This window comes from Abramis brama (assembly GCF_963993115.1).
Source record: "Abramis brama genome assembly, chromosome: 10".
Classification (NCBI taxonomy): Eukaryota; Metazoa; Chordata; class Actinopteri; order Cypriniformes; family Leuciscidae; genus Abramis; species Abramis brama.
The window spans coordinates 22115994-22607287 of record NC_139972.1 but is presented as its reverse complement, the minus strand read 5'-3'; the positions used below and the strand labels follow the sequence as shown (position 1 = coordinate 22607287).

Below are 491294 nucleotides of genomic sequence, written 5' to 3'. Positions count from 1 at the left end.
CCCCGGGCTTTAAATCAGTTAATGACTTGCATGATCAAATGTAACCAGCACAGGGTAGGTGCACACATGACTCTCACAATTGCATAAAGTAAAGTTCTATCTATCTATCTATCTATCTATCTATCTATCTATCTATCTATCTATCTATCTATCTATCTATCTATCTATCTATCTATCTATCTATCTTAATTTCTTCATACATTTTATTGGTAATGTTATTATAATAAGAAATATAGTTTAAAATCTAATTTTGTTTGCTAGTAAAAATGAAAGCAAAAACATTAAACTTTAAAAATCGACTTGCCTGTAGTTCGGCCTTTCTATGCTTTAAGAAGTCTCAGGTTTTACACCAAGTTCACACCTCTTAAGACCCCATATGACCGTTCTGGCTGGAGTAAACATGCCCCGCTGAGGTTACAGATGGGCTATATCCTGATGGGACAGTATCAGCCATCAAGTTTTTCACAGCTTTCTCTTGCATACAAAGAGATGTTAACATCCCAGCTGCCCCTCCTTACTACAGTAGATTCTCTCTCCCTCCCAAGATAGTCACATGTTTGTGTGACAAGCTGTGAGGAAAACCTTTTGCTCGTGTGTGATGTTTACACATTTCACAGTTTTTCAGGGCTCTGACTAGATATGTGACCCTGGACCACAAAACCAGTCACATTTTTGAAATTGAGATTTATACATCATCTGAAAGCTGAATAAATAAGCTTTCCATTGATGTATGGTCTGATAGGATATGATAATATTTGGCCGAGATACAACTATTTGAAAATCTGGAATCTGAGGGTGCAAAAAAAATCTAAACATTGAGAAAAACACCTTTAAAGTTGTCCATTTATGTTCGCGATTGTGCTGCATCCACTCACAAAAATAAATGTTTTATATATTTACGGTAGGAAATGTACAAAATATCTTCTTGGAACATGATCTTTACTTAATATCATAATGATTTTTGGCATAAAAGAAAAATTGATAATTTTGACCCATACAATGTATTGTTGGCTATTGCCACAAATATACCCATGCTACTTGTGACTGGTTTTGTGATCCATATGGTTAAAGACAAGTTTAAAGTGAAATGTTCAATTACCCTCCAAATCATGTCATCAAATTTATTTGTATCGCTTTTCACAATGTACATTGTTTCAAAGCAGCTTTACAGAAAACCATGATGTTAACATTAACAATATCTTAATATATTTATAGTCACATAGCAGATTGGAGCTGGAAGATTGTGCAATTTTGTAATGAATCAAGCAATCAAGCACTTGAGATTTGCAATATAAGTATAATTCGCCCTACACGAGTATGAATGCAGATAAAGTTATATAACAAATTTATATGAAAATCTGGCTAACATAGTTATAGTTTGCGATGAACTAAAATCAGTCCGCTGAGATTTGCTATATAACCTACATTGCTATGAAGGTAAGTAGAAAGCACTATTACATTTTTCAGCAAAAAAAAAAGAAAAGTAAAATACTATTGTGCACTAATGTGTAAAATCCGTAGTATTATTGGTTTAGAAAAATTAAATGAGATGCTCAATGCACAAGCCCCAAATTGTCAGGAATATTATGCTATTTGAAAAATAATTGGTTGTACTTCTGTTGTGTATTTATAGAATAATGCACCATCACTCAGATACAAAAAAAACCCCAAAAAAAACATTTTTTATCACAGTGAAATCAAAGTCAAGCAATTAAAGTATAATCATAGGTTTAAATAGCACATCTTTTTCCTCTGTGTGCCTAGAAACGGATAGCAGTTCAAACATTGAACCCAGATCAGAGAGCAGAGGCAAAAAACAAAGGGACTTTGGCCTCAGCATGTGATGGTCACAAAGGGAAACATTAGGTCTGCCAGGAGACAAAGACCTTTGATTCCACTGATTTCCCTTGAACCTTCAATGACCAGGAAGAGCAAAGGCTCTCTGGGCAGGCAGGTGCAAACAAGGATATGGGGTGAGAAGCGCAAACTGCCATCTCCCCTTTGGACTCAAATACAAAGGTTATTGGTCTTGCCAAAGAGGCCACCATAGAGAGGAAAATTACTGTTTAACACAATATTGACACCGTCACTGAAAATAGGCATTGTGAAGTCAGAGCGAGATGAACGTTGACTATGTAGCTGCATAAAAATATAAATATATGATTGTAGTAGCTAACAAAATAATGTAATTGAATACAGTGTGTGCATAATTATTAGCTGATTTTCTGATCATATTATTTTCCAAGAACATTTTACCAATTCAAAGTCACATCATTCTTAAAGGGGTGGTTGATTATGATTTCACTTTTCTAACTTAAGTTAATGTGTAATGTTGCTGTTTGAGCATAAACAACATCTGCAAAGTTACAACGCTCAAAGTTCAAAGCAAAGGGAGATATTTTCTTAAATAAAGAAATCACTTTTTAAGGACTACAACAAACGGCTGGTAGGGATTACATGACATTCCTTACGGGTTAGGGACATCACAAACCCAAAAATTTACATAAACCCCGCCCCCGAAACACGATTTATAGATTATCAAATATGCTAATCATTGACTAGAAGATAACTACACATAAGCTACATAAATTCATCAACTAACCATTCAGAAATGTTGTCTACATGTTGTCACTTCTTCTTGAGTCTCTATCTTTATCTGACTCCGGTTTGAACATGAAAGGCTAAAAGGTTTTGAAATTTTCAGTGCATGTCTGTGTGAGTGGAAGCTGTTAAAGCTCCGCCCTCTGTGCCGGGAGCAGCAGCTCATTTGCATTTAAAGGGACACACACAAAAACGGTGCGTTTTTGCTCACCCTCAAAAAGTGACAATTTTAACATGCCATATTAAAATATCTGTGGGGTATTTTGAGCTAAAACTTCACATACACACAATATTTCACACTTATTTTACATCTTGTAAAAGGGCATTATACCACCCCTTTAATAACTAGCCTATTCATTTTGTATATAATCATTTCTAAGTGATATATAATTGTTAACAAGAGCTGGACGTGAAAAAAACTGCCTTATATTCAGATGGGCATAATTATTAAGCAAGCTTTCTTTTTTGCTACACTGAAAAGTCAAAAAGAAATGCCCATGAGAAGGATGCAATACTACAGAAACTGCAAAATTAAGGTGTGACCATTGGATAAGAAATGCTATTTGTAGCAGCAGGGACACAAAAACAGGTTGAGAAGAAAATATATTGACTGCAAAAGACTTTAAGAATTAAGGTGAAGAATTAGGTGTGAAACCATCAGTAAAGCTTTAGTCTCCAGTGCCACCATTTTCCAGAACTGCAAGTCTCCAGATGTACAAGATGTGTCAGGTCCTCAGAGACTTTGCTAAGATAAAGAATCCCGAAACATGATAATACAGACCTAATAAGAATTACAAGCGGAAGTGTTGTGAAATACATGAAGACTTTATATAAAGACAGGAGAGCCTGACAGCTGTCAGTCAATAAATGGGAAAACAAAGTAACTTGCGATACTTGTTTGAAAAAGTAACGCAGATATTTGTTGGTAAAAAAAAAAAAAAAAATGCATTACTTTACTCGTTACTTGAAAAAAGTAATACTGATTATGTAACTCACGTTCCTTGAAATGCGTCACCCCCAACACTGCATAGATTATATATATATAATATACAAAATTAAAAGTTATTAAGGTTGGTGTGGTTTGGAATTGGTAAAATGTGCTTGGGGAAAAATATTGTCAAAATATCGACTTGTCTAATAATAACTATACACATGTGGTATTGTTAACATAGCACAGCACCCTAACCCTAACCCTAAGCTATATATATATAATTTTTGAAATAAATATCATCTGTGGAAGGCGTAGGACCATAAAATGTTCGTTCAATCATTTTATTCCGTCCGAATGAAATGAAAGCATGTGTTTCCCGTCAGTCAGTGTGTGTTTGCATACCACCATCATATGTCATCAGCGTGTTCACGTACGCTTTGCAGACAAAACGAGAATGGCAGGCAAACAGCGTTCGTTATTGTAGTACTGTTACTCACTGTACTGTACATTTTTCCTCACTTGTGAATGACACATGATGTAATCCAATAACGTTGTCTCTGGTCGTCTCGCTTCATATGCTTTCAATGCTAGCAGGCTAAAGTTAGCATTTCCCAGATCACCTACTGCACCTTTAATTGATGCTCAGAACCAAGCTGTGAGTCTAGGGTTGTGTTGAACTGCTGCTGCTGTCACTTTATGTTCATATGACAATGTACATTTCCTCAAGCAATATGTTCAAAGGTCTCGGAGCATAACTGTGAAAAACAATTAGGTAAAGCTGTCAAAAAGTTTTTCAGCAGCATGTTACTGTCTGTCACAGATGTTTTGCTAAGCTTTTTTAATGAACTATAACTGGGTCAAACAAAGGCTATTTGAGACTGTGGCTAGTTGACACAATGTTAGTAGTGTAACACAAAGAGTACAATTACACAAATCTTTGTTTTCTCTAGCAGTTTTTTTTTTTTTTTACGTTGGTTTCAGACACTTAAACTGGTCTACTCTAACGAGAGTTAGTTGGCATGCAGGTGCAACGTTACTAATAGTCAACAGAATGTCTAAAGGGGACCTTCAAAATAAAGTGTTACCACAATTCTTTTGTGAATTCTCAAAATTCCAATATCAGCATATTTTTATTAGCTTTTTGGTAAGCAAATGAACACGATAAAACCGAAACATATGTGCTACCATTTATATTTTTGCTGTTTCATTAATTATTTTGTGTTTCATGATTATCTTACTGTTTAAATTATTTCAGAAAAGTCTATAATAGGGTTTTTACCCCATATATCAGTACAACAAGCCTGGCTATTGATCAACAAGTTTTTAATTCATTATTCATCAACAATAACGATGTAAATGTTCAATAACCTTATTATAGCCAATTGACTTTAAGGTTTGTGCCTAAATGTTACTTACTTTTTGAAACTAGGAGAAACCTAAGAAATATTCAGTGGAGTAAAAGGTGTGAACTTGCCCATGTCTCCCCTTTTCTTGTTGTGTACTTTTAAAGTGAGAGGATGTTGCATTTAAACTAATTTGGCAAAGCATTCAGAGGGGTTAATTGCTTGTTTTGGCCTGTGGTTGGTGTTCATGTATACTGGAGCGTTTCCTGTCCATTAATGTGTCAATTTTTTTGTTTTTGCTTAGAGTATATCAATATCCTCACTGGTTGGTTAATGGGACATAATGCTTAGTCAGTGGCTTTTAGTTGGTTTCACCATCTTTGGCGGGTGAAGCGCTGTGTCTTTTTGAATGAATGCTTGTTTGAGGTGAGACACTCTGTGGATTTAGGTCTTGTATCATAATGTAACCCTCGTTATTTCCCTGAGCGATGCAGATCAATAACTCCTGTTTATGCATGCAGCCCGCATATACGGCACTACATTTCAGAGAAAGTAAAGTTGCAATTATGGCTGCTTAAAATCTGGCATGGTTTCAGTGTCCAAAGAAGCAGCACTGAAAATAAAAGACAAACGTCATACCAAAAAGGTCTCAGTGGATATGAATCCATTATGTTGTATCTCCTTTGTGCAAAAGATAAATTATCAAATAATAGTTCAAATAAAACCATTTATTATTCATAACAAAGAACCATAATCAGATGTTTACAAGACCTCACATATGCAACGGCTAAATGCGGCAGAGGTTACAGTAGCTGCATTCAGGGACTGGCAATGTGGTTAAAGATCTCAAGAGAGCAAATGAGAGGGAAGTGGAGGAGAAAGAGACTCAGAAAAACGGAAATAACCCCATGAGTGTATTATGTGGAGGGTTGTGACACACTGTGGCTCTCTGCACTTATGTGGCAGAGCGGAGAGCGGGGGCGTAAGACTTGGCATTTTACAGAGGAAAGGCCTCACTGTGTGCACATTGTGCAGCCATGTGTGGCATTACCACAGTTCACATCTTACCCATGTACAGTCTCCCAAATTTTCCCAAAGGGACTTCCAATTCTCATTGGCCTTGTTCCCTTTTTATCCAAATGCTTAAGCATGGAAAATCACTGACCTAGCTTCAGGGAATCTAAAGGTTTAGGGATGTATGAGCTGTGCCTAACCTGCTTTATAGTTTATCCAATGCACAGAATAGTGAAACTATGAAATCAAAAATGCATTTTTAAAAATGTTGATGTTGAATTTATTAATCAGTATTCCATACCACTTAGAAAGGATGCTTTGACTCCTCCTAGCAATAAAATGTAATTTGAGTAAATTTTCCTTGAATCTCAGTGGCATAAATAGTTCATATTTCTCCTTTGTACCGAGGAAGGCATGTCATAATCCTACATTTGAATGGGGAAACCCTATCAAAAGCTGGACTGTTCCGTGACAAATTGCTTATGTTAATCTCTACATGAGCATACCTCTTATCAATGTGCTGAGGTCCCACATTTATTTTGCCTTGGGCGACTGTCTCTTCCATGTGAAAGATCTCACATTATAATCCACAGATCACATTGAAAGGGGCAAGTATCTCATTTCTCATTGTGCGCTCCTTCCATTTAGGGTACATGCTAAAGGAAAGCCGACTGAATGAGGCTTTGAGTTGAATAGGACCGCAGGGTGAGGTGCTCAGAGCCAGGGCTAAGTCATCAGGTGGAGGGTCATCTTAGCCCATTGTGTGATTTAACGCTGGGTAAATGTCACCGCCGAACATTACAGATCTAGGTATTCACTCTTAGCTTTCACTATAGTCAGTTCTTATAACAATGTTAAAGGGCTTTGCAGCATTGAATGTTTTCCTCTCAAATGTCAGATAAGTATTACCCTCTAAGCATTTAATTAAGTCTGCCAATCAATTAAAAAAATATCAAATTACCTAAATATGTGCTGATTAAATAAAATAATAATAATAATAATTGCATGAATTCATATTTGTTTAAGGTCCCCCTGTGGTGAAAATCAAGTTTTTAATGTTGTTTATATGTCTGTGTTGTGTTTTTAATATGCTTTAAGACAAACCATGAGCCAATTCATAAGTCAACACCATTGCTGAGTATTTTCTCCTTAAACCTGCGGTGAACCAAAGACAGTCTCAAAAATGCGGTTTGAAATCGCTAGTGTTTCTGGCATTACAGACTACCTTGTAACCAATCACGTCAACGTGTGATCGTCAACAAGTGGATCTCTGAGCTGGTGTGAGTGAGTGGAGGCGAGGCTAATTTGAATAATCATAGAACCACGTATACTAAATGATGCAAGGGTGAAGAGTTACATTCAAGCTATTTTAAGGCATGAAGAATTTAAAGGGGAAAAAAAAAGTTTAAATATGTCATTTTGGTGATCAAAGATGAGTTTTATGGGATAATATGATTGACTACAGGGGGACTTTAAAAAAACAAAACAAATAAATGTAAATGTAAATACAAATAAAACATTCCATTATTATTTTGGCAGAATTTTTTTTTTTTACTTACACAGTCCACAGCAATCGATTTTGTAATTTAGTTTGTCATTCCGAAACTGAAACTGTTTGTTTGCTGCTATGTCTCGCGCTCAGACGTACATTTCAATTGGGTCTGCTACCAATAAAAATACCAATAAAAACTACAGAAGTTTGTGGAGCAAGTCGTAACGGCGAGTGGAAAAATGAAGCATTCCCAAGGCATGGTTTGGCATGAGGTGATGACGCGGACAGTAATAGCAGACTTATACAAATATGCTTTGTATTTAGCATCAGATATTTTCTTCCATATTGTGACGTACACACCAGAGTTTAACTGATTATCAAAAAAAAAGAAAAAAAGAAAAAATAGGGTAATGTTGTATCAGTTGATGTTTGGATTTTGGCGTTGCACTCAAAAGTGAAGGCAGATGAACGTGAGCTTGCAGGGGTGGAGTTTAAGAAGACTAAATTATTGGAGAAGTCTTGCATACATCACCAGAGATATAATACATTAAATTGACAGCTCTGTATTTAGTATTTTATATGTCCCAAATACCTAAAAGGCAAGTGAAAATCAGTGATTTTTACTAGTCAACAACACAAAATGCAAATGACTTAGGCTTTGTGTCCCAGAGATTACTAACCCAGTTGGCTCATTTTATGTTATTATTTTTTAATGAGTTTCTTTTTCTGGCATGTCCTATATTCTTACAAAAACATGTCAGAATTGTCCGTCTATATGACTCGCTCGCGCAGACGGGGAGCTGAGAAGCAGGTCAGGCGCTGATCCACATGTGTCGTGGTGGATGTGTGGCTGAGGGGGAGTGAAGCCCCACCAAAGCGCTGCGGCGATGTGTCAGACCTGCTCGCTCTTTTGTGGCTTGCCATTCATTCTGCTTGCATGCTTTGTTTTCACATCTTGTTGACCTACTTTGCGCTCTTGGAGTAATCCTCCAGGATCGTTCCACGGGTGGTTGGGGTGGAGCACTTTGCTATGCCTTTCCCTCATTAGAATATCAGATAGCAGGAGAAGGTCTCTAAAAAAAAAGAAAAAGAAATAAAAAACAGGAAAAACATCAAGGACTGTCTGGAAGTAGAGCACATGGGCGTTATGTGCATTGTCTCAAGGGCCTGGGCTTGAACTCATTTACCAGGGCCTTGGCCTGTAATCGCAAAGACTATTCTGAGTCAGTGCATTGTGCTTTTGAGTAAGGCTATCTATTCTTAGAGGAAAGACTTCAAGTTGGTCCCCTGTGTTGGAGGGTTCAATAAAATATGACCCTGTTTGAAGCGGGGCTAGTTTTATTCATCTGTCAGACTCGCTTAATAGATCATGAAGTCATTGTAATCTTATGCTAATCAAATAATGTAACGTTCATTATGTTTCAGCTGCAAAGAATGTTTTAACTTTGAGTCATGCCTAAATGCAAGCTTAATGTTAGTCTATTTTTATGTAAAACTTCCTAACAGATCAGAGCTACTTCTTGATTATGTGCATTTTGAAGTTTCATCGCTCTGATTTTTATGATCCCTCTTAGATTGCCAGAGTCCCTGGTTAATAAACTGGATCTTGCCCAGGCCCTTCCCACTCCACAGCAACCAGCATAATTACAGAAAGGATCTTTAATTAGGGCAAAGAGAAGAATTATCCAGCTGTGGCCAATGCAGTCTTCTCCTACATCATTTTCTCTTTCAGTGAGCCAAAAAATCAAAGGAGGGAGAGGACTAACATCGAGGACGGGGAGGGCACCTTGGTGGAATTTACCCAGCAATGTTGTTTTTGCTTCCTCATACTGTTTTCTGGGACTTTACCCTCTGTCCTTCACCACAGACTGGAGATCAGACTGTTTTACACAGCACTGTATTACAACAATGTATTGCACAAGAAAAACAATTGCTGGAAATAATGGGTTTATGATATATTTTGATAAAATTGCTTTAACTCTTGTGAGTCAGTGGAGATCTTTGGCTGATGTATCACATCTCTCTGTGTTTTCAGTGTCTTGCGTCATGAATGTCATGTTTTTAAGACAGATATATATACACACAGAAGGCCAGAGCAGGCCATGTTTGGGGGATGGGAGTGGGTGGTCAAGCTGCTTACCGACTCATGCTGCCGAGCTGCCAGGGAGAAAACGCAAGCAGGGTCAGTCCAGTTCACAGCAAGCTATTGACAAGCTTTTGCCCTGATTACTCATTACCAGAACAGCGGGAGGTAGTCTGGGGCACAGAGTGCTCCCGTGCCCTGGCATACAGGACAGGCCCCACCATTCATAACTAAAAACCTATTACTCTCTATTACAGGACCAAAGGTTAACAGCCAATGACCCTCTGCCCACTGCTAGCAAGACACTGGGGTGATACTGACACTGCTAACAAAGGAACACAGGGCTGAATATTCATCTATCTGTGATTCTCAGTGTTAAGGGCAACGCTGCTGATGACTCATCTTAAGAAGAATATGTTTTGTGGGGAATAGCTTGTGTGCCTGTGGCCACCTGGGAAATTGTGCCAGTGAGTGTGTGACCACGTTGGCGCGAAAATGGTCTTGAGTGAAAGGGACAAGCTTCATAAAGTTGCTTTATGAGCTGGAAATAATGGAAGTAGATGTCTTGAGTCCAAATGATTCCAATTATGAAACTATAAGATTGGATTAGAAAATCCTGAAAACAACAATGAAATTAGAAACTGGGTGTTTCTTCAACTACGGGCCTGTGGACTTTTAGAAAATAAACTCCCTTGCAACCCATTTTTCACACTCTCACTAGATAGTTGCTAATTTAATACTGTGGACCAGATTTACTAAACAGGGCACATTTGTGTGAAAGCGCAATTCCAATAAAGCGCCGATGGGATCTACTAGCGTGCAAATTAAAGAACACAGACGGAGCCGGATCATCTCCATAATGACAAATGCAATGTACCAAGAGCAGAGCAAATTAGCGTCTGGTTTAAGACATTAATAATAAGACATTATATAATGTCGCAAATACCAGTAAATTGACGTGTGCAAGCCTTAGTAAATTACCGTGCATGATTCATTTAAATACTCTCCTCCCATAAAATTTTCATCTGAAAGGGAAGCTCCTACCAATGCAATAGGATCAGCCTCAAAAATAACCCTGTCCACACCTTTTCAGCACTATTTTTTCACTACGTGTCTTTAGTAAATCCTGACAGTATTTTTTTAACAGCAAAAGCTGTTAGTAAATCTGGCCCTAACAGTATAGAATAGAGAATTTATCAGGTTTTTAATTTTTAATTTAATTTTGACACATTTTTTACACCACTTTTCAAATGAGTTATTGTGTTTAATAACATTTTGTGTTAGAAATTACATTTTACTTGTGTATATGTATGTATATGTAACAATGAATCCACTGAAGGCAAGTTTGTACAGAACCCAAGTGCAGTTTATTTACAAAATGTGTTCAAACATTAAATAAAGGCATGAACTCAAAACATAAACATGGACATGGACATGACGCTTACCACAGTGGTTACAGAAAAAATAATACTTGACCAGGAGACGTGGCAAACAGGAGGGCTTAAATACACACAAGACTAATGACTTGTCAAGGGACATCTGTGAACAATGAAACAATGAACCAATGACAACATGACAACACAGAACACATGGCAGGATCACATGACCAGAACAGGGGATCACATGACAGACATAAAACAAGAACATAAAACAAAAACAAAACGTGACAGTCTAGCTCCTTTATTCTTTATCCAAGAAAATTTGAAAGTGACCTTCATATAACAAAAAGAAATCGTGATGTATACCCATTTTTCTTGAGTTTGTCTATTGGGAATTGATCAGATCGTTGTCATGTGCCATTGCTGCTATCTCATGTGAGTGACAGGTTGCTGGATAGGATATATATACCCAAATTATATTCATATTCAGTATATTAAATGAAAGACAGCAAAAAATGATACTGGGAACTTGGGAAGGTTCTATATATGAATCAAGCACCTGAAAGAACCCTTTAAAGTTCTGTATAGAACCTTTTCTTCTAAGAATGTGCACTGCTTTGCCTTTCATCACAGAGAAAAGAAATGATGCCATTTGGGTCGGATGCTCTATAATGTCTATTTAAGGGTATCTCCGAATTTGTTTGTGATACTAAATAAAACACAGATGATGAAACCACAGTGGTAAACTAAGGAGGCTGACCTTGTCCTGCCTCTGTAACACAACCCTAGAATGATCTGCAGGTCAGCAACCTTCCCCTGCCCTCCATTATCAGACCACACTCTCTCCTTCTCGCTCTCTTTTCTCATGCTTCTCTCCCACACTTCTCTCTCTTGCTCTCTTTGTCTCTCTCGCCCCTCATGGGGGTTTATATCTCCTTATCTTGGTCTATGCAAAATGTACACGGGTCAGCTATTATACTCAAGCAGCGGCCTTTTTAAGCTGTCATCACTTTTCTCACTATTACAAAATAATGCAACATTATAATGTCAACAGAGGTCATGTAGTATTATGTTCCGCTTCTCCTCCGCATTGATCAATACACAGCAGAAGCACGTGAAAAGTTTGCTAGTATGTGTTGTTGTGCAGGGAGGGACTCACATTTTCCAGGTGACTGAATGATTGTGACGCAGAGCGATGTGGAAAGCGCTCTGTTATTGCTGAAAAACGAGACGGCGTCAGCAGCTTCTTGATGTCCCCCATTCAATGAGTAATTACTGCAAATCGCAAAGGCGAGTGCCAGAGAGCCTGAAGACGCCTCATCCATTTTGACGCTCATCTTTGCAATTTAAACCACCGGTGATCTCTCAAAAGGGCCTCCGAAATTGCGGCGCATTTGCACGGCATGATTTTCACTTGTCCTTGTCTGCCGAGCTCCTTATCTACGACGCCCTTCGTTATTATTCTCTGAAAATAACTCTGTGCTCAAGGTGAAAGAAGCCTTGTGAAAGCTAGCTCACTTTTTAATTCTCTTTACAAGTCACCAGCTTTTTAAGAGTAGTTTCATATACCTGCTGCACATGTATGCTAGTGGGAAAGGAAGTCAAGGCTCCATGATATCAAAATTGAGGTTTGTGGCTTCTGTTTATGCATTTAGCAGACGCTTTTATCTAAAGCAACTTTCTGCATTTGAGCCTACAACCTTGGGCCCTGTTATAGCTCCATGCGCTACCAGCTAAAATACATGAATGGGTCTTTTTAGTCTGTTAGGTTCAAGTTCATCTATACGCTAAAATTTACAAAATTATACTGACAAAAATTTGGGGGGGAAATACACATTTATAATGTAGTTGTCTTCTGGGAAAAACAGATCAACAATAGTAATGACCCATCTCGTACTCACAGGTGTTTACATATTTTTGTCCAAATAAAATGGTTTCTTGATATAGTAAAAAAAATAAAAATAAAATGTATTATTGTTTTTCCTTAATGTAAACCTGCCTATAGCATTATGAAGTATCAAATCTTGGTGCATGACATTATGTCTAAGGCTACTGGCTATTTAAATAAAGGACAGAACCATTAGATATTTCCGCCCTAACCTGTTTATCCTCATCACAGGATTAAATGGCTTTTTTTTTTTTTTTTTTACGTTTTCATGTACTGTTACAGTTCAGAGGTCAGATACAAAAAGATCCTGTAGGGGTTTGAAAACATGTCAGTCGAACATTAGTAGTGTCAGAGAATTTATGTGAAATCCATCATCCTTCAGCAAATTAAACCATAATCCATGTTACTTTAGCATTTACTGGACACCATTTGCCCAGGCATGTACTCTTGGCTCATATCTCTCTGTCAATCACAGATGGCATTTACTGGCTAAAACAGGGACTAAAGCAATCTTGTGCCAACAAGGACATTCATCTGCCAAAGACAAATTGGTGCATTGAAAGTCGTTTAATAGATAGGCTTATGTGAAATATGGAAAAAGAGGGTGTGTTCTGGTGTTCGACAGCACTCAGAAATGAACATTTGCTTGGTTTACGACCTGTGTTGTCTCATTAAATATTCCTTATTAACATAGAGCAGTAAATATCTAGTTTTTTCAGTGTACTGCAAAATAAGACAACGTAGGCCTTCAGGTATTTATGAAGCTAACACTGAAGTCAAACGATATCTTACAGGGACAGTTCACCCAAAAATGAAGATTCTGACATAATTTACTTACTCTCATGTCGTGAATTTCTTTTGTGGAAAACAAAAGGAGATATTTTGAAAAATGTTTTTTTAATGACAATGAAAATCAGTAACACCAAATGTTCTTTTAGACCAGATTGACCTTTTATTCTATGGACAAAAACAGTCGAAATACAGATCTGAAACAGCACAAGGGTGAGTAAATGATGACAGAATTTGCATTTTTAGGTGCACTAACCTTCTAAGCAATGGGAAAAAACACACATTCACAATAGGTCTAAATGGCTATGTGGTGAAGAACCACACCAGCCTCAGGTCACTGGAGACTTGAGGATTGACCCATTGATAGACAAAGACAAAGGTCTCAGTGGTCAAGCTCGTTATCCATGGCCACTCTGTTAGCGCCCTTATTTCCAACAAGACAGAAGATTGGAGAACCAAATACAACAATATTGATTTTGCAATTGATAGTTGCATGCCTGCTATTGATCAGGATCAAGCATCTGCCATTTGCAGAGGTGTGCATTTTCCATTGGTAGTGGGTTTGCAATTAAGACCCGTTTAGTATTCCAAGCCCATGTGTGATTTGTTGTAATGGATGTTCATTAACTTGCTACTTTGCTTTTGGAGGTCAAAAGACAGATCCCAGAATCCCAAGGGCTTTAGCCTTCTGCACCTCATTTTGTGACGTTTTATTTGTCCGGAACAGTTTTTCAGTAATTTTGAGTAGTTGAGTTGTTGAATTTTGAAGTTGCAAACAGAATGTTAGAGCAGTATGAAGTATGAGAAGTATGAATAAATTATTATTATCATTATAATTAAAAATGCAAGAGGAATGTGGTTAAAGCAGTAGTTGTCAGACTCTCAGACAACCCAAAGACCCCCTAGGATGAAAATAACAGATTTTCTTGGAAACACTGTACATTAACTTTGATTAATGACATCAACAAACATTATTATATTATGCTAAACTAGTATTTTCTTGATTAACAACCTTTAATTTGGCATATCACAGAGAGAAATTTCCATTTATTTAATGATGGTTTCACTCAATAGAAGCAATCAAATCAACCAAAGATGATGTAAAAGGTGATGTTTACTATTTATTTTAAGATATATATTTGTGTGTGTGTGTGTGTGTGTGCGTGCGTGCGTGCGTGCGTGCGTGTGTGTGTGTGTTTTATGTAAAAATGCAGAAAGTTTTCTGTGATGGGTAGGTTTAGATGTAGGGTTAGTGTAGGGGATATAATATATAGTTTGTACAGTATAAAAATCATTGCGTCTATGGAAAGTCCCCATAAAACAACAACGCACAATTTATCACACCTGATCCTTTTTAACCTGCTGGGTTCCTTTATTAAGTTCTTAATTAGAGAATTTGTGTAATGTTTTCTGGATTGTAAACATGTCTGTGTCTGAATTACAGGACTTACAAACTCAAGGCCAGCTTTACCTCTACCCCCACTTCCATCTCTTGCTGCAAAATCAATGGAGTGATGTAGGTATATGGAGGAGGACATGGGGACAGGCTTAAGCAGACTGCTTGTCTGAGTTCCATTTCATGCATCAGCGGCTACAAGCTCAAACACCATGATCAGCCTTTGCTGTTCAACACTGCACTTGCTCACACTAATATATGCACCATATGCAAGCACGCACACACATAGCCATGCAGACACAAGGCGCGTTGAGAAGGCAACACAACATGTTATTGGACGCCACATTGATCTACTGAATATGAAGTCTTGCTGCACCAGCGCTTCCGTGGAAACATTGTGGCATTCCTCTCTGGAAGAATAATTCAGCCTTTGTCAGTTCATACTCTGACAACAGTTTGACATAGGGAGTAGAGAACAAGGGTTTTTTCCAGAAAGCAGGTTATCCGACTTACCTGGGTAAGTTTACTCAGAGTAAGCGGATAAAATCAACTTTCTGTTCCAAAACCTGAGGTAACTTTCAGGGTATGTAAGTAGCCACAGCAACTTATTTTCTGAACATAACCTTATGTTCCAGGGTTAGTTTACTTTTGAGGTCTTCAGCGCATGCATGTCCTATTGATGAGGCTCCAGTGGGCTTGACAGATTTCACGACGATATGTACTATGAATGTAAATCGCCTCTAAACAAAAGAAGAAGAAATAAGTATAGGTGCGTTCACGGCACGCCATGTTGCAATTACCATAATTACAAGATTTCAACTTCACATTCTTGAAGAGCTTGTAATTACAGCTTGTAAGATGGGAATTTTCTGAGAGCTCCTACTTATACCACGTGAATGCTGGAATACCTGTAACTCTGAGTATCATACTCCGGGTTGACTGAACTTACTCCACACTGCAGTTTTTTACCTCAGATGTGACCCTGGACCACAAAACCAGGCTTATGGGTAATTTTTTTTTAAATTGAGATTTATACATCAAAACTGAATACATAATCTTTCCATTGATGTATGGTTTGTTAGGATAGGACAATATTTGGCCAAGATACAACTATTTGAAAATCTGGAATCTGAGGGTGCAGAAAAATCAAAATATTGAGAAAATCACCTTTAAAGTTGTCCATTTCTATTGGCGATTGTGCTGCATCCACTCACAAAAATAAATGTTTTATATATTTAAGGTGGGACATTTACAAAATATCTTCAGGGAACATGATCTTTACTTAATATCCTAATGATTTTTGGCATAAAAGAAAAATCTATAATTTTGACCCATACAATGTTTTGTTGGCTATTGCCACAAATATACCCGTGCGACTTAAGACTGGTTTTGTGATTTAGGGTCACAAATAAGCAAAGTTTGGGTTAATCAACCAAGAGTTCAGGGTATGTGCTGGACTGGTAAGTTAATCTTGCTTTCCGGAATACCCCCATGACACAGGTATAGATTGAATTAATAGTTCTTTTTTTAAAAGAGAAATTGGTGTTGAGTCAAGTGTAAAATCTGGGTCCTAAAGCAAACCTAGTTGACAACCACTGATGGCTAAAGGTTATATAGGGTTGGATCCAAGTAACCCAGAAACTGAAAGGTCACTCATCTCCGTACCCTTGGGCAAGGTGTTTACCAAATGTACTGTCCAAATGTACTGCTACAATGGACGAGTAAAATGACAGTAAACACAATGGCAGCCATTTTAATGATCTAAATCAGAGAACAAACAAAATAACCTTGTGATATCTCTGATTCTATTTCTGACTGCACACATCCAAATATAAGCTACTGTGTCCTCTATGTTCCAGCTTAATTCTCTGTTTATAGACAGTGAGTCACTAAAAGAACATGCATCCGAAGACCTTTCTCTTTACTGTGGCCATAACAAATCAAGGAACTCTGGCTCCTGACCTGTAGGTGTATTATAAGAAAGCCAGCTGCCTATAGCTGAAGCTAATTCATCATGACATGGTCAATGAGGATCACACTGGTATGGCCTGCAGGGAAACTTCCATTAGTTTGCTGTCCACTGCACAACGTGTCTTATTCAGGGGGTAGGATTGACTGAAGAGAAACAGATCCATAAATAAAACCGCATAGATCCACTCAGTGACTTCTTCATCTCACCATCTTCCGAAAATAAAAGTCACCTTGTGGTAAGGGTTAAATAAATTGAGGGGAAAACATACCTCTTCTGAGCTACAAAACAGTGACCATAGATGGATGGACATTTTTTGGGGGAACTGTCCCTTTATATTCCAAGAGCCATCCCTTCAGTTTTGCAAGGAAGAGGTATCCCTCATTGCTTTAAAGTACCCAATTAACACAAGGAGAGATCTGGTGATGAAGTATTTGGGGAAATCAAATTCCTTTTCAACAGGCCCCTTGCAGGAAAGCCAGCAATAGGCCCCTTTATCTAATATGTGCCAAGAATAATTAGGTTATTGCAGCACTGCCTGTTGTTGCTCAGTAATTAGGCTAGTCTCTTATGGATTCACTCCAGGTCACAATGACCTTGAGGAAGAGGGAAAAATTGCCCACTATTGACATCTAAACTGAGGATAGCGGGTCAATTCCCACAGCCGGCAGGTTCACCCTGATCACGTACTGTGCCTTCCAGCGGCGGTGATGCGGAAAACCGTTGGAAGTTGAGGACGGGGAGATGAAAAGGAATGTATGATGAAGTGTAGCAAGGTCCTCAAGGAGACAATGAAGGCTCTGCCCCTCCCATGCCTCGTCCTGCATCTCTAGTCCGTGTTCTTGGCCTTGCTTTTGAGGTAACTTAAAAAACGGTGAGAGTTTCAGATACACGTTTTGTTGTGGTCATGCATTTAGGAGCTGTTCATCTTTCACAAAGCGCATTATGGAATAACAAAATTAGGCTACATTTACAGTATGCAAACTCAAATCTAAAACTCAGGTAAATTATGATTTCTTTTGCACTTTTTTTATAGCAACATGTTTTGTTGTTGTTGTTGTTGTTAAACAATGCTTTCTCTGAAATACATTATAAATTATATTTTAGACTAGACGGCCACCTTGTAAATTGTCTCCGTAATTTTCCAGTAAGACAATGCTGTCTGCCAAGTAATCCATGCTTTTAAACTCGTTTTGTGGTGATAAATGTGCATCTTGTATTTTAATATGGTGATAACAGATTTTGTTCATCCATGCTGTTATGCAATGTACAAGCCATTAAAGATCTTCTGTCATCTACATTCTGCCAACATGGCTAGTTACAGTGTGGTAATTGGTCATATTGGATCCTTAATCAAAAAGCTCATTGTTTCTGCTGCCTGAAAAGCAACGATTACAGTCCCATATGCTGAGATGAAATGAAACAATTACATGTGATGGAAGCCAAAAAATCTTTAAAAATAATCTTTTAGTTGTATTCAGCACCCATAATGGGGCTAATATGTGTCACTTAAAACTAAACCACATATTTATCTTATTCTTATTTTGAATTTCAATGTTTTTTGTCATTTATAAAAGGAAATCTATTTGCAATTAAAATGCTCATGCATTACACAAACATTATTAAACTCTGTCATGATGACATATTTATGAGTTGCGGGAGGCGGGGTCATGATTGTACATCTCTTTTTTTTTTTTCTTTTTTTGTTTTTGCAGTTTTGTCTCACTTGCTGCTTCAGGCAAGATAATACATGACCAATGGGGGAAACGAACACATTCCAACAACTATGTGGATCTTTTTATTTGTAAATAAGTGCTAGTTTTCAGTTTAGAACACATTTTCAAATATACATATATGTACTGTGTGTGTGTGTGTGTGTGTGTGTGTGTGTGTGTGTGTGTGTGTGTGTGTGTGTGTGTGTGTGTGTGTGTGTGTGTGTGTGTGAATACATATATATTTGTTTGTGAGTAAGTTGCATTAAAAATCCACTTAGCTAAACAAATTAGTTTGAACAGACATGATGCTTCTGACTGGCCGTTCTGACAAGATGCATTGAAGCATAAACTGAATATGTGTTAAAAAACAAAATCAACAAGAGGTCACCCACTAGGGTCATCCAATCATCAGCAGGAAACAGAAGAGGTCATGAAAGGTCAGACTGATAAACACCTTCGTTGATGGGTGTGAGTCACCAGCAGGGCAGGAAATGAAGAGCTCCACCCCTCAGGGGTCACGAGAAGTTAAAGGTCCCAGTGAGGACACTGTTCTATAACGCAGGAGAGCACAGGCTGTGCAGGGATAGCGCAGATGAGTAGGCAGTATTGGTGCAATAAAAGTTCTGAGTCACCTCCTCCTGGACAGGACAGGCTGAGCTGTTAGTATAATGTGAAGTCATATGTCTATTGAAGGACTGTGGCATTTTACAGCCTCCAAAATCTGCATAAATTAATACGTGAATTAATATATAAATATGCATACATGAATGAAATGAATAATTGATTGACTTGAATAAATTAAACATCTTTAATTTTTCTAATGTTAATGCAGCTTTTGTCAACATAAAATTAATCAATAGTGCAAGTCATTATCATGAGGATGGAGTGTATTTCATATAGAAAGGCGATCAATATTGATGGCCTGTGGACGGCCCATAGCAGCTGAAAACTGGTGAGGAACCAAAAAAAAAAAACAAGGCTATATTGCTTATTTGAAATAGCAATTAGAAGTGGTGTGACTGACCGTTCTGAATAAAAAAATGACAATCCTGACTATCTCTGTGGAGTCAAGGAGAATTTTGCAGCCCGTTCCAGGACATCAGAGAGTAGTTTTCATTTATTCATAGCTATTAATTAACACACGTGTGTGTTTAAGTATAAATTTGTAATGTACAGTTTGGGGGAAATCTACTATTTCGTACTGTAGCATGGCCCTGTTAGCCAACTACAAGTCTCTTCTGCTCACCAAGGCTGCATTTATTTGATAAAAAAATAACGTAAAAAACATTATAAATAGCTGTTTTCCATGTGAACATATTTTAAATTGTAGTTTATTCCTGTGAAGGCAAAGCTGAATTTGCTGAATCAGCTTCAGAAATAATTCTAATATGCTGATTTGGTGCTGTCAGGGAATATGGGAGGTGACGATAGGGAACGCTGGAGCAAGGAGAGTTGAAGGAACTTCGCTAGGAGTCATCGTAGGAATCGCTGAAGGTAAGTATACAGGTAGTAGTCTGAAGTCCTAGTTGTAGACCAGACAATGATGTGCTTTTATGCCAGAGGTGATGAGCATGCTGATCAAGTGCAGGTGATTGTAGTTTTGAGTGATATGGCTGTACTACGTGTGTGTGAATGAAGTATGGAGTGTATGAGGGAACTGCGGACAGAGGAACTGTGACAGCTACTCAAGAATGTTTTTTTTATTACCAACATTGAAAACAGTTGTGCTGCTATATATATATATATACATGTGATAAAGTGTGATGCATGATGTGATACATATATAATATTAAATTATTTTATTAAAGATGCATTAAATTAATCAAAAATGACAGTTTAGATTTTATGACATTACCAAAGATTTCAAATGTTTTTATTCATTAAAGAATCCTAAAAAAAACGTATCACGTTTTCCACAAAAATATTAAGCAGTACTGTTTGCATTGATAATAATAATAATAATAATAAATGTTTCTTGAGCAGCAAATCAGCATATTAGAAAGATTTCAGAAGGATCATGTGACACTGAACACTGGGGTACATTATCACTGTTTTAACTGTATTTTTTATCAAATAAATGCAGCCTTGGTGAGCAAAGAGACTTTCAAAAACATCAAACACTTTTCCCAACCCCAAACTTTTGGAAAGCAGTAAATAAAAAATAATAATTATTGTAACAGTATTACCACAGTGTTTAGCCTTAAATTGTGGCCTGTCACGTCATACCTCAAAATAGTCACTACTGAAGACTTTTGGAACTGTGTGGTTCCTTGATCTTGTGCCATCCTGAGAAAGTGCCATTGAGATGAATGGGAATGCTAATGATTAGCTTTCTCCAGGTGTTATGGACCTCCTCAGTCCAAAACATAATGAGACAGCCATAACTACACTCCATTTCATGCAAGCATAATCGGTGTAGTATTTACTCAGCGTTCTAAATCTAACCGACCCTGAGATGTATTTAGGGACCGTGACTTACTCTCCCGAGAACAAACACAGGCAAACACGAACACACAGGCAATATATTAAGACTTTCACAGGGAGGTCTCTGTTCCAAGAAGACCTTAAATAAACTGGCACATACTGACCAAGAGGATGCAGCTGGACCATCTATCTGACTCCTGGCGCTCGAGCTGAATAGACAGAGAAGGGAAAGGGGGGAGAAAGAGAACGAATGAGTGAAAGAGACGGATGAGGGCAGAATAGAGTGCTAGACTCAAGAGCACAATGTGTGCACCTGGATAAAGCTCCCCCACATTACTCAGCTCTCATCCGGGCCCAGTCCGGATACGCTCATCAAAGACCCCTGCTGTGTGAACCCTCCACTCTTGTGCAACTTTCCTTTCGGTTTAATAACTCCTCTTCCTGCTCTTTGAATTATTTTTACAGCATCACGTCTGAGCTTTAAATACTTCCTGGGACTCCGAGAGTACTTGGAACGGCGTTGAGAGCCTCTTACAGAGGACACTGTACCTTACTTAAACTTTAGCAACATAAGCATCGCTGTAAAGTTAGCAAAGTCTTAGATTTCAGAGAGACCGTTTAGACTGATATCAACACACATTTTGTGTGTGTGTGTGTGTGTGTGTGTACCTACTTAACTATAGTTTGGGGAAAAATGTGTACCCAGAACCTTTTTTTACCAAAACCTGAAAAAATACCAAAAGTATTTTTTTAAATGCACAAAGTTTTGTGTGATAGGTAGGTTTAGCTGTAGGGTTGGTTTAAGGGGATAGAATATACAGTTCGTACAGTATAAAAACCATTATGTCTATGCAATGTCCCCATTTAGATAGCTAAGTAAACGTGTGTGTGCGTGCATGCGTGCGTGTGTGTACACACTAATCCACCTTACACCCATTTTCTATGTCATACTTGTTGATTTAACTATTCTGAAGAAAAAATGCAAGGCCATTTGTCTCTGTTTGTCTCCCAGCGTGTGCTGCTGGGCCAGGCTGCTCTATAAAAGGCAGCTTTAACACTGAAACAGAGAGGCCAATGGCCCTGCATAGCTCTGAGGGACAGGAGTACAGAGGGTCATCTACAGCATGGCTGATGAGGCACTGTCTGTAACCCAACTCACTGAGGGAACAAAAGGCCACAGAGGTCACAACCTCTCAGTCTCTCAGCCGAATGCAAAGATAGGAGTTCAGAGAGACAAAGAAAGGGATGTGGATTTAGTGAACCATTAGCCACTATTCAGCACTGCAAGTGTCAAATATCTAAAAAAAAAAATCTGTAAAATATATAATTTTATATAGGCTAATAATACAAGTTTTAACAAATTAAATTTTTTTCAATTATATTATTAAATATAAATAAAGCATAATAAATGTTAATAATAATAAATGTTATTATTGTAAATGTATACATATTTTATATAATTTATTAAATTACATTTATTATTTTTATTACAAATTTCTTTGGTTCTAAGTTTAAAATAAAAATAAAAATGTTCTATAAATGCAACAATAATAAAATATTGTTTCTAGATTTTAAAAAAAAAGCTCTTCTGAGACCCTTTTTTGGGTCTCAGACTTTTTGACCCCACTGTATATATAAATGTGCATTTTTAAAAAGCCAAGTTTGATCGAGTGTATTGCCACAGAGGGTTCCGGTTTATTTTTCCGGTTAATTTATTTTTCTGGTTTAAGGTTTATTTTCCCTTAATTATTTCAATTTTTTCAAATCAACGTTATTTTCTTCCTTGACCAAATTCAGCTGCTACAATATACCTTCAGGTGTGACATTCCCTGTAAATAAAAGCTTCTGGCATTGTTATTTTATAAAACCTCTACCACGAGGTGATATTTCAACAGATGAGCACCTGATGGGTCTTGGAGAGCTACTTTGCACTTCTGTCGTACCGCCCACAATCTCAGTAATACCTCTCTCCTAATCGCTGTAGCACAAGGCCCTCTGGAAGACTCCGACTCCATCACTTAATCCCGTGTCCTGTTTGATTCTGCAAGGCACTCATCGCAAGGCTACGTGAACAGAGTGGAATATGTTTTCACGCCCGGGTGGTTATTTGATTAGGTATACCGAAGGTTTATGTGATAAAGCGCTAGCCAGGTCTCGCTGTAGTAAGCTCTGTTCCAATTCAGAGACAAGGACAAGAGGAACACATGTACTGTATGGGACAAGCCGAGAGTTTAATGTCATCTTGCAGCAGTCGCTCCACACACCTTCCTAAGAGGGTAAAGCGCGACTCCCAAGTTTATAAGAAGTTCTTGTTCTTATAAAACAGAGCCACTTACATAATAAAACATAATTTCGAAATGGACTCATTGTTCTTTTTCAAAGGTTCTGGTTTGGCATATTTAGCTTGAGGATAAATGGGATCATTACCGAGTCTTCTTTCATTAAACTTGTCGGGTGTTGTATTATTGATTTCTGTAAATGCTAGCAACTTTCAGCAGAAATTTAGCAAAGCCTTCACTCACGTATAGCATTATTGACATACGTGATGCAGTTGTCTGGCTCTGGGAATAAATGTTTGTGTGTTTAGCTTTGTTCGGGAATCTGTTAACCATTCCTGCATTTGAAAACAGGCCTGTCTGCAGTGTGACATGAGGGGGCCGTGGGCAGGCCGATTAGAAAGCTGCTTCATTACCCTTTGTCACATCAGCTCAGATTTATGGAGCCTAATGGAGGACACTCTGTTTCTGCCATTTACAGAGGGAGATGGGAAATCAGAAGTTTTCTGCTATCCATTACAGTCACTACATTGCGCTTTGGAAGAGAGAATGACTTTTTTTAAGCAGCAAGACCGGACTAGGCTACTCGACTGTTTCACTTTGCAAATGGTGTCATTTATTTCAGAGATGTTGTTGGGTTGTTTAAATTAGAATTGTGGGTTATTTTGACCAACTGCATTCTGAGGAGATTGTTAGCTACTTAGCCGTGAAATGCAAACAAAATAAGTCATGCACTTACACATATGATTGGCTCAATGGTAGCATCTGCTGGCCGTCAATGGTACTGCAGTGCTTGCTTATTTAGGGCTGTTTCCATAAATTACTTTTAAGTAATATGAATTCTAATAAACTGCTATGTATTAGCCTTTACATTTTCAGATTCAATTATTTTATTCATTTTCTTACTGTGCTTGTTTTATTTATATTCTTGCAAGTTGCTTGTTGCAAGACAGAATGATATGTTCTAGACATCTTCCTCGGATGTCATTGGCACGGGTGAAGGAATTATGAGATATCACTGCAGAACCCCTTCAGAAGGTCACATGGCCAACACACAGTTCAAAACCATAAACCACTCAGCTTTGTTTGCTTGAAAAGCCCGTGAAGTTTGTAAATTGTGCTATTCTAAAGTTCAACCATAAACCCTGACAACCCTAAATCACAAGTCATGATCACTGTCACCTGTATTCTTAGAAGCAAAATGAAATCCCAGATGTTTTATTGAAGTGATTATTTATACAGAAATTAAACTGCTTACAAAATGGAACTTTTAGCAATTCATTTAATGCATCAAATTACATTAGAAGATTTCATTTTGTTAAGTGGTATAGGCCTACTAAAGAACTGTAAGCTTTCCAATAAATTGCTTTTATTAAAAAATGAATTAATGGATCGATAGATGTATGGTTGAGTGATTTATGAATAAATAGATGGATGGATAACTAAAGAGAAGAGAGAGACAGATGGATATGGATGTTTAGGCTGAGGAATGCTACCAAACATGCTACCATGTTCTTCTACCAAAGTCATAATTATCTTAAGCATTCATTTTGCATATTAAACTGAAATATTTTCAATACTTTCAATTAAGACAATGTTTTGTCTTAAGCGCACTGCATGAAATCTGGTTCTTATTCTACTTGTGCATTGCAGTCAAAAAAATAGCCCTTAATACTGCATATATGCAATGATAAATTTGAAGTATAAAAAACATACATCTTTTTACAAAATATTAAAAGGATAGTTCACCCAAGAAAGGAAATTCTGTCATTTACTCACCCTCAAGTTGTGCTAAACCTGAATGAGTTTCTTTGTTCTGTTGAACACAAAAGAAGATATTTTGAAGAATGTGGGTAACCAATGTAATGCAGTATTATTTGTACCTTCTTTTTTTTTATGAAGGCCATGCAGGCCACATATTTGCTAAATGTTTGTCTAATTACTTTTGATCTTTGTTGCCCCCTGCTGTCTGTGTTAGTTAGACCCTTGTGTTTTTTAATCTCCACATTACAGCATTTACCTAATGATTTCAAGATCATTATGGCTTTTTTAGGTATTCTTTGTTTTCACAGATACCTCATCCTAGATAACACATCTTCATTTACTAAAATTACATATTTAAATTACTAATCACATATAATGTTATCATCAAGATATGCAGTGCATTTTTTTTTAATCAAAATTGTGATTACTAGCAATGAAATAAAACTGTTTAATGAACACTACTTGCTCTAACTAAGTAATTAATCCATTGTCTTATCCACATTCATGACAACTTTGTGTTAAGCTGTGAAATTTCTTGTCTGATATGGTTTCTCAAGTGGAAAATATTCTTCATATTTGGCAACCTGACTTTAGTCTAGAGAGCTGAACATTGGCAATGGCCTCCAATCCCCTAAGATCTCTCCTCAAAGCAATAACCTCAAACGTCTATGGAAATGCCAATGCCTAAAAACAATACAATACTAATCTTCAGAAAGATTACCCATAAGGCCTGTCCGTGCCCCAGCTGTAATAAGCACTGAATTCACTTGGCCTTAAGGCCCCAAGGTCCATGCTATTAGAGATCATTTTGCCAGCTGGCCTGTAATTTCTATTTTGAGATGAGATTTGCATTCTTAATAAGAGGTAAAAGGCCATGAGAGGTTATGAAATAACTGAGTGATTTAGTAAAGAATGAGAAGTGGTCCAAGTACAGATCCCTGTGGAACACCAGAGGATTGTTGGTGGGGAGATTAATTGGATGGTTTTCTATGGTACCTGACAGGCTTAGAAATGCAGGTGGAATTTGAATTAAAGGGCTCTGCACTAAATGGCGCTTTTCCACTACACAGTACATGCTCGCCCCGGCTTTGTTTAGTTTTCCACTGTGTAAAAGTTGTACCTGTACCTGCTTCCAGGTACTTTTTTCACCTCTGGGGAGGTTCTAAGCGAGCTGAGGCGATACTAAAATGTGACGTGAAAACACGACAGACTGCTGATTGGTCAGAGAGAATCGTCACTATTCACTTTGTCATCATTGCACGCGCCAGACGGAGTATCCTGAATAAAAAAACAGCAAAAACAAAAACATCCAAAAACAGCATACACTCGATTTCCTCCATTGTCCTGTGTGTGTGGGTAGCGGGTGTGTGTCGCGTAGAAGATTAAGTCACGGCAGTTTCCTGCGGCGTCGCTATGACGACCAGGTATTGTGGAGGTACTATCTGCAATGGAAAACGGAGCGAAAAGCGAACCGAGCCGAGACCATAGGCCGAGATGAGGCGAGTCGAGTCGAGTTGAGCTGGTACTGGTAATGGAAAAGCGCCATTAGCACTGGCGGAGCTTGGGGGTGGCCAGGGGTGGCCGTGGACACCCTTGGTCTAAGCTTGGCCACCCCTTTGGCCACCCCTCTCACAACTGCTGTTTCTGTCTCTTTTTTTATTGACAAAAATTGCGTTTCTTAAAACGCTGAACCGTCTCTTTAAGACCACAAAAAACATGAGACTTTTCAGACGCACACTCCAATTTCACCTCAGCGCCAGGCGCAAGCCAAACGAGTGCGGAAATGAGCAAGTGCCGAATGAGCTTCAGCAGAACATCAGACAGTGATATGCACATAGTAAATATAGAGTTAATCTTTCTCAACTGGTGGGTTGCAAGACCGTTTTGAGGAAGTCGAATAGTGTGCAGTTAACAACAAATGTAATTCTCTTTTTTTCTGATGCTACTTTTATTTTAGAAGATGTGTGTGAAAGCTTGTGACACTTCTGTCAGATGCTGAGAAAAGCCCGTTGTCCTTATTCAGTTGGCTATCTTCGGTAAGATGAGATGTTGTCAGGTCAAATGTCAGCAAAACTAACTTTCCTGTCATACGGCTGACGGCCGTTGTACTGTGCTTGCGGTACGCACATCGCGCGCAAATGCGGCGTGCTGTAGCCGTAGTTCTGTCGTCAATTAACTCATGTAAGAATCAAAAAGGCGATTAAAGCTGTCAAAACTGCATGCATGTATTTGTTATATGCGTCACATGTGTCTGGATTAAAATATTCTGCTATGTGAGATCACAATATAAGGCACAAACTGATATGTAATGTTTTAATGTCCCAAATAAATGTGAGCACTGTGCATTTGTACTAGAAGATATGCATTCATTTTGCGTTAATTTGTAAAGGACAAACAAAAATGGATAATTTTTAAATCCATAAAATAACTACTTTTACATTCTGACAACATTACATTATGAAAAACATAACATTTTACATTATGTGCTGTTGACTTCCGCCTTGTTCACATTCTTGCACATGGGGATTCAAAAGAGAACTTTTGTTTTCCTTTTTAATTTCGGTATGATAGAACTGTTGCAATTATTTATTTTGACAACTAATATAGAAAGTTAAACCTTTTTTTGACAAACTCAGAATTGGTTGAATTATATTGGTTAATTGATTATAAAAAACGCATTGAAGGTTGAATAATCTTTGGATTACAGTATTTATCTGCATGTTATCTCATCCATGAAGTTGCAACAATGTAGAACAAGCTATTGGAGATTTTGAGAACCAGAACCAAGCTAACTGAGCAAGTTGAACTTTAGTGCGTGCCCTTTTATTACTATTTAATTCATTTTAATATGAGGTGGTGGGTAATAATACAAAAATATAAAATTCACTCAGTATTCCATGATTCCTAATCTCAATTACAATTAAGTACAAATTAACTTTATTCAGTTGTGTAGACACTAAAACGGTCCAATGCATAAATCATTTTTTATGATAAAATAATTAATATTTCTGTGCCACCCCAGACTGGTTGCTGGCCCTTGCCTGGCCACCCCTATGAAAAAATCCTGGCTCCGCCACTGGCCATTAGATGCCCATCTCACAAAAATATGGTGGTTTATGGTTTCAGTCAGTGTTGGGGAAAGTTACTTTTAAAAGTAATGCATTACAATATTGTGTTACTCCCTAAAAAGTAACTAATGTAATATTTTGTGTTTTTGTGAAAGTGAGATGAGTAAATGCATGTTTACATTTAGTCTAGAACTACAATAAGCATCACGTGCATCAATAGGCATTATAATGTTTTAAAAGTAGTTACTTTACTAGTTAAGTAATCTAAGTAAACTAAAAAAGTAATCTGATAATGAAACTTTTGTTACTTGTTATGCATTACCCCCAACACTGGTTTCAATAACTGTACTAAAGAATATAATAAAATAGAAGCACAGTAAAAACAGTTCAGAGTTATTTGAAAAAAAGTGGCATCAAATGGTTTATTCCTGAGTAAAATTAAAATAACTAAATTATCAGATGGCAGAGGATGGATAAAAGAGTTGAAAAGGTTAGAAAAAGATGTCCTAGAGTTACAGGCTTGATAGAAGTTCTTGGATCTTGCATCAAGGACAGACAGTCCTTTTTTATTTTAAGATTTTACTTCCTTGTCAAGGAACAGAGCTGACATCTATATCTAGTTACATGAAACCTGTCATGCTGCATTACTGTTCTGTGTAAGAAAGAATGTATTTACGGTAAAAGGTGTAACCAAGGTATATAAAGAATCAAGTTCCTCTGCGTGACCAGACCAGTTTTCATCATGAAGGCCCTAGTGTGTGCTTTTATTGTGGTGCTCCTCTGCAGCGCATCAGGTAAGAAAAAAGATCTATCTATCTATCTATCTATCTATCTATCTATCTATCTATCTATCTATCTATCTATCTATCTATCTATCTATCTATCTATCTATCTATCTATCTATCTATCTATCTATCTATCTATCTATCATCTAATATAACGAACTGGACATTGCTAGCTATCATGTCTCGGAGTAAAAATTTAAAATACTCTGATAAAGTGCAGAAAAAGGTCACCATTATCATCTATTTGTCTAATATGTAATCTCTCATCAGTGCACTCGCTGACATGCTACACCTGTGTGGATGGGGACTGCAAGACCCCAACTGAATGCCCAACCTCAAGCAATTTCTGCAAAACGGTTGCAACACGTAAGCAAACAATATTATTTTAGTTATTTACTGAATTTTCAATAGTCGGTAATAGTGAGTATAATTTTGATAGGCTATCATTGATATACTATTATAGTTTTTGTTCATATTTTTATATAATTTTTATTTAAATTTGATCTATATAGTTTTTGTATGTTTTAGTTTTTTTATTAGTTTTTATTTAACTTTTTTATTTTAGTTTTATGTGTTTTAGCACTTCAACTAACTAAATGTAAATGTTGGCAGCTAACTAAAATAAAATAAGTTTAATGTTTTTTTTTGTTTTTTTTTATGGTTTTAATTCTAGTTCATGATAATGACCCTAAACAGCTTTATATTTATTACCACTCCACTGGTGATTAAAAAAGGAAAATGTAATTTTTTAAATTCTGTATTCTAGAAATGATTGACCTGTTTTTCTTGATATGTTTTTAACCGCAGCCACTGTGTTCTCCCGGACATGTGAGGAGTTCTGTGTGCCTGGAGTGAATACCTACTGCTGCACTTCTGATCTGTGTGACTGATCTCTCAATGTCACCAATCCTGTTGATTTACTGTCCTTGAGTCAGGCACTAATGCTCATTGTAATGGTGTAGTAGCACTGGGTTACTATAGGTGTATGTTTTCCTTTTCCATCTGATTCAACATGGATTGTTTTACATATCACTGCTTAAATGAATTTCTAATAACCATGATTTCTGTCCCAGCTCTGTATGATTTGATTTATGAATGAAATAAAATCTACTCAGTAAAAAGCTGTGTATGTGTTGAAGTCAAAGCAGTATCAGAGAGATGTAGGTCATTCGAGAGAGATGTTACGATGCCATTTGTCTGGATTAACCGCTGCTTTTAACAGATGAGAAGACTGGAAGCTAAACATGCACTCCTCTCATGAGATGCAAAACTGCATATCAAATGTTTATCAAGGGTGATTTAAAACATAATAACCTTGTTTCCAAACAAGCTTAACTCGATGAGATTCTCTGTGCATTTTTATAAACCCTTCAGAAGTTTTAGTCAACAATATTGTGAGGTTATTGAACTTTATTGTTCCATCTGTGAGTCTTATGACAAAAGTAACTTTTACTTTTGCACAGATAACTGTTGTGCTGCTCGTTATTATATTTATAATAATACTAATTATAATAACATTTAAAAAAAATACATTGCAGTCTTACATACTACATGCTTCTTGTACACAAATATGTTGGGCAGCTTCTAATAATCTTAATTCAAACAAGGAAATATGGGTCAGCTGTGAATTAAGCCTCCCTTCTTTATTTTCCCTGACCGCAGGGTTTGTGATTAAAGAGATTGAGGATTTTCTTCTTTTGAAATAACCAGCTGGGAACCTGCGCACCTTCTTTCACACAGCGTCCGTGACAGCAATTTATCTTGTCATGTTCTCTAATGGACAGCAAAAGATTAAGAGCCGGAGGCCTAGGTGACATTTTTGTCAATTTACAAGTTCTAAGAAATGAGCAAGCCAATGAGCTGTCGTTTCTCAGAATCTGAGCTCTTTTGCTGATTAAGAGAGAGAGAGAGATCAAGATTTGTCAAGAAAGAGGAAGAACATTGGAAACAGGACACATTGCAGTGATGAATTAACTTAAACTGAATTGAGACTGTAAAAAAGGTCTTGCCATCTTGGCTTAGCTACGATCAACTGGATATTATTGAATAAGAAAAAAATTTTTGGGTGGTGGGTTAATTCTGAATATTGCAAACTGATTGGACAGTGAGAAGTGGGTGTTACCCACCGAAAAGAGCCAGAACAGAAATGCAAGTTTGTTCAAATGATGCCCAAATACTTAATTTGCATTATGTGAAGACATGAAAAAAGCAAAGTCATTTAGGATGAAGGTACATTTCATTCATACTATAAAGATTATTTTTTTTCCAATTTGCAATAACATGCACTAATGAATGATGCAAAATAAAACCAGGAACATGCATTCAGAAATTAAATAGGCTTCATTTTGATTTCTTGTTGACTTTCAAATGGAATCTGCTACTTGAATTACCTTAATAAAATATGCTTTCGTAAGTATGCAGGACTAATCATTAAATTTATGTGAGCACATTAATTATCTGAGTGCATTAGTTGTGCTTTCTCTGTCAGACCAGCCATCACCTCAAACTGCCCTTTTCATTGCAACATAAAGGAAATGAACAGATTGCATAATTTGGCACAATTCCAAAAAATAAAAACAAGCAGATTATCACTGAAGCAAATCAAATATCTGGTGACCTTCACAATCATCTGTTTGCACAGCCAGAGAGAACCCATGAACACCTTGCTTTCATTCTGACCCACTTTCTGCAACAGCTTACACATTCTTATACCAGATTCAGCTCCTTTCCTGATATCTGACGCCTGTGCATGCACCATAATCCTCTGGGCCTATTTTTGAGACAGTTCCAGATATAAACGACCTAAGGGTTGTTGACAAGACATCACATACACTTTGGCTAAAAAAACACTCGCTGTGCTAGCAGGTAATGTCATATGCCAAGGCGGTGAATCCTCAGCTGGGTATATTTTCTCTAGCTGAGAATGGATGAAGAGATTTTCCCTAGGATTAGGAGATTTACCCAAGTGACTATTACAACACTCCTTGGGTTATACAATGTAAAAAGTGAAACTCTGCACTTAATTTCTGTGTGCCTGGAGCCTTATACAATTGACTTTCGATGGTCATACCTTACCTAATGAGGTTGATTCAGGCATATAAAATAATATTTTTAACTTAAAACTATAGATAATCCAGATGGCCCCACACAGTGCAGTCAAGGTACTTAAATGATAGATTTTCCTAAAAGCTATGCATTAATGTCACCTTCATTTTCCCTGTGGATGGAGAACATGGTGCTTGGTTAATAAAATATCACTGCCTTTAAGTATATTTTTATGTCACCAGCTAGAAAAAGAGGTCAACATTCCCTGTGTAGAGACGGCTGGTGTTGTGTTCCTATAGCTTAATTGTCTTCAGTCTACTTACAGTCTACTTACAGTTTTAAGAGATGCACCGATGCAAACAAATGCAGTAGAAAAAAAGAGAGATTTTAAATAAAAGTTTTTCAGGTGGGTCTAACAGTAGCCTATTCAGGTAAGAAATACTACAGAAATGAATGTAATCAAATGTAAAATAACACTGGATAGTCTTCATTGTAAAAAAAAAATGTAATACAGATTAATTTCTTACAATTAGTTTTTCAGTGAAGAGTGTATTTGAAATATTTTCCCTTTTTCAATAGTACATTGCAAGTATAGGCTACTAACAAAAAATGTTACTATCTTTAAATATATTAAAAGTATATTAGCATCATGCTTTAACTTATTTTCACAATACAACTTTTAACACACTTTAAAATAATTGACTTTAGTAGGCTATATTTTCAAAAAAAATATTTTAGAAAAATAGACTTGAAGTGAAAATTCTGTTTATTTGCACTTAAAAATATTTTAGGTATATTTTAACTGTGTGCTGGAAATGATCATTGTAACAATACATTGAAGAATACTTTCAAAATACATTATAGTATATAGTATATTGTACAAAGCTAAGTAATATTTGTTTATTAATGTGCCTGTGTTATTAAAGACAAAGAGCAATTTGTAGTATTTGGAATAAGCCAAAGGTATTACTGAGCATATACTTTTTACTCAAATATAATACACTTGGCTAAGTTGGCTTGTATGTTTCGAAGACACTCGTAATGAATTTGTAATGTACTTGTAACACAAATAAAGTACTACATTTTAATATCAGTATAGCCTATGTAGCTTCTTTTTTTTTTTTCACCAGGGATTCGTTGCATCAATAACTTCAATACCCTGCATTTATAGTATTCATTGTAAAGTGTACAAAGAACTAAGCACAGTATTAATTTTGCAAGTTGACTTACGCCAAAAGAGTAACCCTTGACGATGTAGCTATGTATGATGTAGGATCGGATGCATAGACAGTATAAGATCGGATGTAGGAGTAGCGTAAGCTTTGACGCCTCTTGCGGTTCAAACCATAGATATCATATAAACGCTAGATGTCTCGTGCGCGCTGCTGGCCAATGGAGGTCGACGTCCGCACGTGGCGGCCATCTTGCCACAGACAGCTCGCTCACTCGTTTAATGGTGCATGTACTTTTAAATAACCATAACTTGCTCAATTTTCTACCGATTTTCAAACGGTTTGGTTTGTTATAAACGTCAGAGATGTAGTTATGACACTGCATACATATGAATAATTATAACATAGCCTACATGTTCAAGCATTCGGAATTATAGCCACGTTAATAACGTTTGTAAGAAACCAAACCGTTTGCAAATCCGTCAAGATTTCAGCGAGATAAGAGGATTTGTTTGCGTGCTGATCACTCACCTTACATTAAGCCTGCCTGTGACAAGATGGCCGAGATGCCGGAAGTGACTGCGCCATAAGACATCTAGCGTTTATATATGATATCTATGGTTCAAACCATTACGTTGTGCGTCAAGTTCAAGGGTTACTCTTTTGGCGTAAGTCGACTTGCGTACGGCCGTCTGCCGGAAGCTAGTTATTTTAGTCGATAAAGTTTTAAATATGGATATTTTTCTTACACGAACGCATCGCTTCACTTCAGAAGACCTTTATTAACCCCGCCGGTGCTAAGCAAATTCTCAAGCCCTGGTCTAGCGCCGCCACTGTCCACTTATATAGTTCAGTGGTGCCGGTGTACACGCTTTTGATGTGAGAGCGAAACTTGTGGGAATTAGTAAAATTATGCGCGATACAAATACTATTTAACCAGAGTGAATGAGATGAGTGAGTGAGAGGAAGAGAGCAAGAACGCGCAGCTGACGTTATTGTTTGGGCCGCTGCCTATTGTTTCCGATTTCGATGCTGTCCGTTTTGTTGCCAGCGGGCCGGCAACAAAACGGACAGCATCGAAATCGGAAATGCGTGAGAGATTGACCGGTCGATCGGTGCATCTGTATAGTAACCTATACTATTATAGTTATATGCGATCACCGGCCACTTAAATACCCCTGTTTAACTGCTCGTTGACGCAAATATCTAATCAGCCAATCACATATGGCACCAACTCAATGCATTTAGGCATGTAGTCATGGTCAATACGATCTGCTGAAGTTCAAACTGAGCATCAGAATGGGGAAGACGTGATTTAAGTCTTAGTATTTCAGAAACTGCTGATTTACTGGGATTTTCATGCACAACCATCTCTAGGGTTTACAGAGAATGGTCCGAAAATATCCGGTGAGCAGCAGTTTTGTGGGTGAAAATGCCTTGTTGATGTCAGAGGTCAAAGGAGAATGGCCAGACTGGTTAGAGTTGATCTAAGGCAACAATAACTCAAATAGCCACTCATTACAGCCGAGGCATGCAGAAAAGCATCATCTGAATGCAAAACATTTAGAACCTTGAAGCTGATGGGCTACAGCATTTGGCATGGGCTCAACAAAATTGGACAATAGAGGATTGGAAAAACGTTGCCTGGTCTGATGAGTCTTGATTTCTGTTGCGCCATCCAGATGGTAGGGTCAGAATTTGGCATAAACTACATGAAAGCATGGATCCATCCTGCCTTGTATCAACGGTTCAGGCTGCTGGTGGAGGTGTAATGGTGTGGGGGATATTTACTTGGGCCTCATAGTACCAAATGAGCATTTAAATGCTACAGCCCACCTGAGTGTTGTTGTTGACCATGTCCATCCCTTTATGACCACAGTGACCCATCTGATGGATACTTCAGGATAACGCACGTCACAAAGGTACAATGAGTTCACTATTCTCAAATGGCCTTCAGTCACCAGATCTCAATCCAATAGAGTACCTTTGGGATGTGAACAGGAGATTTACATCATGAATGCGACAGCTGACAAATCTGCAGCGATTGCGTGATGCTATCACGTCAATATGTAATCTCTGAGGAATCAAAAATCTCTGAGGAATGTTTCCAACGCCTTGTTAAATCAATGTCTTGAAGAATTTAAGCAGTTCTGAAGGTAAAAGGGGGTCCATCCTGGTACTAGAAAGGTGTACTTAATAAAGTGGCCGTACAAACACACACACACATACACATACATTTACGTTTACATTGTCTACATAGTTTAATAAACAAGTTACTTACATTTTAGGGAACATAATGGCTAAATAAAATATTTCTAAAATATTTTATGTTAAATACAGTAATGAAATATATTAAATATAATAAAGTTTTTTTTAGTTACAAGAATTGGCCTGAAGTATGTGAATGGAGCATCCACAAATAATAATTTAAGAAATAATGTTAATTAATGTGAAAACTATAAATGAAAATATGACATTTTAATTCACACAGAACCAAATCAGAATCAGAGATGCTCCGAGCTTTAGTCTTTTACATGCCTGTGTAAAGACAGGATGCCTCTGGATCACATTTTTAAATTAGACTAGTGACTGGAATCTACAGTAAATTACTCAAGCAACTGTTCTGACTATGACTCCATCATAGCCCGAACAAAAGCTCTCAACCCACTTCTCTAGTAAGTAAACAACATCAGCATTAACAAGCTCAGCACTTGATAGAGGGGTTGCCTGGAGTGGTAATGGTCCTCCACATCTATTGGATTAGAGAAAGGATGTCATTCAGTATTAATCTGTGGAGCAGTAGGCAGCCTGGAACACTAAGCACTCTGCTCGCTGTCTGCCTGCCTCATCCCATTGTTCATCCTATGCTGTGGCCACTGGAAAGAAACCATACTTCCCAGAATGAATCTCTTCTGCTTCTCTCTGGTAAGATGTGATTCTGCTTTTCTTCTCTGTGGTGTATTGATCGACAGTGTGTGGATGAAACATGAACTGCTGGAGGGTTCAAAGGCAACATGTGACAGTGCATGAAGATCAGGAACCATGCTTTAGCTGCTTTCGGAGGGCCTTTATTTTGCTTCCTTATAGTGAAGAAGTCAAGTCAGTGTGTTGTGTATTATGGCTTACATTGGTAGCTCTTGCATTAAAGATAAACTATTTATAACAATATCTCATTCAATTTCATTTTAATTTCATTCTAAAAAACATTCACTGTAGAAAATTATATGATCAGAAGTTAGAACAACTTATGTTTTTACATTGCTTTAACTCATCAAAATAAGTTAAGCAATTTTCAAACTGATTTTCTTTCAGTTTAATGCAATTTAGGTTGAAATGACTTAAACATTAAAAAATTTAAGGCAGCAACTTTTTTTTTTTTACAGTGTTGGTGAAAAATCTCTGCCAGATGTTGTTTTGTGCAATATAGGATTAATGGTGGTCTCGCGTCACTGAATTTACGCTGCTCAGATTTTCCGTAAGCAATATAATACTTCTGGTTATTTGTTATTCTGCTTCTTATCTTTTGCACAAATGGATTTGCACTCGAATGCACTATAAAATAATAAAATGATAAACCATTCTACCATTCTACCAGAATTCTACAGCCATTCTACAGAATTGGTTCAAAGTCAGAGTTGGAAACGTTTTGAAAAAAATTTTGTATGTGTGCAAATTGTATAATATCCAAGGTACACATTTCTGTATACATTGTGCAGTTAATGATCATATTGTATTTTCAGAAAGTTTTGGAATATTTTTCCTCTCCCCAAATTTGTTGCTACCGAAACACAATAATAAATAATTTAATAAGAAGGCTTATATTGACCTATTAATATTTTGTTTACATCTACCTTGTAAATATATTTTTTGCTAATTTAAAAAAAAAGTTTTTACAGGTACATCAATAACATTTACAATTTTAACAATATTTCAAGTGTAATTTATAAGATTTGTTGTATTTTGAACCCAATCTTTCTTTGTAAAAAGTTAATCATACTGATTTCAAAGTTAAGGATTCATTAGTTTGAATATACATTGAAACAAACACTATAATAACATCTTAGTTGATAATTCAGTATACTTTATTTATTTTAGACAAAACATCAATGCTTCGGTCGCGACGGCACATTTTCTGTAGTGACAGTAATGTTTTGGTAGCGACCACATCACATTACAGAATTTTTACTTGCATACTAAAACACACTAATATACTAATGATTTGCATAACTGTACAAAATTTAGTTTATTTCCCCCAAATAAATGATTATGTGTTGTGTTCCCTTTTGTCACTACCAAAACAATGATGGCATGTTTCGGTCATGACTGTTTCAGTAGTGACAATTTAAGATACTTCTGAGCCTAGTTCAAAGATGATAACCAGCACATGGTTACCTAGCACAGTTCTGAACAGTTGTACACACACAAAAACTAAATTTTATCGAATAACACTAAAAAAAACATGATGTCACAACCGAAACTTCACCATGTTTTGGTAGTGACTGTTTCGGTAGTGACAATTTAAGATACTTTTGAGCCTAGTTCAGAGATGATAGCAATGTTTTTATGCGTTTTGGCCAATCATTTACTTGACATTGCCGTTTTGTGGGCCTGAAAACGCAAACTTTTGAAAACTGACAAAAATGCGAATTTGTGAAAACTGTGACGTCATGCCCATGCATATTATGTGTTCAGTCGTATACGTTCAGTCTATAAACCTTATTCAAAGCAGGGCCATTACAGGTTTGAAAGCGAGGCTGTGAGGGAAATACTAAAGCCGCGGACACATTTAACGACTATAAGGCCGATTATGAATGTAATTTGATAGCCTACTTACGACTGATCATGCCCAAACGTGCCGAGTTGCGTTCAGTCGGTGTTCGCAGTCGGTGTTTAAAATCTGCTCCAGTTGTTGGAAACAGTCTGTAAGTGTGTTCAGTTCAGTCATGGAATATTTCAGCTAGTCATTAAGTGTGTCCCCGGCATTATTGTGTTTTCAATGGCATCCGCTGTATAAAGCTCCTAGATCAATCAGAATTCTTTTCAAATTTTTTTGTTCTACTAAAATTTCTTGGAAATATATTTTTGCAGTGTTTCGTCAGCAGAACAATTCAAAAACACATTACATAACTGTACAACCCACTGAAGAGATCCACACAGCCTCCCTTTTATTCCCGTTAATAATTAAAGATGGCACTGCTGTGAAAAAGGTCTACATGAGTGTAATGTTTCTTTACAAAGTGGCATCTCCAACTACTGGCCTGGCATGCATAATACAGCATTTTTAGTCATTTTCGCAGATCCATGTGTACGTTGTCGTGTAAACGTACCCTTATAAATCAGGGGCTTCAATGGGGTCTGTGACTCTTAGTGGAATTGGTGGTTGTACTGCATTACTTATTTGATCTCAAATTTTTGTAAAAAAAAAATGGCTTTAAACTAAAATACAGCATGAATTTCATTTAAACCAAGGTTAAAGCTGAGAATCTTAAATTTAAGTAAAATTTTTCACATTTGAGAAAGTGAAATTAAAGTGTACCTATATATGGATTTTTTTTAATATAACAATATATACAAATACATAAATATATTACTTATATTAATAAAATACTATAGTCTTGTTCATAAAGGCTAGGCTTAAAATGCAACACACAGACATGGCTTAGATTAAGCCAGGATTATAGGCCTTAGTTCAATAAATACATTTAAGTAGCTGTTATAAACAAGCCTTAGAAAAAACATTACTTGTTTGCATCTTGAGACAAAACAATGGGACTGACATATTTTAAGACTAGCTTAAGCCTTGTCTGTGAAACCAGGGGTTCATTTTATATAAGGTTTTTTGTAACTAACAAGGTCCGTCTCTCTGTCCACCAAGGGGATAAAGACCCGTGTAATAAGTACACTGTACTTAACGTTATTAGCTTATTAGCAGCACAGATTGTAAGTGACATGTTTGTTGTTGTTTTTTGTAGGAGGGCTCGATGGACAGCCTGTACGAGGCCGTGCAGGAGTCCTGTGAGGCTCAGGTGTACACCATCCCCAGCAGGTCCCACAGTCCAGCTGTTCTCTTAGATGACACCACCAACGGGAAGAGCGCAGGGCGTTCCATCTCCATGGTAACTATACAAATGACTGCTGGAATGTTGCATGCATACTGCACTGTCATGGGAAATGTATCAGCCATCTGGATCCATGCTATAACCGTGCTGTGGACATCATGAGCTTCCATTAAAAGAAAAGCTGCTGCTAACTGATTATACTGAAACCATATGGAAATATATTAACATCTATTTCAGGTCTGTTTGTGAAAGAGAAACCTGAAATGTTAGGCTTGCGTATTCTTGAGAACACGTTAACATATGCATGCATGTGATTTCATATTAATACATTTCACATAAATATATACAATAATTTATCACTATACTGCCTCATACTGTATTTATTTTCAGGAAATTTCTCAAATCAATTCAGACAACACTAGAAAAAAGAAACCAAGGTGAGATCAGTCTGTGTTTTTTTAGTGAACAAAAAAAAAAAAACCAGTTGAACTTCCAGTCAAAGTAAAAGTGAAAGGACCCGTGTGGCTTCCATATAGCGACATATTGCAAAATGTAAACTCTCTCTGAATATTTGTATTTTATTAAATGTTTTCTTGTGTCAACTTTCAGGTCACTACCAAAGTCTGTTTCTGAAAATGATGCTTTAGGTATGTGATATATTTTGTCTTTCTTCTGCATCACATGACCAAGCTGCAATAATACACCCTTGTTGTCCTTGACCTTTCACGCTCATAATAAAGAAACTAGCTTGACTGACAGGCAAACAAAGAAAAAGGTTTGTACAGTGTTTATCAGATCATTATATACATGAATGACAGGACAAACAAGATTGTCTAAATTCCCCCCCCCCAAGTCAAGATTTCCAGAGTGAAAAAAAGTAAAAGCATGGAACACTGGTGGACCTTAAATGAATAAATCTCTAATTGTTTTGGTTTCCCTCCTGCAGATAATACCATTTGCACTAATTCTGGCTGGCCGGCTGCCAAAAAGCAGGAAGATTTAGTCCCCCTGAGGAACAATCAGAATGAAGGTAAAACCACTGTGAGGATTTGTAGGTTAAGCCCGACTAGATTTCATTTAGAAGACACACACAGGCAAGCAACAGCCGCTTAACATTGGCCAATCAGAAACCCTTATTGCGTCAAATCCCATTCACAGTGAATGGAGAGTGGGTACAACACACCCACAGTGTTGTGCAGTATTCAGTGCACTTAAAGCACTTGCTTCTCCTGCGTGGGATTAATTAAGAATCAGCAGGGTCTTAATTGTAAATAGGGCACTGGACTTTAGGGCACTGAAGACTTTCAATAACAAAGTACTTGGGTAGTTGACAAAATGTGTCATGGACTTTTTAAATCAACATTCAAGATTTTAGATTAAAGCTAGGATAGGCAATGTTTTTCATAAACACTTTTTCTTATACTGGTTGAAATTTTACAAAATGTACATATATATCTTCTGTGGAAGTCTCAGGACCAACATAATTTTCATCCAATCATTGCATTTGGTCTAGTGCAATTTGCAATTATGCAAGCAATCAGCAAGTTATACCTACAATATCGAACACATTTTTTAAGTCAGTTTAATGCAATTTAAGTTGAGTGACTTAAACATCCAAGTTGATTGTACTTAAAAAATGTAAGGCCGCAACTTTTTTTTTAGTGCACCTTTTACAGTTCCTCCTGCACCAAAACGAGCTCATGCTGCATTCACGTCATGTCGTAATTACCGTAATTGACAAATGGCAACCCGTTGCATTCTACTTAGAGCAGTTCACATCCTCAGACTCGGATTTATGCGTTTCTATATTAGCACATAAATGAATCTAGCAGTCAGGTACAAGTAAGGGCTCTGTTTACGTTCATTATTATTGTAGGTCATTTAACGCCATCTCTCGGCTTGTGGCGCTTTGCAGACTCGGCTCTGGCTGTACGTGTCCATGTGTTTTGGACGAGGTGTGACTTTGGAGACGGTCCGAAGGGAGGGTGGGATCTTATGCTTTCAAAGCTAGCTTGCTATTGCTAGCCTCTCTGAAATTGCCTACCCTACCTTTAAATGTATATAGGAGAAAAGTGTATAGCTGGTCATCATTTCTTTGTCATTTTACTGTCGAAGAATCATCCTTTTGCCTTTTGAATGTTCCTGTGGTGTGACACAGAAATTAACAGAAAGTAAAAGTACAAACATTCCATGTTTTTAGGTTCATAAAAGATGCATAATGATGATTAAAGAATAAGCCAATTCCTAAATGGTTTTAGCTGGAGTATAGCAGGACATGTCAACAACTTCCCACATGTATTTTATGTCAACTACCCATTTGTTATATACATTCTGTCCACTTCTTCCTGATTAGTGTAACATAATCTAACTAGTGTTAAATGTAATTTATCTTAGTAGGGTTTTTTAATGAAAGACTATGTTCAAATATTTTAATCACTAGGCCTATTATTTTTAATAGATGATGAAAAGATTGTAAGCCTACACTAATCTGAATTTCAAATGGTTGTGCAACTTCATTTTAGGTTAATAATGTTGTTGAACCTGTCTGTATGGATGCACCACATTTCCTTGACTAAGCACAGTAAAATATCCTGCGGGTATTTCCCCCCGTCAAAATACGTGAAGAAGCAAAACAGGAAATGAGGTGCAAAGCCACATAACTTTTCTCATACGGAATGTGCTATTTTGAGCTCTGCTTTGGTTAAATTTTTTTTAAATCTTATCAGAGATTCTGTAATGTCGTGGTTTTATTTACTGAAGTCGTCTGCTAATAAAATAAATGATTAAATAAAAAGCAAAATATTCACAGTGACTTTGTTGCTACTATTGCTTACTAATTCAATTAATGTGTTTAAATTTCAGATATAGTGAGAGCTGTAAGAAGGGCTGAAAGCCAGAAAATGGCAGACAGAAAGGCCAATTCAAGAAACATACAGCAAGAGATGCCTGTCCAGGTCAGAAACCGATGTTTCGTTTTAAACATTATGATCGATAATCATGAAATGGAATCATGGAAACAATATATTTTAATGAAGCATTTTCTGCTTTTCTCTAACAATCAACATACATACACACACACATACATGTTTGCATTACTTTTTCTATTTAAATTTTTCATTCTTTTACTGGTAGATTGTCTATTATGAGGGGTGTAATCCAAACCTAAGCAGCAGACAGAATGACATGGTGAGTTCAAACCCTGTCCACCCAGGTGGTTTTGTGCCAGCTGGAATGTAACTGATCGTCATGTATTTCATAGCTGCCGGAACAACAGTTGTCCCCAAAAAGGGTATTGTGGTTGATTGTGTCTGTACAGATGGTTGGGTGTGGGGCACGTTCTACCCATGTAATCCCTTTGCCTACAGTGCATTAAATTCAGTCGAGACTGCTAAATTTGTTTTGTGTTCACCAGCATAAGGGCCAGTGACAGCTGTAAAATGGCCAAAAATTAAGACTGTGGAGAATATTGTTAGCATAATGAGGTTGTGGAATAAAATGCATAAAATTATTATATTTATCTTATATGTTTAAAAAAAAATATATATATATTGTATTTTATTTTATAATTTAAGGTATAAATTAAATTACCTTCAAAATTTAAATGTAACAATGTCATTTAACTATTTTGTCTGTTAACAGCCAGAGACAGAAAATGCAGAGATGACAAGAGGGACAAGGGTGAAAAAAGTAGAGAGGAAAAGCAGTCAAAGAGGAACTCCAACACAAGAGACAACAGGTAAATTAACATATTAAATTACTTTTGTGGTGCAACAAAGATTTTTATTTAAAGCTCTGTGTCAATGTCACTGACAGACAATGATTTGTTTTTAACGTCTATTGCAAAGCTCACATTAAAGGTGCCAAAGGAATGAAGCATGACATTGGGCAACAGTCACATAAACAGGAGACTTACTGTATTTTTGCTGACGGGTCAAGGGTCATGGAGACAGCCCGCTCTAGTAGGCATCGCTGGAGTAACCCCACTGGAACAGCTGTAAACTGGTACCAAGCCTACAACACCTGTCAACCTCCCCACAATGAACATCGTGTCCACACCTGTGACTGCGCTACATCCAGAATCCCAAGTCAAGGAGATAAAGTCAATGTTCAAAACATGAAGAGAGACACCTTGCCCAAAGGAGTGGTGCATTCCACAACCAATGTGGATTTCTGTGCCCCCAATGTAAGTCATTTTTGACATAAACTACCATGCAGGGCTGGATTTATTTGATTAAAATACTGTAACAACAGTAATATTGTGAAATATTATTTAAATTTTAAATAACTGTTTTCTATTTAAACATATTTTCACATGTAATTTATTTCTGTGGTGGCAAAGGTGAATGTTCAGCATCGTTACCTCAGTATTCAGTGTCACATGATCCTTCAGAAATCAGTTTAATATGCTGATTTGGTGCTCAAGAAACATTTTTACCAAAGCTGAAAACAGCTGTGCTGCTGCGTAATATTTTTTGTGTAAACCGTAACACATTTTTTTAGGAAGTTAAAAAGAACAGCATTCATTTTAAATAGAAATCATTGTAATCTTAATATCTTGTTTAACCACTATCTACATAAGAGCCAGAGGCAAATTTCTGAATGACTGGGCAAGGTGAAGCTGTTCTCTGTGGGTACATGAGCGCTGAACGGCCACCGATGGCCTGGAGTTTGCATCTGAGAAAGCGTCTAAACAAATTGTGAAATAGGTGCTATGTTTATATGAGTCACATATTTGAGGTCTAAATAACTACATCCTCGCCTAAAAAAAACTCTTAAACCTACATTCTGTGACACAACAAGAATGTTGTTGAGTTACATTAAAGTTATAAAAAAATTATATTTTTGAGTACTATCATATATTTTTGAGTATTTCTCAAAAGTATTTCACTAGAGTATTTCTGAGTCCACAGAAAGAAGACGCGAATCAAATGATATGATTTGAAGATGAATGACGATGTGCTCATGAGCCGGCTTTCAATATCCGAGCTGCAAGTTTTTATCATGTTTTATCCATGGTTACAGTGGCAATGACAGGATTTTGTGAGTAGCAAGTAAACACAACAGTGTTCCTTGTGCTGCTGTAAAAATCTGACAGAAACGGATGCGGCAGTCACTTACAGCTCCCCCTACTGTGTGGATCAGTTTCTTCATTGTTACATTTTGAATTCTGCCTTCGTCATTTGCAGTGTTTCCAGATGCATCTGTAGTGGTTTTGCAACTGTTTCATTTGTCTTGATGTCCAAAGAGGTGGACTTAGAGGTTTTTGCAAAAAAGCACACGCATGAACTTAGCTGATTTTGCAGAAAAAGACAGTCAAATTTTGTTAAATACCAATGAATTGACTAAAGTGACATTTTTGAAAATAAGACATTTCAATAAGGGACTAATAATCTTTTCATTGCCATTAAAGTGAAATGACTGAACCGAAACATAGGAGCCTGTTAAAAAAATGCTAATTTAAATGAAAACATGTTAGATGGATCTGAACTCTTCTCGTATATACACTCACCTAAAGGATTATTAGGAACACCTGTTCAATTTCTCATTAATGCAATTATCTAATCAACCAATCACATGGCAGTTGCTTCAGTGCATTTAGGGGTGTGGTCCTGGTCAAGACAATCTCCTGAACTCCAAACTGAATGTCAGAATGGGAAAGAAAGGTGATTTAAGCAATTTTGAGCGTGGCATGGTTGTTGGTGCCAGACGGGCCGGTCTGAGTATTTCACAATCTGCTCAGTTACTGGGATTTTCACGCACAACCATTTCTAGGGTTTACAAAGAATGGTGTGAAAAGGGAAAAAAAACCAGTATGCGGCAGTCCTGTGGGCGAAAATGCCTTGTTGATGCTAGAGGTCAGAGGAGAATGGGCCGACTGATTCAAGCTGATAGAAGAGCAACTTTGACTGAAATAGCCACTCGTTACAACCGAGGTATGCAGCAAAGCATTTGTGAAGCCACAACATGCACAACCTTGAGGCGGATGGGCTACAACAGCAGAAGACCCCACCGAGTACCACTTATCTCCACTACAAATAGGAAAAAGAGGCTACAATTTGCACGAGCTCACCAAAATTGGACAGTTGAAGACTGGAAAAATGTTGCCTGGTCTGATGAGTCTCGATTTCTGTTGAGACATTCAGATGGTAGAGTCAGAATTTGGCGTAAACAGCATGAGAACATGGATCCATCATGCCTTGTTACCACTGTGCAGGCTGGTGGTGGTGGTGTAATGGTGTGGGGGATGTTTTCTTGGCACACTTTAGGCCCCTTAGTGCCAATTGGGCATCGTTTAAATGCCACGGCCTACCTGAGCATTGTTTCTGACCATGTCCATCCCTTTATGACCACCATGTACCCATCCTCTGATGGCTACTTCCAGCAGGATAATGCACCATGTCACAAAGCTCGAATCATTTCAAATTGGTTTCTTGAACATGACAATGAGTTCACTGTACTAAAATGGCCCCCACAGTCACCAGATCTCAACCCAATAGAGCATCTTTGGGATGTGGTGGAACGGGAGCTTCGTGCCCTGGATGTGCATCCCACAAATCTCCATCAACTGCAAGATGCTATCCTATCAATATGGGCCAACATTTCTAAAGAATGCTTTCAGCACCTTGTTGAATCAATGCCATGTAGAATTAAGGCAGTTCTGAAGGCGAAAGGGGGTCAAACACAGTATTAGTATGGTGTTCCTAATAATCCTTTAGGTGAGTGTATATATATATATATATATATATATATATATATATATATGCAGCAATATATGTTGGTTCCATATCTCAAAGTCTCATAGCCTTTGCAAAGCGCTTAAATAAATTGAATTTCTATATATAGTATACACAATCCATTCAAGCTTAATTCATGTGATAAACTCAAGCTGTTAACCTCCCATCAAGTGCTGAATGCCGATGTTGTTATTGCAATATAAGACTCTCAAAGATTGTCCTGGCCTGCCAACCAGTGACGTTTCCACACGCTTAAAACAATTCAGGGTAATGACTTCTAGTGTTTTCTAAAGGTATATACATAGACAGTGTTGATAATCCGTTCCTGTTTCCTGGATTCTCATATGGCTATCTTGTAAGGGTGAACTACTACACTGTATCACTCTCAGATAAACTGAAGCTCTCATAAAAGGTTAGGAAGGGCTGTTTGTTTCCAAAGGCTTGTGGATCTGGAAGAAATAGATTATAATGCTGTAATCCTGGATTTGGATTTTACTGCGGCCGATTGCACACGGCTGGATTATGCTGTTATTGTCTGTAAGGTTTTCTTGAACACTATTGGTCAGTTCATGCCTCGCACAGCAATCCACATTAAGGTTTTGTTCATATAAAAGAGAAGTTTTCAATTTCAGTGCCTCCAGCGATGCCAACTTGTCAAGCGTAATTGCAAAAATAATTATTATTTTCAAACGGGTTTCCGGAACACTCTCGTCGTCTTTCATTGGCCGCTCAAACAAACATTCACACCCCCAAACTCACGCCATTGGTAGACCAAATGTTGCTGGTTTTGGCTTACTTATATTTGTATAAAGAGCCTGTGACCTACATGCTTTGCATATACAAAATACGTAAGACGGATGTCAGATAAAACTCGTGCAGTTTTGCAAAAATTCCTTACTAAAAGTTGTGAAAGCAGACGGGAAGTATTTCAAAAGCTTGGGTCCACTTCCTTTGCGTGCAGTGGAGCTTACTTCCCCTATACAGAAACCAGATTTAGCAATTTGGGCAAAGGAATATTGATTAATAAGCTTTCACTTGACTATATTTATAGGTTTTCCTATAATGTGAAATGATGAACGTGACAATAAACATAAAAGTTATATAAAAGACAGTAGAAGCACAGAATCTTGCATTTATTCTACAATCTGAGGGCCTTCATGAAATCGATATGATGCGAGGAGGGTTTGATTATGTAAAAAGCACCTCTTTGGAAATTCTTTTTTTCTGTGTGTACACTTATGAATTTGTGTTACTCGAAATGACTATGAAGTGGTAAACCACAAAATGCAGACTCAAGCATTCAGTGTTTTTTCCCCTGTAAAACTGATGCCTTGATAATAGACAGAACACGCATTGGCTCACATCCTGTGTGCTTTAAGGAAGTTCTTGTGCTCGGTTGTTCTGCTGAGGCATTGCAATTTCTACACTTGTGGAGCTGAGAGAAGTAAAACCGCTAGTTTCAGATCAGAGTTTCATTTTAAGAAAAAACTGAACGCACATCAAGGCGATGCTTCAAAGGGCTGCTTCAAATGCATCAGACAAACCAAAAAGTCTTAAACCTAAGGTAGGTTTTATTAATGTATCTTAACAATGGTACTAATTTGAAGGTGATCATATTCAGTGTTGCCATATCCCAGTAGATCTGACACTGGAGCAAAAAAAAAAAAAAAACCAACAACATCTTGACACCACATAACATTACTGAACAATTATGAATGGCTTCATCTAGGTCGGATCTAATGTTAACTCAGTTTGCTATTTGTATGAGATTACATGGATTTTTTATTTAGATAATTATTTGTAATTTTCTTGTGGAAGAGCTGACAGCTTCTGAGCGGATTAGGAATCTATCAGTGTTTTTATCAAATTGAAAACATTACATTAAAATGATCAAGTGCAAGCACGTCAAGTGCTGTTTAATGACCTGAAGTGCTTAATGACAAGGACAGTATAATGACCATTTTTGTTTTATACAAAGTAATGTACATACATGTGCTTTGATGTTATATCTATTCACTGTAAAAAATAAAAATAAACAGTTGCTGGCTTAAATTTTTAAGTACAATCAACTTGGATGTTTATGTCATTTCAACTTAAATTATGTTAAACTGACTTAATTTTTTAAAATTCTATTATACAACATACGAAAAAAGTTGAAAATTGCTTAACTTATTTTGAAAAGTTAAAGCAATGCAAAAACATACGTTGTCATAACTTATTGATCATATCATTTTTTACAGTGTTGTAAATGTGCTCTGTTTTATTTACCTGACACAGCGTTCCACCAGTTTTGGGAGATTTGACACGTTCAGAAATCAACACTCCCCTTCCAGACTTGAGGAAAATGGAACGCCTGAGGTAAGAAGAATTTGGATGAATAAGACACTTTAATCTGCTCTTAAAGAGTTTATGCCCCGTTATGATGCTATGTTTCCTCGTAAGACACTTCTCACTATACCCTTAACTGCAAAACAATCAGTTACAATTGTCTAATTGACCACTGGACAGATATACTTTTTTATACAGACGGATTAATAAAACATATTGTGTTTATTTGTGTACAAAACAGGAATCGACAGCAGAGAACTGTGAGAAACCAGGAAGTCTGGGAAAAAAGATGAAGGCCATCTCGATGACTATGCGTAAAAGGATGGCCAAGAAACACGTCAAATCCTACTCTGAGGACATGGTGAGTCACAATGCAAGTTCCTCATATAATTACTGACACTGATTAGGCAACTCCGTTTTTCATTATCCAAAATATCAGCAGTTTGTTCAACCATAGGGGAGACTGGGGGTTGGTTGACACATTGAAATGTATAAAGTATGTATTATCCCCCTCATTAGCCTCGTTATAAGGCTTATAAGTCTTATATAAATATAGAACTGGTTTCTATCTCTATTAGCTAACATTTATAGGCCTATATATTTAAATTTCAATCTCTTAACTTTTTTTTATTTTATATTTATAACTTTTGTTTTTACCCAGATTTTTTTTTAAAGTACCTCATTACCCAGAAAATTACCCCAAAATTATGACCCCCCCCCCCCCCCCCCCAAAAAAAAACTAACCCATGTAGCCAAACAACCCCAGTCATCCCTATCATTCAATCTGCAGAATAGTTCATAGGAATATCCAGACTGATATTTTGATTGGTGCAGGGTGATGACACTGAAGGAGAAACGGAGAATGGGACTCCAGCAGAGAAGAGCTCAGACCACACCAGCAACTCATTAGAAAGCCTCTACAGTGGACAGAGTTCGTCCAGTAAGTATCCACACACATGTGACTGAATTAGAAAGTGTTTTGACATTGTAATCATACTCTTATTGTTTATATATTTATTGGCTCAGGTGGTGTGACCAGCAATTCAGATGTATCCAGTAACAGAGACAGCCTGAAACTGGAGGAGGAAATGCCCTACACGGGACAGTTCTGTGGACGAGCAAAAGTTCATACAGATTTTGTCCCCAGCCCATATGATACAGACTCCCTCAAACTGAAGGTGAGCTGAATTAATCACCACAAATTTATCAGTTGTAAATTGCCAACAGGAAGTTAATGATGTCGGCGGTCTTTTTTAGGTGGGAGACATCATCAGCATCATAAGTAAACCACCTATGGGCATATGGACTGGAATGCTCAATAATAAAGTGGGAAATTTCAAGTTTATTTATGTGGATGTTTTGCCCGAGAAAGAGAAGGAGGAAGAGGATGAGGCTCCGGAATTAAGACCTGTAAAAGTATGCAAGAATCCACGACCGAATACACTTCTGGAGTTATTAGAGAGACTGCATTTAGAGGTATAACCAGACTGGACATACACATGAACATACACAGAAACATAGAAACATCAAGGCCTGTCGCGAACAGACCGAGGGGGAAGCTTAAAGGGATAGTTCACCCAAAAATGAAAATGCTGTCATAATTTACTCACCCTCAAGTTGTTCCAAACCTGTATAAACGTCTTTGTTCAACTGAACACAAAGGAAGAATGTTTGTAACCAAACAGTTGATGGGCACCATTGACTTCCATAGTATTTTTTTTTCCCCCATACTATGGAAGTCAATGGTGCCCCACAACAGGTTTGGAACAAATTGAGGGTGAGTAAACGATGACATTTTAATTATTGTATTTTGTATTTCAAAGTTTTTTGTTTTAACTTGAAATTTTGGATTTTGTTTGTTTTAACAATTTTTTTTTGCATATGTATATTCACAACATTTTGAGACTCTCACCCTTTGTACACACCACTATATATCAGTCCTACAAAAAAAATCACTCAGCTCCCATAGAGAATGATTTGAAAATGCCTGCTCATACAGTATCTACTCCAATGGACACAGTTTAGAATCAACTGCACACTTTTTTTGGCCAGATGTAATGTAATGTAATTTATATATTTCCATGATATATGTCCATGAGTTTGTCCTCAAATGGACAGTTTATAGCTGTATTGCAACTTTTTAATGTTTAAAATCTCTTTTGTCACAGGAATATGCATCTTCATTACTCTTGAATGGCTACCAGACAGTTGATGACCTCAAACATCTGAAAGAGAGGCATTTGATTGAGCTGAATGTGACTGATCCGGAACACAGACACAAGTTGCTTGCTGCGTCAGACTGCCTCTATGTCACAAGCAGTAAGTGTCAATACAACCAATTTGATTGACAGCTGTGGGCAAAACCATATTTTGGTTTTCTCTGTGTCCATCCCAGGAAACATTATGTCAGCAAGCCTCAGGAAGGGCATAGATTCTGCCATCTTTGCATTGTCTATTTTTGTGTTTGGATGAAATTCTGCCTTTTTGAAATACTAGAGTTAGACTGTAAGTCCTGTAATATTGAATGTCACAACCTTATCTGTTTTAATTTAATCCATGGCGCTCTGTGCGGTCAGGAACAGACCTTTCCAGGATTAATTGCTGTTTGGATGTGGGCTCACTGTGTGAGCAGGTGGCACATGGCTGGGCTGCTCTGGCTGATATGAGTGTGGGATAATAACCAGGAAGACATACTGCCATTTAATTAACATTAATTTCATTTGGGTTTTTGCGCAAACCTGATTTGACTGGCAGAGATTAAATTAACGAGCAGGAGTTTGTATGAGAGATTTAACCTTTCTGTGCTTTGACCTACAGAAGACGGAGAGGGAGAGATGAAGGGCGATCAAGAGGAAGACAAAGATAATGACTGTCCCAGAGACTCGGGTTGTTTTATTCCAGCAGAGTGTCCTGACTGTTGAGAGGCACTCACTAGTTATTAACTATACTCTCTCTATACTGATATAATTATTGGTAAACCTACAAACAGACACAGAACTATGTTTTCTTTTGTTATACGTGTTAGTCTTTCATTTAGATACTTGTGCTTTGTATTTACACATTTTTGTTCAGCTTTGTGTTGATGTAACCTTTTTCTGTTCAATGTAGATGTCATTTAAACTTTCGTGCCACTATACTTGTGTGTGAGGAACTTTTACAAATGTTTATCATGACTGATTTGTATATAATGATATTATAAAATTATAAAAAATAAATTATTTATTCTGCAGCTTTCTCTTGTTTCTAATTTTGGAATAGGTACACAATGATACTGCTGCTAAAATTCAGAGCATTAACTATGTTTCTCAAAATAACTTTTTGGTTTTGGTGGGTGTTTGGATAAGTTTCCAGATGACTAGAAGTCCTGTGCTTTAAAAGGAGGTTTGGTTTCAAAGCACTTTCCATAATATGCACCTCCCCTCTCTGAGCTGCTGTCTAATATTTAGGCTACTGATATTATTGGATTCCATCTAAAATGTGCTTATTTTTGGAAAATAAAAACAAGTCTGTAAGAACTGAGATTAGGACAGGCACAGAGATCTTAATTATCTTTAATTATAATAATGCATAGGTGCGTCATAATTTGAATGACAGGGCACTGTGGCAAGTCAGTTTAAAAAAATGTTCCCAATGTTTCCATGTTAGCAATTTTACTACGATCTTGCAGCAGGAAATATGTAAGTTTGTGACCACATTTATTTATTTTCCTTCTCTGCTCTGAAAAATATAGTATCAGATCAGATACATATTATAATAGAGTGGACAAATATTTTTTATTTGATTAATAATACTACACTTTTTGTAAATGTAGGTTTGCCAAGAATTCAATATTTTAAAATGTTACAACTTAATTTTGAGATTGGATTTAAATGTATTATTATTGTTATTGTTGTTATTATTATAACCATTATTTGTTTGTTTGTACCATGCACACTTAAAAACGCACTTATTTTCTTATTTATTTCTATTTATAATTAAACGCACCGACTTCCTTCAAATTCCCTTGGTTCGAACAGGAAATTGTGCAAAAGTCCGCTTGCGTTTTAAAGTGCATTTTGGGAAATGTAGTTTACTACATAGATAATTCCACTCACTTTGTAACCATGACGCTGATGACTAAAACTACAACTCCCAAAAGCCCAACAGCTCGTCTTAGGTTGACGTGTATGTGTTCGTACTGTCGGCGCAGAAACTGAATGAACATCTCTTGTACAGTTATCCATAACATATTGTGTTGGAGACATGGCGGGAGAAATGTCCATAATAGGTAAGTGTTAGTTTGAACTAATGTACCCGGCAAGATACATGTCAAATTTAACCGAAGAAACCTTCGTGTACGTTAGCCGTTAGCTAGAAACCGAACTGACGCATCTGGCATGAAAGTCCCAAATAACTGACTGTACGTGGATAACTAGACTGATTTCAACCAAATCAGACAGTTAGCTATCTTTTCTAGCGTGAGACAAAGCAGTCAGACTCAAACATAAGCGGATTTTATACGCAATTTATAGATACAGCTGACTTTCGTTCTTTACAGTTGTTACAGCGGCTGTCTCAAAACCTAACGTTAGCTAGACAGCATTTTGGGCTTCAGGGATATGGTTTAATTAACGTTAGATAGGCACCCTACCAAACGGCATCGTGGTCTTTGCCATGTTTTATTTTTCTACATACCATGTTTTTGGACATATAGCTGCTACCATGTTATCCTTTGAAATGCTTATGAATGGCAAATACATATGGTAACCAATAGGTTCTATGGTATAACAAAATTATCATGCTGTTGCCAAATGATACTGTAACGTTACCACAATACGTTTTAGTAAGGGAGCTCATTGCCTGATTTCACCATTCTTTTCTTTTCACCAGTCAAATATATTTGTATGTCCCTACAGGTTCTGTCATCCTGGCCTTATTCCTAGCAGGATATCTGGGACAGCAATACCTGCCTCCTCCGAAGCCCAGGGTCATTGGGTTAGATCTTGGGACTACGTTCTGCTCAGTGGGAGTGTTTCACCCCGGCACAGGCGATATTGAGGTTATTGAAGATGACAAAGGTCGCAAAAGCATCCCGAGTGTGGTGTCGTTCACCCCTACCGGCGTGTTTTCTGGACATGAGGCCCAGGAATTGTCTGACACAAATCCTCAAAACACAATCTATGATGCCAAGAGATTTATAGGGAAGATTTTTGACCAAGAGACTTTAGAGAGAGAGAGTGCACGATACCCGTTTAAGGTACGCATTTCATGCGTTACATTCATTCATTACTCTTGCAGTATCTCTGACACTTTCTTTTTACTATTTTACAGGTGATATTCAACAATGGGAGTGCAGAATTCTTAGTCTCTACAAACAGCACCTTTACAGTTACTCCTGAATTCATCGGATCCCGTCTCCTCCTCAAAATGAGAAAGATGGCGGAGAAGCAACTGGGAGTTCCTATTAATAAAGCCATCATATCAGTACCGGCAGAGTTTGATGAGAGGCAAAGAAACTACACCATCAGAGCTGCTAACCTAGCTGGTCAGTTTACTACTCGCTTCTTAAAGTGTCATGAAACTAAAAATAATGAAAATAAATAAATTGCGGCATTCCACACAAAAAACGCTCTCGTGTGCTCCACGTATTGTTACCCATGTATTTGCAGTCAAACTCCAGCTCTAAACGCGGGGAAAATGCAAACAGCACTTTTGTGTTACTGAGGGAACATGCACGTACGACACGTGCCTGAATTTATTTGAATTAGGGGTGTGCGATATCACGATTTTTGATCGTGGATGATTAAAATGTCTCCACGATCTGCTTTTGGAGAAATTTCGTAGTATCGTGTTACAGTGTATTCTGTCAGTTCAGTTCTGGCGCCTCTGTCTCAACATACTGTACAATGCGACGTACATTCACATGACATTAACATCAAGTTACACTCACGGGTTACTGCAATTCACAAAATGTCATTATTTGCATGTGCTTTAAAGGTCCCGTTCTTCGTGATCCCATGTTTCAAACTTTAGTTAGTGTGTAATGTTGTTGTTAGAGTATAAATAATATCTGTAAAATTATAAAGCTCAAAGTTCAATGCCAAGCGAGATATTTTATTTAACAGAAGTCGCCTACATCGAACGGCCCGTTTGGACTACATCCCTCTACTTCCTTCTTTAATGACGTCACTAGAACCGTTTTTTGACTAACCTCCGCCCACAGGAATGCTCCCTCAACTCTACCGAAATTCGTTTATGTACTTGCGCACTTCTTATAACTTACTGTGTTTACTCAGCTCTTACGGTGATTTTCTGAAGTAAAACTGATGCTTCATCTTTTGTGTGATGTACAATAAACTTTATTAAACTCATCAGTATATGTTTGATCATCATTCAGACAGCAGACTTGTAGGCTATTAATAATGGATACATACAAGCAGATGACAAATACGTTATAATAACCGTAATTAAACTACTAAACTATACCTGTTCCATCTCTATACAGCACTCTGACTCTGTAGGCATTATTGTCCGACTCGAAATGAACACAGTTACTGAGAGTTTCTGATATTATCATCATTCCGTGAGATGAAATTGTCCTCAGACTGAGCGCGAGCTCATGAAGCTCCGCCCCCTGGGTCGTCCAGCAGCAGCTTATTTGCATTTAAAGGGCACACACTAAAACAGCGCGTTTTTCTGAGCCCCAAAAAATGACAGTTTAAACATGCTGTAAAAAATGATCTGTTGGGTATTTTGAGCTGAAACTTCACATACACACTCTGGGGACATCAGAGACTTATTTTACATCTTGTGAAAAGGGCATAATACAGGACCTTTAAAGCCTTGCTGGTTAAACACTTAATTCGCGTGCTGATGCGCTGTTCTAACATGCTCTTTTCTGAGCTCGTACACCCAAGGCCCACAGGCACTAAATTATGTTTTATTAACAAGGTTCGGGAGGAACATGTTCTAATGATCAAACAATCAAGTCATTCCAACCAGCTGTCAGCAATCAGTAATCAACAGGTCCACTCAATCAGCATGATTAAAGGCCTATAAATACACACAGTCGACTCACCCATATTCCTCGACAGTTTCCAGCATCCCTCCACCACCCCATCTCCTCACACTTGCCTGGTTATCTTCCTAACCAAGAGATACGGGGGGAGTACTCTGGGTTCGGGCCCAATTTCCGAGCTCGGAGCCCTCCCCCCGGACAGCACGCCAAATACGCATAACTATTTATTCTCTGATCATTTGTAAGTGTGAACTCGTGAAAAGCCTGTCAAACAACACCTGGTTACTGGACTAAGTTATTTTTCGAATCTTATTGGGTTAATACTGTCAAACACACACAAGGTTTACATAAACGCAGTTGGTTATATCTAAAGTGAAAGCAAACATTTGAGAGAAAATCGGCTGCGTGACATATATTAGATGCGTACCGGTCTTAAAGTGATAGTTGTATCCGTGCCACTGATAGCAGTGCCAACGAGCTCAGCAGCTTGATTAAAAAAAAAAAAACCTTTCAGCACTAGAACGCCTCTTATTTGAAAGAAACGAAATGAATGCCCTGCTAGTTAACTGGAGATATTTTATTTAGGTGTATAATGTACAACCCATATTGCTCCGCGACGTGTCACTGTCAACGAATGGTCGTTTTGGCCAGGTGGTATTTATAGGGTAGACGCTTTACATTCTAGAGAGCATTTGATTGGACAGAAGATGTGATGAGAAGCTGAATCCGCGGTGACGTCATAAAAATCCGTGATCCATTTTAGCGGAAGTGAGGGACTGTAAGTTTTGAATGCTTATATCTCCTAAATGCAAATTTTGTCATTGGTTTGGAACACACCAGCTTATTCATAACCTTAATCCTAACATATTCATACTAAAAGCTAAAACACTTATATTTTGGGCCTTTAACATCTCAAAAAATGTGTTTTAGGGTTTCATGATCCTTTCAGGTGCGGTCACATTTAATATTGTTCTCCAATTTCTTCCATACATCTCTACGCTATTGACAATGGATCTTTTTTTTACACACAGAATTTTGCTGAAATTTCTTTAATGTCACCACACCTTGCTTAGTTAGGTCTTTCTATTGAAATTATTGAAAATAGCCTGTTGATAATGTTCTGGTTAAAATCTATAACAGTTCAATGATCAATCACTGTGCATCTCTTCTTTTATCCAGGGCTGGACATTCTGCGGGTGATCAACGAGCCCACGGCAGCAGCAATGGCTTATGGACTGCACAAGGCAGAAGTGTTTAATGTGCTAGTGGTGGATCTTGGAGGAGGAACACTAGATGTGTCACTTCTCAATAAGCAGGGTGGCATGTTCCTCACCAGAGCAATGGCAGGTGAGTCTGATTGTGATTGACATTATAAATGTGTCAGCACAGAGATTTTACTTTGGTAGATATATATATTTGTGACTATTAATGGGCAGGATTACTTTTTGTTACTTGCTTAACTGTGTATGTAAAGTTGTTTATGGTTGTCAGGGCGCAACTGGGGGAAGCTTAATTATTTTATTTTATTTTAACTTTAATGTTTTTTTGCACTTATACCACACTTATTCATTTAATTATGAATTATACACGTGAGGATTTTTTTGTTGTTGTTGGGTGGGGGTGTTTATATGAATGTATGTCTGTCTCAGAAAACTTTCCATGGCATTTTAATAAAGATTTTTTGTGTCACGCTATTTCCCTCATATTAAATATAAAATGCATGTGTGTATATTTTTCTAATGTCTGGACTCCTTTATTAAGGGAGTAGCCTATGGATGTATAAACAGACGTTTCAATATATTGGTATTAAATGCATTTTCTGAGAATTTATATTTCAAGTTTTTACTGCAAATGTCACGTCCATAACGCTGGAATTGCCCAATTTTAAATAATTTATTCTCAACTAGTTTTGTGGTGTAGGTCTACGTATTTTATAATGTTAATTTCAAATAATACTAATAGTAATTTAAAGATGTGGTAGCTTTGGATCTGGACGTGTGGGGTGTGTCGTGATTCATGAAACCAGAACACTCAGATTCATGAGTGTCGCGGTTTCATATCGCATATCTTTACAGCCCTAGTCATTTTAGAATGTTAAGTTCTACTTCTGTAGTTATTTTGGTTAAAGTAACTCAAAAGTAATACAGGAGTAATGTAACGCATTACAATTCTGAAACAGTAATATTGTAAGGTAAAGAATTACTTTTTAATAACAGTAACAAGTAATGTATAATGTATTACAGTTTGGAAGTAACTTGCACAACACTGGTACTTAATGTCAGAATTAAATTAAAAAGGTCATGGAAGTTTCTAGTCAATATAAGTTTTTTCTAGTTCTGCTCAGTTCTACAATATTTTTTGCCTGGTTATTATGTTTTGTGAGTGTTATCTCTATAAAGTTAAAATGACTGGAAAATCATTGAAATTCATTGTCTAGAATATGGAGGTTGGTACCCTGTTATGAACTTTATTTTACATACACATTTTTCCCCAGGCTCAGTGGCTTGACCTCAATGGGTATTTAGGTTGCAAGGTTTTGGGTAATACTCTCACTGAAACCTCACTGACATTTAACACACATGGAAATTATGCCACATCAGGTGCACAAGCCTCATTCTGTTTCAGCACGTGATTAACACATGTCTTTATCTCCATAGGTAATAACAAGCTTGGAGGGCAGGACTTCACCCAGCGTTTGTTGCAGTTCTCCATGGAGCGAGTGCGGCAGCAGTACGGCGTGCCCCCTACTCTTAAAGAAGACATCCACCTTCTCCGACAGACTGTCGAGGCCGCCAAACTCAACCTCACCCAGGACTCTCAAGTTCATCTCCGAGTTCCTCTTCACCTGCAGACAACAGGAGAGAACGGAGCACGAGAGGAAAAAGTCCTGTTTCAGGAGAAGCTGACGCGGGAACTCTTCGAGGAGCTCAATGCGGATCTCTTCCAGAAGATTCTGGCACCCATTGAGACCGTCCTCATAGAGGGCCATCTAGAGAAAGAGGAGGTGGATGAGATTGTCCTGGTCGGAGGATCTACAAGGATCCCCCGCATTAGACAGCTCATCAGTCAGTACTTTGGGAAGGACCCGAACACCTCCGTGGACCCTGACCTGGCCGTGGTGACCGGGGTGGCCATTCAGGCAGGCATCATGGGCGGCTCTTGGCCTCTCCAGGTCAGCGCAATTGAAATTCCCAACAGGCACCTTCGCAAGACCAACTTCAGCTGATTGGTCGAGAGACTTGAACTGCTGCTTGGGCATTTGTCACATGACTGAAAGCCAAAAACTTGTTAAACGACATGTTTAATGTCTTTGCTTCCTCAAATGCATTAGCTTTGCAATGAATCGGGCCAAACGCAATGGTTACTAGAGCATTTGTTCTTAATGTCTGGAGTTTTTTTGCCCAAATCACAATTTGTATGTTTATCTTCTGAACAGATGCAGAGTATTTATTTAGATCTTCATTATATAAATAGAATTGAGAGAATGTTTTTCTCCTGTTATCCTGAGCAAGTGTCCGCTTGGGACAATATCGGTTAGTTTGTTGCCATCTGTGTGCCTAACTGGTACTAACTGTGCAATAAGTCTTTTACAACTGGTTTTGGCAGGTTTAATGATGTTGTAATCAGGGAAGCAGCTGTTTGTATATAACTGAATAATCATTCCAGTCTCAGCTATTTATTTATTTATTTTGCAGAGGCTAGCTATCTTAACAGATAGCTGTTTCTGTCTACTGGAGTTTTGCTTGTGCCTTTTTATTATTTCCACATTTAAATGTGTTTGATAGACATAGCATAGTCTGATAATTTTATTTTAAAAGACTTGTCTTTTTATGCAAGTTTTAGTTTTTCTAATAGAGTTAAATATTAGTCTTGTAGTAAACAATAACTGCCAACTGTTAAATATAAAACATCTAAAATGTACCAGCATGACCAATGTAGGATTACGTTCAAGAAATATTCAAACTGAAACTTTTTACAATATAAGTGAATTTAAAGATTTAGATTAAAATATATATTTCATGCTTAAAGTTTCACATTCTATTTTTCTGTCCATATATGAAGTATATTTAAGCTTATGGACAAACAAAAAATGCTAAACAATTTTTTTTTTTTTTTTTTTGCCTGTTCTGTTTACGTAATGCTCAATATTGGAGGTGAAAATCAATTGTGCAAAGTGTGAACTTAAGTTTATTGCACTTTATTTAACAGTAAATAAGTCAAAAGGGAAATGTTATGATACATTTATCAGCGTAAATGCATATCCAAACATTTCCTGTAACTGTTCAAAATATTGAATTATTATAATTCTATTTTTGTAAAAGTCCTGTACCATTTCATGTGTGTCATTAAAATCCTTTAACTTTTGCTACTGTGCAAAGAAATACAAACACTGTAAAATCTGCAGAGTTTTTTTTTTTATTGACTGACCTCTGAAACACATCATAAAAACATCAACCAGCACAATCGTCCAGCCCCGTCCTCTGTGACGGCACAACATCTGTAAACAATGTCACATCTCACATTTACAATATTAAGTCTGGGGTCAGGGCACCTCAGCAACAGGAAACCCTGTACAAAGTATTCAATACATGAAAAGATACTTAAACAAGAGGGTTGACGCTAAAATTATAATTTAATAGTTTAAAAAATAAAAGTCACTGAACAACATTCAAACACTTTTATTATAGGACAGCGTCCAAGTAATATTGCACTGCATCGAAACTCCAAGCCAGCTTTCCTTTTAAACAGTGTTCAACTACAGCCTAAACTAAACTAAACTTTTGGTTTCTGTAATCCCCCATTCCAAACTAATTAGGGGATTTAGTTTTTCTTAAATCAAACCACAGGTATGTATGCAGAACATGTGCCTAAATGTTCCACGTATTCTGGCATCATACCGACCAAGATGATAAGGCTGGGTGATTTCCTCTCAAAATGACAACTGAACCACATGCTAAATAGGTGGAATATCAAACACGGTAAATATCACTGGAGGGCTAAAGGCAGGCACTCTGTAAACACCTGTTAGTTCTACAAAATTTACAACCGTTTGAACAGAAGGCATCATTAGACTGTGAATATCACATCAAATCAAGGTCTAGAAATTAAAAAAAAAAGCTGGCATTATATACGTTATACTCCACGTTGGCTGGCTATGGAAGATTAGAAAAAAATAAAATCCCCAAAAACCGATAGATAAAATCCACTATATTATCACAGGCATGCTTGCAATACGAAGCAAGTAACAGGCATTCCAGCATCCTCAAGCGTTACGTGGGGGAAGAGGCCACAGATTTGGTAATAGTCAGAAAAACCACACTTCATACTTCTCTTTATTGTCCAGAATTTAGAACAAGCAACTTAGCGGAAGGAAAAACAAAACTGTACAAGAGTCCATCATCACCAGTAGACTAAGAGTTAAGTCAGTAGTCGGGTCAGAGGATACACCACAAGTCGGTTCAGGATGTGATGCATGTTTTTCGCTCCATGAGTCAATGAGCAACGCCTTAATTGGTGTAGTAGTTAAATCCATTTTCCATGTATGGTTCATCGCTGCTGACTCCGTTGCTCACCTCTGTGGAAAAAGATGAAAGAAGGCAATAAAAAGAAAGTTTAACATATATGCAAATCGCGAACCGAGGATGTTTAAACACACTTGAGACACACCGGCTCTGTTCCAAACCTTAGTGAGCTGCCTTCATAGTGTGTGCTTCTTTTTCAACCTTACGTCAGTTGGTATTACGAAGACGTTTTTCACTCAAAATAACATTTATTCACTTTTAGTCAAGGTTAGATGTTATTACTTTTATTCAACAATATCAATATAACTAAAATTGAACATTTTACTCAATATTGTGTTTTTGTGCTGATTTGTTTATTAGCTTAGCTGGATGCTAACATCAGAAGTCTCTCATATTCAGACAAAATTGAGGGAAACAAGTTTTCATTCAGTACGTTTACTCAGTAAATCAATAGAAACTGATCAAATTAAAAGACATTTATAATGTTACAAGAGATTTCTATTTTAAATAATTGATGTTCTTTTGAACTTTCTATTCATCAAAGAATCCTGAAAAAGATCTATCAAAGTTTCCACAAAAATTATAATATCACAGCGATTTCTGAAACACGGTTGATATTTAAAATCGACACCCAAACAAACACATACACAAACAAATATTCACAAAATTGTTTAGTTGTTGATTCAAATTTTCAACAGCATTTTGCAGAAATTGCCTACTACACCTTTAAGCAGCACAACTGTTTTCAACACTGATATTAAGAAGAATTTCTAATGGTTCATGTGAGGTTCAACATAATAATGCTTTATTAGAAGGTATAGCTGCCTATGTAGTTTGCACACTTGGAACAGAGCTGCTGGTGATTGTAGATGTTCTTTTTGAATTCCACACATCTGAATGATCCTCCCCCTCATACTCACCATACGCAGGCCACAGTTACCCTGGCCAGTGATGCTACAGATCATTCAGTCTGTGGGATGTCAGCCGAGTATGGATTGATTGATGGATGGATGAATGGATGCAGGAAGAGACGGGACGGTGGCAGCAGGCAGTAAGAGACAGGAGGGAGAGGGGAAGGATTCGGGAATGAGATGAAATGGGATGAAGGGATGCGGAGACATACAGTAGTGGAAGACTCAAACCCAGGAGGTGGACAGCTACTGTGGCTGACCTTAAAAACACACAGAGGCATGCGAACACCGTTGGGACACATGCACACACAAAGCTAATCCAAAAATACAAATGCATGCAACATGTGTACAGTTAACCGGACATTAACCCTGTGTAAAGGCTGACATTTGATTTTTTTGTTGTTTATGGAACATTATTTATTGAATATTTACACAAAAGATTGCAAGTGTTTTTTGATTGAGTATCTTATTTCATGCACCAGGCTGTTATGGCTCATATAGTATGATACAGGATAATAGGGGAAAATCACCTCAGTTTTATTCAGAGGCCCAAACTGAGCAAAAATAAGCATTTTCGTGCAGTTGCTTATGTTTATATGGTCTAAACGTAAGATGAAATTCTGACAGCTTGTAATGTAAATCAATGAGATCTTTTATAACAGTATCCACGATTATAAGCGATTTTCAAACTGCTAAAATAACTGGAAGTGGATGACACTGGAAGCCTCACACATTCAACATGGCTACTCTTGCGTTAAACATAAGATGGATAGTAGATTACCTACATAAAATGAATATAAATATCAGCTGTCACTGTAGTTTTGTTATGAGGGGCAAAACATATAATGCAATGCAATACTAAGATGACAGAGATGTACAACTGAACATTCCTCCTTAAAAGCCTGATGTATTTGATACTCACTTAACATGATTTTTCTAAAACTTTAGTTTTTATTGCTAAAGTAAGAGTGTTATTCAGAATGGCAGCAGCTGAAAGGTTTTTTTGAGATGCGCCCTCTACTGTACAGACGTGAATTTGCATTTCCTTCAGCCTGAGGCTTATTCACGTCACTTTTGGTGTGAAAGGGCGCAATACTTTAAAACACATTACTTTAAAAAGCAACTTTCCCCAACACTGTTTATTTATATATTTTTAATCTGCAATTCAATTTACTTTATCTATGGACAAGTCAACTAACACTGACTACTGTATTTAACTACAATGTAACTTCTTCAGGTTTAAGTTCTTTCTCATTCAGCTCTTTAGACTTTCTCCTGATTCGTTCCTAGCGTTCCTGGCGACGTTATAGTTTTCTTGCTGTAACTTGGGCCTCAACATGAGTTTCTAGCCATTTATCAAATGTTTTACTCACTCTATATTATAATTAATAGTGAATCCCTTCAGTTTTGAGTCACAAGATGGTGCTAATGAGCTTGGTGTTATGAAAAGCAAGACATTGAGAAGTAATAAATGAGACATTAAATAAAAGTAAATGTTGCACCAGTATTTTGCCATGTACAATAGTGAAATATCTAGTTAAACAGTCATTATTACACATTTTGTTTGCCCAATAAGCTCTTTCTCACACACAACAGGAGGTGTTTTGGTGGCTCTTACCAGAGAAGATGAGCTTCTCCTTCATGATGTTGACATCTCTGCTGGATCTCCTGACAGCTGCGCTCAGCATGATCTGCTCTGGGTTGTAGCTACGCATCCCACTCATTCTCCACCTGTGATCACGTGCGCACACAAACACACACGTACACAAACCGCCCTTAGTGACCATAGCCAAACAGAGAATGCGTTGTTACAGCTGACTCTGCTAATAAAACATTCATTTTTGATTTATAATCCCAGTGTTGACAATCAAATTAACACATGAATCTCACAGTGATTTATTAACGTAATTGGTAGACACTAAGATATGGTACAACGTATTTACATTACCGTTCAAATGTTTGGGGTCAGTAAAAAATTAATACTTTTATTCAGCAATGTTGCATTAAATCGATCAAAATAAAGCCATTGTTAATGTTATATAGATTTTATATTTTCAAAGAGTCCTGAAAAAACTGGTTTCCACAAAAATATTTAGTTGTTGTTTTCAACACTGATAATAATAAGAAATGTTCCTTGAGAAGAAAATAATCATATTAGAATGATTTCTAAAGGATCATGTGACACTGAAAACTGGAGTAACGATGCTGAAAATTCAGCTTTACCATCACAGGAAGAAATTACATTATACAGTGAGGAAAATAAGTATTTGAACACCCTGCTATTTTGCAAGTTCTCCCACTTAGAAATCATGGAGGGGTCTGAAATTGTCATCGTAGGTGCATGTCCACTGTGAGAGACATAATCTAAAAAAAAAATCCAGAAATCACAATGTATGATTTTTTAACTATTTATTTGTATGATACAGCTGCAAATAAGTATTTGAACACCTGAGAAAATCTATGTTAATATTTGGTACAGTAGCCTTTGTTTGCAATTACAGAGGTCAAACGTTTCCTGTAGTTTTTCACCAGGTTTGCACACACTGCAGGAGGGATTTTGGCCCACTCCTCCACACAGATCTTCTCTAGATCAGTCAGGTTTCTGGGCTGTCGCTGAGAAACACGGAGTTTGAGCTCCCTCCAAAGATTCTCTATTGGGTTAAGGTCTGGAGACCACGCCAGAACCTTGATATGCTTCTTACAGAGCCACTCCTTGGTTATCCTGGCTGTGTGCTTTGGGTCATTGTCATGTTGGAAGACCCAGCCTTGACCCATCTTCAATGCTCTAACTGAGGGAAGGAGGTTGTTCCCCAAAATCTCGCAATACATGGCCCCGGTCATCCTCTCCTTAATACAGTGCAGTCGCCCTGTCCCATGTGCAGAAAAACACCCCCAAAGCATGATGCTACCACCCCCATGCTTCACAGTAGGGATGGTGTTCTTGGGATGGTATTCATCATTCTTCTTCCTCCAAACACGTTTAGTGGAATTATGACAAAAAAGTTCTATTTTGGTCTCATCTGACCACATGACTTTCTCCCATGACTCCTCTGGATCATCCAAATGGTCATTGGCAAACTTAAGACGGGCCTTGACATGTGCTGGTTTAAGCAGGGGAACCTTCCGTGCCATGCATGATTTCAAACCATGACGTCTTAGTGTATTACCAACAGTAACCTTGGAAACGGTGGTCCCAGCTCTTTTCAGGTCATTGACCAGCTCCTCCCGTGTAGTTCTGGGCTGATTTCTCACCTTTCTTAGGATCATTGAGACCCCACGAGGTGAGATCTTGCATGGAGCCCCAGTCCGAGGGAGATTGACAGTCATGTTTAGCTTCTTCCATTTTCTAATGATTGCTCCAACAGTGGACCTTTTTTCACCAAGCTGCTTGGCAATTTCCCCGTAGCCCTTTCCAGCCTTGTGGAGGTGTACAATTTTGTCTCTAGTGTCTTTGGACAGCTCTTTGGTCTTGGCCATGTTAGTAGTTGGATTCTTACTGATTGTATGGGGTGGACAGGTGTCTTTATGCAGCTAACGACCTCAAATAGGTGCATCTAATTTAGGATAATAAATGGAGTGGAAGTGGACATTTTAAAGGCAGACTAACAGGTCTTTGAGGGTCAGAATTCTAGCTGATATACAGGTGTTCAAATACTTATTTGCAGCTGTATCATACAAATAAATAGTTAAAAAATCATATATTGTGATTTCTGGATTTTTTTTTTAGATTATGTCTCTCACAGTGGACATGCACCTACGATGACAATTTCAGACCCCTCCATGATTTCCAAGTGGGAGAACTTGCAAAATAGCTGGGTGTTCAAATACTTATTTTCCTCACTGTAATTATATTAAAATAGAAAACGGTTCTTTTAAATTGCAATAACATTGAACAATATTACTATTTTTACTGTATATTTGATCAAATTAATGCAGACCTGGTGAGCATAAGAGACTTCTATCAAAAACATTTTGAAAAAAATCTTACCGACCCCCAAATATTTGAATGCAAGTGTATGAATAATTTACTAAACTCTTACGCCTTAGATTTTTGCATGAACCAAAAACAAGCATGTTAATCTATAATGACCATCTGTTATACAAAGTATGTTTTTTTTCCCTGATAATATCCAACACCATCTGTCACAACTGACATTTTGGAGTGTTGTTGGCTCAAAAACAAGACAATCAGATTTAAACCATATGACTGGTAAGAAAGCCTATAGATGACCTTAAAATATAAAAGTAATTTTTTGGGGGGAAAATACTTCTCTGCAACAGAAGAAAATGACTCTTGCAGAAACAAAAGCAGCTAAACGTAACTGTCAGTCAATTGTGATTGTTGCTCATTCCGTACTCATCCAGTATAGGGGGTGACTGAGCATCATAGCACAAACCTAAAGTGTATTTCCTGTGTAAACCTGAATTAAATATGAATTATATGTTAAGTGATAAACAGTGATATTAAAGTGTAATCATGTGGGCTGAGGTTTAGTAAGAAGAGTTAGTAGTAGCATTGACAAAATCCAGGTCAAACAAAAGATCCAGGCAGATAGATTGAAACAGAGAAAGAAGGGCAAGAAAGGGAGATATACACTGGCAGCATGGGCCAACAGTGCTGACCCAATTACCTGATTATGTGATAGCTGAGAGATGCCAGAATGCAGCAGAGAAGAGGAGCATGCACATCAGGCAGAGAGCAAGAAGAAGAGGAGGAGAGGTGGAAGAAAGGGGTAAAAGAAAGGGAGAGAATCAAGAGGTCAGTTCAGAAAAGCAGATGCAAATGTCACAATGGCAAGCGCAGCAAACGTGGAGGATCCAGAACCCCACAAAACACTGAGTTCTCATTTCACACATTAAAGGCAGGGTAGGTAGAAATGGTCTAAAAATTTTATTTTTCAAATTTGTTTAAACTTTATGTACATATCAATACATAATTAAAATGTAAGTACTCTGAAAAAGAAAGTATCAAAATCGAGTGTCTGTAGACCTCTCACGACTGTTTTAAAGACATCTCATTATTTCCATTCACTCCAACCCCTCATTTCTGTGCTTCTTCCAAAGCCACGCCCCCAAAACACATGAACGCGCGACTCCGACCGCTGAGCTAGAGGACGCATTATTTACCTGAGACAAGCGGAGGGGAAGGGGCATTTTTTTGCCTGGTTTGCCTTCACTAACTGCATATGCCGGTACTGTAAATTTAGATTGCTCTTTCTCTGCCATTGTTTTGGTATTCCTAGGTTCAGTGCCTTCTTCTTCTTCTTCGATAGATTTTATTGGCAGCTTGCAAACATAGTGCATTACCGCCATCTACTGGACGGAGGTGTGATCAGGTTCCGTGCCTCTCGCACTCCTCAAATCAAACGGTCGCGCGCAAGTGGGCAGGTGCTGTGTGGCAAAAGGGTGGTTGCCATGGTTGCGAGAGAGTGACAGTCGCCTAAGCCAATCCTTTGATTCGTCCCGAATCGAAATAATGAGCTGTGTTTAATACAGATTAAACGGTCTAGAGTCACTTGATTTTTATACTCTTTTTTTCAGAGTTCTTACATTTTAATTATGTATTGATATATATAGAAAGTTTTAACAAATTTGGATCTTTAATTTTTAATAAATCCTACCTACCCTGCCTTTAACCAGTGATGCTGATCTGGAACATTAAATATTATAATGAAAATAACTGGTGAGTATGCTAAACATCCAATACAACATCAATGCAAACACATGTTCTTATTTATTCTTCTTTCCTTCTCTCTAACCATGGTTCAGGATGCATTCATATTTCAAAGTCATATTTCAAAGTCAACATTCAAAGTCATATTTTCTTTTAGACTAAAACTGTACTGTTTGGGTGAATTTAAGCAGTAAAAAACAGCAAGTTCATAAAGAACATAAATTTGAAAATATCTCTTTAGTAGTAAAAACTCAATATTTATATACAGGATACTCTAACTTTCCATAAACATTAATATTTCTATTTGCTAATATTGTATTGCTCGTAATGTAGATGAGATTGAAAGGATTTAAATTGAGATGAATATTTAATATTTTATTAAAGTATGTTAGTGTATGTGTTGGAAATTTGGAAAGAAGACCTAAGATATTGTTAGTGTTAACTAAAACTAAATATAAAACTTAAAAAAAAAAAATGTTTTCATTAGTTGGAAAAAAGTGAAATAAAATAAATATATAAATATGTGATAAATAAAACCTAAATGAAAATGAGAAATGTTGCCTTGACAACTAACTGAAATTATTTATTTCTAAATACTAAAGCTAAATACAAATACACATGCGCACACGCACACACACACACACACACACACACACATATATAAACTTGACTAAAAAAGACAAATAAAAATGACAAAAGCACAAAACATGATTATTAAAACTTCAACAAAATTAAAATGAAAACTGAAAATATAAAAAATAAAACCCAATTCAGTGTATTAATAAATACCTTAACAGGATATAAATAATACTAAAATAATTATTTTCAATAGAACATAATTCCTATAATCTACAGCATACCATGTCAAACAAGTGGACACTTACTTCTGGAATATAAATATTCCCAGAACTACAGCAAAGGAAATGAGATCAGTGGAGATCCATATCAAGCAGTACTCATCTGGAGTCTGGAAAGACACAAATGCTAGTGAGGCACACACACACACACACACACACACACACACCACTAGATGGTGCAAGAGAAATTGTACAATGCATATAAAACATGCTCCTGAATATTATATTGCATGAGATAATTTTATAAATAAATATTATACACAAAATATGTCATTAACTCAATTAACATATTTAGTAAAAAAAAAATAAAAAAAGCAAAATAAATTGAATAAAGCCGTATGCTTTTATTTTGAATAAAGGCCAGAGCAGCAGATGTTGACCAATTATATTTCTAATCCATTGCCTAATGAGGAATCTACAAGCAGATGAGGGTTTGTACCATGAGCCAGAGCGGATAGTGCACCTTCCTCAGCACCTGAGGGGCTTCAGAGGAGACGGACGACACCCCACTGCACCACAGCAGAGAATACAGCCACGGGGCGTTCACCGAATACAGAGTCAGACTGATGTTGTTCTCATTATACAGCCTATTCAAATAAACACAGATATGGGACGAGATTTTACACACTTGACTGGGGACTAAAAGCCTATTCACACCAACTGCAATCTCTTATTTTTGCTGTGCTTGTTTGTTGTTGCAATGGCTTTTTATGTTGAATTAAGATGTGAGCAACAAGCTTACAAGCTAAATTGTGGCCTGGAAAAGCAACATTGGCTATAATATAGTAAGTTTGGCTGAACAACTGCATTTCCGTTACATTACACTAGTGCAGCAGACACTGCAGCTTTTGTTCCCAAACTGTCCCTTATCGTGTACTGTGGATGTTGTAAGTGAGACCAGGTGTTTGTAAGTAGGGCAGAGGCCTACCGGACGTCCTGCACAGAGGCCTGGTTGTAGCGCAGCAGGACCCTGCTGATGTCTTTATGATGGAGTGTGTTGAGGGGCAGCTTCTGTACTGAGGTCTGCTGTAAACCTGGAGCAACCTGCCTCACCATCTCCCTGTTACTGTCCACCGTCCACATCACCTACACAAACGCACACACAAAACAGTTACTGTATTAACTCTGTGAAGCCTGACATATAAAGTAATAGTCAGAAAAATCTAATTATAAATGAAAAAAGTATCATGAACAAGATTTAATATGATATAAATTATGATATAGGACAATATGGAACTTGTATTCAAGGAGGGAAAAAAATATATTCAGAGGCCCAAATTGAGCAAAAAATATTTTGCTGATATTTTTATGCACAAAAAGTAAGATGAATTTCTAATAGATTTTAATGTAAATCAATGAGATCTTTATAACAGTATAGCAGACTACATACAAAAGTTGCATATAAATAATAGTCGTCACTCTATATTTCCCAATAAAATGACAGACAATATTGACAATAAAATGATGATATTTAAATGCTTCCTTTTTTATGATCAAAGCTCTGTAGATTTTATTGTATGGGGCAAAACATATAATGCATTGCAATACTATGAAGACTGAGAGATGTACACATGTTCCTCAAAATCCAGATGTATCATATTTGATACTCGTATTTTAAGATTTTTCAAAACATTCTGTATGGATAATCATCTTGAATCATCAGTGTTCATCTTAAAATATTACTTACAATATAAAAGTTATTATTACGTTAACTTTATAAAAATCGGTTAAGATTTCACAGCAAAAAGTTTTTTCACAGCAAAAACATTTTTACAATTATATTAAAAGGCTTTTTGCTTGCTGACAAAAATGTAAAAACTATCAATCAGATGACAGCAGGCATGTAGTGGATTGTGTAAAACAGGTGTTTCCGCAAAGTTATGATCATGTTGATAATTTAGGCCTTAGAAATTTGCTTATCAAATATGATACAGTAGGCTTTTATAAGGTTTAATATACAATATAACAATATAACAATACCATAATGTAATTAGTTTTACTCGCAGCTAGGGGGCGCGACTATACAACCATAAAAAACAAGGACAAACGGATCCTAAAGGTATCCATTTCAACCCCAGGCCAAGGATGAATGAGATTTCCAGTAGCATATCAAAGGTGAGCATCACTCCCTCAAGACTAACCTGCCGTTGTGGTATTCCTGACCTCAGAACAGTGTCCAGGGTGAGGTTGACCCAGTCGTGGTGGTGGGGGTGATTGGGCGGTGGTCTACGCAGAGTGAATACAGCCGAGCTCTTGGATTTAGCCGCTAGTTCCAGCATCTGCTCCAGGCTGCACAATGTCTGGTTCCCCACCGACCAGCGCTCGGACACTGACATGTACTGTACAGTCCAGAAAGGATCATCCTGCGTTCAGTGAAATCAGTTAGTCAAGCTATATGCAGATATACATACTTATACATTCCTAATGTAAAAAATTGAAACTTAAAAGTCAAAAGAAAACAAGGACATTTAGCATAAATTATGAAGCTATGACACTGTGCTTAATTACATTGAAGTCCACTTATAACTGGAGTAAAAGTCAAAATTTTAATTTACATAACCCTTAGAGATCAACAGACCCTTTTTGTTACTGTACCTTTAAGATTTCTATATGCAAATTATATCTGTTATAACTGGCTAATCACTTTGCATGAAATGCAGTATAGTTATTGTTCATTAGTTTGGGCTGATTGCACAAAACTAACAGTGGTCGATGTATAAATTTGGGCGAACATATACTAATGTGCTGACATCATAACTGTGAAATGTTTCATCCAAATGACCTGTTTTGCAATATAATTTCCATTAATGGTCAAGAGAGAGGCTTAGTGTGAGTATTAAAGTACATCTACATATTAGACTGAACTCATATTTTATAGTCCCCAATCCCCATTTAAATTTAAAAACACTCTTCAGTGTTGCCATAAATAAATGCAAATTACTAACACTACTACATCTCTATTTAAGCTGTATTGTAGACATTGTTCAGAGCCAAAATGGCCCATACCTTCAGAAACCACTGGCCAGCGTTCAGTGAGCTCAGATCAGTCCAGTTGAAGAGTGAAGCATCCTCATACTGTCTCTCTGGGAACACTCTCCTCACGTTTGTGGTTCTCCTCAATGTCCGGTCTCTCATGAGGAACGGCACACCATCTAGACTACAGCCAAAGACAGAGTTACTCAGCAGTGTGTGATTAGACAGCACTTAGATGCAACTGAGAAAGAAGTGCTTCCATTAGGGCTGAACCTGCCAGCACTGCTGGGTAATATTCAATGATAAGAGAGTGAATAAAAGAGGTGAGTGGACTTACTGTATGCTGTGACTGGCAGAAGAACATCTGTATGGACTTATTGCAATAGTGGGATTGTTGTACAATTGAAGTAGTATTATTTTTTTCATTTGGCAGATGCCTCTTTACAAAGGGGAACCAATAAACTGAGGTTTAATGACTTGAAAGAGCACAATGGTGGTAGCTTGTGATTGAACCTTTGGGTTACCAGACAAGATAATTTAACCTCTAAGCCACATCAATCCATTTGATTTGAATATGGTTTTATACCAGTGCCACCACCTCTCAATGAAATTAAACCAGATGTTCCCAACCAGAGCAAAACGTTGCCTGAAACAACCAATCCCAAAGCAGTAACGGTCCACAAGACTACATTTTCAATTGCATTTATTTTTATAGTGTTTCTTAGAATATAAATTGTTCTTTTAACTGACTCAACCGTTTAAAAATTGCAGCTGTATCATTGCAACACAATGGTCAAGATGCTATCAGGACAAAACATTTAATATTTCAATGATGAATTTAAAAAATGTACTAATAGATTTTAAAAAATGGAAAAAAAAATGTTTTTAAAAATGAGGTCAAAATTATTTTTGTGGTAATCAACATTATGCCAGAGATTCTGTCCATATAGAGCTTCACTTGTATTTGAGATATCTCAATCAAAAAAGCTTGAATGATGACTCTCTTTAACCAAGATAAATTACAACACAACAGATGGACAATTTCTGCTCCATTATCTAAAGATGTGCAGGCAGAGTAGATTATAGCTTAAATGGGCTTCTTTATAAAGTCTTCCTGTCTGTCCCAGTGTTCAATTACTGTGCACTCCCTGGGTTAAAGAGACGTCACCACTCATGCCAACCTCTCATTATAGCAGTCTCGCTCTGCCACACAAGGATTCACACTTTGAAACACACACTGTGGCCTTGTGCCTTCAGACACACACTGCTCTGTATAATCTATTGATTGAACTGTACCAAGAGAAGAACCAGACAGACAGAATGAATGTATGAATACCTGATGGTCACATCCGCCTCCAACCCACTAACATTTCTCTGCAGAGCTCGGTTGAAGGATAGTAGAGTGTTCTCTGGAGCGAGCTGAACAAGAGAGAAAGAAAAAAAACTCTTAAAAAATTAAGAAGTGAAAATGATACAAAGATTAAAGTACTGCATACGTGAACCCTATGGAAGCAGCAAAGGAAAGAGCATTGTTAAACCAAAATGTGAGACTCTTTTCACCCTGGAGCTAGGCAATAGCAAAACATCTTCCTTGTTGTTTGGATATAAATCAATAACTCCTCAGAGGTTCACTGAGTGCTTGAGGGCCAGACAGATGCACAATCTACGGCTCCTCTGTGGTTCATGCTTATGCAACGGCATGCAAGCAGCAACTTGAGATCATCTGAACACAGCGGGTCTACATGTGACAAATGCAGAATGAGGGTGAGATGCTTCCTTTTAAGCACAAGAGAATGAGGAGAGGAATATATTAAGGATCAACAGAATGTGCCTTTGGAGAAGACTTATGGTTATGACCCTCATCTCAGAATTCTGGCTTTTAAAGCCATGGTGGTCAGTTCCACACCTATGATCTCAAACCAGCACCCTCAATGTGTTTTCAACCCAGGTTTGGGTGTTTATAGCTGTAGCTAGGAGTGGCAGAAGACAATTACTTGAAGTTCCTCCAAAGAAAATTGTTCACTAATAAGGTAGCAGAAATCTTACATAACACTGCTACTAGAAAGACACATAAGAACGCTGAGATGTTATTACTTATTATATTTCTCATTTATTTTTCTGTAGCCATATTCAGAAGCGGACCAATTTTTCCGAGGGGAAATTAGGTAGATTTGTGTTTTTCACAGATGATTGTAATCCAGAGCAATTAAACATCTCTTTTTTTCATACAAACCCCAAAAATCTACATAGAAAGTTACACACACAACCTGTCAAAAGTTTGTAATAATTAGGATTTTTTTTATGTTTATGAAAGAACTATCTCTCACCACCAAGGCTGTATTAATTTGAAGAAAATACAGTAAAAATAGTAATATTGTGAAATAATCTAAATATTAAAAAATAACTTTTTTATTTTAATATACAGTATATTAAAAAATGTGATGGCAGCCATTCCTTCTGTGTCACATGATCCTTCAGAAATCATTATAATATGCTGATTAGGTGCTCAATTAGTGACAATTATAATATATCTATTATATCTATGTTAATATTATATATATATATACACACACACACACACATATACATATACATACACGTATATTGTATAATAATTAGTGACGTACACATCTAGACACAGACACAAAAAGTCCAATTCCAGCTGAATCAGTACATGAAATAATGGATGTCCTATATTCATACCTTCAAGTAGTTCATAAAACTAATCCTGTCCAAATACTGCATTTCACTACAAATGTACAACATCATTTGCAATTTTTTCTGTGCCACTATCAAACAAAAATAACATCCACGAATATAAAAGCGCATTTGCCATTACAGAGCACAATACACCACTGATACACACGAGCGTATTGAAAACCCTTCATAACCACCAAACCTTGAACAACGCCTACACAGAGATTCTCACTGGCTCTTACCAGAGTTATATTTAGCTATGACAAGCCAGGGAAAAGAAATATGAGAAAGATAAATGAAGAGAGAGAAAGAAAAAGAGAGGGAAAGTGAGGGATGGAAAAAGACACAGGAAAGAGATAGAGGCCTAGAAAGAGAGAGAGCAAGGACCAAACTGCCTCCAGCAATCCGTGATGTAGCCTGAGCTTGATGTAGCATCTAGGGAAGACAGGAAGTGCACAGAACAATGTTGACAATTTGACAGCTTACCATTGGAGCTCCTTGATGGCCGATGATGGTGGGTGCTGCTTTGAGACTCCCACGCTCCATAATGCAGGGTGAGGTGATTGACAGCGGAATGAAGTACAGTGTGAGGAGAACACTCAGGTAGATGAGGAGAACCATCATCTGGAACCCTAAAGAATCAACAACTTAGTTATCTGAAATTACAACTATGGTACAGCTTTAAAAAAAAAGAAGCATTTTTTTAGGAATAAAATGGCTTTAAATGAGATGTTTTTAAACAATTTGAATTGTGATTACATGTGGTATGTCATAATCTTTGCAGTAGCTAAGAGGAAATGCCTAAATTAAATTTAACTGTGAATGTTTAGCCAGCACATTTAAAGTGTGCGGTTTCCTTGTACATTATGTGCTTTCTAATATTAGTGCTACAGTAAGTAAATTTATGTTTTACAGTTGAGGAGCCATGACAGCAGCTGTCCTGAAGAAGAAAACTCTAGAAGTTTAGGCTAAAATGTGCAATATCTTCCCTTGCAGCAATGCTGAATATACACATTCTTGTGTTGCACTATGAATGAGCACATGATGTGTGGAATTGAGCTTACACAGCTATTTTAATTCACATGCGAAGTTAATCCACATGAATAGTTTTCTAAATCTTACAAATGAAGACAAAATACACTTCCATTCAAAAGCTTGGGGTCTTCTATTTCATAATAATTTTTATTTAGCAAGGACACATTAAATTAAGTGACAGTGAAGACATTTATAATGTTACAAAATATTTCTATTTTAAAAAAATAGCCATTCTTTTGAACTTTCTATTTATCAAAAATATATTCATCTGTTTCAAAATTGATATTAATAATAAATGTTTCCTTGAGTACTAAATCATCATATTAGAATGATTTCTGAAGGATCATGTGACACTAAAGACTGATGAGTAATGATGCTGAAAATTCAGCTTTGCATCTGAGGAATAAATCCCAGTTTAAAATATATCCAAATAAAACAGTTATTTTAAATTATAATACAATTTTGACAATATTACAGTTTTATTGTATTTTTGATTTAATAAATACAGCTTTGGTGAGCATTAGGCTTTGCTGCGATAGTCGGTGTTACCAGAGTTACACAGTGTTCAGCCACACACCGATTACATCACTTGCCCACAGCGGTATTCTAATTTACACACACACCTTCATGGTGTATGCAGTGCCTATTAATTTTGTTAATAAAGCTCATGTTAATGAAGTGTAATTAATGTTAATAAAGGCTCTGTGTACTGTACGTCCCTGAGGAAGGAAGAGGCATTTTGTTCTGATTAACTAAATGAGCTAAACCAGTTAAATCTGTGCGTAGTTGAATCAGATGAGCTTGGGTAAACAGAAATGAAGAATCAATAGCAGTTTATTAATTTCGCCCCAAATGCTGTAACATGAAACACTAGAGCATTGAGCTAGTGGAGATAGTAATGTGTCTGTGTGATGACAGGAATGTATCAATAGGGATGGAGGACTTCTCTGTGTATCGCTTTAATAATTAACATCTGGTTAATAATGATGTCTAACTGAGAGCCTGATCTTTGAGCGAGGAAGTGAATTCGGCTTACTGGTTTTCTCTCCTCGTGCCACCTGTCCCGCCACCAGCCAGGCCAAAGCGGTTGTAGCAGCTAAAGCGCCGATTTGAAGGAAGGGACCAGTAGCCTGAACAAAAATGGAGACATTAATTTGTCCTAAATACACAAACATAGACAGAATGAGAGAAATGTCTAGAAAACTGAGGAACCTTATTTAAATGGATAGTTCACCCAAAAATGAATCTTTTGTCATCATTTACTCACCCTCATGTCATTCGAAACCTGTAAGAATTATGTTTATCTTTGAAACACAAATAAAGACATTTTAATGAAATCAGAGAGATTTCCATCCCCCAATTGACAGCTACGCAACTACCATTTTGACGCTTCAAAAAGTTCATAAAGAGATCGTAAAACGAATCCATATGAATTGAATGGTTTAGTCCAAATTAAGGCTTTTATTCACATAAACATTCACCAACTCACACATCAGTTGTGGTAAACGGAAGCTCAAGCATGTTCGCTTGACTTTCGAGAACCAATGAGGTTCATTCTTGTGTGTTACGCAGCACGTTTGAGCTTCAGCAAGAACCAATGAGGTTCATTCTCGTGTGTTACGCATCATGTTTGAGCTTCAGCAAGAACCAATGAGGTTCATTCTTGTGTTACGCATCATGTTTGAGCTTCAGCAAGAACCAATGAGGTTCATTCTTGTGTGTTAGAGGTTCATTCTCATGTGTTACGCATCATGTTTGAGTTTCAGCAAGAACCAATGAGGTTCATTCTCGTGTGTTATGCATCATGTTTGAGCTTCAGCAAGAACCAATGAGGTTTATTCTTGTGTTACGCATCATGTTTGAGCTTCAGCAAGAACCAATGAGGTTCATTCTTGTGTGTTAGAGGTTCATTCTCGTGTGTTACGCATCATGTTTGAGCTTCAGCAAGAACCAATGAGGTTCATTCTCGTGTGTTACGCATCATGTTTGAGCTTCAGCAAGAACCAATGAGGTTCATTCTCGTGTGTTACGCATCATGTTTGAGCTTCAGCAAGAACAAACTAAACGAACTAAATTCAATCTGTTCATCATATAAAGCGATCGTGTCTCTACAGAAAATGTTGGACTAAACCGCTCAATTCATATGGATTAGTTTTAGTTGTATGTAACTTTTTGAAGCGTCAAAGTGGTAGTTTCGTTGCTGTCTATGGAGGGACAGAAAGCTCTCAGATTTCATCAAAAATATCTTCATTTGTGTTCCAAAGATAAACGAAAGTCTTAAAAGTTTGCAACGACATGAGGGTGAGTAAATAATGACATCGTTTTAATTTTTGGGTGAACTAAGCCTTTAAAGTGTCTGTAGAAAAATCAGTTTACAGAGAGAGATAGCACACTCAAGACAAACTTCTAGCCTGAAGCATACACTATCATTCAAAGGTTTGGGGTCTGTAAGATGTTTTAATGTTTTTGAAAGAAATCTCTTACACTCACCAAAGCTGCATTTATTTAATCAAAAGTACAGCAAAAAAAACAGTAATACTGTGAAATATTATTGCCTGTGATGGCAAAGCTGAATTTTCAGCATCATTACTTCAGTCTTCAGTGTCACATGATTCTTCAGAAATCATTTTAAAATGCTACTTTGCTGCTCAAGAAGCATTTCTTATTATTATCAATGTTGAAAACAGTTGAGCCGTTTAATATTTTTGTGAAAACAGATTTTTTTTTTTTATGAATAGATTGCTCAAATGAACAGCATTTATTTGAATGATAAATCTTTTGTAACATTACATATGTATTTACTGTTACTTTTGATCAATTTAATGCAACCTTGCTGAATAAAAGTGTTCATTTCTTTCAACAACAAAAATCGGACTGACCCCAATCTTTTGAAGGGTAGTCTAACTAGAAAAACGTACAAGGAAACGTCCCTGACATTTATTATCAGGCTTTTCAGGACTATCTGAAACCCGGAGATCAGATTTCTAAAAGAACATACCTGAAGAGAAATCCAAACTACATCCCATTCCTCTCCCCACATCTGAGTGACAGATATCACGCCAATTGTTGTAGCGAGCAAAGCGACTGTCACACCAATCTAGTGAGAAAAACCAGTTAATTCAGTTAAAAGTCATATTACACAATTCTACTTAATTTATTCCCAGCAAACCAAACTATGCTTCCTTCTCTGTTCATAAACAAACAGGAAATACAACTTATACTATCTCAATGTGGCTAGAAAGCCTCAGGGCATGAGGTGTTTGTGACACTGTGTCAAGGTTAATTTTGTTTGTCTCACATAAACGGACTAGGTTTTCTATTTCTATTCTGGGGAAAAACATTTCAATGGTTGACAGGTACCTTGTGGAGCCAGTGAAGGTTTAACTGCTGTCCGACAGCTACATGACACAGGGCTAAAATCTGGACCAAAAAAGGACAAATATTAAGTTTAACAAAAAAACGGGTGACAGCAACTGTTAAGATAAAGTGATAACTAAAATAAGCCAAAATAATGCTGAATGGTGACATGTACACATGTGTGAGAGAGATATTTAAAGCGTTAGTGGTTCTGGAGAGGTTTTGGTATGCAAACCCACAGTGCCGTATCAGTGCTACAGAGCAGTTACAACTCACCATTAAAAATGCAATATAGGTGAAGCCAGCTGCCGTTGTGGCCAATATGGGAATGGTTCCATCGCTCCACTCCCCTGAACGGTTATATAAAAACCTGTGGGAGCACAATACCGGAAAACTGTTAGAAGTTGATTATTCAGCATTAGAATTCGTGGGTGTCCTCCATAATGTTCAGACCTAACCAAATAACCAAGCCCCTGAAAAACAAATAGAAGCTAACTAATCTTTTGACAGGCTCCACATTTCTCTTGCTCGCTCTCATGAGAGCTCTGGATTATGTAAGTATACTTTTACCAAAGAGGTGAATCAGAGAAGCATCTGTTTTACAAAAAGCATCATCTGCCTTGTGCGTATCTTTGAAACAAAGGGAGATAAAGCATATGAGACCATGAGGCACAGTATCAGGGTCAATATTAGCTTTCTTCAACATCTAGGCACAACGGCTTTGATCAGAATTGAATACCGGCCTATGTTTACCCAATGTGTAGTATATCCTTTATATCCTGAAAAAGTGCATATTATTCCACAGTATGCTTCAAACTGTAGTATGCTGTAGACATCTTTATGCTATTTTTAATTCAGAGAGTCGTATAAAGTTAACATCTTGTTTTTATATAACCACCAGTTGTTTTTCTATAATGCTGTGGGAAAAAAATGGCAAATGTTACACTGCGTTCACGCCATGTCGTAATTACCGCTCAGTACACTTTCGAAACACTCTCGCGGTACTTTGGTGTCATTCACCGATCAGTCAGTGCAGCTTCAAGTCGAACACACTTTAAATCTGCAGTGGTCAGGTGATACAGCGGCCACGGGGTACAAGTCATAGCTCTCAGAAAATTCAACAAGCACATGAAGGCTTTTTACATGGCGTGAAAGCACCTTTAAAAGAATGTTAAATGAATGTTTTCAACATAATGTTTCATATAATATAAGAAATGTTTCTTGAGTGTTAGAATGATTTCTAAAGGAATGAAGACTGTCTGCTAAAGTAATGAAGTAACGGCTGCTAAAAATTCAGCTTTGCCATCACAGGAATCAATGACATTAGAAGACAGCCGTTTTAAATTGTAATAATATTTCCACAATATTACTGTTTTTACTGTATTCAAATGTAGCCTGGGAGAGCATGAGAGACTTCTTTCAAAAACATAAAAAAATCTTACTGACATAGTATATACTGCAGCAATAGCAATATGTTAGTATGTTTATCTGAGCCTAGAATCAGAATGGAAAAGGGGTGGGCATGTCATAGATCACCCTTCTGAACTGACAGGCTAAACTGCAGCTTTGTGGGCGGAGCCAGATTGAGGGTTTGATGCCTCTCCTGCCTGATCACAGATTCTACATGCTTGCACGGTCCCTCTGGGCATTAACTGGAGTTCGCTGTGAATCAACCCCTTTTGTCCTCTACAGTAAAATCAAGGACAATGTACCTCCCATGAGACTGTGTGGGAGAAGGTGGAGGCCACAAAGAAGGAGAGAAGTGACATTGAAAAGGAAAAGAAAACAGAATTAAAAAGGAGATCAGGAGGATCAGGAGAAAACGACCTTGAGGAAAAAAGCAAACAATGGCTTTTACTGTCACGTTGTTTTTAATGTCCTCAACCCGTTTTACGGAGTATGTGGCTCCTGGGAAATGGAAGATTATGTAGTATTGTTTCGTCACACCTCGATTACTGTAATGCTTTATATATAGGCGTTTGTCAATATTCATTGGTACGCCTACAGCTTGATCAAAATGCAACTGCCCCCTCACTTGTTTTCTTGAACCAATACTGTCCAATAGTAATATACTGTATGTGGCTGCAGTCTTCTGTTGTCTTGTTATTTGTTTGTGCATATGGCAATTGTTTTGCTGAAAAAAACTGCTGAAAAAAATGAAACCGCTTTATAAACAAATTTGATTTGACTAAAATGTATTTAATAGCTAAACCATGACTGAATGTAAATGCAAGTATTTTTGTGTGTGTTAATATTATACAGCATTATGCAGATATACTATATTATATATAATGTAATAAAATACATTTTATATATAAATAAATATTCGATTAATCGCAATTAATTCCACCTAACATAAAAGTTTGTTTACCTAATAAATGTGTGTACATATAAATATAATATACTGTATATACACACATATATTATGTAAACACAAACTTTTATGTTAGATGCGATTAATCGCAATTGATCGATTTGACTACTAATTACTATATATGTATATATGCATGTATGTGTATATATATATATACATTTTATTTCTGTATTTTATGTAAACATTTAGTTCACATAAATGAGCAACACACAACAAAGAACACTGCCCTTGGTCCTATATCCCAAAATGCACTCTGCTCGACTTGCCCTTCCGTTTAATGTTTGACAAATTAACTGGAAATAATAGCAGCCTCGATTATCAGCATAAGTTTCTTGACTCAATGATTAATTGGACTGACAAAAGCAAACACATTTTTTTCATACAACCTTGCATTAAAAATACAAAATAACTGCATTTATTCAAGATGATAATTAGCTGGATTAAATATGTAACCAGTATGCAATGCAATGTAGCATACTACTCTAATTCATTGCATAATGCATACTGTTTTAAATACTAAAAGTAGTATTTGTATATACTGCACAGTATGTGCAATCAGCAATTCCATTCTAAATCCTAGCCAAAAACAGTCCAGCCTATCTATTAAAGTTGCAATCTGTTCCATCAGAGCCTTTTCCATGATCTCTGGATTACTTTAAGCGTAGGATTATACCAAATTTGTTTCGGGAAAGCTCATGAGTTTCTTAGATGTATCTGTGCAGAGAAACAGAGATTGTGGGATCGCTGATGAAAGTGTATGATTTTAAAAGGCCTACTCACCAGTTAAACTCGCTGTAGTCATTGTGGGCCTCCCACCAGAAGTAAAACCACACCAATAACAAGGAGAAAGTGCAGAAGAGAATGAAGGTCCATAAACACTCCCACTGGAACAGAAAAACACACACACACACAAAATAGGAGTAAATAAGAGTTTAAAATAAATCTGTTCCATAATTTTATGTCGATCAACAAGTATTATTAAACAGGTTGGTATCAGCATGCAACAATACAGTCACTGTGAGAAACTGTGCCAAAAGATAATTTCGAGACCTAGAAGGAGAACAAAATTTCAAAATACTGTCAACACTGTTTAAAAATTTAGTGAAATTTAATATGGAGTTCTCATAATGCCTCAGGAAATGACTGCATACTCATATGAAACTCAATTAATCTGAATAGAGCTGGTTCAATAGTGAGAACTGCCTTCATCACAGATTCATTATTAAAACATTAGTTCTGCTCTCAGCAGGATACAACAGAGGGCCTTCTTGTTGCCTGAATTCAGCTCACTTTCTAAGACATCAAGAGATGCAAACACTAAATTCATTGCAAAATCTGCAATAATTGAATATAAATTTCCCCATACTTCACTCGCATAATGTAACAAATTATGCTTTCTAAGCCGATGGTCTTCGCATCAATGTTTATTTAAAAACTGGAAGTGCCTTGTTAAATATCCTATATTGATTTGTTTTATTATAGATAAATTATGGACTGAAATGAAAATATCATTGATTTGGTAAGCTATTTTAGTACCATGTTAGCCACTCGGGTATTTCTTCTCCAGTTTACATCTTCCAGTGGATGGAATTGGTATTTAGCATTTTATATTAGCATTTCTCAAACATATACAAACAAGTAGCCTATTCAACAACACCTTCTTTGAGACAGAGTTTAATTTTCAGCATATCACCAGCACTTCCCACACATTTTTTTTTGTTTGCACATACACCCCTGACACAGCCAACCTCTTAACAATAACCAATGTACTGTGAATAAAGTCCGAAGCTAAAAATATCATCATTTATTTGGCTCACAGAGTAGTGCGTTGTCTACAGCACACAAGAAAATTGGGTTTGTGGATTAATTAAATGGCTAGTGTGCAATTACATACACCATGAAAAACAATAAAAACATTCATTTATTTAGACATAAATAATGCTTTTAATGTTCGAATGGACTAACGTTACTATAATTTTCAAATCGGAGTAATTTTCCTTAATGGTTATCCTCTTTAATCCACCCTGGTGATTCAGTGTCAGTTCTGTATATGGCAGACAACTTCTAATTCCTTCACATTATGAACTGAAAGGAGACAAAAATACAGGTATAAACCACCCAGTATAATGAAAACCTGATTTTTTTAGAACAGCATGCTCAAATATATATATTTTTTTAAATGAAATAAAAGTGAAAAATAAAATAAAACATGGTTACATAAAGAAATTCACTCTGTTCTCATTGCAAAACAAAGACAATGCAGAATGACAGCACCTACTTCAATAAAAAAATAGCAGGGACACAAAGTACTCAACTGTCAATCTTCTTCCTCATCACTACACAAAGAATGAAAATATAGTCTGCCATGAGGGAGCAGAGCAATGAAAATATTTGAAATGTTCACAAAAAGCAGTTAGAAAGCATGTATTAATTCCTAAGCTCCATCATCCAAAAACACCTAAATATAGATGGATAAAGAGGATTATGGGTAGTTTCTAAGCAGAAAAATAATTCAAACAAATAAATGCTGCTAAACCTGAGATCTCACACCAACATCACAGGCTGTCTGAATGCGCCAAATCAATAGCACACCATAAAACGGGTCAAATGTCAAATGTGGTTTTGTTTTTCCAAATGATTTTTCCATCGAATTTAAGAATGACACCAGAACAACAGAAATCTTTAACACTGACATGGGATGTGGGTGGATGCAGGGTGTTGCTATACGGTTTAACATTATAATATACAGTATAAAACAATGATATTCATTTTTATTAGCTAAATATTAAATGTTGTTTTTGAAGATTAACTTTGAGTGAGCATTTGATGACAGCAAAGGTAATTTACATATGAAAAAGGGGAAAATGAGCATGCACAATTAAATATACAATACTACCATGTTTTTTAAGCATAAGATTTATTATGAAGTCAGATCATAATCATAAGTCAGATCACTTCGAAAACCAAAAGCCCATTTCTCCTGAACATGCTGCATAATTTGAAGAATAATTCATTGTGGGAAAGTTTAATAGTTTAAGTTAAGGATTTATTCACCACATAGCAAGACCCTGCATCCACCCACATCCCATGTCAGTGTTAAACATTTCTGTTGTTCTCAGTCTGGTGTCATTTTTAAACTCGATGGAAAAATCATTTGGAAAAACAAAACCACATTTGACATTTTATGGTGTGCTATTGATTTGGCGCATTCAGACAGCCTGTGATGTTTTTTAAGCATAAGATTTATCATTATTAAGTCAGATCATAAACAATGATCAGATCACTTCGAAAACACGCTGCATAATTTGATATAATTCGCTGTGGCCTTGTGGGACAAGTTTTGCGCCAAAGTTTAATAATGGCCTGAATGACTCATCCCTCATGACCTTGAACACACAATCTTAAGATGAAGATAGTTCAGCATATGAATTGATAAACTCAGCTGTGTTTTTGGCACTGTCGTGGTTGTAGCAAATTGCCATGACATCATCAGGGTCAATAAGAAGAGACAACTCGACAGAAGGGATTCAGAGGAAACTGTGTTTCCTCTAAACGAGAATATCATCTTATCATTAAGCCTCAAAGTTTGATTATGTCCTGCTGATCTGAGATGGCAGCGCCACTTCACTACTTAGTACCAAAGTAAACTCACTTTTTTTTCCACTATTTCCTGAGGGGAGTGTTGAATTTGTATTGTGCAAGTCAACTGTCTAGACTTTAAATGTCTTATTGTTACAAATCACAGAGTTATGCCAGGCACAGACATGGGCGTCAGTTTGGTTTGAAATGTGCTGGGGAGTGGGACAGAGACGCATTCGGAAGTGCATTTTCAGAAGTGCTGGGTACAATGACGCATTCATTTTTTTTTCTTTCGCGCAGTTCATGTTTTGAAAGATGATGTCCTGTAGCTTACTAATGTAAATAAAAAAATATGATGATGTCCGACTCGTTTTATGAAGAAGAAAGCCTTAAGTTTTCAAAAAGCATTAGACTATGACCCACTATTCTGCTTCATAAGTACCATGTTGACAATATGACATGACGTGATTTAATGTACCTAAACAATGATTACCAAATTTCTCTCTCACATTGCTCCTCATAACCACTGAAAACGGTCAAAAAACCGAACCAAAAGTCCAATTATTATGGACGTTATCTGACACTAAGCGTTTCTGCTTCATTAGAGCCTAAGGAAAAAAGCTGAACGTGGTTTAAAGGTCCCGTATTATGCCCCTTTTCACAAGATGTAAAATAAGTCTCTGATGTCCCCAGAGTGTGTATGTGAAGTTTCAGCTCAAAATACCCAACAGATCATTTTTTACAGCATGTTTAAATTGTCATTTTTTGGGGCTCAGAAAAACTCGCTGTTTTAGTGTGTGCCCTTTAAATGCAAATAAGCTGCTGCTGGACGACCCAGGGGGCGGAGCTTCATGAGCTCGGGCTCAGTCTCTCAGGACAATTTCATCTCACGGAATGATGATAATATCAGAAACTCTCAGTAACTGTGTTCATTTCGAGTCGGACAATAATGCCTACAGAGTCAGAGTGCTGTATAGAGATGAAACAGGTATAGTTTAGTAGTTTAATTAGTTATTATAACGTATTTGTCATCTGCTTGTATGTATCCATTATTTTATTAATTTATTAAAGTCTGCTGTCTGAATGATGATCAAACATATACTGATGAGTTTAATAGAGTTTATTGTACATCACACAAAAGATGAAGCGTCAGTTTTACTTCAGAAAATCACCGTAAGAGCTGAGTAAACACAGTAAGTTATAAGAAGTGCGCAAGTACATAAACGAATTTCGGTAGAGTTGAGGGAGCATTCCTGTGGGCGGAGGTTAGTCAAAAAACGGTTCTACTGACGTCATTAAAGAAGGAAGTAGAGGGATGTAGTCCAAACCGGCCGTTCGATGTAGGCGACTTCTGTTAAATAAAATATCTCGCGTGGCATTGAACTTTGAGCTTTATAATTTTACAGATATTATTTATGCTCTAACAGCAACATTACACACTAACTAAAGTTTGAAACATGGGATCACGAAGAACGGGACCTTTAATGTACCTAAACAGCGATCAATGATCCCCAAATTTCTCTCATATTGCTCCTCATAACCGCTGAAAACTGTCAAAAAAATCTAACCCAATGTCCAATTATTATGGACGTTATCTGACATTAAGCGTTTCTGCTTCACATGGGTTGACTCCCCACGGTTCTCATGGGCTTTATATATAAGTCCTAACGTGAAAAAGCTTTACGTGGTTTAATGTACCTAAACAACGATCACCAAATTTCTCTCTCATATTGCTCCTCATAACCACTGAAAACTGTAAAAAAAAACTGTAAACCCAAAGTCCAATTATTATGGACGTTAATTTAAAAGAGGTGGGTACAAAATGACTCATGACGAAATCTGGTGGGTACGCCGTTCCCACCGAAATTGACGCCTATGGGCACAGAAACACTTCTAAGAACAAATCTAAAGGTAAAATCAAAGTAACAATTCCCTTCAAAACGATCCCAGCAAAGCTTTGCGTGGCACATTAGTTTTAATGCTGTAAAGTAAACGGCTTGGACTATCGCTAATTGGTTAAGGTGGGGTGAAATGGCATGGTTACAGTGGTTGCCTTTAATTATCTTCATTAAGTTAAACAGGCTTATCTGATGCTGAAATATGGGCATAATAACAATATCTCAAACTAAGATCTGCCAAGCACTGGCAGCAATTATGAAAATTAGCTTCTTTAGCATTTCCTGAGCAAAGAAACGAGCTGAACCACTGTCCAAAAACATGACAGATAGAGGCATACAAACAGCAAAAAACAACAACAAAAAACAGCTTTTCCTTGGAGTGCTTTAACTTTGATGCCCCATAATCATATTATTTATTCATACAGTATTTACCGCACACATCTGCCAACTGTAGACAATATCTAGTCCACATAGGCAAAGGGCAAAGAACACGGGGAGGCCAGCTGCCCGATGTGAGAGTAAAGGAGAGGCAGTGGGTGGAAATGAGCGGAGAGAGAAAAGGTAGGGGGAGCAGCGGAACAACGTCCTTTCATAACAGTCCCTCAGCTGTAAGTCTCATTGGTGAGTGAGTTGCAAAATCAAGTCCCTTTTTTACAGACTGACCCATTCTGGAACAGATGTCACACAATCCATTAACAGAACCGTTAAAAAAAAAAAAACGATATGCGTTCTATTCATAGAGTGGTTATTTTACTGGTGTACAGAAGCACCTTTCAAATACGGGTCTCAAAAACAGACTAGACAACTGAAAAGAAATGTCATTGGAGGTAAAATTGAGGTCAGATGGAATTAAAAGTGTCAGTATAACAAAGACTATGCTAAATGACTTTACTAAACCACATGGATTCAATATAGCACTACTAGGTTAGTTGGATCATTCTACTGAATAGACCAGCAGTAACAGTGGGAAAGGTGCTATGTAAATTCTCACTATAGTTTTGGCATTTACATAATGGTATTTTTGGTCCTGAAAGTAGTTTCACTACAGCTCGACAGTGTCTGCCTGAAGGTTACAGTCAGACATGCTAGATGTCTAAATGTAAATGCTGTGATCCGGACTAATTTCCACTTGAAATTACACTGCTTATTTCTATTCAAAGAGTTTCCATTGATGTTAATTGTTATGTAAAAATCACTGTGGGTCAATAATGTGTAATGTTGTGGCGGCAGTTTTATAAGCTGCCTTTTCAAATGTGCAAAAGGAACAAAATGGAATATGTACTTTAAACATGGAAAAACATCTTCATCAAAGAACTAAAGGTCAGATGAAGCATATATCTCGATTTAAAAGCACAGAATAGCCAAGATCTTTGTAAATCCATACTTCAAATCCATAGTTAACCCAAACATTTTAATTCTGTCATCAATTAGTCACCAACCCATTGAAAAGCTCCCGAGGAACATAAGCAGATTGAAGATGTCACTGGGGAAAATGTTTTTTTTTTTTTGTTTTTTTTTTCCATACAATGATATTCAATGGAATCCAAAACAACAGAATTTAGAACTATCCCTTTAACATCTTTCTCTCTTCTCCAATGAAAAATATAACCGTAACCTAATAATCTCCATGTTGATGGACCGGAAAGATTAAATCTGACAAGAGCATGCATTGTAGGTCACCTTGTAGGAAATACTGGCACTAGAATACACACATAGATCAATTCATCAAAGCCATTTAAAAATGCTGCTCTCTTCTGTAAACGTGAGCCCTGAATGACAGCAACAGCACTGGCAGAAGAGTGGAGAGAATCTGAAAGCAAAGTCTTCCTACATGTGAATCCAAGAACATTGTAGTGAAACGGATTACTACGTGCAAAACAGCGTCTGGGGAACAGAAAGCAATCACAAATATAATCTGTATTCCTGAGGGATGGCAAGAGTTTAAGAGCCTCAGTTCGTTGCTGTGGGTTTTGTTGGTCTGTGGGTTTCTTCCAATCCACTGGAAATGACAGTCTTCACCCTGAGGGAAAACACAGATTTTTGGTGGCAGTTCTGAACCTGCTGTAGGCTGAAGTCACAGTCTTGTCACTGTGTATAATGCCTATGGTGACACCCTGCCCTCAGTACTGACTGGAAAAGGAGAATGTTTATACTTAAGTGTTTTCACCAGACCAAAAGGTATTTGAACTCCATTTAAAAAGATGTTGAAAGGGATATTTCACCCCACCTCCCCCTAAATATAGTTAAATATGGTTAGCATAAAGCCAAATTTGTTATGAAAGACACTGACAAATACATTCTATAACCAAAGTGACATTTCAGTTGATGAGTGCTGTATGAATGAAAGCAAAGTAAACAACTAGCTGTCTGTCGTGTCATTGACACATGTATGCCACACATTGCGAGTTAATCTTTACTGTCAATCACTAATGTTAGAGCTGTCAACCTCTCTCAGATTAAAAATGATAGAAAAGAGGAGAACTGTGTGGAGTGGGTAGATCCTGAGAGGTTTTGGCAGCAAATCTGAGAGGATGAAAGCAGGCTGGCGTAATGATGCTGAAAATTCAGCTTTGTAAATAAATATATTTTAAAATATATTAAAATAGAAAACAGTTATTTTACATTGGAATAATATTTCACAATTACATTTTTTTTTTCTGTATCTTTGATCATATAAATCCAGCCTTGGTGAGCATAAGAGGAGCTGTTAAAAAAAAATACTGTACAAATCCTACACTTTTGAATGGTAGTGTATGTAACTGATCACAGTTGATTCACTACATGCCAGTCGCTGCTGTTATTGTGTATGTTGGCTTGTACAGACCATGCAGGGGCCCATGGGAGAAAAGGACACTTCTATTCATGTGTCCTTTGTGTTGGGATGCGTAAATGGAAAAACTCTCAATTATTACTGAGGAGGGATCTCTTTTCAGTGGAGCACAGCTGACAGCTTAAACAGGAGACAATCACACATTTCTCTGTCAAACTCACACTACCCAGACACAAATACAGGCTTCATATAAAATAATTAAACAGAACATATTATACGTATTAGATCCCTGTATGCCATGCTGTTTCTGGGGTTAAATAACAAAGCTTTTGTAGTGAGTTTGAAATGCCACATGGAATCTCACCGCTCCAGTGATTCCACAGATTTGAGTCTGGAATCATGAAATATGGATGCGCTTTGTATAATCCCAGACCTCACACCCCAGAGTTTAGTGTGTCATATGAGGATGAGAGCTGGGCTCTGAAACGATCAACTGTGGCAAGATGGGACAAAGGTCAAATTGTTGTGTATGAGTAAAATATCATATCCTGTTTCATTTAAAAGTGACAGGAAATGACATTAGCTGCATTCATTGAGAACTGACACCATTCTATCTGTCTCTCTCACTTACAGACAGCTGAACTGGCTGTTTCTGTGGACAGGGTCAGGCCTCCCGCAATGGACAGTCAAGACTGAGCCGAAACTGCTGACAGCACAGTACAAGCATCTGAGAGCCAGAGAACAACAGGAAACCAGGGCAATGGCTTAGTCTCCTTTTGTGGAATTAAAATGGAAATGTATATCTGCTCCCTTTTCGCTCATTTTATTGTATTAGGCATTGATCCAACTGCACACTGATAGGAGATATGCGATGCACATCTTCATCTGGTTCCCACATTATGTTCTGAATCCAAAAAAGCAAGCTCATGCCCCTACCATGAAGGTGGTAAGGCAATGTTTTTGGATGGAAATAGTATTACACTGATATACCACAAAAATATTACCAAAGTACATTTCCCAAAACCCCAAAAAAGCAAATATAAACGAAAACATTATTTCATTATATAATGATATATAATATTATTTATAAAAGAATATTAATATATATAATAAGTATCTTCTGCTCACCAAGGCTGCATTTATTTGATCCAAAATACAGCAAAAACAGTAATATTGTAAAATACTTTTCAGCAAGGATGCATTAAAGTTGTTGTATTTTGGATGGGACACAGCCTTGGTGAACAGAAGAGACTTCTTTTAAAAACATAAAAAAATCTTACTGATCTAAAATGCTTGAACGGTATAGTGTATATATAACAGGTCTCAAGTCCTTCATTGTAAGTCTATGGGATTTGTTCACAAGTTTTATTATCAAAATTTTACCACTGGAGTTTGTCCTGCATTATTTGATGAATCAGTCATGTCTATAATATAAGGACCAATAACAAATTATACATTATGTCTACTGTAATTTTACAGTATATGTATACAGCAGTGTGCTGTTTTACTGTACATTTTTTACAATGATTATCAAACTTGCTCTCAGACAGATTCCTTAGACAAATTTAGATTCCCTGGTGCCATGTGATGCTCCTCCTTTCACTATTAACATGCATCTGTACTGATAAGATTCCAACTTTATCTTGGTTTCTCTGACAACCATCTCTCCTGCTTCTCTCAGCAACATGACCACGGTCAAAAATCTGTGTCACTGATTTTCAACACAAAGTCTTCTCCTTTTGCTCCCGTCTCATCTTACAGCCCGATTCTCTGACAAGCAATTGTGTCCCAACTCTCTTCTCCCACAGGGACCTTTACAGAGTACACAACTGAAAACAATAATGCTCAAAGGCAAAACTCTCTCTGAAGGAAAGCAAACATTTATTAAATGCACCTCCAGGGAGTTTTGGATACTTTATTTGCTTGCTTAAAAAAACATGCATGAAAAGGAAGGGTTATAGTTTTTCCACTAACACATGTGTGTTTTTGAGCTACTGAAAGTCCTTAGAGAGATCATGGAAAAGGAAAAAAAATAGAGGATGTTTATTAGCGTAACACTTTCTGTGGCAAATCAAAGGGTACGTACAACATGAAAGGCCTCATGTTCCCTTGACGCTGTCCCTATTCCACTAACGTAAAATTTATACAGACCTGCAATGTTTTGATTAAAGTCTTCTTTTACTAAAGCACCCTCGTGGACTCTTGGCCTCGCTCACTGCATTAGACAACGAGGATAATACCATTTGTTGGCAGTCTGGAGGCAGCTCTTTCAACACACATATATAACATCACAATTCCCCTGATGCTCAGCACATGTCCTTTAATTAACTTCATGGAAGCGGCATCCTAGACAAAAAGTGCTTTGACGCATAAGATACTGATCGTTACTTACATATACTTGACTCTATTGAAGCAGACGTAAGCAAACCCCAGTCAAAAGACCCTCAAATAAAAAGATTATGATTAATGTGATTCCTAAGTAAATGATTTTATCCTCTATTACTAATATTTGCTTGCTGAAGTAAATCAATTTCTAGAACATAATTAAAATCTGTCATTAAAACACATTAAAATCAAGTCTTAAGAAATCTAATGGCAGGCTCCATTTGTTTTTTCTCTTTTTTTAATGAATAAAGCCCCGTTCACACCGCCAGCGACACGCAGCGACAAAGCGACATGATCCCATTCATTTCAATGGAGTGCTGGCGACTTCCGGCGACACGAGCGACAGTGACCGTTGGCGACAGAATGTGGGCGTGTCAAGCGACACGAGACGCGCGACAAAAGTTCAGAAATTTCAACTTTATGCAAATGAGAAGCGATTTTCGCGAGCGACAACCAATAGGAAAGAAGACTTTCAGTGGAGTTCAGCTCACGTCACCGTCTCGAGTGCAGGCAAGAAGAGTTCGAGGGCGATTTCACTGCTTTATATGATTTGACTGTATGGATATAATAAAATGATGCATGGAAAAGAAACTGTCGACATTCTCAGTGAGTTTAATTCACACATTCAGTTCGAGTGTTGTAATTTTATGATGCAAGTTGCTGCAGACAGTTCATTTTACAGTTTCCCCTGCATTATGTGGATTATAAGGGACAAGAAATTGATTATTTGTCAAATTCGAATGACGTTTTAGTAACTATTGACAGTATGAGTGAGTTTAATTTGTTGATTGATCGATCGATCGTTAATGTAGTTAAATATTTAATGCACTGCACTGCTGTGGTTAATATAACAACACTCTCCCAACAGCATAATATTGCTTTTAAATCTTTTAAGACCAAATCCTAGTCAAATTAGAATTATATCTCAGTTTTATATAACACTTGTGATGGTATATGCTCAGACGTGCAGTCTACCAATAACATTAGAGCGACAACACTAGGAACGCCCACAAGCGACTCCACAGTACAGAGACTAGCGACATGCAGCAACAAAATCGCTGGCGGTGTGAACGGGGCTTTAGGCTCATTAGTCTGGTTATTTCACATGTATACTATTACAGTACAAATGTTGGTTCACTACACTGAGAATTCTTTTTTAAACGACTGACCTCTAAGTGACCTATAGTTCCTTAATAAGCTTGTGTTCTCATATTGACACTACATCACCTATGTCTATGCACAAAACAAAGATAGACGCAGATAAAGAACACAAGGGAAAACAGAGTTTGCAATCAGCCAATGAATTTCTGACCTGAGTGCACAGTGACCCTTGACTAATCTGAACTTTGATCTTCTCAAAAAGGTTTTCTTGGAAACTATGACTCATCATGTGACCTTATTAATTTCCAATCCCAGTTAACCTATTACACTTTCAAAACAATCTGTATATGTTTAGGTTGTTACTTAAACATTATGAACCTAAACTGTTTTCTGGGACGCAAGATAAAGTTTCGAGGAGTTTGCAGTCAAAGAAACAACAACAAACATAATTCTATGTTTTTTTAATGCAAGACTTTTATTTTGAAAGACGTGTGTGAACGCTGTTGACTCTTCTGTCAGATGCAGTTTAAGTAAAGAGCGCCTGAGAAAAACGTGTTGCCTGATTTAGATTCTGCAGTCAGATGAGATGTCAGGTTACATGTCAGTATTACTATTTTAACGTTATTTTCATTGCTTGTTACAAAATATAAAGTATCTTTCCTGTCCTGTTAGCATGTGATTTATATCACTTCATAAAGTGCAAAAATAAATTACGAGCATGCAACGTTTTTTTTTACATAAATTTATTATAATTATATAGGCTAATTAAATAGGAATTAGGTCAAATTCCTAAAAAAAAAAAAAAAAAAAAAAAAAAGGTAGCGACCATGGAAAATGTGGGTCCTATGGCCAAGTCAGTTGACTTCCACTGTTCCACTGGACACCACACAACAACAAACATGTCACGATCAGTGTAGTCTGATTCGCGAATGAACCACTGATGTGATTCTTAATATTTTCGGTTGGTTCTTTTAAATGAATTGGTTAAACAGACTCTTTATTTGTTTTGAGTCTTTAAGTAGTAACAGAATGAAATGACTAAGAATCAGAAAAAACAACGTTAGCTTCTTTGAAATGATGCCGCTTGTTGGGGCAGTGTGAACTGGATTTAATCACTGTTGAAATCTGATCCAAAAAACTTCACCACAGCAAAACTGTTTGTAAAAACACTCAGGTAAAAGGTGTGTGCGATGAATTAAAATGAGACATCTTCCATTTTAGCTTGTGGAAGATTTGAGCTTTAATAAAGTCTTCGAGTCACAGCCAGATGGCTTAGAGACAGGGTAACTCACCTTGGTGGTGTCATCATGTGACCGCTGGTAGCGTTTCCACCGGCAGCCGTATATTCCGGTTAGACATGACAAACACAGCTGTCTCTCATAGACCTGTAAGGGTTGGTGCTTCACCATGCTCCGTCAATCCAGACTCCAACCCACCTCACTATCATCCCACTGACCGCCAATGACCCTGCAGAAAGACACACACAGAGCACTGCATAAAACAAACAGTAGATTAGCATTAGAACCATGTGACGCTTCAAATGGCTGACACATCCATAAATCATAAGAGGGGAGGAGTGGAGAACTGAGAGTGTTTTTCCAATTCAAACATTGTCACTGATCAATGCCATTCCAGGTCCTCTAAATACTGTAGGTGCATAATTCTTAAAACTGACCATTACAGCTCAATTTGTGCTTGTTAAAGATGTTGAAATTTACAGTTCAAAAGTTTGAAGTCAGTAAGATGTTTTTTTATTACTACTTTTACTCAGCAAGAATGAATTTAAAGTCATTTATACTGTTACAAAAGATTCTATTTCAAATAAATGCTGCTTTTGAACTTTATATTCATCAAAGAATCCTAAAAAAAAAAAAAAAAATTTAAGCAGCCAACTTTTTAACATAGATGATACTAATATTAATATGAAATGTGCACCAAATAAACTATTAATTAGAATGATTTCTGAAGAATCATGTGACACTGAAGACTGGAATAATGGCTGCTGGAAATTCAGCTTTGCATCACTGGAATAAACAACATTTTATAATATTAAATAAGAAAGCTGTCATTTGAAATGGGAATAATATTTCACAATATTTCTCTTTTTACTGTATTTTTGATCAAGTAAATGCAGCCTTGGTGAGCATAAGAGACTGCTTTCAGACTACTTTCTGTCTGTGGATCGATCTTTTGCGGACCCTCAACTGCTCTCGTGTTCATGTGGGTCAGGCACCAGATCGGCGCTGTGCCCATAGTAATCATCACTGTATTACCCAAGAGAATAAATTCACATTCTTGCAGCTTCAGCCCAGAGATTTTCCACTGCTTATCAGTCTCTATGAGGTACTAAGCCCCTGGAACCCTTATCAGGGAAGGCAGTGAAGCACTGGCATCAGCCAAAACACTGTCATCTAATGACATCTTTTTCATTTACACAAATCCAAGCACTGCGGAAAAGCTGACAGAGAAGTGCTTTCAATGTTGTTCATTTTTAGATTTCCGCTACAAATCTGCTTAAACGTTTTACGTTTTTACCCATCAAAAGCTTGGGGTCAGTACGATTTTTAATGTTTTTGAATGAAATAAATTATTTTATTCAGCAAAAATGCATAAAACAGACAGTACAGACTTTTAAGTTACAAATTTTTGTAAAATTTGTAATTTGTTACAAATTTTCTCTTTCAAACAAATGCTGTCCCTTTTGAATTTTTTTCTGAGAAAAATTCTGAGCGCAACTGTTTTCAACATTGATAATGTTTCCTATGTCCAAAATCATCATACTGGAATGATTTCTGAAGGATCATGTGACACTGAAGACTGGAGTAATGATGCTGAAAATTCAGCTTTGCATCACAGGAATAAACTACATTTTAAAACTGATTAAAATAGAAAACAGTTATTTTAAATTGTTAAATTATTCAACAATATTACTGTTTTTTCTGTATTCTCGAGCAGAGCAGAGATTTAAAAATCTTACCAACCGCCACCATATTTATAAGCATGACTATCATAACTCTGAGCACCTCCTCTTCTTATCTGCTAAATGATTCATTGCAGAGTTCACCCAAACAGTAATCAGGGACATCAGGCAGAGAATAGAGACCACCAGCAGCCTTTCATGTGCACTGTATTGGTGGGAGGTGTATCCGGTAATTAGAGGACCCAACAGAGCAAAGGGAGTTAGTTGCGTCACCAAGATGAGATGTCACCAAAGTTCATGTGAATGTGCATGAACCCTCAATCCAAATGCACACTGAAACATGATAGCAAAGACTGAACATTACAGGTAACATCAGAGGTCAAATCCCCTCATTTTGACATCATGAACCTGCATAATGCTACGATGAATGTTAGAGGCCACGCTGTTGAACTAGCGTCCGCTAATTTGCTTTGCCATGTCCTTGGAGTGAAATATTTTAAATGATATTAAAAAGCTCCGCTTGTACAAGGCAGACTGAAATATGCTTTTCCAAGGGTGTGTTATATAACAAAAAGAATTTCTTTCATAACAAAAATGAGCTTCAAATGCTTCTCTTGTGTTCATTACTGTAAATTAGCTGTCCGTGTTAGTTCATTAAAAAGAAAGCAATTATTCTTGCATTCCCATGCAGAGAAGAGAAGCCATTTTGGAGAACTGTTGAATAATTAAGCATCTCCTGTATTTACTGCTGGGTGTGTGAAAAATTTAGAAGGGGAACGGTAATCTAACAGGTGGGATAATTATAGGGTTAATTCGATCTGGTAATGCCAGACATGGCTGAAAGGCTTTTTACATCAATATTTTACATGTTTAATATTTGCGTGCCAGGATACATCTAGAATGAACCATTTAATAAACTAAATTAGAATAAATCATCATGTATTTATTCATTAATATCATCCAGGAATTAGATGGCTCAATAAATAAGTATGAAGGTTAAAATAATTAGGATTAGTCACTGTTGTCAGGAACTGGAGATGAAATGCAGCCGTCAGCTGTTCCGTGTCTCAACAGATCCCTCAGAGAGATAGAAAACATGCTATTACACAAGACCACGGTGAAGCAACGCAAAAACTCTGCTGTCTCTTTAAATATATCAACTTTCTGCCTGGTCACCAGTTCACTTAATTATCAGTTGGAAGGGAGAAGGTAAGCACTTGGGAAGAACTAATGATTCACTTTTAGACTTTGTCAGTGGAATTGTGTATTTCCTCTATGATGTCTATCGTATTTCCCGGAAGTCGTACAAGGTAAAAATTGCATTGTTGAGAGGGAAAAAAACATAGATAAGTCACATTATATGCTTTGGAATAGAAGACACAGTACATTTAAGATGATTAAAAAAATAAAAATAAAAACACCTTACTTGTATTCTGGAAATACGGTATCTATATACTATGATGTCACCCCAGCAGCACTAATGATGTCAGCATAAAATGTCTGAGTAAGTCACACACTCAGCTTTCTCGTAATATACCGCTATACCGCGGGAATTTCTTGCTTTTCAACCGCGGTAAGAAAAAATCCATACCGTCCCAGCCCTAATATATATATATATATATATATATATATATATATATATATATATATATATATATATATGGAAAAATATTGTGTCAATATTTATTAATATCTATATTGTGGAAAAAATTAAAACTTCAACACTGATGTTTAGATTTGCTCTCTGACTGATATTTTCAAGACTGTCATTCTTGTATTTTTAATCAAATTTCATCTGCATCCGCCAGCTAAATAATTTTAGCATAATGACATGTTGAAATCAACAGAATTCACACCAGCAAATGTTTACTTGTGCAATACATAAACATACACCCAAATAAGGCAAGAGTCAGTTTCTGTCAACTATGTGAAACTTTTACATCGGGCAATCGTTGTTGTTCAGCACTGAAAGCTCTAGTTGACTCTGGCGCCATACTTTTAGGGTTCTGACATGGGTGAGAGAGTTTAGGAACAATATTCTCCTTTTTTGCTGCTTCATTTCCTATTGCCAGAAAACAGCCTCCATTAAGGGAAACGGTTCAGCAGTTTGAATCTCAGTTTAGAGTTAGAAGGGAAAGGCTGAGTTAGGAGGAACCTCCCACGGCAAAAAGAGCCAGTATCATTGACAGTCTCAAGAGCCTTAAGGTGCAGTCACATTAGTGAAATTTTGGCAAAAGTTTGTGGGCAAAAAAGGTCCATTGTTTATTGTCAATAGTTTAGAGATGCATGAAGCACAGCTCACAGAAAAGACACTTTCAAGCAGATTTTTGTTGGTCCGTGTGGCAAATCCATGAACATGAACCTGTTGGAAAGTCTGCATTGAACTTTTTCACCCTGATGCAAATTTCTCAATCATGAGGATTCATATTAAAATGCCTGGATTTTGCCTGCGAAAGTCGCCGAACAACGGTAAATTTGACTGCACCTTTAGGCAGAAATGTCCACTGTAAGTCAGTCTACTATTAATATCTTAAACATGTTTGTATACTTAGGTTAAAGTACTGGTCACACTGAGCAAAAGATAAGCAGGTTAAACGGTTTACAGCCTAGTGACAAACTTATCAAGCCACTGAGTCATTTTTAAGATGACACTGTACCACGGTCAATTTGGTGAGACATTTAAAGTAACCGCAGACAATCAAGGGCTCCTCAAACTGATGCGCTACAAATGACTACCATCGGTCCTCGACAAGTGAAGAGACAATTGAAGAAAATGATAACAATCACCCCTTTGCCTTAGGGAAAGGTTGCAGATATTTCATTTTTATTCAGGCGTAAGATGTCAAATCTGATCGATTTAAAGGACAAAGGTGTTGCATTTTCCACAGGAGGAGACAAATTGCTTTCTTAAGCTTCTCTTCATGTGTATCAGGTAAATTATTCTTTAAGGAGCAATTTGTTCCAGTTCAGATGTTCAGAGTAACCGGTGCTTAAAGGAAATAAAAACTATTCACAGACACCCTTTGTGTCTTACTGTTACCACAGAAAATAATACTGATTAACATGAGGATTCAGTTTGAAAACAGTAACAAAAAAAACGTTACACTAGACTGGCATCTAACTAGTCTAAATCATGTTGTTTTTACTAAATGGAGGGGTGGTGATTAAGATGATACAGGCTCTGCCATGGCCTGACTCATATTAGCAGGTTGTTTATGTCTGACTCCCTCCGAAATGGAAGCGTTCCAATGCTGTGTCAGCAGCCCGCCCCCTACTCGCCCTCTCTATAACAACTAAAAGATATTCCAGTAACCATCTGTTTGCTCAAAACTGCCAAATACCTTGCGCAAAGCCCGAGTTAAAATACTCCCTTACAACGAGGGAGTGAATGTGACCTCACAGATCAGATGCCCCTTTTTAAAACACTTCAGACTGGAATTTACAAAGACCACAAACAGTTTGGACTTGACCTCTTCCACAGCACACCTAAATAAACACAGACAGGGTCTGAGCGGCGGAGGACCAGCAGAGCTGGTGCGGCTGGAGGTGAAATAATATTTGGGGTGGTGGAGGTTGTTTCTTAGAATATTGTTTGAGAAACTGAGCCTATCGAACAAACTGAAAATTATGCATAAACCTTTAGTGGTTGTGCAATGTACCCTACGTTTGCCTATCAAAAAGTTTGGCTTTAACTTTTATAACAACAACCTTATTTCTCAAGAACTAGTAGATAAAACTTCCCTCAAGAGATTGAAATTCATCCAGTATAGTATAATCTCCAAACATAATAAGACCAAGAGTTTTGCAACTTCACAAGATTTTTATTTAAAGGGGTCATCGGATGAAAAATTCACTTTTATATGGTGTCTTTGCAGCGTGTGGACACAACCACCATACAATGAAAGAAATCCATTCACTCCTTTTTTTTTTAATCCTCAAAAAGTCTAAACACTCTCAATAATCAAGCCGTTTGGATTTTCTGAGCAATATGATGTCATATTGCTCATGCTCCGCCCCCGACCACTGACGGACTGTCCCGTATTAGCATATTTCCTGTATCAGCATAACCAAAATGTGTTCAAAATATGTTACAAACTTTACATGAAGACCCTAAAGAATCATACCAACTTGTGGAAAATGGGCATCCGATGACCCCTTTAAAAAAAAAAAGCAAGATAAATCAAGAATATCCAGGACATTAAACCTGTGTATTGTGTAACACATTAAAAATTCAACAACCAGCATATCTGATGCCCAATGTGGGGCATATCTTTTGTGAATTAAGGAAATGGTGAACAAAATAAGTGTTGCTTTCATGTCATCTGCCTTTTGGTAGAAAAACAATGGAAAAGTAGCACAGTCGAATGGAAAACGTGTTCTGTGTGAACGGCCCCTAATGCCAATGAATGCTTTAATCAAGACCTCTATATTATTTCGTTTTTCACCGATGTCAACAGTGTCATTATTACAGTGTCAAATGAGTTCTGAGACATGCTGATCCTCAACTCCATGCGAGAATGGCTTTTGAAACGGCCTAAATTCATAAGTCATAAAACCATATTCGACAACATATAAAAACGAAATAATCTTTAGAGTAATTTTATGAATAGCCTACATTTTATGAATTTATGGGTACTTCTCACAGCAATGTGCACTGGCCGCAAGAGCTTTTTTGAAAATATTCTTGGATGCTATATTATTTATGGAAAAACCACTCAAGTCCAATTAGGCTTATTCTTGGTGACAGAAATTGACGAAAAGGTCTGTGTTTGATTGATTCCATACATCAATCTTTTTGTTGAAGAATTCTGTTGTGAAGAAAGACGTGCCAACTTCGCAGTCCACAGCTCGCTCAGAATTCTAATGAGCATGGCAAAATTCTGATGTGGAAATCTGTTCATTCAGAGGGTCCAAAATGCCAACATAGCACAACATTAAAAATGCGTATTAATGCAGTTTTTTTTTTTATCTTTTAGGGCAGCTCATGACACAAATATTGCAATGGAAAATGTTTATGTGACAGCAAAATATGTTGCTTGTGACACATTGGAGCACTATTTAAGTGACACAAATGATACATAAATCCTCAAGTCATTACCTCAAGTCAAGATATGAAATGAAGCCGAAGAGAATGCATGAGGATTGCAATCTACACTGGCAGAAAACTTTAATGTCACCACAATCAGATTGTACAGAGGAGAGACCATAATTCTTCATACTGTCGAGAAAACAATGGACCTCTCTGTCATAATGTCATATGGTGAGGTCCAACGTAATTTGTGAGTACTGTAAAATAGGGGTAAGCATGAAGCTACGGCACATTCCAAATCAAATGCTTTATTTTTGACATGCTTATTTATTATGCAAAATGCTAGTCTAGGTAAAAATCGATATATTATTTATTGACTGTCTTTGCACAAAAATGGGACTTAAGCAAATAAATAAACTGTCTGATTCTCTATTAAATATATATATATTTTTTATATTAATTACACAGATCTTTGGAATACTTTATTCCTATTATTCAAATGTGGAACAAAGTGTCAAAGCATCACTCTGCAATGTCTCTATTTTTTAGTAGCTAAGCCAACTGATTGTTTTATATGTTGCAATGGACTATGGGAGGAAAACCTGTCACTCACATGAGATCGCTATGGAAGCTTGTTTCCGCCACAGAATAAAACATTTTAAAATATAATTGCGACTTTTTATCTCACAATTGCGAGTTTACATCTCGCAATTCTGACTTTATATCTCCCAATTGCGAGATATAAAGTCAGAATTGCGAGATATAAAGTCGCAATTGCGTGTTATAAAGTCAGAATTGCGAGATATAAAGTCAGAATTCTGACTTTTTTTCTCACAATTGCGACTTTATATCACGCAATTCTGACTTTATATCTCGCAATTGGGAGATATAAAGTCAGAATTGCATGATATAAAGTCGCAATTGCGTGTTATAAAGTCAGAATTTTGAGATATAAACTATTCTGAGGTAAAAAAAAAAAAAAGTCCGTCTTTTTTTTCCCCTTAGAATTGGACTTTATATCTCACAATTGTGAGTTTATATCTCACAATTCTGAGAAAAGATGTCAGAATTGCAAGATATAAACTCGCAATTATGTGTTATAAAGTCAGAATTGCGTGATATAAAGTCGCAATTCTGAGAAAAAAAGTCAGAATTCTGACTTTATAAGACGCAATTGCGACTTTATATCACGCAATTCTGACTTTATATCTCAGAATTCTGACTTTATATCTCAGAATTCTGACTTTATATCACGCAATTCTGACTTTTTTTCTCAGAATTCGGACTTTATATCTCGCAATTGCGACTTTATTTCTCAGAATTGCGACTTTATATCTCACAATTCTGACTTCATATCTCGCAATTCTGAGAAAAAAAGTCAGAATTGTGAGATAAAAAATAATAAAAAAAAATAAAAAAAAAATTCTGTGGCAGAAACAAGCTTCCATAGATCGCAGCAATAGTAAACCAACAGTTTCCCCCTCAGAAAGTCTCTGTTTGCGAGGTAGTACTTTTTTCAAAGTTCAGGAACTTTCGGGGGTGGGACTTAGGCACCGAAGATGCTGATTGGTTGGGTTCATGTTGCATTTTGATTGGTTGACTCCACGCAGCATTTCATTTATTAACCACCATTTTTAAAAATCTGTTAAAAAAAAAAAAGTTCCTGGGACAAATTGTTCTAGGTAATTTCGGTGGAAAGTCGGCAGTATGTCGAAAGAGGGAAAGACTATAACAACTTCCGTTTCATACAAACTTTAAGCTAATCAAGTGCAAATAACAAGATAAACCATCTGGCTGTACCTGATCCCTTACATGACATATCCATTTATTCCTTATATAAGAGTTTAACAATGTATTTTAAAAGTGGAAAAAACTAATTAAATCAGCAGTTTTTTTAAATCAGTCTCTGCCATCTAAATTAATCAAAGGCTAGTTTAGGGACACATGGCAATCAAAAACAAATAAGCAAGTCCCTCATTTCCTACTAGTAGCCTATAATAATCATGATAAAACGCTCAAGAATTGGTGAGGGTATATGAACTAGGCCACATGTCCGATGAGTTTCCTTATTCATTTCTCATTCACTGAGAACTCTGTCCTCTTGGATGGAGAGTTCAAGCAAACAGTTTTCGTCATGTCTCCCAGGACAAGGAGAGGACATCTTCAGTGGACAAAAAAACAAAACACCCAGTCAGCAGAACGTTGAGCAATGAGCATCTAGGAAGACCTTGTTCTGATTGACCGAAGACACTGTAATAGATTTGAGTTAAATATAGTTCCCTTCCTCTACTGTATAAGCTGCTGTTGTCTTGAACACGGATGCTAGATGCTGTCATTTTTCCACTTGACGTCCATTTAGAAGAAACATTCACTGTCAGGAGTGACTTTGTGACTCAGTGACTTTTCATTTTAAAAAACAAAGAAAATTATTCACTGGCCCTAATTAAAATGTCATAATAAACGGAAAAAAATAAGAAAAAAAAGAAAAAAACTAGCCATTATGAATCCAACTAATTTATCTGACCCTGACTAACCCAACTAACCCTAACCCTTCAGAAAGCAAAATTAAAATTAATATGGTATATTTGAAGGCATTATTTAGAAGTTGTGACAAGTGACACAAAGCACTTTTCACAGACTAACTACCGACAGTGCTAAATGCCCATCAGTGTAATTATAAGGGTAGCAATATAGTGTTACAGACGCCTCCTTCCTCCCTGACTGGAGACAGTCTATGATTTAAAATGCCACAGATGAGAGCTGGGCCGAGTCTGTGTACTCAGGATATTTTAGTTACTCACTGGCACTAATTAAAAGCAGCAGGTGGTGCCATTTGGGGGAAAAAAGTGAGACAAAAGGAACAAAAGGCAAAATCCTCACTGACCTGCTAAGTCTAAGCAACAATAGCCAATAACACATTTGCTCAAAAATGAGAGGAGACTCAACTTGCAATTGATTTAAATCTAGTTATGTTACCATGTTGCTAAGATAATGGAATGATACTCTAACAAGCATACAATGTATACACACAAATATTAGGTAAAATAATACATTTCCACTGCCAAAACTCAAAAGTTTGGGGTCAGTACAGTTTATTCAGTAAAGGTCCCGATATACTCACGGCGAAGTTCTTTTTTGTTCTTCGCTTAGGGGTAAAAAGAAGTTTGAAATACGTGAGCAGCGATATACTGTAAGCGAACATCCCGACGCCGCCCACACTGCTGAGATGAATATGTAAATCTGTGCTGCACTCTTTCCTCTCAATAACAAAACAAACACAACAAAAATTAGAATACAGCAAGCATTTTTTTTAAAGAAAGCACAAGAAAAGCATCTGATCATAGCAACGTGGATATGTTTGCACGCGCTCTGCAATTCAGCGCTCAGTAAATTCACATCACGTTTATTTATAGAGCACTTTATACAATAGATTGCTTAAAAGCACGCAGCTTTACAGTATTAAATATGAAAAACAGTGTCTCGTTTCATCAGAAGTACAACTTCATTTTCTACTCTCCAGTGTGTTTCGTGTTTTTACCTGCGGACGTCTGACATCGACGGACTCAACAGAAGAAATAAACCCGATAAGAGTTGTATGTGAAAGAAGGTGGAGCCTCAGCGCACACCTACCTATTACTTAATCGCCATGGACCAATGGGAGTTTGAAGGTGTTTACCAGCCAGAGTGGACTTTTCCAGTAAGTTTGCTTTGGCATGCCATTTTGAAATCCTGAAGCGAAACTTAATTTTGGCCTGATTTTGTTCAAAATTACATCATATCAGTTGATTTCGCTTGAAGTATATCAGGGCCTTAAGAATGCATTAAATTGCTCAAAAGTGACATTAAAGACATTCATAATGTTATAAAAGATTTCAATATAAATGAAATGCTGTTCTTAACATTGATAATAAGAAATGTTTCTTAAGCAGCAAAACAGAATAATTTCTGAAGGATCATGTGACTGAGGACTAAAGAAATGGCTGCTGAAAATTCAACTTTACTATCACAGGAATAAATAGCACTTTAAAAACTATTTTATAGATTTTTCAGTACTGAACGAAATATAAACAGGATTAATTTATAATTAGATTTTTTCACCTCAGGTTTTGGAACTGCAACAGAGTGCATACAACAGCTGACAAAATAAATCTCTCTCTCTCTCTCTCTCTCTCTCTCTCTCTCTCTCTCTTTCTCTGACATCTTTAACCCAAGCTTGTCTATGCACATCAGAGACAATATAGTTTTAATTACGAGCAGAAAGCTTAAAGATGACAGGGCATCAATTCTAACCCTTACATCATTGTGCTAATGTGGAACAGCGCCATTTTTGAAAGATCAAATGTGGTTAATTTAATGCCCCATCATTTATTCAGGAGAGTGGTAATGGAGCTAAAGACATAACACCGCTTAGTGGTGCTCTTTAAGTAATCATTCCTCCTTAGCCAACTAATTGACTGCCTGCAATCAACCATATTTGGTTAGAATTTACTCTTGTGTCAAGCTTTCTCTAGTTGCGTTTTGAGAGCCTTTTAAGGATTTGTTCAGACTGCCAGCAAAAATCTAGCATGTTTTTTTGGCATATTGGCAAACTCTAACTCTAAACAGGGTGCATTAGTGTGGAATATCAAAACATGGAATTCAAACAGGATATTTATCGTTTTATCCCTAAAGCAATTCTCAATGCAAATTAAATCAAATACAAAAACAGTGGCCAACCTTCCATAAAAAGCGGGCTTTGCCATAAAAATGTTTTCGAATAAAATATCTTAAAAGAGTGAAACAAAATGAAGGACTTAACACTTCCTACACACGAAGGACAGATCAAAACGAACAACAAACCAGCACAAACATACTGTGTTCAGATGGCTTCACTCACTCCAAACAGAGGGATGCTGAGCTTGGCACGTTCTCCATTCAGCTGAACCCGCTGCCCTCCAAAATGCTAATGCAGAAAGCACAAGAATGGCCTAATGGAGCCGTTTGCAACAACCCCTGGAGATTAAGTCCAGTGTGAGAAAAAAAGTAATTCTGGATCAGACCTTAATCATACAGTAGGTGCTGAAACGTTTCCCTGGAAAACCAGCACCTGACAAAGGCATTTGAGGCATGCGGAAACAGTAGGAACATTGTTCTGGCAGAAACGAAGGCCATCAAATCCTTAACCCTTCCGGTGCCATATGAAATCTCAGAGGCAGTAAACACAGGTGCCATCTGTCTGAAATGGCAACATGGGATACGTGGCTAATTCATAGTATCAGTCATGTGACTGCCGCGGAGAACTGGAGGGCAAAAAAACCCTTGAATTACAGCACAAGCCTGTTCATTTTTCCATTTGTTTCAAGCAGCAAATTTTTAGATCACCACTCAAAAGAAGAAAAACAAAGATATGTGAACAAACTACAAGTTTTGGGCACCTGTGTTGCAATCAATATACAGCACCCGCAGCAGTATTCTGCTGCACGTTATAAAACAATTTAAGTAACGAAGAAACAAATTGTGAAGCAAATCCAAGTGTATTACTGAAAAAAATAAAATAAAAAGAGAGGATTCTTAATTTTAAGCATAGTTTGTTGTTGGATGTTGAGATGATAAGTGGTATCTTTTTCTTTCATGTTTTTCTATAGGAAAATGCTTAGTGTGAAACGTCATCTACTTGCCGGTACATAGTATGTTATATTAATAAGGTTGAATTTGGTCCCCCAATATCACTGTCTAAATTAAATAAGCCATATTAAGCATTTTCTGGTTTTCAAAGGGAAAATGCTTACATGAAATTGAATGTGTTGCATTAATATTCTGGGCATTGCTGCTTGCCGCAATACACAGTAGTATGCATCATTAATAAGATGTATACTGAATTTGCCCTTTAATAGCACCATCTTAGTACATTAGTTGGTAAAAGCTTAGTACATTAGCTGGTAAAAATAACTAGAGGGCAGTGGAGGAAAGGAGCCTTGTTTTGCCCTCCAGGTTTAACATCACGTGAAAACTATGTGCAGCAGTAAGCTTCAATTTGTTCGCTGATGATATGATACAGGCTATACTTAATCATCAAACACTACACCTCTGCTTTGCCTTAACCTGTGCTCCAAAATTAACTAAATTTGGCAAGCTAAAGTCATCACAACATATCAACTCCATCTTATCCCAATGCAACTTTTCAGTGCACCGAAGACAAAACGTAAGTGAGGGCTCACAATCGATTTAAACTAACCACAGATTTCTGCTGTGAGTACCAAGTTAAAAATTATCCACCATCAAGCACAATGAATATTAAAGGTGCAATAGGTGATCTGGGAAATGCTAACTTTAGCCTGCTAGCATTGAAAGCATATGATCCCGCCCTCCCTGCAAATCGCCGTCCAAAGCCACGCCTCTTCCAAAACACACGAAAGAAGTGGGAAGTTCGGATCATTTTACTGACTCGGATCTTTGAATCTCGTTCATCAAAATGTACAAATCTTTTTTCGAGTCATTTTGTTCATTTCAGCAAAATGCATTTAAAATGTTATAGGTTAGCCAAATTCCCCAAACACATAAAATGTTGATCGCATTTAGAATAAGAAAAAAGATGCAATGCAACGAAAAGGCCTAATTATGAGAAACAGAAACGATTAATTAATTTATCTTGGTCTTCAGGCTGTTAGTTTACCTCACCTCCCGATCTGAGTCGTTCATTCATCCCGCAAAATCCTCATAAACTGAGCTATGCAGTCTGTAGTACCGGATACAGAATTTATTATAGATCACGTTTCGAGTCTTTCGACTTCGGGTTCGAGTCATTCGTTCATCACGTGACAGCCACATAAGCTGAGATATGCAGTCGGTACCGGATAAAGAATTGATTAGTTCATCTTTTGAGTCTTCAGGGTCGAGTCATTCGTTCATCACGTGACAGAAGAACAAAAGACTCAGAAGAATCAGACCCGAAGACTCAAGAGATGAACAATCATTTCTCTTTCTGGTACTGACAGCATAGCCTCTATGGGACTGACAGGAAGAACGAAAGACTCGGACCCGAACCCAAAGACTCGAGAGATGAACTAATCATTTCCGTTTCCAGTACAGAACCTATTGGATGTTGCGCATGCGCGGTCAACACAAAATGAACGAATCACTCTATGAGACAACTCGGTAGTCCCGAGTCATATTAAAGATTCGTTCAAAATTAACGAATCGTTCATGACCGACCCATCACTAGAACACGCACAGACCAGAAGCGAGAACGAGTCATTCGTTCATCACGTGACAGAAGAACAAAAGACTCAGACTCACGTGACAGAAGAACAAAAGACTCAGAAGAATCAGACCCGAAGACTCAAGAGATGAACAATCATTTCTCTTTCTGGTACTGACAGCATAGCCTCTATGGGACTGACAGGAAGAACGAAAGACTCGGACCCGAACCCAAAGACTCGAGAGATGAACTAATCATTTCCGTTTCCAGTACAGAACCTATTGGATGTTGCGCATGCGCGGTCAACACAAAATGAACGAATCACTCTATGAGACAACTCGGTAGTCCCGAGTCATATTAAAGATTCGTTCAAAATTAACGAATCGTTCATGACCGACCCATCACTAGAACACGCACAGACCAGAAGCGAGACGATCAGGGACAGCGTTATTGGATTATATCCTGTGTCATTCACCGGTGAGGAAACTTTACAATACAGTGAGTAACTAGCCTGGCAAGCCAGACCTACATCAAGATGTTAGGTCTGGAAACTCACCATAGACGCGGTTTAATCCGAGGGGCGGGATAAACGGCTGTCTTTCAAATTCCCTCTGCACGCAATAGAACAGCGCTTAACCCAACCAGAGCGTTTTCCAAACAGCGGAGCTAGTTGATAGATTCAACTTTTGCCATATCTGGCCGGCAAAACTACAAACACATCTTCCTTTTTTTAAGAATGACTTAATTGCCGTTCTTTGCTCTTTTCTCAAAGAAAAACGTAACTCCAAGTCCTCCAGAGTCGCGGCCAAAGCCGATTCGAAAGACCGTTGTTCTCCATCAGCAGCCGTCATTCTTTGTTTTCAAGTGGCAGCCGTCGCAACTCTGTCATCATATGTTAAGCCTGCCCCCGCCTACTCTATACACGACGTGATTGGCCTGACCCAATTTAGGTTTTTGCAGCTAGAAGGTCTATTGAGAGTTGCTAGACCCACCTGGCTGCGAAATACATTTTGCTGCCGCTAGGGTGCGTCTAGATTTCTAGGCTAGTGAGTAACAGTACTACAATAACGAACGTAAACAACTGTGTGCCTGCCATTCTCGCTCTGTCTACACAGCGTATGTGAACACGGTGATTATGTATGATGTCTGCGTGAACAGGCTGTGCAGTGATATGCAAACACACGTTGACTTACAGGGAACACATCCCTTCATTTCACTCGGACCGACCATTTTATGGTCCTACGCCTTCCACAGACGATATATATTTATTATTACGATATATACACTTAACAGTGTTTGCTATCAGAATATGAGGAGATTTTCAACCAGCATAACAAAAAAAATTCTGTGGAGAATCTCCTATTTAAGACCCCCAAAATACACCTCTCATCAGATGCGGTTTCTTAAGAGGGTAGATGTCCTTTGGTCCACTAATGATGCAACGCTGTGCTTTGAGTGTCTCGTCCATTATTCCTTGACATGTGGGAGGGGGGTGTGAGAACTAATCAAAGACAGCACATGGCTCAGCTCCCACAGGACTGACAATAATAATAGGTCATCTCACAGCATCACCCGGCTCACTTACGATAAGGAGGGATAATTCAATGTTAAACCTGTCATGCTAGATAAATGAAGACTGTTTCCTTAGAGATGGGCGGCAGTGGTGTTTTTACTCAGCTAACTGATGTTTGAAGAGATCTTTATTCTTCCCAAACTAACACTAATAAAAAATTCAAGTGCATGTCGCAAGATACAACAGCAATGGGTTTAATTTCAGATTTTGGTCTGGTTTTGTTTCTAATGGCATTTTAGATGTGTCAAATGGAATTTAAAATCTAAAAGTTTTCATGCTAATATTCCAAAATAAATAACTTAATTTTAAAACGTACAAATGTGACTCAGTCAGAATTAACTTTTAAAGCTGCATTTATATCAGTCATTAAGATACAGATTACAAGATTACACGGAGCAAGATTAACAACCAGTGACATAGAGATATAGGTTATGATTGTAGGTTAGATCATCTAAAGTACCTAAAGTGATCCACCTGATTAAAACATGTTCCTGGCAACATTCCTATTAATGACTGAGTGTGTTGACTTTCCATGCGTAAGAATATTTCAATGTTTATCAGAATTTTGTCATATTTTCTGACAATCTATAGTGTAAAATAATGAAAGTGAACTCAAATTTGAGGAGATTCAAGAGCTTAAAATTACGAGTAAACATAAATTTTGCTCCAGGAATAACAAATGAATGTTGAGGGGGAAACCAGACGCGACCGTGTCACCTGGCGTCAACAGAAACGACGTATCGGCGTGCCAAGCAAGGGTAATTCCAAACAATACAGTTTGTTTACAGAACAATCCGTTGATGTTTTTTGCGACATAAAATGTCTTTTGGTGTTCCTTGTGCTAAACTTAAATGTAAACATCGATCTTAATAGCATTCAAACAAACACTGAAGTTGTGGTAACATATTTGCAATATGTAAATCTAAATGAACAGGACAAGGTTTATAGTTGCGTCCCAAATGACACACTATACACAGCACTCATGCACTATGTATTGTACTATGTGTGATGTACTATGTATATCCTATGTACTGATTCTCTATATAGATCAGTGGTGTGAACTCGCACACGCAGTATTTATACTAAAAAACGTCATAGAATAGTGCGTAAGTATGCAAATTGGAACGCACATCATGTTTTATCTGATGATGTTCCTAACGAAGTAATTTGGGTGTAATGGGTGGAGCTAGAAGGTCCAACCACACCATAACCCTACCCATAACTGTTTCCCTCCACCCATTAGATCCATTAGATAGGTGAAACTGGACTAAGGCTGCGTCCGAAATCACATAGTCTCTTGAGAAGATACTTATTTTGAACAATTACTTCACAACCGCTAAAATGTTCAGTATGAATGTGTAATATGGATGTAATCCGGGCATGCTACATTCGCCATGCTGTCATTATCATGTGACCTGACAGTAAAGTATGCAAAGTAGTAGATCAGCCGGTATACTTTTTTTGCCTACTCATTTATGAATACTGTGATTTCAGACAAACTTATTTTTTAACATACTGTTTTTGGCCTACTAGTATGGAGCTAAAAAAGAATGTTATATATCATATGAGTCTGTAGTATGAATGTAATCTGGATGTGCTACATTTGTCATGTTGTCATTATCATGTGACCTAACAGTGTCATTGGCTTCACTTCACTGCTGTTTACAAATCCTCTGCCATTCACAAAGTGTAGGCTACATCATATGCACACTTCAGAATCTCATCAGAAGTAGTAGGTCATCCGGGTACATTTGCCAACTCTTTAATGAGTAGTGTGAATTCAGACAAACTTATTTTGTCACATACTGTTTTTCACCTACTATATAGAAGGAAAGTATGGCATTTCGGATGCAGCCTAGGTCAAGCTTAACCAATGACGTTCAGAGAGGGAAAGCTGGACGTCATCTGGCGCTGCAGTGAGCACCACTTGGATAAGTGCGAGAACGCCATACTGTTGCTATGGCTACAACGCGATTTCGGTTAAAGAGCTTGTAATCTAACTTTTGTGGTTACTGAAATATTTTAAAGTCCAACATATATATATGTTTAAAATGTATACATACTTTCAAGATCAATCCACTCAACTTTTTGTTTTGACTTTCATTGGTGGGGATTTTTAAGACTCCCCCACCGCACCCTGGCAACATTGAATACCATCTGCGTCCTAACACCTGATTGCCTTTTAATTTTAATATTACATTAAATATTACATTACACGAATAGCCTTGCATTAATTTAACACAATACATGTAGGGCTAAACAGTTTTTTTCCACCATTTAATGGTGGTCAGCGATTAAACAAATCATTTAAAGTGCGGATGATAAAATTAAAATAAAAAAAAACACGTTTATAGCGAGTTTCTTACCTTATCTCGACGCGTTTGCCCTGTAGTTTTTTAGCTGGTGAACTCTGGAGGAACGTTTCCTGTGTGCGTTCCTTCCTTCCGTCTTTCCTTCAACACCTAACGGGACAGGTAGCCAACAACTGACACAGCAACTCAATCGAAGGATATTAAAAGAATATGAGACTAACGTAAATTAAAAGTGCGAGTGCAACGGCAGACACAAGAAGCAATTTGAAAGACACTAAAAAGTGTCTGAACTAAAAGGGGCAAGAGGGCATGCTGTTTGTTTTCGGGCTCCGGGCGGTCTTTGTGTGTACCTGCGCTCGTGCTTCTGGGAGACAGTGAAGACAGCACAGAGCAGTCCTGCCGCTAGCTTATGGGCGGGGCCTATGCGCTGAGGGCGGGGCCAAATGCTGCTCTGTCTTATTGTGCTCCCTACTGTCCAGTTGAAGGAGTCAAATTTTCAATGCAATGCCGTGAGCTAAAAATACAACATTTGTTATGTTCTATTTAGTGTATTTATCATTCATTTGTAAATTACTTTCTTAATCGTAAACTGTCAAAGAAAAAAACATTATTTGCATAGTTTAAAAAAGAATTTGACCAATATAGAGGAAGGAACTCAAGTGCAGGAGTGAATTATTACAAAAAGTCCTTATTCTGTTTTGTTCAAACAAAGGCTTTTAATGTAATACCGGTAGCACTTTATTTTACAGTGTCCTTGTAACATATGTTACATATAGTTACTATAGTGATAACAGTAAATTATGCATAATTACATGCAACTAACCCTCAACCAAACCCTAATCCTACCTTAACCCTATAAGTACATGTAGTTAATAAATATTACTCAGTACTTAAATATAAAATTACACTGTAACAATGACACCTTAAAATGTGTACACTTATTTCATTATCTTTTTTATATTCTTACTTTGTTTTTATTTAAAAGGCATTTAACCCACTGCTCTTTGCATGTCGGTCAAAAAAGTATTTCAATGAAATTAATGTACTATATTTTAGTTTTATGGTACTAAATTATATTTACACTGTATTTATAATCCATTTATTCACTTTTTGAGCATAGACCTGAAAATTAAATGTCGTAAATCTTGAATGCTCTAGAGCACAGATTTAATTTTGATCTCTTTTCAAAGATGACACTTGGCAGATTATTGCTGAAGTGAAAAAAAGTTTGAAAAAGTGAACTTAAAAAAAGTTACAGAATTGTATGTTTATTGTCATGAAAAATGCACAAAAATACTATTTTAAATTTGTATATGAAATATATATTTTCAAGAAAACATTTTACTGTAAAACTGCAAGGAAATCCAAACCATGAATCTAAACAATTTGTGTTCCAAATTTGAGCTTGATATCTAAAAAAAATTGCTTTCAGTAAGAGTTTGTTTGGCCGCAGTACCAAAAGTTTTCATTCGATGAAATTCGTCTCCCATTAATTTCCAATGCAGTCTTTTTTTGACTGCAAGGAGCACAAGTGTGACGACTTTTGTTCAGGGCCATTTAACCTGTTTGAATCATGTCCATGATTGTGTGTGTGTGTGTGTGTGTGTGTGTGTGTGTGTGTGTGTGTGTGTGTGTGTGTGTGTGTGTGTGTGTGTGTGTGTGTGTGTGTGTGTGTGTGTGTGTGTGTGTGTGTGTGTGTGTGTGTGTGTTCACATAGCAAGTGACAAAACCTAAAAAAAACAATTCTTCTAACTGTGGAAAAATGTTTTCAAATAAATAGCTAAGTTAGTACTAGTACATAATGCATTAAATAGTGGAAGTGAAGAACCAAGACTAAAAACTAGTCTGTTGTTTAGGTTGCAGTATGTAATTGCTTACCCTGTCATTTTAGGACCAGTTCGAATAAACTGGACACCTATCCTCTAATCAACTCATTCATCTCCAAACTCCTCTATTTGTCTGTTGTAGGCTACATGTGGATAACCATGCAGGCATCTTTATTTTCTATGAATCTGGAGTCAAAAAGGTCTGATAAAAGGATAGTAGCTAAACAAAAGTTTTAAAATACCAAACCCCAAATGGAAAAGGAAAGGAACAGACTACCCATGCATTTGAGAAAGCCAGCACTGTATTATTCAACGGCTTTCTTTTATCGCCATCTAGTGATCAACATGGTGTAGGGTGAAAAAATCAGTTTTGAGTTATGCAACTGTCCCTATTTCAAAGGCAAGGTTATCTGAATAATTACCTCAAAACCTAAAACATACCAAGCCACATTTTGGGATTAACACCTTAAGAACTAATCATTGTGACTTCAATTTGTAAAAGTGACTAAGGTCACAGCCAATTAGCCTACTCCTTATCCTTGATGACTAAGAGCCTGTTCATTAAAGGCCCAGACAATGAAGGGAATTACTCCTCATCAGTCTGGGCAAAGATTGTGTTCCATTTAGTCATGACAGAGCCAAAATCATACTTAATAACTCTCACTTAACCTAACGCAAAAAACTGTGTGGGCTTCTTACTGAGGAGGTTTGCCTACATTTTGCTTTTATTTTCCAACGACATACATCTTACGTTACAGTGGTATAAAAAGATGAAAGATCTATGAATAAAGGCCCGTTCATACAATAAACGATAACTAGCCTATATAAAGATAACTTCAACGATAATAAACATTAGCGTGCACGCGGACGATAACGTTCTGTTTATTCTAAGCGCGTGCCTGCCTACGTTTGTCATCTGCCACTAATGCTCGTGCTCTTTAAAGCAGAGTGGATTTTGATTGGCTGTCAATGTTTTTACCGTTAATCAGCTGGGGGGAAAATCGTTCTGAAAGTAATTTCAACGATATCGTTTCTCTGTGAAGTTTTCATTATAGTTGTGGTGTGGATTCTGCTATTTTTTAAATATTATTTTATATTAGCCTAGATCTTCATTATTATAGTTATAGTTATCGTGCTACGTGCTTTGTGTGAACAGCCTTAAATAAATAATTTTGACTTGCAAAAAAATTGTGCCTCTTAAAAAAGACACAAAACAAAAAACAAATAGGGGTTCCAGATCAGTCTAACTACATGATGAAAACGTTTGATTGCTCCAATGCTAAAGCAACACAATTCCATTTGAGGTAGCCTATTTTGTATGATTTGCATGAATTCAGGTAGGAAATTAATGAATCTGTTTTGCACATAAACCAAATGTGCATATTTTTTCTGTTTCTCTTACTGAAATCTCTTTTCCTACTTATTTAATAAGACATTAAAGACGTGCAACGCTGCAATAAGTTACATCAGCTTTTGAGAAGTAACTTAGCTCACATCTTACATCATACATGTTTGGCACAGCCCCCAGTTCAGCCCATAACTCAATGACTGCTTTGTGCAGATTTTTCTGAGATTTAAACAGATAACTAACATGCAAGCGTTGTGCTACTGTAGCAAGCAAGGCATCTGATTCATGCGAGACTGAAAATGTAGGCTACCTAATAAAAATCGGACAATATTCAAGCTTTTTTTAAATATCTTTAATGTATTTCTGATGCACATTCAATTCATGGATTGCTCATTTACACAAAGAAAGAAAGAAAGAAAGAAAATAGCTTTTTTAAGTGGACTGTATGCCTTTTCAGGAATTTATGGTTTAACCCAGCAGCATGGGTGTGTGTGTATCATTAGGGGTCAGAAAAAAGGTAATAAAGTGGGTAAATTAGGTAAATGTGTTGTAAATGCATTTGACGAAAAATGTAAAAGTTGCATAAAGAAAAAGTGATTAGGATAGCAAAAGAGCTCAGACCAATAAGCTCAACAAAACAAAAAAATGTAAAAAAGATTGATTACCACAACATTCAGAAAAAGCTCAGTAAAATAATAAAAGTTAGTTTCAAATAGTAGCCATTCCTGCACCACACCCACGGCCTGAAAAAGAATTCACGGTTTGACGTGGCAGTGTTGGGGGAGGATGTGAGCATGTCTCTCTGCATCCCCCGACAGAAGAATCTAGAAGGAATGTTGACAAAGATGGAAACCTCTGTAATTAAACCAGTTATTTTACATATCCTGAAGTTATTTGTGTCGTTTTTTCGACAAACAGTCTATTTAACTTTTATGCTCTAGCATAAAATGCACATTCTGTTCTGCAAAACATTGCCAACTCAGCAGAGCAAATCTGGGCTCAGTGGTAAAATGCAACACATTATCATCTTCCATTACACACTTGATGCCAATATATAAGATTTTTCGTAGGTTTTAATAAAGAAGACACTTGTTTAGTTGCAGAGTTTAGCTAAACAATTTTTTTGCCGATTTCAGAAGGCTTTAGGACCATGCAGTGGTGGGATGTCAGAGTTGAGGTCATTGGATCCAGAGGGAGGGCTCTCCCAACTTCTCCAGGAAAGCCAGACATCCTCATTTGAATAGCCCAGCTCCAGCTTCTAGAAGTTTCTTTCCCGGACTATAAAGGCCTCTGCTTCAAACACTCTGCAAAGCAGCATCGGTGAAAAGAAGAGGAGCACATCTGAGAAAACAAGAGGAGCACATCCAAGAAAAGAAGAGAAACACATCCAAACAGCTGTCCAAGGTAATTATTGGGGAATGCAAATACATTCCAAATATTTATTTGGAATGGCTTTATTTAAAAAACTTTATATAGTTTTTTTTTTTTTTACTTCTTTTACATTTTTAAAATGTATTTACATGCAACTTAATCCATAATCAACTAAGGTTGGTAATGATTTAGGGGAAACAAATGTCTTTACTTTTGTCATCTTATGCAAAACAAGTCAAAACTAGTTTATATGCATGCACAGTTAAAGGATGTGTAATATTAATAGTTGTTTTATATATATATGTTTAGTTTCTTCTTAGTGATGTAAATTTGTGCAGTTGTTTTTCTTTTTTTATTTACACTAAACTGTAAAGAGTGATCAAATTTTTCCATTGGGAATGGTTTTATGCTATCACTCAATCAGTGCATTTCACATGCGGGTCTACTGTGGAAGTTCTGATTGGTTGAAAGTTTCTCCCTAAGATCCTCTAACCAATAAGAAGAGTCTACGTGTCTTTCTTTCTCTGTGTGCATGAAGTGGCAGCAGTGCAGATTTCTCAAATTTCTGCTTCAAATCGAACCTTAATTAGGATGAGAAGCAAGGAGTTAAAGTCACTGATTTTGCATGTGACTTTGTTTTGCACTATAACCAATGTACATAAATATATTTTTGTGTAGATTACCCAAATGCACCTCTTGTCTTTCAGAGTGAAAATCGCAATCGTTGACAACTATGAATATGAAAACGTATCAAGGTATCAGATGATAAAAAGCAACATACAAAGAAGAAAACAATATGTGAATAATCAACCACGCTGACTTACATCTTGTGCTTGATAGTGAATAAGGACACATAACATCTTACAACCAACTTTACCCTCAAGCATAGTTTTAAATCGTAATTTCAACATGCAACGTAATCTCTATATGCAGTAAACTGTTCTGATATTTAATTAAAAGTGATTTGTCACATTTCAGAACTTTATCAAATAAGCAGGCTCATGTTAAGCCACGCATTCCTGTCTGATTAGTCATTGCCGTTGCTTTTGTTTAACTCGCTTGACCTAGAAATCATGGCCTACAAGCATCATTTCTGTAGGTTTACCAATTTAGGGTACATATAAAACTTAAATTAAAAGACAAAATTATTTCAAACTGATATACAACTCTTGAACAAACTATTTACTATGCAGCCTTTTGTTCCTAAAACAAACACATAGACTTTTTAAAATTAGCATTGGTGAAGAATTGGTGAATTTGCACTCAGTATCACTGATCTCCCCTCTTTTCCTCTAGGCTTTCGTTGCTACCCAAAAATACAGCAAGCATGTGGGCGTCCAACCTCATTACTCTATGCCTTTTGGCTGTGGCTGTGTCCGGTGAGGACAAAAAGCTGAGTACCCATGCAACCTCCATGGCAGACACCAGCGCAAACCTGGCCTTCAATCTCTACCACAACGTCGCCAAAGAAAAGGGACTTGACAACATCCTCATCTCTCCTGTGGTGGTGGCCTCCTCTCTGGGCATGGTAGCCATGGGAGGCAAATCCTCCACTGCGTCCCAAGTGAAGAGCCTATTGAAGGCTGACGCCCTGAAGGACGAACATCTGCATACAGGCCTGTCCGAGCTTCTGAGTGAGGTGAGCGACCCCCAGGCCCGCAACGTCACGTGGAAGATCAGCAACAGGCTGTACGGCCCCAGCTCTGTCAGCTTCGCGGAGGACTTCGTCAAGAATAGCAAGAAGCACTACAACTACGAACACTCGAAGATCAACTTCCGTGATAAGAGAAGCGCCATCAACTCCATCAATGAGTGGGCTGCCACGTCCACTGCCGGAAAGCTGCCAGAAATTACCAAGGATGTGAAAAACACAGACGGTGCTATGATCGTCAATGCTATGTTCTTTAAACGTGAGCATTTATGTTGGTTCTTTAAAATTAAGATATTTGTATAGTTTTAGGAATGTATTTAATTATTCAATTATATTTATTATTGACCTGGGAAAAGCCCCATTTGTTATTTTCTTAGGATGGATTTTTATTTGAATAATTCCAGGATAGTCTATTTCATATATTGTCAAATTTAATTAATTATTAAATTATTGCTAATTATAGATCTGGAACTAGCCCCAAATTGTAACGTCCTTTTTTTAAATATTTTTTTTTTAAGTTGGAATGGACATTAACTCTGATAGTTCCAGGAATGTCCATAAAATTATATTATAATTATTACTTAATAAATTATATTTAGAGAGAGCCAGGCAAAAATAACAAGAAAACACAGTACTGACTAAAAATGTTAATGTTTGTTTCTGTTTCCACAGCCCACTGGGATGAGAAGTTCCACCAAAAGATGGTTGATAACCGTGGTTTCCTGGTTTCCCGCTCTCACACGATCTCTGTTCCAATGATGCATCGCACAGGTAAAACCAGCAGCTTATCTTAAGGTTTCTTACCCTAAATCTACTACCTACAAAAGAACTCAACAGTATTTAACTTGGCCTTTTGCAGGCATCTACGGCTTCCATGAAGACACACAAAACAAGCTGTTTGTGGTCAGCATGCCTTTGGCACATAAGAAGTCCAGCATGATTTTCATCATGCCCTACCACGTGGAGCCTCTGGAGAGACTGGAGAAACTGCTCACTCGCCAGCAGCTGGACACCTGGGTCAGCAAGCTCGAGGAGAGAGCCGTCGCCATCTCACTGCCTAAAGTTAGCATAGAAGTCAGCCACGACCTTCAGGTGAATCATTTTTGCTATATAGCTGGTTGCAAACCACAACTAACATTTTAAGCATGATGTATGAACTTCTTTTTCCTTGCTTTGCAGAAACACCTGGGAGAACTTGGTCTCACTGAGGCTGTGGACAAGTCTAAAGCTGACCTGTCCAACATTTCTGGCAAGAAAGATCTTTACCTCGCCAATGTCTTCCATGCCTCTGCCTTCGAGTGGGACACAGAGGGAAACCCATTTGACACCAGTATTTATGGTAGTGAGAAGATCAGGAACCCCAAGCTCTTCTACGCCGACCATCCCTTCATTTTCCTTGTGAAAGACAACAAGACCAACTCCATCCTTTTTATTGGCAGGCTTGTTCGGCCAAAGGGTGACAAAATGAGAGATGAATTGTAACTTTTATGCTATTTGAATTCTATTTTACGGGGTTTTAAAATAGTATTATTGTTGTTAAAGGTGTGACTATTACCTCATGAGCCCATTCCAATGTATTATCTGTGTTTAGACAATCTAAGTCAACCTGTCAGTACAAAAACATTGTTTTAAGGAGATTGGTGATATACATCAGGAGCAATGCAGTCCTATAGGTGAGGAATTGGAACCCTACAAATGTATACAAAGGTTTGACATCAATTAGTTAATGTGCATTATTCAATCAGACACTATGCTTACATTAAGTGTAGTGTAATTGATGTTAAGCTGTAGTATTGTGGTATTTATGATTGTGTTTGTAGAAGCCCTCTTTATGAGCATGTGAGATCTGTGTAGGGTTTGCCTTATCTTTAATGTTTAAAGGGAAAAGGTATAGTCCTATGCAAGTGTTCCTCAAGCACAATTGTAGGTAATCTGATTTCACTTCCATCAAGATTTTTTGACTCCTGCACTGATGCCTGTCTTCTAAATTCTCCAGTTTGTTAGATGTCATGTTTCATTGTCTTTATCTATATCTTTTGAGAAAGTGTGCTGATTTTTTTAAAAATCAATTTTCCTTCTGTTTATGTTTTTTCAATAAACTGAAATGAAAAATATATATTTTGTCCTGGATTTTTTTTTTTAATTATATTTTTTAAGTAATGCTTCAAATAAATAAGTACATAAAATATAATAATAAAATAAAAGTCACACTGTCATGAATGACTGAAAATCAATAATGACAGATAAAGGCACAGCACATTGTCATTGCTCTGTCAAGCCTTATAGTTTAATCCCAGTCATTCCGCCTGGTTTGATGTGACAAATTCCTCTGTGTGCTGGAATGTGGAGCTTCATCTGTGTTTATTCCACTGAGGGCTTAAATTGTTGTCTCACCTCCTCACCTGTTAGGAGACATATAGGTTTTCCAGACAGCCTGCTGTCTTTATGGCACCACCATAAACCCCAAAACCACAAAGAGCACATTTGATGTGGGAAATCAGTTACTTCCTTTCACACTAGCAGACCTATCCTGTAGGCTGAATGTGTTAATGAGAGGACGTATACAAAGGACGGGTTAGGCTGGAGTGAAGGGCTCTCATGGTGATATGGCCAATCGGGAAAGGTTAAAGAAATAGCCAAAGATGACATTTGGTCAAGATAATTAACCAATGCGTAAACATTAGGATAACCCTGCAGACTTAATGTAATATGCTGTTCATAAATGAAAGCAACTTGTTTAAGGGATATGATTAAAGAGAATATCCAGCCTACTAAATGTACGGGACCTACTGAAGGACTACAGTGCAAAAACCTATATAAGAGGGCCATCTTGTGGTAAGCAACAAAACTGCATGCAGACATGACGTCCTGATGTTCTCGAACATTTTGTTTGTTAGTCCTACCCTACTTTGAGAAATGTTTTTCATCAAAATATGATGGAACGACAGACGCTCGATTACATTATAACTATAGTATAGTAACATAAAACAAATTCAACTTTTATGTATCAGGGGGTGTTAGACACAATTCATATAGCATAGCCTACTCTTTATGGCACATGTCGCACATTTCGTGCTTACCTATAGGCCTATCGGTGAGAAAAAATCGGTTGGGGAGCTGTCACTGCTTAAAATGAAGGCTAACAAGTCACTAATTATCGTTTCAAAGTTACCACATTTATTATTCCTTCTTATGGAGCCAGATTGTTTCAGTTTACCCCTAATTGTTAATGCATGAACTATCAAACATGCTACTAACATGTAGTAGCATGTAGTCGTAGTTAAGGATAGCTCTTCATTGGTTCATGATTAGTTTATATCTTCACTAATCATGAGTTCATGTTGAAGTAACTATAATTCAGATATTAGTAGGCTACATGAATATTCATGGTTTGAAAATAAATTGTCATTCTAAAAATACAAATATTTTCCTTAAATAGCATGTAGCCTACTCCCTAACTACATGCCTTACTATTCTCATATCATAACTGTGATGTTCTGCAAAACAACAAGCTTTAAAACACTTTTGGGTAGAGTTGGGGTAAAACACCCCTATACTGTTTTTTCCCCCAAAATAACCTATAGATAAAGTCAATATACGTTTTTGTTGTTGCTATAGACTAAGTTGAAAAAAAGTGATGTAAAAGTATTCACTGTGAAGCTTACACTGGCGACGTACCTTAGAGAAAACTGATTTCAGGGTAGGCGCCTAAGTGATAATTTTCAGTCTGTGGGGTAAAACGCCCCCCAGGGGGCAACGCTTTCCACTATCTGTAGTTATCATGGTCTGAACATCACATCCTTTGTTTTTCCATCAAGTGTAATCTAGCTAAGTGGTTGAATAAAAAATTGTGAACTTTATATTTTAAAATGACCTCAGGTTAGCATCAGCTAGCTAGCTAGCTAGTTAGCTAGCCAGTTAGTATCAGATAACAATATTTTTCAAATAGACTGATTTTCAGCATGGTTCATTAATAAATAGGCCTATTCATATTTATCTACTGTTTCCCCACTGATGACATCACAGCAGCATTCTGAGCAGAAGCTAGAGCTGATGCGCCTCAGACGCTCTTAACAGCAGTAGTTGAGAAAGGATATCTGTGTTCCCTGAGTACTACTGATCAAATACCGGTTTGTATTTCAGTAAATTAGTGTCCAGTTCAGATGCCTAACAAATTCATATTCACTTTTCAGTTAACTAATGGCAATGATATTTTTATTGTATCATTTGCAAATGAGCATGTCCGGAGGGACCTTCCAGAAATGCACACACCACAAAATGGTGTGTATCGAGTGTTGCTTTGAGAAACTCTCCAACAACTTGGTCAGTATCCCTTGACACCTGGTCCTGAAAGCAATCCACTGCTCTCCATGCTGGCCTGGGATGCAGATTCTTGGAACTTTACTTTGCATGCATCAGGTGACTTCGAAATGGAAGAAGGTAACATTGCGTTTTATCCTGTGTATAATAATCCACCGGCAGAACGTGTGGAGACTGACAGAACGTGAAAGAGAAGATCAGCACCGCTCTGATTCTGACTGAAGCAGTTTTTAGAGACTGCTCAATTTTGTAAGTGTCATTGAAAGCAAGCATGGATCATGACTTTCCATTCACGCTCTCTGTGAAATCATCTTGTCTATTTGGTCTATTTGGTGTTTGTCTGTCACAAGCATATACATTTCATTGTAGACATGAGTTATATAGAAAGATTGTAAAATGGTGAGCAAACAGCAATTTAGATCATGCGTTCCTCCCTGCCCTCGCTACATCACGGGTGGGGATACACACGATTTGTGTGTTGTTTGTCTTGGAGCAGAGCATGCACTGCCAGCTCTCGAGGGGTCTGACTGTGTAGCCTACACTGCGAGCTGCTAACGTCAAGGGCGCTCTGCTCCCGCCGGGCACTCTTTGAGGAGAGTGCATAGGCTGGTGTTCCTTGTGATATGCATTGCATATAATGTGTGCTGGTCAACTAGTCTAAAATTAAGAAACCCCTAGAACAGTAAAAAAAAAACAACAACATAGGAACCATTGTGTGTACATTTAAGACAGGCTACTTAATTTATTATTCCAATATCCAATTATGATACTAAATCCCACAGAAAAAAGGGCTTCTATTTGTGACGTGCTGTCTTTGCATTTGAACATTGTACCTTTTAAACAGGACACGCATTATCTGAATAAATATTAGCCAATTACAAACATATTTATAGAAAACAGTTGACAATGAATAGACAGGAGTCCAATAATAGCAAAACGAATCACTTATTCTAAAAACAATATCAAGTATAAGTTAGACGAATCCGATAATGAGGGCTGTTTTAACAGTAAAATGTCCGTCATTTAACGAATTTTAAAAACCCAGTGTTATGATTGGTCGAACTCTTCTTCTTTTGCTGTTGCTTGATTTGAGGACTGCGCGTGCACAGAGTGCACCTGCGTAGTTTAGAGTAACAAATCGTACCAGCGTACTTTGAGGTCAAAATGCTTATCCGCTACGCAAAATGCGTACAGGTTGGCAGGTCTGCACCGGTGATGTTGTTAGCATCTAGGTAGATGTTGAGGACACTCCTGCTTATGAGGAGCTTATGGGGGTTGTGACTCGTGCCGTGGCTACATTAAACATCGACTGGCCGGCAGAGAAGCAGGAAGTTCGTCATAAAAGTAAGCTAGACAAACACTTCCCGCCCTCTAGATCACAACCTCCTCGTCGGGGCCTGCCTTTTTCCCCCCGTTCTCCACACTGAGGTGGGCTGAGGTCTTTATTTCCCAGACGGTCAGACCTCAAATTATTCCTTAATCCTAGGGCTGAAGGAACATTGCTATGGGCTGATGCCTACGGTAGCTATCTATCTAGCAATCTCTCCCTTGAGTCAGCATCATTCCTGAAGGCCCAGACGTTACCCACCAAGTCGGTCAGAACAACTTCGGCTTTGGTGTGTAAAGCATGATGACCTGCTAAGAGACCTTGATGATGAGGGCAAGGGTGTGGGCCAGGATGCATTTAGAAAGCTGTGCCGGGCCACAGATATATTTCTCCGGGCCACCAAGGAGATGGCCAAGTCAGTCAGCCGGTCTATGGCAGACCTGTCGGCTACGGAGAGATATTTATGGCTAAACTTGTCTGTTACGGAAGACAAGTTTTCTCATGGATGCCCTGCTTGCCCCTCTGGCTCTTCGGCGATGCTGTCAACTAAGTTGTTGAGAGGTTTCAGGAGGCAAAAAAAGCTGGTGGCGGTGTTCGAGAGACATCTCCCTGCCGCTCTCAGATCTCTGGCCATCTACCAGCTCCTCACATCGAGAGCAACAGAAGCAGAGCCTCGCTACCCTTCCTTTTGGCTTAGCCTTGTCACCCTCGCACTTTCACAAAATGCGTGGATGCAGCACTGGCTCCGTTGCGACTCCATGGGCATTCGCGTGTTGAAAATCAATTGTGCTTTCGCGCTTCGGATAGACCCGAACATAATATATGACATAATATATAATATATTAAATAAACATAAGTGCTTGCAAAAATACATTTAAAGTTTTTTAAATACACACTGATGTCTATGGAAGCGGCAATAATAATTCTTTCAATAATAATTTGACAAACTGTTTTATTCATATCAGATACACATTGTATAGGTGACTATAGTTTACTCTATTCTCCTCCCAGTTTATCGTTCACTTTTAATGTATTTTGGGAGAAGTGATTGAATTTATGTGTTGTAAATCCGACTGTTGTAAGATCCGATTCTCTGAACTGTGGTGCAAACTAACATGGCGGTTCCCATCAGGCATTATAGATCAACTAACAGGGTCATTATAAAGGTGTTTAAATGACAAAACACATTTACTTACACATATTTGAGAATCAGAATATCAGATAGTTCATGATATAGTTAACAAATTTGTGAATATTTTGAATAAAAAAAGGAAAAACTAAATAAAACCGTTTGATTAACAGAAAATGTAAGTTAGCATTTTAAACAGCTTATAAGGCAGTCAATCCCTCTCCGATAAACCCAGCCTACATGTTTAATACAACTTAAACTGCAAAGAAACTTAAACATTTCATTTTATATCCAGTACAAGCACAAGTGCTTCATCAGAGAGAGAGATAGGACCCTTTATTAAACTGATTTAACATGTCAAATAAAAGCAGTTGCCCTGTTTACTAAATGTATGGCAACTAATATGAATTATTCTGCATAGTATAAATAATTATTTTTGCATAAATTAACAGAACTCACAGAATTATTACATTCCATTTTGTAATTTCTCTTAAGCAACTTCTTAATCAGCAAACACAAAGTCACGTTTCACAATTTTCATGAGTCCAGAGACAGCTTACAGCAGCCTTACATTTGTAATTGCTTGGTATCAACCAACCTCAGTCAATTTGGCTTTTGCATAAACATTGCTAGAATATCGCATTTGGTCTTAGCAACAGATGTCCACTAAGCTTCGTCAAATCTGATTATGTCACTACACTGTTTTTTGGTTAGAGAAGATCAAAGAAAAGTAATTAAAGCTCCCCCATGAGTAACATATGGATGAAAACACAACATGTGAATCCTCTGTGAAAAAAAACCCCAAAACGTGGACTCGCCTTTGGTACGGGATGCACATGGGGCGGCTCTGGGGCCAAAACAGATCAAGTGTTAGACATTGGGAAAGAAACACACTTTCACTGACTACCTGTTCCTCAGCTGCCATTTCATTAGCACTGTTGTTTCTGCTGTGCTGGGCAGAGTCGGATTAGACAGACGACAATCAATCCTATTAAAGTAGTCTTTGTAAGCTGCACTGAAACACACATGCTCGAATTGTCCTTTGTGTCTCTCCCATGCAACTTGTCATGTGTCTTTCCTTCTTCGTCAGTTTTAACATCCTTGCGCTTCTCAGATTTTGGGATTGTCCACTTGTCTGTTGGCCTTGCGAAATATTGACTTGACCTCCTCCGTAACCATGTCTTGCCAGTTATCTCTAAAAGATGAAAATTGATGTAGAAAGTTATAAATGATAACGACAGACAGAACTGAAGATTCCTTTTAGGACTTTGGTAAGTAATGCACTTCATAACAACTGAAAAAAAATAAAATAAATACACAGCATGCACGAATAAACGGACATGCAATTAGTCCAGCACAATTAATGAACACCATCACGGCACAAACCCACCAGAAGTAAACCTAACCACATGACAAATACAACACAACATGCAAGATACTACCTCCTTGCAATTAGCTATGGGTTCATGCCTTTTTCTCAGCTTTCCTTCTCTTGTAAGCCTCAATGTCCTCAGGTCTCAAACCATGGTTGTCTTCCCTGATGCATAAATCCAATTATCCCATTTGTAAATAGTATCCCATTCATAAGTACAACGAGAATTATTCTAAAGCACATAAATTAATCTGAAAGTACAATTTATTCGGAGAGAGTCAAATAAAGGGCAATATAATGAAAAGGTCAAACTGCTTTACATAAATGTAAATATGTTTACAATATTTTAAATGCTAAGTTTATTTAAAATATTGTAGAAAAAAATTATATGTAAATAAATGGTTAAATATTATTCAAATCTTACCCTGGTTTGATCTCTGGTGGTTTTGGCAAAGGATTAGTAAAATTAGATTTTCCAACAAGCCAGTATGTCTCTTCAATGCCTTTCCCCTAAAAAAATCCATGAAAATTAATTAAAAAAGCTAAAAATATCCACAGTAAGTTAGTGCTTACACTACCATTTAAAAGTTTGGAGTCAGTTTAATGTTCCTGAAAGCAATTTAAAATATTATTTTTGCAATTTAAAAATAACATTTTGATAAAAATGTAATTCCTGTGATGCCAAAGCTGAATTTTCAGCATCATTACTCCAGTCTTCAGTGTCACATGATCCTTCAGAAATCATTTTAATTTACTGATTTGCTGCTCAAGAAACATTTCTTATTATTATGAATGTTGAAAATAGTTTCTTTAAAAACAGCATTTATTTGAAATAGAAATATTTTGTAAGATTATAAATGTCTTTACAGTCACTTTTTCACAATTTAATGCATCCTTGCTGAATAAAAAAATCAAACTGACCCCGTACTTATTAACAGTAGTGCATATTAAGAAATTATTTTGTTCAAATATAATTGAATTAATTATGATTATTAAAAGCGTTTGTTTTAGTACCTTCAGCTCAGTCTTTCCTCGAAGTTCTATTTTGTAGCCGTCGTTCAGTGAGTGGAGAATATTCACTGTACTAATGTTCACATGAATTCTGTAAGCTGATGGAAATGATGTTTATTGACCGATCTTCTCATTACAGTACAGGGTTAGTATATCACATCTCTAAAGAAAAATATCTGAATGGAACATACGCAACCCTGTAGATTCCATACGAGAGGCGGTGTTGACTGTGTCTCCAAAAAGGCAGTATCTAGGCATAGTTAGACCCACGACTCCAGCAACACACGGCCCTGGATAGAGAAGAAACATGATAAGATAAAGGATGCAATATTTTATAACTACATATTTGACCAATGAAATTGAATCTGTCAAAAAGATTACATGAGAATTACAAGAGCTTTTTCATAACATTGCCACTAAGCGGATAAAAACAGCTGGAGATTGAGAGGCTAACCTGAGTGAATGCCGATCCGTATCCTGACTGGAACTTCTGGCATGTGCCGCATCTTGAAGGATCCCACGGAGCTGAGAATATTCAGGGACATGTTGGCGATCTCGGCTGCGTGCTTGTTGCCGTTCCTCTTCGGCAGCCCGGAGGCCACCATGTAGGCATCTCCAATGGTTTCAACCTGTGATGAAGATGAGTTAAATTGCTTTTCATGGAAATCGATCGGCATGTTGTCCTGGACATCCAAGCCAGTGTTATTTTAGTATCATTGAGATACTATTAAAGTATCGAAGGCATTTGTCGCCAATTTCCAAAAATAACTGTAATAACATTGTAATAACCCTGTAATAACCCTGAACCAAGCTTACCTTGTAGACATCGTGGCTGCCCAGCACAGCATCAAATAGGGAGTAAAGGTCATTGAGCAGATCTACAACCTCAATTGGATCACTAAGGGATGAGATGGTTGTGAAGCCTACAATGTCACTGAAGTAGATGGTGACTTGATCGAAGTACTCTGGCTCCACAGAGGCACCGGTTTTCAGAGCTTCTGCCACAGAACTGAATGAAAATTTAAAAGAAGTTTAATCTGACATAGAAAGATTGTTGATCCAGGAACATGTCTTACTTGAGAAGTGTGCTAGAGAATGAAAACACTCACGGAGGAAGCATCTCAGCCAGAAGCTTCTCAGTCCTCTGTTTCTCTACCTCCAGCTCTTCTGTTCTTTCCCTGATCAGGTCCTCCAGGTTAGAGGAGTACTGCTCCAGCATACGCAACATGGAGTCAATAATATTGGTCTTTTTGCCCTTGTTGATGAGCTTGAACTGAGAACAGACCATTAAGATGCATTATGAGTGAATTTTAAAAAAATGTCTTTTACACATATGCCAAGAAACTTTAATTAAAGTGTCTTTATTTGTAATGTTCCTGAAATCTGGAAATACTGCTATCCATGCATGTTGTCATATTAGAAATAGAATATATAAATACACTATACCATTCAAAAGTTTGGGGTCTGTAAGATTTTTTTCAAAATGTTTTTGAAAGAAGTCACCAAGGGTTTATTTCATCAAAAATACAGCAAAAACTGCAATATTGTGAGATATTATTACAATTTTAAATAACTGTTTTCTATTTTAATATATTCCTGTGATGCAAAGCTGAATCTTCAGCATCATTACTGCAGTCTTCACATGATCCTTCAGAAATCATTCTGATATGATGATTGGGTGCTGAAGACACATTTCTTATTATGTTTTTGTGGAAACCTGTGCATTTTTTTTTTATTTTTATTTTTTTTTAAAACATTTTTTATGATGAATAGTTCGCAAGAACTACATTTAGTTTATGATCCACTGAATGCATCCTTACTGACCCCAACATTTTAAATATGAAAATAAAAATAATAATAAAATATAACAAATATAAAAGCAATAATTATTACAATAAAATAATAAATTAAAATAAAATGGCTGGCCTAATATTTTGTAGAATCATTATAGAAAAGTAAGCCAGCATTTTAAAATCTACGTTCCTTAGATCCTAAGGCTTTTAATTCTGTTAGCCAATGCACTCAAAGCTCACCTGGTCAAAGATCTGATCAAAAGCAGGCCTTCTATCAGGCTGTTCACACCAGCACTGCTTCATTAACTGGATGCATTCCAGTGGAGCTTGATCTGGAGCTACAGTGGGCCTGCACATAGGCGGAGGTTTCTTCACCTTCCTTATTATCTCTGTTGATGCAATAAACATGTCACTGATAATCCCTGCCCAGTTCCTGTTATCACAGCCTGTTTACCAGTTCATCAAACTAATACTGTAAGAACAGTTTATTTACAACCAACCTTCAGGAGTCAAGCCCAGCATACAGTACGGCGCTCCTCTGACGACTACTTCTTGAAGTATAATCGCGAAGCTGTACACATCTCCTTTACATGTTCCTTTCCGTGGACTTTCCGGATCTCTGAGAAATTCAGGAGCTGTCCAGAATAGATCTGAAAGACAAAGAATTGCCTTATTATGTCTTTTTTTCAATATCAGGAAATTAGATGGAATAAAAGTGAGATTTGCATTGTAAATAAGTCATTTATTTTTTTAAATAAATACCCATACCCTCTGGAGGTGGGGTCTCCTTCGGAGCTTTCTGGGACTCAAGGATCTCATTGTAACCATAATCAGTGATCTTTAAGACAAAACGTCCATCAACTACACAATTACGAGACTTCAGGTGTCCGTGAGGAAATTCCCTGTGGTGAAGATATTTCATGCCCTATTGGATGGGTAACAGAAACCATCAGATTATAATGCCGACAAATACAGATATTATATTGAAAGTGCAGAATGGATCTGAAAATGATCTGAAGGTTATTAGAAGTTCACATTTTCATAATATCATAACATTCGAAAGTACCTTGATGAGATCCAGCAATAAAGAGGATTTAAACATCCAGTCCAGTTTGACATCTTCATTTCGAAGGAGGTCATGTAGACTCCCCCGAGAACAGTGTTCAGTGACGATGGCAAACATCTCACAATCAGTGAAGAACCCCAAAAACGGATTGACATTTTCATTCCGTAGGTCCCTCATCTGGGAATTATAAATATGATAGGAACCGTCACTCAAAGAACAAGCTCATACCAAACTGTTAGCTTTAAATGAAAGGTTTAGAGCCAATACCTTGGTGAAAATATTAGTGGTGCTCTGTTTAACCTCCTTGAAATGTCCTTCCTTAAACTTTTTTAGCCATACCCAGTCGCCCTGCAAAGATCAAAACGGCTTACATTTACATTTGGCAGACACTTTTATCCAAAGCAACTTTCATTGCATTTAAAGAGAGAGTTTGCCTAAAAATAAAAAATTCATCATTTTTATTTTCTCACCCTCAAGTTGTTCTAAACCTGTATGAGTTTATTTCTTCTGTTGAACACAAAAGTAGATATTTTGAAGAATGTGGGTAATCAAACAGATGCTGGTCCCCATTGACTTCCATAGTATGGAAAAAAATACTATAGAAGTCAATGGGGACCCACATTCTTCAAATATCTTTGAGAAACTTTGCTAGCGTACTGTTTGAGCTACAGGAAAGTTAAAAAATTTGGTCAAGATAAAAAGACATGGTGTGTTCAATAAATAAAATTAAATGACACATAAAGTCACCTCATAGACGGCCACGTTTGAATTTTCATGTGTTGCCGTTGCCGTGCTGTTCACAGAGCGGGACCGGTCACCATTGCTCTTCTCCTCAATGTAACTTTTTGAATCGCTAAGATCCTCAAGGGTGATTTTCTGTGAGCAAAGAGTGCATAATAAATGTAGAAAATATAGTATAACATTTTCAGAAAAACGCGCTTAATGCTTAATGATGAGGTGACGCCGCATACCCTCTTGCTCAGCTGCGGGTTGATGAAGGTCAGGTCCTCAAGCGTAAGCAGGATTCTGTTGGGCCCTTTGATCAGCTGGATTTGTTGGATTCGCCTCCTACAAAGATCAGACAAGATCAGGTACAACTTCTTGTACCTTCTATATATTCATAAAATGAAATAAATCATAGGTTCTATTACAATCACAGCAAAATTACCTTATGAATAGAGTTAGGACAATACAACCAAGAACTATAATGAAGACCGTCACAAACGCTATGATGACGTATATTAATTCCACACCTAAAACACAAGAGAATGAATTAGCTGACAAACACAGAGCATACAAGTTTCATATTACATATAAATCAATATGCATCAGTTAACAGTGGACATATAAAAATAACAATGTCATTGATTACAAGTGAAAAGGAGACTGTTTTATTTTTTTTATTTATCTTTTAATAATAATAATAAAAGTTACACATAATACATAAAATTATATGCACCAGTTAACAATAATAATGTAAAACAGCAATAACATATTTGTTAGCAAGATTAAAATAAAATATTACTGTTTAATTTGAATTATTAATTTTAATTAATCATTCCTTAAAATTAATTTAAAACATTTATCATTTACTAAACGACATTGAGCATATTTGCATTTTGCTATTTTTAGCATAAAATACTTATTTATATTTCTTAAAATGATTTGACTTTGAATAATAATAATAGTTTTTAATATTGATCATTTACTAAAAATATTGAGCATAAAAATACCAATTTGCTTAAAAAGCATTATACACAACTGCTAATGTAATTATGACACATATATAGAAGCTGAGAGAAATGAGTGTGACTTTTAAGTGTCGAACAAATAAAAGTCAAATATCTGTTTCTCATTGAACAACATTGTGTGGGTCTGTCGTACCTCCTGTGCAGATGGCATCGGGATCAAACCAGCAGCTGGAGTCTGAAGGTGGAGGTGAACCTCCAGGGAAATGAATGGATTTGCCAGCAGACAGCACCATGTCCGAAGTCAGGTCTACTTGAAAACAACGATACAGTTGAGTTCCCCAGCCATCAGTATCCAGGATCACGAAGTTTGTCTGCCCGTTCCCTTGGGCGTCCGTGCGGATGTTCTGGTTGAACCCCGGAAATGTGATGTTCCTTGTGAAGAAGGCCAGGTTGGACCCGGAGAACCACTTACCTTCTCTTCTGGCATTGTGCATGGACTTGGCAAACAGGTACAAACTGTTGTAGATTGTACCAAAGAGAGGAGAGACCTGAAATGTAGCAGAATATTTTAATCGAACACTTTATGCGAGTGTACAAATAAGATTCATAATGTGTCAAAGTGCACCACCCACACCTGCTCTGGCTCTTGTGACACTATCAGCTCTCCAAGTCGTTTGGCCATATTGAACGCTTCGTTGAATGACATCAGATCTGACTCCACGGTGACGGTGAGCACAGCGTCATAGGCTTTGCGCAGTTTGGTGTTGTTCTGCAGTGGGAAGTAGGTTGTGTTGGTGTAGGGTAGGCTGTACAGGAGTGTGTCGTACGGTATAAACACATATCGACCATTTGTCAATCCCATGTCATAGGCCTTCATCAGGAAAGAAGATTGTTGCTCTCCTCCAATGAGCGCTGAATGCATGCACATAATGATGACTGAAACAGACATGAAAACTGAGTTAATTCATGTTGAATTTTAAATAACTAATATACGGTCTAAGCAGTAGTTTTTATCTTAATATAACATGCTTTATTTAAATTCTAAAAGGGCCATGATCCGAAACTTTTAGTTTGACAATTGAAGACAAACCTTCAGTCAGTGTGCACTGGAAAATTTCACATACATTCGTATCACATAAATATCTTTAATTGAGTAACAAATGTAGAGCATGCTATGGAAGCTTGTTTCCGCCACTGAATAATAAATAAATAATAATAATTGTGACTTTTTATCTCACAATTCTGACTTTTTTTCTCCGAATTGTGAGATATGAAGTCAGAATTGTGAGAAATAAAGTCGCAATTCTGAGAAAAAAAGTCGCAATTGCGAGATATAAAGTCGCAATTGCGAGATATAAAGTCGCAATTCTAAGAAATAAAGTCGCAGATGGGAGATATAAAGTCAGAATTGCATGATATAAAGTCGCAATTGCGTGTTATAAAGTCAGAATTGCATGATATAAAGTCGCAATTGCGAGAAAAAAAGTCAGAATTCTGACTTCATAAGACGCAATTGCGACTTTATTTCACGCAATTCTGACTTTATAACACACAATTGCGACTTTATTTCACGCAATTCTGAATTTATATCTCACAATTCTGAGAAATAAAGTCAGAATTGCGAGATGTAAACTCGCAATTGTGAGATAAAAAGTAAGCAGTGATATTGTATGTTAGTTTTAAACACCTAATTCTCTCTCTCTTCCTAAAATAGCTTTTGTTCCAATTACCTGTACATATACAAAAATGCTTAAAGTAGACAACAAAACCACAGTAAAGTTATAATATTAATAGCATAGTTATATTTATATATATTTTATATAGTATTTATATGTATTATAAAGATATTTAAAAAATAATAATAATGAAAGGTTGACCAGAAAGAGTTGTCATGTGTTTTAAATGATAAAAGGTTCCTATTTATTAATCACAATATTTATTGGTTAAAACAATGGTTTGTAAAACAATTACATTTATTGTTTTAGTGTTTAAACATGTCATCTTAAAAAGTCTTTCAGGTTTATGTCTACACACCCACACAAAACTCTGAGAAATCACTGTAAAATGTGTGGCAAATAGCCTTGTCCTCTCCTCCCCTAAAATGAATGTTTATGCTAGCAATGCAAATCTATGAGTCCAAAACACTTTACCTTTTATCTCCCCTGCGTTCTGAATGCTCATCAACGTGTTCTCCAACATAGTGTCATTATTCCCCATGGACGCAACAATGCCAACAGGAAGGCCCTGGTTTCTGAGAGCACTAGCCAATTTGGCAGCCGTGTCGATCCATATATCCTCATTAGAAGACACGATGCCTATGTTAGCCCAGCTGAAATACTTAAGCACCTTGTAAAGCACCCGCGTCGGAGATGGTAAAGTCCGGGCAAATGTTGGGTAGCCCTGGACCCGGTCTAACTCATAGTTAATGCACGCCCACGAAAATATAGACTTGTCCCAATTCTTACCAATGAGCAAAGCGGCATTGCAGTATCCTGGATTTGTAGGGCCTACAAACGCATCAACTACGTTCTCATATTGTACAAATGAGGTCAATGCTTTTGATGTCTCGCAAGCTTCCTGAAGGATGACAAAGTCCATTGTACAGCCCAGGTCTAAACTAAAATCCTCGTTTATGCGGTTAACAGCCAGTCTGGATGCAATAGAAGGAAGTGCTTTAGAGTAATAAGGGTCACAGTTCCAAGGCCCCAGGACTCCTACTTTGAAAATCAGGCATTGGACACAGCATGGGAACGTCAACACACCAAGAATGATCCATAGTGTAATGCTGTAAAATGGAAGTGTTGAGAGGCTGTGCCTGCTCCTGAGGACAGGGCAGCAGGGGTAACTGGATAACTCCCATAAAGCACCTCCAAATGGGAGGTGAATATGTCGCATTGTCCTCCTTTAGAAGCCGTTATGAGAGATGGACGTCACAAAGAGACACCTGGAAAACAGCAGATTAGATATGAACTGGAGTCACGGCACACTTTTCAAGGCTAAACATTCAATATATAGACTTATCTGTTACATAATAGCTAGGCTGTATATTTTCTACACAATGTAAACATTTCAACTCACTAAAATTGAAAACTTAAGTTAAAGTTTTTATTTATTTTATAAAATCAAAGCCAAATACCACCAGAAGTGATACGATCATTTGTCCTCTCTAAATGTAATTACTGATGAAGAAAATCAAGTTGAAACTAAACGTTTAGAACATAGTGGATTTATAATGTTTTTGACAGGGAACATTTTTTGTTTTGGCATCACTGAAAAAAATGATTTTTGCTGCTTGTTCAAATTGCTTAATTAAAATGAGCTTAAGCAACACAATTGCTATACATTTTGTGCTAACCTAACTTGATTGTGTTCAATCTGCTTAAATATATGCTAAATTTAAGTTTACTTAATCCGTTTATGTTTGATTACATGAATGATTTGTGTTGCATTAACTGAAACTGGGCGGTGCTTGTTAGTTCCCCAGCATGCTTTGCATATGGCTGAATTAAGAGAGAATAAATGTTGAAATTAAGTTTTATTGTATGTGTTTTTGAGAAAATGAGAAAAAGGGAAGACTTGATAGAATGTTCAATTACATTGGAATTATTAGAACCATGTAGTTACATTGTGGAAAAGAGTGGAGCATTTGGTTAGGCTGTGGACTTACTACTCTGGCTAAAGGAGCATGTAAATCTCAGCATTTAAGATGCTAATAAGTGCTATTGCTAACTATAGTCTATCGACTCAATTGTGTTACACTAAAACAAATGATGTCTTATTGAATGAATGAATATATGAATTTGAATACCTGAATCATATCAGGGAGCCTTTTAAAATTCACTTTAAAACTACTTAATTGGGTCATTTTAAATGACTTAATTCCATGATGTTGAAGTTACATGAACAAATTATGTTTGTTTAACTTAATTGATTCACGTGGAACCGATGTACACTATTAAATCATGTAAATCCAACACACTATTTTTTTTTTCAGTAGTATTATCATATTTTATTAGGTTATTGTTGTATTGTTTTGTTAAAAGCTTCATACACTAGAAATGCAACAAAACAAAAAATGTAATTCCAAATGTGTATCCACTTACAGTTATGCTAGTGCACAAAATAAAACACATTGCTAAATAAAATATAATTTAGAAATTGAACTTACCATTATTCACATGGGCCTCTTGATGCATGGAAACATTTCCACAAAGTATTAACTTTTTCTTCCAGTGGGTTCTTTCATAAAGTAGATTTATATCCTTCATAGAGTTACACGGTCAACTTTCACGACGGTTTTCCAGCATCAGTCGTTCCGTGGGCATAAATAAAAGTGAGCAGATCTCAGCTCACAAACAACAGTTTGCTGAGGCTTGTCAGTGGCGTTGAGAGATTCAATTTAAGCACCCTGGAGAGCTACTTAATGCCTGCAGTCATCAATAAAGGTGTTCTTTTGCACCTTCACAATTCACAACTAACGTTCAGCGACATTTTCCAGCTTTACTGTTATAAATATTGCTGTACAGAAATTCTCGATAGTGTTGTCAATTTGGGCTAAATTATTTACCTTAGTTTCGTTATATCGCAGGTTCCTCGAATCCTTGACGATTTTAAAAACCAACAAATACATTTTATAGTAAAATAAAATGGAAAGCGATATTCGATATAAATCTCCTTGAAAGTATCAAAAGGCCTCGATGTTTCTCTGTTCAATGAAAGTCCTTTGAAAGTGACCCGTGGATGAATCTAATCCATACTTGGTCAGGGACAAAATAAGAGGATTGCAGACATACGTTAACGCTTCAGTCCCGCCACCTTTACTGACTGAGCTAGCCATGAAATCAATTAGTTACCTTTATAAGAAAAATGTAGGAAATATAAAATATTGTTGTCAATGCCATCACAAGCGTTAAAGAAGACGAAGACAATTTGATGCGCTGAAAAGAATAATTAGTGCACTGAACCAATCATAACGCCATACTAAGTGATTTTCAACATATAGGCCTACATTTTATTTTAGGCTACATTAATTTATATTTTATATTCGTGGTAAAAGGTAGAACTCGTTAAAAAAAAACTTGTGTAAGTGTAAGAATTTGGAATATATATATAGATCAGATCATTATGCAGGTTAAGATGTAAGATTTGTGTGTGTGTGTGTGTGTTTATATATATATAAGATATCAGATCATTATGCAGGTAAGATGTGTACACACACACACACACACTTGACAGAGACTTGTTGAGGGTCTGAATGATTTTTCTTCATGTTTATTTTGGGGTTACGTGACAAGCATGACAATGGCTTGATTTGGCAGACAAAAGCTTCAAATATTCATGTTATACACCTTCATTGCTAATTTAAAGAAACAAAAATAAAACTTTATGCCAAACTACTATTTTTTAGCATTTTATTTAAGTTTTTGAGCTCTCGTCTTTCATATTTAAAGTTCATATTTAAGGTTGAGCAAGGTCTCAGCAGCCCATTTCCACCTCTCTCCATGGAAACCCCCTGGCGTATGAGCGTTTATGCAGTGTAATTAGGCATTTGTTTGGTGTAGTTGTGATAGGCCCACTTCAGTTGAATTTGCACAAGGTGTATTGGGTAATTAAAGTTAACGAAGGGCGCTCCCTTGGACGATCCCTAGAGTTCTCTTCCATTTGCCTGCATCAGTTAAACCTTGTGTTTTGAGAACACATCTGAGGTCTCTCTGAGCTCATTTAGCATAATATTAGCATAATGTTTATGGTTTACAGAGATATACGAGCACAGGTAAGGACAAACATTTACAGGACGAATGCTGTTTTACTGTGTGATCAGTATTACATCGTTGTTTCACATTGGAGAAACGTTTGCTGTGAAAAGCTTGCGTAAGTCTTGACTTTCTGATTGATCATGTGACTTTTTGGGATTTCTGATTTGCTTGAGGAGCTTAATGCACCTGGGCATCGATGTAGGCCTGTGTACGTTTGCCGTCAGGTTACTGTAGAGATTTTCTGGTGATTTGTGCAGTGAGAGTGAGAGAGAGTGAGAGGGAGGAGGACGAGAGAGATGTGCTGACCCATATCCAATAAGCCTCTGAGCTTCTTAAAAGTTACACCTTGACACCTCTGCCCTACAACCAGAAACAGATGATGCAAACTCAGCAACCACAGCCCAAAGCACTTACAGGTAATAATACAGCAATCTGCAGCACTCAGTAAAGGAAACAAACCTAAGTGTTTTGGCCTTTCAAACATTTACTGGGTTTGTATTGATATATCTATATAGATTTGAATAGGGTTGGCTAGGGAGCCATAATTGATTAACCACTGTTGAAGATGCACTTCACATACTGTACTTTCTAATATTTGTGTTCCAATTTATAATACTGTTTTACTCTCATGACAATTGTTTTTGTTTTATTGTACTGCCATCTAGTGGAGGAAAAAACTTGTAGATTACAAGTTGATTTTAAGTTCATGTTTTATAAAATATAAAACTATACTACAGATCCTGTATTATCACTGTTGTCCTCTTCATTTGCTTCTTGCACTCATTCTCTTTATTTCACTTCTTCTTCATCAATCTGTTTAGACACTCTGCAGAGAGCAGACAAAATATAAGAGGCTTTGTTAAGAGTTCCAACAAGAAAGTCATGAACAAGTAATGTCAGTACAAATAATATTACATGCATCTTTTAAGCTTTTTTATTCCTTAAATACAGTAGTTTTTCACATCAATGCCATAGAAGAACCATTTTTGGGATTTTCAAAGAGCCATAGTAAACAGTTCCTAAAATACCTTTTTTTTTTTTCTTTCTTTTTTTTGTGAACTTTTTGTGCAATGGAAAGGTTCAACAGATGTTAAAGGTTCCATCCATCAATGCTGATAAAGAACCTTTATTTTTATGTGTGTAATTTAATCTCAAGTTGTATAATAGTAACCTTCAACATGAGGTTATATGTTCATCTGAATGTATCAATAATAAATTAGACTGAATTGTGTTTTATTTGATACTTTACATTTAAAAAAAAAAAAAAAAAAAAAAATTAAAACAATGTGAAAGAGCTGTCAAAGTACATGTTAACTCAGGAATTTTTAAACATTTATTGAATTTAATATTATTACTGATGGGAAAATCTTAATCATGATTGTTGTTGGCTACCCTCATTTTTAACCGTGAAAAATAAAACCCCAATGTGCATTAAGTGTTCTTGGGAGTTTTTCCTTAAAGGAGTGTGTCAGGGATATACATGTAGGCTACACACTCTTGTCCTTAGGCATGTGTTTCCCTTGATATAAAGGGATATATATAACATATTATAATTATTTGCTTTGGCTTCAGTACAGTGACGGAGTAAACGCCTTTATTTATTTATTTTAATTTAAGAATAAAACTAAAAAAAAATAAAAAAAAACATTCAGAAGTATCCGGAATCAGAAAAGATTTCACCCCCTAGTATTTAATGGTGTGTGGTTGTAGTAGTCGCTATTCGCCGCTAGAGGGCGCTGTTGAAGCTCGCCGCGTTCAGACGTTGGTGGGCGCGGATTATCATCATCAGTGAGTGAAACTCTAGACGAGACTCTGCTTGCGGTGGCTTTTTATTGCTTCATCTTCTGTGGCGAGACTGTACTCTATAGCAGAAAGATCGACAAAGTCACAACATAGACAATACCGCAGGCGTGTTCATTTGCCACTTTACAAAAAGCTCTGGATATGACAATGACTAAAACTAAAGTATTTTCCGATGTTGGCCTGGAAAAGTAAAAGCTCTCCGACAGACGAGTCTCGCGGCACATGGTAAGTTTTACGAAAAAGAAAAAAGTTTTCTCCTGTGTCTCACAAGCGTGTTTATATGGTCCTTTTTACATATCAAAATCGAAAAGTACGCAGATTCCTTAATCTCCGATAGTTCGCGGGATGAAGAGTAAAGACATGGACAATGAAAAAGCCTAGATAGCCTAACGTTATATTTGTGCATTCTGGTATCGTGACAAGCACAGTTTTGTTGAGCATTGTCAAGCTGTTACAAAGTTTGTATTTTTAACTGAGCACAGATGTGAGTCCAACCATCAAAGCAGAGATTTTGGCTGCGTCTCAAAACTTAGTGAGCTGGCTTCCTAGACAGCATATTATACCCAAAATGCTGTCAAGGTAGGCAGTCACTAGACTTTGAATCAAACCCAATCCGTTAAATTATTAACAGAAGGGTGTGTTTTATTAGAAATTAACCAATATTGTTTTTAACGGAAGATTTTATACTTTTTATACAACAATAACTAAAAATTGATTAAACTACAACAATAAAACATGATATTCACGGTTAATAAATGATGATGATGGCGAACATTTATGTAAAAATGTCGAGTTTATTTGCAATTGAGCTTAAATTGCTCTGTTTCTCTCTTGAATGAATGTCTACAAACTGAGTAATTATGTTGTTTCCTGTTGAAGGAAGTGGCATTAGCATGATTAAGTAGGCCTACTACTCTTTAGAGAGCCACCAAATGGTGCCATTTGTCAGTAGACCTGAATAAGCAGTCCAACTTTACCTGTTCATTATTGCAACCCATTAATAATGGTACAAGAAATCCACATATTCTATTTAGATATTGTTTTAAATTTGAGTTGCGAGAAATTACGAGTGCTACAGTATATTGCATAAAATTGAGATAATGCTGTGCTGTGTGCATGAGCTTTCTAGGATATGGGTGGCAACCTGCATTAGTGTCAACTGTACTGCTGTCAACAACCATAAAAATGTTGAACACTTTGATGCATATCTCTAATTCATAGGTTACGTGCTGCTGTTGGCATCACAAAAAGTACCTGGCATACAAAAGTTGTATTACTGAGCTGTTTGAGACACTAAGCTCCCATTAAATCTCCCCCCCTAAAGAATGCAGTAAAGTACTGCATTCTTTCAGCTTTATTGGATTAGGATGTCTGCTGTCTGCTAATTAAATTGGTTTAGAACCAACTTTAGTTCTTTTGTACTGTAGTTTTCTTTTGGCTATGTGAACTCCAGGAAAGATAAATTACATTTAAAGTGCCCCATTATGATTTTTCGCATTATTTCCTTTCATGTACCTATTACGCATACATTTTCATATAGCTGTCTGTGAATGTAAAGGGTCTGCAAAGTTGTAAAGTTGGAAGTGCACGACAAATAAAGTTATTGTCTCCCAAAAGAAAGAATTGACTCTGAACCGCCGCCTAACTGTACGTTCACACCGCCACCGGCGAGAGCAGCAAAATTCGCTCTCGCCGCCCTGCCAACGACACCAGAGAAACTCCTCGCCAGAGCTCGCCGCCGGCTCTCATTGAAAATGAATGACTTCCGGCCACTTTGACGCTCTCGCCGGCGGCGGTGTGAACGCACAGTAAACGAGTTGTCAGAAATTCCAGCCTCACTTTTGTGACCTGCATATGTAACAAGGTAACACATTTGCATAATTCCTGCCTATGGTCTTCATTGGCTGCCCGAGAACAACGTCTACTTTGACCAGCCCTCAAACGTGCTCGGATTGATTGGTAAAATCAACGCCATTGTTACTATCTTGACAGTGTAAACAATCTCTCAGCTTTAAGGAAGCCTCCGGAGTGGAAGTTCAGTAATGGGAATGGGCGTTTTTGTTTAGACACGGGCTGCAAGCTGTAGACCAATCACAACAGACTAGGCCGTCTGGCCAATCAGAGCAGAGCAAGAAAAGCGGAAAGGCGGGATTTAGAGAGACTGAATCCTCGGATGGTTTTGGACATTTGATGCTTGTAAACCTGTTGTAGGAGACCTTCAAATCAAAACCTTTAAAATAGCATAATAGGCGCACTTTAAAATGATCAGTGTTTTAATACTAGACCGTTTTCATGCAGACTCGATGGGTGAGCCTCACAGTCTCACTAAAAGGGGAGAAAGATAAATGGTTTAAATGTGTAGCTGTTAACCACTGACAGTGATTGCTCTTAAAATACACTCCACTTAGACTTCAGGAGGGACTTAACAGTGTACCACACCTGGAGAGTTCATAACCCCTGGAACACAGGCAGGAACACAGTGTCTCTTCACTGACAGAAGAATTCCATGTCTCCAAATTCCATTCATTTTGAATGTTCTAAAGTTAGTGTTACATATGTGTAATCATTACCAAATACAAAATTAATAAATAAAGGGGTTGAAAATGGTTTTCAGTGCTTTCACCTCATGTCCTAACTCCTAACCAGATTTTGACCAGAGCGAAAGGGAAAGACATGGCTGAGGTAACAAGTCTGTGTCTATCCTAACAGATACTCCCATTTAAAGGGATAGATCACCATAAAATGAAAATTTTATCATCATTGCCAATCGTTCTTTTTCGGACCACAAAAGGAGAAATCTTTTTAAAAATCTCACGCTCACACTCATCCATATAATGGCAGTAAATAGCAACCACACTCGATCAATGAAGAAAAAGACAAAAAAAATTCAGATAAAACCACTGCTTTAATGGCAAATGTTTCGGTCTCATGTGAGCTTTCTTAATGCCAAGTTGACCACTGAAAAAGGTCACATGTGACCGAAACGTTTGTAGGCTGAAACCCTTTTGTATACCACCAGAACACTTGGAATATGTGGCACTTGTCACATGGGACCATTCAGTGATACTTTTGTGTCTTTTTTTTTAAAAGCTTGACGCTGGTCTCTATTCACTGCCATTATATGGATAAGCATGAGTGGGATTTTTTTATTTTTTATTCTCCTTTTGTGGCTAGAAAAATAAAGAATGGCATACAGCATTAGGTTAGTAAATGATGACTTAATTTTCATTTTAGGGTGAACCAACCCTTTAAGCAGATTCATCAATTATAAGCAGCACTTTACAGTGTTTACAGTTACATGGTCAAAAAGACTTTTTTTCTTTTATGGTACCACTTTCTCATAGCATGTCTGCTATTGTTATAGTAAAAAGATTAAAAAACATTTATAACTTATTAAATAGTTGTAAGTGTGCACTGCACTGTTTTCATTGTACCTATTATGCAGTCAATTACATAAGAGGTAGCCTAATTGTTTACCTAGCGTGCTGGTTCTGTTAATCGTTATCTATAGCAGTACACACAATCTTACAGACTAATTATTGTTCATTTTTGCTGCTTCATTCTCAAGTCTCTTTCGACCTGGTTTGTAATCAGGTTAACCCATGCCCAGGTTCAGCGGTAACTTTGTAGAGTGTTGAAACAGGGTTTAAGTTCATGTCAAATAGTTAAACAAAGAGCACATGGTAGGGTAATCAGGCAACAAAAGTCATAAGTAGAGCGTGGCAAAGCGTTTATGGATTTTAGCTGGAGTCATAGAGAACATCTCCACCTTTTAGACACATAGACCTTTTGTCTGAGAGTTTTTGAGAGTCTTCTGCATACTTCATGAAAACACGTAAGCAAGATTCAGATATTTATGTGTAGAATGATGGTGTAATCTTATTTTGCACTTTTTTTTTAGTAATCAGTTGAAATATTTACATGTGTAATTCAAATTATTCAATATATATAGGTTTACTGGAGTTGTTCAAACTCTACTGGAGACATTTCAAAGTAAAATAACTGGCTGTAGAAGTGTTTTTCAGAGAAACGAGTATGTGAACATAGCATGTTTCCTCGATATATGCAAACATATTATAAGTGAAAAAGTTACATACAGCACCTTTAAATATTAAGACCGTTTTCAACATTGATAATAATAAACAATGTCTCTTGATTAGCAAATCAGCATATCAGAATGATTTCTGAAGGATCATGTGACTGAAGAATGGAGTAATGATGCTGAAAATTCAGCTTTGCATCACATATAATATATTAAAATAGAAAACAGTTATTTTGAATTGTAATAATATTTAACATATTGCCATTTTTTTCTGTGAGTATGAGAGACTACTTTCATAAACATTAATATTTTTTATATTCTTATTTTACTTTCAAACTGAATTACATTAGGACGGTAAATTATTATTATATTTAGACATACGTTTAGAGTTCTTTCCATTTTAAAAAATGTATTTCACAGGTAAACCGGGCGATATACAATAATTATTTGGACTTAATCATTGCTAATAATACTGGTTTGCATATATTAAAGCATCAAAGTCTGAGTTTCATTTATATTCTTTTACTAAATGATGTACTAACAGCTCTTAAATTCTCCATGAAAAAAAGCCTTGCACCCTTTAATCATGACAAGTTGTCACTGTAATTGAAAAAGTCCAATTTAATAGGCTCTTTGATCATAAGAATTAGGTCAAATCCTTTGAGAAGGTGCAGAAAAATTAGGGCTTACTAAGTTGCACTAGAAGAGAAGAAGCTTGAATATTTATGAATAAACACAGACCCAGAGTGTACCCAGCATGTACGTACAGCTGTAAATGATTGGCTACGTCGGTTTACAGAATTAACACATGTAAATGAGTGACTTCTGATTTCTTCAAACCTCTCAAAGGCCCCTGTGAAGTGGATTCTAGTTCAGTTTTGATGATAACATATGCCATGCAAGACCCTTTTTTACATTCAGTCGATTTTCTTGAGAATGATTTTTGGTGTTGAAGTTAATGTGATTTGATTGGTTCTGTTTTGGGACGTTCATGGCTATTTAACCCTTTAATGTGTGTTTTTTGGTTTGTAGCTCACCATGGCCACATTGCTGTGTCTCTTCTTCTCTGTGCTTGGCCTGGCTGTCATGGGAGCAGTGAAGAACTGCCATCCGCAGTGCCGTTGTGAGGTGGAGAGCTTCGGCCTCTTCGACAGTTTCAGCCTGACCAAAGTGGACTGCAGCGGGATCGGCCCCGGGAACGCTCCTGTCCCCATCCCTCTGGACACCTCCCATCTCGACCTGTCCTTAAACTCCATCACATCCATCAGTGATTCGATGCTCTCTGGACCGGGTTACACCACCTTGGTCAGTCTGGACCTAAGCAGCAATGTCATAGCACAAGTCAGTCCCAAAGCGTTCTCTAAACTTCGTTATCTAGAGACGTTGGACTTGAGCAACAACGCTCTTGAGGGTCTTGGCGATGGCTGCTTCACTGGACTCCCTCTCGTTGAGCTGGACCTGAGTGAAAACCAATTCAAAGAGTTCAGCCTTGATCTCTTCACCACCAGGGCACAGGATATACCAATCATGGTAGACCTGTCGCGAAACCTTCTGACCTCCATTACCAGGAGGACGCCTGGCCATCCGCTATACATCAAGAGTCTTATGCTTGCAGGGAACAGATTGAAGACGGTCCCAACGCTTAACGGAATCCCACTTCAGTATCTCAACCTGGACGGGAACCTCATCTCCAGCATTGACGCAGACGCCTTTGATTCGATGACAGAACTGGTTCACCTGTCTCTCAGCGGCCTGTCTGACCTGACCTTGATTCAACCAGGTGCTTTCAGGGGTTTGAGGAACCTGCAGGTCTTAGACTTATCAAACAACAGCCGGCTCAAGACGTTGAGCCCAGATGTATTTAGCGGACTCGTCTCTTTACAAGAGCTCCATTTGTCCAATACTGCTGTCACACCATTATCAAGGACCGTCTTTACCCAGATGCCAAGCATAAAGAGTATAACTCTAGGGTCAAACGTGCATTGCTGGAAGACACACAAGCAAGGACAGTTTCACAGACAGATTGGACAGGCAAAACCCAATGATATACTAACCTGTGACAATGCAGGAATGATCTTATGAGCCTGAAGTGCCAGGAAAGACTCGTTTTCTCATCTCTGTGCCTTATTAGTATCTCTTAAGATCTTTTATATTTTCTAATTCAAGATTGCATCGTATTTGCACATACTATGCCAGCTAAGGTCCGCTATTTTACAGGTGTTCATCATATTTTAACACAGAGACAGTACATAACAATGGCCTTTGCACTTTATTTATCACATTTCTGTTCTTCTACTTAATGTCACCTGAGATTTGAAGTGTGATGTCAGCTCTAATGTGATGTTTATTTAGTTTTTTTTAACACAAACAGTCTTAGTGACATAAGTTGTGTATTCAAACAACAGTGTAGTAGGTCAATTTAGAAGTCATGGTGCCTTACAGTGTCCTTCATTTAACAGTATTCTGGAACAAAACATTTTTAATGTTTTGATGCCCCATATATGATACACTTTAAATGACCATAGAAGCCGTACAGTTTACACTAATGCATACATAAATTCTCAGAAGGTGTATTGGAATTATTTTTCAGTGGACCTTAAACACAGAGGGCAAGCAAATTTGGTTCATTTAGATGTTTTTACTTGTTTTAAAGTGGGGCATTTCTTTTTCGATAGAAGCACAACGGATAAAATACAATATGTGGAATTTAAGAATTTAAATTATTTTAGCAGTGAAATGTTTTCCTAATACTGAACCTAAAATATGATTTACAAACTACAAAATTTTCTACACATCACTCAGTCTGACGTTTGAGGGAAATGTAACGTTAATGAATTCTCTTTATCATTCCTGAGTCGTCATCACAGACGTTTACATGATGTTGCGCTGAAATTTTGCACTTTTGATGTTTTAAGATGGCTCATCATGCGAGTTGAGGTATGTTTTATGTTTGTTCAAAACTATACTCCTAATAAAAGTTAATCAACTTTAGAAATCTATTATCTTGTGATTTAATGCTCACTTCCCCAAACAGTATAGCAACTTCCCAAGTTAAGCCAGGGCTCTTTCTGAGTCACGTAGTGCATTGGTCATAATACAGGCCTCACTAATGTGGTTCTCTAAAGTCTGACGCAATGATTTGTTTATAAGAAACACCCAGTGTTTTATCCCACACTTTTTCTTTTTATTAATATATATATTATACAATAATTAAGCATTAACCATTCACTCAGACTAACCATGGACAGCAGTTTTAGGTGGGTCATTGCTGAATTGGACCAGATGAATTTAGCCTGTCATGCTTTAGGTTTGTAGTCTTCATATATCCCCTTAGCTACTCTGAATTGTTGCCAAGATCCAGCTCTTTGAAATTCTAGGAGACTAATGCCAGAGACGCATCCCCCTCTCCTTTTCTACACAAAAGCTTAATGGAAAAAAAGGTTTACTTAACGGCTAAACTTTCACTTCATCACTTTGCACTTTCTGCCATGCTCTGGATAAATAAGTAATGTAAATAAATGTGGGCCAATGAGGAACAACAGTCAAGAGCAAACAGTCAGTCAGTGTTATAACATTCTCTACATGTTTCTGAGATTTCTCTTTGGAGAACACAAGAACACCATTTTATGAGGATAAATCCTTTAAAAGACCTTTAAATGCAAATTAGAGTTGCATTTCCTGAAGAAAATACTAGCACTACAGTAAAATAATAGCTTTAGTTTTCTTTGCCATTCTGCTACACTATAGCACAAATGTTTTAATTAACATTCTACTAAATTAATATTAATAATATTATTTAATATTTTGTATCAAATTATTGATTTATTTGGTAGGTAGCCATGTAATAAGCATCCATCCTCCGCTTCGCATCGGGGTCCTGATCAGCCTGTCGGGGTTGTATTCGCTATAACAACCGCCTCGCTCTACATTAGCCCTTACATAATATTAAATGTTTATCTAGAGATATTCAAAGCTTATTCTTCTTTTTTTAAATAAATTGTAGTTGTATTTGATTTTTCATTTGACACTGGTAAGCCAACTTCACTGTTGTGACCTATCTAACAAATCAAAATAAATGAGCATTAACCTTTACCATTCTTTTACAGAACATTGCAAATGTCTCAATGAATTGCTAAATTTCATTTAGGACAGACACTGCTTATCTTCCTTGTCTTTCATGTGCCTCAACTTGCCTTACTATGTGAGAGGTTGTACTAGATATGATGATGTAAGCAGTATATGGTACAGAGTTGAATGGGTTAGGGTTATGAACTTACTCTGAATTTTATTTCTCCTCCTTCTACTTCTGTAGATAATAATCAAAAGCCACAGTCCACTTGCAAAATACAAATGTTGACATATAAAGCCCTGGTGCATGGAGAGTTCATTTAAAAAAAATGTTTTTAACTTGTAAACACCAACCATGTAAAATCCTCTAGTTTGTTAAAGCCTCTCGACCCCAGATTCCCAATGTCCAGTTAATTCAAGGCTGAACTGCCAGAGAAAAGACAATGGCCCACTGCCAAACACCTGACACAAACTCAAAGCACAAGAGAATCGATATGGAACAAACAATCAACTTTAAGTCAGATTAAAAGGCTTCAATGTCTGGAACCAGAACACAAACAATAAATGGAATGAAGCCTAGAAAAAAATGCAGCCATGGTCACATTTCGCCCATGAAAATCTCATGAATTTTTCATTGGAGAAGCATTCTTACAAAGTGTCATGCAAATGCTTGTTTCAGACAGCATGCTGCTATTGATTTCCAAATCGGATTCATAGCACGAGAAAAAAGATATGAAATATTTGTCATAGTTGTACTTTTAAAATGACAAAGTCTTACACAGAAAAACTTCACTATACATGCTCATAAAACATTACACATGATGCAGTCTCATTGCAATTTGTATATCTGTTTTACATTTTGGCGAATTGGTGGCTAATTTGTGTAAATTCGTATCTCATTCGTAAGTTTTCGTATCTGTTTACACCCCTGTGACAGGTATATTTAGGGGTGGGGTTAGGGGAGAAGCTTAATTTTTTCTATAAACTGTACGTTTTCCCATGATTCACATTGTATAAAAAAATTACCACCTCGCAAAATAGTTAGTTTCCCATGAGATTGGGTTGGGTGCACAGTACAAACAAATTAAAAGTTCTCATGTGCTCCCTTGAATAAACAAAGACAGGATGGTAACATGGCTATCTAGTTCGAAATACCTTTTAAAAAAACACATAAGTAAATAACAACCTTCTCTAGATTGCACAACCTTGAACCTCTAGATTGCATGAACCAGTTGCTCTACATATTTTCTAAAAGTGTGCTGAAGTTTCATTTTCAAGCTGTTGTTGACATCACAAGCAGTACAGTAATTTTCATTCCCTTTGTGCCTAATGTTAAAGACTCAGCGTGAGTCTCACAGTATCAGAAAACCAGCACAATAGAGCCTTTCTCGCTGTAACACTGCGTGCAAAAGAAAAGCTTTATTGTGCACCAGAATAGACACATCAGGCTCTGTGTCCGTACGTCACGCTCAACTGGGTTAGTTTTTTGTGTCAGAACAGGCCTTTGTATCTAAAATCTCTTGCAGAGGTGCTGACCACATAATGATGTTTGCATTCCATGTAATGCATTAGCGCAATACCATCTTGCACTTTTTTATTTTTTTATTTTTTGCCTAGGCCTACTTCTGCAATGTGGGTTCAAGAAACCTCAGAGAGCCTCAAGCTAGGGAAAAAAAGAGCCTTGTTGTAGATTCAATGAAGGCTGAGGACGTAATCTGATCATGAAGCAAACTGTTTTGCCAAGAAATCTTTCTTTCTTGGGACTGTACCACTCAGAGGACACTAATCTGTCTTTTCATGTGTGAACAAAAATGATTTGTACATGGCTCTAAGCATTAGCTAACTCCTTTGTCCTGCAAGGCACTGTATACACAGAAAATATGGAAGAAATTAGTGCTTTATTGTTGGTTTAGTCAATTGTACACTATTATTTGCTCCTGAGCATAGACCTGTGAGTGTTTGCTTTTACTTTAAAGCTCGTGGGTTGGCCAGCTCTTGCTTATTCCTGCCCATTCCTGAGTGGTCATTCCAGGTTTCCTGTTTTGATTGATAACAATGAGGATTGGAGATCAGGTTCACTTTCAGATCTGTAAAAAGGGACGGCAACAAAGTTTACAAAAGTTCTTCTGCAGCTCGTACGAGCATATGAATAAGCTAAACGATTAAATTATTGTGTTAGACATTGTGTAACTTTTGGTTGGTGTTGTACTGCGGGCGTTCCAAGAAAAACAGACGTATCCTGATTGTTAACCCACACTGCATCTGGTTGTCATTAAGGTTCGCTGACTCAAGTTACTCGCGGCAGGAAACAATCGCACAGCTCAAAGGAACCTTAGGGAGCTTCTCTTCGATGAAATGCTGCATTTGTTGTTTAAAGGGATAATTTCACCCCAAAAATGTATATTCTCATATTATTGTCTAACCCTCATGTTGTTAAACCTGTGGATGAATATCATGTCATAGGATGCCATAAGTCACTTTCAAATTAGTGTTAGTGTTAATACATTTTCTGGCTTAACTGACTGGTAAACAGTTTACAACTGATCCTAATTCCAGAGCATGCGTTTTTCCACACAACCTGACTTCCTGTTGGGCTGACGTATGACTATGAGGGCGAAAGTTTTTGGTGATAAGATCTATAAGTGTATCAGTTTGGTTACTTTATGTGAAAAGCGATGCGCTATACAGAGGACTAAAATAATAATATAATAAAAATCTAAAATTATAAAAATATATATATATTTGAAGAATCATTCCACATTGCAACTATTAAGTTCTACTTATTAACAAAAAAAAAACAAAAAACTTTTTTAACTTTCAAGGCTTGTCTTTATCTTATGAATTTGACCATTTTTCAATTCAGATTTCAAGCTTTATCAAGTGTAATCTAGTGTATATCAAGACATTGTGAACGTCGTTCATCTTAAAGCAACAGAGCAGCAGCAGGTTGTGTTTAAGCTCAGCTTTTATCTCCAGCAGCAGCAGCTGTGTAATTGCCCGCACATGCCTTTTTATGCCTCAGCAATATCCAGATTTCCCAGCTGACTGCTGTGAAACTATTTAGCTTTGAGCACCACCATGTGGCTGCAAAAAATAGAACAAACTATTGTTCTTCAAGGAATTTCAGTGACAGAAAGTGATATACAGTATCTGGCAGCATATATATATATATATATATATATATATATATATATATATATATATATATATATATATATACAGGGTGCGATTTGTGAAAAAAACAGAGGGGGGGATGTTTTGAAACATTTTTATTCATAAAAATAAATCATGAGAACATGAACTTCATTCACTGCATTTGCTGCTCTGGACCCTTTTCATTGTTCCCAGCTAGCTAGCTAGAGTTTTCGCACTGAAAAATTACATAAATATTTGTACTTGGTGACATTCTGAAAAGCCGTACATGGATCAAAGCTAATGGACAGGATCAGATAAATCAGAGCTTAGATTCTCTGCCCGAGCCCGAAATTGACCCGACCCGGGCCGGGCCCTTGATCGAGCACTTGTGTTACAAAATGCAACACGTCACGTGTCATGCACAGCGTCTCCTCCACTCGCACGCATAACACCGGGCCCGGGATAATAAACTTTAAAAATATTTATTTTGTTTAAAAACTATTCTATATTCTAAAACCTTGTTGAATTAAATTAGAATTGTAGCCTAGTTCATTCTTGTTCATTTTCTCTGTTCATCATTGTTCACGTTTTTTTTTTTTTTTTTTTACGTTTCTTCATTCGGATCCATGATCCATTTCATTCTGAATAAACAAACAAGGCAGTTTACATGATTTGTCCTTGTTGCATTATTCATTTTGATAATAGGCCTAATTAATAAATGCACGCACAATTATCCGTGAACTTGATAAATGTTGCAGATATGTTTTACTATGCACAAACAAATGCCTTTCAACTTATGTGTGCAAAATTCAGCAGCAGTAAATGAATGTGCAGCATTTAGCCATTAAATAAGCTCATTTAGTTTCATATTTGTTAAAATATTATAATGTTATTTTTTTCCATCTGTTGATTTATGAAAAGTGAACAGCACGAGTAAGATAGGATGTGCAGTATATGAGACTTGGAGTGGGTCAGACATGATTTTGACCACTTCATTAAGTTTTGTTTTGTAGAAAACCTTTCTTTAAAGTGAATTTCGTTTTGTATAAATTGTATCTTAATTTTAATAAATTTTTGTATTTAATAAATAAGAAGCAAATATAGCAGCAGGCCCGTCGCCAGAAGGGGGGCAGTGCACCTCCAAATAACTTATTGTGCCCCCCTAAATATAATGCACAGGGCAAGTCAATAAAACCAACTTACATTAAACGTTCGATATTAAGCCCACCGGCAACTATAGTTGCCACAGTGCATAGTTGTCATTTTCCTTTTGTAAATATTTTTCTAGATGTTGTCCATGTTTTATTTCTCAACGCAAGCAAACAACCAAATAAAGGATTTCAAGGGAAAAAAAAAGGTATTCACTTCCTCCCTGTCACATGAGGCTGTCAACTTCCTACCCCTACTTCCAGAAAGCAGGGCCAAGGCGAACCCTCCCAAAGAAAAGTCATTTTCATGTTACTAATAAGTATTTTTTGTTGACATATATATATCTACATAATCATGAAGGTCTCTAGAATCATCCAAACAAAACAAATCTTACAAGAGATCTATAGTTTTTTGTATACTTAGTCAAAAGTCCAAGTGGCAACTATAGTTGCCGGTGGGCAAATGCCTTGTAAGTACATATATCATGGGAAAATGGGGTATACTGTGTTAATAGGTTAATAAATCAAGTTTATCTTGTTTAGTCTTGTTTAGTGCATAAACATAACTTAACCCTTTAAATTACATCTCTATATAGATATATTTTTTTCTTCATTCTATTTATTTGTATTTATTTATTTTCATTTAACTTTTTGATATACAATGCCCTGTTATGGCTGCACTTTGTTCTGCACTATGTTCCACAACTTTAACCCTTGTGCGCTGTTCGTTTGCGGTTTACAGTCAGGCTGTTTGGGGTCTGAGAGACCCCAGGCAACAACATGTAATTTTGTAACAGTATATATATTTTAAACAAATGTAATTTTACTCAGTTTATTAATGTTTTTACTCTACATTTGGACATTTTTACTCCATAACTTATTATATATATAACATGATAATAACATGGATAATTTGACATATCTTGGAAAATGCAGTTTTAAAAGTAAAAAAACAAAAAAACAAAAACAGTAGATGGCCAAAACCTGTTACTCAAGAAAGCCACTAGATGGCACTGTGTTGTGTATGTGACGAACAATGCAGATTAACAAAAAATATAGGCTACTAGCTAAATGTGGAAATGTTAAGAGAAAATAAACAGACGTTGAGATCATAAGGTAAAGCATTTTATTTGAATAATTGAACAAAACAAGACTATTGTGGACTATTTTATTTATGGGTTGTTGTTTTGGTCTGTCTCAGATCATTAAAAAAAGTGTGCCCCCCTATGAAAATTAAATGCCCCCCCATTTGGTTTGTTCTGGCGACGGCCCTGTATAGCCTGTATAGCAGACATAGGCTATAATCATAGAGGCGCGCCGCGGTCACTTGCACTGCACGTTAACTGCAGCGGATCTCATCATAAATTAACCGAAACTAAGTGTATGCCTCAAAGAGAATATTAAGAAATTATCTAAAGAAAGCTTGAAATGTCTTTAAACGAAACAATTCAAAACGAAAAGAAATAGGCATCACACTGATGTAATCCATGCATTTCTCCATGCGCATTCACTACGGAGATGGCAATTACCAACTTCATCTTTGCTTCATCTCAACTTCCCTGGCGCCACCCCTGGGTTTAAATCGGGCTCGGGCTCATAATTACAGTTAATGTGTCGGGCCGGGCCGACAAAGTCAATTCGCCTCATTCGGGCTTCGCGTCTACCGCGCCGCGCGAAACGCCTTCGCGCCGCAGGACCTCTAGACGCGCGTAAACGCGTCTTTACCAAGCGGCAACCTCCCCGTCTCTCTCTTGAAACCAACACGGAAGTGAGTTAAACTGCAATTCGTTGACTGGCCGCTTGAGGCTGTTGTCAGAAGTGAGTCAAATCTGTATCTCCCCCATGTTAAAATGCCAAATTTTACAGCAGAAAAAAACGTGTTTAAAGCCTGGTGTCTGTATGTGGATTTGGTCTATACAGCTAATTTTGCCCTTCATAACAACTGTGAGGGGGGTGAATTATTTTATAACTCGTCCGTTTAGTTGATTAATATTTAAATTTAAGGGTGTGGCCAAGCCACTTGAGTGACAGATGGATTGCCGCTGTCAGTGCTAGCCGGCCCGTTTGTCTGCTGTTACTAGCCGTCACTTCACCTCAGCAATGTTAGCTGCTGAACTTGCCATCTCTGCAGTGTTTGTGCTTTTTTTCGGGATTATTATTTCATACAATTTAATACTTGGGTAACGTTACAAAGCCCACGTCTTTGGATTCCGTCGTTATCGTTTGAGAGAACAACCAGCGCTGTATTTCAGTTGTTTTCCTCTGTGAACAGGCACTAATGGATGTCTGACAATTTCGTTGCTTTTTGGGGTTTTCAAATTTAAAACGTCAATAAATGCTCGTTCGTTCTGCTCCCATGGAACAGATGGATTATAATATGCTTATGTACCGTCAGATGAAATCATGCAGGCGTCGGCGCTTTCTCCGTCCGTGCAATAAATGCACATGAATGAGCGCGGATTTTCTAGCGCATTTATTTGCACTTCAAAGGCAATATATCTATGGTTTAACGGTTAAACCATAACCCATTTGAGAGACGGCCAACATCAGAATTTAAAATGGACTGAATAAGCTCTCTACGAACTTGAGCGATGCCGCGCTGACGGACCATGAAAGAGTGACGGACATGTATGCACATAAATCACTGTCATACACAAACACTCTCGAAGTAATACACAGTCTCACTTGTAGCCGTGTCTTTTAACTATTATAATATTTCGAAGGGCAAAAATAGGAACGTTTAATTGGCTTTACATCATCAGCTAACTCGATCACGTCGAGCTAGGTGATTTCAGATAGCCAGGCTCCTCAGCTCCACTCACGCCCCGCCTGTTTGTCTATTTTCTGTTATCCGGGAGTGACGCAAGGCCAAGATGGCGACGGCCGGCTCCGCCCACTTTAGGCTTCAAAAATGCTCTTCAGAAACCTACGGGTGACGTCACGGACACTACGTCCATATTTTTTTTACAGTCTATGGTCTTTACATTGACTCAACATTGAAATCACTCGCGCCAGACACTCAAGAGTGAGTGAGTAATCAAAAAACCTTTGCGTTTAGCCTCAATTGAGTAAAACACCGTAGCCTATGTGTAACTTCGGCCATTCTCAGTGGTGTGACTGGGACACTAACTCTGCTTGTCATCATAGAAACATAATCAGATTGTGATGTTTATTCCCGCTTCAGTAATATGCTAAATATGCGGCGTAAAAAAAAAGACCTGCAACCGTCTCGCAAGTGTTGATAGGCTATTACTCGTGAGGTGTAACCAAACCAATCATATAGCGCTGTGGGCGGGACATTAAGCAAGTCTGCAGAGTGGTGATTACAAAGAGGCTGCGGAGCCAGTCAAAGCAGCGCATTTTAAAATAAAATGGATTTTAATCAAACCACGGATCCGTGATAAGTTTTGTGATCCGCCTCGCCACTAGTGTAGTAGCACTGATCACTTTGAGGGGGGGAGTGATATATATATATATATAGGCCTAGGCTATTCCCCCCCCCCCCCTTTTTTCCAGTAAGGTATCTGGAAATCATTGGCACGTTTTTATGTTTAAGCATAAATCTAACAATGTATAATAATTTCCCAGTGGTGTAAGAAAATTATATTCTCTATTCACTCTTTGTAATGCAGTTTTTAAAGATATCTTATTTTAAGGATGTTTGGATATTTTTTACTAGAAAATGACAAAATGCTAAGCAAATTATTATTGTTATTTGCATTATGGGAAGAAACTCTAAACAGCAACAACACAAAGAAAATATCGACTGCATTTTAAAACTGAAGGAAACCCTTCCTTATCTGTAGTTTAATTTCCTGCCCAGTGCAAAATTACCACAGCTGGACAGCCACACATAGGCTATTGCATTCACAAAGTAGCAATGTTAGTCTATCTAGATTCCATCATTCGTCTTCTAGTTTCAGTCCAGTTATAATGGGATGTCAACAGTGATGGAGATTCCCTGCTCCAACAGGAAGGATATGATCTAGGTTTCCCTCTAGCGTGTGGCAAACTTGCCTTTCCTTCCTTAAACTGCACATTAACAATTCGGCTGAAGCTGCCAAGCGTAATTAAACTGAAACAGTAGATTTCCCCGAAGTGAATAAAGAGAGGGGGTGTTTTACGGAGCTAGAAAGAGTTTAGAAAGTAACTAGGAAGCCTACTGCGGAGACGCGACAGAAGAATCATCCGAACTGGACAGAGGACAGTCGTCAGATAGTATGGACAAATTGTAAATGATGAAAAGCGCTTACAGGTGTTCCTTGACGTTTCTGGCATTTTTGAGTATGTTAAAAGGTAAGCCACTTCTCAAAATCATAGTTAAAACTGCGGTAGCCTACTTTCAAAAGTAGGCTACTTGAAACTGTTTTTCTTAGTAAAAAATGTTTTAGTAGTGTAAACATGTCGTTCTCAGACTTTTCTTTTTAATGTTTTTGCACCCAAAAATGAAAATTCTGTCAACGTTTACTCACCCTCGTGTTGTTTTAGACCTGAATGAGTTTCTTGCTCTGTTGAACACAAAAGAAGATATTTTAAAGAATATGGGTAACCAAACAGTTGTGGGGAACCATTAAAGTCCATAGTATGGGGGGGAATTAAAGTCAATGGTGCCCACAACTATTTGGCTACAAACATTCTTCAAAATATCTTCATTTGCGTTTAACAGAACAAAAAACCCCTCACAGGTCTAAAACAACACAAGGGTGAGTTAATGGTGACAGAATTTTCATTTTTTGTAAACTATCCCTTTAATAGTAGCCTAGCCTACAATCGGAACACAGTAAAAGTGCTTTTGTGTAACTAAAATCTCAACTCGCTTGTTATACTCTGATTTCAGCATGTGAACTGTGCTTATCTGTTCGAGCAAGTCGTGCTTCCAAGTTTGTTCCAGAGGGAAGCAGTCTCAAGTTGAGCTGTGAAGTGCAACACTGTGGGGTTGGCTGGACTGGAGGATGGGTTTTCCAGGAAATGCAGAGCACAGGATTTACTCTCCTCACTCCTTCCGAAAGAATCGAGCTGTCTAATTACAGCTCAACAGCCAATAGCACACATCTGTTAGTCCACATTCACAACATCAACCAGTCAGATGCTGGACCATACAAGTGCATGATAACCTGGCCTCAGGATAATAGTGCCAGCAGTGGGCATGTGACATATGTTAATGTGACTGCAGGTATGTGTATTCTGGACATGCTATTGTTTTGAAATTTGCATACAGTATAAAAAAATAAAATGAGAAAGTATGAAGGGGATCATCAACCTTTAGCTGAATCAAATCCATTTAATGTCTTTATTTCTGGACAGCATCAGTAGACTCATCGGGAAGAAACCTCTCTCATAGAGTTCTGCTGTGCCTTAGTGCCTCGATGTGCTTTCCTCTTGTTCTGGGATTAGTTTGGTGTCTGACCCGGGATCATCCACCACCACCCCCTGTCCCGCCTCGCTCCTACACTTCCTGTAAGAGCCAACTCTCTATTCTGCAGATGTGTCATATCAACTCATCTATATATGTGTCATGTCAGATCTCTATCTATTTATCTATCTATCTATCTATCTATCTATCTATCTATCTATCTATCTATCTATCTATCTATCTATCTATGTGTGTATTGTTGTTTATCTGCCTAGTGTTTAATTTTTTTTCTTTTTCTAGTTGCAGCTAGAGTGAAACCAAATAAGGAAGTAAGTACCTCAGTTTCTTGTGCTTTCTGGTTTGTTTAAAGCAGTCATGGACATCTTTTTTTTAAATTTTTTTAAAATAATGTTCTAGGTCCAATGTTATCAAGATTTTTACATTTAAAAAACATTTTTATTAAAATAATTTTCAACGTCCCAGTGCCAATACATCTCGAAAACTTCCGATGTCGAAAAATATTTTGTTAAATAGTTGAAACATTTTCCAACAATGTGAAACATTCATGCTTATTACATATGCTTTATAAGTCTTGGTTGTGGCAAATAAAGTGTACTGTCCTGTTTTTAAATAAAATAAAAAGGATAGAATAGCATATCACAACTATTCAGTTTGACTGCGGCGCTACAGTATAAATACTTAAAAGATCTCATATCAAAAGATCTGTATCAGACAAAGCAATAGTGACACATGGTAAAAACACTGCAACACACACTTGTGTTTTGCGACATTACTGTCGGATCCAATGTAGTTGGCACTGCATCATCTGTTATTTTCAGTCTCTCTGAAAAGCCTGCAACTGTGTCTCGTTTAAAAATGAATCCACAGTAAAATTAAGTGAACAACTGAATAGTCTTACTGACACCATTTTAATGGAACTATGATACAAATAAAATTAATCCACGCTTTCTTAAAGGGATAGTTCACCCAAAAATGAAAATTAGCCCATGATTGACTCACCCCTGAAGCCATCCTTGGTGTCCAGTATATGACATTCTTCTTTCAGACGAATACAATCTGAGTTTTATTAAAAAATGTCCTGGCTCTTCCAAGCTTTATAATGGGAGTGAATGGGTGTCTGTCTTTGGAAGTCCATCAAAGTGCATCTATTCATGATAAAAGTGCTTGACACGGCTCTCCGGCGGTTAATAAAGCTCTTCTGAAGTGAAGCGTAAGTTCGTGTAAGAAAAATATCCATATTTAAAACTTAATCGACTAAAATAACTAGCTTCTAGCAGACGGCCGTATGCACCGATTTACGCCAAAAGAGTAAAGGTTCTTGCACACTGAGTCTGAAATTTTCGTATGTGTTTTTTCATATTCGTCATTCGGTGTCTCAAAATGCTTGCTACGAATGCGAAAAACAGAAAATCGAACCCTTTCAAAAAAAAAAAATTTTTTATGACGGATGAAAGTTTCGGAGGCAGTGTGAAAGTGTGATTGACATAACGTGAGGTCGTATTTATTTTTTAACATGCGAAAATTTCGGACGAGAATTTCGGACTCGTGTGCAAGGACCTTAATCCTTGAACATGACACACAACATAATGACGAACGTGGTTACCCAGCCCTGTTTGTTTAAACCGCGAAAGGCGTCAATTGCCGTCATTACGTTGTGAGTCAAGTTCAACGGTTACTCTTTTGGCGTAAATCGATGCGTACGGCCGTCTGCTGGAAGCTAGTTATTTTAGTCAATAAAGTTTTAAATAAGGATATTTTTCTTACACGAACGCATCGCTTCACTTCAGAAGGCCTTTATTAACCCTCGCAGAGCCGTGTCAAGCACTTTAATAATGAATAGATGCGCTTTGATGGACTTCCAAAAACATACAGCCATTCACTCCCATTATCAAGCTTGGAAGAGCCAGGACATTTTTTAAAACAACTCTGATTGTATTCTTCTGAAAGAAGAATGTCATATACACCTAGGATGGCTTCAAGGTGAGTAAATCATGGGCTAATTTTCATTTTTGGGTGAACTATCCCTTTAAATGTTAGGATCTAGGGCTGCACAATATATCGAAATTATCGAAATATCGCAAATGCATATATCGCGATATGCTTATCGCAACGGCTTGCAATAACTGGGGTCATGAACAAAAGACAAAGAGAAAATCACTCACTGATCTTGGCTGAATAACTTTTGTAGCTTTAATAAGAATCAGTATAGATATTTAATTCATAGAGTGAAAACTAAGCCGTGTTTTATTTTTACATTTGATTATTCAGTTTCTGTTGTTAAACCTAATGTAGGCTTTCCTGAAACCCTAAACCTTCTGGTTTACACTGATGTAAAAATAACACTTACTTATGTTACAGTAAAACACTGCTGTTCACTTTCAGAAGTTGTAGGGATGTTTTCTTGTTACAAAAAGAATGTGAAACATGTATGTAGGTTATATAATAGATAATTTAAGTTTATTTTACACACTTTAAGCATTATCGTATAGCATATCGCATTATTTAATGAGTTATCGCATATCGCATTTTTCTTCAGCCCTATTAGGATCACGAGGTTGGTAATGCAAAGACGTCTTGTAATCCCCAGAGACATCTCTATGGTTTTATTGCTGGAGTAATCCTGTTTTTGGGTCTATCTCGTATTTACTAGCACATGACATGTTTGAATCGGTGGGCGGTGCTAAAGAGGCAATGATGTAGAAGTAGGCGTTGATCTTCTTCTGTAGAGGCGGTCTTTTATCGCATTATAATGTCATAATGAGACAAAATCCGAAACGAGTCGTTTTCTGAGCTTGATTTAAATAAAAGCTGGTTTTGGACTGGAAGTTTTCAGTTCTGAAACTTACAGGATATTTTTATAGTACAATGAATTCTTATATGTCAAAAGATCAAGGGAAATTAGATTTCTCTATCCATGACCTTTGAATATGACTGATTTCTTGTCATCATTTATGCAGTTGGTGTATGCAGAAGTTGCAGTGAAAAATTCAAGGCGGCAGAATGATTGTCCAAAACAAGTGCCGGAGCCAACTGTTTACTCCTCTGTGCATTTCTCCTGAACAGAAAGACATCTTGCATTTCTATCTTGCATGTGGCTGTGGGTATTTTTGAATACCAGAACAAACATGACTGTAAACATAGTGGCTGTACAGTTGCAATGTTAGACACAACAAGATTGAGAATATATCACACTTGTGATCCTTTGAAATGTGAATGCTACACTTTGATTTCATGTAGTTGTAATGCTGTATCTGATGGTGTTGATCTTCCAGGGATGCCTGTAAGATGTGCTTATGTATATGGATTGTGTGATTGTACCTGAAATAAAAGGAGGCATATTTGAGCAAATGGCATTGGAGACATTTTTCAAATGATTTAGACAACAGACCGCTATTTGACACAAAATACATTTTATTTTATAATAAATTCTTAATGGCACATGCCATAACCAAATATACATATACATCATCTTTTAAATTATCTTTTAAATAGTTTTTGACTCTGTATTTTTTTTTTAACGTAACATCAACAACTTTTAAAAGCAATAAATTATGGCAGTACAAACATATATGCCATCACATTTTATGTGAATGCTCTTACTATTGTACAAGAATATTTAACTCGCTCTCTGCAGTCTAATGCCCTCACCAATAAGTACCGCTGAAAACTAACAACTGATTCATGAGGAATGAGAAGAAACACATATTTGTAAATAACACAATTTCCCAAAAAAAAAAAAAGTCCTTCAAAACATTATTCTGCCAGCCATGGTTGAATAACGGTGCATTTACATTACACCATTACATTACATTACATCGAATAACGTTATTACATCCACAAGTCCACAAACCATGTTGATGTGTCTCTGCTTTCTGGCCTGGTTTCACAGACAGTGCTTAGATTAAGCCAGGATTAAGCCTGGCTTTCACACTGCAAGCGGATGCAGACTGTATTTCACAGTCAACATACAGCTTTTTGCCCAGGGTAAAGCAAGGAAAACTACACCTTACCTCAACAAGGCCAAAATGGATGGCACTCGTTTTCATTTAAAATGCAGCATACGTACAGCAAACAGAGCATGTGTGAAACAGGCGTTATTCAATTAGGGCATTTAAGTAGCTTTTTTAAACGTGATTTGAAAAAAAAAAAAACATTACTGGTGTGCATTCAGAGGTAAAACAATAGCACTGAAATTTTTAAGATATGCCAGTGCAAGTTATTTCAGTTAAAACAGCTCAAACATGCATTTTAGTCTGGGACTAGCTTAAGCCTTTTCTGTGAAACCAGGGTTAGTGAATAATTTAAATATATATAAATATATATATATATGGAAAGTCTTTTTTTGTTTACTCAATTGTGCTAATATACCTGTTCAATAAAGTCAGCAGTAGCTGCCAACCCAGTGTTGAACAAATTTACTGTAGTCTTTATTCAAAAAACTAAATGTATACTGAAAAGATTTTGCTTTAAAATATAATAAAATGTGTCTTTGTCAATCACACAATGGCATGTTTTTTGTTGTTGTTGTTAAAACCTTTACCTTTCTACCAACAATAACCCCTGGTAAATCTTCCTCTTTGGTTTCCCTCAGGAAAGAATTCGACCTCTTCTCACGTCACTCGAAAATAACAGAACCAACTCATTTCTCAGCAGTGCACGGTTCTCTAAAGTGAAGAGTATTTTAAGGCTTACACTGATGGGCGATGCGTTACAAGACTCAAAATGACCCGTAATCTCTGCAACAAACAGGGTATAGTAGCTGTACAGGAGCTGATAATGCAGTTTTGTAGTCCTTCTCTCTTGTAACATTTAATGACTGTACTGTTCAAGTATTTCAAGTGGCTGTGTTAATATTGAGCATCTGTCTAGAAAGCAATCGCAGCTAGGCAAGGACAGTTTTCAACACTTGTTGGAGCACTACATTTAAAATGTTGGACTAACAGAGACATTTGTTGCTTTTTCTACTAAGACTGGTGTCCTCTAAACCATTTTTGTGCGAGACTGTAGGATCAGTTCTTAACATAGTGTTCAGTTGTGTAATATGTTGAACAGTAATAACTGTTGCATCGGCTAGAGAAAATGGTCCCTTTTTTCTTCCAATCTATAAAAATCCATTCATAGCCACTGCCTAGAAAGACAAAGAACAGACACACTGGGTAAATTATGTACGTTAAAAGTGCACAGATTCATTAAAGTACATACAAAACTAAGATAGAGAGATATAGTAAATGGAAATATCTATAGTAAACCTCTTTTAAATGGAAATCAGTGTTATTATTTATATAGAATTATATTATTTTTAATATTTTGAATTATCTTTTATCTTTTTTATTTCTATTTATTTTTATTTCAGTTTTAGTCATTTTAGTACTTCAACAAACTTTTTTCAGTTAGATGCCAAGGCAACATTTCTAATTTTTCTAATCTAAATTTTTAATTTATTTTATTTCAGCAATTATCAAAAATTCTAGTTTTAGTTTTTGTTAACCTTCTGGTGCTCCTCATGTGGGAGTCGCACTCGTGTTCTTCGCGGTCAAAAGTGCTTGAACGACTGAAATGTAACTTTTTTTCAGTGCTTCACTTTCACTTCACTTTATTTATGTAACTGCACGCGCAGACCAAAGTGCCGTACAATCAGCAGCATAAAAAAAACTAATACAGATACTAGCCCAACATCTTAAAGGCTAAAGAAAATAAGTCATTTTTAACACAAGCTTTAAAGATGTGATCTCTCTAAGTTTAAGAAGCAGACTATTCCAAAGCCTCAGACCCGCAACGGCAAAGGCCTGATCGCCTTTTAACTTTAAATGAGATCGAGGGACAGAAAGCAATGACTTATTATTTGATCTTAAAGACCTAAGTGCTTGGTGAAGAGCAATAAGCTCAGATACATAAGAAGGAGCCTTTTGCAGAACAGCAGAATTTTGTATTTTATCCTGAAATTCACTGGTAGCCACCTCAGAGAAGCTAAAATGGGTAACTAAAACTATTTAACAATCCATTAGAAAGGCCTAAATGGAAAATGACCAGACTCCTTTTTTGTTGTTCATTTGTTAACAACAATTATAGAACATGTTTCAGCATTCATTTAATTATGCTGTACTTTCTAACAAAATTTGTTTTTTCACCTCAAAGCTTATGATATCCATTCATTTTCATTCTAAATAAATAAAATGTAATAAAACAACTTTATTTCTATTTCTATGCAAGTATCAGTATCGAAAGTTTTGATATTTCAATATGCATCTGCTCATCCCTACTAGCTTAAAGATGTGTGCATACAGTAACATGCAAAGTACCTTTTGTCCATGCAGTGGCTTCTGTCTGACCTAATGACCCTGAAAGAAAGGATTGTTTCTCAGTGAATGTATTTTCATTATTCACTTTGCAAATGGAAACAAATGCGCTGTTATAGATCTAAGATAACAAATGCACTTTCACCATAAAACCCAAAGTAACACACGTGCCGTTATCATTTCAACATCACCGTTGTTATCAATCTGATCTACCATAAAACAATCGACTTTGAAACCAATATCAAAATACACACACACCCTCAATATTAAAGGTTATTCGAGGACAGGGTACTTACTGTGGAGTGGCTCAGCTTGTCGAAGCGGAATTTCAAGTTTGACCTTGGTGAAGTTTTGCTCTTTACATCTGAGGAAAACAGAGGGAGTTCTTGTTTTTTGTTACAGTGCCAACGTGCAAGAACTTGTGTGTGCATGCAAGTATGTGCGTTTGTGCATCTCATGGCCAAAAGTACAGTATGTGAACACCACCCTTATTCTAACTGATGATTCAGACTATTTAAAGGGATCCTATTATGCTTTTTTACATTTATTATTTTTTACATCTTTCTAATCTGTTTGTGCATGAAAAAGTTGAAGCCTAAATTCAACCTGTTCATCAAATTTGGACTAAACCGCTCAATTCATATGGATTAGTTTTACGATCTCTTCATGCACATTTTGAAGCATAAATGTGGTAGTTGCGTAGCTGTCAATGGAGGGACAGAAAACTCTCAGATTTCATCGAAAAGATCTTAATTTCTTTGATCTTTAAAAGTCTTGCGGGTTTGGAACGACGTGAGGGTGAGTAATTCATGACAGAATTTTCATTTGCGGGTGAACTATCCCTTTAATTGCGAGTGTGACTATTTCAACTATTACCGATTGCCTATTAATACTTAATGGTTTTGACGTGAAATGTTCATCAAGCACCTATGGGTGTGGTTTTCGGGTGTCCGTCCACTAACTTTTAGCCGTGTAGTGTATGATTGCTTTTTTCACCTGTGGGACTGCGGCACATGATTAGTGGCGTTCCGGAGTTCTGGCTTTCCACGCTGAGAGACGGACTGTACACAGATGAAGCCGTGGACGGGTGACTGCTCTACAGGACACAACACACACCAAATGACAGTCTGAGTGAACTGCAGTGGCACTGTTAATACTACTGCATTTGTTATAGATTGTCCTAGAACTAGTCCTGGTGCAGTAATTAGGCACATTGACAGGCGTCAGGCTGAGTGGATCAATGCAAAGGGCCATTTAGAAAGTGTGCGATGGTTATCTGCAAATCAATTGTGTACTGGAAGCTTCTAGATGTGACAGAAGCGTAATTGAATTGTTTTCATAGCGAGCTTTTCTGAAGCGATTGTCCGCAGGAGCTTTGCTAGAGAAAGAAACATATGGCAAAAAGTTTATTCTTGATCATTTTGTCTCAGTTTAAAAAATATCCAAAAATCCTAGATGTGGCTGAAGCATAATGCAATTGTTTTCAGTGAGCTTATCTGAGGTAATTATCTGCTAGAGCTTTGCTAGAACCAGACACACTGCAAAAATGAATAATTTTGTTGTTTTCCCGCTGTAAAAAAAACATCCTTAAAACTTTTTATTACTCAATTGATTTGACTGTATTTGCTTTAAGCATAAACCTAACAAAATTTTGTTAGACTTAGATTAAAACAAGAAAAATATTTATTTTTCAAGGTAGATTATGCATTTTATATAAAACAACAAAATAAATCATATGTATCATTGTGTATATGCAGTATTTATATATATATATATATATATATATATATATATATATATATATATATATATATATATATATATATATCACATGAGTAGCAGTGCGATATAGCTGTATATCAGCACGGCTGTGATTCGGCCGTAGGTAATCGAATCACAATTACGAGTGTGATATTGTGTTTATACAACACTGTAAACCCTAACACCCAAAATAATTAATTGGTTTGAGTAGGACAAACTTAAATTAAACTAATTAGTTCAGTCAAATTAACTTTTATGAGTATTTAGCACTTTCTTTTTCTTTCAAGTTCACAGAACTGATATATTTTAAGTAAACTGAACTGTTTCATTGTTTTGAGTTTTATGAAATGATTTATTTTAATTTAAACAAACTTAAGTTTAACTGAAACGGCTGGGATGTCTATTCCCCAGCATGCTTTGCCGATGGCACTTGAATGGGAGAGTAAATGCTAAAATGAATAAGTAAACAGAGTGTCTTTAAAAACCCTCTTTTGTTCAGAGCTACTTCCTTCCACCATGGATTCAAATCTCAAGTTGACAGTAAAGTCCCTTTAAGACTTAAAGCAAAACAATTCAGTCAAACATAAAAGCAGCACACTAGTACAGGATTTAAGTGAAATATAGCCTAAATATAAAGTTATGAAACTTAATTTTCCCCTTAACCAAAATCAATTTGTTCTGGAACAAGTAATAGATTAATAAGACCAAAGATTGCTTGTTTGATATACCCAAAATGAATTATATCTCATGTTTAAACAGTATCTATATAAGAGCCAGCAGCAAATTCCTGAAGGACTGGGCAAGGTGAAGCTGTTCTCTGTGGCTACATGAATGCTGAATATATATATATATATATATATATATATATGTGTGTGTGTGTGTGTGTGTGTGTGTGTGTGTGTGTGTGTGTGAGTGTGTGTGTGTCTGTGTGTGTGTGTGTGTGTGCGTACATCTTTTGAATCTCCTGAAAGGTCAACAGAACTGTTTTTGACTGTGTGTGTGCGTGTGTGTGTGTGTGTGTGTGTGTGTGTGTGTGTGTGTGTGTGTGTGTCACCATTTCCAGCTCCTCCAGTCCATCTCCATCCCCCGCTGTGCTGCTAAAGCTGCTGGTGCTGGAGGAGGATCGGGAGATATTAGCTCTGCCGCTACACTCTTTCAGCTTCACGAATGGCCTGCAGGACCAAACCAGCAGGACAGAGATCACACAAAAGAAATCCACAATTCTTTATTTTGCTGAAGAACTATGAAATAAACAGGATTTTGCTAAAGAAAATGTGCTGGAAAAGCATTTAAAACTGCATTTCGGAGTCATCAAAAGGCCAAAACATCCCAACATTGCGTTTAAATCGGCTGTGGCTACATGAGGAACTGGAACTCAGAAACAGCACAAAGACCCACCTTTCTTTGTTTGGGCAGATCTCTGGTGAACTCGGATTGGACGACGTCTCTGACCTCACTTCCTGTGAGTGAGGGAATACTTCTGTTTTTTGGTCACTGAAAACAGAGAAAACTGTTTATGTAGTGTTTTTCAGAAATACTAATGTACAAACATTGCATACACAGACACACACAAATGTAACATTGTGAGCTACATTTGCTGCATCTCAATTTGCATACTATCCATCCTAGATAGTATTAAAAATTGTAGGCTACCTAGTATCCCAAAGGTACTAAGATGGTCTACTATTTGTGTACAGAGTACGGATCCGTGCACACTCTGACGACTAATATTATCATGCGCTGGCCGAAGATTCGATTAGAACTACAAAAACTACAAACTAGAAAAAAAGTGTTAAAACCCAAAACACACATGAGAAGAGTTCTCCGCATGAAAGTCCCACGACTGGCAAATCAACATGCTACTACATTTCTATTCAATATGAAATGAAATAACATGTGGAGGATGTTAACTGTGACAATATGATTGACAGGGCAGTTTAAACGGTGACAGGATACATGTAACAAACTGACAGAGCGGTCAGTTTAAGACAATTATGATGAGGTAGTACGTCTCAAAGCTTGCCCACTCTTCTGCTACACACTCAAAAGTATGTACTTTTTCTCCACAAAAACAGTACTTACTTTTAGGGCATAGTATAAGTAGGCTTATTGGGATGCAGTGATCATCTTTGTATATAGTCAGATTTTTGCACATCAGTGTGTGTGTATTATATATAAAATGATGTGTTTTTTGAGTACCCGCGAGTTGGATGTTTCTCAGTTGGACTTTCTGTGCTGGAGTGCAGTCTGGGGAACAAACCAGAGCGCCGCTTTACAGGACTCTTTAACGGAGACTTTGCAGACAGCACTGGAGGCTGACAAACACAAACACACAAATAAAGCATCAAGATAATGCACTGCTGCACCCCAATAATAATAATAAGTGACTTATCAGCAAACACTTGATAATATAAGAATTTCATCTGAATAAATGAATGTAGGAGAATATAAGTACAGTGAAGGTGCTCTTGGTGCACTCCATGCTGTTCTGCTGGAGTCCTCCACCGCTGACGCTGGACGGGACCCCCGCCACGGCTCCTGGACTCTTGTGTTTATGAGTCACCATCGTCTCCATGGAGTGGCTCCTCACACGCATGGCCCTCTGACAGAGAGAGAAAGAGACAGAAGAAGATGGTAAGAGAAGGACTGAGAACGAACCTAAATGTAGAACCCGTATTGAGTAAAAGTACAATACTTTTTTGTACTTTTTTGTCAGAAGCAAATGATGAGGAAGTGAAGTTGTCAGAGATTATCTCATCACAGAATATTCTTAAGGCTTATATGTGCATTGTTTATATTAACTGGTTAATAATGCATTTAATTTAAATTATTTATTTGTTTATATCAGCCCTAATAATTATAATGACGTTTGGAAAACGGAATTGTATTTCCATGAAAAGCCAGTAGGTGGCGCTAAACACTAATTTATACTAAAGCCAAAAGCCAAAGAAGGGCAGAAAACACAGTCTACTCTAATCTTTAGTTTCATTTATATATGTATTTTTTATGTTTATATACTTTTTTGAGACTTTACAAACTTTCCACAACAAACATCTCTAAAAATATATTTTATTTATATTTTATATTTGTATATTTTATTTTGTGACATACAATTATATTACACCTACAAAATATATAATTGACTTAATATTATAATATATATATATATATATATAAAATATATTCATACTACATTCAACATTTATAACTTACATATATATAAATATAACATTTTATATTGTATTATAATATATTCATGTTATAAATGTTATATATTATATATATTAAAACTACTAAAATCAAATATCAATAAAAAAATCTAATAAAAATGTATACAAATAATTAAAAAATGTAATATGTAAAAACTTAACTTGCACAAAAGTACAAACAACCTACAGAGAAATCTAAGAGTCTTGTGTTGTTGTATACATGTTTAATGTATTGATGTATTGTTTAATGTGAACTGGTCATCTGCACCAGTTCGGCTTGGTAATGATACACAGTCACAGCTGCTACGCAGATCAGAACTGCTGGATATGTGTGTGTCTGCAAACTGCCCCACACACACCTCCACCCTGCCTGTAAACACCCACACACGGCAAAATCATGCATATGGTCACTAACACACAAACAGGCCTTATAATGAGAGCTTAGTAGTTCAAAACAGCCCAGATTCATGCATTTTAATATCTAGACAGACAGAATGACATGCAGACAGACCGATCAAGACAGACAAGTACATTGGTCTCATATAAAAATGACATTCAGTGGCAGACATTATAACTGTGGGTATACATATACTACCGTTTGAAAGTTTAGGGTCGGTAATGTTTAAAAAAAAAAAAAAAAGTTCACCAAGGCTGATCAACAATACAGTAAACCAGTAATAATGTGAAATATATTATTACAACTTCATTTATTTAAAAATGTAATTTATTCCTGTAATCGCAAAGCTGAATTTTCAGCATCCTGTCTTCAGTCACATGATTCTTCAGAAATCATTCTAATATGCTGATTTGGTGCACAAGGAACATTTCTTTTTATAATAAATGATGAAAACAGTTGCTGTTTAATATTTTTGTGGAAACCGTGCTATTTTTTAAGGATCATTTGATGAATAGAAAGTAAAACACAAACAGCATTTATACATATAAATCTTTTGTAACATTATAAATGTCTTTACTGAATTTAATGCATCCTTGCTGAATAAAAGTAAAATCTTACTGACCCCAAAATATTAAATGGCAGTGTACATATTTGAGAATATATGATATATTTTTTAGAAGCAATTGACAATTTTCTCTATACAGAAAAAAAAATCAAAGTGCAACATCTTTCAGTAAACCGAATCTTTAGGTTCTCTGAGATTTTAAGAGGGTCAAGTGGAAGTCAGGATAAGACATCTCACCTTAAAAGACTCCAGCAGCCCACCATGACCTCCATTTTCTAGCTTTTCTTCATCTGAAGCTGAGCCCAGTCCTACTGTGGCCTGTGTCTGTCTGTGCAATTCATCGTGAAGGTTATCTAACAGTGCTGCTCGTGTCCTCTCCTATAAAACACACACACACACAAATAGGCAATGAAGCAGATCGACTAATTAAAGAGATAGTTCCGGAAATGAAAACTCAATGACAGCATTAGTAAATAATGACAGAATGTCTGAGAAAACAAATCTGAACTGTGAAATATAAACTCGCTAAAAAGTTGAGATTTTACTCCGTGGTGGAAACAAGCTTGTGATATGTTTATCTCTGGATTTTTTTCCCCCTCACCTCTAGCTTGGCGAACTTGTCTGACTTGTAGCATGCATTTTCTGCATTGATCAATTTTGCCAGGAGAAATTCCCGGAACTCTGGACCCTGGGGAAGAATTGATCTCCATCATCATATGATACAAATCATCATCTTTTGATGCAATATTTAATTGACGCAATCTTCTACATTACCTTCTTAAAGACTGAAGGGTTTGGAAGAGGGGGGCCGAACGAAGGGACATCCTCTCGCGCTGTGACGGACACCTGTGAACACAGATCAATATCTCAGATCAGTGTTGGTTAAGGGATTGATGGCTATCTGGAGTAAATCAGTGAGGTGTTTGGCAAACCTTGTACATGGTATGATCAGTACAGGGGTTTTCTGCCTGCACTAACACGTAGGCATGCAGGAAGTTGGAAGCGATCATATCGGGTACGAATGGCGTGGGCCCTTCCTGGAAGACGGCTGCGACGATGTCATTGCCAATATGTCTCTTCCTCTGGAGCTGAGAGAACATGACACAAGAGAAAAATGTTTAGAAAAAAACAACAAAAAAACTAACAAATTCTGGATTTGTGTAGCCCACCTGCTGAATGTCTCCTTCTGTAAAGGGAAGTTTTGTGGAAACGTGAAACATGATTTCTCTCTGACGGAACGTAGTATAGACGGACTCGGATCCCGTCTGTCCATGAGACACATCCAGACCGCCTCTGAAGCTAAGCAGCACAATATCACCAGACAAATTAGTTCTGCGGAAGCTTAGGCAGATCAGTCTGATTACCCTGTGCAGACTTACAGTCAAAATCACGCACATTATGAACTAAATTATTCACATATTAACTCTGATTATTGTTTAATATTAAAATGGGCCTTTTGTGTGTGTGTAGGTGACCCCTGGCGGCAGTTTTCAGAGTTTAATCTCCGTCTCTCACCCTTTAAAATCCTGCAGTTCAATATTGTCTCCTAAAACACTGAGGAATTCAGCAAAGGCAGGCGTCTCCTCGTTGTTGCCGAACAGCTCTTCCTCTGATGTCTGATGCGGAAAGGACAATAGCAATGAAAAAAAACGGAAAACATTCAGTGAAAACAGGCCTTAATAAACTACTCAAGACGACTCTCACCTGACCAAACTTCTGATAGATGACTCCAAACTTGAAAGTGTTGTTCACTTCGTGCTCATCAAAACTGACGATCAGTTGCGAGGCCTTGGGCGAGAGAGAACGAAAAAGTGAGCAAAAGCGCCAGCAGGGGTAAATATGTGTGTCAGTGTCTTTCCATAATTCAGGAGTTTGTGTTTGCCATGCAAAGCCTTGAGATGATAAAGGCTTCTCTCAAACACTCTATGTGGTTCAGGCACGCCGGGCAGTTTAAAGCAGATGGATCTGAGTCCCCTGGAGCATGGGAACATTTTAATTCAGATGACTTGGGTACTAGGGTGAGACGGAGCAAAGCATAGCCCTATTTCACCCTGACGCCTGGAGTAGGTAAGTCACAGATGGAGTGAGAAACAGAGAAACGCTCACCCTAGGGTAGAGGACGGGGTTGAACTTCAGACCTGTGACATCATCGCAGAGCAGCTGAAACACACAGGACACATCTGATGTGAGCATCTCACATCTTTTGAGTGGATTGAGGGAAGTTCAAAGGAGGTCTGCTAAGTATGTGGTCTTGAGAAACTTTTTTGAGAATTTGTGTCCTCATGCACTTTAAAAGTTTGATTACAGTTGGACTAGAACAATAACTCTAAAATCTTTTTTCATTGGTTGGTTGAAATCATTAAAATATACACTGTATATGATCAATAAGTTATGTCAACATATGTTTTTACATTGCTCTTACTCATCAAAATAAGTTAAGTTATACAAGATAATGTAATTTAAGTTGAAATGACTTAAACATCCAAGTTGATTGTACTTAAAAAATTTAGTTTTTTTACAGTGTATAAACTACCATTCAAAAGTTTGGGGTCAGTATGTTTTTAATAGTAATATTATTATTAATATTAATATTATTATTCTGCAAGGATGCATTAAATTGATCAAAAGTGACAGTAATATCTGTTACATTGTTAACATTGTTTACAAATACATGCTGTTCTTTCATCAAAAAATCCTGAAAAAAGTATCATGTTTTTGGCAAAAAAATATTAAGCAGCCCAACTGTTTTCAATATTGATAATAATAATAAAAATTTCTTTAGCATCAAGTTCTGAAGGATCATGTGACACTGAAGACGAGTAATGGCTGCTGAAAATTAGGCTTTGCTAAATTTTAAAATATATTGACAAAGAAAAATGTTCTACTGTTCAAAAGTCTGGGGTCAGTAAGATAATGTAATATAAATGTTTTTGAAAAAAAGTCTCTTATTTTCAAAAAGGCTGCATTTGTTTGATCAAAAATACAGTAAAAATCAATATTGTGAAATGTTAATACAACTGAACAAACTGTTTTTCACGTTTCTCATGATGCTAAAGAATGTTCAATTGAAATCTCGTGCTTGACCACTCAAAATGAGTTTTTGTAGAAAAATATATTGTGTGCCTATTTATTAAATATAGAATAATTCCTTTATTTATTTTTGTTTTTAAATGGCCAGATTGTGAAGCAAAAACAGCCAACAAGCACTCAGGAACTTCTTCAAAGCATTCCAGGTGGCCCCCCATACAATTATTTAGAGAATGCCAAAAGTCTGCAATGCTGTTATGAAGGCAATGGGACAATCTAAAAGACAGTTTTCATTTGTTTGGACTGCATATTTTCATTTATGTTATTTAATGATGAATTTTGCCTGGTACTGCACATCTTGCCAATACACACCTTGGCTATCTGTGGTACACTTGGTAACTGGAGGAGTCCTTCAAGTGGGATCCGCTCATGAAGGGTCTTTGTTTTTGACCTAAAAAATGACACTTGAGAATAAATGCTCAGCTATTTATTATGACAATACAGGCCTACCTAGCTATGACTATACCAGAGTTTCAATATGGTGGATGTGGCACCTGAGCATGATGCGGAGTGACTCCTGTCCGTCTACTTCTTCATACTTCAGAGACATGATGAGGTGTCCCATACTACTGGCTGTGCAGTAATAGTTCATGTGCTCCTGAGAAAGGTGTTTACACAGGCGTCATTACACAAGTTGCTTCCTCACAAATTTTAATATGGTTCATTTTCCAATAGACTGATTTTTCATCTATAGCACTCAAGCGTGGCTCGTTCAAGTCGAGCTCTCTGTGAAACAGAACTGATACCAAAATGTAGTGCACAAAATGTTCGTGTCATCACACCTCATGTCCAGTGTTATGAAAAACTGTGAGTGAATAAGCTATGGGCACATGAAATATTACCTCAGACGGGACACTTACTTTCAACTGAAAGGGCATATAGTGAAATTGTGTGGCTGTGGTAAGAATAACCCATTATAAATAATGTGTACATGGGTGTTTCTTTAACTATGGGTACTTCTGACCTTGTGGACTTACAGTATAGAAAATAAACATACTGTCTGCAATAACAAATGAATCCTGACCTTGCCAAGAAAGTGTTTGCGGTAAGCGCGTGAGGTGTTGTTACACTCCAGCCTGTAGCTGGAGCCTCCTCCTCCACCAGGACTAAGACCATCATCCTCCTCCTCACAGAAGCTGCCGTCTGAGGACGTGGGCGTCCCGACTGGAGCCTCGGGATCCTCAATCCAGTATCCGCCAAACTGAGGTAAAATGACCTGAGGGTAGGGACCACCCTTCTCCAGGACCTACACAGCCAATATGAAGAAAAACATCAAAGTCATTTTGATTTCCGTTATATAACTTAATAACTTTATAATAACCTTTATTATTAAAAAAAAAGATTAGCAGATTAGCAATTCAGGTACTTATAATGATTATATAGATATATCTTACTATTATATAAATAAACATACACTACTGTTCAAACGTTTGTGGTCTCTTATGCTCACCAAGGCTGTATTTATTTGATCAACAATACAGTAAAAACAGCCATATTGTGAAATTTTAGGTAACACTTTATTTTACTATAAGTAACTTTGCAACTACATGCCAACTAACTCTCAGAGTATTAGTAGACTGTCCTGCTTATCTGCTAACACTTTATTTTAATGGTCCCCCAACAGACACTCTACTGACTAAAAGTAACTTTGCAACTGCGTATCTATCATATTATTCTACTTACCTGAACCCTAACACCTAGCCCTAACCTAACAGCCTATTACAGTCTACTATACTCTAATTGTGTATTATTTTAAACTGTAATTTATTCCTGTGCTGGCCAAGTTGAATTTTCAGCATCATTACTCCAGTCTTCAGTGTCACATGATCCTTCAGAAAGCATTATAATATACTGATTAGGTGCTCAAGAAACATTTTTGATTATTATCAATGTTTTTAAAAAAAAGTTGTGCTGCTTTTTTTTTGAATTTTCAGAATTCTTTGATGAGTAGAAAGTTCAAAAAGATTTTTTAATAAAAATATTTTGTAACAAATGTTTTTACTGTCACTTTTGATCAATTTCATGTGTAATTTTAAACGATTAATAGTAATGTTGACGTTATTAATGAACGTTATTATCATAGTGTAAGTTGGTTATCTTTCATGTTCCTGTTTCATGTTTGTCATGTGATCCCTGTTCAAGTCAAGTGATCCTGCCATGTGTTTCCTTGTCCGATGTGTCATGTTGTCATTGGTTCATTGTTTCATTGTTCACAGGTGTCCCTTGTCTTGACATTAGTCTTGTGTGTATTTAAGCCCTCATGTTTGCCATGTGTCTTTGTCAAGTTTTGTTTGTGTAACCATTGATGGGAAGCTCCATGTCCACGTTTATGTTTTGTTCTAAGTTCATGCCACGCCATGCTTTTATTTTATGTTTGATCTTAGATCTTGTTATGTGTGAATAAACTGCACATGGGTTCTCTACAACTTGCCTTCAGTGGATCTATTACAATGTTATTGTATTGATTATCTTTGAATTGATTAAGTAATTGGCATGATACATTTACCTGACTAATAATAAATTGTTACATTTGGATTTATCCTGATTTACTCTGAAATTATTAACTCTAGTAGATTACGTTAGATCCATAACATCACAATTCTACACTCAGGTTAGTAAACGGACTGAAATTCAGCTTAGGTGGAGCATAGAAGCACACCGACTGAAGTTTTAGAGATCCGACTAACACATTGGCATTAGTCATGTATACTTAGACTGTAGAGGCTAATAATGGGTTTTCCGTTTAGAACAACAGAGTGTTGTTAGATCAATCTAAATAGGGGTGAGCCTCAACCTCTGATTATTGTTTAGTATTATTCTAACTAAGTGTACATGGGAAACCACGGCATGATTATACAAAGTTACCATTAGAAGTAGTTAAGTTGGTCAGCTTGATATACAGCCATCTAGGATATTAGTCAATCGCCTCTGTCTAATGACCGAGACTGACGAGCTTGTGATTATGTATACCCGGCCGGTGCGTGTTATAGTGTTATAGGAATCTGGATGAACGAGTGTAATTTCAACAAAGAGTTCACCTAAATTTAATGATTAACAAACATCAATTAAACCTTTTTAATTTTTGGAGTCAGATGAAACAAAGAGGTAATTAAAATACTTTGCCACACTGAAAAGACAATAACACGCATAAACCTTCACCCGCTTATCGGAAACTGTCGTTGGACCAATTGAGCGGCCCTTACAATAGCTACCTATGAAAACTATGGAAAAATAAAAACAAAAATTGTTAACTTAAAGAGCGATTTCTACCTGCTTTAAAAAATAAAATAAAATCTATCACTTTATTGGAATAAATGAATGTACTTAAGTTAATTCAGAAATATTAAATTATATTTTTGACTTCAATAAAAACCAGTTAATTTAGATTATATAATTTAAGGTTACCATTTTTTTCTGTGTAGCAGAGTATATTAGATTTGTTGTCAGGGACAACAGCTTGAGCTTAGCAATCATTTTGCAAACCTATCAAAATGCAGAACACACAGTGATTGACCAATCAGTATTAGTAATCCAGAGAGCTGTATAATAAATAGAGACAATCTGTTCCTTTCGGTCCTAAAACACTTGAGCATAATGAAAACTCTCTTGAGCTGATTTGCTAAAACAAGAACATAATAATATACAGTACATATAACTATAGGCTTGATTTGTGTGTGTGTGTGTGTGTGTGTGTGTGTGTGTGTGCAAGGACTCACATCCTCAATCCGGGGGTAAGGGATGTAGTCATCCTGTAGGAGAGAAAAATAAATTTGATCTTAGGATAACACCGTAGAGCCAACTGCACAAATTACAGTCTGTTTATTGCATCCCAAGAGCAGGATAGAGAAATAATATCTACAACACAATATGACTGATAAAAAACAACAACAACAAAAAAAACAGCAGCTGCAACAAAAAAGGCATCTGATTATTCTCTGCTTGCATTCCTATAATCATATATGAGATATAAAGGTTTTTAAGTCTGCATTTGGACTCTCTGGTAACGTCTGATGGCCATCAACACTGACCTTTACTAAATGTACAAAAATACTTCAAAATGATTGATGTGGATTGATGTTGTGAAACTCCAGACTGTGGCTGATATTTATCAGAATATTTATAGAGAAGAAAAGACTGAAGAAGAAGATATTATACACACACAACTCTCCCACTCACACGCATGCACTTACAGACACAAAATACACAAACACATTCAGAATACCAGCCCAACCTTGATTCTCTTAGTCTCCTCAGTTTTGGGAATCTGCCGTGTCCAGGTAAGCAGAAGAGAGTGGAAGAGGAAGAATGCATGACACACTAAAACAGCTACGTTTATAGTCAATGGAGTCTTCCAAACCTTTTTGTCCTTTTTACCCCCATTTTAAATTGTTTTAATAACACTATGGTGGCTAATATCAAGATATTTGGTCAAAAACTGTGGTTCCCCTGGTAAACGGTTTCCTGTTAGTCTAGGAAAAACAGTTGCCTAGATGAATAAAGGCAGAATCTCTTGTTCAGTTTGAAACCTTTATAATGTTTGGCTCTTAGCTGTGGTGAGGCTAAAGCTGTATCTAAATTTGCTTCTTAGTTCCCTTTATTGCAAATCTGAATATTGGGACATCGATGGCAATTATTTTGATGATTACGAGGTGACTCATTAAAGGTAACTGATATATTCCCAATGGGGCTGTATAACACACCATTGACAATCTTCATTTTAGCTGTAACACAGTTAAAGGGGTACTTCAGTGCTGGCAAAATGGGCTTTAAAAAAAAACTTGGCTGCCTATATAGTAGAAAGGTACAAATGTTTTGAAATCGGTGCTACTTGAGAAGAGAGGAAAAAAAGGCTGCTGTTTTCCCTTTTGACAAATAGGAAAACTTCAACACCCATAATGCACTGGGCATGTTTTTGTCCAAGGCCACTCCCACCCAGTCTGCTACAGATACGCTTACCAGAGTAAAATACCGCCTTGCTTTAGTAGGAAATACTTCTTAGCAAACTTTTAGTTATAATGGTGTTGAATGGTGTTCCCGGGTGCAAGAATTCAAAGAGTAAATTTTAAAGAGTTACTTTCAGTTTCCAGCGAATGATCCAGCGTGTGTAGGAAGAAAGAATTGTATTCATTAAAATTACATAATATTTATTTTGATTAATTTAAATATAAATTTTAATGAATTAACTTTATTTAGAAATTAAAACATTAAAAGTCAAAATTTTAAAGTTAAATAAAATTAAACAAAAATAATAAAATTTTATTCCCGTTCAGTTCTTAAAAGTTTGTGGCATTGTTTCCCTTTCATAGACATTAGGGGCCAGATTTACTAACAGCTTGCTCCAGCGCAAACCCTCTTTTGGCGTTAAAAAACTACTGTCAGGATTTGCTAAAGACACGCAGTAAAAAGGCTTGGACAGGGTTATTTTTGTGGCTGACCTTATTGCATATGCATTTGTAGGAGTATCCCTTTCAGACAATGAACCATGTATTTAAATGAATCATGCAGGGGGATTTACTAAGGTCTGCGCACATCAATATACTGGTATGTGCGCCATTATTTACCGCCCCAAAGATGCTAATTTGCTCTGCTCTTGGTAGATTGCGTTGGTCATTTTGGAAATGATTCTTTGATTTGCGCGTCGTCAGTAGATCACGCGAAGAACTTTCCACTCCCATCGGCACTTTATTGGGATTGCGCTCTCACGCTAATGTGCCCTGTTTAGTAAATCTGGCCCTAGGAATGTAATTAAAAACCTAAAATCTCTTTTAGAAAAAGAAAGTACTCTGTACATGCTACAGAATGGAGCTGACTAAGACACACCTAAACACCTTCGTATTTGATTGAGAACATCACAAGTGCATGTGATGGAGAGAGACATCAGCCCTTCAGACAAACCATCGATCTGTCACTCATACAGAGATCTGTTCAAGAAGACCGAGGGCTTTAATAACACCCGACTTCAACATACCACGCTTCTGTCTCAGCATATTGATCGGCTGATCTTTAGCTGCCTGCTGCCCATCATCTACACACCCTCACACACATACACACAATGACACTACAACTGTTATATAACAGGTCAGTGTGTCCTGTTCCCAGTCTCTCACCCTGTGGGGCTCCTACAAAACCCCCACCCAAAGACTGACCACAGAGAAAAGTTCTGGCCAAATCACTGCGTTGTCAAATGAGCCGAAATGTGTAATTATTCATTCAGAATAACTGATGATTGGTGGTCCACTGGAGAGAGAACACTTAGCCAGCACTCAAGGTCAAAAATATGCAGTGATTGTTATATTATTATACAGTAAAATGCTCTTCAGCCTAATTACAAAGTTAGTGGAGGAATACTGTTATTACAGGAATCTTAAAGAGCGACATGCACTTATAAGATCATCTGAATAATGGAAGGAGTCTTACCTGCATTCTTTCCAGCATGTCGAAGAACTCCGCCGACTGGGAAAGAAATATAAATTGAGATAAGTCAGTATTTGAATGTCTAAATTTACATAGTTTTGTGGTGATATTTACATCAAACCCATATGTTATTTATTTTTTTATCTGGAAGGAAATTGTAGACTCAAGAAAGAAATATTCCTAAGAACAGGTTCATTTTGACACCACTTATTTTTTATTATTACTTTTTCCATTTTAGCAGTAAAGACAATAAAACTTGGGATGCACCATTATTAAGTCTGTCCAATAAAATTCCGATAATTATTTTCATGTAATGGATGATAAAAGATAAAATGTCAGATATTACATTTCTAGACTCTTTTTTTTTTTTTTTAAATTAAACAAAACACTAAAAACCAATATCAATAGTTTTAGATTCTACAGATGAATGTGAGCATCAAAACATTTGGAAAAAAATTTGGATATTTTGAGATTTTAAATAATACATTTAACAGTATTAAAAATTAGTAGTGCTTTTAAAGATTAAAGTTAAGTCATTATTAAATGATGGCAAAGACAATCTACATGTAAATAAATACGTAAAATGAGCATTCTCAATTAAATATAAGATAAAATAAAATAAACCTGGAACTGATTTATTGTGCATCCCTAATCAAAAAAATAAAATAAATAAATACTATGAAAAAATAATTTCTTACAGTAATTTACAAAAAAATAACTAAATAACTTTCAAATACTCAAAATAAAAATATTTTTTTCCATTTTACAAATAAAATAATTAAATAAATGAAACAAAAAAACATTTTACATTTTAAAAGTAACATGTAATGGTCACGAAATAATTTCTGAAAAGCTCTGCTCACTTTGGATATTCTCTCAATCAACATGAGGTGCATCCTAGGATGGTTTTTAAATCGTACAAAAAAAGTTCCCATGCTCTCAATCTTACACACCCAACTTACACAGTCTTAGGGCAAAATATACAAGCCTGATCATATCTAAAATCAAATCAACAACTACAGTCTGGAATCCACTGCACATTTGTAGTGCTATATCATAAACACTGGAATGTGATATGGGTTGAGATATGTTTAATGCATGTTGAATGACAGTAAATGACTCTTTCTCCATAAAGACTTAAACCATAATACATCTTCAATCTAAATCAAACTTACTGAACCTTTACAGCCTCATTTAATCAATGGGCTGTGCAACCATTATGGATTAAATATTAGAAATGCACCAGATATTTAAAGTATAATTTTTAGTCTAGACCTGAAGGGCTTATAATAAACGACCTCAACTATTCTTGATAAACTTGCACAATACGTCAACTGAACCCAGAGTCTCTTACCTCAACAGAGCACCCCTGCTAGTTAAGAGGCAGACCACCCCAAAGAAATCGGATTTTTGTTCAAAAGAAATTCCTTTGGTATGAGGATATTCGTATCATCAGACAGAGTAACAGATGTAGGAGGGTGGGACAGAGCAAATGTAGATCGGTTAATGTTTAACCTGCCATGGATCCAAGGGCAACTCGGCTTCACAAAGTCAACAAAGTTCAGCCCAGCTGAAGCATTTTTGCCCAAATAACCTTGAAGGATTGAGACCACAACATCAATAGGACACATACTGTAAGGGCAACACCTAAATTTTAAGGCACAACGCAAGGCCAAAGAAGGAAACCAGTAAAAGATGTGTAGATTTTTGGAAAGGCTTTAAACGTTTTGTAATGCAATGGCCTGTTGACCTTTTTGATTATTGAATATTGAGATTTTTGAGTGAGAAATTCACATGAGTCAGCGGTCCAATGCAGTAGCAGCTCCTGACATTACATTTAGGTAGGGCAGATTCTAGGTCTTAGCGCATGTTTGTGTTAAACATTTTGTAAGCTTTATAATCGAATATCCTTGCGTTATTCAACCTGAGGGTGGCGCTCAAATGTTGATTGACAGGCACACATAGAAAGCTAGTATTACCTTAATATGTATTGCCTTATTAGGTTGAGGAGGAATTCCAATAAGGAAAAGAAAGTCATGTCTGTTTTCAGAACATAAAATAAAATAAAATGAAAAAACAGAACTATATAAAGGCTATTCACAAGAGCACATTTAAACTAAAGGATTTACACTTTCATTAATTAGGAAAACCAGACATTCCAACTGTAGTTGATAGCACACGTACATCACAGAGGCGTCTACTTGATGTGCGTTTACATCTGGAAGACGTATTTTTTAGAGTGTACGGCTCATACGTTTCCCGTCAGATGTCAAATAGACGTTTAGAAAATGTCTTTAAGATGTCTATGATTTAGAATGTATGTAAAACTGACATATTAAAGACGTCTATCAGATGTTAGTAAACAGCAGATGCTTTCCAGATGAAGTGATCTTTAACAGACCGTCTTTCACGATCTTGCAGATGTATACGTGTGCTATCTTACTGACCTGAAGCAGACTAACGTACACTGAAGCGAGTGTACATTCATACCATCTTGATTTGGAGCGAGATTTACGCAAGGTAACGCAAAAAGCGGGGCAGTTTGAAATCTACCCAAATGGCTCTAAATTAGAGCGTGCTGCAGTTTTACATTGGAAACAGTGTATATAGAGGTCTATGTTTTGGATGAATATTTTGGTGGGACACTGCCCCACCTGCCCTTACAGATGACGAGTACATCAAATCAAATATAAACACATCTGCATGATAAAAAATTCATATAGTCTTAAATGATGCCTGTGGCGTCATAGTAAGGTTATTAAGAGACAAAGCTTATCTGCCATGACAACCCGTTAGTTTCACTGTTGTCTCAGGCAAGATTAACAGGATCTTTGAAGCTTCACCCAAAATACAATGAACTGAGGGACAAAAGTATTCTCGAGCAGACATAAAAAGTTATTGATAGTTGATAAAACACATTTAAACCTGGTTTATAATGACTCAAAGGGTTTGTTAACACTTTACAGTGAGGTAATACAATACTTTAACTTTTATCTAAATTATTGTTTCTACATGTATGAATACATTTTTAACATTTCAAATGTAAAATGTGTGTGTGTGTGTGTGTGTGTGTGTGTATATATATATTGACTTTTAAAAGACCCCCTAAAGCGTGTGGTGGGTTTGGTGGGGGGTAATTTAAAATGAATGGGGGAAAGTCACATGAGATGTCTCCACCGCGCTATGATGGGATGCGATTGGTTTGTGCGATAAATCCCGCCTTTTGATACATGTTCCGTGTTCACGAATCAGTCTGAATGAACAAAATGATGGAGTTAATGATCGACTAAAGTAAACAGCCCCCCCCCCACTTTAGATATCACCGCTTTAGGTCACGTCAAAATCAAACTTGAAATGGCCTGAAAACATGATGACGTGGGGGGTTTTTAGTGAGCAATTAGCTTGGTGAAATTAAAGATAAATGTTCGTTTCTGATATATTATATTGTTTAAATTGTTATTGTTTAAATATAATGTTTAAATTGTTACTGCCTTTAGTTATTATTTTGGAATAAATGTAAAAATGCTTAAAAAATGTTGATGAGGTTAATACTTGGTTTTAATAAACAGAACATTAATTACATAGTCAATGTAAAACTACAATATAGAATTGTGTTTGCTTTCTTTATTTTTTTTATGTAATGTTTAACCAGTAAAATGTGACAACATTAAGTGTAACTGGGACATGAATTTACATTTGATTTATTTAAATAAAAAAAATAAAAACTGTGAGGACTTTGCTTCCTTGTTTCAGAACACTGCACGCCACTGATATTAATATGTAACATTTCAGGTTGTATGAGTTAACATTAGATAAATCCTCCATTTATTGGCCCCATTCATTTTCATTGTAAAGTGCCTAACTGCAACCTAGATTTTTGCAGGACAAGTCAGATCTATTTTTAGAGGTAATCAATATAACGCAACAAATGCTGTCAAACTTAATCCCGGAATATTCTTTTAACATGCATTAGATTAATAAATGCAAAAAAAAATTATAATGATACCAAATGCACTAGCAAATGTTAACAAATTGAACCTTACTGTAAAATGTTACCTTTTATATATATATATATATATATATATATATATATATATATATATATATATATATATATATATATATAAGGTAACATTTTACAGTAAGGTTCAATTTGTTAACATTTGCTAGTGCATTTTGGTATCATTATAATAGTGTTTATATATATATATATATAAACACTATATTTACTTGAATATGCCAAGATATGTTTTGACCAAGAAGTTATAGGTAGACGCACAAATATAAATAGATGCACAAATAAAGACATTGAGGTAATATGTGCATCTGACACTCTTGTCCAATACTGGCTAATAAACAGATATTACATAAAGATCTTCACAAAGACGCACTAGAATGAATGAATAAAGCTTCATCAATAATAAACACGCATCCAGGCTAATACCTCTCACATTCTGTTTCCCCCGTCACAGTGTGTAATACAGGCGATCATACCTCCCTCCGACTAGCTGTGTTCCTCTTTGCAAACGCTTTCAGTAGCACAAAACAGGAAGAGGATGGCCAAGTCCGCACCCTAAAACTGGTCCTACCAGTGTGTCTTTACTTATGAGTTAAGTTCCCTCCTTCTCTCTGCGTCTTTTGGTCTTTTGTAGTTAGTTCTGCTTTGAATATGACCAACAGCTGAGCCACAGTTCAAGAGAGCTTATCACATCCACACACTCGCTGTCCTCCCTTTCCTCTTTTCTTCTTTAGGCTCTGGGTTTACATTGAGAGTGGCCACTAACTGTGTGAACAAAACATAATTACAGATCTTAAAAAGACACGTACACATACAGATTAATATGTCCTTACTAACTGTATTGTGTTTACACCCAAACACAGGTGTTAATGGAGTCTTTGCACATTGTGGGAGTGTTTTTAGTGTGTGTGTGTGTGTGTGTGTGTGTCAGGTAGTTTTGGCTACATTGTGTGGACCAAATGTCCCTACAAGGATAGCTAAACCTAAAAAGAGGTACAGTACATTGTGTTGTGTTAATGTGTGTTCTGCAAACATTTCCCTGTAATGTGTAAAGTGACTCAGTAGTCTAAGGACAAGGTTAGAACAGGAAAAAAACTGGCTATGTGAGTTTTATATGACAAATATACTTTAGGATTAGTGCAGTACAAACTAAAACTAGATTTCGGGAAGGGTTGGTAAGATTTTATAATGATTTATAATGATGAGTCCCTTATGCTCAACAAGGCATATTTCATTTATATGATCAAAAGAACAATAAAATAGTAATATTGTGAAATATTATTTCAATTTATAAGAACTTTTAAAATGCAAAGCTGAATTTTCAGCATCATTACTCCAGTCTTCAGTGTTACATGATCCTTCAGAAATCATTCTAATATGACGAAAATTATTACTGACCCCAAACTTTTAACCAGTACCTTCATGTAATTTCATATTTTCATGACTTATTTTCTTCTGTGGGACATAAAAGAAGATTGAAGAACGTTTGATTTCAACAATTTTTGTCCATACAATGAAAATCAATGGTGTCAAAATAACATTGGACCCCATTGACTGTCATAGTATAGGGAAACCACTTAAGTAAATGATGACAGAATTTACCAGATGCTCAGAAGAGAGGCAAAGAAATTTAAGTTCTTTAAAAAAACAAGAAAAAAAAAGCAATATTTAAATAAAATAAAAATAGCAGGTGATAATGAAACACCTGATGGAGACCTTTATAAATTTCAAGTATAATGTTCAACTGTGTGCTTCAGACATTTAATCAGTCCGTATGAGAAATTATCTACATAATTAAAGCACTGGCTAACAGGATCATGACCTCTGAGTTCGACTTCATGTCTTCTCATCTTAATACAGTATCACGCCTGACACCTCGGCCTTTCGCCTTGCCTTCCCGCATAAACACCCACCTCTCTTCCTCCTCTTCTGATTTTTCAGCAATTGTGTCTCATTTCAAGGTGACACCGACTGTGCTCCGCTCACTCCACACAATCCATCTCTGAACTCTGTACCACTTTTAAACAAGACAGAAAATCTTTCCAGACCCTCTTGAGGCTGTTGCACATATAAGAGATAGCGATACTGTGCGATCTCAATGGGACCTTAATGCTCCAAAGAAAATGGATTTCTCAGTCCAAATGAATTAGAATTACATTTAGAGGTAACCTTGAATGAAAAGCTTTACCTCAAACACACCGCATGTACCTTCACAGACAGCACCGCAGGTTAATGTGCATGTCTAAGTCGGTTAGAGACATTATGTAATGAGCATGTTGACATTTCTGTAGAGAAATGAGGGTCATTTTATATAGCATGCTACAAAGGGCATTCTCACTTTCTCATGCTATTACGCTAATAGAGGTTAATTTAGTAAAAAGGTGTGACTGAGAGATGAATGCACCAGTTTTCAGCTAGCAGCAGCTATTAGAGCGACGCTTGTGTTGTGTGTGAATGTAGGACCACAGCACTCACCTTCATGGTGGGTGGTGCAGTGCGGGGAGGTGAGGGTGGACATTCTCCCAGAGGCACACTGGAGATGGTCAGCAGCTCTTGTTTCCTGCAAAACACACACATAGTTAGACTGGAAAACGGTCAGCAGCACGCTATGAAGAAGACTAACTTAAAATGCAGCAGTTTTGCACAGAAGACTGGCCCTCAAACACATATGCAGAGGATATTTAGTTTAGCATATTTGAGTGGAAACCAGTATAAAACAGGATTTTTTTAAAAGAAGGAAGGAAAAAACGGAAGGAATAATATAGTTTAAAACACATGTGCAAAGTCCTTAGAAATGCACCCTTTACATCCATGTTTTTGAAAAACATTGATACCATTTTTCTTTATGTTGGTTGCACCACTTAGCTGTAATTTTGCAGGCAAAATATTTATTTTAAATATTAATGCAGTGTATGGGAAATATTTCCCATAAATGAATAAATAAATCTACATTTTGAGATTGCTTAATAAACATACTATATAATTAATGAAAATGTAAATGAGTTGCGTGATGCGAATCTTTAGTAGTTTTTTAGCTGATATATTCAAATATTTTAAAATGCTGTTCATCCATACAAAGACTTGACCTCTTCTATGATGAGCATGTTTTTTTTTTTCTATGTTAAAATTAATTTTGATATTTTTTTTCGGGGAAGTTAAAGTCAGAAATGTCAGGGTGACACCATCATGAAGAAAAAAATCCTAAATGAAAACAACAATAACAATATTAATATTACAATTAATAATAATAAAGTAATAATTGTATTACTATGATTATCATTATAATAATGAATGGATGTTCAAATAAAAATAAAAATTGTGCCACGTGACCCATTTACATGAATTATTTAATATTAATTATTAAACATATCTCAAAATGTAGATGATTTTATGTTTTAGTGTCCTTTTGGGTGAAATTTGCTTTTGTCATTACAGGCAATTCTGATCCTGAGATTTGGTAGTTTTGCACTAAAACAAAACCCTGGCCCTCAGACGTACAGTAGATGTGTGTGCGCACACACACACACACACACACACACACACACACACACACAGTCAATGCAGTACCCTTTGAAAGAGTTAACTGAAAAGAACATGGTTTTGCCTCTAGAGACTAAGGTAAAAGACTGCAGGATAGAAAAACCCAATAACATCAATTCTTCTGTTTGCCTTGGTATCTGCACAGAGACATAACAAGAACAACTAAGAGCAGCCAGCCCTGCAGACAAACTGCTGTAGGTCAAAAAAGAAGAGGGATAAAGAAGAGGGATAAGGAGGGGGGACAAGGAATAAGGAAAGGCGTAAGTCTCCAAGCAGGAACATGATCGCATTTTAAAAGCAGTTCTTTCAGCCAAAGACAAATGACAGAGGGTCTACTTGGAATCAGAGGTTAAAATTAGTCAGGCAGACCAACTCTGGTCTAGAAATGCAGCTCCTTGCAGACGGTCTCAAGTGAGGGTCCATTAAAATCTTCCCTTACATTACACCTCTGAGGGTCATTAAACTCCAAAAACATTGACCACATGAAGAGCTGTAGCTGGAAAATGCCACATTGATGCATACAAGAGGCTGTGAAAGTTTCAATGGAAGATGTAGGAGAGTCATTTCAATCAGAGTGGATGGAACCAATAACATAAACACAATTTATACATAATATTTAGTATCATAATACCACAATAACCACAAAGGTCATATGCATTTGCAGAGATTTTGACTGTGGAACTAGATTTAGTCCAACAAAAAAGTTGTAGGACTAAAATTAAGACGAAATGTATAAGATTCAGCACTATTAAAAATCAAATAACCAAATTTGTGACATTGATCAGAAAAAAAAAATAACTATGGTAACACTTTCCAATAAGGTCCAATTAGTTAATGTTATTTATTGCACCAAGGACGATAACTATAACGATAATGATAAAAATAAAGATATAGTTCTAAAATAGTAATAAATATAAAAAAAATAAAATGTGTTGCAGAGTCTACACCACAACTATAAAAACAGCACAGAGAAACAATATCATTGGAATCCCTTTCAGAACGATTTTTTTCCAGCTGACGAACAATAAAAACATTGGCAGCCAATCAGAATCCATCCTGGTTGAAAGAGCTCAAGCATTTAAAGTGGCAGATGACAAAAACTACAGCACGCGCTTAGAATAAACAGAGCGTTAGCGTTCGCTGGTGTGGACACTAATATAGTTATTGTTATCCTTATAGTTATCGTTCTTGGTGTGAACAGGCCTTAACAAATGAGCAATGCATTTGTTACCATATTTATAAATATTTTGTAACATTAATACATGACGTTAATAATAAAAATATTCATTGTTAGTTCATGTTAAAAGATACAACTTTTAATATGAATAATTTATTAGTAAATATTGAAAATAACACTAACTAAGATTATTAAATGCTTTAGAAGTATTTTTCATTGTTGTTAACTAATGCAGTCAACTATTGTTAAAACAAAAATGGAACCTAATTGTAAAGTCTAACCAAAGTTATTAAATCAGAAAATGATGTAAAATAAAATAATTTATGAATGAAACATCCAGCAGTCTAACGCAGTGACAAAGCAAATTTGCTGTTTTGTTGCCTAGAAGGTTTCAGCATGGGTAGCTGTCCTGGACATTACTAAAATATCACATTAAGTGGAGGGACACAGTCAATGTTAATGTACTTCGTTGATGCGTATATTCCCCTTTTCCCTTTCTAAAATACATCCAGCACACAGAAACCATTCACTTAGACTCAAAAGCCGCGTCTGGATGCCAGCCTTTCAATTGTTAACGGGAAACTGAGTCTACCCATGACTGCAGCTGCTTGAGGGGACATGCTCCAGAACACCAGGACTCTTGTTAAAAATGACCAGTTGTGCTCCAGATTCATGTCTATACTGCACTGCACCTTTCTCCCAGCTGGGTCACCAGAACAATGCCAGCTGCTGCTATGGATCTAAAGTCAAGAGGACAAACAGATGGGAAACAGCAGAGGCTGATGTCAAAGTTTGTGGGACCAATCCCAGTCTACTGTGTTTTGACACAGTTCCCTCAAATTAGGCAGATGCCAACATGTGCTGCGTAGCATACAAGTTTTCTTGCAACAAAAGATAAACACGGTTTGTATACGACAGACCACACTATGTGTTTTGTGAGGTGAACTGAGAAACCATTGAAATTCAAGACACATTTAAAAACCAAATACTAAAACCATAAAAGACAAGCATGTTGAGGTTTTTTTTTTTAAAGCAATGGAATAATATAACAGGAAATCATCCTCACACAAAAAAAGTTCACACACACACAATGTTGTAACGTTACAATCAGAAATACATATGCGCTGCTTTTACATGCAGTCTGAAACTGGTGTAGCTTAGAGGCAATGTATTGTTGATCAGCATTTCTAATGACACTCATTGCTGATGTAACTGTCACTGACTAGGCCTACATCACTCTCACTTTGCATGAGTGGACAGGACCACAAACACCACTAAATGCCCAGTGTTCGATCATTACTCATCAGTGGGAGATTTTCAGTCGTTAATGATCTTAAACATACAGTTTACCAAAACAAAAAGAGATAAAACACTTAAGACTGAAATTATCTACAAAACAATGTTTGATGACAACAATTTTAGAGTAGAAAGGCTTTTTTTATGTATTCCAATAATCTGTTTAATGTTTTAATTACAATTTCGAAAAAGTCATTTTTAACAGTGTAGCAAAAGTGTTGTAAAATTACAAAACAATACACTCAAACTAGACTTAAAAACACTATTTCAGTCTTTCTACTTCAAAATGTTATGTTTAATTCAATGTGTTACTTGCAGTTTCTTTGCTCACTGTAAAAAGTGATCAGTTGATTTGTTGACTAGGTGGGGTATGTGATTCTCTTTTTTGTACATTTTTTCAAAATCACTTGAAATCCTATTCCTAACCCACTTACAGCCACTGAGTTAGAAGCACTGAAATTAAAATTAAGCAATTTAATCATCTGTGGAAGGGGCAGGACTCAAAAAACTCCAGCCAATCATTTCCAAGACCACCTAGAATCATTGGACAGTAAGTTCGTCAATCAAACGGTCGTACCATCCCCCCTCCCCCCATCCCCCTCGCGTGCGTGACCGCGAGAGACAGAGAGAGAGTAATGGGTGGAGTCAGGGCCAGCGTTGGAAGAAAGAAGGTAGGACCATTTGAGTTGTGTATTTTCAAAATCTGCCGGCCGTTTTGCAAATCCCATACCCTACCTTTAACATAAAAAAGTAAGGAAACCCGTTGCCTTAAAATTATTAAGTAAATAAGCTTCATGCGTAATTTAATAAAATAAGTTGTGTGAACATAACACGTAAGTTAATTATTTCAATTATGCATGAAGTTTATTTACTTAATGATTTTAAGTTATGTGAACATAACTTAATTTGTTCAATTACGCATAAAGTTTATTTACTTAACCTTACGGGTTTCCTCACTTTTTTAAGTTAAGTCAACTGATTACTTCTTACAGTGTAATAATTTGTGAAATTTACTATCAATATCTGGGGGGAAATCCAACACAATTGTTTTGTGTGTGTGTGTGTGTGTGTGTGTTCACTGTTATAAAGATTACATTTGATTAAGTTCATAAAATGTACATGGGGGATGTGGAAAGAGGCTGAGAGGTTTGCTGTGCTGGGCACAATGGAAAGATGAAGACTTAAAGATAGATAAACAGATAAACAGGCAGATAAACAGGCTTATATGAAAGTTACATGAAACTTTTTCCTGGAACTCTACTGCAGAGTGCGTTTATGATGCTGACTTATGAATAAAGCCTTACAGCAGCCCTGGAACACAATTAACAATCACAGTAATTCACCGCTATGGCTTTATTAGAATCTTATCAGCTCATAGGGAGAACCGGGAAGTTGTGATATCTCTAGTTGTCCTGCACATGCTCTCTTCCCTCATTTCCAGTCCATAGTTTCATCACGAGGCTATCTGCCTCTTTAATTAGGCCTGATTCAATACTAATCACATCTGCCCAGTGATTATGATTATCTGTTCCGGCAACATGCCTCATGCTTTGATTGCACTCCAGAGAAACAAAGACAACATATACATGCTGAGTAAATATATAAGCGGTCTTGATATTGGTCAAAATAGGTATAGGTATAATATTTTTGTAAAAAAACTCCAGGCAACCAATTTTCTAAAATAATCAGGATCTTGTATCACTCTGTGACTTCTTTCTTCTCGCATAATAAAATTATTTAAATGCGTTTAAACATAAAAAAAGAAAAAAAAGAGAGAGAAAAAAAGAAATATGCACTAGTGTTAAAATATTTTAAGTACATTTTATGTAAACATTTATAATGTTACAGAAGATTTCTATTTTTAAAAAATGCTGTTATTTTAAGCTTTCTGTTCATCAAAGAATCCTTTAAAAAATATATCACGGTTTCTACAAAATTATTAAGCAGCACAATTGTCTGTTTTCAAAATTGATAATAATAAGAAATGTTTCTTGAGCATCAAATCAGCATGTGAAGGATCATGTGACACTGAAGACTGGAGTAATGATGCTAAAAATTCAGCTTTGCCATTACAGGAATTAATTATATCTTAAAATATATTAAAATAAAAAAAATTTTCAAATCACAAGCCTTGGTGAACATTTCATGAAACTATAATGGAATGGAATAGAATGGAATAGAATGGAATAGAATAGAATGGAATGGAATGGAATAGAATAGAATAGAATAGTTTGTCCATTTATTCAATGATTTATCAGGAAAGTTCTGATACCCGTCCTGATATATTAGTTTTGTTTGTGTGTGATTTTCACATACTGACTATACATTATCACTTACAAATTAAATATGACAAGGGAGAAGACCAGACTAGAGGAAAGGAGATATTGCCTGACGGCTGACAATTAAATCCTAATTATAAATGTTATTTTTGACCTTGATAAATACTTATGAAAACCGAAAATGAACTTGATCAGTCCCCCTTTGATGATTGCAAATGGCAAATCACTGTAGTAATGGACATAATATTCAGCAAATTAGAAAGAGAAAAAAACAATGACAAGCAGAAGCAATTTATTGTTTACCTACCAAAGGCACTGTGTATTTATTCTGCTCTTATCAACTAATTTAATATGATCCGGGCAGGTTCATTCTTTTACAGATACAGTCCGCAGCCTAAACATTATCTACGAGCTATACGATTATGCAATTACTATGACAGTGTCAAAGCTCTGCTCGTCAACGGAACTGACAGTTCACGTCTCTTTTATCATTCTTCTCCCAGCAAGGGATTATGGGAAGCAATACCAGTGTTGTTTAAATGGATAATGTTTTAGTCCTTAGATAACTCTCAGAGTGGTCAGAGGCCGGCTTCCTGTTGTACGTTGATATGTTGAGGCTATTTATAGAAAGTGTTAAATGTGGACTGCAGCCAGTGTCCCAACATGGTATACATACCACATAGACATTCAGTCTCACACACACTGACACACAAACAAAGGAAAATGCCTTGTAATACAAATGTAATTTTGACAAACTCAATATGGAAATTTAATTAAGAATGAATTGCTGCTGAAACAGAGCGTTTTAACACATAAAAGGAACAATCGATACTGAGTGCTGCTAAAACTCTCTCTGCTTTTAGACCCTGCTGTGCTAACAAGAATTAGAAAGTCGCTCAATAGGGCTCAATTAAGGCATTCAGTCTTTTTTCTTTGTTTACGAAAGTTAAACAAGAAAAAAATCAAAGTGTTAAAGTACTAGAGGAATATGGCATTGTGCCATGAGGACAAAGTGTTACAACTTTTATTTGATCAAATTCAATCTTATTCCTTCTTAACAGACTATACGAAAATGAACGTTCAAAAATAACATTATAAAAAGAGCCCAAAAAGGTCATTCAAGTTCACTGACTGGTTCCTACAACTCCAAAGACTAGCAGTTACCAACCTTGTTAGGATCAATTAATGATGCAATATACACAGCAGGCTAAATTATGAACCTCTAGAAAATCTTTTCTTAATAGGAAGCTGGCTGGCTCCTGACTCTTTGCACCTGTTCTCCATTTTACTCTACTGAGATTTTGCCCACCACCTGTAGAAAATCAATAACTCACTTAATAAAGCAATTCAGTCACCATTACACATTAGCAAGACTAGCCTCGCTACTATGGCAACTGCTCAGAGGTTGACATCCTATATGGCTAATAACTCTCAGCAGGATGAGAGTAACAATAAAGAGCTCAGGAGAAAATGTTATACATTTACACATTATTTCATTCCTTTTCCACAGAACAATGGCAAAATAAAATAGTTGTTCAGCTTTTCTTAAAGAAGAAGTTCTGAGGATCAAACAAACCATCTAGATGTCACAGTCCGTGGATCAAAATCAAACTCTCTTATACACGTTCATTTTTAAGTTGTATTCTCTACCAAGTTCATAAAACAGTACTGTGCTGGTTCCATTTCATTCCATACCAAAAAATAAATAAATATATATATATATATAAAAATAAGTATGCTGTAAAAAATTTCAAAATTGTAAATAGAACAGATTATTTGAGTAGGCTATGTTTTAATGGGGTCATGAATTGAGAAATAAAATTTTCCTTGAACTTTTGACATATAAGAGGTCATTGAACTATAAAAATATCCTGTAAGTTTCAGACCCCAAACTTCCTCATTAGTCCAAAAACAGCTTTTATTTAAAACCAAGCTCAGAATTTCGTCATAGTGTGACGAAAGACCGCCTCTACAGACTGCCTCTATCAACGCCTACTTCTACATCGTTGCCTCTTTAGCTCCGCCCACTGATTCACATGTCATGTGGTAGTAAATACGAGACAGGCGCAACTGCAGTGCCAACTACATTGGATCCGACAGTAATGTCGCAACACACAAGCGTAAGTACAATTGTCACTATTGCTTTGTCTGATACAGATTGCTTGATATTTAGCGCCGCAGTCAAACTGAATAGTTGTGATATGCTGTTCTTTCCTTTGCTTCAGCATTTATGGGGTTAATGCGTTGGATTAATATCGGATACGGAAGAAAACACATAGAGAATGCTGATATACTGTAGTTGCTTTTATCTAAGCCATTTACTGTAATCCTGAATAAAAGCTTCAGGGGCCGACATCTTATGTTTTATCATCAGTAAGACATTACAACACATTTCATTTTATTTAAAACACGACACTGCAAAATGACAATGTATATGTTTGAAAAGGATGAACTAATGGCCTATAAGAACAACAGTGTGACAAACAATGGCACATTCATTCATAATTCCATTTACACAAAACACCGTAAATCATCCTTTGTCCATTATAACTGTGGTAACTCCAAGTACTTATTTTAATATGCACAACTGTGACCCAATCATAGCAGTCTCCAAAAACAGGGTAGAAAATGGCCAATTACTTCTAAATTTTGATGTAAAATTCTTTAAAACGTTATAAGTGGACCTCAGAGAACAATTAAAAAATGCAGTTCATGACCCCTTTAAAACTAAATCATATTTCAGTCTTTCAAAATTGTTTAATTCAATGTTATGTGCCGTTTCCATTGTATGTCATTTGAGTGAAATGTGTTTCAAAGTAAATCCTACACCATTTTTCCCCCCCAATGTAGCTGTTGTATATTTCAGAAACTTCAGAAAGTTTGGTGGTGCGTGATTTTTGTTTCTACAGATTGATATTACGAATCAGATTATAAAAAAAAGCTAAATAAGAAAACAAGTAGGCTACTGGCAAGGGAACAGACACAAACCTGTTGATATGCATTCCCTCTTTCCAACTGTCTGAATAAATCCAATTCATTCTCACATCAACAATATCTTCCCTCACCTGTTTGACAGTATTCAGTCTGATGTATGGTTTTGCCTCCAGCGTGACTCTGGGAGCAGCTCGTGTTTATTTGCCTTTAGACAAATTGGACAGTTGTTAGTTTTTGGAGGCTTTCCACATTCAAAAAGTCAAAAAGAGTCTCATCAGACCAGCACAGGGGCCTTGAGGGGGGCTGGTGAGACGCTGCCATTGAGCAGGGCTTTTGATATCACTCCCTCTATTAAAGCAACCTGTGCTCCTCTGGGGTTTTTAAATGCATTAACCCTTTGTCCATATCTCTAAATCAACAGTCTAACAGGAGACAAAGAGGACGCCACAGGGTTTTGAGAGAGCGAGAATGGGAGAGAGAAAGGGGGAAAGAAAAGTGACTTCTAAAAATACCCTCCTCAGTTCAACTGCTCTGTAAATAGGCTCTATACAACCTGTCAGTGAAACCGTTTCGGAAGCACTTGTTAAGAGAGACGTGGTCACCTCATCCATTCCACTTATACAGATACAGTTCAATGGACCACTATACACACACACACACCAGAAGAGACACTTTTATTTTGATAATGAGTGGCAGCTATACTATCGCCCTATAAAAGGTAAAATGCAGAAACTATGGCAACAGTGAAGCTGGGGAAAATGGCTTCAGTGTGTTTTGATTGAATTTTGATTGATTTGATATCACTTTTCACACTCTGTCTTCTCTGAATCTGTGCTTAGTTGAGCTAAACTAATCTGTCACAGAACAGATCATATTCTGAAAGATCTGATTTTGTTCACAAATCGATTCGGAGGTTGACATTTGTCCATATCTATTTTTTTATTTAATAAAAATACATAAAAAGCAACGCATTTCTTACAGTGACTTGAATACACAACTTACAGCATCTGGTCAACATGTATTTTGTATGTACATTTATGTATTCAAACTGGAGGTATAATGTCTGAAATATAAACAGAGAAAAAGAAAAAAAAGCCTCTTTCATTAAAAGGATGAAAGAGAAAACCATATTGAGTAGTTTGGCATAATTGTGCAGACATCCAGAATGTGCAGGCGGAAAAAAATGGAAATTACATCACAGAAAGGAAGACCGAAGACCATCATAATAACTGCGTCAAGGTCAGTAAGTCTCTTAAAATATTAGTTAATTTGACTTTATGACATGGTAAGGACATTCAGGTTGTGGTACAAAAAGCATAATGATATTTATTTATGAATTAATCATAAATACTCGGAATAATTCATGATATTTGTAATAATGATTAATATGTGGATATATTCAAGGTGCATCGAATTTACTTAATACAACACATGACCTGCTTAGAGTCATTAAAATGAAATGTTGATACAAAATCAAATGTATTTTCAGATTGTTAAAATCACTTTATCACTGATTTGTTATTGACTCGTTGACAAAATGACTGTGTTTTGTTTTCGCACGGCAGTACAAATCAAACAAAAAGTTCAGGGACATTCAGAAGGAATATTCCACTCCCTCTCATTTAATGTTTACCTTTAGTAGGACTGATAAGGAACATTAGAGCGTAATCCATCACTTGCTCAATATGCTTTGTTGCCATTTGACCCCTTACTTTGAGTTTTTACTGTGTGTATTTTACTGAGTGATCTTCGCCATTGTGCTGGCAGCTAGAGGACTGTTTTACAGCCTCTTCTGGATGAATGAGCTGCATGGTTTTTTCCAGGTACTCAAAGATGACTCGCTCTTACAGTTGCAGACTATGATTCAGCTGTGATACCGAATGAGAAACTGAACTGGAATCTTATGCTGGGAATCTTATCCTCGGACCTAGAGGACATTGAGTCTGTGTATGTTTATATGAGAGGCAGAGGGCAAAAGGTGACCTAGTTTAGTTTAATTTCATGCAGCTGCTAATCAAAAACGCTTTCTCAACAACAGAGAGAGAGAGAGAGGGGGGGGGGGGGCAAAACAACTGAGCGAAGAGGAAGTAAAGGTGGGAGGAGGGCACAGCGGAGGTACATAAGGAAAAAAAAATTACACATGGAGAAAAGTGAAAAAAGCTGAAGGAAAATAAAGTGTGATGGAAACAGAATGAGTCAGGAGGTAGAGGCAGTTCATGTGAACTGCAGGAGACAGGATCATGGGAGAAATGAGTGATGAAGGTGGAGAAAATTAGATTTCAGTGAATGAAACAGGAAACCAGAAAAACATTTGCTTTGGTGCTTAATGAGCTTATGAAGAAATGCTTTCGCTGCTGCTCTCATCTTACAGCACTTGCCAAGATAAATGGAAGAGGAGCATCATGTAAAATAAAGAATCATTAAGCAAAATAAAACATGAAACTAGTCAAGGTGGTAGAGAGACTGAAAAAAAATAAAAAAATAAAAAAATCTAAAAAAGTATTTGTCTTGTTTTCCAGTAATAAAAATATCAAATGTTGTTTTTGTTTTTTTTAAGAAATAAATTGAATTGAGGAGCAAAATTGCATTAGATAAAGACTTTTAAAGTCTTTTTTTTTATTTGTTTTTAGATGTATGCTACAAAAAAAAATATTCTTAAATGCTTAAAATAAAATCTTCCAATCAGGTAAAAAATAAATGTTGTTTTTTTTTATAAATGTATTATTATATTATATTATATTATATTATATTATATTATATTATATTATATTATATTATATTATATTATATTATATTATATATTAATTATACAGCTAAGGTGCAGAATTTCTCTTCTTGTAAATATGTCTTAATTAAATTCAACAATGGATAATTTTTTATTTAATAACTTCACCTTGTTTTATGGATTTTTTTATATTTATACTGGAAATCAGGACAAAAGCACTGGTAAAGAAGGCTCTTTTTTAAAGAGCTTTTTATCAACTCAAAGAGCGTCATTAACTCATCAACATCATTAAATTACACTCTCGAACCTTGTACCAAACCTTTCAGTTTAAGATAAAACAATGCAATTACTACAGCATTCAACCATTTGATTAAGACAAGAGGGAGCAATAACTTTCCTGACCAAACTTGAAACAACCAGCCTTCAAGGTGATTCACATTATAATGTTGATAGATATGCCCTGCTTATCACTCATTCAAACACAGCAGACCTGTAAAGCCTGTCAGATGTAGACTTTCTTCACACGGAGTGCCCATCTGAGCTGAAGAACGGGACAGAACGGATCTAGAGGGAATAAACAGGGCGACTCCAGCTGGGCCGTCTCGCAGTGATGTCAGTAACCATGCCAGTTATCGATGACATCTATGCAAATGGAGCCGCACACGCGGCGCCTCCGAACACAAATCGCATTGTGTGCAGGGTTCAGAGACACGACACCTGCGTAAAAGAGTTTGTTTGGACGTGCCTATGCGGTCAAATCGGTTTTAATTAATGATTAGACAAAGTATACACTAGGGCCACTGTTAGTGATAATCATGCCAGTTGATATAGAGCAACACGGCTACTGACCAGACAGCCACTGGAGAAGCCTTTAGTAAATGATAGCTGAGAAATAGTTTTGCGGTTTCTTCCTCTGAGATTTACTTCTACAAACGATCTGACCTGGATGACCCTGACAAGGGGAGTTTGGTGAAAACTATCTGCCCCCCTCTCTCTCTCTCTCTCTCTCTCTCTCTGTCTCTCTCTGTCTCTCTCTCTGTTTACTCTCTCTCTGTTTAACAGAGCTGTATTTGCTTTTGAACTCTTTGTACATGGACTGTTACAAAGGAAAGAGAAAATACACGCAATCTTCTTAATATCTTAACTGATTCTCCTAGACAGCGATGAGATCTGATAAGAGAGCAAGGGAGCTTTTGCTTGTCCTGAAAAAAAAGACCCCCAACAACCTCACATTGAGTTTCAGAAGATTAGAGTTATTATGGTTAACTAAAATTATTTAAAGTATTCATTCATTAAAATATAAATATTAGATTAAACTTAAAGTAAATGAAAATTAGAAATTTATAGCTAAAATTTAAGCACTACAATTGCTGGGGAAAAAAACTTAAACTGAAATAAAACTTAATTTAACCTAAATTACAAAAGAAAATTCAATAAAATTAAACCTAAAAATATGAAAAATAAAAGTTAATTTAAAATAATCCAAATTACAACATTATATAAAAAAATCTAGAATAACACTGCTCTCAACAATGTCTCAAACTGTCCTCAGATTTGTACCAAATTTACACCAAAGTCTGTGATTAAAATGTCTCAACATTTATCATCATATTCTTGCGAGACCAGAAATGTAATCCATGATAATTCTATAGCCATACAGTACATTGACTGTACAGTATATCAGCAATTGACTAATTTATGTGTTAAGTCATTTCTCCATCAGAAACAGTTGAGATACTTTAATGGTACATATAATTGAGAACTCCATCAAGTGTCCTGAGTTATGAATGAGCAATACATAAGAAATGAAATTTTTCTTTGGGGCATATGAGGACGGAAGCTGGGAAGTTGGAAACGAGAACATCCTCAAAAGAGCCACAAAAAATGATCCTTTACTATATACTGACCCAATTACAACACACTCTGGGATGACAATAAATGTATTAAGTGTACATAAAGACCTATACATAGCCATAAACGCAGGTCAACTAGAGCACGGCGGCCGAAAACAACACCAGAACCGAGCCAGATCTGAAATCACAGGTCAAATTAGTGGGTGGGAAAAAATAAAGTTCACCCACCGCTCCTTCTCTCTCTCTTTCTCCTTCTGCCGTCTGGACTTGTGCAGTAGTCCGATCAGAATGACAGCAGCCCGAATGCCGGCTTTTTTTGAGTTCACTCTGGCTTCAGGATCCGACATGCTGTCTGGCCCACACTCCGAAACACACTTTGGACCAGGACCGTCCTGTGCTATTCTGGTATGACCAAGCTCTCTGCCTCTGGCTGAGGGACTGAGAATATACATCTCCGTCTACCTCTCTCCTTCTCATGCTCTCTCTCTCTCTCTCTCTCTCTCTCTCTCTCTTTCTTTCTCTCACTCGCTCCTACACCAGTTGTCATTGCCTGCCCCTGTCTGGATCTGATAGGCTGAACAGAACGCAGGCCCCGCCCCCTTCTCACCAGTCCCTCCCTCTCAATCCCTCTCTCTGCTGTGTTCCTGGACTGCTTGCCTTTCTCTTGCCAGACCTTTCTGCACTCGTTCAGTCTAAAAAAAATCTGTTCTCTTCTGCCCTCTTCGCGCAACTACGAAACACGGTCAGACTTAATTGCATCTTGCATCTTTTGTTTAGCAACATCACAACATCCTTGACCCCTTTTTGTATGTTCTATGGCATTTCTTACCATCACAAAAAGGCTTTCAGAACATTAAAGTGTATAACAATAAGGTGGTCAAATATTTGTGATCTTCCTCCTCTGCCAAAACAAGAATTTCCATTACGTTTCAGTACATTTGCATCTGCATGTTTGCGCGTTCCACAGTCCAGCTCAAGGTGCGTATCGCGGTATGCTCCCTTCTGCATCTTGTCTGACCTGTTCTTCGTTTTTCTCTCCTGTCTCTGTTTGTCTTTCATCTTCTCTTTTTGTTTGCCTTTTCCCACTGCAGGAAGTTACTCCCTCTTCTGCTGTCTGCCTAGTGTGCTGGGTCGGACTCTTTCCATGCATATCTCGCTCAATGACGGATTAATGCATGGGCCTGCTGAGCAATTGCCCCAAGGAGGTCTATAATACCTGGAGAAGGCTATCCGTTAGCATTTCCATTCATCTCAGTGGCAGCTGCTCAGCTGGTGCAGAAAACTACTGGTTAGAAATCTACCCTTGTTTTGCTCATGCCACACTGAATAAAAATAACATATAATATGTATGATGCTGGTTGGTCTTTAACACCAAACATCAACACTGAAAGTATGCAGTGTGTCATGGTACAAATTCACAATCCTTCCCTAGTCTCACTGGTTGCCCAAAGCTTGTAGTCAGATTGTGTTTAATAATGGCAATAACCCATCCAGGTTTTTTGTTTCTGTTTAAAAAAGATTAGCTACCCATATCTGCAAAAACAGATGGTTCTCTGACAACTAAAATGAAAGCTAAAACAGAAACATTGGCCAGCTGGTCCTTAATCAATAAGGATTAAAGAAGACATGAAATCAAAATTGACTTTCCTTTTTACTTTCTTAAAAGGCATTCCTTGTCTTGGTCACACACTGCTCAAATAAAAATATTTTTATTCATATTCTTTCATTATAGAATTGCTACACCTCTAAAACATCTGTATGTATCGACTGACGTCACCAAACCCACGCAATTTTCAACTCGGCTCCTTTAACCGTCATGGTCCAATCAGTTCCACATAAATACAATTAAGTTCCACCCTAACTTTTTCTTATTCTAATTGAATATCCCGTTTCTCTCAGAAATACAGTTCAAAAGTTCTTCAAACATTCTTTTTTATATATAGAAATACTTCTGAATGTGAATGCATTTGAGTTTAATATTTTGTAAATAAAGGGGTAAATTGTTTTTTGCACAAACAAAGTACTCGCGTTACTTCATAAAATTGAGGTTAAATCACATGGATTGCTTTTATGATGCCTTTACTACCTTTCTGGGTCTTGAAAGTGGTAGTTGTGTAGGCTGTCAATGGAGGGACAGAAAGCTCTCAGATATCATCAAAAATATCTTAATTTGTGTTCAGAGTCTTACAGGTTTGGAACGACATGAGGGTGAGTAATTAATGACATAATTTTTGAATGAACTAACCCTTTAAGTAAACTGGGTTGTTAAAATTAGACGTGAACTTGGTTCCTTGACATATATTGAAAACACTGAACTTCAATCCTTACCAGACCCGTTTCAGTTCAAATGTGCTACTTACTTAGTAAAAAGTCTATTTGGTAAGATATTGAAGAATCTGTTACTTTGTCATATGTAGTGCTCCCTCATAAGTGTAAAATATTAATAAGTTAAGAATGAGACAAAAACAAGCAGGGAGCTGCAACAACAAGTGCTTCAAAAAGCCCATGTGCCCCTTCCCCAGACTCAGGCTCTGCCATGGTAACGTTGCTTCGGATTCTCCAAATCTGCCACCAGGATCCTCATCCCCACGGCAACCCTGAGCTTCCTCTGGGGAAGGGGAAGGTTGACAAGCAAACCGAGTCATGTGATCATTGGAAGAGACTTGGTATCTTGTATCTGAGGAGAGGTACTGGGAAATGAATATGTGAGGTGTCTGGAAGGGAAGGTGAACATTTTCCTCTCGGCTGAGCTGTTAAGAGAGATGGAGAGCGAGAGACTCAGAATGGACACAAACTGAGCAGTCTTTCAACAAAGATCCATGAAGCTCCAGGCTGAACCCCTCAGAGAGACACAAACACAAATGCATGAGCAAACACATCCCCCTCTCCCACTCCCTCATCTCCTTACACACACAAACATTACTCCCACTGTCCCTCAGTACATCACACACACACACACACACACGCACACACACACACACACACACACACACACACACACACACACACACGGTGTAAATACCTTATAGGAAATATTACACAAATTCTTGTCTTCCAAACATCTGTAGCTCACAGCAACACACATCCCTCACACATTTCACTGCACTTCACATGACATCCCAGTGGTCTTCTTCATTCAGGTGCAAAAACACACTTTGGCCACTCATGAGGGGATGCATGGCCCGAGAAACACCGCCAGTGACTAAATAATGCTGGCAAGTTACATCACATAACCTGCAGAGCGTCGGTCATATGAAAACTCGACACCTGTGAAGGCTAGACACACGCATGCTAACACGAAGATCAAACACAAAATCAAACCCTACAACTCAGTCAGAGTTGAAATCTTCACTGTTTCTTAAGTAAAAGCTTCTGTTAGTGCTGAGGTGAAAAAACTCAAAGTAAGATCATACTGCTCAGGGTAGTTACATAGCTATATGTATGTAACATATTTCAACTGTTTGCTAAGCAATGTTAGTTTAATTTAATATTGAAACTTTTTTCCAGTAAAAACTTGCTCCACTGAAGTAAACAAGACCATGGAGATGGAGAAAAACAATGTTACAAATAGGCTTACATTAGACAATAAAATCCGAGCATAAAGATTGTTAGACAGAATTAACTTATCCTGAAATAATATTAGACAATAGTACATAAATATATTAGCCGATTACATCCTAGCATAATTAGCATTAGCTAATAATATTGTAGCATGAATACAATTGGCAAATAATATTCTAGCTTTACTATTAGCCAATATCCTACAGCATACACAACATTTGCCAATAATTTCCTTGCCTAAACAATGTTAGCCAATAATATCTTAACATATGTAATTAGCCAATATCCTAGCATAAAACAACTTTATCCAATATTGTAGCATAAATAACATTAGCCAAGATATTAGTCAATTGTCGCATAAATAGTATTAGTCAATATCCTGGCATAAAAAATGTTAGCAAATAATATCCTAGCACATAACGTTTGCAAACATGGGTTATCCAATCAAATCCCAAATGATAAAAGCAATTCTCGTCTACGCTATTTCCCACTCAACATTGTTTCATTCAGAATTATTATTATTATTATATGTGTTAAAAAAACAAAACAGCTGTGTTAAAGAGAAAATGAAGGTGACTAACACTGAACCAGACTACTGGAACACAAGGTTTTAAGGTTGCCATCAATCCGGTTTCTGCCTCAAGCTCACACATACTAAATTCATCAAAATGAAAGTACAGTAGATAGGTCTATTAGCCAGCCAAGATAGAAATGCATTGACGTTGTGTGAAGAATGAGACTAGACAAGACAAGGTGACTGAGAGAGCAGCTGAGTATAAATCCAAGCCAAACACTACAGACAGAAATAGCAGAGCACCACACAGGAGAAACATGTGGCCCTGGAGCCAAGCCCAGCCAAGCCAGAGCTCCTTAATGAGCACTATATCAGTGTGTGTTTATACACTTTCACACAAACACACAAGCTCTCATACAAAAAGATAGGGTCATTCACAATCTCTGAAACACACACACACACACACACACACACATACTGGCAGCCACTTACACACACACGTTTGGACCACAGTATCTTACTAATATAATTAGCTTTACGGGAACAAAAACATCTGTATGACACTGATGTAGAGTTAGAGCCCACCAATAAAAAAATAAAAAAATAAATGAAATGCTTAATGCAAAGGGGACAGGTAAGAGTGAGCTGGTAATTGGATAGGTACTGAGAACTCTTTTACCATGGTGTCTTGTCTTTAAATGGGTCATCTTAACCTCATGTTGCTCCAGGGAGACAACACTTGCACAGAGTACATAGTAAATTGCTTTGGAAGGGACCAATTAGCCCTGTTAAATAGCAGCAATATTTAAACTGTGGAAAACATAATAAAGTGGAAATGATGTTGAATTATTTTTGTCAGTGCTAAAAGTAAGTAAAGGGAAAAAGTCAGCTCATTATCGCAAAATAAACCTGGGCAGGGTGGCAGGTCTTGTGAAGGGGTATATTTTTGTGATAATGGCCTGCTGACTGTACAATAACTTATTAAAACTTATTACTTATTAAATAAATACTAAATAAATGGACATGAAATATCGATTTGAACCGAAATAATTTTCTTTTACGCAAGATGAAAGCGAAACATGAACATAAATATGAATCTGGTAACGTTTTATATATAATGGTTGTTGTACAGTTGTAATCGAAATTGTTCAACCTCATTGCAAATCAGGTTTATTGGCAAAATTTACAGACTTTCAGCTGTTTGCAATGAACAAATCAAACAAAAGTAATTGTAATAGCTCAACAAATGTTTTGAGTGGTTTTCCCAAATTCAACTAAAATGCAACTTTTAATGACTTCTGCAGTCTCAAAATTATTCAACCCCTTCATGGCAAGCATCTTTAGTACTTAAATACTTCTTCTGCAACCAAGTCTTGGTGAAATTTGAGGTCCACACACACACAAGCTTCAGGTTCCTCGCTGACGGCATGACGTTTTCTCCTAGGATTTCCTGATACTTCAATGAATCCATCTTGCCTTCCACACGCAGCAGGTTTCCATTGCCAGAGGATGCAAAGCAGCCCCAGAGCATCACAAGGCACCACCAAGCTTACCTGTAGACAGAGTTTTCTTTTCAGCATATGCTTCATTCTTCTTCCTCCATATATACAGCTGATCCATAGGGCCAAAAAGTTCCAGTTTTGTTTCATCGCTCCACAGAACAGAATCCCAAATCCTCTGTGGCTTATATGATTTTAAGTACTTTTCTAGTGCTTTTGGGTCAGTAGTGGTGTAGTTTGAGTTCTGGCATTGGTTTGCCACCAAGTCTTGCTGCAGGTCTTTTGCAGTCACTCGAGGGTTTTTCTGAACCTGCCTTCTCAGAAATCTGGTTGCAGTCGTTAATAGCTTCCTTTTTCTGCCCCGTCCAGGTAGTGTCACCACTGTTCCTTTAACTTTGAACTTGAAAACTATGCTTCCAATGGTGTCTCTTGGAATATTTAGTGCTATGTTTTTGTATCCTGTACCTTGTTTGTGAAGGGCGATGATATCTTCTCTTAACTTTTTGGACCATTCTTTTGATTCTTTCTATATTTCTAACATGCAGTCAAACATGACACTCAACAAACCTAGCCAGTTCAGATATTTCATGTGTTCTAGCTCAAGCACACCTGCTGCAACTAATTAAGCCCTTGATTAGTTGCTTCAGGTGTGCTTGAGACAACACTTGCAGATTTGTGCTGATGTGAAGGATTCTATTCAGGGGGTTGAATACTTTTGAGAAAGCAGAAGTCATTAAAAGTTGCATTTTCAGTTGAATTTTGGGAAACCACTTGAAACAATTGTTGTGTTGAGCTATTTCAATTACTTTCGTTTGGTTTGTTTATTGCAAACAGCTGAAAGTCTGTACATTTTGCCAATAAACCTGATTTGCAACAGGGATTGAATAATTTCGATTACAACTGTATATATCACAGCAGTTCAAAAATTACATGTTTGGTTAATGGCATTAAAAGGTTAAACTATCACATTTGAAATAACATATCACCTACACTAAATCCTACCCTAGGATTCACGGGACTCGTACCCGAGCGCTCCGCATCACAAGTGCACTACTACCAGGTGATCTACTAAAACAAGTTTACTACATTAGAAAAGCCAAACATATGGAGCTGGTTATCTGATGCAAATTTCAAAATGTATAAGTTTACAAATAGGTAAAAACAATCTGAGGTCATAACATAGTTTTGTGCAAGGAACCGTGTGAAAATAAGTCCTTATTAATAAACAATATGCCTCCATAATAAAAATTTGGGTGAAAAGGAATAAAGGTTGTTGGCACTGTACTGCCTCTAGTGTTCATTTCAGCTGGAAACTGAAACTTATGGAAAGATAGTAACATGTTTCTTATTGGCCAAGGTGAGGTATGTCATTCTGCGATGATGACAACCCTCTATCATAATGTGTGTCCAAGGCCAGGCACTCAATTTACGACTGTGTTTTTAGTTTTTTTTTTCAAACATGATTTAGGATCAAGCTGTCATCACTTAAATCTTCTCGGATCATGTCCCAATGAATGAATGTATTTTAAGACTGATTTTAATAAAATATAGACTACAGAGCACTCATAATCACATACATTAAAGAGATTAGGTCTAATGTTTTCACTGTACATGTTTGTGTTAAAAGATTGTAATGCTATTATTACCAGTCAAGGTTATTTCAAAGTGTATGTGCTCTTGGCATTGCATATAACAATGTTCAGACAAGTCTGAATGAAATGAGAGAGTAAAGTCCTGACATGTGCTCAAATTTACTGTAATGACATTTGAAAGACAAAAAAAAAACAAATAAAGAGGGCATGAATATTAATTTTTAAGTTAATTTGAGTATATAAACTGTTCTATTATGTCTATAATGCATCATATGTTATGTTGGGTTGCCCTAGAGTACTGTTATGGCACTGCACTTGTGTTTCTGTTATTACTTTGAAGGTTAATAAAGGTAATTTTCCTCTGTTCTAAGAACAGCGGGTCCAAAGGTAATATCCGAATGAAGGTCTTCTTCATTCTCTACGGCTTTGCCTCAATATGCTTTCTGTACTTGTTACACCAGTCGACTGTTTGCACAGTCACTTTGGTCCAAAAGTATCTGCAAATTGAGAAAATGCTAATTTTATGGAAATTAAAGCTCGATTTGAGGGTGACCTTTGCAAATGTCATTGATATGTGGCACGATAACTTCTACAGAGAAATTTTGAGACAGAATTAGTGTCAAAAAGGTGTCAAAGGCTTCATTTACATCTAGGTAATTGGTCGCCTATTTTAAGTCTCAATCTACAGTATCAGATGTCAAAAGCAATGCTGCAAGCCAACGTTGGTAAGCAGAATAGCAACTGTGTGATAACAAAGAGCTCTTTTATTGTTTCTTGATCTCTTAAAAACACATTTATAACAACTTCCTTCCACTTTACAGAATAACCGCATTCCCACTGGGCAGAGTGTAGGATTGGTCACCTGAGGTACGCTGAGTAACATCATGAAACCGATCCCTCCTGGCTCATGCCACAATGACAGAGATTAAAACCTGGGGAATAAAAAGCTCTCATCTGACGTCTATCAGCTTCCAGGCAAACCCCCGAGGAGCTGTGTTTTTCACACACCGCTATGCTCTGAACTCAGGAGCGCAAGAATCTCATCGTCACACCTGATCATTTTATGGGAGTTTCTAACTGAATCTCTGAAAAAGAAATCGTCACTATAATTATTATGACCTCTCTGCTCCGACACAGGGCATCCGGGACACTGGCCGACAGATCATCTATCATTTGCAAATGTCTGCACCCTGTAGATAGGCAATATGACAGGCTGTCTGGAGGTTAACGTGACAAATCTTTCACTTATAGAAGTACTGAATCCCTGAGAAGAGATAGATCTGTGACAGGGAACTTGGTTAATGTATTATCCCATAAATGAGCATCCAATCGAGGATTATGACAGGTATATGATGATGAAGGTATGTGGAATCAAGTTATTAGAAACTTTTTTCGGTGTTCTTTTTTTCCAAGCTCGTTTTTTTTACTTCTGGATGACCTCTGTCATCATCAAACACTTTAATAGCACTAATATTTTAATAATATAAGAAATATTTTGCAGATTTCAAAGGGAAAATCCATCTTTCACGTTTTCAATTCCATTTTCAATTTCAATATACACTACCGTTCAAAAGTTTGAGTCAGCAATGATGTACTGTACTAAATTTAATCAGTTGTGACAGTAAGGACTTTTACACAGTTACAAAAGATTTATATTCCAAATAAACACTGTTCTTTTGAAGTTTCTATAAATCAAAGTAATCTGAAAAAAAATTATCACAGCTTCCGCAAACCAATTTGGGCAGCACAATTCTGTTCAACATTGATAATAATAATAAATAAAAAGTTTCTTGACCACCAAATCAGAATAATTTGAGAGTGAATGCAGCTTTTGAGAGCACAAGACTTCAAAAACATTAACAAAAATCTTACCGGCCCCAAACTTTAGAAAGGTACTAAGTCTAAATTTAAAACTATTCATTTTGTATTTGTGTATTCCACTTTTTTTTTTTTTACACAAACTATAATATAAACATAATTACCATAAAAAAATACATAATTATCGGTACATCCCTATAGTTAACATCATCCATTATTAGTGACATCTACGGTGGCCAAGAGAGCTCAATGCGCTGCAACTGAAGAAAATGCATGCAAATTAAGAAAACATCTTCATCAGTTGTGCAACACATGTGTGCTCCAAATACTCACAACACAACCAAATACAGAACCGCGCTACAAAAGTTCACAACACAACCAAATACAGAAACACGCTGCAAATAGCACAGAACACAACATAAATGTTTTCAGGGGACCCCAATAAGTGACGAACCTGGCTGGGACATGCTTATAGCTCAAAGTCTACTTTTTTATTTTATTTTGTAAACTTTTTTTTTGCAAAACATACAGATATGACATGTTTATGACTTATAACTTTGTATACAGTATACAAAATGTATTAACAATATGTTCAATTTGAAGGGAGTAGGGCATAGGGATGCTCACGGGCTATAAGCATGTCCCAGCCGGGTTCGTCACTTATTGGGGTCCCCTGAAAACATGTCTGTTGTGTTCTGTGCTATTTGCAGCACGTTTCTGTATTTGGTTGCGTTGTGAGTATTTGGAGCACACACACATGTTGTGAAATTGATGTTTTCTTAATTGCGGGTGTTTTTCTTCAGTTGCAGCACGTTGAGCTCTCTCGGCCACCGTAGACATCAGTGGAAAGAGAGAGACATTTCAGAGGACGTGTACTACTTATAGAAAGACTAATCCAGTTTGGTTTAACGAAATCAATGTGCTGTGAATTCCTTATCAAAAAATTTGGAGCAGATATAAAAGATGGTCTCTGAAATGCGCTACGACTGACGTTTCTCATCTTTATGCAGCTACTAATTGCTTAGCTGCCCTTCCGTGCTGGAAAAGCAGGTTATCATCTCCAATTAATTTGGCTCAAGAGACACGGAGTGCACCATTGTTCCCGGCAGCTCTATCAAAATAAGATTCTTTGAGTGAATGCACAGCTTTGCCTGAGTATTAAAAAGACTTCTGCATCTAATCTCAGTCCAATATTTCTCCCTTCTCTTTTCCTGTCTGTTTTTCTCTTGGCCAGACAGACAGAACGTTCCTCTTTTTTTTGCTCCGCCGTGATGCGTCCAGTCAACCAGACCCAGACTGATCCCCCCCTCTCCTCCTCCTCCTCCCAAACCCTTTCTTCCTCTTCTGCTGCAAATGTCATTTATTTAATTTAAGTCATAAATCAATTTGGTCCCATCCTTCTGTTTGTGGAGAGGGTTGACAAAGCTTGGTCTGACAATTGTTTAGCCCCTGCCCCGATTCCCCTCAGAGAAGGGCGGATGCTTGCTAAAAGAGAGGAAGAACAACAGGATAGACTGATAGGAGATGAGTAAATACCCGGCGATCGATATGATATACAGCGCAATATACCAGTCCCACAGCCGTGAGGTTCCTATGTTGAAAAGTAACAGGTAAAATGGCAATAATAGCTACAAGCAAGAAATTCACAAGCAAGCCAACTGATTTTCTCTCTCTCTGATCTGTGACGCAGTCAGAAAGCAGATTGCAGATAGGAGGCACACTGAATCTTCTTTCATGCATATCTTATGTAAAAAGACAGAGTGAGAGAGATCGAAAAAGCAGGAACAAAGAAAAAAGGAAGAAGAGGACAACAGAGGTCAAAGTCAATTTAGCGAATATGATCGAAATTTTGGGCATATCCTGTGTGGCTTGTGTCTCATTGAAAGGAGGCACGTTTTAGCCTTTATGCAACCTGGTCTTGCCTTCTCAGCCCTTCTGCTGTTCATGGCACCTTGCTTGTGCTTCTGATCCCGATATTTGGTATCGGCTCCAATAGTGCAAATTTTACTGAATCGTAGGACTGTGCTATTAATCGTAATTGATTTTTTGTTTTTGATTTTGGCTTCCAACGATTATGAAAACAAGACAATCGACGTGAAACAATTATTTTGCTGCCGCATACTGTCCCGTGCACCTTCCTTTCCTTTACAGCGGTACGCTTTCGTTTCTCCCTAAAAGCCCAAACTTGACATCCAAATCCGCCAAATAAGTCAGTGGCCGCGTTTCCATTAAAGATTCGCGCAAAACTTTTGCGATTTTTTCTAAATATCGATAAAAAACTATTGCGAAATGACGGCGTTTCCATTAACCGATGTTATGCGACTAAAACGTCATTTTTTCCTCTCGCGATAAGTCATTCCAAAAATCATGCAACGGACGTTGGTAAGTTTATATATATATCACAGCCACGTACCGCACTAGACGTTATTATTATTAATGGAAGGAAACGTTGGCGTGTTATCCAAGCATTAATGGCAAGGAAAGACCCATACTGTGTCTGTGAGCGGCACATATGAAGTGTTTCTGGGTTTTTCTCACTCATTTCTGCTCCGAGGTCTTGATTGTGGCATTTCTTTGAGGTTTAGAATCCAGTATTTCTGTCATTCTTTTGTCTTTTATGAATTCAATAAAGGACTCCGTCTCGTATTCTGTCCAAACACACCGCGCGCCTTCTAAGTCAGGTGACCTGTAAATGTGCAAAAACTGTTTCCGTTGCAGTTTTGCGAAATATTTCTTTTTCGAATTGCCTGAAAAACCACCTCATACGAGCGTAAAAACTTTTTTGCGATAAATGGGAGTTTTTGCGAAACTGACATGTTTCCATTGACCGTATTTTCAATTCGCAATTTCAATTTGCGCAATTTGAAGGGTAATGGAAACGCGCCTAGTGTTGTCAAATGCAGTCTACGGTTTCTAAATTGCGGGACGTGCTTGATATTAAACAGCATTATTAAAAGCGTATTAAGCCACACAAGAGATCCTGTGCGAGCGCTCCGAGACGGGGTGGAACGTGCATTACCAAAGTATATTGTGGGCTTCAGATACACACAAATATGTCAAAAAGCGAATGTTGTCTTAAGTGAATGTAAACACTGAGAAAGAAAGCATGTGTAACAGTATATTGGATCCGTGCATTAGCTGTTAAAGTGACAGCAGCCTAATAAATCTGATGCAGTCATTATTGTTAATCAAAAGACAAAGATAAAGATAAAATCACTCACTGCTCTTGAATGAATAAACTGTAGTTTTAATAAGGATTAGTCTATATTTAAAGGTGCAATAGGTGATCTGGAAAATGTTAACTTTAGCCTGCTAGCATTGAAAGCATATGATCCCTTCTCCCTGCAATTTGCCGTCCAAAGCCACGCCTCTTCCAAAACACACGAACACGCAGAGACCAGAAACGAGACGACCAGAGACAGCGTTATTGGATTATATCATGTGTCATTCACTAGTGAGAAAACTCTACAGTACAGTGAGTAACAGTACTACAATAACGAACGTAAACAACTGTTTGCCTGCCTTTCTCGCTCTGTCTCGCTTAGACCGCTTAACATAGTGATTGCAATCAGGATATGAGACTTTCAACCAGGATAACAAAAAAAATGTCTGTGGAGAATCACCTACTGCACCTTTAATTTATACAGAAGTGTTATTTTACATTTGATTACTTTATTCAATTTCAGTTGTAGGGTATTACTTATCTGAATACCACTGTTAGTACAGCTTCCTGAAAAACCTAAAGCACTATTTATTTAATTTGTATTTTTCTTCTGTTGTAGCCTATTTTTTGTCAGTTTTGTTTGTAATTTAGTTTCTTTGTTCTTATTGTATTGCTGACTGTTTACTTGTCTTCTGTTACTATTTTGAGGACTTTTACTTGCATTAATTAACCTATTCGTTTTTGCTGAAGTATTGATCATTGTGAAATTTCACTGACATTTAAAATTACTCATATCATGAAATATGACTTATGAAATATTACTCATATCAATTTTAAAAAATAGCTCCATTCAATAGCTTAATGTGAAGGACAGATGAATATTTACTTTGCAAAATTAAAGTTCATAGAAAATCTTCCTTCGCTGCGGCTGTCAGTCATTCTCCGTATTCAAACAGTGTGTTGCGTTCAGTTACGACAGTCAGCACGGTAAAAATCTCTACGAGATGATTCAATATCCCCATTATTATACTTGATCTGTAGGTAAAGGTCTGTGGATTTGCAAAAAAATACTTTAACTGGCTGGAGTTTATTGCTGTTCATTAAATGATGTGGTACTCGCTATACCAGTCTTTTAGATCACAACGCTGGAGTAGAGAGGACTATGAATTGGCATTGTGCGCACTGTGACTGGAATTTAATACTATGAATAAACAAATGCTCAATAAACTGCTGAATAGATATAATATATAATATACTAGGACATCTCTTCTCTTCGTGCCCTGAACTTTTGAATATGGAGAACAAAGCGTTGTGAATCCATAAAACACATTTTAAACACATTTTAAACACACTTTAAACACATTATTCTGCACCCAAGAGGCGCATAATCATAAGTGGTTTGTGCAGCTCTATGGAGTCTTTAATATTATTAGCCTATAGTTTTGTGCACTGAAAGATTATTGAAAGCCTATATATATTGTTCTGTTGTATCTATAATATCTTGTTTCTGCATTAGCTGCGCAACACAATTGAAATAAACTTTTAATTTTATATTATTTATTTTCTTAAATATAATATTTCACATTTTTAGATTTATATATACACATCTTGTGAATTGTTTAGATGTATAAATATAAATCTAATAAATTGTTTTTCACAAATGTATTTTATAATTCAAGTAGTAATTTGTCATTTATTTTTTATTTAGATTTTACCATATTTAGCTATTTTTATTTTTTCCCTCTAAATTATGTTTCACTAAATGCTTAGATTAGAAGTCTAAGTATAGAAGTATAGAAGTACTTTTGCTGCTGAATTATTCACTCACCTACTTGATAATATATTTTTGTGTTGTAGATTGATTTTTTATTTGTTTGTTGTTTTTCGCTATAATAAAGTAGTGTGTATTTAGTGGAATGTGTTTAACACATAAAAGATTGATCATCAGTTCCACACACACAGAGGTAGATTTAGATATATTCTACAGTGATCAAGAAAATACAGCACTGGTATCGGATCGGTATCGGCCGATATTCAGTATTCAGATATTCAGAATCAGACCGGTTATGAAAAAATAGTATCGGTGTATAATCTCCGATAGAAATACATAAATGTGTTTCAAGTAGATGCACAATATAACGGTTATCATAACGGTTATCTGTCAATATTACATATTTTTCTCATTTGTCAGCAGGGACAGACTTTATCGACGAGCGAGGTAAGCGGCTGCTTAGGGCCCTGGGGAATCTGGGGGCCTTGACAAATACCCAGAAGTCTATATAAATAATATATATATCGTATAAATTTTGTCACATTTTATATTCAGGATATCATCATCAAAGTTTTAACATTATTATTATATCTGCAAGAATTATTACAGGCCATTAATTCCTAGAGAAATCAAATGGATTTCCTGCATTCTCCAAAGCAGAATAATCTCTAGGGGCTCCTAGATGAAGATAAGACTTGGTGAAGGGCATCAAACCTGCTGTGGAAGGGACACAGCAGTTCTCATTTGCTTGAAATAAGAGCAAAATCTTTTCATGAGAAGAGAGCTGGTGTTGAGACCACCAGCTCTCTTCTCATGAAAAGATTTTGCTCTTATTTCAAGCAAATGAGAACTGCTGTGTCCCTAAGTAAAAGTAAAAGTTATTTATATTATAGTATTTACTATACATTATATATATAATGATGTTAAAGATGCATGATATATCATATATATATATATTTATATATATATATATATATCACATAGAAGTTATTATATGTTTAGCATAATATAAATTGGATAAGTATGTCAAACTTTATCTGCATACATACTGTACAGTATACTCATGTATGGTAAATTGTAATTTATGGCAAATCTCTTTATTGCTTATATGTTTACAAAATAAAAATGTATGCCCAGCTCTAATCTGCTAAATGTGACTATAAGATAAGATTTTAAGATTTTATGAACATTAACATCATGATTTGAAGCTGCTTTGATACAAAAGGCGATATACAAAATGATTTGACTTGACAATGTATATAAAACATTTATACAGATATTTATCTATTGCAGATATTTCTATAGCATTCTGTACAAATCGATATTTTAGATGTAATAATGTATACATATAATTTAAGTAACTATATATACAGTATATTAGCTCATACCAATGAATAAAAATCTCCAATATTGACATCAACAACCAATTTGGTACTGATATATCATGCATCTTTAATATGCATCACAAATATTCATTACATTATATATTATCTTTGCATGGGAACAACTAAAGATGTAAACTCCATTGAGATAAATGGGAATGCTAACAGATAGTCATCTCTCTCTCCAGGTATCATAGACCTCCTTGGTTGGTCACATGACCGGCATACACCTTGGGGGGCTTTAAGTGTGAATCCAGAGCACAGACAAATGAAGCGAAAACAACCTTACTACACCATCCTCCACCTTCCCTTCTCCATATCTTTATCCTTCTTTCTCACCCTGATCCCTTTCGGAAACTCATCCTGTCCAGCACACGCTCATCAAAATTCATTTTTCCAAGCTGCCTGACACCACTTCAACCAATAAAATGAGTCCTTGACACTCTTATCTTTCATGTCACCGAGGTGGTTTTTAATTTTCTACACACTGTACATGCACTCCAGGCTTTGAGACGTCAGCGGATTTTCGACGGATACGTGGAAAAAGGACAGACTTAGGGCTATGAGATGAATTCAAATCAAAAGCTGACTGACAGTTCACCCGGTGAGTGTCACATCCCAGAAGGGCTATGTGGGATTTATTCATCCAATATCGCAGTAACCCCTCACATCTCAAGGACGTTCAGCCCTTAAGTGAAATCAATCAAGGCAAAAAAAAAAAACATAAAAGGACTAAATCTAAACGCTCCTTTAAGATCTCCGCTCAGGCCCGCCGGAGGTCTCTCTGTTAGCCCTCCTATTCAGACAGGAGAGAACCATGAGCTATCCTCCCAGTGGGCTCTAGGCTTCTTTATGACCCTTAAAAGCCCCATTAAAATCAAGCTGCCAGATGGTGCCCTTATCAGAGCCGTCAGAACGTTGCAATGGGGGCAGCGTAGTAAATATTTGTCAGGAGAGGAGGGCAGATTTGTGGAGGAGTCATCGTTGTACACGAGTCCGCAACACTGCACGCCTTCTCGGACAGATTTTGGCACTCGACGTGTGTTTGTGTGAACGGGAGAAAGCGAGAAATGGAAAGGTCTGTAGCATCTGTAGCTGCGGGTCTAATAACAATAACACAAGCTGTCTCGGTCGAAGCGATGCCAAATGCCACTGCCATCCAAAACAGCTAAGCAGGGAATAGCCAAAATATTCCACACAGTCAAATTTCAGCGCTGTCAATCAGCACCAGATGTTTTCAAAGCTAAAGAACACTGTAGCTTTCATTATGTTTGTCTTTCTCATGGCAACAAGGCCTCTCGTAGCCTGGAATGCTCTACTGTCTGTCTCTGATGTACTGCCACTCCATTGTCATGGCCGTAGCCCACGAGAGACTGTTTCGCATTGTCAACATGCTGAGCCCTATTCTTCACCGCCTACAAATGATGCGACCCTCTTTCATTAAGTCACTAATTCAAAAATAAAGACATTGAAATGATACTATTATGTTATATTATATACATAACCACATTTTGAATGCGTCAGCTGCGGTCTTACTTCAGTTTCTACTGAAAGCCTTCACACCCAACACCTGATAAATGAGTTTTGTTTCATTGTTTAATTTGAAATTCAACATAAAATCTATTACTGCATATATTAAAATGGGTTGCAAACAACAAGTCAAACCACAGTAATTCACTTTGTAAATTGAAATGACATTATTATTGAACCGAAACGAGTTGCAAACAGCAATTCAAACAGCAGTAATTTACTTTGTAAGTTCATAAGACAATAAAAGTAATGATATTATTAATTTTATTTCAATTTAAATATTATTAGGCCTACTATTAAGCGTAGTGTATGAATAAATATAAACACTGTCCTCTTGACAGAAGCAAACATTCAAGAACACTGCCCTCTGGAGGACAATTACTGAAAAAAACATGGATCTCTGCTGCCCTCTAGTGCCAAACAAGTGTTAGAGCTCACTGAAACATATAAAGATATTATGCAAGTGTATGCAAATTATTCTCATAAATCCTTACAAAAAAGGTCTAAATTGGCCCCAAGGCACAAAGCAGGTTATTTTAATGAATAAACCGATTTTTAGTGTATAGAAAATTCACAGAGTTTTGGGGGAAACAAGTGAGATTCATGTACATATCCGTGAATGAATGACAGATGGATTAATTTATTAACATGTTACATTAAAAGTGCAAAGAAAAATATTGCAGAAGGTCAGAGCAGAGATAAATGTATGCTCCTTGACATTTAACATTTTGGTAAGAAAGCAAACTCATCTCCATATACCGTCTGGAGTCATGTGTGTTGTTGCTCTCAGTCTCTGTTCAGTGTAATGGGTAATTGTGGGTTTATGCCTCTAATTGTCTCCTGAAGGACTACAGGCATAATTGAGACAGCTGCAGATGTGGCTGGAGACACAGCGCCGTCTCAGAAGACACTGCATTGAGCAGTCGTACCCTACATACTCCCCTGATATGCAGCAATGACTCAGTCTGAGCGCTCTCAGTGGTCTTCTCAGTCTAAACAGCCCATTTCAAGTCTCACACAGCAGAAGGTTTCAGGGGCAGATCGCTGACCCAGGACCAAATTAGTTTATAGATAAAGGACAACAGTCTTTCAGAGTCGCTTAATGTCACCGCCGTCAGCCATTCACAGCACCCTGTAGAACAGGCTGTTGGGTCCAATATTAGATCGTTATGGGGGAGATAATTAAATCACAGTACTGGGGATGGGATCAATTGTGACAGCTGTAACAGCTCTTCAGGCGTTGTCTCATTTAGGTGTCAGATGTTTCACCTCCAGTCCTGCATCAAGACAGCAATCTGACTTAATTCCCTGTTAAACTGGACATTTATGGTTTATGTAAACACGTGTTTTAAGCATTTTTTAAGAAAGAAAGGAAGAGCCAAATTGAAATATACCATAAATATACCATTCCCACATATGAAAAAACACAATTGAGAACCCTTTAATATCTTTTGCTTTGTTAAATTGTTTCGCCTAGGTAGAAGATTAAAAAGAGGTCAGTTGGAGACTATTACTTGAACTAAGATATTTAGAGTCTGCTCTAGAGTTTCAGAAGAGATGTCAAGAACGTCACATGCTGTGCCAAGATAATCAGCAAAAGATCTCAATATGAACTCAAAACATTTCTCATTAAATTCTTAAACTATCTATCCTATGCAATCCACATTCATTTTTTAGCTCTTACTGTGTCAATAGTCTGAGGAGAAGCATCTGAAGTAAAACTGACACTTAAATGAGACCTAACTGAGATCCGTTAGGTCTCCCAAAGGCATCAAAATGCAACCTATTAACATTTTGTTTTTCTGTGATCTCTCTTAAATCAGAAATGGATACTCTCATTTACATCTTTTATATAATTTACTATATTATAACGTTTTTATAATATAAATACAAAGCATTTATTTTCATTAAAAAAACAGATTACACTACCATGCACTATAGGGATCAGTAAAATGTTTTTAATGTTATTGAAAAACGTCTCTAATGCTCAACAAGGCTCCATTTTGATTAAAAAATACATAACAGAATATGCAAACGCAACATAAAATACTCAAAACTCAAGCAGAAACCAGAAAAACTCACCAGATTTTGCGAGGCATCTTACACGTTGAGAGGTGCACGCAAAATACACGGCTCTCTCCTCTCAGGCTCTCTATTTCAGCCTCTCCCTCTCTGTCCTTCCATTTCTAAAGCATATTCACATAACACTAAGCTTTATTGAATAAACAAAAGCACCTGCATAAACAGGCAGACACACAGGCCCTAATTATGCTGTTCCTCTAATGTGGCCCTGTCCTTCAGGTGGAGAGAGCCGACCATTCACTTTGTAGTTGCAGATGCGATGTGGGGAAATCATTGGTTAGATTCTGCCCGACAAAAGCACAGCCCCACATAGACAACGCGCCCAGACACACCAACCTGTTCTAATACACACACATTTTTTTTTAAGTCCTTGCATTGTTAACTCATTTCCATGGAGACCAAAATAAATAGTAAGCAGCGACATCAGGAATTGTTATTCGTGACAGAAACACACACAGAGACACACAAGAAGAAATGTGACATGACCAAATCTGGAGGAATATAGTATACTGATAAAATTGAGCATGCTGTCCTTCTCACACGCAAATACAAGCTCAAAGACCACCTGTGCTAATCCACAGCGTGGGGGCTTTGATGTCGGTCCGTTTCTGTCTGTACCGAGCTCACGATTATTGCCTCCACTCCTCCACTCGCCTCTCTTTCATCCCCGTCTCTCGATAGACACTTGAAGATAGACACTTATAGGTTGAGACGTTGATACAGAACATGCATGTGTGAAGATCTCACACCAAAGACTTCACACAAAGTAAGATTAGCATGGGCACGGGGAGCGAAATGATTGCTGGATAGATGTATTGACTGAGTATTCATGCGTGTCATTAAGACAGAGATTTAGATGGATCGAGTTTATTCCAGACACACACACACACACACACACACACACACACACACACATACACACACACAGAGAGACTCACCGGGTTCTCAGGGCGGCAATGCCGGACTTGTCAATCCTGTAGAGCAGGAGAGAAAGACAAAGAGAGAAAAAAATGACTCAATTAAAAAAATAAAAGACCAAAATCATCAATACACCCTTTGAGACAATAAGATACACCTGCTTTTTAACCTAAAAATAGGCCTACATTGTATATTCCCGAAAAACAGGAATGCACTCATTATTTATAATTAATAAGCCATAAATGCTGTCAATATGTAATTTGTCATATTCGTCCAACACAAAATTTTAATGCTAATTCTAATAATGAAAAAAGTCACAAAATTTATTTTTGATCATTTGGCCCTAATTCTGTCATCTTTTATTCAACTACATGTCATTTCAAACGTGTGATGGTCCAAAAAGGACAAAAACACCATAAGAGTATCATAAAAGTGGTCTGTACGACTTCCCATATACAAAAGTTTATTCAAGTGTGATATTAGTATACTTCTTTTAAATTAAAAAACAATAAAGTATACTTTCAGTACACCATTTATGTACTTCTCGTACTTCACAGAAATATACTTAAAATTTTTTGACAGAAGTAAGTATATTTGTGGGAATGGTCTAAGTATATTTGGCTTATACTTGTACTCAGTCTTTTGATCGAGATATACTTAAGTATTCTATTTCACATAGATTTACATACTGTCTTATAAACTTACATGTTCAAGTTTATATAACAAGTCAGCTTTGGGTTGCAAAGTGCAAAAATAATACATAAATAGTCAACTATATGATGTTAAGTTCATTTAAAGAGTACTTACAAATATACTTGCAGTATAAAACTACTAAACTAGTAGTTTACTGAGAGTACACTTCAAAGTATACTTTCATAAACTAAGTAATATGTTTTAAGTATTTATATCAGTATAAATATGTTCACTTGTTGTAGGCTATAGTTGTAGAACAAACGAAAAACGTAATTGTAAACTAGTTAAGTATCTCAAAGTTTACTACTTAAATGTATACTTTTATACACTAAAAAGTGTGCCAATTTATTCCAAAGCACACTAAAAAAAGTTCCTGCCATAAATGTTTAAGTACAAACAACTTGGATGTTTAAGCCATTTCAACTTAAATAACATTAAACTGGAAAAAAGTTCCAAAACTTATTTAAAAAGTTGAAAATTGCTTAACTTATTTTGATGAGTTAAAGCGATGTAAAAACATGTTGTCAGAACTTATTGATCATTGAATTTTGTACAGTGTAGTATTGAAATAGTACACTTACAAGTATACTACTAGTACATTGATACTAGAATGTTACTACATAAAGTATACTTAAAATATACTTATAACTTGACTTAAGTATACTTAATAAAATTACAAAAATTTAAGTCATATTTTACTAAACATCTTGCCCTTTGGTGCAGCAGGATAAACATCTTTCAAAATCGGTTTTGTGTTTCACAAAAGAAAGACAGTCATATGAGTTAAGAATGATTTAGCAAATATCCTCTAAACAAGCTGTTGTGCAAGGTGGGAGATGCAGGTTTGAATCGGGCTTCTCCATGTCAACTGGTACAGTAAATAAATTGATGCTAAATCGGATGAAATGGTCTGTCTATGACCTTGGATGAGTATTTACTCCTATTTAATTTGTTTCTCTGTTCAAATCTATTTTTTGTGTAATTCTACTGAGGCCGAATTACTGCCATTAGGCCTGATGTGGAGAGCAGCATGAGGTTTATCATTTCAGCTAAATGAGTGATGAGCCAAACACACGCTGGTAATTTGCCGGCACGGAGAAAGTTTATAATTCTGTTTCACATGCAAAAAACAAAACAAACAAAAAAACCTTGCAGACATGCATCAACATTTCCCTAAGGAGTTTCGGAGAACCGTTTAAGGACATTTCAAACATTTTGTCCATTTGAACGTGTGAACATTTACAGCCCAGTGACGAAAGAGAGATGTTCCATTCCATTCAGAGAGTCAACCATCAATCATTCACCTTTACCTGCAGCACACACAACTGGATACATTAGAATACAAAAGAAGAGTTGACTTATTAATTTTCTCTAAGAAACAAGTCCACTGTGCCTTACGTTAGCTTCCCTATTTATCAACCCGAAACTGAAGCGACTAAATGTAGATAAACGTGTATTTATAAAGAAAGTCAGCGACCTTCACAGCAGCAGGCAAAAAGAAACCAGTTTTGCAAGTCAGATTTTTTATTTGATTGTATTTTGATTATCTGTCTCACTGAAACATGCTCTCTACAATGAAATTCATAATACTCAGAGCAGCCAGTGACACTCACGTAAGCAAAGGTGTGAGATATGAAAGCTGGTATCGTCACGGTGCCCAGTTGTGACGCAGTCATCTAATCAGTGTGTATTGTTGTCAGAGACGACAAGCTTTGTCACTGTGCGTCACTATCATTACATCAGCACTGGCCCACCACAAAGCACAGAGGTAGACCACCATTAAAACCGCAAGTCTGCATGCTCATTGTGCACTGTATAACATGAAAAGAGGTCACGCTAAAAGGTTGGCATCACTTTTGTTCTCTTAGCTTTAACTTAAGATACACCACGGAGTTCTTGAATGGCATGGAACACTCATTCTCCCACTAGAATTACATGTGGTCACATACAAACATCTCTAGACATGTGCCGGTATACGGTAGCCTAATACGAATTATCACGATAATAAACATGCACAATATTGTTATCGTGGGCACTTCAAAGCACCGTGAATAACTGTTTATTATGAATTATTCCGATTTTTAGAATACTTTTCCCACCAACTGGTAAACACCGCTGTATGCTAGGTCAAAGAGGACACACTGATGTAAATAAGCCCAACACGGATGAGAAGCGCATGGCGAAACAAGTGAAGGATATGCGCTGAATGAAAATGCACATTCACTCTCTGACAGCAGGTGGCGCTTATGGAACAGCAGAAATGCAGCCGTTACCCTGGTAACCCCGTAAACAAAGCAGCTGTGCTACTTTCTGTTTCTGAACAATATTTAAATGTTTTAAACAGCCATTCAGATTTTTGTATTCGCAATGGTGTTCATTGCAGCACCGAATACTTAAATACTTAGACTTAATAGGCTATTTATTATCAAATGTAAAGATTTTTTACATTTTAATCTGGAGTCTAGATGACTAAAACATGCCCTATATTGTTTGAAAATGTTCAGATTCTTTATTGTTTGGTCACGTTTTACAATAAGGCTCCATTAGTTAACAAACGGACAATGAAAAATACTTCTAAAGCATTTATTAATCGCAATTAATGTTAATTTCAACATTTAATTACACATTATTAAAATTTAAAGTTGTAACTGTATTATATAATGGACCTGAGCTAACATGAACTAACAGCTGTATTTTTTAACTAACTTTAACAAATAATAATAACTTTGTAACAAATGTAGCTATTGCTCATTGTTAATGTGTTAATGCATTAACTAATGTTAACTAATGAGACATTATTGTAAAGTGTTCCCTATTACTCTTTATAATTCTTTTGCACTTTAATCTGTTTGAAACATGTTTACTTATTTTTTTTTGTATTGCTTTATTGTTGTAATGATTTATAATGAACACATTTTAAATCATTACAATTGTATTTAAATGTTCAGTGCTTTTTGTATAAGAATAGTATGACTATAGTATGTACTATCTATATGTACCTAACTGTGTATAGTATGACATCACTTTTTTTGCAACTTATTTCAATATCGTGATAATACCGTAAACCGTGATAAAAGCTTAACATTTTTATATAGTCACACGCCTAATCATCTCCTTCATCAAAGCAGTATTTTCACTTGCGTCGCATTGCCCAGTTCTGTCCCTTCATTAGCATCAAAGATGCCAAAACAGTCTCTTGTTTTGAAACAAAATTTGTTTCATGGCGCCTTGAATACTGTAATGCCTTTTTCATTGGCTTACCAGCTAGCCATTACCAGGTTGCAATATATTCAAAACCCCGCTGCAAAGATTCTCACCCACACTAAGCATTCTGCCAACATCACATGCACCTATTCTGTTCGAACTCCACTGGTGACAGGTGTCCTATCGTATCAAGCAATTACTGCTCACTTTTCAATCTTTACATGACTTGGCTCCCCGCTATCTTTGAAATCTGAAATCTCCTACACTCCGACCCGATAATTTCGGTCTTCTGAATGTGGCCTTCTCTCTGTCCCTAGGTATAGCCTCTCTTCTTGGGTAGATCATTTAGCGTTGTCACACCCTAACTCTGAAATTCTGTCCTCCGGTCACTGCATTAAAAATAATAATATTTCTATATTCAAATCGCAACTCAAAACCTATTTGTTTTCTGAATGTTATCATTTCTTAAATAATGTTCTGTATTTGTGCTTGGTTCTTTGTTTCTGTGCACTACCTTGTTTATGCAATGCCCCTTTTACTGTCTTTGTATTATCTTTGCTCAATTCTGTTTGTAATATTCTACTCCACTGCTTGTGCTGTTATTATTGTCTATCATATTGCTGTAATCTTTTCTTTATTGTATCTACATTATAAAGCATCCTTGAGCAATGGAAATGTGCTACATAAATAAAACGTATTATTACTCCTCCTTTCCCTCGCCATTCCCATTTTTATTTCCTTACACTCAAAGAGAATATCTGTGAACTATTTAGCTCCATGCATACAGATTTTTTCCTCGGATTCTGTGTTCAACAGAGTTCATTCCTCAAAGTGTCAGGGGTACGTGTAGAAAATCCAATCCTTCTCCATCCTTTAACCATATAACCTTAATGCTTAACTGAACGAAAGAAACAGAGGGCTCAAATACACAGATGGGCAGTCAAGGAAACAAGGAACAGGTGATCCAACGAATCAGAAACCATGGTAACAAATGAATGAATGAGAACAGGCAAAACAGGGACAAGGAAAACCATGACAAAGAAACTAAACAATGAAACTGTGAAACTATAAACTTAAGACATAAACGTGACACAAAGACGTTGTAAATATCTCATACTACACCCGTTTGAAGAGCCGAAGCAGAAAGCACATTTCATAGATAGACTGTGAAAAAAATTACTAAATCAGTATATTATATGAAAATACCATGTGACGATGATTTCCATCAAGATGTAATTCCGATCTCTATGAGGATGTGAATGCTTTTTGCAAGTTGAAATCTCGTAATTACGGTAATTACAACATGGCGTGTACGCACCTTAAATTGCAGCTTTGCCATCACAGGAATAAATTACATTTCAAAATATATTAAAATAGAACAGTTATTTTAAAATGTGTAATCATTTTTCACAATATTACTGTTTACTGCGTTTTTGATCAAATAACTGCAGCCTTGGTGAACATAAAAGACTTCTTTCAAAAACATTAAGCAGTATTTGAACTGTAGTGTATGTATATGCACACGTCTATCATTTTTACAATCATACAGTCTTTCTTTTATAAGAATAAATCTAAGTAGCCTGCACAAAAAAAAAGCTTGGAAGCAACTGAAATCAATTTCAATATACTGTCTTTTTGGGGTTTTGCCCTTGTAAAGAAAGCATGAGCCTTAAGGTCAATACCAGTTGATTTTCACCTTTTATAAGGCTGTTAAAAATTACTTTTCTTTGCAACATTTTCTTGTAAAGTGTCTAAAAGATACTTTCAAAAATCTAAAGAATACAAATCTAAAACACAGAATTATTTACTAGATGGACAGTTTTACATAGCTTGATGATGTACTCTCCCAAAATAACTTATCTAAATTTAAAAAAATATCTAAATGGAAATCTATAAAGTGTATTATGAAAAAGTAAATTTAGCCATAGGCTTATACAGTTTGCCATCTTTCTCACTAAAAAGCAAGTGATTATATGCAGGGATTTTTATTAGCAAATAAAAAAGCAGATTTATATTATTCTACCATAAACTCAAATGCACTGAGCTTAACTGTACTTTACTGAAGCGCAACTTTCGAGTCACAGTTTGAGGCTAGAGAGAAACAAAAAAGTATCCTACCATCCAAAGCCCCCAAATGACACACTTCTTTTCCTCCTGTACATGCTGACCACAGTGATTTCTCTCTCTGTCTTTCTCTATCTTCAGTGACAGACAGAAGACTTCACCTCTCTTTCCACCCTTTTAGGGGAGGCCACCAGGGGGAAGAGTAAGGGACAAAAGGGAAGGAAAGCTGACGCCTCCTCCTACCTCTTTTCCCACCCCTAACCCCCCTCTTCACTTCACCTCCCTCTTTATAAATGTGTCTGTATGGCTTTTTAGGTCACACCAGCTACTCATTATATCCAGCACAGGTAGTACAGCACCATTTATGTAATGACTTTTAATCAATAGATACCAATGTGATTTTTAGTGGATGCCTAATACCATTTTCCATCAAGTTTTAAAGGGGTGGTATAATGCCCTTTTCACAAGATGTAAAATAAGTCTTTGATGTCCCCAGAGTGTGTATGTGAAGTTGTAGCTCAAAATACTCCACAGATATTTTTATATAGCATGTTAAAATTGTACATTTTTGAGGGTGAGCAAAAACGCACCATTTTGTGTCTGTTCCTTTAAATGCAAATGAGCTGCTGCTCCCAGCACAGAGGGCAGAGCTTCAACCGCTTGCACTCACACAGACATGCACTGAAAATTTCAAAAACTTTTAGCCTTTTCTGTTCAAACCGAATTCAGATAATGATGGAGAGACTCAAGAAGAGGTGACAACATGTAGAATGCAACAGGATGTTTCTGAATGGTTAGCTGATGAATTTATGTAGCTTATGTGTAGTTATCTTCTAGTCATTGATTAGCATATTCTGTCTTGATGATCTATAAATCGTGTTCCCGGGTCTGGGTTTATGTAAATTTTAGGGTTGGAATGTTGTATAGTCCCTACCAGCCGTTTGTTGTAGTCCTTAAATAGTGATTTCTTTAAAAGCAAATATCTCCCTTTGCTTTGAACTTTGAACATTGTAACTTTGCAGATGTTGTTTATGCTCAAACAGCAACATTACAAACTAACTAAAGTTAAAAAAGTGAAATCATAATCAACCACCCCTTTAACTCACAATAGCAGACTTGTGTGTGAAATTTCTTAAATAAAATCAGTGCCATTTGTTTTGATCTTTTGTAATGTGATGCACTGATATTTAGACAAAATAATTTAATATTTTAATTTCTAAATGAGTGGCCGAACATTATTCAAAGACAAAACAATAACAAACCATGACTGAAAGGAACAGAAGAACTTAAATACACAAGGTGACAAATTCAAATACAAACAGGTATGCTCTAATTAGGAACATAATGAATCACCATGACAACTGATTAATGTAAACAGGAAAATAGGCAGACGGCAACAAAGAGGAACATAATAAGAGTCCATGAAAACTAAACTAAATCTAATCTGAACATAATGGTGACATAACGCCCCCCTCCGGAAAGGCCGTAACACATCGACAGGGGGATAGGGAGGGTGGAGGCTCTGGAGGCAGACGAGGGGCTGGCAAAGAACCAGAACTAGGCAGGAGGAACCAGGGTGGAGCAGACGGCGGAAGGACCCCTGGAGGAGCTGATGGTGGACACAGCCATGGAGAATCTGAAGCTGGAAGGAACCAGGAAGGAGGCGATGACAGAATGGAAAAGGTGGACATCCAGAGCACATGTACCAATGCCCATGGCGGAATTGATGGTGGGAGGAGCCAAGGCAGAGTAAGCAGTCCGACAACCAACGGTGTAGCCGAGAGGTCTGTAGACCCTGGTGGAGCCAAGAGCCTGAAGGGACCGGGTGACAACAGAGGTCCTGGAGGGCAGTGCGGAGCCGCAGCGACAAGCTGCTGAGGCATAACCTGGGTGCCGGAGGAACAAGGCGGAGGCGGTGTGACTGAGGACCATGGTGTTGCCGCAGGGAAGGCAGAGCCAGATGGAGCTGAAGGGCTGGAAAGCTGAAGTGCAGCGGAAGGATCGAAAGTACACAGCGCAGGCAGGGTGATGTCCGACCAAGGTGGACCAGGTGGAATGAGGAAGCATGGTGGAGCAGAGGGGATGATGGTCCCGGGTGGAGCCGAGAGAGGGAAGAGCCAAGGCAGAGTTGACTGCTCGACGGGCTGAGTTGGAGATACGGGCCTGGAGATCTGAGGAAGAACACAGGAGTCAACACACCATGGCTAAGCTGGTGAACTAGAAGTCCATGGCGGATCAGACCAGGTAAGAGCCAATAGAGGAGCCGAGGAACTGAAGGGTGCCAGCGAAGGCGGTGCAGAGTGACTGACTAGCCTGGGCAGAGGAGGTGGGAGAGGGAGGTAGGGTGTGCGTTTTATCAATAGTAATGAAGTATTTAAGCTGGGCAAGACAAGCGGTGAAAAAGTCTCTGAGGCTGGGCAGGACTAGCGGTAATGAAGGCTCAGAACTGGGTGGAATCAATGGAGGGAGGCTGTCTTCCTCTTCCAGCTCTTCTCTATTTCCCACTGGCTCGTATGTAGATGCCGGCACACACACCTGATCAGACTGGGCATGCTACATGGTACATGCTGGGCAGGGATGTTGGCTCAGGGTCCGTTGCGTGCATCAGCTTGGTTTCCTGCTCTGTGGTGGGCTCTGCCTCCTTTCCTGCCGTGGGCGAGTGCTCTGGTTCTGCAGTGCCCATTAAAGCTGGCATCAGCTGAGGGTATGCACACTGCAGACATTGGAGGATCGCCTCTCTCCAGGTTCCTTCTTCCATGTCTGGTAGATCTAGGGGACTATAATAATTCACCCCAGTCCAATAAAGAGATTTTTGTGTCTCACTGTTAAATCGTCGTAATCATCGTAAAATCGTAAAGTCACATTTTAGTCCAATGATGATAAAGAAGATTCAGGTAGATCCGCGTTTATTAAAACAAACTAAACTCAGTTAATCCACATAAATGCGAGACAGTGTGCCATGCACAAACGATAACGAACCATGACTGAAAGGAACAGAGGACCTTATACACAAGGTGACAAACTCAAATAAAAACAGGTATGCTCTAATTAGGACCATAATGAATCACCATGACAACTGATTAATGCAAACAGGAACATAGGCAGACGGCAACAAAGAGGAACATAATAAGAGTCCATTAAAAAATTAAACTAAAGCTAAACTGAACATAATAGTGACATCTAAACTCAAAGCACACCTCCCTATATTTCTGTGATGTTTATTGAGCACAGTATATTTTGTTCAGGTATACAGTAGTGATGCACTTTGATAATTAACGTTGATGTAACAGCTTGAAATTATCACAAATAATTATTTTTTCATTTCCTCATTCTCAGAAAGCTAGAGAGCTTTTTAAAATGAAGAGAGGACAATTCATGATCGCTGTGGACATGTACTTCTCTCCCGCACCCTTGCATTAACATCCGCTTCGATAATGATTAACGCTGGCCATGGCGGAACATCAATATATGTGGTAATCAGAAGAGTATCACTTGAACTTTTCTCACCGGCTTTGTTATTCATAACGAATAGAAAGGGTTGAGATGTTTCATGACAGGTCACAGGCATTGATTAAAAAGGATTTGATCACATACACACAAATACAGGCACCCACACACACAGAGATATGACAGACATCATCTATCTAAGTGCATTAGATTTGGCAGACAGAATGCAGTCTGTCAAATAAGGCGCTCCCCACGGCATGAAGTCAGAAGCTCATAAAGAGATGACTCAGCGTTGGTTGAAATAGCCTGATCTACCGAACCCCCGACTGTCTCGTTATTTACACCTTTATGTAACAGAGAGCAACAAAAGAGTTTGTGCATGAAAGTAAATGAAAATAGTTAATGTTAAAAAATGTTGAATGAACGTCTTTATTTAAAGTTCAAACTAATGTTTTTATTGTAATGTTCAGCCATTTAGATATTTAAATTCTATATTATTTTGTCTAAATTATAAAATAAAACACTATGAAACTAAAATCAGCTGTTTAAAATGTTCACAACATTATATGAAAAGTAAACATAAGATTTGCTTAAGTTTACATTTTACAGAGTTATTAAATGTTTTTTAAGATTAATTTTAAGTGAGCGTTAGATGAAAAAATAAGGGGATACGAGCATGAACAATTAAATATACAATTTCAACAGAACTAAAAAAAATCTCTGATATCAGCCAATAACCAATATGGTACCAATATATAGTGCATCCTTTGCCAGAATAACATATTTTGCGCTGTATTTTAACGGACACAGATAAATTAGTGTGAATTCAGGTTAATGGGCCATTTTGCCTCAATTTACCTTACGTCTGCATTTATAGATCGTGTACGGCTGATAAAAATCTGATGACTTAAAAAAATTAACTATGTACTGTGTCTACTAACTGTATCCTGAACAATGACACCCTATTGGACAGTTTGCCTTTTCCTCTCTAGTTACACAGCAGTTATTCCTTCTCTGATAAAGAAGAGTGAAGGGCGTACATGTTGTGAATGAGTTATGAGAGAGAGAGAAAAGGAAAGAGTGAAAGCTGCATAGGCTTTGAACCAGTGCTGCAACAAACTTAAGGTTAATCATACCTTATAAAAAGAGTGAAAGAGGGAGGCAGGAAATGGAAAAGGCCCCTTTCTCTTACACATTTATCTGACTTGGAAACCACTTGTTTCCTGAATCTCAATTTCAAATGTCCTTTGAACTTCTTTTGGCATACATGCACCTCAGCTCAGTCCAATAAGAGTAAATGTAAAACTTAATGCAAAATACAATGGTGCTAAATTTTACATGTTGGAATAGCACTCTTTGGTTTGTAATGCTTTATTTAACAACTGACATAACAAATGGAATACTCAGTCAGATACACAAATGATGACATTTTGACGTCACTGCCGGGAAATAATCTGACTTTTTATTAAAGTCTTTGCCGGGTTATTGGTTTGCATGTAAACAATGGGTTATTTCATTTAGCTGCTTTTTGAGCGTTTTCAGCGTAAGTGCAAGTAAACAGTGATTGGATAATAGGAATATTGTTCAAGTTCTTAAGCCATTTTAAGGTTAGGTATAAGGTAAGAAATGCAGTTACCTAACCTTAAAATGTGATTGGTTGATAAGAATTGTGCTCCAGGACCAAAAAGTACAAGTCCTACTTGGGAAGGACAAGCATGACAACTCATGATTCATACATTTCCAACTTGTTGACCATGAAGGTCCATAAGTCCCAAATTTAACTCTAACCTTAACCCTAACCATTAACATTAACCATTGTTCCACCCACACTGAAATCTCACTGGTCTTTAGTCCTGTTTCTGATTAGCTGTTGTTGTGTCAAGTTGTGAAGCAGTTTTGGATTCAATCTGAAAATTTGTTGCTTCACACCTGGTTGGGACTCCAGGTCTAACTCTATGCCAAATATCGAAATGCTTCAAGAGGCACAAGGATGGTGATCCAGCCCAGATCTTTGACCATTTCACCAAAAGACATTAGACTCAGATTAATCAGTCATTGGAGTGTGCAGCATATGTTCCATATGTTAGAAAAGTCTAAGCAAGGCGCTTGGCATGATTGTGCTCTACCTAATGGACTGAAGACAGTGTTTTGTGGGCTCCAGCAGCCCTGAGCCAAGACTGACTGATGGGGCTGTTTTCCAGCGCTCCCGTTAAATGAACGCCATGCTCTCTCATTAGATTAGTAGGTAGAGAGGGGGTCGTATCACTCGCACACAGCCCTCACACGATCTGGCTCATTAGATCCACTGTCTGGGCTTCCCCTTATCTGTCGCTGGAATCAAGCCACCAAAACCTGAAAACAGGATGACAATACTGCTTTGCTTTTATTTCACCTCATTATTTTTTTTCCCCTTATTTCTCCACAAAACCTTCAGGGTTCTAATTTACAATTCTACTTTATTCTCTCACCTTCCTCTATTCATTGGATATGCTGTCCTCTCATCGACCTCATCCTTAACTCCTCTCTCTCATAAGGCCTTCTCACATTTTGACTTCCCGTGCTTGACTTCTACTCTGATCCACTCATTAGTGATGAACACCGCTCTCTCTCACCCGTCTCTGTGCTGCGCGTATGGATTTCGATAGCCGTGACAGAGCTCAGCTAGTACACCCACTCACAGCCTGAAACCCGTTTACACCCACCCAACCCGCAAATCAAACACATCCACATATGTGTGTGCGCATACACCGACACTCACAGAAACAAATGCTGGTCTCTGCAGTGCTTCTAGCTCATCTGCAGTCCCTTATGTTTTTGAGTTTACAAAGAGAGATGGACAGCACAGCTCTGTGGTACAGAATGTGGTTTATGAGCCTCGTTCATGCTGTCATTAGTCAACTGATGAGGAGAGGAGAGGAGAGGAGAGGAGAGGAGAGGAGAGGAGAGGAGAGGAGAGGAGAGGAGAGGAGAGGAGAGGAGAGGAGAGGAGAGGAGAGGAGAGGAGAGGAGAGGAGAGGAGAGAAGTCGCCCTTTACTCTTGCCATTACAGTGACTCATTCTCCATTTAAGTTTCTGCTCATCACTCATTCCCTTCAGCGAATCAAGAGAGGGCAGGTACAGAACAGAGGTACAGAGGGGGAGGAAAGAGAGAAAATTAGCAGTGGAACGACTACGCCGCAAACTAATGAAAGACCACAGGGGGGAAGAGAAGGAAAGACACTTGAGATAAAGTGAGAAAATGAGCAATGGGGAAATGACCGGATGAGTATCACAACAATGGAAGGATGAAGAGAGAATGGAGGACAATAGAGAGAGCCAATGAGGCTGATGCACATGGCAGGACCCACAATAGACTTTAAGAGACCATTAATTATGCCGTAATGGTGAACTGTGCACACTCTTGAGAGCACACACTGGAGAGGACGGCAACATACAGTTCACTTATCACTCTAATATACATGCATACAAGTAATCGCACTAGCTCAGCAGAAGCGCAAGCTACAGGTTGCAATAATAACTGCAGTTGTTCGACATAATGTTCTGTAATATTAAACCTAAGATCATATATCATTTCCTGCTACAACCACAAGGAAATGTGCTTGTGTATATATTTAAACTCTGTAAACTTCATGGAAAAACTGTTTTGCATCTTTGATGCTTAAAGTCTCTTTCATTTTATCATTACGCAAGGCTCTTTATGATTGCTCTCTGTTTGCCAAATCCCGCACAGCCCGTGCAGAATGACTCATATGCATCATCCACATACTTTATTTTTTTCTAAAAATTGAGCCATCGTGCTGAAAATGTCCCCTGGCAGCCACAAACAATGGCATACACTGAGGGAATGAGTCACTAACGCAACACACACAAGCCAAAAACAAGCTATAACTATTAATTTAAATAGTCACGTAGGTTTTAATATCACTCGGTTGCATTTTAGACTTTTTTGTAAGAAAAATATGCAAGTTTAAAACTCCATATCAGTTTAGAAACCCTGATGCAACTCATGGGCATGACGTAAGAAAACAGACACAAATACAAACACACCCTAATATATACAGTAGCAGTTTAGTCAGGTCCCATTCAAACCCAAACGCTGCAGTCCATTAGTGTGACAAAATCCCCCGGAAATAAGCTCTTGAATTCATTGTGCACTTAAATAACCATTAAAACATCACCTTACCTTGAATCTGCCATCAGAGGCTCTCAGAACTGAGTAAACACAGCAGTGCTGCATGAAACGACTGGTTCAACACGAGTGAGGAGAAACAGAGGGAGAGAGAGAGGGAGGGAGAACAAAACCGTGGAGGGAGGGAAAAGGATGAGAGAATGAGAGCGAATCGTGAGGAGAGAGAGATGTGTATAAGAATGCAGGTAGTAGTTGTAGTAGTTGCTATGGCATTTAATATGCTCTGGCCCTCTATGATGGGCTTGTGAGGGAGTGCGGATTATTCCTCTGATGTAAAATTAAACTGATCCACAAAAGTCAACCTTACAGAAGATTTATGGCACAGGCGTACTCATATACAAGGCTAGAAAGGCATAAGCTTAATAACTCGGGGGCAGAAAGCACCTCTATTTAATTTTTTGATTTAAACGCATTTAAATTTCAACAGATTTATGGCAGCTTATAAGGCCCTTGTATCTGATGCTACTACTTTGGTTCTGTGTTAATTAGGGATGCACTGGTATTAGAAATCTGGTCGTTACCAAAAAGGTAACAATTATTTTAGTCATGCTATGGCCAATGGTAAATGCCTGATATAAAAATTCTGCATTATTTTGTATTATTAAATTAAAACACTAAACATTTAAATCAATCATTTTAAATGCTACAAGTGAATTTAGGCATAAGAAAATTATAACAGTACAGTACAGTATGTAAATGGTTAAAAATTTTGAGATTGGCTAGAGATTTCATTTAATAGTGTTACCAAATAAGTTTTTTTAAAGATTAACTTTAAATGAGTGTGCATAATGAAATATCCAATGTTGGACGATATTATATATGTAATATAAAACAGATATCGATGAATTAAAAGGAAAGAATTATAATATCAGCTGATGGTGCCATTATATTATGCATCCCAAGAGTTAATAACATGCAGCATCATAGCAGCCAGTCATGGCAGAATATGCTATACATTTATATTTTCTATTTTTATTTATAATTTCATATTTAAAACATTAATTTTATAACATTATTTTGGCAATTGCAATTTTTGTATTAATGCATTTTCTTTTTTTAAATGTATTTATATAGTGTTTTTCACAATACATTCACTCATACACATCAATCATGATGTTGTTTATAATGTTTATAATATGTTAATAAAAAATATTAAATTTTTAAGTACAATCAACTTGGATGTTTAAAGGGTAACTAAACCCCTGGTCAGAGCCTGACTCCACCCACTGGCAATATTTGAAAAATGCTGGAAAAGTGGGCAGAGCCCTGCGGAGGGGGGGCGTGCATCTGAGGCCTTGTCCACACGAAGCCGGTGCGTTCCCTATCCGATCATTTTTTTCCTCATTCTAAAAAAAAATTCCGTAAACACGGCGTCGTCTCAAGAAATATCTGCGTACACACGAAACCACTGAAACCGACTGAAAACGGTGTAGTATATATGCCAGACCAGTATGGGGCGCTGTAATTCTGCCACAGAGATACACTATACACGGAGAAGAAGACTTTGAGCATGCGCATAACCTTGCGCGCTGTATTCGAACCAAGAAGAAGAAGACGAAGATTATCGCTTGTTGCTCACCACAGTTGCAGAGAAGCAATAGATTCTGCTGTAATAAAGCTAGTAGGCTTAGTAGCTTCTGCAGCACGAACACAATCATGTAAGTCCGCCATTATTGTTGTTGCTGTTACGCGTGACACAGACGGCACGTGATGTGATGACATCATCGTTTCACAAAATATACGGATTGGCTGTACACACGAAACCGCAAGGGTGTCGTTTTCAGATTTATCCACTTTGGGACCCGGTTTCAAAAAATAGCGGTTTCAGTCTCCCAAAACGCCGGATCCGTGTGGACGAAAAGCCAATACGATAAAAAATGTATACGTATACAGCGAAACGCGTCTCCGTGTGGACGGGCCCTGAGATGGTCTCTCTGTAGGCAAGGGCGTGGTTAGCTGGTACCCTCTGACATCACAGGGTACCACAACTTCCAATAGGAAAATTCAACTGCAGTAGCCACCGTTCAACCTGAAGAGGGCAGCACTCAGACGTTTTTACGTATATATTGTAGAATTAAAACACTTTAAACCCAAATGTCAAAATTACTTGAATCAATGAACAACATTAATAAAGCCCCAGTCTTACAGATCATTAACTAAAAAAAGTTGTTTTAGGGTTTAGTTACCCTTTAATAGCCTAGAGATCTAGACACACCCTAGCGGCAGCAAAAATTATTTTGCAGCCAGGGTAGTCTAGCAACTCTCCGTTGACTTTCGAGCTGGAAAAACCAAACTCAGGTCAGGCCAATCACATCGTGTATAGAGTAGGCGGGGCGGGCTTAACATAATGACGACAGAGTTGCAACGGTTCCCTGCTACTTGAAAACAAAGAATGGCGGCTGCTGCTGGCGAACAGCGGTCTTTCGAATCGGCTTTGGCCGCGACTCTGGAGGACTTGGAGTTACGTTTTTCTTTGAGAAAAGAGCAAAGAACGCAAAGAATTTTTAAAAAAGGAAGATGTGTTCGGAGTTTTGCCGACTGGATACAGCAAAAGTTTAATATACCAACTAGCCTTCTTCGTTGCTCTGATTGGCTGTAGCACTATCCTATTGCGTGCAGAGGGATTTTGAGAGACAACCGTTTATCCCACCCCTCGGATTGAGCCGTGCCAATGGCGAGTTGCCAGACCTAACATCTTGATGTAGGCTAACCCTTTAAGTCATTTTTACTTAAAATTACATTAAACTTGAAATGAGTCTTAAAATGAGTTGACTTATAAAAAAGTTGAAAATTGCTTAACTTATTTTGAGTTAAAGCAATGTAAAAACACATGCTGTCATAACTTATTGATTTTTTTTTACAGTGCAATCGAGCAAATTAAATATGAAATATAGTATATATCACGCATATATACTGTATGTGTTATATCCAAGTAAGTATACATAAGTATATATCCAACTTTCTATAACGAGTTGGGCGATATTAGTTACACTTAGAAAATAGAAAAAAAATTATGTCGCCTCTCTGCAGCATCAAACAGTCTGTGTAAATTCATCTTCAGCAAAGGAAACAAACAGTTCAGAGCTCAAGTTCTCACAGTAAGCCATGTAATACAATGAGAACATGGATCTGTTCAAAGAGGAAGATTCCACTCAGATGTTCCACAGTAGTTTCTTCACATGCAGACACATGTGCCTCACTGGCCAGCATTATAACAGCATGTGGTCAATGCAGTCCGCCACCACTGGGGTCCAGTCAGATCAATGTCCACAGTCCACTCACACACACACACACACACACACTCTCTCTCTCATCCGCACGTACTGGAGGAACATCAATAATCTGGATTCACGAGCAGTGCGTCATAAATATGAACCATAACTGATGAGTTTTCTAGAAACGCTACAACCTAGGCAAGAAAATTGAATCAACCCCGATCCTTGCTCACCCTGCAATCTTCCACTAAAAGAGCCTGTTGATCATTACCTGGTTCTTTCATTTGTCAGTTTGTTTAGAGCTGTTGTCTCCATCTCCTTTAATCTCTTGGCAGTTTAGTGTTTGAGAGCCATTGCGCCTTCTAATTGGTTCACTTTCTGGGGTTGCCTTGGTAACCCTCTTTGGAAATGTTCTTTGGAGTTCTGCCATAAGGTTTGGATGGATGAACATATGTATATATAGCATTAACTCGAAAATGCCAGCAATTTCACATAAGGTTTCACATCTTATCAACCTGTTCTTTTCCCTGCAATGATATAACCAGATTTTATAGGACTTAAAAATTAGCATATGGCACTGCAATGTTTGACAGCCAGCTAGAGGTGTGACTTCCCTCTGAAAAGAGATCCATCAGCTTGTAGTTTAATTCAAGTGTATATGCCAACAAACCCAATGTAAGATGGGCTGTAGACATGTTAGCAAAGAAAAAAAAAAGTGTTTGTTTAATCAATAAAATATATATTTTACAATATACTATATTATATATTGTATGCTATCTATTATACCATTAGTATATTATACAATATATTTAATATACTATAACATCTACATTACAATATACTAAATATTTTTAAAAGAAAGCATATCTATTTACTTTAGCTTTTAACTCACAAGTGATGTTATGAAGTATTCTATGTATTATTTTTTCTTATTTTAAATGTATGTACACTTGTGTTGTGTATTTTATGTATACTAATTTTATTCATGTTATATAAAAATTGTTTTTTTGTTTATTCATTTGTATTTGCATTAATGTGAATACAAATATATTAATAAATTGTTTGAATTATAAATGTAAATGTATGTTTGTTTATGAATATTTAATATGTAAATATATATCATTCAATATAATATTGATATATTTATTTCATATATTATTAATTCAAAAGTAAATATTAATTTTTAAATAAAAAATGCATTATTTTGATGTATATTATAAATAAATAAATAATAATAAATAGGTTACTTTAATTATATATTATAAATTAAAATGTATAAATTATAACAGTAAATGAATACAATTAAATTAATGTGCTTATTGAAATGGATTTATTTTGTAAATTAACTGAATTTCTTGTATGAAAGGTGCTATACAAATAAAGTTTGTTATTATCATTATTATTATTAAAATAGGATAAATGAAAGGTGATAAAGGTGCATAAAATGCATCTTAATAACCGTCACCAAATAACTTAGTAAACAATCCTAAGGTCACTTTATTGTGAAATTGTTGTAACACTGGTCTCCGATGCATTAAAACAATATTTAGTTTCATGCATTCTTTTTTGGACTCTGAGATCAGATGTCCCCGATATGCTCATAAAAGCAATCTGATCTACAGCAGTGATCAGAAACTGATAATATAAATCACCAAGGAAAAGAGAGCTTACCTATGTAAGACCAGAACTCCACTCTCTGTAAATGTTGAATTGATGTTAAAACAACCCTGCTATTTGCTTTGAACTGTGCTGCTGGTCTGACTGGTGCAGCAAAGACTTATGAACTTTAATATTATATAACGAGAGGACACGCACACACACACACACACACACACACACACACACAAACATACAAGAAAAACAGGCCTGCAGCGTACAATCCTACCCTAAAATAATTTGCTTGTTTATGTAAAGCAACATCAGGACAGATTACCCTGGTGGCACCTCTAATGTTGATCACAATTCTGATCAGACATTGCAAGCGACAGCTGACCCACTCAGGCGGAATTAGGGAATGAACCAGTCCGTGTTAAGTCCTCTGTCCACACCCATCTGCGGTGATAGCGAAAACGCGAAACTCAATACCGTAATTACTGTGATTCCCCTGGCGTGACACAGCTGTCCGCTCCTGCGCTGTTTCTGCTGACAAACATCCATTAGCTGCTGATGTCTGATGTCTCCGAGGCCTTGATACAAAAGCCTTGTTCAATTATTTTGAGAACATTTTTTTAAAACTAACAGCTCAATAAAATCTTGAACTACAGAGTCAACATAAGTGATCTGCTAATGGGGCCAACAAGGGACATCAATCCAGCAGTCTGTCAGACTCCTAATGTTTCACTAAAGTGACAGTATACGTGAGTTGAGCAATAATCATCCAGAGAAATACAAAGCTGAACACCATGAACTCATCCATATTAATGCATACACATTGTAAATGAGTAAACTATAGGCTACTTCACTCTGGAGGGTAACATCTATAGCTTGGAGGCAGGCAAACAGAAGTCTGAAGTTTTCCTTTCTCATGGAAACAGGCTGGCTAAAAACAACAAAGGTTAAAATTTGAAATCATTTATGTGTATTTTGGGTGCACTACAAAATCTTACAACTGACCACAAAACAACGCATTCAAATATCTTGTTCAGGGATAGCCATATATGAAACATACCCTCATACAGTTGTAATCAAAATTATTCAACCCCTGTTGCAAATCATGTTTAATGGCAAACTTTACAGACGTTCAGCTGTTTGCAATAAACAAATCAAACAAAAGTAATTGAAATAGCTCAACACAACAAATATTTCAAGTGGTTTCCGCAAATTCAACTGAAAATGCAACTTTTAATGACTTGTGCAGTCTCAAAATTATTCAACCCCTGAAAAGAATCCTTCACATCAGCACAAATCTGCAAAACAGGTGTTGTCTCAAGCACACCTGATGCAGCTAATCAAGGGCTTAATTAGTTGCACCAGGTGTGCTTGAGCCAGAACACATTAAAGGGACAGTTCACCCAAAAATGAAAATTACCCCATGATTTACTCACCCTCAAGCCATAGGTGTATATGACATTCTTCTTTCAGAAGAATACAATCCCTTGGAAGAGTTTCAAGCTTTATAATGGTAGTGAATGGCCGTTTCTGTTTTTTGAAGTCCATCAACGTGCACCCATCCATGATAAAAGTGCTCCACACGGCTCTGGGGGGTTAATAAAGGCCTTCTGAAGAAAGTGTAAGGCCATTCGTGTAAGAAAAATATCCATATTTAAAACTTTATCGACTAAAATAACTAGCTTCTGGCTGACAGCCGTACGCATCGATTTACAACGAAAGAGTAACCCTTGAGCTGACGCAAAACGTAATGACGAACGCGGAAGTGCAGAGGATGGAGCAAAATAAAACACCAGTCACTAATTATCTTCGTATGCTTAATTACGAATTAAGTCTAAAACGTAAATTTTTAAAGAGAAATGTTGGAGAAGCTTGAGTTTGTTGCCCAGCCCTGTTTGTTTGAACCGCGAGAGGCGTCTAAACTTACGATACTCCTACATCCTACGTCATACATGCGCCACTGGTTACTCTTGTGGCGCAAGTCGACTTGCAGCAGTGTGAACATGACAGTTATTTTTCATGAAAGTCTAAATCCAACAGCCTTCAAGCACACCTGAAGCAACTAATCAAGGGCTTCACTAGTTGTACCAGGTGTGCGTGAGCTAGAACACATGAAATATCTGAACTGGCTAGGTTTGTTGAGTGCCACGTTTGACTGTGTGTTAGAAATATGGCTAAGTCAAAAGAATGGTCCAAAAAGTTAAGAGAAGATATCATCGCCCTTCACAAACAAGGAACAGGATACAAAAAGATAGTGAAGGAACTAAATGTTATAGTGAAGGAACTAGAGACACCATTGGAGGCATAGTTCGCAAGTTCAAAGTTAAAGGAACAGTGGTTACACTTCCTGGACGGGGCAGAAAAAGGAAGCTATCAATGGCTGCAACCAGATTTCTGAGAAGGCAGGTTCAGAAAAACCCTCGAGTGACTGCAAAAGACCTGCAGCAAGACTTGGTGGCAACAGGCACTGAGGTTTCAGCTTCCACAGTAAGGCACGTACTAAACGCATGGCAGAACTCCAACTACACCACTACTGACCCAAAAGCACAAGAAAAGTCTATAAAATCATATAAATAAGCCACATAAGTTTTGGGATTCTGTTCTGTGGAGCGATGAAACAAAACTGGAACTTTTCAGCCCTATATGGATCAGCTGTATATATGGAGGAAGAAGAATGAAGAATGAAGCTGAAAAGAAAACTCTGTCTACAGGTAAGCATGGTTGTGATGCTCTGGAGCTGATTTGCATCCTCTGGCAATGGAAACCTGCAGCGTGTGGAAGGCAAGATGGATTCATTGAAGTATCAGGAAATCCTAGGAGAAAACGTCATGCCATCAGTGAGGAACATGAAGCTTGTGTGTGTGTGGACCTTCCAACAAGACAATGATCCCAAGCATACCTCAAATTCCACCAAGGCTTGGTTGCAGAAGAAGTCCTGGAAGATTATATAGTGGCCATCACAGTCACCTGACTTGAACCCCATAGAAAATCTGTGGTGGGATTTGAAGAAGGCGGTTGCAGCACGCAAACACAATAATATTACTGTACTGGAGGCCATTGCTCATGAGGAATGGGCTAAGATTCCTCAGAAACGCTGCCAGAAGCTGGTGTCTGGTTATACATCTTGTTTCCAGCAGGTCATAACAGCAAATGGGTGTTCTACTAAGTAGTAAAGATGCTTGCCATGAAGGGGTTACATTTTTTTGAGACTGGTCATTAAAAGTTGCATTTTCAATTGAATTTGGGGAAACCTCTTGAAACATTTGTTCTGTTGAGCTATTTCAAGTAATTTTGTTTGATTTGTTCATTGCAAACAGCTGAAAGTCTGTACATTTTGTCATTAAACCTGATTTGCAATGGGGGTTGAATAATTTCGATTGCAAAATAAACTACCGTTCAAAAGTTTGGATCAGTACGTTTTTTAAATGTTTTTGAAAGTCTCTCATGGTCACCAAGGATGCAAGGTTTCATTTGATCAAAAATAACATTAAAAGTAATATTGTGCAATATTATTACAATTTAAAATAACTGTTTTCTATTTTAATACATTTCAAAATGAAGTTTATTCTTGTGATGGCAAAGCTGAATTTTCAGCATCATTACTCCAGTCTTCAGTGTCACATGATCCGTCAAAAATCATTCTAACATGCTGGTTTTGGTGCAACCAAACGAAAAACATTTCGTATCATTATCAATTTTGAAGACATTTGTGCTGCTTAATATTTTGTGAAAACCGTTATACTTTTTTTACATGATTTTTTGATGAATAGAAAGTTCAAAAGTGCATTATTTATTTCAAATAGAAATCTTTAGTAGCCTAACATTATAAATGACTCTAATGTCACTTTTGATTAGTTTAATGTAGCCTTGCTAAATAAACGTGGGCTAATCATTTCTTTAAAAATATCTCCTATTGCAATACAATATAGTAAACAATGATCATAATTGCCATTGTAAAGAATAGGGATAGGGTACGTGTTTAATTGCACTGATCCGGTCAAAGGTTTGGAAACATTACTATTTTCAATGTTTTTGAAAGAAGTATCTTATGCTCACCAGGACTGTATTATCAAAAAATACAGAAAAAACGTTTTATTGTGAAATATTATTACAATTTAAAATAATGGTTTTCTATTTTAATATACTTTAAAATATAATTTATTTCTGTGATGCAAAGCTGAATTTTCATCAGCCATTACTCCAGTCTGATCCTTCAGAAATCATTCTAATATGCCGATTTATGCAACAATCACAGGACTTTGCAGGTGTTATGGCTACAAGATGAGACATACATTGCAACTAGATGTCAAGTGAAGTGTTGACTGTTTTTCACCACAACAACACAAGGCAATATGAAAGTTGTACTGTTAGAAAACAAGAGCATCTAAGCGAGAAGATGTTATTTACGACACCTGTTAAGTTTCGGTTCTAGTTTCGATTCAGAGTAAATGAAATCAACAGCCCCGACACATTAACTCAGTCAACTCTCTCTAGTAGCCTATAGTCTAACTATGGACACTGAAGAACTGATTCTGTGTACTCACTGGTGAGTGTTTTACAATGTATTGTAAACATATAGCATAGAGATTTAAGATCGTCTATTTATGTTCATTGCCAATGCAAACAAATGATATAACATGTTCGTCGAGTTTTAGACGATATTATCACGACATATTTCTCTCTGTCAACAGTAGCAACAGCATTAAAAACAAAACAAAAAACCCAAAAAAACAAAACATTCTACTTATTTAGTACACAACAATGACTTTTTCTTTATGGCGTTAATAACTGTGGCCTAACTTTAACAAAGTGAAACTATTATTTCCATGGGGGCCAGCTATGGCTGATAGCTGAGAGAAACTTAATTTAGCCTGTTAGCTAACTTGATATAGTTCACCCAAAAATGCTGGCATGATACTCACCCTCACCCTCATGTCCTTCTTAAACCGTATGACTTTCTTTCTTCCGTGGATCACAACATTTGGATTTTGGAAAGGTATCCAACGTGACTGGAGCTTTTATGAAAAAAATAACACAAACGCATAATATGCTACGTATTATAGAAGTAGGCTATGCCTCATGCTCCATTCAAATCACATGAAGCTATATGATAGTTTTATGCGAGAAAAGAGCCGATTTAAGTTATTTACAACTCTAAACCTCTAATGAGCTCTTAAAGCTGTGACTGGTTCATTGAGTCAGTGTTGAACTAAAGAATCGGATCTGATTCGCGAACAAATCATTCAGATCCGTTCTCTTTTTATTGAAATTACAATTTTATATCAAAAGTCAATCATACATCACATCAATTATACTTTTCCATTCAGTCCCGTTCAGACCTGGTTCAGACATCTATGATTCAGACCCTTTTTTTATGAACTCGATCAACCGATTCATTCATCTGACTCAAAAGTATGATTCATGCACGAATTGCATAGTTGTGAATTATTTTATTTATTTATTTGACATCCCACGTCGCTATTCACTTTCATTATATATATAAAAAAGAGTGCTTAGGATATTCTTTTAAAAAGTATTTTGTGTTCCTCAGAAGGAAGTCATACAGGGTTGGAACAACATGCTGGTGTGTAAATAATGGCAGGATTTTTGGGTAAACTGTTCCTTTAACTCTAGAAAATTGACCCAGCTTGCTTCAGTTGATTAAACATTTGATCAATGAAAACATTTGTTTGTTTGATATTCCATGAATTCTTCTAAAAACTTGTTTCTGACCATCATCAATGTAATTTTCATATATCTTGGTCATATGGGGAACTCCGAACTTTGACTCAATACAGTATATTTGGATACATTTTTGTCAATAATAATATACTCAAACAGTATGCGATTTAAGATGCAGTAGATGAGTAGAGAAAAGCTACAGGAAAGGACAGCTGATGGTCCAAACAAATGAAGAGATGCAAACTCTGTCTAAAAGTTATGCTTAGAAAGGTGCGAATCTTATGTGAAATGTTCTGCCTTTGTCAGCTAATTTAATATACTTTACAGTAGATCTTTATTAGTTTAGAGTTTGTTTTAAAAAAAAAATGAATTTTTTTTAATCATCTTTAGTAATGTAGGCCTATATTTACAAGGAACAAAGTGGACAAATAAGCATGCTTGATATATTAAAACATTTGAGTATCATCAATTATTTTAATTCATTCATTAATAAGACACTTATTTTTGAATAAAACCATTCATTCCAATACGGGTCATTTTGACCCACTTTATGCACATTTTTTTTGGTTCATGCATTCTAGAGTTAAGAAAACATGTACAATCCCAGCGTTTCCATCCTCCAGTTTCTGTAAAGTGTCTCTTTTAATGTTTTTATTCAGCAATAAAGAGGTGGCAAAGGCAAACTATGACCTCCACGAACCACACTGTAAGAGGTTTCTGTGTAAATGCCCTGACTGCAATGACACTATCCCTCGAGATCAACTGGAGGAGCATAAAACCGAACAGCACGCACAGGTCACAACCACACCACTCAACACATGGTTAACATTCTGATCTATGCTCATTTTTACAAGATCTTAGCCCTGTTTGTCACACACACACACAAAACAAGATTTTTGATGCATTTTCGTACTGAACGTTTTCCACTTGACTTGCTTTTTACTCATCATTGCAATCTCCCACCTCTGTTGGTGGTCTCATTTTCATCATGTCTCACAGGTAAAATGTAAGATGTGCAATAAAAAGATGGAGCGAAGGCATTTGTTGGACCACGAGGTGAATATTTCATCCGACACCTATTCAAGCTGATGAGCTCCGGGTGTTTTTTTTCACTTATTCCTTTGTTGTTTCTGTCTTTCAGAAAGACGAGTGCTCCGAAAGGCCTCAGATCTGTGAGTTTTGTCAGCTCGAGCTTCCTCTGAGCAATCTGAAAGAGCACAGAGTGTCCTGTGGGAGTCGGACCGAGCTCTGCTCCGACTGTGGCCGTTACGTCAAACTGATGGACCAGCTTGATCACGCTCAGATCTGCTCAACTACCACTCCAACAACATCAAAAGACCTTGTCTCCGAAGATGATGCATCTGACACTGACGGTTAGTTCATCAAGACACAATCAGTTTTAAACATTATGGATATGTTATAGGTCTTAGTATTGCCAAGTTCTGGGTATTTTCATTGTGAAATACTGATTTAGCATATCTGTTATCTCCAGAGCCGTCCATGTTGCAATGTCAGAATTGTCTGAGATACATTTCTTCAGACACACTGAAGGATCACCAGGTAAAATCAGGAAATAAATAAGATATTACATAAATATGAAAATCTCTTTTTTAACACAGCAAATCTTTTATTATTCCTTTTTACTAGCTGCGTTGCAAGCAGATTTTACAGAATGCAGACTACTCGGATGATGACTCGGATGAAAATTTCAAAGCTGGAAATGCCAGTGCTCCAGATTTCTCCTTCTCAACATTGCAAAAGACAAAGAGAGACAGAAACATTGACATGGACCTGGATAAGATAAGCAGCTGTCCGCTCTGTCATCTGGCTCTTCCTGTAAAGACACTCGAGTGGCATGAGGTACTAATCACTGCGCTGTACATAATGATATTTTAAACTTGTGCGGCCTCAACAACAGTCACCAATCTGAACAGTCGTTTTGTTGTTGATTTAATAAATACTTTGGATTAGTACATTTATTATACCAAAATGAACACACTACTGTTGATAAGTTTGGGGTCATTAAGATTTTTTGAAAGAAGTCTCTTGCTCACTAAGGCTGCATTTATTTGATTAAAATACAGTAAAAAAAAGTAATATTGTGAAATATTATTACAATTTAAAATAACTGTTTTTTTTATTGTATTATATTTCAAAATGTTTAATCCTGTGCTGGCAAAGCTGAATTTTCAGCATCATTTTTGATTGATTTATTGTATCCTTGCTGAATAAAAGTATACATTTTATATACATCTTTTTTTTTAGAAAAGTGACCCCAAACTTTTCAACAATACTGTAAATGATGTACATTTGAGCCTGTACTGTTATTCTACTCTAATAAAATATACAATATTTACTGATGATTGATTATATATTTATATATGTATTTATATATGTATTTATATTGTATTTTCATTTTTTTATAGAAAAAATGTGAATTATACAAACATCTAAACCTGGCATGATGGCTGGTGAAAGCAAAGCTAAATGTGTAAGTATACAAATAATACATTATGTATCACCAGTGTAACTTTGCAATGCAACTGATGCCATCCATGAATTGTAATAAAAGTATGAATTATCTTACAGGGTTGCTGGAAACTGCAAACTCATCAATCATCACAAATAATAATATAGAAAATTTAGTTGTGGAAATAACATACTTAAATATATTGAAGATACAGTAACTAAATTGTACAAAAGTTTACGATGCTTCTGTTGTCTGATTTTAATTTGATAATAATGACACTTTAAAAATTTACTTATTCGGCCCAGTGAAGCCAAAATAATGCAAAAAGTTTTGCGTTGAGTGCAGATACTTTATTTTCTGACTACTGACTTTTAACCCTTTTTATGATTATTATTTGTTTAAAACTTCCTGCATATTAAATCTGGACTAACCTTGTGTAGTAAAAAATAAGATGACATAAGACAACCAAACTATTTGTTTGAAGTGCATGAAAAGATTTTGTGTGCAATGTATTATTTCCTTTGTATGAAATGCCTTGAGGATTCAGCTCTACCAGATGAAGTTTGTGAAAATCAGGAGAAACGGGGAACACCACAAGATGGCAGATCGGTCAGGAGGGCCTTTTCTTAATATTCCTATCATATCTTACTATATCTTTTAATAATCATTACTTAATTGATGTATTTAACTGATGTTAAATATATTTATAAAAATATATTTTAATGGTCTATTTGTCCATTTGTAAATTGATTTCTCCCCCCACTTGTTCTCCTACACTTGGCAACAAAAGTGCAACAGTGACATCTAGTGGAAATTTTCGTATTCCATTGTGAGAAACCAGTGTTGAGAGTGCAGATTCATGAGTAGGCCTAATCGTTGTTTAGTCAAAATCTCTTGTCTTCAAGCAACTTCAACTGTTTTTTTTTCCATCTGATGACAAAGCAGATTATACAAAGTAGATTATATAAATAACCTTCCTCTCACTTTATAAAGCTTCCACTGTTGAATTTAACGTTAAATAAATTTTTTTTTTTGATGGACTACACTATGGACCCTTTTCACAGACTGATGACACTTTCCCACAGTTATCAACTTCGCAAATCTATTAAAATGTTTAATATTCAGACATCCCACCCAGTGCTGGGTAACTTGATGTAATCTGGATTGCATAATCAGATTCCAAAAAGTAATATTACGCATTCTTATATAAGATATTCATATAATAGATGCTCTCTATTATAGGAATATATAAGAACATGCAAAATCAGACTACAGTTACTTTTTTATTGATTACATATTATTCACAGAATGGTAGTAAATCAATTACAATTTATTGATTCTCCCTTTCATGTTTTAAATTTTCCTTTCTAAAAAAAGAGTCATTCAGAAAGTCCTCTAATTTTATGAAATTGCATGTAGGCCTATTGCTGTCATTGGAAGGCATTTTTATTAAAATGTAAAAAAAAAGAGATTAGCTTTTCATTAAACTCATGAACCCCCCGCAGTTCAATGTTATAAATGAGGTAGGTCAAAAGTAATCAAAAGGTAATCAGATTACATTAAATGTGCAATTAGATTACGTTTCTAACTTTTTTAACTACAAAGTAACGAATCAGTGGCGGTTTAAGAATCTTTGGTGCCCCTGCACTGACACCTAGAGTAAAACATTACTCTATTAAAGGGTTAGTTCACCCAAAAATGAAAATTCTGTCAGTAATTACTCACCCTCATGTTGTTCCAACCCCATAAGACTTTCATTCATCTTCGGAACACAAATGAAGATATTTTTGATGAAATCTGAGAGCTGTCTCACTCCTTCATAGGCTTCTAGGTAATTGCATCTACCGGCCCAGAAAAGTTAGTAAAGACATCGTTAAAATAGTCCAAGTGACTACAGTGGCTCAACCTTAAGTTCATCAAGCGACATAAATACTTTTTGTGTATAGCACAAATAAAATTACATATGGTAGCCAAAACCCATTTTCCCACTTTTCCTGATTACCTGTCGCACTTAATCGGAAGGAGCAAAACACAATACTGATTTTTAAAATAATATTTCAAATTTTTTTATTTTCCATCTTTGACATTGGGTTTTAAAGTAGGAGACATCTTTTAACAGTGTGCTGACTTTTCATTTCTGGGAGATCAAACACAGGTCCATAGGAGCTACATCTAAGATAATGTGCCTTCAAATCACAATTCAAAATCGCATCTGGAGAAAAAAAAACACACACACTAAGGAGTCTTTGGAAATTCAAGTGAAGAGAAACTACTAATAACAGATAATGCACATTGGCTAACCGATTAAAACATTTACAGCAGGTCTGTCAAGCGATGCTTGAGCCAGAAACTGATTTAAAAGAATTTCAGAATAACAAACCCAAATAAAGAAGACTGTAAAATCAGATTACATAAATTAAAACCACCCAACTTCATGGCCACTTCGCAATATGTTAAAAAGCACCACAAATATAATTATCTTAAATTACCAGTCAATTTTTAAATACATTTTGCCTCTTATATTACCTGTATAACAGCACATAATTGGTCCAAACAGTCTATGAGACCCAGTCATCTACTGAAAATATCATTCAGTATATATGAGGAACTCTACAAAGAACCTATTTCAGCTCACAATGCTTCTCATTTTGGTTATTATGTTATAAACAGGGAAAACGTTTTAGTCCTGTCAGCTCTGTAACTCAATATATAAGATATTTAAAGATTGCCATATACTCTAGTGTCACAATATCCTCAGCTTATTGTATTTTCTGTGCTATTAGCATTCACTGCTTATGTAACTTGCTCCCAGTCGTAGCAGTCGATAGCGTCGCGGCGGTCAGAAGCTATGGATGTCCGTTGAACTTGTCCTGCAGGAGAGTCAAGGCGTTGGAGGAGAAGTCACGTAGGACGTGGAGTGTTTCACGCTGCAGTTGTAAGGTGTCACGTGAATACTGCTGCTGGGTGTGGACCAATTTCTGCACTGACTCAGCAAGCGACTCCAGCGAGCGAGACAGCGACCCTATCAGCAGTGTGGTGCCCTGCTGTTCCTGCAGGCTGAGTGAGGCACTCTGGGATAAACGTTCCTGCAGACTGCGGGGTTCCACGGAAGCAGGTTGGGGAGGGATTCGAACAGGAGCTGAACGTGATGATGAGGCGGCCCCAGAAGGTGCGATAAATGTCGAGGTCCTGGCAGATGAAGGCCCGTTAAATGTGTTGTGATTAGGTTTTTCTCGAACTTGGTTCTTCTCAGCGATGGGACGGCTAAGGAATCCAGGGATAACAACAGGATTTTGATTTGGTTGGTTTCCTGTTTCAATAAACTGCATGTTACCACCTGGAAGGAACAGAAACATGTTCATGCTAATATAAGCATTAAAATAGAAACAGTTTTTTTTTTCATTTGGATGTGCAAAACATCAAGTACTAAAAAGAGTGTACAGGATAATGCTGTTCACAATGCTCCATTTTCACACAAAAAAGTTGAAATTCAAAAAATTTGATGTGGTGTGACCAATTTATTTATTTTTTAACAATAATATTCATTTTTCCCTTATACATGAAAAACATATACGATGACCAAGACCTGACATTATTTATCTACAATAAACAAGAACATTATTATTTTTTACATTAACATTCATTTTTGAATGTAATAAATTTTTGTCTAAAAAAAAGTTACAAATATATGAAGACTTCAGATGCAAAAGCCTTTAAGTGCCATCTGAAATTTTCTTCTAGAATGATAATTTTTATCAAGCTTGCATGTTTATGTTCAGTTATTTCACTTTAATGGCAATGAAAATTACCTATTAATTGTCATTAAAGTGAAATTAAAGATAATTTCAGATGGCACTTAGAGGCTTTTGCATCTGAAATCCTCATATTTCAATTGCCTTTCTTTTTTTTTCCAAATATAATATATTCATAAATAAAAATTCATCATGTTTTTAGGGAATTGCACCACATGGTGAATAAAAGTTTTTTCAATTTAAAACCTCATCGTAGAAGAGATGTATTTCACTTCATGTACGAACTGCATTTTTTATACATTTTTAAAACGTATGGCAAGAAGCTCTGCATTATTACTTACCTTCCTTTTCTGACGTGTCAGTCTGGAGGTCTATAAGAGGCACTGCTGAATCTATCATTACAAAAACAAAATGACCAACTTATTATTTAAACATTTAGTAATGAATAACCTTGTAATTACTCACTAAAAAAGGAACTCACCGCTAAACATCATGTGTGTGGGAAGCACCATATCTCCTTTGCTTGGGATATTAGTGTGGAAAGGAGGTGGCATTGGTAAACCAAACGAATGAGGCCTGCCATTTGCCATGTGTGAGGAGCTATGTGGTATCTCAGAGAGACCTGGAATGTCTTCGTCTTCATCATCCATTTGGTCATCAATTGCCAAACTGCTCACATTTTTGTTAGGGTTAGACATCTGAAGGATCTGGTGTACCATGGTTTCTATGGGTGACAGCTCTTGTGCGATCTGGGTAGTCGTGGCTCCCGATGCCCTCATGGCAGCCACCCTCCGTTTTGTGTCGCATTTGAGGTCTGCCCATTTCTTGATGACTTCGATAATTTCTCTGTGACACTCACTGACCTCATTGATACGCGCTGTCAGATCCGCCCAAGTGCGGTTTTTCAGATCCTTTGAAATGCCCCTGTTGAATTTTCCTGTTGAAGACATGAGTTCATTTAACTAGAATCCATCATGTATGCAAAGCATCATTTACATACTTTCAAATCGCTGTCACGTCCTATTGCACTACGTGATACAAAAATAAAAAGGTATGTCTTACCAACTAGAATATGCCGTTTTTTCTGCACCTCGCTGAGCAGCAGTTCAACCTCCTGGAATGTGAACCGTGACTTCCTTTTCTTAAAGCGCATCAAAGCACCTCCTGGCCCTCTGTAAGGGTATGGCAGAAATTCCGACATCCTCCCTCCTTCGAAAACTTTCGCTGTTACCAATCACAAACCAAATCAAACAGGGCTTCTAGACAGCATCCATCAGAAGGTTTCCATGAATTATATGGCTGAAAAAATAAATAAAATAAATCAAATTATTCATCCAAAAGCAGCATCATTTAACTCATTCATCCTCTTCAACCTGCCTTAAATACAACTAACCTGTTCTTATTTCACTGCACTGTGTGTGTGTGTTTGTGTGTGTGCGTGTCTCAAGCCTGCATTTACTTGATTAAAAAACTGTAATATTGTGAAATATCATTACAATTTAAAATAATGGTTTTCTATTTTAATATACTTTAAAATATCATTTATTTCTGTGATGCAAAACTGAATTTTCAGCATCATTACTCCAGTCTTCAGTGTCACATGATCCTTCAGAAATCATTGTAATATGCTGATTTGATGTTAAAAAGAACAGCATTTATTCAAAATAGAAACTGTTTCTAACTATATAAATCTTTACTATCACTTTTTATAAATTTAACACATCCTTGCTGAGTAAAAGTATTAATTTCTTTTTAAAAAAAACAAAGGAAAAAAAATTACTGACCCCAAACTTTTGAAAGGTAGAGTATATTGTTACAATATACAATATAGTTATTTTTATTCATCAAAGAACTGTTTCCAACATTGATAACAAATCAGTATATTAGAATGATTTCACTAAAGACCGGAGTAATGGCTGAGGAAAATTCAGCTTTGTATCACAGAAATAAAAATGTCACAATATTACTGTTTTTCCACATTTTTGACCAGTACTATACATGTACTATATACATACATACATACATACATACATATATATATACATATATATATATATATATATATATATATATATATATACATACAATCATCATACATATATATATATATATGTGTGTGTGTGTGTGTGTGTGTGTGTGATGATTTACTTTCCCTCTGATTAATAATGTGATGACTGCTGCTTGTGTTCTGCTCTTTAAAAGGACAGAACAGCCACAGACAGAGATTATTTGGAAAAGCACAGATTCACATTTTTCTAGGATCCTTTTACTTTAAATTAACTGTTACGACTAATTGCGGCGTGATCTCACACCGCCTCGCCGGTGTGCCCATATGCTTCCTGCTTCTTTGTTGTTGTCCTGCCTAATCGTCAGAGAGCAATAGGAACAGAGAGAATCGAGCGAACGCCATCACGGACACACGGCGTGTCTCTCGAGCGTTCAAATCTGCCACATCTGAAATATCTCGCGTACAGTATTCGCTCGTACACGTAAAGATAGATTCCATTTTCGTAATAAGCAAACATTCGTCCAGGAAACGCAAACGGATTTGTATTTTGTTTGTCGCTAGCCTGCCGAGTAGGAAAATGGACTACGCACGCATTTCGTAGACGTATTTACGAACGAATTTAGCGTAAAATCTTAACTGCGTACATCGGAACGGCGATAAACTTTCTTGCTATTGATATTAGTGATAGATTGGGTGGTAATTACCTACAGTGTGGTCGAATGTGTCCTAGGATTTGTCGGTGTAGTCTTGCCCGATAAACTTCGTAGGCAGTGATCCCCTGCGTCGCGCAGACTCAGCTCTACGTGTTTTTCCCCCTCCACAACGATAGTTCGCCAACATTCTATAGTAATCCTGCCCTGTGCCTGACTGTGTGGAAACATTCCTAACTACACACGAACACCCTGTGGCCCAGTCTAAGCATGTGAATGTGCAACTCACAATTAAATAAACGTAAATTTAAGTTGCATTTTATACACATACAAGTTGAATATATCGCGTAAAATATTTGTGGATTTTGTACGCTTCCCCCACCCCCCACTCTAGGCTGTTTAGTAACTTTCGAGGCTTTATACGGCGCTCCAACAGTTATAAAAAAAATGGAAATAGATAAAAATTGTGATTTCCTTGTCTGATATTAATCAAATATTTAAAGACATAGGTTTGACATAATTTAAAGGCATATCATTTGATAAATGCACATCATAAGGGGCCATTCTTCCTAGTAAGAAATACTGGAATTAATTTAGGCCTTAATACATCTGAAGAGATTAAATTAGAAACATTAATTTGTGTTATATCTCTTTTGTCTTTCTTCTGTGGTCCTCAGGTCGTAATCAATGGACTCATTGAGTATCATATGCATATCTAAGCAGTTTGGAAGGCAAGAAAATGAAATCCAATATTTGAGTGTTTGTTTAAAAAAAATACCATTATTTAAACAGTTCACTGATGATGTGGCCATGCAATAACACGCCACCATCTTGAGGTTCTTTCTCAGACATGGGGACATGGGGAGTGGCATTGTAATTGCCTGCAGCAACCGGTAGGTGGGTGTAGTGAGAGTTCCTCAAATATGCCTGCGTGAGTCTGGAAGAAAAGCTACGTTGAGATTTTTCTAACGGCTTAAAGGGATAGTTCGCCTTAAAATGAAAATTTGTTTTTCGAACCAACATTACTTTCTTTCTTCCGTGGATCATAGAAGGAGATTAGTTAGGATAATGTTAGAGACTAAGTAACCAGTTTCATTGTATATAAAAGGATAAAATCTCAGTGAATGGTGACTGAGGCTGCCAGTCCCTATCACAGAAAAAAAAAAATCATAAAGGCTCTTAATCTAAGCAGGCTATTTGGGGAATCTAAGCAAGTGGCCCATATTTAGCCGAAACAATGTTTGTCAATCAGGAAAAGCACCCTACAAATTTGGATTTATGGATTTATTTATTTTTAAAAAGTTACTCAAAGTAAACAAAGACATAACATTTACCAATACAACTTTAAGACAGATATTGACGATTCGTGAGCTGTTATCACCCATGACAAGTGTTCTGGAGGCTTAAAAAACAAGTTAGCAGTCTAAAACATCTTATGTACAATGCATGTTTAAATCACAAGACTAAGTTACAGTATATTAACATTCATTTCATTGATCTATAAAATAAAGCTATGTTGTCGGAACATAATAATCATATCATTATGTTCATTATGTATCAATCATAAGTCATATCAGTCTGCAGTCATCCAAATTCCATAAATAGTAATTTAAAAGATGGTTAGCCTGATGATTTGTGTCATTTTGTGTGCACATTTTCCTACAGAAGACTGTAAACATGTTTAACAAAAGAAAATCCCATGTCTTTATCTTGATATTAGCTTTGTGGCCCTCTGATTGGCCTCATTGATGCGGGATTCATTAACCATGGCCTGTAAAAAACAGAATCAAAGAACAAAGAATGGTTAATATAAATAGGTTCAGCTGCTCTTTGTATAACAGACGTCTCTGAACCCTTTCCAAACACTGACCTTGCTCTGTATGCGTTCAATCTGGACATTCTGAGTGTCGATTTCATTGCCCATGTCAAGTGCCATGTTTCTGAGGTTGCCAAGGATACTGCCGACCTGGGCCAAGTTTTCCTCCATTTCATCCTCCCTCACATCGTTTGTCACTCTGTCAAACAGATCACACACAAATAGTCAAAGACATGCTGTCAACTCACTGTTGATCACTATACTATCCCTCCGCTTGCGGCGACTGTCATGGCAGTCGGGAAAATCCGCAATATTTTTTAAAAATACTACTGTTGTTCTATCACTCAGTGTAGTTTTAAGAGATTTTTAGACCTAAAATATGTGACTCATAAACACAGCACCTATTTTACAATATGTTTAAACGCTTTCTCAGATGCGAGCTCCAGGCCATCAGTGGCTGTTAAACGTTCATGTTCCCACAGAAAACAGCTTTATCTCGGCCAGTCCTTCAGGAATTTGCCGCTGGCTCTTATGTAGATATGGTTAAGATATACTGTTAAGTAGGCCTACACTTTTTGAGTATCTGTAGCCTACTTTACTTGAGTATTATTTTTTCTGGAAACTTTTTACTTTAACTTTACTACATTTGAAATATCGTACTTTTTACTCCACAAAATGTCTGTCAAGGTCCTTGTAGTAACGTCAGTCAGGGGATGATTTTGGTTGCAGGGGTTGCATTTTGATTGGAAATTAAAGTCTTTTTTTTTTTTTTTTTTATTGAACAAAAAGCACAGGGGAAACAAGCATCAAGCACAAAAAATAATTTGGAAATGAAAGTCGGGTTGACGTGGGTCTCCATCAAGGCTGGCTAAGTTAGCCTTTCCGGGAGGGGGCGTAGTGTCACAGTTACGTTCCGTTTCATTTTGTTTTCTGTCTTTGCCTTTTCTTGCCAGCCCGAGTTCGTTATTAGTTGCCATTGTTACTCATTTGATTAGTCATTTTGTTCAGCTGGTCGTGTTTAATTACCTTTGTTTGGGGCTGTTTACACGACACCGTTTTCAACTGAAAACGTAAAACTTTTAATGCGGTTTGGCCGTTCATTTACACGACAACAGTGTTTTGGGTGCCTGAAAACTTAAACTTTTTTCAAACTTTTTGAAAATTGTCTCCGTGTAAACAACAAAAACGCGAATCTCTGAAGACGATGATGTAATGCACATGCGTATTACGTGTTCAGTCTATAGTGTTTCATCGCCATCTAATGGCCTGGCAGCAGAGCAGAATACAGCGTTTTTAGTTGTTTTCGTGGATCCGTGTGAATGTGGATCGTTTTGAAAATGGTATTGTCTGTACGCGGAAAATTCAAAGGAAAAACTTCTCAGTTTTAAGTATGTCCACCAAACCGCTTATTTATATATTTGAGAAAGAAATGGTAATGTCAAAAGTCCTGGCACCTTCTAATATATCCACCACTCATGGTCATCTTCTCTCTCTCATCCACAACTCGAGAGGGGGGCTGGCTAGACACCACCCCATCTTGATTATTACCCCACACCTTCTTATACGCCCCACTTGCTTCAAAGTCCTTTAATCTGAGAGAAACCATGAGAAAGACACAAAGTTACCTAAATTAGTCATTTCTGTTGTCAAGAACCTATACCTTGAGCATAATAATTGCCTAAATTCTTTGAGTAGGATTCAAAGCTGACTCTGATGACACAGTTAGTTGGTGTTGCATCTGTTTTGAATGAACCACACAAAAATCATAGTAGGCTACATATTATTTGGTTGGAGTTGGTCAGTATATACTTATGTAGTTTAAGTCATAAATTTCATGAGTTTAATGGTAAAGACCAGTGAGGGTCAATGTTTTAATGGTATTATTCCTTTCACAATGTTATATACACACACACACACACACACACACACACACATACACAAAGGTGTATGTATCCAACCAGTTTACTGTGATTTCTTGAGTTCACACAAGCAACCACTGGCACAAAATGACACAAATGAGGTATGCAAAGTTTTCATGCAAGCATACTAGAAGCCGAGCCCCTCCAAACATCACATACTTATCACAGGCGCACAGACCGCAGCATTTGCCCAGATCTGTAAGGTTTTTCTCAGCTTCCCTCATGTCCTGGTTGATCTGGTCCAGCCCTTCCTCAATCCGTTCCAGTTGCTCTGGATGACGGAAGGTAGGATCACAGAGTATTGGAGTTTCAGTGGTTAAAGTATGGAGACAAGATAAAAAACACAACAACAGATGTCTCAGCAAGACGCGCCACACACCCACAAACAACTAAACAACTATGGCAGCTCTAGCTCAAAACGACAAGCAAAACAGGCATATGAACTTAAAAATGACTGAAAGACATTAGGATTGTGACAAAAAAAAAACACTGTTTGTTGTGTGAACACGGGTGGCACACGTTTTAGGTTCATTTTGAATGTCTGCATGGGGAATTGCATTCACATCTGCTCACAAAACAGCCAAAAAAAGACAAATATGAAGCAACGTCAAAGCAGGACAGGTTAACCAATGGGACAGAGGCATGGGCAGAGAGGTGACATCATTGACTGCCAAAGTCCAGCCATGGCTCAGGTGTCTGGGAGGAGACCTACTTTGTACATGGCCAGATGCACAGACCACAACACCTGGCCATGTCAGTGAGATTTTTCTCAGCCTCCTTCATGTCCTTGTTGATCTGATCCAAGCCCTCTTCTATGCGGTCCAGTTGTTCTGCCCATGCGGGGGATATAGGGGAGGGCATGGGTGGCAGCAGGAAGGGCAATTGAAAGGGGTAGAAATATGCGAGCATGCACACACAAACACATACAGTGTACGTATTTCTATATGGCTGTATATATATGTTCCAAAGGACGAGTAAATAACAAAAGATGAAGAACACATTGTCCCCACATCTTGCACATGTTATCATTAGCATACAGATAATAGCTACCTGTCATAGAGATGCAACAGGATTAATGAACAACTAATTATGCATTTGCAAGTAATTAGTTCATTGTTTAGCTGCTGTACATTTGATCTCTATTTAATTACGGCATGTATGAAGATAACTCATTATACCTCCCTGCTCGTCCAGCATTACAAGCGTCCTGATCCCTGCATCTTTACTCTGTTGAAGAATTACACAAATAATTCAGTACGAGTGCATAGATAATTCATCAATATTCTTTCAAACTAAATCAGCTTTATATACACTTTTGATTTTTTTTCTATATACAGTATATACTGTACATATATATATATATATGTGTATGTGACTTCTTAAAGTTAAATTTTACATTAGCGTTTTATGAAAGAATGAGAGATTTTAAGATGGGGTACTAAACTTTGAGAACATGAATTTAGCATTTAGTATTTTTTAAAAAACAACATAGATAGATAGATAGATAGATGTTTTTATCTTAGTAGGCTACATCAAGTTAAATAAGAAATAATAAGAAAAATAAGAAATGATAAGGAAAAATAAGAAATGTTCTCTATGACCATGACATCATCATCACCAACAACTGCTGCTGCTGATCACAGGATGAGGTAATTACAATTATGAGACATATTATGAATGCTGTTGTTAATAATGATCACTCACCCCCTCCAACAGAAGCTTCAAGTTTCTGGTGATCTCAAGGGACTGTCGGAGGTAAAGATTCAAAATACAATGTTGACTAAAAAGAACATATTGAAAACTCAGTTCAGCCAGTTTATTAAGTGTGATTCCATGGAGTATCAGTTCTGATTAGACTAAATAGTCAGTCAGATTGTAGTGAAAATGACTTGAGGGACTTTTATAGTATTTTAATATCACTGCTATTGTTGCAGTGTTCGACTTGTTGCTAGGCCAATTGTTTTTTATATTGTATTAGACTTTTTTATTAGTGGCAAGACAATAATATATGCGTGTAATAAGCACTCTGAATCTGGGTCAGAACCCTGTTGGGTTAATTTTGCCATAAAGACCGGCGAACTGTACATTACCCATTATATAACACCCAGTGGAAAATCTGGTGATGAATAATGGCTTCATTTATGTTTTCCTCGCTACGTCACAATGGGAATTATAATCAATCTGCAGGTGCATATAAAATATGTTTAGCATCATCATCCTGGTTGCTATGTACCATGGGAATAACTGAGACCTGTAGTAACCCTAACAAGGCAACACGGAAAACGTTTGATGTCATCACTGTCGGCCTGCTGATAAGCAGTTGTGCAGCCTCACCAAAACAGGACAGCAAAACACACACCATCAGCTGAAGATCCACACAAATCAATGCAAATCAATGTAGAAGTTTGCTACTTTAATCATTGTTGTTGGAATTACCTCATCTGTCACCTGATTGGCCCTCCTCTGCAGCTCCTCCACTTCAGATGTCATGGTGGAGTCGGCAGCCAGCTGAGTAATGCAGCAGGGGGGAGGACAGGTCGAGGGATGCGGTTATTCTTAGAGCAAAGGCTTTATAAACTCAGCATGCCTCAGATTGACAGCAATAATTGGTCTGGTACAACGGAGAAGAAACAGCACAGCATAAAATCAGACCCCCTCGTGCAACACCAAAACCATCATTTATTAATTGCTAGGTGCATCTCAGAATGAGCACGCATCCCGAGCATTAGGGTGGGAAATTATATATCTCGACCAACCTAAACATCTGGAGCTTACACTGTTTAGAGGGTGTGTTTAAATTGTCACCAAGTCTTTCACACATTGACTAAAGAAAATCAGCGGTGTATAGGCATTTGAAACAATGCAACAAGGCTTATTTGCATGCAGCACAAGTTACTTTGAGACATCTTCAATGTCTCTATATACGTGCAATAATTTGATATATGAACATGAACCAAAGATGGAAATATATGAAGAAAAGGTCAAGATGTTCCACATAAAAAACAAACATTTCCATTTAATCCCGTGATACAGATCTTGAAATGTTTAATGAAAACCCATCACAAATGTTTCCATTTTAAACCGCTTCTTTCATACACAGCATATAACACATTTCCTCAGAGGATATTACCTCTGTGGGTATAGTTTTAATTAGTACATCATAAACTTAATTATTGTCTTATGATATTAATTGGGGAAAATCATTTATAAAATTGCCCTGTACATCAATCAACACAAAAAATTCTGAATTATACAATATGGACATGCAGATGTTTGGCTTGTAAGAAACCTTTGTGGACTAATAGATCATAGCATGTGCATCTATGAAATAGGAAAAGAAGCCTGGTTATAATAGCAAGAAACTAATTTTATGGTAGCAGAAAACCACTGAATGGGTTAATGCACACAAACTGTAAATGAAGATTGTTAGATTAGATTCAAGTTAGATGCATTAGGCTAAACTGAGTGGAATTTATAGCAACTTTAATTTTTTAATTGTATTGACTTTTTTAATTTCATGTTTTTCATTATTAATCATAATTTGTCTACAAACAATTTACTGTTATTTGATCCGATTTGCATTATACCAAGAAGGTAGAACAAACTAATATTGATTTATTAATAAACATATAAGACCTAAATATGATCAAATATAATTTACAGGACTGGTTTGGCCATGGGCCGCATGTGGGCATGGATTTAATGAGGGGATTTCATCTGTTCATTAGCAAAAGACCTCAGTCCAAATGCAAAGGACACTAAATCAAAGCAGGGTTTTTTTCCCAAAAAATGTTTTTTCTTGAAATTGTTATAAACTCCAGCAAGAAGAGCAAAATAGTAAAAGCATCTTTTGGCCGAATGAGCAGTAATAACATTGAATAATAATATTGAGCTTATATGTTTTTTTGATCAATTTGCTTCCAGTACACATCAGACAATAATACACAGATGATATATTTCTATATACTGGATATTTCTATATATTTCTATACTGGAAGCAAATTCCTATAATATATATAGGGAATATCTAGGGATTAATCTTGAACCAAATCAAATCTGTGATGATTATGTAATAGTTTGCCTTCATGTATATTACATGGGGAAATAAAAAAAAACCCATTTATATCAGAATAAACTATAGGAGTGATTAAAAAAAAGACCTCAAAACAAATAGCATCCCAATGCAACAATAAAGCCTAACATTAAGAGATGCCATTTATTATGATAAATTAATTACCAAAATTATCTAAAAGTTTATTTTTCAACTACATGTTTAAAAAAAAGAATGCAACTCACCGTATGACAGCAGATACACGCTTAATTTTTATTTCCCCTGTGGATGACGCAAAGATAAAACCCGTTTTGTTCACCTATACTCGCGCTCAACACCTGTTTGCTCATTGATCTGATTTCAGCATCATCTACTCAGCGCGAGCAGCAGTTGTCTTCATCCCAGGTAACTCTGAGGCCACGCCCCCATTATGAAGACGATTGGCTGTTGTTCTATTTATATCTGGTGCTGGGCTGTTTAATTGGCTATTGTAACTGTCAGTCATTTTCTATTTCAGCCCACTGATGCGGTTAGATGGCGTTGCTCAGAGCAACCAGTGTTTGCACACTAATGAGTGGAGATCTGCTTTGCTTTTGTGTTTTCAGAACAAATAACGTTTATTTGTACATCAGCTTAATAACTATGCAAAAATGACAGCTGATTCACGTCCTCAGTGATTAAATAATATGGCTCTGAAATGTTGTTAAAAGCTATTATCTAAAACATATGAACATGGTTTTTAATCTTTGGTTGAATGCACTTTATAAAACTATAGAGCCAGTCATGGAATTAATATAAAGGACACAATTGGCATGGAATAAACTATGGAAATGTGGCATAAACTTGACCTTTAGAGACCACAATGCAAACACTATCTAGCGTCGCAACAAAGCTGCCATCTAGTGTAGAGGCACAGTATGATCATGCTGTCATGCTAACAATTAAACTAATAATTATGTCAGTTAATAAAACACAAAGACAGGCCACAAAGAAGAACTGACAACTTAATATAACCATTGTGCAGTATATTCGTCTTCATTCAGGAGTACATAGTCAGCTGCAACCACTGTGAACAAGAAACAAAAGAGAGTTATATAGAAGCTAATTTGGCAGACTCATGGCACAAGTCATAAAATGTTGGTTTCTTGTGGTCTTCAATTATAGTTCATGTACAGTACCTCTTGAATGTCGACTTTAATGGTGCCATTGTTGTCTTTATCAAGTGTCTTGAAGGCACCTGAAAATGAGAAAATATTAGCAAGGCAAGTCATGCTGAATCTAAAAATATACTGAGCCTGTGATGAAAGAATAAAGACGGCAAAATATTCTGACAACGTACGACACATGGCATCCAGGCGCACAAGACACCCAATGTAATTATCAAAATCCATGTTGCCCTGTTCATCACTGTATCGCCGAACGATCAATTGGAAAAGCTGGTCATTGAGCGGGAACCCTAAAGGATGGAACGAATTACAAATTAAACCCAACAAAACATATTCTATTCCACTTCTTTATTGTGAATTAGGACTGGTAGATATACTAGTATTTTTCCACAATATAAAAAAAGCACACAGAGGACTTCAGCATGCCTTTCAAAACTGACAACACTGCTCACCTGCTGCACTGAAAGCTCCAGGTAGCTCACCGGACCCAATCATACCAGACTGATCGGCATCGAACGTCTTGTAAATGCCCTGGATTTAACAAAAATAGTTTGCTCTGAAACATTTATGACAGGAAAGGGAAATATGTTGGATGTACAAGAAAGCTAATAAATATCCTAAGTGACAAACTTGTTGTTAAAGCAATTAGAATTAGATCTTCATAATAGTTAGATGACACTAAATAGTTGCCTGAAAATAAAGTTTGTATAAGATAAAATAAAGGCTCTCACTTTATATTAAATGTCTTTAACTACTATGTACTAACATTTATGTTAATCATTTGATACAATCCACGGTTACACTTTATTTTAAGGTGTCATTGTTACAGTGTAATTATATATTTAAGTACTGAGTAATATTAAGCAACTACATGTACTTACTATAGGTTAATGATTGGATTAGGATTTGGTTGCATGTGATTATGCATAATTTACTGTTATTACTATGGTAAGTACATGTAACATTATGTAACAAGGACACTGTAAAATAAAGTGTTACCCAATTCACTTATTGTGTACATTAACACAATAGGTACATTGTACCTATCAATCTATGCAACTATATAGTAAGACACCTAATATGTAGTGTGACCCATAAGGTCAAGTACTAAAGGTGTAAAATTAACAGTTATTGTACCTGCCACCTCTTGATATTATTCCAAAGATACTTGAATTCCTCAAATCCCAGTTTTCCAGTACTGTCACTCTGAGAGCAGATAGTTAAGGCAAAATTGATCTCAACACTTATTCACAAAATGTAATACTTCTGTTGACATTCTGTTAATAATTAATGGTATTGAAGGATACGTCCATTACTGCAACCATGCTTCTGCAGGACTCAATAGAGAAACCATCCGTCTTCAGATTCCCATCTAGAATTGAAAATAAGGGATCGTCTTATTAGCATCTTTTACGTAATGCCTCATTTGTGTCATATGTATATGTTAAAGAAACTTACGTTTGGAAATAATCTTGTTAAGGATGTTCATCAGTTCATTAGGGCTCACCTCCATGTCCTATGATGAGAGGAAATGAATAAAACATGTCAGAACAGCCGCAATCTTCTTTCAATACAAGCTTAAAACAATCTCATTTTTTTAGAGACTAGTAATATCCTAAACAAAGAACATGTATATAAAATATATTTAAATCAGCAGTTCTCAACCAGGGGGCCACAGTAAACTGAATGACTTTAATTAATTTGATTAATTATTTAAATATTATTGAATTATTTTAAGTGTAATAAAAAGTGTAAAAAATTGTAACCTGAAAACTTATTTTTCCCCATTTCAGTAATTGTTGTTTTTACAGAATCAAATCTAAAATATTACAAAGTCACAATATATATATATATATATATATATATATATATATATATATACACACACACACACACACATACACACTCCCAGTTTCTGGCTGTCTTGTCATAGTTAATTTGATTATGCTGTTTGCAATGCTTCATGGGAGTGTAGTTCGTTTCCTTAATAAAGCCATTGAGTACACAGTCTTGTACCTTTGTCTTTCTGCATGACTTTCAAAAACTATTTTGCTTCAAATCAAAGTTTGTAATGTTGTGATTCACCTTGTAGCTGATTGGCTTGGTTCAAGGCTTATTAGTCTTTAACAAAAACTTTTTTTTTTTTTTTTTATCCCTATGGGAAAAATGAATGGAAAAAATACTTCCGGAACCAGTGCTACTGAATAAGGGGGCAGCCACTGTTGCACTCTATTGTTATAGGAAAAAGTAACTTCAGTGATTTTCTCTAATATTCCCCCAGTTTCACAGACAAGGTTAAGCTAGTCCCAGACTAAAATGCATGTTTGAGATGTTTTAACTAAAAACAACTTGAACTGAAACATCCTAAAACATGTCAGTGCCATTGTTTTGTCTCAAGATGCACACCAGTAATGTTTTTTCTAAGGCAGTGCACATTTATAAAACCTACTTAAATGTCCTAATTGAACGATGGCCTAATCCTGGTTTTATCTAAGCTCTGTCTGTGAAACCGGGCCATTATGTTTTGATAGTAATTTTCCACTAGCGTAAAAAGAAACTATCCCTTTAACTTTAAAAGAGAGCTCCTGGATCTAATGAATCCAGTACGCCAGTAAAGCAGGCTTCCACGCCCCTCTATGATTCAACACAAACCAAACCAATTGGGTCACAAAGGCAGGAATGTGAAAAAGAGGAACAGCCAGCAACACTTCTCGCCCCCGGACTAGTTAAGCATTGTATAACCACACCCATGTTGTCATTTTGAAGTTAAGTAACTCTGAATGAGATTTACAAGCCTATATGGAAACAAACCTAACTGAAAACACAGGGAAAGTCATGCTGGGTGGAGCAAAGTGAAGGAATGTAGACAATGCATTGATGTGGAATTGTCTGGGTTGAAACGGAACGTCTGATGAATATGCGTCTGATTTGTAAAACTGTAGTCAGACTTTTATGGATCTTTATATGCAGGTGTAGGGATCATTTGAGAAGCATAGGAGGATATATTAGGATGCAGGTCATAGGGGATGATATATTTTCCACTAAGTGAATGAAGCTGACTGTGCTGATCTTATTAGAAACTACTGCACCACAGAATAAACATTCCAACACTCCAATAAAATGGAAATTAAAAACAACACTGGAAAGAACAGATAAAAAGTATGAGGTCAGGACAGGTCTACTCACATCCCCTGCAAGTTGTTGAAATACTTTGCGAAACTGCCTCTCCTCATCAGTTTCATTCTGGTTTGCATATGCGAGCGGTCTTCTGGGAGGAGGCTGGAAGAGCAGACAAGTTAAGTTCCGTGAGAAGTGCATTCAACTTTTTCATGCGCCAAGATAAGAAATCAATGGACCACTTTATTTGACTTCCAGGATTCGCCAGAGTGCTTAATGACATGGCACAACCTCAACCATAAACATCACCATGAAAAATTATAAATAAATAAATAGTGCAAACTTACAGGGTCAGAAGGAACAAACTGGTCGACGTTGCTGTGATGCATGGAAAAAGCAAAACGATACCATGAATTTGTTGAAAATGTATTATTTGAACAAGCAGTAAAGTAGTAAGAGTACAGGCTTACCTGACAGCATCTACGAGCCCTTTAAGTAATCTTTGGGCCAAAAACATCTTGAGACTGAACAAGACAGGAAAATAAAATAAAAAAATGTGATTAGACAAATATAAATATACTAAATATACTGCAATAGATAGACACAGACCAATATCCATGACAGTCAGCTGACTACTCATTTAGATAAGATTTAGATAAACTCATTTATCGTTATCTAGCAGTAAACAAATATTTTTTATGGTATTTACCATAGGTAAATCACTGAATAAACAAACCATGTAAGTACTCTACTCTACGGGAATTTATATGAACACATGAACTGGAAACGCATTAGAATTATGCTGCTGTCTTGGTTAATCTACTGTAGAAATCAACTTTAAAGTTACAGTTTAGCAGGCCGCAGTGCTTTAATCCTGACGCACATCCGAAATTATTAATGCTAACCATTTTAACTACTATTAAATAAGAACTTACCAGAACAAAGGCGCTGAATGGGTCCAGCGAAAAGGTACAGAGAGAAAGAAAGACGCGCAGCTCAGGTAAACAGGTAAAAGCAGTTGTTTGCAAAAGGCGATCAGTCAGTTCTTGATGAATAGAGCAGTTCTCCACACCCAGTCCACTGATTTGTCTAACTCAAGGTCCTAAACCCAGCCTGGTTTCAGAACAACTGCAGAGAGGATGCGTCATGACGTCAAATTGTAGGCCAGAAGTCTGTCTTCTCAAATAGATATTAAACGCTCCCCAGTGTACAAATCCTGTACTACAGACTTGATGTTTGTGACTTTTGTTCAAAGAATTTCAATGAAAGAAAACATTTCTAACAATATTCTGCTATTACTGCAGTTTGAAATGACAACAAAAACCAAGCAATACAAAACCCAAAAATATATTTATTATAAATAAATAAACCAAAAATTAAGTGTTTTCAAGCTTCTTTTTTCATGTACTGTTTAATTTAGTTAAATGTGGTTTGTAATTAGAGAACTTACTTTTAAACTGACTGTAATCATCAAACATTCCCGTTTACAATGACCTGGCCAAATATGTGCAGAGAATTTATGAAGCAAATAATTAGAAAAGAAGAAAAAAGGTAGCCTATAAATAAATACAAACTGTACTTTCTGTAATAACTACCATGAAACCAATTATTTGGGCAATGTACTTATTCAGTTATATTGTAGCATGAGAAATGTCAATGAATATTCAGTTTAAGACCTCTCTCACTTTTAAGGGAAATGTAGCCTACTTTTTGGATTTAGTGAATATTCTGCAGACGTTGAAAGCACTTTTATATAATTTATTTAGTTGTATTTTGACCAAATCTCAAATTCATAATTGCAAGTTAAAAGCCAACTTTATTACAACTTGTCTCACAGTAAGGTTGTCCATAGACAGCAGTAGAGACTCGTTGAATAAGAAAGCTATACGTTTAAAATAGTGCTGTCAAATCGATTAATCGTGATTAATTGCATCTAAAATAAAAGTTTTTGTTTACATTATATATATATATATATATAATGTAAACTGTAGGCCAGAAGTCTACAGTTATATATATATATTTTTTTTTAATGCATAATTGTATAATGTGTAATATTTTATTATTTTATTTTATGCATGTATAAATTAAATGCTTATTCAATTACAAAAATGACCAGTAACGTCACCACACACCAAGTGACGTCGAACAGGATGTAGATTTACACAAGGAAGTGTTGCTCGCGCTGAAGTTGTAACGTCAACTGCTTCCTTATAACAATGGCGACGACCGAGTCTTTGGTATCGGTAAGAATTAGAGGAGTACTGGTTGTTGTCATTCTTCATTTCGTATTTATACCACCGCTGACAGCTATATCAGAGCCGGGCAAATGGATCCTGAATGTGGATAATGTAAGTGCATCACCAACTGCGGTATTCAGGCTAGGTGAAATCTTGACCCTCGCGTAGTGTCTTCTAGACTCGTGATATTGACAGTCCATTGTCTTTGCACACACAACAACACCAGTTAACACTTACCATATATATGAATGTATAAAAACATCGATGAGAATATGATGTTTTGTGCCTATAGTGGTGAACATGTATCTTTAGTTTTTAGGCTATGATCTTTTATATCTGGTCTTGCCTGAAATTAGCTGACTAAAAGTTACATGCTAATCTTTATATTAGAGTTATAAATAACGTTACATTTCTTCTATAATAAACGTACATGAAGGATTTCATTTAGTAAGATGGTGAGAATTCTCCTTTTCGTGTATTTCAGACAGTTAAAGGGAACTACTTCTATTATCCAAAGACAATGTTCAATGACACTGATATTTCAATAATGTGTGAGTATGCTCTTTACTTTGTAATTTTTTCCCAAAATAACTTCATCTCATGCATCAGTGAGTCCGTTATGCTTTGGCTGCTCTGTGCATTATTTGTATTAATCGACTGAACATATTTCAGGGCTCAATGGATCATGCATTGGTGCTGTAAACTTTAGTATATCATGGTATTTGCGGAGTTCTTCTTGCCACGATGAAGTGTTTGGACTTAATGTGAGTCGATTTTTATCAAAAATTGCTGTTTTTGAATACTTTACAGCATTTTAATACGCAAAATTCTCTCTTCTCCAAAAAGGCTGAATTAGCAGCAGAATATTTTAACAGCGTGAAAGTACTGCGGCCAGGAGGCAACGGATTCTACATTAGTCACTCATATGAGCCTATGGACTACAAATCTATTCGTTTTGGGAATAAGGTACATGACAACTTCTCTTTTTAATACATTCATTGTCGAGTGAATGTACATTTTGTTAATGTTTTCGTTTATTTAGGTCAGACTTAAATTAACATGAATTTCAAAGGCTCTGTCAATAAGCATCTCTTTCTCTCGATTGAACACCCAGTTTGCAGTAGAAATCTCTGATCTGCCTAAAAAACTGGAGCCATTAAATGAGGTGAGTTGAAATATTATATAATATATAATTATAATTATATATGGGGATAGGGTACTGCCGTCCGACCATTATTTGCAATATAAAACCCAGCTGTGTGATCAGGACTTCACTCATCCCATGGCTGCTCAAATAAATGAATAACTAGATATGAAATATTGATTTGAGAAGATTGTATGAGATGAAAGAGGCCATGGAGTGATATATGAAACTAGCACAGCTATGTATGAAATCTGTTGCCTAATAGTAAATTATTCAATGGTGCAGAGTGCTGTGATTGACCAATCAGAATCCATTATTCCAAATAGCTTTGTAATAAGTATTTTATTTGTAGGTCTGCTGATGATCTGACACAGATTCTGTCTCACTGTTAAACTGACAGTTTTTTAGAGCTAACCTAAATCGCCGAAGCTTAAACAACCAGAAGACTTTGCTGTTCATATGAATATCTGGTCTAACCAGTTGTGTCGTTAGTTCTTTTGAGTGTGCCCAGATTCAGAAATTCATTAACATACTTCTAGTATAGATTTTGTCCAAATAGGAGAGATCCTGCCAAATTTCTAAAACTGCAAAATGGGAGAGGACAACAACAGAATTATTTTAGGGGAAAACATTTTGCAAATCAAAAAAAGATGTTTTAATTGCTACAGCCCGAAATGTAATTTAATCTGCAGCCAGAAAATGCAGGAAACGCCTTGGGAATATTGTCTGCTCTCTTTTTTGTTTCAGCCAACCACAGCTAAACAAAACAGACGAAGAAGGGATGCGAAGAAGAAGATGGAAGAACAGGTGAAAGATGTTTGTTCATTTTCTGCCCAATATATTTTACCCTCACACTGAAAATCAGAATTGAAACCTTAAAAATTCACTCAAAATGAAAAGTCTGTCATCATTTACTCACCCTCCAAACCGGTGTGACACTTTTTCTCTTGTAGAACACAAAAGGATATATTTAGCAGAATGTCTGAGCTGCTCTCTGCCATACATACACAATGAATGGAGACTCTTGGGCTTTCAGGCTCCAAAAATAGCAACATAAAAACATAAGAAAAGTAGTACCTACAACTTGTTCACTATATTCTGAAACATCTGAAGCCATGTGATAGTTTTGTGTGAGGAACAGACACAATTTTTTTTCATTTTTCAAATTTCTTTGCAATCGTCACCATTTACTTTCATTGTATGGAAAAGAGCAACTTTATATGTTCAGATGAACAACATGAGAGTGAGTAAATAATGACAAAATGTTGATTTTTATTTTAGGTGAACTACTCTATTTAAATCCCTTGTTATGATTATTAAGTGATGGTATTTTTTATTGTAAAGGAAGCAAAGATGCAATATGATGTTCAGTGCCAACAAGGTTAAGACTTGAATGCAGATTTATAAAAGTCCACTTTTCCAAATGTTTGTATGATCAGGCTGCTGCAACAAATCCATCGAGTGCTCTGAAAAGCAAAGACGTTTTTTCAGTAAAACCCCCAGTGCACACCGGAGTGGTACGAACCTGGGAAGACAGCCCTTATATGTTCATCATCCGAATTGATGCGTTTCCAGCTACCAAAGAAGCGACATGGAGCATGCAACGTAAGATTATAATTAGGCTTACCTTAATGGTAATAATGAGGTTCATGTAGTAATAAACTTCTTATGGAACTCACAAAGCCAGATCTTTGATTATCAGCAGCATAATGTCTTGTGAACAAGAACAGCCCAGTTTGACAGCAAGGGTCCTTTTGAATGACACATACAATTGCTAACAAATTTGATAAATAAACATATTTTAATGTTAATAATTTTAAGAATGAGTTAATATATATTTCTTCAAACTACAGTGGCGGTCAAAATGCACGGCCCTTATGACTACATCTCAGCATCTGAATGGCCTTCGATGATTGTGAGTATCTGTTTTTTTTTTTTTAATTGTCTAACTGCAGTTATTTAAGGCTCTGATTCTTATGGTATTGTAGGATTTACTGTAGCAACATATCAGTGTTTTGTGTTAGCCTGGCTAACGTCAGACCTCGTCTCATTGAGACGTGGTCTGGGAACCACATGTTCATTTTCTCGTATTTGAGGCGTGGTTTACGAATGCCCAGAGCCGTTTATTGGGCGCTACGAATGTCTATCAAATGCGCCTGTACGTAGCTCATAGCCAATCGTTTCAGTTAAACCAGATGACATATGTAGAGCGACAGAAATTCGACGAGGAAGAAGACGAAATAAACTTGCGTTCTAAACTACTTAGAACACTATCTAAGGCTGCATCGAAAGGTAACTTCGCGTCTGATGCCATGTTGGATCCATAGATATAAACAAACTGCTTCGGTGTGTCGCATAGACGTCGTCATCGTCTTGCTGCTCCCTCCCCGTTCTGTGATTGGTTCCCTTTTTGAGGGGAAAATCTGGTCCATGGTGTCCAGGCTAGTTTTGTGTAGTTTTTTTGTTAGATTATTTTATATGCAAAAGCTTCCACTTTCACTTTTTGCCCGTTGTCCTCAGTTCTACATGGTGATGTGCATCATCTACGTAATTATGGGCGTGCTGTGGTTGGCTCTCTCGGCTTGTTACTGGAGAGACCTGCTGCGGATTCAGTTCTGGATTGGGGGAGTGATCTTTCTGGGCATGCTTGAGAAGGCGGTCTTCTATGCGGAGTTCCAAAGCATTCGTTACGATGGCCAATCAGGTAACACTAGTTAAAAACGTGTCCTAAAAACGGATTCATCATTTATTCATGTCACATTTCAGCTGCAGACACACAGTATGGTCTCACTTCAAGCTGTTTGTTATATTTTATGTGTAGTACAACATAAGTGCACTCAAATCAGGTCAGTTTTTAAATGGTCACTGTGAAGAGAAATGAAGGCTGTTTAATATTTAGCTTGTAATGTTTTAATAAGCATTTGTAATAATCTAGTACATTTAAAAATAAAGCTGCTTTTTTATGTTCAACACAAAGGCAAACTGTTTATATGTACAGTATAGTATTGTGGCCCATTATATCAATAAATCCTTAGGCTTATGTTTGATGTGACTGATTCTGTAATGGTGCTGTAAAGCTTTGATAAGGTTACTATAGTGAATGTAGTCATCACGGTGCATTCTTTTGTGTGTGCAGTTCAAGGTGCTGTGGTGTTTGCAGAGGTACTTTCGGCTGTGAAAAGAACCCTGGCTCGAGTGTTGGTCATTATTGCTAGCCTGGGATATGGCATAGTCAAGTAAGTCGTTTTTAAACAGTGATAAATGGAGGCATAATAGAATCTAGAATCTGGTCTTATCCTTTATTCAGCAAGGATGCATTAAATTGATCAAAAGTAAAGACTTTGTTACATTGTAAGTTTTGTAACAAATAGTTCTATTTCAAATAAATGCTGTTCTTTTGAACTTTTCTTTTCATTAAAAAATCCTGCAAAAAAATGTATCAGGATTTCCACAAAAATATTAAGCAAAACAACTGTTTTCAACATTGATAATAATAATAATAATAATAATAAATGTTTTTTAGCACCAAATCAGCATATTAGAATGCTTTCTGAAGGATCTTAAGTTATTTTAAACTGTAATAATATTTCACAATTTTGTATGTTTTTGATCAAATAAATTTAGCTCTGATGAGCATAAAAAAATGTTTAAAAAAAGTGACAGACCCCAAACTTTTGAACACTAGTATAAGTGTAATTAGGGATGCACAGATATGAACATTTTGGCCGATACCGATAATTTTTTATATTTGAAAGCCGATAACCGATATATTGGCCGATAAATCTAAATCCAAATTTCTATATAATTTTTGAGAGCCTGATTACAAAAACAAAAGTCTCACCATTAGAACCTATGTCCCAAGCACACAATTATAATGTTGCACTTAACTGTATTTTCCTTTTTTGAAGTGATTGCAATCATATTTCAAGCTATTCAAAATCATTATGGAGAACAGTGCGCATCTGAACTGTCACAGCTGAAGGAAATAATCCATTATTTATCGACTATAATATATCAGTCAAATTTTCTTATCGGGCCGAACATTAAAAATTAGCATATATCGGTCGATACCGAAATGGTAGCCGATATATCGTGCATCCCTAAGTGTAATACTATTTGCAGTTAATTCTGGAAGTTGAGTTCAATTGCAGCAAAACATTTACGATAAGAGTAATCTTCTGTACATTTCCCCGTTCAACAACTCTGTCTTTTTACTGCAGGCCAAGACTAGGAGCATTGCTGCACAGGGTAGTGGGAGTAGGACTGCTCTACCTTATCTTCTCCATCATAGAGGGCGTCCTGAGAGTCAACACGGTAAGGAGAGACTCACCGCTGAATCCAAACACACTTTCATTGCCAATAATAAATAGTGACTAGTGGAGAAATATCTCCTCCTTTGTGGCAAACCTAATTTAACATGATGCTGTTGCACCAAATGTCATGTGAAGCTTAATGTTTCTCTCTCGCAGGAGCACGGTGGTTCAAGCAGGCTGCTTTGTGACATTGTTATGGCCCTCATTGATTCTTGTATTGTGTGGTGGATATCCTTTCACAAGTCAGTCATCTGTTAAGATTGTGTCATAGTAGTGTTCATTTTGTGGTGTTATTACAGTGACTTCTGCATGGTGTAGTTTAGGACAGATAAATGGAAATGACAGCAGATTCAACAGGGTTGAACTTATAAATGTTTTTTTTTTTTGTACTTCAGTGACAATGCATACAGTACTCTGTGCAATTCCTTTTGGGATGCTATGTAATGGACATTTGAGTCTCTCATTGCTCCTCTCGGATTCTTTTGGCACTTGTGTTGGTGGTGGCGTGCAGTTGAGATAATGCCTTGTGGAATATCTTTTTTCCCCATTTTCAGTCTTGCTTCCAAGCTAGTAGCATGATGTAAACCTGCCTTTGTTGGGCTGAATGATGGTTATGGGTTGCAAAGTGTGAGCATTTAGAACTAGGGCTGGGCGATGTATTAAATATGAAGATAATTTCGATTGCAATATAAAATTAAACAACATAGGAATTTAACGATACTCGATTACTGAAATGCTATTTATTTCATAGGTATATATTCACAGATGCCTCATTAGTGTCTGTTTCTATGGGCTGCCACGTAATCCGTTCGCCATATTGGAACGGTCAAATCCGGTCCGTGACCACTTAAAAATAGCAAATTTACTGTTCATCTACATCTGCAGTTTCACAGCATTTAGTTTAACGTAACAATTCTGCATTATGGATATTGCATTTGTTATACATAAACCAGCACATTCTGAACGCATTTCATTAAAATTCATTGAATTGTTAGTGTGACTAATGAACGGCATCATGTTAACCGTTCCCAGATGGCGGACTTGTCGACATTTCTGTAGCAGTCGAATGTGGCATCTGCATATACATATCATTATTTGTCGTTACGCTATTTGGTAAGTTCAATTTACTTCTGTTAAAGGGAAAGTTCACCCAAAAATTAAATTTCTGTCATCATAAGTTGTTCCAAACCTGTAAAAATGTATTTGTTCTGCTGAACACAAAAGAAGATATTTTGAAGAATGATTGTAACCAAACAGTTGTGGGGCACCATTGACTTCCATAATATGGAGAAAAAAAATACTATGGATGTCAACTATTTGGTTACAAACATTCTTCAAAATATATTCTTTTGTTAAACTCTGCATTTCAGAAACCAAATCTAATTCAACAAATTCGCTCAAAAATATTCAAGAATGCCCCTATGTGGCAGATATTAAAATGTTTTAGTAATAAACAATAATATTCACACTACTGTTCAAAAGTTTATGGCAAGTGAGTTTTTTTTTACTATTTATGCAAGGATGCAACAGAAAATTCTATTTAAAATAAATGCTGGTCTTTTGAACTTTTTATTAAACAAAATCCTGATTTGCACAAAAATATTAAGCAACATAACTGTTTTTAACTGATTCTGAAGGATCATGTGACACTAAAGACAGGAGTAATGGCTGCTGAAAATTCAGTTTTGCCATCACAGACATAAATGACATTTTAAAACAGTTGATAACAGTTGATAAAGTAAATACAGCATTGGTGAGAATGCTTTATGCTAAATTTATGCTAAAAACATTTAAAAACATATTTTGATCACAAACCGTTTGGATGAAAGTATACTGTAGTTTCATGGAAATTGTTAAATCTCATTTGTGTTTGCTCATTACGGTACTTCTTGCATTAATCATTTTGGAAAGTATTTGATTGAATTAAATTGAATCGAATTGACAGTTCCTTTGAAAAAAAAAGTCAGCCTTTCAAGCCATTTCTGAGTAAATATATATTTAGGTTCTGAATATCTTAAAAAGGCAGTCGTCCAGCCCTATGTAGGACCCTCTGATGGTGGTGTGTGTGACGGTGCTACTCTTCTTTCTCTTTCTCTGGCTCTCTCTGTCTTTCCCTCTCTCTTCCCCTGTATTGTTCTGCCAGGCTGAAGATGACCTGGTGTTGCTGGCTGCCATCCCCTTGGCTGTTCTCGACTCTACCCTCTGCTGGTGGATATCCTACGTTTCTCCAATGCTGCTTGTGTGTGTCCCTCTTTCTCTCTTGCTGGGTTGTTTAACAGTGGCCCTCTGTATGTCGGCTGTTAATCGCCCTTTTTTGTCCTCCTTCCCTTTGTGATTCCCTAGATTTTCTCCATTCATAAAGCTTGACTCTCCTAAAGGACAAACTCATCCATGTTACAACCAGTGGGTCAGGAAGACTCTCTACAGTTCTCTGTCATTTCTGTTCTGTTTTAACTGCATAGTAAGCTGTGTCTGATTTAGATTGTGAACATCAGGAAGTTGCTGAGCTCTAGTGATCAGATATAGTCCTTGACACTCAGTCACATCTTCATTAGCCTGGCCCAGACGATGAAGCTCCTTCGGCTGAGGAGAAACTTGGTCAAGCTGTCCCTGTACCGACACTTCACCAACACACTAATATTCGCTATCATCGGTGAGCACACACTTCTACACTATTGTGTGAAGTGTCTTTGACATTAATCACTGGTATTTAGGCATTTCAATACAGTACTGTAATCCTTTCAATGCAGACTGAATTATGATTGGTCTGTCAAACATCTGGGTTACATGATTTATTAATGGAAAGTGAGCCGTAATTGGGGACATTCAATCTCTGTCTCTCTCTCTTGCTATATTTAGATTGGCAACTCTTCAAACTATAATTTTACTAAAAATTATAACACTTGCATGCACTGATATTCCCTTCATAATGCACTACCGTTCAAAAGTTTGCGGTCAGTATGTTTAAAAAAAAATTTTTAAACTTTTTTTCAGTAAGGACACTCAATTTATTAAATGTGAAAGTAAAGACGTTTTTCAATGGATTTTCTATTTTGTAATACACTCACCAGCCACCAGTCACATTAGGTACACCAGGGATAGGCAATGTCAGTCCTGGAGTGCTGCTGTCCTGCTGAGTTTAGCTTTAACTCTAATCAAGCACATATGAACAAGCTACCTAATCAATGTCTTCAGGATTGCTAAGGTTCACAGGCAGGTGAGTTTTGCTCTGCTTCTAAACTCCAGGACTGACCTTGCCTATCACTAAGGTACACCTTGCTAGTACTGGGTTGGACCTCCTTTTGCATAAATTCATATTTTATTCAGAGGTTTTGGTCCATATTGACATGATAGCATCACACAATTGCTTGTCGGATGACGCATCCATCATGCGAATCTCCTGTTCCACCACATCCCAAAGGTACCCTATAGACCTTATTCACAGCAGCGCCATTTTTGATTTTTAATGGGAATGAAAGCGAGGCTGTGAGGGACAGACATGCATCTCATCAATGGGCAGTACTGTTATTCAAATGTGTTTTTGGATTGTTCTGCTCATGAAACACTGGAAAAATATCTTTCCAAGAAATTTCAGTTGACAAAACTCCCGACAATATAAGCTGTGGAAAATTGTAAGTAATCTAGGAGCTTTTTACAGCGGATGCCATTGGAAACACGGCAAGTCTATCCCTCACAGCCTCACTTTCATACCTGTCATGGCGCTGCTCTGAATAAGGTCTATTGGATTGAGATCAGGCCATTTGAGAATAGTGAGAATAGTGAACTCATTGTCATGTTCAAGAAACCATTTTGAGATGATTTAACCTTTGTGACGTGCGTTATCCTGAAGTAGCCATCAGAAGATGGAAACGCTGGTCATAAAGGGATAAACAGGGTCAGCAACAACACTCAGGTGGGCTGTAGCGTTTAAATGACGCTCAGTTGGTACTATGAGGCCCAGTGTTTTACAAGAAAATATCCCCCACACCATTACACCACCACCTGAACTGTTGATGTTTACTCCAAATTCTGATCCTACCATCTGAATTTCACAGCAGAAATCAAGACTTATCAGACCAGGCAACCAATTTTGGTGAGCCTGTGTGAATTGCAGCCTCAGTTTCCTGTTCTTAGAGGACAGGAGTGGCACCCGGTGGTCTTCTGCTACTGTAGCCCATCTGCTTCAAGGTTTGACGTGTTGTAACGAGTGGTTATTTGAGTCTGGCCATTCTCCTCTGACCTACAAGGTATTTTCGCTCACTGGATATTTTCTCTTTTTCGGACCATTCTCTGTAAACCCTAGAGATGGTTGTGCTAGAAAATCCCAGTAGATCAGCAGTTTCTGAAATACTCAGACCAGCCTGTCTGGCACCAACCATGCCATGTTTAGTCACTTAAATCACCTTTCCTTCCCATTCTGATGCTCAGTTTGAACTCCAGCAGACCATGTCTACATGCCTAAATGCATTGAGTTGGTGTCATGTGATTGGTGTATCTAATAAAATGGCCGGTCCTGAGAGTCCTGAAAAGGAAGAATCCTGAAAAAATATATCACGGTTTCCACAACATTGATAATAATAAGAAATGTTTCTTGAGCACCAAATCCCAGCATATTATAATGATTTCTAATTCTATTATATTTTACTGTATTTTTGATCAAATAAATGCATCCTTTATTGAGTGTAAGAGACTTAAAAATAAAAAAAACATTTAAAAAAAAATCATACCAAATCCAAACTTTTGAACGGAAGTGTATGCAAATAGAATTATTTTGCTTCTTTCTTTTTTTTTTGGCCACATGTTCTCAATAATGAAATTCTGATTCTCTTTCAGCTTCTGTTATATTCATTGTGTGGACAACAAAGACCTTCAAGTTAACCAAGTGCCAATCTGTGAGCATTCTCTTGTTACATGTAATAAATATCTCTTCTGTCTTTTTAGTTAAATATATTTATTTGACACCTATTTGAACTGTAGGACTGGAGAGAGCTGTGGATAGATGATGCCTTCTGGCGCTTCCTGTTCTCTAGTATCCTGCTCGTCATTATTTTCTTATGGAGGCCTTCAGCGAACAACCAGAGGTAAAGCACTTCACCACTATCCATGTGTCAACCCCATTTGTAAACTCAGCTTATAGTGGAGACAAGATCATCAGTCTCTTCTTCTGAACCCTTCAGGTATGCCTTCAGTCCACTGGTGGATGAAGTTAGCGAGGAAGAGGAGGAGCAGCTAATGAATGAAGCCTTCGGTAAGAGTTTTAATTAACAGATTAGAAGGTGTGAGACACAAGAAGTGGCCTATATTTAAAGATGATGGGGAAATAATTCTGCATATAGGATCTTTCCTATATGAAATAAATAGCGACAGATCTTTTCTTCTGTATTGTGATATACATCCGAGTGTAACAGATTATCAAAAAAGAAAAAATGTTGCGAAGGACTTGATTATATTCATTGGTTGTTGATTTGATTTTGAAATGTGGGCATTATGCTCAAAAGTGGAGGCAGATGAACTTGAGCTTGCAGGTGTGGATTTTAAGCAGACTAGATGAAGATTGGTCTGTCATTTTCACAGGAATATTCTTAAAATTGAAACGTATTCATGGATGAATCTTTCACAATGAGATCTATTTGCATTTCATGCCGACTTTCAAACAACATAGTTTAAATTTCATCAGCACACTTGAATGCTGCGTATCATGTCTGCATGTTTGGTTATCAGCCTTTGTTTGCTTGACTGTTTAGCCGGTTCTAACCAGTTATTCTTGAATCTACAGAGGGTGTGAAAATGAGAGGGATGAAACCAGAGACCAACGGAAGTGCAAAACTCAGCAAAGTGGTAATGCACAACAATTCTTGGCATAAAAATTGTATAGTTTTACTGACAAGCATGTTGTATTGCCATATAGAAGAATGCCTTAAGAAAGATATAAAACACCACGTTGTGAAAAAACAGTCGCTCATTATTGTGTATTCCCAGATGTGCTGCATGTTTTTTGTCATGTCAAGGCCTTCCCCCAATGGTAAATTTGTAAATTTTGTGGTCACCACAGGATGAAGATCTCAAATGGGTTGAGGAGAACATTCCCTCATCGATGGCTGATGTGTAAGTCCAGAGATCATATAAAAGTCATATTTTTACAGAAATTATGGTTAGAATTAGATATAATTGGTTAATTTTTAAAAGGAATTCACTTTTTAGTCCAATTATTTGTACAACCAAAGACACTATCAATTTGCCTGTAAATCTACTAGCAATTACTGCCGTGTCATTGACGTGTCCTTTTCTTTGTTTTGCAGCGCACTGCCGCCTCTGCTAGACTCAGACGAGGTAAGTGTCTCGTACTCTGATAGGCCAGCAGTGGGCGCCATTTGAGCTTCCAAAGTAGAACACAGAGAGCGATCAGCCTGTCACGTCACAGTGTTTACCCTCGCTCCCTCTCCGTCGGTTGTTTTCTTTCTGCTTGGAACAAAAGGAGCGCTGAGGCTTTGGACGTTTTGTCTGACTAATAAGACCTCACTAAAGCTAACATTGGACGTGTTCATTTCGAACCGCAGCCAAATCTCTTAAACAGGAGATCAGAGATTACATGCTACAATACATGCAGGCGTTTATGTAACCGTGTTGATTATTTCGAGAATTTTATTGTATTGCACAGCCTTTTTAAAGGTCTCTTTTTCCCCATTGTTTAACGGATTTCCTCTCATGATTTTGTCTTTCTTTCCTCCCCCAGGAGATCATGACTACGAAATTTGAGATGTCCAAAATGGAGTAAATCTATGAAGATGTATGTATTGAGTGTGTATAAAATGTGTATGAAAATGCACAACTGCTTTATCCTAAAATGAGCTTTTCATAAGCAACGTCTGTAAATATGTTGGGCGATGAGGGTAATGCACTAAAGGACTTTTTGTTTTATTTTTAATTGCCTGTTTGTATTTATATTTTCTCAGATACTATGGTGTAAGAGTTTCTTAAAACATAACTGTAAATTGCCTTTGACTGTTGTTTACATATCTACAGCACAAACTGTGATTAAAACATTAGTTTGTGCATTGTGCTCTTTTACTAAGAGGCTTTTGCACAGCAATCCTCTTAATCACATAAAGATGGGAAAACATGTCAGATGAAAGCACTCTTTTCTGGTTTTCTTTAATTCGTCAGTATGCTTTCATAGATTAAGAGTACCTCTCTGACCTGCTGGTATTTTCAGTAAAAGTGGCCATTAAGTGTCATCTTGCTGGCCTGTGGACCATTAAGCAGATTGCCTTTCAATGGATTTATCTAACGCGAGTTTTTAATGCTCTGTGTCATAGTTAATAAAACCTCCTCTGCCTTTGGGTACAGTTAGATGACGAGGGAAAATGAGGTTACTAGATTTGTCTGTCTAAAACAAAGGGCAAAGGTTGTTTTTTTCCCCAATTGATCCAAGCTCATCTCTCTCTTTTTGTAAAATCTGTTTTTCCCCCTAGAACCAGTTAAACTACTGGCCACTGGATGATCTAGCAACATGTGCAGATGCTCATTGGAAAGTAAAGTTTTTTTTATTATAGCAAAAACAGTAAAAACAAAACAAAAAAGTTATTACCATTGACCTGTTTTCACATGTAAGATGAGACTTACTGCTTTGACAACATATGCTAAGTCTGTAAAGTCCACCCGTGTTGTGTTGTCAATTGGTATTGATTTCATCTCAAAGCCACATTCAAAAGTCTGTCATGCAGAGTGTCAGTTTCACCCGCTTGCAATACAGTCTCAGTATCTCTGTCCTGTTTTGTCCCTGTTAAGTCAGCTCATTATCTGTTAATACTTCCACACAATTCTTCATTAACCCTGACCCTGCGGTGAGCTATAGGGAAATACTGCACCAAAACCTGTTGCTAGGCATTCTGTTAATCTGCAGTTAACGTGCTAATAGCATGATCTTGGCGAATTAGTGTAAATAGTTGACAACATTATGGTGGTCAAAGATGGGACAGTCATAATCATCTGAGCTTAATAGAAATATGTTGGGGATGAAGTGATATATTAAATTCCAGTTAAAGCATCCAATATAAATAAAGCTTTGTCATCGCAGGAATAAATTACATTTTTATATTTATTCAAATATAAAACAATAAATTGTAATAATATTTCACAGTATTGCTGTATTTTTTATTAAATAAACGCAGCCTTGGTGACAAAAGAGACTTTTCAAAAACATTAAAAATTGTAATGTTTCCAAACTTTTGACCGGTAATGTAAATAAATTCTGTTGGTTTGCATGCACATTAGTCAGCATTTCTTTTCTAAAATCTGTAAATGGCAAAGGATGTCATAACCTGCAAGAAAACCCAGAGAATTACTTAATGTTTAATGGTGGTTTATTCATGTACACAAGATAACAGTCTAAAAACAAAAACACAGAGATTAGAGCATTGAATTCCGTATTGAATTCACAATTCGGGGGGCAGTCTGGCGGGCTGTTATTTTAAATGTGTCTGTATCACATATATCTAGTCAAAGGAAAACTACAAACATAATGGCAATTAATATAAAACTAACAGTCTTTATGATCACGGTACTTTGTGATCACTGAGATTAACATTTCAAAGGAATGTCATTTATGACAATATAAAATCTCACTAGTAGACAGGCAAAACATTTACAATGATGGAATGGTAGCAAGAACTGCACTGATTGATGATTCAGAATTATTGCTTTTCAAGATTTTTTTTAACTATGTGGATTGCATCTCTCACCATGGTGAATCGTGGTGTAAACATGTGATTACTCCATATTTTGGGGGGAGGGGGGCAAAGCTCCTCGCTGAACGAATCCCATGCAGATCTAATCCTCTTTGTGTGGCATCACACGTTTCCCGCCTTTTTTTCTGGTAAATAATAACAGAAGAGATTTCAGAATGTATTACAATATATTTCTACATTTAAAACTTTCATTTTAATATTTAATTATTCACACATTTTCGTCACAGAGAAGAGGTCATTTAGGTTCACCAAAAACACATTTTGTGAACTTTATAATACAGAACAGCAAACACTACACAACTGCATGTGAAAATCCTCAACCTCAAGAACACTTAATTATTATTGGATCCACATTAACATTGAGACATGCTATAATTTTTCATTTAATAAATTATAGGTAGAGAATACTTCCTGAAAATACACAAACTGGTACTTTGGGTAACTTCACATCAGCTCAATTAAAGCACCTGTATCTTCCTTTGAATTCACTGACCCTAAAATTCACAACTTTTTAAAGGGGTGATGGAATATAACAATAACTTTTTGATATGTGCCCACAACACCAAAACATGTTCCCCACAAACACAGATGCTGAGGATTCAATACAGGGATCCCTGATTTAAAGTAACTTCTCTGTGACAGTAACTGACATCAATATCTGTATAACTGCTATTATTTTCAGGCTGGAAACACTGCAAACTACTGTCCGGAGGCTCCTTCTCCTTGGCTAACTGTTCAGTGGCTGAGGATACAACTGCACGCACGATGGAAGCTGCAACCTCATAGAACATCCTCTTCAAGGCCTCCTCTTGTTCATCTGCATTGGTCTTCGCTGACCCAGAAAGGGACCCTCCACATTGAGGGGCCCCATCCCCCCTGGTCTCTACCTCAACACTAGTACCTAGTCCTATTTTAGACTCAGCTTTGTCATTTCCATTTTGCTGTAGATCTCTCGAGTCAATTGGGGCTTGACACTCACCGCTTTGGACAACTGCATTGACAGTATCGCACTTCCCGTCTTGATTTAGGATTTTCCCATCCTTCGGACAAGTTTTGCCACTAGAGTTTATGGTCTCCTGGTTGGTCTCCTCATCCTTCACATCATTCTGGGTTGTGGCTTCATGATTGTGTGCTGCGGTGTCCTCTGATGTAGCATCCGAACATCCATTCTCACCATTGGCTTTTGGCTCTGCCTGGCCTCCACCCTCTGGTGCTGGGTCTGCTGCATGAGGCTTGTCTGCTGGCTGACCAGATGGTGCACTAGTGTGGGACCTCTCCTCTCCATCAGAACTCTTGTGCTCGCCTGCCACCTGAGCTTCATTATTGCTCTCACTCTGAGCCAGAGTCTGCTCCTCTGATCCAGTCTGTGGGACATCGGCTGACCCAGCTGCATCATCAAGGCCATCCATGTCTTTAGCCTCACTCTCAGCAGTATCATCGCCATCTTTCTGGGCTGTTGTACCCTCCCCCATGTCCATGCTGGTACTCTTCCCCTTTCGCAGTATGAAGTTCTTTAGTGACACAGCACGGTTGAAGTGTGTCCTTTTTGCCTTGGCTGTCTTGCCTGAGTCTTTACCCGCCTGTGGTTCATCAGTCTGCTCTTGCTCACCCGCTGCTTCCTCCTCTACTCCACCAGTGTCAGCTGCCTTCTTTGATTTGGGAATAACTCGTTTTTTGAAAGAGGTCCAGATCTCATTTGCATGCTGGTCCACAGATTTTGCATGCTGTGTAGTAGCAGTTGCTCCTTTCTCCTCATCAACGTCAACATTAGTCTTCTCCTGTGTTTCTACGTCACTGGCTACCTTTACATCTTCCATCCCCTGTTCTGCCTCTGGGTCATTTTCATCTTTTACATCTGACGAGTCTTTGTCCTTTGGTTTGTGGATTCCAACAACTGATGAATCTCTCTTCAGACCTTGGAATGTCCAAGATCTCTTCAATTTCCACCTTTTTTGCCCGGATTGCTCTGACTTTGTTGTTGAATCCAATGTCCCAGTGTCTCCTGCTCCATCCACACTTGTTCCATCTGCCCCCTCAGCATCCTTGGACTCATCTGTGCTTTTCTTGTGACTTTTTTGAGCCATAAGTTTCTTAAAAGAATGCCAGCGTTTCACGTTTTTTGTTGTTTGAGGGTTAGACTTGTCTGGCTCGTCTGTAGTCGGAGGCTCCTCTGTTTGGTCAGCCGCAGTTGTGCTGGCGTCAGCATCCTCTAGTCTGTCTAGTGATTTCGACCGAACCTTGTCATGTTTTTGGAGACCCCCTGTACCATCCTTTTTGTCTGTGCTTTTGTGTGAGAAGATTTTAGCGACAGGATTGCGGATGAAGTCTCTGACACTGGACTTCTCTCCTTGCTTTGGCTTGGCACCAGATGCCTTTTGCTCTTGGGAAGCCTCCTCATTTTCTGGGGCTTTTTCAATAGTCTGCCCATCAGCTGCAGCCTCGGTAGCTTCTGCTGGCTGACTAGATTCCTGTTCTTTAGGGCCTGCAGTATCCCCTTGATCATTTTGATTGGAGACCTTATCCTGCTCCTCGCCTGTAGTATCCTCAGCTCCTGTATGCTGCTCCTTCTTCTTCTTCCCTCCCATTACTTTTCCAAGCCCACTTTTATTTAAAAAAGAGTCCCATATTTTTTCAGAGGCTGGTTTGGATTTGCTATCAGCTGGCTGCTCTGTGCTTGGCGGTGCCTCAGTAGTAGGCTGTGTTTCCTCTGTTGAAGCTGGGGCTTCCTCTGTTGAAGCTGGGTCTGGCTTTGTGGTTTCCACCTCTGCTTTATTCTCAACAATGTCTGCTTGGACAGGCTCTGCAGTAGCCTCAGTTGCCGCCATATCCAAAAACAAAATCTCCAACTATCAGGAATTTTTCACTGAAAAAAAACAAACTTATTTCCTTCTGTTCTTTATGGAACTGAGTTCATTGATGATCAGCCAACAGCTCTGAGAGTGTTCCTATCCAACGTATTTCCATAAGAATTAGGCAATTCTGCATCATATTCCGTGTGGAGAAGATGGACCTCAAAGCTAGAAGGAGAGGAGACAACAATCAGTTTTAAATTGGCTGTATGTATCAGCATATGTTTTTTACAATACTTGAAACTTATGCATCTTAGTTCTACAATTTAGCTTATTAAGCCCATATAAAAAAATTAATGATCTTATAAACCTCTAAACTCTTCACTCTGGGTCAACTCACGTCGCTTAACACTGGGGCTGGTTTTGTTTCTACACAGAGGGTTCTTTTGTGATTACAAAAATGATCATACGTCAAGCTTTCTTGATGCTTAAAGCAATTTAATGCTTCCTCTGAATGACCCACTTGAGAATTTGAAATTATTTGACATTGTATATTTTGTCTAAGATGCTAGAGGTGAAACCACATGTGACATAGTTACATAATTGATTTATTCAAGGAACCATATGACTATATGCACCGTAAAATGAGTACAGTATAGCATAAAAAACACAAGCAATATTTTTTGCCTTGTGAAAAGCCTGATGGAAAGAACATGGCTTAATTGGATTTTGCCGTGACTGAGACTGTTTACTGATGGGACACAAGACCCTGCTTGCCCATCCGACTGACACTGGGACAATTGAGGCTTGACGGTTTTGTCCCCTCTTTTCATGAACAAAACCCTTCCCCTTTGTTATGCAAACGCAAGAGAAGAGACTTGGAGAAGCTCCCTTGATAAAGCCCTAAGTGTGGGCTCAAACCTTGCTTGCAGAAGTAGAACTTAATTCTAATGAGAAACGAGGGAAAAGCCAATGCAAATGCTTGAGACAGCAGGTGCCAGTGCTCTTCAAAACCTCATTTGCATTGCTAATGCGTCCCTAACCATCTCCTCCATTTTGTAAAAATGCGTTGATATCAACATCACCCAAGTTATTTTAATTGAAGGCGTTGCGCGAGTAGTACGTTATTTGCCAAAAATGCATCGAAAAGACTCAAGGAGACATCCTACTTCTGTTGTGTCTGGAAAACATGCTGAACAATACTCATTCATGCCACTTGACTCGGATCACCAATTTATAGGACCTTACAATAGTTCGTGAATAATTAAAAATATTTAGATTCGCGAAGCTTCCAGTAATCAGCAACATGTCTGTCACCGTGTAAATGTGTGCTGTGGGAATTATGAAATCATCATGCAGCGGGAAAACAACAACCTGCGCGCCATACACACACACACACACACACACACACACAAGCGCGCGCGCATTCCGTCTATTGTGGTAAAGCCATGCTTCTTTTATTCTCGAAATCTCGTTGGTATCCAATTCAGCGAATAAAATGTTTTTGTTTCATAAAAGGGCATTTAATTGATACATTCACCACAGACTGAGCGCAGTTTAGAGCAAATTCACACTTGAGTGCGTCTGATAATAATATGCGAGAGGACAGTCTGGCACGTTTGGCGAAGTTGATCGCATGAATGAATGAACTCGTAACAGTTGCTTGAGCAAACACGCAATTGCGAAGCAGATGTCCTTATTCATAAACATAAACACAAAGCAAGACAAGCTGGAAACGGATTCGTTGAATCAAATGTTCAATTTCACCATGCCTACGAATTCAAATCCAGGGCGCAGTCATTGCGCGCCTATTGTCCTTTCCATCTAAATCTCTGCACTTCCTTATAATGTCCATTGTAAATGCATTGCACAGGCGAAGCGTTTAAAACAATACCTTTGTATTTTGACACAATAAAGAAAGGTAATCAGATCTAGCATACAAAATGAAGTTGCACGACAGAAATACTTAAAATTATACACAAAAAAAAGTATAACTAAGAAAAGAGTCTGCAAACCTTGTTTCTCGTGTGTAAATCCGTCCCGTGTGCTGGAGGAAAGGTAATAATCTGCTCCAGACTGGAAAAGACACTGAAACTAAATCCCTGCTCGCATCCTCGTGCCTTGACTGAAGAGAGATCAGTGTGCGTGTGAGTGTGTGGAGAATTGCGCGCGGGGACGTGGAGGGTCGAGCGCTGGTATTAACAGACGCGCAGCTGCGGCTCCATCTATCTCACCCTGTTGCCCTTAGCAACCAGGGAGACCACCCCCACCCTGCCACCACCACACACACCCGCCCCCAACACTAAGAGGGTTACAGTACGGGGTTGAGATGGTAACTTTAATTTCAGCCAACACTTCCCCTGATTTGCGTGAAATGTGGTGATGTTGCATCACGACCATTCAGATTGGCTGCGGTAGGTCCGCAGATTGTTTCTGTACCCCATGATGCAGGGCAACAGATCGAGCGCTCGGGGACACTGGAGAGTGTTGTAACATTCAGTTTTAACGTCTGTAACACACTGCTTTTGCTATTTGTCTTACACTTTGATGTAGTAATATTTCATATTTTTCTGCTAAATTGAAGTAGTTTGAAAATCTAGTAAGGTGGGATGTAAAACCAATAAAAAAACATGGGCATTTTAAAATTTAGTGCATTAAGTTACTTAAAATTAATAGAAAGAATTTTAAAATAAATAAAAATGGAGACATAGATGTTTCTATACTGTCATCTGATGTAGCTGGTGGATGATAGTGATGTCACCTATATAGGTAATTTCTAATTGGTTAAACTGATGGTGTTACATCTCACCCTGTGTTACACACTCCCCTACAACTCTGTTCAAATGAAAAGGCTCCACAAATAGAAATGTGAACAAACTGACCTCATTATCTGAAGCTAATTGTTGGGGAATCAGAACAAAGGCCCGTGTGCACATTGGGTTGATGCAACTGGACAGCAAGAAAGATAAATGCAAGTGTCTGCATCCCAGAATGCTCTTGAGACCCTAAAGCATAGAGCTAAGGGATGAAATGGAATATTTAGGACTGTGCTAAGGCCAAAATGGTGTTTTATTGTGTCCCTGTTCAAAATATCGGACACAGTTTGCCCCGAGGCCAGAATAATATACGCGTTCCACTGGAAATGCATTGCTTTGTGATGAATATTTCATACGATTGAGCATCTGCAAGAGAATTCTGTTCTCCTTCATTGAGCTTTAATTTCCTCATGGAGGATGCCACATCTGTCTGGAGGCATCATGGAGTCAGACATTCAGTCTCGGTGGGGTTCACGGCGCAACTGAATGACACTGGAGGATTATCATGCGGCCTAGTCATAGTAAAATCATCCTCATTCAAGTGAAGGGGAGGAGCATAAGGGATTGGTCAATTTGAAAGGAGCGACCTATAAATAGCAGGATAACAGGGGATTATTTTGATAGGACATAACTGTTATGACTGTGTATGTGGCAATGCAGATGCTAGGTGAAGGGAGGTCTTCGTGTGGATGTTTAAAAGGCCGTGTCTGTCTGACTTTCACTGCACTTCAGAGATGGTAGATCACTTGGCAGTTGTAGGCTATAAATGGTCAGGATGTGTTTGACTGAGCAATGTGTAGCACTTTACTAGTTGTGCTAGGCTATATTATTTATAATGTTATTTTTTTTTTTATTATTATTAATTTTAACCCATTTTTAATTATTATTATTTTTTTTATTATGTGTGTGATAACTAGTTTTTAACACAATGCAATGTCTTACCACTGTGTATGAAAAGTGATAGATAAATAAATAGTTTTAACACAATGAAATACCTTGCCACTGTATATGAAATGAAATGTGATAAATAAATAAATAGTTTTTATCACAATGCAATGTCTTGCCACTATGAAATGTGATAAATAAATAAATAGGTTTTTTGACACAATGCAACGCCTTGCCACTGTATGAAAAGTGATAAATAAATCAATAAATAATTTTTAACACAATGCAATGCCTTGCCACTGTGTATGCAAAGTGATAAATAAATTGTGATAGATAAACAAACAAATAAATAAATTGTGATAAATAAATAGCTAATGAGAGAATTCATTTCAGAGTTTTTTTTTTTCTGACCAGTGGCTTAATGTCAGGAACAACAATATGAGAAGCAGAAATGTCTGAAGGTCAACTCTTGTCAGCAAAAACAACAGCAATTCACAGGGGGGGAATTGTAGGCTATTCCCACATTATGGCGTGTTTCGGTCATAACTGTGGAAACAGATGCGTCATACACACGCTTCTCCCAACAGCCCACAAAACTGAAACTAAGCCTGTAAATGCACATCTGACGTCACGTAGGCTCAAGCGTGAGGATGAGAAGATTTTGCAACTTGGTTTAGAAATGCCTAGGCTTCATGTGGGGTGGAAGGAGCAAGTGTGTGTATTTCTGCCACGCTAATGCCTCGCGACAGCATGTGCTTGTGTGTGAGCAGAGGGGTGACGATGGGGGTGGGGTGCTTCTGCTCTGACAGATTCAACCGAAGGCCGCGTCAAGCTCACGGCTCTGCCTCTGACTGTCAACTCCATTTCCCGCTCTCTCATCCACCACAACAACCGATGTCTTATTTTAAGAAGCCGGTGTCGTGGCGGGACTGACCAGCACGCAGCTGTAAACACCGGGATCAGAAGTCCCTAAAGGTTAGCCTGGGAAGTAAAAGCAGTTTAATCAATCCAGGCTTTGCACACTAAACAGGTGAGATGTGCAAGGGAACGAAATCAGTACTAAAGCCTTTTGCTGTGCTACTGGCAGCCCTGGTTAAATATTTCACATTGGAGAAGGTAGGGCGAGGACTTATCCAGGCTTACTGTCATTGTCAAGTGAAGTGCCTGTAGAGGGGGAATTAAAGGCTGCACAAAATCTTACTCTAGCAGCAGACTGAAGAAAGTCAGGACGCGCATATTCAAATCTAGATTTGAAGGATCCATCAGCATTTAAACCGCATATTTGGGCTGAAGCAAAGTCTCCTCCTTTTTTAAGGAGGCTATTTAGGTAATGGCACCTTCCATGGGACATTAATCTGTGTAATTAGGTTTCAGCTTCAGCACGTGAAATAGATTGCTCTGGCATACTTCACTTCTCTGCAACCTGTACAGGAGAACTTTGGAGGAATGAGCATTTTTTTGGCTGTCCACCTCCCTATTTATTTCCGCACCGGCATGAAACATCCATCAGCTCCTGTAAGGCGAGATAACATTAAGCATGATCTAGTCCTAAAACAAGACCTGGCCTTGCTAGGGCTGCTGCTGTTCGGATGATGATGATGAAGCAATATCATAGCATTCACTGAAAAACTGAAAGGTGGTTTTGTGCTTAATGTCAGCATGAAATGAAAATTCACCCTGTCTGGATATTATAGATCTTACTGTGAACAATTCATCCGTATATGTTTCATTTAAGAAAACCAAAAAAAAACATTTTCACCCCGTAATGTTTAATCAAAATGTCATACTGTAACTGGATCTTCAAGTGAAATCTCTCTTTGGTGACGTATGCAGGACTTTTCCAATAAAACCCGCCCCTGCAAGCTCGTTTTCATCTGCAACAGCCTCCTCCTCAGCTATTAGGGAACGTTGATGACCTACTTTTGGCAAGATTCTGAAGTGTGGATACAATGGACACTTTACTATCCCATGAGGCTACAGGAGAGGATTTTTGTGAATCGCAGTGACGTGACAACTGACGCTGGTAGTTCACGTGATAAGGGCAACATGGTGAATTTAGTATGTCCAGATTACATTCATACTATATACAACATACTTTTTTTAGCTGTTGTGAGGTACCTACTCAAGAGGGTATGCGATTTCAGATGCAGCCCCCAACTCCCTGACCTCAAAATGAAAATTGATCATTTGCTCACCCTCACATCGTTCCAGACCTGTATAAAAAAACAAATTCACAAAGGAACACAAATGTTGAAAAATGTTGATTTTGACCCCATTGATTTTCAATTTATGGACAAATATAGGCTATCTTTTTTTTTGTTCCACTGAAGAAAGTAATGTAAGTTTGGAACAACATGAGGGTGAGTAAATGACTTTGGGTGAACTATCTGTTTAAATTGCAATTTTTTCAGAGTAAGGTGCAATGCAAACTTCACAAGCCATTTTTGTGCATGACAGCTATTAAATTGTGAGACATTTGTCAATTAAGCAAATTTAGATCTTTCACCCCATTGCCCCAGTGGACAGCTCCGACAAGCTGCACTGTTCAGTGACCTTTTATAGTATAGCGCTGATTGGTTAATTTGTCCCTTACGGCCTAAACGTAACGCTAACTTCACGCATGAACAATATTTGAGGTGCAGCTGTTCTAGATATCCAAACGAGCGCTGTCCTGAAGTGTTGGCTTCAGAGGGATTTCCATGTAATCTCTTTATAAGCAGACAGCCTGTCGATCTCAATCACTGGTGTTGCTGTGCGGGAGGGGGGTGGTGGTGGGAGCCGAGGTCCCAGCCAATGGTGCCCTATCCTGTCGATTAGCTCTATGCTATCTCATTAAGTTACTTGAGTACCTTTGCCCACTTGTGTTGGCAGGACACAGAAATGGTTTTTGAAAACAACAGATCATTATTATGAAATGCTTCTTTTAGTATTGATCAAAAAAGCTTTGGTGCAAGGTGGGATTGAAACTTCTGTCCATCAAGCAGGGCATGAAATGTTTGGCAGACATAGTTCTGATTCATGCACTGAACAAATGAGCCACACAAATGTTTTCTGTATGAGATTATTCGTACATTAAACTGGATATTTCAATGGAAACAAAAACTTGGTAGTGACATTTCTAAATATATACAGTAAGAAAATGCATATTTAGTAAGGGTGACCAAAATATAGCATTAAAAAAATTATAAACAAATAAATTTAATTTATTTAAAAGCTCTCTATCAGTTAAGAAAATAAATGTATATATTTTAATATTTATAATCAGCTTTTTCGGAGCATGTGACGCTGAAGACTGGAGTAATGATGCTGAAAATTCAGCTTTGACTTCACAGGAATACATTACATTGTGAAATATATTCAAATAGAAAATAGTTCTTTTAATTTTTAATACTGTTTCACAATATTACCATTTTTACTTAAATGCAGCCTTGGTGAATATAAGAGTAAAAATTGGGTTGCACTTTATTTTACAGTCCTGTTCCCCATGTACATACTATGTACTTTGTAATAACTGTATAATAACTAGGTACTAACCCTGAACCTATACCCCACATAGTTATACCTTAAATTACCTAGTACTTTCTTATAGGCAAGTACACTGTAAGAACACATAAGTACACAAACTGAAAAATAAAGTGCAACCAAAAGTTTTAATATTTCCAAACGTTTGTCAGGTAGCCTACTGTATGTTATGGTGTTTACAGCGTTATAATGGTAATTGGTGTTGTGTTACTAACATTCTGTAATACACAGGAATGCAAATGGCTGGGCCTTCAGGATTAGTTCGGCCACATCTCAGCTGAATGGTGCAAAAACAAAATGCTCTCTCTGTTCTGTTCCCCTGAGATAGGCAAGGCCTGTTGTGGTCAGTGGCATCATATTAATTCAGAGTAACCATCGCAAAACTGAGTTAGTGATGCTGCCTAATCAGAGTCAGGTTGTCCCAACTCACATTTTTTGAATTTTCTGATACACATCTGCCCTGTCAATTTGTAATGCCACATATAACGGATACTGGTGAGTTAGGAGCCAAAATTAAAATGAATTTACATTCATAAAAAATAAATAAATACATTTGGTTCAGAATCATGCAAGTTGTGTAGCGCAGATACATTTATATGCATGTTTTATTAAAAAGCCATCTCCTCTGCCATCTTTCATAGGAACTATTACCACATAATCCCTTTTCCAACCAATCCAAATGCTCTTTATATCAGCAATTAACAATGTTGTAACAGCAGCACTGACCTTCAATGCTTCGGCAGAGTTCAGAAAAGGCCATTTCCTCTAAAGCTTTTATTGCTAGAGAACTCCTCCGTTTGTTCATGTCGTCCTCAGGTGGATACTAGAATTTATTTGCTTGGGGTTTATGGGCTCTAGGCTTGCAGAGGTATATGGTTCAATCTGAGACTCCGCTTTTGCTCCTGCCAAGTAAATAAACTCATCATCAAACAAAAGACAGGCTTGCTTGCATGCACAGCACACTTGGTTTTCTGCAGTGTTGACTACAGAACTCCCAAGAGCTCTGAACGGAGAGAGATGAGGTTGAAAGGCCATCTGCAGACATTTCCAACTAAGATCATTTGTGTGCTAATTGAATTTGAAACATTCTTTCATAATCTTTTTGAGTGTTCTTCCCTGGCAGCAGCACAAAACCTTCTTTCAGCAAGTCCACCAAGCCATATACACAGAGAAAGGCACTGACTGCTTCCCCCCAATGAGAATCACACGGCGTATCACTCCACACTCATTCCAGTGTCACCATCCACAGCCAACCACTTGTTTTCGCTCTTTTATTTTTAGAAGTCATAAAAAATTGATAACAGTGCAAAAGTGATCCTTGATGTGCACAAGGATTTGCTTTAAAGCCTGGTTGAGTCTTCTTCAATGGACTGATGCAATATATTAAATACAGTGCAGAATGCCCATTTTAAAAATGCTACAGTGATTACAGCATACAATATAGTGATTCTTGGTCAAATATTGTGTATCGTGTTCAGTTTAATTCTCTCTCTGTACAAAATTGTCTTCAACTACAACATACAGCAATATTTTTTTAACAAAAATTTTTGAAAAACACACTCACACCCTTATACATAATGGTTGGCCAATACATGCTTAATCTGTCAGTAAAAAAAAAAAAATCAGTTTTAAATAGTGATGCTTCCAGAGCTGTCAAATCATTTCAATTTTATACTATTCACTTGACATTGTGAGAAAATTAGTGTCAGAGCAGAATTAAGTGCACTTGTTACATGGGTTTGCACTCACAGACTAAAGATGGTCTTGTATAATCTATGACCAATGTGACGCCGGCCATGCAGCCAAACATATAGCAAAACTTTCAGACCCATTCCTTTTTCATGTAACACATGCTTTCAATCTGGGAAGAAGAAAAAAACAACATTTAAGGGAAACCCTAAAAACAATCCCATATGTGCTTATTAAACTCTTTGTCGTTACTGTAATAATCGCAGCTTGCATCCTCAGGTGGGAGGGGGTCCTTTATAATGTAGGGCCAGGTGAAATGAGCGGGTCAGGGTATTGGACTGATGACATGAGGTATCATGGACTGAAATGAGGTACCAGATCATCACAGCAAGCAGGAGGGCAAATAGGATGACAAAAAACCTCAGGGGCCACAACTGCCAGGGGCCTCTTTGCCATTGGCTGCTAGTAGAGGTCTTCGGTTTAATCGGGCCACTGGAAACAGAAAAATATATGATAAAAAGCTATTTTTCAGCATTAACAGAAGAAAGAGACAGGTCTCCGCTATGCTGATAGTTGGCATAAATCAGCTGTGCCCAATCTTGCTTCATGGAGGGCCAATTTCCCAAGAGTTTAGCTCCAACCTGCCCCAACACTTGTGCCTGGAAGTTTCTAGCAATTCAAAAGACTCTGATTAGCTGGTTCAGGTGTGTTTAATTAGGACTGGAGCAAGATAATGACCCACCAGGAGCATAAATCAATTTTAATCTAAGCTTGGTATGCATTGGTGAGGTAAAATTGCTTTAATATGTGCAAATACTGCTCACCGTAGAATTTCTTTAAGGACAGCCTTCATTTAACAATTCCAAAATGTTTCAACGATTCATGTAAAAATGACTTTAACCAACATTTAAACATATGTGTCCTTGCTTCATGTTTAAGTGCATTTAAATTGATTTCTCTGACAAAATTGGCCTCGCTGGTCAGGGAAGCATATGACTTCACTTTGTCAAATGATTCTCATTGCATTTTTGCAGTCCAATAGACCTTAAACATGCCTTTTTTGGACACTGCCCAAATCACTGGCTCAAAGTTAACTAAGAATATTGGGTACAACTAAATATGTTGGACCACACCGACTTTGATTATAAGTCTTTTTCCCAAAAATATCTTAGTCCAGGTTTAGAAAGACAATTTTAGAATTTAGAAAGAGTAAATTATGACAGTTTTTATTTTTGAGTGAACTATCCCTTTAGATTTACATACTGAATATGCAGACAGGCAAATTCACTATCATTCAAAAGTTTGGGGGTTTTCAATGTTTTTCTTTGCTCACCAAGGCTGCATTTATTTAAACAAAAATACAGTAATAATGTGAAATATTGATATTTTTGAAAAACTATTCTTTATACATTTAAAAAAAGCTGAATTTTCAGAAATCATTCTAATATACTGATTTGGTGCTCAAGAGACATTTAGTTTTTAATATCAATGTTGTAAACAGTTGTGCTGCTTAATATTATTTGTTTTTGTGGAAACGTGAGCCATTTTGTAACATTATAAAATGTCTTTTCTGTCACTTTTGATTAATATAATGCATACTTGTTTAATAAAAGTATTTTAAACTTTTGAATGCTAGTGCATTTCTGATGCCTATTTTTCCAGCTGTTCAGAGAGAGAGAGAGAGAGAGAGAGAGAGAGAGAGAGAGAGAGAGAGAGAGAGAGAGAGAGAGAGAGAGAGAGAGAGAGAGAGAGAGAGAGAGAGAGAGAAAAGCAGTTTATCAGAACAAAATACATAATTAGTGCTAACCATATCAAATCAAACAGTCTCTCACCGACTCGACTTTGTACAGGTGTTGTCCTCCAATGAGTCGGGGAAGGAAAGTCTCTCCTGCTGCCTCTAGTGACAGAGAGGGACAAGACGATAATAGCTTGAGATTAACAAAGCCCTGCAGGGACGCTATTGTTTACCAGCTCTTTGGCACTGGCACACATTACAAGTGCAATTATGTGTGGGGTGTGTCGAGGTGTAAATCACATCATAAAAATCACACAAGGCGCCACATTCGCTACACATTAACAGGCCTGGCTTTAATTCACAAACCTTAGGTGACCACAAAAGTAGTTATGTAGTTTGTAACACATTTGAAGCTACTGTGTGAGGGTGTTTGGGGCGTAAGTGTCTGCGCGAGGGAGATATACCTGTGGGTCTTCGTGACTTTGGTAATGGTGATGCTGGAGGTCACATGACTGGGACGGGCAGGGGTTGTAGCACGTGTGCTGAGTTTGCTGTGGGTGGGGGTGTCTCTGGGGGAGCACGTTCTCCTGATACTCAACTCCCTCCTCCTCCTTTCCGGAAGGCAGAGATGAAAAACTGGAGCGAGGCTATAAAGATTCACAGAAGCAACAAACACTTTTGATTGCCAAAGAGCGGACAGCACAGTTCTCACTACATGTGACAGCTTCGCTATGCTACAAAAGGTGCTTGTAAATCGAAAGAGACGGGCTCCATTAACTAATAAGGTTCAAGTCTTTTTGTGCTCTGTCTTTTTGTGCTCTCTTGTTTTTCTCATTTGCTCTCATTCTTTGAGTCCTTTAATAGGACCAACAGATACGCTGCTTCTACTTTTTCGTGTGACATGTTACACAGGCGCTTTTGGCCCTTTGGCAGTGCCAGTTCCCCACTATGTTTGTGCCCACAATTATGGCTGCCATTAAAGAGCCAGTTAGAGCGGCTGGTTTTTTTCCCTTCCCTGTAAAGCTGCCAATTAGCCATGAGCACTGAGAAATTACAAGAGGCTCTTTGAAATGGAAATGGTCCCTCTCTCTCGTCAAGGTTTTTCCAAGGCTTCGGCAGGCAAATCGGCCTTTGCATCAGTGCAGAGGATTCTCTTTCCCAGAAACCAACCCCCCCCCCCTTCCCTCTCTAAAGGAAGCGTTGAGCTTTTTAAGTCGAGATGGTACAGATTCATCCGAGATGGATTAATTATCAGCATCTGAATAATGTGTGCCTCATGTATTCCTCGTGTACATTTATTTTTATGATGCTCCTAAAATAGGCTTTTTTCTCCCACAGAAAGATTCATAAATATTATGGATTTATAATAAACAATTTCACTAGATGACTTGAATAGCTCTATTTGGAAAGAATTAATCGTTCTAGAATGATTTTGTAGGGGAGTGAATCTCCATAGAAAATAAACAAATTAGAAGAATAGATAAAAATACAACAAAGATACAAATTAAATAAACAGTGCTTTGTTTTTCAGGTTCAGAAATTGAATCATCAAATGTATATTAACACTGCATAGTCTTCACTGTATAAATTAAATATAATTCTACTTTGTTAAAGCAGCAAAAGTGATTTTCTATTTGAATTTTGTTGATTGATTAACATTAATGACAGGAATATAAGGCTGCTGTCACTTTAAGACAAATGCACGGATCCAATATAATATGCATTTGTTTTATTTCTCCATGGTTTACGTTCATGTTAGCCAAAGTGAATGCATTTGAGGATACTCAAGCATTGACAAGCACAAATAAACGCGGAAGAGAACATAATTCTGTGTTCGCATGTCATCTGTGCTGCTGTGTGTGCGCACATAAAACAGCGCAAGAGTTCCGAATTGAGTTCTTTCACATCTTGCGCTAGAATGGTTTAAAATCGCTTGGATGTTTAAACTGACAGGACCTTAAACATGCAAATAATGAACTTTCGCTGTATGATGGTTAAACTTTGCAATTAATCCGTGAATTACGTGCATTTCGATATGACTATTGCGGATGCACACTTTGCGATATCGATTCTATATATAGAGTATATATATACTGCTCAAAAAAATTAAAGGAACACTTTGAAAACACATCAGATCTCAATGGGGAAAAATATCATGCTGGATATCTATACTAATATGGACTGGGTAATGTGTTATGAACGAAAGGATGCCACATCGTTTGATGGAAATTAAAATAATCAACCTACAGAGGATTGAATTCAAAGACACCCCGGAAATCTAAGTGAAAACCTGATTCAGCAGGCTTGTCAATTTTGCTGAAATTTCATTGCAGCAACTCAAAATGGTTCTCAGTAGTTTGTATGGCCCCCACGTGCTTGTATGCATGCCTGACAACGTCGGGACATGCTCCTACTGAGATGACGGATGGTGTCCTGGGGTATTTCCTCCCAGATCTGGACCAGCGCATCACTGAGCTCCTGGACAGTCTGAGGTGCAACCAGGTGATGTCAGATGGACCGAAACACAATGTCCCAGAGGTGTTCTATTGGATGTAGGTCAGGTGAGTGTGGTGGCCCTTCAATGGTATCATTCCTTCATCCTCCAGGAACTGCCTGCATGCTCTCGCCACATGAGGCCGGGCATTGTTGTGCACCAGGAGGAACCCAGGACCCACTGCACCAGCATAGGGTCTGACAATGGATCCAAGGATTTCATCCCAATACCTATTGGCAGTCAGGGTGCCATTGTCTAGCCTGCAGAGGTCTGTGCGTCCCTCCATGGATATGCCTCCCCAGACCCTCACTGACCCACCACCAAACCAGTCATGCTGAACGATGTTACAGGCAGCATAACATTCTCCACGGCTTCTCCAGACCCTTTCCTGTCTGTCACGTGCTCAGGGTGAACCTGCTCTCATTTGTGAAAACCACAGGGCACCAGTGGTGGACCTGCCAATTCTGGTGTTCAATGGGAAATGCCAATCGAGCTCCCTGGTGCTGGGCAGTGAGCACAGGGCCCACTAGAAGACGTCGGGCCCTCAGGCCACCCTCATGAAGTCTGTTTCTGATTGTTTGGTCAGAGACATTCACACCAGTGGCCTGCTGGAGGTCATTTTGTAGGGTTCTGGCAGTGCTCATCATGTTCCTCCTCGCACAAAGGAGCAGATACCGGTCCTGCTGATGGGTTAAGGACCTTCTACGGCCCTGTCCAGCTCTCCTAGAGTAGCTGTCTGTCTTCCTGGAATCTCCTCCATGCTCTTGAGACTGTGCTGGGAGACACAGCAAACCTTCTGGCAATGGCACGTATTGATGAGCCATCCTGAAGGAGCTGGACTGCCTGCGCAACCTCTGTAGGGTCCAGGTATCGCCTCATGCTACCAGTAGTGACACTGACCCTAGCCAAATGCAAAACTGGTGAAAAACAGTCTGAAAAGATGAGTAGGGAAAAAAATGTCAGTGGCCTCCACCTGTAAAACCATTCCTGTTTTGGGGGTTGTCTCACTGTTGCCCATCTAGTGCACCTGCTGTTAATTTCATTAACACTAAAGCAGCTGAAACTGATTACAAACCCCCTCTGTTACTTAACTGACCAGATCAATATCCCAGGAGTTTAACTGGCTTGATGCTATTCTCTGATTAAAAAGTGTTCCCTTTATTTTTTTGAGCAGTGTATATACATACATACACACACACACACACACACACACACATATATATACACACACTCACACATATATATACACACACTCACACATATATATACACACACACTCACCTAAAGGATTATTAGGAACACCTGTTCAATTTCTCATTAATGCAATTATCTAATCAACCAATCACATGGCAGTTGCTTCAATGCATTTAGGGGTGTGGTCCTGGTCAAGACAATCTCCTGAACTCCAAACTGAATGTCAGAATGGGAAAGAAAGGTGATTTAAGCAATTTTGAGCGTGGCATGGTTGTTGGTGCCAGACGGGCCGGTCTGAGTATCTCACAATCTGCTCAGTTACTGGGATTTTCACGCACAACCATTTCTAGGGTTTACAAAGAATGGTGTGAAAAGGGAAAAACATCCAGTATGCGGCAGTCCTGTGGGCGAAAATGCCTTGTTGATGCTAGAGGTCAGAGGAGAATGGGCCGACTGATTCAAGCTGATAGAAGAGCAACTTTGACTGAAATAGCCACTCGTTACAACCGAGGTATGCAGCAAAGCATTTGTGAAGCCACAACACGCATAACCTTGAGGCGGATGGGCTACAACAGCAGAAGACCCCACCGAGTACCACTCATCTCCACTACAAATGGGAAAAAGAGGCTACAATTTGCACGAGCTCACCAAAATTGGACAGTTGAAGACTGGAAAAATGTTGCCTGGTCTGATGAGTCTCTATTTCTGTTGAGACATTCAGATGGTAGAGTCAGAATTTGGCGTAAACAGAATGAGAACATGGATCCATCATGCCTTGTTACCACTGTGCAGGCTGGTGGTGGTGTAATGGTGTGGGGGATGTTTTCTTGGCACACTTTAGGCCCCTTAGTGCCAATTGGGCATCGTTTAAATGCCACGGCTTACCTGAACATTGTTTCTGACCATGTCCATCCCTTTATGACCACCATGTACCCATCCTCTGATGGCTACTTCCAGCAGGATAATGCACCATGTCACAAAGCTCGAATCATTTCAAATTGGTTTCTTGAACATGACAATGAGTTCACTGTACTAAAATGGCCCCCACAGTCACCAGATCTCAACCCAATAGAGCATCTTTGGGATGTGGTGGAACGGGAGCTTCGTGCCCTGGATGTGCATCCCACAAATCTCCATCAACTGCAAGATGCTATCCTATCAATATGGGCCAACATTTCTAAAGAATGCTTTCAGCACCTTGTTGAATCAATGCCACGTAGAATTAAGGCAGTTCTGAAGGCGAAAGGGGGTCAAACACAGTATTAGTATGGTGTTCCTAATAATCCTTTAGGCGAGTGTGTATATATATATATATATATATATATATATATATATATATATATATATATATATATATATATATACACACACACACATATATAAACAGATCTTCAGCAAGTCAGTGTGAGGTGGAAAAGCAGCATGATGACCATTACAGAGTCAACTGCTGCGCCTTGTCTTAATGAGATTTGGCAAACATTTCTCCATTCACAATTGCACCGATCATCCATTCTGCTGCAGCACTAAATATGTAAACTAATGAAGCAGAAATCAAATCCAGAACAAAATCAGCAAGTTATGAATACTGAACCATGCAGTGTAGGATGAACATACAGTGGGGTCTCAGAAGTCAACTAGTGCAATTTTGTGATTTAATACCATTTATAATTTTTACCCATTAAAAATACATATATTAGCAGTTTCAGCTTAATTTTTTTTTTAAATTGCAGTCTCAGACTTTTGGACCCCACTGGATAATAATTAGGATTATTTACTTATTAAACATCAATAGCTACAACTTGGGTGATGTGTAAAATTCATATTCAACAATCATCACTTAGAGAGTCTGTCCTACCATTGATGAAAAGTTCAGTGATTTTATATAATTATTTAAAGTTAATGGCTGTATAAATGACAAATAAATATATTTAAAGGCCAAAGACTGATTTTATGAGCACATGAGCAGCAGCAGCTGGCCATTTATTGCCTCTAAATAAGTGACACTAATATACCACTGGTATTAACAACACAGTTACTTTGCATAAAAAAATTCAATAATATTGACATCAAGCTAATGCCAAAAGCAATCTACGAGAGCCATTAAACCATTTTTGACAGACAGTGTAATGAGTAGCATTACTCACAGAGAAGATTAAACATATACATACACTTCTAGTCATAAGATATTTGAATGTTTTTGTGGAAATCGTGATACAGTTTTTTCAGGTTTCTTTGATCAATAGATTCCAAGCAAAGTGTACCTGTGAAACATGCTCCGTCTGGACGGCTTTAGAACAAAGTTGATGCGTCTGGCCCAGCCAAGCGCTGATGCGGTCAGGGTCAAAGGTCACAGGCTCAGGAGACCTAGTTTCAGGTGTGGAAGTCTTAAATTGTCTGGCGTACTGAGGCTTGCCGGCTCTGATGACTATCAAAAACAAACACATGCAAAACAGACGTTAGCAAAGCATAAACAAATCAGGACTATGATGTAAAAATTGGTTGACTGCAGATTAGACTAGACATTTACCATAAAAATGTCTAATCCCTGGATATAAGCACCACATATAACATTTGAAAACTAGTTGCTGCATAGAATATGATACAATGGGCCAAATCACAATACAGAGGCTCAAAAGTTGAGACCTTTGCCCATCATGAACCTTATAAATGAGGTTTTAGGTGGCTATTGGCTTTTTTTCAAGGATATTAGAAAACAAGCCAAATTGAGAGCAGCTCTTCCATGATTATAGAATGATTAAGCGGTGAGAGGGACACTGCCTTCAGTGGATGGCACCAGAGACACTGACCAATCAGGAGCCACGGCTTTACCTGGCACTGGCATCTGGGGTGGGGCCACACACTCTAAGCTCTTCTCAACGCCCTGAAAAACACAACAAATACGTTCAGCATTCACCTACATTAAAGATATACACAGATGCATGTTATTCACAGCCATTTTTACCATCAATGTTGGCTTCTATACATTAAGATGCATTTCTATTGAAAGTAATGTACTTCAATGCACTTGAATAGTAGGGTAAATAAGTAAAAACATACCATCTAACTCAGACCTGTAACAATCTATTTGCATGTTACATACCCCTGCATGCTACAACGTGCAAGCACACGTGTGCTTACATCTATGCATGCATACAAAGACACCAACCACCATGTGATCATTTTAGTTGGAGGCCAAAAATGGCTATGCAAAAAAACAAATCCCCTAATTTGCATTTCAATTACATTTAGTTGTTAGATGGAAAATGTATGCAAATACACAAAGGACCAGCAATCCATGTTTCAATGTATAGTATAATGGAAATAATTATAGAACGAAGTTGGAGCTGTCAGATGGACTTACTGGCTGCTTGAAGCTGACAGATGCCCTGTCTGAATGCGAGTCCACAGGACTCTTGTAGACTCTCCTCCTCAGAGGATATTTGGCTGGTTCATCTGTGCAAGACACACCTGAGAGGATGGAAGAAAATGTTCCCGATAGGTCAAAGTTAAATTCTGTTTTAAAGTGATAAGCTAATAGAAATGTGTAGCAATCACAAAGTATCAAGGGCTACGGAAAGTATTAAACCCTCCAGTCCTCATTTGGTGTCATGATTATTACATAATCACCTGATTATAATTCACATGTGAAGCATAAATATCTCTAGAGCACCTGCGGTGGTTTACACCACATGCACGCGGACGTATAAACATAAGAGTCAATTTATATTGTGAATGCAAAGTGCTCCAGTTTCACTTTATTTTAACATGCACTTAGAAATGTTGAACGTGATTCATTTAAGATAGATATATAGTACCATTGCATAATATGCTAATATTTATAACACCAACAGTCAGACATCGATAATACACAACAGAGAGCAACAAAAATAGTCAATATTACAACAAAATAATATTTAGTTTGGCTGAGATGAAAAAAAACAAATAAAAAACAACACGTGGACCAATAGAAATATCTAAAATTGTATTTATATATTAAACAATTACTGCCCTGTGCACTATTTTTAGAGCTTTAGAGAAACAATACTGTACATCAGTGTTATAACTTAAACTATTAAAAATTGTTTTCAGTAACAAATAAAATATTAAAATGAAAAAATTTCAGTTAATTGCCAACGCACCATTTCAAAATTTTGTTTCTGTTTTTATTTTAACTACTACAACTAAAACTTAAATAATTAAAGCTATATAAAATGTGTGTATATAAAAATAATAATAATAATAATAATAATAATAATAATAATAAAGGACAAAACCACATAGCAAAATTAAACTAAAATTAAAATGAAAACTGAAAATATTACAAAAGCCAATTCAAAATATGAATAAAAAATACAGTATATAAACAAAACTACAATAACACTACTGTACATTTCAATGTATGGTGTCAAGTGTAATGTGAATAAACAACAACTTAAAGGTATGTGTATCAAGCTTACACAGTAAATGAATTGAACAAAAACAGAAAACTAATCACAATTATTTGCATGTCAATTAATCACCACCTAAAGTTTTATGATTGCCATAGACATCTGCACAGGCTTTAAATTGAAGCCTGGACCCGCCCCGTCCCCGAGAACGTTTGGCTCGGGTCGGGTAGCGGACCACTAGATCGCGATGGCCTTATTTGCAGGTAATGGATATGAAGACTGGATTGTATTACAGGGGCAATCCCTACCTGCACCAGCACTGAAGGAGGACGAGTCTGTGTCATCCCGGGAGATTGACCGACCAATGTCCACCGATGGGTCCCACTCCAGAACCTGGTGATCTTGACTGGATTGAGGAAGGCAGGCCTGAGACTGAAGCGCCATGGTGCGCTCTAAAAAACACTCATCCTCCAGCATACTCTCAGAGGGACAGCCAGAGTCAGGGGCACACAGAGCCCAGTCCTCTTCAAAAACCTGGGATAACACAATTAAACATCTTAAAACACTTGCATTTTCAGAATTAAATTTCAGTTTAAAGATATTTATTTAGAAGGAAGAAGATATGGGGTTTTTTAATGTCCTTGAAGCCTCTTATGCTCACCAAGGCTGCATTTATTTGATCAAAAATACAGCAAAACATTATTTGTTAATTTTAGTTCCAAAATAAAATTTCAAATAATAAGAAGTTATCTATTTTAAAAGTTTTAAAATGTAATTTTTTCCTGTGATGCGAAGCTGAATTTTCAGCATCATTACTCATCTTCACTGTCACATGATCCCTCAGAAATCATTCTAGTATGATGATTTGGTGCTCAATAAATATTTCTGATTATTATTAATGTTGAAAACAGTTGTGATGCTTAATTTTTGTGGAAACCATGACTTTTTTTTCCAGGGTTCTTTGATGAATAAAAAGTTTAAAAGAACATTATTTGTTTGAAATAAATGTTTTGTAACAATGTAAATCTTTACTGTCACTTTTCAATCAATTTAATGCATCCTTGCTGAGTAAAAGTGAAAATGTATACATTAAATAACTTTGCAGTTAACTATATTACATCTATCACACAGTTATTTATGCAATACAATCAATTCATTTTTATGTGTGAAAACAACATTCTGAAAATTCTGAGAACATACTGAACTGGGGTGAGGGGTGAGGGGTGGGGTGGGGGGGATGCCTACACATAATAGACATTGTGTGCTTTTTCAGAGCTATGGAAAATTTACTGTGGCAATTCATCATGAGATGTCTGGAGTGGGATTCTATAAACATCCTATATCAGACAACAGCATAAAGAACATAAGAACGCTAGATTTTTAGCATGTCTTAACGTGATCCACTTGGACCTAAAGAGACAAAGGCTCACACAAGGAACTTGTTCAAATGGACAGTACATGTATTGTACAGTGGCTGCTTGGCTACAAGACAACAATTCAGGCTATTCAGGGGGTGTATTCATGACTCCCCTGCCAGAACGTATGAAGTTGGATGCTTGAGTAGCTTTCCCTCGGGATAATTTTCTGAAATGTGCAACAGCCCTGCCTTGAGCAACAGTGAACTTGAGATGGCACAAATTAAATTATCAAATAAAAAAAAAGCTATCAGGGGAATATCAGGGGAGAGAAAGGACTTTTTAAGTTTTCATTGTGCATACGGTGCGTGATAATACTGATCTATGGAGGATTGACCAAAAACATTAGCTAAAAGCTACCATGCTAATGCAGATCAGTCAGCTGCTTGGTTGGCTAACATTCGGGGTGGCAAATGAGTTGAAATGATTATACGCACCTTGATTTCAGAACAAAAATGGAGCAATTGAATTACAAGTTCAAAAGAGACTGTGAGAAGACTTTCAGACTTTATCTTAGTTCATTCCAGGTGTGAAGAAAGTTTAATCTCATTTGTGCACATGCAGCATGGATATATACCAGTCTCATGCTGAGCAGACGTGTGTGCAGGCGGCCCAGGCCCTGAAAGACACGAGTACAGTGGAGCAGGAGTTCCTGCAGCTGGCTCTCGATGGCCTGGGCGTCCGCCGGCTCGCTCCTTTGGATCAGCTCTTCTCCGTGCTGGAGTAAATCGTTCAGTTTACCTGCACTCTCTCCAACCGCCTCTTGAAACCCCTGAGAGATAGATATACACAAACATGTTTAATAATCATACACATACAACATCTTTCCTTGATAGACCCCAAAATAGAACTTATTTTGAATGGAAGGAAAATTAAGCCTATTTTTAGAATCATTAAAATGCCCAAAAGCAAAAATCTCAATAACAATTAAGGACATTTACGCTCAATTTTTATAACAGCAATGCTATTTTCTTAGTAATGAGGAATATGTATAAAAATTAAAATAAAATTATCATAGTTAATTTATAAGTGTTTATTTGTATTTAAAAAAAAAAAAAAAAAAAAATGTATATATTAATATAACAATCATAATAATACTCACTTATGATCATTGATTATAATCATTATGATGATTATTTCTGTCATTAATATTGCCGTAATTATTATTCTTATCACTATTACTATATTACCATCATCATCACTATTATGATTGTTTATTTATTATTGATTTCTTTAAAAGCATAAAATGTCTGGAAAAGAAAAGCACTGTGCAGAGAAATATTAATTGTCCTAAAAATAACTTTCAAGTTCTTCATTTAAAATGTATTAATTTTGATTTTGGGGTGACATTGATTTCTCCTCCTCATTTTTATTTTATTTTAATTATATTCATTTATTTTATTTAAATAAACTCTATGTTTTTTTGCAAAAGGTCTCTTGTTTCTCATACTTTCAGTGACCTACTATTTGGTTAATAAAGCTCAGAAATGCCTTTCAGGGATTTGAACCTGTAAATTAGATGTTAAAGATCTCCACTTGTTGTGACACAAACCACACTACCCAGATGGCAAACAAACAGAGATCAGATTTCTCTCTGCATGGACCAATCCATGGATCCATGTTTCCTGAGAGTACCTGAAGCTGGTGCATCTTCGAGCAGGTGTCTTTGCCTGAGAAGTGCTCCACTTCAGTCAGCCTGAGGTCCATATCAGCCAGCCACACTGCCATCTCTTCACTCTGCCTCTCAAAATCCTCCCGCTGGCAGACCAAATGCTGTTGCGCACACACACAGACAGAGCGAGCATCATTCTGTCTGACCGTCTACACCCTGATGCTGTTTTTAGCAGAGACAGAGACTGACAGAGAGACACACCAAAATTCTAACAAGGACGTCAAAGCAGCAGACAGGGAGCGGAAATGGCATAAACAAAACAGACACTGTAAAGCCCACAGTAAAGGGGGGCATATGCAATGCAGACAAGCATAGACCTACAGTGCGCAGGGGTCACTGCGGCTGAAAGGACAGAATTATGTAAGCTGAACGCAGGCAGAGCAGAGGGCTGTATGGATAAAGAGTTAATGGGATTAAAATGAGGGAAGGAATGGGGCAAGAGAGACTTACGCGAGTAGAAAGTAGCAACTAAAACGCCTTTCAAAATCATGTGCTTTTTACGTTTTTCAGCCCCAATAAAAAATGTATTGAGAACCTAAAAATTTGTAAACTGTAAAATATTATAATTATAATGGTAATAAAAAAAAAAAACTATGTAGTAATGATGAAACTTACCATTCAGGTTTTTTACCATTGCATTTTTACAGTGAAAAACTGTAAAATCTAACATTTCATGTATTTTTACAGTAAAATGCTGTTAAATTTACAGTTTTTGGAAATTTAAGACCAAATCATCTATAATTTACAGAATTCCCTGTGTGAAATTTCACATTTGAAGATTTTTTCATTGAAATATCTTTCTTTTTCTCTTTGTATTACCATGATGGTGTTTTGAATGCATGTGCATGATACTGCACACCTTATATATTAATATTTACATCAGCTTGTGGAAAAGCTACATTTTATGAGCTTTGAATCTCCATGTGGCTTTTTCATGATCACCTGTGTTTTTGATGGTTGTCACTGTATTATAAAAGTACAAAACAGATTTTAGTACTTCAGTAAGTTGTTATATTTACATTATGTCAGTTAGTGAAATATGCAGGTAGCAACTAAAATGTTGCTACATTTTTTTTCAGTAAAGTTCTGTTTTATTTACCATGAATTTCATAGATTTTTTACAGTGTGCTTGCTTTAAAAGATGTCACCTTTGAGCAGTTTGAGGGTCTTTATATACCTTTAACCTGCGGCACACAGTCTCCACTGTGTTACTGAGCTGATCCCAGCGCCGTCCGCAGTCCTTCGTCATTTCTACGAGCCGTGCGCCCATAGTACCTCTAAACAGGCCGGCCAGAGTTCGACTCTTCTGAGCCAGGCCGTCCAGCTGGGTTAAACGCATCCTGGCCTCAGCACGCAGGTTCTGGAAAGAGATACAAAAACAGTCGGTCTTTGGTTAATGATGACATCATGCGACATCATGCGATTAATCGGATTAACCCCCTCTAAAGTGTAAAATTAACCACTGGAAGGTAAAAAATAAATCCCACCAGTTCTCTGAAAAACTAAAGCAGGTTATTTTAAGAAATTTGTGCGAGGGGTTAAGACGGAGGGAGGCGCAATGGTGCTTAGGAGGAGAGCCAAGGAGTTTGATGGCCATTTGGTGTCATTTATCTTCACTGGCACAAGTCCCGGGCTTCTAGACAGTCTGAGTAAATGCGCTGTCGGCGCGCGTGTAAGTGTGTCTGTGTCGTTGATTACACTTTCATTGTAGAAAGCGTCAAAACACTAGCCGGTATCCACTCAGCAACAGACACCTGTAATGACTAATCTGAGATGGCCTTGCACTCATCTTATACAATAACACCGCAGCTAGGAGTTTAGGGGTAAATTATTTTATTTTGTTTTGGCAACTCCATTTAAGAGTTTTCACCCTCAGATTTAAACTACTGGTAGTAAATGGTCAGACTTGTGGCTTTAGCTCTACTGTGTTTCTAGGCCTCAACATTTTCTTTCTTTTCTTCTCCTTTGTGTACAGGGTCCTATCGGGTTAGGGGTGGGTACGAGTGTTTGGAATGTATAAGTATATGTATGTTATTTTAGGATATGTGTAGTAGGTAATGTGAGCGAAAGTGTAAGTGTGGGCGATGACGTTTTTTGTTTGTGTCTGTGGTGTATGTATATGGTTTTGAATTTGTAATGAATAAAAATTTAATAAAAAAAAAAGATTATTTTCTATAAATTGACATTAAGATGTGTATACAAACATTTTCCATTCACCCTGAATGCATGTTATTTTTACTTGGTCACATCACATGACTTTTTTTTTTTTAACACTTCTTAAAACCATCCAATACAATTTTTTATTTTTTTTTAAAGAACTTGGCACGTGTTTTTAAATACATTTTTCCTTTTCTTTGCACACTCTTACCTGTCATTGACCCTAAAATTAAGCATCAAACATCACTGAAATTAGAACCAATGTCTCATACCTCATACTTTTGTAACTCCTCTTTTGCTGTAACATACAGCACATGGCTGGAGTTCGGGGACGCTGCTATTTTCTCGGCTGATCGAAGCCAGTCGTCCAAGCAGGAGAGTTCTTTCTTGAATTCATACCACAGCATCCACCTCCTCTCCAGCCTGACGGACCAATAAGAAACAATTAGGTAGGACAGTCTGTACAGATCAGTTATACAGACAGGTTTCCAATACACATGGATGCCTACTCACTTGACGCAGCCCTCAAGAGAGAAGGAAACATCTTGGCTCACGTCTTCAATGGATGACCACTCATTAGAGAACTCATTCAAATCATCATGTAGTTGAAAGCTTCTCGTGGGACAGCAGGTCTCAGAGGACTGCAAGTAGAGACCACTTTGGTGGTTCGTATGAACACATGTTTGTATCTCTCCTCGGTCTTCATCACTTCCTCTGGGGCCTACTCTAGTGTTTCCATGGTGACTGGCTTTGAGTGACATCTCTTCTAACATCCTGGCATCACCAAGCGCCACCTGTTTACAACAACACAAAGGGTTCATTAGGATCAAACACAGCATGATACACAGACATAGTGTGACCCTGTTGTCAAAAATGAGTACAGTATCTAGTCTTTCTTATGAGGATGTTAAAGGCACACTATGCAAGATTTGTACCTTAATATAACAGCTTCGACATCATCTAGATGGTAAACGAACTCGTAGTAGGGCGAATCATCCCGATAGCAAAAGGGGGACGCCGCCGCTGGCAAAACCAGCATTGCAAGTTTGAGAGGTGGCGCCCCGACAAATCTTGCGAGAATCACGACTTGCTTTACGGCACGACGTCACATACATCAACAACATATGAAGCATCCTATATGGAAGACTCTAGCACACATTTCAGACGTGAATCATGGCAGAGTCGGCGAAGAAAACTAAGAAAGCGCGGTCGGAAGAGTGCAGAGACGGCTCTGCGTGAGTGGCATTTACGACAGTAACGTTAAATACAAGTACTCCACAGCGACTCTAGGGGTCGCTGTTTGAGAAAAACGGAAACTGCATAGTGTGCCTTTAATGTATCGTGGGATAAATTCATTTCTATGCAACACAATGGAGTGGAAATTTTATGTATGGGTAGTTGACATTAAAGGTAGGGTAGGTGATTTGTTCCTGAAAAATTTTTTTGTTATGCTAGTTGAAAGTCTGTTCACATACTGATAGCAATCACTAAGTCATCTAAATGTATGTATATGTATATTCATTGTTTAAATAAATATATCATCACTGCATTCGGTGCGATCTAATGTTTTCAAAGCTAACTCGCTATTGCTAGCCTCTCCGAAAATCACCTACCCTAATTTTAAATAATTTTGGGAAGTATTTTAGGAAGAATTTAAAACCATTTTAATGACTACGCATGCAGCTTTTAATTGAGAGACTAAAAATAAATCCATTTGTCAGTTTTAAAAGTTAACTAGTAATGCCAAAAGATTATTAAAATGGTGCAAAACTTAAATCAGTGGTGACCAGGATTTAAGATATCATTTTTTTTAAATGAATAAAATATTGAATGAATAAATAACTTGAATAAATAAAATAAAATATAAAATGAATACACCAAATAATAAATGAGTCAATCAATTAACATGAAAATTTCAAAAATAGGCATACATTCATAAATAAGATACAGGTAACACTTTACAATAGGGTCTCATTTGTTAATATTAGTTAATGTATTAACATGAAGTAACAATGAGAAATACATTTTGTCACGGTACTTATTAATCTTTGTTAATGTTAGTTAATAAAAATACGGTCATTCATTGTTTGTTCACAGTGCATTAACTAATGTTAACAAACAACTGATTTTAATAATGTATTAGTAAATGCTGAAATTAATGTTAACTAATATTAATAAATGCTTTAGAAGTATTGCTCAAAAGTTGACAAACAAAAACGAAAAGTCCTATGCTAAATGTAAACCATTGCATAGTTTTCTTTTTAAATCTCTCATCTAAGAAGAATTTCACGTTCACTGATCACATGCATCTGGTTAGAAAAGCTGTGGTTTATTTGCATAATAAACTAATTAAAACTTTCAGACACAGAGGAAAGTCTCCTGTGCTCTAGGGTATATTTTCAGCCATCAAAAATCATAAATCAGTTTTATGCCCATTACCCAAAGGAGTTACGGCGCTGCCGCCACAGCTCTGGCAGAAAAAAAAAAAAAAAAAGCCAAATAGATTTTCCTCACTCTAATACCTGCATAATGTGGCTGGCAGAACAAGGTCAGCTATGCCAGGCCATTTCTGCTGTCAATCAAGAGTGATGGTCCCAAAAACTGCCTTGGGCTGACCTCATGAAAAACACTTTTTAAAAAATGTTCAAGAATAGCTTAAGAGCCTACGTCAGTCTCATAAGTGGCCTGCATCAGTATTTATGAAGGACGTGCCTAGCGAGATCACTTGGGGAGAACAGTTCTTTCAAAACTTCAAGCCCAACCAGCTAATAACTCAAAGTTAGATGGGCATAATTTACCTGCAACCTTGCCGTCCGCCTCGACTGCAAGTACACGCTGACTTCCTGCTCAGCCAAAATAATGGTCCCTTCTCAGGGTTTGCCGTGAGTTTGCCCCAGTGGAGGGCATTAAGCCACTGGACTGAGTCTTAAGGCAGTCAGGTTGAAAATCGAAGTCACCATTATTGCTTTTCTCAACCTGCAGAGAATGTTGCTCTCGCCTGAGGAGTAATGGAGTGCAAACACGACTGCAATCCATACTCTATTCCTAACCTTTTCAGAAGTAAGCAAACTTATTGCAGGCTGCAGGCCATATCCCATCTCATCGGTGAGCTTGTGTCTTGAGGAACAGGTGTGTACGTGTGACACCCAACAGGCGTGCAATGACACAATGACTGTTAATGGGACGTCAAGACTCTGATTTCATGCTGATTTTCACCCCGTAGGCCTACAGTACATCCCAGCCCAGCTTAAGTTGCATATCATAATGCTCCAACACGTAAACCAAACCAGGGAGATTGTCATACAAGCCTAAGACGTGGAATAGGGGTATAGCAAGTTCTCACAGGTGTAAATGTAAAACAAACGTTACCATTTTGGATCCAGTCTCAGACAGCTTGACCATAGTAATCATATACATGTAATCCTGCAAGAAAGTCATGGACAAGGATCATGGTAAATTAATATATATAGCAGGGTCAAAAATCAGCATGAGACACCAAAGGATGTAAATGACAGGCCGGATTACAGATGCTTAGTCATCCCATTCAGCTAGTGTCGGTGGTTTGGCTAGAAACAGACGAGGCAGGTGCATCTGGGGATCTTTCCATAACACAGCCCGCATTTGAATGAGCTGGAGTTGAATAAACACGCAAACTGCTGTCTGCGAGTGTGACAGAGGACAAAAAGCCCTTACAATTAGGCAAAAGGTGATGCAGGATGAGTCTGCATGTGGAAGCAAATGAAAAGTAATGATGCATTCAATACATCAATAGCGTTTCAGTATTTAGCATTCAGTACATCTTTTCCAGATCATATTACACCTCTGTACAGACACAAAACACCCTCACAGAACATGAATGTCTATCTGGAGAGAACATCGTTTTTCTTTCTTAACGGCGGATAAAGCGGAGCTTGTCTCCTTGCCGCCGAATAAACCTCATGGCAAACTGAGGTAAAGTTACCCTTTCTGTGGCCAATGACAATTACTTCCCTTGGCTTATGATAAGCATGGGAAAGGTCATAACATTTTAAAATCTCAGACTGTTGCTGTTTTCATCCGAAGCAGTAAACACCCAATCTCTTGCCAAGCTCGGGGCTCGGACTGCATCTCATCCCACACGCTGCCAAGCAAAAAGTATAACCGACAATTTCTGCCCACATTCTATTGATTAATTCGAGGTGGAGGACAAAACAGTGTGTGTCTAATGACTCTAATCAATCACATCACTGAAAACATCACTGAAAAGCTAAATGCTAATTAGACTCATGGACCAACATTCTAGATGTAAACTAACTTTCCTACAATAACTAAGTATGGACTAAGACTACAACATGCAGTAAGGAATCTAAGGATATAAAAGATAGCGCTGCTTAATCTAATTCATATCAGTAGATCTAAACTGGTGGCCAAAAAAAAGGAGGAGGAGGAGGAGGAGGAGGAGGAGGAGGAGGAGGAGGAGGGGGGGGGGGGGACAAAGCTAAAAGCAAATAATAAAACAATGAATAATCACTAAATATCCATTTATTTAAAGAAACATCTATATAAAACTACTAAAATAGAGAAATAAACAAATGTACACCTAATAAATAAACACTTCAAGTGTTTTGAATGCTTCAAGTTCGTTTTTAAAATGCTTTAAGACAAATCATCTGCAAATTCAGTCAACACTATAACTGAGAATTTTCTCCTTAAAATTGCAGTGTACCGAAGATAGGCTGCGTCTGAAATCTTAAAAATACTGCCTTCGGAGTAAGCATTCCAATGTAGGAAGGCATTAGGGCGCATCCGTATCAATTGTTAGCTTCACTTCCTGTCTCCTGTAAAACCTTCATCTGATTGATTTTTGAAGGCAGCATAGATGTATCCTTCACTGCCTTTGATATCCCACAATCCTATGCTTTCCAATCGGTGAGTTAAATGGTAAACATGGCATCTGAAAGTTGCGGTTGGTGGTCAGTTTGTGTGTAAAAGTACTTTTTGACCAACGCTAATCACTTTTGATGTCATTTCTAGTGGGAAATTACTATTGTAGTAATTAAATATGCTCTAGTTATCATCCAAGCTCTCTCTATTTTACTGTAGAATATTAAACCGTTACACTGCCTCAGAAAAGTCTGTCCAAAATCAGTTTTGTGTGGTACCATTGTGTGCAAACATGCCAGCAAAGTCATCGCCTGAGCAGCGATGCAACAAATCAGCTGCCTAAGGTTTCGGACGCAACCATAGTCACAAAAATGTGTTTTGAAACCATGTAAACAATCCTGTCAATGTGCGGGTGGAAATTTCCTATAATTCCTATCATGCTCTGTGGGCATTTTAACACAATGAGCAAAAGACCACCTTTAAGAAAGGACAGGAAAAACAGGTACATAAAGTGGGTGAATTGTGAATTATGGGGGAGGGGGGAATTAGCATATTCATGAGTCAGCGTATACAAAATGAAGCATAGGTGTAGTTACATTCAAGCTATTTCAAGGCATTAAGAAATTATTTTCACTGGGAAAAAAAAAAGTTTAGATGTCATTTTGACTATCAAAGACTACAATTATTGACTGGAAGGGGATTTCAAATAAATACCAACAGTATATAAAGCAACAAAAACAACAAAAAGCATGCACACATTTATAAAATAATTTAAATAAATTATACCTAATAAAAAAAACTGCCTTTTTTGTACTTGCAAAATTTGGAAAAATTTAAAATATTGAGAAATATATTGCATTTTGCGCTAGCCCTTACGGTGTACTTGCATGCTAAAGTCTTTTATTTTAGGCTTTACAGACATTTGGAACCGTATTGGGCCACCACTTGATGTGCAATGTAAAATCTTCAAGCAAAACCAGTGGTTTAACATGACGAACACCACAACCCCGCACAATTTTAACACCATTTGCTCAGTGGGAGTCACAATATTATGACATTCTAAAATAGTTCTGCCTGATTGAGCCAACCTGTTCAGAAAATGTATTTTTAATCGAAAACGTGTGCACACACTTCCAGTGAGGTGACAGCGTTCCACCCACTCCCGTCTGTACCGTCCCATGGAGGTGGTCTGAGGGGCATCTGTGTTTCCGGTAATGGGTGCTCATGAAGACGGAGGAGATAAGGACCCTGGTGCTCTGCACTCGAACCTCCCCGTTCTCACAGAGACTGCAGAGACTGCACTCATTGTCTCTTTGGTGCCACAGGCCCAAATCGCAAACAAACAGGCCTTTCTCAGCACCCGGATAGGGAGAAGAGGCCAGTGCCAAGACACCTGATCTGATCCACTACACACACACAAAGCAAGAGACGAACCAGGCCCCCCTCCTCTCCTTGGGCCCCTCAGAGGCCAAGCTGTGTAGAGGGCAAAAGAGCATCAGTACAGCAAACTCGCCTGTGAACTACAGTTCATTATTGTGTCTCAATTCAAGTCCGACCGTGCCCTTAATTCTCTTAATAAGAGGCGAATGCTCTCTGAGAAATTGTTAGTTTGTGATTAAAGTAGCTAGATCAGCCTTCAAATCCAATCCAGGCTTCTTCTAATCCCATTTACAGCACTCGCAATCTGGTGAGAGTTCTCAGACAGCATCCTCTTGGAATTGCCTCCATTTCCCATGCTTAAGACAACATAATTCCAAAAACAACAGATGACAAAGAAGATCTGCTGCTTTGTGACAATATCAAAGGTATAATGAGGACATCATCCATTAACTGCAGCACATAGCCAAAGGCAAGTTACTCCAAAAGGCACTCTTGTTAAGAAGACGAATTTGATCGCTCCACATGAATGCGTCATTGCTAGAGATGGAAATGATTGCCCTCTCAGCTGTGATTCCCCAGCTAGCAGACGTCTGACAGGTGTTGTGCTCAGGGAGAATAACACAGACTCATTCACCTGACAACTGAGGATTCATTCAAGGACAGACAGAGTTTTGCAAAGCAGAATGTCAGTCTGCCATGCCTGAAGCAAGGTCATTCTCTCAGGAGAAAGAAAGAAATAACATACCTCTCTAGAGGAGGGAAATATTATTTATATATAACATTTAAAATAAATAAATAAATAAATAAATAAATAAATATAAAAATGTAAATCCAAAGCTATGTATAAAGTATAAGTCAAAGCTGAACTAAATCACAGATCACCTTCGTCCCTCTTTGCTTTCATGTGCATGCCAGAATACAAAACTGTCATTCACCCTTCACAAGTGTTGGTGAAATCTGATTCCTGGTTTTCAAACAAAGCTCTGCTCAGGGGGCATCTGCAGTTTCAGCAACGAAACTGGCCAGTAGCAACAGGGAGGAGAAAGCTCTTAAAAAAAAAAAAAAAAAAAAAGTCTAACAATGAAAGCCAGTAGTAGCATTAGACTGAATGGCCAATTACTACCGATGCATGACACCATTCATCATTAAACTCAGCATGGTGCCATTCTGGCAAAGAAGTGTGTTTTGTTGAATGCATCTATACCCTGTCCTGAACCATAATGGGTCTGGGAGGGGATATTTAGAAAGAAAAGACAAAGCAGGAAGCTCTCTTTTGCCCTTTTAAACCAACATACATTTCTTTCAACCAACAATCTTCAAATAAATCCACTTCTAGAGCAGGAAGCCAGAACAGTATAACCAAAGAACAGGACAAGTACAAGCAGGAGAACTTCATTCTCTGTGCTCACAGCACTTTTTCCTGACACTGCTTAAACCCTGGTTTGTTGGGCCTCAATCAAATCATTGGGTTTAGGTCTACGTTTGAAATAGTAAACATCAAATTAGAGGGTATATTGACTGCAAATCAGATAATTGTTTTTAAAGCGCTCACTGGAAGGCCCCGGGCAGATTAAGATAAGAGTAAGATGTCTAGAAAAATAAAACACCAAGCCATGCAGTCTTGAAATCCACTCAGATGGATGAAATGGCAGAAAAAAAGCTAATATGTAGTTGTTAGTTTCACAATCAGCTGTCTGAACATTAATTATTTAACATTTTTCATATCATTCTCATCATGATGTAGTAGTAGACAGTGTGCAGTTTTTCCCACCACAGAGGACACTGTAAATTACATTCTTATGCTAATGATGGCAAGTTGGCAACCAATACGGAGAGATCTGAGATATTAATGATAGAAACATATGGGGAAGGAGATGACGTCTGGAGGCTGGAATCATTTATTTATTCGTTTTTAATAAAAATTAAATGTTTTAAAATACTTATTCTATCTATACATTTATTCTATTCTAAATATAAAATAAATTAGAAAAAACAAAAGTTAAAAAGGACATCATAGTCACAGGTCTGGACACATTTCACAATATGTTTCTCATGTGAATTTTTTTTTAATATAAAATATTATATACTGTATATATATAAAATATTATATACAAGTTTGCATATGCATTTCTTTACAAAACATATTGTCCAGATAGGAACAACAGTCAAAAAGAGAACATACATGAAAACGCCTTATTCAATAGTGCACAAAAATCATCCAGGGGTGGTACTTTGTGAAGATGGTTAAGAAAATGCATAGAGCTGTAATGTAGACTAACAGTAGCCACTGAAATACAGCTTACTGTAAAATTCTCATACTTCCATTTGAGATATTATAGTTTTACTTACTTGCTAATCACTTCTAAAATGTGGAAATAATAAAGAATGAGTAGGTGTGTCCAATCTTGACTAATAGTAGGCCTTATGTAGAGGCAGATTGTAGAGGCTCTATGACTCATTATGGTTGAAAATGTTATTTAAGCCATGTTAAATGTTAATTAAACAACAAAAGATCTCTGACCCTGAATACAGGCCCAGTTTAAACTGCAAGAGGCATCAGATGCCATTGCGTAAATAATCATTGGGCATGGAGTAGGCCTATCACATTCAGCAGTAGTCTTGTAACCTGATGGTCTGGTGTTGTCACCCAACTGGTGAGTCATGCGTACCATTCCACAACAACAGAAACACATTTATTAAATACTTTGAAAACAATGGCTTGTATAGAGGCAAAGCACTTAAAGCACGCCTTTTGCAAACTGTCGCGTGCGTAATTACCATCTGGTACGTCTCCCAAAACGTTTGTCCCCGTGTTTACATACTAGAACAAGTAATATTGAAAGAGAATTCGATTAGTGATAAATATGATTTTCGTCGAAAATCTACCCATACATGTATAAATAATTATACACTACACTGATTAAATGCACAAACGCGTAAAGCACGTGAACAATGTTTGTAAGCGATTAAAAAAAATGAAATTGTATTTTATTCCTTTTAAGACTTACGTGCAAACCTGTCACTCCAGCTTCCAGCTTTTTGCTTCAGGGAATCCCTCGGGGTTTCAGCAATCATACATGAGCAAAAGTTTTTATCCGCAGGGAGAAAATACTTCTGATCAGCTTTGAAATGTCAGGTATGCTTTACATCAAATGAGAAACAACACTAAGTTATGATGTTGTGCGATAAAGAGAAACTCTGTTGCAGGTCACTTAACACAGTCACCAGTCTTTTGAGTTATAATCAAATTGAACTGTCACCTGACACAGGTAAGAGGAAGCCACGCCCCCCGAGCGGTTCATCCGCTCCTCCTACTCACCTTTGCAACTCTTCTGCGTGACTTCAAACACGGATATTTACGGAAATAAAATATGATATATTGTTATTTTTGTAATAGAAAAGGTGAACAAAGAGAAAATAAACTGTTATAAATGAATGTACACAACAAGAAAAAATGCTACATAAAGTCGGCGTACGTTAAAAATGATTTTGTTCGTATATTGAAGACACGTGCATTTATCTCTGCTGTGATATTATTTCAGAAATTAGCTGCCATGTCATTCAGGAACATTTCATTAATACTTTTCATAACACATATAGACCTGTAAGCAGAATAGAGGCATGTAAATAGTTTTTATGATACAAAAGAGGCCATCAAATCAGTTGCTATATAGGCTACAGAAGTCTGCATGTCTGATGCTGCTGTATTCAATGTAATATGCATATTCTAATGCAACCATTTGAATCAGCATCTTTTTAATCAGGTTTTTTTGTATTTTGAAACTTTTTATGAAACATGTAGGGCTATAGGGATAATTTTGGGAATTTCTATTATTATTTGAGTAGTGCAAATGTTTGCTTGTGTGATGATACAGTAGGCTACTCAATATAATATGCTAAATAATAAAACTAAAATTTAAAAAGAATTAAAATTCAACTAAAGAAATTATCAAAAAATCGCCAATATTGAACATGGCTGACTGGTCAGCATTTATTTAATAAGTGTATATAGATATAGATATATTGATGGAAACAAGATATCTAGATAGATAGATAGATAGATAGATAGATAGATAGATAGATAGATAGATAGATAGATAGATAGATAGATAGATAGATAGATACAAGAGGCATCAACTCATTTTATTCAGTGTGTTTCTTTCAAAATAAGCTGCTCAGTACATATACTGACCAGGAACTGCAGCATGAATGTATGTTGTATTGGAGGGATGGATTAGCTCACTGTATATTAATAGGCAGATCTCCCATAGGAGCTCCTTTTGTTGATTACGGGGAAACAAAGAAAAAGGTCCCATAAGGGGCCAGTGCAGTCTCTGCTGTCTGACAACTGCTGGATATGAACTTGGCAGGACACCATTTAGCCCCCTTGAAGAGCATGTGTGAGCAGACGGGACTGATACACCAGGGTGCACCAATCCGGCAGCCAACCTTCACTCATGTACCCCGTGTTCACTCATGCAGTCACCATTTGTCTCTTTTCTCACCCAGTAAGGAGGTACAGCTCTTGCATAATGTTCATAAGTCTGAGCGGGGAGGGGTCCAGTGATTCACCGTTCACGTCAGAATGAATCGGTCAGTTTTGCTAATTATGAATAAAACACAGTGTAATTATGCAGTGGGGTGCATTTACTTGCATTATTTATGCAGCTAAGAGAAGCCGCCAAATTTGAATGAGCAGAAAACAATAGAGATGTGTCCCATTGAGTTTGAGAGGTGAAAAGGTCGCAAGCTTCATTAGTCACCAAGAACAAGGATTTAAAGTGACAGTTCATCCCAAAATGTACTCACCATAATCTTGTGAACTACCTATATGAACACAAAAGAATATATGTTGAATTAGCCTATGTATGAAAATTTTGTCCATATAATCAGTGTGGTCCAAAACAACATTGGCTTATTTTTTTTTTATTTTTTTAGAATATCTTTGTTTGTGTTTCACAGAAGAGTGAATAAATGAATACAGATAAGCTCAATGATAAGATATGCATATTGGCTAATACAATTATTTTAAGACTATGCCCTTTGAACTCATAGCCTTTTTGCAATTACATAGCCTATTAATATTCACCTTTGGCTGTGTTCAGATGTTTGCTGTTTTTCTCCAGCCTACAAACAGAAAGCAAGACATAATTATGTTCGTATAAATTATCTCCATTCTTCCAATGAATCATTCAACGTTATTGTAATAATGTAATGCCGTCATCCAGATGCAGGTCTTCTAATAGAATGTCTCCCTCTTCTGGTTGTTCCGTGAACTGTTTAACACATTCATCGTCATCCTTTGATCTCGGGCTGTGTCAATATCTTCCTTTCGTTGCAGTACTGTAAACCTCAAAGCGTGCCAAATGAGTGTGCTAATAAGATGTCTTCTTTGGAGGGGTTTCAGAGGACACCAGAAGATTTGCTCGCATTTGCTAGCTCACGAGCCAAAGCAGGCAGAAATTAGGTCACCACTGTGTTTCAACCAACCAGCAAAGATACGCGCGGAAAATGAGCATTCTTAACATTCTCACTCAAATGCCACATATCTTCGTTCTCCTGAAAATTATGTCGTCATCAATAGGTCTACTCACTCTCATCTCGTTTCAAACACTTTCGTTCATCTTCGAAACACGAATGAAGATGTTTAATGGCTGTCCCTCCATTGAAAGTCTATTCACTCAAAAATCGAATAGTTCAAAACATTCATAAAGAGTTTTATGTGAACAGACTTTCAATGGAGGGACAGAAGAAATCTCCCTGATTTAATTAAAATAGCCTATATTCAATTATTTTCCAAAGGTGAACGAATGTCTTATGGGTTTTGAAACGACATGAGAGGTAACATAGTTACACGTTACTACATAAATTGAGCGATAACAAATAATTAAACCTAAACCACCAATCCGTAACTCTATAGTAGCCTAAGTAGTAGTTAAAGAACTTAACTTTAAAATCAAAATTCTGTCATCATTTACTCACCCTCATGTTGTTTCAAACCTGTATGAATTTCTTTCTTCTGCTGAACAGAAAGGAAGATATTTAGAAGAATGGCAGTAACCAGACAGTTTTTGGGTCCCATTGACTTCCATAGTAGGAAAAAAATATACTATGGAAGTCAATGGGACCCAAAAACTGTCTGGTTACTGATATTCTTCTAAATATCTCCCTTTCTGTTCAGCAGAAGAAAGAAATGTATACAGGTTTGAAACAACATGAGGGTGAGTAAATGATGACAGAATTTTCATTTTAAAGTGAACTTCTCCTTTAATTAATATTACTCAGTACTTATTTGAGTAGCATAAGTACAATGAAACTATGTTACCTTAAAATAAAGTGTAACCCAGAATTTTAATTTTGGATGGGCCCCTTTTGGGGGTGAATTCAGGTTGATTGGGACACATTGTCCCATTCAACCTGAATTCACCCTAAATAAGAACATTTTCTTTAAAGTTGATGTCACTGGTTATATTGCAATTTCTATTGCAAGAGCATAATTACATTTATAAGTATGGTTTAAATGTGAATACTTCTCAGGAACCTCTGTATGTGTTATATAACTCCTCTGGTTTCTGTCAACTGTGATAAATACCTTTCCTTGGCACAAATTTACTAGGTGACATTTGATCTGCTCTTACTACAGTATATATCTGGTGTAGAGTTGAATTTGAAAAGCTGACCTTAAGATGCTTGACTGAGTCTATGACACACAGTTCATAATTCTAATTGCTTTGTGACGGGGTAACAAATCAAGTTGGCCTGATGCAGACACTCTTACCTGCATGGGATGAGATACGAGTTGCTTTTCCAGCCATCTGGAACAGTCAAGGAGAAGCTTGGCCTTTAATGCAGCAGTTCAGCTCGCTGTCACACTCAGAGAACAGCAGAGGAGTAAAAGGACTGGACTCACTGATCCATTGAATGCGAATAACATTCCTGCTCTTTAAATGTTTCAATTGGATGGTGGTACGTCATTTTTATAAGTAAACAGAGCAACATATTATGTTTTTCCAGATGCATTTATGCAAAAGACACCATCAGTGCCTATTTCCTCAGTAAAGAAGATTAAGCTAATCTTAAATCCTAACTATTTCTCTGAGAACTACTACTGTTGCTGTGGCCCGAATATCCTTTACAACAGTGTCTTACCTTTGATCATAAATCATTTGATTGAAGTAAGTGAACTCCATTGAGAAAAGCGAGAGAGCAACCTTCAAAATCGTCCTTGTTTGTCTATGCTTTGGATTGATTGCTTTAGATTAGAATATTCAAACTTGCCTTTGTGTTTTTGGGATGCACATCTATCGAACTCACTGGAGCTTGAATTTCATCCCCAGATCAGTTTGATTTGGCAGAGCTGTACAGTTGGGAGTTCTCAATGAACATCCAGCTCTGTTTGGAGGAGTTCATGCATGCATTTGTTAATTGCCTATTGGCCCAAATCATATCAATGCTTGTCAGTGGCATTGTGCAAATCCTGGCTGTACAGATGGATGCTTACAGCCACACTGATGTTCTCTAGAAACGCATCGCAGAACTGAATTGGGTCAACCATATGATTCAGCTGAATGCTCTGAATCAGATTGTTGCCTTTATCATGCAAATGAGGTTTGTTTAGTGTGAGTTGCTATACTTTGAAGTGGAAGATACTGACTGATTAAACACATATGCCTATACTCTTTTATCTTGCTACTGAAAAAGTAATCCCTACTGAAAAAGTCATTGAGGTTATTGTTAATAAAAAAGTCCCACATGTATCAAAGAGCTTACACGTTGTTATGATCTGAATGGAAGGGCCTTTCATTCCTAAAAGTCTTTCTCATTCACAGATTCTTGAAACAAAATCCCTGTAACTGATCATCAGGACATTGATAGTAAGTTTGTGTTTAATACATTTAAAAAAAAAAAAAAAAACTCAGTACAATGAAGGACATGCGGTATTTTCATTTTCTGTATGTGCTGTCTGGGCCTTGCAGATTATCAAATGATCTCATTTGGCAGAGACAAAACCAATATCCGCTCAGTGGGATTTTCATGTGTATTCTTTGTAAACCCAAGTAGCTTAAAAAGAATTGAATATTAATGATGTAAGCTGAGTTATATTGGGAGAATCTGCTGTTTTGTAAAATGCACACTCGCTTAGACATTACTTGTGACATCCCTAAGCTACAGCTGCGGCTTGTGCTTTAAAATAACCATGATCATTTAATCTTGAGTTAACCCTGATTTATTGGCATGCAACACATATGTAATGCTGAAGGCTTTTGAATAATTCCTCTATCCACAGACAGACAGTGGCCTTGTTTAGTAATAATATGGTAATGCAGTCCCTATTTTTTATCCTGTTCAATTAAATGGTGCTATCATTTATTATTGCTTGCAGTGGATTCAATATTATCTTTCTATAGGTAATAAAACAGGGCTTGTAAAAAAGAAGCTATTATTATTTAAACATATTTATATTAATAATATTTTAATTGTATTGGGCCTAAATCTGTAGGCCTGTTCAAATTTATGTTGTTCATTTGTATTAGCTTTATTAAAGTTTCTGAATAAAACCACAAGATGGCGACATTTATTCATATGTTTTGGTTTCTATGGAGCGTTTAAAAAATATTAGTCATTATGCATAAGGCTAAACTGTAGGCTAATTAAAACACAAATTCAAATAGCAAGGAAAGAAAGCACATAGGCTATCAAAACACTCTTGACTTTTTTGAGTAGGTGCTGTTTAAATTAATGACTTTCATTTGTTTTAACTTCAGAGAATGACGTCACAATTTCAAAGCGCGCGTGTCTCTTTGAACAAGTGTCAAGTTATTTCTTTATGATTATCTGAATTCAATATAAACTTTATCCAGTATAAATTATAACATGATTAATGCAGCATCATTTATATCCCATAGCCTAAATTAAATTATAATTTTATATAAAAAGTTAATGTTTCCATATGCGTTCCATGGGGTTTATTTATTTAGACCTATTACAAACTAATAAAATACAATTAAAATAAAACTTTTCAGTAAAAAGTTTTTTAATGCATAGGAATATTTAATTGAGTCACTCTAACAAGTCTCCTCAAGTGAGACATTTTTTATCATTGTATTTTATAAACAATAACTATTTCATTACTTTGACGCGTACGATCACTGCTGTGATAAGAACGTACAGTGCGTCATGTGATCAAATGCTAAATTAAAATGTGCTTTCGCGCTTTGGCTGTTTAAACAACAAAACACATAGGCTATTTGACAATCGGAATATCACATTTTTCATGTTATAGTTAACAAGTTTGAGAATTTTTTAATAAAAAAGGAAAGATTAAATAAAAGCAGTGGCAATGACATAACGGAATGACGTGTCGCCATGGAAACAATAAAAGTGATAAGTTCTAAATAACGGTCGCTTTGAAAAACTCACGCTGGGGGATCAACCATAATATTTTAAACATATGTGTGAAAAGGTTAAAGTCAGTAAACAAAACCAGTAACTTGTAGTATCGAAGTATGATCAATAAACATTAGGAATCATTACAGGCTCATTTCAAGTGGCAGGTTAAAAGGGTTTAAGGATCTTCAAAGTGGATCTTCAAAAGGTAATTTCCTTTGACTTCCTCCTTTACAAAGAGGTGTTGATGGACCGATATTAAATACATTAATACCTCAGTTAAAAAGATACACGGGGTACAAATAGGCCTACAACTCTCTAGCTCCATGTCATTATTAAAGGAGAGCAAGAGGAGAGAGTGCATAGTCACACCAGCTTGAACTTCCCTGGGCCCCTACTTGAACATGGCAACTCAGAAATTTTCCAACTTCTCTATTGATTACATCTTGGGAGATGCCAGCAAACAAACAGCAGAATCACCTGGATTGGATCATCCAGCATCTTCTCAGGATTTCCCAGGGCACTTGACCAAACTTGACCCGCTCTACCAGGATGGATCTAGAGGTCAATGTGACCATGCAGCACTGATGATGAACTTTCCATCATCATCATGGGCAGGAATGTACAGCTGCTGTGTTCCAGTCTCATATTATCAACCAGCTTTTAATTCAAATTACTATGCAGGTCAACAGTGGCCTTTTGCCGTATCAGGTAGGCTATGCCTTTTATTTTATTTATTTTTTAATTGATTTAATTTATTTTGGTATTGTTTTTAACTAAATTTGTGATCGCCTTCAGGTTGTGAAACAGCGGAGAATCACTGTCACCTAACTGTAGCTCAGAAACAGCGCAGTCGCATCCGAACGGTCTTCACCGACAGCCAGACGGAGCAGCTCGAGCGGCTCTTCGCGCTCACGGACTACCCGACCGCTGAAACCCGGGCGGACTTAGCCAAGAACACCGGCCTCAGCGAGGAGACTGTGCGGGTAAGATAACGCTCTTTAGCTGGGACAATATTTCATATTATGTGCTAACGTTTTCCTCTAAATATACAAAATTACTATAATCCAATTTTTCTTTTTTTTGTATAGGTGTGGTTCAAGAATCGACGTGCACGCAGAAAGCGACAGACAACCTGCCCTGACAAAAACGCGAGGCGCGCTCCCGATGATCATCTGGAATCAGATTAATTTATAATTGAAACGTCAACATAGACTCAATGACTTTTTAACGTTGTTTTTAAAAGTACTCGTTTGTTTACAGTTTACAAATGTAATTTTTTTTAAATAAACATTTTCTCAGTGAAATAAACTTGAGTTTGGCTTATTTGGATAGATAGATAGACAGACAAAAAAAGTTGCTGCCTTAAATTTTTAAGTAGCCTACAGTAAACTTGGAGGATGTCTTTAAAGTAAACTAAAATTACGTTAAACTGACTTAAAAATTAGTTAAACCTCATATAACTTATAAAAAAGATGAAAAATGCTTATTTTGATGAGTTAAAGCAATGTAAAAACATATGTTGTCATAACTTATTTTTTTTACCATAATATCATTTTTTAGAGGATATAGATAGATGATGGATAGATAGATGATTATTTAATCAATCAAAACAACACAGTCAAACTAAGTATAAAACACTAATGTTTATTATCCATTTATCCATAGTCAGGATAGTTTCACTTTAAGTAATTAATAGGCTTTTTCATGCTGATATACTGTAGGAAAAAGAAACCTGCAAATGTATACACAGCATGCAGTACAGTTATGTTGTCCATCAAATCCAAAACTGAATTCATGAATAAGATCCACGTTAATCTGATTTACAGAATATAGTTAACATGAAAACAAAGCACAGGACGTTAAAAAAGTACCTTGTGAAATTATTAAAATATATATTTTCTCAGACGAATAAATGTTTACAAATGAACTATACCAATTACACAAACTGGATAGAAAATGACAGAAAGCGTTGCTGACAATGCTAGATGTCACACTGAAACTCTTCAAAGCGTGGAGGGTGAGCCAGTCAGTGCGAGTTACTTACTTATGAAATTTCACTTTACAGTCATACTTTTACTCTCCTTTTGGCATCAAAAACTGAATGTGATTTGTCCTGAAATCAAGGTAAATAACAGTGATATATTGATGCGTTGTACAACTTTAAGTCACCAAAAAGCAATATACTGTACTCTATAAGTCACAAAATGATAATGCACAATTTCAGGTTTTTTTGTGAGCTGACCTTTGCACTCCATCAGAAGATGCACTATTCTACTCACTACAGTGTCATTGCTAAACCTACCACACAAATTCAAGAATTCTTCAATGAAATAATGGCATGGCGGCTGAAGAAATCAAAAGCTGTCTAGATCAAGCAGTACATTTTCAATTTTGCAAGTTGCTCTTTTTTGTAAACCAGTGCAGTTGACCAAGTGTTCACAAGAAGGAGAGTGCACAAGTCAAGTCGTTGTTTTTTATTCTCTCCTAAACAAAATCTGCCCGCTCTAGGATCACTGTAGTGATTCTACCTATACTGTTGGTTGATCCCAGGTCATCTATTACGGACAGACACTTTTACTCATGCTGTGCTACCGTAGGTGGTAATAAAGTAGACAGATTTCCATATTCACATAGCATGTTGACACAAGAGTAAATATTGCTGTTATTACCCACACACTTGAATACGATATCATAAGCACATAGTGTTTTCACGATCAGGATTTTAAAGAACAGCATTTACAAAACTGATCCAAGTGAAAACTGATGGAGGGACAGTGAGAAGGGATAGGTAGTCTGGTCTAGCATCTCTTGACTTTAGACAATAGATGAGGATTGATTTTTAATTTTTTGTTAAAAATAAATTGTACAAGGAGCGAATTGTTCTTCACTTTAAACTATACTAGATGATGCAAATGCATTTAATTACATTTTTATTGAAATATTTTTTGGTGAGAGAAACACGATTGTGATTGAATTTATATGGTTATTTGGGTTTACAAAATAAGCGAATCCTTTAATTTTCACCTCGTTTTTTTAATGAAAGGTCAAGAATGAACACGCCTCCTTTTAAGAGTTGCATTATTGATGTGTGATTCTTAACAGCACATTATTTTGGAGTGAAAGATACAGTCATTTAGCTTTTGCTATATCATGGAGCTTGCGCTTTGGTTTCGTGGTAGATTTTAATTGAATGAAAAGTTATTTATTAACTTATATCTAAAGCAGGCCTCTCACCTCATTTCAGAGCAGCTTATAACCTGAAAACGTGCCCATGCCTGCTTATTTCATGCAACATATTCTATATTTTAATCTACACACTTACAGTTTCACTGTAGATGAAGAAAACATTGGGCTCAGATGACAAAAACCCTGTTCTTTTTCACATTGGCAGCATGAATATTTTCAGACTACAGACTGCATAAATTGTGACGAGTATAAGATCAAGTGATGTTTTTTTAGATGTTTGCTAATGTCACCTACTAGTTCATTTAAAGGCATTTGAAACTTAGAAACCAAAGTTTATATATAATAAAATACTGAAAAGTAAGACAGTAAAGGTGCATAATACAGCAACATGTTTCCAAACAAAACAAAAAAACACCTTTACAAATTAAAACAGATGTGCAAGCCTACTTTTGTGTATACTGACTGTATTATCAAGCTTGAATACTGCCAATAATCTACCAACAGTGGTTTAGCAAAAAAAGAGAGAGAGATATGCATGGCTTTTAGATGGGATGATTTTCCCTTATTCTGATTTCATAAAAGATTGTTCGTCTATAATTCAATCGTCGGAATGCAGGACGTTAGTTACTTGACAAGGCACTATTTTTTTGCTATTGAACTGCTGTCAAAGGGGTGGGACAGCAGTCTGGGTATTTCACAGAGAGAAGCACATATGAATAATGGAAGTACACAGAATGGGTGAGATTTTATCTTGAGGAGGAACAGAAAGAGGGGGAGATAGAATTAAAGATGTAAGCAGTGGATTTAGGACTGCATCTCTGCACGGAGCATCCAGGGAAACCAGCAACAGAACAGCAACCTGCTACAATAGAAACGAATCATGAAAGTAAAATGCTGTTTAATCTTGTAACACAGGATACATTATAGATTCACAGCTGCGGCCAAAACGGATATGTTACTTGTGGGACACAAGCATACCTGGATATGGAACTTTCAGATGTTATGTCTTTCGGAGATCGCACCGCATTAAAATTCCGCTTCGGCTGGGACACTGTGGAGAAGAGGAGGTTGAAACATTACAAACATGTACCTGAGACTGCCATGTGGGACTGTTGTCCATTCATATAAATATTGTATGATGAATATTGCATAATAAGAATGATATATTTCTGCTCTTTAATGCATGCAAGCTTAAGAACTAGAGGGGAAAACTTCTTATTGCTATTACACATTATGGACAGTAAGGGGCGCTGTATGCCAAATTGAGAAGATAAATGCAAAATGGAGCACTAAATGTGAGCTTGTTTTGTTTATTCATAAGAATATATACACTCTGATTGTGAAAACAGGGAAAAAACATTCATAACGTTCCACAAAGGAAATATTTTCCAAATTGAAGCATGCTCCTTATTGCTGTACTTACTAGTCACCTGGTGGACTTTCTTCACTAGTGTCCCATCCGCCTGGGGATCTCTGGGCCCTGCAATTCTGCAAAATTTATAATAAATAAAATAAAAATTAATTAAAAAAATACTGCTGATGATTTTTGGTGACTCAACATATGGATGTTTAAATTGACATTTTACTAAGTGTCCCTGTTTTTCACCTTTGGAATTTTCTTATCATTTTACACCGGATGGTTTCACAAAGACTTCATAGCTTAGGTAGTATTTTAGCACATTTACTTAGGCCCCACCTCTAACATTGTTCAGGTACTTTATCATTATCCTTTCATTAATAGTGAAACCTTCCTGCAAATGCTTTTGCTATCCAGGAATAAAAGCCAAGTGGAAGGCAATGGTCTGTTCATATTCTTTAACCAAACCAGCAGAACATGTAACTGTAACAGTCGTGTAACTGTAAATAAAGCCCAATTTGGACAGGAATAGTTTCTTAAACAACGTTTGAGTTACAATTCTTATCACTCGACGTCTTTGATTTCATGTACCGATTTCATTCACATTCAGACGGGATTAGATTTCTTAGAGAACCACTGAGTTTGCTGTAAAACAGTAGGTAATTTGCTCTGGAATATTTACTGAGGTTGTGTGAGAAAAACACTGACTTGGCTGATTCGGACGGGATTCAAATTGCAAAGTAAGTCTGCAAAACACGAATTTCTCGAATGACCCCCTGAAAAACTAGTCCCGTCCGAATAGGGCTTAAGTTGAAGATTTTACCTCTGAACACGGGAAGGTGGTGCAAAAACTCCATATTTGGGCAAACAGTGGAAGTAACGCACTCCAAATACACTGCCATCATGCTTTCCAGTGGGATGCTCCAACTCCACACCAAACCAATATCCTGATCACAAGAATGCACACACAAAATACTAAATACTCATGGCACAATATGGTAATTGCATGATTAATTTCATATTACTTATTAAGGAATCACAAATTAAGTCCGACTTCTCAAATCATTATATTATACCGTTTTCTTAGACCATCACATAAACATACCAGGGGCAAAGTCTGTCTTTCCAAAAAAGCGGACAATCCCTTGTTTTTGGCCTGCCACCAGCACCTGATCCCCAACCTCAACCTTGACTCCATCAGGATCCAAACTGACCCCGGACAGAGACTTCTTTCTTGGAGCTGGTGGAGAAGCAAAGCAAATGTGGAACTCAGATGAAAAACTTCCGATAAAGAAGTTTTCTATTTTACTAAAAGAAGCTAACTCTTTTCTATTTTACCAGAAAAAATCTGAATATTAGAATGATTTCTAAAGGATCATGTGACACTGAAGACTGAAGTAATGATGCTGAAAATTCAGCTATATTTGAATATTACATTACATACAAACAGAAAATAATAATTTTAATGTGTAATAATATTTCACACAGTATTACTGAATTTACAGTATTTTTGATCAGTTAAATACAACCTTAAGAGACTTCTTTCAAAAACATTTAAGTGGTCACACATTAACCGGGGGGTCTAAACAATGATTTGATATTTTTTAATTTGATAGAAGATGAAGAGTGTTAATTCAGATAGACAATAGCCAACAGAATCATATCACACATATTAATTAGATGAATTATTATTATTAGTATTATTATGATTGTTTCAAATTGTCTTGATATCAATTTATCATTCAGTGAGTTTATATCTATATCTTTTTCTCTCTCCACAACATCACCAGAAACATTTTATTAATAATAATGTTTATAATGATATTATTAAATCACAGTAAATTAACCTATTGCTTAAACGTATCACTGTACCTGTATACACTACTATATCTACTGTATACATCTATATTTAGCTGTTTTTTTGTTATTGTTTGTTTTTAGGTTTTTCTTTTGTATGTGTGTGTATATATGTGTGTCATTGGTCTCTTTGTATAAGCTGCTATATCTTCTTAATAAAAAATATAGAATTATCACTCACTCTTCACACGATCTTTCTCTTTTTTCTCTTTCTTGATTTTGCCAGTGACACGAGACAAATCCATGCGAGGGGTTTTTGGGGTGGAGGTGACTGAAGAGGGGGTCTGCTCAAGAGCTTTGCTGATTTTTGACACAGGGGCAAAGATGCCTGAAAAATAGAAATCAGATTATTTCATCCGAATACTCAGTCTGAATCAGTTAAAGCTTGCTGTTGTCATTACAAATGCCTTTTGTAATACAGAAATGAAGAGAACACACCTTGTTTTGGGGAGCAGATAAAATAGCGGATCCCACCCACACTCCCGTCATTCTTGCCCTCCGCATTGTCCAGCTCAATACCAACCCATTGCCCGCTAGCAAACTCAGTGGTGCCACAGAAACGGAGGGTGCCAGTCTGCAGGAGAGATGTATTACGTTTTATATAGCCTATTTTCTCTAAGGACCTTCAGATTTTACACCACATCCATTCTCCAAATCTTTAATACACCCACCTTTGTGTCATCCAGCACCACACGGTCCCCTAGTTTGAGGCCCAGGGAGGAGAGCATGAGGTTGCCGGGGATGTTGTCATAGTTGGGCAGGGTGGCACGGGGTAGGTTACAGCTGAGAGGCACTGCGTCCAGCAGCAACTGTTTCAGCTCTTTAGCCACCATGGCGGCTTCAGCCTTATCCAGACTCATGTCCATGGGGTCAGGGACAACCTCAGCTGGCTCTTGACCCTTATCATTCTATAACATGCAGAGAGATTATATTTGTCAGTGATAGTCTAACCAGGCCAATATTTATCATTTTGAGATTACAGATATGGCCTGCTGAGGCAATGACTGAAGTCACATTTCAGTTTTTAATAATGTTTGTGTAAATATTGTATACACTACTGTTCAAAAGTTTATGGTCAGTAAGATTAGGAGATTTTAAAGAAATGCACACTTGTATTCAGCAAGGATGGATTAGTTTGATCAAAAGTAACATTAAAGACATTTCTAATGATTTAGAAATAAGATTTTAATTTCTGATAAATGCTGTTCTTTACAACTTTCTATTCATCAAAGAATCCTAAAAAATGCATCAAAGCAATTAAGGTGCCAATAATATTCATAATATTAAATGCCAGGTTTATTTGACAACTAGATTAGGAAGGATATGACACTGAAGACTGGAGTAATGATGCTGAAAATTCAGCTTTGCCATCACAGGAATAAATCACATTTTTAAAATATATTCAAATAGAAAACAGTTATTTTACATTGTAATAATATTTCACAATATTACTGTATTTTTATCAAATAAATGCAGCCTTGGTGAGCATAAGATACTTCAAAAACTTACCCTAAAATTTTAAGAGTAGGATATATTTGTTAATATACATACATTGGGGTCCATACTAACATTATTTGGCTACTAATGTATTCTGAAATACAGACCAATGAAGATGTCAGGAACATTGATTCAAAATGAGCTGAGTGGATTAATAACAAAGCCAATTAGACTGATTAGCTCAAGCGAAGTTTAAATCATCATGCTCACTCTGACAGTAGGGTTGGCTCCGTGCTCGAGCAGACACTTGACAGCACCAAGGCAGAGGTTGGAGGCGGCGATGTGCAGGGCTGTGCCATGATAAAAGTCACTGCAGGTAGAGTTGAGCACTGTGTAGAGAAACAGACACCCCATTTTAGTGGAAAATTTCTGCCTCAGCTTGTATGTGAGAATGTGGCTAGATTGTATCTAAAGCATCTGTCTACTTGAAAAGTTTAGATGCCGTCATGAATACAAAAACTCTTTATGCTTTTGGAAGTCACCTTTAGGCTTGCAGGCTTTGAGCAAAACGCGAATCAGTTCTGGCACATCGAAGTAAGCTGCATAATGGAGGGCGTTCATGTTGGTCCAGCGACTGCGCAGACTCACATCAGCTCCCAGAGCTATCAGCTGATTGGACAGCCGCAACGCTGCCTCAGGATCACCTGAGAGGAAAACACTTTGTTACTATATAGGAGGAATGGTACATGCTTTTATAATGTTGGCAAGTGTGAAATGCACTGCAAGGTTTGAGCTTTTAAAGGATTAAGAACTAGAAGTACTCAAACTTGAATTCTCAAGTAAATTCTCAATATCTCAATAGATTTGGATTGTGGAATGTAAGGCAAGTCAGGGCAAATGCCTCCAACCGTCAACTCCGATGTCACTTACCTACTCCGTGAGCCCCTGCTTTGCAGCAGTAGTGGAGAAGAGTCATATCCGTCAGGCCGTCACGGTCATTGACATGGCAACCTCGCTTTAAAATCTGAAAGTGATAGTGACAATGTGAAATAACATCAAGTGATGATCAACACATGTTGGACTTCCATGCATCTGGAATCCAATTAATAACTAATGCAGCAGATTCGCACAGAAACTCTGGTCCTGAGTAGATGACGTTTTTCAAAAGCAACTGGGCACTTTCAAAGCTGGACAAGAGCCATATTAGTGAGATGCACTCTAATGATGAAAATAAATATTGATTACAAGTGATAGAAGGAAGACTTTTTTGCTGAGTCATCCTCAACATCACATTTTCTTAACTCTTTCCCCGCAATTGACGGAAATTTCCGTCATTTGTGAAAAAAGGCATCCTCGCCATTGACGGAATTTTCCGGCTTTCCGGGTTTTCACTGTTATATGGTAGGCGCTATGACACATCTTCTGAAAGAGTACTGAATCTCCTGATCAAAACACATGCGAAGATGCAGAAACCAGCGATATGTAATCATATGCATATGTAAAATAACGCGATCATCAACATTAAACAGCATATATATAAAAACTGCCAAATGTTACTGAATGAAATGTCGACCCAGGACGAGCTATAGGACTGTGCAAGCATTAGGGGTGTTGATGGACTCGATTTACTCCATCTATGTTTTGATCATCTTTCTAAATCCGATCTGGATGTATACTTTGACAAAAATTATGATTCTGATTTTCTCAGCTTTTTGCTCAAAATGTAGCTTTTTTTAATGAAACTTACCTACATTCAAGTGTTGATAAAAAAAGAATGCATAAAGCTAAAATTGTTTAAAAGCAGAGGGTCTGTTCTTTCTTTTCGATATATTGCATGTTCAGATATTCATACAACATATATTCTGGGGGCCATGAAAATGATGTGAAAATTATCAGAAATGCTGTTGGTGGCTTAAAAAAAAAAAAAAAATGCTGGTAGAGAAAGAGTTAATGATTTAGATTTCCCTGCTGAAAAATACAACTTATAACCAGCCTATGTTGTTTTTTGCTGGTCTTTTCTATCCCCCAGACTAGTCAGGTTGGTCTGGTTTAAGCTGGTCTTGTCACAAGGGATGTAAAACCGTATAACCTTATGAAACTTCTTACATTGATTACTTATCATCACAAGTCAGACTCACAAGGCCAGATACTGGTGGGCACTTGGCAGTGAGAGTTCTTCTTCAGCTAGATCTGACAGGTGGAGCTGATTTAGGGCAGAACTCAATGGAGAGATCAGTCAAATGTAGGAAGCTTATTACCACTGCCATCAATCCCTGCAGCTCTACCACCTCTAGGGACACCATTATACAGCAAGGTACCTCCTTCTCTATTACCCATACATCTTCATCTAAGCCTAAATTTTGTTAAAGCCCTAAAGTTTGTGTGTCTGTGCTATACATTTAGGAACTGAGATAAATCACTGACAGTACCAAACATTCATGTGCCTCAAACAGTACTGCATGGAGCAAAAACACCAAGGTCATTGATTTGATTCCCAGAGAATGCATGAACTAACTAAACGTGTAATGTGTAAATGAACATTATGACCCTTTCTCGGTACAACGTGTAAAATGAAAACTAAACCGAGGAAGATTTTCAGTATTGGTTCATCCACTGACATTTATTTACCTGTACTGCAACCAAATAAAAGTTAATATAAAACTTAAGACATGGCAAAATGCTTAAAGGGGCTATATGCTTTTTTCTGAAATTTAAACTCGCGACTGACACCTGTGGCCAAAAAACGGAACTGCTCTTCCTTTCTGCTCGCTCTCGTACGTGCACACTTCACAAGTCATCCGCTGCAAAGAAGTCAACATTATGTTTACAGAGGTAAGAACAGTCAAATACATATATTGTTTGAGAAACTAAGTTTGTTTGCTGACTAGCGGTGGTGGCAGAGTGATCTGAAACGTTTAACATGAACGCGCTTGACGTCACATCCGCAGACAGCGCGCGAAAAATCCGACCCGACAGAAAATAGGAAAAATAGGATACAGGCTTATAGGTGCACCCACTGTGAGCTGACAAGGTGTCAGTATGCTCATCAGGAGATGTTTGAGTCATACATGGTCAAATAAAAAGGCTATTGTTACGTTTATTTTGGGGAAACAGTTGCATATAGCCCCTTTAAGACACTATAAAAGTGCACATTCCTGTCTGTACACTCTGTACTCAAGCATGTCAATTATTAAAGAACGAAAGCTGAGAAACTCTCAAAAAAGGTAAAGAGGACAAAAGCTTTCAACAAGTTTGAACACAACCCATGGATTAGAAACCAGACTCTATCCTCAAAATCAGAAAGACTGAAAAGCTGAATAGAAACTCAATACACTTCTCTATACTTGTAGACATGGCATTTATTTATGGTTCACTATCTTGATTCATTCCGTATAAAACAAATGCTATGTTTCAGCAAGATTGCATGAGTAGGCTTTGTTAGTTGCCCATATTTTTTAGCAGGTTTCTTGTCTAGCCTGCTGGCAATTCCAGAGAAATACTTGAAGCTTTTTAGACTGTCTCTCACCTCGTTGCCAATTATGTCAATCTTGTGTTGAACTTGTGGAACCCATTGGCGGATAATGGCAAACAGTTCTGGGATTGTGGTCCGAGAGTCTGTCAGAATCTCCATGCAGGCTGGATCATTCGGATCAAAGAAGGTAAACGCTGGAATAGAGGCAAGTAAATTGCAGGATATAAATACAGGTTTAGTTAAAACAGCCAAAAAGGTGGTTACCACTACATTGTGCTGTGAAATTTGTAAAAATGTATCTTCGGGATTAGATTTCTTCTTGTTCTCTCTGTAATATTTTTGGGTAGAACTGTCTTAGTTGTGAAACCCACCATAGTCTTTGGGCAGTGGAGCCTGTGCAGATGGATGCACTATGGGTTTCTTGCGGGGTTCATGAACAGGGCTGATGAACTCGGAGCCAGGCTGGGCCTCTTCCACATCAGAAGTTTCCTCTTTAGTCATTCTGCTTATGTGATTGGGCCTGCACATATATTCATACAGACATCTTACACACTCTCAGTATTATTTTTGTTTGATCCCTGCTCAATAACAAGAGAATAAGTGATATTAGATGTATAATCATAATCCTCTAGTCTACTCCACAGATATTCCTCTCTGCGAGGCTCTAAGTTTAGTATGGAGTCTGGTGGAGAGGACGAGTGACTCACTGCTTCCAGCACTGTCTGCTGGAACAGAGGAGAGTTCGGGCCTCACAAGACACTGCACCATCTTACTGGAGATCCATGCTGAATATAACTCACTGCAATTTACTTTGATGTCTCAGATGCCCGTAACTATATTCTGCTCAGTCAGCCATCAAAATAACATTCAGGACAATTCGAGCCAATGCTACAGTATGTGCACTTAAGAATCACCACTGTGAACCTGCATTTATTCAATTAATTTGGAAGTTACACTGAATATTTGCAAAGTAGATGTTGAGAAGCTATCAACATGATAAACAGTTTGTCATATGCAACTAATATATTTTATAATTTTTACCATCTAAATTTGATATACCTGTAATTTACATGACCAAGGGGTATATTAAAACTACACTGAATCTCATGTACATGTACATATCATTTACAGTAAAACATTGAACATCCATTGTCATAGTAATCAAAATACTTATTCATGTGGTCTCTTCAAAAGCCTTTGATTTTACATTGAGTTCTGTAAAGGATGTATGTTCGATGATTAATTTATCAGACTTTTTTTTTTTACTTTTCACCTTTTAATGTGACCTCCCTTAATGCCTATTTCACAAAATGTCAGGATACTCAGTATCTGATCTACTCTGAACACTATTTTATCAGGGCAATGATCAAAGTGAATATGAGCTTTAGCATCTCTTGCTCTATTTAATAATACATTATGTATTCCCACAAAGGTTTTTAATTGCAGCTGGAATACAGGCATTACATACATTAGCTGTTTGTGGTATTGCTTTCAATGTCCTTCTATTGCATCAGACTGTGGGAGACATTGATAGTGTTAATTCACAACAAAGATGTCAATTAAACAAATAGACCTCAAGTGATATTGTATTGTAATGATAACTGGCACTTCAAAAAGGATTCAAATATTTGTGAAAATTATATCCAAAATAACACCAGAATTTCCTGTTGTATATGACTGCTTGGTTAAGCTTTGTCATCTTAATGATGGAAAACAGACTATAAAGGAGATAAAATGCAATCTCATATTAATGTTTCACGACATATCAACTGTAAATTATGATAATATATCTGTATACAGTTGAGTTGAGTTGTTCATTTAAAAAAAAAAAAAAAAAGGAATAAATAGCATATATGACTCTTTAATTTACTGACATAAGAATAAGAAATATTATTTAAAGGATATCTTAGCTACCAAACTGCTGAATATTTAATTTCACGAAAAAAGGGGCGTATTCAGAAATGGATCGTGGACAAATGGAATTGACACTGTCTTTAATCTCTCAATATTATTGATTTAATCGTCGATAAATAAATTACAATGATCTATAAACTGTATTTAGCGACTAAATGTATACAAGCTTGTGTATTGTGTCCTTATATTCTGGTATAAAGCATGTCAGTCTTGCTCTGTGTCAACAAGAAAACATGGACGCTCCATCACGCAGCACATGAAAAACAAGCAGGTTTTTCTCAGGCGGAAAAACATGGCCATTTATATTTTGCGAAAATTCGAAGTTGATACAACGAAATAATATCCGTCTTACCTGATAGCAAGCCTCAAAACCGGGATTTCTTTCCCCCTCTTTTGTCAGTCGTTGTGCTATGGAGGATGGAGATGATGCTGCGCCTTGTCCTTCTCTCTGCCTGCGTCACGGATGTGACTCACGACTGGACCACTCTCCTCTCTGCAGCTCCTCAACCAAACTTGATGATGCTCGTCGTAGAACTTGCTAGTTGTGACTCCAGCTTTTTCCGTTACAGATGCCTGCCATTTTAAATACGAACGACAACATCTGGATAAGTACACAATAACTTTCATGGCTGTGTCCACATTTAAATGGGATTTTTTGCCAGTCTTAAACCCGGGCGCAATACATAGATTGTCTTTGGCGCCTCCAAGCACAGCAAACCGTCAGCTATCTTGAAAATATTTGAAATAACACGATCACAGCTAAAGGAACGTTCTCGTAACTTTGGCTTACGTTCTGACAAGGTTCTCAATTATATGAATGAACAAGCATTGTTCCAGTAAATTTAACAGAACGTTCGTTCAAAGTTATAATTAAATAATGTTATCAAAACATTAGCACAAAACATTATTTATACATCGTTCATGGTGTGTTATTTTCCCCTGAAACGTTTTAAATGGTCGTTTAAACGTTTAAATAGTCTAACGTTTCAGAATATTCAGAGAACATTTGAAAATAGCTATCCATGATTTTCTATCGCTATGGGGGAAGATAATGACAATGTGGATTTACTATTAAACTAACATATTTAGATACAAGTTTAGCATGTGCAGGATGATGATGATAATGTGTCATTATAGGAAAGAAATATGAACATTTGCTAATTTAGCCTAGTTGTTATAGCACAAAATGTCAAATATTAAAAGAGGCCCGTAAGGAAACTCCCCCTGGATACATATTTACAGAATGTATAAATGAATTTTGATTTAATTCTTATTAATATTTTAAAGGATCATTGTGTCAAATTGTCATCTTACCCCAAGGGTTTAATTTTATCTTTTTATCTTTTTACTATAACTTTTACTTCATAAATCTAAAAAAATAATAATGTGTCCACAGTGTTCGGGAAAGTTACTTTGAAAAGTAATGCATTTCAATATTCAGTTACTCCCTTAAAAAGTAACTACAGTAATTGTGTTACTTGGTTACTTTTTAAGAAAAGTAGTGTTATGTTACTTTTACTTTTGGGCTTGTTTTTTAATAACAAAAAAGTTTTTTTTTTAAACTAAATTTACTTCAATAAAAACAAAAAAATCTAAAGCCATTTTTGCTTATGGTTTAACTGAATCATCGAAGGTCAGCAGCAAGTACATCAGTCAATAAAGTGAGATTAAATGCATAAAAATATTTGTTTTATTTAACATATTTAATGATTGGCGGTTTGCGTAGTATTCTGATTTTGCATTTCACTGATTTCATTCATTTTGAGGAATTCTGATTTTTTTTGTGTGTGTAAGTGAGATGAGTAAATACCTGCTCACATTAGTCTAGAATTACAATAACCATCATGTTTACTATGCACACAACTCCTCTGCACTTATTCATGATTTCTCTCAACATGGGGACAGGGGAGCTGTCAGTCAATACAGGGGAAAACAAAGTAACTCACGTTACTTATTTGAAAAAGTAACTCAGATATTTTGTTGTAAATTTAAAAGTAATGCAATACTTTACTAGTTACTTAAAAAAGTAATCTGATTACGTAACTTGAATTACTTGTAATCGTTACCCCCAAGACTATTGTCCACAAATCCTTCATAAACAAATAGACACAAAAAAACCTTATATTAAACATAATACAATGTCATTGTCACAGGTGTGTGCAGGCAGGAAGATGAAGACAGATAAATATAGTTCCAAACGTAGTCTAATAATAATCCAAGAGTAGGCAGACAGGCATGAGCACAACACAACTAAACGTAATGGTGACCGGACACTGAATGATGGTGAAGGGGAAACTTAAGTACTGAATGCAAAAGAGGTAATGATACACATGAACTCATAATGACGGTAACCAAGGAGACAGATTAGTGGAGGGAATCTGAACAAAGAAACACGTGTGGACTGTCAGGACTGTCAACATCTAGTGGACAACCGACGGATGCGGAGCTGAGGAATCTCTGGGTGCAGACGGATAGCCAGTGGAGCAGAATGGCGTCACTGGCATCGAACGCCTAGGTGACGTCGCAGTGACCACCGTCAGAGGAGGAGCCAGAATACCAGAGGGCCGAGACGATGCTGGTGTAACCGCGGACCGAGGCGAGTCCGAAGGGAAGGAGGAGCCTGCTGAAGCCGTAGGGGTGGAGGAACTGAGCGTATGTGGAAGACCCGCAAGTCCGTGGTGTGGATCCACTCGCTCAGGCACTGATGGAGGTTGCTGCACCTGAGGCTCGACGTCACGGCATGCCTATTCCGGAGATGGTGAAGGGTTGCAAACCTCCAGCAGAGGCAGGGCTGGAGGACTGGCTGAGAAGGTTGGTGACGGAGGCAGATTGATACAAGGTAGGGTAGAAGGTAATGTAAAGTCCATACCAGTCTCTATGCTGTTTAGAAACAGTGAATAGGGTTCAGAGGAAACTGAACTGTCTTGTGTATTGTGCTGTCTAACAACAGCGGTGAAGAATGAGAAACAGGGTGGGCAACGAGACCTCCATGTGGAAATCCATCAGCCAGTCCTCAGTGAATAATTCCACCAATATCCCCTTGGCCACCGATGTCACGGGCTCACACCCCGGTCAGACTCGCTGGAGGGCTCCTCTTCCGGGGTGAAGGTCTGCGCTGGCTACTTGTCCTCGGGCTCTGGCTGACGCGTTGCGGCAGGTGGTAGCTCTCCGTCTGCGGGGAGGGGCTCTTGCGACTTCTCCGTTGTCGCAGGTGGTGGAATAGACTCTGGGTCCGGCTGTTCTAGACCGGGGATAAAAGCTCTCCAGACACCGAATGATGGCTTCTCTCCAGTTTAATCCAGTGGTGTCTGGGAGGTCAACAGGTAAAAGTTTGTCCCGATCCAGAACAACGACTTCAGGGTCTCGTCGCCATAGGTCAGTGGTTCCCAAACCTGTCCTGGAGTACCCCCAACACTGCATGTTTTCTTTGTCTCCCTAATCAAACACACCTGATTCAACTCATCAGCTCATTAACCCATGTGATAATGAGCTGATGAGTTGAATCAGGTGTGTTTGATTGGGGAGACAAAGAAAACGTGCAGTGTACCCCCAACACTGCACATTTTCTTTGTCTCCCCAATCAAACTCCAGGACAGGTTTGGGAACCACTGCCGTAGGGGAATTTAGGTGATGGTAAGACGAAAGAAACGATCGGTGAAAAAAATTTATTCTCGTTTGAGCCTCCGCAGCAAACTTTGCTGCATAATCCATTTGAGGTCCGGTCATCTGTCACAGGTGTGTACAGGCAGGAAGATGAAGACAGATAAATATAGTTCCAAACTAGTTTAATAATAATTCAAGAGTAGGCAGACAGGCATGAGCACAACACAACTAAACATAAAAGTGACCGGATGATGGTGAAGGGGAAACTTAAGTGCAAACAAGGAAATGACAATGGGTCATATTACCCCATGGTACCCTATTATATATAGCTACTCTAAAGCCGCGTTTCCACCGAAATTACCCGGAACAATTTGTCCCAGGAACTTTTTTTGCCCCAGACCGGTTGCTTTCTGCGTTTACACCGCGGTCTAAAGTACCGGGAAGGTAAACTGCGCGCAACTGCTCCTCCCAGTCTGCGACGTACAGTAATCAGTTTTGAGCGCCACATTTATAATAAGTATGGAGGAGATTCAAACTGTGCTGCAGTTATGTATTGGTTTACTAACGAGGTAATTAACAAAACAAAATAGACGAGCACTGATACTAAAGCATGTTCAGAAAGCTCGTATGCGTATAAAATTAGACAACGCATGTTATCAGTTATTGTGAGATGCCTGGGACGAACGCGCAAAAATTCCCTCTTTCGTAAATACGCTTAAAAAAAGCCTGAACCCAGTCTATCAATCATAAATAGTGACAGTCTTGTAAATAGTTGTTTGTTACTAACCTCAAAGCGCTATTTCAATCCTGTTAGTAAATTTATAACATGGTTTGGAGTGCCTTGCAATAGATGACAATGTGTAAACATAATGACTTAATAATAAAAGCTGTGGCAGAAAAGAGACAAGCACTGATAAGGCGTGTTCAGTAAGCTCGTAATGCTAACGTTATATATAAAATTTGTATGTTATCAGCTATTGCGGACATTGACCGTGAGATGGCTGGGATGAACGCGCAGAAAGTTTCCTGAATAAGAAAGAAAGTTTCCGAAATTCTTTGGTTATGCAAACCGATTGTTGCAGCAGCTGTCCAGGTGGCTGGTCTCAGACGATCTTGGAGGTGAAGATGCTGGATGTGGAGGTCTTGGGCTGGTGTGGTTACACGTGGTCTGCGGTTGTGAGGGCGGTTGGATGTACTGCCAAATTCTCTGAAACGCCTTTGGAGACGGCTTATGGTAGAGTTCACATTCAGTTCAAAGGGCAACAACTCTGGTTGACATTCCTGCAGTCAGCCACCAGTGGACACAGATGGAAGGAGATGTGCAAATTCTCTCTCATGACACTGAAGAACTTTGGAATGGGCCGCAGGAGCATCGAGGAACAAGTCAGGGAGGAGGCTGAATATCTTGTTGAAATTATTAAAAAATACAAAGGTAAAATCCACTCACGAGTTTGCCTGCCTTTTCAGTCTTATAAGTTAAAGGTGCTCTAAGCGATGTTGGGTGACGTCACTTCTTGTTTCCGTTCGAAGTATTGTCAAACAAAAAAGAGGCTAGCTCGACCCTCCCTCCTCCTCATCCCGCCCCCTCCCCCTCCCCCTCCCCCTCCCTTCCGTGCTTCCTTCTAAGAATATACTTCTTTGCTATTTGTTCATCGGAACTTCGTCTCTTTGGTCGTGTGTCGGCCATATCAAAATTCAAGAGAATATAATTCTAACGTTAGTTGTTGTCGTTGTCTAGGACATCTCTTCTCTAGCTAACTTCCCTCTTCATGCTTCTCTCTCCTCCACTTCCCACACCCCCCTCATGTGCACATGCACTAACCCCCCAACCCTAAATTATTCTTGTCGGTTATTGGCTGGAACACTGTTATGTTTCGTGGTGCAGGTTGGCCCAGTTTGTTTTTGTTGCAGTTTGTGGAGCCTGGGCTGTCTACAGAGACCGCGGTTTTTTTACAGTGTGTTCAGGGGACAGGCAGCTAGCGAATAGTGAGGAGATGTTTGCTGTATGTGACAAAAAATGTTTCGGCCTAAAAAATGAGTGACATCGCTTAGAGCACCTTCAATGGTAAACAGATTTAGATTGTTGCCCTTGAAGGAGGCTCAAACCCGAGGCTCGGCTCGAGCTAAACCTCCTATAACGGTATACTGCGCAGAGGAAGAATAAGAGAAACAGAGGAGGAGATGGGGAGGAGGAGGGATGCCGAAGAATTGTCGCTGGGATGGCCCTGCTTACTGTACACTCGTAATGATGATTGATAGGACTGAAGCTCCTTCCGAACCTACGTTTGGAACTTCATTTAATATTCTCTGCATGTCTTTTTAATATTCAGGTAATCAGTTGAAATAAACTCTAAACTCTTGATCTTAGCACCTTGATCTTGTGTTATTTTCTTCTTAAAGGCTCTGCAATCAGCCCTGCAGACATGGCCAAATGATCTGCAGCATTGTCTTTGGCCATAGGTTTGAATTTGAGGATCCACAGTTTAAGTTTCTCCTTCAGACAGTAAATTCTGTCTTCACTATCCTCAGTAGCCCAATTGGACAGGTATTGCACTCCTACGAATTTTTAATTCTCATGTATATTTTAGTCTGGGACTAGTTGTCACACTGGAAAATTAGAAATATAGCTAAAAGGATTATATTTTTTAGTAACTAAGGTTAAGGTTAAATGCTTTTTTTTGTCAAAAGTCCAATCGTACAACACTCTAGGGTAAAAGGTGATTCAAATAGTCCTTCAATAGCAATTTTGTTTAGCTAAATCTGAATTAAATTAGTTATAAAGTTATAATATTATGGTTTTGTAAGTTACCTGAATATTTCATGCATAAAAACTTTTTTTTTCTTTCTTTATAGATCTATAATGTATTCCCTAAGCTAGCCAGTCTCTTCCCTGGTAAACACCACCAGTTGTTTAGAGACATATACAATGCAAGAGTACTGTAAATATCAAACCAGGGCATGGTTGAATAATGTGGATCCCTCGTGCCGACAGGATTTTATTGATGCCTTTGTGCTAAAAATTCAAGAGCTAAAAATTAATGGAAGCATGTAAGCCTTTTTCCTGACAACAAACAGGCCCATTTAAATATTTCTTCACATTCTGCTTGAGAGACTGTATTAATTCTGCTGTTCTCTTTTGCAGGAGAAAGACAAGCCTGACACAGAATATAATTTTGACAACTTGGTTTCTTTAGTATGGAACTTGTTCAGCGCTAGCACAGAAACCACTTCATCCACCCAGATGTTCAAGGTGAGGTCAAACTAATGCTTCTCTCTCCAAGCATTAAGTGTGATTTTACTTTCACTTGTTCTGTACAGAGCGTGTTCAGAGAGAAATTGATGAGATAGTAGGACAGGACCGTTGGCCCTCCATTGAAGAAAGACAGAGGCTGCCATATACAGATGCTGTAATTCACAAGGTCCAGCGCAGCTAGATCTCGCCCCCATCGCTGTCCCACACAAGACCATGTGTGACACTGAATACAATGGCTATGTCCTAATGACAAATTTGTTGACAAATGCATTGCAACTATGTTATTGAACTTTAATACATAAAGTAATACATCCTTTCCATTCAACTTTTGGCCCGCAACAATAGAATAATGACAAACAAATAATAAAAAAAAAGTTTTGCTTTTAACACCTTTTACATTACACTGTTTATTTTCATGACCATTGGTTAAAATAAAATAAAAAAATCAGTTGCCATAAAACCCCCCCACAGATGTTCGCTTCAATACTTTACTTACAGTATGTGGGCTTTGAGGTCGCTAGCACCTTTATGACACGTACGTGCCAGCTTTGCAGGTCATGCATTCTGTTTCACACGGTTCCAGACCAAGATGAAAACACAGGAAACACAATGATTTGTACTTTGCATTTGTACTTTGTAACAATTGCACACATATTGTTAAAAAAAACACAGATCGTCTTAAACAAAAACTCAGATTATACACGGCACGCTGCTGTGAGCAAGTAAGACATGCTGTTGCTGTACAAAATTATTATAGCGTACATGAATTACCCCCCAACAGAGCAGGTGACATGGTATTTGACAATACAATACAAGCCGAGTGTACTGTACGTCAGAAAATCCCCCACCCCCAGCATATCTACCGCCAAAACATATGTACTGCTGCTTCTCCGAAGATCCATAAGAACATGTGTGTTATCTATGTGTGCCTGCCCCTTTAGTTTTGAGTATGAGAAATGGCGCATATACTTGATCTTGGCAGACTAGTTCTGCCCTGAAGTAGCATTCTGGCGGGCTCTGACGTGCTAGGGCGCGAAGTGCCCTGATTGGTTTGTGCGTCTGAGCCGCCTCGCCAAAGACAAAAGAATTACAGGAATACTGGATTCTAAACCTCAAAGAAATGTCACAATCAAGACCTCGAAGCAGATATGAGGGAGAAACACCAGCCGCTCCAAGTATAAGGGTCTTTCCTTACCATTATTGCTTGGATAACACACATACGTCTCCTTCTATTAATAATAATGGCCAGAGCAGTGGCTGGGATATACGTAAACCTACCAACATCCGTCGCCATGATTTTTGGAATGACTTATCGCGAGAGGAAAAAATTACGCTTTAGTTGCATAACATCAGTTAATGGAAACGCTGTCATTTCGCAATAACTTTTTGTCGACATTTAGAAGAAAAAAATCGCAAAAGTTTTGCGCAAATATGTAATGGAAACGCGCCTGCTCCTTCGCGTTTCTGCGCCTCAGAGAAATGCTCAGTAACTGACTCCACGGCGTCACCAAGAGGCCGGAGGGAGTGATTGGATCCTTTCTTTTTTCAGCCAGACAAATCGTGAATTTGCACGACTTGGACTGCAAGTTGAGAGTCGCGCTCAGACATGAATGGACAGGCACAGATGCACGACGACGGTCTCCTTGACGGTGGGCATGCGCACAGAGCCGTGGGTTTCCCCCTCATCCCTTTGGACACGTGCCGATTGGGGTTGTGGAAGAAATTTAATATGTTCTATAATGTTTTTCATTTTCTTATATTCATAGAATATTAGTATGTATGTGTATGACCTTGTATATGACCAAAAGTAAATCTGTGACTAAGTGTATGACTTTTAGTCTATTTACACTTCTGTTAACCATTGCATGGGACAGATATAAAATGCCAAGTAGTAACGCATTAGCAATGTAACTCAGACAATAGAATATAGAGTAGAATAGAATAGAATATCAGCTCAAATATTTGAGTTCTTTCCCAAATATCATAAAATAATGACTTGCAAATCTAATGTTTGTGGTACATTTCTATTCTCTTGGTGGACACTGCTATACAGCATCTGCATTAAGCACCATCACTCTGGGTTCCAGAACCGGGATGGGCATTCACGTTTAAATATTAACCTTTGCTTAATCTACGAAACAACAAACAATGCCTTATTTGTTTAAGAAAGGTTTTACAATCTTGCATTTGACGCAGTAGTAAAATTATCTAACAATGCTAAATCATCATACTATTTGCTCAGGTTGTTGTGGGTTTTTTTTTTCCGCATCTCTATTAGCCAGCAATGTATTACCAGTTGTTAAAGCCACACATAATGCGCGTTCTAATTGGATATGTTTGGGCTTTCGGCTCAGGCACACATAGTCTAATAGGCCACTAGAGCCAAGCCTTACGGCCCAAACTACTTAGTTTAGTGGCACGCATACACTGGTATGTAGGCACATACGTAGAACACCACAATGGTAAGTCACTAGGGACATTCCTTGAAAAAAAAAAGGGGGGGGGGGTAAACTAGTACACATAGGGCTACACTGCGAGATGCTTCATACGCCTTATTTGCACCTCATGGCAGCCCACATGTCTAACGGCTAGGTCTGCTTGGGGAATACTGCGTAGGCAGAACTAGTCTGCCAAGATCAAGTATATGCGCCATTTCTCATACTCAAAACTAAAGGGGCAGGCACACATAGATAACACACATGTTCTTATGGATCTTCGGAGAAGCAGCAGTACATATGTTTTGGCGGTAGATATGCTGGGGGTGGGGGATTTTCTGACGTACAGTACACTCGGCTTGTATTGTATTGTCAAATACCATGTCACCTGCTCTGTTGGGGGGTAATTCATGTACGCTATAATAATTTTGTACAGCAACAGCATGTCTTACTTGCTCACAGCAGCGTGCCGTGTATAATCTGAGTTTTTGTTTAAGACGATCTGTGTTTTTTTTAACAATATGTGTGCAATTGTTACAAAGTACAAATGCAAAGTACAAATCATTGTGTTTCCTGTGTTTTCATCTTGGTCTGGAACCGTGTGAAACAGAATGCATGACCTGCAAAGCTGGCACGTACGTGTCATAAAGGTGCTAGCGACCTCAAAGCCCACATACTGTAAGTAAAGTATTGAAGCGAACATCTGTGGGGGGGTTTTATGGCAACTGATTTTTTTATTTTATTTTAACCAATGGTCATGAAAATAAACAGTGTAATGTAAAAGGTGTTAAAAGCAAAACTTTTTTTTTATTATTTGTTTGTCATTATTCTATTGTTGCGGGCCAAAAGTTGAATGGAAAGGATGTATTACTTTATGTATTAAAGTTCAATAACATAGTTGCAATGCATTTGTCAACAAATTTGTCATTAGGACATAGCCATTGTATTCAGTGTCACACATGGTCTTGTGTGGGACAGCGATGGGGGCGAGATCTAGCTGCGCTGGACCTTGTGAATTACAGCATCTGTATATGGCAGCCTCTGTCTTTCTTCAATGGAGGGCCAACGGTCCTGTCCTACTATCTCATCAATTTCTCTCTGAACACGCTCTGTACAGAACAAGTGAAAGTAAAATCACACTTAATGTGTCCATTCATGTCTGAGCGCGACTCTCAACTTGCAGTCCAAGTCGTGCAAATTCACGATTTGTCTGGCTGAAAAAAGAAAGGATCCAATCACTCCCTCCGGCCTCTTGGTGACGCCGTGGAGTCAGTTACTGAGCATTTCTCTGAGGCGCAGAAACGCGAAGGAGCAGGCGCGTTTCCATTACATATTTGCGCAAAACTTTTGTGATTTTTTTCTTCTAAATGTCGACAAAAAGTTATTGCGAAATGACAGCGTTTCCATTAACTGATGTTATGCAACTAAAGCGTAATTTTTTCCTCTCGCGATAAGTCATTCCAAAAATCATGGCGACGGATGTTGGTAGGTTTACGTATATCCCAGCCACTGCTCTGGCCATTATTATTAATAGAAGGAGACGTATGTGTGTTATCCAAGCAATAATGGTAAGGAAAGACCCTTATACTTGGAGCGGCTGGTGTTTCTCCCTCATATCTGCTTCGAGGTCTTGATTGTGACATTTCTTTGAGGTTTAGAATCCAGTATTCCTGTAATTCTTTTGTCTTTGGCGAGGCGGCTCAGACGCACAAACCAATCAGGGCACTTCGCGCCCTAGCACGTCAGAGCCCGCCAGAATGGGCGTGGCCAAAGGCTATAAAGCGCGGAGGGTTTAGCCTCCTTGCCCCTTTAAGGAAGCAGCCGATGAGGTTGTTTCTTCCTAGTGATTGTCCGGCCACAAGAGCGTGAGATGCTTTTATGGCCGTCACATATACTTTGAGCGTGGAGGGGGTGCGACCCACGTCCAAGAGCTCTTGTAAAAAAACGAGTACACTTGGTACTTCGCATGAGTAGGGGTCCAGGCTCCGTGCTGCGCACCAGCCAGAGAACACCACCCATTTCTGAGCATAGAGGCGCCTAGTTGAGGGCGCTCCTGCTTCAGTGATGGTTTTTAGCACCCTATCTGGGAGACACCCGGGTACCTGTTGAGGGGCCATACATGAAGGGCCCACAAGTCAGGATGGGGATGCCAGATTTTCCCGTTCGCCTGCGTGAGGAGATCTCTCCTCAGCGGAATTGGCCATGGGGCTGTTTCGAGCAGTTGTGCTAACTTGGAAAACCATAACTGGGTCTTCCAGGAAGGGGCTATTAGTAGCACTGCACACTTGCTTTCCCTGATCCGTTCGATGATCTGTGGTAGCAACGTGACCGGAGGAAATGCATATAGCGGTAGGCTCGGCCAGTTGTGGGCAAGCGCATCCTTGATCTTTGAGAAAAATGTTCGGCAATGAGCGTTGTTGTGAGGCGAAGAGGTCGACTTCGGCCTCGCCGAAGATTATCCATATCAGCTGAACCGTCTGAGGGTGAAAAGACCATTCCCCTGGGGGGACATTGTCTCTGGATAGCATATCCGCACCCTGGTTCAGAATGCCTGGCACATGCGCTGCTCTCGGCGAGCGCAGGTTGTGCTGAGGCCATAGAATGAGACTCTTGGCCATGGCGTGCAGGTTGTTTGACCTGAGATCGCCCTGGCGATTTATGTAAGACACCACTGCCATGTTGTCTGTTCAGACCAGGACGTGGTGGCCTCTTAGATATGGGAGAAAAGCTTTCAGTGATAGAGCAACCACTCTCATCTCTAGACAGTTAATATGTAGGCGCTTCTCCGGGCTTGACCATAGGCCAGAGACGGGCCTGCCCTCGTAAAGGTCCCCCCAACCTAGGTCGAAGGCGTCTGTCGAGATCACTTTTCTCTTTGAAACCACACCCATACTCACACCAGACTGATACCAGTCGGCCACTTTCCAGATCGCCACGCGTGAGCTGGTACACAGGGTTTCAGCCAGTGCTGAAGAGGACGCATGTGCTGTAGTCCTAGCTGGAGTACTGATGATGCTGAAGCCATAAGACCCAACATCCTCTGAAATCTTTTGAGAGGAGCGCGAGCACCCGCTCTGAAAGATGCCGCTAGGCGTTGAATGGTGAGCGTGCGCTCTGGTGAAAGGCACGCTTTCATTTGTATAGAGTCTATCACTGTACCCAGGAAAGAAATACTCTGGCTGGGAGACAATGTGCTCTTGGAAACATTGATCCTGAGACCCAGGCATTCTAGATGGCTGAGGAGCCAGGATCTGTGAGTTATCAACTGCAAGTGTAGTTTAACACTCGCACTCCCTGCTGTCTCAGGGGGGTAAGTGCTGCGTCCATACACTTTGTAAATGTACGAGGTGCTAGCAATAGGCCAAACGGTAGTACTGTGTACTGGTAAGCCTGCCCCTCAAGGCGAATCTCAGGAATGGCCTGTGATGAGGTGATATTAGGATGTGAAAAAAGCAGTCCCCCGGGGGAATTTACGCGAGGATCTGCTTGGTTGTCAGCATCCTGAACGGACGCGTCATCAGCGCTTTGTTCAGGTGTCTGAGGTCTAGGATGGGCCTGAGGCCACCATCCTTCTTTGGAACGAGGAAGTAGGAAAAAACCCGACTCGCTTTGTGAAAGAGGAACTGGTTCGACAGCTCCCATTTCTAATAGTTTCAACATTTCGGTGCAAAGAAAGTGGACAATATCCCTTCTCACTGTCGTTTCGACCACGGCTGAAAAGCACGGGGGTCTGCGAGCAAACTGTAGCGAGTAGCCTCGTTTTATTATGTTCAACACCCATTCTGATATACCCGGGATAGCCTCCCAGGCCTTGGCCCGCATAGCTAGGGGCTGAATGAAGACTGGAGACGGGCCGCTGTGAGATAGGGACCCGGCCGTCCAGCCGACTTGTGCTTTTAATGCTGTGTGAACAGCACTCATGTGCAGGGGCGCGCCGTACAGCAGGCGCACCCTTTATCACATCTCCAGCGCGAGCCGGGGGGTTGGGGGGGGGACTGATGTGGAAACAGTTTTTATGTGTTGGGGTGCGTACTTTACAGTGGGCACACAATCTACATGAATTATCTCTCCCGCGCTGGCTGGGGGGAGAGTTAATACCGTGTTGGCAGTGTTTATGTGTAGGGGTGCATACTTCACAGTGGGCACACGCACTACATTCATTACACTTCCAGCGTGAGCTGGGGGGAAGCTTGATACTGTGGCAACAGTGCTTATGTGCAGTGCTTATGTCCCCTACATTTATTACACCTCCAGCGCTGTGTTAGGAAGGTTTTCAAGGCTCGGGGTCCAACACAGTCTTGGGTCGGTGTCCCCGTTTCATATGCAGGAGTGCACACTTTGTAGTGGGCACAATACCTATATTTAGAACACCTCCAGCGTGGGCTGAATGAAATCTGGGGCCAGACCGCTTCATGATAGGGACCCGGCCGCCCAGCTGCTTTCATGCTCGTGTGCTGTTGGCACAGTGCTTGTGTGCAGGGGTGCGTACTTTATAGTAGACTCAAACCTGCATTTTAAATACCTCCAGCTTGAGCTAAAGAGGATTGTGTTCACTACCCCTTGTAGGAAGCCAGAGATGGCTCTTTAACATGACTAAGCTGGCCATGCTTCGTCCAATCGCACTTATGCTGGGATTAGATCGGGGGCGGTTGAGCCTGACCAACCCCGTCTTCGGACGCTTCCAAAAAGAGTGAGTCACGCGGGGGCGGGGGCAGCGTGAGCTCGTTCGCTTTGGTGAAAAGATTTGAACTCGGGTCTCTGGCGCAAAAGTCTCAGATTCCACCACTGAGCCACAGGAGGGGTGTGAATAAGCACAGGAGAATAAAGTCTGTCTCTGTAGAATGTGAGTCGCCGCCGGCTCTCATTGAAAATGAATGACTTCCGGCCACTTTGACGCTCTCGCCGGCGACGGTGTGAACGCACAGTTATGTCATTTCCCCCTGTGGCTCAGTGGTGAAATCTAAGGCTTTTGGGCCAGAAACCCGTGTTCGAATCCCGGCTCTGGCAGCAGATGAAAATTATGCTGCTCTCTTCACTGCGCTTTACAGCCATTTACATTTACAACTGACATTTACAGCTGCCCGAACTATAGAGGGGACTGGGAAATGTGTGAGAAATGGAGGTTGGTCTGGACTCAAACACTCTCTTTCTTCCTTTCGCCGGTGAGTGACGCAGTTTTGAAAACTCACTCACAGTGCCCGTCTGGGTCATGCAGAGAGCTCAAGAGGACTCTGCATGATGCGCGAAACGGGGGCGCGAGGGCGGGGTAGCTCTCTTGAATGTAAAGAGAGCTAGCCGCGGGCGCGAACATCGCTCGTGACCGTCCGCTCTGACAACCTTTGTGCGCGGCGCTTCTTCTGCGCGGCTCAAGCAAAGGGAGAGAGAGAGCGGGAAGCGGGGTCGTCAAAAGCGAAACCAGCCAGTCGAGCCCGCAGGGTGGGGAGATCCATCTCGTCGCACTCAGGGCAGCCGCCCTTAGCGAGTGCAGCTTCCGCGTGGTAACGGCCCAGACAGGATGTGACGGGGACGCAGAGGATGTGACGGTATCCCCCGAAGAGAGGGCCTCTGCACGAGGCGCAGGTGGTTCGAGGCATTTGCAACAACGCCTCAAATTTGCTCTTTTAGAACGCAACGGCGTGACGCAACGGCGTGACGCAACGGCGAACACACTAATGCGTTAAAAGGATATATAGCACGCCAGATGGCACAGCAGAACAGCGGACTGAAGGCGGCGTCCAGTTGAAAAACCAGGAAAGCCGGCGTCCTCAGAACTGCAAGGCAGGTGGCTTGTTCCACTGAAGGCTTTTCGACGACGGCGAGAAGGCTTCTTATCCAGAGATCAGCGAAGTGGTGAGTTCACTGAAGGAGATAAAATCTGAGTTCCTTGGCGGGAAAGTTCCTGAGTTCCTTGGCGCTTTATAGCCTTTGGCCACGCCCATTCTGGCGGGCTCTGATGTGCTAGGGTGCGAAGTGCCCTGATTGGTTCGCACATCTGAGCCACCTCGCCATAGGTTCGTGCAGTTGCTGCAGCACAGCCAATGACCGTACTCACCGTTCATCTGTGTATGCTGTGCAGCTGCACTGCGTTTTAAAGATCTGTCTTCAATATTCTCGAGAAAAGGAGTTTTCCCATAGCGTAAGATAGCCTTATGCAATACAAGAGACCTCTCGAAAGGGAACCACCTCATGTGAGCGTAAAAACTTTTGTCTGTTTGTGTGAGCTCCACAATAATAGCACATATCCCTTCACACAATTGGCCTTTTCCTCCTCATACACTCAACACTGTGTCACTCGCCCTGCCCCAGAGCAGCATGGAGTCGCAGTCCGTGCCTATAGTGGCCTCCCGATGGAAAAATGCGAGAGTGCCAATGTTCCTCCGCCGTGCACGACACCGCTCGTGCCCGATCGGCAGCCAGCCTGCCCTCCACGAGCCGTCCCCTGCCAGCGCGTTTAGCCTCACTGGGGCAGGGCTCCAGTCTACATACATTGCCACTGGCAACAGCGGCCATAGAACTAATACGGCCACAGTGTCAATTTCTAGACGTGTGGAGAGTGCCAGGGGAAGGTTTGTCCCCCTATCATGAGCTCATTCGACAAGGGTTGTTGCGGGGGGGGGCTACTGAGGTGCACATGGAGTAGACGCGTTACATCAAGCTCCTCCACGCCAAGTTTTTAAATTGATGGAATTAGGTGCCGTCGTCTTAATATTTTATTTTGTATAAGTGTTTTGTGAACTTCTACTTAGCTTGTGTTTCACCTGGATGCGTGAAAATGCCTTTAAAACCAGCCAAAGCCTCGAAAAGTTCAGGCCCTCAGCCTTCGGCTAACGTTAGCTGTGACGGAACAAATCTCGCCGATAGTCATGCTTCTACCGACGATATGCCACTGATGTGGGAAAAGATATCAGACAAGATTCTTGCAACCATAAATGAGAGATTCGACAAGTTTGGGGAAGACTTTCGATCTCTACAGACATCGGTACGGGAATTTGCGGAGAAAGTGGAGACCGTCGAGGGTCAGCTGCCAGTGCCAGTGCTCGAACAAGCTTATAGAGTGTCACTCTCAAAGTCGGACTATAATAAAATTTTAAAATTAAAGTACGAGTATAATTCAATCCTGAATGGTCAAATAAATAACCTTCTCCTCAAACTTAAGCAGAAGAACTTTGAATTAGGGGATAAACCCGGAAGGGGGGGGGGGTAAGTGTAATTGTGATTGTCAAAACATTTGGTAACTAAATAGAATTTTATGAAGTTTAGTGACAACATGTTACAATGTTTACATTGTACAATGACTGGTATAGGATACAGTTTTTATTATTGCTTGACAAAAATTTCAAGATTTCAATTCCATTCTTGTGATTTGATTCCGATTTTGATTCAATATTGACTATTTTGGATACATGTTTATTTTAAATTTTATTTAAAAAAATAATCTCACCTAATGCTGTAAACATAGAGGGCCCAATCTGCTGGTATTATTAAAGGTTAACAATAATATTAAATTAAATATAATGAAGTTTTTGTTATAATAACAATTATTTAATGACATAAGTAAAAATATAATAAATAGCCTATGTAAAGTGCTCAGCAAAATCTCCTCTCTAGCTATTTTTTCTATTTAATTAACATGCTATGGTCGTTAAATGGCTTTCCTGAGGTAAATGTAACGTTATGTGACATAATTGTTCTCCTGCTGTTATATTGACCTCTTTCCGTGGTTGAAAAACACTAATTGGTCGATATTATGTATACTTTCGGTAAGTTGTACTGCATCTTTAAATAAAAAAGTAAGAGGTGATCGGTTCACGTGCACTTGAACTGAGGCGCTCAGCGATCTGTCACGTCACATTTACAAGCGCCAAAGGTATTTTTGTCTGAATTTCGTAATAAAATTGACGGAATCTAAGAGCTGAGAATTAGTTTAATATTAAAAGTACCTCTTTGCTCCACAATTTTTCTGTGCGTGAGAAAATGGATGTGTGGCGTGAGAGCGTGTGAAAAGTGTCAATTGCGTGAGTCTCACGCTCAATGCGTGAGAGTTGGCAGCCCTGCATCCGTATGCTACTAGTGTTTAATACAGCTGTTACCGCTACCGCTGTTGACACTGTGTTTAATTTCATGCTTAAATGCTTATTGTGTTGTGTCTGCCCTGGATCAGTGCAGCCTTCGATTTCATTGCGTTTTATATGCAAATTTTGAAAGGGTCGGAGCTGATGTCTCATTGGTCTAGTTCTGCCTATCAGATGCGAGCACTCCTAGTGGCGCACTATTGGCTGACTGTCTGTCTCTTCCGTGGCTGTGTAGCTTGGCCGTTTACTCCGGGCTTATCTTCACTACTCTCACGGCGGGATTTAATTGTCATGATTCTGCCATCTTGTTCTTGATTTTCTCTCGTCTTGCGGCAGAATCATGACAGGCCCTTGTTTTCATGTGCAGCACATGGCCATTTGTTTGGCCATGTGCTTGCGTTGTCTCGTCATGTAACCCCGCCCCCTTGTTACCTTTGGTTAGTCATTATTGTTTCATCTGTGTCACCTGCTGTCTTCATTAGTTTCTCCCTATTTAATCCCCTTGTGTTTGCTGTCCTGTGTCGGTTCATTGTGAAACCTGCTATGGTGTTACATGTTATCTGCGATCTTTCATTGTGAGACTTTGTTCATCTTTGTGAGTACCCTGTCAAGAGCGTCATCAAGAGAAAGTTCTGTTTCTGTATTCGCTGTTTGTTTGTAGTCTAGTTATGTCAAGTCATAGTCCAGTTTAGTCACTCGTTGTCCTGTCTTGTCGTGTTTTGCCCCCTCGTGGGCTTTGTTTTCCTATTATTTGTATATAATAAACCTTGTGTGTCCTGCAAACTGTCTGCGATTGGGTTCATCCTTCAACCTCATAACATTAATACAGTTCCCGCAGTGTCAGCTGACGCAACGTAGAAGTTACCTCTCTACTGTTGTAACCTCGGTTCCCTGAGAGGCGTGAACGAGACATTGCGTTAGCCGCCATGTTTGCTGTTCCATCAGCTGTGCAGATTCTGATGCAATTGTTGCCCATGCATTTTATACTGCCCGTGAGCCTGTCAGCATTTGCATACTTTGCGACGATTGGCCAGATGTTACAAGCTGGCTACCCCATAAGATTTCAACAAAAGTAGAGAAGGGAGGAGTTCCTGCAGCGTCAGCTGACGCAATGTCTCGTTCCAGGGAACCGAGGTTAAGATAGTAACCGGAGACGTTTTCAGTTAAGTTTAGCTTCACGCTCACGAGAGAGCTCAAAGCTCAACTTCCACTGGAATTAATTGAAAACACTCGCTCTGCTCTGTTCCAGTGGACACGCTAGTGTAATATGGGCGTTGAAATGAAACGCTCGTGCTCACGCAGTAGTGTGAATATAGCTGTAGATCGCGCATTCAAAAAATAAATAAATAAAACTTAAAATAATAAACTTTCAACAAAACATTCAGGGAATTTAGAACGTTCATATGAAAGGGTTTATATAGGCCAAGGCAAGAAATAAGTTTGAGAATGCTTGTTTTAAAAGAGAAAATAATATTTGCGTGGTGCCCCTCTGGACTTGCCCAATTGCCCATATGATTAATCTACCTATGGGCATACACTGTGCGATTTCAGCAAGGTTATCAACACACACTGTGTGAGCAGATCGCATGCGATGTAAAGCCAAAGCTCACGATTTGTTTCGACCTCACTCTGACCGTCACTGCGGTCTAATAGGATGATAACCTTCGTTCCGCCTTCTCTCGAGACCTTATGTAAACAAAGTCATGCCCATGACCCCGGAAGCGGAAACGTTCATCACCCAAGTGGTGCAGGTGCCTTGTGCCCCTGTGAATTGTGGTGTTTTATTTTTTGTATTATCTGTGCAATCACTTAACTCAATATGCTTGAATTGTGATAAGTTTATATTCATATTTGAGGCTAGTTCTACATACTAGCCATTCAATATTTCAATACAAACACTCAATTCATGCTATGGGCCCTATTTTAACGATCTGAAACGCAAGTATCAAGTGCGAAACGCAAGTAACTTTGTGGGCGGGTCTTGGGCACTGTTGCTGTTATACCGGCAGGATAAATGACTCTTGCGCCCGATGCAAATCTAAAATGGGTAGGTCTAAAGTAGCTTCATTATTCATAGGTGTGGTTTGGGCGTAACGTGAAATAAACCAATCAGAGCGAAATCTCACATTCCCTTTAAGAGCAGGCGCGCTTGTTCCATGGCGGATTGCTATTATAACGGCGGATTTGCCAGGCGCACGCCAGGGGTGGTTTACAGCCGAGGAGATCGACGTTCTCGTCAGGGCCGTAAAACACAGAGAAGTGACATTGTATGGGGATGGGAGAAACCCACCCAAATTAGCTTCCGTTAAACAGGCGTATAAAAATTTGGGTAAATGTGTAAGCTAGATTTATGCCTATTTTTTCACATCTTCATGGACACAACAATGATTTCCCTCGTGTGTTAATATTTTTCCTTGTAATAATGTATGGTTTTCTAAAAATGAGAACTGCTGCGTCTGTGTGTAGATGAGATAAGCAAAGTGCATACGTGTTGTGCACACGCTACATTGATTATGGCCAAGCATGCGCCCTTAAAATAGCATATGAATAACATGTGCAACGCGCCACTGACTTTAGACTAGGTTTTTCCTGGTCAGTGGCGGAATTGTTTTCTAAACCTGCAAAATAGCACCAGGGAATGTTTGCGCCGGAACACGCCTCCTCTTTGTGCTGAACCGCCCCCTGGGAGCGCAAGTTAATTTCCTAATTCACAGACTTGCGTCTGTGGAGGGAAAAGTCCGCTGTGCGCGGCTGCAAAATAGGAATGATACATGCGTCGGTGTACAAAGTCAATTGCGCTGGGTGCAAGATAGGGCCCTATATGTGCTTATGGATTGAGATTAGTTTTATTATTCAGATATTCTGAGGCTAGTTTCTAAACATACTAGCCATTCAATATTATGTGTTATTTCTGTTTTCTTTCAGAGTATCCATCAGTAACCTAGTGAATATACTTCATTACAAAATTTTGGTGAGTATTGTCTCCTTTTGGAGCCCTACAGTATATCACTGTTCGCAGCTGTTGGGGGTTGATATAGACCTGCTAAATACGTTTGTGTACTAAGTGCAGGCCTTCTTTGCTTTGCGTGGGCTTGATATACCCTTTACTGCTGTGCGCAGTCAGTGGGATTGTGTGTGGCCTTACCTGGTGTGAGGGTATTATGACCTCTCATTGCTGCCGATATTGCCAAACAGCAATGGACCCTCGTGATGGGCATAGGGAATGCACTTCATGCCTGGGGATAGCTCATTTAAGAGAGGATGTGGATAATCCCTGCGGCTTGTGACCTGCCCAGAGGGGAACGACTTCACCGCGCTAATAGAGTATGCAGTTCTGTACCTGAGCATGGTAGGGAGAGGGAACGCTCATCGGACAGGCATAGTCATAAGCGTTCTCGCAGGCACTCACGTGATCGCCATGAACCACACAGATCAAGCCATGAGAAGGTGGTGGAAGTGGCTAAACACCCAACTCCTGCTCCACCAGCGGAGGGTGGCAGCACAGACACTCAACTACAGATCCTGGCTGCTCTTCAGAGTTTAGCACAGAGGATGGACAGAGTTGAAGCTCGTCACTCATTTTCACCATCACTACCTCCTGGTCAGGAATGCGTTCCTCCACCTGCGCAGCAGGGTAATCCTGACACTGACGCAGAAGATGCTGATGTATTATCTCTTCTTGCTCCCCACTCGCTGGTTGATAATGCACTGCAGGCAGAAGGAGGGAGCCAAGCAGAAGGACCCCATTCAGATTCTGTCAAAGTGGATGGCGAATGAACTGGCAGGGATGATTTTCCAGCAAATTCTCTTGTTGCTAGAGTATTTAGTGCAGCAAAAATTCTTTGTTTGCAGCCTTATGTGTCTGACCCAGCTCCTGTCGGGGATGTCTGGGAAGGCATACCTCAGACTAATTCTCCATCTTGCATTCCAGTGGCAGATGATTATACCTCAATGTTGAGGACAGCATGGAAGAAACCATCTCCGAAGCCTCAATTCAATGCAGGCTGCAGATGGTTGGCCAATGCCCGTTACCCAAAATAAACTGGACTGGGGGACATGCCACCACAAGAAATAGCATCATGGACAACTCTGGGACCAGCCTATGCATCTGCTAACCCTCGCTGTCCCAAGAAGGAGTGTGCGAAAACTGACCATCTGATCTCACGATCCTTTAATGCCACTGCATGTGCAGCTCGTACAGGCAATGCTTTGGCTATCCTCTTAGCAGCCTTACGGAAAACAGTAAGTGGGGATGACCAAGATTCTAGGAACCTTGTTGATTCTGCTCTGGCAGCCCACTCACAATTGACATGTGATGTGGGGGACGCTATGTCTTCGGCTGTTTTATGTTGTAGACAGATATGGCTGGCACAAACCTCTTAGCCAGAGACCATAAGAAGCGAACTAATGAATTTGCCAGTAATTCACGGTCACTTTTTAATTCAAATCCAGGAGGTGCTGGATAGGGCTGAGTGCTCCATTACAACTAGAGAAGCTGTCCAGCGGGCTTGTCATAAACCAGCTCCAGTCTTCAGACCAAGGTCTCGAGAAACACAAAGACCGCAGCAACCTGCTTGTCTCTAGACAAACGAGTGGCAATCCTGTTAGTGTTCAAGGGCAGAGCTTTCGTGCCCAAAGACAAAATCCTGCCACTAATCCCCAGAGGAGATTTCAGTCCCGTGGGAGAGCCCAACAGAGAGGTTCACAAAGGGGTGCTGGACGTGATGGCGGCCCTGCATAGGGGTCAGGGGCAGACCGTCGACTGTTCCTCTCAACTTTCATGGGCCAGTTGGGAGAGAGTGGTCTCAGACCAGTGGGTTTTATCATCTACAATAACTCACGGGTATCGGCTATAGTTTCGACGGCGCCCAGTGATAATCAGTGATAACAACAGACGCATCACTGACAGGCTGGGGAGCCGTTTGGGAAGGCAGGTCAGTAAGGGGCAAATGGGATCCCCCTTGGTCATCAGAACACATAAATGTGCTCAAACTGAGGGCTGTTCATCTTGCTCTCAAGGGTCTGTTACCATTTTTTTGCCACAAGCATGTGCTAGTGAGAACGGAGAGTACTTCAGCAGTTTACAACATAAATCACCAAGGAGGGACGAAATCACTACGCTGTCTCCAGGTGGCAACGAACCTGCTGACATGGACAGGGCCACGGCTGTCCTCACTGAGAGCAATCCACATCCCGGGTGTGACAAACAGAACAGCCGACATTTTGTCCAGAACAGGGCCTCTCCCAGGAGATCCTCTCCCTGGGATGGTACTCCCTCACGGTACAAGAGGGCAGTTTAGGTCTGGATGCTCTGTCACAAGAGTGGCCGACAGGCTTATTATATGCTTTTCCCCCCTTTCCTCTAATTTCCCAGGTCCTCCAGAGGATCAGAGAGGGTCATTGCACAGTTCTACTAGTTGCTCCATGCTGGCCGGGAAGACCATGGTTCCCGGACCTAGTTCAGCTGATTCAGGGTCCTCCGTGGCAACTTCCATCACGGGCGGATCTCCTATCCCAAATAGACGGGCAGATTTGGCATCCAAACCCGTTGGCATTGCGACTGTGGGTATGGCCTCTGCAGAGTCCGTCCCACAACAGCTAGATGAAACGGTACGCAAGACACTGAATAACGCCAGAGCTCCATCTACTCGGGCTAATTACTCCATAAAGTGGAGAATTTAAAGGCTCCATAACTCCATAAAGGCTCAACTGGATCAGGGCAAAGCAGCCAGTACAATCAGGGTTTATGCTTCATCTATTTCAGCACCTCATAGGGGAGTGGATGGCCAGCCATTAGGCCGACATCCCTTGGTAGGTCAGTTCCTGAAGGGAGCTCGTTGCTTATGTCCAAATCACACTTTGCGGGTACCCAATTGGGATTTGCCTTTTGTACTAGACTCTCTCACTAAGCCCCCGTACGAGCCTATGGCGGATCCAAATTTAAAAGCTTTGTGTCTCAAGACAGCTTTTCTCTTGGCTATATGCTCTGCTAAAAGGGTAGGAGAATTGTGTGCACTATCTATTAGTGAGGATTGTTTACGTTGGAGGCCGGATGGCACAGGGGTGACGCTCTGGCCCAACCCTGCCTTTTTACCAAAAGTACTTAATCCTCAGTTCAGAAATCAATTTCTAGAGGTAGTTCAATTTCAACCCACTTCTTCACAGGCAGATCAGCAGAATTTGCTCACCCTTTGTCTAGTAAGGGCATTACGCACCTATGTAAACTTTACTCAGACCTTGAGGAAGTCTCATTCTCAGCTTTTTGTTTGCTATGGAAAGGCCAGACTAGGGTTGCCACTTTCTAAGCAACGTTTGTCACATTGGTTGGTTGAGGTTATTTCCCAGGCTTATACGGTAAGAGGGTTTCCAGTTCCTATGGGAATACGGGCCCACTCAACCAGAGGTGTAGCAACTTCATGGGCCGCACTAAAAGGAGTTCCGATGGGGGAGATTTGTGCTGCAGCATCATGGTCTACACCATGTACATTTGCTAATTTTTATAGAGTTGACGTAACTAGCACAACGCCTGTCAGCACGGCAGTTTTGATGTCTGTTGCCCAGTGAGGTTTGAATAGTTCGGAGTCTGTAGTTCCTCGCGACCCTGTTGACATGAGTCATCCTATTAGACCGTAGTGACAGTCAGAGTGAGGTCGAAACAGATCGTAAGTTATGAATATAACTATGGATCTGTGAGACCGAAGAATGACCGTCACTATTCTTGTCGCTTGGAATACTAGGGCATTCAAGGTAAGAGAACGAGTCGGAAGTTTAACTCGCCTTTTATAGCGTGTGACGTTTCCGCTTCCAGGGTCATGGGCATGACTTTGTTTACATAAGGTCTCGAGAGAAGGCGGAACGAAGGTTATCATCCTATTAGACTGTAGTGACGGTCATCCTTCGGTCTCACAGATCCATAGTTATATTCATAACTTATGATTTATGTGCTCACACTATACGGTCCAATAGTCGAGCTGCGACTTCACTGCTCAGTGCTTACTATAGGCCTACGTGTGAAATATGCGCAATAAACTCCCATACAGGGTTGTGCTGATAGATGAAATCCAGAGATACCGTCAAAAGCATCAACTATCAAGAGGATTTAGCATTTCCAATTTATGTATTAAATTATTATTATTATTATTATTATATGGTAGGCCTACGACGTTTATTCTTAAATTTATATTAGCCTACCATTAATTTGCCCCGGCCCGCAATAATCCTGTGAGGATAATATAGATTACCTCCTCCTCATTGAAAGTTATTTAAAAGCATTTAGGTCGATTATACAATGAATTATAGTCCTAGTCCTATAGGCCTAATTAAAATTATTAACAGTCAATAATATGTTCAAAAACTGCAATAATCAGACATCAATGAAAATTAAGAGCAGCTTAATTTAAAAAACAACTGGTTTAACACGAAATACTTATCTTCTCATTTTTTTCACTACATGGGCACAAGAGAAATATTAAGAAATAGCCGTTAGCATATGTTGAAGTAGGATATAGGCTATCTCTCGTTTTATCTGCGGGAATGCGCCGAAAGCGCATTTTTAATTTCACTTGTTGTTGGAGACTTCTTCACCAGCATAACTCTCGCGCAATAAATTGAAGATTGTCTTTGTCGCCTCCAAGCACAGCGAACTGTCAGCTATCTTAAAAATATTTGAAATAACATGTTGATCACAGCTAAAGGGATTTTCTCGTAACTTTGGCTAACGTTCTGACAGGGTTCTCTTAAAGTTATGAACAAGCATTCCAGTAAAGTTAACAGAACATTCGTTCAAAGTTATCTGGTCTTTAATAATGTTCTCAAAACAATAGCACAAAACATTATTTATACATCGTTCATGGAGAGTTATTCTTCCCTGACACGTTATTAGTCTAACGTTTCAAAATATTCAGAGAACATTTGAAAAAAGCTATCCATGATTTTCTACCGCTATTGGGGAAAGACAATGTGGATTTACTTTTAAACTCTAACATATTTAGATACAAGTTTAGCATGTGCAGGATGATGATGATGATGTGTTACACTGTAAAAAAAAAAAATACGTAAAATCAACAGTAACTTACTGGCAACAAATATCCAGCAAGCTTCAGTATTTTATTCCACAGTAAAATTACTGTAAATCTGACTACAGTACACAACATACAATACAATACAATCTGTTACACGCTGAAATATAAAGGCTTGCATGCAAAAAATATTTCACAGTTATATTACTGATTATTAGATGTCACGTCAATTATGACAACACTCAGAAGTCCGTTTAAATTTTTTTATTAAAACTGAATTCATTAAACTGTAAAAAAAACTCTCCAGACTTGGCAGGGCCAATGCAGATCCCAGATTTTTGCTGCCTATAGAGAACAAAACACAAAAATTGAGTTGCACTACAGCTTAACAGACATCAATGTGATAAACAGCTTTCATTTAATTTACAGTATATGGAACCACAATACATTCAACCAGGAGATGTGCCAAAACTTAATACCTTTAAATGAGAATAAAACTATGTGAGGGTGAGTAAATTTTTGGCTCGATGGTGTTTCAAGCCCCCAATGGCTCCTTAGAGGCAGCTAACCCTACCCTCAACCTTAAACCTACCCATCCCCTTGCTGCCTGGAAGGCGCCGTTGGGGGCTTAAAACACCAAACACCAAATTTTTGGGTGTACTATCCCTTTAAATTAAATTTTAAGATCCTGATCTCCTCGATCCATGTTACAAAGCTAAAACCGCTCTCATTTTATGAATTGTAATGCGTTCTTCAATAGCTGAACATTGTATTGAACAATTGTACTTACCTCTATATTAAATGAAAGAGCGATACTCATCAGCATGCTGCAATGTCGAACAACTGTACATACACGCTGAAAGAAATGAAAAACATATTCAACACTGCATAGACCTACAGAGATATTCGTTTCACAATGCATCCCCTTTCTGAATGACCCTGATCTCCTCGATCCATGTTATCTAAAACCGCTCTCATTTTATGAATTTTAATGTGTTCTTCAATATAGTGAAGAAATAGGAACATTAGCTAATTTATTACTTGTTATAGCACAAAATGTCGTAAAACGGCCTGTAAGATGCTTCCGTGGATACATTTTTACAGAATGTATAAATACATTTTGATATAATTCTTATTAATGTTTTAAAGTGTCATTAATGTAAAATACTAAAACTATATTTGGCTAAATATTTGGTAAAATACTAAAACTATATTTGACACTTTAGTTACAATTTAATAATTGAATAACCAATGACGAACAAAGCAGAATACCAGTAAAAGAGATTTATCTGAAAGGTAAAATTATTCTGTGACTTATATACAGACATTTGAATATTTACTTATTTAATTACCCATATTTTAATTAAAGATATGCCATAATAGCAACACTATGCAAATTTAATGATTTCACTCAACTAACATAGATTTTTAATGAAAGCGAAGATGTCTGAAAATGCACATCTAATTCATATAAATATTAAATAATAACCCCATTAATTACAACAATTATCAAATTTAAAAATAATAACACTAGTGTGGTATAAAACAGTTTAATGTTGTCATAGTGTCTCTTATCATTTAAATAGCAATCGAGTGCTTGAAAGGAGTTAAGTTGCAGTGTTTAAGGAATTGAAGCAAGTCTGTCACTGTTTGACGAGTAGTCACATTTTGTTCCTGTGTACAGTCAAAAGCTTTGATGTTAATAAAGCTCAGACATTAATGAAACCAAGATCTTACCCCATGGTACCCTATTATAGGTACTCTATGTAATATACAGAGTTCTTGTATTAACTCTCTTTAACACATTTACCATGGAAACCATAATTAATATACCAATTGTTGACATGGCAAATTTTTCACAGAATGTTCCTACAAAACATCACCAGACAGTGAGTGTTTATATAACAGTCAGAAGTGGAAAGCCTGTCATTTGTCAAAGAGCAGACCGTTTGTCTTCACTCACATCAGTTGCAAGATGGATATAACATTGGCATTGAAAAATGTATTATATGTCGTCATAGCTGTCTTGCTTCCGTTATTGCTGTGGAAGAGTCAAAGGAAAGCAGTTTGGGCGGCTGCCTCCAGGACCCGCTCCGAATCCACTACTGGGAAATTTACTTCAGTTTGATGTCAAGGAACCATACAAGTTTTACCTAAAGGTCAGTATTCAAAATACTATAATTCTGTTAATTAGCAGCTGTTTGTGCTTGGATGGTTGTTGTCAGGACTTACAAGGATGTACAAAAACTGTATTTTTGACAAAACGAGTTAAGTGCACAGAATACACAACTAACTAAATAATTCCCTTGCTTTCCCATCATGAACTTCCATTCCCATAACCCATTGCCTGGATTCATTATTGTTTGATCACTTATATGTCTCATTATCTGGATAAACTCTGCCTATTTAAGCCCTGTATTTTCACTCACTTGTTACGAAGTCTTGCTAGTGTCACACTGCATTTTTTAAATAGGATTATGGCGTTTTTCAACCTCTTTAACCTGATTTTCTAAAATCTACTACTGCTGGAAAAAAAAAACCTGACAAAGATTGCCAGCAAACGAATGTAAACGGATTGTTGTAAACTAGAAGTTGTTTTAACATTTCCTTAGGGTGAATTTGCTAGCCATTGTAAAAAGCTCCAAGCAAGCAATCTACTTCCACTCACAATATAGCATTAAGTATATTCGCTACTTGATTTGTTTTAGTTTTGTCATCAGTTTCTACATGTCTGTATGGTCAATAAAATGATCCTAAGTTTTAGTCATCATTTTAGGTTAACACATTTTCTTTGTATTTGGCTACATGATGTCTATGGAAGCGTCAACAATAATCCTTTCCATTATAATTAGACTACACATTTTATTCATATCAGATACTCATTGTGTAAGTAACTTTAAAGTTTACTCTATTCTTCTTCCAGTTCACCGGCCACTTACTTTCATTTATTTTGGGCGAAGTGGATGAATTCACGTGTTGTAAATCCAAAAGATGCGATTCTATGAACTGCGGCACAAACTAACATGGCGGCGCCCATCACGCATACCTCAACTAACAAAACACATCCACTTGCACATATTTGACAATCGGAATATCAGATATTTCATGCTATAGCTAATGAATATTTTGAAAAAGGAAAAATTAAATAAAAGTAGATACTCAGCCATTCTGTGCTATATTGTGGCTGCGGTGTGACAAGCAATGACGCTAATAACGGTTACCTTTAAAAACTCACGCATGGGGGTCAGCCAGAATAATTTAAACTTGCGTGTGAAAGGGTTAAAACAATTGTTGCGATCATGAGAAAACAAAACAAAAAATAATAATAATGGCCTCTTAGGCTTTCGCACTTTTTTGACTGGATAGTTAAAAACAGACATATATATTATATCTCTATTTAAAACACCTATCCCAGTTTGAAAACGGCCCAAAATTGGGAAACGCCCCCTTTTGTTCCGCAGAGAGACCTACATTGTGTGCTGTATTGCATTACTAAATTCAACCTAGAAACAAACATCAGTTTTGGTTACTTTCTGCAAGTCGGCTCAAAAGAACAGTCAAGTGAAATTTGAAGGATGGATATATTGTTGGCATTGAAGACAAATGTAGTGTCTGTTGTCATGACTGTCTTGGTTATGTTACTGCTGTGGAAAATTCGAGGAAAGCAGAGCAGTTCCCTTATCGAGTCGTTTCCTTCGACATTACGTATGGCGAAAACCCTTTTCCTTGAAATGCTGAAGCCTGATTGAATCACTCTTTTGCTTGCAAATAGCCAATGGCGTCCGAGAATTCACCTGATTTGTTGTGACAGCCACTATATAGGCGACGTCGGGCGCCAAAATATTTATTTTGTTCTAGAATATTTTATTCTAAGGATGTCTCTTTGCCGCATGTGTGGCGGGCCGATCGATTTCCCAGATGCACACGAGCAGTGTGTACTGTGTCTGGGCCTTGCCCACGCTGAGGCAGCATTGGAAGGATCAGATTGTCGAGCCTGCTAGGAATTGGCAATCAAGATCCTTCATGCAAGGTTCTCCACTGTTCACAGCAGCGGCCTGCTGGCTCCTGCCTCTCCTCCGCCTACCGCCGTCAAGCCACGGGCCGGTAGACTGCAGGGTGCTTCATCAGAGGTCTCTAGCGAGGGGTTAGCATCGGCCCAATGCCCACATCGTTGCCAGAGCCCCCTCTCTATCCCCCCTATGTTGAGGATAGTTCCCGCCCTCCGAAAGAAGCGCGGGAAATGGTCTTGTTAGGTTGTGGAGAGGATGACGCCATGTCTACGAGTGCCTCTTACCCGGGTGCTTGGTCTGAGGCCCCTTCAGAGGCTAGCTGCACCCTGACCTCACTGGATGCAGAGCTGATGTCCATCCTCAAGGAGGCAGTGGCAGATTTGTCGTTGGACTGGGTGGCCCCTTAGCAGTCGTCCAAGAGATGGATGGACTGGTCTTAAAATGGACGCCTCGCAGAGGCCTGCCTCTTTATTCCCTGAGCTCCTCGACGAGCTCACCCGTTCATGTTCCCGCCCTCCGAAAGAAGCGCGGGAAATGGTCGCGTTCAGTTGTGGAGAGGATGACGCCATGTCTACGAGTGCCTCTCACCCGGGTGCTTGGTCTGAGGCCCCTTCAGAGGCTAGCTGCACCCTGACCTCGCTGGATGCAGAGCTGATGTCCATCTTCAAGGAGGCAGTGGAAGAGATGGATGGACTGGCCGCCAAACGGACGCCTCGCAGAGGCCCGCCTCTTTTTTCCCTGAGCTCTACGATGAGCTCACCTGTTCATGGCGCTCCCCTCACTCAGCCCGAGCCCATGCGCAAGGAACTCAGCTGCTGACGACAGTGGAGGTGGTGGAGAAATTAGGGTATGCGCGACTGCCTCCCGTCGAGGACAGCTGCCGCATTTCCTGCCTAAGCGATCCAGCCGGGGTGCTGCTATGGGCAGAGTGGTCAGAAAGATGGTGGTCACCACAGATGCGTCACTGTCAGGCTGGGGAGCCCTCTGCAATGGCAGACCAGCGTTCGGTGCGTGGACGAGAGACCAGACGCGCTGGCACATAAACTGCTTGGAGAGAAGCTGTTCATTTGGCACTACAGAGTTTTCTTCTGTTTGTGAAGGACCATCATGTTCTTATCCGGACGGACAACACGACGGTGGTGGCATACATCAATCGCCAGAGAGGAATGCACTCGAGCTCCCTGCAGGGTTTGGCGAGGCACCTGCTCTTTTGGGCGGATCGGGTTCTACTTTCGATCCGGGCAGTACATGTACCAGCCAGTTTGAATTTAAGCGCGGACATGCTGTCCAGGAAGGGCATTGTGCACGGAGAGTGGAGATTACACCCTCAGACAATAAAGATGATCTGGAATCTTTTTACGGAATTGGTGAACCTGTCGTCATCCCCCCCGTGGTGGATCCCGCTGAGAAGGGACCATTTGTTCCAAGTGAAGGGCACCATATGGCACCCCAGTCCAGAATTGTGGGACCTGCATGAGCGAGTGTTACAAACTATATCGGAGGCTAGGGCTCCTTCGACGAGGCGCTTGTATGCATTGAAATGGAGAGTGTTTGCAAACTGGTGTACTAGCAGACATGAAGACCCGAGGGGTTGTGATATCCCCGCTGTTTTGACCTTCCTGCAGGAACGTCTAGATGCTGGCAGCTCCCCCTCTACATTGAAAGTTTACGTGGCCGCTATTGCCACCTCTCATGACATGCTGGATGTCGAAACAGAGGCTGTCACACTGGATTGTGGAGGCCGTACGACTGGCTTATGCTTCCCGAGGACTCAATTGCCCAATAGGAGTGTGTGCCCACTGACTCTACTAGGAGTTTGGCATTGTCATGGGCTTGGGCTAAAGGTATGTCTATTCAGGACATTTGCCTCGCGGCAGGCTGGTCATCTCACAACACTTTTGCAAAATTTTATAACTTGGACATTCCCTCGTTTGCACCACACCTTCTGTCAGTGCAAGAGGAGAAGGCTGAGCAACCATTGGATGACCGAGTTGACTGAAGACACGCCCGCCTGGCGCGTGTTTCAAACCATGGTTTCAACCAGGCCGTTTAAGCAGCGGGAGGCGCTACAGTATCATGTTATTCTCTTGTGTCCGTGAATGATCTACTGTTTAAAAGGGTCATATAATGCCATTTTTGTACAAGTTAATATGATTCTTTAGGGTCTAAATGAAAATTTTGTAATATACTTTAATTAAAAATTCTCATTAGTATTGTAAGAAAACACTCATTTTACCTGGTCAAAAACAGCTCTGTTTTCAGCACGCCATTTAAGTGCATGTATCTTTAAATGATAATGAGCTTTGCTCACCCCGCCCCTCTGTTCTGTGGGGCGTTTTGACACAACACACGTGGAGTGTTGCCTTGACAACAGTTGAGGGTATATTTTGGAGAAAGAATGGCAGCGGGAGTCTCTGAGGTAATATCTGTGAAACTGTATCAATTTGAACCAGAGTCGGACCCGGAACAAGATAATGGCCCCGAAAAAGTTTGACAATTAAGGCTCGAACAGGATGTTTCTGAATGGTTGGTTAACGTAATGTCACTTTGTTCTATCTTTGTATGTACTGGCAGGGTAGAGTAGTGAGATACGAACGCTATGTGTTTACTGATGTATACGTTAGTTCATTGACAGATTGATGTTACAGCTAATGGTCATGAAAAACTTTTTTTCGGTAAATGTAGGCTTGTCAGTGATCCGTAACATTATCTATGCAGTGTTAGGTACAACTGTCAGGGCTGAAGCACTGACATGAGGTCACGGCAGGAATGTTTCTTAGCAAAACCAGCTTTATGTTGATCCTCGTTTATAAAGCAGTCTGGTGAGAAATGATTCGCGCAAACATGAAAGCATTGACGTTGATCGTGGGGAATATTCCCTTCGAAAACAAAACTCAGCCACTGCGTCTTCAGCGTTTCGGATTTAGGAACATCAAAATGACTGCTGTGTTCATTATTACACCCAAGAACAGAACACCACAATCTCTTAGACGCCATTCTGCTCCAGCGTATCAACAATGCGGACTATGATGACAGCTTGCTCAGGGCGGGTCTGTGTTGAAACGCTGCTGTCAATTAACAATCGTGGGAGGGGCGTCCGACCGTGTGACGTCACACGGTCAGACGGCTCGATTTGAGACAGGGGAAAATATATAAGGAGATTAAAAAAAAACACTGGATGGATTTTTATCATTATATGATGGTTGTGTACAGGCACTGCCAACACACACTTCAGTACAATCAACTTGTAAAAGTGCATGTACCATTATATGACCCCTTTAAATAAAACACATTCTTAATGTTGTCCCCATTATCTATGCCCGATTATTGAGGCCAGCAGTGTATTCAAGAACCAACATATTTGTTGCCTTTTTCCACCCCCTATATCACACCAGTTCAGTGCTGCTTAACTGTGTACAGGGGGACGCTGGCGGCACCAGTGCCGAGTTGGCTCTGTGCCAAAATGCATCTAGGTGTTTCAACCAGGTCTGGTACCTCACCTAGGGGAGGTCTTGCTATGTCTTAGCGCCTAGTCCTCTGCATTGGACTGGCCAATTTCACACGGTGGGGGTTTTATTCGTTCCCCATACGTAATGTCGAGGAACCGACGCAATAAGGGAACGTCTCTAGTTACTCAATGTGACCGTAGTTCCCTGAGAGGAGGGAACGAGACATTACGTAAATTGCCGTGTGAAAAGTATCTTCATAGCCTCAATAGCTCTCGTTCAGTCGAAAGATTCTGAGGTATTTTGGCGTCTGACGTCGCCTATATAGTGGCTGTCACAGCCAATCAGGTGAATACTCGGACGCCATTGGCTATTTGCATGCAAAAGAGTGATTCAATCAGGCTTCAGCAATTCGAGGAAAAGGGTTTTCCCCATACGTAATGTCTCGTTCCCTCCTCTCAGGGAACTACGGTTACGTTGAGTAACCAGAGACTTCTTGGACGGCTGCCTCCAGGACCCCCTCCGAATCCACTGCTAGGAAATTTATTGCAATTAATTTCAAGGAAGCCTACAAATATTACCTAGAGGTTAGTAGGCCTATTCATTAACATAATTCAATCATATAATTGGCTGCTTGTATGATTGTGTTCAAAGCTTACAAAGATGCGCAGGTAGCCTGTAGTGTTTCTAACACCTGTGTGGGTAAACTAGTGAACCATTAAGTCCACAGAATACAAAAACGTAATGAATAAAATAAAGTATAATATAAATAAATACAATTATATATATTCACCTGAAATCGTTGATACACTCTTCAAAATAAAGGTTAAAATAATAATAGGGGCTTTCGCAGCGATTCCAAAGAAGAACCATTTTGTGTTCTTCAAAGAACCTCAGCAAAGGCGGGCTGAAATCGCGGCAGATGCTGCTGTTGGTGACACTGTTTGTGTCCTTCGCCACAGACTTTCCGCGGTCGCTTTCTCTATGTGTAGCCTACTATAATAAAACTGTTTGTACTGTAAAAACTACATGGTCTTTTTAAAAAAGAATTCTTCTCAGTCTCCTTTTTCACGCATTGACACTGTCCTATGAGAAGAGTTATGAACATGGAGCCAATCTATGTTCACAAAACCTCTCTTTAGCTTTACTTTCGTACGTTAGCATTTATACATGTTTCGGGTGGTGTAGCAACCGTCCAATGATGAGAATATACATTATATCACATACAATCTGAGACAAAGAGAAAAACAAATTAATCTATTGCAACTTTCTCCTTTATTTGCCTGGTACCCATATCTGGGCTGCTTTCCAGGAAACACACATACATACTGTACATGGAGAGTACATTCAAACAGAGGAAACAAGAACAGCTTCTCCCCTTGCAGCCTAGCCCTATAGGATTCAGAAAAGTCAGGGTGAGAGGTTTATCTTACATATCTAGCTATACATCTAAATAAACAAATTACAATGTAGTTTTTTACAGGCTTTGTGAGGTGCATCTGTTCCACCGTTACTAGGTGAGCGCCACTATTCTGGCATTTCTGAACCCCTAGAGAAGTTTAAGAGGGCTGAAAGTAGCTCCCTGTATTACTGTTGCTCAAAAAATTTCACTTTTTCACACACTGAATTGCTGTTTGTAGCACTTCAGTGCTATCCGTATCCAAACTTGCACTACAATCAAAATCTTCATCAAAGAACAATGCACTAATTTATAGCCGGGGCAGGCGGATTAATATGAGAACGAAACACAGGTTTAATCTTTGACACATGGAAGGCGGGATGAATTCTCCTGTACGCAGGAGGAAGGTTGAGGCGGACTGTCACCGGACTAATGATCTTTGCGACAGTGAATGGGCCAATGAATTTGGGAGCAAGCTTATTAGAAACGGAGCGGAGAGGAATGTTCTTGGTAGAAAGCCACACTTTTTGACCAACGACGTATACGGGAGGCTTAGACCGGTGGCGATCGGCTTTAGCCTTGGTGCGCGCCCCCACTTGGAGTAGAGTCTCACGGGCTCTAGTCCATGTGCGGTGACACCTCTGGATGAAGGTGTGAACGGAGGGAACCGCGACTTCGGATTCCAGACTGGGAAAAATTGGTGGCTGGTACCCTACACTACACTCAAACGGAGATAGGCCCGTCGATGACACTGGTAACGTATTGTGGGCGTACTCCACCATAGACAGTTGTTGACTCCAAGAGGAAGGATTCTTGGAGACCAAACATCGCAACATCCTTTCCAGATCTTGGTTGGCTCTCTCGGTTTGACCATTGCTCTGGGGATGAAACCCTGAGGACAGACTGACAGTCGCTCCCAACAATCTACAAAATTCTCGCCAAAATTTGGACACAAACTGAGCTCCCCTGTCGGAAACCACGTCTGTCGGGAGGCCATGTAAGCGAAAGACGTGATCTACGACGGTCAACGCTGTCTCCTTGGCTGAGGGTAATTTGGGCAAGGGAATAAAGTGGGCCGCCTTCGAGAACCGGTCCACCACGGTCAAAACTACCATGTTGCCCTGAGAGGGCGGGAGGGCGGTAATAAAATCTAGCGCAATATGGGACCAGGGTCTCGAAGGGACAGGCAGCGGTTGAAGTAACCCATCTGGGGGTCGATTGGAAGTCTTACCAGTGGCACAAACCGAGCAAGCCAAAACAAAACTGTGAATGTCACGAGCCATAAGTGGCCACCAGAATCGTTGCTTGACCAAAAATTTAGTGCGATTAACTCCTGGATGACAAGCCACATTGGAACAATGACCCCACTGAATGACGTCGGACCGTAATCCCTCCGGCACAAATAACCGATTCGGTGGGCAGTCGGGCGGGGTAAAATGCACTCGGGCGTTCGAAACGGTCAAAAATGCGCGATAAAGAATCGGGTTTGATATTTTTGGAACCCGGGCGGTACGAGAGAGTAAAATCAAAACGACCGAAAAAAAGTGCCCACCGAGCCTGCCTGGAGTTCAATCTTTTGGCGGTTCTAATGTATTCCAGATTCTTGTGATCAGTCCAGACGATAAAAAGGTACCCCAGAACCTTCTAACCAGTGGCGCCATTCCTCCAAGGCTAACTTGACTGCCAACAACTCTCTGTTACCAATGTCATAATTACGTTCGGCAGGAGATAAACGATGTGACAAAAACGTGCAAGGGTGCATCTTGTCGTCTGAGGGAGAACGTTGAGATAACACTGCACCTACCCCCACCTCTGACGCATTGACCTCCACCACGAACAGACGTGACAGATCAGGGGCAATTAAGATGGGGGCTGAAACAAAGCAACCTTTTAGTTTGACAAACACAGCCTCGGCTGAACCACCTGAACGTAGATCTGGGGGAGGTCAAGGCGGTCAGAGGTGCGGCTAGTTGGCTGAAGTTGCGAATAAAACGCCGGTAGAAGTTGGCGAACCCCAGAAACCTCTGTAGGGCCTTACGGGAATCTGGACTTGGCCAATTTACCACAGCCTTAACCTTCTCAGGATCCATACGCATTCCCTCAGTCGAAACGATGTACCCCAGAAAAGGAACAGACTGTGCATGAAAAGCGCATTTCTCCGCCTTGACAAAAAGCCCATTCTCTAGCAACCTCTGAAGCACTCGTCGAACGTGCTGCACGTGTTCCTGGAGAGAAGATGAAAAAATCAATATGTCATCCAGGTAAACATATATGAATTGATCAACCATATCTCGCAGCACGTCGTTGACGAGTGCCTGGAAGACCGCTGGGGAGTTGGACAACCCGAAAGGCATGACCAAATATTCAAAGTGCCCCCTGGGGGTGTTAAAAGCGGTCTTCCATTCATCCCCCTCCCTAATGCGGACCAAATGATAGGCATTACGTAAATCCAATTTCGTGAAGATCGACGCTCCCTGCAACCTCTCGAAGGCTGAAGACATCAACGGTAAAGGATAAGTATTCTTTACCGTGATGCTGTTCAGCCCCCGGTAATCAATACAAGGTCGCAGAGATCCGTCCTTCTTCCCCACAAAAAATAACCCCGCCCCCGCTGGAGAAGAGGAAGGGCGGATGAATCCCGTTGCTAGAGAATCAGAAATATATTTCTCCATAGCCTCCCTTTCTGGAGCAGAAAGCGAATATAACTTGCCTTTAGGCGGAGACTTACCTGGCAGTAAATCTATGGCACAGTCATAGGGACGATGCGGAGGAAGAGAAGCAGCACGAGACTTACTGAACACTTCCTTCAGGTCTAGGTACTCCGCGGGCACGTTAGACAAATCCACTGCTTCCTCCTGAAACACAGAGACAGAAACAGACGGACAGGCAGACATAAGACAAGACTCATGACATTTAGTGCTCCAGGTCAAGACAGATTTCTGTTGCCAGTGCACTCTAGGGTTGTGACGGATGAGCCAGGGGTGCCCGAGAACGATGGGTGCGAGAGGTGAGTCCAGTATATAAAAAGAAATGGTCTCGGAGTGGTTGCCTGACGTGATAAGGGTGATGTCCTCAGTGGTGAGTGAGATGGTGGGAAGTTCTTGACCATTGAGGGCGTGTACAGCAATCTTGTGTGTGAGGGGCTTGAGGGGAATCAGAAGTTTGTGTGCGAGTGTATGGTCCATGAAAACTCACTCTGGGATCTGTGGTCCCATCCCCCCAACAAGGGCAAGAAGGTCTTAGTTACCATGACCACGATCAGAAAAGTTGGTTTTATGGCTGTTAAAAATGGTCACGTGGTCGAGACAGAGACAATGGGGAAGACAGAAACAGACTTTAAAACAGACTTTGCTGCATTAATCTGATCTATAAATGAACATGCATCCCAGAAAATTGTGTGAATGAATATAGTGTTTTGTATAGTCTTGTATAGTGTTTTTAATTCTATTATTTTCTTGATACTGTGTATTTTATGATAGAACCAACGGTCAATGTAACCTCACCATGTTTGGTCTCTATAAATTGGTACTTTGAAGATCGAAATGATTGTGTACATGATATGGCGATAGCTGCGCAACATATTAGTATTACAAGAATCTTCTTATTTTCTTCATCAGAAACCAAGCCAGCTGGACACCCGGAGAGGTGGGGCCTTTCTCAGGCTTTATTAGAAACAAATTCACAGTGACCCCCCTCTCTCCTCTTCTGGCTCTTTACTGCTGCTTCTTCTGGGTTGATGTCTGTGGCCAACTTTAACATATGACACTCACCGAACCATCAACATCCTTTTCATCAACTTCAAGAATTGTGTCCACTGCACAGACAATGCAAGTATCAATTTAATGAGGTGCTCTGAAAATGATAAGCTGCTGGTTTTTTTCACAGTTAAATGGATCTTTTCCACAGTTCCATTTCCTGCTTCCGGTTCCATATCACTCACCATTTTACCTATGCATGTATATATGTTTGTTTAGTTTAGTTATGTTTGTGATTTAGTTAATAAAACTTGTGCACAATATGTATTTGGTTCTGATTCTCTGCTTGCAACAAAGTCTATTTTACGATCTTGATCTTGTTACATGCTCTAAGCGCTGTACATGCTAAGAAATTATTATTTTTCAGTGGCCATGAAAGATACGCTTTTCTTAGAATAAATGAATAATCAAAAGAGTTCGTTGGACGAACTGATTAATTGATTGTAATATTAATAAATATTTATAAATATTAATAAATAAATATTAATAATTAATCATAAAAAGTTATGAGTTATTATTAATATTTATTAAAAGCACAACGTTTCGACCATCAGGTCTTCATCAGGCACCTGATGAAAACCTGATGGTCGAAACGTGCTTTTAATAAATTCATCTTTAGCAGCATGCTGTCACGGAGTCACCAGTAACACCTGCCACACCATCAGAGTCCAATCACCCGACTCCGCCCATCCGCTCGTTATCACCAGATTACTGAAGTCACCACACCTGCACCCACTCTTCACCAACACTTCATAAGCCCACACTTCCCTTCACTCTCTGTCTGGTCTCGTCAGAGAAACACTGACTCAACTCTCTGTACAAATACTTTGACTCATCTGAATACCTGAACGTCGTATCTTCCTGCTTATTCTACCACCATTGGTCATCTGTGTCCGGTCAGTTCCTCCTGTGTCCACCCTTCGTCTGTACAGCAAGTATCCTCCAGTATTCCTCGTTACATTCAACTCAGTTCAACTATTCCTCTGCAAGCTTGTGTGACATCTCTCATCTGCATTATTCTAATAAACATCCACTTATCTGCATTCCCTGTTGTCTCTCTCTTCTGTCCGTGACAGAAGACCAGACCAACTGTATGCAAAGATCCGTAGGATCAAAAGAGGACCCTTCACGGGTCTCTCTCCCCGAACAAGCACAAGCTGGCGATCCATCACTTCCACCTCGTCTTCACTCTCCTTCACTACCTGCCTCTCACAGTCCCATGGCCCGACCTGCAACGTACACCGGTGAGGCGGAGGGTTGCAGCGGGTTTTTACTACAATGTTCACTCTACTTTGAGATGCTGCTGTGCACCCTCTGCCTCCCACACCATCTATAACCCTTCCAGCACCTGAGCCTATGCAAATCGACTCATACCATCTCACTGCAGCAGAACGTCAACGACGCATTCACAACGGCCTCTGCCTTTACTGCGGTTCCGAAGGACATCTCATTCTGCAGTGCCCAGTGCGACCACCACGCCCAGTGGTGAGTACAATCCAGATTCCTCCAATGATATCTCCATTATCACGTACTCCGGTCATGATAGTGACCCGTTCCCACTCTGTTTTAGCGTATGCTCTCATTGACACCGGCTCCTCGGGGAACTTCATCTCCCACGAACTCCTCAAGAAGCTCAGTCTCCCGAGGAGAAGGATCTCGAAGAAGTTAGAGATCCACACCATCTTGGGTAAACCGCTGGGCCGTGGTCAAGTCTGTCATCAATCCCCCATAGTCTCACTTCGCATTGGATGTCTTCATCAGGAGGAGATTTCATTTCTGGTGCTGGAAGGGTCCACTGCGGACATCATCCTGGGACGCCCGTGGATGTCAGTACACTCACCACAAGTCAACTGGACCACTGGAGAAATTATGCAATGGGGTGAATCCTGTTCTTCATCTTGTCTACTACCTGTTATCAAGATCTGTTGTCAGAAATCTTCTCCCGCTGACTTCCACTCTTCCTCTAATCTTCACCTTAACTCCACGTCAATCGAAAGTCCAGAATCCAACCATCTAACAGAGATTCCCCTTGAGTACCGGGCGTTCCAGGATGTGTTCAGCAAACAACAAGCGACACAGCTACCACCTCATCGGCCATGGGACTGCGCCATTGACCTGCTGCCTGGAGCCACACCACCCAAGGGCCGGATCTATCCACTGTCCATCCCGGAGCAGAAGGCCATGGATGAGTACATCAAAGAAGCCTTACAACAACGGTTCATTCGACCTTCCACTTCCCCTGCTGCATCCAGCTTTTTCTTTGTGGGAAAGAAGGACGGAGGCTTGCGGCCGTGCATTGACTACCGCGCACTCAACAAACAAACAGTCAAATTCCGCTATCCCCTTCCTCTGGTCCCAGCCGCTCTGGAACAGCTACGTGGAGCTAAAATATTCACCAAACTGGACCTCAGAAGTGCCTACAATCTCGTACGCATCCGAAGAGGCGACGAGTGGAAAACTGCTTTCATTACTCCATCAGGGCACTATGAATATCTCGTTATGCCCTATGGGCTATCCAACTCTCCATCTGTCTTTCAAGCCTTCATGAACGAGGTGTTCCGTGAGTTTCTGCATCAATTTGTGATCGTCTATATTGATGACATCTTAATCTTCTCCAAGAGCTTGACTGAACACCATCACCACGTCTGTCAAGTGCTCCAAAAACTCAGAGATCATCAGTTGTTCCTGAAGTTGGAAAAGTGTGAGTTTCACCGTACCACTGTTCACTTCCTCGGTTATATCATCAGCCCAAAAGGGATCCAAATGGACCAGAGGAAGGTGGACACCATTATGAACTGGTCACAACCCACCACCGTCAAGGACCTCCAGAGATTCCTAGGATTTGCAAACTTCTACCGTCGATTTATTCATCAATACAGTATCATCAGTTCACCACTCACCTCTCTCCTCAAGGGCCGGCCCAAGTCTCTGTCCTGGAACCCAGCCGCTACGCATGCCTTCCAACAGCTGAAGAACGCCTTCTGTTCTGCTCCCATCCTGGTCCATCCCAATCCGGACCTCCCCTTCGTGGTCGAAGTGGACGCCTCATCGACCGGGGTGGGAGCCATTCTATCACAGCAGCAGGGGAAGCCTCCAGTACTCCATCCATGTGCCTTCTATTCCAAGAAACTGTCCCCGGCGGAGCGCAATTACGACATCGGTAATCGGGAACTTCTGGCTATCAAGATGGCCTTCGAAGAATGGAGACACTGGCTGGAGGGAGCACACCATCAAGTCGAAGTTATTACAGATCATCGTAACCTCGAATATCTTCAAGAAGCCAAACGTCTAAATCCTCGCCAAGCCCGATGGGCACTCTTCTTCACCCGTTTCAACTTCCGTGTTACATATCGACCTGGAGGCAAGAACCTTAAAGCAGACGCCCTCTCCCGTCTACATGCACCTGAGCCCGAAGTGTCACCTCCAGAAACTATACTCCCTCCAGCCATTATCGTTAGTCCCATCGAATGGTCAATAGAGGATCGTATCCAGGAAGCCACCCGTTCCGAGCCAGCTCCGCCGGGAGGTCCTGAGGGAAGGCTATATGTTCCATCATCACTACGCCTGTCCCTCATGGACTCAGTTCACACGTCTCCAGGCTCTGGACATCCAGGCAGCCAGCGAACCCTCTCGCTCCTTCGTAACCGGTTCTGGTGGCCCACCATCGCGCAGGATGTCTCCCGGTACGTTCGTGGATGCTCAGTCTGTGCCATCTCCAATACTCCACGACGACTCCCCGAAGGAAAGCTGAAACCACTGCCCATACCGCGTCGTCCATGGTCCCATCTGGGTGTAGACTTTATGACCGATCTTCCACCTTCAGATTCACATACTGGTATCCTAGTCGTGGTCGACCGTTTCTCCAAGGCATGCAAACTCATCCCATTAAAAGGTCTTCCCACTGCCTTTGAAACTGCCAACCTACTATTCCACCATGTATTCCGTCACTTTGGTCTACCAGAAGACATTGTATCAGATAGAGGTCCCCAATTCATCTCCCGAGTTTGGCATGCTTTCTTCAGATTACTCGGAGTCTCAGTCAGCCTATCTTCGGGGTACCATCCTCAATCCAACGGCCAGACTGAGCGCAAGATTCAGGAGATCGGGAGATACCTGCGAACCTACTGCCACCAGAACCAAGGCAGCTGGAACCGCTTCCTCCCATGGGCCGAGTATGCACAGAACTCTCTACGCCAAGACACCACCGGTTTAACACCGTTTCAGTGCATACTCGGGTACCAGCCTCCTCTCTTCCCCTGGTCAGGAGAGCCGTCAGAGGTCCCAGCTGTTAACACCTGGTTCGAAGCGAGTGAGAGGGTATGGGACTCAGCACACGTCCATCTCCAGCGAGCAGTGCGAAGACACCAGAGCCAGGCCGATACCAGGAGAGGAACTACACCCCAGTACCAACCGGGTCAAAAGGTCTGGCTCTCCACCAGAGACATCCGTCTTCGCCAGCCCTGTCGTAAGCTGAGTCCCCGCTATATAGGTCCCTTCACCATCGAGAGGCAGGTCAACGAAGTCACCTACCGTCTTCACCTACCCTCACACTACCGGATCGCACCATCATTTCATGTCTCGTTGTTAAAGCCCTTCACTGACCCTCTTGTTTCTCCTTCCCCAGGACCTAATGGTGTTGATGTACCTCCTCCTCCCGAAGTCGCAGAGGAAGAATCAATTTACCGTGTGCAGGACATCCTGGATTCCCGCCGGCGGGGCCGCCTCCTGGAGTATCTAGTAGACTGGGAGGGATATGGTCCCGAAGAACGCTCTTGGGTCCCTAGGGACGACATCCTGGACCCATCCCTCCTCACCCAGTTCCACAACTCCCATCCCAACCGCCCTGCGCCGAGAGGTCGAGGCTGGCCCCGTCGACGGGTAGCGCGGGCGTCAGGAGCCGCCCGTGGAGGGGGGGGTACTGTCACGGAGTCACCAGTAACACCTGCCACACCATCAGAGTCCAATCACCCGACTCCGCCCATCCGCTCGTTATCACCAGATTACTGAAGTCACCACACCTGCACCCACTCTTCACCAACACTTCATAAGCCCACACTTCCCTTCACTCTCTGTCTGGTCTCGTCAGAGAAACACTGACTCAACTCTCTGTACAAATACTTTGACTCATCTGAATACCTGAACGTCGTATCTTCCTGCTTATTCTACCACCATTGGTCATCTGTGTCCGGTCAGTTCCTCCTGTGTCCACCCTTCGTCTGTACAGCAAGTATCCTCCAGTATTCCTCGTTACATTCAACTCAGTTCAACTATTCCTCTGCAAGCTTGTGTGACATCTCTCATCTGCATTATTCTAATAAACATCCACTTATCTGCATTCCCTGTTGTCTCTCTCTTCTGTCCGTGACACATGCAGTGTGCGGACTTCACTTTCCTTTTTTGTTTATGTTTCTTTGATGTCCTGCACCTGAGCCCAATCTGGGTGTTTGGGATGTGCATACCAGTTTTGTATTTTATTATTAATATTTCCCCTTTGAGCTAACTCGTTACAGTCAATAAAACAAAAAAGAACTATAACGTGTCACATCTCATGTTACAGAGCATGGTGTGAGTTTTTACAAAACTCTAAATTGAAGAAACCTGATCTCTTTGCTCTTCTTTTCTTCTTAAAGGCTCTGTAATCAGCCCTGCAGACATGCTGTCTAATGCCATGGCCAATGTGATCTGCAGCATTGTCTTTGGTCATAGGTTTGGATTTGAGGATCCACAGTTTAAGTTTCTCCTTCAGACTGTAAATGCTTACTTAAGTATCCTCAATAGCCCTCTTGGACAGGTTTGCACTCTAAAGATTTATATAGATAGAGAGATATTATTGCTCAGAAGTATTTTATGCTCACAAAGGCTGCATTTATTTGATCAAAAATACAGTGAAAACAGTAATATTGCGAATTATCTTTAAAATTCAAAATAGCTAAATAGCAAAATATATTTTTTGTTCCATTTTAATGTATTTTCAAATATAATTTATCCCTGATAAAATAAATGCAAATGATGCAAAACTGAATTTTCAGCATCATTACTCCAGTCTTCAGTGTCACATGATCTTTCAGAAATCATTCTGATATGCTGATTTGCTCTTCAAGAAACATTTATTATTATTTTCACAGTTGCTTAATGCTTAATGTTTTTGTGGACACCGTGATACATTTGTTTTTCAGCTTTAATGAATATAAAGTTTAAAATAAACAGCATTCATTTGAAATGGAAATCTTTTGTAACTTTATAAACATCTTTACTGTCACTTTTGATCAATTTAATGCATTCTTGCTGAATACAAGTATAAATTTATTTCAAAAAAGAGAAAAATCTTACTGACCCAAAACAGCTGAAAGGTCGTGCACATTAAAAAAAAAAAAAAACAAATTTTAAACTGTAAAATAGTACACACAAAAAATAAAATAAAAAATTATTATAAATTATTATTTTGACACTCATCTTGATGTTTCTTTATTTTCTTCTCAGCTCTATAATGTATTCCCTAAGTTAGTCAGTCTCTTCCCCGGTAAACACCATCAGCTGTTTAAAGACCTAGAAGAGGGCAGAGAGTACTTAAATCATGAGGCACAAGCTCGGATGAATAATGTGGATCCCTCTTGCCCACAGGACTTCATTGAGGCCTTTGTGTTAAAAATGAAAGAGGTAAATCATTGAAAGAAATGGTCATTTAAACATATTTAGCCATGGTCCTGAATACATTTACTTGCACCTTGAGACCATGACATGATGTCAATTAAACAACATGTTAACATTTCATACCTGTTCTCTTTTGCAGGAGAAAGACAAGCCTGACACAGAATATAATTTTGACAACTTGGTTTCTTTAGTTTGGAACATGTTCAGCGCCGGCACAGAAAGCACTTCATACACCGTCAGACACTCTTTACTTCTAATGATGAAGCACCCAGATGTTCAAGGTGAGGTCAAACTAATGCTTCTCTCTCCAAGCATTAAGTGTGATTTTACTTTCACTTGGTCTGTACAGAGCGTGTTAAGAGAGAAATCGATGAGGTTGTAGGACAGGACCGTTGGCCCTCCATTGAAGACAGACAGAGGCTGTCATATTAGAGCCCTGCACGGGCCTCAAATCTAGGCCCGAGCCCGGCCCTGGCCCGAGACGCTCAAGCCCTAGTCCGACCCGTGTCCGACAGCTCATCAGAATTATCAGCCCGAGTCCGACCCGAGCCCGTTTTTTTTTTTTTTTTTTTTCACAGCGGCAGACTGCCATTAAAATATGTCCGTTTTGTTAGTTATGTTTCTTTTCTTTTCATTTCTTTATTAAGCTAATTTAGACAAATGTTTGGAGCATTTAAAAAAAAAAAAAAAAAATGACGGCCAAGCAAGCCGAGCCAACAGCGAGTAAAACATGTTTGATCAATTTAGCCTCTCAAATCAACGCTAATACTTTACTTAGCTACTGTAGCCCTGTACAAAATTCCTATAAGTTACAGAGTATAAAAGATGTACAAAATTCCTACAAGTTACAGAGTATAAAAGATCATTAACAATGTAACAAATAAAATAAAATGAAAGTTCATAAATAGAGTTCATGATAGTTAAAAAATGGTTAAAATGGTGTGCTGGTTAAAAGCATAAATATAATATGTAGAGTTTAATAAATAAGATTATTTACAGTTAAAGATAAATTCATATAAAAGTCTTTAAGTTTCATCTGCGAGAGAAGTAGAGAAGAAGAAGCTGTGTTTATCTGTGTAACCTGTTACCTGTCACATGTCAATCATTTAATTCCTGTTTTGCTTTTGGATGTGTTAATATTTGAGCCAATCAGAGTAACATCACCGTATAAGGGGCGGGACTAGTGGGACAGGTTTGTGTGAGGAGTAGTGAGCACGCATTAGGAGAGAGAACAGACGCTAATGATGAGAGAGCTAATGAAGGAGGCATCGTGGTGTGGGAAGCATTAATGTTTTGTTATGAAGGTCGACTACTCGTGGTCCTGACAAAATCTTTGGTGTGACCTGCAAGAGGAGACGGACGTTGGTGAGAGAGAGAAAGAGAGAGAGACGGGTTTCCAACCGAAGGCCCTGCTGTTTCTGCCCTGCTGTTCTGCGTGCCCTGTTGTCGGCCCGTGACTTTTGGTGCTGTGCTTCTTCCTTTGCCATTACCTGTGCCATTACCATCGCCATTAACATTGCCTTTGCTGTACTGACTTAACCTGGATTCGTGAGTACTAACATTCACATGCACGTGCTTTTTGTTTATGCTCAGTTCTGAGTGAAGCGGCCATTACAGTTTTTAGGCCCCACCGCACACAAAGTATCATCGAACAGGCCTGCAACGGGTGTGGACATTTTCAGAGGGAATACATAATTATTTAATTTCAATATAACCACAGAAAGGTTTTCCTTTTGGGAAAGTGAAGCTTTATTTGCTTGTAGGTTTTATTTTCACTTTTTTTTCCCCATACCCCTGTGATTTGTTTTATTTTATTCTAAGATACATTTTTTTATTTTTATTTTATTTCATGTTGTAAATAAATACTTTTGAATATTTTTGCATTTAAAATACAGTTGTGGTGGTCCTTATAAGAACAGCAAAGAGTATTACGAATATACATTTATTAAGTAACATACAAAACAAGTTGTATTTCCCTACAACGAGCCCAGGCCCAGTCTCATTGTATTAACCACTCCAGCTTTATTTTCTAATTACATGGGACCTGGGTTACACTACAATAAAATCCATAGATATAAAACACTTCAAGCATATCACACAGACAGTTAGTTTAATGTTTATTTATTAAATCACAGTGAGTATTTTTTTTTTTTTTTAAATACTGAGGCAGGCTCAGGCTGCTTGCAACAGCGCTCGCAAACGAAATGAGCAATAGTCAATCTAAACAAATTAAATCAAAAACAAACTTGCAGGTTATCTTACCTCAAAAATGCACCACAGAACATGGCCATTCTTTTTTCCAGTAGTTTCCAACAGTTAAACGAAAATAAAGTCCAATCGAACGAAAAACGAAAAACATCAGTAGCCTACTTTCCAACAGTTAAACGAAAATAAAGTCCAATCAAACAAAAAGTTAGAATAGTCTCTTACAGAGCATCGTGGAGAAAAAGAATAGCATCCACAGTGGAAGATTTTATCCCAGTCCTCTTCTATCACTCGCGATTTTTCTCTTAATATTCTCCATTATTTGCACATGAGGTGAATCGTTGGTTCCGCTGACGGGAAACCACCTGTGAGTGCGCGTGCGTGCGACTGTCATGTCAATCATATGTCAGTGTAATTATAAGATTATGAAAGTTATGAGGTTATTAAATGTCTTTCTATGTTTGTTTTTCTATCGTCGACGTCAACTTCTCATATTTTTATTTATTTATTAATGTCTAAAAATATAAAAAGAAGGATAACTCAAAAAAGGCCCGAGGCCCGGCCCGCATGTGAACTATGACGTGAAAATTGGCCCGAAGCCCGGCCCTAGGGGCATAAAAAAGTCGGGGCCCGTCGGGCGCGGGCTGAAATGCAGGGCTGTATGTCATATACAGATGCTGTAATTCACGAGGTCCAGCGCAGCATGGATCTCGCCCCCATCGCTGTCCCACACAAGACCATGTGCGACACTGAATACAATGGCTATGTCATTCCTAAGGTATTCTTCTCTCATATAGCCTACATCATCTTGATTCATTAAGTGTTTATATTATTTACATCTTTCTATTTATTTGTAAAATACTTTCTTGAAGGGAACAATGTTTTTTCCACTACTATCCTCCGTGCTAATAGACCCCAAACTGTGGAAGAACCCAAATTGTTTCGATCCAGAAAACTTCCTGGATGGAGATGGCCGATTCAAGAAGAATGATGCATTTGTTGTATTCGGCATGGGTGAGCTCAGATCTACATTGTGCATATTAGACCATAAAAATGTTTAGATGAAAACTGAAGTCAACACATGCTAAATAATTATGTTTATCAGTGTTTTAGTCATTCTGGGACAAAAAATAACCTTGTTAAATAATTGATTCCTCAGTAGTTGCCTTTAAAGAACAAATCACAGACAAAAAGGGGTGATACATAGAGAAAAGATTCTTAAAAAGATTTTAAACCAACTTCTGTGTGCTCTCTTGACAGGCAAGCGTGTGTGTCTCGGTGAGGCTCTGGCTCGCACAGAACTCTTCCTCTTCTTCACTTCCCTCCTTCAGCACTTCACCTTCAAAGCCATGGTGCCACCAGAGGAGCTCGACACAACGCCTACAAATTGCAGTTTTGGCCGCATGCCCCGCACATACGAGTGCTATGCCATTCCTAGGATCTAGAGGAACAGTCCACAAAATAACAAAGAAAGCATTCAACATACTCTCATTTTATTTTGATGCTTTAATGGAAATAAATGTCCAAAATGATAGTATTGCACAAGTGGGGTTTTTTTTTGGCAAATACAAAATTGATATTTAGAATCCATGTTCAAGTCCTCAAGGAGTTTAGACGTTACCCACTTTCTGCAGTGTACATGCTGATGAATTAAAGCCTCCAATACCTGATTTTTTTTACACAGAAGCTTATCATGTCTGTGGAATGTTTTGAGGACATGAGCAACTATTTTTACAGCTCAAACAATATTATTGGCACTTTTACAAATAATGCAGTTTAACATCCGAGTTGGCACAGTCCTTTATTTAGTTTTTTTTCTACAGGGGGCTTTTAACACAGAACATGTTTTTATGTTCAAAGGTAGGCCTACACTGTGACTTTGTTCAAAATTAACGAAAATTTTAATTATTAGTCAATACATCATCAATCCTTCATCTACAGTGTTTTTGTCTCACCCTAATTCACTATGGTAAGCCTATTAGGCTATACTTGTTTATATTTTAGACCCAGCGGGATGGTTTTTGCGTTAACACTTTACAATAACACACACACACACACACACACACAAAAAACACTTTACAATACGGGTGCACTAATAAGAATTAATTCATGTTTAACTAATGCACAGATAATCATGTGTTAATGTAATACTCAATAGGCCTACGTCTGGCGACGGCACGGAGTAGGCTAGATGTATGATAAATAGCTCAACTATTAACGATTTACAGTGGCTTCATCAGAACTAGACAAACTGTACCGGAGACTACAACAAAGACATCTTATATTTTGACAAATTCATGCCTGACTACAAACTCTTTGCACTCGGTTAATGTTATTCAGCACTGACAGGATGGTAAGAAATTTCCTCAGGGGACGAACGCAACTCTACAACACATCTGTGCAGTTCTCTCTACGTCCACTAGGTGGCTTTAGGTGTCAGTGGATCCGGGGAATAACCTCAATGTGAAAACAACAGAATAACGGCCTCCGCTTGATATATGAAATTTAGAAATTACATAATAAATTGCCTAAACCACAGTGAAAGCTCAGGTACATACGTAGATATCAATATTATTATTGAACTCTTCCATTCATAGTAACAGAAAAAGAATGTGTCCAGTGAAGTGAAAGCGTAGCTACACAATGTAAGAATAGATCTTAGTAGGCTACTTGTGAGTGGTTCAAAAAAAGAGGGGATACACTGATGTAAGCCTTCATAAAGTTTTGGAAACAATCGGTTTCAATGTTTGATAATGTTGTTACTGTTAACTAATAACTAAATTACCCTCTAATTCTTTTAGACATACAGTTCACAGTTGGGTTCTGTCATGGCACTGAATGAAAAGGGATTAAGCCATCGAGTGAAATGCAGAAACATAAAAAAGGAATTAAATTTCCTGCTGTTTAAGAGGGCCTAGACCCCACCGTTCTGGTTGAGCGGGTTACACAACAGCCATACAAAACCTCCATGTTAAACATTTAATGCCTCCGCCCACCCCATTAACAAATTCAACCTAAACAAACGTCAGTTTTGGTTACTTTCTGCGAGTCGGCTCAAAAGAACAGTCAAGTGAAATTTTAAGGATGGATATATTGTTGGCATTGAAGACAAATGCAGTGTCTGTTGTCATGACTGTCTTGGTTATGTTACTGCTGTGGAAAATTCGAGGAAAGCAGAGCAGTTTAGGACGGCTGCCTCCAGGACCCCCTCCGAATCCACTGCTGGGAAATTTATTTCAATTTAATTTCAAGGAAGCCTACAAATATTACCTAGAGGTTAGTAGGCCTATTCATTAAAATTCTTCAATCATATAATTGGCTGCTTGTATTGTGTTCAAGGCATATAAAGATGCGCAGGTAGCCTGTGTTCTAACACCTGTGCAGGTAAACTAGTGAACCATTAACTCCACAGAATACAAAAACGTAATGAACGTAATGAAAGTATAATATAAATAAAAACAAATATATTCACCTGAAATCGTTGATACACTCTTCAAAATAAAAGGCTTGAAAAAAATAATAATAATAGGGGCTTTCGCAGCGATTCCAAAGGAGAACCATTTTGTGTTCTTCAAAGAACCTCAGCAAAGGCGGGCTGAAATCGCGGCAGATGCTGCTGTTGGTGACACTGTTCAACACGATCTCATGAAAGTGCGTATAGGCCTATCTATAGCACGAATGATATTTCTCGTATCATTTATACGCCAAAAAGAGTTTTTGCGTTCAAATGATACGCACTGTAAACCCCTTGGGTAGGAATAGGATTAGGGGTGAGGAGTGCGTGTATGGCAAGCCATTTTAACATTTAAAAGCTAGACTGGATATGTGTTCCAGATATCTGTAATTCAGTTTTGCCTAGTCAAAAAGAACATTTCAGATATCCACAACTACATTCTTCCTATCCATAATTGTCATTTCAGATATCCACAAAGACATTCTTCCTAGGACAAATGACCTCACTTTTGCCATTCATTTGTATGGGGTTTATCATTACAGATATCTACAATTCAGTTGCAGATATCCACTATGTGAATTACGGATATCTGCAACTGAATTGTAGATATCTGTAATTCTAGTTTGAGATATCTTCAATTTGATTCTGACTAGTCATAACTCCAGTTCAAGATATCTTTAATTCACCTCAATTCAAGATATCTACATGTTCCTTTTCAGATATCTTAAATTAAGTTTTGACTAGGCGAAATGACGTTGTAGATATCTGTAACTGGAGTTATGACTAGTCAAAATGACGTTGTAGATATCTTAAACTGGAGTTAGGGATAGTCATAATTTAATTGTAGATATCTATTATCAAGTTATAGATATCTTGAAATTAATTTTGATTAGAGATATCTGAAATTTGAGATATCTGTAACTTTCATTCTGCCTAGTCAAAATGTAATTACAGATATCTTGAATTAGAGTTTTGACTAGGCCAAATGACGTTGCAGATATCTGTATGCATCACACTTTAGGCGGGAGCAGAGCGTGTTGTTCAAATCATCAAATCACATAGCACCTGTTAACTGTTAACTTTAATTAGCACTGATTAGCACCATGTCGGAGCAACCAGAGTTTTTAATCGTCTTTTTAATGCTGTTAGATACTGTTTCAAACTGAAAAAATAAAATAAAAAATAAGAACTAATCTGAACTAAGAACTTTTTTCTCATCTAAGGAAGTTAATGTTATTGTACTTCCATGGCAAGAATAGCATGCATGTCAGCATCTTTATTAAAGTGAATTAGTGTGAATCTCTTTCACGCATAAATCTTACGGCAACAATAACCTTTTAAGCATGATCATAAACATAGTATTGCAACATTATTATTTTTATTTTTTTTTTGTATATAAAAATAATTTTCTGGTGTTTTTTTTCAATTACAGCCAACTGCTTGACTGCTTCTTTCTTCTTCCATTCATAGAAATAAGGAAATGAACCCACTTCTTCTTTGAATATGGCGGGGAGGGGAAATGGATATCTAAAATAGAGCAATGTCATGCACAATAATTTGCACTAGTCATAATGACGTTTGAGATATCTTTAACTTTCATTCTGCCTAGTCAAAACTGAATTACAGATATCTGCAATTGTCATTTAAGATGTGTGACGAGTTGAATGTCATTTTCAATGACGTCATTGCAGATATCTGTAATTCAGTTTTGCCTAGTTAAAACTGAATTACAGATATCTCTATCTGTCGATTCGACTAGTCACAATTACGTTTCAGATATCTTGAATGACAATTCCAACTATCCAAAATGTAATTACGACTAGTCAGAAAGACATTGTTGATATCTACAATGTTAATTCCGGATAGTCAAAATTAGCTTTTAAATGTTAAAATGGCTTGCCATATGCGTGCGTATTAGCTACACGCCATAAAGTGCGTATCATATGCACGCGAAAACTGCGTATCATATGTACGCAAAACTCTTTTGGCGTATAAATGATACGAGAAATATCATTCGTGCTATAGATACGCACCTTCGCCACGGACTTTCCGCGGTTGTTGCCTCTAGCCTACTATAATAAAACTGTTTGTACTGTAAAAACGACATGGTCTTTTAAAAAAAGAATTCTTCTCAGTCTTCTTTTTCACGCATTGACACTGTCATATGGGAAGAGTTATGAACATGGAGCCAATCTATGTTCACAAACTCTCTTCAGCTTTACTTTCGTACGTTAGCATTTATACATGTTTCAGGGGTGTAGCAACCGTCCAATGATGAGAATATACATTACATCATATAGAATCTGAGACAAAGAGAAAACCAAGTTAATTTATTGCAACTTTCTCCTATATTTGCCTGGTACCCATATCTGGGCTGCTTTCCAAGAAACACAAATACATACAGAGTACATTCAAACAGAGGGAACAAGCTTCTCCCCTCTCCCCCTTGCAGCCTAGCCCTATAGGGTTCAGAAAAGTCAAGGTGAGAGGTTTATCTTACATATCTAGCTATACATCTAAATAAACAAATTACAATGTAGTTTTTTACAGGCTTTGTGAGGTGCATCTGTTCCACCGTTACTAGGTGAGCGCCACTATTCTGGGATTTCTAAACCCCTAGAGAAGTTTAAGAGGGCTGAAAGTAGCTCCCTGTATTCCTGTTGCTCAAAGATTATTTTCACTTTTTCACACACTGAATTGCTGTTTGTAGCATTTCAGTGCTATCTGTATCCAAACTTGCACTACAAACAAAATCTTCATCAAAGAACAATGCACTAATTTACATTGTTTTTGACCCCATTAAAGCAGAATTATGTCAACTACATTTGAGGTTGTTAGAGCTAATTTGAAGAATCATTTGAATACACATATAACATTGAATGTCCCATATCAAATCATATATCCTTTCTTCCCGTAGCTCAGTAAGAAGTATGGCTCTGTTGTCACCATCTGGTTTGCAAACACTCCTGTAGTGATCATTTCTGGATATGAAGCCCTAAAGGAAACTATGATTGGTCTTGGTGAAGAATTCAGTGGCAGGGCCAACTATGCCCTGATCATGAAGTCCACTCTTGGATATGGTGAGGTCGCTTGATGCCCAATGTTTTACATGGTTTATTTGATCTCTTATATATATATATATATATATATATATATATTAGGGCTGTCAATCGATTAAAATTTTTAATCGATTAATCGCATGATTGTCATGAGTTAACTCGTGATTAATCGCACATTTTTTTATTTGTTCTAAATGTACCTTAAATTAATATTTTTCAAGTTTGTAATACTCTAATCAACGTGGGCATGGATAAATATGGATGCTTTATGCAAATGTATGTTTATTATTGAAACCATAGTCAACATAGAGCATGAAGAGACATGTTTCAAAGGTCATAGATGTTTTTCAAAGAACTTGTTCATGTCTATTAGACACATGTAGAAAGAACAAAGAAATACCAGGTTCCCATTACTTCCCTTTCTTTGCACTGAGCAATTAACACAAACATGTTTAGACTTTTGCATGACAGGGCAGCTCTTCTGAAAATGCTAAATGTACATTTATTATTTATTATTACATTATAGTTTGTCTCTCTCTGTGCCCATTTTGATGAAGCTAAATTCTCAATAAAACTGTTTTCATTGGTATATTATGCTGTTTCTGTTGTCAAAAAACGCAATGAATATGAAATGGTAACTGAAACGCGACCCATTAAGACAGGGGTGGGCAAACTACGGCCCGCGGGCCACATACGGCCCGTTAGGCTGTTTAATCCGGCCCGTCGAGTATTTAAAAAATTGTCTTAAGATCGCATTAATTTTGCCTTTTTCTTGCAATACTTTGCGTTATATATAAATTGCGTTGCATATATTTGACAATCGGAATATCAGATATTTCATGCCATAGCTAACAAATGTAAAAAAGGAAAAATGACATAAAAGCAGATCATCATCATTCATTCAGCGCTGTTGTGGCTGCGGTGTGTCACGTAACAAGCTAGACGCGTCACCATGGAAACCAAACAGACAGCAACTTAAGCGCATAGACTTGGTGCACGTTAATGTTTTTTCCTTTTTTTGAAAACTCACAGAGAAAAAAATGTTTGGTAACCGCTTGCACACGTTTAGTTTTTCCTTTGATTTTTCTGCTATTTAGTTTTGCTACTCTGGATTTGTGGATGTATCCTCCTGACTGATTCCGTTTACAAAACCTTTATCGCCCGGCTTTCGACTACGCTCCCCTGACGTCTGCCATGTACAGAACCCGGTTTTGTTCATTAAATGTTCTGATCTGCATTTGCTTTTTATGTTTTATTTTATTATACTTAAAATAAATTTGTATATTCGTTTATTTCGTTTTTTTCCAAATTTTCGTTTTTTAAAAATTAACCTCAAAACATAACATGCTAAATGGGGGATATCTAGCATAAAAAAAATGTATTGTCAGAATGTCGTCTCTCAGTTGTTGAATTTCGCGCAGACGTTGCCACAACGTAAATGTGTTTGCCCAGCCCGATCTCATGAAAGTGCGAATACCACGAATTGTATTTGTAGTTCTTATGAAACGCAGTTTTCGCGTGCATATGATACGCACTTAAAGGGATAGTTCGCCCAAAAAAAAATCTGTCATCATTTACTCACCCTCAAGTTGTTTCAAACCTGTATGAATTTCTTTTTTCTGCTGAACACAAAAGAAGATATTTTGAAAAATCTCGGGTAAACCAAACAGTTGATGGACTCCATTGACTTCCATAGTATTTTTTTTCCTACTATGGAAGTCAATGGGGTCCATCAACTGTTTGGTTACCGACATTTTTCAAAATATCTTCTTTTGTGTTCAGCAGAAAAAAGAAATTCATACAGGTTTGAAACAACTTGAGGGTGAGTAAATGACAGAATTTTCATTTTTGGGCGAACTATCCCTTTAATGGCGTGTAATAGGCACGCACTCCGCACCCCTAATCCTAACCAAAGGGTTTACAGTGCGCAGCATATGCACGCAAAAAAAAATATTTTTGGCGTATAAATGGCACGAGAAATAAAATTCGTGGTATAGATACGCAATTTAATGAGATCGTGTTTCATAATCTGCTACTGGGCCGGCCCTCTGTCAAATTTTAAAAACCAGTGTGGCCCTTGAGCCAAAAAGTTTGCCCACCCCTGCATTAAGACATAACCAGCTCTCCCTTCCAAGATGTTAATCTGCAAAAAAATCCTGATAATCGAGCCGTCGTCTGGTGAAATCAAATACACATAAAATAAAGACAATATCTGTGCTCTGATTTCGGCTATACTTGCATGTAAAATTAGAGAAGTAACATAAATTCTGTGTTTAACTGAATTAAAGCGCTGCTCCTCTCTCCAGCGCGAGACGCAGAGAGAGAGAGAGAGAGAGAGAGGCGCGCGCGCGTGCTGGGAGAGCAGTACCGGCGGTACCGGTAGATTCTCAGAAACTAAATAAGGTTTGGGCGCTTTGTTGAAGGGAAAAAAATCGCTAAATGGGTCTGTAATGTCGCTAAGTTGGCAACACTGTGTATCTCCATTTCTCCAACTAGGTTTTGGGCCACGGGTTAAACAGAAAATACGCGCTGCGTTAATCGAGCGTTAAAAAAATTAGTGCCGTTAATATGATTTTGCGTTAACGCGTTATTAACGCGCTAACTTTGACAGCCCTAATATATATATATTCACGTAGTAGACCAGAAACATTTTCTCTACGTGCAGGTGTTCTGTCCACCAGTGGACACAGATGGAAGGAGATGCGCAAATTCTCTCTCATGACACTGAAGAACTTTGGAATGGGCCGCAGGAGCATCGAGGAACGAGTCAGGGAGGAGGCTGAATATATCGTGGAAATGATCAAAAAATGTGAAGGTTAAATCATTTTTATACAATCTTATATTCAGATTATCATATGAAACAAACTGCAGACATACACTACAAAAACATCTGACAAAGGGTGCGTCAATAAAACAAAAAAGAACTATAATGTGTCACATCTCATGTTACAGAGCATGGTGTGAGTTTTTACAAAACTTTAAATTGAAGAAACCTGATCTCTTTGCTCTTCTTTTCTTCTTAAAGGCTCTGCAATCAGCCCTGCAGACATGCTGTCTAATGCCGTGGCCAATGTGATCTGCAGCATTGTCTTTGGTCATAGGTTTGAATTTGAGGATCCACAGTTTAAGTTTCTCCTTCAGACTGTAAATGCTTACTTCAGTATCCTCAGTAGCCCTCTTGGACAGGTTTGCACTCTAAAGATTTATATAGATAGATAGATAGCTATTATCGTTCAGAAGTCTTTTATGCTCACAAAGGCTGCATTTGTTTAATCAAAAATACAGTGAAAACAGTAATATTTTGAATTATCATTAAAATTCAAAATAGATCTTTTAATATATTTCTTGTTCCATTTTAATGTATTTTCAAATATAATTTATTCCTGTGATGCAAAACTGAATTTTCAGCATCATTACTCCAGTCTTCAGTGTCACATGATCTTTCAGAAATCATTCTGATATGCTGATTTGCTCTTCAAGAAACATTTATTATTATTTTCAGTTGCTTAATGCTTAATGTTTTTGTGGACACCGTGATACATTTGTTTTTCAGGATTCTTTAATGAATATAAAGTTTGAAAGAACAGCATTTATTTGAAATTGAAATCTTTTGAAACTTTATAAACATCTTTACTGTCACTTTTGATCAATTTAAATTTATTTTAAAAAAGAGAAAAATTGTACTGACCCAAAACGGGTGAAGGGTCGTGCACATAAAAAAAAAAAAATGTAAAAAAATTTTAAACTATAAAATAGTACACACACACACACACACATTTTTTTTTGCATAAATTATTTATTGTATTTTGAGACTCAACTTGATGTTTCTTTATTTTGTTCTCAGCTCTATAATGTATTCCCTAAGTTAGTCAGTCTCTTCCCCGGTAAACACCATCAACTGTTTAAAGACCTAGAAGAGGGCAGAGAGTACTTCAAGCGTGCGGCACAAGCTCGGATGAATAATGTGGATCCCTCTTGCCCACAGGACTTCATTGAGGCCTTTGTGTTAAAAATGAAAGAGGTAAATCATTGAAAGAAATGGTCATTTAATCATATTTAGCCATGGTCCTGAATACATTTATTTGCACCATCTGGTGGTGAGACCATGACATGATGTCAATTAAACACAATGTTAACATTTCATACCTGTTCTCTTTTGCAGGAGAAAGACAAGCCTGACACAGAATATCATTTTGACAACTTGGTTTCTTTAGTATGGAACATGTTCAGCGCCGGCACAGAAACCACTTCATCCACCGTCAGACACTCTTTACTTCTAATGATGAAGCACCCAGATGTTCAAGGTGAGGTCAAACTAATGCTTCTCTCTCCAAGCATTAAGTGTGATTTTTACTTTCACTTGTTCTGTACAGAGCGTGTTCAGAGAGAAATCGATGAGGTTGTAGGACAGGACCGTTGGCCCTCCATTGAAGACAGACAGAGGCTGTCATATACAGATGCTGTAATTCACGAGGTCCAGCGCAGCATGGATCTCGCCCCCATCGCTGTCCCACACAAGACCACGTGTGACACTGAATACAATGGCTATGTCATTCCTAAGGTATTCTTCTCTCGTATACATCATCTTGATTCATTGTTTATTATTTACATCTTTCTATTGATTTGTAAAATACTTTCTTGAAGGGAACAATGGTTTTTCCGCTACTATCCTCCGTGCTTATAGACCCCAAACTGTGGAAGAACCCAAATTGTTTCGATCCAGAAAACTTCCTGGATGGAGATGGCCGATTCAAGAAGAATGATGCATTTGTTGTATTCGGCATGGGTGAGCTCAGATCTACATTGTGCATATTAGACCATAAAAATGTTTAGATGAAAACTGAAGTCAACACATCCTACATACTTATGTTTATCAGTGTTTTAGTCATTCTGGGACAAAAAATAACCATGTTAAATAATTGATTCCTCAGTAGTTGTCTTTAAAGAACAAATCACAGACAAAAATGAATAATAGGCTACATAGAGAAAAGATTCTTAAAAAGATTTTAAACCAACTTCTGTGTGCTCTCTTGACAGGCAAGCGTGTGTGTCTCGGTGAGGCTCTGGCTCGCACAGAACTCTTCCTCTTCTTCACTTCCCTCCTTCAGCACTTCACCTTCAAAGCCATGGTGCCACCAGAGGAGCTCGACACAACGCCTACAAATTGCAGTTTTGGCCGCATGCCCCGCACATACGAGTGCTATGCCATTCCTAGGATCTAGAGGAACAGTCCACAAAATAACAAAGAAAGCATTCAACATACTCTCATTTTATATTGATGCTTTAATGGAAATAAATATGTCCAAAATGATATTATTGCACAAGTGGGTTTTTTTTTTTTGGCAAATACAAAATTGATATTTAGAATCCATGTTCAAGTCCTCAAGGAGTTTAGACGTTACCCACTTTCTGCAGTGTACATGCTGATGAATTAAAGCCTCCAATACCTGATTTTTTTTACACAGAAGCTTATCATGTCTGTGGAATGTTTTGAGGACATGAGCAACTATTTTTACAGCTCAAACAATATTATTGGCACTTTTACAAATAATGCAGTTTAACATCCGAGTTGGCACAGTCCTTTATTTTGTTTTGTTTTCTACACCTGGGGGCTTTTAACACAGAACATGTTTTTGTGTTCAAAGGTAGGCTACACTGTGACTTTGTTCAAAATTAACGAAATTTTAATTATTAGTCAATACATCATCAATCCTTCATCTACAGTGTTTTTGTCTCACCCTAATTCACTATGGTAAGCCTATTAGGCTATACTTGTTTATATTTTAGACCCAGCGGGATGGTTTTTACATGAAATTTCGTACATGTCACTTTCTGCATCATATCCGTAAATAGAGCAAAGTTGCTCCGACTACTGTGGGCGTGGTATAGGTTAATTATCACAATGAGCAAGAAATCTCGAACCTCCATTTTTCCACGACAGAGCTCGTAATAAAATGAGAATCAACATTAGCTTGGCTTTTAGGAAATGGCGAGAACCGAGGGATTTGGAATGTTGTAAAAGCGATGTGGAGATGACGTTTTTATTACTCAGCAGGTGTGTAAGGTATTTTATTGCATAGATAAATTGCCAGATGTAGCTCTCTAACAGAGTTCATTGTAAAGCATTATCTATTGTAAAGGGTAATTTCATAATGGTTGTTGTAAGGCTGGGCTAGAATTTATTTTCAAGTAGACCATGGAATAGTAACAGCTTCAGCTAGCCAGCTTCCTTTCCATCTAAACTGGTTATATGTCTTAAACCTAGAAGTGTATGTTTTATGAGCAGTAGTCAAGCAGAGTGCAACCAAAACAATATTCTTTCGTAAATGAATGTTTTGGGGTTAAAAAAAAAAAAAAAAATATTGAAAACTATTACAAATATTTTCTAATATTTATAATATATAGTAATGGTGCCTAATTTAGAGATAAATATAGTCTACTACATGAAAATGCCCTTTAAATACAAAATATTAAAGTTATATTAATACATATTATTGAAGTAATATTATTTAAACAAAATACAGTAGGCTACAGGTGAGGAAAAACAAAGATGCAAAAGCCTCTGTCCATCAAAATTTTTGATTAATATTAACATTTTTATCAGGCTCCTATAGATTTCTAAAGTTAGAACGCCGTGTTATGCGCAAGACAAAAACGCAGCGCAAGTTAAAAGAAGTTTAACCAGAGATGGTTTTATTATTGTATTCCAGTGCCCTGCATCTCGCGTTTTTAAGCGTAAAATAAAAGCTGTTCTGTGTTAACGGCCAGTTATTCTGCAATCTGTATGATTGCTGGACAAAAATAGAGGGTGATAGATGTATGATAAATAGCCTATTAACTATTAATTATTAACTGAAGAAGAGTTCAAAGAACAGGATGACATTGCGAAGTACGCCCTCAGTCTGTTCCTCTGTCATCACAGCAAACACCACCTCACGAATCCCTAACAGGGGAATGAGGGTCAGCGTGGACTTGGCTAACCTGAGGGACCAAGAATATTAGACGCTGATTATTCAAAAACACTATTCAAATTCAAATTTATATTATTCAAATATAAAATTTGATATTACAAGCAAAAAAAAAAAAAAAAAAAAAAGAAGAAAAAAAAGACTAACAGATACTGATGAATTTGTTTCAAAATAATTTTAAAATAAACAAAAAATAATAGAAAAATCAAAACACTTCATTATTAAAATAACAAGATAAATTCTTACCTAAATTTAAAATCTGTATATCTCATCTGATGTGCTTTTAATTTGGAGAGGAGGATCTGAATAATCCTTATAAATATGAAAAAGTTCACCTGCAAAATATGATTATTTATATATAAATAATTACATGTGGAATGCTCAATGTAAAGGCACACAAAACTGCATAAATTATCCCAACTGACTGTAACGGATCCGTTCAAACCAAACACAGTAATTTCGGAGTGCTGAAAAACATTTCCTCAACACAATCTCAAGAGTGCTCTAGACCAGTGGTTCCCAATTCCAGTCCTCGTGACCCACTGCTCTGCACATTTTGTATGTCTCTCTTATCTGACACACTCAGTTCAGTTCATGGAGTCTCTCCTAATGAGCTGATGGTCTGGTTCAGGTGTGTTAAATAAGGGAGACATACAAAATGTGCAGAGCAGTGGGTCACGAGGACTGGAATTGGGTCACGAGGACTGGAACTAATGAGTCATCCATGTATAATGCAAAAGTGACTGGCTATTGAACTGGTTATTCATATGGTGTGTTCCAGGGTAGTGTTGCAACAGCCATTCGTAAATTCGTTCTTAAATTGGAACGTAAAGTCCACACTAGAGGCTTATTAACTAGCTAGTTTGTAACTAACTCTGTACTCTATTCGGTTGCACCATTTGTTTATAAGGCAGAACAGCTAATAGGTCGTAAGCTCTCCATAAAGTAATGCATAGTCACATAATGTGACATTTACCCTCAAATTCAATGATCCAATAGCAGCCTTCAAATACGCAAGTTGTGAATAACTGTCACGGAGCGCTCAGCTACGCCCCCCTCTGGTCTCATCCGCTCCCTCTCTCCGGAATATTAGAACTGCACTTCCCATCACTCCCTCTTGCCATTATCACTCTCCAGCCCTGCCTGGTTTCCCTGATTATCCTCATCACCGCCACCTGTTCTCCATCATCTCCCCTTTATCTGGACTGTCTCTTCCATTGTTCCCTTGCGAAGTCTTGTTTTGCATTGCGGACATTACCAAGCGTTTTCCCTGTATCATTCTCTGTGTTTCTCTGGACCTTTGATCTCTGCCTGGACTTTGGACTCTGTGATCCTTTTCTGCCTGCCCCGACTTCAGCCTGTGTTTCACTACGAGTACTGGATATTCCCTTTGATTCTTGCCTGTCACATTATCTGTTGCTTACCTGTGTTTCATTGCATGTGCCAATAAATTCTGCAAATGGATCCAACCGCCTCAGCTTCAGCATTACAGAAGACTTCGCCGTCTCAGGATCCAGCAGATTTTCTCCGCCTAGCCAACGAGGTTTCTTCGCAAGCATCGGAGTTGATCACACATCGTGAGCAGCTGGTTAAACTGACTAATCTCACTGAGGAACTGGTGAGATCTGTGCAGGCACTCACCCCGCCGATCGCGGCCGCTGATCAGGCTCAAGCACTCGCTGCACCTGCTCCTCCACAGCCTGTTGTGAGTACCTCTTCCAGCAATCCCAAAATGTCACTCCCCGAAAAATTCAATGGATCACCCATCACTTGTAAAGGTTTTCTGATGCAGTGTGAGATTTATTTTAACCAGTCCCGTGAGCACATTACCGACGATAGCCGCATCTCCTTTGTGTGCTCGCTTCTCACTGGAAAAGCGTTGGAGTGGGCAACGGCGATGTGGTCAGGAGGTCGGCTTTCTACTTTCACTTATGATAGGTTTGTTACTCACTTCAGAGAGGTGTTCGAACACCCTGGGGATGGAAAGGATCCTGGGGAACTTCTTCTTTCATTAGGATTTCCTTGGTTGGAGAGTCACAACCCACAAATTTCCTGGTCTGAGAGGAGGATTTTCCAGTGGTCTCACTTCTGCCAGAACAACTGCATACCCGCTGTCCAAAGTCCAGAAACGAATCATGCAACAGCTATGGAACCGAATCTTCAAGACTTACCTGCAGTTTATCATGATTTAGCCCTGGCATTCAGTGAGAGTGAAGCTTCTCAATTACCTCCACATCGTGCGGGCGACTGTGCTATTGAACTTCTCCCTGGGGCTGTGCCACCGCGCGGAAGAGTTTACCCTCTATCTCAACCCGAAACTGAATCCATGAAGGCATACATCGACGAACAGCTCGCCAAGGGGTTCATCACCACCTCTACCTTTTCGTTAAGAAGAAGGACAGTGGTCTCCGGCCATGCATTGATTTTCGAGGTCTAAATGAAGTGACTGTCAAGTATCGATACCCTTTGCCGTTAGTCCCTGCTGCTCTGGAAATGCTCCGCACGGCCCGATATTTCACTAAGCTGGACTTACGGAATGCCTACAACCTCATCCGTATACGCCAAGGTGACGAGTGGAAGACGGCCTTTTCCACGACTTCCGGCCACTATGAGTATCGGGTAATGCCTTTCGGACTGTCCAATAGTCCCTCCGTGTTCCAGGCTTTCGTCAATGAGATTTTCCGAGACATGCTCAATCGAACAGTCATAGTCTATATCGATGACATCTTGATCTATTCTGAAACCCTCGAGGCGCACGTCAGGGATGTTCGAGCTGTTCTCCAGCGCTTAATCGAAAACCAGCTATATGCCAAGATCCAGAAGTGCGAGTTTCATCAGACCCGAATCGCTTTCCTGGGCTACATTATCAGCGCAGAGGTTTTTTTTATGGATGACAGCAAGGTCAGAGCGGTGATTGACTGGCCTCAACCTTCATCAGTAAAGGAGTTACAGCGCTTTTTGGGGTTTGCGAACTTCTACCACAGATTTATACGGAATTTCAGTATTATCGTGGCCCCTCTCACATCCCTTCTCCAGGAGGGGGGGGGAGCGGTTCAGATGGTCTCCTGAGTGCACCTCGGCTTTTGAACGGTTGAAGGAGCGGTTTACCACCGCGCCCATCCTTCATCACCCCGATCCTGAGAGGGAGTTTATCGTTGAGGTGGATGCTTCAAGCACAGGAGTGGGTGCGATTCTCTCTCAACGCCACGGCAGTCCGGACTCTGTGATCCTTTTCTGCCTGCCCCGACTTCAGCCTGTGTTTCACTACGAGTACTGGATATTCCCTTTGATTCTTGCCTGTCACATTATCTGTCTGCTTACCTGTGTTTCATTGCATGTGCCAATAAATTCTGCAAATGGATCCAACCGCCTCAGCTTCAGCATTACAATAACATCATGGATAATATATTTTTTTATATTTAAATAACATTCAGGATTTGAAATTTGAAAATAACATTCATGACATTATATTATTTTAAATGCACAACATGGACCGATGCATATAGAGGAGCACATTAGGATGGGTTCTTGTTGAAGAGCCTCTAACATGTAGTGTTAATGTTCTCTCTCGTAAAGGGATAGTTCGGCCACAAATAAACCATAATTTACTCACCCTCAAGCCGTTTGAGATGCATATGTCAATCATTTTTCAGACAAACACATTTTCAGTTTTTTTAGAAAATGTCTTAGATCTTTCAGTGGTTATAATGTCAAGTTATGGGGTCCACCTCCTTCAAGTCCCAAATATGTGCATGCATCCTTCACAAAAGTAATCCATCCGGCTCCAGGGGGATAAACGAAGGCCTTCTGAGGGTAATCCGTGCGGTTTTGTCGTAAAAATATACATATTTAAAACTTTATAATTGAAAATAACTGGCTTCCGGCAACGGTCGACGTGTGTTCACGGGAGATAGATGTCGGCGTATGACGTAGGACGTAGCGTTTGATTTAGCTATACTTCGTTCTACGTCACAACGCTTCCTATGCTACGTCCTACGCCAGCATCTATCTCCCATGAACACGCGTTGAACGTTGCCGGAAGCCATTTATTTTCATTTATAAAGTTTTAAATATGTATATTTTTACGACAAAACTGCACGGATTACCCTCAGAAGGCCTTCGTTTATCCCCCTGGAGCTGGATGGATTACTTTTGTGAAGGATGCATGCACATTTTTGGGACTTGAAGGAGGTGGACCCCATAACTTGACATTATAACCACTGAAAGATCTAAGACATTTTCTAAAATAACTGAAAATGTGTTCGTCTGAAAAATGATTGACATATGCATCTCGAACGGCTTGAGGGTGAGTAAATCATGGGTTTAATATCATTTTTGGCCGAACTATCCCTTTAAATGTAAGTAAGTGTAAATGCCAGCATTATCATACAGTTGTTATGGAACAGTTCGCCCAACAGTTCTCGGCAGCCCAGAAACAGACTGAGGTCATTAAACACAATCTGCCCCGGTGGCCAGCTGCTGCCAAGGGCCCCCTTACGAGCCTCGCCACTCTCGTCCCCCTCTGTTGCCAGAACCCTGTCAGGACCTGGCTTATGACCGTGCCCCCACACCGGGACGCACCGCCTCCCACGTCAGAGCCGGTCATTCCGCCTCGCTGTCCCACCAAGAGTACGTCTGTGGTTCGCATGACCCCACTGGTTCAGTTCTTGGGAGCCTGGCTAGAGCTTCCCAACCTGTCCCGCTGGGTCGCGAGAAACATCAGGCTCAGCTATGCGATTCAGTTCGCACACTCTCCGACCCGCTTCCGGGGAGTCCGCTACACTATGGTCGGTGGCATGCCCCTGTCATGTGTGCGGAGGTCGAGACTATCCCTCCCGCTGAAATTAAGTCCGGGTTCTACAGCCCCTACTTCACTGTACCGAAGAAAACCGGTGGGTTACGGCCAATCCTGGACTTGCGCGTCTTGAACCGTTTCCTTCACAGGCTTCCATTCAAGATGCTAACGGCCAAACGCATTTTCGAATGCATTCAGCCACAGGATTGGTTTGCAGCGATCGACCTGAAGGTCATGTACTTTCATTTCTCCATTCTTCCTCGACACAGACCGTTCCTACGGTTTGCTTTCGAGGGGCAGGCATACCAGTACACGGTTCTCCCATTCGGGTTAGCCCTGTCTCCTCGCGTCTTCACGAAAGTCGTCGAGGCAGCCCTTGTGCCGCTACGGCAACACAGGGTTCGCATCCTGAACTATCTCGACGACTGGCTGATTCTAGCTCACTCTCAAGACCAGGTTTGCGAACACAGGGACCTAGTGCTCCGCACCTAGCCTGCTTGGGCCTTCGGGTCAACTGGGAAAATAGCAAACTCTTCCCCATGCAGAGGATCTCTTTTTTTGGTATGGAAATCGACTCGGTCGCCATATACGCATAGCTTACGAGCGAGCGCACGCAGTCACTGCTGACTTGCGCACTGGCTTCAGCACTGGCTTTGCAATCGAGTCCCGAGATGGGCATAGCAACAGGGCACACTCCGAGTACCAGTTACTCTGGCCTGCCATCAGACTTTCACCCCGTGGTCGAACCTCAGCTTTCTACAGGCCGGAGTACCCTTAGAAAGAGTTTCTAGGCATATTGTTGTATCAACAGATGCCTCTGTTGGGGTGCCATGTGCAATGGACATACTTCCGCGGGCTCCTGGACAGGACCCCAGCACCTCCTGCATGTCAATTGCCTCGAGTTGCTGGCAGTACGGTTCACTCTGCACCACTTCCTGGCATTGCTCAGGGGCCAACACGTACTAGTCTGGACAGACAACATGGCCACAGTAGCGTACATCAACCAACAAAGGTGGTCTTCGCTCCCGCCATATGTCGCAACTTGCCTGCCATCTCCTCATATGGAGTCAGAAGCACCTGAGGTCGCTTTGTGCCGTTCACATTCCGGGAGAACTGAAACGTGCAGCCGACAAGCTCTCACGGTCTTAGCCACTTCTAGGGGAATGGAGACTCCATTCCAAGTCGGTTCAGCTGATTTGGGAATAGTTCGGCGATGCACAGGTAAATCTGTTTGCCTCCCACGACTCTTCCCATTGCCGCCTGTTTTACTCCCTGACCGAGGGGACCCTCGGCATGGATGCACTGGCACACAGCTGGCCACGGGGCCTCCGCAAGTATGCGTTTCCCCCAGTGAGACACAGACACTGTGCAAGATCAGGGAGGACGAGGAGCAGGTCATTTTGGTTGCACCTCACTGGCCCACCTGGACCTGGTTCTCCAAACTAGTACTCCTCGTGACAGCCCCTCCATGGCCAATTCCTCTGAGGAAGGAGCTCCTTTCTCAGAGACAGGGCACCCTCTGGCACCCTCGTCCCGATCTATGGAACTTACATGTGTGGCTTCTGGACGGGATGAGGCAGGTTTGAGTACCCTACCATCACAGGTGGTGGATACCATCACTTCCGCTAGGGCCTTGTCTACTCGACACGTCTATGTGTTGAAGTGGAACCTCTTCATCACCTGGTGCTCTTCTTGCCGAGAAGACCCCAGAAAATGCCCGAACGGGTCCGTGCTCTCCATCCTCCAAGAAGTGTTGGAACGAAGGCTGTCTCCTTCCACCCTCAAGGTTTACGTGGCCGCAAAAAAGTGGGTCAGCACGACCTGGTCATCAGGTTCCTGAGGGGAGCCAGGAGATTAAATCCTCTTTGCGCTCCCCTCGTACCCTCTTATGACCTCGCAGTGGTCTTATCTGCCTTGCTGAGAGCTCCCTTTGAGCCTTTGCAATCAGTTAAGCTTAAGTTCCTGTCTATGAAGACAGCACTCCTGCTTGCATTAGCCTCCATCAAGAGGGTAGGGGACCTGCAGGCATTTTCGGTTGACGATGCGTGCCTAGAATTTGGGCCGGCTTATTCTCACGTGATTCTGAGACCTCGGCCTGGATATGTGCCCAAGGTTCCCACCACTCCCTTTTGTGATCAGGTGGTGAACCTGCAAGCGCTGCCCTTGGAGGAGGCAGACCCAGCCTTGGCACTGCTCTGTCCAGTACGCGCCCTCCGTGCCTACATAGAAAGAATGCAGTGTTTCAGGACCTCAGACCAGCTCTTTGTCTGTTATAGTGAGAAGCTGAAGGGAAAGGCTCTCTCCAAGCAAAGGTTGTCTCACTGGATAGTGGACGCCATTGCTTTGGCATACCTCTTGGGCTTTAGCGCATGGCGCCTCGCTAACAGACATCTGCAGATCTGCAAGCTGGGCGACACCTAACACATTTGCGAGATTCTACATTCTCCGAGTGGAGCCAGTGTCCTCTCGCGTACTATCTTCAAGTAGCCAGCAACTAGGATCTGCTCAGGTGTGTTCGCTGTGCCTGCAGCAGCTTTCGTGTTGGCTAGGTGCCTCCATGTGCATGGTTCCCCCCCTTGGGCGACCCCCACATGTGTATTTCCACTGTAAGCCTCTCTGAACGTGTGTCTTTCTCTTGGGAAGCCACCTTGCCACCCCTGTGGTTGAAGGATTCCACCCTGCGGGCTGGATACCCCAGTGTTCTCCATATGCAGCCCGCTCACAGGTCATATGTGTATTCTGTATGTGTATCATATGTGTATTCTAAGTCCTTTCTTTGGGCAGGCATTTTGTTGCATATTTCCACTGAGATATGCTTCCCAGTGAACCTTGGTATTCCTGTGTTAAGTAGGAGTCCTTCGCCCGTGCTAGTCTCACGTCAGGGAGCTCAGACTTACGCAGGGCACTGGAAGACAGCCGAAGTGGCGTGATTAGACTGGAACCCCATTCGTCAGTCACTGACGCAACTCGGAGTGACTGAACGAAAGGGGACGTCTCGGTTACGTATGTAACCCTCGTTCCCTGAGGAGGGAACGGAGACGTTACGTCTCCCTGCCACTTCTGCTATACCGCTGGAACCGCCTGAGTTCAGTCTCGGCTCCTCAGCAGGTAATATAACTGCATGTTGCCAGCGTACTTCCTTATATACCCACAAGTTACGCTATGCAAATTCCGCAGACCCATGGCATTTCCTTGCCATTGGCTCGTTTTGTAATACTCGAAGGTGATAGGCTTTCTAATGGCGCTTTTCCACTACACAGTACCAGCTCTCCTCGGCTCGACTCGGCTCGACTCGACTCGGCTCTGTTTGGTTTTCCACTGTGTAAAAGTTGTACCTGTACCTGCTTCCAGGTACTTTTTTTCGTACCACCTCCGGCGAGGTTCTAAGCGGGCTGAGGCGAGCTGAGGCGATACTAAAATGTGACGTGAAAACACGACAGATTGCTGATTGGTCAGAGAGAATCGTCACTATTCACTGCGTCATCATTGCACGCGCCAGACGGAGTATCCTGAATAAAAAAACAGCAAAAACAAAAATAAAAACATCCAAAAACAGCATACACTCGATTTCCTCCATTGTCCTGTGTGTGTGGGTAGCGGGTGTGTCTCGCGCAAAAGATTAAGTCACGGCAGTTTCCTGCGGCATCGCTATGACGACCAGGTACTATTGTGGAGGTACTATCTGCAATGGAAAACGGAGCGAAAAGCGAGCCGAGCCGAGCCGAGGCGAGTCGAGTCGAGTCGAGTCGAGCTGGTACTGGTAATGGAAAAGCGCCATAAGCAAAACCCCATTTGTCAGTCACTGACGTTATGTCTCCGTTTCCTCCTCAGGGAACGAGGGTTACATACGTAATCAAGACGTTAATATACCAATTGTAGAAATGGTAAAATTTTCACAGAATGTTCCTGCAAAACATCACCAGACTTTAAAGTGAGTGTTTGTGTGAAGATTAAAAGTCAGAAGTGGACAGCCTGTCATTTGTCACAGGGCAGACACTTTGTCTTCACTCACATCAGTTGCAAGATGGATATAACATTGACATTGACAAATGCATTATATGTTGTCATAGCTTTCTTGCTTCCGTTATTGCTGTGGAAGAGTGGAAGAAAGCAGTTTGGGCGGCTGCCTCCAGGACCCGCTCTGAATCCACTGCTGGGAAATTTACTTCAGTTTGATGTCAAGGAATCATACAAGTTTTACGAGTGAAACTACTCTCAAAATACAGTACTCAAAATACTATAATTCTGTTAATTAGCAGCTGTTTGTGCTTGGATGGTTGTTGTCAGGACTTAAAAGGATGTCCAGGAACTGTATTTGTGACAATTATGTAGGTAAACGAGTTAAGTGTACAGAATACAAAACTAACTAAATAAAATAAAGTATTTAAAAAAAAATATTTCACACTAAAGCATTGAGGATATTTTTCTTTATTGTAGACTTTGAAGGATTACATCAATAAACTGACATAATATTCTCCTCCCGATTCCCTTGCTTTCCCATCTTGAACTTCCATTCCCATAACCCATTGCCTGGATTCACTGTTGTTTGATCACTTCCATGTCTAAGTGGTGTCCGCAAAATAATATAGGGTTCATAGAAAATTGGAAAAGTTTTTGTTGTTGAAAAGAGATGGTATTTATCCCTCCTGGGATGGTGCTGCTCTTCTCTCTAGTAATATGACACATAGTCTTAGAGCTCAAACATGACAATCTGGGGCTCAGGTCAGGAAGCAGACAGACTGGCTAAACCGACCATCTGCTAGCTGTCTCACGTCACTGAGGTCAGATAAATCCCTTTCACCTAGATATCATCACATAGAGACTGTGTCTGTTCCCCGAACTAGGAAATACAAAAAACTCCCAAACCCATTTAAGGGTAAAAATTTGATTGATGTTCAACAAATAAAAAACAAATATAATGCAGATGACCAAAAGCTTGGGTTGCTGAATATTCAGTCCCTTATATTCTTCAAAAGCACTTATTGTTAATGATATGATTACAGACCATAAACTAAATGTGCTGTGTTTGACAGAAACTTGGGTAAAACCTAGTGTTGGGTCCGAGTCCACCATTGTCGAGTCCGAGTCGAGTCCAAGTCCTTAACAATCGAGTCCGAGTCCAAGTCCGAGTCCAAAAAGGGCCGAGTCGCACTTGAGTCCGAGTCCTTAACATCCGAGTCGAGTCCGGCCGAGTCCACAAAGATTTAAATGGTTTTAAATTGACCTTTCACAAAGACCCGCCCCTCTTACTGTCGCTACGTCCGACAAGCCATTCCCCTCTCACTCCACATGTTCTCACACAGTGAAATATATATTGCGGAACAAAGAGGACACTGACAATGCGCCAACAGACAAGACAAGGCTACTTCTGGTATGAAATAAAGTCTCAGCTTTCAAATTTTGTCATTTTTATGAAATTAAAACAATACACACCGTTTTGTGGTGCTTTAATATAGGCCTCAACTCAAGCAGCACATGAACTGATAATATCTTCTAGTTATAGCACGAATTAAACATGAATGAACATCAGAACTGCAAAAAGAATTCAGTACACACCATTTTTCAAGTTCAAGTCCAATGACTTTAATCTACTATCTGGTTTGGTTTGTTTGTCGGACAAAAATGGCAGGTATCTGCATTATCTGGTCAGATCGCATGTCAATCAAATTCCAGTGAAAGGTCTCAACACTGAGCTCTTAAATTAATATGTTAAACCTTACTAAATGATTCCAATGTATAGTTACAGTCATACGTTTACCTATCGTACATCTTTCAGATTCTGCAAGGTAATGCTCAAGAATATAACACAATGCATTAAGAGCCAGGAGTAAACTTTCGAGCAAGATGACGTTGATTTTTTAATTTTTATTTATTTTGATTATCTTATTTTGTTTTACATGCTAATATCTTATTTAGCCTCTAAATGGCAGGACTAAATTAATTAATTAATTTTTAAATAAAATAAGAGCAATTTACACCAATGATCCAGTTCAAAAATGTACACCCCCTGGCTCCTAATGGTTGCTTCCTTCTTGAGCATCACTAAATGTTTGCAGGGTTTGTAATAGTTGTGTATGAGTCCATCAGTTGTCTTCAGTGTGACAAGATGGATCTCACAATCATAGTCACTGCTAGTAAGGAGTCAAATATGCAGAAGATGCTGGAAAAGCAAAGAATGTGCAGGAGCTGGAGGATTTTTCCTCATGAACAACCATAAAAATAAACAATAATAAAAAAAAACTTGTGGATCATTCAGGTAAAGAAACACAATATTAAAATCAAGCCTATGTAATTTGTCTTGTATTTTGTGTTTGTATTTTTTCTTGTGGACTAGGCTATTAAACATCCATTATGTGAAAAAGATTTTTCAGGGCAGTAATAAATAGCCTAGAAACAATGTTTTTATGATCATCCTCATTAAAAAATAAATAAATATTACATTTTGGAGATTCTGCAAGGTGTATGTAAACTTATGACTAAAGTGTAGGCTAAATCAATGTAACAAAAATCATAACATTATTAGACGCCAAAATGTTGCTTTGGTTATCACGTTCTCATGTTGCTATGGTTACTGTGTCAATCATCGCAATTTCATGACTCACAGGACTAAAATTCTGCGGATTCTCTCCCACATTTAAATGCAGTTATCACTCTTTTTAATTTACAGTGTGAACGTAACCACTGGTCCTCTACAAGCATGAAAAAATATATTATTTAGATTGTCAATAGCGCTCACTTTAAGCCATCACTTACTTCTTTCACTTACGTTCTGCACTCTCACTGAAACTCTCGTCATAAACACTGAAGTTGTCCGCACTGCACAGCGAATCTCTTATTTATATCGCATCAAGACTTTGTCGTTTATGAGGAGATTTGCGAAAGGATAAAACTCGCGCTGATTCTGTACATACGTTTTGAGCGACTTCTCCGCATGGTGACTCAAAACGCCTCTGATTGGCCACTGTGTTCATGTGCTTAATATACATATCTGTGATTGGCTACAATGCTCAACACTGAGCATTGTAGCATGCTGAGCATGCTTGTAGAGGACCAGTGGTTACGTTCACACTGTAAATTAAAAAGAGTGATAACTGCATTTAACACACAATGTAAGCAGTTTCGTTTCGTTTCGTTTTTGAATAAATAATGGGTGTTTCTCAATATGCGTTCTTCAGCGATCTTGCGTCCTTGTGTTCTCGTTTTACGTCATCATTAACCGTCGAAGTTCAGACCCAATTCTCAAGAACGCAAGTACAGAGGACGCATGAAAGAACCCGGATGTGTTCTTGATACCGAGGATGCATCGAATGCAGACTTGAGCTAGTACTCGCCTGGTGTCCCAGAAGTCATTGCGGCCGGTTCCGAGTTCGTTCTTCCAAGGAAGCTTGGCAAGACCGGTCTCCACGAGAACACAAGTCCGTTCTCTGCGTTCTTGGAATTGAGAAACAGCCATTGTGTCCTCCAGTGCCCGGACTCGACTGTACTCGGCAAATTTTCCGAGTCTAAAATGTCCGAGTCCGTGTCAAGTCCGAGTACAAATTCATCCGAGTGCGTGACAAGTCCGAGTTCATTAAAAATTGGACTCGAGTCCGAGTCCGAGTTCGAGTACCCCAACTCTAGTAAAACCAGACAATTACATTACTTTAAATGAGTCCACCCCGCAAGATTACTGCTATAAACACGAGGCTCATTTAAAAGGAAAAGGGGGAGGTATTGCTGTAATTTATAGCAACATCTTCAGTAAGTCTAGTTTCAAATATAATTCTTTTGAAGTGATGGTGCTTTCTGTAACGTTATATAGTGTTAAATCCTGTTTAACATTTGTGCTGGCTACTGTATAAAGGCCACCAGGGCACCATACAGATTTTATCAAAGAATTTGCTGATTTTCTATCAGAGTTAGTATTGGCTGCAGATAAAGTCCTAATTGTTGGTGATTTTAACATCCATGTAGATAATGAAAAAGACGCATTGGGATTAGCATTTACAGAAATTCTAAACTCTATTGGAGTTAGACAACATGTGTCAGGACCTACTCATTGTCGTAATCATACTTTAGATCTAATATTGTCACATGGAATCAATGTTGATGCCGTTGGAATTCTGCAGCAGATTGATGACATCTCAGATCATTATTTAATCTCATGTATACTTAATTTAGCCAAGGTTGCAAAGCCAACTCTGTGTTATAAATATGGTAGAACTATCACTTCTGCCACTAAAGATTGCTTTATAAATAAACTTCCTGATTAATTTTATCCCATCAGCATCCCAGATAGCCTAGAACTCGATATTGTGACAGAAACTTTTGACTCTCTCTTTTCCAGCACTTTAGACACACTTTAGACTCCATTGCGCTTAAAGAAGATTTAAGGAAATAGTCCAACAACGTGGTACAACGAGCACACTCAGGCCCTTAAGAGAGCAGTCAGAAAAATGGAGCGTAGCTGCAAAAAAACAAAATTAGACGTTTTTTGCATTTTGTGGAGAGAGAGCAAGATTACGTACAGAGAGGCCTTAAAAACTGCTAGATCTGCTTATTTTTCAACACTTTTAGAAGAAAACAAACACAACCCTAGGTATTTATTCGAAACAGTGGCTAAATTAACAGACAGTGCATTGTAGTCTTTCCTGAGGAAAAATTTCATTCATTCATTGCTATAGGAGAGGAAGAATTGTCTAAACTCATTCATCTAAATCAACAACATGTATGTTAGACCCTATACAGAATAAGCTATTGAAAGAGATGCTTCCAGAGGTCATAGATCCTCTTCTTAATATCCTTAATTCATCTTTGTCACTAGGATATGTACCGAAAACTTTTAAGCTGACTATCATTAAAAAAACACAACTTGATCCTACAGAATTAGTCAATTACAGGCCGATCTCGAATTTACCTTTTCTGTCAAAGATACTAGAAAAGGCAGTATCATCACAACTATGTTCCTTTTTAGAAAGAAATGATATCTGCGAGGATTTTGAGTCAGGATTTAGACCATAACATAGTACTGAGACAGCTCTCATTAGAGTCACAAATGATTTGCTCTTATCATCTGATCATGGTTGTATCTCTCTATTAGTGTTACTGGATCTTAGTGCTGCATTTGATACCATCGACCACAACAATCTTTTGAATAGACTCAAAAATTATGTTGGTATTAGTGGAATTGCACTAGCATGGTTTAAATCATACTTATCTGACCGTTATCAGTTTGTAGCAGTAAATGAAGAGATGTCATATCGATCAAAAGTTCAGTATGGCGTACCACAAGGCTCAGTACTAGGACCGTTGCTGTTCACTCTGTAAATGCTACCCTTGGGAGATATCATTAGGAAGCATGGAATTAGTTTTCACTGTTATGCTGCTGATACTCAGCTCTATATTTCTTCGCGCCCCGACGAAACCCATCAATTCACAAAATTAACGGAATGCAAAGCTGATGTAAAAATTTGGATGACTAGTAATTTCCTACTACTTAATTCTGAAAAAACAGAGTTTCTAATTATTGGGCAAAAAACCTCTGCACATATTAACCCAGAATACTGTCTAACAATTGATGGCTACTCTGTCAAGTCTTCGTTTAGGAACCTGGGAGTGCTCTTTGATACCAATCTTTCATTTGAAAGCCACGTTTCTAGCATCTGTAAAACCGCATTCTTCCATCTTAAAAATATATCTAAATTACGACATGCTTAGGGGGTGCTCTTATATAGGACAGAATTGTGCTGACCATCACGAAAAGAGAGAGAGAGGAGAGAGAGAGAGAGAATGCACATAGTACTTACATCTACTGTGTTTACGGGAATACTTGACTTGGCATTTTGCGGATTATCGATTTGTAGACGCCCCACATAAAGGTATTGGTGTCGATTTGGAGACGCCTCAGATAGTTAGGTTTAGGGAAAAATCTACCACAGGGTCCAGGCTCCGTGCCGCGCACCAGCCTGAAAATACCACCCATTTCTGAGCGTAGAGGCACCTAGTCGAAGGCGCTCCTGCTTCAGTGATGGTTTTTAGCACCCTTTCCGGGGGACACCCGGATATCCGTTGAGGGGCCATACATGAAGGGCCCACAAGTCGGGACAGGGATGCCAGATTTTCCCGTTCGCCTGCGTGAGGAGATCTCTCCTCAGCGGTATCGGCCATGGGGCTGTTTCCAGCAGCTGTGCCAACTCGGAGAAACATAAATGGGTCTTCCAGAGAGGGGCTATTAGTAGCACTGCACACTTGCTCTCCCTGATCCGTTCGATGACCTGCGGTAGCATCGTGACCAGAGGGAATGCATACAGCGGGCGGCTCGGCCAGTCGTGGGCTAGCTTTTTTGTGAAAAATGTTTGGCAATGAGCGTTGTCTTGAAGCGAAGAGGTCAACCTCTGCCTCGCCGAAGATGTTTGGCTATTGGCACAGTGCTTGTGTGCATTCTTTATAGTGGGCACACAGCCTACATTTAGAACACCTCCAGTGTGAGCCAGAGGAGGAAAATGGTAGAAAGCACTCTTTCTTCATTAGAGTCGCTGTTGGAACAGCGTATGTTTGCAGGGGAGCATACATTACAGTGGACTCAAAACCTGCATCTTAAATAAATCCAACTTAAGCTAGAGAGGATTGTGTTCACTACCCCTTTTGTAGGAAGCCAGAGATTGCTGGGCTTAGATGGGGGGCGGGGTCAAAAGTTGAGCCTGACCAACCCCGTCTTCGGACGCTGCCAAAGAGAGTGAGTCACACGGGGGCAGTGCCGGCATGAGCTCGTTCGCTTTGGTGAAAAGATTCAGCTGGGACTGGGAGACACACAGCCGAGATTCGAACTGGGGTCTCGGGCGCGAAAGTCTTAGATTCCACAACTGAGCCACAGTGGGGAGTATGAATAACAATGGAGAAAACTCTCACTTAGCAGAGAAAGAGTCACGCGGGGGCGGGCCGGTGTGGGCTCGTCCGTTTGGTGAATAAGCACAGGAGAAAAAAAGTCTCTCTCTGTAGAATGCAAGCACAGTGAAGAGAACAGCTGTTATATGAGTTTCACCTGCTGCCAGAGCCGGGATTCGAACACAGATCTCTGGCGCGAAAGCCTCAGATTCCACCACTGAGCCACAGGGGGAATGTAATAAGATGGTTGGCGCGAGCAGAGAAGAGAGCGGCATGTTTTGTGTCGCCTGTAAAAACGGCATTTGTTTGCAGGTGTGCATGTTTTATAACAGGCTCGTTAGCTGCAATATTTCCAGCCACCCGAACTAAGAGGGGAAGGGACTGGGAAATGTGTGAGAAATGGAGGTTGGTCTGGCCTCGGCGGGACTCAAACACTGTGTGTGATGTGACGGATGTGACAATCTCAGCCGAAGAGAGGGCCTCTGAACGAGGCACACGTGACTCGAGGCATTTGCAACAACGCCAAATTCACTCTTTTAGAGGGCGTCACAGCAGCGAACACACTATTATAGCTTTTGAAAAGGATATAGCACGCCGGATGGCACAGCAGGACAGCGGGCTGAAGGCAGCGTCCAGGAAAACGGATGCTGGCGTCCTCAGAACTGCAAGGCAGGTGGCTTGTCCTGCTGAAGGCTTTTCGACGGTGGCGAAGAGGCTTCTAGTTCCGGAGGTCAGCGAAGTGGAGAGTTCACTGAAGGAGATAAAATCTCAATTCCTTGGCTTAAGCCACACCCATTCTGGCGGGCTCTGACATGCCAGGGCGCGAAGCGGCCTGATTGGTTTGTGCGTCTGAACCACCTCGCCATAGGTTCATGCAGTTGGGCTAATGACTGCGCTAGTTGCTCATCTGTGTCTGCTGTGCAGCTGCACTGCGTTTTAAAAATGTGGCTTCAATATTCTCGAGAAAAGGAGTTTTCCCATAGCGTAAGATAGCATTACGCAATACGAGAGACCTCTCAAAAGGGAAGTTCAAATTCTCTCATGACACTGAAGAACTTTGGAATGGGCCGCAGGAGCATCGAGGAACGAGTCAGGGAGGAGGCTGAATATCTTGTGGAAATGATAAAAAAAATTGAAGGTTAAATCATTTTTATACAATCTTATATTCAGATTATCAGATGAAACAAACTGCAGACATACACTACAAAAACATCTGACAAAGGGTGCGTCAATAAAACAAGAAAGAATTATAATGTGTCACATCTCATGTTACAGAGCATGGTGCGAGTTTTTACAAAACTCTAAATTGAAGGAACCTGATCTCTTTGCTCTTCTTTTCTCCTCAAAGGCTCTGCAATCAGCCCTGCAGACATGCTGTCTAATGCCGTGGCCAATGTGATCTGCAGCATTGTCTTTGGTCATAGGTTTGAATTTGAGGATCCACAGTTTAAGTTTCTCCTTCAGACTGTAAATGCTTCAGTATCCTCAGTAGCCCTCTTGGACAGGTTTGCACTCTAAATAAATATATATATATATATATAGAGAGAGAGAGAGAGAGAGAGAGAGAGAGAGAGAGAGATTATCGTTCATAAGTCTTTTATGCTCACAAAGGCTGCATTTATTTGATCAAAAATACAGTGAAAACAGTAATATTGTGAATTATCATTAAAATTCAAAATAGCTCTTTTAATATATTTTTTGTTCCATTTTAATGTATTTTCTAATATAATTTATTCCTGTGATGCAAAACTTATTTTTCAGCATCATTACATCATTCAGCATCATTCAGTTTCACATGAGAGAAAAAAGAGAGAAAATCTTACTGACCCAAAACAGGTAAAGGGACGTGCACATTAAAAAAAAAAAAAAAAAAAAAAAAAAAAAAAATTTAAACAAATTTTAAACTGTAAAAGACACACACACAAAAAAATATTGTATTTTGAGACTCAGCTTGATGTTTCTTTATTTTCTTCTCAGCTCTATAATGTATTCCCTAAGTTAGTCAGTCTCTTCCCCGGTAAACACCATCAACTGTTTAAAGACCTAGAAGAGGGCAGAGAGTACTTCAAGCGTGAGGCACAAGCTCGGATGAATAATGTGGATCCCTCTTGCCCACAGGACTTCATTGAGGCCTTTGTGTTAAAAATGAAAGAGGAAAATCATTGAAAGAAATGGTCATTTAATCATATTTAGCCATGGTCCTGAATACATTTATTTGCACCATCTGGTGGTGAGACCATGACATGATGTCAATTAAACACAATGTTAACATTTCATACCTGTTCTCTTTTGCAGGAGAAAGACAAGCCTGACACAGAATATCATTTTGACAACTTGGTTTCTTTAGTTTGGAACATGTTCAGCGCCGACACAGAAACCACTTCATCCACCGTCAGACACTCTTTACTTCTAATGATGAAGCACCCAGATGTTCAAGGTGAGGTCAAACTAATGCTTCTCTCTCCAAGCATTAAGTGTGATTGTAATAAGGTTCGTTGCTGTGATGGTGTAGGAAGGAAGAAGACAGGGGTCGGCTGACTGGGACACTCACTTTATTTCTCAGTTTCAAATAAACAAAAGGGTGCGCACAAAGCGCCTTCACCGTGGTTTAAAAACACACAGCTTCTCAAACAACAATAAACTCAGCATTCAGTTCTCTCAGTCCATATCAGCGTCCTCGTGAGGTCCCAGTCCGAAGCTCTCTCTCCCTCTCTCTCGCTCTCCCCGGTTATATGCGGTCTCTCCACGCCAATTACTGCAATCAGACACAGGTGTTCATCATCTGCACTTGACCTACTTACTCACCGCTCGGCCCCCTCCTTTCTCTCCCGCTACAGACTTCGCGAAACCACGCCCCCCTCGCCACATACCCCCACCGCCCGACTCAGGCCGGGGAGCCATCCGGCCTGCAGCCTCCCCCCCCCTCCTCCTGGAGAGGAAGTCAGCCACAGTCATCTGTGCACCCGGCCTGTGGATCACCTGGAACTTAAAAGGCTGTAAAGCTAGATACCAACGAGTGATCCGCGCGTTGGTATCCTTCATGCGGTGGAGCCACTGCAGGGGAGCGTGGTCCGAACAGAGGGTGAACTCCCGTCCCAAGAGGTAGTAGCGGAGGGTGAGGACGGCCCACCTGATGGCTAAACACTCTTTTTCAATGGTGCTGTACATCGTCTCTCTCTTTGAGAGCTTCCGACTGATGTACAGCACCGGCCGCTCCTCACCCCCCACCTCCTGGGACAGGACTGCGCCCATCCCTCTGTCCGATGCGTCGGTCTGTAGAATAAAAGGGAGAGAAAAGTTAGGGGCATGTAAGAGTGGGCCGCCACACAAAGCAGCCTTTATCTGAGTAAAAGCCTGCTGACACTGCTCCGTCCACTGAACCGTATCTGGTACCTCTTTTTTAGTCAGATCAGTCAACGGGCTGGCGAGGTCCGAATAATTAGGCACAAACCTTCTATAATATCCCGCCAGCCCCAAGAACTGTCTAACCTCCTTTTTGGTCTTGGGTCTTGGACAAGTTGCAACTGCTGCCGTCTTATCAATTTGGGGACGCACCTGTCCATGACCCAAGTGAAAGCCCAGATATCTAACTTCCACCCGCCCAACAGCACACTTCTTCGGGTTGGCCGTGAGTCCAGCCCTTCTCAGCGTCTTCAGGACAGCCCGCAAATGCTGCATATGCCGCTGCCAGTCACCACTATAGATGATGATATCATCCAAGTAGGCAGCAGCATATGCAGAATGCGGCCGGAGAATTCTGTCCATCAGACGCTGAAACGTTGCTGGAGCCCCGAACAAACCGAAAGGAAGGGTGACAAATTGGTGTAATCCGAACGGCGTGGTGAAAGCTGTCTTTTCTTTGGACATGGGTGATAAGGGGATCTGCCAATATCCCTTCGTTAAGTCCAGTGTCGAATAAAAATGAGCAGTACCCAGCCGATCAAGCAATTCGTCAATCCTAGGCATTGGATAAGCATCGAATTTCGACACAGCATTCACCTTCCTGTAATCCACACAGAATCTGATCGAGCCGTCCGTTTTAGGAACTAAAACTATCGGGCTAGCCCAGTCACTGTTGGATTCTTCTATTACTCCCATTTCCATCATTGACTCTAATTCGCTCTGCACTACTTTCTTTTTGTGTTCTGGCAGGCGGTACGGCCGGCTGCGAACTACCACCCCCGGCTCGGTCTCAACGTGGTGCTGAATGAGATCTGTCCGACCAGGCAGAGGCGAAAACACATCAGCAAATTCTGCTTGTAAATTCTTTATGTCAGTGAGTTGGGATGGTGAGAGGTGGTCTCCCCCAGGGTCCAGAGCGAGGGATTGAGTTTTTATAATCGCTTCTGGACCGAGATCCTCCTCTCCGCTCACCACCATCGCCAACAGCACTGACTCCACCTCAGACCATTTTTTAAGGAGATTGAGGTGGTATATTTGATGTGCCCCGCCCCTATCTGTTCGTATTACCTCATAGTTGAGATCCCCAACTCGCCGTGTGACCTCGAAGGGTCCTTGCCACTTTGCGAGTAATTTTGAACTAGAAGTGGGAAGTAATACAAGCACTTTCTCTCCCGGTGCAAATTGACGCAGTCTAGCCCCCCTGTTGTACAACCGACTTTGTCTGTCCTGAGCCTGTAACAAATTCTCCATGGATAGCCGCCCCAAAGTGTGGAGTTTTGTTCTCAGGTCCATGACATACTGAATTTCATTTTTGCTATTTGAAGGTCCGTCCTCCCAAGTTTCTCTAAGGACGTCCAACACCCCGCGAGGCTGACGTCCATAGAGAAGCTCGAAGGGGGAAAACCCCGTGGAGGCTTGGGGGACCTCCCGTACAGCGAACAAGAGGGGTTCTAACCATTTATCCCAATTTTTGGCGTCTTCCTGTACGAACTTTCGAATCATGGTTTTCAACGTGCGATTAAACCGTTCTACCAGCCTGTCTGTCTGTGGGTGATAGACACTGGTACGAATCGCTTTAATGCCCAATAACTCGTAAAGTTCGCGTATGGTTCGTGACATAAACGCCGTGCCTTGATCGGTGAGAATCTCTTTCGGGATTCCCACCCGGGAGATCAATTGAAACAGTGCACTCGCCACACTCTTAGCGGAAATAGTGCGGAGTGGAACTGCTTCGGGATACCGCGTTGCATAGTCCACCAGGACCAATGCAAAGCGGTGTCCCCGTGCTGACCGTTCTAATGGCCCGATGAGGTCCATACCAATTCGCTCGAAGGGGGCCTGCATTAAAGGAAGTGGGCACAAAGGTGCTTTTGGGTTAGCCGGTGGGTTTACCAACTGACATTCACGACAAGACGCACACCACTTGCGCACGTTCTCGTGAATGCCCGGCCAAAAGAATCGGGCCATGAGACGGTTTAGTGTCGCTGTTTGTCCTAAATGCCCGGCCATTGGATTACAGTGAGCCGCCTGAAAAAGCATTTCCCGGCGGCTTCGCGGAACTAATAACTGAGTTGTATCCTGTTTTGACTGGGCGTCTTGGGTCACCCGATACAACTTATCTTTTAAAATTGAAAAATAAGGATAGGAGAGCGGTTGGTCAGGGTGGAGAAGCTGGCCATCGATGGATCGAACCTGATCAAAAGCATGTTTTAGTGTATCATCCTGGGACTGCTCCAGGGGAAAATCATCGCGCTCTGGAAAGTTGATTCCTCCCAAACCGCTCTGTTCCCCTGAAACAGTACCCAGAGGTTCCAACTCAGCTTCACCCAGCTGAGCAACCGCCTCTTTTCCTTCCATTTTTTCCCAAGAAGCATCCGTACACAAAAACCCTAATAATTTATTAAAGTCTGGCCAATCAGTTCCCAAAATTAACGGATGCCGGAGGTGCGGATTAATTGCTACCTCCACACTATGTTTTTGACCCCTAAATTGAATTTCCATGGGCAATCTAGGATAATCCACCACATCCCCGTGCACACACCTTACCTTAACCATGCGGCCATTATCCAATGCCTTAGGTTGAATCAGGCTTTGATGAATGGAGGTTTGGTTACAACCTGAATCCACCAAAGCCTGATAGGTACCCCCCTTGATACTCACAGGTATCTGATACTGGCCAGCTTGATCGGGGGCAGCTCGTGGGGCGTCGGGGACCCGGATCAGTGTCCCCACCTCCATCACTGGACACCGATCTATGAAGTGACCCGGGTCCCCGCAGCGCCAACAAGCCGGCCCAGGCTTCCCCTCTACTCTGTGGGCAGGAAGCGGGTCAAGGCATTGGCGTGGAGAGAGCGCCGCCGCCGCTTGCGGAGGACCCGACCCAGCAAATGAGCCCCCTCCCCGGGTAAAGGCTCTGGATGGAGCCGCCGGCTCGCTCTGGCTCCCCATCCTCCACCGTGGTAGGGGTTTCGGTGGCAGTCCTCCCCGAGTCCTGGGGAGGGGAACGGGCCTAGAGGGAGAGGGAGAGAGAGAGAGAGGAAGAGAGGCAGATGGTAGAGGCTCGCCGACCCCTGGACACGCCACCATTTGGTCCTCCGCCAGCTGGATGGCCTGATTCAGCGACGTCGGGCGGTGGCACTGGACCCACTCTGCAGTTCTCTTTGGCAGTCTTGAGATGAACTGCTCCAGTACCACTCGGTCGATGATTCCCTCGACGTCGCTTCCATCGGCCATCAGCCACTTGCGGCAGGAGTCCCGGAGCTGTTGTGCCATGATGAAGGGCCGGCCGGACTCGTCGAGGCTCAGGGTCCTGAACCTCTGACGGTGTTGTTCTGGGGTCCGGCCGACCCGCTGCAGTATGGCACGTTTCAGGTCTTTATAGACCAGGAGATTCTGGACTGGCAGTTGGTGTGCGGCTACTTGTGCTTCCCCGGAAAGCAACGGGATGAGCCGCATTGGCCAGTCCGTGGAGGGCCATCCCCTGTCCTCCGCTGACCTCTCGAAGAGGTCCAGGAAAGCCTCGGGGTCATCCTGCGGCCCCATCTTGTTTAGAGGCAGCGGTGAGGACGTATCTTTCGGTGTTTGGGGGACGGCCCTAATCTCCCGGTCTATCCAGCTCCGGAACAGCTCGCGGTCTTCATGCTGGCCTCGGAGGAGCGCTTCAAAACGATGGTCTTGCTCCTCCTTTATGGCCAGCAGCTGTCGATGTTGTTCTTGGTGAAGACCAGCGAGCGTCTGGATGATGTCCGCAAATGGCGAGGCTGGCGGGTTTTGCATGGCGGCGATGATCTTCTTCCCTCCCGGGTTTCGGCACCACTGTAATAAGGTTCGTTGCTGTGATGGTGTAGGAAGGAAGAAGACAGGGGTCGGCTGACTGGGACACTCACTTCATTTCTCAGTTTCAAATAAACAAAAGGGTGCGCACAAAGCGCCTTCACCGTGGTTTAAAAACACACAGCTTCTCAAACAACAATAAACTCAGCATTCAGTTCTCTCAGTCCATATCAGCGTCCTCGTGAGGTCCCAGTCCGAAGCTCTCTCTCCCTCTCTCTCGCTCTCCCCGGTTATATGCGGTCTCTCCACGCCAATTACTGCAATCAGACACAGGTGTTCATCATCTGCACTTGACCTACTTACTCACCGCTCGGCCCCCTCCTTTCTCTCCCGCTACAGACTTCGCGAAACCACGCCCCCCTCGCCACAGTGATTTTACTTTCACTTGTTCTGTACAGAACGTGTTCAGAGAGAAATCGATGAGGTTGTAGGACAGGACCGTTGGCCCTCCATTGAAGACAGACAGAGGCTGCCATATACAGATGCTGTAATTCACGAGGTCCAGCGCAGCATGGATCTCGCCCCCATCGCTGTCCCACACAAGACCATGTGCGACACTGAATACAACGGCTATGTCATTCCTAAGGTATTCTTCTCTCGTATACATCATCTTGATTCATTTAGTGTTTATATTATTTACATCTTTCTATTTATTTGTAAAATACTTTCTTGAAGGGAACAATGTTTTTTCCGCTACTATCCTCCGTGCTAATAGACCCCAAACTGTGGAAGAACCCAAATTGTTTCGATCCAGAAAACTTCCTGGATGGAGATGGCCGATTCAAGAAGAATGATGCATTTGTTGTATTCGGCATGGGTGAGCTCAGATCTTCATTGTGCATATTAGACCATAAAAATGTTTAGATGAAAACTGAAGTCAACACATGCTAAATAATTATGTTTATCAGTGTTTTAGTCATTCTGGGACAAAAAATAACCATGTTAAATAATTGATTCCTCAGTAGTTGCCTTTAAAGAACAAATAACAGACAAAAATGAATGATAGGCTACATAGAGTAAAGATTCTTAACCAACTTCTGTGTGCTCTCTTGACAGGCAAGCGTGTGTGTCTCGGTGAGGCTCTGGCTCGCACAGAACTCTTCCTCTTCTTCACTTTCCCTCCCTCCCTCCATTCTGATGAATTAAAGCCTCCAGTACTGATTTTTTTACACAGAAGCTTATCATGTCTGTGGAATGTTTTGAGGACATGAGCAACTATTTTTACAGCTCAAACAATATTATTGGCACTTTTACAAATAATGCAGTTTAACATCCGAGTTGGCACAGTCCTTTATTTTTTTACAGAACATGTTTGTGTTCAAAGGTACACTGACTTTGTTCAAAATTAACAAAATTTTAATTATGAGTCAATCCTTCATCAATCCTTCATCTCAGTGTTTTTGTCTCACACTAATTCACTATGGTAAGCCTATTAGGCTATACTTGTTTATATTTGAGACCCAGCGGGATGGTTTTTGCAGGAAATTGCGTAGCCTACATATGTCACTTGCCAATGCATGTCTCATCATATCCGTAAATAGAGCAAAGTTGCTCCGACTACTTTAATGGGTGTATGGTGTGGGCGTGGTATAGGTTAATTGTCACAACGAGAAAGAAAGCGAAATTAGAGTCTGTCTACGGAAAGCCTGGCCACTCCCTATTAAGTCCTATTGTACCGAATTTTGGTTGTAGTTCCACCAGAGTTCCACTGGGGGCGATCGCCCATGAGTGCAAAATGAATGGGAGTCTATGGAGCTAGACGGCTAAATTTGTCTCTTTCACCCGATTGCCGTTGAGAAATCTCAGATTTGATTGTAGGTTTTGCAAGTTCAACATGGGTTATAGGTCGAAAGTTGAATGAACGAGTACTTATGTCCTTTCGATTTCTTACAGGTTGAGTTGTTGTTGCCCATAACACGCTAGCTTTCTGCTAATGAACGCTGATTGGTCAGTGAAGGACTTATTATGACCAGAGATACCGCTTGATGGCATTGTGTGTGTGTGCATTTTCGACGTGGTCTTTTAAAACAACAAAACAAAAACTCTTCTAGCACGTGTATTTACCTGTGTCAGCTGTGTTGTCGATGCCTCGAGTGAAAAGAAAGTGCAGAGCGCGAAAGCACCAAAGTGACTGAAGGATTGCCGTAAAGCAGTATCTCTGGTCGCACGATGTATATGACGTCACTGACATTTTAAAAGACTTTTTAAAGCAAATAAGTGACTCTAAAAAATCTAACACCCAGCAATGTGTAATTTCTTTGCATCTCCTTTCGAATACAACATTCAAATTACTAGACAAAAAATTATATCCTGAGAAAAGTGGATTTTGAGGGGTATAGCACCATAGACCTCCATTCATTCTGCACTCGTCCTGTGAGCGCCCTCATATGGAACCAGAGTGGAACTGCAACCAGTTCAGAAGCCGGAAGTTTACTGAGAGTGAAACTTCTCGCCTTATTAGACACTCTCTGGCTAAATCTTGAACCTCCATTTTTAAATGGAGAAAAAAAAGAAAGAAAGAAGTAGAACAGAGGAATGTAGTGGCAAAAAGAGAACACAACAGAGCTCGTAATAAAATGAGAATCAACATCAGTTTGGCTTTTAGGAAATGGCGAGAACCGAGGGATTTGGAATGTTGTAAAAGCGATGTGGAGATGACGTTTTTATTACTCAGCAGGTGAGTAAGGCATTTTATTGAACAGATAAATTGCCATATGTAGCTCTCTAATAGAGTTCAGTTGTTGTAAGGCTGGGCTAAAATAGTAACATCTTCAGCTAGTCAGCTTAAGAACCTTTCCATCTAAACTGGTTATATGTCTTAAACCTAGAAGTGTATGTTTTATGAGCAGTAGTCAAGAAAAGTGCAACCAAAACAATATTCTTTCGTAAATGAATGCAGTTTTGTTTGTAAAACTTTTTTTTTTTTTAGATATTTAAAACTATTCATACAAATATTTTCTAATATTTGTATTATTTTATAATATATAGTAATGGTGCCTAATTTAGAGATAAATATAGTCTAGTACATGAAAATTCCCTTGAAATACAAAATATTAAAGTTATATTAATACAGTAATAAAGTAATATTATTGAAACAAAATACAGTAGGCTACAGGTGAGGAAAACCAAGATGCAAAAGCCTCTAATTCCGTCTAAAGTTTTTGCATAACATTGTAGCAAGTCTAAAGACTGTTTATGTTCAATATCAGGTGCAATCTTGATGCATGTATTTTCTTTCATGTGTTATGTGTTCTGGTTTTGTGGGACTTTAAGGCGAGGGCTGTTCTTCTGATGAACGAGCCTGCGCAGTTATGCAGGGCGGGGTTGTACAAGAGGAAGTTCCGGAAGATTTGTGTTCGCTGTTCTGTTGTGATGTGAGGCAAGAGCATCGGCCACACAGGTGCTCACGTTAATAAAAGAGCCTTGGGACTATAAAGTGAGTCTGTCATTTTCTCCGATCGCTACACTATTAACATTTTTACCAGGCTCCTATGTAGGTTTCTACCCAAGTACCGTCATTGGGCTGAGGCTGGGATTTAGTGAGTTTGAATTATCTCATTTTTGACAGAGGTTTAGAGACTTTTGCATCGGAGGTCTTCAGTTGTACTTTTTGACTTGTGCGCCGTGTTTTTAGAACGCCGGGTTATGCGCAAGACAAAAACGCAGCGCATTAAAAGAAGTTTAACCAGAGATGGTCTTATTATTATTGTTTTTACCTTTTTTTTTTATTCCAGTGCCCTGCATCTCGCGTTTTTAAGCGTAAAATAAAAACTGTTCTGTGTTAACGGCCAGTTATTCTGCAATCTGTATGATTGCTGGACAAAAATAGAAGGTGATAGATGTATGATAAATAGCCTAACTATTAACTATTAACGATTTACAGTGGCTTCATCAGAACTAGACAAACTGTACCGGAGACTACAACAAAAACAAGATTTTGACAAATTCATGCCTGACCACAAACTCTTTGCACTCGGTTAATGTTATTCAGCACTGACAGGATGGTAAGAAATTTCCTCAGGGGACGAAAGCAACTCTACAACACATCTGTGCAGTTCTCTCTACGTCCACTAGGTGGCTTTAGGTGTCAATGGATCCGGGGAATAACCTCAATGTGAAAACAACAGAATAACGCGGCCTCCGCTTGATGCATGAAATTTAGAAATTGCATAATAAATTGCCTAAACCACAGTGAAAGCTCAGGTACAACATACGTAGATATCACTATTATTATTGAAATCTTCCATTCATAGTAACAGAAAAAGAATGTGTCCAGTGAAGTGAAAGCGTAGCTACACAATGTAAGAATAGATCTTAATACTTGTGAGTGGTTCAAAAAAAAGAGGGGATACACTGATGTAAGCCTTCATAAAGATTTGGGAACAATCTGTTTCCATGTTTGATAATGTTGTTACTGTTACCTAATAACTAAATTACCCTCTAATTCTTTTAGACATACAGTTCACAGTTGGGTTCTGTCATGGCACTGAATGAAAAGGGATTAAGCCATCGAGTGGAATGCAGAAACATAAAAAAGGAATTAGATTTCCTGCTGTTTAAGAGGGCCTAGACTGCACCATTCTGGTTGAGCGGGTTACACAAGAGCCATACAAAACCTCCATGTTAGACATTTAACTTATCATATCAGGGTGAGGATGTGCTTTAGACATAATGCTAGTGCTAATTTGCTGTTTATGGACATTTTATAAGTTTTATTAACTTTATCATTGGTCCTTATTCTGTATGTATACAGTCTCCCCCAAAAGTATTTAACATGCACAGAAAATTGACTGCATTAGATAACAAACATCAAACCATAACAGAATGTTTTGGTGCATAACAGAATTAATCTTGTGTCCAAATTGAGGTATAGTGGTAAATATCAAATGAGAAAAATAAAAACAATCTGTCTGGTGTAATGTGAGAAATGTGATGTAGGAATACTTTTTATAGTTCAAAAACAATGCGATCTCTTATTCCAAGACACTCTGTGATATCCAGCTTTGTTTGTCCAATCAATGGCCAGCACAGTCCACATCATTCAGCAGTAGCTCTCGGAAAACATGGTTGTGCCCTCTGCGGCACACTGGGGTAACGCTGGCACATCCAACCCGTTCAGAACCTGTTTTCGGGCAGAGATGTAGCAGTACGCCTTGCCTTTCTTTGCTCCAGGATGGTAGTGTTGTTGAACGGTCAGGTGGGCGTCTGTTGGTGTTGGGTCTGAGCACAGTTGGCAGCCACTGTCCAGAGGGCACTCTGGAGAGCAGGCTGGGTCATGGTGGCACACAGGACTGGCACCTCCCTGCTGTGTGTTGCTAGCTGTATTACGCTGGTCATCCAAAATGCTTATTCCCAATCTCCATCGCTGCCATTTCTTTTTGATTTCTGACTGCACCTGAAATCAAAGACATGATAGGTAAAATAGCAGTTATGTGAATATATATACAGTGAGGAAAATAAGTATTTGAACACCCTGCTATTTTGCAAGTTCTCCCACTTAGAAATCATGGAGGGGTCTGAAATTGTCATCGTAGGTGCATGTCCACTGTGAGAGACATAATCTAAAAAAAAAAAATCCAGAAATCACAATGTATGATTTTTTAACTATTTATTTGTATGATACAACTGCAAATAAGTATTTGAACACCTGAGAAAATCAATGTTAATATTTGGTACAGTAGCCTTTGTTTGCAATTACAGAGGTCAAACGTTTCCTGTAGTTTTTCACCAGGTTTGCACACACTGCAGGAGGGATTTTGGCCCACTCCTCCACACAGATCTTCTCTAGATCAGTCAGGTTTCTGGGCTGTCGCTGAGAAACACGGAGTTTGAGCTCCCTCCAAAGATTCTCTATTGGGTTTAGGTCTGGAGACCACGCCAGAACCTTGATATGCTTCTTACAGAGCCACTCCTTGGTTATCCTGGCTGTGTGCTTCGGGTCACTGTCATGTTGGAAGACCCAGCCTCGACCCATCTTCAATGCTCTAACTGAGGGAAGGAGGTTGTTCCCCAAAATCTCGCAATACATGGCCCCGGTCATCCTCTCCTTAATACAGTGCAGTCGCCCTGTCCCATGTGCAGAAAAACACCCCCAAAGCATGATGCTACCACCCCCATGCTTCACAGTAGGGATGGTGTTCTTGGGATGGTACTCATCATTCTTCTTCCTCCAAACACGTTTAGTGGAATTATGACCAAAAAGTTCTATTTTCGTCTCATCTGACCACATGACTTTCTCCCATGACTCCTCTGGATCATCCAAATGGTCATTGGCAAACTTAAGACGGGCCTTGACATGTGCTGGTTTAAGCAGGGGAACCTTCCGTGCCATGCATGATTTCAAACCATGACGTCTTAGTGTATTACCAACAGTAACCTTGGAAACGGTGGTCCCAGCTCTTTTCAGGTCATTGACCAGCTCCTCCCGTGTAGTTCTGGGCTGATTTCTCACCTTTCTTAGGATCATTGAGACCCCACGAGGTGAGATCTTGCATGGAGCCCCAGTCCGAGGGAGATTGACAGTCATGTTTAGCTTCTTCCATTTTCTAATGATTGCTCCAACAGTGGACCTTTTTTCACCAAGCTGCTTGGCAATTTCCCCGGAGCCCTTTCCAGCCTTGTGGAGGTGTACAATTTTGTCTCTAGTGTCTTTGGACAGCTCTTTGGTCTTGGCCATGTTAGTAGTTGGATTCTTACTGATTGTATGGGGTGGACAGGTGTCTTTATGCAGCTAACGACCTCAAACAGGTGCATCTAATTTAGGATAATAAATGGAGTGGAAGTGGACATTTTAAAGGCAGACTAACAGGTCTTTGAGGGTAAGAATTCTAGCTGATAGACAGGTGTTCAAATACTTATTTGCAGCTATATCATACAAATAAATAGTTAAAAAATCATATATTGGGATTTTTTTTTTTAGATTATGTCTCTCACAGTGGACATGCACCTACGATGACAATTTCAGACCCCTCCATGATTTCCAAGTGGGAGAACTTGCAAAATAGCTGGGTGTTCAAATACTTATTTTCCTCACTGTAGCATAGGATAGCAGGGTTATTATTGTTAACAAAAACAAATTAACATTTTTTACATTTAAAACATTAACTTAAATAAAAATGATAAAATTAGATACATACTTATTTTATTTCAGCTAGGCTATTTGAGCATTCATAATTTTCATTTAGCTGAAGTACTAAAATACATTTTCTAAAATTAAAACATTATAGACATAGAAAAAACAATTAATGAAAATGACAAAAAACAACAAAATTAGTAAAACGTAAAAATTAAATTGAAAACAATATATAAAAATAAAATCTAATTAAAAATATTAACAAACTATAATAGCAGTTTTTTTATTTAATTTTATTTAAATACATTATTGAGTATACATTAAAAATATGACACTATACAGTATAGAAAAAATATATACCTCTTTATTGACAAAGCAGTATAGTATGGCCACCAGAAAACCCTGTGGGGCAACAGCAACAAATGTGTCAAAATGCATTAACTGTAAGGATATACACTACATTAAAATAGTGCATGGAAAACAAAAAAGTAAGTACACTTGATGATCTAGGCCATGTTGTGACACGGACTGTCTCGCTTGATCCCCTTAGTTGTACCTGAAAGGAATTGAAGAAGAGTTCAAAGAACAGGTTGACATTGCGAAGTACGCCCTCAGTCTGTTCCTCTGTCATCACAGCAAACACCACCTCATGAATCCCTAACAGGGGAATGAGGGTCAGCGTGGACTTGGCTAACCTGAGGGACCAAGAATATTAGACGCAGATTATTCAAAAACACAATCCGGCCCATCTCGCTTCAAAATGTCATCATTGTTTCAGATTTAAAAAAAAAAAAAATCAAAACCTTTTAGGTTTCATAAATGTTTGAAGAGAGACTTCATAGGCAGATAAATTGACAATAGTGAGGCACTGTGGGTGAATCAAGAATCTAATAAGCCTCTATCATTATTACCAAACATATGCTTGTTATATTTCAATACACGTTTTATTCCACTATGGATAAGCAGGATTTAAGCTTAAAGGCTAGAAATACATTCTCTGCTGGGAAAAGAACAGCTCCCTAAAAAATATGCTGCCCTCAAGGCTGACATTTGAAGAAGAGGATGAAACATTCTTCAAAATGGTTGAAACATCAAAAGCTTGCTAAGGCACTTTATGTGACACAGTTCCAGTTTACATAACAGAAATACCGGCTACAAGGAAAAAACAACAGATCAGGTTGTTTTAAATAGCAAATTTGATTACAACAAGCAAAAAACAAACAGACTAACAGATACTGATGAACATAAATTAAATCAAAACACTTCATTATTAAATTAATTTAAAATAACAAGACAAATTCTTACCTAAATTTATAATCTGTATATCTCATCTGATGTGCTTTTAATTTGGAGATGAGGATCTGAATAATCCTTATAAATATGAAAAAGTTCACCTGCAAAATATGATTATTTATATATAATTACATGTGGAATGCTCAATGTAAAGGCACACAAAACGTCTCATTCTGGAGAATGCAGAAAACTGCATAAATTATCCCAACTGAGAGTGCCGGATCCGTTCAAACCAAGCCACAATAATTTCGGAGTGCAGAAAAACATTTCCTCAACACAATCTCAAGAGTGCTCTAGACTGAGTCATCCATGTATAATGCAAGAGTTATTCATATGGTGTGTTCCAGGGTAGTGTTGCACCAGCCATTCGTAAATTCGTTCTTAAATTGGAACGTAAAGTCCACACTAGAGGCTTATTAACTAGCTAGTTTGTAACTAACTCTGTACTCTATTCGGTTGCACCATTTGTTTATAAGGCAGAACAGCTAATAGGTCGTAAGCTCTCCATGCGTAGTCACAAAATGTGACATTTACCCTCAATGATCCAATAGCAGCCTTAAAATACCTAAGTTGCGAATAACATCATGGTTAATATATGTATTTTTTTTATATGTAAATAACATTCAGAAACTGTATTTGAAAATTACATTCATGACATTATATTATTTTAAATGCACAACATGGACCGATGCATATAGAGGAGCGCATTAGGACGGGTTCTTGTTGAAGATCCTCTAACAAAGTAATCTGCACATAATGTTCTCTCTCTTAAATATAAGTACGTGTAAATGTCAGCATTATCATACAGTATATGTCTAAAGAATTGAAGTCTGTTGGGTAAAATAAAAGCTTTTTTGATGCAGTTCAGTCAGTCTGCTATTTTATTCTAACCATTACTCTTGATGGGAGACTTCAGTAAATATTTAGTTAATACGTAGAGCTATGCTTTAACTGGGTTCAATGGTGCAACACAAAAATATTATTTAGGTTAATAAGTGCGCAAGTTGTAACAGTGACCATTTACGTCAAGTTGTCTGCTACAACTTATGCATAGCTGGTGCAACCGGCCCCAGATGACTCAGAACTTGGAATTCTCTCACCTCCCACACAAACATAACCACTGGAACATAGGTCAGAAATCCTACTAGTAAAGACGCAGCAGATCTTTCAGCCCTGACTATGATGAGAAGCACCATTTGTTGTCATTTCCAAGATGGTAGAAACTAACGCAATGTTCCATTAGTTGAAAATTTCAAGTTCTGAGTTATCTGGAACACAGGTCGGAATTGGGAAATTTCCAGTATTCAGTAGAAATAAAAGATCTGTAAGCACATACACTGTAAGCATATGTGAATGACTAGAAATACAATCAGAGAACAAATTCAAATTTTAGACAAAATGAGATAAATACGGAGGAAAACTCACTAAAATTGCCAAAAGGATTGGCGTTCGGATGATCCACCAATATGCCATATTTTCGTTGATCTCCCAGCACCTTGAGAAATGTGTAGGGACATTTGTAATGCTTAACCAAAGTTGCTCTTAATCTTTAACCAAATGAAAGAAATTGCATCAAGACTTCTGGCACATCTTACCTTGTGTTCTCATACAAGTAACGAACAACTATCCAAGGCACCACAAAGAGCACAGGCGTTCCTGTCAGAAAACAAGCAAGACACCTGCATCACATTTGTGCATCTACATTAGCATTTAATTTTTACTTTATTTAAAAAAATTGTTTTTGATTTAATTGTGGTAATTGTTCAAACTCATTCCATGTATGCATTTAAATTTAAATTATATATATATATATATATATATATATATAAAATGGGAAGTTAACATATAGTGTTAATGGGAAGACTAATATATATATATATATATATATATATATATATATATATATATATATATATATATATACATAAATATATATATATATAAATAATGGTTTTTCTAAATTTATTAAATGAAGTATTCCACTTATTTTCATGACAATTGTTTTACAAAAAGAGTAGAATGAGTTTGTTACACACCCCAGCCGATGAAGAGGTACACACAGAAGTAACTGTTCTCTGAGAAGACCATCAGCACCAGCAGGTTGTGAAGATATAGACCTTCTACCAGTAGCCAATAGTAGTTGGCCCCAACACAATACTGCATCAGGACCTGAGCCACACGGCAGCCTGACATCACCTGTGGGAGTTTAATGTGGGTTTACTGGATCAAACAATGTACTTGAATAGTTTTGTAGCAGGAGTGTTTCCTCAAAGGCAAAATTGGATGAAAATAAATCCACAGTACAAAGATAAAACAATGCAAATATTACAAAATATGAAATTAAAAAGTGTATAAATCACATATTTTTCTAAAATGACACTGTCCAACAATGGCACCAGCGGTTAAAGTTACAGCGGGATGCAACGTCTTTCTTGGTTCCCCTCAGCTCAATGACTTTTAACAGACCCCCCCTAAAGTGAGCCATGGGTTTGGTGAGTTTAACTGAGAATGAATGGGGAAAAAGTCATGTGAGAGGAGACAATGCTTCCATTGTGCTTTGATTGGCCTATTACCATGTTCATACTATACAATCTGGATTCATAAATAGGTCTGGACAATTAAATAATGGTGTTAACACTAGAAGTGCCAGAATTCCATAACTACTAAAACTGCCGCAAGCGAGTTTAATTATACATTTATAAATAAATAATATCCGTAGATGTCCTGAACAAAATGACGGAGTAGCCTATGTTTTCATGTTTCCACTGTTCGATCACGCCCGCGCCACACACACACACACACACACACACACACACACACACACACACACACACACACACACACACACACACACACACACACACACACACCATATTCCAGCATTGCAATCTTGACATTGCAGCCTGTTCATTATAGCCATAATAAAATATAATAATAAAATAGTCAACCTAACATATAAAAATTCCACTGCTCTGTTTATATAGTCAGTAGCCTTGTACAATTCGTACCATTTTGCGCATGTGAAGAGGATGATTTTTTCCGTCGATATTGGAACGTGAGTGAAGTACAAAGCCTATAATAAAGAATAGTTTACCATCCAAATACATCGCAATTGTTGAAACATTTTGATTCTAATTAGAGAGTTACGTGAGCCTAACGCCGCTTACTTTCACTTTCGCTTATAAAGTATTTCATTTTGGCTTGTTTATAGTTATTTTTTCATTCTTGTTCTGTTCTGAATATCATTACATTTAAATGATTTGTTGTGGAATATGTTTTGTGTATTTTTTACCACATTTTATTGTTGTGTATTGGTATATGTATAATAATACCGCGAAATTCAGTGCGGTCAATATGACCGTCTATGGCCGAAATAGGTAAATACGTTCATTTGTTTTTTTGCCTTATGTGTAATTTATATGAAAAACATTTTAAATGAAAATACATAGACTTTTAGGAAAAGTCAGGTACCAGCAGGATTTTATTTATTTTTTCAACAAAGTTATTGCAGATATAAAATTCAAAACGGTAAAAAAAAATGACCGCTTTACAACACATCAAAAACAAACTTAAAATGACTTAAAAACATCTTTAATTTTTTTAGTGAGCAATCAGCTTGGTGGAAACCCTTGGTAGGCTACATCTCTGACTGTGGCCAGTGTTTACTGATCTTTGATGATTAGTATTTTGATGACTGATGATACGATAATAAGTTTATTAAAAGACAATTAAAAAACATCAGTTGACAAATAAAATAGACATGAAATCTGAAATTTGTTTATCTAAACTTATTTAGTTTTTATTTTATGATAAATTTAAAGATGCTTAAAAAACACTAACTTAATTAGATTTATACGTTTAATAAATAGAACATTAATTACAATGTTAATATAAAAATACAAAATAGAATAGTATAAGCAATGTTTATTTACACTGCAAAACATTAAGTGTAACTATAACATGAATTTACATTTGATAAAAAAAAATACTGAGGACTTTGCCTCCTCATTCCAGAACAGCAACTGTTTTGCAGCGTGTAATTACTGTAATGTAATTGAGTCAGTACTGTATTTCTGCTTACCTCGTCACTCAGAACGATTGAAACATCTTTGTTGTCCCTGAACTCTGGAGCGTCTTTCATGAGAAGCGCATCTCTCGTGAGGATGGACACAGCTCGCAGGATAAATGAGGCAAACAGGTTGGTGTGGATGTAATTACGTGTGCAACGCAGCTTCCTGCAATATTACACACAAACACATTATGGCTTTTCACACTTGAAATACTTAACTCTGGGTCAATATAAACTGATGTTTCACACTGGAAATTCTTGAATCCTGGATTAACGTTCTTATTTGGAGTGTCAGTGTCATTGGGCAAACAGCACGCAACATGTTTACTTTAAGGCTCTTGCTTTTATGTCTTTTTATTCATCATATTGCAGGATGATGAATTAGGCCAACAGCTTTATATTGTTTTGTTTTTTTCTTCTTCTGTATGCCATGTTCTGCTCACTTTTCTGGAGGAAAGCGGTCACTCACCTGAATATGAGAAGTATGACGAGGGCTAAAGACAGGCTGGCCAGGGACAGAGAGTAACCAACAGTGTACATCACCCTGAAATAGGCCAAGATCATCATCTGACTCTCCTGTGAAGACAGCGAGTGAAAGAATGGCACTACACAGACATAAGCCAATTTAATTCATGTGACTATTCTGAAAGAAAAACCTTCTCAAATGTCTTGTGTGGGATATGAAGGCAAAGCTTCAGAGAAATTCAGACATTTTTCTAACTCTGCCATACTGACAACCACTGAAAGCTGCCTTAGGCAGAGTGTAATGACATCTTTATATTCACGAATCACACTAGCGAGTAATAGCCAATAACTCTGGAAAATAACTCTGCGAGCAGGAGATAAAGTCTCCTTCGCCAGTAAGAAATGAGAGCAGAGCTCTGCAAATGACACTAGTAGGACTGCTTTCCAAGTGCTTTGGTTCATGAAATTACAGAACCGCATAAAAATTCACACAGCGAGTTTCCTATTTTACATAAATTCTCCATACACCACAAATCAAACTGGTTTCTTTCACTGGGAGCTTTTCCAGTCGTTTTGAACAACAACATGTACTCACTAGTGTGATCCATGAAAATAAAGATATCATTACTCTCTGCCTGAGGCGGCTTTCAATGGCTGTCAGCATGGCGGAATTTTAGAACTGACTCCCTTTCAATTCATGAATTGGAATTTTAATGAACTGGCACCACAGGAAGTTAAATTGGAATTTGAACTTGGATGACAGTAAGTTGAATTTACCGAATTACAACTCGCATTCAACAAAGCCACAAAACTAATTTAATTGGTCCAGGATCATTTAAATAATTACATGATTTATTTGACTAATTATGCCTATTTATTTCCTGATCTGCAGATATTTTTCTTTAACCAAGTTCAACAAGATTTTAACTTTATCAAAATGATTTAAAAAAAAAAAGAATATATACTGAATAATATAAAGCATAAATTAGGGAAGCCATATACTTATATATTTGAACATTTTAATTATCTCACCCATAGGGCATATCTATTTAAAAGTTTGGGGTCAGAATTGTTTTTGAAGGAAATTTGTTTTCAACAAAAACATGTATTCAGCAAGGATGCATTAAACTGATTTAAAAGTAATACAGTTTTTTATTTCAAATAAATGCCTTTGAATTTTCTATTCAGAAAAGAATCCTGAAAAAACACAACTGCTTTCAACATTGATAATGATAAGAAATGTTTCTTGAGCAACAAATCAGCATATTGATGATTTCTGAAGGGTCATGTGACACTGTGAAGATTTGAGAAAATTGATAAAGACTGGAAAATTCAGCTTTGCCATCACAGGAATAAATTGACATTTTAAAATATATTAAAATAGACAACAGTTATTTTAAATTGTTTAAATTATATTTAACAATATTACTGTTTTTTTTTTTTTTTTATCAAATAAATGCAGCCTTGGTGAGCAGAAGAAAAAAAAAATTTTCTCACGGAAACATTACATAGAAGGAAAATGCAATCTGCTAAAAACTTCTATAACCCTCAAACCCTATACAGTTGTGGTCAGAATTAATGGCACCCCTGGTAAATATGATCAAAACTGGCTGTAAAAAATAAATCTGCATTGTTTATCCTTTTGATCTTTCATTCAAAAAATGTGCAAAAATCTAACCTTTCATTGAAGTAAAATAATTGAAAGTGGGGGGGGGAATCACATTATGAAATAAATGTTTTTCTCGAAAACATGTTGGCCACAATTATTGGCACCCCTAGAATTTTTTACGAGTAAAATATCTCTGAAGTATATTACCTTTTTTTAGCACACCAGGGTGACTAGGAACATGAAATTGTCTAGCTATGACTTCACAGGAGTTTAAATATGAGGAAACACAAAGGCCAAATTCCCTTAATCATCCATCACAAGGAGTAAAACCAAAGAATATAGTTCTGATGTGCAGCAAACCTACCAGATGTGTTTGGTGCAAACAGGGATAAAAAGTACCCCATGCCTACGGTTAAATACACTGCTGGATCTTATATGTTGTGGGCCTATTTTTTTGCTGGAGGTCCTGGACATCTTGTTCAGATACATGGTATTATGGATTCGATCAAATAGCCTACCAACAGATAAAAAATCAAAACCTGTCTGCCTCTGCTAGAAATCTTATAATGGGCCGTGGTTGGATCTTCCATCAGGACAACGGTCCAAAACAAACATCAAAATCAACACAAAAATGGGTAACTGAGCACAAAATGAAGCTTCTGCAATGACCGTCTCAGTCCCCTAAACTGAACCCTATAGAAAATGAGTGGGGTGAACGGAAGAGAAGAAGCACCAACATGAACTTGTGAATCCGAAGGATCTGGAGAGGTTCTGTATGGAGGAATGGTCTCTGATCTCTTGTCAGGTGTTCTCCAAACTCATCAGGCATTATAGGAGAAAACTCAGAGCTGTTATCTTGGCAAAAATAGATTGCAAAAAGTATTTAATAATAATATATAATTTTTATTTTTATTATAATAAAAAAGAGATAATAATTATGGCCAGCGTGTTTTCGAGAAAAGCATTTATTTCATAATGTGATTTACCCCCCACTTTCAATTCTTTAACTTCAATGAAAGGTTAGATTTTTGTGAATTTTTTGAATGAAAGATCAAAAGGATAAACAATGCGGATTTATTTTTTACAGCCATATTTGATCATATTTACTAGGGGTGCCATTAATTCTGACCACAACCGTATACATGTACATTCATTTTAGGTGATATACATGTCTCTTTACCTGTGCTATCTGCTGGCTGCCATCTGCATTGCATTGTGAGTGGTCTCTCCATGTACGGCTGTGGTTGACAGTGAGCCACTGGCCATCTGGACCACATTCCCGTGACACAAACCCATTACGCACTAAAGAGGACAGTAATGCATAACAAGTCTTCTTTTACTCCAAACATGTCTAGTATTGGAGAGTCTTCTATGAACCTTTTTTATTAATTGAGTGCATGGAAATGACAACCAACAGCATAATTTATGGTAGTCACTCATTCTTATGTTAGTATGTTCTAAATCTGTCTTATGATTTTTACCTGGCAGAAGATAAAATGAGTTTACGATAAACAATAAAAATAATATTTTCACATAAACAAATGGTAAGCTTTAAGATCCTCTTTTTAAAATGAATATGGTGAATGGCATGACATTTATGAAGCAATTTTTTATTTATTTTTTCTGTGCCAACAGGCACTATTATTGGCAGTGGTACCTTGATCATACCAAGGCAGATACCAGGGGCACGGCACTTTCACCGTTGTGTTGGGAACTCCATCTGTCCAACAAGCGTACATATCAAACATGCTTTTGCAAAACAAACCTAATGGAGAAAATAGAGTTAATGTGAATATAAAGGTGATCCAGAGAGGTTTAATAACTTTATATACTCCTGCCAGAGCTTATTTCATATATAAAATTGTATATTTAATTGTTGCATTCCATGTTAGAAGTATAACTAAAATGATCCTTACTGACACTCCTTATGCAAGCAACATTTATATGGCAAGAAATATTCACAACAAATATTTAGAGTGGTTAGTGTGTGTCTGTGTGTTTACTTCTCTTTATATACATAGTAAATCTCAACTAGCTGTTTTCCAGTGTTGATACAGAAACGCACACACACACAGATGGGAAGAGCTAATGCCTACCCGAAGGTGTGGGTTGTGAGCTTATCTTCAAGATGCACTCGTTCCGATACCCGTTCCATTCCTGCACTGTGTCCTTCACCGTCTTCCCACTCACACTCTGAAATAACACATGACACCATGAGGTTACAACTTTCTTAAAACGAAATCAAAATTGGCCTTATTTACTGTCTTAATACATGTTTCTGGTCTTATTGTACACAGCGCTGCATGCAAGAAATTCTGACAGTTTTCCATGTTTTTGCCTTGCAATTAAAATGAACAGAAAAATGTAAAAAAAAAAAATGGTAAAAAAAGTACACAAAAGCACTATAAGGCCATGTGTCCACCAAAGAGTTTTCAATGAGAGCGCCCCATGTTTGAAAACGACAGCAGCGTGATAAGGCGCTGAGCGTCTATTTCATGCTGAGCGCTTGGCTTTTTTTTCCCGTCTGGTTGCCGAGAGTTGAAAATTTTCAACACTGGGAAAAACGCAGCGCTCATCACTGTCACTTTTTACCCAGCCATTCAATCACAATGGAAGGGCAGGACAAACACCACACCTATCAACTGTCCTCTCTTTCTATGTGGTTCAGCCATATTTTCATCCAAATCAAGGGACAGAGCAAGTACTTTACATTGTGTCAACATTTTTATATTCAGAAACAAACTATCTGCGAATTCAGAAACTAGTAACACTTCCGCGGATTTTCCATAGCGCTATCGAGCAGCTGGCTAAAAATATTTTGGTGGACACACAGCCTAAAAGTAATATAAGTAGGCCTATAGTATTGCAGGCCATATGAGAGCTTTATGGAAAACACACACTCAAACAGAATTAATGTATTTTTAGGAACTATTCCTTCAAAATGAACATTTAGAAATGCATTAACAACAAGCTATTAGTTTTTGCTGCAAAATGTATATGTTGATCATTACCTCAGCTCTGCACAAGATGGACAGAGTGAGGAGGAAGATGGTGGAGGTGCTCTTCATCACTGAAACAGGTACCAGGGGCCAGACATCTTAGAGCTGGGCCCTCATCCAACCAGAACCAGAGCAGGCCATTCTTTCAGACCTGTACGCCACCAGCTGCGCCCTTCAGGACCGAAACATATAGGTGTTTGGTGTTTTAAGCCCCCAACGGCGCCTTCCAGGCAGCGAGGAGATGAGTAGGTTTAAGGTTGAGGGTAGGGTTAGCTGCCTCTAAGGAGCCATTGGGGGCTTAAAACACCATCGAGCGAAACATATAGCAGAGAATTAATAACCAGATGGCTTCAAGCTCTTGAACTTCCAATCTCTGTCTGTCTACACTTTATGTGGTCTTATTAAATCCTTAACACAAGAAAGTACTCATGTGGCCAAAACCTACTTTAACTTCAACCTGAATACTGCTCGATTCTGTCCTTCCCCTCACATCTACATATACTGTATGTACTCCAGTCTTTATATAGTCATACAAATTTAGTCATTATACAGAAACAGAAATCTGCCTATTAAAATTAATTAAATACATGAATACATAATTGTAATTAAAACACTGTTAAATGTAATCTTGTACAAACCTCAATATAAATACGAACATATATGTATTTATATATATTTTAGTTATTTAAATTTATAGAATTAGTATAGAACTTGAAAATAGTATAGAATTTAATATTAATAATTATCCGTTTATTAGACCATCCCAACTAAAATATGTCTGGGGAAACAGTAAAACATTAAATACAAAAACAAACTATAAAAAATGCATAAAAGATTAAAATAACCATTTACTTTTAGTCAGAATTGGTTGACTGAATAGGTTGCCTTTCAGCAGTCAATATAATCCAGACGCTGTTGCTAAATCTCAATTTAAATCGATAATGGTTCAAGGAGGAAGGTCATTTGATCTCCAAAAGAACACTTGACTGAAGTCTCTTCAAGCGTGCCTGAAAGGAGGAAACAGTATGCTTAATCGAGATGATGTGTAAATAAATGAGTGTCCTGCTAAATCATGTATGATCAGGTAGATGTTGAATAATTTAGTTGTTTTTGTGCTAAACAGGCTGAAAAGTGCTGAGGGTATAAACACAACACACATGGAGGAAATTCCAGAAGAGGACATCCATGTAGTCACTCTAATCACATTTCTAGGGGAATAGAAACAGTTTACTCCATCTATTTCCCTTGAACTCACCTGTAATTTCAATAATTCAACAAAAAGGGGACAACTTTGACCTTGAGTGCAGTCTGTAGAGTCTTAATGCTTGAGTTGATAATTATGATTATATAATTAGTTTAGTTCATTACATAAACATGGAAAATGGTAATATTTCCTTTAAAAAGTTTCCCTAAATAGTGGTACACTGAAGCAGTAGTTTTCAACTGATTTTGTTATTAAAAAAAATAAAAAATAAAAAAAAATCAATCATTTTATTATTTAATTATTTTTTACAAAACTATTTGCATGAAATAAACTGAATAGAACAAATGTTACAGAATAGAACCGAGAACAATTTATTGCAAATATTTTGACACAATCCATATTTAACCATGTTTGTAACCATTTCTAGCAATTTGTGTCAAAATACAGTAATATCAACAACAAAACATGCAGGAAGTCTTTTCTCCGCCCTTTTAAATGCTGTTGCCTATTTTAGTAAATAGTTGGATTTTATCTTAACTGCATTTAGCATTGTATTCCCCTGTTGTCTTATGACCAGGACTAGATGTTCGAGTCAACACCTCATTAAAGTATCGTCAGCAGATCTCATCAGCCTTTATTTATGTAATGATTGTGTTGTCATGTTACCATGATCTGGGCACATTTTTAAACAAATAAGTAATTTCTAAATGGGGTGTGCTCCATGACTCTTAGAAAGAGTATGCAATAATTTACCCTGAAGGCCAGAAACCAATTCTGCAATGTTTATATTGCCTCACCTTAAAGGTTGTTTTGATTAATTCAGAGTATACTTAACCCAGGATATACACTTGTGCCCCAGACAAAAATATAATTACACAAAACAATGGACACAGGAGAAAACACTAGCCTAGGTAAAAAGTGATTTAGTTAATTGAATTAATTTACTTGTAACACACTTGAGCCCTGTTTGGACGGGACTAGTCCAAATCTGTTTCACAGATGTACTTTGAATCCTGTCCAAATCGGCCAAGTCTGTGTTTTTCCACATACAACCTCTCAAAAAATTCTAGCACAAATTACCTACTGTTTTTCGGCAAACTCAACAGTCCTATGAGAAATCTAATCTAGAAATTTAAAAGGTATATACAATTAAAAAAATATAAAAAATCTCCAAAAAAATTATAAAAATTAACCCATTTGTGCCAAAATTTTTCTGAATGGTTTCATGCATATAATCGTGTTAATAGTGTCCTATGTGAACATGTTCTGCATTTATTTTCCCCAGGTTTTTTTTTCTTTCTTGAAAATCATATTTGAATGTGCGGCAACTATAGTTGCCGGTGGGCAAATATGTTGTATGCACCCCCTCAATGTAAAATATGAATAGGAGAACATTTGGCATTTATCTCAAAATAACTGCTTTCAACAGATCAATCTTTATTCATAAACACATTTATTATGTATAAAAGTCGAAGAACATTTGATGTAAACCCAAAAAACTGCATCTAGCTTATAATCTCTTGAATATGAAAACACAACAAACAACAAATCCATTTGCCTTAACCATTGTGCGCTGTTCAAGGTCTTTTTGACCCACATTTCTAACTTTCATTCATGGGAATAACATGGATAATTTGACATGGTTTAGTGTAAGATTTTTGCCCATCTTTTGGAAAATGCTGTTTTAAAAGTAACAAATTATCACTTTAACCAGTAGATGGCTGCAGAACTTGCTATTTGACTAACTGAAAGACATCTTTTCACAAGTTTTTCCAGTTGTATTCATATCTACATATTATGAAATCACAATTATAATAATAAAAGTTACTTTTTGTCAAAGTTTAGGCACTTTTTGTACTGGAAAAAAAAAATCCTGTTATATTATGATTAGAATCAAATGAATTTCATCAATGGACAAAATTCATCCTCAAAATCAGAAACAACACAGAACACACATAGACAGAAATGAATTGGCACACTTTAAATTTGTAGAATTATATGAAAAACAGATGTTTGAAATAAATGATAAACTCTAAAAACTCCAACTTTTCACTTTGTAACATCCTGATCAGGTTTGATTCTAATCATAATGTAACATTATTGAAAAACTAATTTTTTATTTTTTCAGTACAAAAACTGCTAAACTTTGACAAAAAGTAACTTTTATTGTTATAATTGTGATTTTATTATATGTAGATATGAATCTAACTGGAAAAACTTGTGAAAAGAAGTCTTTTAGTTTGAAACTTTTAGTAGGCTACGTTAAGAGCTCTGCAGTATGGAAGCTTGTTTCCGCCACAGAATAAAACATTTTAAGAGATAATTGCGACTTTTTATCTCACAATTGCGAGTTTACATCTCGCAATTCTGACTTTATTTCTCAGAATTTCGAGATATAAAGTCAGAATGGCGTGAAATAAAGTCGCAATTGCGTATTATAAAGTCAGAATTGCGTGTTATAAAGTCAGAATTGCGAGATATAAAGTCAGAATTCTGACTTTTTTTCTCACAACTGCGACTTTATATCACGCAATTCTGACTTTATAATACGCAATTGGGAGATATAAAGTCAGAATTGCATGATATAAAGTCACAATTGCGTGTTTAAACTATTCTGAGGTAAAAAAAAAAAAAAGTGTAGTTGTAGTTACTATAGTTGCCGCTTGGACTTTTGACTAAGTATACAAAAAACTATAGATCTCTTGTAAGATTTGTTTTGTTTGGATGATTCTAGAGACCTTCATGATTATGTAGATATATATATGTAAACAAAAAATACTTTTTAGTAACATGAAAATGACCTTTCTTTTGGAGGGTTTGCCTTCGCCATGCTTCCTAGAATTAGGGCTCGGAAGTTGACAGCCTCATGTGACAGGGAGGAAGTGAATACCTTTTTTTTTTTCTTGAAATCCTTTATTTGGTTGTTTGCTTGCATGTCATTGAGAAATAAAACATGGACAACATCTAGAAAAATACTTACAAAAGGAAATTAACAACTATGCATTGCGGCAACTATTGCCGGTGGGCTTAATGGGTTAAATGATATAAGCTTTCTGGACACACTTTGAGTCATTTTGTCCTGTGAGGGAAGTTTTTGTTACAGAATGGGAGGAGAGGATGAGGGTTAAAGTCTGCTCACCAAGGTTGCATTTATTTGATCAAAAATATGGTAAATTTTTTTTTATTTTATGTTATTTATTCCTGTTATTTTCTTAAGAATGACATTTATTTTGTAACAATGTAAAATCTTTACTGTCACTTTTGATCAATTCATCCTTGCTGAATTAAATTGTTAATTTCTTCTTTTTTTTTAATCTTACTGACCCTAAACTTTTGAACAGTTGTGCAGAAACATTTTTTTTTGAACATTTCTGTTACTTGTATGTTATTGTCAAAAATTCCACCAGTCCATACTGTAAAAAAATATTGTAATTTTAGCTGTAAAACACTGAAAAAAATGTGACAGTAAAAACCTGTTAATTGGTTAACGGTAAGTTCCCGTACAGAGGAAACTGTAATAGATCTAACCTTACATTTTGAGCAATTGTACAGTAAAATACTGTTAAATGTGCCACTTTTGGAAGTAAAAAGAAGAAATCATTTAATAATTTACAGTGAAAAAACGTAAACATTCCCAGAATTCCTTTTATGACACTTGTACATTAGGGTTTTATGTTACATTGTGTTGTTAAATAAATGTTTATTCCATTATTTTAGTGTTATCATTGTGTTATCATTATGTGTCTTGTGTTTGTGTGTATGTGTATGTGCACCTTCTATATTTCAGTATTTACCTCAGCTTGTGGAAAATCGGCTTGTGATTAACTTTGATTCATCATGTGTTTTTTCTCTTTGCCATCTGTGTTATGTCAATATATGTAAAAAGTACAAAACAGATTTTAGTAGCAGTGTTACCAATTGCTAATTCAGCAGGAAAGGGCTGTTGGATTTACCGGTTTAAAATTAAATCTTTCTTTTTTTCTTCTTTTTTTTTTTACAGTGTGCACCATAAAGTAACTTGTGTGACATCAACTATTTCATATATAGGAGTAAGAATGAGCTTCAATTAGGACCAGACTTTGTCTGTCCATGCAAAACTATGATTAATGTAACCATTATTTTGTAGGGAAACTTTAATGATTGTTTGCTGACATGAGACATTTCAATGCAATTTCAGGAAAGCAACAGTACATCTTGGTTTTACACATCACTAAAAATTCAACCCAAATAGAATCTGGGTTCAAAATCTGGGATCAGTCCTGCACTTTTCTTAATGCTTGAGAGAAACAGAAATTGAAAAGATTTTTTCAGAGTAATATAGCTGATGTTTCAGGCAGTCCTGCACTCAGAGACCTCCACACACTAACAGTGTGTCACTAATAACAAGTGCAACACCAACTAAACTTTAAAAGCAGCAGCAACATTAATGACGGCTATTTACTTGTTTACACAACTCATCTTCCAATCTGACCTTTAATGCACCAGACATCATTTATTATTACCCAGGTAAGTGGACTACGTATCCTACAGTCTACTGTGGCATCTAACCAAGACCATTACCGTGTGTGTGTGTGTGTGTGTCTGGGGGGGGCATGAGAACGATAGAAGTTCTACTTCTAATTGTAATTGTGATAATCAATTGAAACTATTTATAAATAATACTATATTTTAAAATATGCACACATTCACTCTTATTTGTATGTCTAATAAGTTGAAAATGCAACATTTCTTGTCTTGTCACATTCAGTTATGAATTAGCCTACATGTTTGCATATTTTGATATACAAGACAGCGAAATTTTATATCAAAAAGTAGTTTGCATCACTATATCTTAGGTGGTTTAACATTTATGTGAACAGTAAGGCCCGCCTTCTTTAATTTGATTGGCCATCTCAGTCATTTTGACGAGCGCTGTTAGACCACTGAGGCAGTTTAGCCTAAAAATTTAACTTTCAAAAAAATTTAGTCATCATAACAATATGCACTTTTAATGAATTTTTAAAGGGTTACATCATACTTCCTTTAAAAAAAATATATATACTTAAGTTCAGTTTATTAAGTGTACTTAAGTTCAAGTGTACTAAGACTAATATCAAAGTAGAAGCTTATAAGTGTACTATTTCAATAGACTACTTGGGATTGGGACTAAATTGGCCTAAAAAAGTATACTTTTAAGTATACTTTAAGTGTAAACTAGTTTACAACTACGTTTTTTGTTTGTACTGCAACTATAATACAAATAAACTTATAGGTATACTGTTTACAAGTTAAATACCTGTAGCACATTTTTTAGTTCTCCACAAGAATTTTATTTTATTTTTTAAATAGCCAGCCATCGCCAGCATTTTTGATAATTTTCACAAAACTTTCATGGCCCCCAAAATATATGTTGTATGAATATCTGAACATGATCAAAATAAATAACAGACCATCTGCTTTTAAACAACAACAAAAAACATTTTATTCTAGCATTTTTATCAACACTTGAATGTGGGTAAAAGCAACATTTTTAACAAAAAGCTATCTGAAAATATTTTTTGTCAAAGACTTTGACCAGATCAGATTCAGAATGATGATGAAAACCTAGATATATATAGACAGATTTCACATTCCAAACATAATAGATCACTTCCATCAACAGCATCACAGCTTGCACAGAAGAGGCTTCCATGGACGACATTTCATTCAGTGTAACATTATGCATTTTTGATTTATATGCTGTTTAATCTTTGATGGTTGTGTTATTTTACATGTGCATAAGCAATGCTTCTATCGCTTGTTTCTGCATCTTCATCTGTGTTTTGTAATGGAGATTCCAGAAGATGCGTAATATCGCCCTCTACGGTATAACAGTGAAAAAATGTATTGCCGGAAAATTCTGTCAATGGCGGGGAAAGAATTACATGTATGTAGATTTGAAGTGTACCAGCTGACTAAACAAAAATTCAGATACTCCGAATTTAGAACATATCTGTTTTCTTTATAAATAAATATTTTCAAACAATATTTTATAAGACAGTAATTTAATAGCTTTAAAACATATTTAATAGGCTACCGAATCAAAAGACTAAACACAACTACAAGGCAAGCCAGGTATACTTAGAATACTTAATTATACATTTAATATATCTGGATAAAAAGATTGAGAACAAGTATATGGCAAAAATACTTAAGACTTTTTTGTCAGCATAAATCAAGTATACTTAAGTGTAATTTGAAGTATATTTCTGAGAAGTACATAAAAAGTAGACTGAAAAAAGTATACTTGCTAATTTTTTATTTAAAACACTTGAATATACTCAATTTTTTGTAAGGGTTACCCTATCAATAGTGTGCAGCATCGTATTTCTGTCAATTAATGTGCACAAATAGGTAATACTGTGAAGTTCACAGTTGTTTGCAAAGGGTATACTTTTGTTGGCACTGTGGTTCACCCAGCGCAGAAATGATAGCCATTGCTTTAGATCCCTGGCTAGTTTGATTTAGATGATGCTTTCTTAGTTCAACAAGCCAGATATGTTAGAACTGTTGTTCTCCACTCTGAGGAATGCAGAATGGGCATATTTGGAAATCTATGAAAGCACTGAAACACAGGTCCTCCTTGCACTTAATTTAATGGCATACACTCTCTGTTCAAAGCAGCTTGTTTAACATTTCTATACTACATCTTTCAAAGCCATGAAGATCAAAAATGGTTTTCCCAAAACCAGTCCCAAAGTTAGAAGGGTCAAAGACGATAAAAGCGGGGGTTCCATTAGCTGTATCAGTTTATTTATTTCTATAGGACTGTAATGTATCCTCAGTGCAGTCCGTTCTTTAGAGATTGATTCAGAATGACTCAAATCAAATGTTTTTTGTTTTAAAAACTGGAATTGGCAATAAGTCCACAAAGAGTAGAATATCAAACTTAAAAAATAATTTTTTAGCATTATTTAAGATAAGATTGTGTATGAGGTTACCATGACCTCAAGGCTAGATTATTGTAATGCTCTTATGGGTGGTTGCCCTGCACGCTTAATAAACAAACTACAGCTAGTTCAAAACGCAGCAGTTCAAGTTCTTACCAGAACCAGGAAGTATGACCATATTAGCCCGGTTCTGTCAACACTGCATTGGCTGCCTATTAAACATCGCATAAAGTTTTAAAATATTGCTGATTTCTTACAAAGCACTAAATGGTTTAGCTCCGCAGTACTTGAGCGAGCTCTTAACGCATTATAGTCCTTCACGTCTATTGCGATCTCAAAATTCCGGCCAGTTGACAATACCTAGAATATCAAAATCGACTGCTGGCGGTAGATCCTTTTCCTATTTAGCACCAAAACTTTGGAACAGTCTTCCTACCATTGTCCGGGAAGCAGACACACTCTGTCAGTTCAAAGCCAGATTAAAGACACATCTCTTTGACCTAGCATTCACATAATACATTATAGACTTCTATAATTCAATGTTAGGCTGCATAGATTAGATCAGCCGGAACCGGGAACACTTCCCATAAATCCTGATGTACTCGTTACATCATAAGAAGAATGGCATCTACGCTAATTTTAGTGTCTTTGTTTATCCCAAGGTTTTCCCGCAGCCTGCCGGATCCAGGCCGTATCCAGATCTGACGAAGGACCTTCACCTGGACCCGATGTCAACGCAGTGCTGAAGTGCCAACTAGTCTCTCCCTATGGAGGATCCCTTTACCACTGTACAGATAAAGCGTTGTCGGGAAATTGGTTTCGCATACCTACCCCGAAGTGACAAAATAAAATAAAATTCTGTATCAAAATTTATAAGGAAAGACCAGTACTTTGTTTAGGCTTGGTTTGTAGGGAATTACAAACCTGCGCACATATATTCAAACGCACATAACTATAGAACCAATTCTTAATGCGCATGTGAACGCCATCAGCGTTTCTCACAGGTTCGTGTTTAAAGTCTGTGTAGAGAGAATGGTGTCGTCTTAGCGGCCCCTAATTTAATAACAAATGATCGTTGCGACGGAAGCGAATCAATCAAAAATAACTTTAGCTGAAAAATAACTTTATTAAAGAACTGCTATAAAGCCAAAACAATCTCTGTTACCATAAATTATACGTTTATCTCTGTAAAGCTGCTTTGAAACAATCTACATTGTTAAAAGCGCTATATAAATGAGGATGACTTGAGCACAACTGAAGATTCCTCAATTTAGTGTAATACAAAAAAAGTTCTGTGAAATAAGGCTACATATAATAATAGTATAGTGACTTGACTTTATTTGCATTTAAAACAATAAATAGTACGTACCAATCCAATCTCATAAGAAAACTTAAATAATTTACGTTTCATTTGAATTTGTAAAAATGTATTCGATTGATTTTTTTTTTTTTAAAGCATAAAGGGCCCACCCATAAACCGAACCCTCAGTGGGACATAAGCAGATCCTACAAAAACAATGTTCATACAAATTCGCCACCAAACTATTTTACCAAAATGTAAAATAAAAAGGAATTGCCATGAGAGTGTGTTGGTAAGTAAGTAAGTTACTCTGAGACACATCCCAAATATCCAAGTCCTCCATCCTTATACATGCCTCTACTTTTACACCAAAAACAATAATTTCCAAACTCATCAATTTGTTTTGTGCTCCTGAAATTAGTAGTTTGATTTCCTATAATGATTCAGATTAGTATTACAATCTGAATCATAGGAAATCAAACTACTAATTTCAGGAGCACAAAACAAATTGATGAGTTTGGAAATTATTGTTTTTGGTGTAAAAGTAGAGTTTGCCCTAGGCAAAACGCAGTACCCAAACAAACACTAAAGCAAATAAAAATATATTTAAAGTATATTATATAAAAAATAATATATTTTATAATTACATTTTTATTGTTTTAATATCAAATTTCCTTTTCTCTCCTTTCTCTGCCTTTGTAGGGAAGAACACATGAAAAATCACCTCAACTTCACCTGATTTTATTTTAAATTAAATTCTCTCATTTTAAATGAGAAAATCATGTTTCAGATTCTTTTGTGGCATGTTCCTTATTTCTAACTGAGGATATGGTGGAAACTCAGTTATCCAGAACAATCATGTGTCAGATTCATTTCTGGCATGTTCCTTATTTCTAATTGAGGATATGGTGGAAACTCAGTGATCCAGAACAATGCAATATTATTCCATGATAAACTGCATTGCACTGCACATCCACTCACAACATTGCACAAGAGTAAACAAAATCATCTGAGAATGTACAGTCTCATAACAACTTTCATTAGTTTCTATTTTAGGTAAATGCAAACGCAAGATCCTCCTCTGTAGACCCACAGCTGTATAGGAACATTATTGTATGTTCAGGATCAGTCTGGCATATCCAAATGCAAAGCAAGACGATCAGAATAGCACCACTGTACGATCCAGGAATAAATGCTGATGCTGGTTTCGAGAAACGTGAACATAAAGTAAGGAGCATAAATTCCTTTACTAGTAGAAGGAACGAGATTTGAAAACAGGGTGAATAATCAAATAGAACAAGAGACAGGTCTTTCCATGAACTGTCATGACAAACAGAAAATTCTGCAAACCAAATCATGGATACAAATTGATACATCTCAAATCAAGCAAGTAAAGCTGGCAGACACAAGTAAGGTATGCATGATCTGAAAAAACAATCAATGATAGTCTGAGAAACTGAACTCTTGACTGAGTGAGCTGTGAGCATATTAACTGCTTTCACTTTAGAGTGGAAAACTTTCACATGAACACACACATAGTCCTATTAACGATTATGACGAAGTGTTGAAAAACATTAGCACTGTGTATTTTTCTGCTGCGGTGCCAAGGCCATCTCCTTTTAACTCAGCTCATATAAATGGGTTCATATTTGCACACAAGAATTGGTAATAACCGTAACCATAAAGTACTACATCACAATTCATTTTCATTCATTCACTTTTTAAATTTCATATCCCTTGTAATAATTCATGCATTATTTTTTTTAATTAACCCATTAGACATTTTAGATAAAACCACATTGTTCTTCAAAGTCAACATTTGCCACATACAACCATAAGTTTTACTAAATGATTTCAGATGTTATAAATGTTTAAGTTGCACTGGTTATTTATTTATTTTATTTTTTTGTGTTTTTTTAATTTTAATAGCACATTGTATTGCAATAAAGTCTGTCTTCTTCATCGTTTTATGTTCATCCAAAACCATTGTGCTGTGTATAAATATTACCACTGAAAATTTGAGAAAGTGTTTATATGTAGGCTACCACAGACATTCATTTGAAGTGACATCGTTTCCTTGCAGCTGACATATTTGGCTTATATTAAAATAGCCTACATTTTATAAAGCCTTGTTATGGACAATATATAGAGCCGGTCAGAGAGAGAGAACGAGAAAAGTCGTGTTGCCCGCTGTTGAGACATGTTCGTTGGGCTTTTCTCAAGACAGTCCCACCTTCTTTAGTTTCACTTGCACGCCGGTTAATGATTTTAAACTCAAAAAGACTTTAATGGGCTGAACGCCAAACAAAACAGATGATGAAATTGATTAATATGATAGACTATCTAAAATCAAATTATAACCAATTGAATCACACCCATTACATTTATGACCATTTGGTTAAAACTCCCTCAACCGCGTCTAATGGCACATCACCTTGTTGTTATAAACATCTTTGGTAGGCTATAAAATACACTTAAGAGCACGGTTACATTAATTCAATAGGCTACGTCAAGCAATGGCAGTTCTTCTCTGATTAATAATAATTCATAATCTGCTAAATACCACAACACAGACAGAATTAGCCCGACAGTAACTTGTCAAGTCAAGCATATTGACAACCTAAATTAATTTGCAAATGAAAAGCGCGCCATGGTCAGGAACCCTGCACAACAGCATGAGAATCAATTTACCCATTTGCAGAGAAAATATTTTATCACTCAGGTTAAAAAAAGAGAATCGTTTTAAAAAGCTATAGATAGTGTCCATATAGGCTATTAAGCATATAGTTACAGAACATGGTATAGACACACATAACACAATTTCACTAGTATTAAATATTCAACGTCCTACCGTTCAGAGAAACATGTTTTTGGATAATAAGAAATGTTCTTTGAATTCCTTTGGTCGTGTTGAAATGGTGCTGTTAGCCAACCCAATTTCCTTAGTAAATGAGAAAAGTTGTGATGCTTGGCTTCTGGGCGAAATGAATCATTCTAGAAGTCAAAAGTCAGAAGAAATGAAACTGCGCTTCCACACGTTCATCACATTGACAGTATGAGAGCGCGCGCACAACACAACGTGTGGACGCGCGTCACCTACCAAACACAGTGAGACAGAAGGATGTTCTTTTTCTTTAAAGGGGCAGGAGCTAAATAAAGTCATAATTCATGAGAATTCACTAAATCGATAGCTTTTGCTAAATTAAACCGACTTAAATCGTGTGAAGGCTGAAATTACAATAATAGGAATATATATGGCCTATACATGATAAAGAACACATACAGGCTAAAATTGCACTGTGGTGTTGAAATGTTTGTATTGTAGAATGGCTCTGCCTTCTGCTTGTTCATCATGCCAAAATAGGTCATCATCTATCATCAGCTATCAATAGCAGCATTCTTGTTCTGCCTTTTACAAAACAAGAAGCAATCATATTGTTCAGACTATTCAACAGCATTCCAGGTATTAGGCCTAGCAATTATGATAAACAAATTCACACCCTGGACATGAGACAAACTCTTATTTTCTGACATATATAAACCAACAATAGAAATATATGTTTAAAATACAACTGTTATCATAATGCATTGAAATAAAATGGTACATTGAGTATAAAAGCAAATTTACTTGATTTAGTCTCTCAGAAATTGATCACAAGTCTTGTAATGGAGTAGCCTAAATTTTAGCCTAATATTTTGCCTTTGTATTCATTTAAACAAATGACCTTTCCACCAGGCTAAATGTTTTTGTTATGTTTACATTAGCAACTGAAAATCTGCACTTTAATTGTAATCCAGCACAATTACTGGTGAATTTGGGATGAATGTGTCATCTTAATTATACTTTCTAATTTTAAACAGCATCAGTTGAGTCACTTGGTATAGAAGGTTTGGCATTCTAACCTGTAACCCTGCCCAACCACAAGGGATTTTGTCTGTTTTTCACACCCAAAGCAATGGCACCAGTAAAGACCATAGATTAAAACACATTACTAAGCAGAGTGATATTAACCAAACCCAGTATGACTCAAATGAATATTGCCAAGATGGAATGTACATCTTTATCAATAGTTCCCAATAAAATTCATCATAAGTTACCTTTTAAGATAAACTACTATTGTTTAACTCTCTGATGACACGTGGTGCTTTCACAGAGTGTTTAATCACAATTTCATGCAAAAGGTGAAGCTCCAGAACTTAATTCAGTGATTAGTTCAATTTATGACATTTTACAGTGAAATATTTTTCATTATTTTATGTGTATTTTACGAACATTCAAATCAGGTGTGAGAAATAATTTGCATGTGCCTGGGAAAATCAACATCATAAACACACACAAAAAAATTCTTCCTGACAGAGTGAGTGCACACTTCCAAAATCTTATGTAATCTAAAAAGGGATGTATTAAATAATGTTATATAGCTAAATTAAAATGGGTAGAATGAACCCATGCACTAGAATCTATAGGGTGAATGTACCATTAGTTTTGCCTAATGTTTATTGCAACTACAGACACATTAGCAACATAAAGACATTAGTACAGTTTAGCAGATACTTTACCAACTAAAAAGCAGAAACTAAAGTCATTTCAAAAACAGGAGAGAACCCCTCTCCTGTTTTTGAAAATGTAACTTAAGCCTCAACAATTAACTTAATTTTAAATCCTAAAACTATTCAAATATAATTAATATGCTCAGATGTTTCAGCAGTTCCACAGAAGAATGTTTGATGGAGACACTGTCCACCGCAAAACATTACACTTTAATCAACTTATATTTGAGGTAAAGGTACCTCAGTTTTCAGAACCACATTTTGACTTTGACATGCATCATCATAGTCCAACTAGGATGGTTTTTATCTCTTAATATTCCATGAAATTGCATCTAGAATATTTTAAATACGATAGATTTTATTGAGGATTTTGATCATATAGGTAGCTTTAATAAAAATGACAGCACCGGACCCAGACAAATCATTTCAAGACACTTCAACCATTATCAGTAGGTTTGATCCAAGCCAATATTACTGGTTCTGCTTTAGTGGCCACTCAATATAAAGAGAAATAGGTTTCATTTAATTATTTGGTTTCACAATAAGCTGAATCATCAAATTGAATTAGCCAATGATCTCAAAACTGTTCAGTTGAGGGGGTAGGTTTTTAAAACAATGTGTGATAGGGACATGATCTGCAGAAAACTATACAGCATGCGCTGTAAAAAGCTGCGACATTCAGTTCAAAGGTGCAGTGTAGATTCATTTTGCATACTTTATTTTGTATAATGTACTAAGACTCGAGGTGGACAAATAATTTACTTTCTACAGTAAGTTGAGTAAGAACAAAGATGACAAAAATCAATTTTAAGGTCACAGATAGGAACAAAGTGGTTAATGAGTAATTCAGGATCTCAGGATCTTCAAATCATTTACTTTGGTTAAGGTTAATCTACATGTTAAATGTAGATTAAGAGGCCGACCAGTTGAATTTTGGACATTTATACAGTACATTTCTTAAAACATCTGCTCTGACATCCTTAAAAGAATAGTTAGAATAGAAAAATACACCAAAATAAGGTCAGACAAGTTTAAAGTGGCACGAGGCAGGGTGAATGACTGAATGTTCATTATTGGGTGAACAATTGACATAGTATTCTAGATATGTAAGTAGCAAATCTAAAGTTGAAGGGTAAAAAGACTGGGATAGAAGTGGACCAATTGGCTATCCATAAAACCGTGTATCGGCCTGTTCCCATCAAGATCTATGGTAGTGAAGCTCTGTTAAAGCTTGAAGGAATTCTTGTTGAAACACTTTTTGTTATACTGGTTGAAACTCTCTTCACATCCTGATAGCAATCAATACTAGAAGTAGAAATATATATATATTTTTACATAGATCTTCTGTGGAAGTCTCAGGACCAAAAAATGTTCTTCCAATCATTGCATTAGGTAAGGATGTCTTAATTACCTGCATGTCAACCTATGTATTTCCATACCTTCGCACAGACATCACATCATACATCGTCAGCGTGTTCCATGACATGAGGCTCAATGCATTGACACAGTCACCGAGCGTCGCAAACAAACAGCAGACAACTTTTACAGTTCCTCCTGAACCAAAACAACGAGCTCATGCTGCGTTCACGCTATGATGTAATTATCGTAATTAAGAGATGTCAACCTGAGACTTTCGTTTTCGGTTCACCAGAGACGGTCGTATTATTGAGAAATATGAGGGTCCGTGGCTCTACCATTGGAAAAAGCGTAACTTGGATCACATGTGCCTTGATAACCAATCACATTACAACCTTGATGTCATTGAATCTGTGTGACAGTCAATCAATATTTACGGATACCATAGAAGTGAATGAGAAGTGCCGTAAACGGAATCATACCTGTTGCACAATTGTCTGTGACTTCTCTTATAAGCATTTTGCATTTTCTTGGTGTGAACTCTAAAAAGATCAATCCAAAACTAATGTTTAAGAGCAAACATGTTGAAGATTAGCCTATGGGCTGTCGATTCATTAAATGACAAGCTTTTTCCTCACAAAAGCGGTGTATTCAGAGTAGTGAAGCCTCTCCTCCATTGACATCCATTAAAAAAAACCAGCCTCTTCTCTCCACCCCTGTGTACAGCATAATTAGCAGGCGTTATGCTTTTTTCAGCTAAGGTTGTTTACTAAGTTGTTTACGTTAATTATTAGGCTACTGTAATGTTATGTGCTTTGAGACATGAGGTAGTTAATGCCAGTTCTCATGACGCTTTGCATACACAGCTGTGTGCGTTCATGTGTTTTGGACGAGGTGTGACTTTAGAGACGCTCTGAAGGGAGGGGGTGGGATTTTATGCTTTCAAAGCTAGCTTGCTATTGCTAGCCTCTCCAAAATTGTCTAGCCTACCTTTAAATGCACGCAAACAAGTAATTGTTCCTGGCTTGTTTAAAATAAGATGGTGACTCATACCTGTAAATTTCCAGTTGTCACATGAGGGTGTGAGCATATCGTTTGTACAGTACATAGGCTGGCTTTATGACAATAACCTTATTGAGCAAAGTGTTTTTCTTCACTCATATCCATTATTTAAATGAGAGACATTTGTGGAGCACGCTTATGCAGTGAAGCTCCAAGTACTAGGACTTTATCCTTTATCAGTATATAAACTCTAAGGGAAGAGAAAAACATCATGATGTCTTATGCTAGATGTCATTTGCAATTCTTATCAGTAAGCGCAAAGTAAATACAGCAATGCAGCATTTTGTCCTTGTTCAAAGGAAATGACAGCCATTGACATATTTACAACATGTTTAAAAGGTGTAAATGAAGATGAAAGCAAATTTCCACCACTTAAGCACATTCTGTATACAGTAGGTGCAACAGAGAAGAACCTTGGTTGCTGAGAAAAAAGAACCATAAATCTGCAGTCTAAAGGACAAAGAAATTGGCAATGCATCACTTGTGGGCTACTCATCATCACACGACAATCGATATAAGAAAATAAGAAATCTATACAGAAATAAAGCATGAGAAAAAGCTATTTTTCCAAATATATCCTTAACTTAGTGTAGACAGACGTCGCTGGTGTTGGTGAAAAGCATGAGTTCCAGACGCAGGTGCTTGTCTCCAACAGTTGAAATCTACTTTACACTGGCTGACACTTTCTACCGAGGCTGCCAAATTGTGCCAAGTAGCAGCAGAGCTTTGAGAGGACATGAACTAACAAGACAAAACAAAATCTCTTCACAATATGGTGAGTTGGTCTTGGCAGGGCTAGCTTAATGCTAAATATTCTGCTAGGAACGCATTCGGCAGTCAGGTCTGTGACGACGGTGGCCATGTTGTAATGCTGTTTGTTGTGCACATTTGACAAACCTATTTCTAGTATAAAAAATGATAATACTATACTATAATTATAACAAATTATTCAACCGTGTTACAGAGAGATGTTCTGGGACGACCACTTTGCCAAACATTTGTGTAACGTTCACTCTAAGCAAAAAGTCAGATATGAGCATACAAACTATGAAATGTTGTCCTCAGTGAACTCTAGCCATGAGATTTGAGCATTGTCATTTATTTCAGTTAAGAATAAGAATAAAGTGAAATGGAAGGGGAAAAAATTAATGAGATGTTATAAAAAATTCCTCTTCTCTTATAATAAAAATGATGTATATAAATATTTTACAACTGAAAAAATAATAATTATTATTATTTTGGGGTCTGATGCTCTCATATTGTGTTTTTTTTACTGTCCTTGTATAAAAAAAAAATATATAAAAACTTGTATATAATAACCTTCAGTATATTGCATGATCAACATGTCTAGAGAGGTATTATTTCAGCAGTTGAAAGCTTTAAGCCTGCTTAATATTAGTAAATCTTTCCAAATACTCAGCATTCCTCTTTTTAATCTTTGCAACTTTGAATTGCTATAATACCTTCCACTTATCCTCAGCATTTTTTGTCTAATTTTTTAAGACAAAAAAGGTTTGGAAACGAGCCTTTACTAGTGACTACTTCACAATATTCTCATGCAAGCAAGATAAGGTAATTACACTGGGTGGTATCTGCTGTTTTGATTATGAGAATAAAATGTAATTTTCTAGAACAATTATCATAGTAGGAAACTTCCTCAAGCAAACAGTGACACTCAATTAACCAAATCAAATTAAACCCTATAGCGCTCTCAGTGGTGATTCCTTATATTTCACAACATTCAGACAGCCACAAAAGAATCTTTCAGGGGCAAAGTTTTTCAAACTAAATTCTCCATTTGTTCTGTCCTGTACTTGTGTGTCAGAGTATTAAGCATGTTGTCTCAGCTGGGCTTGATTCTTAAAGATAGTATATAATGAAATAGCAATAATCAAGCTTTATCTAAAATAAATAAATAAGTCAATAAAAACACAAAGATCTCTGCATGAAGATGGCTAATGAAATTGACAAATTAACTATCCACGGGTCTTTTTCACTGATCAATAAGAAGATTATACTCTTCATCTGGGATTGCTCCAGGCAAGCATGCTGACCAAAGCGGCGCCCCATACAAGCACCCAAAAAGACAAAGAGGAACTGTTTGTGTGTGTTTGAGGGAGATAATTAACATCCTGTGTTATATGACAGAGCCTTTTGAAATGCTGGTAAATCATAATAATTGCTTGACATTTAACATGGGATGGAAGATAAGATGATGTGACATAATACTGTTCCATGCCATAAATGCTAAAAATATCATAATGCCTTTTAATAAAAAGAAATGCTCAGAAATGTAGTTACAGTTGGCCCTCATGATGGATAGAAGCTGTGAGTGGAAAATAAATTATTCCATTGATTATATAAATAATACTTTTTTTTTACTTTTACATACTGATCCTTGTTACGTGATTTAAAAACCTCCTGAAATTGTCTGACATCATACAAATTGTTTAAAAAAAAATCTAAATATGCTGGTATGAGAACAGAAAACGTTTACGAACTATTTGCAAACCATCCTAAGAAAGAATTTTGCATGCGCTTAATTGATGCAAAGTCCAAGATTCTGTCAGTGAGCTGATCTGACGAGTCTAGTTTGCCAGCAGAGATTTATGCATTCTTAATTCCCATTACCTCAGTATCTGGCACCATTATGACAAAAAATGGACTTAAATATAAATAACCTGAATATAAAATGACAATTCAGTCAGATTCTTTGAAAATATTCCTTTTAGTGATCATGGCAACTGCTTTAATAACATTTAACTCGCATTATTTTCTTTCATCAGTTTTTTATGACATTCACACATGGCTGTTAACATCTTGGGAAACGTCAGCGAGGATAGAAAGCATTTCTCAATCATTCTAACAATTTAATTGTAGATTTTTCGATCAGGGTTTTTGGAGGTACATTTAAGACTTTTTAAAGACCTTTTTAAGACCAAATAAAGAAAATGAAGGAATATATTAAAAAGGGAATACAGATCGTACATTTTTTCTTTAACTGTAAATGTCTAAGGAGAAGCACAACACTTCAGAGTTTGAAAATACAACTTCCAACAGATATTCATTACTTTTTAATTCATTTTTACAAAAAAACGTAGCTTGAATGCTTCTGCTCCCAACCACTAGAATATGAGGAAAACTTTTACTGTACCTTCTGATCACACTGCAAAGTGATGTTCTTCCTCAGTATTTTTGCCATTCTTAAATCAAGAAGCATTTAATTTAGAGTCTGAGAAATTTATCAAAATTAAGTGAACAAATATCTGCAAATGTTCTTTTGTTTTCTTGTTCATGTTTCAAGCATAAACTCAATTAATTTAGTTTAATTTTACATTTGTATCTCAAGTAAATGTATCTTAATTTAAAGATGTTTAGAGATTTTTACTGGAAAACAGGACAAAAATACTGAGGATACTGAAGATATTACTTTTTTGCAATGCATGCAACATTTAATGCCATGATTTTATGAATTTAAGACTCTCTACTCTGATTGAAGACCTTAATTTGTGTAGGGGAAAATTAAGACCTTTTTCAGATGCGCAGAAACCCCGTTCAGCGCATAGAACCCACTTCTTGCATGTCATTTCTGCCTTCAGGCGATGTCATTTGGCCTTTTCTGTAGTCTTGCTTTGAAAATCCAAGCACTGATTTTTCTGTTGATTTTCAAAGGGTTATTGTGGAGAGAATAACGTGACAGATAAAAATGATTTGTGAAATGACTTCATTGAACACAATAATGAACAGGTAAATAATCACAAGATGACAGTTCTTTTGAAAATCAGGAGAGGAGAAAAACCTCGTCACCAGACACCATAACGGCCCATTCAAGATGTTTTCTCTTCATATTCTAGTGCAAAGTTGAAATCTTTTAGAGCCAGAGAGACCAACATTTCTCTCACTCACCACAAAACCCACTCCACTCCACTCCAGCGGATGGCCATCCACTGTGATGAGTGCAAAGCCCAACAAGTAAGGGCACAGCTCCAAGACTACTATTTGATTGCCAAGGCATTTTATCAATGCGGGGCATGTATTGGTGGAAGAACAGCTTTCAGACACTCTTTCTTCTTGAGAAAGTGCAGCCCCTTTGAAAATCACTTTTTCCTCTGCATTCATTCTAGGGATGCAATGATCCGATACTCAGTATCGATATCGGCTCCGATTCTGCCATTCTTTACAAGATCGGGTATCGGTTAGATGAGGCTGATCCAAATCCGATATTGTGCGTATACTATTCTGTGTTATTGTTAAGCCCCACAAAAGGCACACAAACATTATAAAGCACCATACAGTTTTCATGCATTATAAGTGTTCAGAAGCCATTCTATAGTATAATGTGAAGTAGAAATGAATATTTATTGGGCTGTATTGCTGTACCTTAATCAGGGCCGTAGCTAGAAGATTCGGGGCCCCCTGAAAAAATATTGATGTGGGCCCCCACCACCCTCCACCAATATCATATACTGTACAATAGATGAGCATGGAGGCCCACATATAACAGAAGATGGTGATGTTGTTGTAAAACCTTTATTTTAAAAGTTAAATGTTTATATATAAATTACAACTAATAAAAACGAACAAAATAAATAGTTAAATAATAATAAAACCAATTTTAAAAAAGTAACAGTAAAATGTTTTTTTTCCCATCAGTTTGTTATAATTCATAAATCAAAAAGTAAACATTTAGAAATGAACAAGAATGCAGTCAAATTTAAAAAATAAAATCATTTATTGTCTTATTTTCTAATAAAGATAACATGGAACTGGTAATATATTATTAAATAAAGCTAATAAATGTATTTGTGTTTTCTTGATGTAATAAAATACATCATCAGCCGGCAGGTCATGTGCATAATGCAATGCGTTGAGATTCGTGTCAATTTTTAAACTCTATTTACAAAAGTGTAAAAAGATAGGGATTTTGACCACGTAATCATTCGGTCGATTGTGGTGCGCACCGATAATGAAAAGTGACAGTACTCGGCAGGCTGTAGACAGTAGTTTTCTTATTCCCAGCGAAATAACAATTCAACCTGTCTTTAAGAACGTCTTGATCGACTGGGATACAACAACTCTCCTGTGTCGGAGCCTTTGGTGTCCGTGCCGGAGATGGTGGTGTCTGTATCAGAGACTTTGGTGTCCGTGTCGGAGACTTTGGTGTCCGTTCCAGAGACTGTGGTGTCCGTGCCGGTGTCCATGTCGGAGACTTTGGTGTCCGTGCTGGAGACGGTGGTGTCCGTGCCGGTGTCCGTGTCGGAGACTTTGGTGTCCGTTCCAGAGACTGTGGTGTCCGTGCCGGTGTCCGTTCCGGAGACTGTGGTGTCCATGGCGGTGTTCATGCCGGAGACATTGGTGTCCGTTCCGAAGAAGTTGGTGTCCATGCCAGAGACGGTGGTGTCCGTGCCGGAGACGGTGGTGTCCGTGCCGGAGACGGTGGTGTCTGTGCCGGTGTCCGTGCCGGAGACGGTGGGGTCCGTGGTGTCCGTGCCTGTGGTGTCCGTGCCAGAGTCGTTGGTGCCCGTGCCGGAGACGGTGGTGTCCTTCCCGGAGACGGTGGTGTCCTTTCTTGCGACGGTGGTGTCTGTGCCGGAGACATTGGTGTCCGTGCCGGAGACGGTGGTGTCCGTGCCGGAGTCGTTGGTGCCCGTGCCGGAGACGGTGGTGTCCTTTCTGGCGACGTGGGGTCCGTGCCGGAGACATTGGTGTCCGTGCCAGAGACGGTGGTGTCCTTTCCAGAGACGGTGGTGTCCTTTTTGGCGACGGTGGTGTCCGTGCCGGAGACGGTGGTGTCCGTGCCAGAGACGGTGGTGTCCGTTCCAGACAGTGGTGTCCGTTCCAAAGATGTTGGTGTCAGTGCTAGAAACGGTGGTGTCCGTGCCGGAGACGGTGGTGTCCGAGCCGGAGACATTGGTGTCCGTGCCGGAGACGGTGGTGTCCTTTCCGGAGACGGTGGTGTCCGTGCCAGAGACTTTGATATCTTCCAAAGATTTGAATTTTGGCGCATTTTTTTCTCTGTAGTGTTGATATGGCATCTAGTAAATACAGTAAGTTTCGTCATGCTAGCATGTGTGGAAGTATTTAAAACAAGGGTATTACAACTAGCCCCGCGTTAGGTTGTGCCCCACTCTCCCCTATCCCTGGGGGTACGTGAGGTGACAGAAGTAAGTACGCAAACAAAATGCTGACTTTTGTGTTCATTTAATTCTACCCCACCTTAAAGGTGCTCTAAGCGATGTCAAACGTTTTTTAGGCTGAAACATTTTTTGTCACACACAGCAAACATCTCCTCACTATCTGCTAGTTGCCTGTCCCTTGAACACACTGTAAAAAAAGACGGTCTCTGTAGACAGCCCAGGCTCCACAAACGGCAACAAAAACAAACTGGGCCAACCTGCACCACGAAACATAACAAACAGTGTTCCAGCCAATAACCGACAAGAATTTATTGTTTATTAATTCAAAGAAATGTACATTTCCGGGGCGTGTCTTTATTACTTTACAGTACTACTAAGAGCAAGTAGTCAAGATCTATGATTAGAGACTCCAGATATGAGCTTGAGACACGGACAACTTTACGTGTAACATGAACAAAACTTTATTAACTAGACTAAACGTAAACTACTCTAACATACACATACAAACAGTTTACCAAGAGAGCTGAAGTATCAAATAATGAGACTAAGTTTGATACTTGCATGTCTCGCCCATTTGAATTAAACTGTCCTGATGCAATTTGTTGAGGCTCCAGTTGATCTTTGCTGATGTGGTCTTGATGAGAGAGAAACCAGTGGTAGTCAGAGGATCTTTGGTGAATGGAAAGACAAGGCCACAGCCTGGCACAAGCTTGGGGATCCTTAGAACTTCTAGTTCAGCATCATCTTCACGTCAGCATTTCAGAAAGGGACTAAGAGAGCTGATCTTGTGATCAGTGATTTTTAAAGTGTGAAGATGTCACCCTCTGGAGGTGTGTGAGCCAATGAGAAGATTTCCCTTTGGGGGGAAATTTTACGACCCATTGTGTTCTAGCAGGGCATTTGAATATGTAATTTCATTGGGTGTTTATGAAAAGAATCTTCAAGATTCTTATAATACTAACGCGTCACAAAAGTTAGCAAAATGTAATTGGAGATTGGAGTTCATAGAGACCAAACATGCCACACACATGATTTTGGTTGACCATAGTATGCAAAGTCTGAAACATTAATCCAATAGAGTTTACAACAATACAAAAGCCAAAACACATAAAAGGAAAATCATGAGATGGGAAAATTAGAGACGTTTACACATTTCTCAAGTGGTTATTTATAGAATATATAGGATTAACAGGGTTTATTTCTCTTTCTCAGTAAGAATTAAGTGAGCGTCACAGCCCTCTGCAAATTCCTTTTTGGGGTCGTAAAAGGTCTTATCAATCGTAATGATCCTGTAACAGGACACCGGGTTCTGCCAGTGTGTTAGCCAATGAGAAGATTTCCCTTTGGAGGGAAATTTTACACCCATTGTGGTTATTTATAGAAAATATAATGAATATATTCATTAAATATAATGAATAATTTGTGTGTGTCTGATTGGTCCAGATGCTACAACAGAAAGATGTTAAAAGCCTTAGGGGGTACGATACTCTAAAAAGTTTGAGAACTTAACTGTTCAAATGGTAGCTAAGGTTTACAAAAATGTTTTATTTTTCGTTTTGGTTGTATTGTGTTTTCATTTGATGCATTAGAACAAAGTGTGAAGAAAACAAAAAAAAAATAGTTTTGAAGACAAAAACGAGAACACAAATGATCTGACCTGGGCTGCGTTCAGCCCCGACAAAAAGTTTCAAAACGTATTTAAAAGGAAACGGTGGTGGGTTGGACACCCTGTTCTGATGACGCAAGAGTTGCAACTATGGCAGCTGAGAAGGCCATTCTTTGTGTTCTTTTTGAAGAATTTTCGGAGCCTGATCAAATCAGTATAAATACGTGTTTAATACTGCAAAATACGCTCGATGTTACAGTCACTGCCCTTGTCGTCCAGAATAAAAGAGAACATCGAGTGAAGTGATTTGTGGAAACTGACAAAACAAAAACAAACAAACTAATAAATAAATAAACAAGGAGGCGTTTCTCTGACTGGATGTTCTTCCTCCATTTTTGGCCTATAGCCTACTGGCGCTAAAAGAGGAATAGGCTATGGGAAATCCAGTTCTCATTAATATTCATAAACTCATGACCATAGCTATTCTTACCTGTAAAAATTACATTTCTAGATATCTGTAATACTGTTTTCACAAGTTAAAATGCAAATTCTTGATATCAACAATTTTCAACTAGTAAAAACTATAATTCTTGATATCTGTAATTGTATTTTCACTACCGTCCATCTAATGTTTGTCACTGACTGAATAATTAGTGAATACTTTAGATCGGACTAAACCATTTTTAAGGAGGTAAGAGAAGCATATTTGGAAAAAATATTTAAACAAATTGCATGTTTTTGTGGTTTGCATTTAAATCTCAGGCATACAACTAATATAAATATTAGAATTATTTATACAACAGTGGCCTATATAGTATAACTGCTGGATTTTTCCTATAATTGTCACAACCTTTCGGCCCTGACCTTAATCATGTTACTTTCTACCAGGTGTCTGTTAGATCACAATAATGGAGTAGAGAGCAGAGCATTCTATATATTCTTCACGCGCACAGTAACTGAAATTTAAAACTGTTAAAAGAAAAGGCTGAATAAACTATTGCATAGATATATATACTGTATATTGTATAATACACTACGCATTCCTTAGTGCTTTGAACTTTTCAATGCGCGCTGTGACTCCATGTTGCTTCAAGCGTATCGGGATGCGCATAAGCGCTTTGTGCCGCACTATAATGGAGCCTTTCATATCACAATACTTTTGCGCAATGAAAGATTATTAATAGCCTTTCTTGTTCTGTCCTATCTATCATATGTTGCTGCCTCGTTAACCAGCTGCGCTATACATTTAAAAATGTCTTCATTTTATAGTAGCCTATAGGCATATAGCCTACATTTTTTTATATTTTTGATTTTATCATCTTGGTTTTTTTACACAAGAGCAATGTGTAACATTTTACTAGCTGAGGTGGACAAAGTACATTTACTTATTATTATATATTTTATTTTATATTATATATATATATATATATATATATATATATATATATATATATATATATATTATATATGTATTAATTATTATTTTTTCTGGAAACATTTTACTTTAACTTTACAACATTTGGAAGACAAATATTGTACTTTTTACTCCACTACATTTCTGTCAAGGTCCTCGAGTAGAAAGTAGTAACTTCAGTCAGGGGATGATTTTGGTTGCAGGGGTTGCATTTTGGTTGGAAATCAAAGTCGAGTTGACGTCAGAACCTGACGTCAGATTGACGTCAACATCCAACGTCGGACAGACGTTGGATTTTGGTTGGAAATGAAAGTCGGGTTGACATTAGAACCCGACTGATGTTGGTTTCTGACATCAACACAATTTTCAACCACAATACAACGTCTGTCCAACGTTGGAGATTAACGTCAGTCTGACATTGGATTCTGACATCAATCTGATTTTCATTTTCAACATTGGGTTTGGTCTTTTAAATGCAAATTTTGTCACTGTTTTGGAGCACACTAGCTTATAACAGTAAGGCTAACATATTCATACTAAAAGCCAAAAAACTTTAAATAAGGCACTATTTGAGGGAACAGCCATTTGAGTGTCCGAAGCCATTGTGGACGTTATTGAGTGCACTTATTCAAGCTCACATTCAATCCCACTACTGGAACTGTGTTCTAGAAATAGATTTGATATTGATATGAGGGTAGGTAGGCAGGCTGTAAGTACTGTATTGTACGGTACTGTAAGTATTACATACAACAATGCAACAATAATAAAACAATGCATTGACATTTACTTTTTACTTTTGATACTTAAGTACTTTTAAAAACAAGTACTTCTGTACTTTTACTTAAGTAAAACTCAGTCTTTACAACTTTTACTTGTAACAGAGTAATATTTGACCAGTAGTATCTGTACTTTCACTCAAGTAAGGAAGTTGTGTACTTTGTCCACCTGTTTACCAGATTTAGTACTACACTTGTCTCTTATTTGTTCCCCACTAAATGTTCAGATTGTATAAAATGATTGTGCACTCGTGATTTTTCTAGAGTCAATTTTACTGCTGAATTATCCACTAATCTAGTTTATAATAGTATTTTTGTCATATATATATTAGCATATATATATATATATATATATATATATATATATATATATATATATATATATATTGTATTTCTTTATAATGAAGTTGTCTGTATTAAGTAGATTGTGTTTAACACACAAAAGAGTGATTATCAGTTCAACACACAGAGTTGCCACCTACAGCATGTGTAGAGCTGCTCCAGGCAGAAACAGCTGTGTGGTTATGTCATGCAGCACGTTGTTCTAAGAAAAGACATTGGCAAACGAAGATAAAAAAAATCTTTTAACATTTCTATACGAGAGTGCTGTTCCCTGAAGCCGAGATTTCCATGTGAGAGATCTCCAAGCCATCTCAGGCTTGATTTCCGGGCTGGAAAACTCACGTGTCCTACTTACTAATGGAATGTGACCCTGTTAAAATGTAGAGTAAGGATTGGGAAGTAAGTCCATTGTTTGTTTACCATTTCCATGGCAACAGTGCCATGTGCTCAAAGAACTTGACCTGAAAGGTGTATAGAAGAAGAAATGTAAAAAAATTAAGAATGCCATCCTTTTTCAACTGTACTTCCTCATCAGCAGTTAAGAGTAGGATTAATTAAGACTGTGTGGGCAGTGTCCTTGACATGACAAAACACAGTAAAAATGGCTAGCAATCAGCATACCAAACTGGTCTGTGTTGCATCTCAAATGACATTTACAATTATAATTATGAGTCAACAATTGATCATTGAAATTCTCTCTACTTTAGGCACTTTGCAATAACTATGAATATTGGCACATATTAGACTAGATGTACCAAAATCCCCATATGCACTATAACAAGACATACTTGCAATTTCTACAAAACCTCTATATTAGCCAGTCAGATCATTTTACCTTGCTTGCATGTTTAAAAAGGTTTACAAGCATAAAAATGACTGCAAGGTCTAAAATATGCATCTGATCAAAGAAAATGTGATCTAACAGGTCAACTGTCCCGAAACTCTCACATGCTGACCACGGGCTATAACACATGGACAGTGATGCCAGTCTGAGCTTTGCTATACATACAGTCAAACCAAAAATTATTCAGACACCAGATATCATTTTTTATATTTTTTTACTAGTGGGTGTAGGACACTTTTGTTCATTTATGTAAGTCAGGATAACAAAATAAAGTTAACTGTGACATATTATACCCAAAAATTCTTCATACGCTGGACTACCAGTAAAAAATGTAAAAATTTGGGACAAAAAAATAATAATTCAGACACTTTGACCTGACCTTGTTTAGCTTAAGTGTTTTTTCTTTAACTGCTAATACAACCTTTTTACACCAGACTGAACAAAATGAAGCAGTGCTTGGTAATTGCTTGACTTAAATTGGTATTATCTAACTGTGTACTTAAATTTAACAGCTGACAGCTTTTCAACCTAATTTATTTGTGAGACGGTCTAACAGAAGGATGGCCAAAACCAGTGAAATATCAACTGATTTGATAACTCTGAGTTATTGTCCTATTTTATTACCATTTTCTAAACTATAGCGAATAAACTGTGATGATGTGAGAAATGTTGAAGGTGTCTGAATAAATTTTGGTTTGACTGTAATAGTGTGGTAGAATTGGTTTATTCAAACACTCATTGACACACCTTTTCATGTACAGTAGATCCTGGATGCTACACTGCAGAATACAATGCATCCTTTAGTCTAGTGTGACAATGCCAAACAAACCTAACCACTTCCATTGAAAATGTGATAAATTCATTAGGAAGTCATAAACATGAATTGGAGTTTCGGACATGCATGCTTAATGTACAACTATTGCACTTGAACATTCACTACTCATAATAAGGCTGTTCCACACTGCTCCTCAAACCACGTGAGAAGATACAACTGTCATTAAGATGAATGGGAATGCTTACAGAAAGTTTGAAATATATTTCTGATAATAAGCATTAAAAGAAATAATCAAATGGCTGCTCACAGAGATCGGATTTTGTTGGCATGAAAACAAATATTTTAATAGGAGAAAGGTAGTTTCTTTCTTACAGCTGCTGAATCATATCCTCACATCAAAATCAAAGCACTCTAGTTTTGTAATTTAAGGAAATTAGACCTTTTAAAATTTAGTTCATGAGTTTGTGTGCCCATATAATCTCAGCATAAGTGGTAAACATTTGGTTTGCTGTCTGCTTTAGAGCGGCTTAGAGAGGATTTACTTGAGCTCCGATTGCCCCCCATTACATAGGCAAAATAAAGGAGAAGAAGGGGAGGAGGATGGATGCTGAAATAACTGGCAACGGGAAGTGGTAAGAGGTTGTTTTTATACCTTGGTATTAATTAGAAGATTAGATGAGAGTACTCCTCCCAAAATTACATGAAATAACTTCAAACAAGTCCATCAAGCCTTTGAAGTGCAATTCGAATTATGAGGTGAATCAAAAGTGCAATTTGTGCTTTTTATCGTACTTTATCACTCTGTGAACAAAATTAGTACTCTAAAATTTAAGTTACTGCATTTTTTAAAAATCCTTCAAATGCTGCAGTGTCAGCGAAGTAGAGCCTTTCAGAATGATGGAAAATCCATATAAAAAAAATCACAATGCATATATTTATCATTCTCATTCTGTCCACAAACCAATTAAAACTTTCTGCTCCATTCAGCCATCCACTAAAACTCTGGGCCTTACACAGTGGCACATATTGGGCATTTGCCATCTGATGTCCAAGCTCTGTTCTCTCTCCCTGCTGGCAAGTTACCACTGAGGGATGAGATGAGAACTGCATATGCAAATAAACCCCAAACATCAAGTCAATACATTAGTTATCAATTTGCCGGAACTGCCAACCATAATGATCTTGCATTAGCATGACCAATGAAGCCATTAAGCCAATGTTAACAATAACCACTTTTGATTCATGAATGATGGGTGTGACAGAGCTGCTCAAAAATGGTTTGAGAATCAGTTCCTGATTAAATGGTAAAATGAACGTGAGCATTTCTCTCTGAAGAGCAGAGGTGGACAAAGTACACAACTTCGTTACTTGAGTGAAAGTACAGATACTACTGGTCAAATATTATTCCGTTACAAGTAAAAGATGTAAAGACTGATTTTTACTTAAGTAAAAGTACAAGTAAAAGTGTTTTTAAAAGTACTTAAGTATCTAAAGTAAAAAGTAAATGTCAATGCATTGTTTTATTATTGTTGCATTGTTGTATGTAATACTTACAGTTTTATGCCTCTGAATCTATTGCTACCCTCATATCATTATCAAATTTATTTCTAGAACACAGTTCCAGTAGTGGGATTGAATGTGAGATTGAATGAGTGCACTCAATAACGTCCACAATGGTTTCAGACACCCAAATGGCTGTTCCCTCAAAAAATGCCCTATTTAAAGTTTTTTGACTTTTAGTATTAATATGTTAGCCTTACTGTTATCTATAAGCTAGTGTGCTCCAAAACAATGACAAAATTCGCATTTAGGAGACCAAACCCAACGGTGAAAATGAAAATCAAGTTGATGTCAGAATCCAACGTCAGATTGACGTTAATCTCCAACGTCAGATTGACGTTAATCTCCAACGTTGGACAGACGTTCCAAACAAAATCCAACGTCGGATGCTGACGTCAATCCGACTTTCATTTCCAACCAAAATGCAACCTCTGCAACCAAAATCATCCCCTGACTGACGTTACTACTTTCTACTCAAGGACCTTGACACAAATGTAGTGGAGTAAAAAGTACGATATTTGTCTTTCAAATGTAATGAAGTTAAAGTAAAAAGTTTCTGGAGAAAATAATACTCAAGTAAAGTACAGATACTTAAAAAGTGTACTTAAGTACAGTACTCAAGTAAATGTACTTTGTTACTGTCCACCTCTGCTGAAGAGACGCCTCTGTTTTGGCCCAATGAAAAGAAAAATTATAAACAAACACAAAGAAGGCTGTTATGGCCTCAATGTCAACTAAATTCACCTCTCACTGATGCAGTAATAAATAAGATGTTCAGTGATTAGGCAAAATATGGCAGCGGAAACTAAATTAAAGGTGCATGAAAGTAACAAAGTGGTAGACCGCAAATTCAATTGCCCATACAATATCTATCAACTCTAATCATTACTTATAAGCAACAATGTAGGATTTTTTACCCTCTGCAAATAAAATTTACTATAACATCATATAAATAAATGATTGCTTAGCATACTCTCATATGTTTGCAAGCCTCCACCTTCTGAAGTCGTGATTACTTCCGAGCTTATCGCATTAAAATTTTGACTTGAGTTCATGTCCAATTTTTTAACTAGAAACTAATATTACGATAATTCCAATAGCATGTGAAGTTAGCATTACATCTCGTGTAAACAGAGAAGTTGCCTTTGTCATCAATGAACAAAATTCACGCTGGACTCACCACTTTTGCACTTCTCGGCCACCGTACTATACCATGAAGTGCATGCAACACCCAAAAAAATACCTACAAATATAACAGATTAAGAAAAAAAAGAAGAAAAAAGAAAGAAAAAAAAGAGTATATATTTAACTATTTATAAATTATACATACCAGGGGATTTTAGTTCACTGGTGCACCGACCCCCTCCATCAAATAAAAAAATGTGTAAGCCTACCCTTATTTTGTAATAAGTTTTGTAGCCAGGCCTTGAACCTAATAAAGATTTTCTTCATCGCTGGCAAACAATAGTGTTTGCAGATTTTGTTTCAATGGATTGTCGGTAGCCTACAGTAAATATCCGACTGCATTAAGCGCTCGTTTTGTTCTCGGTGTTTTAAAGTTTGCAGTTTTTGTTGAGCGAGAAAAGTTTCAAACGATGCAGTGAAAGCACGAGTTGAGCTATCCAAATGATTCAGCCTGGATCGCGAACCGATTCAAGCCATTATAAAGTAGACCATTTCATTGAAACCGATTCAAAAGAGTTGTTATTCATTCGTGGATTGGGCATCGATATTGTTAGTTCTAAACAGCCGAAAGAAAATACTGAACACACAACATATGTTTGCTTAAAAATGTGAGCATTTTCTCATGTCGGTATACGGTAAAATCACTCATTAGACAAGGATATGTCGTCAGGCTCGTGGCAGTCACATATTTTGTTCGATGCATGGCTTTTGGTAAATTGGCTCACCTCAAGAAAATCTACGGAGCCCCGAAAGGATGGTTATATGAGATGAGAGAAAAAATATATTTCGATACTTTTGCGTCCTCTAGTAAATGTGTTCCCCGAGAAAACATTTTTATGCTTTTTTGGGGGCCTAAAAATGCAAACTTTTGTAAACGTATTAGCCTACGTGTTTAGTGTAGGTCTAGCGTGCTCTGTAAAGGAAACGTGAAGTTAATTAGTCTTTAATTGTTTTCGCGGATCCGTGTGAATGGGGATGGTTTTTATGACGTTGTTATCTGTACAAAGAAATGTTGTTATCTGTCCCTTTTGTGCTCTGTACAAATCAACATATAGCCTAATGTTTATTTTTCTTAGTGTTATATATAGCCTATTGGTATCGCAACAAAACCATGGGAATTTGTTGCTCAGGTGCTTGAAAAACGTTATGGGACGCCAAAGTGTAGCATATTCTTTTAATGTGCCAAATATAAAACATTTTGTAGCTTGACATCGAATAGCCCATGTTTTAGTCAGACCTGCACTGCCATCTAATGTTAAAGAGTAGAAACAGTTGCTTGACTGTAAAGGACATTTTATGACACCAGCATCATTAACAAGTAAATTCCCAAGATAGAAATCTTTAGACCTGTTACAGGCAATAAGGAAATAGCATTATCTCTTGTATAGCCTAACGTTACCTGTGTAAAACAGTTAAATATCTCGATATGGTTTTTGTCCTCGGGGCTTGTTAATTTGACTAGCCTGCCTCTCGTCTCATATCTGAATATATATATATATATTTAAATCATGCTAATAGTGGAAGTAGTGACTGCATATTATGGGACTCCAAGAGTAAACATGCACTCTTGTTCCCTCTGGAAAGCAGCAGATCAGCGGTGAGGCTGTTGCTATAGAAACGCAGGCAGCACAGGTTGACTTCGGCTGTTCGGTGGAAAGGTGTTGAAGGCGCTGACTCGTATGTGAGGAAAGTAGGCTGGCGGATCGGAAGACCGGCGATTAAGAGAGAAATAATAAAGGAATTGATCAGAAGAAGGACATGTCGGAGCGAGTAGCCTCATGTGGGAACCTGTATGACACGAACACCCTTCTGCTTCGGTATTGCAACGGTAAGTTTGGCAGCGACTTGACTGAGCATTCATAATGAATGCGCGAGAGAGCCACACACGAGATGGTTTGTTTTCGTTTCCATTTCAGACGTCTTGTCTTTGATATCAGTTTTACATCAACATTACAGCAATGTAATGTTATTGTCTTGTCAATGCGTCACTGCCTGCGAGGGCTCAACAAAAGAAACTGTCTCAGGGTTATGTGATGAATATTATTTGTTTAAATTACTGACCAGTTTTATATCCTGGTTATAAATGCAAATTTCATTCTCCCTTAAATTATTTTCTTATCGCATATTTGCGGTTTGGATCAGTGTCATGGTACAGGGATGACCATCTACCCAGATTCAGGCTCTTGAAAGATATTTGAGAATTACAATCCGTGTACATTATGTGTTGTTTACATTTTTTATTCATTTTCTCATCAGCTTTTTATATGCTTGGAGCCTCTCATCCTCAGCAAACCTGATTTAGCTTGCTTCACTTGGGCTTTGTTGTTTGGTTTCAGCTAAGGTTTTAGTGGAAAGAATGTACTAAGTTGCTTATTAGTGAATAACATTACCCACCTATTAAGATGGATTTACCAGGGTTATTCCTATGATAACAATACCTTGAAGCTTAGTTGTAAACATCATGTCTGTTTCAGCATTATCATGACTATTAATACAATGATCTAATCATTATCAAACATTAGTCAAAATATATTTTATCTGCAAAGCGGTGGTTCTCAACTAGTTTTTCTGTAGGACCCATATTTTGAATTATTTAAATTGGTGACCCAGCAGAGCACCAGATTTGATTATCATACTGAATTTTACCATGACAATGCATAGGCAAAATTGACATGCGTGACACGTCTGACAACTTTGTTTGACGTGCCTTTATTGTTGTTTGTTTATTGTAAAGCATCCTTGAGCCCTGGAAAGGCGCTGTATAAATAAAACATATTATTATTATTATTATTTGCATACTGTGAACAACAGCAGAAATGCGATTTACTCATATAAAATACTAGGCTAAATATTGCATTAGTATTATCCACTTTACCAACTGATGAATGTGCATCAAAATACCATAAAGTTTGTTGAACACGTGTCCTTTGACCTCAGCGACAAAAGATATTGATAAGATAAGATATTTCTCCTGCCTTAAGGATGATAAGCCTATCAGTTCTGCTATCTTAGCTGAATAATTATGTTTAGTTATTTCCATTTATAATAGTTTTTCCCAGAATAGACCTGCAACTCATTTTGGGGTCGTGGCCTACCAGTTGAGAACCACTTGATATAAAATACATTTAGTTGAGAACCACTGATATAAAATACATTTCAAAACCACAGAAAGTTCTATACAGCCGATGCAAATATTTCAAAGCAATTTACAGGTGCAGTAATCGATTTTTGAGAAACGCTGTTGAAAGTGGATCAGACCGAGCGCTAAAACCACTGTAAAAAGAAATATGGACGTAGTGTCCGTGATGTCACCCGTAGGTTTCTAAAGAGCATTTTTGAAGCCCAAAGTGGGCGTAGCAGGCTGTCGCCATCGTGGCAGCGCATCACTCCCGGATAACCGAAAATGGGCAAAGAGGCGGGATTAGCTGAGGTGAAGTGGCGGCTGACAGACAGCAGCGGCTAGCAGTGACAGCAGCGGCAATCCACCTGTCACTCAAGTGGCCACGCCCTTAATTATGCAGAACTTTAAGGCTTAATTTAATTTAAACGGATGAGTTATGAAAAAAATTCACCACCCTCACAGTTGTCATGAAGGGCAAAATTAGCTATATAGACCAAAACCACTTTTTGTACCAGGCTGTAGGCTAAAAAAAAATTGTCTGCTGTAAAGTTGGGCATTTTAACATGGAGGGTATATGGGATTGACTCTCTTTTGGACCGTGTCTCTAGCGGCCAGTCGATTAATTTCAGTTCAAGTCACTTCCGTGTTGGATTCAAGAGAGAGACTGGATGGTTGCCGCTTGGCCAAAACACACTTATAGCCAATCAGCAGCAAGGGGCGTATGCACTCATTAAGGGGGAGGTGCTTGTGCCAGTGTGTTTGTGAATTTGGGGGCGGCGCTATCAAATATGGGGTGTGATCCGTTTCGGTTGGGGTGTGTTTGTTTTTGGTGATTTGAAATATCAACAGCTTTTTTCAGAAATTGCTTACTGCACCTTTAAGAACAAACACATAAAATTATTGTATTTTATATACATATTTATCTTTATATATACATTATTTATTGATATTTTTATTTAATAAAAAAATGAAGAAATAAAAAAATAAAGCACAATTAAAATGCTTGAGTAAAATTCAATATTTAATCATAATTTCAGTCAATCACTGAAGGTCTTGTTAGAGAATTCGATGTTATCACTATGGCTTCTTCATTCTAACAACCATTGTCCACAGCTTGTTGCTGTTGTCACTTAGAGACGTCTGTTTCATCAGTTCTTGTGGATTACAGGTTCTCTCAAGGATCAGTGTACATTGTGGTCATTGTTTGGGTTTTTCAGTAGGTCCATTTCCACGACAGATGGTTTGGCTGAACGACAGATGGATGGGTAGACAGTATATGTCATGATGACTGGGTCAGAGAGGGTGTCTATCCATGTTGTACAGTTGGATGGTTTAGACAGATTTTAAATGTTGTACATGAAGATCTTATGGTCAGACTATGATATTAACAAGTTGAATGCATTTAAAAATCCCTGATGTGAATCGTATTGATTCAAATGATAAGAAAATGAGCATGCGCCCCAGGGGTATGAAACAACAAGCCATAAATTGTCAAACTGACATGCGCTTCTGTGTGCTATTAACGGAGAGGCTGGTCAGTGCACTTCCTGATAGTGCCTGGCTAACAGGTCTGGAGTCGAGCCAAACCTCTCTCTCTGCCAACAGCACATCCAGCAGTTTTCTACCGCATAGGAGACGAGGAACAGCGTCCTGTTACAAACATCACCCTTCTCCTCTACACACAGCACTGAGGGTGGGGGAGGGGGAGGAAGGAAGGTCCAGGCACGGGATCAGCCATCCAGCAAGCCAAGGGGAAGGTGGGAGAAAGAATCTTTGGCCAGGCAGACGTTTGGCACCTTTAGGAAACCCCTAGAGAGCTGCAGCGGATCAGGCTGTCTGAGCGGGTGACTGACAGGCGGACATAGTACTGACTGGAATGGCAGGTAGGAGGGGAATACAAGCAGAGCGGGATGATGAATATTTCAGTGCGCTTGGTTAGTGAGCATCCGGTTTCCTCCAGACTGCTTTTGTCTTCCAGCATCACTAGCTCCAATCCTGCTTTCTTCTCACCTTCCACTTTTGAATCCTATTTTCTTTCACTTTTATTAGTTCAGTTGACATGCTCACCACCTGCTGATGCCACTTTATGGATGGGATCTCCATGTGTTAGCAGGTTCAGGCACTAACAGAGGTTTATACTTAGCATGCAGCCCGTTGCATTGCCTTTGAGATTGAAACAGAGATGGAGCCACTTTTTTTATGTGAAATATGAAATTGAGGAGCTACATTTGGAAAAATGTAAATGTGACAGGAATTTTCCTTCTGGTTTTGATTATTGTGTGATTTTTGTTATTTTTGTGTATAAGTTGGATATTTAAATGCAATACACCCAATTGCCGTCACTTTGAATCAGCATTAGAAACAATTGTCCACTCATGCTTTCAGCTTTTTAATAATTTTTGTTGAGTAAAATTGGGTAAAAATTATTCAAAGTGCCTATGTAATCTCTCTTTTTAATCACAGATGTTTTCATGTTGAAAGTTTTCCAACACTTAAAAATGCAACAAAAAAAATTATTAGTGCAAACTGCAAACAAATGGCTTTTCTTAGAACTACCATCACTTTTTTTTTCAATAACCAACAGGACATTTTAGTCAATGTATGAAGTGACAGGTGTGCTAGAAAGGTAACCACACATGTACAAATACTTTTTATCTTTATTTTATATAATATTTGCATTGTTTTATCATTTCAAATGTTTAGCTGAAAAAATGTTGTGCTATAATTCATTAAAGTAAATGCTATTTGTTTTTATATTCTGTTATGCAAAGACATATGTACAGTTTTTAAGTGTCCAACGAGTGTGTAAATTAAAATGAACTTTCCACATGTCAGATTTGCCATCAATCCCTCAGCCATTGCATTAAAAACACCCTCAGCAGCGTCAATTAATTTATTTGACATTTACTGAAATAGTAATATAACACTATATAAATGTATATTACATTTTTTATAAATTAAAATATGACCAACTTTACTAGATTTGCGATGTTGATAACTGTGTCAGTCTGTGAAAAGGGTCCATTGTTTAAAAACGGCTTAAAGCATCAGTTCTCGGAGCCCACTAGGCGGTCTCAGCTAATTTCCAAGTGGAAAGCAGGATGACTTAAAATCATTTCATATATTATTATTAATCAAATTTTATATTATTAATATGTAATCTGAAGTCTTTTTATATTAAACAATAACCTTTTTTTTTTTTTTCATAGTTCTTGAAATTTCTAGAATCACAAATTCATAAATCATATATTGTTAATATATCAACAATACCAGTTTCTGTTAAAGGAGCCGTATGTAAGATTGTGGCCAAAACTGGTACTGCAATCACTTTCAAATTACTGTAGAGCGGTGTATCCCCTCCCCCTCCCCCCTGACTCGAGGTTGCCAGATAGGCTGCAGGATCCAGCAGGAACGTAGGCTGCTATGTAGCTGTGGAAACTAGAGCAGAGCTGGCAACCCGGATGCCGAAACACTACTGACTTCGTGATTGGTAGATAGGTGGAGGGTGGAGCATCAGGCCAAAACACAACATGACAACATCGACATCAGTTGAGGGCTGCAACTTCACTTTTTAAATGACAATATCCTGGCCAGACTACTGTTGTCAGTGATATAAGTATTTGAAATGAACATGATTTCTTAATGTCTAGTGACATATCAGGGCCATTTTATGATTAATTGAAATACATTTCTTACATACAGCTCCTTTAATAAAAATTTGGAAAACAAGCAGTGTTATCATAATTACATCAGAAATACCAGAGGAAATACAGTATCTTACTTTATATTGGGGGGCCTTTGATTGTATAATGGATTAATGGGAGACTTGGAATGAGAACCACTGATTTAAAGGGATAGTTCACTCAAAAAAGAAAATTCTCTCATCATTTACCCATTCTCATGCTGTCCAAAACCTGTATGACTTTCTTCTTTGGAGCACAAAATATCTTATTTTGTGTCCCACAGAAGAAAGTTTAACAGCTTTGGACCAATTGTAATGTACAAATTCCAGTCAGTACAAATTCTCATGCTATGACTATCTGCTTGTGTCTTTCAGATGACAATGTATCAGCTGGGAGTGGGATGGAGATGGATGACCGTCTCTCTCACCTGGAGCAGAGGGTGCAGCTGCAGGAGGACGAGATTCAGCTGCTGAAGGCGGCGCTGGCGGATGCTTTGAGAAGGCTGGGCTGCTGTGAGGAGATCACACAGACCAGCAGCAAGAAACGTGGACCTACTAAAGGTCAGAGCTTCATCGTGGCCCTCTGCTTATTATCATTACGTGTTAGAGCCTAGAAAACCATTGGAAGATATTTTTCCATCAAAAGCAACTTAAACTGATAATCTGAGGGTAACCTTGCATAAGGGTGCATTTTGAGATGTAACCTTTGTGTTAGCATTCAAGGTTCTTAACTGTTATTGGATATTTCGAACAGGGATGTATTTTAAATAGTTTCATGTGGGAGGTGAAGATAATTTGCATGTCATCTCGCTTTGTTCCTCTGTTTCTTCCTTCCTGATTTAGTTCGTCAGATACTGCAAGCTCTGCCATCCAAGCCTTTGACAAATGGCTATGTGCAAACAAAACGCTTGAGTGGCTACCCTTCCTCTCCCTCCTCTCCGAAAAAGGAGGTACTGATGTCTATCAAAAGGTGAGAGTTATAAGCAAGATATATATCATTTTTATTGCATATTATCTCTACACATTTTCAAATGCCATTTTATTTGCATTTATTCTACACCAAGACATTTGTTGCTCAACAACATCAGTGCAGTATTACTTCTCGACCTCAAGATGGCGGTATTGAGTAATAAACTATTTGGAACATTTAGCCTAAAAGATCCCTATATAATTAAGTACCTGAAAACTTTTACAGTTCAAAAATTCATAATCGATATTAATCATTTGTATTCATGTGGACTTGAGAAAATGCTTGTTGTCCCACCACAACACCACAAAGAGCCTGCTGTGTTGTTTAATACTTCCATCCAGACTAACATTTCTTTGATGTCCTTCTTTCCTGTCCTCTGCATTGTGTCTCACTCATTACTCTTGTCTCTGTGTGTCAGGAAGAGCATGTCCACAGAACGCCTTTCCACGGTGAAGAAGGAGATGGCCGATTCCCGCAGCAGAACCACCTCATCTGGCAGCTCAACAAGTGGAAAGAGAGACGGGTACCTTTTCATCTAAATAAAGTGCATTAAACTCAATGATTTTTCTGTACAAGAGATGAAAACTCTTTCCTTCCAAGCCTTGAGACTAGTACAAGATGTCAACAAAGCTAAGAATAGAGGCTACTTCAGTGTCTAATTAGATGACAAAGCTAGACTTTTGGTCAGCAAGACACCAGAGACAGTAGGGGAAGAGAAGGACCATCTATAGACAGCATTTTATACAATACAATGTTAGACCATGATTTGAGCTGAATCAGATGATTATGTTATTGTTATGAAATGTACAGCTTTGCCTATTTAGGCCTTTATTTATTTAAATAGAATGGTCTGCAATTGTTAAAGGTTACCATTGTGTGTTCTGGTTCATAGAAACAGAGTTCTAGCCATGTTTTCTTACCTTAAAGGGTTAGTTCACCCAAAAATGAAAAGTCTGTCAGTAATTACTCACCCTCATGTTGTTCCAACCCCGTAAGACCTTCGTTCATCTTCGGAACACAAATTAAGATATTTCTGATGAAATCTGAGTGCTGGATCATTTCTCCATAGGCTTCTAAGACATTATAACTTGCTGGCCCAGAAAATGTATTAAAGACATCGTTAATATAGTCCAAGTGACTACAGTGGCTCAATCTTAAGTTTATAAAGCGACGAGAATACTTTTTGTGCGCAAAAAACCCCCAAAATAACGACTTTATTCCATATTCATTTCCTTCTCTCTGGGCCTCGAGTTTTTTCACGTAGTGTTTAAGCGTAGCGCGTCTGTGTTGTACGTCACACGTAGGCTCACTATTGGCCGACGCTGGTCATGTGTGTGATGCGTGTGATGTGCAACACAGACCTTAAACTTAAGGTTGAGCCACTGTAGTCACTTGGACTATATTAACGATGTCTTTACTAACTTTTCTGGGATGGCAGATATCGATTACCTAGAAGCCTATAACTTAATTTGTGTTCCGAAGATGAATGAAGGTCTTACACCCCGTAAGACCTTCATTCATCTTCGGAACACAAATTAAGTTATAGGAACAACATGAGGGTGAGTAATTACTGACAGAATTTTCATTTTTGGGTGAACTAACCCTTTAATGTTGGTACATAGACAATATACACTTCTGTTCAAAAGTTTGGGGTCAGTAAAGATGCATTAAAATGATCCAAAGTGAAAAGATTACAACAGTAAAAGATTTATATTCCAAAGATTTGTATTTCAAATAAATTCTGTTCTTTAAAACTTTATATTCATCATTTCATCCTGAAAAAAACATGTATCATGGTTTCCACAAAACATATTGAGCAGCACAACTGCTTTCAACATTGACAATAATCAAGATTGTTTCCAAATCAGCATATTAGAATGATTTTTGAAGGATCATGTGACACTGAAGACTGTAGTAATGATGCTGAAAATTTAAATTTAATATATTACATTTTAAAATATATTAAAATATAAAACAGTTATTTTAAATTGAAAATACATTTCACAATATTACTAAAAAATTTACAGAATTTTTGATCTAATAAAAAAGCATAAAAGCATTTCAAAAACATTTAAAAGATCTTACAACCCCAAACTTTTGAATGGTAGTGTTAGTGTATACTGTTTTGTTTCTTGTTAAGTGAGATATTTCAACTACTAAGTGTGTTTGTTGTGCACACACCAAGAAGGCTTAGGAACAATGTGATCAAATAGTCATAAATAATTTATGGTTGAGTATACACGGAGTTCCAGGAAGGAAGGTAAACACTGATGTTCAAGCTAGTTATCTGTCAATAAAAGTGTTATTGACTAAGATCCTGACTGTCAGAGCTGAATAGCAACCACTGGAAAACTCACATTAAAATTTCATAAAAAGAAATCCATTAACCAGGTTACCACTTAATATAGTGTTCAATTCAATTCAATATTCACTATTTTTTATAGTGAAAAGGAGGGTAAAAATTACATTTGAATAGAGAACACTTCAAGCTTGTCATCATATGAGTCCATTAAACCTTTGTTGCTATTGCAAACTACTACATAATAAGAGCTTCATCCTACTAAAGGGTTACGTATCATTTCCAACAGGTTTCCCACCAAGCTCCTGCAGGATGTTTGTACAGCAGATAATCCTACACCTTAGTAGTTTTATATTTATGGCATGATGATTGTTTGTATGGCACATGGCAGCTCTTCGCAGTCACTTGGTTGACATACACCACTGAAACAGTCTCCTGACCACAGTGCGCTTCATATTACTGCATTAAAGCACTGAGGGGAGTGGTCACCCAGAAAAGGGCTGTCATGCACACTGAGGAAGTGTCCTCCCATTGGTTAGTGAGATCCATGTTCCTGCAGAGCTTAAGTTTACTCAAACAAGGAACTCAGTCTTTTGCCTGACGCTTCTGCAAACTCCAGCTAGCACTTAAACTGAATAACGGGAAAAACAACATGAAGAGGTCGACAAGGTAAAACTCATGTTCTTGTTAAGCTCTTTCAGGTCTTCAAAATAAATACTTTTGGTAGTTATAGGGTGAGTGAGGTTGATAATGGAATTGCTTTCAGCTTCCTGCAACAAAGCAAACATTGGTAGGCAAACAAGAATATTCATAGCATCATGGGTTTTATAGATAAACAAAGCGAAATCACCTGGGCTAAGTTGGTGACGTAACTTCCCAATTGGGAACAAAAAAACTATGAGCAAACTTTAAAAACATTGATGGAATCTGACAACCTTTTGCTTATGCATTTACTTTGCTGTTGCAAGCCTTCAGTTTGGTTGTTGTTGTGTTTTTTTTAGGGAAATTTTGCATCATTTTGTGAGTCATTTAGCAAAAATGTAAATGTTTCCATCTGGTTTTGATTGCTTGTTTCCATCTGGTATTGTCAGGCTGAATCCTTGTTATCCATTCAACTCCCTTTCAAGTAATGTAATACATATAATGCATACATTTTACTAATTGCTTTAGTGCATTGCTTCGCTAGCAATTTGAGTTAGATATTGATTGTTACTGCTGCTCAGCTGTATGTATTAAACATGAAACCCACCCACTGCCACACTCACACGCACACAGACACACTCACACGCACGCACACACACACACACACACACACACAGACAGCTCTTTGAAGGCAAATTAGAGTGAGTGCTCTACATCAGGAAATAAAATGGTTTGTAGGACATCATGTCCAGAGAACTTCAACAGAAGTTTTAGTGAATCACTTCCTTTAGAGATTTGATTTAGTCTGTAAAGATACTGTGCATGCATGTATCTGTAAAGACACTGTGTGGTGATTTTCATGTATTAAATCCATAAATCGTCAAATCGTCACCCGCACTGTGTGTGGTATGGATGGGTGTGTGCATAGTCAATGCATTAGTATGAGGTCACGCACATTAGTGGTGCATACCCACTGCATTATATTGAGTTTGGTTGCTACACAGCCTAGGGTCATTACTGGTAAAATAGATTTTTCCGTGATGTGCTTTTGAGAAAATGTTGCCAGTAGCTGCCATTTTGTGTGCCATCACCTAAAATCAGGTGTGTGGAGCACTGAAATGTTCCATAAATGTCCATAAACAATATAAATTGCTTAAAATCAACAGCATGCTTGCTGAGAAAAAAAAAATTAACACACCCTATGTGGATCCAAATGATATGAACTATTCATCACATTCCTCACATATTTTCCTAAAAAAAAATATTTTTAAAGGTTGCAAATGCACAATAATTATATAATCATTGTGCATTTGAACAATATTTCCATATATATATATATATATATATATATATATATATATATATATATATATATATATATATATATATATATATATATATATATATATTTCCATTTATATATATATAAAAGCAACCACACTGGCTAATGGAAATATTGTTTTATTTTAGCCTACACACCACTCTAAACCGGTGTTATTAGAGATTGGCTTGCTTTGGTGTGGCCTGCTTTGGTTCAGTCTTTGCTTTAATGAAGTGTTTGGATGGTTTCTGCATGCCTGGACACAAACAGATCACTGTGGGAGCGTTTCTTTTCGACGGCACCCACGATCCTTCTGTCTTCCCTTTACATAACATTTAATTTCATAAACTGTTTGCTGTCCATTCTGAGGATCCCTGAGTTCCGCAAAAGTATTCTAGCAAATAATGCTGGATTGATGGGTCTAATTTATTACTTTCAGCTGTCTAAGACAGGCTGTCACTCATGACAGTCTTGCATCAGCACAGAGGAAGTGGAAAACTGTGTGGTTTGGAAAAGCAGCTACAAAATGCACACACAGACACAAATTGAACATTTAATCTTTTATATATATATATATAAAGGCCTCGACATTTAGAATATTTTTGTCCATGTTCGTTTTCAAAGCAAAATCACCACCAGTGCTGGCACCCCACCAAATGTGTTTAGTCATGTAAACAAGCTCTGAAATTTCCTGTATTTAGTTGAAAGCAGTTTTGGGTGCCCTCCTCCTCCTGTCACTTTAGCTTAGTGTTTTCTCCATTGCACAGATCTATGAGAGGCCACATGAAAGCTGGGTCAGTATTAATGGATGAGCTCAATGAATTAGTCATCCTCATACAAAACACAAGTCAAAGACAGCAAACAAAACTTTTCAGAAATGATTTTAGAAAGTTTTTGTTTAACTTATGGTGCTGTTCTTGTCTGGCTTGTTGTCTGTGAAGGTATAAATGAATGACTGACCCCTTTCTCTTTTGGTCTTTCAGCAAAACCAAAGAGTGCACCTTCAATGCTGGTAAGTTTTCATCTATTTTGAAGGCATATGATGAATATCACCCAATAAAAACAAAAGTCCTTTTTTATATTGAGCGAGAAATCAATAGCTGTTTGGTATTGCCTTTAGTGCTTTATGTGTTAACTGAAATAAAGTTGAAATAAAATATAAATGTATGATGAAAAACTTATTTTAGAAAATACCTTAAAAATGCTGCATGATTAAGTTTAAGCTTAGGTACTCATACTTACTAAAACTGATATAAAAATAAATTGAAGCTACATAGAAATATAGAAAAGAATAAAACAACAAAAGTGTATAGTAAAATTATAAAAACTAAAATTAAAATAAAAAGTATAAAAATAAAACCTATTTCAAAATATTATTAAATAGTATATAAATAATACTAAAATAACACTGCTACATATAAACTGTGGGAGTGAGTAGGCCTACAACAAACTTTTTATTCCATTACAGTGTTTCCTTTTCCAGTGGAGGAAAAAGAATGTTTATATATTTATATAAATGCATGTAATATTTGTTTAGCTATGTTTAACTAGCAGTGCAGGGAGAGACTGAGCCCTGTGTTATGGGAAATTATGTATTAGCCTGACTTGATCCCATTATCGTGTGCATTACAGATAAAAACTATTATGGATCGACGTAATGCTTTCAGCTAGTCTCATTCTGTAATGGGCAAGTTGGTTTCTAAGTGAACATAGTTCTGTCAGTAGGGCCAGGATAATTTGACAAATCATCCTTAACAAACCATGTTTACTGCTTGTTTCTGTTTGGCCGCTAACATTTCTGTCCTTCTTGAACAGATGATGGTTACGTTAGGATGTTCATACGTGGACGTCCAATCACCATGCATATTCCAGACCAGCGGAAGGAAGCCTACAACCTTGACCACAAGGTGGCGCTGCCAGAGCGCAAGCTAAAACTTCAGTGGGTGTATCCTTGTGATTTAGCTGAAAATTATTTTATAATGTAACTAAAGTGAATTGTGCAGATATTCTAATGAATAATGATGTATTTTGATAGATCATTGTGAAGTTGTTTATGTATATTTTATTCTTATTATTTTACAATAATTTAATTAATGGCTATCAACTTTTCAAGTACAATTAATAAAGTGCATCAGTGATTTTCAATTAAATTTCAGCTTATTTCTTAAATAGTTTGAAATGAAATGCAAATGAACCCATTTGAAATGTGCTAATTTAAAGCTACAGTCCTTTTTTTGTGTTCAAAATTGACAAAATGTGTATAATAAGTGAGTACATAATGAATTCATTTTCCAAACCATGTTTTTTACTACGGTACACCTATAATAAGTGTTTTTAGACTAGTTTGTGTCGTACCGCTGCGGAGAAGCCCAGTACCTGCGTGACTCGTCATAGACGTAAACAAGACGCATGCACTTCTGTTTATTAACTGCTAGAGCGCCTAAAGTTACGGACTGCAGCTTTAAAAGTACTGTACGTGTCAATGAAAAAGCTTTTTATTTCTTAACACACTTCATTAGTTACGGCTATAGGGGAAGAGACTGCCGTTCCAACCTCTACCTGTTGCCGACGGGGGAGATTGTGTACTTCAATGCTTCGGTAGTGGTGCTATACAACGTAGAAGAGCAGCAACAAAGACACTATCTAGGCCATAATGATGATGTCAAGTGGTAAGTTAAATATATATTGATTTTATGGTTTCTTTCTACATACTTTTGCTCATTTACTCTACAGTTAATGAAGATTAACAGCACTGGTGGAACTACTACGGGAGATAAATCAGTCTAGTGCTGATGTCATACAGAGAAAAAAGCATTTCCGATTTCCTGCAGATTATTCTCAAACTAGGTCATTGTTCAAAGGTCCAAAAGATGTTATCATTGTGCTTATCAGCTTCATGAACAAATATATTGTACCACTGTATCGCCATCATTCAACAAAAAGAGCCAATGTACTCAGGAAGTGTTGCTAGTTTCTGAGCAAATTTGCATTTTTAGTACCAGATCTTGCTTGGCTTAACAGACTCTTATCTTTAAGATAAGCGAATCCAGCAGTATATTCAAATATACCTGCAATCAAACTAGATCTCTTTTGCCTTGTGGTGTTTTTATGCTGTTTGGCTGCCAACTGTAAAAAAAAAAAAAAAAAAAAAAAGTTGTAACTGAGCAACAACATGCTATCTCTTGTCAAAAATGTTGTTATTTAACATTTGTCGCTAATTAAAATAACACTGGAATGCTTTCTCTGTGACTGTCAAAATCCCTGCTTGCAAAACTGTTGCAACCTGTTTATTGTTTTTTCTGGAATCAGACTGCATTCATTTACTGTGAGAGAGAGAGAGAGAGAGAGATGGGAAATCTTTTGTGACAAGCACTTATCCTGACAATGTTCTCTTTGCAGTTTGGCCATCCATCCAGACATGGTCACTATAGCAACAGGACAAGTTGCCGGAACATCCAAAGATGGCAAAGTTAGTTCGCATTTAAAATTGTGTAGCAGCATAAAGATTTGTTAATCCTTCGGCTTAATCCTGCCTTCTGTGTGCTCAGGAACGAAACTACTGTGCTCATAACAGTTCACATCAGTGTTTTAGCAATTTGCAAAGTATATTAGCATTGTATATTAACCTTAAAGTAATATACTTTTATTCAGCAAGGATGCATTAAATTGCTGAAAAGTAACAGAAAAGACATTTATAATGTTACAAAAGATTTCTCTTTCAAATAAATGCTTGGTATCCATCACAGGAAAAAAATAACATTTTAAATTATATTTAAATAGAAAACGGTTATTTCACATTGCAAGATTATTTCACAAATTACTGTCGTTACTGTATTTTTGATCAAATAAATGCGGCCTTGGTGAGCAGAAGAGAACTTTTTTTTTTTAAACTATGAACTATTCCTTTAATCTTATTTAAAGATGCTCCATTCATATGCATATAATAAGTGAATCTTTGTTTCCCTATCAGCTTTTGCAGCCTCATGTCCGTGTCTGGGACTCGGTCAGTCTGAACACTCTTCATGTGATCGGAGCAGGTGTGTTCGACCGAGCCGCCACCTGTGTTGCCTTCTCAAAGTCGGTAAGCCAACTTCCTTTTTTAAGTTCTTGATAAAACAATCTGTGTGCTTTGATGCCATATGATCAATGAGAAAAGTGCACAATGGGTATAGGCAATGAATATTTGAACAGTGATGAATGGCTGAATGAACAATGGTATTTACATGGATGTAATACCTCTTCTCTTCACAGAATGGTGGTGCTCATTTGTGTGTGGTTGACGATGCAAATGATCACATTTTGTCTGTTTGGGACTGGCAGAAAGAAAAGCAGCTGGCGGAGGTTAAGGTGAGGTGGCATCCTGTATTAAAGCAGCGATACTAGACCTGCTGTACAATTTCCTTGCATAGTGTGTCTTGTGTGATTATGTCTTTTAATAACAGAAACCTGAGTGTTCACAGACCAGGTGGTTTAAAGCCCTGACCGCACATGTACGCCACCATGACATCTTTTTGACGTGTGCATTTTCATCTGGAAGATGTCATGTTTGTCCTCTTAATCTTGTAATGTAATGACTTGTGCGGCCTATGAAATTACTTTCCTTACATCAACAATCCGTCTTTATATTTTTAACCCCTTCCCACCCACTTTCCACAATTGAAATAACTTTGTGATGTATTTTTCTTGGAATATTCTGTTTCAAGCTGTTTCAGGTAGATTTGAATGTATTTAAATGTTTAAAATGCTAAAATTATCACGTTTGCTCACAAATTTAACATATTGTAATAGTGTGCAATGGTCACTGATGTCCTGTGAAATATATATGTGCTTAGACTAAGGAAGAATGCATCTTGATTTGTGTCAAATATCCACTCACAATTTTGCAGTGTTCCAATGACTCAGTGCTGGGCGCCGTCTTCCACCCCATGGAGGCCAACCTTATTGTCACCTGCGGGAAGTCTCACATCAACTTTTGGACAATGGAAGGGAATACTCTTACAAAACGCCAGGGACTGTTTGAGGTTTTGTTGCATTTACTTTTCAGTATTACTAATAGAGAAATATCCGCATTAAGTGATATCTTTGAGTTTATTGCCTGCATGTGAAATTTTATTTTTATTTTATTTTGCATTCAAAATCCCCATAGCACAGAAATCGAGGAACATTTATGATGATTTTATTTAATGTATTCATATTTTTGGTATACTTTCAGAAACATGAAAAACCCAAGTATGTTCTCTGCATCGCTTTTGCTGAGAATGGAGATGCAATCACTGGAGATTCTAGTGGAAACATCTACATCTGGGCTAAAGGTCAGCAAATAATTATGCCATTATCCAAATGCCACATTTTTAAATAATAAATTGTATTTAATCCATCTATTTATGTAACGGCAGTTAGAAAAACAGCACCTTCATCTGTGTGACTGTTATTAGTGGAGATATTCCCTCAGTGCAGCCTATGATTTGATGATGAACTCTGATTTAAAGGGGGGAACAAGATCAGCCAGGTGGTTTCGGGAGCCCATGAGGGTGGGATCTTCTCTCTGTGTGTGCTGAAGGATGGAACGCTGGTGTCAGGAGGAGGGAAAGACCGCAGGGTGCTGCAGTGGGACCATGACTACCGCAAAAAGAGCGAGATTGAGGTGAAGTTGTTGTCTTGTTCTAATTAAAATTTTACTGACTTTCATAATGAAATGCAGAGATGGATACGTATTTTTAATGATCACCATATACCCTAAAAAAAGACTTTTATTGTTATGATGTTATCGTATTCCTAGTAGTGAAATGTAATCCAGGCATTTTATTTATTAGATTCAGCTACTTCAGCACTGAGTTAACTCAATTTAGAACAATTCGTACAAATCATGTTTTAGTTGAGATGTACAGATTACACGTTCCTTAACATAGTTTCTCTGTAATCAGGTTCCTGAGGCTTTCGGCCCCGTCCGCACTCTAGCTGAAGGAAAACAGGACGAGCTGTTTGTGGGAACAACCCGAAACGCTGTTCTACGGGGCTCTTTTTCTGGTTCCCTCACTCCTATTGTTCAGGTATTGGTTGTCAGATTATATTACCTTGTGTTTAGATGCCTTTTGGCCTTATATCTTTGCCAAAAGTCAACAAGATCATTTTTCCTCAGTCTCATGTAGCCAGACCTCAGATTATAAACAGCATATGCCATGGACAGGGCCGTCCCAAGCATTCTGCTAACTCGCACTGCCCCCCCCCCAGTCCGTTCAGTAGGTGGGGGGGTTGTGGACGTGTTTCGTCACGGTTCGCCGAGGCGCGGTACAGTCGCATCAATTGCACCCCCCTAAGGACGGTCCTGGCCCTGGACCATATTGTAGTTTATACTGGCCAAAAAAACACACACTTTGTACAGGAAGAGAGCAGATGTAAAGCAACCAACTACAGATATGTGTGTTTACATGCCTGATGGGTATTTATCTGAAATGGATGGTACCAATAATCAGTTCTACCTGTCCAAAAGTAACAAAGCACAGGGCATTGTTGCCATTCTTACCCTGGTCTCTATGTTTTCCATCTGTGCAAGGGTCACACTGATGAGTTGTGGGGCTTGGATGTGCATCCCAGTACTGAGCAGTTTGTGACATGTGGTCAAGACAAGCAAGTCTATCTCTGGGACACATCTTCTCATCTGCCTCTATGGAGCAAGACCATTGAGGTTTGTATGAAACCGTTTTACTCTTACATTCCAGTGATATGTACTCATAATAAAAAATAATCTCATCTGCTTTGCATATTTAGTTTGTATACTGTATGTTCAATTTGAGGACAAATGTTCGGTTTAGATGTTGTTAGAATGTGCTGTTATGCATATTGATTTTAGATTTGTATTGTTTAATATTAATATATTAAAATATTGCAAATTAAATTATATTACAATACTACATAATACTGTAATATTTTATTTTTACATTGTATAAAATATATTTTTTTGATATTTATTTTTGTTAAATATATATTATAATATAAAAAAACAATATAATAAATCAAAATATAAAATATAATTTTATTTGTTTACATTATATAAAATATTATTTTTTAATACATATTACAATATTAAAAAACAATATAATAAATCATAAAATGTAATTTTATTTGTTTATATATTTTTATTTATTTATATATTTTTAATATGTATTTATTTTTATTGTTTAATACTGATATTAAAATATTAAATTATATATATATATACATAGTGTTTTTTTTACATAGTATAAAAATATGTAAAATATATATGTTTTTTTATTGATTGATTTATTTTTATTTTAGGACCCTGGGCGTACCATTGGATTTCATCCCAATGGCCCTGTGCTTGCTGTGGGCACCATGACAGGAAGGTATGGTTGCATATGGGAACTTTAAAATGATTTTTGACTTAATTTACATGTCAATCAGCTGATTTTCAACAACAACAACAAAAAAGCAGAAATATTTAACAGCTCTGTTTTCAAATTAGGATGTTTTTTTCCCTCAACTGTACATTTAATTAAAAATATTTGTAATTCTGACTTATTTGATGCATCAGTATTCAAACCTGTATATATTTTTTTTCTTCTTTTTTTTCCCCATCTTACAGGTGGTTAGTGCTGGACACTGACACCCGTGATCTCGTCTCTATGCATACAGACGGCAATGAAATCATCTCCGTTGTTAAATATTCTCCAGGTGTGATCTTTTGTGCTTTTAGCCATTAGTCAAAACTATTCCTCATTCACTGTTTCTTGGCTCTTAAACCTATTTTCACTCTAGCGAAATACATGCATATATATGAAACATACAGTCATGCTCAAAGTTTAGCTACATAAAACTTGCAGAATCTGCGAAATGTTAATTTTAACAAAATAAGAGGGATCATACATATGTTATTTTTTATTTAGTACTGTCCTGAATAGATGTTTTATATAAAAGATGTTTACATATAGTCCACAAGACCAAAAAAAGCTGAATTTATAAAAATTACCTCGTTCAAATGTTTACATACCCTTGATTCTTAATACTGTGTGTCGTTACCTGGGTGATCCACGACTGTTTTTTGTTTTGTAGTGGTTATTCTGTATGATTTTGAGATCTATCTTTTCACACTGAGGACAACTGAGGGACTCAAACACAACTATTGAAAAAGTTCAAACATTCACTGATGCTCATGAGAGAGACATGATGCATTAAGAGCCAGGGGGTGAAAACTTTTTTTAATTTGAAGATCAATTGTACTTAATTGGTCTTCCAGGAAACATGAAAAAATGAAAAGAAAAAAAAGAAAAAAAGATATTTAAACAAAATAAGAAAAATGTGGAAATCTTCATCCTGTTAAAAAGTTTTCACCCCCCGGCTCTTCATGCATTGTGTTTCCTTATGGAGCATCAGTAAATGTTTGAATCACAAAGTCACTGCTGGAAAGGTTTCAAATATGCAAAAGATGCTGGAAAACTGAAGATTTTGCAGGACCTGAAGGAGTTTTCTGAAGAACATTGAGCAGTTTAACTGCTCAGGACAAACAAGGGACTTGAGAACAACCATCACAAAACAAAAAAAAACAGTTGCATTTCCTATTACTGTCAATGTTGAAAACAGTTTTGCTGTTTAATATTTTTGTGGAAACGGTCATTATTTTTTTCAGGATTCTTTAATATATAGAAAGTTCAAAGGAACTGCATTTATTTGACATTAAAAATGTCTTAACTGTCACCTTTGAAATAAAAAGAATATATTTTTCTTACTGACCACAGTCTTTTTACACGGTAGTGTATGTCCAAAATCACCTCTGACATCCTCTATCTCACAGATGGGGCGTACCTGGCCGTGGGTTCCCATGACAACTTTGTTTACATCTACTCCGTTACTGAGAATGGCAGGAAATACAGCCGTGTTGGCAAATGCACTGTGAGTTTAACAGAGAAATTACTTCAGCATCTCTTCAAAAATCTCTCTATTTCAATGGTAATCAATTAGGGACCATTAGCACTCATTTAATACCATCTCTTGCATCCGTAGGGACACTCCAGCTTTGTCACTCATCTCGACTGGTCCACCGACAGCCAGTTCATTGTAACCAACTCAGGCGACTATGAGATCTTATACTGTGAGTTGTTTTCTCCGCTAACAGCTTTGTCAGTGAATGGAGCTCAGATGTCATTGTTTTAATGGCTGGTGTCATGTTTCCTGTTGAAAAGGGGAAGCATCCAGTGGGAAGCATGTAACTAGTGCAGATGCAGTGCGTAATCTAGAGTGGGCCACCTCCACCTGTGTGCTGGGTTTCAATGTGTTTGGTAAGTCACACCGTACACATAAAAGAAAAGAAAAAAGATCAGCTTCCATTTAATTATTTTCCTGGAAATGGCTGTGAAATAATAGTTTTGGGATAGTCACATTAACACTTTTTCCTCTTCTCGTCCCTTTCCTTTTTATTTTATGATATTTTGTTGCTTTGTTTTATTTTAAGGGATCTGGCCAGAGGGTGCTGATGGCACAGACATTAATGCTGTATGCAGATCACATGACAATAACCTCCTTGCCTCAGCTGATGATTTTGGCAAAGTGCACTTGTTCTCTAACCCCTGTTCCCAGCCAAGGGTGAGTTTTTCTCTTTTTTTTGTGAAATTTGTCACTCAATCTAATAGGGGTGTAAAGATACCCTCATGTCACGATTCAATACATATCACGATACTGAACTCATGATACTATATTATTGCGATACTCCAAGACATATGATGAAAGGTTAACCAAAAATGTACTGTTGATTAAAATGCCTAATTTGGTTTTACATTGTGGGTGTAAATGAATAGGGTTGGACTTTGTGCTGATGCACAGGACCATGGTGACACTAGAATAAAATATTCATGATTCTGAAGCTGAAAATACAGAATTATTTTAGACGAAAATGCTTGTCACTCACTAGATATATTTAAAATAATGTAGGCCACTTTTTACTGGTAACATAAGACATTTGGCATTATCAGGACCCACAAATATTCCCCCATTGCTTTATTATTCATTGTATTCAACATTATATATAATAGTTTAATGTAGTACTGACACTAAAACTAAAACTTTCTTCATTTTTTTGAAGAATTTTCTTCACGCAGTAATTTTTATTTTGGGTGAACTATCCATGATACATATTGTTACGTTTTTGTATTGTGATATATTGTTATACACCTACAATCAAATCATACTCCTGTAAAACATTTTTTCCCTTCATCCGCAGGCTCCCAGCCATGTCTATGGTGGGCATAGCAGCCATGTGACCAACGTTGCCTTTCTCCATGATGACAGTCATCTTATTTCTACTGGTGGGAAAGACACCAGCATTCTTCAATGGGTGCTCGCTTAGTCACATCTGAGCCGTCCTCACTGTAGACTCCTGCCCACTAGAGGGCAGCACTGCTGTGCCTAATTCCCTTTCCTGCTGTCCTGTTTGCCTGTACTGTGTACTATTTTATTAGGTTTTCCATTAAGTGCTGGTACAGAGTCAGTTTTCTCTCTTGTCGGGGTGTAATTACCATGATTGTTTGAGGGGTTGAGGCTGAGCTTAAATTGGTGATAATTGGCTAACTCTAAAGTCAATTGTACGCTTTGCTGAATCACCACTAGAAGGAGCTCTGGTGCAGAAGAAGCATGTTGTCTACTGTTGACACTATTTAAGCCTATTTAAAGAGTTTTAGCTGCGTTTATCTGTGTTGCTGAAGCCTATAGAAATATATAATGCTGTCACTTAGTGGAGGTTGTATTTTAATATTGGAAATACATAATAATGCTGTGGCACTTGGCTTTTGATGCATATCTAGGGGAGAACTTAAGCTGTGCTTTGCCTTTTATTTGTTAATAAAGTTTGCCATATAGCAATGAATTTACTCCTAAAATGTGTCTTGAAAAAATTATATATCAAGCTATAGTAGTTTCTATTATATATACCATAATAACTGCTATGACCTATTAACAAAATGACGAGTAAAGCTCTGTTGCTGTTTCTTTAGTCATGGCTTTGCTTTTCTATCTCCTAGTTGAGGCTTATTTAGGAATATGTACTGTATTTACAGCCAACATTTACACGGAGACTGTCGGAAAGGTCATCGGGTAAAACTTTACAACATAAACAGCCACCTGCACCATCTACAATTTCAAGTGTTGACATCCAGGCCAGAACATAACTTATGCAATGTGTGTATCTGGCCATATTTTGGGCAAATAATAGTTATTTGGTGTTAATTAAAGTATTTCATACTTTTTCCTCATGCAAAGTCTTATTCAGTGTGTGTGTGGGTACATGAATAGACTGTCCTAGTAATTCCTTGAAGCATGAATTGCTTGCTTCAGTGGCAAATGATGAAATTGCAGAACATCTGCCATTTCATTCCTTCCTTCCTTCTCTCTAATCATACTGTAAGTGTCTTTGGAATTGAATGGGGAAAGTGTTTTAGCAATATTCGTTACACCCATCCACCCTTTTCTACGTTGTTATAGCTGAGCACATAACTGAGGCAGAGTGAGTTCTGGCATTAATTTACACTGTGAAAATGCCTCTGTCTTTTAATCAAAGATTTTATCTGACGATTAATAATTAATTGAGCATTGCAGCAATCAAATTATCTGATGTCCGCTGTGCAACAAGCTGGCATATCTTCATCTCGACATACTTCACAGTCAGTGCCCTAGAATAAACAAAATATATTCCTAACATTAATTGCAAACAACATTCAAAGAGGAAGTGCAAATCTTGGATAATTGGTTGCTCAGCAACGACACAGTAGATATTGGCTTTTAAAACGCTTGTGTGTGGGAGCTCTAATCTACAGCTCTCCAGCTCCTGAATGGAGGGGGAAATAATATCTGCTTCTTAGTGGAATGAAAAGCTGTTCTCTCTTCTTTTTAGACAAACACTTCTTGAGAAGAATTAGCCGGATGGAGCTTGCTCTACTGCTGTGATGAGCAGCTACGTCAAGTGTTTTCAGCCTAAGATTAAAGCCAATGGAAGCTCAAAATAGACCTGCTTTTAAGTCATGAAAAATGGAGGCATCTGTCCAATAAATGTGTTGCGCCTAGTTCTATCCCCTTTTGCCCTTTATATTGCTAGAAATTAATTTTGTCCCAAGATGTCAAACGTTAATCAGAAAAATCAAAACTGGATTGTTTTTATTAGGATACTAACGGCTCTAGAACAGTGGTTCCCAAACTTTTTAACCTTAAGTACCCTCACAACCCCATCAGTAATGCTCAAGTAGCAACTCCATCGAAATTAAACCAAATAATCAATTTTGTGGGTAAAAAAAGACTGGGCAAAATAGACATTCTAAATTTCAATATTTTTTAATTATTTCAACACTTTTATAAAAAAAAAAAAACAATAAAAAAAACGTCAAATTACCACTATAACC

General features: G+C 38.1%; 23 protein-coding genes across 47 annotated transcripts; 13 read left to right on the top strand and 10 right to left on the bottom strand.

Moving 5' to 3' along the window:
- The first annotated feature begins 28775 nt into the window (after positions 1-28775).
- Positions 28776-29915, top strand: LOC311091643 (uncharacterized protein). Its single transcript, XM_084127640.1, has 3 exons — positions 28776-28926; positions 29188-29283; positions 29725-29915. Exons 1-3 carry the CDS (start codon positions 28875-28877, stop codon positions 29805-29807), a joined length of 231 nt encoding a protein of 76 aa, XP_083983766.1. The 5' UTR covers positions 28776-28874; the 3' UTR covers positions 29808-29915.
- A 6105-nt stretch (positions 29916-36020) lies between these two features.
- On the top strand, positions 36021-51484 carry samsn1a (SAM domain, SH3 domain and nuclear localisation signals 1a). 2 transcript variants are annotated; one of them, XM_084126587.1, is made up of 16 exons: positions 36021-36059; positions 39107-39250; positions 39584-39630; positions 39803-39840; positions 40140-40223; positions 42056-42147; positions 42326-42379; positions 42833-42929; positions 43039-43376; positions 48205-48285; positions 48497-48616; positions 49090-49195; positions 49282-49433; positions 49513-49731; positions 50424-50574; positions 51073-51484. In XM_084126587.1, exons 1-16 carry the CDS (start codon positions 36036-36038, stop codon positions 51174-51176), a joined length of 1851 nt encoding a protein of 616 aa, XP_083982713.1. In that variant the 5' UTR covers positions 36021-36035; the 3' UTR covers positions 51177-51484. The 2 variants fall into 2 exon arrangements, with proteins under 2 accessions (XP_083982713.1, XP_083982712.1); XM_084126586.1 differs by having other exon boundaries at positions 49090-49196; positions 49277-49433.
- Positions 51485-52378: 894 nt separating this feature from the next.
- Positions 52379-59654, top strand: hspa13 (heat shock protein 70 family, member 13). Its single transcript, XM_084126080.1, has 5 exons — positions 52379-52522; positions 53151-53491; positions 53566-53779; positions 56432-56599; positions 57910-59654. The coding sequence occupies exons 1-5, from the start codon at positions 52498-52500 to the stop codon at positions 58476-58478; spliced, it is 1317 nt and encodes a 438-aa protein (XP_083982206.1). The 5' UTR covers positions 52379-52497; the 3' UTR covers positions 58479-59654.
- On the bottom strand, positions 59651-111781 carry gdpd5b (glycerophosphodiester phosphodiesterase domain containing 5b). 4 transcript variants are annotated; one of them, XR_014607926.1, is made up of 18 exons: positions 111451-111781; positions 93678-93852; positions 81433-81536; positions 78555-78648; positions 78282-78341; positions 77920-78018; positions 75958-76051; positions 74373-74518; positions 72526-72608; positions 71223-71373; positions 70358-70579; positions 69145-69302; positions 68656-68803; positions 68244-68326; positions 66317-66331; positions 63304-63416; positions 61695-61945; positions 59651-60827 (listed from the first exon to the last, which is right to left on the bottom strand). XR_014607926.1 is itself a non-coding variant. In XM_084126078.1 (17 exons), the coding sequence occupies exons 2-17, from the start codon at positions 93792-93794 to the stop codon at positions 60760-60762; spliced, it is 1755 nt and encodes a 584-aa protein (XP_083982204.1). In that variant the 5' UTR covers positions 93795-93852; positions 111451-111781; the 3' UTR covers positions 59651-60759. The 4 variants fall into 4 exon arrangements, 2 of the variants coding, with proteins under 2 accessions (XP_083982204.1, XP_083982205.1); XR_014607927.1 differs by lacking the exon at positions 66317-66331; XM_084126078.1 differs by lacking the exon at positions 61695-61945.
- Positions 111782-115794: 4013 nt separating this feature from the next.
- serpinh1b (serpin peptidase inhibitor, clade H (heat shock protein 47), member 1b) lies at positions 115795-119706 on the top strand (the record flags this gene model as incomplete). Of its 3 annotated transcripts, XM_084126082.1 has the most annotated exons (6): positions 115795-115974; positions 116649-116696; positions 117238-117851; positions 118265-118363; positions 118452-118684; positions 118772-119706. In XM_084126082.1, the coding sequence occupies 4 exons, from the start codon at positions 117269-117271 to the stop codon at positions 119072-119074; spliced, it is 1218 nt and encodes a 405-aa protein (XP_083982208.1). In that variant the 3' UTR covers positions 119075-119706. The 3 variants fall into 3 exon arrangements, with proteins under 3 accessions (XP_083982208.1, XP_083982209.1, XP_083982207.1); XM_084126083.1 differs by lacking the exon at positions 116649-116696 and having other exon boundaries at positions 115851-115974; XM_084126081.1 differs by lacking the exon at positions 115795-115974 and having other exon boundaries at positions 116629-116696.
- Positions 119707-124174: 4468 nt separating this feature from the next.
- gucy2f (guanylate cyclase 2F, retinal) lies at positions 124175-136043 on the bottom strand. Of its 2 annotated transcripts, XM_084127426.1 has the most exons (19): positions 135470-136043; positions 133452-134245; positions 131936-132237; positions 131495-131849; positions 130779-130863; positions 130582-130678; positions 130358-130486; positions 129878-129958; positions 129611-129787; positions 129313-129469; positions 129045-129194; positions 128785-128933; positions 127861-128024; positions 127568-127760; positions 127206-127380; positions 126943-127041; positions 126755-126849; positions 126165-126250; positions 124175-125563 (listed from the first exon to the last, which is right to left on the bottom strand). In XM_084127426.1, the coding sequence occupies exons 2-19, from the start codon at positions 134194-134196 to the stop codon at positions 125479-125481; spliced, it is 3324 nt and encodes a 1107-aa protein (XP_083983552.1). In that variant the 5' UTR covers positions 134197-134245; positions 135470-136043; the 3' UTR covers positions 124175-125478. The 2 variants fall into 2 exon arrangements, with proteins under 2 accessions (XP_083983552.1, XP_083983551.1); XM_084127425.1 differs by lacking the exons at positions 126165-126250; positions 126755-126849 and having other exon boundaries at positions 135470-136033.
- A 2855-nt stretch (positions 136044-138898) lies between these two features.
- On the top strand, positions 138899-145901 carry tsku (tsukushi small leucine rich proteoglycan homolog). Its single transcript, XM_084127157.1, is given in 3 exon segments — positions 138899-139071; positions 139074-139085; positions 143935-145901. Coding segments are annotated over 3 exon segments (1101 nt in total). The 5' UTR covers positions 138899-139032; the 3' UTR covers positions 144985-145901.
- Positions 145902-155199: 9298 nt separating this feature from the next.
- On the top strand, positions 155200-160348 carry LOC311091302 (uncharacterized protein). Its single transcript, XM_084127156.1, has 5 exons — positions 155200-155549; positions 156091-156426; positions 156558-156710; positions 156907-156935; positions 159585-160348. The coding sequence occupies exons 1-5, from the start codon at positions 155489-155491 to the stop codon at positions 159684-159686; spliced, it is 681 nt and encodes a 226-aa protein (XP_083983282.1). The 5' UTR covers positions 155200-155488; the 3' UTR covers positions 159687-160348.
- Positions 160349-160975: 627 nt separating this feature from the next.
- On the bottom strand, positions 160976-241443 carry rap1gap2a (RAP1 GTPase activating protein 2a). 9 transcript variants are annotated; one of them, XM_084127147.1, is made up of 24 exons: positions 241351-241443; positions 218029-218064; positions 184850-184934; positions 178360-178395; positions 175659-175691; positions 172967-173188; positions 172437-172540; positions 172255-172333; positions 170962-171015; positions 170560-170643; positions 170371-170471; positions 170025-170154; positions 169788-169943; positions 169630-169701; positions 169457-169543; positions 169093-169233; positions 167140-167286; positions 166884-166999; positions 166083-166178; positions 165739-165856; positions 163920-164019; positions 163220-163287; positions 162927-162965; positions 160976-161755 (listed from the first exon to the last, which is right to left on the bottom strand). In XM_084127147.1, the coding sequence occupies exons 3-23, from the start codon at positions 184853-184855 to the stop codon at positions 162957-162959; spliced, it is 1959 nt and encodes a 652-aa protein (XP_083983273.1). In that variant the 5' UTR covers positions 184856-184934; positions 218029-218064; positions 241351-241443; the 3' UTR covers positions 160976-161755; positions 162927-162956. The 9 variants fall into 9 exon arrangements, with proteins under 9 accessions (XP_083983273.1, XP_083983274.1, XP_083983270.1 ...); XM_084127148.1 differs by lacking the exon at positions 241351-241443 and adding an exon at positions 236492-236566; XM_084127144.1 differs by lacking the exon at positions 241351-241443 and adding an exon at positions 235092-235180.
- On the top strand, positions 240856-245308 carry xaf1 (XIAP associated factor 1). 2 transcript variants are annotated; one of them, XM_084127154.1, is made up of 8 exons: positions 240856-240974; positions 242770-242905; positions 243110-243166; positions 243252-243483; positions 243603-243670; positions 243758-243970; positions 244537-244601; positions 244700-245308. In XM_084127154.1, the coding sequence occupies exons 1-7, from the start codon at positions 240940-240942 to the stop codon at positions 244573-244575; spliced, it is 780 nt and encodes a 259-aa protein (XP_083983280.1). In that variant the 5' UTR covers positions 240856-240939; the 3' UTR covers positions 244576-244601; positions 244700-245308. The 2 variants fall into 2 exon arrangements, with proteins under 2 accessions (XP_083983280.1, XP_083983281.1); XM_084127155.1 differs by having other exon boundaries at positions 244683-245308.
- A 1349-nt stretch (positions 245309-246657) lies between these two features.
- LOC311091300 (uncharacterized protein) lies at positions 246658-251195 on the bottom strand. The gene is given in 7 exon segments (XM_084127153.1): positions 246658-247917; positions 248674-248724; positions 248814-249269; positions 249395-249556; positions 251045-251054; positions 251057-251092; positions 251094-251195. Coding segments are annotated over 7 exon segments (1293 nt in total). The 5' UTR covers positions 251181-251195; the 3' UTR covers positions 246658-247426.
- A 1067-nt stretch (positions 251196-252262) lies between these two features.
- LOC311090656 (synaptosomal-associated protein 25) lies at positions 252263-259159 on the bottom strand. 2 transcript variants are annotated; one of them, XM_084126076.1, is made up of 8 exons: positions 259022-259159; positions 257162-257336; positions 256430-256471; positions 255904-255952; positions 254885-254996; positions 254261-254398; positions 252861-253005; positions 252263-252761 (listed from the first exon to the last, which is right to left on the bottom strand). In XM_084126076.1, the coding sequence occupies exons 2-8, from the start codon at positions 257213-257215 to the stop codon at positions 252696-252698; spliced, it is 606 nt and encodes a 201-aa protein (XP_083982202.1). In that variant the 5' UTR covers positions 257216-257336; positions 259022-259159; the 3' UTR covers positions 252263-252695. The 2 variants fall into 2 exon arrangements, with proteins under 2 accessions (XP_083982202.1, XP_083982203.1); XM_084126077.1 differs by having other exon boundaries at positions 252566-252761; positions 257162-257233; positions 259022-259132.
- Positions 257754-264282, bottom strand: capns1b (calpain, small subunit 1 b). The gene is made up of 11 exons (XM_084126075.1): positions 263995-264282; positions 263530-263583; positions 263407-263437; positions 263129-263221; positions 261401-261458; positions 261250-261314; positions 261080-261148; positions 260395-260473; positions 260116-260232; positions 259955-260013; positions 257754-259842 (listed from the first exon to the last, which is right to left on the bottom strand). The coding sequence occupies exons 2-11, from the start codon at positions 263574-263576 to the stop codon at positions 259816-259818; spliced, it is 645 nt and encodes a 214-aa protein (XP_083982201.1). The 5' UTR covers positions 263577-263583; positions 263995-264282; the 3' UTR covers positions 257754-259815.
- Positions 264283-265199: 917 nt separating this feature from the next.
- Positions 265200-279021, top strand: LOC311090532 (transmembrane protein 87A). Of its 4 annotated transcripts, none has more exons than XM_084125846.1 (21): positions 265200-265407; positions 265781-265847; positions 265969-266060; positions 266143-266262; positions 266411-266461; positions 267188-267247; positions 267880-268045; positions 268294-268355; positions 268961-269144; positions 269577-269676; positions 270661-270754; positions 272897-272961; positions 273294-273406; positions 275587-275645; positions 275731-275834; positions 275931-276001; positions 276530-276591; positions 276806-276858; positions 277053-277083; positions 277487-277540; positions 278226-279021. In XM_084125846.1, exons 1-20 carry the CDS (start codon positions 265276-265278, stop codon positions 277526-277528), a joined length of 1728 nt encoding a protein of 575 aa, XP_083981972.1. In that variant the 5' UTR covers positions 265200-265275; the 3' UTR covers positions 277529-277540; positions 278226-279021. The 4 variants fall into 4 exon arrangements, with proteins under 4 accessions (XP_083981972.1, XP_083981970.1, XP_083981971.1 ...); XM_084125844.1 differs by lacking the exon at positions 272897-272961 and adding an exon at positions 270910-270977; XM_084125845.1 differs by having other exon boundaries at positions 277487-279021.
- A 77-nt stretch (positions 279022-279098) lies between these two features.
- Positions 279099-284713, bottom strand: LOC311090531 (uncharacterized protein). The gene is made up of 3 exons (XM_084125842.1): positions 284305-284713; positions 280480-282517; positions 279099-279625 (listed from the first exon to the last, which is right to left on the bottom strand). The coding sequence occupies exons 2-3, from the start codon at positions 282323-282325 to the stop codon at positions 279603-279605; spliced, it is 1869 nt and encodes a 622-aa protein (XP_083981968.1). The 5' UTR covers positions 282326-282517; positions 284305-284713; the 3' UTR covers positions 279099-279602.
- A 6078-nt stretch (positions 284714-290791) lies between these two features.
- On the bottom strand, positions 290792-315740 carry LOC311091220 (nesprin-2). Its single transcript, XM_084127040.1, has 13 exons — positions 315508-315740; positions 306770-307050; positions 306529-306679; positions 305277-305459; positions 304063-304200; positions 303005-303199; positions 301321-301546; positions 299986-300092; positions 299454-299505; positions 298886-299049; positions 293401-293583; positions 293034-293098; positions 290792-291693 (listed from the first exon to the last, which is right to left on the bottom strand). Exons 2-13 carry the CDS (start codon positions 307027-307029, stop codon positions 291477-291479), a joined length of 1941 nt encoding a protein of 646 aa, XP_083983166.1. The 5' UTR covers positions 307030-307050; positions 315508-315740; the 3' UTR covers positions 290792-291476.
- A 6550-nt stretch (positions 315741-322290) lies between these two features.
- dharma lies at positions 322291-323123 on the top strand (the record flags this gene model as incomplete). Its single annotated transcript, XM_084125289.1, has 3 exons — positions 322291-322597; positions 322685-322872; positions 322978-323123. The coding sequence occupies 3 exons, from the start codon at positions 322291-322293 to the stop codon at positions 323074-323076; spliced, it is 594 nt and encodes a 197-aa protein (XP_083981415.1). The 3' UTR covers positions 323077-323123.
- A 390-nt stretch (positions 323124-323513) lies between these two features.
- Positions 323514-335591, bottom strand: clip3 (CAP-GLY domain containing linker protein 3). The gene is made up of 14 exons (XM_084126725.1): positions 335465-335591; positions 333570-333718; positions 333253-333392; positions 330657-330750; positions 330269-330430; positions 329997-330115; positions 328961-329197; positions 328728-328863; positions 328471-328617; positions 327538-327672; positions 327256-327379; positions 326499-326563; positions 326054-326126; positions 323514-325937 (listed from the first exon to the last, which is right to left on the bottom strand). Exons 2-14 carry the CDS (start codon positions 333697-333699, stop codon positions 325880-325882), a joined length of 1620 nt encoding a protein of 539 aa, XP_083982851.1. The 5' UTR covers positions 333700-333718; positions 335465-335591; the 3' UTR covers positions 323514-325879.
- Positions 335592-339676: 4085 nt separating this feature from the next.
- Positions 339677-380353, top strand: LOC311090474 (cytochrome P450 2M1-like). The gene is made up of 7 exons (XM_084125755.1): positions 339677-340147; positions 341116-341260; positions 341858-341965; positions 362515-362652; positions 379584-379760; positions 379894-380035; positions 380104-380353. Exons 2-7 carry the CDS (start codon positions 341147-341149, stop codon positions 380184-380186), a joined length of 762 nt encoding a protein of 253 aa, XP_083981881.1. The 5' UTR covers positions 339677-340147; positions 341116-341146; the 3' UTR covers positions 380187-380353.
- Positions 380354-382579: 2226 nt separating this feature from the next.
- Positions 382580-383475, top strand: LOC311090475 (cytochrome P450 2M1-like). Its single transcript, XM_084125756.1, has 3 exons — positions 382580-382737; positions 382832-382973; positions 383220-383475. Exons 1-3 carry the CDS (start codon positions 382609-382611, stop codon positions 383402-383404), a joined length of 456 nt encoding a protein of 151 aa, XP_083981882.1. The 5' UTR covers positions 382580-382608; the 3' UTR covers positions 383405-383475.
- A 1568-nt stretch (positions 383476-385043) lies between these two features.
- On the top strand, positions 385044-393770 carry LOC311090473 (cytochrome P450 2M1-like; the record flags this gene model as incomplete). Its single annotated transcript, XM_084125754.1, has 9 exons — positions 385044-385235; positions 388331-388493; positions 391138-391287; positions 391498-391658; positions 392317-392493; positions 392635-392776; positions 392846-393033; positions 393117-393258; positions 393510-393770. The coding sequence occupies 9 exons, from the start codon at positions 385044-385046 to the stop codon at positions 393692-393694; spliced, it is 1500 nt and encodes a 499-aa protein (XP_083981880.1). The 3' UTR covers positions 393695-393770.
- Positions 393771-421335: 27565 nt separating this feature from the next.
- On the bottom strand, positions 421336-448363 carry gipr (gastric inhibitory polypeptide receptor). Of its 3 annotated transcripts, XM_084127554.1 has the most exons (15): positions 448105-448360; positions 436694-436848; positions 435854-436013; positions 434939-435035; positions 434500-434607; positions 434023-434144; positions 431238-431344; positions 430781-430934; positions 428736-428895; positions 428295-428355; positions 428125-428194; positions 426712-426800; positions 425963-426101; positions 425767-425808; positions 421336-423729 (listed from the first exon to the last, which is right to left on the bottom strand). In XM_084127554.1, exons 3-15 carry the CDS (start codon positions 435908-435910, stop codon positions 423376-423378), a joined length of 1560 nt encoding a protein of 519 aa, XP_083983680.1. In that variant the 5' UTR covers positions 435911-436013; positions 436694-436848; positions 448105-448360; the 3' UTR covers positions 421336-423375. The 3 variants fall into 3 exon arrangements, with proteins under 3 accessions (XP_083983680.1, XP_083983679.1, XP_083983681.1); XM_084127553.1 differs by lacking the exon at positions 436694-436848 and having other exon boundaries at positions 448105-448363; XM_084127555.1 differs by lacking the exons at positions 426712-426800; positions 428125-428194; positions 436694-436848 and having other exon boundaries at positions 448105-448322.
- A 20071-nt stretch (positions 448364-468434) lies between these two features.
- eml2 (EMAP like 2) lies at positions 468435-489895 on the top strand. 3 transcript variants are annotated; one of them, XM_084126578.1, is made up of 22 exons: positions 468435-468689; positions 474040-474225; positions 474508-474634; positions 475053-475157; positions 479880-479908; positions 480712-480841; positions 481416-481565; positions 482296-482365; positions 482867-482977; positions 483148-483243; positions 483783-483917; positions 484109-484208; positions 484386-484540; positions 484821-484946; positions 485450-485581; positions 486193-486260; positions 486500-486588; positions 487706-487803; positions 487915-488002; positions 488094-488189; positions 488363-488493; positions 489128-489895. In XM_084126578.1, exons 1-22 carry the CDS (start codon positions 468620-468622, stop codon positions 489251-489253), a joined length of 2418 nt encoding a protein of 805 aa, XP_083982704.1. In that variant the 5' UTR covers positions 468435-468619; the 3' UTR covers positions 489254-489895. The 3 variants fall into 3 exon arrangements, with proteins under 3 accessions (XP_083982704.1, XP_083982705.1, XP_083982706.1); XM_084126579.1 differs by lacking the exon at positions 468435-468689 and adding an exon at positions 471589-471865; XM_084126580.1 differs by lacking the exons at positions 468435-468689; positions 474040-474225; positions 474508-474634; positions 475053-475157 and adding an exon at positions 477470-477602.
- Positions 489896-491294: the final 1399 nt, after the last annotated feature.

What these genes read in the sequence shown, in the direction of transcription:
- LOC311091643 (XM_084127640.1), top strand. Translation starts at nt 28,875, where the DNA reads ATGAAGGCCCTAGTGTGTGCTTTTATTGTGGTGCTCCTCTGCAGCGCA. An exon ending in GCTCCTCTGCAGCGCATCAG is followed by an intron (nt 28,927 to 29,187) that starts GTAAGAAAAAAG and finishes ATCTCTCATCAG; the next exon opens with TGCACTCGCTGACATGCTAC. An exon ending in CTGCAAAACGGTTGCAACAC is followed by an intron (nt 29,284 to 29,724) that starts GTAAGCAAACAA and finishes TTTTAACCGCAG; the next exon opens with CCACTGTGTTCTCCCGGACA.
- samsn1a (XM_084126586.1), top strand. Translation starts at nt 36,036, where the DNA reads ATGAATCTCTTCTGCTTCTCTCTG. An exon ending in ACTAGAAAAAAGAAACCAAG is followed by an intron (nt 39,631 to 39,802) that starts GTGAGATCAGTC and finishes GTCAACTTTCAG; the next exon opens with GTCACTACCAAAGTCTGTTT. An exon ending in TTCTGAAAATGATGCTTTAG is followed by an intron (nt 39,841 to 40,139) that starts GTATGTGATATA and finishes TCCCTCCTGCAG; the next exon opens with ATAATACCATTTGCACTAAT.
- hspa13 (XM_084126080.1), top strand. Translation starts at nt 52,498, where the DNA reads ATGGCGGGAGAAATGTCCATAATAG. An exon ending in CAGAGCTGCTAACCTAGCTG is followed by an intron (nt 53,780 to 56,431) that starts GTCAGTTTACTA and finishes TCTTTTATCCAG; the next exon opens with GGCTGGACATTCTGCGGGTG. An exon ending in CCTCACCAGAGCAATGGCAG is followed by an intron (nt 56,600 to 57,909) that starts GTGAGTCTGATT and finishes TTATCTCCATAG; the next exon opens with GTAATAACAAGCTTGGAGGG.
- gdpd5b (XM_084126078.1), bottom strand. Translation starts at nt 93,794, where the DNA reads ATGGTGAAGCACCAACCCTTACAGGTCTATGAGAGACAGCTGTGTTTG. An exon ending in GACTACAGCGAGTTTAACTG is followed by an intron (nt 78,649 to 81,432) that starts GTGAGTAGGCCT and finishes GTGCTCCCACAG; the next exon opens with GTTTTTATATAACCGTTCAG. An exon ending in TAGTTTGGATTTCTCTTCAG is followed by an intron (nt 76,052 to 77,919) that starts GTATGTTCTTTT and finishes ATTTTTGTTCAG; the next exon opens with GCTACTGGTCCCTTCCTTCA.
- gucy2f (XM_084127426.1), bottom strand. Translation starts at nt 134,196, where the DNA reads ATGCGACATATTCACCTCCCATTTGGAGGTGCTTTATGGGAGTTATCC. An exon ending in CAAACGTGGCCGTCTATGAG is followed by an intron (nt 129,959 to 130,357) that starts GTGACTTTATGT and finishes TGATCTTTGCAG; the next exon opens with GGCGACTGGGTATGGCTAAA. An exon ending in CCACTAATATTTTCACCAAG is followed by an intron (nt 129,788 to 129,877) that starts GTATTGGCTCTA and finishes TATAATTCCCAG; the next exon opens with ATGAGGGACCTACGGAATGA.
- LOC311091302 (XM_084127156.1), top strand. Translation starts at nt 155,489, where the DNA reads ATGATGAAAAGCGCTTACAGGTGTTCCTTGACGTTTCTGGCATTTTTG. An exon ending in GCCTCGCTCCTACACTTCCT is followed by an intron (nt 156,711 to 156,906) that starts GTAAGAGCCAAC and finishes TTCTTTTTCTAG; the next exon opens with TTGCAGCTAGAGTGAAACCA. An exon ending in GAGTGAAACCAAATAAGGAA is followed by an intron (nt 156,936 to 159,584) that starts GTAAGTACCTCA and finishes TCATTTATGCAG; the next exon opens with TTGGTGTATGCAGAAGTTGC.
- rap1gap2a (XM_084127143.1), bottom strand. Translation starts at nt 198,630, where the DNA reads ATGTATATTCTCAGTCCCTCAGCCAGAGGCAGAGAGCTTGGTCATACC. An exon ending in GCAAACACTTTCTTGGCAAG is followed by an intron (nt 172,541 to 172,966) that starts GTCAGGATTCAT and finishes CACCTTTCTCAG; the next exon opens with GAGCACATGAACTATTACTG. An exon ending in ACCCTTCAGTCTTTAAGAAG is followed by an intron (nt 169,544 to 169,629) that starts GTAATGTAGAAG and finishes ATTCTTCCCCAG; the next exon opens with GGTCCAGAGTTCCGGGAATT.
- xaf1 (XM_084127154.1), top strand. Translation starts at nt 240,940, where the DNA reads ATGGACACTGAAGAACTGATTCTGTGTACTCACTG. An exon ending in AAACCGAACAGCACGCACAG is followed by an intron (nt 242,906 to 243,109) that starts GTCACAACCACA and finishes CATGTCTCACAG; the next exon opens with GTAAAATGTAAGATGTGCAA. An exon ending in GGCATTTGTTGGACCACGAG is followed by an intron (nt 243,167 to 243,251) that starts GTGAATATTTCA and finishes TCTGTCTTTCAG; the next exon opens with AAAGACGAGTGCTCCGAAAG.
- LOC311090656 (XM_084126076.1), bottom strand. Translation starts at nt 257,215, where the DNA reads ATGACATCTGAAGTGGAGGAGCTGCAGAGGAGGGCCAATCAGGTGACA. An exon ending in AATGCTGGACGAGCAGGGAG is followed by an intron (nt 254,997 to 255,903) that starts GTATAATGAGTT and finishes TCCGTCATCCAG; the next exon opens with AGCAACTGGAACGGATTGAG. An exon ending in GGTCTGTGCGCCTGTGATAA is followed by an intron (nt 254,399 to 254,884) that starts GTATGTGATGTT and finishes GGTTTCTCTCAG; the next exon opens with ATTAAAGGACTTTGAAGCAA.
- capns1b (XM_084126075.1), bottom strand. Translation starts at nt 263,576, where the DNA reads ATGTTTTTGGCCCAAAGATTACTTAAAGGGCTCGTAGATGCTGTCAG. An exon ending in TAACAAGATTATTTCCAAAC is followed by an intron (nt 261,315 to 261,400) that starts GTAAGTTTCTTT and finishes TTTCAATTCTAG; the next exon opens with ATGGGAATCTGAAGACGGAT. An exon ending in TTAAAGTCGACATTCAAGAG is followed by an intron (nt 259,843 to 259,954) that starts GTACTGTACATG and finishes TCTTGTTCACAG; the next exon opens with TGGTTGCAGCTGACTATGTA.
- LOC311090532 (XM_084125844.1), top strand. Translation starts at nt 265,276, where the DNA reads ATGGCGACGACCGAGTCTTTGGTATCGGTAAGAATTAGAGGAGTACTG. An exon ending in AGTTAACCAAGTGCCAATCT is followed by an intron (nt 275,646 to 275,730) that starts GTGAGCATTCTC and finishes TTTGAACTGTAG; the next exon opens with GACTGGAGAGAGCTGTGGAT. An exon ending in GCTAATGAATGAAGCCTTCG is followed by an intron (nt 276,002 to 276,529) that starts GTAAGAGTTTTA and finishes TTGAATCTACAG; the next exon opens with AGGGTGTGAAAATGAGAGGG.
- LOC311090531 (XM_084125842.1), bottom strand. Translation starts at nt 282,325, where the DNA reads ATGGCGGCAACTGAGGCTACTGCAGAGCCTGTCCAAGCAGACATTGTT. An exon ending in CAATGCAGTTGTCCAAAGCG is followed by an intron (nt 279,626 to 280,479) that starts GTGAGTGTCAAG and finishes ATTATTTACCAG; the next exon opens with AAAAAAAGGCGGGAAACGTG.
- LOC311091220 (XM_084127040.1), bottom strand. Translation starts at nt 307,029, where the DNA reads ATGTTAGAAGAGATGTCACTCAAAGCCAGTCACCATGGAAACACTAGA. An exon ending in CTGTCAGCTTCAAGCAGCCA is followed by an intron (nt 299,506 to 299,985) that starts GTAAGTCCATCT and finishes TGTGTTTTTCAG; the next exon opens with GGCGTTGAGAAGAGCTTAGA. An exon ending in ACCCCAGATGCCAGTGCCAG is followed by an intron (nt 299,050 to 299,453) that starts GTAAAGCCGTGG and finishes TGTTTTTGATAG; the next exon opens with TCATCAGAGCCGGCAAGCCT.
- clip3 (XM_084126725.1), bottom strand. Translation starts at nt 333,699, where the DNA reads ATGACTAAAGAGGAAACTTCTGATGTGGAAGAGGCCCAGCCTGGCTCC. An exon ending in TCCACTGCCCAAAGACTATG is followed by an intron (nt 333,393 to 333,569) that starts GTGGGTTTCACA and finishes CCTCTATTCCAG; the next exon opens with CGTTTACCTTCTTTGATCCG. An exon ending in TCTGAAAGTTCCATATCCAG is followed by an intron (nt 325,938 to 326,053) that starts GTATGCTTGTGT and finishes TTTCTATTGTAG; the next exon opens with CAGGTTGCTGTTCTGTTGCT.
- LOC311090474 (XM_084125755.1), top strand. Translation starts at nt 341,147, where the DNA reads ATGATCTGCAGCATTGTCTTTGGCCATAGGTTTGAATTTGAGGATCCA. An exon ending in TCAGTAGCCCAATTGGACAG is followed by an intron (nt 341,261 to 341,857) that starts GTATTGCACTCC and finishes TCTCTTTTGCAG; the next exon opens with GAGAAAGACAAGCCTGACAC. An exon ending in CATCCACCCAGATGTTCAAG is followed by an intron (nt 341,966 to 362,514) that starts GTGAGGTCAAAC and finishes ATGTCGTCATAG; the next exon opens with CTGTCTTGCTTCCGTTATTG.
- LOC311090475 (XM_084125756.1), top strand. Translation starts at nt 382,609, where the DNA reads ATGCAGGGCTGTATGTCATATACAGATGCTGTAATTCACGAGGTCCAG. An exon ending in ATGGCTATGTCATTCCTAAG is followed by an intron (nt 382,738 to 382,831) that starts GTATTCTTCTCT and finishes ACTTTCTTGAAG; the next exon opens with GGAACAATGTTTTTTCCACT. An exon ending in ATTTGTTGTATTCGGCATGG is followed by an intron (nt 382,974 to 383,219) that starts GTGAGCTCAGAT and finishes CTCTCTTGACAG; the next exon opens with GCAAGCGTGTGTGTCTCGGT.
- gipr (XM_084127553.1), bottom strand. Translation starts at nt 435,910, where the DNA reads ATGAAGAGCACCTCCACCATCTTCCTCCTCACTCTGTCCATCTTGTGC. An exon ending in GCAGCCAGCAGATAGCACAG is followed by an intron (nt 431,345 to 434,022) that starts GTAAAGAGACAT and finishes CTGTCTTCACAG; the next exon opens with GAGAGTCAGATGATGATCTT. An exon ending in CAATCCTTTTGGCAATTTTA is followed by an intron (nt 426,801 to 428,124) that starts GTGAGTTTTCCT and finishes CATATTTTGCAG; the next exon opens with GTGAACTTTTTCATATTTAT.
- eml2 (XM_084126578.1), top strand. Translation starts at nt 468,620, where the DNA reads ATGTCGGAGCGAGTAGCCTCATGTGGGAACCTGTATGACACGAACACC. An exon ending in AGCAGCTGGCGGAGGTTAAG is followed by an intron (nt 483,244 to 483,782) that starts GTGAGGTGGCAT and finishes ACAATTTTGCAG; the next exon opens with TGTTCCAATGACTCAGTGCT. An exon ending in GCCGTGTTGGCAAATGCACT is followed by an intron (nt 487,804 to 487,914) that starts GTGAGTTTAACA and finishes TTGCATCCGTAG; the next exon opens with GGACACTCCAGCTTTGTCAC.